The 571,491-nt window shown below is 46.7% G+C and overlaps 12 protein-coding genes and 2 long non-coding RNA genes across 37 annotated transcripts in view; 7 read left to right on the top strand and 7 right to left on the bottom strand.

The window, feature by feature from the left end:
* Positions 1–65,672, top strand: part of Slc9a9 (solute carrier family 9 member A9) — a 279,904-nt gene extending 214,232 nt beyond the window's left edge. For both annotated transcript variants that reach the window (XM_070005581.1, XM_070005580.1), the window contains 4 exons: positions 14,430–14,481; positions 21,455–21,534; positions 60,956–61,061; positions 64,940–65,672. In XM_070005581.1, coding sequence (XP_069861682.1) covers positions 14,430–14,481; positions 21,455–21,534; positions 60,956–61,061; positions 64,940–65,161 — 460 coding nt within the window. In that variant the 3' untranslated portion in view covers positions 65,162–65,672. The remainder of the gene's footprint in view (positions 1–14,429; positions 14,482–21,454; positions 21,535–60,955; positions 61,062–64,939) is intronic.
* Positions 65,673–90,567: 24,895 nt separating this feature from the next.
* Chst2 (carbohydrate sulfotransferase 2) lies at positions 90,568–92,662 on the bottom strand. The gene has a single exon (XM_070005579.1). It carries the CDS (start codon positions 92,660–92,662, stop codon positions 91,148–91,150), a length of 1,515 nt encoding a protein of 504 aa, XP_069861680.1. The 3' UTR covers positions 90,568–91,147.
* Positions 92,663–106,202: 13,540 nt separating this feature from the next.
* On the bottom strand, positions 106,203–144,782 carry U2surp (U2 snRNP associated SURP domain containing). Of its 3 annotated transcripts, none has more exons than XM_070005576.1 (28): positions 144,685–144,782; positions 136,388–136,432; positions 135,096–135,227; positions 133,434–133,532; positions 132,918–133,032; positions 132,136–132,269; positions 129,867–129,934; positions 129,254–129,348; positions 129,134–129,169; positions 128,966–129,048; positions 128,418–128,583; positions 127,947–128,158; positions 126,980–127,023; positions 123,846–123,950; positions 122,565–122,631; positions 122,318–122,481; positions 120,941–121,103; positions 120,367–120,446; positions 119,283–119,370; positions 118,489–118,611; positions 115,966–116,122; positions 115,481–115,576; positions 114,755–114,821; positions 112,415–112,574; positions 110,758–110,868; positions 109,566–109,684; positions 107,849–108,025; positions 106,203–106,768 (listed from the first exon to the last, which is right to left on the bottom strand). In XM_070005576.1, the coding sequence occupies exons 1-28, from the start codon at positions 144,727–144,729 to the stop codon at positions 106,630–106,632; spliced, it is 3,090 nt and encodes a 1,029-aa protein (XP_069861677.1). In that variant the 5' UTR covers positions 144,730–144,782; the 3' UTR covers positions 106,203–106,629. The 3 variants fall into 3 exon arrangements, with proteins under 3 accessions (XP_069861677.1, XP_069861678.1, XP_069861679.1); XM_070005577.1 differs by having other exon boundaries at positions 129,137–129,169; XM_070005578.1 differs by lacking the exons at positions 126,980–127,023; positions 128,418–128,583; positions 128,966–129,048; ... (7 more) ...; positions 136,388–136,432; positions 144,685–144,782 and having other exon boundaries at positions 127,947–128,124.
* Positions 144,783–151,169: 6,387 nt separating this feature from the next.
* Positions 151,170–155,397, top strand: Paqr9 (progestin and adipoQ receptor family member 9). 2 transcript variants are annotated; one of them, XM_070005574.1, is made up of 2 exons: positions 151,170–151,400; positions 154,142–155,397. In XM_070005574.1, the coding sequence occupies exon 2, from the start codon at positions 154,208–154,210 to the stop codon at positions 155,393–155,395; it is 1,188 nt and encodes a 395-aa protein (XP_069861675.1). In that variant the 5' UTR covers positions 151,170–151,400; positions 154,142–154,207; the 3' UTR covers positions 155,396–155,397. The 2 variants fall into 2 exon arrangements, with proteins under 2 accessions (XP_069861675.1, XP_069861674.1); XM_070005573.1 differs by lacking the exon at positions 151,170–151,400 and adding an exon at positions 153,226–153,387.
* A 1,885-nt stretch (positions 155,398–157,282) lies between these two features.
* On the bottom strand, positions 157,283–171,693 carry LOC138816050 (uncharacterized). The gene is made up of 4 exons (XR_011368544.1): positions 171,633–171,693; positions 160,887–161,004; positions 158,164–158,219; positions 157,283–157,591 (listed from the first exon to the last, which is right to left on the bottom strand). It is a non-coding gene; the product is annotated as an uncharacterized lncRNA (long non-coding RNA).
* Positions 171,694–180,485: 8,792 nt separating this feature from the next.
* Positions 180,486–206,266, top strand: Pcolce2 (procollagen C-endopeptidase enhancer 2). Its single transcript, XM_070005572.1, has 9 exons — positions 180,486–180,742; positions 182,974–183,082; positions 195,593–195,848; positions 196,189–196,313; positions 198,026–198,162; positions 198,889–199,043; positions 200,696–200,779; positions 203,893–204,060; positions 205,687–206,266. Exons 1-9 carry the CDS (start codon positions 180,672–180,674, stop codon positions 205,815–205,817), a joined length of 1,236 nt encoding a protein of 411 aa, XP_069861673.1. The 5' UTR covers positions 180,486–180,671; the 3' UTR covers positions 205,818–206,266.
* LOC138816049 (uncharacterized) lies at positions 183,119–207,222 on the bottom strand. Its single transcript, XR_011368543.1, has 4 exons — positions 206,813–207,222; positions 191,796–191,971; positions 184,387–184,480; positions 183,119–183,419 (listed from the first exon to the last, which is right to left on the bottom strand). It is a non-coding gene; the product is annotated as an uncharacterized lncRNA (long non-coding RNA).
* A 2,958-nt stretch (positions 207,223–210,180) lies between these two features.
* Trpc1 (transient receptor potential cation channel subfamily C member 1) lies at positions 210,181–246,940 on the bottom strand. 5 transcript variants are annotated; one of them, XM_070005563.1, is made up of 13 exons: positions 246,233–246,940; positions 240,296–240,450; positions 234,882–234,983; positions 231,393–231,595; positions 228,501–228,632; positions 225,169–225,364; positions 223,798–224,134; positions 219,654–219,793; positions 217,355–217,498; positions 215,496–215,671; positions 213,927–214,128; positions 213,344–213,538; positions 210,181–211,983 (listed from the first exon to the last, which is right to left on the bottom strand). In XM_070005563.1, the coding sequence occupies exons 1-13, from the start codon at positions 246,408–246,410 to the stop codon at positions 211,756–211,758; spliced, it is 2,388 nt and encodes a 795-aa protein (XP_069861664.1). In that variant the 5' UTR covers positions 246,411–246,940; the 3' UTR covers positions 210,181–211,755. The 5 variants fall into 5 exon arrangements, with proteins under 5 accessions (XP_069861664.1, XP_069861665.1, XP_069861667.1 ...); XM_070005564.1 differs by lacking the exon at positions 234,882–234,983; XM_070005566.1 differs by lacking the exon at positions 240,296–240,450.
* Positions 246,941–248,772: 1,832 nt separating this feature from the next.
* On the bottom strand, positions 248,773–313,723 carry Pls1 (plastin 1). Of its 4 annotated transcripts, none has more exons than XM_070005570.1 (16): positions 313,625–313,723; positions 285,369–285,477; positions 281,412–281,575; positions 278,704–278,833; positions 277,630–277,762; positions 273,963–274,044; positions 272,954–273,119; positions 272,723–272,865; positions 271,885–271,977; positions 268,878–269,073; positions 261,779–261,857; positions 259,208–259,322; positions 255,110–255,243; positions 254,423–254,546; positions 251,278–251,402; positions 248,773–250,822 (listed from the first exon to the last, which is right to left on the bottom strand). In XM_070005570.1, the coding sequence occupies exons 2-16, from the start codon at positions 285,436–285,438 to the stop codon at positions 250,687–250,689; spliced, it is 1,890 nt and encodes a 629-aa protein (XP_069861671.1). In that variant the 5' UTR covers positions 285,439–285,477; positions 313,625–313,723; the 3' UTR covers positions 248,773–250,686. The 4 variants fall into 4 exon arrangements, with proteins under 4 accessions (XP_069861671.1, XP_069861669.1, XP_069861670.1 ...); XM_070005568.1 differs by lacking the exon at positions 313,625–313,723 and adding an exon at positions 308,328–308,410; XM_070005569.1 differs by lacking the exon at positions 313,625–313,723 and adding an exon at positions 285,695–285,835.
* Atr (ATR serine/threonine kinase) lies at positions 313,415–383,112 on the top strand. 3 transcript variants are annotated; one of them, XM_070005560.1, is made up of 47 exons: positions 313,415–313,569; positions 314,726–314,817; positions 316,384–316,533; positions 317,142–318,019; positions 319,297–319,463; positions 320,887–321,078; positions 321,415–321,602; positions 322,995–323,147; positions 324,358–324,550; positions 325,044–325,306; positions 325,969–326,159; positions 326,363–326,463; positions 326,742–326,913; positions 327,838–328,014; positions 329,923–330,117; positions 332,335–332,520; positions 335,217–335,309; positions 335,681–335,811; positions 338,353–338,496; positions 340,606–340,699; positions 341,873–341,998; positions 343,591–343,797; positions 345,354–345,467; positions 346,307–346,422; positions 347,090–347,210; positions 349,242–349,379; positions 351,457–351,667; positions 353,818–353,996; positions 355,624–355,788; positions 356,922–357,013; positions 358,569–358,660; positions 359,104–359,281; positions 360,520–360,699; positions 362,276–362,435; positions 364,280–364,459; positions 365,719–365,861; positions 368,743–368,840; positions 369,329–369,561; positions 371,634–371,768; positions 374,108–374,308; positions 374,442–374,585; positions 376,354–376,504; positions 377,439–377,595; positions 377,695–377,848; positions 378,883–379,034; positions 379,354–379,459; positions 382,760–383,112. In XM_070005560.1, the coding sequence occupies exons 1-47, from the start codon at positions 313,511–313,513 to the stop codon at positions 382,931–382,933; spliced, it is 7,926 nt and encodes a 2,641-aa protein (XP_069861661.1). In that variant the 5' UTR covers positions 313,415–313,510; the 3' UTR covers positions 382,934–383,112. The 3 variants fall into 3 exon arrangements, with proteins under 3 accessions (XP_069861661.1, XP_069861662.1, XP_069861663.1); XM_070005562.1 differs by lacking the exon at positions 313,415–313,569 and adding an exon at positions 313,942–314,117; XM_070005561.1 differs by lacking the exon at positions 335,217–335,309.
* A 901-nt stretch (positions 383,113–384,013) lies between these two features.
* Xrn1 (5'-3' exoribonuclease 1) lies at positions 384,014–446,323 on the top strand. Of its 4 annotated transcripts, none has more exons than XM_070005557.1 (43): positions 384,014–384,161; positions 389,222–389,454; positions 391,371–391,468; positions 393,836–393,945; positions 394,039–394,149; positions 397,445–397,527; positions 398,458–398,545; positions 398,629–398,797; positions 399,630–399,697; positions 400,017–400,154; positions 400,760–400,826; positions 401,033–401,138; positions 402,546–402,635; positions 403,759–403,915; positions 404,697–404,816; positions 406,408–406,577; positions 410,158–410,278; positions 410,376–410,474; positions 413,184–413,287; positions 414,164–414,295; positions 416,135–416,297; positions 417,933–418,046; positions 420,497–420,595; positions 422,040–422,155; positions 422,670–422,816; positions 424,639–424,728; positions 424,933–425,068; positions 429,082–429,138; positions 429,611–429,743; positions 430,443–430,512; positions 432,013–432,220; positions 432,544–432,639; positions 434,132–434,240; positions 435,852–435,913; positions 438,922–439,002; positions 439,177–439,299; positions 440,202–440,361; positions 441,524–441,699; positions 443,659–443,772; positions 443,866–443,968; positions 444,567–444,605; positions 444,927–445,087; positions 446,007–446,323. In XM_070005557.1, exons 1-43 carry the CDS (start codon positions 384,087–384,089, stop codon positions 446,301–446,303), a joined length of 5,193 nt encoding a protein of 1,730 aa, XP_069861658.1. In that variant the 5' UTR covers positions 384,014–384,086; the 3' UTR covers positions 446,304–446,323. The 4 variants fall into 4 exon arrangements, with proteins under 4 accessions (XP_069861658.1, XP_069861657.1, XP_069861660.1 ...); XM_070005556.1 differs by having other exon boundaries at positions 444,924–445,087; XM_070005559.1 differs by lacking the exon at positions 432,544–432,639 and having other exon boundaries at positions 444,924–445,087.
* Positions 446,324–468,612: 22,289 nt separating this feature from the next.
* Positions 468,613–500,840, top strand: Gk5 (glycerol kinase 5). Of its 2 annotated transcripts, none has more exons than XM_070005555.1 (16): positions 468,613–468,820; positions 475,887–475,980; positions 476,272–476,347; positions 477,572–477,665; positions 479,280–479,411; positions 481,148–481,217; positions 482,603–482,664; positions 482,846–482,919; positions 483,091–483,151; positions 483,680–483,806; positions 486,528–486,632; positions 488,956–489,050; positions 489,968–490,071; positions 491,043–491,102; positions 491,881–492,014; positions 494,378–500,840. In XM_070005555.1, exons 1-16 carry the CDS (start codon positions 468,674–468,676, stop codon positions 494,524–494,526), a joined length of 1,584 nt encoding a protein of 527 aa, XP_069861656.1. In that variant the 5' UTR covers positions 468,613–468,673; the 3' UTR covers positions 494,527–500,840. The 2 variants fall into 2 exon arrangements, with proteins under 2 accessions (XP_069861656.1, XP_069861655.1); XM_070005554.1 differs by having other exon boundaries at positions 481,142–481,217.
* Positions 500,841–503,961: 3,121 nt separating this feature from the next.
* Tfdp2 (transcription factor Dp-2) lies at positions 503,962–566,365 on the top strand. 5 transcript variants are annotated; one of them, XM_070005550.1, is made up of 14 exons: positions 503,962–504,187; positions 508,546–508,599; positions 529,863–529,929; positions 540,340–540,448; positions 551,359–551,459; positions 556,827–556,948; positions 558,216–558,263; positions 560,398–560,560; positions 561,344–561,487; positions 562,410–562,478; positions 564,043–564,194; positions 565,344–565,510; positions 565,714–565,816; positions 565,897–566,365. In XM_070005550.1, the coding sequence occupies exons 4-14, from the start codon at positions 540,418–540,420 to the stop codon at positions 566,090–566,092; spliced, it is 1,296 nt and encodes a 431-aa protein (XP_069861651.1). In that variant the 5' UTR covers positions 503,962–504,187; positions 508,546–508,599; positions 529,863–529,929; positions 540,340–540,417; the 3' UTR covers positions 566,093–566,365. The 5 variants fall into 5 exon arrangements, with proteins under 5 accessions (XP_069861651.1, XP_069861650.1, XP_069861653.1 ...); XM_070005549.1 differs by having other exon boundaries at positions 561,341–561,487; XM_070005552.1 differs by lacking the exons at positions 529,863–529,929; positions 540,340–540,448 and having other exon boundaries at positions 561,341–561,487.
* A 2,927-nt stretch (positions 566,366–569,292) lies between these two features.
* The window catches only part of Atp1b3 (ATPase Na+/K+ transporting subunit beta 3), a 24,935-nt gene continuing 22,736 nt past the window's right edge, over positions 569,293–571,491 (bottom strand). For all 3 annotated transcript variants that reach the window (XM_070005546.1, XM_070005547.1, XM_070005548.1), the window contains 2 exons: positions 570,419–570,505; positions 569,293–569,923 (listed from right to left, as the gene is read on the bottom strand). In XM_070005546.1, coding sequence (XP_069861647.1) covers positions 569,753–569,923; positions 570,419–570,505 — 258 coding nt within the window. In that variant the 3' untranslated portion in view covers positions 569,293–569,752. The remainder of the gene's footprint in view (positions 569,924–570,418; positions 570,506–571,491) is intronic.

The following is a 571,491-nucleotide window of genomic DNA, read 5'->3' as shown; positions in this document are numbered from 1 at the left end:
TAGAGCACTCAAGATGTTAGGTCCCATGTGAGGTTCATTCATTTAAATCCATAAGGGCCCTGTGTGGGTGCTATTTTAAATGCCTGTTATATAGCCCAGGAAAGGAAGGCAGACACTATAGGCCTAAATTCACATAGTCTATGGAAAAGCTGGATGTGAGCCCAGAGCCTGTGATTTGAATCTGTGGTTTCAGTCTGAGCCTCTACATTCAGCACTCACCTATGTTTCTTTCTCGTATAAAGAGAAAAATAATAATCACTTTTGTTTTGGGCCAGTTCTGGGACTTCAACTCTGTCTGGGCCTGAGCACCATCCCCGAGTTCCTTTTGTTCAACACTGGTGCTCGACCACCTGAGCCACAGCTCCACTTCCAGCTTGTTCTGTGATTGACTGGAGATAAGAGTCTCACAGACTTCCTCCTGCCCGCACTGGCTTCAGACCGTGATCCTCAGATCTGAGCCTCCTGAGTAGCCAGGATGACAGGCGTGAGCTGCCGGCGCCCACCAACATCACCTTTTTATTTTTAAAAAACTATCAAACTTCTAAAGGGTTGCAGGTTTAGCAACACCAAGTCCACTTTTTTCCCCTGAATCACGAAAAATTGTTTGAGTGATATCCCGTCAGCTTCAAATACCTTGGTATATAATCTCCACCCCTCTCTTGGATTACTACAACAGGGCCCCCAAAATCATTTGAGTTTCCCCGGTTCACTCAACAGCGGGATTTTACTCCTAAAGCTGTAGGTTTTTAATCCAGGAGCTGTGGTTCCAAGTCCCTTGTTGGTCCGGCTTCTTGTATCTCCTTGGTCCCCATTAATGGGGATAATTCTTCAGCCTTCCACTACCACCACGTTTACGCTTTCAAAGGTGACAAGCCATCTTGCCAGCCCTTTCCAGGCCCCTCCTGTGGGCATGTCTGACATTTCCTTATGACATGGAGAACACTGCACAAAGGATGCAAGTTCCCCTGCAGGCTACAGAATGACCCTAATATGAGGTCTTCACTTTGCTAGAAAGTTCCTCTCTCCTAGCCTGCCTCCCGCCTCATCAGGATTTTGTATGTAGGGGCGTATGCTTTGAAACTATGTAAATACCCCACCTCTCATCAACTTTCAAGTCATTCCTTTTATCAACACACACTTGTGGCTTTCCATTTTATCTAATGGGTTATGATGTGTGACAACGGTTATTCCATTATTTATTTTGGTATTCAGACTGTCTTCCTCTCAGCCATCCAAGAATGTACCCTGTCTTCCGCCCTGTGTTCCCCCAACCCCCCCCCCGCCGCCAACCTCCTCTGCTCTTTTTTTTTGTCAGTTGTGGGGCCTGAACTCTGGGCCTGGGCGCTGTCCCTCAGCTCTTCAGCTCAAGGCGAGCGCTCTACCACTTGAGCCACAGCGCCACTTCCAGTTTTCTGCTGGTTCATTGGAGATAAGAGTCATATGGACTTTCCTGCCCAGGCTGGCTTTGAACCGTGATCCTCAGATCTCAGCCTCCTGAGTAGCTAGGATGACAGGCGTGAGCCACCGGCGCCCGACTCATCTGCTCCACTTTTGACCTGTGGTCAGCCCTTTAGAGCACTTTGGCTAATTCGAGCAATAAAGTGTTTCAGGCTCGATCGGTCCCTTCCCCTGTCCAGCCTTGGAATTAACTGATCCTGGATCCCTGCTTCAGAGTGTGGCTCATGACAGCTTCAAAGCCAGCTGTGTGTGTGTGTGTGTGTGTGTGTGTGCACGCGCATGTGAGCATGTACACACCTGCATCCTTTGTTGCACTTTGCCTGCTCCTGTCTCTGTACCGCCACTAGCCTGAGCCGTGGGAAGGCCAGGACACCGCAGTGTGGACCATTCAGGCCCAGGCATCTTTTCTCCCTCTATCCCAGAACAGGGCAGGAGCCCCACAGACACGCTGGCCACGTGGGAGGCTGGGGGCCTTGGTAATCCTGGTCCTTAGTGATCCAGAAAACTGGGCAGTAGCACACGGAGGAGGAGGAGGATGGAGGAGGCATCGTTAGCGCTATATTCTCGGGAAGTGAGGATTGAGGAGTGACAGAAATGGCCGGGCTTCTTTTCAAAGCTGCACGAGAGAGGCTTAGCTCTGTCATTTGTGGACCGTAGGGAAAGGCTGCGTGGGTTGAACCCCAGCACTGGGAGTTGCTGTGCGGCTTCAGGAAAGCTTTGAGCTCTCTGTGGCCTCTCTGACCAGTGGGACTGTCACGAGCATGCACCAGTGTGCCGTGGTGTCTGTGGTGGTGACTGTCATTTGTGTGCTGGTCCTGGGGCTTGAACTCAGGGCCTGGGTGCTGTCCCTTGAGCTTTTTTTGGCTCAAGGCTAGCGCTCTACCCCTTGAGCCACAGCTCTACGTACAGCTTTTGGGTAGTTTGTTGGAGATCAGAGTCTCATGGACTTTCCTGCCGGGGCTGGCTTTGAACCGCGATCTTCAGATCTCAGCCTCCTGAGTCGCTAGGATTACAGGCGTGAGCCGCCCGGCGCCCGGCCAGGATCGTCGGTGTTTCATGCCATTTCAGCTCCAATGTCACCTCGAGTGTTTGTGGCTTTGCCAATACCGTGCCGAAAGCCACATCAACTACGAAAATGTGTTCTTTGTTCAAAGCAGTCTACACATGAAATTACCATAAGCCGGTCATTTACACGCGTGGGGCTCCGGGGAAAGGGGCGGGGAAATGAAAACAGGGCTGCCACCCAGATCTCTCCTCTGTTGTGAATGTCACGTGTGGCCAGAAGAGGTGCCCGGAAAGCCGCCGGTGCCCCTCCCCCTGGGCCGCGGGGTTCACGCGATCGAGCCTGTCCGGACTCGAGGCTCCAGTCGGCCCTTGGCATGGCTCGCGTCCTTTGGAAAGGGGCGCCGAGGTCCCCGCTGCCCTTCCGGCCACTCTGGGAATTGTCAAGAAAGAGCCAAGACGGCCCGTGATTAAGAGGCGGTGATAGCTCCTGACCTGACACGGCGATGAGACAAGAAAACAAAGATGCACACAGGGGACAGCGTCCTCCCCCAGCCCCCCTGGAGGGACAGGGAACCCCAATGTCATGTCCAGAAGTGATCCTGGGCCCGGGCCGAGCCTCCTTCCCTCTTGAGGGGCAAGATGGAGCCCCTGAACCCCACGGCAGCGCTGGGGGATGGAGCGAGAGCGAGGCTCTGGAGTCTGGGGCGAGGACGGGGCCCGGTGTGGAGGTCGGAGCCTCACCAGGGGTTCAGCTCAAGGACTGTGTGTTGGGAAAATGAAGGAGAACGGGAAAGGAATAGGCCGGACGCGATCGTCCACAGGCGGGGACCGTCTTCTGAGGATCTGGGAGAGGTACAGCCCTTCCCCTGGGTTTGGGGGTCGTGTGGGAGAGTGAATTGGGGATCAGGCTTCTCTGGGGTCCGAGCAAGGAGGCAGAGTTCACGGCTGGGCTCGGGCGGATTGCCCAGCGTCCCCTTGGACAAGTTCGCACACACCGGGGCTTTCCCCGGGCGTCTGTGTGGGCCCGGGACAGTAGCGTGGGGGTCAGTCCTTCACTGTGGACAGTGGGGAGACACCAAGGCGGGTGGTAACCAGAGCATGGCTCCGGGGGTCGCGCACCTGCCCAGCAAGCCCTAGGGTCCAACCCCAGTACCAAGACAAACCAACACAAAGACGGCCTGGAATCCAGTGTCCTTCAAGGAAGAGCCTCGTGCCCTGAGCAGTTCAATCTCATCACTTGAGTCATGAAAGTGAGGGTAGACGCAGATTCCAGAAGAACCTGCCGACCGACAGCAGGGGAAGAGCTTGACTTGTCCCCAAAGCGGAAGTCATGGCTTTCGTAGATCCCTGAAGGAGCCCATCTGTGCGATCTGAAGAGGTAGAGCAAACTCCGGCCCACCACGCATCCCCTCGGGCCTCACGAGGGCTTTTGGAACAAATCATCTCGGTGCCGGATCACTCTGCTAAGAAAGGGTTTGATCAGCACCTCAGAAGAACAATGGTTTGCCCTCTCCCACGCCGGCTGCTCCCAGATCCCCTCCTCCCAGGTCTGCCTGATGCAGAACACCCCAACAAGGCCAGGCCGGCCGGGGGGGGGGGGGGGAGGGCGGCAGGCATGCAGCGAGCACACACAAAAGAATGAGGAGGTAATGAAAAATCAATGAAGACTCTGTTACCAGAGGGAGAAGGAGCAGGCTGACCACGAGCACCGGCAGCTTCGTTTATAGTAGGACCAAGGGAAAGAGAGAAGGAGAGAGAGGGGGGGGAGAAAGAGAGAGGGAGAGAGAGAGAGAGAACATTAATAAAAGCAATTAAAACAAGGATATAATTGGGAACTGAGAAGGTTCTCTGGGATGAAAAATGATTATTTCTCCATTTTAAAAATTCAACAGACAACAGTAAGAAAGAAGAACGCTCACTCCTGAGATTAGAATTCACGTTCCCGAGGTTGAGTGAAAGAAATCAGAGAGAGGTCCCATGTAGAAAAAGAAAACAGAAAAAAAAAATTAGAAGATAAATCCAGACGGCCAGCTGTATCGGCAATGGAGAGCAACAGCTGCATCGAAAGTGATAAGCAAAAAGAAAAGAAAAAAAAAATATGCCTTAAGCTGAGAAATGCTGAGATGGTCAGATTACAAGGCCTACCAAGCCTTTGAAGGGGTGAATGCAAGGAAAAGCAATACTTTAGACACACTATGGTGAAAGTCCATATTTCAGAGAGAGAGAGTGTGCTAGTCAGCTCTGGGTCACTATACCAACACCCGAGAATATCAGACAGTAAAGAGAACAGGGTTATTCTGGCTCCCAATTATAGAAATGTCAGTCTGTGACTCTTGGTCCCCTTACTTCAGGCCCATGGTGGTGTATCATGGTGGAGGTGTGTGTGTCAGAGCAAAAAATTAAGAGAGAAAAGGGATCCACAATCCCTTAAAGTCCCCCACTCCCCCCCCCCAATGTCCTAAAGCCTTCCCATTAGACCACACCTCTAACGGTTTTCAACTCCTCCAATACCAGGCCCCAGGAGACACTTTATAGTCATGAATTGCTCTTAGAATCTCCGACTCGTCTTCTGAAATAATTAACTCTAGGAAAATCCTGAGCACCTACAGAAAGGAAGAAGGATTCTTAATAGAGATTTCAGATTCTAAATTCCTGTCGATCTCCAGCCCAGTCATCTGAAAGAATGGAAGAGTAATAGTGAGACCAGCTTCTAGTGATAACCTGGGATAGTATCGGCCCTCGGCAGTAATTACAAAAAATCCTAGTCACTTGCACATGAAGTCACATCCTTCTAAGTTACCCTTTTTATTTTTACAACAAGGAAGTTGTGACGCAAAGTGGTAGAGCGCCGGCCTGGAGCACAAAAGCTCAGGGACAGTGCTCAGGCCCTGAGTTCAAGCCCCATGACCAACAGAAAATAAAAACTTCAGGGCTGGGAAGACAAGGTAGTAGAATACAAGAGCAGAAAAAGACCATTTTTCTGCCTCAGGTTCAAAGGTGGGAGACATCGCTATGGAAGAAAGAGCTGGGATCCAACAGCTCTTTCCGGAAGTGAGAACAGGAAGTTGAAAGAAGCCAACAAGGAGGAGGAAGCTTGGGTGGAGCAGTCAGGAAGTAGCCCTGCGAGGGATCGAAAGCAGAGGAGAAAGAATACCTTTGCCAGGGAAGATGTGTTGGCGTTCGAGTGCTGTAGCAAAATGCCTCAACTCATTCATTTCTGGAGGGGGAGGTTTCTTTGGGCGCCCTACCTTAAGGTGTTGGTCCGTGGTCCCTTGGCCTGCGTGCTTTAGGTGTGAGTGCCCAACAAGGCTGGTCACTGAGTCATCACTAGCCTGCGGTGCTAGACAGAGTCTCCAGGCACCAAATAAGCCAGAGTATGCGTGCTTCATATATATATATGCCAGTCCCAGAAACGCACACCCTAACAACCACAGCGCAAGAAGGACCAGGGTCCTGGGAGATTAAGACCGGGAGGAGGGAACAAGGCCAGTGATTCCTTCCTCCTCCTTACTCCATCCAAATGCCCTACTTAGAAAACGAGCGATCTCCTCAAGAGATTCGCCCCCGAAGTGTTTAAACACAGCCTGCTTTGGAGCTCAACGACTATCAAACACAACCTTCGTTCTGTTTATGTTTTCTCCGTCCTCTTTCTCCTCTGTCCCGGAAGCCCACGATTCCAGCAACCCACAGATCCTGGACATCCAAGGAATTACGCGTCAAGATGTGTTACTCTCCTAATAGCCTTTTAAACAAAGCCGGTAACAAAACGGCCTGGCTTACAGCTGTGTTCCTGTGTGGCTTAAAGAAGAGAACCAGGCAGGGAATATTCTAGAATGAATTTCTCCTGCGTCTCTGCTTGTACGACCTGCATCTTTTTCCCTTCAGTGGAAGGGATACGTTCGGCCACGTGCGATCTTTGCCAGGTGTCCTTATTCTTGGTAAGAGCTGAACAGTGGCAGAAACGGGCGCTTTGCATCCATACCGGAATCCAAGTGTTTATTCTGACAAAAACGAGTACACAGTGGCCGCGTGAGAGGCACTCTGCTGCAGTTGACCGTGAGATGGGGGGATCTCGCGGGCCGTGGGGAAGAGTGAGGCGTGCCCTTGAACAGGCTGGGTCTGTGTACGCGTGGGAAATGTGGATTCCCGTCTGTGGCGGAGACTCTAGGAGGTCCCATCCGCCATCTGTGGTCGCGTATAGCGGGGTTGTGGGCGGACATCTTCCCTGATCGCTCCCATGCTTAGAGTTGGGGATTTATGTTACACTGGGGGGGGGTGGGCGCTGGTTTAATCTCAGCATTGAGCGCCGTGTATGACCACCTAGCTCTTCTTGGAGAAGGTTGTGACAGTTCCTTCTGCCCTTCGGACGGCTGTGCACCGCCGCTGTATGCTTCTCTCCTGAGCGTTATGTAAAGTATGACTTCCTGCCGCGCCAGGAGGTAGCTAAGTTTATTCACCACCTGGTTCCCGCCCCCCCCCCCAAATAAAGCCCAGAAGAATGCGAGAAGTCTCCCCAAGGTTCTCTGTGTCCGTCCTTCGGCAGCGCTGCGGGCTGCATCAGAATTGACAGCACAACCATTCTCCTGGAGAAGAAGCAAGAAGTGATCAGTACTTGCCATTTGGAAGACCCCAACACGGGGCTCTGGTTTTCACTCAGGGCTAAGGAAGCACAGCGTCTCTCTCACTGGAAAGGGATGTCACCCTCCCTGAATGAAATCCACTTCTCTTCCACCCGTGCATAAATACCACGCAGCTCATTTCCCTGGCTGTATGCTGAGCACACACACGCACATACGCCCGGACTGCAATCCCTCTAGTTGTATTATTTTTAGCAAGACCTCCTTGTCTATTATTTATGCATAATGCCACCACGTGCCCTGCTTCACCAAAGTATAAATAACGAAGGAGGAAGAAGAAAGCATTTATTGAGCGCCGACCATTTTCCCAATGGCTATGCTGATGGTTTATCTCCTACAACGCCAGCTCTGCAGAGCCTGCTTGATCGCCCTTACCTGTGCAGAGACTTGGGTTCCTAGGAGCTAGGGGACTTTTTGCTTGTTTTTGTTTTGGGAAGGGGGGGTCGGGGTGCTGGGTGTTTTCCCTTTTTTTTCCAGTCCATCTCATGCAGCTAAAAGGCACAATGCCAACATTTAAACCAAAGCCATCCTGACCCCCAAAGCCATCCAAGGCCCCGCGGGACAAGGCTTCAAGGACAAAGCCCTGTGTGTAGACTGAGGTTGTACCGCAACGAACTCTTTAAACATGAAAAGTGTGCACTTATTATTAACCCCACCGTACCAAGAAACATAGTCACCATCTACTCCCAACAGCCAACACATTCTTATTTTTAAGATACATATGGGGGGGGGGGGCTGGGAAGGTGGCTCAGTGGTAGAGTGCGCGCCTTGCATGCATCAAGCCCTGGGTTCGATTCCTCAGTACCACTTACATAGAAAAGGCCAGATGTGGTGCTGTGGTTCAAGTGGTAGAGTGCTAGCCTTGAGCAAAAAGAAGCTCAGGGACAGTGCCCACACTGAGTTCAAGCCCCAGAACTGCCAAATATATATATATATATATATATATATATATGTATGGTGTATGTTACAAATAACTTTCAGAAGAATAGGGGAAAAGCAACCTCATTCAAAATCTCCGTGAAGATGTAAACACAGCAGGCGTGATTTTTGTTATGTTTTCCTGGGTTGAAAAGAGAAATTAGCAGAGAGACAGATCTGTCTGAAATGGACAGTATCCTCCGAGTACAATCAGCGACTAATCCATTGTCACGAACCTGGAACGTCTTCATTTCATACATTCTCAGTCTGTATTTCAAGTGCTCCGCGTAGAGATTTCAGTCCTTCTTCAAGCACTTATGCAATCATCATGCAAAAAGACCTGAGTAATTCTGGGGCAATTTTTTGATTAGCCATAACTTGGTGGAAGGAAAAAAGGACTACAAAACACTTCCCGTTTTTTAAATTTACAAACTGCAATTAGAATCATAAGCCCATTAAATTATTTAATTTTCTCCCAGCCGTCTTCTTTGGAACGTTTGTGTACAGATACCATTCCATTGGTGCACTTACAAATTGTATCAAACAACCAGGATGAACACATGAGGAATAATGACAGGATAATGCATATATCCTTCAGAAATGGAATGGTCCTTTATAAAATGTTGCCCATCAGGACTTCCCTGCTGAAATCCCAACTCGATGAGCCTGTCACATTTCATGTCCGCTTTTAGAATGACCCTGGCTCACTTGTATTCTTGGCTTTAAGAACTCATCTAGAGGGTGTCATCTGACAGGGAATGATGTAAGATGGCACTAATATTACCCAATCGCTTTGACCCACATCCTCAGACCATAGACTTCTGTCTCCACGTTTGCTTTCTCGTCCAATCATCACGGTGAAGATAGATTCCTCTTTTTGTTTTATTTTGCAAATTCTACTCTTTTCCCCATAATGGGTGAGAAATGAAAAATTCTGAACGTTTCCCATTGTTTTCAAAGAAACATAAACATAGACAACACACGTTGTATTTCCTTTATGGCTTTTGACATGTGACAGAGTTCTTCAAGGAACACAAGAAAATGAAGGAGAAGGCTTGTAAATGAGGAGGAGAGGAAGAGGAGGAGGAGGAGGAGGAAGGGGAGGAGGAGGAAGCGGGGAACTGATTTCGACGTTCTGTCTAGGTTTTGTTTTGGTAGTCATCTGGTTCTTTGCATCATGGAGTCAGGATGTGAGATGTGTGGCAATGTGTCTTGGAATCAGTGGGGTTCAAGAAGAATTGGCAGTCTGTGTGTATGTGTTTCCTGGAAGAACAAAGTAATAGCCTGCCTTACATTCATGTCACGTGGAGCTTGGTTGGTGAAGTTCCTCTCAACTCTTCAGAGACCTATCGGGTTTTCTAATTCTCCCATAAAACCTACAGGGCGGCCATGGTATCGGTGACGTGTCTTCAATCTGTGGTCCATGAACGAATGGGGAAAGGGGAGGGGGGAAGGGAAGAAGGGAAGAGGAGAGAGAGTCCACGTCTTCAGACTGATTTTGACTCCTAGGATGGGGATGTGATTTTGACTTTTAGGATGGTGTCAGCAAAAATAGCAGCCCATATGTGAGGGCCGTGTAAACTGTCCCCGCGAGTTTCCGGAAGGATCGGCTGCGAGGGGGAAAGAAAACAAACCCTGAATGCGGCATTGGCCAGAAGCGTCCACTTCAGTCTCATGATTTCACTTCCTGCCGCTGCACTGATGCTAATCCCGGCCCCTTGCGGTGGCCTGGATCCTCGCTGAGGTCTCGGGTGAGACTCTCTTTCACAGCTGGTGTTACCACCCCCTCCCCTTCCACTCAAAAGCAGCTTCTCCCCCACAGCATTTTTCATGAATTCCCCCGATCACTTTCCTGTTTTTTTTTTTAAACCACTGATTCTAAAACCAAAGCACATTTTTCCCCCAATAGGAGTCGAGCATGAAGCATGAATTCCTGAACTTCCCAGAATATGTGTGTTTGACTTTCAACAGTCACGCGCCAGCCGGCACCACGGCCCTGTGGTTAATCATTGTGGGTCTGGCCGGGGAAACAACCTTATTTTTCTAGTGATTTACTTTAATCCCTCCCAGCAGGAAACTACAATTATTTTCTTCTCTTTGGATGAGTCATACAGAAGCAGCCTCCCTAGCTTAGCCATGAACTCTTCTGTCAACTTGCCTTTTAAAATTAAGGTAGTTGTGTGCACTTTTAGCCAAAAGCAAAGTTATGCATTATTAAGGACTATTTCTGACTTTAGTCTTTGGGGACTAGGGAAGAAACTTATTTTTAGAAGTAAATATACATGTGATACGTGTAAATATATATATATATGACAAATATCAGTACCAGTTATTAATATCATCTGGTCTTAGAAAATGTTCACCACCCCAAAGGAAAATAAGATTTCAATGGTTAGTTGGTGAGGTTATAGATTGCATTCTCCCAGCTGTGGGCTGAAGTCATGTTTGGGCAACCATTACTTATCCCCAAACTAATTTCAATTTTAGTGATTTATTATGCCGGCGAAGCAATCTTCTGTGGCTATTTTGTGTTGTTTTAAGTCCCTGTGGCAAATTGCTCCCCCCCCCCCCCGCCCCATGCAAGATGCTCACGACACATAGCCAAAAGCTATAGATCTACTAATGCAAAATCATGACAGAGCCTGGTTGCAAATGCTTTTTAATGTAGCTCATTGAAGAGGACACTTTAGACCTCTCTGTTTCATTACTTTTCATTACTAACACACATGCTGCCACAATCACTTCACACCCTCTCCCCGGACTCCCAAGGCTTCCCGGTGCACCTTGGCACATTAGCTGACGCCGATCCACAGCCTCGCTGGCATGGTAGGGATTGGGGGTCTCGCGGCTCAATGCCCACACTCTGTGGTGCGCCCACTCTCCATCCATTCCTTGGCTTCGGTTGAGCCTTCATGCTACTTCTCTATCTGCTCTCAGCCATGTCTGATCCAGTCCTTTTCCCCTTGTGTGAATAAAGTCCAAACTCGACCCTTCTCTGTCCTTGCCCGTTAAGCTCTAATGTGCAGTAGGAAATGGTGAGCTTTGACTCAGCATTAACAGCCGGCTGAGGTCATGCCCGCGGTGGTGGCGGCTGCCTCGAGAAGTATTTGCTAACCGTGCGCCCGCTCCATGCCCCCCTCCCGCCAGGGCCCCGTTCTGGGGGTTTAGAACTCATTCCCCCCTGGGGCTCCTTCCCCTCCGCACTTCCTCTAAAGCGTGGTTCTCGGCCCCGGGTTTCCCTTGATGTTCTGTGTGGACAGAGAGGGAAAGGGCAGCGCTGGTATCACCGCGTGATTCTCTCTTTGACTCTCAGATAACCACCGTCTTGGGCAGCTTTTAGGATCCCCCCCACCAGGTCCCTGACATCTGGGATTTATGACTCAGCTCCATTTGGTTTCACTCCAACACACAAGGCTCGCTCTTAAAACTACTTCGTATTCAGGAATACAGTGTCTCTTCTTCCCCGCCCCCTGCCACATACACACACATACAACATGCTCCATCTGATATTGAGAAAGACCCCCTGCCTGACAACTCGCCGGAATTTAAGCAAGCCCATCCACTTGGAGCTGGGCATTTGGTTCTGATAAATCCCTGGGTCCGGGTACCCGGAAGGAAGGCCCGGAGGAGAGAGGCCCGATGCTGGATGAGCTATTACATCTGTCTTTCTCCCCCAAAAGAATGGCAGTGAGCTTGAGGCATAGGTCAAGTGAAATGAGTCTGCAGATCAATTCTCAACCCGGCATCTCGCTGATCTTCTCCGTGGCCTGAGATCCGTCTGCATCCCTGCCGGATGAACCGCTCCAAACTCGGGGGAAGGTTTGCCAAACACACAGCACAGGATGTATCTGTGTCTGACACTTCATTTTCAAAGGGCATCGTGTGTGTGTGGCCTGCTGCTTGTCTGTTCCCCAAATGCATCCCTACACTGTCAGACTTGTACAAACCCTAGCACGTGTTTTACCCGTGCAAGACACCAGCCTAGCGCAGCCTCCGTCCCAGCTTCGATAGTCTCCAGGAGAAACACACACACACACGCACACACACACATGCACACACACACACGCGCACACACACACACACGAGACTTGGGTGCCTGGAAACGGGAATGTCTAGTGACTCCCCCCCCCCACCCCGTGTCACATGACCGCGCCCATCTAGCCATTTGCAGATCAGAGTGCTCAAAAAGCCTTCCTATGGTTGGCCTGGGGTTATTTCCCAGTGTCCCCTGCATCGGCTCTGCCTCCCTCAGTGTGAATGAATCTCGCAGCCTCGCCACCTGCCGTGGGCCAACTTTTTTGTGTGTTTTGGTTTCTGTTCTTTAACTTCTATGGTTTTGCGCATGTTGGGCCCAGAGGTAAAGCTCTCCCCCCAGCACCCAGCTCTTCTGGGAAATGTTACCCCACCCCCTCACAGGTCTCCCTGGTTGGACTCTTGGCGTGTTGCGTGTGCCGGCTCTGTAGTTAGTTCCAGTGTGGGCTCCTCCTTTGGTCCTCCTCCCATGGAAGCAATCCTGTTGCTGACCTTCCTCTCTCTCTCTCTGTGTCTCTCATTTATAGACAATCCACTCTTGGTTTTAACCTGTATTCGTGCGGATCGCTTGATTGAGCGTACACCCGAGTCCCCCCCACACCCCTCCATAGAGTAAGAACACCCACGGCTACCTCTGAATGCCCTCACGGTGGCGTTTCCTGCGCTTGATAAGCCATAACTCATCTCGACCTGCGCCTTGTCCCCTCTGAACGCTGGAGAACACTGAAATGGAGAGAGGTTAAGTGAGTTCGTCTCCAAGCCACCGGCACCACAGGTGACAGACGGGAGACTCTGAGCCCACGCACGCGCCCACGGCCCCTGACACGCACGTGCACGCACCCTCTCACCCCGTCACCTCGAAATGACCGCAGGCGCTTTAGTTCCTTTGCTTGGGCTCTTCCAAAACAAATTCAGACGGCTTGAATTATTCATTAGACGGGGTTACTTGGGGTCACGAGCTTCCCGGGACGGGGAGGCGCATGATGCCCGATCTGGCGACCGGACAGACCACAGGCCCCAAATCTCAGCTCGGGCCCCTCGGATGTCCCCCGTCCAGCTGCATTTATGTGCTCCCTATTCAGTCATTCCCGCTTTTTCTTAAGGATAAACCTTTTCTCCTCCCACCAACTCCCCACCCTTGCCCCCCCCATCAGCAGAGGACTTGAGAGACCCCCCAAACTCCACCTGAGACCCCTGGAATTCACACAAAGAAACGAAAAGCCCCAGCAGCAGCTCACTGTCTTTCCGGAGGTGCTCGCTGATGGGTTTCGTGGGCGTCCGTGGGAAAAGGAAGCAGACCGTGCGTGACTCACCGGCCTTTCTCTCCAGGAGAGCCCTCACTCCAGAGCATTCTTTGCGGCCGTGGTTGGGCCGGGGTGCTGTACCCGAGAATGGAGGTTGAGTAGAAGCGTGGTGCTTTGTGGCACACGGACGGGTTTTGTTCTGAGAAGGGAGTTGGGCCTCCACGCAGGGTGGCTGAGCTCACCAAACCCACACGGGCCCAGGAGATATTTTAGGGGAAAGATATTTGGGAACAACGATTAAAACGTGGTCTGCTGGGGATGGGAAGGTGGCTCAGGGGTAGAGCGCTCGCCTCGCATGCATGAGGCCCCGGGTTCGATTCCTCAGCACCCCATGAGCAGAAAAAGCCAGAAGTGGCGCTGTGGCTCAAGTGGTAGAGCGCTCGCCTGGAGCTGAAGAGCTGAGGGACAGCGCCCAGGCCCAGAGTTCAAGCCCCACGACCGACCAAAAAAAACGTGATATGCTTTATTTTTTTTCTTGATTTTAAGATGCGTTGTGTACTTGCCAGCTTTCCAATGTATATAATTCTTTTATCATCTGTCTTCTTCTGAAGTCTCTCTTATTCCCAGTCTCACAGTTATACTTTTATAATATATTTTCTCAAAGAGATCTGCCGCTCCCCCCCCAAAAAAAAAATTATATTTGCAGCCTGGAGCTCCCCCAGAGTCATGGGACCCCTGGATAAAACTCTGACTTTCTCTGTCTCAAAGAACTCTGCTCCAGCCTCGGCCCCCACAATTCTGGGAGCGTTCGCTGGGTGTCTCCTGTAGGATACTAAATGACCTCCCTCCGGGCCCCTGTTTCAGGGTCGGTGGGGGTCTGTTTCCTGACGGTCCCTACTCCAGCCTCGGGGACCCAGCTCTCGCTGGGGTGCACAGGGATGCGGAGCTGGGCTTCTTGCCCAAGCTCTCCAGCGGCACAGGGACCCCTGCCTGGGGTGGGGAACGGGGCGGGGGGTTGGGGGGCTCTCCGCCGGCCCTCCTCGCGTTTGCGTCATGTTTGGGCCGTGGGATACACGAGGCCAGTGCCCTCCCCCAGCAGCGCGGCTACTGACCAGCCCTCTCCTCGCCTTGACAGAGTCGGCGTGGACCTGGAAGACGACCAGAAGCCGGAGCCCTCCGCACACCAGGCAAGTCACAGCAGCGTCCGCGGGATCCCCACCCCCCCGTGGGCTGTCCCACGCCGGTTGGTCCCACAGGGGGCCCAGAGGCTCGTTCTAAATGGGGGGGGCGCCTCTGCGGATAGAGCCAACCAGGCGGCAGGAGAATGCACGCCGATCGCGTGTGCCACATGCACGCTCACGGCTAGCACGTCCGTACGGCCCGTGTGTGCGGCTGTGAGCACCACAGGCCCCTGTCGGTGTCAGAGCCAAACCGCCTCCACCTGACCTCGGCCCTGCCCAGCCACGGGCCAGCTCAGTGACCTCACGCCGTGAGCCCTCCCCCCGACTTAACGCCCAGACCACGGGGGGACCCGCGTCTCCCGCACTGCTGCTCACAGCTCAGGTGTTAGGTGAACAGGAAAATAGAAACAGGAGCCGGCAGGGTGACCCACGCCAGCTGGGCCTGACCCAGCGTCTACACAGATCTCAGCAGATCTGCAGAGATCCAGGGGTGCCGGCAGCGTGGAACTCCCTCGAGTCGTGGGAAAAAATAATTCTCCAAACCCTGGCCGACCTCAGTGTAGAATCTTTGTCATGACTGCATGAGCCGTGGGTGACTTGGACAGACAGACGGCTGACCGTGGAGACGCGGCTCCCTCGGCTGAAGGGCAGGCGGGGCGGCGTGATCGGGAGAATGTTACAACGGTGATGTGGCTTAATAGTCGACTCATGTGCCGATCGTATTTGCCTTTGAAAACGGTGCACCCCTCTTTGATCTTGGGGGTTCCCCGAGGGCGTGGCTGGTTTGGGGGTATACCTGGCGCGTTGCCGCTTCCTGGAAAGCAGAGAAGTCAGCCGGGAGCCAGACTCGGGTGTGCTTTGCGTTTCCCTGTCATGTGTGTTCCGAGGTCAAGCAGTGCCATCTTTACAGAGCTCAAAGCCAGCAAACGCACCTCAGTGCCAGGGTATCGCGAGCTCCTCAGCACCAGGGCCAACTCGGTGATCTTAGAAAGGGGATCAAAGCCCGGCTCCGGGACCCCGTGGCTCTAACAAGCAGCTAGTAAGGTTGGAGGTGGCTGATTGTTATTTTTTCAAACGCGTTTTCATCATCTGTAGCTGAAATGATCTATTCTCCTGCCTTCAAGCCCAACTTTTTATCTACATTTTGGCCTTCCTCTACACAGACCATTTTGCTCTCAAAGCAAAAAAAAAAAAAAAAAAAAAAGGACATTCATCAAAGAGAAGTCTTTACCTTCTTCGGTCTACTATTCTACACTCGCATATAACTCTAGGCAAAAAAAGAAAACCTTCCCGCCAACCTAACTTCCTTCCTTTAAAAATATAGACGTATTTTACTTCCATTCACCTGTGGGATAACTTTGAAACAAATCTCACCATTGTTAATTCAAGAGCTCAAGGTGATCAAAGGTCTTTAGCCCTTGTAAGAAAAATAGTACAATCTACTCCATGATACTGTGAGCAAGACAAGTTTTCCCAGCTTAGAGTCTCCGTTTCCCTGTCTGTACAATGGAAGCGAGAGTCATGCCTACTTCTCTGGACCATCACGATAATCAAGAGAAATTATGTATATGAAAATTATCCACCGTAAGCTAAACCCATCTCACTCTGCAAACGAGTTGAAGCCACTGGCACCCCAACAGACAGGGAAGTAGCAATAGGGTATTTTTAATGAACTTTAAAGTTCAGTACAATAAGGAACAACAGCAGAAAAACAGGTTAAAAAATGTAAACAGGGGCTGGGAAGGTGGCTCAGTGGTAGAGTGCTTGCCTTGCATGCATAAGGCTCTGGGTTCGATTCCTCAGCACCACATAAACAAAACAAAACAAAAGCAAACAGATCATGAGGATTATCTATTCACTGTAGCCCAAACACAAGTAACCTTTCCAAGAGTCAAAGGAGGTGGCAAAAGAAAATTATTAGTGTATATGTATATATATGTACACATGTATATCTATACATATATGTATATCTGTATATATACACACCTATGTATATCTACACATATGCATGTATATTTATATATCTATAAACAGGTATATGTATAGATGTATATATACACACATATAAATTTGTGTATGTATAGATGAATATACAGATGTATATATATATACACATATATATGTGTGTATATACACACACACATATAAATACTAAATTCTTGAGAAGGAAAAAGACCTGTACCCTCTCCTTGGGTAGTACAAGAAGTTCACAGCTCACTATATTTCAACACAAATTTCTTACCTAGACCCTCTATAGAGGACATAAAGAGCTATCAGAATGTTAAATAGAGCCGGGCGCCGGCGGCTCACAGCTGTCATCCTAGCTATTTGGGAGGCTGAGATCTGAGGATTGGCCTTGAAAGCCAGCCTGGGCAGGAAAGTCCACAGAACGCTCATCTCCAGCTAAGCACCCCAAAAGCCAGAAGTGGAGCTGTGGTGTACGTGGTAGAATGCTAGCCTTGACCAAAAAAAAGCTTAGGGAGAGCAGCCTGGCTCTGAGTTCAAGCCCCGGCACCCAACCAAAATAAACCCAAGGAAAATAAACCCAAGTAATATCACCACGGGCATGGGTCCCAGCACCTCCAAACAGCTTTACTTTGTACAGTGTCACCACAACGTCCCATTCCCAAAGCGGATGCAAGCCAGAGAGGGGTTGGCTTCTCTCCCTGCCTTGCGGTAATTGCTCCCTCAACGGTTCAGTACAGGAAATGTGTCCCATTGCCCACGACGGCCCTTCTCAGCTCGGCTCTTTTTACCCAGAAGCGCTGCGATGATTCCCAGCACCCGTGAGCTGTCGGGCTCGGGAGCCTGACCCTAAGTCTGAAGGGGATGGGACGCTTCCACGTGGTTTCTCAAGCCAGGTTTCCACCAACAAGCACGACAGCAGCCTGGGCACTGGGGCCAACCCCCAAAACAAGAAGAGCCTACCCTTACTTATGCAAAAGCTCAAGACCTTCCACCAGTGTCTGGCCCAGCCACGCGTGTGCATCTCCAGCCACGCGCTGGGCGCAGACGCCCCTCTCTGAGAAACGAAGCCTGTGTCTCTCGAACCCAAAACAGAACAAAAGCTCCCGGGCATGCCTCCTTGCCCGCTCTGGAAGGTTCTCTCGTAATCCAGCCCCCGTCTTTGGGAGCGTGCTTTGCGGAGGAGGGGCGAATCCCCAGAGCAAGGGTTTTTGAGGTCCGTGGGCAGCACTGGGACGTTGGCACTGCTGCTTCATCCCACGGACCAACAGTTACAAGAACATTCTAGAAATCAGATGTCTTTGGTCGAATCTACTGCCAGGGTGCATGCAAAAGGCCAGGGAAGCAGGCGGGGGTGAGGAATAGGGGTGTCTAATGTCCCTGGTCCATCACGTAGACCATTTGAACCGAGGGAAGGAGTTTGGATCCCGTGATCATGGACAGGACTTGGGTCACACGATCACTGATAGGCCTTGTCTCTTCCGACCGGCCCTGAGGCTTATTTCACGCCTATAGTGTCAGTTACACATTCCGAGAGTGTCTGAAGAAAGATGTATCACCACGGGCAGCCGCCGTACAGCACTGCAAACAACCACCGAACATCGTTCCTGCAATTAGTATTGCCTGCCCTCAGAAAGCCATAGCCTAGATCAGACCACTGGTGACGAAGAAAATACTTGTTCTTCTGTACCATATCCAATAGATGAGTTCTCTTTTAACATCTTCTTTTATCAGTGACTGATGAAATTGTATCTCATAGACACACTATTTTATAAGCCATTGGTAAAACTGAAAGGAGGACTTTCCCTGTTTCTCTTAGTTTTGTCAGAGGTTTTTTTGTTTCTCCCTTAGGGCTTCAAATAACTCCAAAACAAAGAGCAGCCTCATCTTTTCCCTATTCTGGGCATTTCTAAGCATGAGAGTTCACTAAAAAGAAACATATCCATTTCCTACCGTGCCCAGCCATTTTCCAACCTCTGGCCTGTTCCTTGGTTTAAGGAGAACGCAGAAAGAGATCAAATTGCCTACCCATTTTTAAACATTTCCAGAACTAGGCGATGATAAGGGAGCCAGAAACAGCAGGTGAATCAAACACTCCGCTTCTTAGAAGCACCAAGGCCGAGGAGAGCTGAAATCCAGCACACTTAACTCTCCATTTCCCACCCGTAGCTGCACCCGGTGAGGTTCTGAGCTGCTCAGTGCGCCATTATTATCCAAGAGTAGAAAACCCAAATGGTCTTTTCTTTCCACCTCCTCTACGTCTTCGAACGTACCACCACTTCCCCTCTGAAATAAAGAAGAAATGTTGCCACTGATTATGTATTTTATAGATATTATATATTTATATTGCACACAACACACACACACACACACCACCAAGCCCAGCTTCTACGTCTGATGGTGACTGGTTACTCCCAGGAGCCCCTGCCCCTGCCAGCATGGCTGTCAGTATCTGTGGACGCCAGCCTTCCCCTGGGCGCATTTATCTTCAACCCCCCCAGTGCCCGAACAGAACTCTCAACTCGACGAAACTCATTTAATTCTACTCATTTATGGATGGCCTTTCATAAGCAAGGTATTAAGTCATCAATAACTTCAGAGAAATAAATGAGAGGCTCTAGAACTGGGCCAACAGATGATTTAAGACACACACGCGCTGAACATGGTAACAAGGATCCCGCGAAAAGCCCGCGCTGGGTTGGCAGCGGAATGTCCCCCACCTGGCAAGATACACTGATTTGTTTTTCATTCCAATTATTATCCTATCACTGATGTTTTATTCTAACTAGAACCCAGCATGTTTCTCCACCACGCAGTGGAACAATTAACCTCTCCAGTCATCCGAGTACAATAAGGCTTAAAAATAAATAAATAAAAGAGTACGCCATGTTGACAGTTCCCTAAAGTAATGCTAATGTGTCACTCTTCCCACTGACAAACACATCCCCGTGGAAGTCAGTTCTGGAAGCTGAACTCAGGGCAAGCAGAACTTGCTGGGCAAACGTTCTGCCACTTGGGCCACGCCCCCAATCCTTTCCGCGTTCGGGTTGGTTCTCAGATAGGGTCTCACGCTTGTGCCCGGTGAGCCTCGGCCTGTGATCCACCCACCCGTGTCTCCCTTGCGGCTGGGACCGCATCCCGCTCCTTGGAGCCTTTGCAGGAGGACGCGTAGGACGCGTTCTTGGAGGGTATGATGTTAAGTTACCGTCTCCTTCCCTTAGTAAATAACATTCACAAGAGAGGGAAGCGGGAAAGTCCGGCAGGGCGGCCTGCTAAGGTCTGAGGAGTCTGGGGAGATCTCCAGGAGGGTGAAGGCTGACGGCAGGATGAGGGGTGCTCTGCGTGTCCATTGTTTGGGGGTAGACGTGTCTTTCCTAGCTTGGTCTCCATGAGCATGCCAATATCCTGTCTCAGCTTCTCCGTTTGCCCTGGAGGGGTCCCCGCATACAGCCTGAGGCTCTAGCTTGGAGGAGGCATCCAAGGGGCCAGGAACCCCAAGTGTGCTTACAGACCTCTGACAGCCCTCCTTCTCCGCACCCCCTAATCCCCCCAGCCCAAGCCCCTCTCTCTCTCTCCCTCCCTCCCTCCCTCCCTCTCCCCCCTCCCCCTCCTCTCCTCTCCCTCTCTCTCTCCTCTCTCCCTCTCCCCCTCCCTCCTTCCCTCTCCTGGTCCATTCACTCTTCCCTTTCTCCCCCCTCCCTCTCCCCTCCTCATTTCAGCCCAAAGATAAATGGAGAACTAAAACTAGGCCACGTTTGTTTTTTTTTTCTTTCTTTCTTGAATCCGTCTGATGTGTCAGAGCGGAGCTGCTGTGTGGCTGGGGCAGGTGTTTCCCGGGGCTGAGGGCTGCACTTTCTGTCTAGCTATTTATCACCAGCCGTGGGCCGGCCGGCTGAGAAAGGGCAAGAAATACCTGAGATAAAAATGCAAGTGTTGAAGCAAGGGCGTAGGGTCAGCCCAGGGGATTTCCCCGTCCTCCGCCATGATCCTGACCTTAGAGGATGGACGGCGCATTGTTACTGGCTTACCGGGCCTGGGGCCGGGCAGAGCAGAAATCCACTTGGAGCTCTTAATGAGGGACGTGATCACAATTAGGGTTGACTGGAGTTCTCCTTCCGGAAGTAAAGCATCTTGCCGACTACACTTGCTATGATTTTTGTCCCAAAAGGGTCTCACCTGCCTTTCTTTCTCCATTCTTGCATTTTCATTCTCCCAGAAACGCCATCAACTCATGTTTCTTTTCCCCCCTCTTAATTCCTTTCTTTCTCCCCACTCCTGGGGTTAGGGAGAGACAATGGTAACTGAATTCTGACAAACTCATCACAAATGTCTCTCTCTGTGCTCTTCATAAACCACAGCGAGCTGTCCAAAATCCACCTTTCATGATGATCTGTCAAAGAAGAAAAGAACCTAAATACCAGCATAACAATGATTAGACTGTTATCATTCCTTTAGCATCGACCTTTTGGTAATCCATAAATAAATGCCATCCACATCTGACAGAAGCAAACTACAAAAGTCCTGCTGCAGCAATCTGACAGAAATACCACGTTATGGATGTCAAACACAGTGGCATTTTTAGCTACCTAAGAAAATTAGGATTATTAAGAAAAGCAAATGTCGACACGTGTTGCCAGAGTCATCTGCACAGGAAGATCTTCGAGCTGATTGGCTTGGCAGATGCCTTACCATCTGAATGAATAGGCCTATACTTAGAAACCTTTCTTAATGTAGCTTGACTTCTGTGTGTGTGTGTGTGTGTGTGTGTGTGTGTGTGTGTGTGTGTGTGTGTGTGTGTGTGTGTGTGTGTGTGTGTGTACACACACACACCACCTATGTACCAAGTTAAGCATCTCACAGACTTTTCCTGCCTCCAACTGTGATCCTCAGATCTCAGCCTCCCTTGCAGCAAGAAGTACAGGCATGAACCCCCGGCGGCCGCCTTTTGACACGTGTTTTTATATTAGAACGTGCGGGCTATTGATCTAACGCCTTGCTCCATGTTGCTCTCCAGGAAGCAAACAGCGCGGATAAAAACGCCACAAGAACCGAGAGCGCGCTGCTGTTCAGAGTGTGGTACGGCTTCGACCACAAGTATCCTTTGGCAAATGCTGCTGTGTGGCGGGGAATCTGCCCTGGATGGTGGAGCTGCGTGCTCCGCGCTCCGGAGAAACCAGGAAGGTAAGGCAAATTTGCAAATGTGTTTTTTTTCCCCCGAAGGTGGAGGTTTGGGGGTGGGGCGGGGAGAGCGGAGAAGATGATCTCCAAAAGCTAAAAGAAAATACGACGGAGTCCAGACTTGAGTGCTTATGAAAAGCTAAAGTGCGATCTCCGAGTGGATGGTATTTGGTGCTTGGTTGTGTTTTGGTTGGTTTGGGGTTGGGGGGTTTTGTGGTAGTCATCTGATCCTTTCTGATGCCAGGTGACAAAAATCATATGGTCCCAAAGGATTGATCTAGTTTGCCGTTCTTTGGAAGGATCTTATTTCCGGTAGGGTTGGTGGGAGAGAATGCTGGGGGGAGGGGGACAGGTGTCACCCGTGTGCTTTTATTTCCTGCTGTAAAAAAATAAATAAGCGAAGGGAGGGTGGGTGAGAATGACTGCGCCGAAGGGAGCCATCCGTTTCACCAAGCTATAACATAAGATAACGCCGCATTTGCTCCGGGCAGACTGGAGGCAGCTTTTCCTCCTGAAGGGGAATTCTAAAAGCGGTCACGGTCCGCGGGGACCCGGCAGCAGCGTGTGGTTGGAAGGGCTGGCCAGTCGTGGCGGGACGCCGTGGGCAGGTCCCCAGGTCCCAGGCAAACGCATCCCGGGGAGCGGAGCAGGGCGGCTCTCTGGGGCGGGGTCCCCTGGTCGCCCGCCACCCTCTCTCTCTCAGGTAGGAAATGACCATCTCAGAGGCATCTGAAGTCCCGAAGTAGTAAGGAAAGCCACAACCGCTTGGGGGGGGGGGGGAGAGAATGAAGGGCACAGGAAGGAAATTCAGAGCCTAGGGGAAGAGGAGGTTGCCCGGGGAAGGGAAGGGGGGGAGAGAGGAATGAAAGGGGGAGGAAACTCACACTACAGAAATGGCCAGTAAATCGGAGAAAAGGAGGAAACGCTAACTAGTCAGGGCCAAGAGTAACACGCGGTGTGAAGTTGAGGATCGCGCCTCCGTTGAGAGTTCCAGGAGTCACAGCGTGGAGGTGCCGAGGAGGGAGGGCTGTGAGGCGGGTGTTTGGGGGTCTCTGGGCTTTGTCCCTTCCTTCCTTCCATCACGCAGCCGTGAGCTACCTCCTACCTAGGCCCCATGACCTACCTGAAGTCTTCCTGCGGGGAGAGCTCTCTTCCAGCCGCAGGGTTTTCTTCCGCCTTTGCCTGTTACTCCCTGAGAAGTAGATCTTTAGAGAACTGTACTGAAAGGTACACCCAAGGAGACGGATCGCAAGGACGTGGAAAGCCGGGGACACGCGAGCACAGATTGGTTTTTCAGATTCCGCAGGGCTGTCAGGAAGGCCTTGTTTTGCAGTGGAAGCCAAAAAGGGGGAGCGGGGTGCAGATTAACTCGGGGAAAACGAGAAAATGGAAGGTGGACCCCGCTCAACTTACAACCAGTGACACTAACTCCAGATGCTGCCATCGCCTTTGCCCCGGGAAGTTTATTTCCATACGATTCAGGACAGCTTTATGCGTTCCACAACGCCTCTCCTCGCGGTCATCTGCCTCCCGTGCGCGCGTTCATTCTAGAAATTGCTGTACAGACATGGCTGCGCACACATCTCCTTTTCCCCCTTAGACAGCAGAGCATTTGTGCCCTATTTAGGCGTGACATTTATACCTCGAGAGCAGCCGGCCAACCAGCATCAGCTCTGCCACCTCCTGACAGACCTGTATTTCTAGACACAAATAATCCGCTTGGCATCTATTGTCCAAGACACCCCGAGTGTCCTCGGTGCCAGCCACAGCCCCCGCAGGGACGAGCTTCTCGGGTTGGGAAGCCGTTCCTGCTCTTCCCAGACCGTTACAGCGGGCAGAGGAGACGTTCCAGAGAATGATTGGCAGGGCCGGGAGGTCATGGAGGGGTGGGCTTTTCGCCTACCATGTTCAAAGTCCCCCTGCCCCGAGCCCCCTACAAAAAGAAAGGGAGGAAGGAAGGAAAGTATCGGCAGAAGAAATACATAAGCCTGCAAACCACTGTGTCCGCCCGAGAGACAGGACCCAAGGGAAGCTATTTGCCTGTGTGCCGACATACCTGCAGATTTATTCCCAGAAATTGCGGTATAGAATGCAGAATGCTGGGGAAATGCACCTTCTCCAGGCTAGGCTGTCTGTGGGCTGGAGGTGGAGCTTGTGTGTGTGTGTGTGTGTGTGTGTGTGTGTGTGCGTGTGTGTGTGTGCGTGTGTGTGTGTGTGTGTGTGTGCGTGTGTGTGTGTGTGTGTGTGTACACACCTGGACAGCACTGGGATTTACATCCAAGGCCTTGTGCTTGCTAGGCGGGGGTTCTACCGCCCACTCCACGGTTCCGTCTTTACGTTTGCTGTTTCTGAGGTGGATTCTCGCGATATTCCCAGGCCAGCCTGGACCGCGATCCTCCTATTTGCGTTTCTTCCCTGGGTCACGAGGGTGACAGGCCTGTTCTGTCCCCAGTCGCTGCGCTTCCCCGCCTCCAACCCCAGTAGCTAGGATGACCAGTATGTACCCCTGAACAACAGAGTGTCACAAACGTGTCGGTGTTTTTCTCCTCGGGGCTAGCCTTGATCCCATTCCCCTTATTCCATCTGTAAAACTCATGATAGAAAAGTCACCCGGACAGCAGCGTGCGATTATGCATCCTTGCTCTCCAACGCATGGCTCTCATCTCACACATCAATTGGTGATGTGTGGAGGTTCACAGGCCCAGGGGTCTCCCATGATCAAACGCCACCGTGGAGAAAGGCGTGCCCAGGTTTCTGGGTCTAGTCTTCAACGTGTGGGGGCCGAGAGTCCACTATGCCGGGGTCTCTCCGTGTGGTTCATTCTCCTGAGTGACAGACCCACGCTGGCCAAGTTCAAAGGCAGCGGAAGCGTAGACCAGACAGACACCAAACTCCTCAGTCCCCGCTCCCCTTGGGAATAAGTGTCCCTCCCCAGCCCGAGGTCCCCTCCCTCCCCCCCGCATCTGCCAGTGTGTCCCTCCACCCCGCCCTGGCCTTCCTCAGACCCACTGAGTCTACGTGAGCATCCGGTGCTGTGGCCTGGGGAATGACTGGAGTTTGCCTCCCAAAAGACTCCGAGAGAAACAAGGAATGCTACGTCTCTGACCCAAGTCCCTCTGGTCTGAACAATGAAGATAGTAGAAGTCCTTATGTCAGAGGTTTGATGGCCGAATGACTTAATACTCGTACGACAGTGCTCAGTTGATAACAGGGTTCTGTTGTCTTTGGAACCAACTGAGATACCTGTTTTCTCTCTCAAGGAGAAGTCTCATTTCTGTGAGGCGTTTCCTTGTTGGTGCTCATTGTGAGCCACCCCAATGTCCACTCTGCTTTCCGGGCAGTAAGTTTTCCATTGCAACAGCTGCATGTGAATGCCGTTAGAAAGTCTTCAGTGTCTGTAAACAGGACTCTTCCCGATTCAGTCCGGGGCCAGCGGCCTTGGCAGATTGGACTGCTGTGCCGCGATCGGTGCTCAGCACCCGTTGTTGTCATGTATATGATTTTCCGAAGTTATGATCCCTAGTTCTCTGGAAATTACACCACCGATGGCAATTCTGACTTGACAGAGAGGTGCTGCCGTTTTTCTCCTCCACAAAGGAAGCCACGCGAACCTTTGATGATAATTATTCCTCCCGTGCCCTCCCGCACAGCCAGGCGGGTGGTTGGCTGTTAGCGATGCGGTGCTATCCTGAAGATTTCTAGGTCAGAATCAGATGATTGTCATGGGGGTGGGGGGGAAAGAAAGGGAATAAATGTGAGGGTTGCCAACATGGCTGGGTTTAGTTTTCATAGCTTGTGGTAAGTTGTCTTTAATCATTGTTTATCGCTCCTCCTCCTCCGCTAGCCAAGGTATGTGTAGGCCGCCAACCAATTCATGCGCTGCCTGAGACCCATCATCGGCCTGGACAGAGAGCGAGGGGCCCGAGTCTGGGCGGCAGACTGCGGTTACTCTGCACCTGTCTGCGGGCAAAGCTTCCTGTGAAGCGTGCCGGGCAAGCTCCAACACTTCTCGGGGGTAGATGGTGAGATGATGCTTCAAACCACGCAGAAGGAAGGGGAGGCAAAGGTGCAAGCGAGCTCAGGCTGAGAAACACACACTCTTTTTTCAGGGTGACTCAGACAAAAAACAAAAAAAGGTGAGGGTTCTGTTTTGATAGCAAACAGACTGGGATGGCTCAAGCGGTAAAGGGCCTGCCCGGCAAGCCTAAGGGTCTTAGTTCAAACCCCAGTACCACCGAGGGAGGGAGGGAGGGAAAAAAAAGAAGGAAGGAAGGAGAGAGAAAGAAAAGCAGGAAAGGAAGGAGGGAGGGAGGGAGGAAGGGGGAAGGAAAGAAGGAAGGGGAAAAGAGGAAGGGAGAAAGAAAAGAAAGGAGTGAGAAAAGAAGGAAAGGGAAAGAGGACAAGGAAGGAAGAAAAGGAGAGAGGAAAGAAGGAAGGGAGGAGGGAAGGAAGGAAGGAAGGAAAGAAGGAAGGAAGGAAGGAAGGAAGGAAGGAAGGAAGGAAGGAAGGAAGGAAGGAAGGAAGGAAGGAAGGAAGGAAAAGAAGAACAGACAGATTCATTTCTTTATAGCAAGAGGCCCAGCACGGGTTGGCGCCAAGCCCCACAGCACAGCGTGCAGTGGAAATCACTGGGCCGGTTGCCCCCACACACGCTTCCCCTCCCCCCCGCTCCCTGTCCCCCCCAGAGTGAGGACAGAAGTGATCTCATTCTCCTTTAAGAGTCCTGGGTTTTTAAACACCACTGCATTAGAAGAGCGAAGGCTGACCTCACCGAGGCCTACAGCCCCACCCGTGACAAAAGCTGCTGCTGGCGTCCAGACCAGGGGAAGGGCAGCGGGCCAGCTTCTAGTCACGAACCCCAGCCTGGGCCTCAGTTTACCTTCCGCCGTCTCCTTGACTGCCAAAGAGTCTGAGCCTGCAGAACTGCCCACCGAGGCCAGACGGGCTTTCCAAGAGAAAGGCCGCCACTGGTTCCTGGGCTGGTAACGTGGGGTGCCACCCGTGCCCGGCCTGGGCTCCGTTTGGGGGTGGGGGGCAGCCTCCAGCCGAGGAAGCCGTCCCCCAGGGCTTCTCACTGTAAGGGAAGACACGCCGGAGAGCGAACGCTGGTCCGAAGGAAACAGACGCATCCTGCGTCCGCGGCCTTGGCCGGCCCTTGCAGTCATTTCCTCGGAATTCCTTGAAATTGGCCAGCGTGCGGGACCTGCTGACCCACGGCCGGTGAGCCGGGAGAGGTTTCTAGAGCCTCGGGATGGCAGGCTGGGGGCAGGTACCATGCCCCGGGCCTCCGCCCCTGCCAGGGATGGAAGGCAGCCGCTCCGTGTGCACCGCGGGCTTTGTGTGAAGAGAAGGGAGCAGTCCCGCTGGTTTTAGCTCGACCATCGCTTTTCTATACATAATTGTATATAATACACAATATACACACATTGTATAGAATGGATCATATATACATATGTGTATGTAACATGTATATTATATAATATATATATATATATATATATATATATATATATATATATATATATATATATAATTCCCTAAACACTTAGGCTGAAATGTTCAGGAGGTGAGCACTGATCACTGGACAAGGATAATTCAGGAGACCAGCACTGATCATTGAACAAGGATAACTGATCATGGTACAAGCGTTGCCCAAACATCCAGGGCATTGTAGAGTTAAAACTCTAACTAAATTCAGGGGTGCGTTTGCAGGCCCCCCAAGACCCTCCAAGACAAAGAATGGCCTTAACGTTTTTACTCTGTCTGACCTGTAACCGACTTCCTGCTGTGGCCCACGTGAGGATCGGCCCCTCTGTCTCCCCTCCGGCCTCACACCTGTCTCCTGGAGAAAGCGGCTTCTTCCTGGGGTCTTGGCTCCCACCAGCCTCGCGCTCTGAGAGTGTCCCCTCCTTCCCACGGCTGAGCCGGCTGAGCTTGCCCGTCCGTGACCTTCCCCATGACCTTCCCCAAGAGGAGCGCAGGCCCTTCCTTCCTGGCTCAGCCTTGCAAGAACTATTTGTGTTCCTCACACTAGGAACTACCGATGCACACCCTAGGTCCCTCTGACTAGGTCTCTCTGACTAGGTCTCTCTGGCTAGGTCCCTCTGGCTAGGTCTCTCTGGCTAGGTCCCTCTGGCTAGGTCTCTCTGACTAGGTCCCTCTGACTAGGTCTCTCTGACTAGGTCTCTCTGACTAGGTCCCTCTGACTAGGTCTCTCTGACTAGGTCTCTCTGACTAGGTCCCTCTGACTAGGTCTCTCTGACTAGGTCCCTCTGACTAGGTCTCTCTGACTAGGTCTCTCTGGCTAGGTCTCTCTGACTAGGTCTCTCTGGCTAGGTCCCTCTGACTAGGTCCATCTGGCTAGGTCTCTCTGACTAGGTCCCTCTGACTAGGTCTCTCTGACTAGGTCTCTCTGACTAGGTCCCTCTGACTAGGTCCCTCCTCTGACTAGGTCTCTCTGGCTAGGTCCCTCTGACTAGGTCTCTCTGACTAGGTCCCTCTGACTAGGTCCCTCTGACTAGGTCCCTCTGACTAGGTCCCTCTGACTAGGTGTCTCTGACTAGGTCCCTCTGACTAGGTCTCTCTGACTAGGTCTCTCTGGCTAGGTCTCTCTGACTAGGTCTCTCTGGCTAGGTCTCTCTGGCTAGGTGTCTCTGGCTAGGTCTCTCTGGCTAGGTCTCTCTGACTAGGTCCCTCTGACTAGGTGTCTCTGACTAGGTCTCTCTGACTAGGTCCCTCTGACTAGGTGTCTCTGACTAGGTCCCTCTGACTAGGTCTCTCTGACTAGGTCTCTCTGGCTAGGTCTCTCTGACTAGGTCTCTCTGCTAGGTCTCTCTGGCTAGGTGTCTCTGACTAGGTCTCTCTGGCTAGGTCTCTCTGACTAGGTCCCTCTGACTAGGTCTCTCTGACTAGGTCTCTCTGACTAGGTCCCTCTGACTAGGTCCCTCCTCTGGCTAGGTCCCTCTGACTAGGTCTCTCTGACTAGGTCTCTCTGACTAGGTGTCTCTGGCTAGGTCCCTCTGACTAGGTCTCTCTGACTAGGTCCCTCTGACTAGGTGTCTCTGGCTAGGCCTCTCTCCTTTTGCAACCCTCTGAAAAGGTTGTCCAGGCAAGATGCAAATCTGTTTCCCAAACATCTCTTTCGGGTCTCAACAGTGATCTTTCCAAATCCATGCTAGGGGTTCCTAGCTGGAACTTTATAATCCGTGAAACCGCGTGGTGGCAGTGTTCAAAAGGAAGCGCCATCTTGTAACTTCCAAGAGACATTGTTCATGCATGCGTGCATGTGTGCATGTATGTGTGTGCGCACGTGTATGCATGCATGTGTGTGCGTGCGTGCCTGTGCATGCATGCGTGTGTGCATGTGTGTGTATGTGTGTGTGTGTGTGTGTGTGTGTGAACACATGTGTCCTGGCCTGTGATAGGTAATGTGTTTCTTATGGTGCGTGTGCCTGGGATGGAGTTTCTAGAAAGACTGACTGAACACCACTGATGAGGGAGCAATCACAGGGCTCGAGGCTATGATGGTTATAAATAGAAGGAAGGGGCCAAGGGTAGAAGATTCTGGACTGGGATCTCCCAGCATCTGAGGTCATATTATTGGGGGACGGGGAGGGGGCTGCATCGGAGCCATAGTAGAAGTGAGGGCCCAGAAGACTGGGGAATCCACCCTCATGACTTCACACCAGCTTCTTACAGTCTCGGCCACCGGGAAAGTGGGCAGCCGGCTCGATGCCAGAGAGGAGGCTGCTCCCCCTCCCCCTCCCCCTCCTCTTCCTCCTCCCCCCTCCTCCCCCTCCCCCCTCCTCCCTCCTCCCTCCTCCCCCCTTCTCCCTCCTCCTCCCCCCTTCTCCCTCCTCCTCCCTCCTCCTCCCTCCTCCTTCCTCCCTCCTCCCTCCTCCCTCCTCCCTCCTCCCCCTCCCCCTCCTCCCTCCTCCCCCCTTCTCCCTCCTCCTCCCTTCTCCTCCCTCCTCCCCCCTCCTCCCTCCTCCCTCCTCTCCCTCCCCCTCCTCCTTCCTCCTCCCCCTCCTCCCTCCTCCCCCCTCCCCCTCCTCCCTCTCCCTCCTCCCTCTCCTCCCTCCTCCCTCTCCTCCCTCCTCCCCACTCTTCCCCCTCCCCCTCCCCCTCCTCCTTCCCCCTCCTCCCCCCCTCCCTCCCCCTCCTCCCCCTCCCCCTCCTCCTCTCTTCCCCCTCCTCCCCCTCCTCCTCCTCCCTCTCCTCCCCCCCACCCCACCCCGCAGGCCAAAGCTGCTCCATTTCCCTGCTCAGTTCCTCATCTGTGAGGTCTCGCCTCTCTCTCATCCCCATCCCCCGGGTCACCCACCTGCCTTCTCTCTGTGGATGAACCCAGGCCGACTTTTGTTAGGAGAACCGCACCCAGCACCCGACAGGGCCCTGTTCATGAGTCTGCTGCCTTGCCTCCCATCTTTGTCCCCTGCTGACTGGGGTGGGGGTGGGGGTTGTGCTTGGACTCTGAACTTTGATCTCCTCATCGGCACAGCGAGGCTGATGATGATGACGACGATGATGATGATGATGACGACGACGATGATGACAGCTGTCTTGTAGGATTTGGGTGAGACCCCTACCATTGCGCTCAACCTACCCTGAAAACACTCAGCCCTCGATGGAGGGTTGGCCTCACTCAGAGCCCGCGCTGGTGCAAACCCCTGTCCCATGCTCCACACACACACCTCGCAGTCATCTCATGAGAGCAAGTGAGGCGGGACCCAGCCAGGCGCCGTGGTGAGGCGAAGCTGGGCGGCCCCTGGGAGAGCAGCTCCGCCGCCGCGGACACACAGCCATGTCCTGGGGACACACAGCCATGTCCTGGGGACACACAGCCATGTCCTGGGCTCCGGGAGCCGCTCCGGGCTACGCTTCCTCCCGCGTCCACATTCCGGTCCTTGAATCATTTGATGTGTTTTGTGTACTCGAGGTTCAGTCGGTGCAGGGGGGAAACATCCATTTCCTTTCCTTTGGCTTTGTGAAGTAACCATTCATTTTCTTTGCCAGAAAAGTTAGACTGGCCCCTGAGCTGCGTCTGTGACTGAACTCTTCGGGGAAGGAAACTGACAGCCAGGCTCACCAGTTGGGTGACGTTGGGGGATAAATTATTTCCTCATCATTTTTTTCTACCTAGTTAGCATTTTCTCTCTTCACCTTTCATCTTATTCATGAGGTTTTAAAAAAAACTATAGCATAAAAAGGCCACCTCGTACTAAAAAAAAAAAAAAGAAATGACACTTTAGGATGATTAAAGTGGGGTTTTTTTTCACAACTTGAAGAGACCCTCTTTTTTTTGTTGTTAGCTGAGCTTTCAGTTCACTGAGAAGAATGGAAAAATTAAATGAGGTTCCCATTGGAGTAAAACCATGAATTTCTTTTTATCTCTCCTATAATTCTCTGTGTACAGTGATTTTTTTTTCTCTCTCAACTCTTAGCCAAAGGAAGAGGGAAATTTTCCCACAAGTTTATTATAATGATGTGTAAGGAGAAATCTATATTCAGATTATATATATATATATATATATATATATATATAAAATTCTGGGATGGGATTTATTTCATCTGTGGTTGGACTTCATACAAATTTGAGTGGAAAGAGAATTGTTAAAATTGGACTTTGTTCTTTTTCTCTTTGGCTTCATCAGAAAGAAATGCTTTCTATTCAGTGGTTCTAAAGATTCATAACTGTAAAAAAAAAAAAAAAAAGACCTAGTTCTTCCTTGTACGAGCAAGCTATCTGCAAGGTGATGCAGATTCGGGCAGTAAAGCAAGGTCCTGCTTCAAGAGGACAGTCCCCGCCTCCATTCACCACACCCGCCCTCCGTCCACTCCCCCTCCTGGCCAGGTGTGTCCATCCTGGCCCCATCAAACATTCCCCCGTCCCATCCGTTTGTGGTCAACCTCCGTCTTGCGGAACTCTGGTGGGCAGTAATGAACCCCATGCTTGGTTCTGTGCAGAGCTAGCTTTGAGTACACGAGCCCATTTGGAGAGAGGTCTAGATGTGGAGACTTATTTCCCATATTTCCAATTACTCATCCGTCTCCAAGAGACCCGCCTTGCCCTCGCCACCTACTACACGTCTCTGAGTCATGCTCTTCATCTGCTTTCCCAGACCTCTTCTTTCCTGCGCCCTGCATCTCTCTGACTCCTCACTCCTACCCCTACCTCCCATTCCACCGGGAACGTGGGAGAAACGTCAGCCGAGCAAACGCCAAAACCAATCCACTCCACTTCCTTTGTCTTGTTGTTGAGAGTCAACCGCTCTGTCTCCGCTGAGTGTATAAGTTTTCAGGACTTAACCACCTAAAGCCCTCGTAAGTAAAAGCTTCGGCGACTGGACCGTCCCTTGGACGTCACCTTCTGCCCCCTCCTCCTCCCAGTCACACACAGAAAAACCGATCGCCCTGACTCTTCCCCATCTGCTCTCCTTCTACTTGTTCCTCGATCCGTTTTCCACTTCTCTCCTGTGACCCTGCGCACTGTCCCTTGACTCTCATAACCCTCTTTTCCAGCTCTTCTTTCACTTGAGTGCCTTTGTCCATAAATTCTGGAGTTAATTAACATGTCATTCAAGGCTCTCCTCTCCTCTTTGTACTGAATGATCTATCCCTAGGTGATTCTACTAAATGCCTGGGTTAAAATAACATGGCAAGAGAGACGGGTCATAAATCTGTGCCTCCATCCTGGACGCCTGGACGCAGCTCACTTCCTGTCTCCACGTCCGTGCCCCCGACAGGCGCGTTAGAATCACCTTGAAATCTCAATCCTTGTCCAGTACTCCTCCATTCTCACCTCCAAACAAGAAGCTCAAGGGTCCTCTGAACGTCCGCGCCCTCCTCCAGCCTGGCGGAAGTGTCCGGCAACCCCCAGACCATCCTGTCCGCTCAGCGTAAATACTTCAGAGCATTAGAATGGTTACGATTGTTTGGCTGGATTTTCTTTGAAAGAACTACAAAACACATTTCCCCGCTCCACCACGCTAAAACAAGAAGGAAATATAAATGAGGGAAATGATGTAAGTGTAAAATATGCAGAGGGTCGGGCATTTTAAGAAAAAAAAAAAAGCCAGGCCAGGAAATATTTTGGTGTTTGGGGAGGTTTTTTTTGTTTTTTGTTTTTTCGGAGAGAACCAGCATTAATTATGGGTACTGTTCATGTTACCTCTTTGAGGTCAGGGTCATTAAATTACACAGAACTGGGCCATCTGCAGGTCTGCTGGCATTTCAGATGAACGCCTTGCTGTCTCCAATGCATTTATTTCTTCTGTATGGTCGCGCTGTAAAGGAATTTTAACGTGCGTGTATTCTGATCACCAAGGCTTCATGTCGGATCCCTCAAAAAAAAAAGAAAAAAGAGAAAAAGATCTGTGATTAGGCCTATAAGAAAGACACCTCTCAACATGTTTGAAACTTGAGTTCTAAGCAGAGTGCTGCTGAGCCAGAACAAATGGTAGGCTCGATTCTCTTTTAGTTTGGCTGTTTGTATACTAGCAACCCAAAAAAAACAAAAACCCCTCCTCTGCAAACTCTGAGGAGCCTATGAAGATAAATGCACCGGGACTTTGAAATGTTTAAAAACATGAGAGTTTTGTGTTTGGGGTTTAAAAACATAACCTCCTCTAACCATACCAACATCTCCATATTCCTGGGCACTTTCCCAAATAATGTGCCGCCTCCTGGCCAACTGCAAAGCAACCTGGGTCAGCTGATAATGGGTATGACTGTTTATGAACCTAGACACCAGAGGACATCAGAGAAAACTGGCATGAAATTATCCATTTCATAAAAGCTAATTCCTATCATTCTTCCCGCCTCCCCCCCCCCCACCATTGTGTTCATAATGACAAACCCAACATCTAGAGTGATCATTGTCCCAGGTTTGATGGGGATTCCATGCATCTAGCCACAGCTCCCAAGCTTCTTAGAGACCCTTGTCCAAGCCTTCGATCACACACACACACACACACACACACACACACACACACACACACCTCCCTTGTGAAGACAGTCCCAGCTCCCAGAGGATACTTTATTCCTTGGGGGGTGAAGGGGGGACCCCAGAAACTCTCGGAAGTGTTTTCTTGTTGAATCTCAGGCCACCTTATGAAGCCAGCCCGTGAGCAACGTGATTCTGTCCCAGACAAGTACTCATTCGTTTGTCTGTTTTTCCTTCTCTCTCCCCCTCCTCTTTACATCTCGCTAGAACATCTGATTCTGAGAACGGACTGGCTCTCACCATCCATTCCCACACTTTGCTTAGGGGAAAAAAAAAAAGGAAGAAAGAGTTTTAAAAGAATGCCCTCCTGCTCTTGGCAGCACAAAAAGAAAAATCAAAAGGAATTTAAGGTTTCCTGTCTCACACATGCTCACCAGCGCGTGATCACACACAATTTGTCTCCTTAACAATGAAGGGGGAGGGGGGAGCCGAAGGAAAAATATCCATGGCCTCTTATGAATTACGCTCCGTCAGAGCGTCTGAGGTCAAAACCATTATCTCCTTCTCCAGGTCTCCAAATGGCCCAGATCTCTCATTTTGGTGAATAAAAGAATAAAGACTAGAAAATAGGATGTTGCAGATTTGAGAAGCAGTAAAAGTGCTGGCGCCGTAGACAGCAAAGCTATCACTTGTATTATTACAGAATATATATATATAAAACCAGCATTTGAGAACTATATTACCTGGCATTGAGCGCCGCTTTGATAATTCATTCTAAGTCCAATGAAATAGAAAGAGGGAATAATGTTTTCAGGAAGGGACATGGCAGTGTGTGTGTGTGTGTGTGTGTGTGTGTGTGTGTGTGTGTGTGTGTGTGTGTGTGTGTGTGTGTGTGTGTGTGTGTGTGTGTGTGTGTGTGTGTGTGTGTGTGTGTGTGTGTGTGTATTCATGTGCATGTGTGTGTGTGTGTACACCCAAGTGTGTCCACCTACCACATACATTGCTGGAACACGTGCCAACACACCATACCCACTCGAGTGACGGATGTGGTCACGCACCAGGAATTTTTGTGGCTCTTTTTTAGTTTGTTTGGTTCATTGAAAGGTGATCGGAGCTGGAAAAGTTTATTAGAGACAGATTGGTGATTGAAAAGGTGATCAGAGATGGATTTGTGGTTGAAAGGGTGGTCAGAGATGGATTGGTGGTTGAAAGGGTGATCGGAGATGGATTGATGATTGAAAAGGTGATCGGAGATGGATTGATGATTGAAAAGGTGACCAGAGACAGATTGGTGGTTGAAAAGGTGACCAGAGATGGATTGGTGGTTGAAAAGGTGACCAGAGACAGATTGGTGGTTGAGAAGGTGATCAGAGCTAGATTGGTGGTTGAAAAGGTGATCGAAGATGGATTGATGAATGAAAAGGTGATCAGAGACAGATGGGTGGTTGAGAAGGTGATCAGAGACGGATTAGTGATTGAAAAGGTGATCAGAGACGGATTGGTGGTTGAAAAGGTGACCAGAGACGGATTGGTGGTTGAAAAGGTGGTATTTTACGGTGGGCGGGGGGACGGGACAGTCCGTAAGCTCGGCCTAGTTTTCGCAACTTGCTCCAGTTAACCCTGAACACTCTGGATCTCCACCGCCGCCGTTTGGCCTGGAAGGAGCTATCATGAAGCCAGATGCAGCTCTCCTCGTCAGAGGAGGGTGCTGGCAGTGGTTGTTCTGGAAGCTCCCCCTTCTTTGCCCTGCCCAGGACGCAGTCCTCCAAGCCCAGCGCTGCCCCGAGGGGGACTTCCCCCAGGTATTGGGAGAACCCCTGACACCCACATACAGCGCTGCTCCCTGCACGTGTGGGTGGAGCGGTTTGGGGTAAGTGAACCCCCTTTTCAGGGCACTCCAGCGGGCTTCAGAAGCTCTGTGGGAGGTTTAACGCTCGACCTGGTGTCTGATGCTCGGGTTTCCGTTCCCAGACTGGCTGTCATGGCAGCCCCTGTGTGGTTACTGGGGTTCACCAATCCCTTCCGTCAGAATGCGACCTGCAGTAAGAGCACGCACTCGCTGGTACCAGGGCTGGCGCCCAGGGCCTGAGCACCACCCCTTAGCTTTCACACTCAAGGCTAAGTGCTCGCCCACTTTGGACCGCAGCTCCACCTCTTGGCTTCTTGGTGGCCCCTTAGAGATGAGAGTTTTATGGACTCTTCTGCCTGGGCTGGCTTTGAACCATGATCCTCAGAACTCAGCCTCCTGAGGATCCAGGGTGACAGGCGTGAGCCACCGGCGCGGGGCTCGCGTATACACCCTCTGCGCCTTCCAGCCCAGGCTACCCAGCGGGAGTACTAAAGAATGCTGAAAAATATTCCAATTAAAGAAAATTGCCTCCCAATCACGGTGAACTAAAGCTATCCCCAGCCACCCTCGGAGGAGAGAATTCATTATCTTCCCTGAAAGTGCCAGAAGCCATTTGGACAGACTTTTCAACCTACAGGATAATAGGAGAAAGAGCCTTAAAACTTTTACAACAGAATTTCTGAAAGAACTGTCTTTGCATGAAGTGACCTTTTCAGCTTTAATTATGATTCGGCACCGGCGTTCAAGTTCAGATGATCCTAACCACAAAAAAAAAAAAAAAATGTGAAAATGAATAAAGCCGATCGCTGTGATAACAAATAAAACTTCTTCCAAATGAAATTCTTGCTCCCCTATATCCTTCATGCCAACCATTCACATTGTCACCTTCAGAGACGCAAAACACAGGTAGAATTTCAATCCAAAGCCAGCCTGGAAAAGAAATGCTAGCAAGACCCCATCTCCACCAACAAGCCTCTGAGATCTTGACTATGTCCAGGAGGATTATGATCCAAGATTATGATCCAAAGCAAAAATAGAAGATGGGGGGTGTGGGGAAATGGTCTTCATACAGGGAAGACCAAGTCCGAAATCGAAGAAGGAAATGTTTTTATTATTAATAAGTATTTTTTTAATTGTGAGAATACCGTACAGAGGGGTTACAATTACATGGGCAAGGTAATGAGCACATTGCTTATCAAGCATTGTTGCCTTCTCCTTTGTTGCCCCTTCCCATCCCTGCCCTCCCATCTCCCCCACCCCCTGAAGATGGAAACTTGAAAAGAAATTAATAGGACCAAAAAAAAAAATACAGAATGGCATACAATCACATCATAGAATCATAGGATCACGGTTCAAAGCCAGCCCAGGCAGGAAAGTCTGGGAAGATGTCTTATCTCCAATGAACCACTTGCAAAGCTGAAGTGGAGCTGTGGCTCAAGTGGTAGAGCAACTAGCCTTGAGTGGAGAGGGAAAAAAAACTCAGGGTCTGCACCTAGGTCCTAGGTTTGAGCCCTAGAAAACTCTCTCTCTCTCTCTCTCTCTCTCTCTCTCTCTCTCTCTCTCTCTCTCTCTCTCTCTCTCTCTCTCTCTTTCTCTCCCCCTCTCCCTCTCCCTCTCCCTCTCCCTCTCCTTCCTCTCCCTCTCTCTCCCTCCCTCTCCCTCTCCCTCTCCCCCCTTTCCTCCCTCCCCCCCTTCCTCCCTCCCCTCTCCCTCTCCCCCCCTTCCTTCCTCCCTCCCTCCCTCCCTCCTTCCCTCCCTCCCTCCCTCCCTCCCTCCTTGAGTTAAAATGATAGCAAAACCACTGCTGTCTTCCCATCAGAGGCTGGCTGTGTGCTGCGTTGTTTTATGATCTCTGCCCAGTGTGTTTATTTGCTTTTCACTGAGCCCCACGCGTGCGCGTGGGCTCCGGAGCCTGCCGTCTATCGGGCCAGCGGAGCATGAGATGACCGTCCGTGCCAAGTGTGTCTAACGTGGACTTAACCATCCGTGACTCCCGGACGCTTCCTGTTCTGTTGACAGTGTCACAATGCAGAAGGTTGGCCTGTTGCCACCTCAACACTTTCGCCTTCATCTTTGACTCCGGCGCTGGTTTAGAGCAGGGCTCCTTGTCTTCCCGCCTTGCTCTAGACGTTGGGGTTCGGGCAGTCCAGGAAGGGCCAGCGTGCTGCCCGCCAGCGGATCGCACGGAAGCGAGGGCCCCGGGAGACCCACAGTCTGTGGAAGGAGTCGCGTGGACACATTCCCACAGAGCCTGCCTGCCGGCGGGGAGCCAGGGGGTCCCGCTGCCCAGTGTTCCCCTTGACGAAGAGTTTGCTGGGCCGCTGGTTTGCCCGTTGTTGCTTTTATTGTGACGCAAATAATCACCAGGCCCAACGTCACGAAGCTTTCCTGTCTAGAGTCAGAGCTGTAGGTCTCTGATCCACTTTGAGTGGATTTTTCTCCGTGGTGTAAGTAATCTAAGCCCCTCCTCCTGCAAATAGATCATCAGCATCCTTGGATGGAGAGATTGTCCTGTCCAACACCATCTGACTGTATCACCGAGCAGATTTCCAGGCCCTTGAGAATCTGATCTACTGGTCCGTATGTCTGCCGTGATGCCAGACACACATTGTTTTGATGATGGTAGCTTCATGGTGTGTTTCAGAATGAGAAGGCGTGAAGCTTCTACTCTGTTCTTTTTTCATGAATAGTTTGTCTATTCAAGATCCCCTGAGCTCTGTGTGTGTGTGTGTGTGTGTGTGTGTGTGTGTGTGTGTGTGTGTGTGTGTGTGTTTAGGGCTTCTATTGTTAAAAACAAATAGTGTTGGAATTTTGATGGGGACAGCATTGGATCTGTAGATGGGGGGGGAGGGGGGTTGTATGGACATTGACATGCGCACTATGGAACCTTCCGGTTTGTGCTGATACATGTCTAAAGCAGATGTCTTTCCACTTATTTGTGTCTACACTGATTGCTTTTACCTGTCTTTGATAGTTGTTTGTCTTCAAGTCTTTTTTGTCTCGTTGGATAAGCTTATTGTTTATCTAGTGTGTGTGTGCACGTGTGTGCGTACATGCACACCAGTACTAGAGCTTGAACTCTGGACCCAGCACTCTCGCTCAGCTTTGTAACTTAGAGCTGGCACTCTACTGCTAGAGCCACGTCTCCATGTCTAGATTTTTGATGATAAGAGTCTGTGGTATTCACCTGTCTGGACTGCCTTTGGGACTCAGTTTTCAGATCTCAGCCCTCTGAGTTGCTGGGATTATAGGAGTGAGCCAGAGGTGCTTGGACTAGTTTAGCCTTTTGACATTACTATAAATAGGATTCATTTCTTGATGTCCTTGGCTTACTCACTGTTAACATATAGACAGACGGACAGACAGAGCAAGAATAAATGAACAAGCTTGCTTTATTTCTGGGCGTTTGTTTTCATCTTAAGCAGGATTTGTAAAGTTTTCCGTCGATTATGAAATGTCCGTCTTCTTAGCTGCAGCTCGGCAGGTCTTTATGGTTTGGGGCCATCATGATGACTCAGTTAATATGTATTTGCAGTATCTGGCGTCCTTTAAGAGGTTTTGAGTTCCACCGAATCGGAAGGTAATTAAAATAATAAGGAACTCAACTGATTGGCATATGCAAATGTTTTACCCAGCCATCTCTCTCATTAAAACAGTGCCTTTCATACCACCGGTAGCTGAGGCTTTTATTTCTTTCCCCCCCCCAAGATAAATTAATAATGCAACCCCCACTCGAAGATGAGCTGGAAATCTGGGTGTGAGCTTTTCTGGGTTTTTTGTTTGGGGTTGGGGGAGGGGAATGCTATCTTCCCTTCCCCACCAGAATCTAGGAAACAGCTGGCAGCCCAAAGTCCTCCTGCTTTTTCCCACTGATGAGTAAAAAAAAGCAGATGGTAATGACATGCATAAGATTCCTTCAAGCGTGTAAACCTTGGCAGATACGTAACTCGCGCCTGGCGTGGCTCTGCTGCTAGGAATTCATCCAATCTGCGCACTGGACGTGTCGGATCGTCGTTGTTGTATGGCCTGGGTGGTCATCAGACCCAGCACACGTGGCGGCGGATGGCTGCTACAACCATCCGGCGCCCCGTGTGTACCCGGGATGCCGTGTCTGCAAATCGCTTTCTGCTTCCGAGACAAATCCAGATATCCAGACGGCCACTGGGCATTCTTTGGTCACTAGATCCTGACGGAGGAAACCACCCCTGGGTGTAGACATTTGTAGAAGGACATGGAGAGTAAGCAAATGAGGACCCCCCCTCTCACAGGGCTCCCCTTTGCCCTGTGGCTGGGAATCACAAGAAGGAAAAGCCACCCGGCCGGGGGTTCGAGACCGTGGAGACAAAGCGAAGGTGGCCCCAGCCACAGGAGAACCGTGTAGTCTGAAGAAGATGGTCGGCAGCCCACTCCACACAGCCCCGTGGTCTTTAGAGAATCGCTTCAGAGGTCACTCGCCAGGAATGACCCGCGCCCTTCTTCACCCAACTCCAAGATGGAGTTTGAATGTCACCCTTTCTCTGCAGATCTCTGCGCCCCTGAAGAGTCTCTGCACGAAGCCTGGCAGAGGGTTCTTTTATTTTTTTTCCCTCCCTCTATCTTTGTAACTGATTCTTGTCACACCATCTGGTCAGTGACTCTCGTGGAGCGCTGGGCTCTCTCCAGGACGTGATGGAATTAGTGAAGGCGTGAATGAATGAACTCCTGGGCCGCAGATCCGATCCCCCACTGGCCCTCACTCCCCGGTGCCCAGCACGTACCCGACACATAGTAGGAGGTCAGGTGCAATGTGCCGAGGGCCGGATCTGCGACTCTGGGCTCCGCCATATGGCGAGATAATCTGCACACGTTTGGAGTCAGGGGTGACCGCTGCCCAGAGCCCGCCGGCTGGAGGGACCGCGCCCGCAACGCCACCGCAACGCTGCCTGTCCATCTCCCGGCCCTGTTTTGGTGCTGCCTTTCACAGGAAATAATTCCTATCACTGCTATCAAGAAAAAAACCAACCACACCATCATCACAAGGCTCTCGGTGATACCACGCTCTGCTTTCCTCCATGTACGAAGACAGCGCGCCAGCCCCTCGTGGGCCTCCCCCACTTAACTAATTCCTGAAGAAAGTAGCCACCATTTTCTTGTTCTCAATCACCCCCCAACCCCGCACCAAACCCGAAGTGCTATATTCGAGGTGATGGCCCCCGAGGCCTTCTCGATGAGCAGGAGAACACCGAGATTCACAAAGGGTTAAGCCTGCCCCGTGCCCGGTGATCGCCTCCTCGTTTCAATCAGCATCGCCGGAGAGCAGAAACTATTTTGACTCCCCGTCTAAGAGGAAGGCGCGTGTGAAATTCCATTATAATGAAATACGCAGCCATGCGAGGTTCGTAAAGTGGTTTTAGTGTCTCTGTGTGTGTGCTGCGGGGTTTCCAAAAGTTTAGAACACACAGAGTCCTCCAGCAGCCCCCGTGATGATGCATCAGGGCCCACGCTTCATTAGAAGTCGCCTTGGAATAATCCGAAGGACCAGCACTTCACGCATGACGTTTTCCACAACGCAGGCAGGGTGGGAAGGGAACAGTGGGGTGCGGTGGGGTGCACTCCCGTGAAGAATGGAAGAGGGATAGTTGTTGATTTCAAGACGCAGAATGTGACCAGGCACGCCCATAATCCTGGGTGCTCTAGAGGCTGAGATCTGAGCATCACAGTTCAAGGACAGCCCGGGCAAGAAAAACCAATGAGACTCTTAGCTCCAGTTAGCCCTGGGACAACACCCAGGCCCTAAGTTCAAGTCCTAACGCCCGCATGAGTAAGATAAAAATAAAATGGCTGCGCTCACCAACAAGCATCCTGACTCCCATTTATACAGCTCTGTCACGTTATTTCCCAGCCTGAGAGTACTCTGTTTGTGGGAAAAGGACCGAACTTGACCTTCCATCTCCGCCCCTGCCGTGTGCCCTGGAGGTGGGTGATAACGTCCTGAACCCCCCCAATCCCTCCCCCCAACCCCTCCCCCCACACTTCAGCCAGGCACCCAGATCCCAGCCAGGCCAAGGGTCAGGTCTCACGTTTGCTCATAACAGCCTCAGACCCATCTCTGCCTGGGCAGAGTGGCTAGGATGACAAGTGTGAGCCTTTATACCCAGCCCTCCTTCTTGTCAAGGTACCAGACATCTCCTCACAGGCCAGCCCCTCACCTGCCCGGGGTGGCCGCATCGTAACTCGGTTTCTCTCTGCCAAAGGCCCTGTGTCCTAAGAAGGTCGCGTTTGCAGGCGTCGGGTTGGATTTCACATCTTCTGGGGCCTAGACTGGAAGAGGCCAGTCGTAATTCACTTAATGTTTGTTAAGCAGCAACTGCGCCCAGACTGTTGTAGGCACTAACGATACCGTAAAGGTGTCTGATGTCCGTCTCCACGCAGCTCCAGTGCCGTGGAGAGACAGATTTGTAGAGAAACAACAAAATAGCGAGGGGGGGTGGCGGGCGGACAGACAGACAGACAGAGACACACAAACCCATCCTCACTACTCCAAGGAGACCCCTCAGGAACAGACCCGGATAAAAAGCACCAGTCCCATGACCTCCCCTGGACATGTGACTTCAACGCAGGGGACACAGGAGATGACACGCGGCCATCGGCCATGCCAGGGCAGCCACCGGCCAGGCCCGGACTCCTACGCCGGTTCAGAGCGGGGAAGACAGAAATCCAGACTGGGGAGACTCCCCACACACACCCCGCATTCTGCGTCTGGGCCCTCCCGCCTCTGAGCCTCCACGTCATTCTGAGAACGGTGCAGATGTTTCTGGTGAGGTTTTCAGTGTCAACGAGGCCCTGCGGTGATGATTTCACCCCCACCCCTGGGCGCTGTCCCTCAGCTCTTCAGCTCAAGGCAGGCGCTCTACCACCTGAACCACAGCGCCACTTCCGGTTTTCTGGTGGTTTATCGGAGATCAGAGTCTCACGGACTTTCCTGCCCGGGGCTGGATCCTCCGATCTCAGCCTCCTGAGTAGCTAGGATGACAGGCGTGAGCCACCGGCGTCCCGGCCACCTCTTTCTTCTGACTGATAGAAACAACGTGAGAAAGATCGAGGCGGACGGTGCCTGGCCCCAGAGGCGGCCTCCGGTTCCAAGGGGACTGACTTCCCAGGAACAGAAGTTAAAAAGAAAAAAGGCTTTTAGAACAGAGAGGGCTCAGATCCTCAAAGCACTTGACAAACAGGAACTCATTAGTGCTCCGGCGCCCGGTGGGTGGCGCTTTGTTAGCGGGGTACAGCGAGATGACAGGGTCAGAAGGGAGCTGTGTGGGAGACCACCCCAGGAGAGGCTGTGGGACGCGCAGAGGCCGCGTTCTGGACATTTCTCTCCAGTCCAGGGCCGGGATGGGGCCTCTTCCTCCTCCCGCGAAGGTCACCTGGCTCCCGTGTCTGTACATTCTGCACAGTTGGTGCTCTGTTTGTTTTTTCAGTGTGACAATTGCTTATTAATAAGAAATCCAAATGATGTTTAAGAACCCAAAGTCAAGTTAGAAAGGTGCCCAGGCCAGGCGCCCGTGGCTCCCGCCTGTCATCCCAGCTACTCAGGAGGCTGAGATCTGAGGATCGCGGTTCAAAGCCAACCCCCGGGGCAAGGAAAGTCTGTGAGATCTGGGTATAAATGTCTCTCCCAGCAGCCTTGTTCTAAAGGCTTGATGTGCAGGGCGATCATGGGTTAATCCGTCGATGGGTTCATACTTGGACGGGAAACTGAGGAAGTGGGGATACTGAAGGACTCCGGGAGAGGTTGGGGGTGTACCCTGGGTCAATGACTTCCTCCTCTTTCTCACTTTGCAACCCCCCCCCTTCCCCCCCATACCCCACGGCCCTATGAAACTGATCTTCCTGGGACCTCGTGTCCCAGTGACAGGAAGCTGGCCGACACATTCACATTTGCACAGTTAGGAGTCTTTCGGTTGTAGTGGGGTCTGAACTCGCGATTTTGAGCTGGCTGGGTGGACACAGTTCCGCTGAGCCACACACCTGGAGCCATAGACGGTCTGGCCCGTGAGAGGTGGGCGTGGGAGAGTGACAGACGGCCTCGTGGGTAGTTTGTTTTCCTCGGGTCTCTGCACACAGCTGGACGGTGAGCTCCTCTGTGGACCGGATGGCCATCGGGTCTTCCCAACCCCCATTGCGTGTTCCCAGCGGACAAGCCACCTTCCCCACTTCCAGCCACAGGAAGAGGAGAGGATGAGATTTATTCCCTCACAGTGGCTTCTCGGGGTTGATTAAAGGTTGCTTTGAGCATCTCAAAGAAATCACACACGCACGCACACCCGCACACACATTGCTGCTTATTTCCCTTGGTTAAGATCACCTGAATGACAGAGCCCGGTGCTGATTTCCCCTCTTCCTTTGGAAGCACGGAGCCCTGAGGGGTTGAAAGGCTGGTGCGGAAGGTGGTCAAGAATCGGGGTCGATTTCCTGAGAAAAGTAAAGAAAGACATGTCTCTGTGAGCCCGCAGGCTACCGCTGGGGCGCTGCTGGACCTGAGGAAATGCCCGCGTGTGGCTGAGATGCCGGGGCGGGAGAACAGGCCCGTATCCCGCCGGCCATTTGCTCTGGATAGAGGCCTTGGGTGGAAATTCATCCGAGCTGCTGGGACCTGGCTGGCTCTGACGGATGGCTCTGAGCCGGGCCTTTTGGCTAGCATTGCACCATGCAAGCTCCAATCCTGTGTTGACGACTACTTCGTACCCTAGGGGGCTGCAGGGGAGAGGGGACCCGTCCCAGACAGATACTGCTCCCCAACTCTGAGCCTCAGTTTACTCGCCTACAAAGTAAAAATACCAGCTCCTCCTTCCGTGGTGGCGGACTTAAGGGTAGGAAGGCTGAAGAACAGTTAAGTGCTGATGGGGATCTGCTCTCTGTATCCTCCGTACCACTCTTCTCTTCCTTTCTCTGTCCATTGTACCCCAGCAGGGCTGGCTTTGCCCACCACCCTATTTGGAGCTTGTGTCACAGGGTTGAGTTTTTGAAATGGCCGCAGCGTGTTTCTTCCTGTTTATACGCCTGATCCGGGACCCACAAGATCGCCCCTTCACAGGATTGTAATGCGTCCGCGTTGACGTGGTCCTACAAGCACCTCTGGGGGGGACTAGTGTGCGTGTCTCCGTGAAATTGGGGTCCTCCTGCCTACCACCCGGTCTGCTGATGAGCCACGTGCTCCCCCAGGCCTCCGTCCCAGCCCTCTGGGAGTTTAGTAATTGTTTGTCCTTGTCATCTGGAATGGGAACGCTTCACTGGGAGACCAGAGGAGGAGACTGTGGGGAGAGGAACGGAAAGGCGCAGGGCCCGTGTGCCTCCGATCGCACAGAAGAATCATATTTTTTTTTTATCCAAACGGACTCCAGGGAAATGAACACAAGGTGGGTTTTTTTTCCTCCCTTTTTTGCTGTTTTTGTTTTCGTGCCTTTTTGTTCTGTTTGCTCATTTATCTCTCTCTGGGAATAGAAAGGGAGGGGGGCACCGAAATGGAGGGACGGGAAGGGTGAACAAATGCAGCGGTGGTCCTCACTCGACACGGTGTGGAAAGTGAACTGTACAGCCCGTGGGTGGGGACGGGGGGGAAAGCGGGGAGCGAGTGGCCTGGCTCAAAAAGAAATGCCCTTGCTCCCTGGCGTATGTAACCACAGCCCCTCGCCGGACATCGCCTTTATAAGAGCCGTTTAATTTTTTTAATAGAACAAGAACATGTGGGCCCAGGGACTGTGGCCTAATGACAGCCTTGCCCCCTTCCCGGTCAAACTCTCTGACACACCACTGACCGATGAATGATGTCGGGCGAATTGGCTTAGATTATAAGTAGCATAGATGGTTGTTGTTGTTGTTTAACCAAGGAGCAAGCAAGCCCTTCAGAATCTCAGGATTTCCGACCCATGAGCCAGCTCAGCAGACTGGCCCCTCCCACGGCCATCCAGATACAGGATGCTCTGGAGTTTCCTGGCCTAGCCCACGCCGGGGTATGAGCTGCTCAGCTCTTCCTGAGAACATCGGGAAGCCAGCGTTTGCTGTGGAACATCGCAGGTTCGGAGGAGAGGGGCTACGCATCCCCCCCACAGTGTCCCGGCTCCAAGAGTCCTGGGGCACTGGCTCTGGGCTGGCTGGGCCCAGCTTGTCGTGGGTGACATGGCCTGTCTGGGTGACATGTTCTCTCCAGCTTTGCAGCGCACGCGCAGGGGCCTTTGGCGAGGCCAAGCATCCTGGGGGCAGGAGCGGGCTGCGTCGCTGTGGGTGTCGTAGGCCGGAGGAGGGAAGGTGAGCTTGGAGGAGCAGAGGGAGGGCCCTTGGCCGTCTCCGCGGGCTCCCGCCGGACACGCCCCGCGCTCCGGTCGCCAGGCTTGCTCATCAGTGTTAAGTGGAAACAGCTGTGCCGTGTCACACCCGAGCCCTGAGACGCGGTGATCCCAACTGTCCCCTCTGCTCCTCGCCCTGAGGCTCATGCGTGCGGCTCTCTGAGCCAGGTGCCCTACCTACTCTTCCTTCTGTGGTAAGGGTCGGCCCGGGGAGGGGAGGGGAGAGGAGGGGAAGGGGGGAGGGAGAACAGGGGCTCATATCTCGTGAGACATGATCATGCGACATCTCAGCCGCAGGCGTGTGGTCCCGTGGGGCACCGGTGAGTCGCTGGCCCCCTGGCCACCACAGGCCTGCAACCTGCTGCTTGCTAGTGATGGGGAGAGAATGCAGACCCTGCTCCCATAATGCCATGGGGGAGGCGGTGCTTGAGACAGACAGACAGACAGAGAGATGATAAACAGATGGATGATCAAGAGATGGATAGCTATATTATAGATAGATAGGGCTGGGAAGGTAGCTCAGTGGTAGAATGCTTGCCTTGGATGGATGGATGGACAGACAGACAGACAGACAGACAGATAGATAGATAGACAGACAGACAGACAGACAGATAGATAGATAGATGGCGGATGGATAGATAGATGGACCCAGAGCTACAGCACTCTCTCCAATGGCCAAACTCAGTCCCCCAACCACAAAACCGGCAGTCACGGTCCCTGGACTTGTCCACCATGGCAGACCACGCAAAAGCCCTGCCACGGAGCTCGGTCCCAAGAGCCAGGCCCTGGTGTCTCCCGGCCTGCCTGGCCCCGCCTTGGCACGGGGGGACCACATGAAAGTCCTCAGCGTGAGACTTGGTCCTGAGGAGAGGAGCAACTAATTACAGCTGCTCCTTCCTGAGCTCCCCGGCGCCGGCCGTGGGCCTCAGTGCTGTTCTAGCCTCCTTCAACCCTCCAGAGCCGAAACCAGATACAGCCCAGAGCGGCACAAAGGCGGCATTGTGCAGAAGAGGCAAACGGGACAGAACTGCTCCCCCTCAGAAAGGCGCCTCACCCCCCAACGCAGTCGGCACACACGGGCTGCCCCTGTCCGCTCAATCAGACGTCCATCCTGAGAAGACACCAGGCCCCAGGGAGGGGAGACCTCCCCGACAGTCTCGTTCTGTGCCCTAAGATCTGACACTCTACCTACTCCTAATCAATCACGCCTGATCCTGACTCCCCTCCCGACCCCTGCTTCTTCCCAAAACCGAAGCTAATAGAAGCCAAACGGCCTACTCCTCCTAGAGAAAACGGGCCATCACACAGAGGATGCGAATCCCCACGTCCCGGAAAGAGAATTTTGCGTCGGGAAGCGGTAGGGAACGCGGGTGGGCTCGTGCGATGAGGAGGATCGCTTCTGATCAAGTCAGAGTCCTCTGCCCTCTCCGCTCCAGCATGGCGGGGCTCCTGGGACTCTGCGTGGCTCAGCACACCTGGCCATCCACGTCTGACGGATCCGTCATGTTGGCTGACTGGCCCTTCGAGAACAAGATCGGCCCCCACCGCACGCGTGGGGTCCTGAGCCAGCCCCGTGGGAACTGGGCTTCCCCAGAGATCAGGTTGTTTACACCGAGAGTCTGGCTCTTGCAACCCTGGGCAAGTCCCTTGATCTTTCTGGAAACTCACTTCCTCAACCGGAGATTGGCCTGCGGGCATCCTACATTCACCCCGGTTTGATTCAAGGGCATGCTGGGCTCTCAGATTTTTCCAGCACTTAACTATTCCTTCTCGTTTTTTTTTTTTTTTCTGCTGATGAAAAGCATGACTGGCGGCTCAGGCGCGCCCACCCGACCTCGTGAGCGGGGTGAGGGGCTCTAGATTCTTCCTTCACCTCCCCCCCACCCCCGCCCCCGTGCCAGGCAAGCACACAGGACGCTGAGAGACTTATTTCTGACACTGGTGGAAACTTAGCTTCTCAATGAGGATTCCAAGAAGAGAGGGTAAGATGATCCAGCTTTGGTGTACAAAGGCCGCCCCACCACCGCGCTCCCCGCCGGCCCCAGACCAGCCCTGGTGAAATCCCTAGCAGCCCCGGCTTGCATCTAGAGATGGTTTCTCTTACACAGCCCCCACGGGCAAAGGAAGAAAACACACACACACACACACACACACATGCACGCACGCGCACACGCATGCCGGTTCTACCAAAAACCTTTCTGAGGGGCAGGCTCAATGTGGCGGTCTCAGACTCTGAGAAGCTAAGATGAGGAGGGTGACCCTGGCCGGAGGAAATGCTGTGTGTGGCACAGACTCACACTTGGCAGCTGCTGTCTGTGCCAGGCAGCAGGGTGGTATCTGCAGAAGTTTGCACAAAATGAAAAGAGGAAAAAAAGGACAAAGCAAAATAATCATCACCATCACCTCGGCCGCATCCCCGCAAGCAATAATACATGGTTTGGTCCTGAGCCAGTTCATTTGAAAAGTGCATTTGCTTTTTTGCTTTTTTGTTTTTTCTGAGTGAGCCAGATCTGTCACCCAGCCAGGCCACAAAGACCGGCCCAACAGTTCCTGGGACAGAAATGTTTTTCTCCCTAACTCTCACCCTTGGGAAAAGCGCACAAATGTCCCCAGCACCAGGCCCCCTGGGAGAGCCCCACCCCACCCCCGGAGAAGAACTGGCCTCCGCCGGACCCAAGGCTGAGAACATTCCTTCCTCCTCTTTACGACCTTCGCTTTCACAGAGACGCCTGCGCGGTCCCGAAAATCACATCCGCTCCCGCACCCAGTGCAGAGAAGCAAGAAGAAGAAACGGTCTACACAGCAACCTTGCCCTCGGCTCAGCGGACACGGGTGACCTTTCTCCTTCGCTGAAGAAAAACTTAAGAGAAACGGTGAAGCCTGGCCCAGCCAGGGGTGGCAAGTCGGGGAGAATCGGGATACATCTGCCACAAAGATCTTCTTCTGAGCCCAAGTGGTATCACCACCATGACCACCACCACCACCCTTTGTTTTTTTGTCTGTGGTGGGACTTGAACTCTGGGCCTGGGTGCTGTTCTCAAGCTCTTCAGCTCAAGGCGAGCGCTCTACCGCTTGAGCCACAACGCCACTTCCAGTTTTCTGGTGGTTCATTGGCAGTAAGAGTCTCACGGTCTCTCCTGCCCGGGCTGGCTTTGAACCGCGATCCTCAGATCTCAGCCTCCTGAGTAGCTAGGATGACAGGTGTGAGCTCCCGGCGCCCGGCTATGACCACCCCGTTTTTCATGTATCTAGTTAATGCTTTCCATGTCCTCTATTCTTTTTGAAATAATGATTCAAGAAGGAATAACTGCATACCAAGAACCCCTGGTGTGTCCTTAAGTGGAAAAAAATACAGAATCGCAAGTGAGATGAACCCATCTCGCGTGGCGCCCGGGGTACAGCGTCCGATCGTTCCAAGAATCAAATTGCACGAGCGTGGAACGGGCCGGCCTCCTCATTAGCGGCTGGCACGCATCATACAGGGCTGCAGGGGGCACATGGCCCAAACTCCTGAGGGCACGGGTGCAGCCCGGCGCAGCCAACAGCTGCCACACACGGGGATGATCGCTGAGATCTGGCTCCGCTCCCCCTGGCCTCTCCCAGAGCAGACGCCTGAAGCTCTCCCTAGACACCGACGTGTGCTGGGTGATCTTCTTGTAAGTCAGTTCGCCTCTCTAGAGCAGCCCTCGCCCCCACTGCCCCCCACCGCCCCCACACACACCCCTGTCTATAAAACACAGGGATTGCAGGAACTCTCCAAAGAGCTTACCAGCTCTAAACCTCTTGCAGCCAACTCTGTGACCTGTATCTGTAAGAACGAGGTCTTCATGCTCTTTGGAAAGCCGTGGCTTGCTCCTGGCACTTTCTGAGGTTCTCCTTAGACTCTGAGTCCCCTTCATATCAGAGTCTCCACCTCCCCCACCCCAACCCCCCCCCCAACACAGGCATCCGGGTGCTTAGATTCTGCCTAAGGTTTCTCTGATTCCAAGGTCCCGTGTGCCCGAGCTTTCCCCTCAGCCCCCCCTTTGCCGGCCAAGCCAACTGGCTGTTGCCGCTGAGGATTCTTGAGCAAACTGACAGTGAACGTGAAAGCTGTTCTTTTCTTTGTTGTTGTCTGGGTAACCCCAATGGCGATCTTTTTGCTTAATCTCAGAAATTAATCATAACTGACGGCGGGTCTAAGACCAGAGACTACAAGATAAAGGGATTCTGCAAGGAAAGTCATGATCCAAACACCCAAAGCCCTTGGTGGACGGCATGCAATGCGCGCTGTCCCCAGCAGGAGGCGCTAGACCAAAAAGTGCATGGGGTAGGGTTGAGACCTAAGGATGCTGGTGTTCTTTCCCTGAGCTTGCAGGTGGACGGTTGACCCTAGGAGAGATTCACGTGCTCAAGTTCCAATGCCACGGCACTGGCATTTTTAATAGCAATACTCTGGGGGGGGGGGGGGTCAGGGGGATAATGATAGACTAACCTTTCAAAAAACAATTGATAGTCAAGAATTCAATGTATATCCTACACAATTAAGAAGAGTGAGGGAAGGGGGGGAGGGAAGCATGGGTAAGAATGTTTAGAGGGTGGCATTGTTCAAGATGCGTCGCAGTCATAAACTGCTTTGTTAAATGGCACCGTTTTCGTATAGCCACTTAAAGATAATAGAATTTAAAAATATGAATAGGAGTCAGGCGCCGGTGGCTCAGGCCTGTCATCCTAGTTACTCAGGAGGCTGAGATCTGAGGATCGGGGTTCAAAGTCAGCCCGGGCAGGAAAGTCGGTGAGACTCTTATCTCTAATAAACCACGAGAAAACTGGAAGTGGCGCTGTGGCCCAAGCGGTAGAGCGCTCGCCTTGAGCTGAAGAGCTGAGGGACAGCGCCCAGGCCCAGGGTTCAAACCCCGTGACCGGCCAAAACAAAGCAGGTAGCTTTTGAGTGTCTGAGGGGACGTTTGAGAAGAGTCGGGAGTGTGTCGCTTTATCTTGGTGGGGGGCAAACAGAGCCCTGTGAGCGGGGAAACGGCCGTGTGTCAGTGTCCAGCGTCTGCACGACCAATACGATGAACAGGAGCTTGCACGCGCGGCCTCGGCTGAGCTTTTGGGAATCTACACCCGGCCTTCCCCTCCGTCCCCACGGCCCCTCCTGGAAAGTTCCGGAGATCATTCCAGGCCGTGGGCTCTCCTCCTTCACGTGGTCATCTCAGATTCAGGAACTGTGGCCCACGCGTGTGCACGCTCACACACACACACACAGCTGTGTTTCTGGGAGTCAGGCCAAGCGCCCCCCCCGTGGCCCCGCCGTGCGGGTGGGGGGGGCAGAGGGCGACCCCCCCCCCCCGCCTAGATGCTCGAGGCCTCCCCCTACCCTGCCCTCCCGCAGCCTTGGTCCCTCCCCGCCCGCAGCCTCCCGGGGCAGCCTCCTCTGCCTCCCCCGACTCTGGCTGCCCCGGGCTCCGCGCTGTGGGCGGGGGGGCGGTGCACACCGGGAAGGGAAATGCCAGGAGGCTGATGCCCCAGGATACCAGGTTCAAAGCCAGCCCGGGCAGAAAAATCTTTGAGACGCTTCTCGCCAGTGAACCTACAAAAAGCTGGACGTGGAGTCGTGGCTGAGCAAGAGCACAAAGCTCTGAGTTCAAGCCCAGTCCCAGCACCAAACAGACAAAAAGCCAAGGCCTGCCATCCCCCCGCTTCCTGCCTCGGTTGCCGTCGTCAGGGATTCCTCTCCCGCTGTAAACGATGGTTTCGAGAGAGAAGAGGCGATCTGAGTGTAGTTTTGTTTAGTTTTCTTGGAGGTTAAATGAAGCCCAGAGCAATGAAAAATCAATACTGAATTTGGCCAGATAGACATTATTAAAACACCTCGATTAAATGAAACGTAAATAATAGTCCATTGATTTTTTTTTTTTTAACCAGCTTTTTGTAATTTAGTTTACAACCAGCAGAACTATTCTCCGTGCGGCAAGCACTTAGACAAGAACATTCTGGAATGTTCTGGAATGTCCTATGAATCTCTGTTTTTCTCGCCTCCTCTTGTCTTCATGGATGGAGGGGGGGGGGTGTAAGAAATGCGGTGGATGCCATTTTCCTTTCCCTCTTCGTGCTCTCCGGTTCCTCGTGGAATGCTTCACGTTCGTGCTCAGGGTCTCTCGTAAGAGTTAACGGGGGTCAAAAGAGGCGATCCTTTTGGTAGGAGTGCGTACTGCAGGAATCTGACGATCAGCCCGACTCCGGACTCTCGAGACTGCTCCTGGCAGGCTGGGGCGCTGCATTATTCAAGAGTTTCCAATTCCAGGCCGCAGAAGACTCAAGATGAGCTCCCGAGATTGACAGCACCGCACGGAAACTCGGCTCAGATCGGACGCGGCCACGCCATGCCTCCACCCGGGGGTGGACCCCATCCCAGGGCGTTCTTCTCTAGAAGGGGGGGAAAGGGCCGATGCCGCTCGCCTCTGCCTGGCCTGTTCGGGTGGCGTGTGCACAGGCCGGTAGGCACGCAGCCTGCGCGGGCCCAGGGCTGGTCTGTGGCCGCGTGCAGCCAGCTGGTGGAAATGTAATAGGAGCGCAGAGGGCCGCTGGCTCGCCCAGCACGCCGCTCCCAGGCACCCCGTGGGCTGGGCCGGATCCGATGCGTGAAAGTAGGTCGTTGAAAGTCAGCGGGAACCAGGGCAGCTCCCCCGGCGAGAAACGCTGACCCGCACGGATCCGATGAGCCGTGCGCTTCAGCAGAGATGCTCTATATTTTATTTATGAATCGATGCAAAGCACGGCAGCATATAGGAAGAGAAACGCAGGCCATGCATACCCTTAAACACACCCCAAAGGAGAGACGGAAGGGAAGGGAGATTCAGAGCCATGCATCCCGTGACTGACGGGGGAGACTGGCCCCCCCATATAAGAGACATCAGAGCTCTAGGTAGCACTTGGGCCGGCCATGGTATAATTCTTTCTTGGACCTCCCTCAGACATGGCCCCGATCGGCTCCAGGTCACAGCCTCGGCCAAGTGACCTCATGGGAATCCCCCAATTCCCCTGGGCCTTGGGGGGCGAGGTGGGTTCCACCACAGAGAGGCCACCCGGTCCAGAAGCCACCAGGGTCTCACATTTTGGAATCGGCCCAAAGGGGCAGGTTTCTCTCTCCAGACGTGTCCACGTAGGTCTGAGCACCTTGGGTCTGTGGTGTCAGAGATGACCTGAGGTGGCGAGGTGACCTCCATGATCACCTCTGAGACAGCCCCTCCCCCCATCACCAGGGGCCCCTCAGAATTCCAAGATGAACATACGGCTCCCCACGGTGCTGTGTTCCCTTCCCACGTCCTCAGTGGGGAGGCCTGGCTTACATGGGCCTAACTTTGCATAATGATGCCAGACACATGCAATCATTCCCCACCCGAAAGGTGCTTGGCCACCTTGACACCTACCCTGCTACTGAACTGTCACCCAGGTGCTTGGGAAAGTTGGGGTGTGGGCAAGGCAGATAGATGGATAGATGGATGATGGGCAGGATGGATGGATGGATGGGTGGGTGGGTGGATGGATGATGAGCAAGAAGGAAGGAAGGATGGATGGATAGATGGATGGATGGATGGATGGATGGCTGGATGAATGGATGGGTGGGTGGATGATGAACAAGAAGGAAAGAAGGATGGATGGATGGATAGATGGATGGATGGATGATGGGCAGGATGGATGGATGGATGGGTGGATAAATGGGTGGGTGGGTGGATGATGAGCAGGAAGGAAGGATGGATGGATGGATGGATAGATGGATGGGTGGGTGGGTGGGTGGGTGGGTGATGAGCAAAAAGGAAGGATGGATGGATGAATGGATAGATGAATGATTGGCAGGATGGATGGATGGGTGGGTGGGTGGATGATGAGCAGGAAGGAAGGAAGGATGGATGGATGGATGGATGGATGGATGGATGGATGGATGGATGGGTGGGTGGGTGGGTGGGTGGGTGGTGGGTGGGTGATGAGCAAGAAGGAAGGATGGATGGATGGATAGATGAATGATTGGCAGGATGGATGGATGGGTGGATGGGCGGGTAGGTGGGTGGATAGGTGGATGGGTGGATGGATAGATGGATGGGTGGGTGGGTGGGTGGATGAATGGATAGATGGATGGGTGGGTAGGTGGGTAGATGGATGGATAGATGGATGATGGGCAGGATGGATGGATGGGTGGGTGGATAGGCGGGTAGGTGGATAAATGGATGGGTGGGTGGGTGGGTGGATGAATGGATAGATGGATGGGTGGGTGGGTGGGTGGGTAGATGGATGGATAGATGGATGATGGGCAGGATGGGTGGATGACAGGTAGATGCAAGGATGAATACAGAGTGATCTGGCTGTGGTGCTGACACAGGAAGAAAGGGTTGGAGATCAGGCCTGTGTTTAGGCCTGAATGTGGATGATGAGCTTTTTGGGGTGCTGTGGAGCATAGGGGGAGAAACCATAAGGAAACAGATCGAGTTGGGCTTGGGGCAGGATAAATGCGAGGTGCCACTGCGGGGTGTCTGGGAGACGTCGGCCTCTTCCAGGATGTCTGTGCCAAAGCGATGAAGACAAAAGGACATTTTTTTTTTTTAAAGAATCAGAAACATCCTTGGAATGGAGGGAAACAAAAAGCCAAGTCAAGTCGCAGCGCACCAGGGCAGCCTTGTTCCAGGCACAGCAAATCACGGGCTGTGCTGCCGTTCCCGGAGAGGGGAGAGGGGAGGGGAGGGAGCCCCGAGCACCAGGCTCCTCTGTTCACTGCACAACAGAGTGGGCAAAGACCAGGTTGGTGTGCACATCCTCTGGCCCAGCCCAAGCGCAGAGTCCCCGGCCGGCGGGCAGCCTCTGCTTCCCCTGACAGCCCGGCTCAGCGGCCACGTGGCCAAGGGGCGTCAGCACCTCCCCCGGTGGAGGCCGACCGGGCACGTGATGGTCTGGCGCTAGACGTGGGCGCCTTTGGACCAAAGAAGATCAGAGCTTTTCAGCGCTTTCATTTGCCATGCTTGACCTTGAGTCCTTCCAAGGTGGTTGATTCTCTGAACGTTTGGGGGGAGGCTGGGCTTGGGGGGAGGCGCTTTGGGTTCTGGACTTCAAAGTTGATGCGTGTCCTGGTCAGGGCCTAAGAAATGCAAGCCCCCCCCCCCGCCCCGTAGCCATGTGAGCAGAAGAGGGACCGAAGCAGGTGGCATCTCTCCCTGGAAACCGTGAAGTCCTCGGAAAACCGGCTGGCGAGCGGCAACCCCAGAGCCGTCGACCTTCCGAGGACAGACCTCTGTCCCCAGAGCCGGGAAATCCAAGTCTCCTGTCACCAGTGGTTCCAGTGATTGAGGCTCAAGGGAGCTCTTTGAGAAAGAGTCCAGAAAGCACCCTGGGCCCCGGGAATGCCGGCAAGCAGAACGTGAAACTGTTGGATTGATTTTTTTCCTCCACTCGGCAGTCCCGAGCGTTCTGTTTGGGGCCTGGTGCAGCGCTCGGCAGCCGGCCCGACGACGCTTCTCCACACGCAGCATTCATCCCTTTTCAGTGTTCTCCAATCCCTCCAAAGTTCTTCTCCAGGAAGAACGTTCTGGTAGGACCCAGAGTCCAGCGGTGACCCCCTACGCCCCCTCGTTTGAAAGAAAGCAGCTGCTAGTTTTAACCCCCCTCCCTCCCCTCTGGAGAAAGCAAGCTTCCATTTGTGCCGGTATTTGCTTTGACTCTAAACTGCCCTTGGCCGTCTGCTCCGTGCACACGCCCCTCCTAACCCAGTACCGGTGATCTGCGGGCGCCCTGGGGCCCCCCTCCCCCGAGGATGGCTTTGAAAATGTCACACGGATGCTGGGGCTTGCGGGCCAGGTGGCTTCAGGCTTCTGCGTACTCCCATAGCAATGGATGGACGGACAGACAGAGGTCCCTGGGCTGCAAATTGAAGTCCCCAGTGATCTCCCTCCAGAGTCTTTCTCATACACAAGTGTGGTTGATTGCATCCCGCCCCAGAGTCCCCTGGTGAAGGAAAGCCAGCCCTCAGGGTTGGGGCCGGAGATCGAATCCACAGCCGAAGGAGCCTCGGGCGATGGCTGGTGGCGATGGTCACAGCGTTTCCCCGTCTGCGGCTCCCCGGCGGGGACATGCCGGGCAGCAGCTGGCCACTTTTGATCCTGATGTCAGGAGCTGTGTGTTGTGGTGTAGAATGGGGGTGCAGGAACGGCGGGTCCGCATCAGGGGGTGCGGGGAGGCCTGTCGGGGCCCCGTCTACTGGGACCTTAGGGGCGCCTCAAACCCCAGTAGATCAAAAGGAATTGGCTGGCTGTGGCATGCCTGTGAGCCAGAGAAAGTTTGGGGGGGTGACAGAGCGGTACCCTCCGTGTTGGGGTGGGGGAACCCCTAGAATGGAGCTGAGAGGTAGAGAACCCCACTTACCACACTCATACATACACATGCACGCACGCACCCGCAAACCTACCAGAACGTTTTATTACGTTGTTGTTGTTTATTGTTGTATTATTACTATTTCTTCACGAGGAGAGAACTGTGGGGGCGTCACTGTGGGGCTCCGGGTCACCGCGTCACGGGCTCCGCGTGGTCTGATGTAGACAAAGGCTCCTCCAGGTTCGCGCCTCTGCGTGGGTTGGTGGTGGGCAGCGCGCCATCTTCCCGCGTGGCTTTCCCCGCGGCCGTCTGTCTGAGCTCGGGGCTCAGCCACGCAGGGGAGGGGTCCCCCGTGGGGACATCAGGGCCTGTCTCTGAAAGAGGCCCCCGGCCTTTGATCTTGTGCCTAAAAGCCTCTTATCCAAACGTGCATTCATTTCATCTTGCAACTCAAGAGTCAAAGAAAAGGCCGGGGCCGGGCTGGGGCCTAGGGCCGGGCTCCGCTGCTGGTTATCTGGGATCCTCCATCTCTGGGGAGGTGGAGCGGGCCCCGTTTGTGGGCCTCACCCCAGCGCCCTCCAGGAAAACCTGGCAGCGAGCCCCCTCCCCCAACCCCTCCCCCCCAGCCCAGGGCTGCAACCCGTGGTCTCCCTCCCTCCGGCGGCCTGACCCCTGAGCCCTAGGCACGCGTGGACAGGAACAGGCGTGGAGGGAGCTCACGATCCGACGGGCCAGGCCCCAGGGAGTCATTGTGGTGCACTGGACTACGCAGAGCCATCTGAGCGCCGGCCTGAGAGCGAGGGGCGGCACTGAAGGAATTCTCCCGCTGGGATTCAGGGAACACCAGCCTAGGGGGGTTGTAGATCTGATAGACTCCATCGGGGTCACCTCCCACACCAGATGCCCAACAGCCACGAGGCAGCGCCGCCGCCCCGCGCGGCAGAAGTCCTCGCTGTCAGACGACCCACGGCCGAGAGGTCACCAGGGTCTGGATTCCCAGCGCCCGTCTGTCTTCTCTCCCACGTCCTCCTGGTCTCCTCAAGTTTACCTCTTGAGCTCAAAATGGCTGCTAGGGGCCCAGCCAGCTCCCGTTTCGCAAGGGGCAACATGATAGTGCTGTCTAAGCAGCTAGAAACCGCACCCAGCCCCACTGCGAAGGTTTCGCGGGTCAGCCAATCCACGGAGAAAGCAGAGACCCCTCCCCATAGATGAGGGGAGAAAGGGAGCGGAGGCCAGGTACGGAGGAAACGAGGAAGAGCAGGTGCACAGATACATCCTGTGACTCCACAAGGTTCTGCTGTTCTTGTCCTCATTCGGTTCATCGCAGGGCGCTCAGGAAGGAGAAAGTCCTCACTCATAGAAAATGCCAAAGTAAGCCGGACGCCGGCGGCGCCCGCCTGCCATCCCAGCCACTCAGGAGGCTGAGATCTGAGGATCGCAGGTTCAAAGCCAGCCCGGGCAGGAAAGTCTGTGAGACTTTCATCTCCAATGAACCACTCAGAAAACTGGAAGTGGTGCTGTGGCTCAAGTGGTAGAGCGCCCGCCTTGAGCTGAAGAGCTGAGGGACAGCGCCCAGGCCCAGAGTTCAAGCCCCACGACTGAAAAATAATGAAAATTCTTTTTAAAAAATTTAAAAGACAGTCGGCAGGGGGTTTCCTTGTGAAGTTCCGGGGTTCCCGCTGGGATGCAGCGGTGGCCGCATGCATCCTTCAGCTCCGTTTATTCATGTATCTGAAGATTCCAACATGGTATCAACTCACGCCGCCGGGCAAACAGTCTTCCCAATGCAATCGTGTGGTGTGTGTACAGGTCTGGACTCCTTGTCTGGTATGGTGAGTCTAGTTCCGTGCAATTTCCTGCCAACAGCATAACTCTGTGCTTCTTTAGGACTGTATAATATTCCACCGGGTCTGTGTGCCGGGGTGGTTGGGCCGCTAGGCTGATTCCTTAGCTTAGGTATTTTGGTAGTGCTGCATAATCATGGGGTGCAGGTTTCTCTCGAGTATGTGGACCCACACTGCTCCAGAGATAGGTCCAAGAGGGGTAATAGCAAGGCGAGACGGTAATTCTATGTTTAGGGAATGTCCATATTGATTTCCTTGGTGCTTGTGCCATCTTCCAACGCCACAGTGTGTAACAGTTCCAGAATTTGTTGTTCCTTGTTTACTTCATGACGGCCATACGGATTGGGGTGAGAACTGCGGCGTGGTTCCGATTTGTGATTTCTTTATACACAGGATGTGGAACATTTCTTCACGTATTCACAGTCCGTACTTCTTTTGGAATGATCTTTATTTGCCGACTTATCCATTGCCTGTTGAACTGGGCTATCCGACTCTCTGCTGTGGGGGATGGTGCTGGTGTTGGTCATGGGCTTGAACTCAGGGCCTGGGCACTGTCTTTTTTGGCTCAAGGAGAGCGCTCTTACACTTTGAGCCACAGCTCCACTTCCGGTTTTCTAGTGGTTCGTGGGAGATGAGAGTCTCATGGGCTTTCCTGCCCAGGCTGGCTTTGAACTGTGATCCTCAGATCTCAGCCTCCTGAGCAGCTAGGATGACAGGCGTGAGCCACCGGTGCCCGGCTTGTTATTTTTTTTTTAAGTTCTTTATATATTCCAAACATCCCTCCTTGGTCCAGTGAAGAGCTAACGCAGCCCTATGCATCACTTCTGGCTCTTATTAGCAATCAGTCCTATTCAGAAAGCCATTCTTTATGCCTCTATTATAAAATGTTTCCTCTGTGTTTTTCTGTAGTGTTTTTAGGTCTCAGGTCTTACGTGTGGATCACGGATCTATCTTGTATTGATTTCGGTGCTGTAAATGGAAAGAGGTAGGGTGTATTTCCACCCTTCTACCTGTGGTTATCCAGTTTTCTCTATGCTGTTTTTGCTGAAGAGGCTGTGTTTTCCGGGACATGGGGTTTTGGACGGCTGAGGTTGGGTTGCTTCCCGGGTCTTCTAGCTCACTGTTCCGTTGTCTGCTTTTGTACTGTCCTGTGCTGCAGGCTGTACTACGATGCAAAGTCAGGCAGTGTCACAGATCCAGCATTGCTCGTTTTTTGCTCAGGATGATTTTGGCATTTGAGTCTTTTGTGAACTTTTGCCTTTTTTTTCTATTTCTATTAAGAACGGCACTGGGGTCTTGAACCTGAATATTTCTCTCCGTAGCGTAGCGATTTCCCCATCTCCTGCTGTCTTCCGTTTCTTGCATGTTTTGTATGCTTCACTCTAGGCCTTTCACCTCCTTTCTTAAGCTTATTCCTGAGTTTTATTCCGGCTGCTGTGAATGAGTTTGCTTTCCTCACTTCCTTCCCAGCCTCTCTATTGCTGTTGTGCTCTTTATATGTTGAATTTATCTTCTGAAAGTTTATTCAAAGTGCTTATTAGTGACGCGTCTTTGGGATTTTTTTTTTTTTTTTTTGTCGGTCATGGGGCTTGAATTCTGGGCCTGAGCGCTGTCCCTCAGCTCAAGGCTGGCACTCTACCACTTGAGCCACAGCGCCACTTCTGGTTTTTTCTGCTTATATGGTGCTGAGGAATCGAACCCAGGACCTCATGCATGCAAGGCAAGCATTCTACCATTGAACCACCTTCCCAACCCTGGTCTTTGAGATTTTTAAAGTATGTGATCAGATCATCTGCAAGTAGATGTAATTTGACTTCTCCCTCTCCAAGCTTTGTGACATTTCATTTTTTGCCTTGGTGTCTTAATGTAGCCAGAAATTAAAGTGCAATATTAGCTAAGCATGGAAGACTGGATGACCTTTTTTTCTTAATTTTATTATAAAGATGCTGTACAGAAGGGTTACAGTTACATGAGTAGGGTAATGAGTATGTTTGACTGGATGATCTTGTTGCTGGTTTTACAGACAAAAGTTTCAGGCTTTTTCCCATTTAGTACCATGTTTATAATACAGAGCTTGTATTATGTTGAAGTATGAGCCTTTATTCCTAGATTGGTCAGAGGTTTTATCATGAATGGATGTTGAATTCTGACAGTCTTTTTCTGCCTAAATTAGTCTCATGTGATTTTTGTACTTTATTCTGTTTATGTGATACGCACGTTTATTGGTCTATGGGAATTGAACTATCCTTGCAGCCTTGGGATGAAACCAGCTTGATCACTGTCTACCATATTTGAAAATTCTTGTGCCTATGTCCAAAGAAATTAGTCAATATGCATGCACCTGTGTGTATATGGGTGTTTTTTCTGTGTGTGTGCATGCATGTCCCTGACCTGCTTTGGATATCATGATAATACTTCACAGAATGACATGTAGACTTCTCTCCCCTGCTGTATAAAATTGTTTGAGGAGCATGAGGTATGAGTTCTTTCCCAAGGATGGATTCAACTCAGCAGCGAGTCTGCCCGGGTTTTCTGTGTTCAGGGATCCTGATACTGCTTCCACCTCACAGCTCACTATTGGTCTGCTTAGCTGGTTTATAAATCGTCTTGGGTCAACTTAAGCTATTCAGAGGAATCTATATGTGTATCCATTTTTTCTAGACTCTCCAGAGTATCAGAGGTCAGGCCATAATTCCATCCTTGGAAAAACCAGTGGCCAATCACACACTGGACATTTTCAAAATGTCCTTCCTTATCCCAGAGTAGTTCCTCTTCTCCCTTTCTGCGCTGGCTGATCACATCTTCACGAAATAATCGAGGAGAGCCCTGCCGAGGGGCCAGAAGGGCCTCTCAGCCTGAGCCTCCTACCTCAGCCTCCTGAGTAGCCGGGATTACAGGGGTGCATCACCGGACTACAGACAGCAAGTGTGTGTCACTGGGTCCCACCCTTCTCCCGTGTAGACTGGCAGGTGAACCTGTGCCCGTGAACAACAGAAGCCCAACTTCCTTTCGACCAGTGTTCCTTAACTAGGCCTTCCAGGTACCTGAAACCAATCCTCACACACGCCGGGCCTCCACTAACCACCACGCTGCCCCAGTGGTGCAGCCCGATCTCCAAGGTCCTCACCAGCCCTCGGGCCTACGGGGTAAGTACAGACCGGGGGGGGGGGGGGTTACAGACCCCCAGGGGGACACTTGGATGGGCCAGGAAGCACTTTGGAAGAGGAGGGAGGGAAAAAACTGCAGATGTTGGCTTCTTCTCCTTTAGTTAAAGTGCCATGTTTATTGCGACCAAGATTTCTCCCTGTACAAAGGGAGCTTGGAGGTACCCCCAAACTGCTGTGTGTTGAGGTTTTGGCGGGGGAGGGGGCCGTCAGCCAGGGGGCACACACGCTCGGGGGACAGCGCGGGGACCCCAGCTGTAGCTTGCATGTGAGCTTGGGTCAGAGGAAGTCTGGCCTGTTCTTCCGGTGACTTCCAGAAGCTTCTAGACTGAAAAGACATTCCACTCCTAAGGTAAAAATGTCACGGTGTGCTTTCTCTCCACCTTCTTTCTTCTCTGAGCAAGCTGCTGTCTTCTCCCTCCTCTCTTGGAGAGGAGGAGGTGAGCAGAGGAAGAGACAGGGGATACAGGAGAGAGAGAGAAGAAAGAGATGGGAGGGAGAGGAGAGGAGAGGGCAGAGAGAGGAGGGAGGGAGAGGAGGAGAGAGAGAGGAAGAGAGAGAGGAGACAGGAGGATAGAGAGAGGAGGAGCAAGGGGAGGGAGGAGGGGAGAGAGGAGAGAGAGACAGGAGGAGGAGGGGAGAGAGGAGAGAGAGACAGGAGAGAGGAGGAGCGAGGGGAGAGAGGAGGGGAGAGAGAGAGGGGGAGAGGATGGAGGGGAGAGGAAGGGAGAGAGGAGGAGGAGAGAGAGGAGGAGCGAGGGGAGAGAGGAGGGGAGAGGAAGGGAGAGAGGAGGAGAGAGAGAGAGGAGAGAGAGGAGGAGGAGAGAGGAGGAGAGAGAGGATGGAGGGGAGAGGAAGGGAGAGAGACAGGAGGAGAGAGAGACAGGAGGAGAGAGGGGGGAGAGAGGATGGAGGGGAGAGGAAGGGAGAGAGGAGGGGAGAGAGGAGAGAGAGACAGGAGAGAGGAGGAGCGAGGGGAGAGAGGAGGGGAGAGAGAGAGGGGGAGAGGATGGAGGGGAGAGGAAGGGAGAGAGGAGGAGGAGAGAGAGGAGGAGAGAGAGGATGGAGGGGAGAGGAAGGGAGAGAGACAGGAAGGGAGAGAGACAGGAGGAGAGAGGGGGGAGAGAGGATGGAGGGGAGAGGAAGGGAGAGAGGAGAGAGAGAGGAGAGAGGAGGAGAGAGGAGGGGAGAGAGAGAGGGGGAGAGGATGGAGGGGAGAGGGAGGAGAGAGAGGAGGAGAGAGAGGAGGAGCGAGGGGAGAGAGGAGGGGAGAGGAAGGGAGAGAGGAGGAGAGAGAGAGAGGAGAGAGAGGAGGAGGAGAGAGGAGGAGAGAGAGGATGGAGGGGAGAGGAAGGGAGAGAGACAGGAAGGGAGAGAGACAGGAGGAGAGAGGGGGGAGAGAGGATGGAGGGGAGAGGAAGGGAGAGAGGAGAGAGAGAGGAGAGAGGAGGAGCGAGGGGAGAGAGGAGGGGAGAGAGAGAGGGGGAGAGGATGGAGGGGAGAGGAAGGGAGAGAGACAGGAGGAGAGAGGGAGGAGAGAGGATGGAGGGGAGAGAGGATGGAGGGGAGAGGAAGGGAGAGAGGAGGAGGGGAGAGAGAGGAGAGAGGAGGAGCGAGGGGAGAGAGGAGGGGAGAGAGAGAGGGGGAGAGGATGGAGGGGAGAGGAAGGGAGAGAGGAGGAGGAGAGAGAGGAGGAGCGAGGGGAGAGAGGAGGGGAGAGAGGAGGGGAGAGGAAGGGAGAGAGGAGGAGAGAGAGAGAGGAGAGAGAGACAGGAGGAGAGAGGAGGAGAGAGAGACAGGAGGAGAGAGGGGGGAGAGAGGAGGAGGGGAGAGAGGAGAGAGAGAGAGGAGGAAAGAGGAGGAGAGGAGAGGAAGGGAGGGAGGGAGGGGAGAGAGGAGGAGCGAGGGGAGAGAGGAGGAGAGGTGGAGAGAAAGGAGGGGAGAGAGGATGGAGGGGAGAGGAAGGGAGAGAGGAGGAGAGAGAGACAGGAGGAAAGAGGAGGAGAGAGACAGGAGGAGGGAGAGGAGGAGAAAGAGAGGAGGAGCGAGGGGAGAGAGGAGGAGAGAGAGACAGGAGGGGGAGAGAGGAGGAGCGAGGGGAAGGAGGAGGAGAGGTGGAGAGAGAGGAGGGGAGAGAGGAAGAGGGAGAGAGAGGAGAGAGAAGGAGAGAGAGAGGAGGAGAGAGGAAGGGAGGGAGGGAGAGGGGGGAGAGACAGGAGGAGGAGAGAGGAGGGGAGAGGGGAGAGAGGAGGGGAGAGAGAGAGGAGGAGAGGTGGAGAGAGAGAAAGGAGGGGAGAGAGGAAGAGAGAGAGAGGAGGAGAGGTGGAGAGAGAGAAAGGAGGAGAGAGAGGAGGAGCGAGGGGAGAGAGGAGAGACGGGAGGAGGAGAGGTGGAGAGAGAGGAGGAGAGAGAGAGGAGAGAGGAGGAGAGAGGGAGGGAGAGAGGGAGACAAGGGGAGAGACAGGAGGAGAGAGAGAGACAGGAGGGAGAGAGAGGAGGGGAGAGAGGAGAGACAGGAGGAGGAGAGGTGGGGAGAGAGGAAGAGAGAGAGGAGAGAGAAGGAGAGAGAGGAGGAGAGAGGAAGGGAGGGAGGGAGAGGGGGGAGAGACAGGAGGAGGAGAGAGGAGAGAGAGGAGGGGAGAGAGGAGGAGGGAGAGAGAGAGAGGTGGAGAGAGAGAGAGGAGGAGAGAGAGAGGAGGAGAGAGAGAGGAGGAGAGAGAGAGGAGGAGAGAGAGAGGAGGAGAGAGAGAGGAGGAGTGAGGGGAGAGAGGAGAGACGGGAGGAGGAGAGGTGGAGAGAGAGGAGGAGAGAGGGAGAGGAGGAGAGAGGGAGAGACGAGGAGAGAGAGAGAGACAGGAGGGGGAGAGAGGAGGAGAGAGAGGGGAGAGAGGAAGAGAGAGAGGGGGAGAGAGGAGAGACAGGAGGGGGAGAGAGAGGAGAGAGGAGGAGCGAGGGGAGAGAGGAGGAGCGAGGAGAGAGAGGAGGAGAGGTGGAGAGAGAGAAAGGAGGGGAGAGAGGAGGAGGAGAGAGAGAGGAAGAGAGAGGAAGAGAGAGGAGGAGAGAGAGAGGAGGAGAGAGGGGGAGAGAAAGGAGAGGGGGAGAGAGGAGGAGAGAGACAGGAGGAGGAGAGAGAGAGACAGGATGGAGGAGAGAGGATGGAGGGAGGAGGAGAGAGAATGGAGGGAGGAGAGGATGGAGGGAGGAGGAGAGAGAGAGAATGGAGGGGGGAGAGAGGAGGAGAGAGGAGACAGGAGGAGCGGGGAGAGAGGGGGGCTTTCCCCTCAAGCTGCCCTTACTCCCCCTCTCCTCCCTCTCCCTGCTGGCCTCTCTTCCATCTCCTTCCTTCTCTATCCCCCCATGTTCCCCCTTTCCTATCACTTATGCCTGCGCTTCCTCCCCTCCCCCCCACTTACGTTCCCCACCTCCTGCCTCCTCCCGTCTCTCTGTCCTGTCCCACTGCTCTCCGCTTTCCCCCCTCCCCCCATCTCTTCTCCCCCCTTGTCCTCTCTGCTTCCTCTCCCTCTCCTGCGCTCCTGTTGCTCTCCCTTCTCCTCTCCCCCCTTCTCTGTCTTTTTTCTTCTCTCTCCTGTTGCTCTCTTCTCTGTCTCCTGTCTCTCTCCCTCCACTTACGTTCCCCTCCCCTCCCCTCCCGCGCCTCTCTATCACTCTGTCCTTGTCCCACTGCTCTCCGTTCCTTCCTCCTCTCTTCATCTCTATCCTCTCTCCTCCTCTTTCTCCTGTTCCTCTCTTCTGTCTCCTCTCCCTCTCTCTCCTCTCTCCCTCCTCCTGTTTTCTCCCTCTTTCTTCTCTCTCTCCTCTCCCTCCTCTGCCTATCTGTTTTCTCCCTCTCTCCGTGTCAGGTGAATGTGGAGTGTGACTCCGCGTGCATCGTGCCGCAGGATGAACTCGCCTTGAGCTGTGCGGCGCCGCCGTCTCCGCGCTGCACACCCCGGGCTGGGCCGGGCCTGGCCGGCGCCGCGTCCCTGGCGTCCCCGCGGGGGCCGGCCGAGGAGAACCTGCGGGAGGGGGACCTGGGGCTGGGCGGCTGCGGCCTCCGGCTGGCCCCGTCCCCGCAGCAGTGACCCCGCAGCGCCCACCACCCCCCGGACAGACGGACGGACAGACAGCCAAGAGCAGGAGCTGCAGAGGATCAACGCACCGACCCTCACCGCGAGCTGTCCACGCGGCTGGGCCTGCCCCGTCTGGCCGTGTCCACCTCCCTGGGGCCCCCAGGCAGTGGACGGCCGTCCAGGAGCAGGGTGGACAGGCCGGGGACACTGGGACACACGCATGCACCTGACAGGCCTCAGCGCCCAGGTGCGAGAGCGCACACACGGTGTCTTTGAACTCACAGACCTCGACCTCCCCCCCACCCCCGGCTGGCACCTGCCCTGCCAGCCTCCCGCTGCTCCCAGAGTCTGGATTGTGGGTGCAGGGTGGGCGGGGTACCCTGTTCCGTACCTCCATTCCCTGGCTTGGTAGAGTCCGGGACGCCGTTGCTTTATACCTCGCAGAATAGACCCGACCAGGCGAATGCGCAGAGAGGACAGCATGCCATCTCCTGGCTGGACGCCATGCTAATAAAAGTTTGCTCTCGAGGATGGCGGCGTCTGCTGATGTTGAGGGGCGGCCGGGGTCTCCGGGCAGAGCTGAGCTCGGGAGCCGGGTCTGCGTCGCAGCTGCAGGAGGAAGGAAGGAAGGAGGCAGCTGCGCATGGGAGGATGGCCAAAAGAAGGGAAACTGAGTCACATAGCGTGACGCAGTGTCTTCTTTTGCCACTAAAGGCAGCCAGAATTTATGAAGAATGAAAAACGAGGAAGGAGGTGGGGGGAGGATGGGAGGAAGGGGGTGAGTGTCCAACACGCACTGTGCTCACCGCCGGACTTACGGGATCAGAACCCCTTTACACAAGTCCTTAATAATGACCATGAGCCGGTGGCTCACGCCCGTCATCCTAGCTACTCAGGAGGCCGAGATCTGAGGATCAAGGTTCAAAGCCAGCCCGGGCAGGAAAGGCCGTGAGACTCTGATCTCCAATAAACCACTAGAAAAAAGCCGTAAGTGGCGCTGTGGCTCACGTGGTAGAGCGCTCGCCTTGAGCTGAAGAGCTGAGGGACAGCGCCCAGGCCCAGAGTTCAGGCCCCACGACTGACAAAATAATAACCACTTTTAAGAATTAAATAGAATTAAAAACGGAGACACGAGAGGGAAGCAAAGGCAGAAGATACGGATCTGTCTTGCTTTGTAAGAAAGATGCCGGCAGGAAAGAGATTTCCTCCAAACAAAGTGCAAATATTCACGGGGGACAGAATCACAGGGAGAGACGTGTCACCCACCAGACGGACGTGAGAGGCGGGGGGGGGGGGGGGGGTTCTTACCTGAGCCAGGACCCGCTCCTGCCTCCCAGGGCAAGGCCCTCCTCCCGGTAGGAGCAGGAAGGCTTTCTAACTGGACCTTGCCAACCTCGGCCAGCCAACCAGGAGAGGTCTCCCGCCCGCCCCATAGGGTCCCGCAGCAGGAGGGAGGAAGCCAGGCCCCGCCCCGTGTCTGGCAGCCATCCTGGCTGCCTCAACCCAGCCAAGGCCCATCCAACCCCCACGATGCCCCGGGTGCCAAGTGGCAGGACGACGGCTCTTCAGAAAGACACTCACCAGCATGAAACCCAAGCCCAGTGTGGACCGCGGGGTCCTGATGAGTCAAAGGCAGGAGAACCTTATTCAAGGCGATCACGGCTCGGGCAGGGAATCTTCGTTCGCTGGCTTGTGGTCCTTTGGGAAGGTACACCGTGTGCAGTGCATGCACACACACACACACACGTGTGTGTACACACGCATGCACACTCACCGCCAGGGTCCCGGCCTCTGGGGGGGGGGGCCCACAATGCTTGGGGACATCTGAGCACACCCGAAACCTGACAACAAAGGCCATGAGGGCCTCTCTCACAAAAACATCTAGAAGCTTCTTAGAAGCAATTGAACCACGTCCCACAAGACATCCTTTGACCTGCAGGAGAATGGGGGATTCCTTCAACCAACCAAACGTCCAGCGTGACAGGAGTAGCAATAGTTCCAGCATGTCGTCCACAGGCTCGTGGGGACAGGGCTGGGGACCACGCGGCTAAGAACGCGGCACACACGGAGCTTGCCCCCGGCTCCGTGGAGAAGCAGAGGTGCATTCGTTGCTCAAAAGCAAATAAATAATAAGGGGCTGGGAAGGTGGCTCAGTGGTAGAGCGCTCGCCTAGCATGCATGAGGCCCTGGGTTCGATTCCTCAGCACCACAGACATAGAAAAAGCCACAAGTGGCGCTGTGGCTCCAAGTGGTAAAGCGCTAGCCTTGAGCAAAAAGCAGCTCAGGGACAGCGCCAAGGTCCTGAGTTCAAGCCCCAGGACTGGCCAAAAAAAAAAGAAATAATAAGATTTCTATATAAGAATTCAAGAACTGAGATATAAGCCAGGCGCTGGGGGCTCACGCCTGTCATCCCAGCTACGCAGGAGGCTGAGATCTGAGGATCACGGTTCAAAGCCAGCCTAGGCAGGAAAGTCCGTGAGATTCTGATCTCCAATAAACCACCAGAAAACCAGAAGTGGTGCTGTGGCTCAAGTGGTAGAGCGCCAGCCTTGAGCTGAGGGACAGCGCCCAGGCCAGGGTTCAAGACCCATGACCAACCAAAAAAAAAGAAAAGAAAGAAAGTCTTACTTTTCTGCCCCTCCCTTGTCCTCAAAAGCACAGACTTGTCTTTCAGACGAACCTTGTATATCTCAGCACCCCAAGAGCTGGCCGTAGGGGTACGGGCAGCTGGAGTTAGGGGACTGGGGCACTAAGGTGTGCAGTAATGACACCCACTAGGAGCACAGAAGAAATCACAGCTCGGTGAGGGTTTTGTCGGCTGATAGAAGAAGAGTCTAGCGGGAGTATTAGGTAGCCATGTCTGCCTCCCATTACGGAAGGCACGTCGGCTGGGCATGGCAGCGCAGACCTGTAGTCCAGGCCACCGGGGAGGCAGAGATGGAGGACCGTGGTCTGCCTGTTCCTAACTCATTTTAGCAAAGGCCTCTGGAAAGACAAATTATCACCTCGAGGTCCCTCCGTCCACGGCCTTGTTTGAAGGAGCTCCGGCGGGTCCAAGGGGCAGAATTCCATTTACTCCACACTCGCTGGCTCCTTCGGTCCAGCTCCACCCCTCCTGGCCCGTGCCTGGCCTCCGGGGCCCCCACAGCTTCCCGGGGCCGGTGGGTCTTCATCCGCAACTCCGAAGGATACAACAGCGGCCTTTCTTCAACATCTGCAGAGCATAAAGGTGACGTGGGTTCAACCCGAGCAGACTTCCGACATGATGGACCACAGTTTTCCCCGGCCAGCTGTCGAAGGCAGGATGGCTTCGTACCACAATCTCCATTCTGGTCATTCATTAAAGTCATTCACGGTAATTATAGTTATGTACTTGGTGCTGGGGCCTGAACTCAGGACCTGGGTGCTGTCCCTCAGCTCTTCAGCTCAAGGCGAGCGCTCTACCACTTGAGCCACAGCACCACTTCTGGTTTTCTGGTGGTTTATTGGAGATAAGAGTTTCACGGACTTTCCTGCCCAGGCTGGCTTTGAACCGTGATCCCCAGATCTCAGCCTCCTGAGTAGCTAGGGTGATAGGCGTGAGCCACCAGCACCTAGCTTGCACCAAACTCTTTAACGTGAGGGTTTTCACTAAACACAAGACAGGACAGTGTCTGTCTGTCTCACGCACACGCGCACACATGCGCACGCACACACGCACGCACGCACACACACACACACACACACACACACACACACACACACACACACAGCATAGACACTGGACAAGAGAACCATTCCCAACACCGCACCCTGCTTTGCCGTGGGCCAGTGAGGCTGAAGCACAGGGCGCACGCATTGAAGCGGCCATCGCGAACATTCATCCCACGCGCAAAAGTTCCCAGATTGTAGGAGAAGAGAGGGGGAGCGAGACAGGGCTTGGAGAATGGCTTCCCAGAAGAAGATTCTCTCCCCAAAATGACCCCAACGAGAAGTTTAAAAAAAAAGGAAAAGAAATCCAAATGGGAAAATCATTGTGCGAGAATTAGAGCTACACCTACAGAACAGCTAGCTGGGAACACCAGCACCTAATGACTTCCCAGCAGCGGCATTTTATCTTTAAAGCAAAGATAAAGCCAGTGCTATCACGGATTAAAGATCACAGAAAATAATACAAGCTTCCCCACAGAATAAACCAAGTTAGCGGGTCTCACAAGCGGTATGACTGTGCATAAACCCACGTGCCTCGGGCTGGGAAGGTGGCTCAGTGGTAGAGCGCTGGCCTGGCATGCACGAAGCCCCGGGTTCAATTCCTCAGGACCACATACACAGAAAAAGCTGGAAGTGGCACTGTGGCTCAAGTGATAGAGTGCTGGCCTTGAACAAGAGAAGCTCAGAGACAGCGCCCAGGCCCCGAGTTCAAGCCCCAGGACTGGCAAAAACTAAAATAATAAAGCAAATTAAAAAAGAAAACGCTAACAAATGACCTGTATGAAGCAGCCAGCTGGGAAAGCAGGGCAGACTCGAACTCTGGGAGTTTGACCAAGCTGTGTGTCACATCGACAAGTTAAGAGAAGGTATCACCTGAGCAAGACCGGCACTTGGTAAAACTTTCTCAAAGGAGAGCCCCAGTCCTGGGGCTTGAACTCGGGGCCTGGGCGCTGTCCCTGAGCTGCTTTTGTCAAGGCTGGCGCTCTACCACTTGGGCCACGGCGCCACTTACGGCTTTTTCTGTGTACGTGGTGCTGAGGAATCGAACCCGGGGCTTCATGCATGCTAGGCCAGCGCTCTACCACTGAGCCACCTTCCCAGCCCATCCAGATACGTTTTTAATGGCGTCTCATCAAGAGTGCAGCTTTTGTAGATGCCCCCTTAGTGCTTAGACCTTGCCACTTGGCTGTGGTTCCAGTTCTTGAAAAAGTTCCTCGCTATGGTTGCCAAGGATTTCTGCCAAGCCCTTGGCCCTCCTCCTCCTCTTCCTCCTCCAAGCTCCCGGGTTGCAGACATCCACCCACCCATCCAAGGCCCCCATGGTGCTGATGTAGTTTTGTTGGTTGGCATGCCAGGGGGCTTCCTCACGTCCCCCAGAGAGGACAGTGCACCAAAATCACAACAAGGTCCCACCGCCTCCAGGTCAGTGGAAATCTAGGACCACATCCCAGGTTTCAGAAGATGCCAAAAGGAAATGCAGCCCCTGGGCTTAGCATGGCTGACCCCATGTAACCCTCACTTCCTGTTTGGGTTTGCTTTGTATTTTCTAAGCTGGGTAATACCATTCCCCTCCTTCCTCTGGGAACAGTGAGGCAGCCACGGTAACTTTATTTCCTGTATCTAAAGCGCCATTTCTCATTGCTTTTGAATCCATTTCGGTTCAGGTTTTGATTTCCATTATACCCAAGGTTTTATCGCCTATTATTATTCTCCGTGCAGTAATCTTTTGGGGCTTTCCAGTATTTGTTGATTAGGATGCTGGGTTATGTCATAAAATTCACTTTGTGAATCTCTGCCTTTTAAAATGTGGTAGGATGGTATGCAAGCAAAGTCCGTGAGACTCTTTATCTCCCATGAGCCACCAGAAAACCAGAAGTGGCACTGTGGCTCAAGCGGTAGAGCACTCGCCTTGAGCTGAAGAGCTGAGGGACAGCGCCCAGGCCCAGAGTTCAAGCCCCACAACAGACAATAAAAAAGGAAAAAAGACAATAAAAATAAATGAATGATAAAATAGATAGAGCTGGGTGGGTAGCTCAGTGGTAGAATCTGTGCTTAACATGTACAAGGCCCCAGGTTCTATCCTAGCACCAAAAAAGAAAAAAAAGTGATCCTATGTCCTTTGTGGTAATATATACAGGTGGCCAGTTTCCTGCATCTTTACAGAAAATACAAAATGATTATTTATGCAAGGAAAATAAATTGGGACATAATTTAATGAACATTTTAAATCTGTGCAGCAATTGCTTCATTCACATCCTTCTTGTTTTCTTGGTTTCTATTAGTCATGAGAATCGAGAACAACTTAGGGAAATTTGGAGGCGCTCGGGGCTTTCTGAGCAGGACAGGGAACTGAAATGAGGGACCACTAGTTTCTAACCACAAGGTCAGGCGAAGGTCAGCCAGGGCCCCTTTCGGCAGCAGAGGTGTGGTAGAGCGCTCGCCTGGAGCTGAAGAGCTGAGGGACAGCGCCCAGGCCCAGAGTTCAGGCCCCACGACCGACCAAAACAAAAAGCCGGAGGTTGTTGGCTCAAGGAGGAAAGCACCATTCTGGAGAGAGAAAGCTAAATGAGAGGACAGGCGTCATTTCTTAGACCCATTGCCATCCTCCGAAAAGCAAGCCGGCGAACATGTCTGGGGGTCAGGGGTGAATTCCGTTTGCCAAAGACGATCGCAGAATAATCACTTCTGGAAAACGTCGGGGCGGGGTGGGGGGAGATTTCCAGTGTAAGACAGGCCGGTCACACCCCTCCATCGTCTGTAACTTAGCAGTCGGATTCGAACTTTCCCAACCAGGTGAAGAACGCAGTTTCCCAGAGGGTTGTAATGTTTCATGTAGAGGGGGAAACCTTTGTCTAGATAGTTCTTTTGTCTGGTTAGAGTTCTCTCCGTGGCGTGAACCCTGGCCCTGCCTGCCTCTGTGTATCGATCTGTGGCGTGGACTCAGCCGCCCACGGGGGATCAGGTGTTTGCAGTCCTGGGCCGTCCGTCCGGGGAGAGCAGGCTGTGTTGATGCACAAGGCTGCGACTTATCATTGTTAGAAACGCCGCGTGGCAGGAGGCGGCTTCGGTGGCCTGGTTGCTAGGTAACCACAGACCTCCCTCACTGCTCGGAGAGGCTGGGACTCACCAAAGCTGCGTCCCAGGGCAGCTGGCCGCTCCTGGCTGGAGGCCTATTGCTCCAGGCACTCTGGGAAGAGGCTTGGGGGGGGGGGGGCTGGCTTCCGGGTATCCAGGCTGGGCTTGTTTGATCTTTTGAGAACCACGTTCTAGTTCAGATCGCGTCTCCCCAGAACCTGGACACTCGCTCACTGGACGCCCACAAAGTGAGGGGTACGCTGATCAAACGTGGAACTCCTCCCCCTGGGGCAGGTCTCCCTCCCACGCCACGCCTCACCGCCAGACCAGGGAGCGGAACACACCTCACGCCATTAAAGATGCACCATTGAAAGGATTCTTTCCAAGCAGGGCTCTGTGGCTCAGGCCTATAATCCTGGCTACTCAAGAAGCTTCATCTTAGGATTGCAGCCATCTGAAGCCAATCCGGACAGGAACATCTAAGTTATCTTCCCGTGAGCCAGCAAAAAGCCAACGTGGAGCTGTGGCTCAAGTGGTAGAGCATCAGCCTTGAGGGAAAAAATAAAACAAGGGAGAGAGGGAGGCTCTGAATTCAAGCCCCACGGTACACGGGCACGGGCACAGGCACACGCGCACACACGCGCACACACACACACACACACACACACACACGAAGCCTTTGTAAGGCCAAGTAACCACTAAGGCTGTCCACTGTGGATGGGGTGTTATGAATATGCTCTCCAGGCATATTGGAGCCACAACAGACACAAACATCAGGAATTATCTCAGCAAGGCCTAAGTTACTTCTGCAGCCATAGTCAAAACTCTAACCAGCAAACACAGAGCAGCAGGCTCCACCCCCCCGCCTCCTTCTCCGATTGGTTGTGTTCAGCTTCACAATCTGCTCTTGATTGGCTCCTTTGAATAGGGTAAACTGTATTTCCATCAGGTGACTTTGGGAATAAGATTAACATGACACATCTTTCTATAATAACCCCAAACATCGATGGACTCAATTCCCCAATCAAAAGAGAACGGCAGACTGGATTTAAAAAAAAAAAAAAAAAAAAAACAAGATTCACCCAATGTTTGCATTCTGCTTTGGGTTATGTTTTAATTGATTAAGGCACCCACTAATTATGATATGTGGCTTTTAATATATAACCTGTATGTCACCGGTATTGAATAAATAAAAGCTGTTCATCTCTGATCTTAGATAAAAGGTTCAGACACAGACATTTGCACAAAATAATATAGCTCTAAATATAAAGAACTATATGAGTTATATGCAATTCAGAAACAGAGCTACCTTTCCTTTAAATAATGTTCAGAAATAGCTCTTCCCTTTATTAACATGTTGATTATATATGATGAATGCTATATTCGAGGCCAACAAGCAATGAATATAAATAAAATTTCATACATACATCAGCAAAAAAAAGAAAAGATTAACAGTACACAGGTAATCTCAAATACACCCACACCCTCTGCTCTTTCTTGAACAGTGTGTGTGGGGGGGGGGGGGGAGAGGAGGGAAGCGGGGACCTGTCATCATTCCATCCTGGGAAGAGATCAGGTTAAGAAGCAGCCAACTCCTCTTTCCCTCCCCAAGAGCCAAGACACCAGCCAAAGCACGAATCTTTAATCCCTACACTGGCAGAAAAGAGTTTTTCTCACATAGTGTCAATGGCTAAAGAAAGACAGGACATTTAGATAGAGTGACCAGTAATTTCTGATACGTGTGCTCACACATGCTCACACACGCACATGCATGCACACACACACACACACACACACACACACACACACACACGCCCACATTCCTCCAGATGACACTTCCGCCTGACTCAGCGTTCTCTGCCGCTGGAGAAAGCGTGCGTGGGGGTGGCGAGCCCTGGTCTCTCCCGGGATCGTTTGCTGAAGCCAGGCAGCTGCAACCCAGCGCTCAAAAACCCTGGGCTGTTTTTTCTCCCTGGCCACGGAACCGTAAAGGATAAATGTTAGGAAATTCCAAACCCATCTCCTCATCAGCGGGGATGCGATCCTCAGGGTTCAGCCGCGATCCCCCGTGGTAGGGAGATGGCAAGGGACCCAGAAAGCCGCCACAAATGAACAGAGAGGAAAAGGAAACTCTCCCAGAAGACGGAGGGAAGGCGGGCGCCGGCGGCTCACGCCTGCCATCCCAGCTACCCAGGAGGCTGAGATCTGAGGATCATGGGTCAAACCCAACCTAGGCAGACAGGTCTATGAGACTCTTATTTCCAATTAGCCAGCGAAAAGCTAAAGTGGAGGTGTGGTTTGAGCAAAAAAAAAATGCTACGAGAAAAAGGCCTTGAGTTCAAATCCAGCACTTGAACAAAGGAAGGAAGGAAGGAAGGAAAGGGAGGGAGGGAGGGAGGGGAGAAACACAGGCTGAGGTATGGCTCAAGTGTTAGAACACCTGCCTAGCAATCACAAGGCCGAGAGTTCAAACCCCACTACTAGGCTCAGAGGGGCCCGTGGCTGTTGAGAAACCCCGCGAACCTGCGGATGTGGCCAGGAGAGGAAGAAGAGACTCAGGTTCTTCATCCTGACCGCATGAATTCCGCCTCTTCGTCCTTGGTGTATAAATAAACACTTGCCAACGATCCAGCTACAGGAAGGCTTTGTCTTACATATAATGAATTGTATTATACTCAACTTTTCTTTAAAAAAAAAAAAAAAAAGAAAGTAAGGTTTCTGGGACTAAGAGAAAAAAATTTCCCTAGATAATATTCGTGTGTTGCTGGGCACTGGTGGCTCACACCTGTCATCCTAGCTACTCTGATTGTATTCGTGTGTGTGTGTGTGCGTGTGCATGTGTGTGTGTGCGCATGTGTTGGTACTGGGGCTTAGACTCAGGCCCTCACTCTCTTGTTTGGCTTTTTCCACTCCAAGCTGGTGCTCTACCACTTGAGCCGCGCCTCCACGGCTGGCTTTGGGGTAATACATCAGACTAGATCCTCAGATCTCAACCTCCTGAGATGCTAGGGTGACAGGTGTGAGCCACAGGCGCTGGGCTTCTATTGCTACTGAGCTGTATTCTCCATGGAGCTTTGTCTCAGAGAAGCCTCTCATGGAGCTGCCAATGAATTAGCCGCCAATCAAGTTAGAACGTTGAACTTGGGGGGAAAGTGTTAATGCTGTCTGCACAGCTGCCCTTTCGAACGCCCAGCCGGGGGGGCGGGGACGCAGGGATCGCAGCTCAGTCACATCTGCCCGCCCTGCCACGAGCATTCTATATGCAAATCACCTCACGCGACTCTCCGAAATGGACTGCTTTCTTCATGCGGTATCTCACACCAAAAGAAATGGAAAACATTCTTATGGCTTACGTCCATAATACACTTCTGCGGCGGGCGCTGTGTTTTTTATCAGCCAATATATTAAAGTCAACTTTTAGTACTTGCTAATGCAGCGCTGGTGCATTTCTTTTTTTAAGACCACAGGGAAGTAATAAGGAATTTCCAAAGGGAAAAAATATATATATAACCTAATGAGAAACAATGAACAGTTATGACCAAAATGAGTTCAAACTTCAATTACTGTCTAATCTATATTGTTTCAGAAAGGAGGAGGAAAAATCGCACAGAATAAAACCACTTTCACCCACACGTGCTGCCTCCCGCCTGTAATCCCGGCTACTCAGGAGGCTGAGATCTGAGGATCGTGATTGGAAACCTGCAAGATTCTTATCCCCCATTAACCATCTAAGAGCCAGAAGTGGAGCTGTGGCTCAAGCGGTAGAGCACCAACGAGGCAGCGCATACAAAATATTTAGTAGCTGGCTTCCAATACCTTCTGTAAAAAGGTTTGTTTTTATTACCAGACTTTTCTACCAAGAAAAAAAAAAGAGGCAATTAGAGATTTTGGAGAAGACAAAACAAAGCTGTTAAGAAATGTCATGTTCAATCACATAAAAATGCAGTGTGACTCTAAGCAAGGGAAGAAATGGAAAGCGGCAAATAGACTTCATTTGACCTTGACGCTCGAAGTTTCTCCCTCAGAGGGCCAGGCTCTCTCCATTCCCTATTATTTTTCCTCCTCTGCAAGTCTAATCAAACTCCTTGGTTCTCAGCTGCATAATATTTACATAATCATAATTTCCAATTGCCAGCTAATAGCATTCGATTTTAAGCATCTCACCAATCGTCAGAGCGCAGAAGACTTAATTGCAGTCACAGAACGGAATCTGAATGGAGTGAACCTTGAACCGAGGTTCACGTGGTAAACTCTAACTCCCAACTTCTCAGGAACAAGACCTGCTGCCGCTACCTTCCTCGGGCTATCTCCACGCCGTGTGACCTTTTCCTTGTGTGTCAGAATGATTTATATTACTTATATTTTATGAACCCACAAAGTCAATCACTGGTTTAGTGATAACTATCTGTGTGTTTGGGTTTTTTTTGGGGGGGGGCAGTCCTGGGGCTTGAACTCAGGGCCTGGGCGCTGTCCCTGAGCTTCTTTTTTGCTCAAGGCTAGCACTCTACCACTTGAGCCACAGCACCACTTCCAGCTCTTTCTGTGTATGTGGTACTAAGGAATCGAACCCAGGGTTTCATGCATGCTAGGTGAGCACTCTACCACTGCGCCACCTTCCCAGTCCCAGCTGATAACTATTTGGAGTATTTACTATGCTCCAAGTCTCTACATTCTGACAACGAACAAGATAAAAAAATAACCCTTGCCCTCCAAAAGGTATACCATTCTGGTGAGGCTGTCTGATCAGATGGCTGACCTCATTTCCGATGGATGCAACCAGGTGCTGATGGTATAACCAGCTTTTTTTGTGTGTGGGGGGGGGTGAAGCTGTTTTATCTGGGAGATGGAGGAGGGCTTGGGAGGGGGTGGTAGCTGAGCTGAGCCGTGAGGGAGAGCAGACAGACATGCAAGGGTTGGGGAAATGTTGCCCTTGAGCCTGAGATTGACGCCCTTGGCATGATCACAGCCTAAGCTGGAATGGCATGGCGGGGGCAGGGGTGATCATTAGGGGTTCTGCTTGGCAAGTTTAGTGGGGGCCAGGTTTTATCAGGTCTTTTAAGTCATGACTCGTAATTCTTCATTTAAGTAACAAGCATATCTGAATTGACCCTCCCGGTAATAGGTCTGTCCTTTGAATCAGGCAATATAATGGCATAAGCTATGTTTTTAACCACTTTCCAAAGAGTAACAGAGAAAGTTGTTGCATGGGAAAATGAATATAAGCAGCTAGGAGCTGTGGTGGTTTGAAATAGGGAGAGAGCAGTACCTATGATAAAGTAATCCAGTTCAGGATATAGTTGGAGGGAAAATGAGAAGACATGGGGGGCTAGATGGATGATGGATGGATGATATGTGGGTGGATGGGTGGATATAAGATGGATGGAAGGTTGACCAATGGATGGATGGATGGATATATGAATGGATGGACATGGGGTGGGTAGGTGGGTGGATGGATAAGCAGGTAGTATATGGTTGGACAGATGGATGAATGGATGCATATGTAGGCAAATGGATGAGTGGATATGTAGGTGGATGGATGGATGACAGGTGGATGGGGACAGATGGGTGGATAAATGGATGGGTGGATGAGTGGATGGATGGTTGGGTGGATGGACGGATGGATGGGTGGGTGGATGGGTGGATGGCTGGCTGGGTGGGTAGATGGGTAGGTGGATGGGTGGGTAGATGGGAGGGTGGATGGGTGGATGGGAGGATGGGTGGGTGGATGGGTGTGTGGATGGAAGAATGGAGTGCTGGAGGGATGGATGGGTGGGTGGATGGATGGGAGGGTGGGTAGGTGGGTGGATAGATGGATGAATGGGTAGGTGGGTGGAATGGATGGATGGGTGGGTAGATGATGGGCAGGATGGATGAATGGATAGGTGGATAGGTGGGTAGGTGGTGGGTGGGTGGATGGAGGGATGGAGGGATGGAGGGATGGGTGGATGGAAGGATGGATGGCTGGGTGGAGTGGGCGGGTGGGTGGGTGGATGGGTGAATGGGTGGGTGGATGGATGGATGGATGGATGGATAGGTTGGTGGATGGATGGATGGGTAGATGGGTGTATGGGTGGGTGAGTGGATGGGTGGATAGATGGGTGGGTGGGTAGATGGATGATTGGTTAAAGGGATGGCTGGTTGGGTGGGTACATGGATGGATGGATTGATGGATGATGGATGGATGGGTGGGTGGGTGGGTGGGTGGATGTTGGGCAGGATGGATGAAAGGATAGGTGGGTGAGTAGGTGGTGGATGCATGGATGGATGAGTGGGTGGGTGGGTAGGTGGGTGGACGGATGGATGGGTGGGTGGAGTGAGTGGGTGGAGTGGATGGATTGGTGGGTGGTTGGGTGGGTGGATGGGTGGATGAATGGATGGATAGACGGATGGATGGATGGATGGGTGGATGGGTGGATGGGTAGGTGGGTGGGTGGGTGGGTGGGTAGATGGATGATTGGGTGGAGGGATGGCTGGTTGGATGAGTGGGTGGGTGGGTGGGTGGATGGGAGGGTGGGTGGATGAGTGGATGGGTAGGTGGGTGTGTGGGTGGATGGGTGGATGGATGGATGGATGGATGGGTGGATGGATGGTTGGATGGATGGATGGATGGATGGATGGGTGGATGGGTGGGTGGGTGGGTAGATGGATGGATGGGTGGATGGGTGGGTGAGTGGGTGGGTGGACGGATGGGTGGGTGGATGGATGGATGGATGGATGGGTGGATGGATGGATGGATGGATGGGTGGGTGTGTGGATGGATGGATGGGTGAATGGTTGGATGGATGGGTGTGTGGGTGGATGAGTGGATGGATTGATGGATGGGTGGATAGGTGGGTGAGTGGGTGGGTAGATGGATGAGTGGGTGAATAGATGGGTGGATAGATGGATGGATGGGTGGGTGGGTAGTTGGGTGGATGGATTGATGGATAGATGGATGGATGGGTGGGTGGGTGGGTGGGTGGGTGGGTGGGTGGATGGATGGATGGATGGATGGATGGGTGGGTGGGTGGATGGATGGGTGGGTGGGTGGGTGGATGGATTGACATGGGGGGGATCAGTGGTCACAGTGTTGGGCAGCTGTGGATGGAGCGAGCAACTGTGAAGTGTCAACAGTCATCTGCACAGATGCTATGGTTGCCAGCACAGCCAGGAGGCATAGCTGAACAAGGTTCAAGTTGCTGTCGCTGGGACTCCTCGGGTTATATTTCCCCCCCTGCTTCTGTCATGGGTGTATGATCTCTGTGCCTCTGTTTACCTGTCTATACAGTACGTGACTGTGTATAGGAATGAGGTCTGATGGTGTTTCTAGCATGCTTAGGGGAGTTTGGGGAAGGGGGGGTACATAAAGCCGCTCTCATTCCACAGGCAGTGGAGGTGCGGGTGGCCCCTGGAACTCGGGGCTGGAGATGGGGTCAGCCATGACGGGGGGGGGGGGGGGGGGGGAAGGGGGCAGCAGGCGGAAGTGGAAGGCCAGGGGCCTGGTTAGTCAGCGCAGGGAAGCGGGGAGACTGCAAGGCAAACGGCTTTGAGGCCCGGGACGTCTGAAAATCGCGCCCGTCTCAAGAGGTCTGAAGGAGAAGGGGGTCCTCGGGAGCCGGGGTCCCATCAGAGATGGCCGGGGCACGTTCAGGGAAGAGCAGAACCTGTGTCTGAGGACAGCCCGGGAGCTCCGAGCGCTCACGGAGGGAGGCGATGGAGACCCAAGGTCAGGGCGGGGGGGGGGGGGGGGAGGCGGGGGGGGGCTTGGTCTAGGGCCTGTCCCCAGAGAAAAGGAACAAAGTGTGGAATCATCTGTACATTGCTAGAGATCATCCTGGTCCCGCAGCAACTCCACAGCATCCCGTGACTCCCTCACGGGAGACCAGCCGGCCACGGCCGGCCACCAAAGACACGCAGGCCCAGCCCTGAGCAGCGTGACCGACAGCCAACAGACAGACAGACAGACACACACACACTCGGGGAGACCCAGTGCCTCTCTACCCGTGTCCCCCAAACAGGTGCACAGACCCGGAAGTTAAACACGTGTGCAATGATCCGTGGGTTTGAACCCCCCCACCCCCTTCTGCGTCTCCATGAGTTCAAGTCCCCTCGCCATACACTGTATTGTTTTTTTGCCAGTCCCGGGGCTTGAACTCAGGGCCTGGGCACAGTCCCTGAGCTTCTTTTGCTCAAGGCTGGCGCTCTACCACTTGAGCCACAGCGCCACTTTCGGCTTTCTTTTCGTGTAGGGGGTACTGAGGAATCGAACCCGGGGCTCCATGCGTGCTGGGCGAGCGCTCTACCACTGAGCCGCCTTCCCAGCCCCCAGGCACTGTGTTTTTATTGCTCGGGGAAGCGCAGAGGCAGTGAGCTCTGGAGGCTGGGAGGGCTTGGGGGTTGAGGCAGGGCAGGGCAGGGCAGGGCAGGGCAGGGCAGGGCAGGGCAGGGCAGGGCAGGGCAGGGCAGGGCAGGGCAGGGCAGGGCAGGGCAGGGCAGGGCAGGCGCTCTGGTCTCGTGCTGAGGGCCTCACGCCCTGGGGCTAACACCTCCACGCTACCCGCGTCACCTGAACCCCGAACTTCACGTCCCTCACATCCCCTTTCCGTATCAGCGAAATCAGAGCGTGGGGAAAGTGCACTGGGGTGAATTCAGCACCCCCGGAAGCCGCCGTGAGCAGAGAGAGAAAGCGTGGCTCCCGCTGTAAACCGAGGCCAGAAACGCAGCTGGACTACAGCGCGGGGCTGCGGCCGTGGCGCCCGCCTGCCACCCCGGCTACTGGGGAGGCTGAGATCTGAGGATCGCGGTTCAAAGTCAAGCCCGGGCAGGAAACTCCATGAGACTCTCATCTCCAATGAACCAGCCGAACGCCAGAGGTAGAGTTGTGGTTCAAGTGGTCGAGCGCCGGCCTCGAGCAGGAAAAGCTCAGGGACAGCGCCCCGGCTCTAAGTTCAAGCCTCGGGACTGGTACAAAGGAAAAGCCAGAAGTGGTGCAGTGGCTCAAGCGGTAGAGCGCTGGCCTTGAGCTGAAGAGCTGAGGGACAGAACCCAGGCCCAGAGTTCAGGCCCCACGACCAACCAAAAAATAAAAGATACATCCCACATGGACCGTCGCCGTCCCTCCCTCCCTCCCCTCCTCCCACAGTCTCTCTGCCCGTGTTTGAACCCCCTCTCCTCGCCCTGTTTGGAAATGACCTCCTCTCATGCGACCCCAGTGTCCCCCCCCTTCCCAGATAAGGACCGGTTTCTCGGCGGATCTGCATTTACAATCTGCCCCTCCTGAGCGCTCAGGAATCACCCCAAAACCTCAACCAGGCGCCTCCTCAGCCACCCAGCAGCACAAGGGAGGGTTGGGGACCCCCCAAACCTCCCCAGCTGCCTGGGGTCAGAGGCCACGCAAGGCAGCCCCGGCTGTGGGGGACACGCGGCGCCGGTGGGCTCTCTCAGCTCTTGGACACAGAGTTCCTAGAGATCTCACCACAAAGAACTGGGGAACCCCCCCCCCCGTTTCCGGGCAGTCAGAGCGGGAACGGGAGGAGACATGGCCCGCCGGGCTGAGGAAGCTCAGCGAGCAGAACCGGAGCCTTCGCTGGCTGCGCCCACCTGCGTGACTGCCACTCAGGACAGCGCCCGGCACCCCAACTTACCCGAGGAGGAAAACCTGTTTCTAGGGACCCCATAACGCTTCCTGTCACGGCCCCCAAGGAGCCATGAGAGAAGGCCCCACGGGAGACTCGAAGCAACAACTTTTTTCATTTTGAGGTGGGTTAAATGCTGGCTGCAGCCCGCCATGAAGACGGCCCGGCCCAGCGGGTTGGCTGACACACTACAGCCTGAGTTCTGGGTTCGAATCCGGGCAAGTTCAATGTATTAACTTCCAGGTTTCGTGTGCTGTGAGCCACAGCATGCTGGACCTCCCTGTGTAAGGATGCTGACAATACTAATAATAATTAATAATAATAATGCTGATGATACCTGCCCCCATCGATGACGTGAGATCCATTATTTTTGTGGAAGGGAGGTCAGTGGTGGCGCTTGAACTCTGGGCCTGGGCACTGTCCCTCAGCTCTTCAGCTCAAGGCGAGTGCTCTACCACTTGAGCCACAGCACCACTTCTGGTTTTCTGGTGGTTTATTGGAGATCAGAGTCTCTCGGACTCTCCTGCCCGGGCTGGCTCTGAACCGCGATCCTCAGATCTCAGCCTCCTGAGTAGCTAGGATGACAGGCGTGAGCCACCGGCGCCCGGCTCAGGAGTTCAAGTTTAAAAAGGACAGGAAAGTCATCAAGTCACTCGAGGAGAGGAATAATTAAAACTCAGAGAAAGGGGGACCCAGGCGAGCAGCCTGGGGGCGCAGCCCGGGGGCTCAGGGCAGGGGCCCCCAAGCATGCAGCCGGGCGTCGGTGGGAGCAGTCGTGAGCCGTCTCCAGGGTGCAGTGCGGGAGGGACGGGGGGCTGCAGCTGGAGACAGGGTGGTACGTGGCAGGAGGAAAGGACGCGATCCAAGGCGTTCTGAGGACGCAGCACTGACACGAGAAGAATGCTCGGGACAGGAGCCACATTCGGACGAGATCGCCGCCAGCCCGAGCCTTCTTCCCACGGACCCAGCGAGCAAGCCAGGGCGCGGCCTGCGCCCCACAACCCGGACAGACCCGGGGCCGCGCAGGGCCCGCCAGACGCCTCAAGGCCAGAAACCACCGGACACGGCAGCCATCGATTACAGCAAAGCCGGCCCGAGTGTGCCCGAGGCCTTAGGATGGCGTACACCAAGAGTGGTATGGGGGTCGGGTCATGAGGCTTTGAAATCGCAAGCATCCTAGCAACTCGGGAGGCTGAGAGATGGAGGATCATAGTTCAAGTCTGGGAAGACAATCTGAGACAGCCCATCTCCAAAAAAAAAAAAAAAAGCCAGCAAAAAGCAGTACGGGAGGCATGGCTCATGCGGTAGAGCACCCAGCTGAGCAAGCAAGCACGTAGCTCTTGAGAGAAAGAACGGAAGGGAGGAAGGGAGGGAGGGAGGGAGGGAGGGAGGGAGGGAGGGAGGGAGGGAGACAGGAAGGGAGGGAGGGAGGCATCTGAATAAATGTACATCCACCCAGCAACGTATTCTTGGGTGACTCATTTCGAGAGATGTGAAAATATTTTTAATTGGGAAAAGAATTCATTGGGATCCTCATTCCGCCAAAAACCGCTTGAGAAACGGATCTGTTCTCACCCCCCCCCACGGCTCCCCCCAAACTGTACTTTCTGCTTTCCCCGAAACTCTGGCTGAGCTGCCGGCCAATTGTGTTCTGCTTACACAGCAGAAATCCTACCAACGTGGCTATTATTAAAGGCCTCCATTTACACACACACACACACACACACATGCACACGCACGCACACGCACGCACACACACGCACGCCTGCTGGCTCCAAATCAATAACACAGGACACTGCATGGGGTTAAAGGCCGGGTCTGCACCAAGCTTTTAAAAGCACGCACAGCACGCCTGTCACCCTAGCTACTCAGGATGCTGAGATCTGAGGATCGCAGTTCAAAGCCAGCCTGGGCAGGAGAGACCGTGAGACTCTTATCTCCAATAAACCACCAGAAAACCCAGAAGTGACACTGTGGCTCAAGGGGTAGAGCGCTGGCTTTGAGCAGGAAAAGCTTAGGATCTGAGCTCCCGGGATCTGAGTTCTGAGTTCAAGCCCCAGGACCGGAGGAAAGCAAAAAAGCCCACCCAGCTGACGCTGGCGCCGGCCCCGCGCGGCGTGGACCTGCAAAGCCGCCGGATGCTACAAGCCTTTGATAATTTTCTGTTCTTTCCGGATTAATTTCTCCTTTGGTTCCTGCAAGCTGCAGCAAAATGGCGAGAGCCAAGGAAACAAAAGAAAAGCTGGGAAACCCCAACACGGGCCGGCCTGCTGACTCCGACGTCCCGGCTCCAGCGCAATCCTGAAACGTGTTTCTGTGGACATGAGGCTTGGGGGGGGGAGACGGGGGTCATGGCTGTTTTACTCACAGGGGAAGAAAATGTCAAACCCAGAGGTGATTGGAGAGAGCAGCTCCCCGCCTCTAAAGCTGATTGCTTTTCAATCTTTTTTGTTTTGTGGGTCGTGGGGCCTGAACTCTGGGCCTGGGCGCTGTCCCTCAGCTCTTCAGCTCAAGGCGAGCGCTCTACCACTTGAGCCACAGCGCCACTTCTGGTTTTCTAGTGATTTATTGGAGATCTGAGTCTCACGGACTTTCCTGCCCAGGCTGACCTCGAACTGCGATCCTCAGATCTCAGCCTCCTGAGCAGCTAGGATGACAGGCCTGAGCCACCTGGCGCCCAGCCTCAATCACTTTTTTAGATGATTTCACCTAGCCTGACCCTAACCTTAACCCTTAACTCAAAGGCTACACCCTAAATGCTACCCCCTGCCCCGACATCCTAACCAGCCCCTGGCGCCCGCCGCGGCTGAGAACCCCACCTGGCTCTCCCTCCCCTCCTCTCTTTTCTTGCAATATGAGGACCCAGGGTATTCTAAGCGCCCCACACTATTCTAGAAGCTTCACCCACTTCATTTCTTGCAGCCACATACTGTCAGTTACATGGCAGGCGCAGAGCGAGGCTTCGCTGGGTTTTGTTCCCCGGAAAAAGAAGCAAATGACCTGGGACAGAGTCGAAGGTCGGCCCTCCCCCCATCCCCCCCCCCAAGGAGTCTCATATAGAAGTTCAGCCGGGCACCGTGGCTCACGCCTGTAATCCCACAGCTGAGAGCTGACCACAGAGGAGCGGAGCCAACACAGACAGGCCGGGGCTCAAGACTCCTTCCTCCAACGACCAGTGGGACGTGGTGTGAGACCCAAGGGCAAGAAAGCCAAGCGAGAGGGACAGACCGAGTCCAAGCCCCAGGAGTGGCACAGAAGGGGAAGGGAACCAGCGATTTGGCTGCGTGAGACTCGGCTATCAACGTGCGTGTGTGTGTGTGTCTGTGTGTGTGCGTGTGTGTATGTGTCTGTGTCTGTGTGTGTGTGTGTGTGTCTGTCTGTGTGTGTGTGTGTGTGCGTGTGTGTGTGTCTGTGTCTGTGTCTGTGTCTGTGTGTGTGTCTGTGTGTGTGTGTGTGTGTCTGTCTGTCTGTCTGTCTCTCTCCATCCGGGTCACCGAAGCTGTAGGAAACAAGTTTAAAAGAAACCCGGGCCTGGTGGCTGGGTCTCCGTCTTTGCCTCCCGGCCCCCCAGCAAAGGAGGTGGCCATCAACGCCGCTAATGTGATTCGCACGATGATGATTCAAATCAGGAATCTGGCTCTCACGGGGGCTTGGCTGTGGCTCACCAGGAAACGCGCTTCTGAAAGCGAAAGGCTCTTTCGGTAATGACCGCAGTGAGCCTCGCGGCATTTCCTCTCCCGGTGAAAACGGCCACACCTACCCTAGGGGGTTTGGGGGGGCTTTTTTTTTTTTTTTAAACTTGAGCCTCGCTTGTCTCCAAGGAGAACAACTGAGCTGGGTGTGGTAGCACACGCCTGTAATCCAAGCAATCAGGAGAGGCAGGCAGGAGGTCGGGGTTCATAGATAAACGAACACTTTAGGCAAAGTGAGAACAATGACACCTACAAATGCTGTATCTGGGGGAGCGTGGCCGCGAACGCACTAGCCGAGACCTGGGCTCTCCCAGTGCTGTGTGTCGGGCGGGTCACCGCGCCTCTCTGGGCAGGGATGCTGGGGCTGTGGTTTGGACGTCCACGTGTCCGTGGGAGAGCGGGAATCCACACCGGCTGTCCGGGCGGGTGATGGAGGGGCATGTGGGTGCTGATTGATGTACAAACCCTCACCACTGCCCAGGTGTGCCCAGGTGTGCGAATCCGCACCATGGGCGTGTGTCTGCGTGTGCAAACCCGCACCACGGCTGTGCGTGTGCTGAGCGCTCAGCAGCCGAGGCTGCAGCCCACTGTGTCTGGGGTCCCACACTGGGGTTCTAGAACCCAGCCCACACTAGCCCCCGCGCTCAGCCAGCCCCGACCGCCCGGGCCCGCTCCACCGCTGACACAAAAGCGACGAAGACATCGGGATGTTCCGGAAGAGAGGACGAGCGCCCGAGAGGTGGTGGCACACAGCAGTCAGGAGGGTGGCGAGTTCAGATCCCGCCTGGGCTACACAGAGAATGCCCAGAGAAAGAAGAGGGGGGAGGGGGAGGAAGGGGAGAGGGGGGAGGGGGAGGGGGAGGAAGGGGAGGAGAGGGAGGAGGAGGGGGAGGAGGGGGGGAGGAGGGGGGTAGGAGGAGGAGGAGGAGGAGGGGGAAGAGGAGGAGGGGGAGGAGGAGGAGAGGGAGGAGGAAGGGGAGGAGAGGGAGGAGGGGGAGGGGGAGGAGGAGGAGAGGGGGGAGGAGGAGGAGAGGGAGGAGGAGGGGGAGGAGGGGGGGAGGAGGAGGAGAGGGAGGAGGAGGGGGAGGAGGGGGGAGGAGGGGGAGGAGGGGGGAGGAGGGGGAGGAGGAGGGGAGGGGGGAGGGGGAGGAGGAGGGGAGGGGGGAGGAGGGGGAGGGAGAGGAGGAGGGGTAAGAAGGGGAGGAGAGGGAGGGGGAGGGGAAGGAGGGGAAGGAGAGGGAGGAAGGGAAGGAGGGGAGGAGGAGGAGGGGGCAGAGGAGGAGGAAGAAGAAGAGGAAGAGGGGGAAGAGGAGGAGGAGGAGAGGGAAGAGGGGAAAGGGGGAGGAGGGGGAAGAGGGGGAGGCCAGATGGGAGTGGGGGAGTGGAGTCTGGCCCAGCCGGGACCTCGATCCTCCTATTTCTGCTGGGGTAGCTGCAGGGCCGGGCGGGGCCGCTGCGCCCGGGCTCCAACCCCTCGGAGTGGAGCTTCTCCCCGGCCTGGCGTCCGACGCTGAGGCCACCACCCTGGCACCCTCTGCTGGGACCAAAACCCGGCTTTGACCTTGACCACCTGCAGCCAGTTCCCAAGGTCACAGGGCCTGGGGGGGGCTCCCCGGAGCGTGCACACGGCCCCAGCACCTCTCAGCGTGTGTCACGCAGAGACTCGCTCGCTCGCCTTCTTTGGCACAACTCGATGATGTCGGATGGGACACGGTCCGCTCCGAGCGTGTCAATGATCAGCCACGCGCACCGGGGCCTGCGCTTTGAGGGTGGGTGGCTAGGCCTTGACAGTAGCCCCTCCCAGTCCGCAGAGCACTGATGGCCTCTGGGGGGAACAGAGGCTTGGAGGGGACCCCTGGGGGGGACAGAGGCTCGGAGGGGACCCCTGGGGTGGCAGGGGCTGGGAGGGGACCCCTGGGGGGGACAGAGGCTCAGAGGGGACCCCCGGGGTGGCAGGGGCTGGGAGGAGTCCCCTGGGGTGGCAGAGGTCTGACGATGGGACACGCGGGGACACACCTCCTGTCTGTTGCTCCTGAGATGGTGGGGGTCATCCTCGCCCGCCCCCCTCGGTCCCGGCACGGGTGGGATTGGGGACTCACTCCACGGCCTGGCCTGGGGTTCAGGGTGACCCTGCTGAACACCCATCTGCTCACAGCCCTGAGACAGCCCGGCCGGCTGCGGACACAGCTCTATCAGAGAGCAGGACCTGGGCTCCATCCCCAGCACCCCAAAAAAAAGGGGGAGGGAGAGAGGACATAGTTTCCTGCCAAGATGTCCTTCAAGCTCAAACGCAACAGGGCGTGTGTGTGTGTGTGCACGCACGTGTGTAAGAAAGCTGCAGAGGGCAGAGTGCACCTGTACCCTGGAGGCCCTGGCTACAGACTGGACGGCCGCTTCCCCTCCACCACCCCAGCCCCCGCCCGGCCTCCCTCCTCCCTGGGCTGCCCAGCTCCTCCCCCTCCCCCTCCTCCCCCTCCCCCCCCCCACACCTCGGGGAGCACACACACACTGCGTTCACCCCCTCAGCTCCCGTGAGGCCCGGCCACGGCTGCCTCCCAGGCCCCGGGCTCAGGCGACAGCCGCTTCCCTGCGGCCTCGGCCCGTCCCCCATGGCATGAACCCCGTCCTTCCCCCTTCCACGCCCCTCCCCAGCGCTGCAGGGCCAGCGCTGGCCCTCACCCTGCCTGCCCCCCCCAGGCTCTCCCCTTCTCTCCCTCCTCCTCCTCCCTCCTCCTCTCCCGCTGCCACAGCGCAGCGGCCGCAGGTGCGGGCCTCCTCCCGGTCACCGCAGGCAGAGCCCGCGCGCACCTCCAGCCCGGGAAGGTGCCTGGACACGAGGGTTCGGGTGTCCAGCCTTTCAAGGACGCTGCCCCTCTCCTCCCCAGCGCCACGCCACACCACACCACGCCACGCCACGCCACACCACACCACACGCCACACCACACCACACCACACACCACGCCACGCCACACCACACACCACGCCACGCCACGCCACGCCACACGCCACACCACACCACACCACACACCACGCCACGCCACACCACACCCCACACCACACCACGCCACGCCACACCACACACCACGCCACGCCACACCACACGCCACACCACACCACACCACACACCACGCCACGCCACACCACACGCCACACCACACCACACCACACACCACGCCACGCCACACCACACGCCACACCACACCACACCACACACCACGCCACGCCACACCACACGCCACACCACACCACACACCACGCCACGCCACACCACACCCCACACCACACCACGCCACGCCACGCCACACCACACACCACGCCACGCCACACCACACCACACCACGCCACGCCACGCCACACCACACCACACCACGCCACGCCACGCCACACCACACCCCACACCACACCACGCCACGCCATGCCACACCCCACACCACACCACGCCACGCCACGCCACGCCACACCACACCCCACACCACGCCACGCCACGCCACGCCACACCACACCACACCACACCGAGCAGCAAACCACGGCCCTGGGAGAGCACGCCGCGGGGCCCAAGGTCATTCGGCCCTAACGCTGCCAAAGGGCAACACGTGGGGCTGTCCCCAGCCCCCCACACACAGGACGGGGAACCCCTGCCCCCAGCCCCCCAAAGGACGGGGAGCCACTGTCCCAGCCCCCCAAAGGACGGGGAGCCACTGTCCCAGCCTCCCACAGGACGGGGAGCCACTGTCCCAGCCCCCCACACACAGGACGGGGAGCCACTGTCCCAGCCCCCCACACACAGGACGGGAGCCACTGTCCCAGCCCCCCACACACAGGACGGGGAGCCACTGTCCCAGCCCCCCACACACAGGACGGGAGCCACTGTCCCAGCCCCCCACACACAGGACGGGAGCCACTGTCCCAGCCCCCCACAGGACGGGAGCCCCTGCCCCAGCCCCCACACACACACAGGACGGGAGCCACTGTCCCAGCCCCCCACAGGACGGGGAGCCCCTGCCCCAGCCCCCCACAGGACGGGAGCCCCTGCCCCAGCCCCCCCACACACACAGGACGGGGAGCCCCTGCCCCAGCCCCCCCCACACACACACACAGGACGGGAGCCACTGTCCCAGCCCCCCACAGGATGGGGAGCCCCTGCCCCAGCCCCCCCACACACACACACAGGACGGGGAGCCCCTGCCCCAGCCCCCCCCCACACACACACAGGACGGGAGCTGTTGGAGTGAATTCAGACGTAACTGCTCCCAGCACACCCGCTTTGTGAATGCAAACTAGGGCCTTCCTTACTGAGGTGAGACTCCACCTGTAGAGAATAATGACAGGGCTGGGCAGGTGCTCCGTGGCAGAGCGCTCGCCTCGCAGGCCTGAGGCCCTGGGCTCCATTCCTCAGCACCACATAAGCAGAAAAAGCCGGAAGTGGCGCCGTGGCTCAGGTGGTAGAGCGCCGGCCTTGTGCAAAAGCAGCTGAGGGACAGCGCCCAGGCCGAGTTCAACCCCCGGACTCACACTCACGCACGCACGCACGCTCACTCACACACGCACGCTCACTCACACTCACACGCACGCTCACGCACACACGCACGCTCACTCACGCACGCTCACTCACGCACACACGCATGCTCACGCACACACTCACACTCATGCACACACGCACGCTCACTCACACACACGCACGCACGCACTCACACGCAGACACGCACGCTCACGCACACACTCACGCACGCTCACGCACACACTCTGAACAAAACCCCTCCACAGGTTTCGGGTAGCTCAAGGGAGGACGCGTCACCCCCGTCTGCAAACCAGAGCGCCGAGGCCCGCGGGGGTCACCGGGTCACGCCCACCCGTCTAGGGCACACGGAGGGGTCAGGCCCGGCTAGGGGGTCACAGGAGGGGTCACGGGGTCAGGCCCGTCTAGGGGGCACGGAGGGGGTCACAGGGACGTGCATGCCCATCTAGGGGGCACGGAGGGGTCACGGGGTCAGGCCCGGCTAGGGGGCACGGAGGGGTCACGGGGTCAGGCCCGGCTAGGGGGCACGGAGGGGGTCACAGGGACGTGCATGCCCATCTAGGGGGTCAGGCCCGTCTAGGGGGCACGGAGGGGTCACGGGGTCAGGCCCGGCTAGGCGCACGGAGGGGTCACGGGGTCAGGCCCGGCTAGGGGGCACGGAGGGGTCACGGGGTCAGGCCCGGCTAGGGGTCACGGAGGGGTCACGGGGTCAGGCCCGGCTAGGGGGCACGGAGGGGTCACGGGGTCAGGCCCGGCTAGGGGTCACGGAGGGGTCACGGGGTCAGGCCCGGCTAGGCGCACGGAGGGGTCACGGCAGGCACAGGACGCAGGTCTCCTTGGGTCGTCTTTATTCACACGCAGCCCGCCGCCCGCCCCGCGCCCCAGGTCAGCGCCGTCCGGCCCGCTCTGTGCGCGTGCGCGCCACGCATGCGCACGTACGTGGGGTGCGCGCGCCGTTCCTCGGCCGTTCCCTCTCCGGCCCTCCGACGGCCGGGCCCGGGGTCCGCGTGACGTGACCGGTCTACGGTAGACTACGTGGATCGGCTCCGCGAGGACGGCGAGGACGCAGCGCCGGCCCCTTCCTTCTGTCCGTCCGTGGGTCCGTCCAGCCCGGACGGCGGTGCCCGGGGGCGGAGCTGGCGGGGCGCCCCGCCCCTGAGGCTGCTCAGAGGCGGAGCTTCTTAGAGCCACGCCCCCGGGCGGGGTCTTCACCCCTGGGAAGGGCAGAGGCGGGGCTTCGAGGACCACGCCCCCGGAGGTGGCTCAGAGGCGGGGCTTGTGATGACCACGCCTCCACAGGGTGTTGGGCGGTCGGGGGCGGGGCTGGCGGGGGCCCACCCCCGGGAGGTTGCTGGGGGCGTGGTTTGTGACGGAGGCGGGGCTGCAGAGGGCCACGCCCCCGGGCGGGCGCTCAGAGGCGGGGCTTGCGCAGCAGCGGCTTGCTGAGGTCGCGCACGTCCTCGGGGCCGCGCGCGCGCTCGTAGCCCAGCACGGCCATGGGCTGCGCGCAGAACTCCTCCACCTGCCGCACCTGCGCGAAGCTGAGCGCCGAGCGCCAGGCGCTGGCGGCCTGCGTGGCGTTGCGCGCCGACACCACGAAGGGCTTGGCGGCGGCGGCGGGCCCGCTGGTCATGTTGAGCGCGAACTGCTCCATGGCGGCGCTGACGGGCAGCCCCACGAAGGCGTAGACGCGGCGCAGCGTGCGCACGGGGTCGCCCACCAGGTCCTCGTAGCGCACGGCCAGGTAGCGGCCGCGCAGCCAGTCGGGCGGGCGCAGCGCCGTCTGCAGCGTGGCGGCCATGCTGTGGCAGATGACCTCCATGGCGCCCAGCGCGTGGTAGTCGGCGGGGCCGCCCGCCGCGCCCTCCTTGCGCGCGCCGCCGCCGCCGCCGCCCAGGCCCGGCCGGTGCCCGTCGGGGGGCGGCGGCGGCGGCGGCGGGGGCGCGCGGTGCGCGCGCGGGTCGCGGCTGCGCACCACCTGCAGGGACTCGCGGATGAGGCCGTGGCGCGAGCGGATGCGCGAGGCGGCCACGGCGCGCGGGTCGCGCACCAGGTGCACCACCTTGAGGTCGAGCGCGGGGTCGCGCAGCAGCGGCGCCAGCACGGCCACGTCGAAGACGCGCACGCCCTTGATGGCCAGCGCGCGGTAGCGCCGGCACTCGGCCTCCAGGCGCGCCAGGCGCTGCGGCGGGCACTTCTTGCACACGCGGTCGTCCACCAGCGCCACCACCTCCTTGCGGTAGGCCGGGCACAGCGGCGCCGAGCACACCACCTTGTTGGTGGCGGCGCCGAAGATGCCGAGCGTGGTGAGGTTGCGGCCGCCGCCGCCCGCCGGGCCGTACAGCTGGAACACGGAGAGGTCGCAGCGGTACAGCGCGCTCAGCATGTCCCGCGCCGCGCCCTGCAGCGACACGGCGTCGCCGGGGTACAGCTTCTGCCACACGTGCCACACCGGCTCGTAGAGGAAGAACACGTCGGGGTGCTGGTTGAAGAGCTCCCCGAAGAAGGACGAGCCCGAGCGCCACGTGGTGAGCACGTACACCAGCTGCCGCGGCCCGGCCCGGCCCGGGGGGCCGCGCGTGGCCGTGCGGTTGTCGGCGGCGATGGCGGGCGGCGGCGGCGCGGGCGGGGACGCGGGGGGCGCGCGCGGCGGGAGGGGCGCGCGGCGGGGCGCGCCGGGGCCGTCGGGGCCGCAGGGCCGCGGCGGGGCCTCGCGGTGCCACCTGTAGTCCAGGAGGTTGAGCGCCGTCAGCCCCAGCAGCAGCGCGTAGCCGGCGCACAGCAGCAGCGCCTTCCTGCGGAACACCTTCATGCCGAGCGGGGACGCGGGCCAGCGGCGGCCGGGGCGCCGGGGCCGGGCCGGGGCCGGGGCGCGGGGCGGCCGGGGGGCGCCCGGGGGCGGCGCGCGCGGCGAGCTGCGGCTCATCACAGGCTGCGCGCGGCGCGGGGGCCCGGCGCGGGCGGCGGCGGCGGCGGCGGCCCCGCGGCCCGGGGCTGGGGCCGGCTGCGGGCTCCGGGGCGGGGGCCGCGGGTCCGGGGCGGGCGCGGCGCTGGCGGCGGCGGCTGCTCCCCGGCGCCCCGCGCGCGCTGGGCCATGGCCGCGGCTCCGCGGAGGACCTGCGCGGGGAAGCGGCGTGAGTCGGTGCCCCGCGCCCCGCCGCCGCCGCCGCCCGGCCCCGGCCCCGCACTCACCGGGCGGCCGATCGCCGGGCTGCCGGCCGTCAGCGCCTCCTCCGCCGGCCTCCCGCGCTGGGCGCCCCGCAGCCGGGAACGGAAACTTTCACCGGAGCCCCGCGCGCCCGGCTCCGCCCCGCGCGCGGCGGACAAAGCGGGCCGCGGGCGGCTCTAGACGGGGCCCGGCCCGGCGGGGCTCCCGGGGTCCGCGGCGGCTGCCATCCGCGCGCGGACGCCCCGCAGGGCAGCGCGGGCGGCGCCGCCGCCCCGGGGGGCCTCGGGCCGGCCCGGCGCGGGGACGCCTCCCGCACACCCGCTCCACCGGGCGGAGGGGCCCGGGGCACCCGCGGCTCGAGACCCACCAGGAATCGGGGCCGGGGACAAGCCGCCGCCGCTGCTGCTCCTGCCGGCGGTGCGCGAACGCCGCGGCGCCCGGGAGGAGGACGCGGCCCCGGCTCCCCGCGCCCGCCGCGCGCCGCCCGCAGCGCTGCGCCCGCCCCCGCGCGCCGCCGGGATTGGCGCGCGCGGCCGCCCGTCCGCGAGGCCCCGCCCCCGCGCGCCGCCCGCCCGTTGCCCGGATTGGCGCGCGCGGCCGCCCGTCCGCGAGGCCCCGCCCCCGCGCGGCCCCGGGTCCTCGCCCTCCTCCCGGCCTCCGCAGCCGCGGCGTCCCCGCCTCCGGCCTGCGCGCGCGGCCGCCCGGGGGGGGGGGAGGACGCGCGGTGCGGGGACCCTGGCGGGGCCGGGGCAGGAGCGGGGACCCCCGGGGAAGTGTGGGGCCGGGAGACCCGGGCCGGCGGCCACGCCGGGGACGCTGAGACGTTTCTGGACGTTTCCAGAGCCGCTGTCCAGCCCGGGCTCTGCGCGCGGGGCGGGGGGGGGGGTGCGGGGCCGGCTCGCCCCCCCCCCGTCCCGCCCCGAGGGCTCCGCGCCGCTCACCCCGGCTTAGTGACCGGAGCCTTCGGGAGCCCCGCGCTCGCGCCGAGCCCGACCCCGTGACCCTGACCTCTGACCCCTGCGTCCTTGACCCTGCGCCCCCGACCCTGCGCCGGCCGCACCCCCGTTGGAAGCTGGGGGCAGGGGGGACGGCGCCGGGCCTGGCCCGCCCGGGCTGCGGCCGGGGTTCGGGTCCCGCCCGGCTCCTCCGAGGAGGGAGCGCGGGAAGGCGGCGCCCTGCGGGTCCCCCCCGCCCCCGGGGCCCCCCGCGGCGGTCCGCACAGCACGCCCCTCCCCCAGCCCAGCACCCACTTTCCTTTTGGGGGTGTCGGTCGTGGGCCTGGCGCTGCCCTCACTCCTCAGCTCCAGGCGGGCGCTCCACCCCGGAGCCGCGGCGCACTGGTTCTGGGTTCTGGGGAGCTCAGAGTCTCGCGGGCCCTCCCGCCCGGGCTGGCTGTGAACCGGGGTCCTCTGACCTCGGCCTCCTGCGCGGCGGGGATGGCCGGCGGGAGCCCCTGCCTTGGCAGCAGGCCCGCGTGGCGAAGGCCTGCCCGGGGTGGCGCTGGCGGCGCCCTCTGCGGGGCGGCCGCGGCCCTTCGCGGGACACGACGCCGCGGACTGCGGGGCACAGCGTCCATCCGGGTCCTCCGTGCCCAAGCCCCTGGCCCGCACCTCCCGCCGGGGCTGCGCCCCAGCCGACAGCAGCCGGGTGAGGAGGGGTCTCCCCCAACCCCCCCCTCCTCTGCCCCCCCTCCCCCCCTCTGCCCCCCCTCCCCCCCTCTGCCCCCCTCCCCGTCCTCTGCCCCCCTCCCCGTCCTCTGCCCCCCTCCCCGTCCTCTGTCCCTCCTCCCCGTCCTCCCCCCCTCTGCCCCCCGTCCTCTGCCCCCCTCCCCGTCCTCTGCCCCTCCTCCCCGTCCTCTGCCCCCCCTCTGCCCCTCTGCCCCTCCTCCCCGTCCTCTGCCCCCCCCTCCCCCCCTCTGCCCCCCTCCCCCTTCTGCCCCCCCCGTCCTCTCCCCCCCTCCCCGTCCTCTCCCTCCCCCCCGTCCTCTCCCCCCCTCCCCGTCCTCTGCCCTCCTCCCCGTCCTCTGCCCTCCTCCCCGTCCTCTGCCCCCCTCCCCGTCCTCTGCCCCCCTCCCCGTCCTCTGCCCCCTCTCCCCGTCCTCTCCCTCCTCCCCGTCCTCTGCCCCCCTCCCCGTCCTCTGCCCCCTCTCCCCGTCCTCTCCCTCCTCCCCGTCCTCTGCCCCCCTCCCCGTCCTCTGCCCCCCTCCCCGTCCTCTGCCCCTCCTCCCCGTCCTCTGCCCTCCTCCCCGTCCTCTGCCCCTCCTCCCCGTCCTCTGCCCCTCCTCCCCGTCCTCTGCCCCTCCTCCCCGTCCTCTGCCCCTCCTCCCCGTCCTCTGCCCTCCTCCCCGTCCTCTGCCCCTCCTCCCCGTCCTCTGCCCTCCTCCCCGTCCTCTGCCCCTCCCCCCCGTCCTCTGCCCCTCCTCCCCGTCCTCTGCCCCTCCTCCGGGTCCTCTCCCCCCCTCCCCGTCCTCTCCCCCCCCCGTCCTCTGCCCTCCTCCCCATCCTCTGCCCCCCCTCCCCGTCCTCTGCCCTCCTCCCCGTCCTCTGCCCTCCTCCCCGTCCTCTCCCCCCCCTCCCCATCCTCTGCCCCTCCTCCCCGTCCTCTGCCCCCCCTCCCCGTCCTCTGCCCCTCACACCCCCGAATCACAGACTGGCACGCGCATCCACTCCAGGTCCCAGCTCGGGCCCAGCGTGCGCACACCTGTAACCCCAGCTGCCCGGGAGACGCAGTCCTGATGGTCACCAGGACCGGACAGACACGAGACCCCCATCCTGACCCGTGGCTGCCGACAACAACGCACACCTGCCGTCCCGGCCACGTGAGGAGCATGGTGGCCACACTGGCCTGGGGAACATACTCGAGACCGGGCGTGAAAACACAACGGCGGTGGGGCATGGCTTACAGGAAGAGTCGGGACCGAGTTCAAACTCCAGAAACCCCTAACGTTAGACAAAGGGGGGGCGAGCTTTAAAGGCTGACGCGTCACAGATTACGGGTGTTTTAAACGCAGGGCGCATCCTGGGGGGGCTCCCCCGGCATGCACCCCTTACCGGCCACACCCGGGCCCTCACACATCCACAGACGCCGACTCAGCCTTTGAAAACACCTGACCCTCCCCTCCGCCCCACCCTGGAGGGTCACGGCTCATCACGTGTGTTTTTGGGGTACACACACGTCAGTCCACAGTGATGAGGGCGCACACGCTCGAGGCCCCTCCTCGCCAGCTGCTCCCTCCCCCAGCAGCCACCATGCCACCATGCCACCGCCTTTTTTTCGACCTGTTTTCCAGAAGCTACGAGAAGCATCTCTGCTCATACGATCACCGCTGTGGTCCAGACACGGTCTTTTTTCTTTTTTCTGCCAGTCCTAGGACTTGAACCCAGGGCCTGGGCGCTGTCCCTCAGCTCTTCAGCTCAAGGCTAGCGCTCTACCACTTGAGCCACAGCGCCACTTCCGGCTTTTTTTTTCCTGCTTATGTGGTGCTGAGGAATCGAACCCAGGGCCTCAGGCATGCAAGGCAAGCGCTCTACCACTGAGCCACCTTCCCAGCCCCACACACACGTGTATACACACACACACACACACACGCTCCTGTCTGTCCTGTCGTCACAAGCGTGCCGACCACCAATTCCACACGGCCGCCGCTATGGCGCTGGAAACCCTCAAACCTGCCAGGCCCTGCGCTTGCACTACCCGCATATCGCTGCTCAGCTTCGCTCACGACTGACGCAGGTGCGCACACAGGACGTGCCCCACGCCGCTCAGACAGGAGAGCGGGCACGGGCACGCGTGAGCCCTCGAGGCCAGCTGCCACGCGGCAGCCCGAATGGGAGCGGAGGGGGGGTGTGGGGTGGGGTCACGGCCTCAGCCGTCCAGGGGAGAAGAGTTGCAGGCCACGCAGTCACCGGTTGCGAAAAACACGCGTGTGTTGGGCGCGTTTCAAACAAGAGCAGTCAACGGGACACAGCCGCACGGACGAGGGCAAGAATCTCACACGCCGCACACAGAGAGGTGTGCAAAACCACGAGCAAAACACGGGAGATTTAAGGGGGCTCTCCAGCCGCCACGGATCCGCCCAACAGCTTGGCCCCCCTCCACCTCCCCGCTGCACCCCTGGCTCAGAAACACCACAGGACCCACAAAAAGCCGTGCACTTACCATCGAGACGCCTGTCACTGCGCCGTCTGTCCGAGAGCACCCCTGGTTGTGACCTCCCTTAGTCCCAGAAAGCGACCTCTACTCAGAGCCAGGCCCTGTTTACCGAAAGGCCGGCCGGGCCTCCCCCCACGCCCTTTCTACCTGAGGGAAGGAGGGAGGGAGGGAGGGAGGGGCTCCACGGGGCCCAGCCTCCTCCGTTCCCAGCTTTTGTCAATTTAGGTGCGCCCTCTGCCTCAATGATTCTGCTTTATACCCAGCGTGAGACGCCCGGACTTGGAAGCCTGTGCGTGTTGCGAGCCGGCCGCACGGGTGGGCTGCTGTGGGGGGCTGTGGATTCGTGCATGGGGGGGGTCAGCAAGTGAAGGAGCTCACAGCAGGTGTAGTTACGCAGGTGTACTGAGCGCAGCCTGCGCGCTGTGATGGCAGGGCGGGCGCACCTGCCGGGCTCTGGTGCTTCCAGACACAGCTCGTGAGACGAGGCGGCGGGAGGGAAGGGAGGAAGAAGGCCAGGTGGTTGGGTGCGGGTCCCTGCAGGCCAAGCCGGGGTGCAGCCCTGGTGATGGGGTTTCCGGGCCGTTCCCCAGCCTGGCCCCTAGGAGGCGTCGGGCACAGTCGGCTGTGTGTGTTCATTAGAAGAAACCAGGGCTGGGAAGGTGGCTCCGGGGCAGAGCGCTCACCTCCCATGCGTGAAGCCCCGGGTTCGATTCCTCAGCACCACACACACAGAAAAAGCTGGAAGTAGCGCTGTGGCTCACGTGGTAGAGTGCCCGCCTCAAGCCAGAGAAGCTCAGGGACAGCGCCCAGGCCCTGAGTTCAAGCCCCAGGACTGGCAAAAAATAATAAAAGAGGAAAGTATAGTCGGGCACTGATGGCTCACACCTGTAATCCTCAGCCACTCACGAGGCTGAGATCTGAGGACAGGGGTTCAAAGCCAGCCAGGGAAGGAAAATCCATGAGACTCTTGATCTCCAGTGAACCACCAAAAAAAAAAAAAAAAAAAAGCCACAAACAAGGGCCGATCCGCCCTTCCTCCTCTTCCCAGGGGCCTGGTCCTGACTGGGAAAGTCCAGCGACGCCTGGGTACGGATGCGACTGACCACCAGGACTCTGAATACACCTGGGCTTCGTAGGGCTCACGGGGTCAGACGGGAGGAGCTTTGCCCTTAGGGGAGGAAGCCAAAGGTGGAACTTGTCTGAACATTTGTTTTATTTTTGTGGGTTGGAGGACTTGAACTCAGGACCTGGGCGCTGTCCCTCAGCTCTTCAGCTCAAGGTTGGCACTCTTCCGCTTGAGCGCCACTTTTGGTTTTCTGAATGGATTATTTGGAGAGTCTCACGGAGTTTCCTGCCCAGGCTGGCTTTGAACCGTGATCCTCAGAGCTCAGCCTCCTGAGTAGCTAGGATGATTCTCTGAACGTTCAGAACACTATTTAGTGACAGAAGTTCCAGGAAATGGAGACGTTGGGGGTTCGCTGGTGCTGGTGGTGGTAAGTTTTTGCTCTGGGTGTTTTCTTTCAAGGGGGCAAAGAGGGGCAGAGAGAGGGAGGGCGGGAGGGAGCACACGTGGTCCTGGTACTCTGCAGAGTGGAAAATGAGCTGTGCGACCTGTGGGCAGGGAGGGGAGGGCGGGAGGGGAAGCAAGCGGGGAGGGGGTGACCTTGTCCCACCCGTGAAACGCACTCCTCACCTGGGGCTGGCAAGGGCGCCCCTCTGTGCGGCGTCTTCATAGCAAAGGACGAGCTTAACAACAGGATGGGGGGCTGGGAAGGTGGCTCCGTGGTAGAGCGCTTGCCTTGCACGCACGAGGCCCTGGGTTCGATTCCTCAGCACCACATAAGAAAAAAGCCGGAAGTGGCGCTGTGGCTCAAGTGGTAGAGCGCTAGCCTTGAGCTGAAGAGCTGAGGGACAGCGCCCAGGCCCAGAGTTCAGGCCCCACGACCAGACCCAAAAAAAAACAAAGGTAGCGGTGGTGACCCCCAGCATCTGCACAGCAGCCGGAAGGAACACGTGTGCGCGTGCAAAGACAGGAACACGGAGAGGGAGGAAGACAGATGTTTGTCTTTGGTCTGTCAGGACAGCCACGGCCATGAGGGCCACACGCGTGTATCGGCACACCTGTCCAGAAGCGCCCTGCCCCCCAAGACAAATGTGGGTGCCAGAGGCCCCAAGCACCCCAGAGCGGGGTGACTCAGTGTCCCCTGCCTGCCCGCCCTCTGCCCACCGCCAAGAGGAAGGCAGGCAGGGGTCCTGGACAGCCTCCCTCCCTCCTCCCTCCCTCCCTCCCTCCTCCCCCAGGCCCCAGCCGCAGCCCCCCTCCACTCCCCATCATTGGTGTGAGTCTTCACTCTGGCCGCTCCGCGAGAGACTGCCCCGCCCCATGCTCACATTCCCGCTCTGCCTCCGCCAGGCCCCTCTCCTGACCCGCACGGAACTTTCCGGAGCCTAAGATGATGAGGCTGGGAGCGAACCGGTGACTTCCGCCTGCTTCCACCAGCTAGAGGCTGGGAGGGCATCCCCCCCCCCCCCCAGCGTGGCCAGGACTCACACGGACTCCAGCCTCCGCCTACCGGGCAGCAAGGCTGCGCGCCATCTTGCCAGCCCGGCAGAGGAGAGACCACCCAGCACCCAGGGGCGCTCGTCACGGCCAGGGCTCTGCTTTGCTCCCCTGAGGGCCCCGGTCTGGGGGAGGGGACGCTTGGCCCCAGGGGTGCCTGTCACCCCAGGGTGGGGTCCGACTTGTGTTTTGAACTCTGGGGGAGAACCCCAGGGATCCCTGCGTTGGGACTCTCGGGGAGACAGGCGTTCCTGGGTGGTGGTCTTGAGATGGGGTCACTATCAACGCACACGCCTTGGCGGTCACACTGGGTGGCCAGCCGTGGGCTGCCTGCCCGCGGGTTCTGAGGACGGTGATTTGGGGGTGTTCCCCGGGCAGGGGCCCCGTCTCACCCGCCTGCCTGGCAGGCTGCCCGCGGCATGGGATTTCAGGAGCCTGGGTGTGGAGGCGTACACCTGTAACCCCGGCTATGCTGGAGGCCCAAGGTAGGCCAGGCAAAAGCGTGAGGCCCGGCCGTACAGACAGACAGGGCTAAGAGCGCGGCTCGCCACGCCACGCCGGGGCTGGTGTGCAGGACGGCCCAGGCCTGCGCTGCCCCGGCTGCTTTTCTGCCCGCCCTCCTCCCTCCTCACGCCCCCCTCCTGCCCTCCCGCCTCCGTGGCCACAGATTCCTGCCCTCACACAAACGGTCAGACCCACCAGAGCTGGCATGGGGGGGGCGGGGGTGGGCAGCGATGGCGAGCCCTTCCCACCACAGCCGCGGCCAGGCCCTGCGCCCCCGGGGGCGACAGGCTCGGCCTGACGCTCGCCCGGCCCGGCCCTGGCTGGAGGCGCTGGCTGTGGCCCCAGCGTCACGCCCGGACCGTGGGGACATGCGACGGCTCCTGAGGCAGCGGCGGGGTCTCGCCTGCCCCTGCACGGCCGTCTCCCCGCGGCCGGCCTCGCTGGTGAGCGGGATTCACAGCGCGGAGGCCTCGGGGGCCGGGCCGCCTTTGGGGCTCTCCTGAGGCCCGCCATGGCTGTCACCCACACGGGTTCGTTTCAAACTTTTTTCCCGCCTCGATTTCCATAGCTCACCGAACACAACGCTGAGACAGCGCAGCGGCCACCGCGGGCGGTCCTCTAACGGCCTGGTGACATTCCTTCCAGCACGTTCTCAGCAGCCCGCCAGGCCGCTCTTCTACCGCGGAGCAGGGGCGGTGCGGGGTTCCGCGCCTCCACCTTCGGCATGAAGCTGGCCCGCACGCACCACTGTTCCCTTAGCCCAGGTCTCCAAAAGGGGGATCCCTCGGTCGAGGCAAACAGAAGAATTCAGAGTGGATCCACTCGCTAAAGCTGCATTTTACAAGGTGAAGCCGCTCACCGCCATGGTGGATCCGGTGGCTGTCTGGCGTTGGTGGATCCGGTGGCTGTCTAGCCATGGTGGATCCGGTGGCTGTCTAGCCATGGTGGATCCGGTGGCTGTCTGGCGTTGGTGGATCCGGTGGCTGTCTGGCGTTGGTGGATCTGGTGGCTGTCTGGCCATGGTGGATCTGGTGGCTGTCTGGCGTTGGTGGATCTGGTGGCTGTCTGGCGTTGGTGGTTCTGCTGTCTGCCTGGCGTTGGTTCCGAGTCCGCCTGTGCAGGCCGCCGGCTCCCCGACCAGCCCCCGTGCCGGGCACCCGCGGAGGCACCTCGGGAGCCGGTGTGTGGAGGGGCTGGCGACGGGCGCTCAGCGGGCCGCTAGCTCGGACAGCGCCGACTGGAAGGTTCCCGCGGACAGGAAGAGCGCGAGGCGCGGGGAGGAGGGAGCTCGCCAACCACGTGAGACCGAGAGGTGCACGGATGCCAAAAGCACGCAGGAACCCCGGCGGCGGCGGCTCGGAGCGCGGGAAGGGAAAGACAGCGAGAAGCCCGGGGCGCCCGGCCGCAGGAGCTGCCGCTGGGTCTGTGGGAAGTGATGACACCGGCACGCTCGCCACGCCACGCCACGCCACCCAGCCCTGCCCACGCGCTCGGCACACCTCCCCACACCGCTCCCCCGCATCACCTGTTTCGGAACCGCGCATGCCACCGGCCAGGTCACAGACCGTGGGGAGGCGTTCAAGACAGCAAGATCAACGGTGTGACACCAGTGCGTGCAAACGCGCTGAGGAGACGCGCGCCAGTGGCAGTACAGTGCTCGCTTGGCATCGCAGGAGCCTAGAGCTGGCGACGTGGGAAAAGGTTGCTCTAGAAGACATGGTAAAACTGGGCGTGGCCAAGAACCGAGGGTATGCCTGTAATCCCACCTACCCCAGAAGCAAAGGCAGGACTGCGGTCCAGGCCTGAGCCAGCAAAAAGCACGAGACCCTGCCCGAGAGCCAAGCGGAAACCGCAGCACAGGGGGTGTGCTGGAAGCAGGGCAGGGGGAGAAAAGGGAAGCGATCGTCTGGACTTGGCAGACCAAGCTGGCTGCACGGATCCTTGGTACTCTCTTTCCTAGCAACGTTGGCACATCTCAGCGTCTCCATAATTACCAGCAAATAAAAGAGGATCACAGGCCAGGCCCGGCTGGCTGAAGTGACTTCCACAGGGAGTGTAGAGTTGAGTCACCTGCTGGGGACTGAGTCTGGCACAAAACGGTCATGTGACCCTGAGAAACTTGCAGCCCAAGGACAGCAAATCTGCTTCCGAGGTCGAGGCGGGGACCGGTGCTCCGCAGGGGCTCCTGTCCCTCCCTTCTTAGGTGACAGTTTCCCAGCAGGCAGGCATCCACAGGTGCCCTGGGCCCGGCCCAAGGCCGCCCCCGGCCCTGGGGCACATGCTGGCAAGCAGGGCTGGTCTGCAGGGGGCAGAGGCCACAGGCCCACGGGCCGTCCCCTCCATCCCCAGCCCAACAGTCTCAGTCTTGAGAAGTCATCCTTGGATGACCCACGGCACAGCCTGGGGGGGGGGTGAGTTGAGGTCACAGAAAGAGGGTGGGGGAGAGCACAGAGCACAGAGGGGTCCTTTAAGGAGTGTAGCAGTTCAGTTTTGCACCACGGAAAAGTGACGCATTCAGCCGCCCCCAGCGAACCATGCTTTACGAAAAGCAAGTACAGAAGCTCAGGAGAGAACCAGCGGGTTATTTTTTAACGTGTCAACAATACCGAGGTCATGTTAAGGTAGCTCAGTGGTAGAGTGCTTGCCTTGCATGCATGAGGCCCTGGGTTCAATTCCTCAGCACCACAGAAGCAGAAAAAGCCAGAAGTGGTGCTGTGGCTCATGTGGTAGAGCGCTCACCTTGAGCGGAAGAGCTGAGGGACAGCGCCCAGGCCCAGAGTTCAGGCCCCACGACTGGCAAAAAATAAAAATAAAAAAGGCAAAGGGACACACAGCGTCAGGCTGGAGGGTAGAGGGTGGATGGCGTTCTACCACTTTCTTTTTAGGTTTAAATGAGGACTCACCCGTCGGGAACATGGCTGAAGGCACCGGTACAGGAACAGTTAGCTTCTGCGATGAACACAGCCAACTGGGCCAACAGCAGACACGGTCGCAGGCCCGCAATAGAAATCCCTGCAGGCCCGCGAGCACCACCTAGGTGATGACGGCAGTTCAAAGCCAGCGACCACAAAGGGCAGTGTCGCAGCCTCGTCGGCGACGCAGCGGAAGATCTTCCGGGAGAAAACCTCCGCGGTGAGTCCGCTCTCCGTCCCCGCCACGGGGTCCTGGAATCGGTTCACCTGAGAAACGCTGTCCTGCCGTTTCGGCTGAGCCGATTCCAACTCTAGTTGGCCTCCTTTCCAGAGGACAAAAACATGTCTCTCTCTGGCACTCTGAATCATGAGGCCTGTGGAAAAGGCACGACCCAAACACACAGCACAGGGCGGCGGGAGCGAGCTGGCAGCATTTATCCTGAGCTGCGCAACGCTACAGGTGACTAAGTACAGGCGGCGTCTGTCACCGCTAGTCACCCGCAGCCCGTGGCACCTCCCATCGTGACACTTCCCCCAGGGAATATCCGGGTATGCAGGTGACAACAGAAATAAGCCGCCGCCCAGGGATAATAAAGAACCGATCCCAAGACGCGCACGTGAAAGACGGATGGACTTGCTGGCTACGCGTCCCTTTTCTGCACTCAGCCTTTCCCAAAATGTAACCGAAGAACCAGCAACAGAGCAGCATATTCATTTGTAAAAGCAACTGTTAGTTTCACGTCGCTTTTGCGTATTTTTAATAACGTGTCATCTCTCAGAACTTAAGCCAGCAGCAAGGCAGGCGTGTGCAGAGTATTTCTAACAAACTCACACTTAACCAGGAACAAAATTTCTCTGCCATACGTCCAAGTGCCCAAGAATATTCAAGTTTGGAAGGAGAAAAAAAAAAATACCCAAGTCAACACCGGAATGTTGTAACACCGGGGTGAGTGTCGGGTGAGCCCGCAGGAGCCGTTTCCGCAAACTTCTGCAGAAACGGCCAAAGACGCGGACAAATCAAAGCCTTCTTCTGGATGGGGCTGTTACGTGAGCTCGTTCATCTCCAACTTCTGAGATCTTTTCCTTGTTGCAGTTCGGGAAATACAAGGGCGAAGAAAAGACACACTGACACCTTTTTCCCAATAGAGGGACATTTATTTCCTTGTCTCTCTCTCGCCTGGGGAAGTCCAGCACATTTGTGGGGTGAGGGCCGTGGGGGGGGGGCATTCACCCACACCCTTTGTGAGGGCAGCCCGCACTGCGCAGGGCCGTGGCGTCCATTCCCAGGCAGCACCGGTCTTCCCTGTAACTAGAAGATTTTAGTCAACCTATAGGAATCTATGTAGGTGTAAGTGTTCTTTAGGTGAGATATAAAAACACCATAAAATGTCTGCCTCCTTACAAGTCACTGATTTCTCATCCAATTCAACTTTCATACAACAGCAACAAAATATGATTTTTTTTTTTTTGAAATGCTGTCCACCCTGGTCTCGAACTCCTGAGCTCAAGAGATCCTGCCCACCGCAGCCTCAGGTGCGGGAACTGCCCCGCATGCCTGGCTGAAATCTACGGGGAAAGCAGCAAACCAGCTTCCTCTAGCTGCTGTTCCTCATAAAGTAAAACGGAAAAACCACCGACCTGATGAATGCCTTTGCAGTTCAAGAAAACCAAGTGCAGTATCCTCTTATGCAGGTATTAATAAACTCCACAAAGCAAGTCCAACCCAAGGAAGCCAGTGAACTCCACCGCAAGACCAACACACAGCTCTACCTGGATCCAGAGAGAGGAAGCTACTAGATTGCACTAGGGTAGAAAAACACATTACACATGAAGCACCCTAAAACCAGCCCGACATTGTCTACTCACTTCTGCGTCCCCAGGGATTGTTTTACAGAATTGTCTTAAGGAAGGGGCGGGCAGCAACTTGACTGACCAAACTATTTCCAAGCCTGTACGAGTGACCAAAGCACCAGCCATTCAGCATGGCAATTCGTTCTGCGAAGAATACAGGTAGATTTTTATAAAAGGACAGTGGTTATTGTGTTTTAAGTATCAGCATCAAACGGTCACACTCACTATTCTGAGCAACGTGTAGAAAGGAACAATCCCAAAGGAAATGGATGAAGAATGGCCAAGGATGGAGCCTGTACAACGACCCACACGTGTAAGAACGGGGTGAGCTCTTCCCGAGGTTACTGTAAGCGTCTGCCCCGTTCTGCTTGGCTGGTCCACACCCCCAAACCGCAGGCACAGACTCTTGATGCTGGGGTCAGGAGACGGGAACAAATGGAAGATAAAAAAGAGCTCTGAGAGGAGAGGAGCCAAAGCCGCCCGTTCTGAGGATCGTTCTCTGCCTCCTCTGACGGGGGCACTGTGTTCAGTGAGTGAAATCACTGGAAGCGAGACTGACAAGCGGTGCCAGTGCGGGTCCAGGCAACCCTTTCTTACGTCACAGGTACACAGGGTCCAGGCAACCCTTTATTACGTCACAGGTACACAGGGTCCAGGCAACCCTTTATTACGTCACAGGTACACAGGGTCCATCAACATTCCGCAGCCTTCCGCGCTCCACCTCACCCCCTTTCACCACGGACCTCAGGAATTTACAAACCACTGGGTGTTGAAACGCTGGAAGACCACTTGATGTTAAAAACATTTCCTCACAGCTACACCTACACCCAAATCCTTCCAGAAGATAACGGTGTTTTAAACACAAATGTGTACAAACACTTAAGATACCAGGATTTGAAAACCAAGACTACAGATTATAAAAAGGCAACTCTTATACAAAAGAATTCTATGGCCAGATCTAGTTACAAAATTTCTCTTATAAATAAAACTTCCTTCATGATAAGCACATACAAAAATCAACGAAGGTCTCCTTTTCCCCTAACAGCACAGGGCCGCGCAGAGCCCGGGCTCCGGGAACCAACGGCCGGCGACAGCCCTCAGTCTTCTGGTCTCGGGTCGAGGCCCCTCCAGGGCACCGTACTAAAACGTGCAGCGAGCCAGCGAGCGAGCGAGCCCGCTCAGCAAGCAGGCTTCTACAGTCATCAGTCAATACCACACTCGAGCCACTCCGCAACGGAGCCCGCAAAGTGCATGCGTGATGTGTCAGAAGCGACAGCAGGGCCAGATTCACTCGGGAGGACTGGGCAAGAAAACAACGTTATGCTTTTCTGTTCAGATTTTATTTGAAATCTAATTCAAATTGTCAAAGCTACAAAAGGGGGCGACATCTGTATTATTTTTGCTAAGTCACATCCTAAAACAGAATACTACTACCGCCAGCAGATCCGTTATACACACTTCTGATGAAATTCATGGGCACAGTAAAAATTTCATCTGGAGAAACAGCCACAACGAAAGTAGTTTGTACAATATAAAACAACGACAAATCTACAGATGCAGTTACTCGTGAGTTTACACATGCATTCACAAACAAACAAATAAACAAAAAAACCCAGGAATGCTTTCATTTGATTTTTTTGTTTTTTGTTTTTTTTTTTTCTTAAAAAAAAAAAAAAAACCCAGACCATTCAGGCACAAAACAAAATTGCATTTCCAAGAAGTGGCAGCATCTTAAAAACGTTATGTCAGTGTTTGTTTTTCTTTGACTTTTTATGAGACCTGTGTGGAGAGCGGGACTGAGATCTGGACTTCTTCCCTGATTTTTTAGGGGATCTAGACCGTGACCGCCTAGACCTTTTGGGTGTCCTTGAGCCAGACGGTGATCTGAGGAAACAAACAGACAAGAAACCAATCCATCAAGGCACCAAGCACCACAACGGCTTACCGTTACATTGTCTACAATGTCTGTAAGTGGGCACAATAAAAGTGACTGAAATCAACACGACTCAACCTGTCAAATTTATACTCTGCTCACAAAGAGCACACGGGCGGGCGCACTTGCACGGACCCCCATCGGCAGAGCACCTGCGCACCTGCGGAGACAGACTCCACGGCTGCGCCCTGCAATCCTAGAGCCTGCCTGGGAAAAAGCCCCAAAGCTGAACCTCTAGTCTAGAAGATGGAGTTCAAGATGGCACCTAGGATCATCCACAAAATTCTTTAAAAATACACACTACATAGTTCTCTTTGAAGAAAAGATAATTTGCAGATAAAATTATCTTGAAAAAAGCATTCGCTACAGTAGCATCCAACCAAAGGCATCGCTGCAATGGTTTTCCTGAAGATTTCCAAACAAAGAAATATACATGAACGTACACATACACACGTATGCAGTGCCATTTATAAAAGGAGGAAGTTGTCACTCAAAGGTCTTAGCACAGAAAGCAGTTGTAGCTCTCAGGAAAACTCTTCTCTTTAATAAGTAAAGCATTTCTGAGCCACTTTCCTGGAACCAAGAGGTTTAAATAAAATGTATGAAACACTAAATTACTGAAGAAATGGTGTAAATAGTATTTCTGGTATTTATTTCCACAAATCTCTACTTACAAACATGCTAACAATATTCCTTTGGGGAAAATAGCTTTTCCTTCATATTCTACAGAAACAAACAGTGAGGTGAAAGCAGAGCAGGCGTTTCCCCCCGCCCGCCACCCCCTGCCCCCAGACACAGTGCGTTATGTGTAAAATTCTTGGCTGGTCTTGAACTTGTGAGAAGTCTTCTTTTACTTTAGTCATGAGACTGGGATAGGGGTGGAGAGAAATAACCTAAAATAAAAGTACATCTCCCTGGTTTTCTGAGATTCTTTAAAAGGCGGTTTGATAACCAGATTATTTTCACGCTCTGGTGGAATGGCAAGGAAGCTAGTATCTGAAGTACGGTTTGTGAAAAGGACTTGCATTTACCTTTTGGCTTTTTTGCTAACATCTCGGGGAGAGTCTTTGTGAGATGTCCTGGACCGAGAGCTTTCTTTGTGAGATCTCTCGGACCGCTCCGACCGCTCCGACTTGGGGGACGGGGACTTCACCCGCCGGCTGCTGCTGCTGCGCGAAGGGCTGGGGGAGTTGCTGTGCCGCCTTTTCCTGCCGAACAAAGTCCCCAAACACGTCACGAGTGAGCGCGCTCCTGCGCCTTTTCCGGCCTTAGCTAGCGACTCCCACCACCTGCCCTGACCGCACCCCACTAACCACATCCAAAGCCTGTCCAGCAAGATAGGGCCTTCAGACAGGCCTTCAGCTGAACTCAGATAACCTGGATTTTTATTTGCTAGAAGACAGACTGCCGGGATGTTCAATGAGATGGAAAGTTTCTGGACTAACAACTGAGGTGTTTTGTTTCCAGTGCTTTGTTGTAAGGCTTAAACTCGGGGCTGGGCGCTGTCCCTGAGCTCTTCAGCTCCAGGCCGGCGCTCTACCACTTGAGCCACAGCGCCACTTCCGGTTTTCGGATGGTTCCCTGGGGATAACCGCGATGCTCAGAGGTCAGCCTCCTGAGTAGCTAGGATGACAGGCGTGAGCCGGCTCTGATGTGCTACTTTTATTAAGATCAAGTGAGCATGGTTAAGAGAATTTCATTGACCAAATATTCTTTTTTCTTTTTTTTGTCGGTCATGGGCCTTGAACTCTGGGCCTGGGCGCTGTCCCTCAGCTCTTCAGCTCAAGGCGAGCGCTCTACCACTTGAGCCACAGCGCCCCTTCTGGTTTTCTGGTGGTTTTTTCTGTTGGAGATAAGAGTTTCATGGACTTTCCTCCCTGGGCTGGCTTTGAACCTCGATCGTCAGATCTCAGCCTCCTGAGTAGCTAGGATGACAGGCGTGAGCCACCGGCGCCAGGCCTTAACCAAATATTCTTAAATGGTTGGCGGCAGAGTTGGGAAAGGAAGAACCGAGACCTAATGTGGAGAAGACCTAATGTGCACGAAGGGTGTCCAGGAGCCGTTTATACTAGACTTTTCCAGGAGTTTGAAATTATGCCAAAGTAAGGGTGACGGGCCTTTGCACGGAACCAACTGGTGCACTGTACTGGCTGTTCGTAAGCGTCTGCAGAGGACTGGGCAGAGCTTTTTATCAGCAGACGCTTTTTTGCTTTTGATGTGGAAAACTTCAACCCTGTTCAAGCACTTCCCTGACTCCATGGGAGACACAGAAAGGGCGACAGGGCGCACGGGCGCAGCGCGGTGGGGACGCAGCCCTGGGGCGCTCACCACCTCTGCTCCGGGGCAGGCAGAGGCCTCCAACAGCGGAGTGTGGGGTGTGCGGGCTCTCTGGCGGAGTGTGGGGTGTGCGGGCTCTCTGGCGGAGTGTGGGGTGTGCGGGCTCTCTGGCGGAGTGTGGGCTCTCTGGCGGTGTGTGTGTGGGGGTGTGCGGGCTCTTTGCGGACACCAGGCGCTGTGAGCAAGCTCCCGAATGCATGGAGCTGAGCCACCACACAGGTCGCGCGCGGGAGGCGGGGCAGCCAAGCCCCCCCCCCCCCCCCCGTTTCCTCAGCCCCGCGTATTTAGCGTGGAACGCCCGCCATGAAACCGCGTTGGCGCTGCTGGCACGGACGGCGTGTGACACGGTGCGTGGCACCGAAGCCCACCCCCACCGCCCGAGCCCCGCGGGAGCCCCCAAACGCCACGTGCCTCTCCTTCCGCGTGGGGGTGCACTCATCCTTCTCCTTCTTGTCTTTGGTTCGAGAGTCTGACTTCTCCTTATCTTTCTTGTCTCTCTCCCGTTCTCTTTCTAATTCTTTCTCTTTCTCCTGGTTTTGGAAGAAGAAAATACTTGAAGTTAGTTTTAAAGTGCCAACCTAGACTTATCCCATTTACGTAACCACACGTTCTGTTCTAGGTTGTCTTTTTATTTTTGTCAGTGGTGGGGCCTGAACTCTGGGCCTGGGCGCTGTCCCTCGGCTCTTCAGCTCAAGGCTAGCGCTCTACCACTTGAGCCACAGCGCCACTTCCGGTTTTTTCTGCTTATGTGGTGCTGAGGAATCAAACCCAGGGCCTCATGCATGCGAGGCAAGCGCTCTACCACTGAGCCACCTTCCCAGCCCAGACACATTTTTTCGTGAGCCACTCATCAAGCTGGAGCTCCATTTTCAGAAAGGCATCTACCATTCCAGGGAACTGACCCCTAACGCTCACAGTCGCTGCGGATGTGCCCGTGTCAGCTCGCGGTGCCCGAAGGCCTGCCATCTCCCCAGAGCTCTGCCCGAACTCCCTCCTGGTGACGGGGCCCCGTGCCCCTCTCGGAGCTGCCTGCTTACATAAGTGCGCCCTTCCCGCTGTGAGGGCAAGCCCTTACCGGAACTCAGCTAGCCCTCAGACATTACCCAACACCTAGCCAGCTGCTTTGATCATGCCAAAATGTTTGAAAAATATCAAAACACCCATGGTAATGAGACTACACTTGGCCTCCAACCAGCTCTCAGTGGGAACTGGCTGGCAGCTGTCAGGTGGACCTTTCTGAAGAGTAGGCCTAAGAGTGGGCTCTCCAGGGAACACACACTCTAGCTGGTTGCACCAAGCATCTGCAGGCGCCCCCTGGCGGGAAAAGAAGGTATGAAGTCCATACAGGACCGCGGGCTAGGGGGGTAGGGAGCGTAGTATGTTATCTTGGGAACTCTCCTGTAACTTTGCAGCTGTCAATGAAACTGAAAGTCTGTGTAAAAAACAAACAAAAACCCACCCATTTCAAATGTGGGTCTGCTACAATACTCAGTGTGTACAAATCACAGGACCCGATTCCCAATGCATTTTCCTCAAGTATATATCATCAGCCACGCTGGAAAGCCTTTGGAGATCATTATTATTAAATGTATTTATTCCTTACTCGTTGAAGAAGTTTATCTCTGTAGTGCTCTACTTGCTCTTGGAAACTTTGGCCTGGCTTTTTAGGTCTTTTTCCCGATTCCAATTCATCCTGAAACTTCATAACTTTGAGCTGTGAAATAAGACACGTTTAAAGTAAGTATTTCCCACCAAATAGAGTAGTACCCAGTTCCACATGCTAATATCTGAAAGCATGCACAAAAACTGCTGAAATCAGTTACAGGAAGACAAAGGAAGACTGGAACAGGCAAAATGAATATTCACTCCTGAGATTAAAATACGTTCAAACCTTTCATTACTAAGTAAAAAAATCAAATACTAAGCTGGGAACCAGCGGCTTACAACTATAATCCGAACTGCTCAGGAGGCTGAGAGATGACAGGTCCAGGTCAAAGCCAGCCTGGGCAGGAAAGTCAGTTGGACTCATCTCCAAATAACTTACCAGAAAACTGGTCGTGAGCTGTGAGTGGTTGAGCACTAGCCTTGAGCAAAAAGAGGTCAAGGACAGCACCCAGGCCCTGAGTTCAAGTCCCATGACCAAACCAAAAAAAAAAAAAAGCCGTCCACCTGTGGTGGCTTTAGCCGCTTGCACGCCCCTTGCCTTGGAACAATGGTCAGGGGCCACATTTCCACACCCGTGGACGTCAGGGACACACCAATGCCCAAAGGGCTGCTTTCCCCTCCTGGCACCCACCCACCGTTCTGGAAATGGGGCTGGATCACATGAAAAGAGAGCGCCACGCAGCCTAGGACCGTGCTCAGTGGTACCCTGGTCAGCACTGCACTGTCACCGAACCGAATGGGAACACCGCACAGTAGTGTCTAGTGTCGCTAAAGCACTTCGTTTTTGTGCAGGGTGTCAGTATTTTGCAACACGAATCCTTGGCATGTTACTACTCCTAGCATTAAAAAAATGTTTAGCCACAGGTACTTCACAGGACAGACTTGGAAGGACAGAATAGATTTTAAAAAGAAAAGCTATAGCATATAATAAAACTAACTGGCCAGAGAAAAACTCACAAGACCCTCTATCTCAGACACAAAAGCAACTAGGGCTACAGGACCTGGCTCAAGTCCTAGAGCCCTTGCCTGGTGTGGTCAAAGCTCAGGATTCAATCCCTAAATTACCCAAAGCTAAAATACAGAAAAGCCCGCTCTGGCGTATCTGAACAAACAAGATAGAAGGGATAAGAAAGAAGAGATGGAGAGAGAGAGAGAGAGAGAGAGAGAGCAAAGCCCGGAGTTAGGACTGGTCCATACACTGCCCCTCTCCACTTCATGATTCAAAGTGCGGACCAGAATAAAATGTAAACATCACTCTGACCTACCCGAAAACATTTTATGCCTTCCTAGTGACATGCCGTATTATAGGCATCCTAATGCGAACTCTAAGTCTATCATTAGGATGCGTTTCTTCAGCACATCTCCTACTGTATGCCCCATGCCAGAGGATAGATGCACTGACAGACACTAAATAAGGACGGACAGACACAAGCCAGAAAACAAAATGCATGACACACAACACAAAATGCATGACACACAACGTGGGAATCACACTGGGGAAGCAGCAGCCTGCGGCAGGAGCCTGAGGCTGGCCCGGAAGGCTCCGGGGCCGCAGGAGCCGAGGCCGAGGCCGAGGCCGAGGTGACGCCTCCTACCTCGATCTCTCGAAGCTTGGCTCGCTTCTCCTCACTCATCTCCGAGTACTTAGAGAACTTGGACTCAGCCATCTCTTCCTTGATGGGGTTGGAGTACAAATGATGCTCTTCAGACTTGGAACTCTGGGTGTCTTCTTCATCTTCACTTTCTTCTTCTTGACTTTGGAAGTAAGAGTACATTATATGTAAAGACAGAAACAGACAGAAAGCCTTCTTCTACAGTCCCAATTGTCCCTGTCGAGTATAAGGAACACAAGGCCAACTCAGCAGAGAAACTCTTTTTTTTTTTTTTTTTTTTTTGCAAAATATTTAATGAAATGCTATTTTATAGACAGGTCTGTGAAAGGTTTTCTCCTCCAGAAAAGGCTGAGTTGCAATGTAACTAATAAAGCTCGGTACTCAGGTTACAGGTGATTCTGACAGTTGTAATGGTTCTAAGTCAGCTGTGAAGGAAACAAAACCCTGAGTCACAGCCCTGGACCAGTCCCTCAGGAATGCAAAGTGTCACATGCAAAGCCACAGCCTGGCGGGAGCAGCGGCAGCCCTGCAACAAGACTAGCTCTACTCCGCGCACAGAGAGATTTTGAAAATGAGCTACATGACTTTGGCCATGTTTTGCTATGCACATGTTTTAAGTTTCTCCTGTAATATCTCAAGGCCTGAGCAGTTTGTTCTCATTAGTTTTGGCCTTGGTTCCTGGTTACCAATTCTAGGTTCCGACTTTATTTAACACAGCTTCCTACTACACTTCTTTTTTTTTTTTTTTTTTTTTTTGGGGGGGGGGGGTGGTCATGGGCCTGAACTCTGGGCCTGGGCGCTGTCCCTCAGCTCTTCAGCTCAAGGCTAGCACTCTACCACTTGAGCCACAGCGCCACTTCCAGCTTTTTTCTTTTTGCTTATGTGGTGCTGAGGAACTGAACAGGGTGGGCCTCAGGCATGCAAGGCAAGCGCTCTACCACTGAGCCACATCTACCTTCCCAACCCCCTGCACTTTAAAACAACAACAACAACAAAAAAGCACCTAAATCCAGACAGAATTTATTACAAATGAGGCTTCTTTGGAAGATTTGTCTTCAAAAGTATTACAAGTGCTATACTTGAAAAAAAATTTAAAAAGTCACAAAAATGTGCAATACCGTGACATAAAGCAGCCTACACAGAAAGGCAGTGCTTGATTCAGGCACTAGAGAGCAGCAGTGAGGCCTGAGAAAAGTCCTAATACTGCAGTTTTTCCTGCTTTGTGGCTCCGTCATGTTTATTTAAACATGTTCATGACTGATCTGAAGTTCCTAAGAAAACTCACATATCTTAATCACATTTCTATTGATCCATGCTTCTCTGAGTGATTAATGCAACAACAACACTAAAACTGCGTTCATATTCTAAACATTAATGGAAGTATCAGTGTGATGGCAAAAAACCTAACAGCTTTAGAAATAAAACCAACTAAAAACTATTTGTTGGTTCTTTGATGGCTTTCCCGACTTCCCTCTTTCTTTACAAATTAAGTAATTCTTTTATGAATTCAATATACAGCTTAAAGCAATGATCCCAAAATCCTGAAATATTATTAATGTAACGAAAGGATCTTGGACATAGAAAGTTTTAAGTTTCAATAAGCAAACTCACTACATTTTCCCCCAACTCCTGTCCTCAACAATCTCAACTATTTCTAAGAGAAAGCCACATCTCTATTTTGTAAGTATTTTCCGTAACAAGCACCAACCTCTCTACCTCAAACCGCTCCTACCAACCGCTGACCGATCACGTTTCTAACTTCACAATCCAGAGGCCCGTTCCTGAAGCCACACAAATGCACATTTTGTGCTAGAACACAAAGGGGCTTTCTCTCTGCTCCTCCTTCTACTTGAGAACACTGAAATATACTTTAAAGACCAAGCACTAGGCTTTATGTGCTTGGTGCAGTTTCTTCCTATTTGGAAACTCAGTTTCCACTATAATGACTGCCTGAGAAGTGTCCAGCACTTCCTCAAAATTATCGCTACAAATGTACTGACCACCGCCTGTTAGTAACAACTTGATTGCCAGAGCAAAAGTAAAACTTTCTATTTCCAAGAAAATGGGTTTTTCTCCTTTATTCTTAGTTCTTCTGAAATGTTTACATTTAAACACATAAAGTTAGGGGCAAAGAGAAATAAGATGAAGGCCAGAAACCAAACTCTTACTTATTCACTGGAAAAACAATGGAAGAGTCAAAGCAATCCTCCTCCCAAATTTCTAAAAGGAAGTTTCCCTCCTCACGGGACTTTCACCAGACCACTAATGAAAAGGAAAGTATGTACACGAGAAATCGAGTATGTTCGAAACTTAGATTCTTACTTTTGATTTTCTTCTTCTTCTGATTCTTCGTGCTGGTCAAATAACTCCCACTTAGAAGTTGTTACAGCTGAATAGAGGGAAAAGGATGAAATTCCATAAGGGAAATTAGCTTTTTACAGCAGCACACAAGCCCAGCTTTAGCAGTGAAGCTTTTAATTACACAAGTTTTTATTTTTGTTTATTCTCTGAATAGCAAATTCTATGTGCTGAATAAATCTCTCTTTACTCACACCTCTACTACAATGAAGTAACAAAAAATATTTGTCATTTCTGTGTCAGATGGTAAGATCTGATAGAACCTACAACTATGAACAATGAAGCCCAAGTATACGGGTCCAAAACTCGTCTGCAACTACTAAGCATTATGGGAGCGTCCATGTGGCTTCTCTGAAACTGACCTCTAAGTACATCTGCACATTTCCTATCACAGTGCGTTCACCTGAAAGGTCTGGGTGATTCTCCACCACTCTCAAAAAGCCTCCACTACTGCAACACCAGTCACAGTGCAAGCTCAGCCTGGACATAAAATACAGTAACGTCGAGTTTGAAGACCAACCCACACTGCAAATACAGAAGGAAAATCCACGCCCAGAAACAGCAGGGATCCGTGTGCAAACACGCCCTCTGTCACAAGGAATAGGGCTGGGGCCCAGGTCCTTGCACGTGCCGGGCTAGCACTAGTCACGGATGGCGTCTCGGGCCTGAGCTCTAGAAAGGCCCACTCACCCTGGGCCTCCAGTTCAGATTCGTCTACCGCTTCCCACTTCGAGGGGGCGACCTTAAATATGGGCTCGCTCTTCTTCGAGTCTTCAGCAGCATCCACTGTTGGAGAGAAAAGAACCGTTACCTCCAACTACAGCGGGTGAGCTCAACAGCACGCGTCCAGGTGCTGCCTCGCAGGCACGGAGCCCTGGGCTCCATTCCTCAGCACCGCAGACACAGAAAAGGCTGGAATTGGCACTGCAGCTCAAGGGGTAGAGCGCTAGTCTTGAGCAAAAGAAGCTCACGGACAGCGTCCAGGCCCTGAGTTCAAGCCCCAGGACTCACACCAAAAAAAGAAAAGACAAACTCCTAATGCAATTACTTAAAAGCTAAGCAAAGGAAGTGGCGCTTGGAGAGCTGAGGCGGCAAACGTGCGGCCGGCGTCGGGGTCAGGAGCGTACGGGCGGCACAGGGAGGCGCGGCAGGCCTGTGCCCACGCGTGAACTTACAGGGCACGCCGTCCAGGTCGTCGTCCAGGCTCTTGATGGGAACCCCGTCGAGATCATCGATGGGCGTGGCGTCAATGGGAATCCCGTCCACGTCTTCCAGCGGCGCGCCGTCCAGCTCTTCTTCGATGGGCGCGCCGTCCAGGTCATCCGGCACGTCCTGCGCAACAGACACCGCTCTAACCCAGGACCCGCAGGGACGGGCTCACCAGGCCATACACCACGCCCGCCAGACCAGCAGCGGCCCCGGCCCTCCGTCACCCAGCATCAACCAAGGGCTGCTTGGGGCCAAAACTACAGGCGGCCCTCCTGTCACAGGGCTTAGTGAGTTTCTGTGGTTGTTTGAGCAGCACATCAAGAAGCCAGATGAGCACAATCACACACACACACACACACACACACACACACACACACACACAGACACAGACACACAGACACAGACACAGACACAGACACGCGTGCTCACACACACACAGACACACACAGACACACACACAGACACACACACAGACACACAGACACACACACAGACACACACACAGACACACACACAGACACGGGCACACAGACACAGAGACACACACCCAGACACGGGCACAACACGGGCACACAGACACAGAGACACACACCCAGACACGGGCACACAGACACACACACACAGACACACAGACAGACACACACACACAGAGACACACGTGTGCTCACACACACAGACACACACACACAGACACACACACACAGACATACACACAGACACACACACACACAGACACACACACAGACACACACAGACACAGACAGACACAGACACACACACACAGACACACACACAGACACACGCACAGACACACACACACAGACACACACACGCGCGCGTGCTCACACACCACTGAGGCTGGCCGTCCTAAGAGTAATAAGCAAGTTCACTTAAAGAGTCTCATGCAAGCTATGCTTTGGCTGAACTCTGGTCATTCTCATGAAGAGAAGTTCCAGGAACGAGGGAAGAGCACATACAAAGCTCAAAAGTAAGGGGAAACTGTTCATTGAAGAAACCAAAACAAGCCAGGCACTGGTGGCTCACGTGTCATCCTAGCTACTCAGGAGGCTGAGATCTGAGGATCGTAGTTCAAAGCCAGCCAGGGGAAAGAAACTCTGTAAGACTCTCTTTTTTTGGTCCGGTCGTGGGGCTTGAACTCTGGGCCTGGGCGCTGTCCCTCAGCTCTTCAGCTCAAGGCGAGCGCCCTACCACTTGAGCCACAGCGCCACTTCCATCTTTTTTCTTTTTGCTTAGGTGGTGCAGAGGAATCGAACCCAGGGCCTCATGCATGCAAGGCAAGCGCTCTACCACTGAGCCACCTTCCCAGCCCTATAAGACTCTTATCTTCAAATAAACCACTTAGAGTAGTAAACCGAAGTGGCCCTGTGGCTCAAGTGGTAGAGTGCTTGCCTTGGGCTGAAGAGCTGAGGGACAGCGCCCAGGCCCAGAGTTCAAGCCCCACGACTGACCCAAAAGAAAGAGAAAAGAAAGCAAAAACAAACTGTGGGTTGGAACAAGGAGGCCATCAAGGAGGATACTGCCGAAGGGAATGTGACAACACGCCGGCCTGAACAGGGGTGAAGATGGCAAGATCAGGACCCACTCAGGGGTGGAAGGGAAGCGGGGGGCCGCGCACGACACACCGTCCGCACCATGCTGCTGCTGCCTCCGTCCCCTGGTCACGGTCACTACACAGACGGCAGAAACCAAGGTGCGAGGCGCAGTGCGCCCCGTCTGGCGGGTTCCAGGCCGCGATGGTGTGCCTTCTCCTGGCCTGCCGGTGCTGGCCGGGCCCTCCCCCACACACCTGCCACGCGCCTCGCGTGGACCAGTGGCTCTTCAGATCCATGTACTCATGGCTACGTGAGCCATTCAGCTTATTAGACGACTTTTGTCTAATAAAGGTGGCTGAGCAAAGCTATGCTGACGAGGTTAGGCTTGTTCAATTTTTTTTGCTTCTTTCCCTTCTGCTTCCCCCCAGGGGTGAGGCTTGAACTCAGGGCCTGGGCGCTGCGCTGTCCCTGAGCTCTTCTGCTCAAGGCTAGCTCACTACCACTTTGAGCCACAGCTCCACTTCCCGTTTTCTGGAGCGGAGTCTTGTAAACCTTCCCACCTGGGCTGGCTTTGAACTGTGATCCTCAGATCTCAGCCTCCTGAGTAGCTAGAATGACAGGCGTGAGCCGCCAGCGTCCAGCTTTAAATGTATTTTCAATGTAATGATCAAGCCAATAAGACAATGGCTTTACCCAGGGCCTCCATGATTCTTTCCTACAAAGCTATCAAAACCCTTTTTGTGTCAGCAAATAAAACAGCCAACAACAAACCTGTCGTATGTAAGTTGGACTCCTGAGCTCTCATAACTGTAAGTAATAAAATCTACTGCTTAGTGATGCTTCTCCTCAAAGCAGTATTACTCACATGTGTAACATACACAACAGTACTCTCCTCCCCAAACAACCTTCAAGAGCAGACCAAGACAAATTGCTTACCTCTGCTTCCTTTTCTTCGATAATATTTACAAGTCCTAAGAATATATTCTGTAATTTGATCAAAAATGGTTCCGGATAGATTGCCCAATCTTCCCAGGCTCGGAAACAGGTCATTACCCGTTGCTAAAATAAATAAGAAACACACAGTGAATTCTGGGAATATTTGGGACATTATGTCTCAAACTTCAGTCTATATGAATGGCCATTACGACTTGCTAATGTCCTGTAAGCTGACATTCTTTTTAAAATTAAAATTTTCATTTCGTATCTTTAAAACTTCAATGTGAGCTGTCAATGAATGAGGGAAAAGCCAACCAAAATGACTGAAGAACCAGCAACTGCCTTTTACCACTTATGGGCGACACCCACACTGTGTGGACGACATGCCAGCCACATTCTGAAAAACATGTACATGGTGACCTGGGACAGCTGGGCAGCGAGTCACGAGTTCCGACGTGCATCCCTCACTGAACAACCGCCTCTGTTTCTGACCCACCGTCTCTGCCCGCTCCCTAGCATTTTCCATAAACTTATCGGCAACACGGAAGGTCAAACAGTTAAATGTAGTTATTTCAAATCCCTCTAAAATGACAATCACTGGGCATTTTTCCAAGCTTAAAAAAAAATTAAAGTCTTCTTCCCATGAAAAAATATATCCAATGATTAATAAGTTATTTATTCTTTGGCTTTTCTTAACACTAGTCTGAGTATAAGAAGTTAGAGAAAACTTGCCCTCCAATGCCCTCCTCCTATCTATGAAACATATTAGGGCAAAAATAGTAAAATACACATACCTTAAAGTTTTCAGATTGTAAATGGCCTTGAATTGTACGATAGGTAGCATTGAGGTCTGAAAATATCTGACATAACTTTGTTTCAAAACTGAAATTTAAATAATATAGTCTTTAAAACAGAATTGGTTTAAAAATCCCTATCCTGCTCACTATGCTGCCAATGAAGACCCCTCCTGGACCTGAAATACCTACCCATCATTTGGGAAGTCCTTAAAAACCAAGAGCCTACATTCCTATTATTCTGAATGTTTTTCCTGTAAAGTCCTCCAAGTCTTAAGTTCTCTCCATTAGCAAAGAAACTTTACATCCATTTTTTTTTTTTTTTTTTTTTGGGGGGGGGGGGGAAGGTTCCAGTCGTGGAGCCTGAACTCTGGGCCTGGGCGCTGTCCCTCAGCTCTTCAGCTCAAGGCTAGCGCTCTACCACTTGAGCCACAGCGCCACTTCCGGCTTTTTTCTTTTTGCTTATGTGGTGCTGAGGAATCAAACCCAGGGCCTCAGGCATGCAAGGCAAGCGCTCTACCACTGAGCTACTTCCCAGCCCCACACATCCAGGATACTTTGAGCCATCTAATCCAATCAAAAAGTTAAGTGACCTGGTTCAGGTCAAGTAACTCAAATGCAGTGACGGGAAGGCCCAGACTTCTCAATGTCATGGCCGTTAACAACTTTTCCCAGAATCCAGTTCCTGAAGTAAGGACAAGGGGGATTCTGTGAAAGTGAATATGCAGAATAACTCTCTACTGCTCGGGAAAACGTGAATAAGGAAAAATAACCACTACATATGATCTGTTTCAACTGATAATACGATAGCTAAATAAGCGATAAAAGTGGTTACTTCAACCCCTATTTGTGTACTGTTGTCAATAATTAAGACACTAATATAAAATCAAAATCTTGCAAGACCGAACAGTCCAACAAAGTCCAGCCTATTTTTCTTTAATTGTACAAAATAAATTCAAATGACTTATTAGTGGAGGAGGCTAACAAAGCAATACTCTTGTCTGAACTCCTTACTTCTATATGTAGAGATATATAGATAATATTTGACTGTTTCAAGAGTATTAGCTGATACCATTATACTTACAATTTCCTATAATATGAAGCATTGGCAACTTTGGCTGAAGAGTTGTACAAAACATCAGAAACCAAATATAATCTGGCAATCTATAATACCAAAAAGATAACACAAAATCAAGTTTAAATGCAATTAGCCAATACTGTATCTAAACAACTAATCTGTATTCACATTTCTTGGAATCAGTGGCAATTGGTAAATGTGTGAATATAAGTAAATAATCATTACTAATTAGCAGTTAAGAAACGTAAGGTCTCTACAACCATGACTCTGGCAATGATAAAACCTGCTAATTCTTTTACATTTCAACTTGTAGAAAACTTGTTCTCAGCAAAAAGTAGTCTGTCTGAGGCAGAAGGAAAATAAGATCACACAGGAAAGATCTCATCAGTCCAATATTTTCATGCCAACAGGAAACCAACTATAATCCAAAAACAAGTCAACTACCATCTCCTGCCCAGGCTGGCTTCACGCCCTGATCCTCATTTCCCAGCCTCCTGAGCAGCTCGGACGATGGGCCTGAGCCACAGGCGCCGGCTCTCCTTCTTGACTCAAGGTTCAGAAGGCAAAGGTCCTGGCGTACCTTTTTAGGAAGAGGTGTCTTTAGGATGGACAGCGACTCAGTAATGCAGTCCACTATTTCCTCGGCGGCTTCGGCATTATTGAGACAGAATACCATTGCGTCCCCAATGTCATTTTTCCTTGGAGTTAATCCCCGCAAGATCTCCTCTAATTTGTCTCGCTGTCTGAATAGAAAATTTTAAACTTATGAACATCTAAACACAAATTCCAAGGGGCATCAAAGCTTTTGCTCACAAACTAATGAACACCCTCCCAAGACAGAATAACTCAGACGCTAGGTTTTATGAGAATGTACAAGGAATAGGGAAGAATAGCTTCGTGGCACGAATGGAAGACTCCAGCTGAGGGTTCAGCTTTTGGCTTAAGTGCCAGCCCTGCTCTCGCGGTCCACCCAAGCAGCCCTTCCTAGCAGGCTCTCTAACTAGGCCCTGCCTCCAAGGTCAAGGCTGTGAACAGCTCACGTCTGGCAGGCTGACGGAGCTCTGCCAGTTACTCGACTGACCTAGGGAGCCATAAAGAGCAGGTGGAGGGGGAGGCGGGCAGCGTTGTGTTCTAACAATACCAAGAGGGAGGCAGACGTAGCCTGTGGACTGAATGTGGGGTGTAAAGGCATGATACAGACACAGAGACCCCCCAACACGGGGCTACTCCATAGCCAATACTCACACAAGCTCCTTCGTGCGACCAGCGTCGACGGACGGGACATGCAATGAGCTCTGTGAACTTTATATGCTAACAATTCTTAGGCCATTTCTTCAGTCAAGATACCCCCCGCCCTGCCTCCGACCCTTGAAAGACAATCCCTGCTCTGTGACGTGCCCGCCACGGCCGTGTCAGGGGACGGGCGTGCTGTGGACCGGGCGGAAGCACACCCTCTCGGGCGCGCGGCCCCGCGGGCAGGCGCAGCTCTTCCTCACCCTGCACTCAGGCAGTTCTACCATCAGCACTGCACACGGCCCTCTCCAGGGAGGGCCGTGACTCTCGCTGGCCCCACCCCCGCCCCGCCCCGCCCAGGCCTCCTTGGCTGGAGCCACACACCTGCTTCATGGACTCACGTGGAGGGTGGGGGTCCCCTAACTCTTTACCTTACACCAAGACCACCCCCCCATCGCCCCTCCCAAGCAGCTGCGATTACAGATGTGAACCCCCAAGGCCGGTCAGGTACACTTCCCAGCCTATCTCTGATTTTATCAAGGTCAGGAGGACGCACACTTGTATTTGCCGGGACGGTGAAAATTATAAGGCACATATAATAGAAGGTGTCATACTGTAGACATTCGCAAAGTCATTGTGTTTCCTAGTAAACTAGTCTTAAGATGTAAAAGCAACCACAAAAGCAACTTTTTCAGAATATACAAGAGAAAGGGGAACATCTTACTCTTCCTTCAGCGCCCCCTTTTTACTGGGCTCCTCTACGAACGCTTCCGTTTCTTGCTCTTCTGACATTCCGTGAAGGTAGGGGTTTAACGGGGGAGGCCTCCAGAAAGATCCGTTCTTGAACATACGAAAGTCTTCGGTCCTCCATTTAGTTGGAGAATCTCCCTAAGTAAATAAACATCCAGAAGTTACTGGGAAGCTCTAATGACTCAGAGTCAAGATTAACAAAAGTATTTAACTCTACTTGCCTGCAGAATAGAGTAAAGCTTCCACCTGTAGTATACATGGGCTGGTGTCTGGTTTTCGAATAAGAACCTAAGGAAAATGAAACAAAAAATTAATTATAGTGTTCTTTAAAATAAACAACAAAGACTATTGGCCTACTAAGCTCTAAGGAAAGCAAGGCAAGGACCCCAGCAGGGCAACCCTCGCCCACCCATCTGTAACGGGTGTCTCCACCCACGCTGCCCAACCATTACCGTTAACACCGACAAGGCAGCACGGTGCTGGTTCTCATCATTTTAACGTCATTTCCAAAGCAGTTGTTTACACTACTTAATGAACATTAAACTAGTGTCTTGGACACCGTATCAGTTCAGAAGATACACCATTCCCTTCCTAACTCACTTGTCCCAACTATGTGACTCTCTCTGAAAAACATAATGAAAACTATTTTCCTCTTAGAGAATGCTAACAAACAAAAAAAAAGTCATTAAATTAAATCAAAAAGGAACTGACCTAAGCACATTCTAGTCTATTTACTAAGACCAACTTCTCATCTGTCTACAGAAATAATCCTAAGGATTGAATTCTTGGTAACATTTTTTGATTTCCAAAAGTTGAAAGCAGTTTTAAATGTACAACTGAAGAGCTACAAAAGACAGTATACATATACGCATATATATATACACATATGCATGTGTGTATACACACACCTGTATGTATGTACATAATGGATTGTTACTCAGCCTTTAAAAGGAAGAGTTCTGGAATACAGCTACAAACTGGATAAACCCTCAAGTGAAATAAGAGACCCAGGACAAATGCTGTGTGATTCACCCCAGGTAATACATCCAAGAACCGCCAAATTCATAAAGACAAAGCGGGGGCAGGAGGCGCAGAGCTACTGAACATGGGTTCTGGAAGGGGAAAAGAGTCTGTCTAGAGATGGATGGCAGCAATGGCTGCACATCAACATGAGTGTACTTAACACCGCTCAACAGTGAACACTGTGTTATATTAGCAAATTTTGTTATAACTGTTTTTTTTTTTTTGGTCCGGTCGTGGGGCCTGAACTCTGGGCCTGGGCGCTGTCCCTCAGCTCTTCAGCTCAAGGCTAGCGCTCTACCACTTGAGCCACAGCGCCACTTCCGGCTTTTTTTTTCCTGCTTATGTGGTGCTGAGGAATCGAACCCAGGGCCTCATGCATGCAAGGCAAGTGTTCTACCACTGAGCCACCTTCCCAGCCCTGTTATAATTGTTATAGGAACAGAACTGTTATTGAATCACAGTTTTTAAAAAAGGCACACCTGAACATAGGGTTGTTGATTTCTCTGTTCATAATCATAGCTTCAAACATCGGCCCTTCACGTACAACAAACTCTATCATTCGATGTATCAGAGCGAGCAAATTCCTACAACAACAACACAGTTAAAGGAAATGGATTCAGACCTACCACTATAGAAAGCTACACTTGATCTAAGTTACTATAATTGTGCAGAAAAAGATTATTGTGCTGACTAACACAGAATTGGAGCCTATGTTAACATCTGTGCATTAGGAGGGGAGGGGGCTGTGGAGGGCGGGGGAAAAGGGAGGGGGAGGGGGGGGGAGGGGGAGCCACAACACAGCATCGTAGGAGTAGGACTGAATTTTCTAAATGCCACTTCGTTCTATTTTCCAAATGGAAAATATTAAATTCTGAACCACAACTAATTGGAAGGCTGCAAATATATAAACACAATAACTTAGAGCTCGTGCGTTATTGAAACCATCTAAAAACTTGCACACTACATGTTTTAAAGAAAATATTCCTAACCAAGCACTTTGTCATAGTATTAAAAAAATATATATCACAACCGTAACTATAATGTATGAAAATGCAATACTACGTGACAAATTTAAGGCCTGATTCAATAAAAGATCCACCCAATCGCCGTGCTTTTCTTATACGCACGCACCGGATGGACTTTTCATTAAATCTGACCTCTCATGAGGCAACATCCCTTTGGACCACACTTCAAACACACTTGAAACTCAGCACATGCACAGTTCTGCCTGTGTATTATCGACCACTGAAATCATTTCGCCAAAGCCTTGAGTAAATCAAGCCCCACTCTTTCCAAAACGGGGGACGTGGTGTGATGGCCTTTTCATTATCTTCCAATATTTAAGCCAAAAATCAATGTGAGTAGCTGTGTACTCATGGTATGGATTCATAGAAACTCTCTCATTTAAAATCTCTGGTAGGAGAATTCAAAGTAATTTCAGACAGTGATTATGCCGTCAGCTGCTGTTTTTTACTTAGAAGCTGCTTTGATTTCTCCTTTCACCGGTGCCCTCGTATGTGTTGCTGACAACTAACAATTGGGAGAGCAAAAGGATATTGGCTCGTGGCATAAGGCAAACACTAAGTCACATCTTTAGCATTCCCGGCTCAACTTAAGTTCATGTAACTGCTAGGATAGATATAAATATAGTTATAGAACAAGACAGATTGGTTTTGGCTCTAAGATGCCCTGCTTCAGAGTACCTGAACGGTAAAATTATCTCTTATGTTCAGTATAATTATAAATAGGTTTCAAATAAACCTATTTAAGTGGACACTACAGTTGTGGAAAAGAGTACTTTAATTCTGAAGGAGGTCAAAAATGTATATGAAGATTTAAATATTTACAAAGGGGAACCTATACATGTGAAATACTAGTTCAACAACCTTAATTGGTCAAAACAAAACAAAAAAAATCACTTAATTTGAACTTTAAATTCTGTGTCTTTCATGGAAAGTATCGATTGTCCTGCAAGTATGCAGTTCCTGATGTCCCCGTGAGAACGGGGTCTCAGCCTCCACACAGTTAATGACATTGTTTTGAAAGGGAGATAAAGTCATTATTCAGTTCCAAAATGCCAACTACTATCAGTCAAATTAAAGCTAAGGGGAATTTTGTGAATAGAATACATATGACCACTTACAAAGTGGACAAATGCTACACACCCAGAAACTTGCAACTTGACCCAGGTATTAAAGGTACATGAAGAAAGAATTTAGCAAGCTTAAAACCAAAGTATTCATTCTATCTGTAAGTTAAGATTTTTATAGCCAAATGTACACTCAAAATTTTGTTCAGAAATAAGCTGAGCCACACACATGAGATTTCTACTGAATATATGGTTTTGAGTACTAAAAAATTTCCTGTGAATGCTTTATCATCGGTGAAAAAAAATAACCCTCAATAGTTTTAAATAGGCTTGTAACTGATAAAAATCTATTTTTAGCAAGTTAAAAGCTCCAGTTTTTTAAAGTATTACATAGGATTACTTAAAATCAAAATCTGACAATTGGTTGTTGCTAACTTGAATTCAAGATTCAAGAACTGCAATTATACTCTATGTAAGTAATGTATCATTTCCTTATTTTAAAAAATGCTGATTTTTCTACCAGAATGCAACAGTGTAGTACAAAAAGATGTTATGTTTTAAAGTGCATTATTTTATTTTTTAAATGGAAATTATCTTATTCTGGGCAACCACAACAACAAAAAAAAAAAAAACAAAAAAAATTAAATTAAAAAAAAAACTGTCTCTCATTTACTATAAAACCACATTTATTGGATTGATCGTACCAATGTCTGGTCAAAAACTGTATACTTTCCCAATCCATCCCATGATGTTTCCTGGTCCCCCGCTGCCGCAGACAGTTCAGCTGGTGTTGCTCACCAAGGCCAATGTCAAAGAGAATTTGGTATTTTGTGTTCATTTATTATTCAACCAGTGTTGTGTTCCTGTGTTTGGGAAAAGGCTTAGCTTGACTGAGCAAGAGCACAACCTACGGCAGGAATTCTTCCACATTAATGGTATATTGAAAAAGAAAACAAAGAAAGAAAAGTAAAAGTGATCTAAACATCTTTGTTATTGTGAAAAAAATAGTTCCTAGTTATGTACAGTATCCTGGAATAGGAATTTCTTTAAAATCAATTAGGAAAAAAAGAACAAAAATGAACAAAACTATGCCTTCAGTAAGGAGAACTAAAGCCAAGGTTGTATATTAAATGCACAGTTCAAAAACTTAAAAAAAAATAGCAATAGATTGGGTCAAATGCTAACATTATCTAAAATTCACAATACATTTGATTTAAAACATCTATTTCCCCCTCACAATAGTTTAACATTATTAGACCAACAACTCAAGCTTAAGCTAATAAATACATTCTAACTTCTATAACGATGAAACTCCCTACACTGGTACCCATACAAACTAAAAACATCTAAGATCGCAAAGTATACTATAAAGTTAGTTAAATTTCACATATCCCCCCCCAAAAAGTACTGGGAAGGAACCATTGCTCAGTCAAGATGTTACCTTTTCCTCAACACCATTTTTTTTTAATTCAGAAGGGGATATTGTCTATATTTAGATCAGTAATAATAAAGAAAAACATGTACCTTTCTGTTGGGATAACCACTTTGACTATGGCTTGCGACAGAGTCTGTATATGAAGTCACATCAGATAATAAACATAGAATATGTGAGTATTGTTAACAAGTAACAAGCAAAAATATACATATGCATTGAAAATACTACACATCTAATGACAAGTTCTGCAGGCAATCACTGCATTTGAAGTAATTATACACTAAGCAATTACATAAATGCAAATGGATGTGTTCAGCGAACAATTAGTTCACCAAATGCAAAGATCCAGAACATTCCTGCCAGAATGCACACCAATGCACTGAAATAGTACTACACTGAGAATTATCAGATAAAGATTTTAATTTGTGAAATAATTAACTGTTTGCCTCTGACCACAGTTTACTAATTTGTTCCCAAGCCTTTAAAACCAGCCCTGTCATTTTAAGTGTAATTAAAACTCATAATAGAACCAACAAATTCTTGTAACTTCAAGTTGGTTTATGTTTAATCGAGAGAAATACTCACCCTTTGCATTTTAACTAAGTTAACTTAAAAAAAAATACCACATTCACTCTCAGGTATTTTAATATCTCACGACCTTGAGAACTAAGTTAGCTAGCTGACACCCAAACCATGTATTTAGGTGGCCTTTCTAATTGAAAAGTCACTTAGCCAAATACAAATTATCACTCTCTCAAAACCAAGTAAATTTTAGATACTGCATTTAAGCAAACTTGGATACAACACTGGACACAGGGGAAGAAAAACTTAACAAGTGGTCAAAAAAGGAATGGTAGCCATAAATAAAAATACAACCTACTATTGAAATAAGCATCTCCATGGGCTAAGGCCGGGAACACATCTACTTAGCTCTTTAAAGAGTTGCCAAACAGAATAAACACACACATTTTCTCCTCTAAGATTGTTGAAAAGAAATACTACCACAGATTTAGTATGCACAAATTAGGTCCAGACCCACGCACGTTGTCAAATTACCTTCTCAAAATCCTCCTTGTTTTTGGGCGGCGGCAGCATGGGGGCGCTGGGGTTTTTGAGCCGCTCTCGAGGCTGCGCATTGAAAGGTAGGCCGGAGGGGGGCGGGGGGAGCGTGTGCTCCATCATGGAAGGCGGGATGTATATCGGGTGAGGAGGGATCGGGACGGCTTTGCCCCAGCCTAACTTCATCTCAAAAGACATAATCATCTTTCCTGCAGAAAGGAGAGGGAGACACAGAAAGGTCCGGTTGGGGAAGCCCCAGAAGGGAATGGAACGTTTCGGCTCTCGGTGGTAAGCGCGGGTCCTCTGCACGGCGCTGCGCAGCACTGGGCTGGGGCTCCGGCCTCATGCCAGGTAGGAGGCAGGCTCTGTACTGCTGAGCCACGCCCCCCGGCCCCCAAGGGCTCTTCACAACTATGATGCTCAACCAAAGATGTCTACATTTTGTAACTGGATACAGAAAGGCCTTACCATTTAAATTTTTCAAAGCTCTCTCGGCATCTCTTCTATTCATAAAGGCTACAAAGCCACAGTTTCTCTCTCGTGCTCTTTCTTCATCAGTTCTAGGCCACATAATTTTTACACTAGCTAACGGTCCAAATCTTCCAAATTCTTGGCACAGCATTTCTTCATTCATCTATTGAAAACAAAGGGAGAAAAAAAGAGAAATCTATGCAGCAGCAGAAAGCACAGTTGTTTTTTGCTCAATGAAAAGCAATACCATTTGCCATTCAAGTAACTCTACAATCAAGGAATTACACACTGGTAAAAGTGTGCCCTTCTAAAACACGGACCCCCCCCGCCCCCCCGCCCCCCCCCTCCCCCCCCCCCCGTCAGAAACAATTCCGCGGGACTTGAATAGGATGCCCGGGTTGGAGGTCTGGCTTGGTGGCCAGCAAGTTAACTCCAGAGACTATTTCATCCTTTTTACTAACTTTAAAATCCTATCATTTCAAAGCAGCCTTCTTCCAGAAGCCCCCAGTACGATGGACATTAGTCCAGGTGTCAGGGCGCGGTACCTGTGGGTTGATGTTTCCGAGGTATAAGTTAGTGGTGCTAGGGTCTCCAACATCATGTGAGCCAGGCGCGTAATCGTCAAGAACTAGGGCAAGAGAGGAGAGTTATAACCTGCGAACACAAAGTCTGGACAATTTCATATGGACGAAAACAGCAAAAAACTGTATTACCACCAGATGATCGATTTCTTCTGGAAGGCACATCCACTTCAAGAGGAGAAAAGAGAAACAATGGTTAAGTGTTTAGCATGATTAATCATGAACAGACACATTAAAATAGAGGTCACTTACTAGACCGACGCTGGCCGTCAGAGTCTGACTGAGGTGGCTCAAACCGGCTCAACCTGCCTTTGGTTTTATGTCTCTCATCACGTTCTTCTTGAATTCTGTTGAAAATGGTTACAGTCAACTAAAACTGAGCTAAAATGTACTTGTTTAGGTAAAGAGAAAACAAGCTAACCCAAATACTACTATTTGGAATTGAAGACCAGTAATGACGATCAAGGTAAGTGAACACCTCAGGCTTAAGAGCAGTAGGAATAGATTTCTATTATTCTAGCAACAGAAAACTAAGCCCATTTTGAAGGTGAAGAGAAAATGTAAAATGTGACATTAACATGACAGATGACTTTCACTTGTTAAGTCTCACCACGGAGGAATGGTACCCCACGGTTTCCACAGCAAATTAAGAGTCTGACCATAAATAAGTGGATTAAATCCACACAAGTAGTCTTGCTGCTGGACTAAATGCCAACTCATACCCACACATGCTCCACTAGAAATCACTACACTATCTAAAACAACGTGTGGAAACTAGATTGCAATAACTGGCACACTTCATCCGTCACACAGACATTTAGTAATTATACCTATGACAGTTAATTCTCTAACTTACGAAACTTACTGTTTTAGTTCTTCTTTAAAGAGTTCCAAATTGCTTTTTTTCTTTTCTTTCTCTCCTTTCTTTAGTGGCTACAAAGAATACAAGAAGTCCAAACAAAAGAAGATTAAATGAACTATGGTTCAGTTAAGATAACTTTTAAATCATTTTTACTGTAGCCCCAACATATTTTTAATTATTGCAATTAAAAAGAACGTCTATTATCATTAAACTTCCATTTTCTCCCTGTTCCCTCAAAATAACAACTAAGCAATTAAAATTTAAAACAAATAACTAAAACAATTGGCAGTCTTCGATAATAAAGAAGCCATGAAGCCTACCCCCTGGGGTAATCCACAGACCTGAGCAGGGAGGGGAGGTTACAAAACTCAGAGTCGCGGGGCTGCTGTGTAACGCGCCCGCTCCGTAACCTACTATCAAAAATATGCGCTGAAAGCCATCAGCTTTGGAGGAGATGAAATACAAAACAAAAGAGTAAGAGCGTTAGAATTCCCCTTTCAAAGTGCTTTTAAGCTACTCTGGAAATGTGTCTTTCATTCTGGGGAAAGGAGGGTCTGTCCAGCAGTGCTGTGCAAGTGAACATCCACCCCAGGAAGAATGAATGGAGCTGCACCCCACTTCGTGTGACATACGAAAAGACTCCAACAGTCACAATCCTGGAAGCCTCAAAGTCTTAAGAGAAAAACACAGGACTACACCCATGATCTTCCAATGCACAATGGATTCTTAGACATGATACCAGAAGCAAAACCGGCAACATTTTCACTAGAATTTAAGATGTATGTGCTACCTTTCAAAGTAGCATCCACAGAGAAAGGAAACAAAACAGCAAAAAGAGACAACCTACAAATGTGAGAAAATCCTAGCAAGCTAAACATCAAATGACTAATATTCATATGAAGGGCTCCAAAAATTGCACCATGAAGGTCATCATTCAAATGGGCAAGCTAACAGAACAAGCGGTTTTCTAAAGTAGAATTGGCAAATAAATACTGACAAAATGTGCACCATCCTCAGCCATAAAGCAGATCGAAACCACGCGGACACTCCGCCATGGGCAGTCTGCCGCCCTCAGTGAGAATGGCGGTTATCAACAACACAAGTGACAAAGGCAAAGACCAAGGGGGAGACCAAGGGGGAGAGTCTTGTACAGTGTTAGTGGGAATGTAGCTTAGTACTGCTACCACTGAAATCAGTATGGAACTTCCTAGAGGAACTGAAATGAGAAATCAGACATGGGAGTGGAGACAGGATAACTCAACATTCACATCTGCTGCAGCACCAGTCACGTGAGGCCGGCCCTGGACTGAGCCTACGAGCCTCGATGGGCGGAGTAGGAAAATGTGGCGTGCACACACACACACACACACACACACACACACACACACACACACACACACACACACACACACACACACACACACACACACACCTACAATTTAGCCGAAAAGAACCAAAGTATGTCATTTTCAAGAAAATGGAAGATCATCGTGTTGAGCAAGATAAACCAAGTTTGAAAACAAAATACATTTGAAGAATCTAAACTTAAAACAGTATCGATAATGACATGAGCGTAAAAGGGGGGTAGATAATCAGCAAGAGCAGGGAGGAGGAAAGAAAGTAGAGGATAAGGTTGTTACACGTGCATTTGGGTGTGTGCATGTGTGTGTACATGTATATATAGGAAGACAGCACAATGAAACCCACAACACACTGTATGAAAAAGGGGCGTGGTGGAGGGACAGTAACAGGGTGAAGCTGATCAAGGACACTTTATGCATCTATGGGAATACCATAAAACCTTTTCAATGATTAATGTCAGGGAGGGAGGGAGGGAGGCCTTTCTATTCAATGTAATCATATTTATTCACCAAAATTAGACAACAAGTAATACGACCCCATATCTATTTACTATCCTCCACAAAAACCTCACTCTAAAGAATGAAAGAGAATACTTAAAAGATAGTACCATGACTTCTGATTGTAATTTCCAAAAAGTCCACATCGCTAGCAATTATTTTACATTTATAAACACTCAAAATACAGCACTTTTGAGTTGCAATCTCTATAACCTGAGTACAGGAACCACAAATGCTCAAAGTATCTGCACATCCTCCTCTGATTTATGACCTCTCATCTGCACAAACTACTGAGGCAGAAAGCACCAGTTCTGAACTTACATCCCAAAACACCTGAAGACAAAACAACCCAACTTCTGCTTAAAGAAGTATCACGGACAGTGTCAATGCCAAACACAAATGGTGTGACTTACGGGTTTTTTTGTTTCAATCACAAGAAGAGATGGTGGTCTCTCATTGGATGACTGATTTGGAGGATTTTTTTGATCTGCAAACCTTGAAGATGGCTTATAGATTTTCCCTCTTTTCTCATCTGTTTCATGTTCTTCTGAAAGTTAAGATACTAAGTTACAAAACTAATTTGATACCTTCTTTGCTCTTTTACTTCAAGATTATGAATATGTGTTTGGCATTAAGATTCAGCACGACAGATTAATTAAAATGGAAATTTAAGGATGACGTTGTTCAAAAAGAATTGACTCATTACCTGACTCCTGAAATGACAACTACTCTGTACAACACCTTTACAAGAAAATTACTTCTAAAACCTTAAACGTAAGCACTAACACTTCACCCTCAAAAATACTAATGCAACCAACCACTCTGTACGCAGGCAGAACTGAAATACATTGAAGTATTTGTGAAGTACTGGGCTGTGGTCAAACTTGAAAGGTATTAAGTACTATTTAAATCGTCTGGCCAGTGCCTTTCTTTATCACCTCAGCCCTTTATTTTATCATCACTGCAGCCACTAGAGGGTGCTATTAGAAAACAGGTGAACTTCAAACTCCCATGTCTCCTTCCACGGTAACTAGGTCAAGGACTGCAGGACCGGGGTTGTGTGTGTACTCACCTTTGGCATCTTCCACAGGAACCACCCCCAGTCACCAAGGACCAGAGTGTGTGCCTTCACCCTCGGCATCCTCCACAGGAACCACCTACCTGCAGTCCTGTGAGGATCGGGGTGCGCGCTCACCTTTGGCTGCATTGACAACTCCTCCGCGAACAAACGTCTTTACTTTGTTACCATCGCTTCCTTCAAAAGCAGCAAGAAACTCCTCATAGATCTCAGCGGCCGCCTTCTCATCCTCCTGAGCACACAAGGAACATGAGAGCATGAGAAGGCGGGCCAGGAGGGTGATGGTGCTACCTGCAATCACACCCACTCCACTCGGGAACCTCAAGCAAGAAGCGGGGTGAAGGGGAGCCTGCTCAGGGAGGTGGCTGGGGGTGCAGGTCAAGCGGAAGAGGGCTGATTTAACGACATGGGTGAGGCCCTGGATTCAGATACAGCTGCAAATACCAATGCAAAGCAGGGAGAAACGGCTCACAGCTGTCACTCTAACTACTCAGGAAGAGCCAGGCTCCAAACCAGCCCTGCCAAAACCCTCACAAGTCCTCAACTCAACGGATACAAGCTGAGCACGGTGGTACACACCCGCTATCCCAGCTACATGGAAAGCACGTAGCTCAACATAATTTTATACATTACCTTTTTCTTTAATTCCTCTTGTTCTTTCTTACTTAAGGTTCGCTTCGCTGTGCTCATTTTTCCAATACTGAATGCTTTAAGTTTGTTTTCTAGAAGAGGCTATGAAAAGAAGGAAAAGGCATGTCTTTACACACACATTAATGCGATCTGTAAACTTAATGCCTACCTTAGCTGATACACAAGCCTTTGAAATGGATCATTTTTTAAAGGTTTGGTTGTAAAGAAAAGCTGGTACTGTCCGAAGTGTCAGGTGCCTATGATTTTACTTCCTAGCTCAAGGTCAGTAACAGCCAAAAGCCACATACCAAGTCTCAGAGTAAGAATAAAAGTATAGGGGCTGGGAAGGTGGCTCAGTGGTAGAGCGCTTGCCTTGCATGCCTGAAGCCCTGGGTTCCATTCCTCAGCACCACATAAGCAGAAAAAAAAAGCCGGAAATGGCGCTGTGGCTCAAGTGGTAGAGCGCTAGCCTTGAGCTGAAGAGCTGAGGGACAGCACCCAGGCCCAGAGTTCAGACCCACGACCAGACCCCCCCCCCAAAAAAAAGAATAAAGTATATGAAGAGGAAAAACACAGGCATTTCTAGGCAAAAGCAGCAATGGGAGAAAACAGATACCAAATATGGACATTAAGGCACATTTCCATAGCCCATGGCACCTCCCATCTCTAACAGCCTCTGCCTTTATGCATCTTTTATCACTTAGTATACTGCCTTACTCTTCACCAGCAGCTCTGGTATTTACGAACAGTGTCCTTTGCTGGAATGTGTGACCTACAGTGGGTATAGGGTTCAGTGCAAGTACACTTACACTGATTTTGAACACACAGAGTATCCTTAACAAATACAAAACCTGAAATTTCTTGGACACTAACATGATGCCATCACTGGACAATTCCACATTAAACCTCCTTAAGGGGTTGTGATCAGAGCAAAAGTGTACTGGAGACACAGAAGAAAATGACCTTTGGGCTATGACACAAAAAAGGATTTCCCATTTAGACTTAGATCCCATGCCCCAGATCCTTCATGAATATGCAAATAACTCCTAAACCTAAAGCACTATAGATATGGGATATTCAACCCATATAAGAAAACAGAGCCCTGCACCAGTGGCTCACTCCAGTCATCCTAGCTACTCAGGAGGCTGAGATCTGAGGATCACTGTTCAAAGCCAGCCTGGGCAAGAAAGACTCTAATCTCCAATAAACCACTCAGCAAACCAGAAGTGGTGCTGTGGCTCACGTGGTACAGCGCTGGCCTTGAGCTGAAGAGATTAGGGACAGCGCCCAGGCCCAGAGTTCAAGACTCATGACTGACCAAAAAAAAAGAAAAAAAAAAATCTCAGAAAAGTAAAAATGCATTTTTGCTTTGAATTATTGATCAACAAGGCAATCTGTGGTCAGTGGTTAATAACTGCTGATTGGCCATGCTCTTTATTGTGTTTTCCAAATGGATAAACAAAGGAAGAGAGCGCAGGACAGCACGCTCGCACTCTGCCCGGCTGCCTGCAGGGAGAGCCAGCTCTGGGCACGAGGAGTCTGTGCACCCATCTCGGGTGTCTGGGACTTAGCACCCCACAGTCACAAAGCTCGCGACACCACACCACATTCTGCCAGGGAAGAGGAAAAGCAACAGCTCTCCTTTTCTATCTGTACAATACCCACTCTGGAAAGGTTCTGATGAGGAGAGTCACAAAGGCTTTCCCGGGCACTTTCATTCCTGTAATTATGTTTCCTTGGGCTCTTGGGCCGCGTCCGGCTTGGTGCATCACTGTCTGAGGGTCCAGAGGCATCCATCTTTACAAAAGGTTAAACACATATTAAAAATCACACACAGCGTTCTGAAAACTAGAAGTAATCCAAGTGTATAAATACTGACAAATCTCATTACGCACTATCCAAACCATATTCTTCAATGATCAACATTGCTTTCATTAGCCAAGTCCTTAGGAACACGAACATTTTCAGTAATTCTAACTTGCAGTCGAAAGCTCAAAAGGCAGATTATAGCTATAGTTATTGTTGAAATCATGGGTTCTTGCTGTCATTCCCAAGAAACATCTCCCAAACAAATACCTAACTCTGAGTCACCAGTTGTTCTTTAAGAATGGATTCCACTGGGGCTGGGAAGGTGGCTCAGTGGTAGAGTGCTGGCCTAGCATGCATGAAGCCCTGGGTTCAATTCATCAGACCACATGCACAGAAAAAGCCGGAAATGGCACTGTGGCTCAAAAGCTCAGGGACAGCACCCAGGCCCTGAGTTCAAGCAGGACTGGCCAAAAAAAAAAAAAGAACATATTCCATGAAAAAGCAACTCATTTTCCACTTTCAATTCAAACCATCACACAAGTCCTCCTCTCGAGATAAACTTCACGCTTTGGTTAGTAGGTTATATGTACTTGTTATTCATGTCATATTAAAAAGTTCCATTCGCCGGGCACCAGTGGCTCACTAGCTATTCAGGAGGCTAGATCTGAGGATCACAGTTCAAAGCCAGCCTGGGCAGGAAAAGTCCGTGAGACTCTTAGCTCCAATAAACCACCAGAAAACCAGAAGTAGCGCTGTGGCTCAAGTGGTAGAGCGCTTGCCTTGAGCTGAAGAGCTGAGGGACAGCGCCCAGGCCCTGAGTTCAAGCCCCACAACCGACCCCTCCCCCCCAAAAAAAGCTGTAAACAAAATGTATGTGCGCCACAGGGCAATGCTTCTCTGTACTTTGGAACATGATGCCACAAGAAGGAGTGGCATCTCCTTAATCCTTAAGGAGAGCTATTTTAACGGGTATAAAATGTAGTAAGAAAAAAAGTGTATGCACAAACATTTTAAAACACAATAAAAATTAATATGAGGTTTCTAACATGGTTTGAAGGAGCTAAGCTATACATATCAGAACAGAAAAAAAGGAGGGTAAATGAACCTTTGGTACAGTGTACACATCAGTATGGTAATCTTCTACTTACATGTGCATCCGAAGACCCAGATGAATGAGCATCCGATGATCTCGTCTGCAAATGTTAAAAGGAACCGTTACTAAGTGTTTCTAGGTTATACAAAAGTAATCTTCCCTAACTTTTACCAACTTTTGTCAGCTAATAAAACTGAACAAAGCCAAGTTGACTTATGATGATTGTGATCCAAGGCAAACATGTTTCAAGACAATTCTTTAAAACTCAGAATGTACATTTTCCAAAATAATATGCTATAAGTGTTAATGAAATGTACCTGAGACACAGCTACTCTTTTTTGTGCCTCAGGCTGTGGCTTGGCTTTTTCACTCAAGGATGGTGCTCTACCATGTGAGCCAAACCTCCACTTCTTGCTTTTTGTTAATCACAGCTAAGAGACGCTCAGACTTTTCGGCCTGGGTGGGCTTCCAACCTGGATCCTCAGATCTCAGCCACCCAGCACCCGGCCACAGCTCCCTTTTTATAGTGTACACTGGAAACACACCACTATTTTTACAAGGCTATTTGTGCAATCTCAGGTCATAAGATCAACTACTGCCCCAACACTGCTGGGGCAGCGACTTCTTGGTACACAGCAAAGAAACCTCACTTCCCCCCTCCAACCGCCCAAAGCCAAATAAAGAAACAGGTTCTAGCAGCAGGAAAATCTACCCCTTAGCTCTTCTACAACATATGCATCAGGGTTCGCGCATGTGTGCGAGAGGGAAGGATTCAAGTTCTGCTGAGAAACAGCTGAAGAGGAAAAGATAATCAAATCTCTAATCCTAAATCGGTATCTAACAAGCTAGCTGGTGACCCAGGAGAGAATCCAATGGTCAAATAATGACAATGACAGTGCTAACAGTTACAATTTCACATTGATTTCCCTTAATTGATTTACATAGCAGACTACACACCCATAAACTTGCTCTTTGCCTGTCTGTCTGTCTGTCTGGACAAAGAAGCTGAGTTGCAAGGACAGTGACCAAATAACACATGAAATTTCTCTGAAATGTTTACTTGAGGACTCAAATGTAAACCTGGTCAATGGCCGATTTTACTTTTGAAGATATTGAGTAGTGAGATTTTATCTGCTTTTTTTTTGGTGGGGGGGGGGGGTCAGCCATGGGGATTGAACTCAGGGCCTGGGCACCATCCATCCCTCAGCTCTTTTGCTCAAGGCGAGCGCTCTACCATTTTGAGCCACAGCGCCACTTCTGGTTTTCTGGGGTCACTGGAGATGAGAGTCTCACAGACTGTCCTGCCCGGGCTGCTTCTAACTGTGATCTCACATCTCAGCCCCCAGAATAGCAGGATGGCAGGGGTGAGCCACCACACCCAGCTTTCTTCACATTTTTATTACTGAGGCCAGATGATGAGGTGCAGAAGGTATGGTAGCACACGTGTCATCTCAGCACTCACGAGGCTGTTACAGAAGGGATCACGAGTTTGAGGCTAGCCTGCGTTACATAGCGGGACCTCGTCTGAAAGAAAGAAGTGGCTATAACTGCTCCTGTTGAGATGGAGAAAGCTGGTGGCTTACAGTTCCTCAGCAGGCTGAGATCCCCACTCTTAGGTCTGAAGCTAGTCTAGGCAGGAAAATCCAAGAGATTCCATCTTGAAAATAAGCGGCAAAAAGCTGGTCAAGAGCTGGCGCCAAAGCCGGACGCTGGTGGCTCACGCCTGTAATCCTAGCTACTCAGGAGGCTGAGATCTGAGGATCGTGGTTCAAAGCCAGCCCGGGCAGGAGAGACCGTGAGACTCCTATCTCCAATAAACCACCAGAAAACCGGAAGTGGCGCTGTAGCTCAAGTGGCAGAGCGCTCGCCTTGAGCTGAAGAGCTGAGGGACAGCGCTCAGGCCCAGAGTTCAAGTCCCATGACCGACCAAAAAAAAAAAAAAGGAGCTGGCGCCAGTGGCTCACGCCTGTCATCCTAGCTACTCAGGAGGCTATGATCTGAGGATCACGGTTCAAAGCCAGCCTGGGGCAGTAAAGTCCGTGAGACACTCATCTGCGATAAACCACTAGAAAACCAGAAGTGGAGCTGTGACTCAAGCAGTAGAGCGCTCACCTTGAGCTGAAGAACTGAGGGACAGCGCCCAGGCCCTGTGTTCAAGTCCCATGACCGACAAAAAAAAAAAAAAAAGCTGGGCAAGAAACATGGCACTAGCCAAGCAAGCAAGCAAGCCAAGCAAGCCCAAGGCCCTGAGTTCAAAACTAAGGTAACAGAAAAGGGAAAGAAAAAAAAAAAAATAAAGCAATGAGGGCCCATGCCTGTAATCCTAGCTACTCAGGAGGCTGAGATCTGAGATCACAGTTCCAGGCCACCCCAGACAGGAACGTCTGTGAGACTCTTATCTACAGCTAACTGCTAGAAAACCCAAAGTGGAGCTTTGGCACAAAGTGAAAGACTACAAGCCTTAAGCAAAAGAGCTCGGGGACAGTGTCCCGGCCCTGAGTTCAAGCCCCACAAATGACCAAAAACAAGTGAAGTCAACTCTTGAGATTAAAAGCATCTGACCTGATCCTAACTCCCAGTTCCAGGTATCAATAAAATGAATAAAACATTAATAGGTTAGAGAAAATTCGGGATTCATTTGTCACAGAAAGGAGAAAATGTAAGGTTACTATGGGTCTGTATAGTTCTGCTCTATCTACTTTGTCTCAACATAAGGCTAAAAATAGTTGTTTTTCACACCAACTAAATTTGCTCCTCTGAGAGCTAGGCAAAAAAATGAGTCCAGGACAGACAGTGAGAAGTTGGGACTCTTTCTGAAAAGTCAACCCTAGCTACCCAGCAGACTGAGATCTAGAAACACTAAAGTATGTAGACTAGAAACGAGAAAATCCAAGCAGACAAATGCCTACTTTTACAACATAAATTTCAGCAAGAGGCTGAATGAACTAAAAAAAAAAAATCAACTGCCTTCTAATATAACAGTATTAACCTGGGGGCTGGGAAGGTGGCTCAGTGGTAGAGTGCTTGCCTTGCATGCCTGATGCCCTGGGTTCAATTCCTCAGCACCACATAATCATCCTAGCTACCCAGGTGGCTGAGATCTGAGGATCGCGGTTCAAAGCCAGCCCGAGCAGGAAAGTGGTGAGAGTCTTCAATTGATCAGAAAAAGCCAAAAGTGGCTCTGTGGCTCAAGTGGTGGAGGGCTAGCCTTGAGCACAAAGAGGCTCGGGGACTGCGCCCAGGCCCAGAGTTCAAGCCCCACCTCCGACCAAAAACAAAAAACAAATACAAAAAAAAAAGAATGCCACCCTCCACTGGACATTGATCAAGACGAACCAAGCATCTCAACGGCAGCGATGGGAGGGAGGGAACAAGTGGGAAAGAGGGAACAGCTGATGCTATGCAAAAGGGAAGGAATGTACCTATGGCCCGATGTGGAGGAAATAACTGTATGGTCGAAAGCTCCTAGAACTTTATAGACCACAATAGACAATCTGCCCCATGAAGGTTAGAATGTGTTCGTGACTTTAAGCATCACTATCCCACAATGCTGTGAAATTTGTGAAATTATGTAATCACTTAATCACAATAAAGCATTTGAAAAAGGAAAAAGAAAGAAGGCCACCCCAACCACTCACCAGACAGTCACCTCTAAACCCAAAGCCCCGGAGCTCCCTCAGCCCTGCAGGTAGCACAAGCTGATGAATTTGCCAACAGTAACAGCAGTTTAGGAAGATGAATCACGGGACGTGAATTAACCTCAGGTGTCACTGGTCACGTCTCCTGAGAGCCAGACGGTGCAGCACTGGCCGGAAGGCAGCCTGGGCTGGCGCTCGGAATGGAACTTTTTTCCAGTTAAGATGAATGGGTGGAAGAAAGTAAACCCCAGTGCAAAAAAGGATTACAAGGGAGATGCAAGCAGTGAGTAGGATTTTTTAAAGGACGACCACCCCCTTCCTCTCCTTCTCGGGGACCAGTGCTGTGTCAGCCCGTTTGCAGTGTTCCGTGCTGTCTTGGTGCCAGTCCTGTGGACTGAACTAATAAAGCTCGAGGGCTCTTCCTTTTGCTCCAGGCTCGTGCTCGACTTAAGCCACAGCTCAGCCTGCAGCTTTTTAGTGGTTAATCATGTGAGCAGTCACACAGACTTTCCTGCTGGGCAGGCCCTGAAGGGGGGTCTCAGCCTCCCAAGCTGCTAGGATGACAGGCGTGAGCCACCAGTGTGACTGGACAGCTGTTTTTTGTTTTTTTTTTGGGGGGGGGTCCGTTCGTGGGGCCTGAACTCTGGGCCTGGGCGCTGTCCCTCAGCTCTTCTGCTCAAGGCTAGCGCTCTACCACTTGAGCCACAGCACCACTTCCGGCTTTTTTCTTTTTGCTTATGTGGTGCTGAGGAATCGAACCCAGGGCCTCAGGCATGCAAGGCAAGCGCTCTACCACTGAGCCACCTTCCCAGCCCCAGCTGTTTTTGCTTTTAAGCAAGGGACATAAACTAATGACTTTTCCAAATAAAGACTCAAAAGGAAGAAATAAAGGGCAGGATGGGGGAAGGTGGGGAGAGAAACAGGCACAAGAAAAATCTACTTAGGGCAAAGAAAGCAAAAAGTACAGATGAGGAAGACAGTGAGGAAACCCGCGGCATACAGGCTCTAGCCGCCAGCAATGGGATCAGGAGGCAAAGTCAACAGCACTTCACCCTGGCTAAGCAGAAAGGCTGCAACGATTTCCTGCGTCTTCCACCTTACTTCAAGTGAAAGCCCCGCACCTAGTTCTCAAATGAACAAAGGCTCCCCGCACCAACCTGCCCTCCTCCACCGCTGTCCACCCCAACAGCTCCACTCCCCTGGAAAGTCACTTTCCCCCTTCCTCTCCCTGGACCTCACAACCCCGGGCCTGGAGGCACACCGACGCCTTCGCCTGACCGAGGTTTCTAGTTCCCAACCTTCAATCTGGGTCACCTTAAAGTCCTACCCATCTCCTCCTAAATGCCCACAAGCTTCTCAAATTTCACCTATCTCCAATTGTGCCCTTGTCCTTATTTCTGACACAGAGGGTAACTGCCAATCACTAGAGCCTGGGTTCTGGACGCAGCCTTCCTGCGTCTGATCACACTTCCAGCTGTGCCTCCTTCCCATGTACAGCGCAGCAGCGCCGCCCTGGGGCCTGCTGTGGAGGACTCTCGCCGAGGCGGAGCACTGGCCAAGAGCCCCCTGTCTCAGGGTCATCCTTCCTCATGCCCTGTGACAGCAGAGCTACATCCCGTTCCTGGGCTGGAAGGTGGCTCAGGGGTAGAGCGCTTGCCTCCCGTGCAGGAGGCCCTGGGTTCCATTCCTCAGCACCACATACACAGAAAAAGCCAAAAGTGGCGCTGTGGCTCAGGTGGTAGAGCGCTGGCCTTGAGCTGAAGGGCTGAGGGACAGTGCCCAGGCCCAGAGTTCAGGCCCCACGACTGACAAAAAAAGAAAGAAAAATCCTGTTCCCCTAGCGCTCAGGCTCCAGAGACGACTACTTCCCTTTCTAAAAACCCCCGGCCGGGTCTGGTGTGGTCTAGATCTTGCTGGTGTCACTTTTCAGATGGGCTGTAAAAGATCTATCCACGGGGCACGGAGAGGCCGCCACTCTCCCAAGGGGGTGAAGAAAGGAGCCGGTTAGGAGAGGCCTGAGGCGGGACTTCAGAGGCTCCCCCAGTCGTACTTCCTCTCACTCTCCCAGAAAGCACCGACCCACCAGCAAAACCCAACCGCTTCCCAATCCTTTTCCCTTTACTCCCTCCTTTCCCCTTGCTCAGGATTTTTATGGCCCTATCTGCAGCATTCAAAACTCCTGTTCACTGGTCAAAGGCCTCAACCAATGGAATCCATGCCCTTGGAGCTCCCTCTCCCGCCCGCCACCCAATCAGGTGCCACTTCCTCAGGTTCCAGGCCTGGTCCTAGGGCTCCCTTCCCCTAGAAGGGGAAGCTCCCCACAAGCGGGCACTGTCTAAGAGTCCAATGTTTTCTACCTCAACACCAAGTGCAAGATTCAGCATGCGACAGACAGAGCCTCAATGTAACTGCTGACGTGACCCACCCAAACAATAGCCCGTCCAACAAAACCACACACCACTGTCAGCATGCTGCGCTGTCCACCTGTGAACACGCAGCAGCAGCTACCACGCTGAGCATTACTACCCAAGCCAAAGATTCTGCCTCTCGAGAAAAGCGTCACAGAAACAACCCTAAGACACTTTCAAATTACATCCAAAGCACTGCCAATACACGAAAGCCTCAGTACACTTTGAGCAAATGAGGTACTTCAACAGTTTTTACCTTCTCAAGCACACAGAGCTAACACTGCAATATCCTCAAGTGTACTGGAAAATGTATCTAGGTTTCAAAAATGTTATTTCAGGGCTGCGGTTGTAGTTCACTGATAAGAGTGCATGCTTAGTCTGTGCAAGGCCCCAACACCTACAAAAGTAAAGAAAAACCTTATTTCAGGTAATACCTGTAACCCTTGCTACTCAGGAGGCTGAGATCTGGGACAGAGGCCATAAGCCAGTCTGGGCAGGAAAGCCTGGGGGACTCTTATCTCCAATTAACCACCAAATAAACCAGAAGTGGAAATAAGACTCCATGGCAGAGCACCAGCCTTGAATAATAAAGCTCAGGGACAACTCCCAGGCCCTGAGTTCAAGCCCAGGACTGGCACCAAGGAAAAAAAAAGTTCCAAAAATAAAAACCAGAAGAAAAGCTGGACTTTAAAAAACCAATCAAGAGCTGGGTGCCGGTGGCTCACGCCTGTAGTCCTTGCTACTTACTCAGGAGGCTGAGATCTGAGGATCGAGGTTCAAAGCCAGCCCAGGCAGGAAACTCCTTGAGACTCTGATCTCCAATAAACCACTAGAAAACTGGAAGTGGCGCTGTGGCTCAAGTGGTAGAGCGCTCGCCTTGAGCTGAAGAGCTGAGGGACAGTGCCCAGGCCCTGAGTTCAAGCCCCACAAACAAAAAACCCAAAAACAACAAAAAGAAAAACCAATCAAGAGCCGGTCTCCCGCCTGTCACCCGAGCTACTCAGAGGCCCAGATCTGCGGGTCACAGTTCGAAGCCAGCCAAGAGCAGCAAGGTTCCTGAGACTCTAACCTCCAGTAAACTTAGGAAAGCCACAAGTGGTGCTGTGGCTCAGCGGAGAGCACCGGCCCTGCGCGGAGGCGGCTCGGGACCGGCCCCCAACCGGCCCTAGGGGGTCAGCACCTGGCTGCGGGCCGGGGCCGCGTCCCTCCCCTGCGCGGCGGAGTCGCGGGCTGCGCGCCCGGGGGAGGGGCCCCAAGCCCCGCGCGCACCCCGGGATCGGGAGCGCACCCCGGGGGCTGGCGGGGCCCGGGGGTGGCGGGGCCCCGGGCTCTCCCCCCGGGAGGCCCGCAGAGGCGGCCCGGTCCCGTCCGGAGCTGCGGGAGCGCGCTGCGGGGCGGGGACGGCCTGACGCCGGGCAAGTGTGCACACGCACGCGCGCACACACGCACGCACACGGGGGGGCATCTCACGGGGGGGGGAGCGTCGTGCCCTTGAGGGTCAGCAAGAAGCCGCTGCCTGGGGCTCCTCTGGCTGCTTTCCTGGTGAGCGTGTGAAGGCCCGGGCCGGACCCCGGATGCCAGACCCCGGCACCCCCAGACCTCGGGCCCCCGGGACCTCAGGACTCTGGGACCCCGCACCCTTGACCCCGGGACCCCCGGGATCCCTGACCCCGAGGTCCCCGCCCCCTTGACCCCGGACCCCCGGAGGCGGCCGGGGCGGCCTCGGCCCGGCGCTGGCCCCCGCCCCGCCCCGCCCCCTCTGACACCGCTCGGGATCCGCGCGGCGGCGGCGGCGGCGGCGGCGCTCTCGGGAAGCAGCTCCCGGCCCCGGCCCCGGCCCCGAGGCGGCTGCGACCCGAATTACGGCCGGGGCGCCCTGGCGGGGCCCGGCCCGGGGGGCTGAGGGAGGCCGGGGGGAGGCGGGACCCCCGCTCGGGAGGCCCGCGGCGCGCGGTACCGCGGCGGCGCCCGCCGAGGGTGCGAGCGGCTCGCGGGCGGCCCCGGGGCCCCGAGTTCGAGCCCCAGGCCCGGCCCCGGAGCGGCGCGGGCTGGCGGGGCGCGCTCCCCGGCCCCGGGTCCCCGCCCGAGGCCGCGATCCCGCCCCGGCCCCGGGCCCCGCCCGCACCCCGGGCCCCGCGCCCGCCGCGCACGGCCGAGGCCCCGCAGGCCGCTCGGCCCGCGCCCCACGGCGGCGGCGGCCCGCGAGGCCTCGGGACCCGCCGCGGCGCCCCGTGCGGGCCAGGCCGTCGCAGGGCGCCCGCCCCGCCGCCAGGGCCGCCGGCCCGCCCCGGCCGCGGCGAGGTTACCTTCGAACCGGCCTTCTGCGACCCGCCTGGCGTCTTGTCCGCCATCTTGCGCCGCGCTCCTCCTTCGGCGGCGGCGGCAGCGCGGGCGAGCCGAGCCCCGAGCGCGCCGATCGCCCGGCGGGAGCCCGCCAGGGCCCGGCCACGCCCGCTCAATCGAACGCCGAGCGCGCGCGCGCGCACGCGCCGGCCGCGCCGCGGCCCACGTGACTTCCGGCGCCGCCCCGGCCCGGGCCCCGCCCACCCGCCGGCCTTCCGGCGCGCGCGCGGCGACGCGGCCGGGCGCAGGGACGGCGGCTGCGCTGGCCGTGGCCGGGGGCCGGGGCGGGGTGGGGGGAGCGCGGTGGGGACGAGGCCGGGCGCTCCGCCGCTTGAGCCACGGCGCCACTTCCGGCTTTTTGCTGGCTCCGGGGCTGGCTTTGAACCGGGGTCCCCGGAGGGGAGGCTGGCCGGGAGGGTCACGTGGCAGGCCCCCCCCCGCACGCACACAGGGAGCGGAAGTGGTTGTGCGGCCTCAGTGTGCACTGATCGCGCGAGGTGGGGACGGGGGGGGGGGTCAGGTCCCGAGTTCGAGTCCCGCCCGGGGACGGCGCCCACGGCTGCCCTGCCCTCGAACTCAGGGCCCCGGCGTCGCTGCCTCTGGAGCGTCCTTGGCCCCAGGCGGGGCTGCGCTACCCCTTGAGCCGCAGCCACACACTGGCGGCTCTTTCTGGGTGGTTCTTTGGTCTTTCCTGCCCAGGCTGGCTTCGAACTGTGATCCTCAGATCTCAGCCTCCTGAGTGGCTGGAAGTACACGTGTGTGTCAGAAATGTCCAGTTGCAGAATCAGAAGGAAACGGGAAAAATACAGCAGAGAGGCCCATCAGCTGCGCTGGACATTCACGAAAGTGAAGTAAGCAACTCAAGGGCAGCGATGGGAGGGAGGGAATGAGAGAGAAAGGGGGAACAGCTGACACTCAGCAAAAGGAAAGAAATGTACCTAACACCCCATTTGGAAAAAATAGTTTTAATGTCAATGCGCCTCGTGAAGGTTAAAAAGTGTTTGTGACTTTTAACTATCACTATGCCACAATACTGTGAGTTTTGTGAAATCTATGTAATCACTTAATCTCAATAAAAATTATTTTTTAAAAATGTCCAGCTCAAGATTAACAGTAGTGCTGTGAAGTCACTCAACAATGTAAGTACTGATACAAGAACCAGTGTGATACTTCGGTCTAGAAACCTAGAGTGTGTGATAGTTACCGGGATATTAGCAAGTTGAGTCTAGGGTAGAAGCAGAAAGCCTTACTATTGCTTTTCTACTACTACTCACGGTCTTTACTGTTGGAAGTACAGATTGGTTTGCCATTCTGCAGAGTGATTTGGTGCTCCAGGCAAATTAACTATCTTCATATTCTCCTATGACTCCAAAATTCTCTCCCTGACTCTACCTCCCATCCATCTTTCCCTGGGGGTTTATAAGGAAGAATTCATCATTTGTGGGAGGAGCAGCAAATACACTACATGGAGTATTATGCAACAGTTAAAACGGTGGGTTAAATGTGCACACAACAGTGTAAATTGATTTCAGTGGTATGTGCTGAATGAGAAGGAAAACAATGAGATAATATAGCATACCATTCAAATAAAAAATACATACACACAGAGCAAGCAATAAATCACATTTCATCAGAGCGGTACCAAGAGATATACATCAGGCATAATACAGTCGTTGCCTCTGGGAGAAGATTTAAAGGGAAATAGGGAAGAGATCACTGAATTATTTAATAATCAGTCATTCACAAGAGGAACAGGACAGCACATCCTGAAGGGAAGAGTACGATAAAAGCGCCATACTTCAGGAGCAGAGAGACAAGAAAACCACAATGGCTCCACCTCTGTCCCTTCCTGAACTCCTGTTTCCTGGTCATTATAAAGTCAACTCCAGGAAAGGACCAACTAGGAAAACCGAAGGGCTAAGCCAGGATGAAGTCACAGTGTAGGGTCACCTCTCCCCGCAAAAGGCCCGAAGTGCAGCTCCAATACCAACTTTGAAAAGGCCAAGAGAGAGAGCCGAGTTCAAGCACCAGCACAAAGGAAAAAAAAAAACAAGATGAGGTAGGATGTTTGTGATACTTCATATATAGGTTTTCTGTTTTTTGTGTTTTTTGTTGTTTGTGATGGGTCTTGAACTCTGGGCCTGGGCACTGTCCCTCAGCTCTTCAGCTCAAGACAAGCACTCTACCACTTGAGCCACAGCACCACTTCCGATTTTCTGGTGGTATATAGTTTTAGAACTTGAAGTTTGCAACGAATTTTCAGAGGTTTTTGCTCAGGCTGAGTATAGATTAACTATTTTCTTTTGCCACCAGAGGGCAGCTCGTACTTGGGTGATTTTCCACCCCTTTTAATTCTGTGTAATCAAATATGTATTTCAAGACTGTGAGAGAATAAAAGGGGTGTAGGTTTTTTATGTAACCATTTTAGAAAAACAAGCTTTCACTTGCGTAATTTATCAGATTTACTTTTAAAGGGAGGAGCAAGAGAGAATCTCTGCAATCTAAAGCCTGGTAAATCCAGATGCCGTCCTTGTGCGATCAAATGCATGCATGAAACTTTCTCTTGGGCTCTGAAGTGGGCAGGGAGAAGTCTGACCCGCTCGTAAATAAAAACGTCGTAGCCCCAAAGAAGAGCTGCAGTGGGGCATGAAAGAGGGACTCTGTAGAACCATGCTCGGGGGCAAATGCCTCTTTAAACATCTTTCACTTATTTTCATTTGCTTTCAGATATGTAAATATCTTTGTCTGTGGTAGTGCAAGGACTCTACCATTTGAGCTACACGCCCAACCTTGTGTGTGTGTGTGCGCGCACGCGCTCGTGCACACGCGTGCGCTCGTGCACACGGGTGCTCATTTTTCAGGTAGTGTCACATTTTTGCCCAGGGCTGACTTGAACTGCTCTCCTCCCAGGTAGCCTTCCCAGGGAGCTGAGATTATAGACAGACGTGAACCTCCATGCTGGGCTTGGTTGTTGACATGGTATTGCCTTCCACCCGGACACACCGAAGTCCTGAGTAGCTGGGATTACAGGTGTGAGCCACAGCGCCTGGCTAGACCCCCCTCCTTTTTTATTTTTTTGTCAGTTATGAGGCTTGAACTCTGGGCTTGGGCTTTGTCCCTCAGCTCTTCAGCTCAAGGTGAGCACTCTACCGCTTGAGCCACAGCGCCGCCACTTCCGGGTTTTCTAGTGGTTTACTGGAGATCAGAGTCTCACAGACTTTCCTGCCCAGGCTGGTTTTAAACCCCGATCTTCATTCAGATCTCAGTCTTCTGAGTAGCTAGGATGACAGGCGTGAGCCATTGAAACCCAGCCTGAGATCTTGAAAACACCTAGCATTGCTTTTTTTTAAAAAAGAAAGTGAGGGAGAATGGGGGGGAGGAAGGCGGCTCAGTGGTAGAGTGCTCACCTAGCACACATGAAGACCTGGGTTCGATTCTTCTGTGTCAGACAGAAAAAGCCAGAAGTGGTGCTGTGGCTCAAGTGGTAGAGCACTAGCCTTGAGCAAGAGGCTCAGGGACAGTGCCCAGGCCCTGAGTTCAAGCCCCAGGACTGGCCCCCCCAAAAAGTTACTCAATTCTTTTGGGTGCATGAGTGGGAAAAATACTGGACTTCTCTGTTCCAAGGGCTTCTGTGTCCCACTGCCTTGCTGGGCCACCTTGGGGGCTCCACCGCCGCCACCGTGGCCCTAAACGTGATTAACAACATCCTGTAGTTTTGGGGAACCTGAGTTTTTGAAGAAATACAAATTAATTCCCTAAACGCCTTGTGCTTTGTTCTCTTCCCAACATTATCTATTTTTTTAAAAAATATCTGTCATCCCTTTTCTGTTATAAAGGAATTTAGCGCCGCTGGAGGAATTAATTTGTCTGACTAATGGATATCAAATGATCACAGCTCCATTTAATGTTGTAGACCACAGCTCAACGGGGCCATTAACAAATGCGCTTGCTTCGGCGTTAATCCCGCGGTGCTGTGCTGGTCACGGGACCTGCTGCTCTGTGGTTCCTCACGAGCTTACCCTACCGACCAGCAGAGAAGCAACAAACAAGTTCACAAATGCGTTCGTGTGAGTTTTTGATCCTCCCCTGCACACCCAGAATAATAGATCAGGGACAGGTGCACCTCAAGACGCTTGCCTTTTCTTCTTCTAGGCTTGGAAAGTTTTGGAAGTGTTTTGATCATGGTACGAACATTCAGCAAGTAGCTGCTATGCGATGGGGCTGAGGGCAGCTCCTGCCAGCACCGCCCCTGCCCTGGCAGGAGAGAGACTAATAAGTATGTGTGTGCTACCTAAGGAGTTGTCCGCGTCAGGTAGTGAAAGTGCGAAAAGATGAGGGCGGCAGGCAGCGCGTGGAGGCTGTCCTTTTAGACAGGGCGGGCCACAGTGTCCCGGGAGGTGGTGATGCTGGACACAGGCAGAAGGGACACTGCAAGGCGATCAGCTGAAGCAATGAGGAGCAGCCAGTGCGAGGGTCCTGGGGTAGCTGCCAGTTCATCAATGAGTCAGGGAGAGAGGCGGACTGCGCATGCCTTAGGGAAAGCGTGGTCGGCACAGCCAAGGCGCCCTTGAGCCACCAAGCCTGGTAGAGCCCGTGCGGCCTCCAAAGTCTGTCCTGGTGGCACAAACTGGGGACTCGGAGCAGCGACAGGAAGGCTGGTACCAGGGAAGAGGAGAGAGGACTCCTTCCCATCCCTCAGTAGGGGCAATTTTCTGCCTCCTCTAGGAGGCTGGGGTAGGTAGAGTCTCAAGTCACCTCATCCCTGACACTCTTATCTCCAATAAACCAGCAAAAAGGCTAGAAGGGAAGCCGGGTGGGCGCCGGTGGCTCACGCCTGTCACCCAGCTACTCTGGAGGCTGAGACCTGAGAATGGGTTCAAAGCCAGAGGGGGGGGGGGGGGAGGAGGAGGAAAGCCTGGGGTGCTGGGAAGCTTTCCCAGCTGCTTCTTGGGTGCAAATGCATTTGTCCCAGGGGAAGCCACTGATAATAAGCTCCGGGGTGCTGATCTGCCCTCTGCACTCACATCACTGCTTCTCAAACTAAAAACAAGGCCGCTTCCCAAGCAGCAGCCAGGTGGCCTCTCCCCGAGGCTGTGGCTGTGCGCGAGGCTGCTGTGCGTGAGGCTGCTCTGCTGTGCGTGAGGCGGCGTAGATCGAGGGGCTGGGCCTTTTGAAAGAAGAGAACTCGGGCAGAAATGGGAGATGCGGCTGACTGACTGAAGGCGCCGACACTGGGGGCTCACCCGGTGTGAGTGTGAACACTGGGTGCCCACCCCACACCCCTCTCCAACGACGGAGACGCAGGACGCGCCAGGACAGTGGCCTGTCAGCACACAGCTTTCCTCCAGCCTCCGTGCTCCAAGTCACGCCTGTCATCCTAGCTCCTCAGGAGGCTGAGATCTGAGGACCGCAGTTCAAAGCCAGCCTGGGCAGCAAAGTCCAAAATATCTCCCAAATCCCAAAAGGTAGAAGTGGAGCTGTGGCTGCCTTGAGCCTGAGGGACAGCACCCGGGCCCGAATTCAAGCCCCAGTACTCACACACACACACACATCGCAGTGTTTAATTCCTCGTATCAGTCTTTCTGCTGGACTGAAATTTGAACTTGGGGCCTGATGTTTGCTGAGTAGCGACTCTACCACTTGAGCCACGCCTCCAACCATTTTTGCTGTAAATGCTTTACATATACAGCCTCCAGGTTCTGTCCCGGCTCACTCTGGCCTGGCAGTCGAGGTAATGGGAATATGCCACCATGCCTGGCTTTTTTGTTGCTGTTGTTGCCAGTCCTGGGGCTTGAACTCAGGGCCTGGGCCCAGCCCCTAGTGTTTCGTTTCTCAGTTTTTAGATAAAATATAAGACTTCGAGAGGTTATTTCCTTGGAAGACAGTGTATGATTAATAAAACGGCAACACCAAATTTGCTTTCTTTTATTAGTGGAGCAAGAAAACATAAATAACTTCTGTTTGGACAAGATGAACATCATCAAAGAAAACCAAGTTGAAAAAGCATTTGCGGGGCTGGGAAGGTGGCTCAGTGTAGTGCTCGCCTAGCATGCATGAAGCCCTGGGTTTGATTCCTCAGCACCACAGACACAGAAAAAGCTGGAAGTGGTGCTGTGGCTCAAGTGGTAGAGTGCTAGCCTTGAGCAAAAGAAGTTCACAAACAGTGCCCAGGCCCTGAGTTCAAGCCCTGGACTGACAAAGAAAAAAGAAGGAAGAAGGAAGGAGAGAAAGAGAAAGAAAGAAAAGAAAGAAAGAGACAGGGCATTTGCCGGTTGCTACGGCCTTGCGCATGGACTGGATTTTGCAGTCAGGACTTGGGTCTACCCAAGCCCAGGGCTTCCAGGGAGCTAGGAGAAGCGCGCTGTGGCTCAGGGCACGGGCTGGCTCGTGCTCCTGAACCCAGGCCCCAGCTCGCCCAGGCCAGGCCTGTGGCTGGGGTTCTCCGGCAGCAGGCCCTGCTCCAGTCACGAGCTCGGTCTGTCTCCCAGCACACACACCTGCGGGTGACGGCAGCCACCCCGCAGTCTCTATCTGCCTTGCCAGACAGAATGCCAGCCAGACAAAATGCCAGCGCTGCCAACAGTGCACAGCGGTCGGCTGTGAAAACCAGCCTGTGAGGACCCAGGCAAGAATTCCAGATCTCAATTGTGAGAATGAAATAAATTCTTTCAGGTTGGTGGTAAGTAAGGAAAAGCTATAGCGCTGTCCCCATTGATTAACACCCTGTATGTAGTTTTGCTGTTTCCTGAGTTCCCGTGTGTGTGTGTGTGTGTGTGTGTGTATGTATGCACACGCGTGCGCACGCATGCGCGCACATGCATGTGTCAGTACTGGAGCTTGAACTCTGGGCCTAGGCGCTGTCCCTCAGCTCTTCAGCTCAAGGCTAGCGCTCTACCACTTGAGCCACAGCACCACTTCTGGCTTTTTCTTTTCTTTTTTTTTTTTTTCTTTTTTTCAATAACTTCTGGCTTTTTCTGCTTATGTGGTGCTGAGGAATCAAACCCAGGGCCTCAGTCATGCAAGGCAAGCACTCTACCACTGAGCCACCTTCCCAGCCCTAGCGAGTTTTTCTATTCTCACATTCAGTTAATTCTACTTCTTTGCTTGAGGCGACTTTCCTATTATACTTTTCCCAATTATATAATTAGCTGCTTATGAAGCAAAGAGGGAATTAGATCCTAAGACCAACAATTTTCACATGCTCGGGTTGTTTATAGACTCAAAAATACCAACCTTTTTTTTCTGAGTTGTCCAGCATTCAGACTTAGAAATCCTAAACTTGAATGAAATCCTTAACTCTCCCTTAAAAAAAAATCTATTTAAATAACTTCAGTAAAACTGCTTTATATTAAAAAGAATCCACAAAGCAAAAATGTATGATAGAGGTCAGAAAGACACTGTGCCCAAGTTTACCTTTGGCCGGATTATGTAAGCGTTTGTCAAATCAATGACTAGTGGAAATTATTTCAGACAGAAACTTCTAAGGACACTGTGAACGTTTTCTAGACTTTGGTAATATCCATTGGTATGGGGTTATAACTAAATAACCCCATCCATAACGCAAATCCACCCTGACCTGCTGTCGGGGGGCTCTTCCTTAACCCACTTGCGGGGTGTGCCTTGGGACCAGGGGAGTCTTTATGTTCACAGTAAACCAAGAGAAATGTAAAACCCTGAACACTCCCTTCCGTGATGGAAGTGTCTCCCCTACCAGCCCTCCTCCGGCCAGGCGGGATGCTTTCTAGTTTCAGGAGAACAGCCGGCAGCAGCCTGGTTGGGTCACAGCTCTGCCCTGCGCCACCAAACCGGCTTCTTTGGGGCCCTGCTGTCTTCTGCTTGCTGCTCTGCAAAATGGGTAAACACCACAAGGACTTGACAACTGTGAGGACAGACGGACCCAAGGACTTAACTGTGAGGGCAGACAGACACAATGGACAACCGTGAGGACAGACGGACACAAGGACTTAACTGTGAGGACAGACGGACACAAGGGCAACTGTGAGGACAGATGGACCCAATGACTGGATAACCGTGAGGACAGACGGACACAAGGACAACCGTGAGGACAGATGGACACAAGGACTTGACCACCGTGAGGGCAGACAGACAGGAGGACAGCCATGAGGACGGAGGGACAGGCCAGGACTCATGCCCCGCAGGCGGGCGGGCGGCCGGGCAGGGGGTCCCTGCGCTGGGTCAGGGCTTTGCTCTTCTCCTGTGTTCTGCACTGTTCGTTTCTGCCTCTGCCTCTCCACACCCCAGCGAGCGGCTCCGCAGCCACCGCCCGGCCCGGCCGCTGCCTAAGCCAGACACCGGGTTCTACCAAGCCAGGGCTCCTCCCCCTCCCTCCCCCTCCCTCCTGCTCCCTCCTCCTCCCCTGCTCCCTCCTGCTCCCCCCATTTCCTCTGCTCCCTCCTCCCCCCTCCTCCCTCCCCTCCCTCCTCCCTCCCCTCCTCCCTCTTCTCCCCCCTCCCCTCCTCCCTCCCCTCCCCCTCCCCCTACAAAGCACCTGCACCCGCGGCATCTTCTCCCCATTGAGTCCGCGCTCGCGGGCTCCGCTCCGGGGTTGCATGGATTACTGTTATTGGTGGAATTATTGGTATCAGTGTTGATGAAGACGCGGGGCTCGGGACCGCCGAGGATGGCCGCCGAAGGACGCGCGGCGGGTGCGCGGGGAGGACAAGGGGAGGACACGGGGAGGACGCGGGGGGACGCGGGGAGGACGCGGGGAGGACGCGGGGAGGACACGGGGGGGGACACGGGGAGGACGCGGGGGGGGGGAGACAGGGGGAGGGGGAGGGCGCGCCCGCAGGCGCAGAGGGGACCCCGAGGCTGGCGGCGGAGGCCGATCGCGGGGCGCAGAGCAGACCCCGGGGCTCGAGGCCGATCGCGGGGCGCAGAGCAGACCCCGGGGCTCGAGGCCGATCGCGGGGCGCAGAGCAGACCCCGGGGCTCGAGGCCGATCGCGGGGCGCAGAGCAGACCCCGGGGCTCGAGGCCGATCGCGGGGCGCAGAGCAGACCCCGGGGCTCGAGGCCGATCGCGGGGCAGAGCGGGACCCCGGGGCTCGAGGCCGATCGCGGGCCGGGCGGGGGGCACGGAGGCTGCGGAGGTGTCGGACAGAAAACGGGGGCCACCGAGGCTGGGCGGGGAGGGGAGGGGGGGCAGTTAGCGCGTCTCCAAGGCCTCCCCCCGCTCCCCCCTCCGGAACCTTCTGGAACGCCCCGCGTGGGGTGGGCGCGTTCGGAACCCCCACCCCGGCCCCGCCCCCTCCATCCTTAACGGCGCGGGGCGCGGGCGGCGTCCCGGGGATCGGCCGCACCGCACCGCACCGCACCGCACCGGGTGCGCTCCCCCCCGCCCCGCCCCGCCCCGCCGCGCCGCGCGCGCCCCCGCTCACCGCCGCCCCGTGTCTCTCCAGGCGCCCGGTGAAGCCGGAGGAGCGGCGGCCGCGGGAGGAGGCGGAGGCGGCGAGGCCGGGCGGCCCATGGCGCGGCGCGCGCAGCCCCGGGCGCGGGCGGCCCCGGCGGCCCCGGCGGCCCCGGCGGCCCCGGCGGCCCCGGCCCCGGCCCCGGCCGCGCTGCTCCGCTGGGACCAGGTCCCCGAGGACTTCGTGGAGCGCTTCATCCTGTCCGGCTACCGGCGGCCGCCCAGCTCGGCGCGCGAGTGCCTGGCGTCGGTGCTGCGGCCCACCAACGAGACGCTCAACTTCTGGACGCACTTCATCCCGCTGCTGCTCTTCCTCGGCCGCTTCGGCCGCCTGCTGCTGCTGGGCCCCGACGCGGCCGACCCGGCCTCGGCCGCGGCGCCCGAGCCGCTGCCCTTCCACCACCCCGGCCTGCTGCCGCTCTGGTGCTACGCCTCGGGCGTGCTGCTCACCTTCGCCGCCAGCTGCGCCGCGCACGCCTTCGGCAGCGCCTCGCGGCGCCTGCGCGCCGCGCTCTTCTACCTGGACTACGCCTCCATCAGCTACTACGGCTTCGGCAGCACCGTGGCCTACTACTACTACCTGCTGCCGGGGCTGCGGCTGCTGGACGCGCGCGCGCTCGCGCCCTACGTGCGGCAGCGGCTGGGCTGGCGCGTGGACTGCGCGCGCGCGCTCGCCGCCTACCGCGCGCTGGTGCTGCCCGTGGCCTTCGCGCTGGCGGTGGGCTGCACGGCCGCCTGCTGCCAGAGCCGCGCGCGCCCGGCGGCGGGGGCGGCGGGCGCGGCGGGCGCGCGCGCGCACCCGGCGGCGCTGCGCACGCTGGTGTTCGCGCTGCCGCTCAGCCTGGCCTGCCCCATCGCGCTCGAGGGCGCGCTCTTCGACCTGCGCGCGCGCGACCCCGCGCTCTTCCTGCGCTTCCACCGCCGCTACCTGTGGCTGGCGGTGGCCGCCTTCTTCAACGTCAGCAAGATCCCCGAGCGCCTGCAGCCCGGCCTGTTCGACGTGGTGGGCCACAGCCACCAGCTCTTCCACATCTTCACCTTCCTCAGCATCTACGACCAGGCGCACTACGTGGAGGACGGCCTGCGCCGCTCGCTGCGCCGCGCCCCGCCGCCCGGCGGCGCGCCCACCTTCGCGGGCACCGTGGGCGCCATGCTGCTGCTGCTGCTCTGCCTCGGCCTGGTGGTGCGGAGGTTCCTGCGGCAGGGCGCGGCGCGGGCGCGGGCCGAGCGCTGCGGGGACAAGTGAAGCCGGGGCCGGGGGGGGGGGGGGGGGAGGGGGGGGCGGGGGAGGGCCGGCCCCGGGGTGCCCGCGCTGCCCCCTCCCCCCTCTGCAGGGCCGGGGGTGGGGGGCAAGGGGGTGAGATGGGGTCCCGCCTGTGCCCCCCTCTCTCCCTCCCTCCCTCCCTGCCCCCCTCCCTCTGCAGGGTCTGGAGGGTGAGTTGAGGGGTGACCTGTTCTGGGGTGCTCATCTGTGCCCCCCCTCTCCCTCCCTCCCTCCCTGCCCCCCTCCCTCTGCAGGGTCTGGAGGGTGAGTTGAGGGGTGACCTGCTCTGGGGTACCCATCTGTGCCCCTCTGTCTCTCTCTCTCTCTGGCAGGTTCTGGGGGTGGGGTGGGGAGGGGTGGCTTTTGGTTTTTACAAGAGGAAGGTGGGGGGGCTGCACAGGGACCCCCTCCCCCCAGTCCTCGTGGTGGGGTTGGAAGGAGAGAGGGGAGGACCAAGTGGTTCTCGCCCCTGGGGTGGCCAGCGGGAGTCAGGCCCGGCCAGCCCTCTTAGGGCAGCCGCTCTGTCTGGATGGCTCTCCAGTGACAAGTAGCCCGAAGGAGGGGGGGATCAGGTTATGGGGGTCAAGAGGAAAAGCAGCCAGCCCACTGGACCTCCTCTTGCAGGGCCCCTGTGTCCTCCCGAGGAACGCCCCCAGCCGTCCAAGAAGAAGGGAGCTCTGTCCGCAGAGAACCTCAGGGCTTTTCCCCTGCTAGAAAAACAAATGCATGGACCGTGAACCCAAGTCAATCATTGCAAAAAAGAAGAAAATGTTTCTCAGATGTTATTTAAACAATAGTAATAATAATATATACAGTGATTTGTTTGGCTTCATTCGTCAAGGCCTGTGATCACGCACCGGGTCCTCTCACCTAGTTTTGAACCTCTTGAGCCTTCAGCGAAGCTGCACATACTTGAACTTGGCCGGGAGAGAGGCAGCTCAAGTTCTCAGCTACTGTTTCCCAGCAGTGTTTCCAGAAGAGAGAGAGAGAGAGAGAGAGAGAGAGAGTGTGTGTGTGTGTGTGTGTGTGTGTGTGTGTGTGTGTGTGTGTGTGTGTCATGGATCCAACTGTGAAGGACTCCGCTGTAGGGATTCTGGGTAGACGATGGGTGAGGAGCTGGAATGTTCCTGTGAACGTTCACGTGTCCACACAACCCATCCTGCTTGTTGTTGTGTTTTGTTTTCCCATGTGTCTGTTTTGATTGTTTTTTCATCTTGCGCTCTTCTTCTCGAGTTGCCACTGGAATAAATGCACCTTTGGAAGCAATGCCCCAAATCACTGGTCCTCAGACAAGTTTGTTTGCACTGGGGAGATGGGCAGGAAGAAGTGGTTTGGTAGTGGTGGCAGTGGTGGTGGTGTTGGTTCCTTTTGATTTTTATTATGGCAAATCCGGAGTTGACATTCCACCCAAGATGGCAGGAGAAGATGGTGCTGGTTTTTAAACTTTGGCAAAAGCCTGGAAGTCACTCGCTTGTGAGCATTTATTTGGTCTTCCTGGCAAGAGAGGCGCAACCCGCCAGTGGGCCAGCCGTGGGTGGCGTGAGAGGTCACCAGTGCCATCTGCTCTTGCCCACACTACACAGGTCACACTGAGGAATACAATGATGACATCGTGGCACCATGAAGGGCAAGGGGCACAGGACCAAGGTTGTAGCTGAAAGCGTTGAGTAATTGGCAGTCACCCCCAATCCTTGAAAAACGTTTGCAAACCCCAAGATACCGCGTGGCCAGCTTGGCCTGTGTTTTGTGGTGGCGATAGTTTCTGGTCTTTGTTTTAAAGGTATTTTCTATGAACGTTATCAAGACAGCAGCTTGTGACAGGCAGAGACCACCACCACAGCTTATTTTTTATTTTTTTTTTAACACACTTTTTGGTAAGTCACTTTGGTGCAAGCCAGTCCACGAATGGAATCTGCACGTGGCTGTGTGCTGCCCGCCAGGTCCTAGGAGCACTGAATGGAGCGCGGGTGACAGCGGTGGTGTTCCTTAACAGCTGCTTTAACTCACTGCTGTGGTGAAGCCAGCACACATTTCCCCGCAGAGGCCGGCTCCACGTGTGTGCGTGCCCGCCAACACGCACGCCCCCGCTACACATCCGTGGGTCCGCATGCCAGGCAGGGGGGTCTCCGGGGACTGTCAGTACGCTTAGCCTCACTCCTGACCAGGGTCGGTGTCTCACTGTGTAGAGAACAGAGTCTCCTGTGAGCTGACCTCAGTGCCCCCTGCAGATGGCATTGCTCAGCGGTAACTTAATTCAGCACCCTGGTGGAGAGCAGGGTATTTCCACAGGCAAATTTATTTGCCTGGCATCGCTTTCTCTCTTGAGCCCCCAAAGAATGCGCTCTTGGAAGTGCCAGAAAGAGGCGGAAGACTCAGGAAGGAACTTGGGGGGACAGGGCGCATCTGGAAAGGATCTGTGAACTTCAGAACCATCAGACCCCGGCTCTGGTCCTTTTAGGTGTTTGTAGGTCTCCTCGCCCTGTGTCTTTGTCCTTAAACAGAGGTCGCCTAGGGATAAAATTATACCCGTATCGTTTTCAAGTGATTATGATCCCCCAGCAGTGAGGTGACAGTTTCCCTAGGAAAGGCTTCCAGACAGGGTGGGGGCCTGCCTTCTGCCCCCCTCGGCTTTTCCTCCCTCCACTTCCCTGAGCTGCTGTACACCACCTGGACTGTTGGGCAAAATGACACACCAGTTAAAAAGTGACTCCGCTTCATAAGCGCAAGTAGGTATCACATACAGTACTTACGGTCAGGGGTGATCTTTCTCCACGATGCAGGCTGTTGGCTAAGTGACATCAGATTTCTAGAGGGAAACAGGGCATGTGTTTTAGAAGCCAAGATTTACTGGGTCTGTGTTTGCCGGGGACTGTTCAGGTTTGTCACACGTTTTGGGGGGGGCAGGGGTGAGGATAATTTGGCAACCAGAAAAAAAAAAACCACCATAGCCTTTCCCATACTTTGCTATCCTCTCCATTTTTGCTACATCTGTGACAATTCGGTTTTACTTTATTGTATTCAACTGTTTGAATAACTGTTTGATAACCCAGAGGAATTCAAGCCTTTGCTCTATACGATCTATTTTGGCATTCACGTTTGGGAGCGTATTATGTAACGTGTGTGTGTATACATATATACCTATTACTTGTTAGTCGTGATCTAGGTGACATATCAAGGAACAGCATCTCCCAGTCATACCCGGGAAACGCTTGTGTCTGTCTGCCGCATCCTCACCCCTGTGGTTGGATCGTTGGCTCAGGCTGACTTACTGGTGAAAGGAGTTTTCCCCCCTCCCTCCTTGCATTTGAGGCGAAGAGGGTGACCCTGCTAGAGACCAGAAGTGGCGTTCTTCCTCTGTGCCATGACTGGCTTGTAAAAACAAACATCTCGTTCCCCTCTCCCCCTTCCACTGGCCATAACACTCTCCATAAATAGCCAGGGAGAAAGTGGGGCCAGAGGCGGCCAGAATGGCCCTCACATGCTTCCATTCATAAATCCCACCTGGAAGCGCTGACGGTCCTAGATCCCCCACCGGCCTCATTCCCCATGCTAGGAGCCATTTCTAAGAAAGGTGGAAATGTGGCGGTGGGTTTTTCTGAGTTTCTTTTTCCGACATGCTGAATTTGGTGGTTAGCATCAATAATAGGGATTTTGTGTTTAAATCTTGAAATCTCAGCGCTTTACTTAATCTGCACAAAGCTATCGTGAGAGACAGGTAGGGTAGGCGTTAGCTCCTTTTTAGGGACTGTGTGTGGGCTCAGTTGTGTGTTCACTGCTCTGCATGATTAATACATGGTCCATGATACACACAGATGTTAACTGGATATCATATATAATATTTGGATATAGACTCTAATTGGCTGCATTGAACTTTTAAATAAAAATAAAAAACTAAGAGCTGGCTTCTTTTTTTTTGGTGCAGGTACTAAGGCTTGAATTCAGTTCTGGGTGCTATCCCTTAGCTTTTCTCCACACTCAAAGCTGGTGCTCTACCATTTGAGCCACACACCCAGCTTTTTGCTGCTTCATTGGAGAGCCGAGTCTCCTGGTTTAATAATGACTTGATTTTATTTCCCTAAAATTAGACATAGTTCAGTTAGACAGGCATTAGGAGATAGTGCAGTCTCCTTTGAAGTCATGTTCTTGATCTGCCATGTATTGCCAGACAGCAAAGCAAGCAAGTCTAAATACACCCCAACAGAAAACTCTCAGGGCTGGGAAGGTGGCTCAGTGGTAGAGCGCTTGCCTTGCATGCATGAGGCCCTGAGTTCGATTCCTCAGCACCACATAAGCAGAAAAAAAAAGCCGGAAGTGGCGCTGTGACTCAAGTGGTAGAGCGTTAGCCTTGGGCTGAAGAGCTGAGGGACAGCGCCCAGGCCCAGAGTTCAGGCCCCAGGACCGGACCCAAAAAAACAAACAAAACCTTTGGGCTGGGGATGTGGCTCAGTGGTAGACTACTTGCCTAGCATGCATGAAGATGAGGCCCTGGGTTTGATTCCTCTGTACCATATACACAGAAAAAAGCTGGAAATGGTGCTGTAGCTCAAGTGGTAGAGTGCTAGCCTTGAGCCAAAGAACCTCAGGGACAGTGTCCAGGCCCTGTACTCTTTTGGAAAGTCTCATCTTTGTCCTGGGAATTCAATACCTTGAACTCTTACCTATGTTGATCTTAAAAATGTAAACACTGTACAATTTAAAGAAGGATGCAAACCATTAAAAAAAAAAACATGTCAGATAGGTTCTAGGTGTGTAACAAGGGTAAACGTATAAGGCTTTTCTTTTTGTTTGTACTAGGCCTTGCACTCTTCCTTGGCTTTTTCACTCAAGGCTCTCCATTTGTTTTTTGTTGTTGTTTTTTTGTTATTAATCAGAAGGAAGAGCCACACAGACTTTCCTGCCCACGTTGGCTCCAAACCTTGATCCTCAAAGCTCAGCCTCCTGAGTAGCTAGAATGACAGGCGTGAGCCACCGGCGCCCGGCTTACGGGCTTTTGCTTTGGGTTTTTAATTCTTGTTAGAAACCTCATTAAATGCCCTCTCCTGGGAAGGCTTAGCAGAGAAACGTCTACTTTTCTGCCAGGCCGGTTTATGATGAGAGCAAAATGATCCTAACCAGTACCCAAGCACCCAGGAATAACAGGGGTGGGTGTCAATTTCAGTGGTGGGCGTGGAGCGAGAGGGAAAAGCAGCCAGCCAGCCCACAGCCCTGAGCACGCCGTCTTCAACATGTCTTCCAAGTGGCTAAAAGCCTCACACCATCCCTACGTGGGCCAAGAGAAAGCCGTCGTGTGTTTCGGGATTAAGGGAGGATCCCGAGGCTGCTGTTTGCTCTACAGAAATAACTTTTCCTACCCCAGCCTGGAGGCACCCATGTTCCCCAGCTCCAGCCTGGGAGAGAAAAGGCTGCGAAAAGCATCCCACGGTGTATAGACCTTCCACCATCTGCCTTATATCTAATCTAAGGACTTACGTACAATTGATTGTACTCAAATGTGCAGTGAAGAAGTGTCACCCTTCCATTCCATTCCTCATCGAGTCAGGAGCAGAGGGGAGATGTCCCAGTGGTCAAGTAGAAACTCCTTGTACCTGGTCCTTAAAAAAAAAAAAATTAGGTCCCAGTATCAGGGCTTGAACTCAGGGCCTGGGGATGATCTCTTAGCTACTTAGACAGCTGAGATCTGAGGATCAAAATTCAAACCAGCCTGGGCAGGAAGGTTTGTGAGATACTTATCCCCAATTAACCAGCAAAAAAGCCAGGAACAGAGGTGTGGCTCAAGTGGTAAAGCACCCATCATGGGTGAAAACGTAAATGGACAATGCCCAGACCCTGAGTTCCATCCCCACTACAGGCACAAAAATAAAACCAAAGCCCAAAGCTTCTAACTGATCACGTAAACCTGGGGAAGATGAAGATGAGAAGAAGGGTTGAAGTGGGGGAGAGGTGTCTAAGTATCAGTTCTGCTGCTTCCCTAGGGCTGCGTGAACTCCCTAACATCCCGGGCTGTCCCGGGAACCACACTCAAGTAGGGTGAAGACACTGCTCTCCCGTCCTTCTTGAGTGTACTGAAATGGGGTGTATCCTATAAAATCCCAGAACTCCCCCACACCCATTCCTTCAGTGTCACCACACACATGTCTGTGACCCCCGAGACGGCCCCAGGCTCTCTATCCACACGCGTGTGCTGGTGACTGGACACGGGGTCTCCTGAGAAATCACAGATTTCCCAAGTTCTGTCTTGAAACGTTCTTGGGGTTCCACTCCCCCGACCCCAGTCAGTCCCCAGAATAGCTGCTCGGGGGTTGGATTAGTTTAAGGTCTAGTTTGGTCCTGCCTCTGCCATCCGGTCCCGCCCCCCCCCCCCACTTCCTGCCCGTCTCTCCTGTCCCTGCAGGAGGGAATTTTGGGAGATGGCCTCAAGTTCCTCCCAAAGTTAAACCCTTGTCCTGCGGGGCCTGTTCAGGGCTGAGGAACACAATCTGAGCACCGAGAGGACGTGGGGTGCCCATGGGGTCAGGAGCAGATGCCCATCTTGGGCCAGATGGACCCACAATGGGGGTGCGGCCCAGGGTAGTGGCCCAGGGCACAGGCACTGGACCCTGCACACCGCTGGCGGGCGCTGTGGGCTCTGAGCTGCTGCCTCTCGGCCCCACAGCCTCACTGTTCCCATCATTTCAACCTTGTCCCTCACACAAGACACTTTGCCCCCTGCGGGGTCCCTTTCCTCAGCTCTAATGTCGGGCTGGGAGGATGCGTTGCTCTATCAGCAGCGTAAGGACAGAATGAAGCATGCTAGACCATTTCGTCCAGCGTCCAGTGCGGGGATTTGCAGGACATTGTTTTAGCCATCACTGTGATAATAGGCCAAACCCTCAGAGCCCTTAGCACACATGACAAACAGCCCAAGGGATTCTAGGAGCCTAAGCTAACACCCCAGGAAAAAAGAAAACAAACACACAAACAGATCACCAAATGAAGGCTTCCTTGGGTTCATTGTCTCCCAGAAGAAGAAACCAAACAAACCATAAACGTATTTTAAACTCTTCAATGAGCATATTAAAATGGCAAACAAAAGCAAGGGAGTCCATTGTATCCATACCCGCATCTAACCTACCAAAACTAAGGGACCATCTCCATCTACAACGTGATGCTGGGGTTGTCAGAGCTCCACAGCCTCAGGAGTCTCTTCCCTGAAACTTATATCTGGCTGAGCTGTTTCCTTCCTTCCATCTCAGGCCAAATGTCACCACCTTTGACCCTGAGAGGAGACAGCTGGTCTCCCCGCCCCCCCGCTCCCCCCTCCCCCGCCCCACCATGCACACATGTGCAACCAGGACTTTGGTGTTGTCTTTCCTATACACAATTTATCACCAGGCACAAATTAATTCCCTTACTTCGAGTTCTTCTCTTCCCATGGGAAGACTGTAAGTTGGGAAATTAACCAAACACCCCCCCCCCACATCTCCCACACAGTGTCTGGAGTATTGCATTGTAGGTACCACTTTATACGTGACAGATGCACTCATTAATAAATGAAGAAATGAAGGCGCTAGCACGGGATGGATAGTCCTAATGGTAGAAAACTACTTGGATGTAATAGAGTCTTTGCTTCTAAGCATGAAGACTTCTAACAAGAGGAGAAGGCCGCTTCAGCTTTTTATTTGTGCCATACAACCCTCAGTCACAGCTAACATCCATGCACCAGAAAAGCCTTTTCTGAGCATACTTGTGAGTGAAGAAAAGAAATGGTTTTGCTCCCTGACTAGTGATTACAGTTAAAGGCAGTTGGATTTGCATGTTTTCTGGGACCTTAGATTTTCAAGCCCCTAGGAATAAAGGCCAGGTTTCCCCAGACCTGAAAGAGATGCGTGAGGCTGTATTCCTGGCAATGATGAACTTTTTGTTTTTTGTTTTTTCTTAAAGTAATGTTGAAAAAAATAGAATAACAACACAGGGTACATCTTACCCCAGCTACAAACAAACTGGCCAAGAACACAGCGCAGCATCATGGGAACAAAGATATAATATTGGAACAGCCCAAAGGGTGCAGAATCCTCGCAGGGAGGGAAAGCAGCCTTCTGCAGATTGCTCTTGCTGATTCATCTCAGGCAATAACAACTGAGTCACTGCCTATCTACTTGCCTGGGATTTGCTAAATTTCTCTCTCTCTGACTCGGTGACAGAAGCACCTTTTATTTATTCAAGAGGCTATCCGAAATGGATGTCAATTTAAGATTAAAAATCAATATATGTCTGTCGTGCTAAGAATAAAGTTTTGACACAGGAAAACATCACATGACACTGAGCGTAAACGAAGGAGGGCCAGCTCGCTACGTATGTAGGCTAGCCGTGAGAATCCATAAGAGAACAGATGAGGTCGCTTAAAGGTACGCCTATGTAATCCTAGCTCCTCAGGAGGCTGAGATCCGAGGATCGGGGTTTGAAGCCAGCCCAAGCAGGAAGGTCTGTGAGACTCTTATCTCCAAGAGACCACACACAAAAAAAGTGGAGCTGTGGCTCAAGTGGTAGAGTGCCAAGCTCGAGCAAAGACAAGTGAGAGTTCAAGGCTCTGTGTTCAAATCCCAAAACTGGCGTGCATGCGCACGCGCGCAACACACACACACACACACACACACACACACACACACACACACACACACACACAAAGTGTATCTATGTACTGTGTTAAGAGCCTATCATGGGAGAGTATTTTCGATAAAAGTAACTAGTCACCTTAGGAGTGAGAAGAAATCATTAAAACCTATTTCTGGGGAAGCAATGCATTTAAGACAATAAATGTGTGTGTGGTATCATTTCTAATGGCTCCATCTCCCGCTATGAAATGGTGAGCAAGTCAGTGTTTTCCAAACCTGGTTAACACAGTAGAAAGACGGAGAGAGCTTGGCAAACAGCTGACTCCCAGGTTCTGCCCCCAGAGAGTCTGGTGGAGCAATCTGCCAGGGCTTTGGAACTTTTACTTGAGAAAGCTCCCTCAGGTACAATGGTGCCCACCTGTAATCCAGGCCACTTGGGTTCTGGTTTTAGGAGGATTACAGTTTGAGGCCAGCCCGGGCTGCCTTCCCCCCTCCAAAAAAAAGAAAAAAAAGTCATCCTACAAACAGTAAAAGGTAAAGGACCAGGGTCAGTGCAGCTCAAACGGTAGAGAACTTGCCAAGCAAGTGAGAGGCTGTGAGTTAATACAATAACATGAGAAAATAAAATAAAATCAGATGTAAATCAAAAGCTGCCTTGTTCAGGGCCTTTTGCGTATAGGGGTCTCTTCCAGAGTTCCATACCAAAGGAATCTATCTATCTAGGCATATACATAGATATAGATCTATATATACATATGCCTAGATAGATAGATATCTTTTTTTTTTTTTTTTACGATGGGTTCCTCTAATTGTAAAGGACTCAATTCTCACTAAACCAAAATCTGCTCCTGACCAGAAACTGTACTATACTTAGACTACAGCCACAGGGCAAGTCTGCTCATTTTCTGCCTGTGGGTATTTTTTTTTATATTCCACAAGCTAAAAATAGTTTTGATATATTTAAATGGTTAAAAACAAAACAAGCCTCCCCCCCACCCCCCGCCCAAGGTAATATTTCAGAACATGTGAAAATGGTGTGGAATTCAGGTTTCTGTGTCCATCGTGAGAACTATATTGTCTTCTGGCCACACACATGCCTTCGTGAATAGATGATATGGCATGCAGAGATTAAAATATTTACTACCCTAGGCTGGAGGAGGTGGGATTCGGTAGGAGCGAGGCCTGCCTGGCAAGCAAGACGCCCCAAGTTTAAACCCCAGCACTGCCAATATATATTTACACCAGAGCCCTAATCTCCACTAGGAAGTGAAAACATCAGAGAGACAACACAAGGCCGGTGTGCAAGGGTTGCTTTATTTAGTGTGCAAAGCACCACAGATGGATTAATGAGTACACACAGTTTAGAAACGCTACCAGTTAGAGACATGAGAGGTTCATTTTCTGAAACTCTACAAATGATTAAACTTCACCATGTGTTTCAAAGCCTTTCTAGACTTACGGTATCCTGTTCAAGATCATTTTAAAGCAAGTCTTGCCTTCACTCATAGGTTAGATTCATGAGACAAAGGGTTTGTGAGATGATCCAGGATTGGATAGTTATTAGCAACCATCATCCCAGGTAAAAAATGGAGGCAAGAATCTTGGAGAGTAGTCTCAGAAGACACATGTAATTAGATCAGTCATTAAGCACAAGATCACATTGGTCGCGGTTATGAGAAAGCAGGGTGAGCTGTTGCTTCCATTAGATATCCAAGATGAGCTCTCAGAAGCTGATCATAAACCATAAACTAGAAACAACACTAAAAGTGTTCTAATAATAACTGATCAGATGGCCTGGGAAAGAACTGACACATCATCCAACATCTAGCTGCAAAGCAGATCAAAAATATTGACTTAGTTCTCTCTCTTCATAGACCATGACAGGAAGTCTGCAGATCTACCAGCGCAGCTGGGCAGGATGGGGCCGGGAGGAAAGGTCACCCACGGCCAGTCGGCGTGGCGCTTGGGTTAGTGAGACGCTGACTGGCTAGTTTCTGTAGGCAGACAGATTTCTCAATCAGACGAACAGCACGTGGAAAAACAGACCAAAGGACACACTGACCAGGAAGATAGGTCTATGAAGATGTGATGACGTTTGGAGCTCCGCTGCATTGGTGACCTGGAAATAAGAGTCTCACAGACTTTTCTGCCCTGGCTGGTTTTGAACCACAATCCTCAGAGCTCAGCCTCTTAAGTAAGCCAGAAAAGCTTTTTTTTTTTTTTTTTTTTAATTAGTCAGTAGACTTTGCAGAGCTGGTGACCAGAGAGCACAGAAGACATGAGCCGCCGCCGCCTCCTCCTCCTCCTCCTCCTTCTTCCTCTTCTTTTTGTCAGTCATGGGGCTGAAGTCAGGGCTTGAGCGCTGTCCCTCAGCTCTTCAGCTCAAGGCAGGTGCTCTACCACTTGAGCCACAGAGCCACTTCAGGTTTTCTGGTGGTTTGCTGGAGATAGGAGTCTCAAGGGCTTTCCCGGGCTGGCTTTGAACTGTGATCCTCAGATCTCAGCCTCCTGAGTAGCTAGGATGACAGGCGTGAGCCACCGGTGCCTGACTCCTCTGCCGTAATTCTTATGGCTCACTTAATTGAGGAGGTGGCAGTGCTGTGTTCAGCGCCGCTGTGAACGAACGAGCTACTAAACTCTTGAGATTGCCTGCTAAGATTTGATCTGTCTCTCTGTCTCTCTGTCCGTCCAGCTCCTGTCTTTACTTCTGACCCAGGTTGGTAGAGAAAGGAAAGGCGCTGGCAGGGGCAGTGTACCATCCCAAATGTGTGTCCCGTTGTTTAAAAGATCACCAAGCAACTTCTGAAGTTGTTCAGCGTTAGGAAACGACACAGAGGGAACACGGCCTCCTGACTGAAAGGTACTAACAGGAAGTTACACTCCCCACACTTTCTCAAAGTGTCAGATGTTCAAAAGTCCAGTTTCCAGTCCCTCTGAGATGGCCTAGAAGTTGTTCCTGGAAATGAGCTGTAAAACCTGGATCCTACGTGGCTAACGAGTCTGCTGCCTGCAGATCCAGGTCCCAGACAGGCCACGGCCCCACGGCCTCTCGTTCCAGCCCCGGCTGATCTCCTCTGCATTGCAGTCCAATTAGAAGCCAGGCTGCAGTGTGTAGCCCTGAGTCCCCTCTCCCCTGGGGCTTTCTATACCCAGGCCATTACTGTAATGAGTCACGTGCTTTTTGCTTAGATCACCAGTGGTTTAAAAATAAAACAAAACAGGCAGTAGATCTTTAGAGGAACTATTACCTGCATCTCTAAAAAATTGGTTACAAGTATATAAGGCAACCCATTACAACAATGTTTTTTTTTTTGTCGGTCATGGGGCTTGAACTCTGGGCCTGGATGCTGTTCCTCAGCGCTTCAGCTCAAGGTGAGTGCTCTACCACTTGAACCACAGTGCCACTTCTGGATTTTTCTGCTTATGTGGTGCTGAGGAATCAAATCTAGGGACTTATGCATGGGAGGCAAGCACTCTACCACTGAGCCACCTTCCCAGCCTCTAAAACATTTTTTAAATAAATAAATGGTAGCAAGAATTCACACATACATACACACACACATATGTCAGCTAAGAGACCAAGCATGGTGATGTACACCTATAATCCCAGCACTTAGGAGGCTGAGCCAGACTAGGGACACTGAACCAACCAACAAATAAGGGGGGAAAAAAAGAAAAGCAAAAAAAAAAAAATCAGCTAAGAAACAGGTAATGCCATTTAGAAATCCTCTAGTTGGTTATCTCATCAGTTTGTAGATCTTTTATTTCCTCTAGAACGTTTTCCTCCAAAGTTTCCAAGTTCAAAGCATTTAGTTTCCCCCCCACCCACACCACTCCCTTCACCCCACAGGCTAGTCAGGAGGGGTATAGGAAGAAACAACTGCCAGCGAACGCTGCTGTTTTCATGAATCCTGTCCGTTCCAGCGGTCACCAATTCCCTTAGCAGACTCAGTCAGGCCTAACCTCACATTAAACAAGACAAATGGTAGCTCCATCCATGAGCTCTTCAAATCCACCTGCCTTACCCTAGAGGAACACGTCAAAGGCCTTCCTAATTGGCAGTTCAGGAAATCTGCCCAACCAGGAAAGCTCAGCAGTGCGGGAGACAGACATTCTGTAATTATAGGATTTTCAGGCTGGAGTCACTTTGCTTAATCTTTGAATGACCCAGAATTTAACTCGGAAGATTAAAACACACACACACACACACACACATACACACACACACAGAGGACATTTTTTTTATTCTGTTCATGAAAATTGTTTTGGCTGGAATTCATAATGCTATGAAAGAAGAAAAAGAAGAAGGATATACATATATATATATATATATGTGTGTGTGTATATATATATATATATATATGGCAGAAGACATATATAACATAATACCCATTCAAACACAAAGTGGAAAAAAAAGTAGCTGTGCATGATCTCCAATATAATAAGTAAAACATCTGTTTCTGGTCTTGTATAAAAGAATATAATATCCAGAAAGTAAGTCGCTCTGTGTGGGAGGAACACATTAGGGTTCCACCACCACAGTAACCCCAGAAGCTTATCAGATTCTAAATAAAATATTGATGATGATTCCGCATTTAAATTTTAATGCCTAAGACACCTACTGAATTTTACATTACAAGAATGCTGCCTGTACTGGAAATCAATAGAGTCAACTGTGCGCTCTTATAGGTTGGATTTTTAAGATTAAAAAATCATTCACAGACAATGCCAGTGGCTCACATCTGTAATCCTAAATCCTGGGAGGTTAAAGGCTGAGAGCACTTGGGTTCAAAGCCAGCCCAGACATATAAGCAAGATTCCTTCTCAATGAACAGCTCAGTACGGTGATGCGTGCCTGCTGTTCTGGCTATCTGGAGGCTGAAATCAGGAGGATCGCATTTCCAGGCCAGCTCAGGCAGAATAATTCACAAGACTCCATCTCAACTCCATCTCAACCAGTGTGTTCTTGTCATCCCAGCTACCTTCAACAAAGTTTTAAATAAGCAGGTCACAGTCCAAGAACATATCGGGGGAGGAAATGACAAGTTATCTCCAAAATAAGTGGTACAAGCCAGGTGCCGTGGCTCACGCCAAGGATCCCAGTTACTCAGGAGGCTGAGATCTGAGGATCACAACTTGAAGCAAGCCAGCTGGAGCAGAAAAATCCACGAGACTCCTACCTCCAATTAGCCAGCAAAAAGCTAGAAGTGGAGCTGTGGCTCAAGTAGCAGAATGTCAGCCTTAAGCAAAGAAGCTAAGACAAGAGTGCAAGGCCCTGGGTTTAAGCCCCAGTACCAGCACATGCACACGCGCATGCACATACACATACATACACACACACACACACACACACACACAATTGGCACACACAAAAAGAGCTGGTGGTAGAGTTCAGTGATAGAATACATGCCTAGCAAGGATAAGACCTGGAGTTCAAACCACAGCAGAACATAATAGCAACAACATTACATATTATTGCGCTTTTTCGGGGGTTATTATTTACTTTTTTCACTCATTACCATTTGCCTACTTTTTTTTTTCTTTTGGAATGATTTAATGATGCGCATTTACTACATAGCACTTAAAAAAATACTAGACTGCTAAAAATGACCCTTTTCTATAAATTGTTGATCAGCATAATCTATCTGGGTATGGAATTCTGGATTTGCAGACAGGTAGCAACGTGACAAAGACAGGTAGCAATGTGACAATCTGATTTATTCTGATTGAAGGAAACAGTTACAATTTTTTTTTTAATAGTTGTGGGGCGTGAACTCTGGGCCTGGGCGCTGTCCCTCAGCTCTTCAGCTCAAGGCTAGCGCTCTACCACTTGAGCCACAGCGCCACTTCTGGCTTTTTCTGCTTATGTGGTGCTGAGGAATCGAAACCAGGGCCTCATGAATGCAAGGTAAGCACTCTACTACTTGAGCCTCAGAGCCACTTCCACTTTTGAGTGGTTTATTGGAGATCAGAGTCTCATGGACTTTTCTGCCCGGGCTGGCTTTGCACTGTGATCCTCAGATCTCAGCCTCCTGAGTAGCTAGCATTACACTGGCACCCGGCACAGTTCCAATTTTTTTTTAAATTGTGAAAATACCTTATAGAGGAGTTACAATTACATGGGCAAGATAATGAGTACATTTCTTATCAAGCATTGTTGCCGCCTCCTTTGTTTCCCCTTTCTGTCCCTTCCCATCTTCCCCTTCTCCCCCCCAACCCCACAGTTCCAAATTTTTAACTCATCAACTTCCTGGACACAAGGGTTTGGGGCAGCAATGATGGGCTATGAAGATATGAATGATAATAGAATCATAGCTCTGAGGCTTCTTTGTAAATACATGCCCAACGTCTGTTTATCCAATACCTAGTTACTGTGTAAGTTTTCCCCAAAGCCAGGTTACCAATTGACTGGAGCATTCTTTTTGGCTAAGCCCATCTCTTCAGTGAATTAAATCACAGCTTGTGAGAAATGACAAAGTGACCTTTTCCAGGTTTGAAATGGACTTAGATGAAGACCTGGGAAACACTTCTGAAAGGCCAAAGCTAGTTTAATCCGGGCACCCTGCTGTCAATACTGTTCCTCATCTCCCCTCTCTCCAGCCTTCCTCCTCGGTGTGTGTGTGTCTGTGTGTGTGTGTCTGTGTCTGTCTGTGTGTGTGTGTGTGTGTGTGTGCGCACGTGCGCAGATCTCACTAAATAATGTAACTGCAAATACTGTACACTCATGTCATCAAATGGTCTTTTCATGCAATTATGAGCTCAAGAGTTTGGATCTTACAGTTCACTCACACACTTGGCTCCATTGGATGGTCAAGAAAAGAAAGATGTCATTGGAAAAATACACATGACCATAATCCACATCTAGGGCTGATTGCAAAATAAACTAGAATGTAGATTTATAATTTATTAACTCAGAATTAAGGTTTAAAGGGCAAATTGCCAGGCCAACGGTGAAGTAATTGAATACTTCTTCCTACTTAATGTGAGTATGAGATTTTAATCATTAGAGAGAAATTCTGTCATGTTCCTAAGTGCTTTGGATTCATGTTATATGTACATCAGGGTAGCTAGGGAAGACAACGTCTAAAGATATTAGTCACTTATATTCAACATTAATATACAAAGAACAATCACCAATTCATATAGATTATATATGTATATATACATACATACACACATTTGTACACATACGCTTTTTCTTGTCTTAGTCTCTCTTAATAGTTTTTTGTTTCTTTGTCTGGGCTGGCTTTGAACCTCGATCCTCAGATCTCAGTAGCTAGGATTACAGGCATGAGCCACTGATGCTGAGCAATAGTTTAAAAAAATATGCCCACTTGTCATCTCCCCAAATAAGATGATATGATCCACTGGAACAAGAATAAGGTTATCTGTAGAATTTTCTTAGTGCTTAACACAGGAAAGACTTTCAATAAATGATAAATCAAAGACTGTCTCTCAAAAAGTAGAGCAAGTAAAACAATGTACAATAAATGTCAATGTACTATAAAAAGAAAAAAAGACTGGTTCTCCATTGTTAGCAGCCAATTAAGCAACACCATTAAGATAAAAAATGAGTCAGATAATGAAAAGGGCTTTAACCAATCGTTCTCATTTTCACAGAAACTCACCAACAAACATAGACGATGAAGTTGGGTGCAGGTAGCTCATGCCTGTAATCCTAGGCATTCATGAGGCTGAGACTGGGGGACCTGGTTGAAAGCCAACCTGGGTAGAAAAGTCCCAGTGAGACTCTTATCTCCAATTCATCACTCAAAAATCTGGAAGTGGCGCTGTGGCTCAAAGTGATAGAGCAGTGCTAATCTTGAGCAAATTTGCTCAGGGACAGCGCTCAGGCCCTCAGTTCAAGCCCCATTTCCCCCCCCCCCCCAAGCATGCATGCACGCACGCACTAGCGATAAAAATAACATTTCTCTTTCACATAACCAAGATCACGGGGATTCCTTTTCAAGGGTTTTCAACTACTTGCAGAAAAACATCAACTAAATAACAGCATTGTTCTCATTTCTTGTAGAGCCCTAAAACTGGCAAGATGTGTATTTATTATGTTGGCTTTGGGTTTACGGGCTTTAGGTGGGGGTATTTATTTTTGGTGGTGCTGGGGCTTGAACTCAAGGCCTCACATTTGCTTACCAAGTATTCTCTGCTTAGCCATTCCTTGAGGCTTTTTTACACTATTTTGTTTGAGATAGGGTCTGGCTTCTTGCCCAGGCATATGTCTGCACCATGATCCGCCTTTTTTAGGCTTCCTCTTATAATTGGGATGACAGGTATACATCACCATACCCAGCTTCATCTACTGAGACAGACTCCTGGACTTTTCTGTCTAGGGTTTGCACAGAACCTTGATCCTTCTGGTCTCAGATTACTGTTTGAGAAAAAGGTCTCAAGAACTTTTCTGCCCAGGCCTGGCCTGGAACCACAACCTTCCTCTTCTCATTTTCCTGTGTAGGAAGGATAGGAGATATAAACCACCTTACTCAGGTGGCTAGAGCTAGGAGACTTGCTTAGTAAATCTGCACTTAGGGACCAGAGAGCTCCCTGTCTGGCCTGAAGACACTGCCCCCTGCTGGCTAGTGAGAATTTACATGCAAGGCTGGTGGAGAGATGACTGACCTTCACTTGACTCACGTGTTTATCCTCTCTCTCAGAAGCACAGTAACCAATATAGCGACTCCACAAGGGCTCTGCTGTGTTTCCAGAAGTCCCAAGATAACACCGTTGAATGAAAGCTGCTCTCTTCGCCGCCATCTGCAGACATGTGGGCTGTTAGCCTCATCCAGTCCCTGTCCCCAGTCCGGAAGGCCGTTGGCACGGACTCTTCACCCACGCCCTCTTCCTATGGATGCGGGCCTTTGGGTTCCTTCGAGGTGATTTTAGTGGCATTTTGGGTGAGCTCAAAGGGGAAAAAATATGCATGTTTTTTCAAGTGCAAGGTTTAACCAGAGTCTATTTCGGGGGATTTTCAAGCAGTGAGATGTGACGGTGGTTGACTCTCAGCGTGGAAGTGTGGAGAGGTGTGGGAACAGGGTGGAACACAGAAGAGGAACGGAGAGCAGTGGGCAGGCTCTGGCTCCCACTCTGTGCAAGAAAGAAATTGACAAAAATCAGCCCTCTGCTTTCTGTCCTTTTGTTTGATACTTGGGGTTCCTAAGATTGCATTGGAAGAAAGACTCTTGAGCTAAAAATAGGAATCTTTCAAACCCCTCCACCATGCCAGGCTGCCTCCTTCATATTCCTCATGGTTGTAATGAAGTTGGACACGCGAATTCTGTTTTCTTCTAGTTCTTTCACGTAATTATTTCTGCAGCATGTTTCACAATGAGTGTCTGAACCCAGGGCCTGGCAACTGAAGGCCCTTAGTGAATTGTGTTTGAACTCATAGACAACTGTAAGACATAGTAGTTGCTCCTACTTTATTTAGTTGCAGATTATATGGCTAGATAACCTGTTTCATTCATTCATTCATTCATTCACTCCCTTGACAAATATCTGTTGAATACTGACTACATGTGAGGCACAGGTTTAACATCAACAAATAAGATTAACACTAGCCTTTCCACACACAGCTCACATGCTACAGGGGAACATTTTTTTATTTTTTATTAGTCATGGGTCTGAACTCTGGGCCTGGGTGCTGTCCCTCAGTTCTTCAGCTCAAGGCAACGCTCTACCACTTGAGCCACAGCACCACTTCCAGCTTTTTCTGCTTATGTGGTGCTGAGGAATTGAACCCAGGGCCTTATGCATGCAAGACAAGCACTCTACCACTGAGCTACCTTCCCTGCCCCAACCTTTTTTATTTTTTAGGGTTTTTTTTGGGGGGTGGGGAGGTCAGTATTGAGGTTTAAACTTAGGGTTTTGCACTTGTTAGCAAGCATTCTGTCATTAGAGCCATGCCTGCCCACCCCCCCCCCCCAAGGCCTTCTTACTTTAGGTTATTTTTCAGATGGGTGTCCCATCTGCTCTTTCCTTGTAGCTGGGATTAATGGCATGTGCTAACACAATCAGCTTGTTTTTCAAGAGTCTTGCTAAATTTTTGCTTGGGCCAGCCTTGAACCATGATAAATCTCTTCTGTGGTTCCCAAGTAACTGGAATTACAGGTGTGTACACCACTTCCAGGCCCATCACGAGAACTGTTCCAGGCAAAGTGGCAGTGGTGATACGGAATGATGGAAGTTGTGGGAATCAGAAGGGACTATGAGAGCACACAGCAGGATCTCTGACGTAGACTTGAAAGGCTCTGTGGATGAAGACACTCGACAAGTGAAACAAGACAGTGTCAGGTCCAACACCTAGGAGGCTTGCTTGGACAATTGCAAAGTAGAATAAAGGGCAACATCAACACACCTCTTCGCCTGCGGGACACACTGCTCTCCCCCTGAAGCAAGACGGCAGGAAGGGAGACCAACAGGAGAATAGAGAGAATCAGAACTTACTAGAGACAGAAAGGTCCAGAGGAACGTTTGCCTACCCAAATTCGGTAGGAACAGTCTGATGGACGGATTGCTGGGTACAATTCTGAGGAAATGTCACAAGCTTGACAACTCCAGGAGAACTGAGTCCTTGGAAGGTCTCCACGCTTATGTGAGTTTTACCTCCAGGAGCTCTCCTCAGTCTCCCAGGAGATGGAGAAAAATCCCCCCCAGGCTTCCAGCAGAGGAACTGTCATGAAAGCGCCACTATGTCCCTTTATTCTAAACAAGGCTGGCCTCTGGAGAGATATTTGTTCAGAGTCTAACCTGCAGTGGTGTTATTGAAGTCTAATGACAGAAAGGTTTGGAAATTTCCAACCTCATCTCTAATGACCATCTTGCCATACCTCAGGTATGGTGTGTGTGTGTGTGTGTGTGTGTGTGTGTGTGTGTGTGTGTGTGTGTGCGCGTGTGTGTGTGTGTGATCCAGAAGTTCATGTTCACAACTGACGCTCAGTGTGTGTGTGTGTGTGTGTGTGTGTGTGTGTGTGCGTGCGTGTGTGTGTGTGATCCAGAAGTTCATGTTCACAACTGACGCTCAGTGTGTGTGTGTGTGTGTGTGTGCGTGTGTGTGTGTGTGTGTGTGTGTGATCCAGAAGTTCATGTTCACAACTGACGCTCACCAAAAGTCTGACACCTAACCACAGCCTGATGGAACACACCTCTTACCACATCCACACACTAAAGTCTTTTTACCCATTCCTTTTACTCAGAATATCCTATTTTGCTACAAGAAAAAATTATAATGCATAGGCTAAAGCAAAACATACAGTTTAAGGAGATAGAGAACACGTATCTGAACCACTTTTAGCTATAGCAGGGATGCTAGAATTGCTGAACTGAAAATGTAAAATAACTCTAATGTTAAGAGCACTAATGGATAGACAGCAGATAGAACTGTAAACACAGACAGAAGTATAGGCAGAGAGTAGAAACAACCAAAAAGAGCCATTAAACGTTTAAAAAGTAAATAAAGAATGGCTTCAATAGGCTCATTATTAGGCTGTGTATGGCAGAGAAGAATATAAGAGCTTAAGTATCTCAGTAGTAACTTCCAAAACTGATAAGCAAAGAGACAAAGAAGACTAGAAAGAAATAATATCCAAGAACTAGGAGACAAGTATAGAAGGCATAATATGTATAATGGGAATTCTAGAAGGAAAAAGAAAGCAGCAAAGTAACAGAAGAAATACTTAATATGATAACATCTCTGAATTTCCTCACATCGATGTCAGACTCCTAAGCAGAGATCCAGGAAGCTCAGAAAACACCAAAGAAGATAAATGTCAGAAAACTACAATGAGTTATATAATTTTCAAACTACAGAGAATCAGAGGTGAAGAAAAAAAAAACCCTAAAAGAGGCCCTAGGATTAAACAAAACAAAATACCTTCCCTCTAGAGGATCAACAGTAGGAATAACACATGACTTCTCCCCAGAAACTATGCAAGTAAGAAAGCACTGGAACAAAATATATAAAAAGTATTGGGAGAAAACACCTGAACCAATAATTCTGTAATCTACAAAATTATCCTTCAAAGATGAGGAGAAAGGAACACTTCCTAAGTTAAATAAAGATCGAGGGAATCTGTTGCCAACATATCCCTCTTGTTAGGAATAGTAGGTCTTTAGGTGGGGAGGAGACAGAAGTCAGGAACTTGGATCTATATGAAAGAAGGAAGGATGTGGAAATGGAGTAGACACAGCTATACTATGTCCTGGTAGTCTAGGCATTATAAGTTGATCAACAAACCATTGATTAAGTCAGTGCCCTTGTAATCTAATTAGTCTAGTCCTTGTAATCCGAAAGGACTCTAGAGAAAGACCCAGAAGTGTATTTTAGTAGTCTCCTAGATGTCTCTTGATCTAAACATTAGTAGTCAAGATTACATCACAATTTGTATCTATTATGAAATGGAATCAACAATGAGCCTGTATTTTCCCTCCCTTCCTCCCTTCCTCTCTCCTCCCTCTCTATCTCTCCTTCCTTTCTTCCTTCCTTCCTTCCTTCTTTCCTTCCTTCCTCTCTCCCTCTCTCTCTCCTTCCCTTTTCTTTGTACCTGACACTTTCAATCACTGGCTAGCTCTCTATCAAATGAGCCACACCTCCAATCCCAACAATGCATTTTCTAAAAAAAAAGCTACTGGTGAAGCCCTCCAAACATTTAACCAATGTGTCCTATCAGTTCCTTATAATCTCCACCAGAAAAGCATATGGAATACTCCTTAACTCATGCCATGTGCCAGCATTATCCTCATACCAAAATGAGACACAGAGCATGAGAGAAGTATAGATCAATATCTCTCATGAATAATAGAAGCAAATATCAATAAAATATGAACAAATCAAATGCAATAATGTATAAATACAATTTTACACCCCAACCAAATCAGAGTTATCCCAGGCACGTAGGGCAAGGTCAACATGTGCAAATCAGTAACTCATTGACAACAGTCAAGTATTTCAAAATAGCAAATAGCGATGACTTTGATGTTCTCAACGTAAGTACATAATACATGTTTGAGGGGGGAGATACACCACCTACCTTCATCTAATTCAAACAGACTGTGGGCAAGGATCACTAAGTCATGCATACAAACAATGATTCTCTAACAGTTGAAAATACTGCTTTAAATTCTGAAAAAGAAAATCAGTTAATGTAACTCATCCTACATGTGTTAAGAGCTTGCTCCTCGCCGGCCATTCATCTGGTCAGATTGTTGGATTTTCTATATAACTGGACCAAAGAAGTGATTGTGCGGCTAGGATAAAGCTAGTCAGATTTTTGATGAAACTGAGTCATGAAACTCTAACACTGAAGAAGGGAACACAGGTCCATGGAACAATTACAGGTGTAGATGTCAGCATGAAAGCTGTGAAAATGACCCTGACAAACAGAGAACCTGTACAGCTGGAAACAGTAAGTATTTGAGGAAATAACAGTCGATACTTTATTCTACCAGACAGATTACCTCTGGAAACACTTAGCTTGGATGTTGAACCTAAGGTGAAATCTAAGAAAAGAGAAGCTGTTGCAGAAAGAGGCTGAGGCCGAGGTAGACGAAGCAGAAGGATGTGGCCATGGCAGAGGAGGAGGGGGTCCTAGGCGATAATGTCTCTGAAGATTACTGTTGGAAAGTGATCATTGATTTGGCATATTGTTTGTACAGGATTTGTCAGTTTTTAAAATAAACATAAATGTAGGAGAAAAAAAGAGCTTGGTCCTCATTCTATGATGCCATTAGAAGGTTGAAAGGTAGGATCTCATGGGAGGTCTTTAGGTCATTGGGGGGGGGGTGTCTTTTTTTTTTGTCAGTCATGGGGCTTGAACTCTGGGCCTGGGCGCTGTCCCTCAGCTCTTCAGCTCAAAGCAAGTGCTCTACCACATGAGCCACAACACCACTTCCCATTTTCGGAGTGGTTTATTGGAGATAGAGTCTCACAGACTTTTGGGCCTGGGTTGGGTTTGAACCGTGATCCTCAGATCTCAACCTACTGAGTAGCTAGGATTACAGGCGTGAGCCACCAGTGCCGGGCTGGGGTGTGTCTTTCAAGAGGACAGATGAAACCCAACCCTTCCTCCTCCATATTCTTTCATTTCCTAGCATGTGGTGACCGGTTTACTCTGCCTCAGGCTCCTACTTTGTGCTGCCAGAGTCTCAAAGCAACAAGGACTCTAAAACTGCAAGGTTTTAAACCTTTTTTCTTTATAACATGATTGTTTGGGGGTATTTTGTTTATAGTGACAGAAAGCTAACACAATCACTTTTGGGAAAACAATGCGTTATTCTCTCATTTCCGTCAATATCATTTGACAAAATTTCATGGAATTCTGGACATTTATCAAGATCAGAACTATTCTACTGCATGGGTTCTAAAAGCATTTTGTTTTCCACTATTCACAAGGTGGGTTGACTAGCAACAACCTAGTGAACCAGCAACAAGCTGTCGGACCAGGCCAGCTAGTTGCTAATATTACCCAGCAAGCCATGCTTGTGTGGGCCTAATTTGACTAGTGATAAAGCTCACTGGACAATAGTTACATATTCCTATGACTTTCGTTTTCTAGGCAACCTGACAATTGCAGAATCTGGATAACAGGGTAGCAAGGAATCACTCACCTACTCCTCAGCTTCCCTCTGGAGAATCTACCTACAGGTCTTTATCCTCACTTCTCTCTCCTTACCCACTGCCTGGGGTTCTTAGATCCCTTCCATTATATTAATTATACAACCCCAAATGCCAGCAGTTGGTCTCACTGAGATGAACCTGAGACATACCTCTATACTCTCAGTGAGTCTTGTCTCAAATTTAACTCATCAAACTTCTTGGGATATTTAAAGTTTATAATTTTGGTCAGAACTGTAGTTCCAAGTCAAATATGTGTTTTAAAGAGCAAATAATACAAGTCTTAGTAAACTTTTAAAATCACACGGTAAAGTCAACATCTTTCTTATGAGTGTCAGCCACAGAATGCCTGTCAGAATCCAAACTTTGTGTTAAGGATATGGGCACAGTCATTTTCTATACATTATGAAAAAAAAATATGGTCCCAGATTTATGCACAAATAGTCTCAATCTACTTAGGCACATTTAATACTTCATTTTTAATTTTGAAAACTTAGTGGGAAGAATGAAGTCTTTTCAGGGTCTGGGGTTCTAAATGATTACCACTGTAAACTATGACTTTGTAGAGTATGCTCTAAAACCTCATACTATTGGATCCCTTGCTCTTGAAATGTGTGCCAAGTAAACAATCATTTGTTTTTCTCTTTGCCGTTTTAAGGAGAATTTTGTTGAGTTAAGTGTGTGTTTCAGGATGCAGTATAGTTTGCCAAATTCTCCCCTCCCTTTTTTTTTTTAAATGTCATACAGGGTGTGGTGCCTTTAGGGAATATTTTTTAAAAGTTGAAGTTGATGTTTTTCTCCCCCCTACGCTTTCCCAAAAATGGCCAGATAATCAACACCCCCACAGAGAAATTCATCCTAGGACTGGCTTCAATCTTCACTAGGCAAAGTCTTCAGAAGCCAGTTTTGTTAATTTCCTTACCAAGACTTAATGTCCTGAGCATCATAATTCATCATTAGAAATGAAACTTGATAATAACACTTGAATGTCCAATTTGTTTTCTTCTGCGAGAGGCAGAAACAGTTTAGAAGAAATAATGCCCAAATGAAGCAGCTAAATGAAGATACACCCCCCACAGGGAAGAGGGGTGATGATTGCAAACCTCCATGTCCCCATTCTGATGTTCTTCCTCTTTCATTAACCAACAGCCTCGTTTATTAACTTTCATTAACTGATACCTCTTCTATTAACACTCCTCTGGTTGTTGGGACTGCATTGGACAAAATAAAGGTTTCAAGTGAGCTTGCCTGCCTGCCTGCCTGCCTGCCTGCCTGCCTGCCTGCCTGCCTTCCTTCCTTCCTTCCTTCCTTTTCTTCCTTTCTTCCTTTGGCAAAGCTTTGATTTCACAAGTCTACCACCATTCTTCTTGGGAGAAAAAAAAAAAAAAAAGAAATTCTCTGTAAGTGTGAACGAAGCAGCTGCGGCTGGTGGGAAGAGCTGTGGGATTCACAGAGAGATGCCAGGGAAGAAACTCCACTTCAGAACGCGTGGCCGGGGTGGCTGGGGCTCGGGTCTCCTTTGGGGTGACAATCGCTGCACACAAAATCTCCCTCGCCGGTAAAACAACAACACACGCAGGTCTCACCCCCCCCCCAGGCCGGCCCCCTCCCGCTGGGCGTCCCCGGGTCCCCGGGAGCCGGATCGGGGCGGGTCCCGGGATGGGGTCGGGGATGCTGGGGGGCCGGCGCCCCGCAGGCCCCGGGAGGGGAGGCGCGGCGGTGGCCACGGAGCCGCCCCTCCCGGCGTCGGGGGAGAACAAACGGGATATTCAGGGCCGGGCCCCGCCCGCCGGCCCGACCCGTCCTGGGGGAGAAGCCGCCGCCGCCGCCGCCCGCGCCAGGCCCCGGCCGCCCATCGCCGCGCCCGCGCGCCCCGAGCGCACGGCGGCCACCGGGGCGCACGCGGGGGGGACCGCGCGGAAGGCGCGCAGAGGGGAGGGACCCCCGTCCCGGCGCCGCCGCCACCCCACCACCCCGCCCCGGCCTGAGCCCGGCGGGAGCGCAGCGGGGCGCGCGGCTGGGGACCCCGAGCCCCGCGCCGGCCATGAGGGGCGCCGGCGCCTGGATCCCGCTGTGCCTGCTGCTGAGCTTCGCCCGCGCGCAGCCCCCCGACAGGTACCCCAGACCCCTCCCTGCGCTCCCCCCACCACGTGGCCGGGGGGGGGAAAGGGGACCCCAGGCGTGGAGACCCCCTCCCCCAGAAACCCAGGGGGACCCCACGGACCCACCTGGTGGGGGTGGCCGGGGGCTGGGCACGGACGCCCCTCCTCTCCCCCTCCTGGGCCTCAGCCTCCCCTTTATGCCCGGGGCCAGGACCCTCAGGAAGGGACTTGGAAACCTCTCCCTGCCCCTCACCCGGCTCCCCTGCCCCTCACCCGGTCCCTCTGCCCCTCACCCGGTCCCTCTGCCCCTCACCCGGCCCCCTGCCACTCATCTAGTCCCCCTGCCCCTCACCCGGCCCCCCTGCCCCTCACCCGGTCCCTCTGCCCCTCACCCGGCCCCCTGCCCCTCATCTAGTCCCCCTGCCCCTCACCCAGCTCCCCTGCCCCTCACCCGGCCCCCCTGCCCCTCACCCGGTCCCTCTGCCCCTCACCCGGTCCCCCTGCCCCTCACCCGGCTCCCCTGCCCCTCACCCGGCTCCCCTGCCCCTCACCCGGCTCCCCTGCCCCTCACCCGGCTCCCCTGCCCCTCACCCGGCTCCCCTGCCCCTCACCCGGCTCCCCTGCCCCTCACCCGGCCCCCCGCCCCTCATCTAGTCCCCCTGCCCCTCACCCGGTCCCCCGCCCCTCACCCGGCCCCCCGCCCCTCATCTAGTCCCCCTGCCCCTCACCCAGTCCCCCTTGCCCCTCACCCAGTCCCCCTGCCCCTCACCCGGCCCCCCTGCCCCTCACCCGGCCCCCTGCCCCTCATCTAGTCCCCCTGCCCCTCACCCGGCCCCCCTTGCCCCTCACCCAGTCCCCCTGCCCCTCACCCGGCCCCCCTGCCCCTTACCCAGTCCCCCTGCCCCTCACCCGGCCCCCCCCTGCCCCTCACCCGGTCCCCCTGCCCCTCACCCGGCCCCCCTGCCCCTCACCCAGTCCCCCTGCCCCTCACCCGGCCCCCTTGCCCCTCACCCAGTCCCCCTTGCCCCTCACCCAGTCCCCCTGCCCCTCACCCGGCCCCCCTGCCCCTCACCCAGTCCCCCTGCCCCTCACCCGGCCCCCCCTGCCCCTCACCCAGTCCCCCTGCCCCTCACCCGGCCCCCCCCTGCCCTGCCCCTCACCCGGCCCCCCCCTGCCCTGCCCCTCACCCGGCCCCCCCTGCCCTGCCCCTCACCTGGCCCGGCTCCCATCCACACCTTCCCCCGCCTCTCTCCAGCGACCCTGCTGGTTGATGCTTTCCTCAGAGCCTAGAACACTACATGGAAGACGTATATGATCCATCTGTCCCCCTGCACACATGTTACCTATAGGTACAGACATATACAGGTATCACATACACACACACACACACACACACACACACGCCTGCGCACACGTGAGCTATACGAATGTGGCCTATCATACACACGTCACCTACATCCATGTGCACACCTGTGATCTCTGAGGATTAACAGGTATATGCGCGGCCTGTGATCTCTCTGTATGTTAGCTATCTATGTAAACATATATATTGTCAGTCGAGGGGCTTGAACTCAGGCCCTGGGCGCTTTTTCTCTGAGCTTTTTCTTTTTTTTTTTTTTTTTTGTCGGTCGTGGGGCTTGAACTCTGGGCCTGGGCGCTGTCCCTCAGCTCTTCAGCTCAAGGCGAGCACTCTACCACTTGAGCTACAGCGCCACTTCCAGTTTTCTGGTGGTTTATTGGAGATAGGAGTCTCACGGTCTCTCCTGCCCGGGCTGGCTTTGAACCGCGATCCTCAGATCTCAGCCTCCTGAGTAGCTAGGATTACAGGCGTGAGCCACCAGCGCCCGGCTTCTCTGAGCTTTTTCACTCAAGGCAAGTGCTCTATCACATTTGAGTTATGGCCGCCACTTCTGGTTTTCTGGTGGTTCATTGGAGATAAAGAGTTTCACAGACTTTTTCCTGCCCACGCTGGTTTGGAACTGCAGTCCTTAGATCTCAGCCTCCTGAGTAGCTAATGACAGGTAAGAGCCACTGGCACCTGGCCTACTATCTTCAGTTGACTAAGAAGGCATGAGTGTTTTTTATCAGGATATGACTTAAGTATTTTAAGAGCCAGCAAGGCTTTAGGTCTTCCATTTATGATACACTTCACTCTAAGCCATACGTACCGCTTTTTCTGAAGTTGACATTAGATTACTAGACCATGGCTCAAATGAAGTATTCTTTTCTCGTTTATTTCCCCAGACCTGTTTTTACATGTGGCGGGGTTCTCACTGGAGAGTCTGGATTTCTTGGCAGCGAAGGTTTTCCTGGAGTGTACCCTTCAAATAGCAAATGCACTTGGAAAATCACAGTAAGTTTTTTTTTTTTTTAACAGAGGTATTCTCTTGCAAGAGGGGGTTGGAAACTGCAAAGCGGCGCTCCTTTTCCTCTGGTATTGAGATCTGGGTTGGAGGCAGATGCCTGGAATATGAAATGTTGGATTGACGTCAACTATTTGGGAGATTTTTATTAAGCAATCCGGTGGTGCCTTGCAGTAGACATCAGAAAGGACTGGAGATAGTGCTTGAAGGTATAAATTCTTACTGCAAACCCAGCCTCACTCTGTTGGATTTTTACGCATTCATGATGAAGGCATATTTTCGATGGAGGGCTGTTGTAATGAATGACCTTTGCCCACACGCTGATTCCTAGGAGGAACAGAAGATTGGAAGTAGTGCCTTGGCCTTCCCATTAGGGAACTGAAGAAAATGGACTTACTATGTCTGAGTAGAAACCACCACTCAAGGAGATCTGAGACTATAGAATGGTAGAAATGCGGTCAGTTTCAAGCATGCTTAAACGCCTGTGCTGGCTAGTGACGGCTGGGTTATACCATCTTAAGATAAGAAGCCAGAGTTGGACACAACTCACTTAAAACAAGAGGGAGAAAAGAAGTCTGGATTTCTTGTCAGGTTGAATCATTCCGTTGGTATGACAGTGATTTTCAGCTCTCTCCTTTCGTTTTTCATTGTCAGGAAGTTTTGGGTAACTAGAAACATTGATTCATTAAGTGCTTATTTAATCAGGTTGTGTCACCCACATGATGGCTTTCTTTTTGCTTTGGTTTTTTTTTTTTTCAATGCTAGAAATCAAATCCAGAGGCTCAAACATGCTAAGCAAGGACTCTACCTCTAAGCTTTACTCCCTAACCCCATATTATTCATTTACTTCTATTTATTGATTCTGCGTTAGCCACAAGCTGGCCTGGAACTCACGATCCTTCTGCTTCAGCCTACCGAGAACCCAGATTATGATTTGTACAAATAGCTGCTCTGACTTGTGTAGACTAGCACTTTACTCCGTATACCAGACACATACTGGGCCATGTAGTGAACAAGTATCTCACTCAAGCCTCAGCACCACTCTGAGAAAACACATCACCTCCTCCCCTCTATCCAGGGGGAAACTTAGGCCTAACACTGCTACCGACATTGACTTAATCAGAGATGACTGGTGAGCAACGTTTCATGCTAAGTAAAACACCTTCTGCACAAGAAGGCTGTTTGACAGAAAGGAGAGGAGAAATATTTATAAATGGTATGGAAATCCTCACACAAAATTTGACTCAGTAATTATACTCTTCTGAGCTTATTTATTAAGTAAATCAACACTCACCAAAATGGATTGGGTGACTATTCTATTGAACCACTGTGATGGGTCCGAGGAGCAAAAAGCAAGCTATGGTTTCTGTCTTCAAGGAGTTTGCTGTCTGGTGGAGAGTAAACAAAAGAATTAATAACAGATATGTATGTAAAGCATTTTGATGCTCAGTACATAAACTGACTACTGAAGAGGCTGAGATGCAAGAGTCATGGTTCAAAGTCAACCTTGAGACTCTTACTTCCAATTAGCCACCAAAAAGCCAGATGTAGAGCTGTGGCTCAAGTGGTAGTGTTAGCCGTGAGCCCAAAGCTCAGGGATAGTGTTCAAGTCCCAGTATTTGCATGTGCATAGGCACGCATGCACACATGCGTGCACGCACACACACAAACACAAACATACACTACTTAAAACTGGTTTATATGTTGATCATTTGAAATTGGCCTTTTTAAGATTTAATTTGACTTCACAGGGCGGTATCACAGGTGCCTTGCTATTTCCAAACAGGACCAATAAATATCTGCTAACAAGAATTTCAGTGCAATTTTCCTGTGGTACTCTGGAACTTATGTATGTATGTTGAGGTCATCTTACTGAATCTACCCTTCAGGTGCCTGATTAAATTTACAAGGCATTCACATTTAGTTTAATGCACTTGTAGATTAAAAATGAGGTTGTGGATTTAACGCTTCTCAACTTTTTATTCAACTCATGAGAAGATTGGCAGTGCTGGGTGTGGGCTTGCATATTTATATCCAATTTGAAACATACAGGAAGATAGGCCTATGTGTGTAATTTGAGAAGACAAATAATGAATTTAGGCAGGAACTCAATGTTTAAGTCACTTAATTATACCTAAGGGTCCATCAAAGGGTTCTAAAATTACTGTAACTATTATTTGCTTGGTGTAAACAGCGGGATAGATAGAGGAAAGGAATTTTGGCCCTAACCACATATATCCTGGCTTTAAACTATACATGGGATTTAGAATTATATAGAAACTTGAATTCCAGTCTTAACTATAGGCTGGTATATGTATGCACACATATATATTAAAAGAACATATATATTTGCTTTACTAGACACAGTTATTTCAATGGCTAGAATAGTTATTTAACCAAATGGTGAGTTAATATCATCTACAGGTAAGAAAAATACATAGTTAACAGAAAACATTTGGCTATCCAAGGTGAGAGTTGTTTCTGGGCTTGTCTTGACATTGAACCTCACAGCAGGAACACATGGTAAAGCAGAACTGCCCATCTCCTTCCTGGCAGCCAGGAGGAAGCTGGATCCCATTATACCCACTGAGGACTTCTCGAGGACTCCTCCTACAGTCCTTCCTGAAATTTCCACCACCTCCCAATAGTACCATGGGCTAGGGACCAAGCCTTCAACATGCAGGTCTTTGGAACATTCCAGATCTAAAGACACAATCGTGTCTTTCTTTATTTTTGCTTGTTTTAGGTATACTAAACACACCGTAAAATGCATAGATTTAAAATTTTCAAAGGCACACACTTGTATAACCAATGCCCCAATTATGACAGAGAACATTGCTAGAACCTTCTGTTTTGTTCCTTCCTGACCCAGTCCCCTTTCCCCACAGGGGCAAGCGCTGTAGATCAGCTTTTCCTATTCTAGAACTTCTTAAAGAATAGGATGTAGAATGCACATACTGGTAAGGGCACACCTTCGAAACTCATTTTTCTCATTTATGCTAAAAGTCACACCCCTCCAAATACTGTTTTACTAGTCATCTGGGAATCCCTGACCCCATCAAAACAACACATGAAATGAACCATTGAAATGCTTTGGTATTCCTGCCAAAAATTAACTGACCATAAGAGAATATTCCTGTTTTTACACTGTATCCAGTTCCATTCTCACTTTTGCTTATACTAATTCTCTGCTGCTTACAGGAATAATTTTGGTTTTCATAATTTTTTTTTTTTGGTTGGTCGTGGGGCTTGAACTCTGGGCTTGGGTGCTGTCCCTGCGCTCTTCAGCTCAAGGTGAGCACTCTATCACTTGAGCCACTTCCAGTTCTCTAGTGGTTTATTGGAGATAAGAGTCTCATGGACTTTCCTGGCTTTGAATGGCGGTCCTCAGATCTCAGCCTCCTGAAGTGAGCCACCTGTGCCTGGCGAGAAGTGTTTTGGGTTTTTTTGTATTTGTTTTTCTACTTACGTGGTGCTGAGAAATTGAACCCAGGACCTCATGCATGCTAGGCAAACACTCTATCACTGAGCCACCTTCCCAGCCTTATTGGTTATCATAATTCTGGTGTGACACCAAAGAACAAAGTAAAAAGTGGAAAAATAGCCTTAAATGATACTGATAATATCTTTTTTTGGGGGGGGTCCGGTTGTGGGGCCTGAACTTTGGGTCTGGGCACTGTCCCTCAGCTCTTCAGCTCAAGGCTAGCGCTCTACCACTTGAGCCACAGTGCCACTTGCGGCTTTTTTCTTTTTGCTTCTGTGGTACTGAGGAATCGAACCCAGGGCCTCAGACATGCAAGGCAAGCGCTCTACCACTGAGCCACCTTCCCAGCCCCATACTGATAATATCTATATTCCCTTTCTCCCCAGTCTCACCACTTACAAGCCTCCCAAAGTTGCTTTAATTTTGCTAATATATTTATATGATGGACCCATATATTAACTGCATAAAATCTGTGTTTGTAATTATTCCTTATTTGTTTTGTTTTGGGAGATTTTTTTTTGTATTAAACTCAGGGCATTCTATCAGGCCCACTGTGTATTTTAATTTTTGATCTTTCATATTTTCCTCTGAAAAGCAGAGGAGATACTTTTTGTCCTTAAGAAGGTGTTGTTGTATTTTGTCATCTAAAAATCATAGTGGATCCAAAAAAATAATAATAAAATGAGAAACAATGTTCCTTGCCAGGGGATTCTTGATGAAGAGGGTCTGTCATCAGCTCGTTGCTATTTTGTGCAGAATAACTTCATTATAACAAGTGGGTTAGACCTCTTGATTTTGGCTTAGAATGGATTATGAAATCAGACCTTCAGTGTGACTCAGCTGTTTATCTTTTTTAAAAATTCAGTTCTAATTGTGTTTAAAGTTTTATAGAGCTGACAATTTAAAAATAATGGGCTAAAGATGTGAGTAGATATTTCACCAAAGAGATAAATAAATAGCCAATTAGCACATAAAAGATGATTAGCATTGTTACTAAAGATGTGGGGAAAAAAAAAAAAACCCTCAATGAACTGGTGCCAGTGGCTCACGCCTGTAATCCTAGCTACTCAAGAGGCTGAGATCTGAGGATCATGGTTCAAAGCCAGCCTGAGAAGATCAATTCAAGAGGTACTTTTTCCCCAATTAATTAATAAAAAGCCAGATGTAGAAGTGTAGCTCAAGTGGTAAAGCACCAATTTTGAGAGACAATGTTAAGCAAGAGTGGGAGGCCTGAGTTCAAGCTCTAGTACCAGCATGCGCATGTGTGCGGGGGCACTGCGCACGCGCACACACACACACACACACACACACACACACACACACAATGTGGAGAAACTGGAGTTCTTTAATACTGCTGATAGTAATGAAAAACAATGTAGCCACTTGGAAGATTGTTTTATTTGCAACTTAAATTTTTACCATGTGACTCAGCAATTGTACTCTTAAGTGCAAGAAAAAATATGAAAATACACTCTCACACAGACTGGACAAAGATGTTTGTAGAAGCATTATTAATAAGAAGCCAAAACAATATATCTATCTCTGTTTTTTTTTAATTGGACAGGATCTTACTATATTAGCCTAGTCTGGCCTTGAACTCATGATCCTCCTATCTTAGCCTCCCAAGTGCTGGAATTACAAGTGTATATCAGCACACTCAGCAATATGTTAAAAATACCCATCAACTGTCAAATGAATAAACAATATGTGGTATATCATACAATACAATATTATTTTGTCCTGAAAGTAGTATTATATTCATTCATGGTGCAAAATGTATGGATCTCAAAGATATCACAATATTTAAAAAGAAATCACATGCAAAAGGCCCTCTACTGTGTAATTCCATTTATATACCATGTCCAGAAAACCCAAGTCCATAGAGACAAAAGAAATCTTATGGGGCTGGAAAGGTGGCTCAGTGGTAGAGTGCTTGCCTTGCATGCATGAGGCCCTGGGTTCGATTCCTCAGCACCACATAAGCAAAAAGAAAAAAGCCGGAAGTGGTGCTGTGGCTCAAGTGGTAGAGCACTAGCCTTGAGCTGAAGAGCTGAGGGACAGCGCCCAGGCCCCATGACCGGAACTTCCCCCCCCCAAAAAAATCTTAGGGGCTGATGGTAGTATAGGGAAAGGGATAGATGTATGTTTGTGGCGGCAGTGGGGGCGGGGGGGGCAGTCTAGGTATATCTGTATATGTATGTGTATATTTATTCATGTATAAATATATACACACATACCTATACACATAAATACACATGCAGCATGTCATTAGTATGACTATATTGTCTGTTTTGAAGGAATGGCAGTTAGAATGATGGGTAACTCTGATCAAGCTGTGTGGTACACATAAATGGACATGTTAAACTGAACTTCCCTGCACAATTATTTGAAGATAATATAAGACTCTATCTCCAATTAACCAGCAAAAAAAGCTGGACTGGAGGTGTGGTTCTAGTGGTAGAGCACTAGCCAAACGAGAGCACAAGGCAGTGAGTTCAAGCCCTAGTAGGAAGTTTCAACTCTCGAGAAGAGGAACTGGAACAGAGTTTGTATTAGATGAGAATATCAATCAAATTTTAGAGACTGAGAAATTAGGTGGGCGCTGGCAGCTGGTTCAGCAGACCAGGGAGCTTGGTGTCGGCCAGAGTGGGGAGGAGGTACTGGTTGTCGCTCAGGATGCCTGAAAGGCCTAGAGTTAGAGGCCCTTGGTTTCTTGGAAGGCAGCAGGGCAGGTGAGGTGAACATGTGGAGTTATGTTAGGAAGCATTGTGAGAGTGGTTGCCTTCCCAGGCTCCTTTCTCCACCCCAATCAGCAAATGGGGTGTCTCCCCCTTCCACTTCCTCTCCCTTCTCTTTCCTTTGGGGCCTGGCTTTTTTTTTAATCCCTAGGAACCAGAGGGGGACTTGGGAACTGCCCAGTATCCTGGAACAGGCCAAGTAGAGGCATGGCACTGAACGCAGGGGAACTGAATTAAACTCTGTGTGTTGGATGGTGAGACCCTTGGCATTCTTCCTCCTGCCTCTCCCTCTGAATTCTACAGGAAAGTCTTCACCCCTCAGGCAAGGCACTGAAGGAACTGGGAGAAAATGATAGCCCCAAAGCAACAAGCTTTGTCCAGACACCGTGGTCCCCACTACACGGCGGTGACAAGCTCTGCCACTGAGCTTGCTCAGCCCCTCAGTTCTGAATGTGCTTGCGCAGATAAGGACTACCAGACACCAGAGGAAAGTCACTTATATGAAAAGCTAGAGCCCCAGACACACCGAAAACAAAAACACCAAGAAAACAGAGATGAGGAAGAGCAGAACGTAAACTCTGTCATTATTATCTTCAAAATAGATGCTACACACAAAATAAAAACAGGCTGCTAACAAAAGGAATGACATACTAAGAAAACACTTGGAAATGAATAATGGGAGTAGAAACAAAAAGTGAATAGAAAGGCTACAAGATAAACTTGAAGGCACTTTGAAAGTAGAAAACAAAAGAAGTGTTAAAGAGAAAAACATAAGAAAATTAGAGGATCTATCTAGGAAGTCTCAGTAATGACAGTCCTACAAAAAATTGAACAGGGAATTCAGACAGGAACTATTATTATATGTATATAACTATTAGTGTAATTCTCAGGACAATGAGCAAAAACAGGCAAGCCACGCTGCTATTAAATTTAGCCAAGAGAACCCTCATGTTTCTGTAGGAGAAAAATCATAGAGGGGAAAAAAACTATGTTTGCACATTAGAGGCTGGAAAGCAATGGATCAATGCCTTCATAGTTCTAATGGGAAAAAGACATAATTCTGTAATCCTACCAAATTGGTGGAGAGGTTTGAGTACAGAAAAAGATACTTTTGAGATATGCGAGACCTTAAAACTTTTGAGCTTTGTAAGAAAAGCAAAAAATCCAGCAAAATGAGAGAATAAAGCAAATACAAAAACTAAAAAGACATAGACACCTGTAGGGTGATTTCCCAAGTTGGGGATAAAGCCAAGTTCTGAACCAGCCAGCTGTGCAGCAGACCTTGTGAGAAGGCAATGTAGACAGGATAAGGCGATCAGGAAAATAAGAGCTCCAAAATGGATGTTTCCAAGAAGCAAGAGGAAACCCAAGGATACGGCACTCGATTGTTACTGAGAGGGGTTTTCATGATAAGGAAAGCGACACCAACCTTAAGTTCATGTTGTTTACTAGGTAAACAACAATTCAACAGCATAGCACCATCATGAATATTTAGGAGGCCATTGTACTAAAAAATGATGAATACTGACTTAACCAGACAGTTGGTGAAGGAATAAGCGAATCATAGGAAGCAAACAGGTAGAGATGAAAAGGAGGTAAATCAGGAAGTAGCAAGATATTTTTTAGTTCCAATTGTTGCTGTTTTTGTTTTCTTTTCCATTTGTTTGTTAGAGTGTATTTGGGAGGGTGAGGACACATAAAAGGTGGAACAAAGGTGAACAAATAAAACAGTGGGACTCACTAGACACTACGTGGAAAATGAATGGATAGCTTGTGCGTGGGGACGGAGGGAAAAACCAGGAGGGTAAGTCGTAAGGGTGACACGTTTCAAAAGGAATTGCACTCACTACTTATTAGCAGATTCATGTAACTGTACCCCTCTGTGTATCAGCTCTACAACAACAATAAAAAAGAAGCAGCAGCACAAACTTATTATTTAGGGATAAAAAAAAAACCCATGTAAGTAAATTCCAGAACAAATAAAGTATAAGATGTTTATCGTTCAGGAGTAGACATCAGGGGAGGAAGGGCTGTTGTCTCCCATTAAAGCTATGATACTGTCGATGACAAACTATCGATATTATTTTACTCATTTTCATTTTATTTATTTACTTATTTACTTTGGAGTTTTGGAGACAACATCTGGCTATGTAACTCAGGCTAGCCTCTTAACTCAATATCCTCTACGCCCCAACCTCTTGAGTCACTGGGATTACAGACATATGCTACCACACCTACCTAGTTTTTTCTGCACATAGAAATCACATTTAAAAACAGATTTAGTTCTCTCTTATTGCAGCCTCAAGCTGCCATTCAAACCCTGCCTCTTATTTGTTTGATGGCATATTAACTGATCACATCCATTCAGTGCTTTTTGTTGAGTATTGAGTGCTGGTGATGGAATCCAGGGTCTGACGTAATTCTCAATCACCTAAAAGCATCCATAGCCTGTATGTGTTTTGTTTTTGGTGTATTTATTACCTTATTGTGATTACTTCTTCCCAGAATGGAAGGACTTTTCTGTTCCAGTTCAATAATCTTGAGTTCCTGATCCTTCTGATGAAAATCAAAATTACACAAGTCTTTTCTTGAAACTGTCATGTCAGAGCCCCTTTCCTCTTAGGTTACTATGTAGGAATCAGCTTTACACTGGAAACCTGTTTGGGATAAAACCATATTCCTCTGTCATTAAAAGAAGAAAACATGACTGTCGCCCAAAGGGCCCCTAGCACAAGGTAGCAAAAGGCTCCTCTGGTTTTTAGATTGGCTGTTTTTAAAAACAGCCCTCAGAAGAGACTCATACTAGTGCTTCAGGGTGGGGACTCTTTCTCCTCCAAGAGTCTCCACCAATCACATTTATCCCATTCTGAATTAACTCATGTTGACAACTGCTGGAGAACTGAATGTCCCCAAATGACTTTAAGTACTTTGTTCTTTTTGGGGGGCGCGCAGGGGAGATATTGAGAAATTGACTCAACTTAATTTTCACGACCTTCTGCAACCTTTGATCATAAAACACAACCCTGAAAAAGAAATGAGTATCTTGACTTAAAAAACTCAGCTTTCCTTTACATGTGGATTGAGAGACCGTAAGGAAAAAGTCCACCTGGGACCAGTGTAGTACACTTGTAACATCCCTCACCTGCCTGGAGGTCTCAACTTGCTCCAGGGAGACTGTGGGCTGTGGCCGTGTGGACCCTCAAGAGTTTCTATTTCAGAACTGTTGACACATTGGCACGGTTGAGAGCAGGATACATGAAGTGAGGACAGAGAATGTTTCCTGGCCCATTATCCCCACCTTCCACGTGCTTTGTGCATGCCTGGCCTCCAGCTGCCCATGGAAGGTTGAGTAGAGCAGACGCAGGTCAATCAGAGCGGAACATAGTTCACTGCTGGGTAAAGGGCCTTCTGCAGAGACCTGGGAGGCCAGGCGTACCCATCCAGAGGGAAGAGTGGGCCCTGGAGTAGAAAAGGGAAGATAATGCCTTCCTCCCCCAGATCTGGGCACTGGAATGAGGGGTGAGAAGGCAGTTTCCTGGATTTGACTTTGACTTCAAAATTAAAGTGAGAGTCAATGATTGGAGGTACAGAGAATGTTCCAGGCAGAAATTGCACAGAGAAAGAAAACGACTAGATGCATGTGAGAATGGGGAGGTCGAGAGTCAAGACATGAAGATCTGGGTGTAGTGAGTCACACCTGTAAGCCTAATTAGACTCGGGAGACAGAAGTTGGGAGGAGGATAGTTCAGTAGTGTTTGCCTCAGGCAAAAAGTTTGTGAGAAACATAACGCCCCTCCGGCGTCCCATCTCCACGGAAAAGGCTGGACATGGAGAAGTTCTTATCTCAAGCATGTGGAAAGGGTAAATAGGAGGATTGCAAGCTTCTGATATATTTCCCTCTTGAAAGATGGACATGTATTTCAACCTAATTTGTCCATACAAATGTCTGGCTTACATTTAGGGGTAGGTGTGGGAACAGGTGCTGCGCTGCACTACACTGCCTCTGTAGTGTTAGGTAAACTGTGGTGTGCAGGTTAGAGTGTGACTTCCTAAAGGTCTGTCTGTGGAAAAGGCAAGTCAGACATACTGTGAGGTCAGGTCTGGGGAAGCTGTGGATGCAAAGTGGAACATTTCTGCATTCGTGTGCTCTCGAGGCAGACCAGCATCCTCTGTTTGCATTTTGCTGGCGTATCCTGAAGATGCAAAGCACTGACTTAAGATGCATTTCCCTGCTTGCTGGCAGGAGCCCTGGCATCGAAAGCGCTTGGCTGGTTTGCCTGTGATGGGAGGAACGTCCCAGGAGCCGTGGGGTGAGCTGAGGTCACTGTCCAAGCCTTAGGCTTCATAAGTCAGTGCCATACAGGGCCCAGCTATTGACAGGAAAAAACACAGGGACTGAATCCTTTTCCCATAGGCAGATAATCTCACAACACAGTAACTACCAAAAAAAATCAAGTTCACTGAGTTTCTACTTCTAGTGTTTTAGCATTTGTAGATTTGACATAAGAAGCTTCCAAAGGGCTATGCATGTTCTTATTGTACAGACTGTCTTAGAAGAAGCTGGATGTGGTGGTACACACCTGTCAGCCCAGCACTTGAAAGGCTCAGGAAGAACGATGCTTACATTCAAAGCCCAGCCTGGGCTACACAGCAAGTATCTGTCTCTAAAATATAAAGGCCCAGACACAACCTAGAAAAAGGAACATGCCCTTCGGAGCTCTGCTGCAAGAGGCGGAGCCACTCAGTAGGAATCTTGTCCAGGATTTGCGTGGTGCTTTCATTTAGTGCCTAATAGATCCATTCATGCAACAAATATTTTTGAGGTTGAGCCTTGACTTGGGCTGTGTGCTGTGCCAGAGGCCAGGGGTGCAACCACGGGCAAGGCATGAGGGTGCTTTGCCTCTCATAGCTCCCTCTTCAGGAAAAAAGCATGAGGAAGGGATTTTGAGGGAAGGGCTGTCTACTGGGCAGAGCCCATTTCAGGGCTGGAGGGTGTCTGGGTGAGTGTTTCAGTAGGAGGGAATTGTTTGAGAGAAAACAGACATGAAATATGTTTGGCATAGACGGATACACATACACACACACACACACACACACACACACACATACACACACACGTACGTACGTACGTATAAAGCTATTTTGAAGATCATAGAAGGAAAGCCACTAAATTTGTGAAAGTGATTGCTTCTGAGAAAGGAAGGAGAAAATGTGGCCTGAGATGGAGGCAAAGGAAGCCTTAGGTTTATCAGCAATGTTGTATTTTACTAAAGGAGATTTTCACCCATGTGGTCAAGTCAATTCTGGTTCATTAGCATATGTGTATTATATTGTTCTGTGCATCTTTCTGTGGTATATATGTGTGAGTATATATACGCACACATACACACACACATATATCCTTAACAAAGAAAAATCCAGACTGTAGACTCAAGTGGGAGCTCGTCTTCAGAGAATAACAATCAGGGACTCTTATCGGCACTATAGTAGTGCCCTGGCAAAAAGCTAGGAGACCTCATCTCAACAAGCAAGCCATGAATAAGGCATACGTAGGAGGAGAGAGATCCAGGACTAACCTTGTCCAAAAGCAAGACCCTATCTGAAAAATAGCGAAAGCAAACATGGCTGAGTGTGAGGCTCAAGTGGGACAGTGCCAGCTTAGCAAGCATCAGACCCTGATCCCAGTATCACCCAAAACAAGAAGTCTGTACCAGGGGATATTAGTTGATGCTGACTGCTCATATGAAAAACAAAGAACAGATGTTGTACACTGGAAAGACCCACAATCACATGCATTTAATACGTAATAGAATTTCTCTTTGACTTTCAATGTATGCTGACACTTGTCTCTGGGTACTATAGACCCACACTGGTACAGATCACCTGGGGGTTCTTTGTGTAAGCAATGACATCATTTAAAAAGACTGAGAATCTGTTGAGATAAACTCTTAAGGAACAAGACTGTTTCCCTAGACAATAATGGAATTTTTCAGAAGAGAATCAGTAATTCTTCAGAAGAGAATCAGTAATAATGTATTAGGAATGTGGTTTACTGGAAAACTTTTCCTACAGTTCAGATTTGAAAGAGGAAAAAAAAATCATCTTGGATGATCCCCCTTTTATTGTTGAGGGGCTGAGAACTGAACTCAAGGGCTTCTTCATGTATGTAAGGCAAGCACTCTGCCACTGAGCCACAACCCAGCCTGGTACCACGCTTGGACCTTCTCACTTGTATCCTTGACTAGACACAGTGTCCTCCTTGTCCCTTGTCTTGACAGGTCCCCGAGGGAAAAGTGGTGGTTCTCAACTTCCGGTTCATAGACCTCGAGAGTGACAACCTGTGCCGCTATGACTTTGTGGATGTGTACAATGGCCACGCCAACGGCCAGCGTATTGGGCGCTTCTGCGGCACCTTCCGCCCGGGAGCCCTCGTGTCCAGTGGCAACAAGATGATGGTACAGATGATTTCTGATGCCAACACAGCTGGAAATGGCTTCATGGCCATGTTCTCTGCTGCTCAACCCAACGAAAGAGGTATGGCTTCCATTCAGTGCAGAACGAACTCTTATCGATGCATCACTGTGACAGATGCCAGCTGGGGGTTGGGGGCGCTTGATGTACATTTACTTGGCACTTGAGGTATGGTTACTCCTTTTGCCTAAGTCTCTGGAGCAGTTCTCAAACAGAGAGCTCAGGAATGCCAACCAACCAACCAAGAGCCTCTACCCTTACCTAAGTTTACCATGAGCTAATAGGACTATTAGCTTATACAGTCTCCTATTAGCTCCTTGTCTTCAGAGGGTTGTATTGCCCTAGCCTGCATTGGGATATAACTTAGATTGTTATTTATTTTTCCTATATTTAATCACTTCAGGAGACCTGTATTGTGGAGGGCGCCTTGAAAAACCTTCTGGTTCCTTTAAAACCCCCAACTGGCCAGACCGGGATTACCCTGCAGGGGTCACCTGTGTGTGGCACATCCTGGCCCCCAAGAACAAGGTGAGACTCCAGGCAATGCCAGGAAAGCATGGGAGTGTGACCTGCCCGGATGGCGTGGCTCCTGGTATGAGAGCTAAGGATCCAGGGAGAAAAAGCCATGCCGGACACAGGCCCTTCCTCAGGTGAAGATCCAAGCTGACTTGCCCTGGGCACTGTTTAATCTGCAAATTATCATTTCCAAACTCGTTTTAAAAATATAAACTGTAAGCAAATCCCACCTAAGACGGCTCCACCCTGGAGCAGGCGTTAGGAGCCTGGTGCTGTTAAGTGGCATGGATCAGCTGGAGGTAGGGGGAGGTGTTAAAAATCCCCAGCAACCTCTACATTCCAGGATCCTCATTGTCACAGCTCACACATCATGTCCTGGTCACCAAACCAAAAACAGCCTGCATGCCTTGCTCTAATAAAGCCAGACATCATGCAAGCACGGCTGGCTAGCTCCTCAAAGAACCGGTGTCTGATTTGAAAATGGGTCTGTTTAAGGGTGTTTAGAGACTGCAGTTTAAAATAAAAATTGTTTCCCACAAAAAGCTTTGCTGTAAGCAATGAATAGGGGTTGAAAGTAAAGCTCAGCAGTAGAATGTTTGTCTAGCATAAGCAAGATGAAACCTACGTTTCATCTCCAGTGCTGTGAAAGTTAGAAGGATGGATGGATGGATGGACGGGCAGATCAGCAAAGATCTACTTTTCTAGTATGTATTAGCTTGTGGGTTGTATGAAATTTTGCCCTTTTGAGGTGCTACTTTCAGATATTAAGGACAGAACTTGATGCAGGAATAGATGAAACTTGAATTTGTGGAGCTTTAAACATAACTTCGTAGAAATGATTAAGAACACTACTTGAGATGATACATTTGTTTTCTCCTCCCAGCTTTATGAGATATAGTTGACAAATAAAAATGTATGTATGTAGATTATACAGCTTGATGTTGATACTGCTTAATTAGTAAAGCCAAGGGTTTAAATGCATACATTCTGAAAGAGTATAATCAAGCTCTTTAACATATGCATCATCTCTCCTACTTATGCTTGTGAGCAGGTGCGGCTAGAAAATTTAAGATCTCCCCCAAAAGAAATTTTTAAGTATAATATGTACGTGAAGCCAGGTGCCAGTGGCTCACACCTGTAATCCTAGCTACTAAGGAGGCTGAGATCTGAGGATCATGGTTCAAGCCAGCCTGGGCAGGAAAGTCTGTGAAATTCTTATCTCCAATAAACCACTGGAAACCCAAGTGGTGCTGTGGCTCAAGTGGTAGAACACTAGCTTTGAGCTGAAGAGCTGAGGGACAGTGACCAGGCCGAGTTCAAGCCCCATAACTGACAAAAAAAAAAGTGTGTATTTGCATATAATTGTGTCAATTATAGTTTCCATGCTGTGCCATAGATCTCCAGAGCCAATGGTCTTATTGTAGCTGGAATTATAAAATGATCCTTCCTAAGGAACTGCAAGAGAACTGAGCTGTTGGATGTACGACGCTAGTGAGGGTCGATCTGGTTTTGAGATCATATTTTGTAGTGATTAAAAATGAAAGTGAAAGAAAACTACAGTTTTCTTAATAAGAAACACACAACAAGAAAAAGAGATTTAAACAGAAGAAGACATTTTTCAAACAAAAATCCTAGCATTGTACAAATATGGAAAGTGGGAGAAGTCCATCTGATATTATTCACCACTGTCACCTGACATTTCTAATGTTGTGCTTCTTCAAAAGCTTATCGAGTTAAAGTTTGAGAAGTTTGACCTTGAGCGTGATAACTATTGCCGATACGATTATGTGGCTGTGTTTAATGGCGGAGAAGTCAATGACGCTAACAGAATTGGAAAGTTCTGTGGGGATAGTCCACCTGCGTAAGTAACACCTATTTGTGGTTTTAATATTTTAATGAGTCTAAACTTGTTTTTTATGAAATTGCCCAAATACGTTTAGATTATGGAAGGTTTTATGCTGCTGTTTGGTCAACAGATTCTTAGGCTCCATGTTGGAGGAGCCTCAGGCCCGGCACTGGTGGCTCATGCCTGTTATCCTAGCTACTCAGGAGGCTGAGATCTGAGGATCACAGTTCAGTGCCAGCCCAAGACAAGATCTGTGAGCCTCTGATCTTCAATGAACCACCAGAAAACTGGAAGTGGCACTGTGGCTCAAGTAGTAGGGCACTCGCCTTAAGCTGAAGGAGCTCAGAGACAGCACCCAGGTCCAGAGTTCAAGCCCCACAACCGACAAAAATAAAAAAAGCTGGAGGCTCATCCAACACTACCAGCAAAGCCTAGCTAACTTCTACAGGCTGGTGATGGGACCTTGAACAAACCACCTGAATGCTCTTCCTCAGGTGTCTAGCCCATAAAAAAGGGCTGATCTCAGGGTTGTAGTGGAGATGGAATGGAAGAAATAGAGTCCTTGGCTGAGCAAACACAGTGCATTATTGTTTAGCAGATGAGGACTTTGACCTTTTTATTCAAGAGTGTGAGCTTTTAGATTTAAGCAAATTACCTTGTTACTGTCAGAAATGATGGGAAGGTAAGATCTTTAGAATTTCAGAGAGGTACCACTTAAACTTTCCATTTGTCTCTTTTTAGGCCAATTGTATCTGAGAAAAATGAACTTCTCATTCAGTTTTTATCAGACTTAAGTTTAACAGCAGACGGGTTCATTGGTCACTACAAATTCATGCCAAAAAAGCTGCCCACCACTCCAGCCCCGCCTGCTACCACAGCGTACCCTGTCACTGCGGGTAAGTTCTTTAGTTTGGAAGTTGTGCACATGCATTACAAACAGAAAAGGGATTCCTTTGAAGTAAAAATACTTGAAACTAAAGTAACTGCAGTCACTAGATTCCATAAACATCCCCTAATTATGACAACCAGACTGCTTCCAGAGATTGCCATCTGTCACCTACAGGGCAAAAACACAGTAGGGAACCACTGTGTATACCTACTGAGATTTACTTTAATTTTTTTTGGGGGGGTCCGGTCGTGGGGCCTGAACTCTGGGCCTGGGCACTGTCCCTCAGCTCTTCAGCTCAAGGCTAGCGTTCTACCACTTGAGCCACAGCGCCACTTCTGGCTTTTTTCTTTTTGCTTATGTGTTGCTGAGGAATAGAACCCAGGGCCTCAGGCATGCAAGGCAAGCGCTCTACCACTGAGCCACCTTCCCAGCCCAAGATTTACTTTAAAATCTGTCTACTTCTCAGTTCTTAAGATCCTCCTAGCTACAGCCAGCCTCAAAGTAAGTATTTAGTCAGTGCTTACTTATATCAAGTGACAGATACAACACGTTACATGTGAGAATTTCTAAAACCCTGATTGACTTCTAGTCAGGCAATTACATACAAATATATATATATATAGGTATATTATATATGTATATATTTTTGTTGTTGGTGGTGGTCATGGGGCTTGAACTCTGGGCCTGGGTGCTGTCCCTCAGCTCCTCAGCTCAAGGTTAGCACTCTACCACTTCAGCCACAATGCCACTTCTGATTTTCTGAGTGGTTTATTGGAGATAAGAGTCTCATGGACTTTCCTGCCTGGGCTGGCTTTGAACTGTGATCCTCAGATCTCAGCCTTCTTAGTAGCTAGGATGACAGGCGTGAGCCACCAGCACTCACCACATGTTTTCTTTTTAAGCTTATTATTATTATTATTATTATTATTTTGGGTCCAGTTGTGGGCCTGAACTCTGGGCCTGGGCGCTGTCCCTCAGCTCTTCAGCTCAAGGCTAGCACTCTACCACTTGAGCCACAGCGCCACTTCCGGCTTTTTTCTTTTTGCTTATGTGGTGCTGAGGAATCAAACCCAGGGCCTCATGCATGCAAGGCAAGCGCTCTACCACTGAGCCACCTTCCTAGCCCTTTAAGCTTATTTTTTAAATTATCTTTAAGTAGTTGTACTAAGGAGTTCCCATTTAACAAAGCAGTTGATGAATGCAATATATCTTGATCAATGTATCCAGAAAGTACCTTTCTATTCCCAGGGGACCACTCTAGGATTCCTTGTGCAAAGAATTACCCTGTATCTTAGGTCTTCAAGCACCTTTGGATTGGGTTTTTTGCAGCAGGGTATACAAAGAGTGTATCTATTTTTGGTCCTGGTGTTAGTTGTATAGAAAGGAAAAAGAGAATAGGGCTAAATTTGGATTATCTTTGGTCTTGGGTTTAAAATTCAAAAGAGGTATTGGGTTGCCCTGAGGAAATTAGAGCAATTGTTGGTGGACTGGAATTTTTTTTTTTTGCATGGTTTATAATTATTTCATGGCAATGCCAGATTAGTGGCTTAGGAAATAAATGTTAATTTTAAATAGGTTTAGATGTAAACACCAATTATACTTGAGTTCATTTTCCTGAATCATATGTTTTCCTTCTTTGAATTTCTTCTTTGACTTAAGGTTTAAAACCCACCGTGGCCCTGTGTCAACAAAAGTGTAGACGGTCGGGGACTCTGGAGAGCAATTATTGTTCAAGCAACTTTGGTAAGAAATAAAACCTGGCCTTTTCTCTCTAATGAGAAACTTGAGACTGCACACTTAATCTCAAAGGAATTCCCATGACTTTGATGGCAAAGTGTCAGTGACACTGCTTATGTGCCCAGGAAAACGTTTTCCTCCGCTCTAGGCGTGTCAGCTTATGGCGTTAGTAGGTAGAATAAGATGAGGTGAGAAAAACAATTATTCAGAAAAAAGTGCCTTTTTCACATATGTTACTGCTGCTGCTCTGTGTATTCTGGCTGACTCTTCCTGAAAAACCCCGTATCCTTGTTCCTTCACATATTTTGCATTTGCAGGTTATTTTTTTTTCACACATCTGTGATTCAACTTAAGTGCATTACAAGCCAAGCTTACATTCAGAAGCTCACCTCACTCAGAAGAAATTCAAGTACTTTGCCTATAATGTGCTTCCAAAGGACTAAATTAAAACTTGGACCTCTGAAGTCTACTTGGGGAACTCTTATGAATTGAAACCTGAGGAGATAGGACTTAAGGACTCAGAATTTTTCCAATTACAAAATTGTCCTATCTGTGAACACTACTTCAGAGCTGAATTTAATTGTGTCCTTTATTTTCAAAAGTAGGTTCAAAGAAACATTTGCGAGGTCTTATCAGGAAAAGAAAGTTGTTGGTGCCCAAGTAGGTTATCTACAACAAAGGGCCTACCCAGAGGCTAGGTTGGTGTTTGGTGTCATAAAGTGTAGCCCCGAAGGGCTGTATTACATACAGGAGAGTTAGGAGGATATGGAGTCTGGAGTCCTAAATCTTATTGCAGCTGGCCTGGTGAAATTCCAGCTAGTGGCACAAGAATGAAACTAAACAGCACCATTTGCTATCCCATATAGGTTAGTCTTCTGTAGAGGAGCTCAGGAAATCACTCTCCCTGGGCTTTGGGAGCCGCCTGATTCCACCTGGCTGTCAGCTGATATGTGTAGTGAAGTCCTGTCCCCAGGAATCAGAGTACAGTGTGAGGTGTCAGGAGCTTGATACACTACACAAGCATGAAGGCTCGCTTGGTAACAAAGTCCTGAGCTTGACTGATAAGTCCATTTGACTGTGATTCACTCAGATGGCACAGGTACCAAACCACATCATGACTGGCCGATGGGTGCTCGGCAGATTTAAGTGTCACAATAATTGGGGAGTGCTGCTGAGTTTTATCTGGGCAGGAACACAATGGGTTAAAAACAAAATCTAGTGCAAGCCCTGTGCCACAGGGAATTGTCCCCCTCAAACTGCTACCATGACAACAGCAGCCCTTTGAAAGAGACAGCATCCCTCCTTGTGTGGCTTACAAGAGACTGTTTCTGTGAAGATACTGATGGACGAAAGAAGGCACTATATGAAAAGAACAAGCAGATTTTACTAGACATGTTTTTAATGCAAAAATTTTTTTTAGGTTAGACTCCATTCTGTACTTTGACATGTAAAATGAGATAGACAGGATGGACAAGAAGGTGAATACAAAAAGGCCAGAGAGAGACAGAGATCTGTGATCATTATTAGAAAGTGATGGCCCATTAGGATGTACAGAAGTTCAAGAAGAGGGACTGGGAAGGTGGCTCAGTGGTAGCGTGCTTGCCTTGCATGCATGAGGCCCTGGGTTTGATTCCTCAGCACCACATAAGCAGAAAAAGCCGGAAGTGGCGCTGTGACTCAAGTGGTAGAGCGCTAGCCTTGAGCTGAAGAGCTGAGGGACAGCGCCCAGGCCCAGAGTTCAGGCCCCACGACTGACCAAAAAAAAAAAAAAAAAAAAAGTTCAAGGAGAGGGTATGGCCAGAGAGGAGGCGAGGGAGAGACAGAAGGTCAACATTCACCCACACAGACCAAGTCCAAGTGCTTCTTCCACTCCACTATGCAACCTCAAACTACAAGTACAACATTGCCTCTAAAGGTTCAAGGTCTTGTTAAATATTCATAAGCAGAGCCTCATAAGCCAACCGTTTATATGGTAACTGATCCATATATCAGACAGAATATCTTTAAGAGTCCCCATCAGAGCAATAGATTGATATTCAACAAGTATTTAGGTTTCTCTCCTAGTTATCAATAACCAACAACCAGGGTAACAAGCTCCATGGCGTTATTTACTTTTCGCAGTATTGGGGCTTGAACTAGGGCCTCACACTTCTTAGGTAGGTGTCCCACCACTTGACCACACCACCAACCCCGTGCTTTATTGTTCAGATAAGATTCCTACTCTTTTGCTGGGCACTGGTGGCTCACGCCTGTCATCGTAGCAACTCAGGAGACTGAGATCTGAGGATCACAGTTCAAAGCCAGCCCGGGCAGGAAAAGTCCGTGAGACTCTTATCTCCAATAAACCACTGGAAAACTGGAAGTGGTGCTATGGCTTAAGTGGTAGAGTGCTAGCCTTGAGCTGAAGAGCTGAGGGACAGGACCCAGGCCCAGAGTTCAAGACCCAAAACTCACAGGAAAAAAGAAAAAAAAAATCCTATTTTTCCCCCAGGCCAACCTGGACTGTGATCTTCCATTTACACTTCCCACTGTAGCTGAGATGACAAGCATATCCTATGACACTAAGCCTTTTCTGTTGAGATGGAGTCTTCTGAATTTTTTCCTCCCAGGCTGACCAGAAACCATCATCTTCCTTCTGATCTCAGCTTCCTGGAGCTGGAACAATAGTCCTGAGCCACCAGCACTCAGCTTTCAGAACCATTTTTTTTTTTTTTTGGTCAGTCATGGGGCTTGAACTCTGGGCCTGGGCACTGTCCCTCAGAAATCCAGCTCAAGGTTAGTGCTCTACCACTTGAGCCACATAGCCACTTTGGTTTTCCGGTGGTTTATTGGAGATAAGAGTCTCATGGACTTTTCTTGCCTGGGTTGGCTTTGAACTGTGATCCCCAGATCTTAGCCTCCTGAGTAGCTAGGATGACAGTTGTGAGTCACCAGCACCCGGCTCAGAACCATTTTTAATAACTCAGGATTGAGAACTCAAGTCAGGCCTTTTCTTTAACATTAAAACAATTTCATTTCTGAAACAGAGAGCATATATTTATTTTCAATTCTCCTTGCACTTGCCTTCCCTGGCATTTGCTGTCACCTAGTTTCCAAGACGTTTTCCTTGTCTTCTACAGTATTAACTGGCACTGTGATCACGACCGTCACTCGAGGCGCAAGCCTCCATGCCACAGTCTCCATCATTAACATCTATAAAGAGGGGAATCTGCCAATCCAGCAGGCTGGCAAGAACATGAGTGCCAAGGTAGTTGTGGTCTGCAAGCAGTGCCCTCTCCTCAGAAGAGGTGAGTAGGATTGGGAAGGTGGCTCAGTGGTAGAGTGCTTGCCTTGCATGCATGAGGCCCTGGGTTCGATTCCTCAGCACCACATAAGCAGAAAAAGCCAGAAATGGTGCTGTGGCTCAAGTGGTAGAGTGCTAGCCTTGAGCTGAAGAGCTCAAGAGTTCAGGATCCACGACCGACAACAGCAACAACAAAGTAGGTAATAAGGAAAAGTCTCATCTCTCTCCTAGGGAGTCTCTGGGATCACCAAGGGGATGACACAGCTTCTTGGAGCAGGATATGGAACTTTCTAAGCAGTGGCAGGTATAGAGAAGTAAAGTCATGGCTAATATGTCGACTGGACTTGATAGCAAGGGAAGGCCCCGGAGGGAGGCAGAATTGAACAGTAACCCCAATTCCTATAACTTGTAGAAATAAATAATGCATCTCAAATCTTTAGAGTTGAATCAACAGAGGACAGATGTTGAGAGAACAGTTGACCTTGTCAAGTGCCGTCACTGTGCTTACAAGAAAATGCCCAGCAAGCAATAAGAAATGTGGAAGTGAACTTCAGAATAAAGAATTCCAGCTAGGCAAGAATTCAAAGCTTGGAAGTCATTTGAAGAGAGAGAGAGAGAAAGAGAGTTGGGGGGCTGGGAAGGTGGCTCAGTGGCAGAGCACTTGCCTTGCATGCATGAGGCCCTGGGTTCGATTCCTCAGTACCACATAAACAGAAAAAGCCGGAAGTGGCGCTGTGGGCTCAAGTGGTCGAGCACTGCCGTGAGCTGAAGAGCTGAGGGACAGCGCCCAGGCCCAGAGTTCAGGTTCCCGAGAGGCAAAAAAAAAAAAAAAAAGAAAGAGAGTTGGGGGGGGGGAGACCACAGTACTTTTTAGCATCTGTTTTTCCCCCAAAGTAATAGAAAAGTGCAAGAAGGATCTTAATTACCTGTGCCCTCAAAAAATGTCCATCATAGACATGCTTGTTGAGATGCAGATGAAAGTTCAACACAGTGGGGCACTGGTGGCTCGTGTCTGTAATCCTAGCTACTCATGAGACTGAGATCTGAGGATTGTGGTTCAAAGCCAGCCCAGGCAAGAAAGACTATGAGAGCCTTATCTCTTATTAAACACCAGAAAACTGGCAGTGGTGCTGTGGCTTAAAGAGATAGAGCACTAGCCTTGAGCAAAAGAGCTCAGGCCCTGAGTTGAAGACCCACAACCAACAAAACAAAAATGTTCAACACAGTAACTGAAGAGGTCAACTAGCTGCAGCCCAGATGCATTATGGGACTATGGGAGGCTGTCCAAGGATGGCGCATCATGCAGCACTGAGGAACCTTTCATATTCATGCAGTACATCAATCACAGGAAGCATCAAGAAACTACACGTGACTGATAGCACTGAGGAGCGAGGGACCACACGTTGACTGCATCTCACTGCTGCTTATAGGTTCCTTGCACTAGCAGAACTAGAATTTACTGCTAGTTGAGTTTAACTTTTTGCTTAAACCAGATTTATCCTAGATAGCTAAGTGGATAATTTATATCACTTACAGAGAAAAACATTTACCCAGAGAAAAGTTGTGGCCTAAGTTGTTTCAAAGGATGTACATAAAGAAAATTATTCATTTATGTATTCTCTTCCTTCAGGTCTAAATTATATTATTATGGGCCAAGTAGGTGAAGATGGACAGGGCAAAGTGATGCCCAACAGCTTTATCATGATGTTCAAGACCAAGAATCAGAAGGTTCTGACCGCCTTAGAAAACAAGCGATGTTAACAGAGAACGTGTCCACTTAAGCGCAGTCTGTTGCTGTCACTAAAAGATCTGCTCTCCCTAAGTAGAAAAAAATCGCATATGATTTAATCAGGAGCTTCCTGAAAGGTTGGACTGATTTTCCTGTCATGTCATGTAGATGATGTGAGTCCTTGATAGGGCTGGTGGCCGTCCAGAGTCTGTACTGAGAAAAGTGTATCTGCAAACCTGCCGACTAGGATGCTGGCAGGAAACGAACGGTGCCAAGCATTGGCTCCTGGGAAGCCGCTTATTTATAAATCTGTCAGAGGATATTTTTGAATCGAGTTGTGTGAGGAGATTAAAAAAGAGGTTTTATAAGTGCATTATTTATAGTGATTATTTGCCTTACCTTTAGGCATTTGCTCTGAGGTATTGCTTTCTTTCTCTTGCATTTTTTAAAAGTAATGCTTAATAAAAACATTTAAAAATGATTATGAAGCAGCCATTAGATTTGTCATTGTATAAAATATACCCCTTCTTATTTGGTGGTACTGGGGTTTTGAACTCAGGTCCAAACTACTCTTTCCACTGATAGCTTGTGTATAAAGCTTAAACAGTTTAGGGTTTCATGGTCACTAATGGGTGATACTGGCTAATCTTTTGATTCAGTCATGCTCTGGTGGCTCATGCCTGCAATCCTAACAACTCAGGAGGCTGGGGTTTAAGGACTGCAGTTTGAACCCAGCCTGAGCAGGAGAAAGTCCATGAGTTAGCCAGCAAAAAGTCAGAAGTGGAGAAGTGGCTCAAATGGTAGAGTACCGGCCTTGAACTAAAAAGCCAAGGAAGAGCTCCAGGTCCTGAGTTCAAGGCTCAGTACAGGCACACACACTCAAAAAATAATGAACATATTTTATTGCATAGATAGACCTGCAGAGCCAACTAGGGAGTTGTAGAAACAACCAGACATTCTTCAGGCTTGTAAGAATGTCTGTGGTGGCACCACCCGCCTAGGACAGTGCACAGGGACAAGAGCTTACCAGTAAGACAGTGTTACACTTCCTTGCATAAGGGTCTTTCATGAGTTTGCCAGAAGTTTCCATAGCATCCCTTAGTTCCCTGAGACATCTTAGAGGCAAAGAGACAACATTCATGTCAGGTGCCATGTAGACACTCCAGCTTGAAGGAGTATTCTAGAGAAGCTAGGATTTCTGATGATTCATATGACTATAGGCATAACTTCCAGTCTCCTTTCAGGTGACTGACCTACTTGCAGGAGTTGTGTACTCAGCACAAAGTTCTGGCTTCCTTGGTAGGTATTCACAGCTCAGCTGTGGTTCCTCCAAACCAGATGTAGCCTCTATCTGTCAGAGCTCATTTCTCACCATAAACAAGTTTGCCTAGCAACATAGTTGACATAATGTATTATCTAGTTCTCCTCTGGTAAAATGTAGCTAACAAAGGTCAAATTCTTCATAGAATGAGCAAAGGCTGCGAAGCCCCATTCCTAGTAGATTAAAGGAAAAAATAATTTGATCTTAATAACGCAGAAAAGACAATTGATTTAATTCCATGTCTATTCATAAAATAAACCAGGAACAAACTATGAAAAGGAGAAAATTTATCTTCAAGTTGACCAGAAAAACCTCTAGTAGGCTTCATACTTAAAGCAATACTTTTAATATCAGCGGTAAAAAAGAATGTTTGAAATAATCTTTTCTACTAAAAACTGTGGAGCTGGAGACATGGCTCAGTTGGTAGAGCACCAGCCAATGATCAAATGCTAGGTACTGAGTTCAAGTCCTGGTCTTAGACAGAAAAACATAATGAAAGAAATATACTGGAACTTTTATACAATGTAATGAGAAGAAAATCAATATATGATGAAAAGTTTGGAAAGGAAGAAGAAAGGACGTGTTATTTAGATAGACTACGTGAGGTAACCTAATCTGCTGGTGATTAGAATCATTTCAAGAAGGGAGGGAGAAAAAGATGGAAGGAGGAGGAGAGAGAGGAAGGGAAAGGAAGAAGAGAAGAAAGGGAAGGGAAGGAGAGAGGAGGGGAGGGGAAAGAAAATGGAGATACTGTTCAGTGGTACTGTACTTGCCCTTGCATGTAAAGGCCCAGCTCTACAAAAAATAAATAAAATGAAAACAGAAACTCTCACCTTTGTCATTAGTGTGTGAACACTCTTTATCGGGGCATAGCCTGGCTCCTTACTTTCAGAGGCTGACTCCGCCTTTCCTACTGTGTTGACTGTCTCACTGTCCACCTGTCTCCCTCTGACCGGTACTCACCTCATGGTCTCTACTTGATCCTGGTCAGAAAAGACTTTTAGTAAGGCAGGCTTTCAGAAAAGTAGAGGTGAGGCATCTTACAAGTTCTTTTGTTGACCAAGAAGAACCTACAAATTAATTTCAAAAAGCAAAACTTTCAGCAATGTCTCACCCAGCACAGACCATCAATTGAGTTCAGGATTACACAACCTTGGACAAGTTGCACACAATGCCAGCTTTTTTTGGGGGGAGGAGGGGAGGGTCTGGTCCTGGGGCCTGAACTCTGGGCCTGGGCGCTATCCCTCAGCTCTTCAGCTCAAGGCTAGCGCTCTACCACTTGAGCCACAGCGCTACTTCCGGCTTTTTTCTTTTTGCTTATGTGGTGCTAAGGAATCGAATCCAGGGCCTCATGCATGCAAGGCAAGCGCTCTACCACTGAGCCACCTTCCCAGCTCCCAATGCCAGCTTTTCTACCTATTAAATCATCAGGCTGAAACAGATGATCTCCATATTCTTCAAGTTCAATGTAAGGAACCAGAATTTCAATACACATTTCTCATCAGCTGACTAGATGCCAGCCAACACACAACTGGCCAAACAGTCAAAGATTCTGGTTATTTTCCCAACTCTATGTTTTCATATGTCATGGCATGAGAATTTATTTTTCAATTTCCATTCATTGAAATTCATTCAGTATACAGTTTGATGACTTGTCCAATCAATCTCCTCCTTCCACCAGACCCTGTGAAGCACTGATTTTGGTTCCTATGTTTTTATCTTCTCTAATATGGAACGCAATGGAATTACACAGTACATACCTTTGAACTTGGCTTCCCTTCACTTACTCGTAAGGCTCATCCATGTTAATACATATATCAGTAGTTGATTCCTGAGTGTTACCTTGGTTGGGCCTAAAGGATTCTCTTCTTTTTGTCCTTCTAGTTGGTGTGGGTCAGGAGACATGTTCGTGTGAGATCTGGAGAGCAGAAGTGCAGCAGCAGTTGTTGGTGTTTGAACATGCTGTAACTTCTCTACTGGCTCACCTTGCTAAGCCGGGGCAGCTCGCAGAACCACAGCTATTCCCGCCGTCCCTTGGGTCCTCCTGTAGTTTCTCTAATGGCTGGGCCAACTGCGTGTCCACAACACACTTCTCACAGTTCTCCATTGTGAAGCTGGAGACATGAGAAGTATTATGGGTGGCGATCTACCTTCAAGGGCTCCATGCTGGAATTGCTGTCTCCCTTCTCACCTGCTGATCCCATACAATTCCAGTTCCGGCATCAGAGGCAAAAACCATAGCCTCACAGATACCACTTACCAACTGTAACAACTGTACTGTCAGATCCTTACAGATCACACCACGTGCACACGTGTGTATGCACACACTCACATATGCTCACATTCACACATACACACAAGCCTGTAAATAACCTAGAAGCTCCGCTGCTCTGACTGAACTCTTTTTTTTTGTTTGTTTGTTTTTGTTTTTGGTCGGTCGTGGGGCCTGAACTCTGGGCCTGGGCGCTGTCCCTCAGCTCTTCAGCTCAAGGCGAGTGCTCTACCACTTGAGCTACAGCGCCACTTCCGGTTTTCTGGTGGTTTGTTGGAGATAGGAGTCTCACGGTCTTTCCTGCCCGGGCTGGCTTTGAACCACGATCCTCAGATCTCAGCCTCCTGAGTAGCTAGGATTACAGGCGTGAGCCACCAGCGCCCGGCTGACTGAACTCTTAATATGAGTCCTTTTGTAGAGTTCCACTGTAAGATGTACAATTTGTTAATCTGTTTACTAGCTGATGGACATTTCACTATTTTCACTTTGAAACTCTGAGTAAAGCTTTTATGAACATTCACACATCAGGTGTGACACAGGTCTCACAAAGGTGAGACACATTATTTCAAACATGGAGGAAACAGTCACATTTGATTGCCCCTGGAGGTAGGAAGAAATGCCATGGTGATCTGATGTTGATATTTTGCATTTTAGGTCTTTGTTATCATGAGTTAAAAAGCCCAGCAACCATGAGTTTTATGCTTTAAAGGGGTGAACTTTGTAGTGTATAAATTATATCTCAATTTTAAAAAGTAGATGATAATACAACAGAGAGACTGTCAATTTATAATCTAATGCCAAGTTTTATTCACCTTTTTTTCTTACAATATGCTGGCATTCAAAATATACCTCATAAGTAACTCATGCATACAATAGGCACTCTAAAATATTATAATTTAATAAGTATTCTTTAGAATGACTAAAAATACTGATGTAAAATCCCAGTTGAGAAGTGTATAATCCCATAGTAGACAAAATATATAACTTTACAATAAACATTTTTGTAAGAATTAGCCCAAAAGAGGGGACACTTAAACTTTGGAAATTAAAAAATAAAGAGTAAAAAGCAAGATGAAATATACCACTCACATCTGTAGACAATGGTCCCTGGATTGGCGGTGCTTAGACCAAGGGCTGCCTGCACCCATGGTCCTAAGAGCAGAATCTTGAGTTAAGAAGATAATTCTGTACCTTCTTAGCTGGAAATGCTGTAGGAAAATGAAAGCAATAGCCTGGGAGATGTTTTAGCTACATGGTTACATGAACACACACAAAAAACGAAAATAAAAATTAAATAAGTATCTTATTCTCAACTTAAAAAAAAGCAGTCCTTTTCATCTTCAACAGCAAGAACAGTCTATAAGTAAGCATGAAGTCACTTTTACAGAAGCTATGCTAAGTTCTGTGGGAAATGCTTTGGGAGAGATAAAAGAATCTTAGTTCAAATATTAATAGGTCATCCAAGGCTTTACCAAACCAAATGAGGAGACTGTACCACTCATAATGAAGTATCTTCTATTTTGCAACTATGAATTTCACTCCAACTTGAAAAAAATTATAGCACTATTATGACAAGGAAGAGTTAAAAGCAAGCAAATGCTGAAGTAAACAAATACTTTATAGCCAAAAAATAACAATGCCTACTGACTATATTTTTTAAATGACATAATTCTATAAAAATTTAAATAATCTGACCAGATCAATACATGGAAATACATATAAAATATTATTAAGTGAAAAAACAAAACTAGAAATATAAAATGATTATAACTGTGTAAAAGTAAATATATTACAGTAACAAAAATGAAATGGATTTAAATAGATAAGAACAGAAACAGATTCAAATATGAATTAGTGTTTTTTGTTTGTTGTTTAAGATTGTAACAAAAGAAAAAAATAGATTATTATTTTAGGTAAAATTATACTCCTAAACAATAAATAGGGAACTATATGTGGACTCCTGTAACAGAGATTTTTTAAACCATGACTTATATTTCAAGTGTATCTTATGGCAGGAGAACAGCCTACATTGGCTGATACTCATTTAACTTTGTGGACGACTTGTACATTTATGATTGCCCTTCTTAAACATTAAAGACAGCATAAAGCACTGTCCCATTAAGAAAACTAAGCAGCATGCTAACAAAAATCTAATAATTAGTTTTGCTCCTACAAAAAGCTGACAGATGGCTTTTAAAAAACTAATTCTATATACATATTTTACATAACATATTTATGCTATAAATATTTTTGAAGAATGGCTTTTATATAATTGTTTATTTCAATATATGTCTTATTAGTTTCATTGCTAGTTATGCAAATACCCAGTTTTTCATATCTGTATTGAAAATTATTCTCTACGAGACTTAGAAAATGGTTAATTTCTTGGATAAAACATAGCATATTTAGAAGTCCGAAAGCCAAGCAAATCCCTTATTTCATTCCGGAACTTGGACAGGTCTTGGCGCAGCTCATTTAGGTTCTCCACAGTGGCCTGATCTGTGCTCTGCATCCTCTGTCTCATGGAGGTCAAATACCGATGCACTAAGCAGCACATCACTTTCTGGTAGTTCTCATCTCTCTTTTGTTTCAAGTTTCTCCATTCCTTCAAAACAGACAATACAGTCATACTAATGACATGCTGCATGTGTATTTATGTGTATAGGTATGTGTGTATATATTTATACATGAATAAATATACACATACATATACAGATATACCTAGCCTTTACTTTGCGGGGGCGCAGGTACTGAGCTTTGAACTCAGCACTCAGTTTCACTCAATTTTCTTGCTCACAGCTGGACACTCTACCACTTGTGCCACACTTTCAGTCTGGTTTTTTGCTGGTTATTTGGGAGACTGAATCTCCTGGATTTTTCTGCCTGTGAGTGTCTGGATCTCAGCCTCCTAAGTAGCGCACCACCAATGTGTGGCCAATACATTTTGTAAAAAGTCACAGATACAAGTATATCAATTTCCCCTTTCTTACTTTTCCCTTCCTCCTTCCTTTACTGTTTTTGAAGGAGTCTCTCTATAACCCACACTGGTCTCAAACTCAAGGTTCTGCTACTTTGGCTTCCAGAGCTGCTGAGATTACAGTCATATACTATATCTTTATTAGAGGACAGTTTTGCCATGATGTGGTCTGAAATAATATTCAACACTTGCTTAAAATAAATGTAGGCTGAATATTTAATTCAATATCCTTTTATGGTTATCTTGATTTTAAAAATTAGTCTTAGAAACCCTCAATTTATCCAGTGACTTGCTGTCCCACAGGGCACATATGACTCACTATAACCTGTGCGCTGAGGTTTTTACAAATAATGTGTGGAATGAATTTTATGATTGGCAATTTAAAAATTTTGAGCCCCAACTAAGCAAAAATTTACCTTACTAAAAATTCCATGATTTTTCACAAGTAGGCCTACATTACAATGAATATTATTCAAGTTACAGTGATAATAAAAGTTCACTGGACTTCTTCTTTCTTGTCATGTCACTGCCTATCTCTGACTTTTGTTTTGACTTACAAAGTATGGTACATTTACTCCCTGGCCTTTTATAGAAAAAATGTGCCAGTCTCTGGTTTCCAAGCAGCATGTGCTGAATTATCAGTGAACTGCATAGTTTCAAAGAAGAAACAAAAACAGGAACCAAGCTTAGTAATAATTTTTTATCTATGGTAAAAGAATAGCATTCTGAATTACTTCCCATGCTTTTAAAATATGAGGTAAAAACTTCACATGCTGGGAAATTTGATAAGCAAAAAAAAAAAAAAAAACTTAGTCCTGTGTGTCACTCTGATATTTATTGAATGTTAGGTAGATACAGAGGGGTTCAGAAGTAGGGAAAACAGTCATTCATAGCCAGTAAGGAGTTTCAATATTTATGTTTTAAAAAAACATTTGAGTTTAGAAATTGCTCAGACTTTTAGGGTGCATTTCAAAGTTCTAATTCTTACCTTTAAACTGTTTTGCCGCTTGACCTTCCCTTTTGAAGTGTGAGAGCAAATCCACTTACTGAGGCTGCTGATCATGTAGCAGATGGTCTTTGGTGAAGGAATGATGTTGAAGGGTGGCGGAAGTGTACACTTGTCATCAAAGTAGCTAAGCCATAGTTTTGCTCGGGCGAACTTCCATTCCTTGTCTTCATGATTCTGTAAGAGTAAGGGAAGAACAGTACAGAGTAAGAACGCACATGCGTGAGGGTACACACACACACACACACACACACACACACACACACACACACACACACACACACACACACACACACACACACACACACACACACACACACACACACACACACACACACACACACGCAGGCAGGAGGAAAAAGGGAGTTAATGTTTAAAACTGTCTAAATGCTCTTTCTATATATTTGGCAGATAAAAAAAACTGGTTCAAGACTTGAAATTATCATACATTTCAAAAATCCATATTTAACTTCGAAATGATGGTATTTCTCAGGTCTCATCACCTTTATTTCATGTATTTGATATGATCTGGAAGCACAGAAGGCCTTAGAGAATGGATACTCACTGCTATCAACTGAAAGCTTTTGTGAAGCATGGCGACCAGCAACTTGGTAAGGACGATGACAACCACAACGTTGTAAGTGCCAACAATCACGGCGCCGACAAAGGACTGCAGCTCTTCTCCATAGCTGAACCTTGTGACAAAGATTGCCACATGGGCTAGGGAGAAAATATACCAGAACAGAGCAAAGCAAGTGCCGATGAACCTGGCAAGACAAGTATACTTCTGTTTAAAAGGAAATTGAAGTAACAAGTACCAAACATATATAATTCATTTGATCAAAATCATACAAGTGAAGGATTAATCATCTTTGAATAGTCCTTTATAAAAATAAATTAGCCAGGTGCCAGTGGCTCACACCTGTAATCCCAGCTACTCAGTAGGCTGAGATCTGAGGATCATGGTTTGAAGCCAGTCTGGGCAGAAAAGTTCATGAGACTCTAATCTCCAATAAACTACTCAGAAAAAGCCAGAAGTGGCACTGTGGCTCAAGTAGTAGAGCAATAGCCTTGAACACAAAGAGGCCCAGTGACAGCACCAAGGCCCTGAGTTCAAGCCCCAGGAGAGGCAAACATAAATAACTGAAAATAAAAAATATAAATAAATGAAATTAATTCCCAGAGCACCGATATGGCTTGTTTTGAACAAAGAAACAAACTCAAAAGGTCATAAATTATTCCTGTGTTTTACTTCTGTGCTTCCTGTGGAAGCACAGCAGCCTAGGTGGTAGCTAGTTTAGGTTTTGTCACTCTTCCACTCAAATACTTAAAATTGCTTTCAATCACAATTTAACCCCAAATCCTTCCGGGAGGTAACAAAATTCCATGATCCTGCCCTCCTCTCCTACCTATCCTTCTCCCTTCTGATTCACCATGTTTCCTTCCTACTGGCTTTGTCTTGAACAGGCCAGTTGGGCTCCCACTGCTGGAAGGTGGCTCTCCAAGTTCCTTCTGCTTGTGATTATTCATTTTTCAGTCCCCTCCTTGATGGCCAGTTCCTTCACCAGCTTTCCCTGAATCTCACACAACTGGAACCTCTACAAACAAGTTCCTTAGCCCAAGCTTGAACTGTCCTTTCAGCCCTTATATTAATATGTATTTGATTAAATCTTTTCACTGCATGTGTCCCAGTGTAAGCTCCACTAAGATCATTCTGCTCACAAAGACTTCAGTCAGTTGGGACATTCAACTGTGTTAAATGAACACAAACTCATCAAATTTTATATTATAATTTTTTTTGTTGATCATGAAGCTTGAACTCTGGGCCTGGGCACTGTCCCTCAGCTCTTCAGCTCAAGATAAGCGTTCTACCACTTGAGCCACAGCACCACTTTCGGTTTTCATGGTTTATTGGAGATAAGAGTCTCATGGATTTTCCTGCCTCAGCTGGCTTTGAACCTCGATCCTCAGATATCAGCCTCCTGAGTAGCTAAGATTACAGGCATGAGCCACCACAGCCCGGCCAAAGTAAATTTTTGAAAGAAAAATTGAAGCTCTTGTTTCTGTAGTCACTAATTCATAGAGAATTTGGCACTGAAATATATTTAGTAGAAATACTTTGAAAGACACTCACGAATGGAAAGTATCATTGCTTTGCTGTTCACAAAAGATGCCCACACAGTCCTTCTGTTCTTTTGGTGTGTAGCCTTTATCATAGAGTTGTGTCAGTCCAATTGTGAAGGAAAACAAAACGAGAAGGAACATCCCGAGAAATTTTCCAAAATCTTGCAACATTTGTCCCATAGAAATCTGTGGAATGTATTACACAGGGGTGCTGATAGTAACATTATTGGAAACCTGATATTACATCTGAGATTACCCATCAGTACAAGGAAGACAAACACACATTCCACAGGCCATCTCCTTTATTCCACTGGCTGAGGAACTTCAACACCTTGAGAACATGGAAAATCAAGCTGCTTCACAGTACATCATTCTAGCAAGGCCAGCACTGAGTGCTGGATGGTACCATCCTTGAATGTAGACCATGCCTATGGAGACTTTGCTGCTGTGGGGGTGGAGGCAGAGACATACTTAAGTATATATGGAGATGTGTGTGTATGTACTGACAGGGTCTCACTTGATGATTCAGGATAGCTTCAACCTTGTGAGATCCTTCTACCTCAGCCTCCCAAGAGCTGAGATTACAGGCTAGGTCAATCATGTCTGTTTAAGGCCATGCTATTTGACTGGGGCTTGAATAGTATGATTTTAGTCTGCTGTGTGCCAGAAAAGCTACACAACCATTTATAAATAAATAAAAAATATTGAGGTGTTACAAAGATCACATCTTTGATCTGTTGGTATTATTTCTAGAGTCTTATCCATAGGAAATAATCTATCAGAGCCAAATTGTCTCACATACAGTATTACACAGAAGAGTAAAAACAATCTATATATATTTGGTGGGGAAAAGCTTGATATCATAAGGCTCATTATGTTGTGCTGACAATAAGGAACAGTAATGATCACAATTTCTACTCATTCTATTCCCAACCTTCCAGAATAAAAGTTCTATCTTTGTAAGCAACACATGCTCAAAACTCAGGTCAACATATGTATATCTACATAAATATCTACATAAAGGGCCTGGGAAGGTGGCTCAGTGGTAGAGCACATGCCTTACATGCTTGAGGCCCTGGGTTCGATTCCTCAGCACCACATAAGCAAAAAGAAAAAAGCCGGAAGTGGCCCTGTGGCTCAAGTGGTAGAGTGCTAGCCTTGAGCTGAAGAGCTGAGGGACAGCGCCCAGGCCCAGAGTTCAGGCCCCACGACCGGACCCAAAAAAAAAAAAATCAGTATCTACATAAAATCCTCAATAAAATGCCATCAAACCAAACTCAATAGCACATTAAGAAACTCATACAGCTGGGCATTGGTGGCTCACAACTGTAATCCTAGCTACTCAGGAGGCTGAGATCTGAATATCATGGTTCAAATCCAGCCAGGAAAGTCTGTGAGACTCTTATCTCCAATAAACCACCCAGAAAACTGGAAGTGGTACTGTGGTAGACTGCTAGCCTTGAGTTGAAGAGCTAAGGGGCAGCACTCAGGCCCAGAGTTCAAGTCCCACACCGACAAAAAGAAAAAAAATAAAGCACATACAGTGACCAGACCTGGTTGCACTTGCCTGTAATTCCAGGAAGTTGGAAGAAAGAGATTGGGAGGATTATGGTTTGAGGCCAATCCAGGCAAAAGGTTTAGTGAGAGAGGAGGCTAATGGGCCACAACTTTAAATAAAGTCTGAATTCCTGAAAGCCAGGCATTATTATTATTATTAGAAGCAAAGCAGATGAAAAGCTGTATCCTTCTAATTGTTCATTGTTTAGTCTTCACATCATGACAGAATAGAGTTTCAATGGATAAGTAGAGAGATGTAATATTAATGGCATATAATGATAAATGATCTCTAAGAAAGTTTTAGGTGTTTACCTGTAAGGGACCCAGGACAGAGCTGGTGGTATACATAAAAAAAAGACGGAGATAACTCAGCACATTTGCAAAGGCAAACAGCCCTTCTGCCACCAGGGTCGGATGGAAGGCATCCCAGTCCTTGCGATCAGCGAAGTCATGAAACTGCAGTCAGGAAGAAAAGCCACACAGCATGGTTGAATTTAGGACAACAGAAAGAAATGTTCCCATCTCTCGGACAGAAAGCTATTTTTCCTTGTGTCTCCTTGTGGAGGATCACCATGAACTCCTCAGGACCTTCTCTCACCTAACAGAAGCACCATTTGATCTGAGCAAAAGACTTGTGAGGATGGCCGGAAACACCACCTATATGACGTGTATAGATTCGGCAAAAATTCTTAGGCTATAAAAAGTTCATTTTTCAAATTGTCAGTAGCTTTTTTTTTAAAGAAATAAAATGTTTTCTAGTTTTCCTAAATCCTACAACATAACATTTAAAGCATGTATGTTGTCAATAGTCAGCTGGCATATTGAATAAACCTAGTCCTTTGAACCAGGATTTTAGAATCAACTACAGAAGTTTCATATGCGTGCACTCATCAACACACACACACACACACACACACACACACACACACACACACACACACACACACAGAGTGCATTAGTACACCTGGACATAGAGAATCTACACGTTAACTGCTTAGATCACAGACCAGTTGGTTATGAAGCATATTTACCAATTGTCCTGAAATAATTAATGGTATACTGTTGCTTTCAAATGTCCTATATTAGATAACAAATTATAAGACCTTGCCCCTAGACTACAGAAGTCTAGAAAAGCAGTATCATTCAATCTCTCTATCAATTCACAATCTATGACCAATTTTTTCCTCTTAGTAATTTCACACTCTGGTCATTAAATGTATCCAAACATAATGTTGCATAACACTAATAAATTAATGGAGTAGATTTTTAAATAAACCAAATTGATGTAAGAGAATCATTTTGCTTTTTCTATAACCTATAAATTACTCAAAAAGTAGAGAATATAATATATTTTACTTCCTTGAATGTGACACACTGGAAAAATTCCAAACTACCCATCTAAACAAAGCTAGCTACTAAACGTAAAATCTATTCTCCTTCTGGCCTTGGAAAAGTGTATTTTTTTTTTGCCAGTACTGAGGTTTGAACTCAGGACCCTACCTCCAATCCTATTAGCTTTAGTTATTTATCAGATAATCTTGCTTTTTTGCCTAGAATGACTTCAGATTACAGTCCTTCTACATATCTGGAATTACAGATATGTACCACCACATGCAGCACATTTGCTGGGGTAGGGTCTCACAAACTTTTTACCAAGGCTGGCCTGGACCTTTGATCACCCCAATCTCTATCTTCCCATAGCTGGGATTATAATCATGAGCCACCTTACCTGATGAAAATAAAACTGTAGTAAAAAAGTAAAATAGATTTTTTTTGGGGGGGGTCTGGTCATGGGGCCTGAACTCTGGGCCTGGGCACTGTCCCTCAGCTCTTCAGCTCAAGGCTAGTGCTCTACCACTTGAGCCACAGCGCCACTTCCGGCTTTTTTCTTTTTGCATATGTAGTGCTGAGGAATCGAACCCAGGGCCTCGAGCATGCAAGGCAAGCGCTCTACCACTGAGCCACCTTCCCAGTCCTAAAATAGATTTTTGTAAAATTCTGAATAAAATATATATAGTCATCTGAAAATTTTAACAAATATTAAATATTTAATATACATTTAATTAATAAATTATATTTATACTAGTTTTTAAGCTTAAAAATATAAAAATCGTGACAGAATATATAAAATACTATAATACCATTATATAGTATTGTGAAATAAACTCTTTTTCAGATTAATATAAAGGTACCATTTTAATCGTTTAAGTAAACACAGGTGAATGGACTAAATATAACAAATTGGCAGTTACTAGGAAGAAAATGTCTAGATAGATCTGTATTTAAATCCAGGCTTTTTTTTTGTTGTTATTTTACTGTGTGGACCAAGACATGTTATTAATATCTCTGGGTTTCATTCTCTTTATTTGCAAAATGAGGATAAGGATTCTTTCTCTCAGAATCTAATTCTAACTATAGTACTTACTATCATAGAGTAGCTCCCATCATTCAAAGGGAAATGCTTAAATAATTGAAAGGAATTCATATGCTCGCAAATGGTTTTTAAGTGAAAACATACCAGACACAGATCTGGACCTATGTCCAAATAGCTGAATACCTTACCCTATTTTTTAATAAATGTATACCTTTAACCGACACAATAAATAGTCACCTTGTTGTGAGCTACCACCTTGAGAGCAAAGGTGGCCAAATACAGGGAATTCATGACAAAGCTGAGCTGATTTCGAGATTCTTCTAGAAAGTCTTCCAATCCTTCATACCAGAGTCTTTTAATGTCTGACCAAATCATCCCTGAAAAAGAAAGAAAACTCAGATAGCAGTTTCTTAATTTAATAATAAGCTAAATATTACTTTAAGATTCAGTACTAAGTAAATAATCCTTGGGTTCGCCATAGCTTTATTAAAAAGAAAAAAGAAAAGAAAAGAAAGAGGAAAAAAAGAACTTTTAAAATAAAAAGTTCTTAAAATTTGACCCTTGTACCAGTAGCTCATGCCTGTAATCCTAGCTACACCAGGAGCTGAGATGTGAGGATGGCGGTTTGAAGCAAACCTAGGCAGGAAAGGCTGTGAGCATCTTATCTCCAATTAACCATCAAAAAGCCAGAAGTGAAGCTGTGACTCAAGTAAGTAGAGCACTTGCCTTGAGCACAAAAGCTCAGGGACAGTGCCCCAGCCAGAGGTCAAGCCCCAGAACACACACAGACACACACACAAAAAAAGTTCTTAAAACTCAAAAGAAAATAACTCAAGGCTTCATATTTGCCAGAGAAGAATGTTAAATGAATGTTTCTTAGCTTGTTTCAACAAGCTAAGAAAACAAGTAAAATGATGCTACACACACACACACACACACACACACACACACACACACACACACACACTTCACTATTTGCACTCACTATTTTAGTGATCTTATCTAATTTAATGGCTTTAAATATGTATTTGTTAAGATTGCAAATTTGTATACTTAAACTCACCTCATATTTACAAAATAATTTATATCTATGAGCCTCTCTCCTGAACTCAAATAAGTTATTCACTGCTTCTCAACTCCAATTGGAGATATGTCCAAACTGAACTCCTATCTCTGTCCCAAACTGCAGATTTCCCATCTCAGATGAGGACAACTCTAGCTTCTGGCTGCCTAATCCAATGTCCTTGAATCATCCTTGACTCCTATATCTGTTATAAAAGAAAACTCACTGGAATTATTTCCAAATATATTTAGATTTAATTCTCCTCATAGCCACTTCAATTTTAAGCTACCACCTTCTCCTGCTTAGACTACTGAAACAGCTAGATAGTCTTCAGTTTCTAGCCTTATCTCCTTAAAATCTATTTTCAGTACAGTTTCCAGAGTGATTCTCTTGAAATTCAAGTGTCTATTGTTTAACTGACAATCTTCTACTTTGAGGGAATAATTCAAGAGTAAGAATCTTTGTTTTATTGTCAGATATTCTATACATGTCCTGAGAACATAGAATATTAAAAAAAACATTCTAAGCGAATAAATACACAAAAATAAAACCAAATCAACAACCAGCTAAACAAGCAAATGCTTCCTTTTTGTCTAGAAACAAAAATGCAAGAAATAGAACACTAGTAGCAAGGAATGGTTTAATTTCTTTAGCTTGGTTTAGACATATCTATCATTTTTACTGTTTCTACCTAACTTTTTTGATAGTATAATTTTGTTGTTATTATTAAGGTGTTATTATTCAGAGGAGTTACCATTTCATAAGTCAGGTAATGAGTACATTTCTTTTTTTGGACAATGTGATCTCTTTCTTTCTATCTAAGCAGTAATACATCATGGATTGAATAGTGTTTAAAGGAGAAGTCTGACTAAAATCTGGTTACCTGAAATGAACTAATTTTCATGTTAATTGCAACATATAAAGACTTCTTTGCAGCTGAAGGAGAACTAAAAGTGGACATTATAAGAATTATTCTTTATTTAATAATTAAAATAATTAACAATACAACATAATCTAAAGATAAAACAATCAGTACTTTATATAAAAGGAAAAACTAAAATTTAATATTCTCCTTTGTAAAAAGAGTAAGTATTCAATTCTTAGATTAAAAACAAAGTTGAAGCCAGGTGTCGGTGGCTCATGCCTGTAATCCTAGCTACTTAGGAGGCTGAGATCTGAGGATCACAGTTCAAAGCTATCCTGGGCAGGAAAGTCTGTAAGACTCTTATGTTCAATAAAAACCACTAGAAAACTGGAAGTGGCATTGTAGCTCAAGCGGTAGGGTGCTCGCCTTGAACTGAATTGCTGAGGGACAGCACTCAGGGCCAGAGTTCAAGCCCCATGACAAAAAAAAAAAAAAAAAAGTTGAAGATACATAGTGAAATAAAGGAAATGTTATTAAAAGCTCATAAACAGATAAAGTAGCTGTACACAGTTACTCCTCTTGGCAGGGGGAAGCAAGGATAGTTATTAACCTTCAGAGGATTATTTAAGATACTTATTATTCAACATAATAGTTTTTAGGGAAATAAAATGTCTTAATCATTTAAGAATGTATTATTTCTAAATCAATCTGGTTTTCATTACAAACACCTGATTTATTGAATGAGTCACATGGGAACCCCCTTTGAAAAAAATTTTATTTATTTATTTATTTATTTTTAAATTAAATTAAATTTTTTTATTGTGAAAATACTGCACAGAGGGGTTACAATTACATGGGCAAGGTAATGAGCATTCCTTATCAAGCATTGTAGCCTCCTCCTTTGTTTCCCCTTCCCAACCCTTCCCATCCTCCCCCCCCCACCCCCCCCAATCCTTCCTGTTTTCATAAAAAATTAAATAATATTTCATGGAGGCATGGCTCAAGTAGTAGAATGGTTGCCTAGCAACCCCAGTAGCCTGAGTTTAAGCCCAAACAATGCCAAAAAAAAGAAGAAAAGAAAAACTTTCTATAATTGAAAATAAGATGTAATTATACAAGTCCCTAAGCCGGGCGCTGGTGGCTCACGCCTGTAATCCTAGCTACTCAGGAGGCTGAGATCTGAGGATCGCGGTTCAAAGCCAGCCCGGGCAGGAGAGACCATGAGACTCCTATCTCCAATAAACCACCAGAAAACCGGAAGTGGCGCTGTAGCTCAAGTGGTAGAGCGCTCGCCTTGAGCTGAAGAGCTGAGGGACAGTGCCCAGGCCTGGAGTTCAAGCCCCATGACCGACAAAAAAAAAAAAAAAAAAAAAAAAGTCCCTAAGTTTCTAACAGGAAAACTAATGATGGAATGAAACAAAATAGTCAACTTACAAAATGTGTAGGAGCATAATTTTTTTTTGCCAGTCCTGGGGTTTGAACTTAGGGCCTGGGTACTGTCCCTGAGCTTCTTTTGCTCAAGGCTAGCATTCTACCACTGTACCACAGTGCCACTTCTGGGCTTTTCTGCTTATGTGGTACTGAGGAATTGAACCCAGGGCTTCATGCTTGAGTGCTTACTCTACCACTAAGCCACCTTCCCAGTCCAATATATTAAGTTTTTTAATACCTAAAAAAAATCCATACTCTTATACCAAACAGCACTTACTGGTAAAAGGTATTATTTTTTTGTTAAACAAACATGAATAGTTTCATAGTATAAAAATAACAGTTCTTTTTTTTTTTTTTTTTTGGGTCCGGTCGTGGGGCCTGAACTCTGGGCCTGGGCACTGTCCCTCAGCTCTTCAGCTCAAAACTAGCGCTCTACCACTTGAGCCACAGTGCCACTTCCGGCTTTTTTCTTTTTGCTTATGTGGTGCTGAGGAATCGAACCCAGGTCTCAGGCATGCAAGGCTGTACTACTGAGCCATCTTCCCAGCCCCATAAAAGTTCTTTTAACGCCGGGCGCCGGTGGCTCACGCCTGTAATCCTAGCTACTCAGGAGGCTGAGATCTGAGAATCTCGGTTCAAAGCCAGCCTGGGCAGGAAAGACCTTGAGACTCCTATCTCCAATAAACCACTAGAAAACCGGAAGTGGCGCTGTAGCTCAAGTGGTAGCTCACCTTGAGCTGAAGAGCTGAGGGACAGCGCCCAGGCCCAGAGTTCAAGCCCCATGACCGACAAAAAAAAAAAAAAAGTTCTTTTAACTTCCATATATTTAAATAATGTTAAGTTATCCATCAAGTTCAGGGACATTTAAAAGTGTTAGTTAAATCGTCAGTGACTATAAAACTGTTTAAATTCTTAGTGTGCAAACTGTAAAACTGCAAGCTGAACTCAATGTTCACAATGCCATCAAGCCAGGGGGAGATAATAGGCTCAGTAAAGGTAAAATCAGGTAAGGTGATACTCACCAATAATCCACAGAATAAGAAGGTAGTCTATTCTTTCAAGGGCTGGCCCCATTGTGTTTTTCTTATCCTCATTGTAGACAAGAGAGTACAGATTTAATAACAGCAGGAATGTGAAGTACGAGGCTCCATGAATAATAAATTTCATAAAAGGAGTGTGGATGATTCTTCCAAATTGAGATTTGGGAGCTATCAAATAACACAGTGATAAAACTGGCCAAAAGATGCCAACCATCAAGACAGTCATTATCTTCTTACAGGTGGGCTTACGACGATAACCCGACATTTGTCCAAACCAAACTGTGTTCAGGAACTGCTGGCAGTTGGACTGGGAGACAAACTGCAAAGGACACACACGGACATCAAAAGTGAAAAAACAGAGCTGGGTGCCAGTGGCTCACGCCTGTAATTCTAGCTACTTGGTATGCTGAGAGCTGAGGATCATGGTTTGAAGACAACCCAGGCGAGAAAGTCCATGAGACTCTTATCTCCAATTTACCACCAAAAATCCAAAAGTGGAGCTATGGCTCAAGGGCAGCAAAGCTAGCCTTGAGCACAAATGCTCAGGGACAATGCCCAGTCCCTGAGTTCAAGCACCAGGACTGGCTAAATAAATAGAATCTTTAAATAGTAACTAATTATTCAAGTTTTTAATAATAGTTTAGAAGATTCTATACAGTGAATATCAGAAAACCAGAGAATCAGATTCAATTTTGTGATATCATGAGCCACTTCATCTTTGAGTTCACAATGAATTTGAATAAGAAGAATAAGGAAATACAGCATATTTATATTTCATTTTTAAACAGAAGTAACTATTTATATAGAAAGGGTGATTTATAAATGAACCCAACATCAGATGAGACACAAGATAGAAACTTCATTTATAAAGGCTTATCTGTGTAGTTACTATTTAGCAAGATCCATATTATTTCATTATAACGAATAGTAATTATTAAATATAATAGCAACTGACATGTATTGAGTACTTAAGCAACACAGATGCAAACATTCCTCTTATTTACTCTTTGTATTTACTGTGTGCTTGCATTAAGTACTCAATAAGTGGCAGTACTCATGGTTTCATGTCCAAACATTTTTTTGAGACGAGGTCTCACTATGTAGTTCAGGCTGGCCTTATTGCAAAAGATACTCCTACCTTTTCATTCCAAGATCTAAGATTTCAGGTGTGCACTACATTTGGTTTAAATACATATTAATGCTTAAAACTAAAGCTCAGACTCAGTGAGTCCCACAAGGACACACAACTTTTATGAAGCAGAAGTAGAATCTCAATCTAGACATGTTCCAAAACCTTTGCTCAGAGCCACTAGACCATGATGAAGAAACAAACTTAAATACAGAACCTCCTACCTCCTTTTGGTTATATTTGATAGCCAGTTTTAGACGGCTTAAATTCATTCTTTCTTCTAGCAGTCCCCGTTTATCAAGAGGTTCATCACTAGATGTATGGTTTAGGATGACTTCCAATTCACGTGAATTCCGGGCTTGTGCAAGCAAATCTTTAGCAAACATTTTACATTGTCGAGCTAGTTCCTCATAATCGTTCCTGCAAAATGCAGTGGTCTATTAGAAATATCACATCTATCTTCTAATAACATTGTTTCACTAGAATTTGTAAAGGCAGCAACATTTTAATTCTGACAAATCTGTACAAAATATGAAGTCTTTTTCTGTTGACAGTGAAAAGACTTCCATACTGATGTAAAATCTTCCAAAACTTTAGGGAAACCTTAACACAATCAGGTCTGGTATTTTTTACTGATATTCATGCTGATAGCCTTGGAAGATCATATATTCAATTCCTAGAAATCTCAGTAAGTTCATACTGGTAACTAGTTCTTAGTTTAACTCATTTACTCTTATTCTCTGTATGCTTAGCTAAAATTTCCTTTTAATATTACTCATGTAAACAATAAAAATAATTCCGAATGCTATATAATCAATACTAAGTAAGTTACCTAGGGCAAATTCAATGATAGTCTACAATATATTTAAATATGAATATTAAAGGCATTTGAGCCGGGTGCAGGTGGCTCACGCCTGTCATCCTAGCTACTCAGGAGGCTGAGATCTGAGGATCACAGTTCAAAGCCAGCCTGGGCAGGAAAGCCCGTGAGACTCTTATCTCCAATGCACCACCAGAAAACTGGAAGTGGTGCTGTGGCTCAAGTGGTAGAGCACTAGCCTTGAGCTAAAGAACTCAGGGACAGGGGCTGGGAAGGTGGCTCAGTGATAGAGCGCTTGCCTCGCATGCATGAGGCCCTGGGTTCGATTCCTCAGCACCACACAAACAAAAAGGAAAAAAAGCTGGAAGTGGCGCTGTGGTTCAAGTGGTAGAGCGATAGCCTTGAGCTAAAGAGCTGAGGGATAGCACAGCGCCCAGGCCCAGAGTTCAGGCCCCACTACTGGAACAAAAAAAAAAAAAAAGAACTCAGAGACAGCACTCAGGCCCACAATTCAAGCCCCATGACCAACAACAACAACAAAAAGCATTTGATTCATATTTAAAATGCTCATTTGAGTAAAAAAAAAGCATTTGATTCATATTTAAAATGTTCATTTTTCAAAAAAAAAAAGTTCATTTTTCAAGTGATAAAGAAAACTACTAAATGTACCTACTACTAAGTCATAATGAATCATATGGCTTTAATCATACTGTACTCTTAGAATTGCATATTACAAACAGGTCTAATTTAATTTGTGAGAATGAAGTCTTAGTACAAAATTCTTTTTTTTAAATAGTAATTACAAGTCAAGCACCAGTGGTTCTTGCCTGTAATCCTAGCTACTCAGGAGACTGAGATCTGAGGATCATGGTTTGAAGACAGCCTGGGCAGAAAAGTCTCCATGAGACTTTTATCTCTAATTAACTCTCAAAAACCATAAGTGGAGCTGTGGCTCAAAGTGGGAGAGCACTAGCCTTGAGCAAAAGAGCTCAGGGACAGAGCCCAGGGCCTGAATTCAAGCCGTACAACAGACAAAAAATTAAATAAAAAAATAAAATAAATAATCAATTACATTAAAACTGATGTCTGTTTGATGAAAACTTAAAAATTAGGTTAGAAACAAATAGTCATGACTATATGGATGGAATTCAGAAAATAATTTCTATTGTTCCTCTCCCCAAGGATAAAGAAGACAAAACAGGGCTGGGAAGGTGGCTCAGTGGTAGAGCGTTTGCTTTGCATGCATGAGGCCCTGGGTTCGATTCCTCAGCACCACATAAGCAAAAAATAAAAAAGCCGGAAGTGGTGCTATGGCTCAAGTGGTAGAGCGCTAGCCTTGAGCTGAAGAGCTGAGGGCCAGCGCCCAGGCCCAGAGTTCAGGCCCCATGACCGGACCAAAAAAAAGAAGACAAAACAGACTTTCTATTGCTTAGTCTTTTGATACAACAGAACTTCCCAGGAAGTGCTGGTAGAAAACTATAATCCAAAGAATAAAAGCTTCTTTGGAGGTAAATGTTTCTCTCATTAATTCTTTGCATTTACTATGTATCCTGAGAAAAACTGATTTTCTTAACAAATAGAATATTATTCATTTCTTGGCTCAGAGACCTAATTACAGAAGGAGACAGTCACCGATAGTGTATATTGTATAAAGACATCTCATCTTTTGGTAAACACTTAACAGATAATTAGATTTAAGGGTAAAAGTAATATGTTTTTATTAGTGTAATTTGCTTCATCTCTACTAGATTATTGGGAGACAAACAAGTGGTTGCACAGTTCAGATGAAGACAGATTAGAAGTCAGGAGTCCTATGTTGTAATTATAATTTGCTCTACTTCAGTTTCTGCTGTTACTAATTTGATGCTGATACTAGTAAAACATCTAGTCTTCATAGATCTGTCTATAAAAACACTGATGACCATTTCTAAATCAACTTAATTAACCTATGATTATAACATAACAGAGTACTTGCTTCAAATCTTTTTTGGAATAATTGAGTGGATTCTATGTTATACTGTAAATCTCAAAAGTATAAGATTACAATAGAAATTTCTACATATTTAAACAAGGTGGTAATGAAGGTAGAGGTAGAAAAAAAGTTACATTTTCACCATGTTTTATGGAGAGCCACAAAAGTATGTACCTATGTCATATCAAGATTAAATAAAATTCAGTGTATCCAGATTTAAAGGATAATTCTAAACTTGCAAAAATTATACATAAGCTATTAAGAAGCCACTCTACACTGCTGCTATTAAGGCTGAAGAAAACTGCAGGTCTCTAGTCTCCTTCCAGGAGTAGTAGTCTGAACTTCCTCTGTCTTATCAAGTCCCAAAAGGGACCACATGGAATGAGAAGCTCCAACAAGAACTGGATGTGAAGGAAAAGGCCAGTGAGCAGAAGAACTTGCCAGAAACCCTGACCTAGGGATTCATTAGGAATCTTTAATCACCTCCTTCTTTGGAGAGTACCAGAGATACTCTGCCATAAAGGAAAATCTCAGTTCACCAATGGCATGACCCTGGTTATAAAAGGGCAGGGGTGGATAGGGAAGGGGTGAATAGCACTAGGATCTGTTCCTTTGAGGGAAAATGCCATGGAAGTGGCAGCAAGCTGTGGTCATCTTCTATCCAATGTAAATAAATGTAAATTATAATTCTGTTTATGAAGAAATGCAATGGGAAAAATAAAAACAACAGACTTATAGAATTTCCAATTTCCATTTATTCATACCTGAATTCCACCTCCACAAGACTGAGTTCCTTTAAGTCAGCACTAAGCTCAAATGCTCTCAGAATTGGATCTTCTTCTGTTAGCATTATCAGAGCTGGACTGGCCAAACATCTGTATATATCAAGACGAAACCTATGATGACATCGGATTAAGTAAGAAAATCTTATACACACATCATTAGAGTTTTAACCTAAAGTGTTTATAATCTTATAAAGTATTATAAAATTAAGAGGAAGTAACAAGGAGAATACATATAAGAATAGCTATTATAAGATGACATTCATAAAAAGAGAAACATTTAAAAATTTAAATAAAAATCTCCATGAAAGGAGAAATATTTAAAAATTAAATAATCTGAGCTACAACTATTGGAGAAAACTGCATCTATGACTTTAAAGAAATTTAATGTTATTATAAAGGTGATGGACAGAGAGGTTATAATTATATAAGTCAAGTAAAGAGTGCATCTACTACTTTAAAAAATTGTTTTATTGTCTTTGTTCATCGACTCACAATTCCTTGGTAGCCCACTCCTATAATCTCAACACTCAGGAAACTGAGAGAAAAGGACCAGGAATTCCAGGACAGCCTGGAGCTACATAGTAAGATCCTTTCTCATAAAAGGAAATAAAAGGGCTGGGAATGTGGCTTAGTGGTAGAGTGCTTGCCTAGCATGCACGAAGCCCTGGGTTTGATTCCTCAGTACCACATAAACAGAAAAAGCCAGAAGTGGCACAAGTGGTTCAAGTGATAGAATGCTAAGCCTTGAGCCAAAGAAGATCAGGGACAGTGCCCAGGCCTTGAGTTCAAGTTCCAGGACTGGCAAAAAAAAAAAAAAAAGAAAAGAAAGAAATAAAAGCCAGACACCAGTGGCTTACACCTATAATCCTAGCTACTCAGGAGGCTGAGATCTGAAGATCATGGTTCAAAGGAGGCCCACAAGAACAAATCTTAAGAAATTCTTATCTCCAATTAACCACTAAAAGCCACAAGTGGAGATGTGGCTCAAGTGGTAGAGTGCTAGCCTTGAGCACAGAAGTTTAAGACAGTACCCAGGTCCAGAATTCAAGCCCTAGAACCAGAAAAAAAAAAAAAAAAGCAGCAGATACTGGCATAATGTTGGGAAAATGGAATTCTTACACTCCGTTGGTTGGATGCAAATTAGGGCAGCCACTATTGAAATCAGTATGGAAGTTCCATGAAAAACTGAAAGTAGAACTACAATACGATCGAGCTATACCACTTCTGGGCATATTCCTGAAGGAATGAAGTCAGCATACAGTAGAGATACCTGAATACCCAAATTTACTGTGGTACTATTAACACTAGCAAAGTTTTGTGCCTCAACAGATGAATGGACAAAAAAAAAAAAAAGGTATGTTTACACATGGGAGTATTATTTAGCCATAAAGAAGAAATCATGTTATTTGCAGGAGAATGGGTGAAACTCAAGATCATCCTGTTAAAAACTTGAATGTGGGGCTGGGAAGGTGGCTCAGTGGTAATTTGCTTTCCTCCTATGCATAAGGCTCTGGGTCCAATTCCTCAGCACCACATAAGCAGAAAAAGCCAGAAGTAGTGCTGTGGGTCAAGTGGTAGAGCGTGAAGAGCTGAGGGGCAGTGCCCAGGCCCAGAATTCAAGCTCCACGACCGACCAAACAAACAAAAATCCATGGGACTCTTCATCTCCAATTAACCACCAGAAAACCAGAAGTGGCACTGTGTCTCAATGGTACTAGCCTTGAGCAAAAAGAACTCAGAGAGAGATCCCAAACCTGGAGTTCAAGTCATATAACCAACAACAACAAAAAAAGTCCCTAACACTCTTAACTCCAATTAACCAGCAAAAAGCTAGAAGTGGAGGTATAGCTCAAGTGGTAGAGCACCAGCCTTGAATGAAATAAGCTTAGTGAGTATGAGGTCCTGAGTTCAAGCCCTAGTACTGGCGTGTGCATGCCCAAGTGCACATGGGCACAGACACACACACACACAAATTTTAAAAAACAATCATAGCAATTGAAATACTGAAAATGTTTCTTAAAACTATAATGATCAAGTATCCTTCCCTACTTCACATGAAAATAGTCCCTAAACATTACCATCACTTGGAACATCACCATACTCAGAAGAAAACATGTGTGAGAGGAGCTTGGGAGGTTTGTGGCATTTTTTTAAAAGAACTAACCCACTACCACAAGAACAAACCCAGGTTCTTGAAACAGACATTACCTCTCTTCCTGAGGGCACTGCACCTCCCCAAGGCCCTGCCTCTCAGTACCACCACGCTGCAAATCTCATTGTAGCATGAGTTTTGATGGAAAAAAACAAATCTAAACCATAGTTCAGTTAGTCTTTCTAACATTGAAAATCATCTTCTCAAGTCCAATTCATACCCATGGATCTTACATGACTTTGTATTGTTCAACCTGTAAACACATCTACAAAATGCAGAACTCAGTCATGAGCAAAGATGCTGGAAGTCAACTCAGTCATGAGCTCATGACTGAGCAAAGATGCTAGAAGTCTGGTGTCACATTTCTTAAAAGAGGCATGTAGAAGTGGCGCTGGTGGCTGACTCCTATAATCCTAGCTATTCAGGAGGCTGAGAGCTGAGGATCCTGGCTCAAAGCCAGCCTGGGGCAGGAAAGTCCATGAGACTCATATCTCCAATGAATCACTCAAAAAAACAAAGTGGCACTGTGGCTCAAGTGGTAGAGTGCTCGCCTTGAGCTGAAGAGCTGAGGGACAGCGCTCAGGCTCTGAGTTCAAGCCCCACGACTGACCAAAGAAAAAAAAGAGGCATATAGAGAAGTAATTTTTAAAAGTCAGCACTGTGAACTTGTATACCTTGCTGCATTACCCAGCTGTTTACCAAAAGCCTCCCTTTCTGACCTGGAATGTCGGAGACTGTCCTTTTTGTTTTTTGCAGAACACAATGTGCACTCACAGCCAACAGCATGCGGCTTGGGGAGAGACACATCCTGCTTTAACAGCATGGTAAGGATTTCATAGTTGTTACGATGAGCAGCTAAAATGACAGGTGCAACGTCCATAGTTGTTGAATACTCAGGGTTCTGAATTCGTTCCATTAGTTTCTGAAAAACAGTTACATAAATATGCAAGACTTATTATGTATGACTGGAAATATATTTATTCAAAGGGTGAAATGGAAATGAAAAAATAAGAAGGCTAAAGAACTGAAGAGAACTTAAAAATTATTTTAAGGAATATGATTAAATACTTTAGACTAATATCTTGAAACTGGGAACCTTAATTCTAATGATTAATTGGATATCGTCATAATAAGCAATAACTTTCAATAGGTAATAGTCACATAACTAGAATTCTGTTTTCTAACAAAGAAGGGAGGATGTTTAGAGAAATACCTGAGGAAAAAGCACTTAATTTTTATAGGATTGTAGAAACATGCTCCACAGGATAAAGAACAAGTTTAGAAAAAGAATGTAGTGAAAAATTAAACATGAACAACAGGCAGAGCATCAATGCACGACAGCAAGGGGGTTGCTGGGAAAGGTAGGAAACAGGAAGCAGTTTTCATTTGTGTCCCTCCCTACACATTCTCCATCGTCACCTGTGCTAGTCCTCTAACAGATCCACAAAAGCCCTAACAATGGAGCCACTATTTAATGAGAACTCAACTACTTGGCACTTTCATCACCCCATTTGATTCCTATAGCAGCCTGAAAAACTGAGCATAGTTAATAACCATGAAGAAACTGAGGCTCAGAGAAGTTAATGTGCCCAAGACACACAACAGAGCAACAGGGTACTGATCAGAATTCACATTTGTTTTACTCGGGAGCCTGAACTCCTTCAGCTATGCTATGCAGGCCCGTGGGCCTAGTGATGTTATGGAATGAGGACAAAATAATAGTAATTGGACAATCAGGATTAGACAAAAAGTTGGCTTTTTACATCTAATGCATACTCTTTCCAATATTTCTCCCTCGTTTGCAGAGGTTTCCCTAAGAGCTGTTTGATTCCAGTGAAGCTCATCAAGTCCACATCAAGTGAAACTTAAAGTCATTGATGAAATAAAAACCTGTTAGTAGTTCTAAGTACCTGTACCTAGCATACCACACTCCTTTGTGCCCATGAGAAATAAGTCAAAAGGCTAGAAACAGGCATACCAAAATAGAAGAGCCACTGCAAAACAGATGGAAAAAAAAAAACTAAATAGAAGGAATCTAGGGTGCCATGGTCCTTTGATAAGGCTACATTCTTAAAGGCCTACTTATATTCCTGTTGGTTTCTTAGTATCTCTTAAAGTAGGAGGTCCTATCCTCTGGAGACAGTCATACTTTTGTTTTGTTTTGTTTTTTGGTGGTGGTGGTAGGGATTGAATTTAGGGACTCTGTGCCTGCTAGGCAAGCACTTTACTGATCAGCCAAATATTCACAGTTTTGTAGTAGCCTAAATGAGAGAAAAAAATGTTTAGTTAAATAGGACAAAGTATGAAATTCTGCAGTGGCCCCATAGTTCTCAGATCAGGGCAGACAGACCGCTACCAACCAAAAGAAGGTATTTTTGGAATATAATCAGTTTATACTCAACAGCTATTTAAAATGCTTGTTTTACTGTATCCCCACAACAACAAACATTGTAATATTTAAATATGATGGAAAATAAATATCTCATTTCAAATGGGCATTTCTTTGATTAGCAGCAATTATCTTTCTAATTTTAAAGTAAACATTTTAAAAAAGAAGAAAAGCCTTAATTACAGTCAGTAAGAGATACAGTTGCTTTCCTACCCATAGTTTCAACCTACAATGTGAAGCTGTGTGTTCCAATTCATCGTTATCATTTTTCCTTAGTTATTTTTCCAATATTTTAAAAAATATTTAAATGACTAGCATTTATTATGTATACATGTAGTTATTTATATGCTTTCTCTTCTCTCTCTTCGAATATTGTCTCCCCCACCTAACCCCCCCCTTGCTAGGGATTTAATCTAGGCCTCCAGGCAAACCATCTACCACTGAGCTACTTTAAGATGTTTGGAGTTGTATCACATGGGGCTTTTCTCACTACAAGAAACAAGGCCTTAATCAATCATTTGCCTATTTTCCTGACCATGTCCTTCATAGATGACTAGAGGAGAAAGAACTAAGCTGAAGAATACAAGCATCTTTCTTGTTTATGGCGCATCATGCATACAGGCCCCACCAGTAGGGTGTAAGCCTACAGTACTCCCTCACCATCCCTGATTATTCTATTTTTTTTTTTTTTTTTTTTGTCGGTCGTGGGGCTTGAACTCTGGGCCTGGGCGCTGTCCCTCAGCTCTTCAGCTCAAGGCGAGTGCTCTACCACTTGAGCTACAGCGCCACTTCCGGTTTTCTGGTGGTTTATTGGAGATAGGAGTCTCACGGTCTCTCCTGCCCAGGCTGGCTTTGAACCGCGATCCTCAGATCTCAGCCTCCTGAGTAGCTAGGATTACAGGCGTGAGCCACCAGCGCCCGGCGATTATTCTATTTTTTAAGGTCTGTTAATTTGACAAGCAAAAATAAATACCTTATATCTGACCATCAGTAGGTTTTTTTTTTGTTGTTGTTTTTTTGGGTCCGGTCGTGGGCCTTAACTCGGCCTGGGCGCTGTCCCTCAGCTCTTCAGCTCAAGGCTAGCGCTCTACCACTTGAGCCACAGCGCCACTTCCGGCTTTTTTCTTTTTGCTTATGTGGTGCTGAGGAATCGAACCCAGGGTCTCAGGCATGCAAGGTAAGCGCTCTACCACTGAGCCACCTTCCCAGCCCCCCATCAGTAGGTTTTAATGCTTTGTATATTCTTTCTGAGGTTTTACGTTCTACCATAATTTCAACATTTTTCATTATCTAATATTATTAACTGGAGAGACTTGCTTTAAATACTTTCTCCTAACTATTTATTACTTTCTACATTCTGTCTGTTGTTTGAACTTCTATTGGCTCAAAAAATAGCCAGCCTCTACCACTATATTTTGCCCACTGCTTTTATGCTTTAAAAAAATCTTTCCACTGCCAGTTAACCAAATATTTAACTTCATTTTCTTCCAGTTATATGGTTTCATTGTTTACATTTAATTGTTAAATCTATCAAAAACTAATCCGTATTTTCAACATTACCTGCAGAATATTCCAAACTAAAAATACTGGTTTCCACACTGACAAATTAAGGAAATATCAACTGAATGAAAAAAAGCTTCCTGAAAGCAATACTATCATTCTTGCAATTATCTACTTCCTTTAAAGTAATATTTTATGGAGTAAAAAAAATCTGTTCTTAAAAATATATAATTAATTTGGGGGAAGAAAAAAAATGGCAATTCCAGGAGATCTACTTTCATTTAAAAATCCAAATTAATAAGTATTTAAGAGTACTAACTACTATAGTTGGTCTTGATGATGATTTTGATCGATGATTTAGAAGTATATCAACAGCTCCCACTACTTCAGAGTCGATTGCCACCAAAAGTGCATCTGCGGACTTTAAAACAAAAAAAGTTAAAAATGAAAATGGAAGATTAAAAAGGTAAACTATTTTTTTTACTAATTCAGCTTTATTAAACTGTATTTTATACAGTAATGGGAATTTTCAAAAATGTAGTGTGTACAAATCATACGTCTGCCTGCCTAAGCAGCATACACCTAAACAGCACTGTGTGCAGCACAGGACACACGTGCGTGTCTGCCCGTTCACGGCCATGGGCTGAGGAAGGAAGAGCACTTGGCTGAAGGAATTGTGAGGGGAACAGTATTTAAAGGTAAAATTGTTTTACAAGAACTTTACCTGGACCAAAAAAAATCATAACATTCCAAATCTATAAAAGAAATCACCAGTAATTATTACTACAAGGTAGGGAGTAGGTGAGGAACAATATCATTAATGCAATTATGAACAGGGGAGAATAGAAAAATATGTATAGGAGAGGGAAAGCCCTCTGTTTTCATCTTCAAAACACCCAAGCCTGACTGAAGTGGTACAGATTTGTCATTACTATTTGCAGTCTTACCAAGTGCAGTTACCAAAGTTCATGGAGACAGAAGAGGGCAGAAACTTCATAGGTCTATTCCTAACCCACAAGCTCACTGTAACGAACCATTGCCGGCTCAGAGGGAATGAGGACTTCCCAATTTGAATAACAGAGTACATGGCCATACTGGCAACAGTGACATCTGGTTTGGGTTTCTTATGGTTTTGTTTTGTTTGTTTGTATTTAAGGAAATCCACAATGGCAGAAGTAAAACATGGGAATAATGATTTAATCTCAGAAAATGCTCTGATTATTTCAATCTGTATATTTTTAACCAATCAACATTCTTGCTCTGGGAAATAAAACTAGTTCATCTCTTTAGAATTGTTTGTAACTGAAAAGAATAAAAGCTTTTATCCATTTAATCTGAATGTCAGAAAAAGGACTGAAAATGGCAGGTTTACCTTTTTGATGGTAACATAAGAACGAATACCCCAAAGAAAGTGTGGCAGTCTTTATTCAGCCATTAAAAATAGACTATGTTTTTCCATAGAAAAAATTCCTACCCAAATGGGAAATGTAATCAGTTGTGTTATCCTTTGAAATTTTTGGAGTACATTGGGCTACTGCCCTTGCCTTTACATCCTAGCATTTTTCTTATGCTTTCTCAAAATGTCTCTTTAATTTTAGCATATTAGGTCAGTTGAAGCAAACTTTTTAAAAGAAGAACTCTGTATCCATTACTGGCTAAGTATTTCATTTTTGGCTTTTAATTTCAACCCAGACAGCTAACTATAGCAGTACTGCTGGCTCTTAAACACTGAACAAACAAAACCATCTCAAATATAGCTATGGCTGCAACTGAAAACACAAAACACCAAAAGATGGACTACCACAATCTAACTTTACCAACATTATTTCACCGAAGAAATAAGCCACTTCCAGACAACTATAAACCAGTTGTCAGGTTCTCCCAAGCATACTTCGGACTTAGTGACTAGGACATAGCTAAATGAAAAGGCAAGAACGAAGAAAACAAATTGCTAAAGGTGGACCACTGGAAAAAAATCAAATACTGGAGTAACAAGGTCCCTTTTATCAGTAGAAGCAGTCTAAAGATATGTAACCTAACAGACCATCTGAAGCAAAGCAAAATAATTACTTTTGCAAAGATTCCAAATTCTGACAGTAAAGTTAAATTATATTCAGATATACCACATAAAGAATAAAGATGTGCATAAAACCATTCGATGCTTAAAAGGATAAGCTTCAGCTATAAAAATATTTATATAAATATGCCATGTAAATGAAGACTATTGATTTATTCTGTACAAATAGTATGTCACTTGATAAGTAAAGGGCAGTTCTGATGAAAACATATTTTCACAACTTTTAAAATCTGACCATTCTTTATTAAAGTATCTTCAGCTTATTATGTATTCATGAGGTCGCTATCATCCTTCCCCCTTCAGAATTTGTCTTTTCAACAATTCCCATACTCTTTCCTCTAAACTCAGGGTAAGACGCTAGCTGCTTTCTTTCCAAAGCTACTTTCCAACTTAGTTTTGGGTGTTAATACTCTCCAATATTGAACAAGGCTTGGGTCCTTCATTCACAGAAACATCCGTCCTAGCTCCTCCCTCTCACAATTCTTTGCTAGTTCAACTTGATCCTTCTTCTTAGTACTCATTGTGGCAAGACATTTTGACATGCTATATCAAAATTCTTGAATCAATGTGCACCATTTTCTGTCAATGCCATACTTTAAAATGACAATGGTCTTTACTGTTTCCTCTTTTTAGTTTCTAAGTAACAGATTCTTGCTTTGGCTCTTTCAATGCCATACTATCCTAACTGCCTTGACACCGTCAAGCATCCATTTGATCTTAAGTGATCTTTAGTGTCCTTTATTAAATGTCTATGACCCCTAAGAATGAGCCTGCACCAGCTACCATGAAACCTATGACTCTACAGTATCTCCTTAGCCTCATCTCTCCCAAGCCACCATCTTCACCTGTGACTGGTGGGAACTTACCCCAACGACTCCAAATCAACAAGGCTAACACTGGATTTCTTTGTCCCAAGACTGACCTCTCTGCTGATCATGCTTTCTTTCATCCTTCTCCTGGCTATTCATGTTTAAGATTTCCAGATCATCTTGCAATCCTCAATTCTTCCAGATTTAAATATCCATCAAGATCTGTCCCTTCTTCCTTCATAACATCTCTCAAATCTGCTTTCCCTTTTCTTTAGCGTTGGGGTTCGAACCCAGGGCTTGGAGCATGCTAGGCAAGGGTGATGTGCAACCCCACCTCTTTCCTGTTCTTGGCAGTTATTAATCTTACTAATATTAAAGCTGCTCTTCCAGTCTGGCTAACATCGTCAAAATGGAATTACTACAAAAACTGCTTGCATAGGCTCCTGCCACCTCTCCTTTCCCAATTTATACTAAATTCAATCAGGTTTACTTTCTAAAATACCACTGGACCCAGATCACACCTCTTCTCAACATTTAATGATACTACATTAAACGCCAATTTCTCAGCCTGGTATTTAAGGCCTTTTTTTTTTTTTTTTTTTAATCAGCTTCATTTGTTGTTTTTCCTGGTAACACCTATTACAAAAATGCTGTTCACTGACTCAAGTAGCTAGAATTATAGATGTGAGCCAACAGTGCCTTGCTTCTTAATGCTCTTTTTAAATGTCATTTTATTTATTTATTTATTTTTGTATGCTAGGGATCAAACCCAGGGCTTCCTACATATTCTAGGCAGAAACTCTTCTTGATAGTCCCAGTCCACAGTGATTTCATCCTTTCCTGTATATCAAATATTCATACTGAACCACAAAAGTTTAAGTATAAAAGAGAGGTTTTCAATGGTAGCGTTACTGACATTTTAGGTGGATATTTGCTTGTGGTGGCTGCTGCCATGTGCATTATAGGATGTTCAGAAACGTCTAGCCTTCACCCACTAGACACCAGTAGTCACCTACCTCGATGTGAAACTACGTGTCTCCAGACATCGGCCACTGTCTCCTAGTTAAGAACCACTACTATAACACAAGATAATATACAAGTCAACATTCTATAACTGCAAAGCAATATACAAGGGTCAAACATGATTACCACTCAGCACTTATTAAATATACCTTCGCATTATTAGGTTGCCTTGTAATTCACATACACTCTAATTGTCTACTTCACTTCCAAGTCCTTCAATGAAGAAGCCATGCTTTGTTTATTCATAGCCATAATCACACCCAGCCGGAGGTCCTGGACATGTGTTGATTGGTAGAATAAGACAGAGCAATCTGGATAGAACACAGTGAACTGGAAAGAGCATGGGATTTGTAGTCAGAAGAGTAAATTCAAATCTTAGGTTTGCCTCTACTAATTTTTGGACTTTGGGCAACTCATTAAAGTCTTTGAGCCTCAGTTTTCCATCTGTAAAATACCATCTAGAGAGGTTGACTATGACAGTTGTATGTGACCAAGATGTAAAAGAACCATGTATAAAACACAGTAGAACTACTACATACATTAAACCATATGTGTAAAAACACAATACCTCTTTATCCAGAATCATTAGGGACTAAATTTCCTTATGACCTTATTTTCTAGTAACTGAAGCTTATGCCTTTAAGTGTTTAACTTTGCATTTTAAACTACTTTGATGAAAGGTCTTCTGCTCTCAGAAGTACTGTGTAAATATATTCTTTGTTCTGAAATAATAGTGAATATAATTTAACTTTTCCTTACTATGATAAAATAACCCTTAATTGGCACCCTAACATGCAGCTGCCTCAGACATGTAATGCTGTTACATCTTTTCTAAATGTGTCTCATTTTGTTCCTCTGCAGTTCTTCTGCCCTTTCCACTGCCTATCTACTTCACCGGACCACAAATCTAAGAAGTAAGAATTGGTAAAATGGAATCCAAAATGGGAAGGAAAGAAAAGTTTGAAGGAGGGCTCCAGAAGTACTCCTACAACTAACTTTAGGTTGGAAATTCAATTTACCAGCTACTCAGGCTGCTCAGAAGTACTTGTTACTAACTTTGTCATTCTTGGTCCTGTTCTGGATAACTAAAGACAGTCTCTTTTTTTTAACTCTGAAAATATCGATTAATACTCAATCTTCTTTGAGTGCTTTCTGATCTTAGCTCCCCACCCCCCAAATCTACCTCATCAACACCAACACGGAGTCAGAATCCATGGCTACATCCATTTACAAGCAAATCAAAAAAGAAAAGCAAATATTATTACCAAAGTTGCTTCAGAATCTATACTAGACTGATTATTCCTTTCTACCTGAACTGGTGTGAAGACAAATTAGAAAAATCTACCATTTCAAGTGTTAACATAAAGCATTTATCTTTAGACATAAGTAAATGTTAAATTTCACAAAAAAAACTGATAAAACTTAGGAGAAAACCAAAGTTAAATAAACTTGTTTAATGAGTATTTTTTGTATGTGTGCAAAAAAGGGCCACAGAAAAGCCTATTCCCCAAACACTTTCAGAACCCCTGTGCTATTCTTGGTTATACAATGAAAATAGTAATAATATAGTTCATAGAAACAAAGGTGTGATCATTTACTTCTTTCAAATGTAGTGGAAAGTGACAATTGAGAGAGAAAAAAGTAGAACAATTAAAAATGTTAGACCTTTAGTCTGTTTTCAAAACTTTTTAGTGGCTCAAAATCCAACAGAAGGTGAAAGAAAGACAGAAAACAAGAAAAAGAACATTAAGTAGAAGGAAAGATGAAAACATGACATATCTAACAGTTCTTAGAAGCTGTAGATAAAATTATCTGGCCTTGTACCTGACAACCGTAGTCCAAAAGAAGCTGCAGTATATCCAAGTTTTCGTTTTCAATAGTTATGGTAACAGCATTCCTCCCAAGCACATCTACGCAATTTATGTTCAAGTCCCCTGAACTGTTTTCCTCCAAAATCTTTTTAACCATATAGTAGTCACCTAAATAACAATATACAAACATAACTTAATATTCAAGACATATTAAATAAGAATGACTGTAAAGAAAATTTTAACTTGTTGGATTAAAAGATTAAAAAAAAAAACCCTAAACTCATTCTTGCATTTGGAAATGAACACTACAAATGTGAAAATTTCCTAGAGTGTATCTTGATTTAAATATATATACGTATATATGCGTGTCAGCAGCAAATATAAAATACAAGTAGAAAAGTTTGAAATGAGCAATGTGAAATAAAACTACCTTAAAATTCATAATTTGATGACATAAGGAAAGAAACTCATAGAAGATATGTAAAGCAATAAAGAATAACCAGAAAGGCAAACTGGCAGCCAGAAAAAAAAATGTTTCTTAAAAGAAGAAATTTTATAGCTCAGACACATGTATACTTTTACTTCCATATCAAAATGATTAAAAATCAGAACTAAGTAGAGGACATTATAAAGAGGAAAAGTAGACTTTTGAAAAGCGGTGCCAACATGTATATTTTTACTTGTAGTAAAATTACAATTAGAGGGAAGATTGACTGAAAATCCTCCCCTTTCTCTTCCTCCACTCCCCCTCCACACACACACACACACACACACACACACACACACACACACACACACACACACACACACACACACACACACACACACACACACACACACACACACACACACACACACACACACACACACACACACACACAGAGGCAGCATCTCATTAATAAAGCTACTTAAGTAACCAGGGAACATTCAGTTCACAAAACTCAGGACTAGACTTACAGTGCCAGGCTGTAGCCTACAATGAAGCAGTTCTCTCATAGGAAATTGAGAACTATTCTATCTTTCTCAAATGACAAGATGGTACAGGGCAGGAGTAAGTAGAATAAATAAAGAGAAATGCCAATTAGAGGGAAAAAAGCAAGGGTAGCTTGTTTGACATGTTTCATTTTGCTTTTTAAACCTCACATGAATATACCATTTTAAGTGACTTGCAAATATAATTATTTCTTAGAAGTCTATGAATAAAAAACTGGGAAAGAACAGCATGGAAACCAGAAGGAGAAAGAAATGAATGATTTCATGATACAGAAAAATACTAAAATTGGACTAAATGAATAAATACAAAAACAAGGATCCAGCATGGTAGCACATGCCTGTAATCTCAGCTACTCAGATAATGGAAGATAGGAGTATTCCAGCTTAGAACAGCCCAGACACAAAGTTAGCAAGACCCTATATTACAAACAAGTCTGGTAAGGCAGGGCACATCTGCAGTTCCAGCTATGTAACTGACAGAGGTTAAGAGGATTGCAGTCTAAGGACTGCTTGGGCAAAAGCTCAAGACTCTATCTTAAAAACACTAAAGCACCAAAAAGGGCTAGGGGCATGGCTCAGGTGATATGCCTCCTACCTGGCAAGCACAAGACCTCCTGCATTCAAACCCCAGCACTACCAAAGAGACACTAAGAAAGACAGGTTAGTAGATTCTGCTTGCTAATGTCACACAAATATGCTAGTACGGGGGCTGGGAAGGTGGCTCAGTGGTAAAGTGCTTGCCTTGCATGCATGAGACCCTGGGTTCAATCTCTCAGCACCACATAAGCAGAAAAAGCCAGAAGTGGCACTGTGGCTCAAGTGGTAGAACACTAGCCTTGAGCTGAAGAGCTGAGGGACAGTGCCCAGGCCCAGAGTTCAAGCCCCACAACTGACAAAAAAACAACAACAACAACAACAACAAAAAACATATATGCGAGTATAACCTTATAACCCTATAACCTTACAATCCCTACAGTTTGAAAGGAGATAAACAGTAATTTTCTTGACAATATAGTTCCCTAATTCCCTCCAGAAGAAAACTATTTACAAAAGAAATACTGTCCCTGTAACACTACTAATTAATATTTAGATGCTAATGCTTCATGGTAAAAACTTAGCAAACACATCATGAAGTGATGCTATTCCAACAGTGACCAAAGGAATGGAGCCCCAAAAGGTTACCACTGCTGCAGGAAGACAGCGTGCAAAATCTTCTTCCAGGTGAATCCACTGTAGTAACTCAGCAGCAGGAAGATGCTGACAATAAAAACTCAGCTCTGTGACCAGGATATGTCTAAGGGAGGATTACTTTTTTGTTTATCTTGCTGGCTGGCTGCTCTGTCCCATGGTAAAATAACCACAATCTACCCCTCTCCCCACCTCATTTCTCAGCTAAGACATCCTAAAACTGGGGATTTCAGGCTTTCCTATATACAGTACTTAAATGCTGTGGCTGGTGAATAGGATGGTGCTACCATACTCTCTCTTTTCTCCCCTCTTGGTACAAATCTCTTTAACCTTTGCTACCATCTGCCAACACAGATCTCCCAGCAATTCTCCGCTCTGCATCTTCAATGCTCGCCATCCTTCTCTAACCTCACACACTCTGAAGCCTCTTCTCAAATTGGTAAAACATAACAGTACCATTAAATATACGAATGTCAGTGAAACACTCCCAAAATTGGTGCATACTTGAAAAGCATCTTAAGGTAAACAAAACTTATCTAAGAACTTAAAGTATCCTTCCTTATAGTACAGTAATCATAACATAAAGTTCATAGAACACACAGTTGGCTGAACCCAGTCCTAAAGACAAAATCCTGCCCTCTTTCTCTCCAGATCACTGTGACCTCACGTGGGAATGTTAAGAGACTGCTAACTCAAACCCTAATTAAATTCCCCCCCACAAAAAATAGTCTCCATAGAGAGTTGGCAGGGACTGAGCCCTTTTGTATGTTTTTTTTCTACAACAGAATTTATTATTGATCCTCAGCAAGTTAGAGGCTTTATGTGGGTATATGTTCACAAATGTCTTAAAAGCCACCATCAAGAGTTAAACTAAATGAGCCGGGCGCCGGTGGCTCACGCCTGTAATCCTAGCTACTCAGGAGGCTGAGATCTGAGGATCGCGGTTCAAAGCCAGCCCGGGCAGGAGAGACTGTGAGACTCCTATCTCCAATAAACCACCAGAAAACCGGAAGTGGCGCTGTAGCTCAAGTGGTAGAGCGCTCGCCTTGAGCTGAAGAGCTGAAGGACAGCGCCCAGGCCCAGAGTTCAAGCCCTACGACCGACAAAAAAAAAAAAAAAAAAAAAAAAGAGTTAAACTAACAGTTAGTTTAAGTGCTTCCTGAATAAAACACTAGCTATCCTTGCTCTAATGAGCAGGCCAGAGATACCACAGACTCCTATGAATTAAAGAGGCTCAATGAGAAAGGAAAAAGACATCAGCAGTAAGGATCATGCCTTACTGGTTAATGAAATTCACCTAGAAAGTGAATTTGTTTCAATTATCCTGTGATTCTGAACTAGAAAGAATATGAGAATACTTTTAGTGGAGTCAGACTTGTATTACTGGAACAGAAACTGAATTTTCTCCAGAGCTTGTCCAGAAAAAAAAAAAAAAACCTCAAAAGAGTTTTACCTTTGAGAGGTTCAGACCCATTACGAAATGGCTACTATTCAGATTAGTCTTTTCCTGCATCGATTGAATTTATTTACACAAAGGTCAGTCATTATAAACTAAATCTTTTCCTTTTCCACTTCACTTACTCCCTAATCTATACATACCTCTCTAAGGACCACCCATTCATTAACATACACTTAACCATCATATCTCCACAAGTTTTGCTTTAGAAATTCCTAGATTCTATTCTTCTTAGGTGGATAGGCCACACACACACACACACACACACCTAGCTCAAGGAGTTGTAAGGATTTAAGGAAATGTTCTACAAAGAGCCTGAGTACTCCATTCCAACAGCTGCTTTAGTAGACCTCTACCACTTGGTCTGAAGATGCCACTGTAATGTTTTAGCTATTTTAGGAAAATTTTCACTTTTAGATTTTGCTTGCTTAACACCAAAAAAAGTTTAAGAATATTAAATGAATATAAACATGTAAATAAAATATATACTATCACGTGAATTTATTTTTATTTTATGTTACTATCTTTTTTATTTTTCATAAGGGTACTAGGGATTGAACCTGGAGCCTTGTACATGCTAGACAAGCCCCTCTTACTTACTTGAGCAATGCCCTCAGCCTCTCTCCAAGAATCATAATGTATAAAATGAATAACTGACAAATATCAAGCTGCTTCAACTTGTACCCTGGGTAGTCTGCAGAACTGCTATCAATTTAAACTCTTTGATTTGAGATATATCATGCAGCAATTCTAAATATACACAGCATCCAAATACCTATCCAAACACCTATGCAAAGCCATATCTAGTGGCACAGATCTGTAATCCCAGCACTTGAGAAGACTGTGAATTTAAGATCAACTTGAGCTACACACTGAGGCTGTTTAAAAAAAAAAAAAAAAAAAGACCAAAAGAAAATAAAAACTCTACACCATCATATTCCATTATAACATTCCTCTGCCTGCAATTTCTCTGGAATATCCAGTTTCTTTTCTTGTAGTATTTTCTATTGGCTTCTAAATAATCACGATGAAGTAGAGTAGGTACAGGGGTACTTATTCTACAATAACACAATTTACTACTTTCCTATCAGACAATTTTTCTCCACTCACCCCCCTTTCAGACAATTTGTGATTAATACTGCCAGCAATATTAATCTTGCCCACTGCAGAGACCATAATTTTGTGATTTCGTAGACATTCCATACCTTACAGTTCCAACATTGCTCAAAGATGTCTATGAAATCTTTATAAACGCTTTCATATTATTTTAATGTGTCCAAGATCATAAAGTGGGCTTAGTCAATACATGAATGTGTTTCCAAAAGTATGTAAATAAAATTCTATTTCAGAAGCATTACGGGGTGAGAAAGGGAGTAATTTATTTAAAGCACACTCATGCACGCAGGCGGGCAAAAACTCTTCTGCAATTAATCTTCCCACAGTGTAAATTGTCCTTGGGATGTATGCTTGAAAGCCTGCACGGTTCTAACTCACATTTTTTCCCCCCAAGTGAATATGACCATGGCACAGCACAGCTGCGTGTTTTAGAAACAAAAATTCTCGGTGTTTCTCATGTAGTGGGAAAAATAAAAAGCCGTGCAGTGGGCAAATGCCCTACTCTTTTTTTATGACAGGCATCGCTCGGAAGCATACTTACATGCCGGCTTTCTTCACAGGCCATAAAAATGACCAATTTCTAGATCCAAAAAAAAAAAAAAAAAAAGGCACACTAAATACATTCCGCATAATGTCGCTCTGTAATTATTTTCCCAGTACCTTTAGCTCCCATAGAAGGCCCTGGAGCAATAAACCTTCCTCTTGGGATTTAAAAAAAAAAAAAAGCATCAAGACAGTCTTAAGTTTGTGGGGGGGAGGGAAGGGAAGAGGCAGAAACTCTTCCCAGTCCTTAGGATATTGGGCTCCCCCATTCCAGTTCCCCGGAAATAACCCACGCAACAGCCCAAAGTTCTTCAAAAACCAAACCCAACAACACGGGGGTGGAAAGGCCCCTGGACGGGAGGCGGCTGTTAAGGGAAGGTCCTGGGATCTGGGGTGGGGGGTGGGGGTGGAAGGTCAGTAAATGACCTCTTGGCTCCCCAAAAGAAGGGAGGGAGGGTTCACTCTTCAGGCCTGTAGCCGGGGTGAGGCTAAAAGTGGGGTGCTGACACCCCCCACCCCCGCCGCCTCGCGCACGCAGGGCGCCCCGCGGGGGGTGGGGCTGCGCGGGGAGGGCCGGGGGCGGGGCCCGGGGGGAAGTTGAGGCAGGGCCGGGCCGGGCCGGGCCGGCCGGGGCGGGGGGCGCCCAGCTCTCACCCTTGTCGCACGCCAGCAGGAAGAGCTTCTCGTGGAGGGTGTTCTCCTCCTTCACCTCGCGCACATCCTTGAGCGCCATGACTTCGTGGGGCGACGGCGAGGAGGAGCTCGGGGAGGACGGCGGGGACGGGGAGGGGAGGCCCGACAGGTCGGTGCTGGGGTACAGGGCCGCCATCATCGCGGCCCACGACGGGGGCAGGCCGGGGGACGGGGGTGGCGCCCCCGCCGGCCCCGGCCCCGACCCCGCCCCGGGGCCCGAGAAGGGATGCGCGGTTCCCACGGCCGCCTCGGCGCGCGGCCCGTTGGCCCCGCGGGGCGGCGCCTCCCCTCGGAGCCAGCACTCGCCCTCCACCGACAGCCCCAGGTTGGTGGCGGCGCCCGCGCGGCCCCGGGGCCAGCGCCCCCTCCCCAGCCGCCGGCGGCCGGGCCGCGCCGCTCCGCGCCCGTCCGGGGACGACAGACTGGAGCGCGCCAGGGCGGCAGCCGAGCGCGGGGCCGTGCCAGGAGCCGCGGGGGGCCGCGCGGACAGCGGCCCGGCCGGAGGGGGCGGTGGGGGCGAGGGGTCGACCGGAGAGGAGCTCCGCGGGCCGCTTCTCCTCCCTCACGGCCGGCTCCGGGGGCTGTGGGAACCGCCGGCCCCGCGGCGCCCTGACAGGATGGATGTTCGCGACTCGCTCCCTCACGTCATCCTCATCCCCGCGCGCGCGAGCGACGCCGACGGGGCGGGGCCTGCGGAGGGGGGCGGGGCTACGGGGCGGGGCGTGTGGCCGGGGCTGGCCTCGGGGGCGGAGTCTGGAGAGGGCTGCGGGGCGTGTGGAATGGATGAATCGCTCTAGTGGGCGGGGCCTAGAGAGCGATGTGGGGGCCTGTGGAGTGGGTGCGCTCTGGAGGGCGGGGCGAGCGGGAGAGTCGGCCTGGGGTGGGCGGGGCCTGGGAGTGCTAATAGCTGGATTGGATGCGCTCTGGTGGGCAGGAATGGATGGGGCGGGGCCTGGAGAGATTAGGTCTGGAGTGAATGCGCTGTGGTGGGCGGGGCCTGAAGAGGGCTCAAATCTGCGGAGTGGACGCCCTCTGAAAGGGGGCGGATCCTGGAGAAGGCTCTGGGGCCTGTGGACTGGACGCGCTCCTGTGGGCGGGGCGTGTGGAGCGAATGGGCTCCGGTGGGCGGGGCTTGGCGGAGGCCGAGCCTAGTTGGGAAGGCTTGGGGGACACGCAGCTCCAGCAATCAAACTCGCCTCAGTTTCCCGGCGCGGCCAGCCGAGGCACAGGTGGTCCTCCCAGGGGACCCCAGCTCTGCTCCACACCTAGATTATAGACTTGGCGCCGCACGCGAGGTGAACCTGCCATGCACGCACGTGAGCCTCCACGAAAGCCCTCGGGGAGCTGTCCGCGTTATTTCGGGGTCCCTGGCACCCTGCCCCCCCCGCACCCCGCCATGTGTGGGGCGGGAGGGAAACAGAGAAACAGGTATGGATATCCTAGCTACCCAGGAGGCTGAGGCCTGAGGATCAGGGTTCGAACCCAGCCGGGGCAGGCACGTCCAGGAAGCCCAAAGTGACGCTGTGGCTCAAGTGGTAGAGCACCAGCCTTGAACAGACAGTGCCCAGGCCCTGAGTTCAAGGCCCGGGACCAGCGCGCGTGCACACACACACACACCCTCAGATGCAGCATGTCTTCTCTTGCCTGTCCAGGAAACCTGCTTCAGCATCAATCGGGGCATGGTGACCTCACCCACGAGATGTCCACAGAGCTCAACGACGATGCAGACAGGGGAGGCTGGTAGCAAACAGAAGGGGGGCATGGTTCAGAAGTAGCCACCCCCTGCCGTCCATCACAGGTGCTAAAAGGAGTAATTCCAGACTTGGCTGTGGTCCCCCAAGCAGGTGAGACCCTATCCCCGTCCCCAGACCCCCGCCTCTGCGAGCCTGCCTTCGCTCCTTCTCCCTGCTGAATGAATGAATGCTCGGTCCAAGCATAAAGCTTGCTTTCAGAGACCTTCCCCAACGACCCGAGTTCGCCTCCCCTCGTTCCCACATGGGTCAAGAGACTTTATCTGATTTTTTTTTTTTTTTGGCTGAGTCTCCAGTGTTTAACATAGTGTGGTAATAGAGAATAAAAGTATGTTCATGAGTTGGTAGACTCAAGGTGTTTCAACGTGTAATAAAGCAGTTCGTCTCTAATAAAATCCTTCCTATAGAAGAACAAAAGAAATATCCTCACCTCCAAAGGAATACTCTTGTATACCTTTTAATTGATCTTTATGTTTTGTTTTGGTTTTTTATTCATTGGTTTCTGTAGAATTGGGGATTGAAACCCAGAGGGTGACACTTTACCACTTGGATCCATGTCTCCAGCCCTTTTGTTTGCATTTTGTTTCTGAGATAAGATGATCTTAACTTTTTCCCAGATTGGTCTAGAACTCCAGATTCCTGGCTGCTTCCTCCTTCCTGTCTAGATTACATGTACATCTCACCATGCCTGGGGAAGGCAGGCTGTGTATTTTTCCTTCAATGAAATAAATACTGACACATTTCTACTTACACAGCATTTTTTTTTATTAAATATACTTTGTGAGAAAAAGCACACCCTGAAGTGCCAGATTCCATGTAAATTAGATCATTTGGTGAAAAACAAAAAGAAGTCAGCACAATTTAAATACTCTCATAAAAGAGCAAGAACATACCATGATCTTCAAATAAGAAAACAATCATCAAAATATAAAAGGGAAAGAAAATCTCTTGTAGAAGAATATATTTCACATATCCACCTGTTGATCTTTTCATTAAAAAAAATACCTATTCTAAACTCATGGACACACTCTTACTATGCATATTTTGATCAATGGTATAAGGAGGAGTTGGAGTGGAGATAAGTGACAGTTTTTGTTACACAGTAGTCTTGCTCACTGGCACAAACAGTGGAAGGTAGAGGGAGCAGATTTCTGAATTCAGCTGTGAGTGGCAGGATTGGGATACTGCTAAAAATTTAGGGGAAAGAAAAGGCTCAAGTTTTAGCTATTCCCAAATACCAAAAACCTGAAACAGACATGGCCAGTTTAAAGGCAGCTATGGGTAAAATGTAGAAGTGGGTTGAACATTAATGTCCGGGGGCATATCCTATATTACTTAAATTTCACTATAGAGCTAAACTAGCAAGTGTAATCTACAGATGGAATAGTGCCAACATGACACGTTCTAGCCAATGTTTGGCTACAAGTATTTGGAAGGAGACAGGCAAAAATTAATATAATGAATATTAAAAAAAACTCTTCACGTGTGTATATGTGTATGTAAATATACACATATTTCTCTAAAACCTTCCCACCAACATATAGTATATGCGACATGTAATAGATAAAGCTCCAGTACCAAACTAGGATATGCAAAACAGCAGTTCAAATTAAGTGTTAAAAAGCTCCTATTACTGATACAAAGAGTAGACTCTGGTATTTATTCAATAATTAGCACTCTCTCTCTCTCTCTCTCTCTCTCTCTCTCTCTCTCTCTCTCCAGTCCTGGGGCTTACACTCAGGGCCTGGGCACTGTCCCTGAACTTCTTTTTGCTCAAGGCTAGCACGCTACCACTTGAGCCACAGCGCCACTTCTGGCTTTTTCTGTGGTACTGAGGAATTGAACCCAGGGCCTCATGCATGCTAGGCAAGCACTCTACCACTGAGCCACATTCCCAGCCCTAATATTAGCTCTCTTATTGTTAAAAAAAAAAAAAAAAAAAGCTGGTTGTTGGTAGGATATCCTAGTTACTCAGGAAGCTGAGATCTAAGGATTGGAATTTGAAGGCAGCCAAAGAAGAAAAGTTTGTGAGACTCTTATCTCTAACTAGCAAGAAGTAGAGGTGTGGCTCAACTGGTAGAATGCCGTCCTTGAATGGGAAAAGGCCAAACAAGAGTTCGAGGCCCTGAGTTCAAGCCCCAGTACAGACACACACACACACAAACACACACTAATGTTAATGAGCAATACTTGTCACTTTCAGTTTTTAGATACTATAGAAATTTAAAGAATAGTAGGAAGAAGAAAATAAAGTGATTAAATTGGATTCTGACTATATGATCAAAATTAAATAACACATCCAAAAAAAAAATCCAAAACACATTTCATAGCATGACCTGCCAAAACTTCCCTGATCTTTTCAATCCATGAAAAAGAATGAATTTGTCTGGTTTTGCTAAAACTTTTAGGAAACAAAAATAATTTAATCATGAAATACCAGCTTGATAATGAACCAGTATCAACTGGTAATTAGTTGTGTCATCCAAAATAAAAAGGCCGACAAGTTCTAACTAATATACAAACAGGGTACTGAATTCATGAATGAACACAGAACTATTTCCAGCATACAAATACTCTGATTTTGTACACACTGCATTTCAAAATTCTGTAAACTGCGAGGCATTCCGGTGTTTAGTGTGGCAGCAAAGCATATTACATGTTGCATTATTTTATCCTGTTCAGCCCTTTTCCCATTAAGCACGCAAACACCGTCATCACCATCTTTGGTTTCACTTCTACGAGATCATCAGGTAATGCATAGATCCGGGCGCCGATCTTTCGAGCAACTGAGATGGCATATCTTGAAAGGGAAAGAAAAACATCTTGGTATCTGTGATCAATTGGTTTGTACTGAATAAATTTTAACAAAAGGATGAAACATTTTGATAAGATTAACTTGACAGAAAGGTTAAGGAGGCGATTTTAAAAACTCATTCCCCATTCAAGTTGTTCTTTTCCTGTAGGGATTTTATTTTATTCTTTTTCTTCTTTTGGTTGGTCGTAGGGCTTGAACGACTGGCCTGGGCACTCTGTTCTTCACCCCAAAGCTTAAGGCTCAAGGCGAATGCTCTACCACAAGAGCCACAGCACCACTCCCGGTTTTCATGGACTTTCCTGCCTGTCTGTGGAGCCCAGACTAACTTCAAACTCGAAACCCTGCTGCCTCCGCCTTCAAAGCATGGGGACTGCAGGTGTGCACTACCACACTCAGCTCCTGGAAGCGTTTTAGAGAATGTATAAACCATGAAGGCTTACTTAGCGTTGTTCAGTTTGTCCTCATTGGAAAGGTTTTCTCTCTTGACCATTTCTTGACGAACCGCATTTGGAGCAATGGCATCTATCAGGTCTAGGACAGGTAAACTTGTGCTAATTGATTTATCCTAGAAAATAAAGAGGACATGAGCATTCCTCAACATCTTACCCTTTCGTTTTCATCATCGTTAGCCTCTTCTGCTTCTTCTCACATAATGGAAACCAAGAGATAGATTTTTTTTTTTGGATGTAGTAAGCTTTTCTACCATTTGATATATGACTTTTCTTCTGCCTTTCTATAAATGATAGAGAACTGTCACCTACCTGACTACCATTTGTGGATGTGACACTTCCTATGATGCTAACTACAGAATCTGTCCTGTAAAAGGCAAGTCACTTTTGAAAGAGAATAAATGGATTTTCAGTGAACAATTCACAAACTCTGGTGATATTTTATTTCTTAGACTACAAATTCAGAGAGAAGAGTGAAATCAACAGAGGCATTATTCTTGCAGCTTCATGTTGTAGCTTATTTAATCTTCATTTTTAATTCCAACAGGTATCATGATAAAGGAGTTAAAAACCCCTCTTTTAAAGATAAAGAACATGACATTTAGAAAGCCCTTATGACTTAACACAGCCACTGAGTACAGTCCAAGTGTTTGAACCCATAACCAACCTATGCTGATGCCAACATACTGTGTTGGACTTCTTTTTTCAAGGTGAATACAAAATGAATCACTGAATTTCAATAGCCAAGGCTGTAGCTGAAGCTGGGCCTCAATCTGAATTCATTCTAGCACTTACTGGCCCTTGCACATGTGATTTATTTTCTCTCTCTGGTCATGATCTGCCCATAGCATATGCTCACTCCCTCTTCTGTCTCCATCCTAACAGAACCCGTATTTTTGTTCTGTATCCAGACTGTTCTAGGGATACGCACTGACAAGCCTACTCAATGCTCCAAGAAAGGCCCTGAATGGGTCTCGGTCTTATATTTTCAGTGCAGACAGGCTGTTAAACATATTGCTTTTTTGGCCTAAAGTGCAGTATGTAAATAAATAAACTCTGTATTTCACACTAAACTTAGATGGTAAGAATGGATTCAGGGAAAAAGGTGTACTAAAACATTCTTCTAGGGGGGGACAATAATGAAAAAAGTAAACAGGCTGAAAAACACTAGTCTCATTAACAAATAAAGTAGTTTTCTTTTTCTTTTCTTTTTCAGTTGTGGGACTTAAATTCAGGGCCTGGGCGCAGTCCCTGAGATTTTTTTGCTCAAAGCGAGCTCTTTGCCACTTTGAGCCACAGCGCCACTTCCGGTTTTCTACTGGTTAATAGGAGATAACAGTATCACGGACTTTACTGCTCAGGTTGGCTTTGAACCGAGATCCTCAGATCTCAGCCTCCTGAGTAGCTAGGATGACAGGCGTGAGCCACTGGTGCCCCAGCTAACAAGGTGGTTCTATCCTTTCATTTGGGCCTCATTCAATCAGGCCAGGGAGAGCCAGTGATCCTTTCCTGTATGTGAATGAGCGGCTAAAACTTTGGTCACACTCAGCCTCTGGTCGGTCCTATAACCAGAAGAAGCAGCAGGGAGGGGGAGGAAGGCAAGCAGAGCTGGTATGTCAGATGGCAAAGCAGAGGAGGGAAAACCCTGAGTCCTGAGTGGACTTCAGTCATTGGCTCAGCTGGTCATGAAGTCAACCATACATGTGGATTTCGAAATCCAGGTCATTGACTTTTAGGGCAGGGTCTGGCTTTCCACCTAGGTACCCCTGATTCACAATCGGGGTCCTGAGATCACAGAGACAGCTGGGATCACAGGCATGTGCCACCATGTCCCAGAGTCTCAGGGACTTTTCTATCCAGACTGGCTTGGAACCTTGATCCTCCCAATTATAAAGTTTTACATTCTTTTTTTTTTTTTTTTTTTTTTTTTTTTGGTTGTGGGGCTTGAACTCTGGGCCTGGGCGCTGTCCCTTAGCTCTTCAGCTCAAGGTGAGCATTCTACCACTTGAGCTACAGCACCACTTCCGGTTTTCTGGTGGTTTATTGGAGATAAACCTGCCCAGGCTGGCTTTGAACCTCGATCCTCAGATCTCAGCCTCCTAAGTAGCTAGGATTACAGGCGTGAGCCACGGGCGCTCGGCAATGTTTTACATTCTTATAGATTCTTATATAGTAAAAAATTTTTTTTAAATCTTCCAAACACCCTCAATGTCATTTGCTTCTTCCAAGAGAGAAAGGGAGGAGATAAAAAGCACTTGAACTGGGACTAGGGCAACATCTCTGCCAACATTCAGTTTCCTCTTAAGGCCTCAGTTTTTGGTAGATGAGAAGACTGAACTTATCCACCTCTGACATTTCTTCCACTCTGCGATGGTGTTAACAGCACAATGAGGCAAAGAAAGGAATGATGGAAGGGTAGATAGCTCTTAACATAGTGCCTCATATCCATTGGCAATCTTCTAGTTCACAACAAAACTGCACCACTTGCTGGGTTTCACAAATCATCAAGTCACACACACACAAGGCTCAACGAGTGAACGTGTGCAAGCAGACATGCTCACATGCAAGCGCAGGCGTGATGGAAGGATGGCATGAGTGTTAGTGGCGATGGGTGTCTGGTGTGCCATGACTTTATGAGTTACAGCCACAATGCTGGTGGAGTGAGTGTGAAGTGCATTATGAGACCAAACGACAAGATCCGTCTTCTCCTACCAGGTTTCTCAGTGCCCACTTGAGTCACTCTGGCTGGGAATGATGTCAGAACAATTCTGAGACTGCTGCTAGGGAACACAAGCCAGTATAGCTCCTATAGAGACAATGGGGTTTATCTTTCTCTTCCATTTATTTGACAACTGGATTATGTATTATTTTTCTTGCCTCAATTCTGTATTTCTTTAAATTATATTACCACAATCTAATTTGCATTTCTATTCAACAAGACAACCAATAAAGAAATCAAAACCCAAAAAACAAACTCCAATGGACTATTTCTAGCTTATACATGCCAAATAGTATGCCTAAAAGTCATGTGTTTCTGAGATAAAGTATCAACATGATTCTGAACCTAACCATTGTCATGTCCATTAAAAAAAGTTCCTTCCATAAACTTACAATTTTTTTTAAAAAATTATGTTACCTTAAAGCTGGAAATAGAAGTGCTTTTGTTTGCATTTTTAAGAGTCTGATTGACCCACTTAATAATAATGTCATCATTCACTTTTTCTCCTTCTCCAAGATCGGATAATACCTTCAGTGTGTACCTGCAACAGACAAGATTTATGCTTGGGACCAGCAGGGCCAAGTTAGCCTCCATGCCATTCATATCATACTTGAATATTTCAGAGACAGCCAGATATGGTAGTACACATATGTAATCCCAGTACTTGGGAGACTGAGGTAGGAGAATTCCCCAAATTCAAAGTCAGCCCAAGATATATAGTGAGACCCCATTTCCAAATAAAAGAAAGGACCGAGAGAGGGAGGAAGGGAGGAAAAGTTCAGTTCTAACATCTCTAATTTTAGTCTGGCATTTACACTTGATTACTTTCCAAAATTACAGAGCTCATTCTTCAAAACAAAAACTACCATGTGGTATTTCTAAAAGAATTCTAAACAGCTCCTTACAAAGTCATTTTACTGAGGTATTCATAATAAGTTATTGTGTTTCTAGAGATTGTCTCACTTTAAAATATAGTTATGAACATCAAGTCAATAGCAAACCTTTTATAACATTGCACTGTGCATTTCTCCTGTTTATTAAGCTTCAAAAATAGCTACTGGTGTGGCTCAAATGACCTCAGTTCTGTAACGCATCAGCTTTTACCTTCTCATCAACTGCCAAACCAATGCCAGGGTCAAGGTTGAATTCCCTTCATTTAGGTCTTGTCCAGCAATGCCCACCAAGGAGAATTTGGCTTCGTTTTTTCCAAGCGCCACAGCGTAGTTACAATTTTCAATCTACCAGTAAGAGAAAGTTTTGGTTTAAAGACACATTCTTAGAAACCTATCTCCTGAACCTGTAGACCTAGTTCAATCATGTGAAAAATAGTTCCAATGATACAGATGATGCTCAATTTCATTTCACAGTAACCAAATAAATGCAAAGAATAATTATTCCTTCCGCTCAGTCCTTTCTAGAGTGTTGTTGTTGTTGTTCTACCCTGACCTCTGCAGAGATTTCTCATCACTCATGACCTGGTGCTACAATTCTCTTATCGAGATACAGACTTCTCTTCTACTCAGGAAGTTGAGATCTGAGGACCCTAATTAACCAGCAAAAATACTGGAAGTGGACTTGAGCAAAAGTGGACTTGAGGTAGCCTTGAGCAAAAATGCTCATGGACAGTGCACAGGCCCTCAATTCAAGTCCAGGCACAAGCGCAACACACACATACACACACACACACACACACACACACACACACACACACACACACACACACACACTCACAGAACTATGCAAATTATGTGTAGGGAAGGAAGGAGGAAACTGGGGAATAACAAAGGAAAGACTAGCATTGTCCAAGAAGAATTATACTCATTAACTGACTTATAGAATTGTAATCTCTCTGTACAACTCCATAATAATAATCTATTTTTTAAATTTAAGAAAAGAAATAAGCACCATAGATATATATAGAGAAGTAAAAAAAAATGGAATTGACTCCTAGTCTACAGGGAAAAAAATAACAGCACTCTAGTTACATAACTAAAACAGGAAGAGAGTAAATGACATGTTCCATGGAAATGCAGATCAAGGAGAGAATTTTCTAGCAAACTGGATTGTGTAAAATGTGTTTCAGTGAAGGACCATCTGTTTTGTAGTTTGAGAAAAATTCTGGGGGAACTGGTGGAGAAAAACAAGTTTGGGGCGCCATGTAGAAGGCCTATGAAGATGCTGTTATGGCCGGCAAGGAAAAGGAAAGTGGAAATGGGTCTTAATGTTAAGGAAGGATGTGTTCTGTTTTTAGGAGTGCTTGGATTCAAATTTGGCAGAACCCTTGTAAGATTTGGAGCAATACCAAACTAAAGAAAGAATGAGAAATTAGGTTCCTAGAGGGAAGACAAAAGCCCTAAAAAATGTATCTGTTCCCTAAGAATGGAGTACAGACATTAGAGTTTTACGCAGATACTGGTGGCTCATGCCTATAATCTTAACTACTGGGAAATGGAGATCTGAAGGATCATGGCTGGGTTCACTTTGGTAATCCTAGCTACCAAGAGGGGGAGATTAAGCAGACTGTGGTTCCAAGCCAGCCTCGGCAGAAAAGTCTGTGAAACTCCATCTTAACAAAAGGCACTAAGCACGGTGGCAAGTACCTATCATCCCAGCTACAATTGGAAGCATAAAATGGGACCAGGGTCCAGATGCAAGTATAGATAGCTAAACAAGTGAAAATAGCCATAGAGCTCCTGCCTAACAATCTGAGATCCCGAGTCTCAAGACCTAGCATCCAGCAATTCCATTCCAGGGCATTTATCCAAAAGATCACAAACCAGGATACAGTAAAGCCACCAGTACAACCATGTTCACTGCAGCACTAGTCACCACGGCCAAGGTATGGAATCAGCCCAAATACCCTTAATGGAGGAATGGATCAATGTGGTATATATACACAACAGAATTCTATTCATCCAATAGAAAGAATGATAGTGTACCTGGAGAAAATTAGGTTAAGTGAAGTTAGCCAGGCCCAAAGAGAGAAAGGATCCACGTTTTCCCTTATATGTAGAAGCTAAGTCTAGCTTACAAAATCTTAAGCAAATGCATTGGGTAGTGTACAAGTATATACAAATATATTAACTGAAATACAGTAGGTTCAAGGAAGAACTCAAATAGTGTAATTCCTTATGAAGGCAAAGGCAAAGTTCAGCAAAATCAAATACCAGGAAGTGGGTGCTCAAAAGGTGTGGGGTGGGGTCAAGGGGCAAGAGGTGGATGAATGAAGAGAAGAGGGGGAGAATGTACACAACAATCATTGTACAGCCCACATTCTTTTGGGGGGTTCGGTCGTGGGGCCTGAACTGTGGGCCTGGGCGCTGTCCCTCAGCTCTTCAGCTCAAGGCTAGCGCTCTACCACTTGAGCCACAGTGCCACTTCCGGCTTTTTTCTTATGTGGTGCTGAGGAATCAAACCCAGGGCCTCGAGCATGCAAGGCAAGCGCTCTACCACTGAGCCACCTTCCCAGCTCCCAGCCCACAAAATTAAGAAGCATGAGGGAAAGAATGGGTAAGGGAGGGGTGGGTGACACTGATCAACATGTGTTGTATTCATAAACGGCTTTGTTGAATGGCAACGCCTTTGGACAACTACTTAAAACATCATTTTAAACTGAAAGGAAAAAGAAAAGAGTCTTGGGCCAAGATCTGAGCCTTAGAAAGAGCTAGAGCTGTCAGGCTGAAAGCTGAGGAACCTACAAAAATTAGGAAAAACTTGAAGAAAACAGTCTGGTGGAGGATGGAGGCCATGACCACTCAACATGGAAAATGGACACAGGTGAAGCTGGGTCATTTTGACTGATGAGAAATCAAGGGTTCGAGTAAAATGCAATACTGAAAAGAGAATGAAGGAAGACACTGACAGTTGGTTTGATGAACTTCACAAGAGAAGAAACGCTCATAAACTAAGTCCTGGTGGCACTGTGTTGTGAAAAGTATTCTTCATTTGTCAAAAACGAATTCAACATCTTGAATTTATCCCAGGCTTTATGTTTCCTCTTATAAATAGCTAGTGCTTGGAAGGAAGCATTCTGCATATGATTCATTTGTGACATTTTGTAATTAACATTAAAAGAAACTGCAGGTATAACGAATCTTCCATTTGGCATCTGAAATTATGAAGGAGAAAAAAAACTTATGTGAAATGAGTTAACATTTTCCAGATTTTATTTCCATGAGAATAGAAAGTAGAAAACTATAGGCTAATGAAATAAAAATTAAAAATGCAGGTAGTTCAATCACTTGAAATACTGAAAAAAATCTGAATATGTCTTGTAATTATCATACTACCCATTTATGGCTCTTTTCTTCCTTCCTTCCTTCCTTCCTTCCTTCCTTCCTTCCTTCCTTCCTTCCTTTCTTCTTTTTTTGTCATGGAGCTTGAACTCAGGGACTAGGTGCTACCCTTGAGCCCTTTTGATCAAGGCTAGCACTCTACCACTTTGAGCCACAGCTCCACATCTGGTTTTCTGGTTGTTAACTGGAGATACGAGTTTCATGGACTTTCTTGCTCAGGCTGGTTTTGAATTCCAATCCTCCGATTTTAGTCTCCTGAGTAGCTAGTATGACAGGTGTAAGCTCCCAGTGCCCGGTCATTTAGCTATTTTTAATACTCTGCAGTTCAAGCCTGACTGTGGCTTGAACTTAAGAAATCGTAACCTCCCTCAGCTTTGTTTGCTCATGACTGCCACTCTACCACTTGAACCACACCTCAACTTCCAGGTTTCTGTTTTTTGGTTTTTTTTTTTTTTTTTTTTTTTTTGCTGGTTAATTGAAGGTAATACTCTTGGGATTTGTCTGCCAGGGCTGGCTCTAAACCACGATCCTCTTATCTCAGCCTCCTGAGTAGCTAGGATTGTTAAGTGTGAGCCACTGATACCCAGATGAATACATATCCAGTCAAGATGGAGGAAGTTGTGCAATTATAAAGAATGCACTTACAGTGCATCTTAGACAACAGTAAATATTGCAGCTTGCTGCAGACAAAAACAGTTACAAGGGTCCGACTGGGAAGACTGCTTTCATCTTTCTAAACATTTATTAAAGCAACGTATTAACACAACGTATTTGGGGTTAGAGCAGAAGTGTGGGGAGAGAGCATGCTTTACTGAGCTTTATGAGATTCTAAATCTGCTGTTTCATTTCATAACAAGAACACTATATCCTCCCCCATCCCGTCCCTCCCCCCCATCATTCCATTCACCTTTTTCATATTTCCTCCGAGCGCTGGGTAGGGAGGTTTGTTGACCTGGCTCCAGTTCACCGGCACTCGGATCATTTCATAGAGCTGGAAGATCACTAAAGCATCTGCCAGGTCACTAAAGCGGAAAACAGGTAGGAAGAGCAGTGAGGGGTAAGGGTGTGGGTACCAATGACGTTAGGTACATTGCAGATGGATATATGGATGGATGTATGGATGCATGTATGTATGTATGTCTGAAAACACAATGGACTTGGCTGGGTATAGTGGCTCAGGCTTGAAACCCTAGATACTACTCTGGAGGCTCAGATCAGGAGGACTGCAGATCAAGGCCAGTCCAGATTGGAAAAAAAAAAGCCCATAGGAAATCCTCTCACCCATCTTAACAGTAGAAGCTGGGAAGGGAGCATAAATAGTATGAGAATAGAGCCCAGGTCAGCTGAGAGAGAGACAGATACAGAAACAGAGAGAAGAGAGACTATTTCAAAAATAACTAAAGTGAAAAGGGCTGGAGGCATGGTTCAAAGCAGTAGATTTGCCTAGCAACCATAAAGCCCTGAGTTCAAACCCCAGGAGCACCAAAAACGAAAAAATAGAGGGTCATTTAATGCTTGCAAAATGACAGGACACATCATTCAACCCAGAATTTCCATTATAATAATCTGCCCACATATTTTTCATAAATGTATACAATGACATATAAACATACACAACATACATGCACACACATGCGCAAAGACATGTGTTGCCACCGTGTTTAGAAATTGGGCATCAATCTCCGGCTGTAGGGAGCTGAAGAATAACTATAAACTCCCACGATATACTACGATAGATCTGAAAATGCACAGCTTCACAAGATGCATCAAGTTTAAAAAGCAAGTGGCAGAGTACTTCCTTTAGTCTGATCTCAGTTATTTAAAAAGAGGTTAGATTCAAATGTGCTTATATACTTATTATGCTAAGGACATTACTAGTGAGCAAGAAAAAGGTACAAGGAAGGGCAGGAAGAAGGAATTATCCTGCTTAATTATGTTCTCTGTAAGTATGTATTTCTTGATACTTGTACAGTAGAATGAGTTACTTACATATTATGATTTCTTTTCCAAACTTTAAAAATAGCTCTAGGAAAAATCACAGCTACTCAGTAGGCAGCTGTTCATGTTCGATAATGAAGGTTAACAGGAAGGAAATTAGGAGCAAGTAGGAGTTCTTAAAGTAAAACTACTGCCATTTCACATTCAGAAAAAAAAAAATTCTCCTGAGAAGCTTGAAGTATGTCTGTAGACTCTGTTTTCAGTTCTGTAGGCTAAGGACATAAGGCAATGACAGGTGAGGTTTTCTACTATGACATTAATCTTCAGCTCACATTTGAAGAATAACTGAATATTCTTTAAGGAGTTAAACGTTTTAAGGAGTTTCCTTGACATGTAATTTATTGATAGGTGGCTCAGAGGTAGAGTGCTTGCCTTGCATGCATGAGGCGCTGGGTTCGATTCCTCAGCACAACATAAGCAGAAAAAGCCAGAAGTGGCACTGTGGCTCAAGGGGTAGAGCGCTCGCCTTGAGCTGAAGAGCTGAGGGACAGCGCCCAGGCCCAGAGTTCAGGCCCCATGACTGACCCCCAAAAAAGAAAAAAGATGAGTTTTCTGTCACTCCCATCTGCAAATATCACATCATTTATCCTTAGCAGGCAGCACAGGAAATTTAGTTAATAAAATATTTTCTTGGTTCAACCCATGTTAATTAACTGCTGTCATTTTTTTTAATGTGTATATGTGTATGTATATGTGCTGGTCTTAGCTCGAACTCCAGGTCTGGGTGCTATTTCTGAGCTGTTTTGCTCAAAGCTTGTGCTTTGCCACTTGAGCCACAGCTCCACTTCTGGCTTTTTCTGTTTATGTGGTACTGAGGAATCAAACCCAGGGCTTCATGCATGCTAGGCAAGCATTCTACCACTGAGCCACCTTCCCAACCCCTGCTGTCATTTTTTAAATGATAATAAAGTATAAGATTAAAAAAACATAATAATTATCCAGGGAAAACTAGTGATTCCTACCTATAGATGATTTTAAAAATGTAACATAATAATTGAGATGTGGCAAAAAAAATGAAAAATATGAATTACAATGAAAGATATTGATATAATGGAAACAATTTTCAGTCATTACTTCAATTCTAATCTATTAAAGCTGAAATAATTTGTCCATAATAAATAAATAAATTACACACACATACACACACACACACACACACACACACACACACACACACACACACACACACACACACACACACACACACACACACTAGCTGCTTGTAATCCTAGTTATTTAGGAGGCTGAGATCTGAGGATCATGGTTCAAATCCAGCAGGGACAGGAATGTCCTTAAGACTCTTATCTCCAATTAACCACCAAAAAGCCAGAAGTGGAGGTGCGGCTCATGTGGTAGAGCACTAGCCTTCAGCAAAAAGACAGGGGCAGTGCCCAGGCCCTGAATTCAAGCCCCTTGACCAATACCACACCACCAGAAGACTGTATCCTGACAATAAGGCTGAAACACAGAAGGTATTTACCTGTACAAATGATTAATGTATGGGTTGACCCCCAAGGAGTTCATCCAGTTCCGGAAGGTCCTCTCTTCCTTGCTCTCTCCTGGAGGGGACAGAAGTTCACACAGGTGATTCGAGCCCAAGGAATCACCAGGGCTGTTTTGTAAACCATCCTTGCATGTCCACACTGGCCACACCCACTTTGTCCTGGTTCTTTAGATAATTGTCATTTCTTTAGAGGGAAAAGAAAATCTCTTAACCCCATCATCTAGGAAGCCACTATCTGTCTCTCTCCATTCAGAATTCCCTCATTTGATGTCTGTGGACAAGTGAGTCCTTAGTTTCCCTGTCCAGAAACACAATGGCTAAATTGGACAGTCTGAGGTGAGGATCAGAGACAAAAGGCATCTGGCAAACATTATAAAAACAGTCAGGGCACTGTTAGTACATGAACTCGAAACAGAAGAGCTCCACCTTTCCCACTGCAGTGCTTCCAAATTTGTATAGATTTTGGGTCTTTTTAAAAAACAAAAATGGGGGGGATGGGATTGCAGGATGGTAAGGGGAAACGGAGGAGGCAATAATGCTTGATAAGAAATGTACTCATTACCTTGCTCATGTAATTGTAACCCCTCTGTAGGGTATTTTCACAATAAAAAACTTATTAATAATAAAAAACAAAAACAAACCAACAACAAAAAAAACAGGAAAGTTTCTAGGCACACAAACCTATACCAGGACAGCAAATAATAATAAAGATTAGGAATTGCAGGTAATGGATAAAAATAGGCGATGATCAGTGTAACCATTCCACAGGTTTCCTGAATTACTTTAGATCATCTCTGTGAAAAATAAACAAACAAACAAATAAATAAATAAATACTTGAACCAGGCACCAGTGGCTCACACCTGTAATCCTAGCTATTTAGGAGGCTGAGATCTTAGGATGAAGGTTTGAAGCCAAGCTGGGCAGGGACGACAATGAGCCTCTTATCTCCAATAAACTACCAAAATGCTGGGAGCAGAGCTGTGGCTCAAGTGATAGAGCTAAAAGCTCTTGAGCAAAAGAATTTCAGGGATAGTGCCCAGGCCAAGTTCAAATCCCTAGGGCTGGCACAAAAAGAAAAACAAAAACAACTTGAGCATTCCAAGCCCTCCACAACGCCTCGGATGTGCTATATTTCATCCTAGGAAGTTCTCGTCTCAGGGGAGAACTCACTCCTCCTGCTCTCATGTTTAGCCTAGGGTAACGCTGCCTTCCTGAACATCAACTACCTCTGGTGTACCCCAAACAGGAAGATATGAGCTCACCCTGCCCTGTCATGTGTGTCTTTTTTTGTTGTTGTTGTTGGTAGTCATGGGGCCTGAACTCTGGGCCTGGGCGCTGATCCTCAGCTCTTACGCTCAAGGATAGCATTCTACCAACTTGAGCCATAGCACCACTTGCAGCTTTTTCTGTTCATATGGTGCTGAGGAATCGAATCCAGGGCCTCATGCATGCAAGGCAAGCGCTCTACCACTGAGCCACCTTCCCAGCCCTGTCATGTAGTGTCTTATAGATACTGACTGATTATAGAGGGTCCTCACTGACTAATCTTTTTTTTTTTTCAGTTTCTTTTTTTTTTTTTTGTGAAAATACTGTACAGAGGGGTTACAATTACATGAGCAAGATAATGAGTACATTTCTTATCAAGCATTGTTGCCTCCTCCTTTGTTTCCCCTTCCCATCCCTTCCCATCCTTCCCCCCACCCCCCCTCACTGACTAATCTTGACTGCTTATTCAACAGCAATGTCAGGGGACAATGGAAAAACCCATCCAGAAGCTCCCATAAGCAGGATTGGTATGGACTCTAGGAATATTTAGCAGGTACTCCCGCAGATGATTATAAAGTGTTTGTAGCAGATCCAACAGATTGCTCAGTTTTTTTTGCCAGTCCTGGGGCTTGAGCTCAGGGGGCCTGGGCACTGTCCCTGAGCTTCTTTTGCCTGTCTTAGCTGATAGCCAAACAGCTGATCAATGTGAGTGCCTCTCAATCACTTCCAACCTGCAGGCAAGTGTTCAGATCGCTCAGCATTAGACTCTGGCCCCATGAAATTCGCGGGATGGTTTAGCATAAAAATCTGTAAGCATCTAAGCGGCAGGCCCCCTTCTTAGAGTTAAGTGGCAGATCCTTGCAGAATCCAAAGGGCTCTGGTATTTCTACCAGTTGTTCAGCAAGAACCTGGCTCACCCTATTTTCATGGGCTTTCAATGCCATGACTCTACAGGTATCCCAGAACCTTCTTTAATCCTAACTGTATTACGTAGCTACATTATTTCTTGCTTAAATGTTGTTCCTTCTGGTCTTCATAAAACAAAACTGAGGGGCTAGGAAGGTGGCTCAGTGGTAGAGTACTTGCCTACCATGCACGAGGCCCTGGGTTCGATTCCTCAGTACCACATACACAGAAAAAGCAGAAAGTGGAGCTGTAACTCAAGTGGTAGAGCAATAGCCTTGAGCAAAAGAAGCTCAGGGATAGCGCCCAGGTTCTGAGCAATCTGTTATATCTGTTACAAACACTTTATAATCATCTACAGGAGTACCTGCTAAATATTCCTACAGTCCATAGAAATCGTGCTATGGGAGCTTCTAATGGGTGTAAATTAAATCCCTGAACTATCTCTAGGATGCCATAACTACAAGCTCAGTTGATCCATGTAACTTGGAAACTTTTGGTTGTTTGATTTATTATGAATGCTATTTATATAAGCTTTTTTTGTCCAGTAGTTGGAAATCCTTCACATTCTTTCTAACTAGGAAAATCCAAATTGTGTCTTACAATGACAACAACTTATTGTAAGAATGGTTTAAGTTTTGTTTTTTGTGGTTTTCCTTTTTTGGTTGTGGGGCTTGAACTCTGTACCTGGGCACTGTCCCTGACCTCTTCAGCTCAAGGCGAGTGCTCTACTGCTTGAGCCACAGCGCCCCTTCTGGTTTTCTAGTGGTTTATTGGAGATAAGAGTCTCACGGACTTTCCTGCCCAAGCTGGCTTTGAACAATGGTCCTCAGATCTCAGCCTCCTGAGTAGCTAGGATGACAGGCGTGAGCCACCGGCACCCGACAGTTTAGTTTTTGTTTGTTTTTTTTTTTAAGGAAAATACTTAAACTCTGTTGAACCTGATGATATAATGATTTTTTTTTAATGCTGCTACACTTGGGCTAAGTGTGCTGGAGCACACCTGTCATCTCAGCTAGTCAGGAGATAGAAAGAGGAGGGTTAACCATTTCAAGTTCAGTCTGAACAAAAGGGCTCCAGAACCTGTCTCAAAGACAGTCCAGTAATGGAGCAAGTGTCTGCATCCACAGTCACCTGAGCGGCACAGGTAGACGACCGTTGTCCAAGGCTGGCATGGGGCAAATGCACACGACCCTATCTACAAAGAAGTAAATGGACTGGAAACGGGCAGAGTACCTACCTAGCAAGCCCTGAGTACAAATTCTAGTCCTGTTAGGCGTGGGGGTAGGTGGATCCCCTGCAGGGAAGCTGGCTCACGCCTGTCATCCTAGCTACTCAAGAGGCTGAGATCTGAGGATCATGGTTCGAAGCCAGCCCAGGCAGGAAAATCTCTATAAGACTCTAATCAGTCACTCAAAAACCAGAAGTGGCGCTGTGGCTCAAGTGGTAGAGCGTTAGCCTTGAGCAAAAGAACTCAGGGACAGCGCCCAGACCCTGAGTTCAAGCCCCACAACCAACAGAAAAAAAAAAGAAAAAGAAAAAAAAAGAACACAGGTTGTATTTTGATTGGATTCTGACACTATTATAAGCTCCAGAGATTCCTTTATCTTCATATTGTTCTCAATGAATTACATTATTATCGTTTTAGTATTTAACACCTGGCAAGCAAAACACTATTTTGTAAATGAGCCTTTACTTAGCTGGCATTATTTCAAGTTGTCTTCATCAATAAACACTGAGCTAGAAGCACTATACATTTGTGTGAGAGCCATGGTAAACCACCAGAAAAACATCTATATTCCTGACTGGAAAATCCCTCCTGGACGGGAAGTAACTAAACCAATCTTAGGACTAACATGTAAATAGCTGATGTACAAGGTAGCAGGAACTATACAATAGTCCTTTCTCCTACAGGTCAAACTGACATCTGCGAAGGACAAAAGTCTCAATAAACAAAACAGACATATGGGCTGGGAAGGTGGCTTAGCAGTAGAGAGCTTGCCTAGCACGCATGAAGCCCTGGGTTCGATTCCTCAGTATTACATACGCAGAAAAAGTTGGAAGTGGCGCTGTGGCTCAAGTGGTAGAGCACTAGCCTCGAGCAAAAGACGCTTAGGGACTGTGCCCAGATCCGGAGTTCAAGCCCCAGGACTGACAAAAACAAAAGCAAACAAAACAGACATATTAAAAGTAAGCTATTGCGAAGTGCCAATGGCTTGGGTCTAGAATCCTAGGTACTCAAGAAGCCTAGATCTGCAGATAGTAGTGTGAAGCCAGCCTGGACAGAGGAGTCCATGTGACTTATTTCCAATTAACCAGCCCCCCCACCCCACCCCACCCCCCGCAAAAAAAGCTATAGCCAAGTGCCAGTAGCTAGTGCCTAAAATCCTACTTACTCAGGAGGCTGAGCTCTAAGGATCTCAGTTCAAAGCCAACCCAGGCAGGAAAGTCCATGAGACTCTTATCTCCAATAAACTACAAAAAAAGCCAGAAGCAGATCTGTGGCTCAAGTGGTAGAGCTCTAGCCTTGAGCAAAATAGTTCAGGGACAGTGCCCAGACCCTGAGTTCAAACCCCAGGACCAGCCCTCCCACCCCACAAAAAAGCCAGAGGTATAGAAGTGGCTCAAGTTGTAGAGTGCCAGCCCTGATTTAAAAAAAAAAAAAGTTCAAGAAAGAGCACAAGGCCCTGAGTTCAAGCCCCAGTTCCAGCACAAAAGTAATTAATTAAAAAGGTAGCTAGTAAAAGAACAGAAAAAGAACAAACCTATTCAACACTCGCTAAATGCACTAGGATTGTTATCTTGTGTTTTCCTCCCACCCTGATCATTAGTAAACACAGAATGCAGGTTAGACTGTCACTGATGACTACCCACTTATTTGTTCTGTAACTCTGCAAAGTAAGTGGTATTAGTCCTGACATATATATATATGTCAGGACTAATATATATATATGAACCAGAATCTGAACAAAGTCTTTCTAACTCGGTGGCTTATGTACTTTCTATCACAGCAAATGCGTTCTGAGATGCTTTCTCCAGCTATCCTATAAGTTCGCTTCCATTTGATATGCAGGTTCACTATTTCCTGGGGTTTAAATTTTTTTTTAATTCCCTAGAGATGAAATTCTCTACCCACGAGGACACACTCATAGATGAATCTGGGGTGTGATAAGGCCAAGCTTTATGAGGATTTATAAAAACACAAATTGGAAGAGGGAAAATATTCCAATGACAGAGGTCAAATACATCTTGGGCACTTGTACCAGAACATACATATGTTCTACATAGAGAGGATTGATAAATATTTCCCATAGTATCGCTCAACAAATATCAACTTAAATGATACTAATGGAAATATATAGCAATCCTAGTCACACTGAAAAAAAAAAAATCTCCAAAGCATGCTGAACACTAGCAAAAGAACCCAAACATGACACAGGGGGAGAAGCGAGCAAGACAGAAAAGGTAATCGAGCAACAGACCAGCGACTATAAAAAGCAGATCATTTTTAATATGCCACTTTAAACAATGCCTTCTGCTGGAATCATGGCGGGATTTTGAAATTTTCCAGATGGATTAAATACTTGTCTTCCTTTTTCCTTATTTTTTTATTTTTGGTTATAGGTTCTAATCTTTCACCTTAAATTCCTCTTTGGGGAAAAAAAAAGTCTACATTATTTTGTCTATTTCCATTCTTCAGTTATATATCTAGGTAGAGAAGAGTCTTTGTTTTAACCCTCAGGTTAACTATATGGAATTAATTGTATTTGTTGTATTTACAGAGTTGACAAGGACTTTAGAACTCTCTGTTGTTACAGTCAAAGATAAAAGATCCAGAGACTGCTCACTGTCTCACAGGGAAAGAGTGTAAGGAGAAGGGCATGTGACTCAATATTGAACATGAGATGGTGGTGAAAATCCCCACCATCTCCCAAGTGAGACATCTAAGGAGGATCTTAGGGATGGCCACTCCATCAGACAGCTAACATTGCTACTCCCACTGATTTTACTCCTTGCTCTTACACTAATGGGATACTGTCAGGCGTGTGGCTGGGGTTGTAAGAGTGGGAGGAGAATAGAGGAGAGGCTGGGAGACAGAGGTCAGGAGAAAGGAGAATGCTTCTGTCACTGAGGTGATTCCTATACTGGAATCACTTTTATGACACTTAAGAAATGTAACTGTCCCGGCTCTGCTAGTTAATCCAGTTTCACTTGTGTCCCTTGCCTGTAGTCATTTATTCGATAGGCATATTAAGACAAATAACACAGCATGAACAATGCAAAAAAAATTAAATCTCAACCCAGATGGAAAAGAATAAATGCCAGAACGAATAGATTTATAGAGTATAGAAAAGTACTAAATACAGTACCTACATTAGGAGGGGTCAAATCTGTATTTCATGAAGCAAAACAGGAAAGTATTATATATTATGAGACAGATAACAACAGTCCACACACATCAAGACAAGTATAATTTTTTTCATACATACTAAAAAACGTTAACAAAAAAAAGAGAGAGAGAATCATCCTGGAGTCAAACTAACTTTCAAACAGAGGAAAAAGGTGTATGTAATTACATTTTTTTCCAATAGATAATTCATTTATTCCTATTGGTAGAGTTACATTTATAGGATGATTTATTTGTAAGGATATTGTAGATGGATGACTTTTCATCCAATTCTTAGGGAGAGATACCAGATAAGGAAGGTTTAACCCAGCATTCTCTTTGCAGCAAAACAACCATCCACTTCCTATATATATAAGTTGATTTTTTTTCTAGTGGCTCTCCATACCTATACACAGTTAATTCATGTACCACCACCATCTCCTACCTGGAAGAGCAAAGTATTGCCAAACCCCAAGAAAAGACATACGAGGAAGCAATTAAGGGGAGAAGGAACATACCTTCCAGTAAGTTTATATCGATGTCGTTATTGTCAGGCTTGTGTAGGCAGGGGTAGGTGTTAAAAAGATTCGCTACAAAAGCTAAGTTAAGTTTAGGGTTGCCTGAAACCACATCGGCCGGAGAAACGAACTGCCTGCAGCCGAGTTTGTCGGCTTCCTGAAGCATGAGGCCAGCTCGCTTCAGGTCATTCTTCTCCTAAACGAAGAAATCCAACACAAAATGGTCAGGATTGGTGTCATATCGACAGGTGCACAGTTAGAAGAGCAATTCGCTTTCTGCACGTGTATCCAATGGTAAAAAGAATGTGGGAGCTTCACAAACCAACTTCTCCCAAATGTATTTTGGTTTTTGTCAGTTGTGGGGCTTGAACTCTGGGCCTGGGTGCTGTCCCTAAGCCTCTCTGTGCTCAAGGCTTGTCCTCTACCACTTGAGCCACAGTGCCACTTCTGATGTTTTGAGTGGTTAACTGGAGATAAGAGTCTCATGAGGACTTTTCTGCTTGGGCTGGTTTTGAACCACAATCCTCAGATCTCAGCCTCCTGAGTAGTTAGGATTCCAGGCGTGAGCCACTGGTGCTCAGCTTTCTTTTTTTTGTTTTTTTTAATAAGTTATGTTTTCCTGCTAGGATCTCTGATTCTTAGCTCATTCTAATTCATGAACTTTTCCACAGAACACTCAGATATGGTATGAGTGAACTACTCACTGGCCAATAACAGGGTCTCAATAAACAATGAGAAGGAAAATTATACATAAAACAAGAAACACAAGTCTGTAATTAAATAATGAAAACATATAAGTGTAGATAGATATCAGCAGATCACCATATATGGGCCTTGTTTAGATCTGCTATAGCTACATCTATACAAGATTGAGCTCAGGGTCTGATGCTAAGCCATAGCACCAGCCCTCTTTATTTAGATATTAATTCAAATGACTAATGAAAGTGTGACATTTAGAAGACAATGGTAAATGCTAATGATGACTAGATGATATTATAGACTTCACAATTTTGTAGAGATAAGCATCTTTTAGAAATACTGAAATGGGCTGGGATGTAGCTCAGTGACAAAGCGCTTGCCTAGCAAGTGCAACGTCCTGGGTTCGATCCCCAGTACCAAAAAAGAAAAGACAAAAAAAAAAAAAGAAATACTGAAATGTTTATCCATCAAACATATGTGTCATTATATATTGTGATTCTATGCCTATAAATTAAATATTCCAGGTCAATTAAATGATACTATGTATACAACTGGCTTCAAGGTAACATAGCAGAGGTACGAAGTAGGTGGGGATTAAATTAAATAAATTCACTGGCCCTGAGTAGACAACTGTTTCACTGAGAACAGGCACAGGGCAGTTTGATATACCAAGTCTATGCACTTTTGAATATACTTAATATTTTCCAAGCACTGGTGGCTCATGCCTGTAATCTTAGCTACTCAGGAAATTGAAATATGAGGATTGAAACCCAAAGCCAGCCCAGGCTTATCTCTTATCTCCAATCAACCAGCAAAAAGGTGGAAGTAGAGGTGTGAGTCAAGTGGTAGAACCTCATTGCTTGAGTGAAAAAGCCAAATGAAGAGTCAGGCCCTGAGCTCAAGCCCCAGGTAGTGGCACATAAAATAATTTCCAAGTTAGGTATCTGATTTTTTTGACTTGATGTCATTTGCGAACTTTGTGTAGTTTTGCGATGCTACATTTCTGACATATTTCATTCTAGTAGTGTGAAATGTCACTTATTAGTAACGATTCACGTTATCTTTAAGATTTCTACACTGGAAATGTATTGGCTGGTGTTGATAAGTCGAGAATGGGCTCCTGGGAAAATGCATGAGCCAGGTCAGGATCTCGGTCAGTCCTTCCTGCACCTGAACACTAGGACTTGCCATCTTCTATTCTGTACATTTCCAAACATCAGCTATAGAACTGATTGCCCATTGCTTAGCAACCTAATAACAGCTTGTTCCTCCCCTTTCTTGGTACACACTGACAAATCACAAAAGCACTCTGGTTGCAGACAGCATTTTGCTTGGGAACTGTGGATGTAGGGTTGACTCCACACATACTGATGAAGCTTAGACTTTTGCCCTTCCCTTTCTCCAGGCATGGCTGCCAGATTAGCCGGACATTTGGAGCCTAGGACTTGAAAGCCAGGTGCAAAGCACGGGCTGAAATGTGAAGAAAGGGCTGAGGGCAGCCACCGGTGGCTCATGCCTGTCATCCTAGCTACTCAGGAGGCTGAGATCTGAGGATCGTGGTTCAAAGCCAGCCCAGGCAGGAAAGTCTGTGAGACTCTTATCTCCAATAAACCACTAGAAAACCGAAAGTGGTGCTGTGGCTCAAGTGGTAGAGCACACGCCTTGAGCTGAAAAGTATAAGAACAGCACCCAGGCACAGAGTTCAAGCGAAAGAAAGAAAAGAAAGAAAGAAAGGAAGGAAGGAAGGAAGGAAGGAAGGAAGGAAGAAAGAAAGAAAGAAAAGGGCCAAGGGCTCCAGAGAGGCCAGCTGCCTGGATAGAAATCCCATTATTATTTTTAGGTGCCAGTCCAGGGGTTGGATCTCAAGGCTAGGGTGCTGTCCCTGAGCTTTCTTTTTTTTTTCTTTTTATCCCTCAAAGCTAGCGATCTACCACTTGAGTCACACTCTGACTTGCAGCTTTATGGTAGTTACTTGGAAATAAGAATTTCACCAACTGCCAGGACTGGCTTCAAACCATGATCCTCAGATCTCAGCTTCCTAAGTAGCTAGGATTACAGGGGTTAGGCCATTGGTGCCAGGCAAGAGTGGACAGCAGGGGTCGGCAGGGGAAGTGGGGGTCCTGGTTGAATGGGTATAGAGGTTTTTACTCGGGGAGATGAAATAGCTCCAGAAGAGGAGTCACTAGAGATCGCTGCACAGCTCTGTTGAACACATGGAACATTCTTGAACTCACAACTGATCAAAACAGCAAGTTTCAGCCTACGTATACTTTTACCACCACATACAAAAACTAAAAACTGCGCTCACATTGAGCCCTGAAAGGTCGATGTCAACGGCAGGGCCTTCTCGGTCACCTTTAGGGGCAATCTGATTGAGCAGATGAAAGTAGGCTTTTGAATCCTTTAAGAAAAAAAAAGGAAATAGCATTATTAAACTGAATTATCAGAATCACTCTATATTTAGGGGGGGAGGATGCTCACACTGGGGAGATGGCTCCCATCTCAACATGAATAACACAGAATTACTCACAGGTTCCTGGAATCGCCCTGCTGTGTTCCCACAGCTCAGGGTTTCCTGCACTTCAGGGTTCCAACCTCAGCTACCACAGGGTTCCCTGGGCCCGGAAACCCCTCCCCCAACCCGTTCCATTTGTCTACAACCTAAATGTTAGTTAAGGTTTAGGACAAGTTGGGTATGGTAGCTCAGGCCTGTCACCCTAGCTACTCAGGAGGCTGAGCTCTTAGGATTGCAATTCAAGGCCAGTCTGGGCAGGAAAAAAATCTGAGACTCTTTATTTGTAATGAACCAGCAAAAAGCCAGAAGTAGAGCTGTGGCTCAAGTGATTAGAGTAACAGCCTTGAGCCAAAAAAAAAAAAAAAAGCTAAGGGACCTCATCTATGATGAGTTCAAACTCTATATTTAGGTCAACTATGTTCTCCTGGAAGACTTTTCTGGTTTTTTGAATGAACCCCATTCTTCCCTCTATACTGCACTGTATACCATCTCTATAAACAAACTATGGTCAGAGCTGTGACCAGGAGGGGTGGGCACACAGACTACAATCTATATGCCATGACTGGAACTGATCACGAGCGGTCAGACTGACTGGGCCACACCCTGAGTTCAGGGCACAGATTGGTTGAACCTTGATGTCCTGGCTGAAGTTGCTGATGGTGCGCCAGCCGGCATTGGTGAGGTGGTAGTTGACCCAGCGCAGCAGCAGCTCCTCAGGGGACAGCTTCATCAGCTCCTCCAGCTCCTCACCGTCGCTGAGCAGTGCGATCAGAGCTGTCAGGAGCAAGGGCATGTGAATCCTGACTTCCCTTGGGGAGAGGTGGGGGGGTGGGTGGAGATGCCTCCAGCTCCAGGCCCTCACCTTCGTTCCTGGAGAGTTCAATATCGGCGAAGAGACCAACTTTAATGATCTGCCAGAGAAGGCCCAGGACCAAGTGAGGTTTTCCTTCTTTGAGATCCTGAGCACCGATGTTGACCACAGTGCAGCCGATGGCAGAGGCGGAATTCAGTGCCAGGTTCAAATTTTCCTGAATGGCCAAAAGAGAAAATCACAAAGGGAAGAAATTCTGGCTCTCATGGCTTATCATTGACAAGTTAGCTGTAAGAAACCATGGGTTACAGAAGTCTAAGTCCTGGGACTTGAACTCAGGGCCTGCGCGCTGTCCCTGAGATTTTCTTTTTTTGCTAAAAGCTCATGCTTGACCACTTGAACCACAGATCCACTTGCAGGTCTTTTGGTGGTTCTTTGGAGATAAGAGTCTCACAGACTCTGAACCACGATCCTCAGCTCTCAGCCTTCTGAGCTGCAACCTGAGCCACCAGGGCCCCATATCTCAGAAATTTCAGATTTTTTAAAAAACAGAAGTAATGCTTGTACCTGTTAATTACTATTAATACTAAAAAAAAAAGAAATCACATGGTTTTTAACTGTCATCTGCAGTATGCTAATGACTTCCACATGTGAGACCGCCCTCTGCCCCTGGAGAGCTCCCCTGTGCTCTCTGCGCAGGGTACACTTAGTAACGTCCACCCGATTGCTCCTCAAACCCACCAGGTCCAAAACAAGCCCATTTTCCACCTGATGTTCCTCCCATCTCTGCCAAAATCATTAAGTCCTGATCTTATTGACTAGCTTGGGTGAGAGGACCAACTGTTCACGCCCCTGCCTTGGTTCCTGAGGAAGTTTGCGCAGAATCCAAAAGCTGTCCTGTAATCCCCAAATCCTCTCCACAACCGGTAGCACTAACCTGACTTCCTGAGACCACGCCAACACCAGCTCTCCATTCTCCTCCTGGACGTTCTGTGCGGGTGAACCCCTACTTGGGACACAGCCAGTCCCCCCCTTCCCCCCCATGGAAGAAGATACTCACAGAAACAGTGAAGGGGGTCAGCTTTCTCTTGTTGATGGCCCTTTCGTCAATAGTATCCGGTTCAGACAAGTTGATCATTTTGCTAATGAGAAAAAAAATGGCAATAATTAGGTTGGGAGAGTTGCAGAAATGTTTTAGAAAAAAAAAAAAAAAGCTAAAATTTGAGAAGTGGTAAGAATTCATTTGTTTATTAGGATATATATATATATCCTAATATATATATACTATATATAGTATATATAATATATAATATATATATATTTAAGCCAGAAACTTTATTGTTTAAATCTAATAAATATTCTTTTTTTTTTTTTTTTGGTCGGTTGTGGGGCTTGAACTCTGGGCCTGGGCGCTGTCCCTCAGCTCTTCAGCTCAAGGCGAGCGCTCTACCACTTGAGCTACAGCGCCACTTCCAGTTTTCTGGTGGTTTATTGGAGATAGGAGTCTCACGGTTTCTCCTGCCCAGGCTGGCTTTGAACCGCGATCCTCAGATCTCAGCCTCCTGAGTAGCTAGGATTACAGGCGTGAGCCACCAGCGCCCGGCCGTAATAAATATTCTTGATCCTGAAACAAATCTACTCCTTGACATAGCTCATGCAGTTTCTTTGTGGCAGTTTTTGTCTTTATTTCACATAATAATCGCTAGTATTGTTAGAAGTAAACAAACTCCCAGAAGACCAAATGCCAAGCAAAAGAAGAGGTGACATTGTCCAAAAAGAATTGTATTCATGGGGCTGGGAAGGTGGCTCAGTGGTAGAGCGCTTGCCTTGCATGCCTGAGGCCCTGGGTTCAATTCCTCAGCACCACATAAGCAAAAAGAAAAAAGCCGGAAGTGGCGCTGTGGCTCAAGTGGTAGAGCGCTAGCCTTGAGCTGAAGAGCTGAGGGACAGCGCCCAGGCCCAGAATTCAGGCCCCACGACCGGACCCCCAAAAAAATAACAAAAAAAAAAAAAAAGAATTGTATTCATTACTTTACTTATGAAATGGCAACTCCTCTGCATAATGCCTTAAGAACAATAAAACTATATATATACATATATACATATATATTTTTTAAATGTGGTACCTATACACAATGGAATTTTACTCATCCATTAGAAAGAACAATATTATGTCATCTGAAGGGAAATGGATGGACCTAGAACAAATCATGTTAAGGAAGCTAGATCTATAATTGTACAGGACTCTAGGCATTCACACACAGTGAGACCAAAAGAGGAGGCTCTCAGGGGAGGAGCAGAAAGGTGCAATGCCTCTGTGCCTCTAATCACATAAAATAATACTTATAGAAATAAACTCAAGGAGGGCTGGGAAGGTGGCTCAGTGGTAGAGTACTTGCCTCAGATGCATGAGGCCCTGGGTTCGATTCCTCAGCACCACATAAGCAGAAAAAGCTGGAAGTGGTGCTGTGGCTCAAGTGTTAGAACGCTAGCCTTGAGCTGAAGAGCTGAGGGACAGAGCCCGGGCCCAGAGTTCAGGCCCCATGACCGACAAAAAAAATAGAAATGGAGAGGAAGAGGGTGAACAAATGTAGCAGTGGTACTCAGTATAAACTACATGGAAAATGAACTATACAACTTGTGAGAGGGGAAGGGAGAGAAAAACTGGGAAAGAGCGAGGGATGGGGTGAAATTGTCCAAAAAGAAATGTACTCATTACCTGACTTATGTAATTTTAACTCCTCGGTATATCACCTTTATAATAACAATTGAAAAAAGAAAAAGTAAATAAAAGAAAAGCCAGGTGCTGGTGGCTCATGCCTATAATCCTAGCTACCCAGGAGGTTGAGATCTAAGGATTACAGTTCAAAGCCAGCCCAAGCAGGAAAATCCATGAGCATATTATCTCCAATAAACTACCAAAAAAGCAGAAGTGGGGCTGTGGCTCAAGTGGTAGAGTGCTAGTCTTGAGCAAAAGAAGGGCAGGGACAGAGCCCTGACACTGAGTTCAAGCCCCAGGACTTGTTTAAAAAGAAGTTTCCTGTCCAAAAAGCCTTTCAACAGTGAAGTTCAATTAATAAATTGTATGCTTTTTCATGTGTAAAATGTCAAAAGGAAAAGAAGGAATAAGAGAAGGAGAAGAAGGAGAAGAAGGAGAAGAAGGAGAAGAAGGAGAAGGAGGAGGAGAAGGAGGAGGAGGAGGAGGAGGAGGAGACAAATTTTGTGCAAACTGTATGGTATTATTGTTGCAGAAAGATAAAGAGTGGGAGAGTTCATCTAAGATTTCAACAATTCAGACAATTTAAAGGAATTGGCCTGAGTTTGGTCTCTATATTTTAGAGTATAAGGAAAATGCACATTTGATTCAGAATAGGAAATTCTCTGAAGGTGAAAAGATAAGAACTGTAAATGAAGGTCACAGTATCTCTAATACATAGTGTTCTAACCATTGATAGTCTTTATTTGTAGGTTAAGGACTTCTTTCCTTTTTTTAGTGCAGATACAAAGGGCCCTAAGGACGATGTAAATCATTAGTGGTGCTGTGATTGTTTGTGATGGCTAATTTCTTCTTTGGAGGTACACTATTTTTTTAATAAAATAAAGACACCTGCTTTGTGTAAAGAATATGCTGGGACTACATAGAAAGTTTACAGTATAGCCAGGCATTAGCTTAACCCTGTAATTCTAGCTACTCAAGAGGCTGAGAGCTGAGGATGGAAGTTGAAGACACGCAGGGCACAAAACTCTGTGAGACTTTTATCTCCAGTTAACCAGCAAAAAGCTGCAAGTGGAGGTGTGGCTGGAGTGCTAGAGTACTAGCCTTGGGCAAAACAAACTCATCAAGAGCCTGGTACTCCCAGTAGTAGTGCTCACACAAAAGTTTACAGCGTGGGGCTGGGAAGGTGGCTCAGTGGTAGAGTACTTCCTTGCATGTATGAGGCCCTGGGTTCAATTCCTCAGCACCACATAAGCAGAAAAAGCTGGAAGTGGCGCTGTGGCTCAAGTGGTAGAGTGCTAGCCTTGAGCTGAAGAGCTGAGGGACAGCGACCAGGCCCTGAGTTCAGGCCCCATGACCAACAAAAAAAAAAGAAAAAGAAAAAGAAAAAGTTTACAGTGTGGGAAGCAGAACAGACAGAGCCAAAACTGGTTTTTGTCATTTAGGGACAACCTTGCTTCCACTTCTCCTTTATGATCATGTCTCAATCAATCACCAATACTCGCATTGGGAAGTGAAAAAAGAAATCATGTTGACACATGAAAATAGACCAACATTTTAACAGGACTCACTTGAAAGTGTACTGGCGTGATGACGATGAGAGACATTAAAAAGCACCAGGAAGGGGCTGGGAAGGTGGCTCAGTGGTAGAGCGCTTGCCTAGCATGCATGAGGCCCAGGGTTCGATTCCTCAGCACCACATACACAGAAAAAGCCAGAAGTGGTGCTGTGGCTCAAGTTGGTAGAGCGCTAGCCTTGTGCTGAAGAGCTCAGGGACAGTGCCTAGGCCCTGATTTCAAGCTCTAGGACCAGCAAAAAAAAAAAAAGCATCAGGAAAACAAAGGATTGGAGGAGGAAGATCATTCTAGAAAGCATAGTCGTGGTCTATGCAATAGACATCTCTCAAGCTGCTAATTGCAAAGGACAACGGATCTGCCTACTTGTAGCTTCATGGAGCGCTCATGGATGGGACAGAAAACAGGGAGCCCCCATAGTGAGATGTTCAGCTCACCAAAGGAGGATGCCATCTGCCAGTGACTTGAAAAGGCTATTGTCACCCGGGTCCATGGGGATGAGGTGCCGACAGTCAGGGTCGTTCTCCAGAGCTTTGTTTATCCAGTTCACAAAAGCCACTTTTTCTTCCTCTGAAATGAAGAAAACCTTGGTAGGAAAAAATCTATTTCCCAGAATTTAATCACCCTATAAAACTATATCTGTCAATTTCTGCTCAAAAAAAAAAGTGGCTGTTAATTACATGCAACTAAAACTCCAAAGGACACAACAAAGAAAGGGGAATTCATTCTACTTTTTCATCCAGTCTAAGAGGAGAGAGGAAGGAGGGACTAGTTTTTGCACAGGCAAAAAACATCAGGTCTGATTCCAACATCTTTCAAAGGATCTATTGCTTCAGAAATCAAATAAATCAGCAGCACACCATCAAAGGTCAAATGTTTACACACAAACACTCAGATGTAAAACTATGTATACTCATGTAAGAAGTACACCTAAATAAGGAGGGGGAAAAAAACCCTAAGATCTACGAAAATAAATGCCTGCAATCCCAGCTACTTGGGAAGAAAAGGGGGATGGCAGTTCAAGGCTAGCCTAGGCAAAAAGTTACTAAGACTCTCTCCCTCCTCAACCAAGAACCTGGGCATCATGGTATATACATGTAATCCCAGCTATAGGAGAGGTCCAAGGCCAGGCAACAAGCCCAATCCCCTATCTGAAAAAGGATTGAAGGCAGCTGGGCACCAGTGGCTCATGCCTATGATCCTAGCTACTCAGGAGGCTGAGGTCTGAGGATCAGCCCAGGCAGGAAAATCCATGAGTCTCTTATCTCCAATTAACCAGAAGTTGCGTTGTGCCTCCCAGTGGTAGAGCTCTAGCCTTGAGCAGAAGAGGGCAGGGACAGTGTACAGGCCCAGAGTTCAAGCCCCGTGAACAACAATAATTTTTAAGGAAAGGGCTGAAGGGGTGGCTCAAGTGCTAGAGCACCTCTCCAGTACATGCTTGATTAGAACATCAGTATGTAATACAGCACTATGGAATGGATGATAAGAGGCCAGTTTGGAGCAGGGGTTACCTGAGTACGAATGCTGGGTACCCTCGCTGGAAATGGAGGAAGTGCCTCCAATCGCTGTGATTCCTTCCCGCTTGTTAATTATCTTTCGGAAAGTTTTGCTGATATCCCTGCTTTTCAATTCTTGCATTAGCTAAAATGGGATAGAAATGCAATGGGTGATTAAATAACTGTGAAAGAAAGAAAGAAAGAAAGAAAGAAAGAAAGAAAGAAAGAAAGAAAGAAAGAAAGAAAGAAAGAAAGAAAGAAAGAAAGAAAGAAGGAAGGAAGGAAGAAAGGAAGAAAGGAAGAAAGGAAGAAAGAAAGAAAGAAAGAAAGAAAGAAAGAAAGAAAGAAAGAAAGAAAGAAAGAAAGAAAGAAAGAAAGAAAGAAAGAAAGAAAGAAAGATCTGGCCACAGGAAGGTTATCTATTTGGACTTACTCATCTGAAACAACACCGAAGGAAACATGAATCCAATATATTTGCACTTAACACAAAATGGACAAATGGTTGTACCCCAATCTCTGGGACAAGCTACAACTACACTTTAAATGAACACGTTAAAGTTGTTCTTCTTGCCGGGAGCTGGTGGCTCACACCTGTAATCCTAGCTACTCAGGAGGCTGAGATCTGAGGATCGCGGTTCAAAGCCAGCCCGGGCAGGAAAGACCGTGAGACTCCTATCTCCAATAAACCACAGGAAAACCGGAAGTGGCGCTGTAGCTCAAGTGGTAGAGTGTTCACCTTGAGCTGAAGAGCTGAGGAACAGTGCCCAAGCCCAGAGTTCAAGCTCCATGACCAACCAAAAAAAAAAAAAATTGTTCTTCTTCTTGATGTGCCAGGATGTTCTCTTTTCTGTATGGAGAAAAGCTAAGAAATAACTAACTACATGACAAAAATTTTAAGAAATACCTTAGTGAGGGCATTTCTTTGTCTGAGCATCCCAAATGTAGGCATATTAAAATAAACCAATCAGCTCTAGTAACACACGGAGGTATATTAAAATAAACCAAACAGCTCTTGTAACACATGGAGGTATATTAAACTAAACCAATCAGCTCTTGTAACACAGGGCAGCGTATTAAAATAAACCAATTAGCTCTTAGAAATAGCTTGGGTTGCTGGGAGTTCCATTTTCTAGTCACTAGTACTAGACTCTCCAGGGATTGGCAAGAATAGACTAAATCCTTTCTCCCTGCAGTGGACAGCCATTTGGGTGGTTTTCAGTACAAATCTAATCTTACCGCTTCACTCTTTCTTCCTATTTCATTGGCTTCCTATTGCTCTAACGATAAAAAGTTAAACCCACTGGGCATTAATGGGCTCTGAACTGTAGCTCTAGCCATTCAGGAGGCTGAGATCTGGGGATCATGGTGGTTGGAAGCCAGCCTGGGCAGGAAAGTCTATGAGATTCTTATCTCCAATGAACCACCAAAAAAGCCAGAAGTAGGGGTATGGCTCAAGTGGTAGAGCGCAAGCCTTGAGCAAAAGAGCTCATGGACAGTGAGCAGGTCCTGAGTTCAAGTCCCAGGACTGGTACAAAAAAAAGAAGAAAGAAAGAAAGAAAGAAAGAAAGAAAGAAAGAAAGAAAGAAAGAAAGAAAGAAAGAAAGAAAGAAAGAAAGAAGAAAGAAAGAAAGAAAGAAAGAAAGAAAGAAAGAAAGAAAGAAAGAAAGAAAGGAAGGAAGGAAGGAAGAAAGGAAGGAAGGAAGGAAGGAAGGAAGGAAGGAAGGAAGGACAGACAAACCCTACACGGCCTTGCTTGTGTCTGCAGCTACATGGTCTTCCTTAGAACTGGGCTGTAACCACACTGTCCCTTTCTTCTTCTTGTGAGAGGACTCACCATTTCTAAAGCCACAATGACATACTGCCACTTCTAATGTCTTCCACATTAATTCCCCCCCCAACCCCCTTTTGCCATCTAAACTTTCTTTAGATCTCAGTCTTCCCTGAGTCCTTGGGTCCTCCAGTTTCAGCTTCAACTCCATCTGCTACAAATGCTCCTATGAGCTACACGGCTGTGTCACGGCAGTGGTCTGTCCCTTTTGCACAACTCTGTCCTCCTCACCTACGGGACCTCCGTGGAAGTAGGACCCTGTCTCTTCATGCTTGCTACCTGATTCACTGCCTAGGTGTGAGCTGATGAAAAGAGAATGCAAAACCTGATAACATCGACATCATTAACTATGTATCCACTGATGGTAATGGTCAATACGCGCTGAGCTCAAATATCATGAATGACCGACGACTCCCCAAAGTTGACTTGTACTGGGCACCGGTGGCTCACGCCTGTCATCCTAGCCACTCAGGAGGCTGAGATCTGAGGATTGTGATCCAAAGTCAGCTGGGCAGGAGAGTCTGTGAGACTATCTCTAATGGACCTGCCAAAAAGCTAGAAGTGGAGGTGTGGCTGAAGTGGCAGAGCACTAGCCTTGAGCCAAAGAAGCTCAGGGACAAGCCTTGGGTTCTAGCCAATGGTAACCCCTCTGTACAATACCTGAATGATAAAAATAAAAATTATTATATTTTTAAAACAAATAAAAATTAAAAAAGCAGACTTCCATGCTGTGACTTTGTCCTCAGCTTTATGAGTCATGTGCAGACATTACTACTTGCACAGTAACAGCTGCTATGAGCATTTTCCTCATGTTAAAGTGGGCTCCTTCGGGTTGCCTGGAGCCAAATCTGATCACCAGCCAGCCAGGACCAACAGTGGACCGGCCATTACTCACCGACACGAACTCTTCAAAGCTGATTTTGCCATCTTTGTTGTTGTCAGCAACCGCTAGAATTTTCTCCACGATCTCACGCACTTTGTAGCCAGGGAGAGGCAGGCTGGCTTCCTTAAACAGGTCCTGAAGTTCATAGTCACTGACGTAGCCGCTGTTGTCAATATCTGCAAAGGCAGATTACTGATGGGCCCTGCGTCACCTATGCTGCTGGAGATCAGCCCTGAGCCAGCCTCTAGGATGGGGACACCCTTGGGTGCTTGTTTCCCCAGGGGACAGGGAGTATCTTCCTACAACTGAACTATGCAGAGCATGTGCCACACTTGATTAAAACATTCATTTTTTAACTGCAGCTTCTCTTCATAGATTGAGGGCTGCTATATGGATTTTAAGTGCATAGAATGGACAAGGCTCGGGCAAGAAACTCAGTTTGGGGAAATGACTAAGCTTCAAAGCAATAAACCTCATAGTCATCATTCTAGCTAGTAGCTACATAGAGAAAGTACCTCAGGATTGTGATACTAGGACAGCCTGAGCAAAAATGGTCACAAAGTTCCATTTTCACAGAAAAGCCCGGGCGAGGGGGCAGGCACCTGCCTCCAGCTGTGAAAGGAAGCCTGGACAGGAGGATGGTGCAGTGCAGACAAGTGTGGGGGGAGAGGGTAAAAAATGTTCTCCAAACAGCCAGAGTGAAAGGCTGAAGGTGTGGCTTGAGTGGTAGGTAGAGCACATACCTAATAGGGGCAAGGCCAAGTTCAAACCCCAGTACCAAGAAAGAAAGAGGGGAAGGAAGGAAGGGAGGGAGGGGAGGGGAAGGAAGGAGGGAAGGAAGGAAGGAAGGAAGGAAGGAGGGAGGGAGGGAGGGAGGGAAAGAAGGAAGGAGGGAGGGAAGGAAGGAAGGAAGGAAGGTAGGGAGGGAAAGAGGGAGGGTGGGAGAAATGGGGGAGAGAAATGTCACACTGTGGTCAAGGGGCACATGCACTCAGACTCTAGTAAAATGGATTGATATTTGTAAATTCCTGCAATGGATTTATAAACTAGATCTATGAAACAGATCCGCAGGCCACATACTCCTTGCAGAAAGGATCTACGTGTCCTGTAAAATCCACGTAAAGCACTTTTGCCCCGCACTGCTCCTGGCAACAGCTTGTTTCGCTTTCAATAATTCATCGCGTCTTCATTACGTATTTATGATACCATTCTGCCTGCTGTCATTTTGAGATTAGGTGTGCCGGCAATCTCACGGCTATATTTGGACTCTTGGCAACAACTTTCTGGGTGTTTCCATGTGATCACCGAAATGCCCTTCCCTGGGGTTTTTCCCTAGAGACTGCATATCACTTCTTCACCCAGAATGAAGGCACCGCAGATCCTGGCTGCCCAGCGGGCACCAGAAACCACCCGTGTGGCATGCTGTGCCTGCAGGCTGGGTGGGTATCGCCAAGACTGACTTAGCTCATCTGGTAGCCACTGGCTTGTGTCTTAGGCTGCTTTTTCCTCTCAACAAAAGAGCTGTCATCACGGTAATTGGATTAGATGAGGAAAGGAACTTATCTTCTGGACTCTTCAGATGGAAGTTTAGGATACTGTTTAGAATTATTAACTATTTTAATATTCCATTAAATATTAATTTAATGGGTCTAGCAAACATGAAGCCCTGGGTTCAAATACCAATACCACCAAAAAAAAAAAAAAAAAAGGATTACAGTTGGTGTGTGAAAAAAAGAAAAGAGACAACTAATCCATACATTTTGGGAAGGTCCATGTAGCACTGTGCTCAGACATGTCTGTTAAATAACAATCAGGCAAGAAGACCCATTTGTTCTTGTTGCCTCTGTTTCCATATCTAAATGGAACAGAACATTTTAATAACTGCCCACTTTTTTTTTGGTTGGAAAATTAGCACTGCATATAATACTCTATAAAATGCATTTTTAGTGATTTTTGTGTACATCCTGTATTTGTGCAATGTACTCGTGACTGTTCACAAGGAGACCTGGGAAAACCCAGAGATTTGTACAAGGCGCTCTGCTTCACAGGAAGATCTGTAAATCATGTGATTTTTTTTTCCTTTCCTTTTTGAAGAACTTTACTTTTTAATATAAATCTTCCTTTGTAATCATCTCTAGAAATGCATCTGACCCTGCATTTCAAGTTCATTCCTTTTGGTCATTATTCACTAGGTTCATGGGGGGAAAAAAATCTAAGAGCAAGAAAACTGTGATCGTTAAATTCATGGGCCCAGCAGTCTGACTCTCAGTTTTGTTGCTGTTTCTTCTTGGCAGTCCTGGGGCTTGAACTCAGGGCTTAGCTCATGCTTGCTAAAGTGGTATATGCTAGAACTGCGCTGTCCATCCAGCTCTTATTTTTCAGGCTAGGGTCTCTCTTCCCACCCAGGGGCATGCCTGATCCCAGATCCACCCTCTTTGAGACTACCTGTAACACTGGGATCACAGTCATGCACTGCTGTGCCCATTTCCTTTCTGTGCAGAGAGCCATCGATTTTTTTTTCCCCCTGCCTGTGCTGGCCGGGCCCATATTCCTGTCAATCACCTGTAGTTTGAGATGTCAGACACACACCATTGTGCCCAGTTATGGGTTAAGAATAGTTCTTGTTGGGCTGGGAAGGTGGCTCAGTAGTAGAGCACTTGCCTTGCATGCATGAAGCCCTGGGTTCGATTCTTCAGTACCACATAAGCAGAAAAAAGCTGGAAGTGGTGCTGTGGCTCAAGTTGGTAGGGTGCTAATAGCCTTGAGCTGAAGAGCTGAGGCACAGCCCCTAGACCCAGAGCTCAGGCCCACGACCAGCAAAAAAAAAAAAAAAGTTCTTGTGAACTTTTCTGCCCTGCCTAGCCTTCAATCACAATCCTCCTGTTTTCGGCCTCCCAAGGAGCTAGAGTAAGTAAGCTACCAATGCCCAGCTCTGATTTATTTTTCATCACTGCCTGAGAGACAGGTCTACAGACGCAGGGAAAACTTCGGATGGGGAGGGGTACAGGGGGAGGCATCTCACCGTCTCATTACCCACAACACTCCACTGTCCCAGGGGTCTCCTTTTGCTCATACATTTATCAACTACAGCGAGAAAAGGCTCCTGCATCCTCCCTGTTGATCAGGTTCTCAAAGCGGGGAAGGTAAAGCCTGGACATCTAGCAGGGTCTGAGGATCATTTTTGGAAAAAATACACAAAACTGGCAAGAAGAGAATGTCACAAAGAAGGAACACTGCATGGGTCTAAAGAAGATACACAGCCCTTCAAACTGTACTCAAATGCTTTTACATTCTGCGTGAATTTCAGGGGAAGGAAAAAGAAAGACGTAGGATCTTCAAAAGTGAAACTCCGTTGTGAACAATTGTCCTTCATGAATTCAGACAGTATTTGTATTATTGTAGGGACAAAGGCTCAGAGGGCAGAGTTTGTCTTTGTGCACAAGGAAGTGTTTCTGTAATTTTTCCCCCTGTGGACTGAGGATACCACGTGCAGCATATCCCATTACAGTGTCATTCATTAACCTAGGTTAATCTCTACAAAGAACTCAAAGTCCAGTTCACCGAGAAGTTCATGCCAGTCTTTAGTTTATCTTACAGAAAGAAAGAAGCCAATAAAACCTAGATAGGAAAAAAAAAGAAGAAGAAAGGAATAAATGTGAAGGAAATTAGTAATAGTAAAAAGAAAAAAATCTTAGCTACTTAGGAGGCTGAGATATGAGGATTGTGGTTTAAAGCCAACCAGAGTAAGAAAAGACCCAGAGACTCTTATTTCCAATTAACTACGAAAAAGCCAACAATGACACTGTGGCTCAAGTGGTAGCGCGCTAGCCTTGAGCAAAAGAGCTAAGGGACAGCACCCATGCCCTGAGTTCAATCTCCAATACTGGCACATACACAAAAAAATATACTGTTTCATTCCTGAAGAGTGATATCAATTAAAATAACGTATTTACTGTTCCTCATGCATACCGATCTTATTGAATGCTTCTTGTAGTTCCTCAAGCTCCTCCCGAGAGATGGTGGTGGCACTGTTTTCCATTCTTGGGCAGGAAAGGCTTTTTCAGGTCCTTCTTCAGATCTAGGAGAAGAAAAAAAAAAAAAGCAATGTCATAAAGAGAATGTTTTAAGGTGGGCCATCCACGGCTCATGCCTGTCATCCCATCTACTCAGGAGGCTGTGATCTGAGGATCGCAGTTCAAAGCCAGCCTGGGCAGGAAAAACATGAGACTCTTATCTCCAATGAACCACCAGAAAACCAGAAGTCTCGCTGTGGCTCAAAGTGGTAAAGTGCTTGCCTTGAACTGAAGAGCTGAGGGACAGTGCCCAGACCCTGAGTTCAAGTCCTACACCTGACAAAAAGAAAGGAAGGAAGAGAACATTAAACCATGGTAACAGCCAGAGAAAGAGCATTTGGAGCTGAGCAAGAATAACTTGGGTCTCTTTGTAATGTTCTACCAGTCTACAAGGCCAACAATAACTATGAGTCAGGAAGGCTACCTTTGCTCACCCTGTGTTTATAAGGCCCAAACTTTCCTCCCAGGATACAATTCTCATTTACACTCCACCCCACTATTTCGGTAAAAGAAGCCTTTCAAGTTTGAGAAAAGTCTCGCAATGACACATAGGAAGGATGAAGTCTGAAGGTCACACTTCAAAACCCTGAGTGACGTCCACAGAAAGGGGACGTTCGAGTCAGCACATCTGGAGAAATAACCCTGCCATTTCTACACGGGTTCCCCTTCCCTGCATGACGTGACCCACCCCCTCTCGGACCAGCGGACCTTGCTAACTCTGAGTACACAAGACAAATGAAAAGGGAAAAACAAAGATGTACAAGTAGGCTGTACGAAAACAAGAAGGCGAGGTTGGGATACGTAGTGAACTGTGGGAGAAAAACGTTTCCCAAAGAACATTAAGATAACCCACGATCTCACTACCCCAAAAAAATCACTTCATAGCCTTTTGATATCGTCTTCTGGTGGGTACATTTCAGGGAGGGGGGTGAAAAGGAAGAACATTATATAACTTTTTCTTTTTTTAATTCTTTTTTTCCCACCCCTTTGGTGCCAGTATTGGGGCTTGAACTGAAGACCTGGCTTGAATGTAGCTTTCCCATTGAAGGCTTGGTACCGTACCACTTGAGCCATAGCTCCACTTGTGGCATTTTGGTAGTTAACTGGAGAAAGTTTCTTGAAGTTTCTTACTGGTTTCAAATGATGATCCTCAGATCTCTGCTTCCTGAGTGGCTGGGATTACAGGTGAGGCCCACAGTGCCTAGCCTTAGCAGGATTTTTAAGGACAACCCCATAGGTCAGAAAAAAATTCTGTTTCTGTCATCATTTTGTTTGTAAGCTTTGTGGCGGTGGTTACCTTGCCTGTCCTTTCCCCTGCTCATGACCGGTTTTTTTCTCTTTCTTGCTGCAAGTTTTAAAAATAGTGGTCCAATTTTAGCATGGCGTTACACAGAAAGGCTGTAAATTAACAGTTCTGGTATTGACCTTGCATTTGAAATGAGAAAAATAAGACTAGGACTTTATTCTTTGGCCATGCCTATTCAAATGTATGGAATTCATTAACCTAAAATGATTTTATTTTCCTATAAATGGGCAGAATCAATATGGAAACTTGTCGAATAGAGCAATTTACCCATAATACTTTGTAAAAAAAGAGAAAGTCCTCGACGACACTTTTTTTTCTAGAGGGTTCTAAGGTATTTCCGCTGGTTGGTAACTCTGCAGATGTCTGGGTCCTCTCCCCTTCTTTGCAAAATCACTTTTTTATTGGGGGGGGGAGGTAACAATCCTGGGGCTTGAACTCAGGGCCTAGGTGCTGTCCCTGAGCAATTTTGCTCAAAGTTAGTGCTCTACCCCTTGAGCCACAGCTTCACTCTGGCTTGTCTGGTGGTTCATTGGAGATAAGAGTCTCAAAGACTTTCCTGCCAAGACTGGCTTTGAACCATGTTCCTAATATCTCAGCCTCCTGAATTGCTAGGACTACAGGTGTGAGCAACCAGCTCCTGTCTTGCAAATCACTCTTCTCTCCCACCACCACCCTTCCTTTTTTTACTATGCTACTTCCTATTTTTTTTACTATTACAAATTTAAAAGATGGCAAGGTCCTGGAATCGATCCATCTGTGAAAAAAAGAACTAAGTAACATAATTTAACTGAAGTGTTCCTAGGCATTTAAAAGAAAACCTGGAAAATGTTTTTATCTGTCTATGAGGGTGTGGCTCAAGGGACAGAGCACCTGTGCCTAACAAGTACACAGCCCTGAATTCAAAGCCTAGTAGAGCCAGAAATACAGAAAAAGAGAACCCAAGTTGGGCACCGGTGGCTCACACCTGTCACCCTAGCTACTCAGGAGGCTGAGATCTGAGGATCACGGTTCAAAGCCAGCCTGGGGAAGAAAGTCCATGAGGCTCTTATCTGCAGTGAACCACCAGAAAAGCCAGAGTGAAGCTTTGGCTCAAGTGGTAGAGCACTAACCTTGAGCAAAAGTTCCTACATTGTCACAACCACGTTTCTCCACTCACTGCACCACCTACTATTTATTCGCCATCTCACTGAGATCTAGTGACTGGGCTGAGCAGGAAAAGCACCAAGTCTAGTATAGATAGATAGATAGATAGATAGATAGATAGATAGATAGATAGATAGATAGATAGATAGACTGACCAACCGACAGAGAGACTATAGACAGACAGATAGAGATAGATAGACAGATAGAGATAGATAGACACAATAAAGAGTGGCAGTTCTGGGACTTGAACTCAGGGCCTAGGTGCTGTCCCTGAGCTTCTTTTGCTCAAGGCTAGCATTCTACCACTTGAGCCACAGTGCCCCTTCTGGCTTTTTCTGTGTATGTGGTACTAAGGAATCGAACCTAGGACTGTTGAGGCAAAACACAAGTTAGCCACTTATGGGAAGGGACCACCCAAGTTACTGGAGAATGGACAGGTTGGTCAAGTTCCTGGAAAAAGCAGCTGTAGGGTCATAAACATTTTAAAAATATAGTGTTGCCTACATCCTATGGTTAGTCTTCTGTATCCCAACCAATGATCTGCTTGCTATGTATGATTTAACCAATTCTGTAATCACTAAAGAAAGCCCCTACCCTTACTGGAAATGATTATGCCCTTAACCAATGAGCCTACCCTGAAACTTGCGCGCTGACCAATTATGTAGAAGCCTGCGAGCCTTAAGCCAATCGTGTAACTGCTAGGATGGAAACCCCCTCCTCTTGCTGGAAACCCTATAAGAACTCTGCTGAAGATGTGGCTGGGACTCTCAACTCTGACCTGCTGCGTCGGCGACGATTTTGAGTCCAGGCTCAAGCCTGCAATAAACGACTCTCGTGTGCTTGCAATGGATTTGGCTCCTTGGTGGTCTTTGGGTGTCTGCAGCCTGGCACAACAGGACTTCATGCGTGCTAGGCAAGTGCTCTACCACTGAGCCCTATTCCCAGCCCTTTTTTTTTTTTTTTAAACTCACCTGCTAATTGCTGGCCTTCCTTCTGAATCTCTCAAAATAATTTGTGTCAACTTTTTTCCTAACCCTTTTCTAATGGGGTTCATAACCCAGCCCCCCCATCCCTCCCTCACTGAACCCTCTAAGTTCTGGTGCTCCTGTCCCAACACTAGATGAACAAGGAAATGTGGCAGAGCAGAGGGCGTAGGAGGCCATCATCCTCTATGGAAATGATGTGAATTGTTTTACGGTACATTTTTGGGGGTGTCTGGAAAGCCCTTTGTTCCTGTGTTCTGCATTACGTGCTACTGAGTCACAGGAAATCACACCATAGGGAGGTAGTGGCTCCAGGGTAATTGCCTGAGGTGCGGAGTTTCTTGGAATGCACAGTTCAGTAGCAACATGAAATAGCATCTGGAGGGGACGGGAAGGGTTCTTTCTAGCCCAGAATTCCAACACCCGGAGTCACAGCAACCTGAGTGACACTCCCACTGGTGAAGCTTTAAGAGCTTGGCCAGGGACAGGGCTTGAACTTTCGCCACCAAAGCACACACTGGCTTAAACTTGAAGTGTTTCATTCTTTGCCCAGATACATCTAAAAGGTATTTTCAGGAGCTGAGAACTCTCAGGCATGTTGTTTTGTAAGCTGTATGATATGACTCTCTAACCTGTTGGGTTTGTTTTTTCCCCCCTTCCAGATTGTTTTGGCTCTTCAAGGTCCCTTTTAATTCTGTCTGAATTTGAAACTTTTTTTTTCCAATTTCTGAAGAAAAAAAAAGTATCCTAGAACCATTATTGATCTTTGTCCTCCAATGAAATTAAATTATTTTGAAAAGCGTTTGGTCCTTTTCGGTATTGCTCTTTAGCTTTGTTAGGCATGTCCAGAGGGACATTTAGTCTAGGGCAGTGGTTCTCAGCCAGGGAAAAAAAATCTGGCAATGTCCAAAGCCTTTTTGTTTTTTAGTCGGTATAGGGCTTGAACTCAGGGCCTGAGTACTGTCCCTGAGCTCTTTCTGGCTCAAGATTAGCATTCTACCATTTTTGAGCCACAGCTCCCCTTCCAGTTTTCTGGTGGTTAACTGGAGATAACTGAACCACAATCCTCCGATCTCAGCCTCCTGAGTAGCTAGGATTACAGAGGGGAGCTACTAGTATGTGGCTCTTCATTTCTTCAGTCAGGTAATGAGTACATTTCATTTTTTAGACAATGTCACCCCTTGCTTGGTTTTCCTCCAGTTTTCCCCCTCCAGGACATTGGTACTGTAATCCTGGCTACTTAGGAGGCAGAGACAAGAGTAATGCAGTTCAAGACCAGCTGAGACACAAGGAAAACAAAACAAAACAAAACACTATCAAGATCCTGTCTCACTGAATATGCCAGACAGAGGAGGTGAGTTTTGTCAGTGAGCGCTGGAATGCATGCAAATGTAACAACGAAGACTTTCTTTGCATAGCTAATGCATGCCAGAAGAATGGATAGAGGAAAGGAGAAAGGGAGGGAGGGAGAGAGGAAGGGAAGGAGGGATGGAGGGAAGAAAAACCAGACACCCAGCTCTGCAGAAGGCAGAGGTTAGGAGGATCATGGTCCAAGGCCGGCCTGGGCAAAAGTGCCAGACCTTGGCTGCAAAATAAATAAAAAGTGCTGTGGGCGTGGTTCAGGTGATCCAACACATGCCTGGCAGGTGCAAGGCCTGAGTTCAAACCTGGGCACTGAGAATAAAATAAAGGAAGAGAGGAAAGGTGGAGAGAAAGGGAGGGACAGGAAAGGAAGAAAAGCACCTTAGGCCAAACACCGAGCTCCAGAGAAGTCCTTATTACAGAGAACATTGAATCGCAGCATTTCTCTAGCACTGAAGTGAGGAATCTATGGGAGAGTTCATTATCACCACGGCTAAGACTCCATCCTCCTCTACCGCCTCTACCGCATGACCCACACATTTGTTGGTTTCCAGGCTGGCTGGTAGGATCAGGCACTATTCCTGGTGCAGTGTGAGTGACCAAGCACATTGTTTCTAATCCTTCCAGAAAGTTCTTTCCCAGGTCTCTGGGTGGGTTTGTTCACACAAGTGCTAATCAGAGCTCCACTGATTATGAAAGTGATTACCAGCGCCTAGCACATCCAGTCTTCTTGTAGTAGATTTAAAGTTTCAGGGCTTGTCCCATGTCAGTAGCTCACGCCTGTCATCCTAGCTACTCCAGGAGGCTGAGATCTGAGGATGGCGGTTCGAAGCCAGCTGGGCAGGAAAGTCCATTAAGACTCTTTCTTCAATTAGTCACAGAAAATGCTGGAAGTGCTGTGGCTCAAGTGCTTGCTAGCCTTGAGCATGTAAAGGAGTCCACAGCACCCAGGCCCACAGTTCAAGCCCCAGGACCGAAAAAAAAATTAAAAAGTTCCAGCATTTGCATTCTATGATCCATTTTGATTTTGTACAAGTTGAGATGATCTCCTGCACATGAATAATTGGTTTTGCCAGCACCGTGTATGCAAGAGGCTGTCTTTTCTCCAGTGACTATTTTGGCCCAATTTAAACATGGAATTTGCTGGTGTTTCATTGGCACCTTCCACATGAAGCATAATAGCAATGCTATGCACCTTACTGAACCTGCGTTTGGACTGTGATCAGTCACACACAGTTCAATTATCTTTCCTTTTTTTTTTTTTTAAGGATGTTCAAATTAGACCCTGGGAGTGGTATATGCACAACACGTTTTCCCCTAATGGGGGTACTAAGCAATTTTAACAGCTAAGGTAACAGGAGGTCGCCACCATTTGTGTCTAACGGCTGGTGACAGTCCCTGGTCAGTCCCCTGGGATGTCTGAACACATTTGAAAGGAAAGAAAAAGACAGGAACCTGGATTCTAACAGAAGAACAGGGTCAGAAGTAGGCAGAATTTTTTTTTAAATAATTCTTTGTGTCATTCCATATCAGAAATTCTGAGATTCAGCCAGGGCGCTGGTGGCTCATGCATATAATCCTGGCTACTCAGGAGGCTGAGATCTGAGGATCGTGGCTCAAGATCAACCCAGGTAGGAGAGTCTTCAAGACTCTTATCTCCAATGAACCGTCTAATTAGCCAGAAGTGGACCTATGGCTCAAATTGGTAGAGTGCTAGCCCTGAGCAAAAGAAGCTCAGGGGCAGCACCCAGGCCCTGAGATCAAGCCCCAGGACTGATACAAGCAAACCAAAAATGTCAACTGGAATCTCAACTGACATTTAGATGGGGGGGAGGGGGAAATCCTAGGCCAGCACTTGGTAGAATATTCTAGAGTTTGAGCTACTTGGCTGGGCAGGGTGCACTCATCCCTGGGGGTTACCCTGGCCTCCGCAGCTCGCGTTACCGGACCCTTAGCAACATCCGCATTCGCAGCCCTGACTTTTGTAAATGCCTGCAAAAGCCCACGTCATTAATAACATCTGTAGCTATGCACAGTAACACGGTAAGCGACTCCAGTATCAAGCTCCAGGCTCCGGGCTGCAAGCTGATATCCACGGAGGCTCATAAAGGAATATTATCTCTGGGCTCTGTTGAAACACAATGGAGGCTCTGGTTGCCTGTCAGGAGCGCAAGGGGACCAGCTTTGTTGGACTCCAGGGCCTGGTTCAAAGCCAAGGAAGTTTTTTGTTTGTTGCTTTTTTAAACTGTGGGATTTTTCTACGGCCTCCACGTGCCAGGACTAACTGGTCCGAGTGTGTTGTTTTTGTTTCTTTGGGCATGACTCCTGCAAATGAATTCAGAGGGTGCATGGACACCTGAAGTAGACACCCCGTCCTAACTCTCTGCTTGGCTGACAGAAGGTGGATCACGCACAAAGGCAGCACTGAGCTTGTTAGAAGCTGGCCCAGTCTAAGAAAATGCAGGAGCCCTTCTTTCTTGCCCCGAAGATCTCTTCAAGTTGCCTGTGATATCGGATGCCAAGTTTCCTCGACATGCATCATTCAAAAAGCTTCTTAGCTCTACCTGGGCCTTGGCAACTGCTCATTTTCTGTTTTACCAAGAAAACAGTGAGAAGGACAGTAGCCAGGGCAGCCGGCGCTGAGGAGGGCGAGGGCAGACTTGGAGTCTCACTTAGAAACTATGAAAATTGCTGCAAGGAGGTGAGCCGAGCAGGCGTGTGTCATTGATAAAGGAAACTTCTGGAAGATGTAATTTCTGCCCCCAAATTTGGCAAAACAGTGGAAGAGAGCTTTAATTACACAAGGAAGATGTCCCTATGACACTATTAGGCCATACAAATGGAGAATAAAAATAATGCTGAAGAATGTCTTGCAATTCAGAAAGATGATTCTCTCTCCAAATGCTTGGTTGTAACCTTGTCACACAGAACACCTATGATAAATAGCTATTGTGTAGGAAGTGTACTGATTACCTACTCATGTAACTGTAACCCTCTGTATAGTATCTTTACAATAAAAAAATAAAAAATAACTTGTGATTTAAATATATACACATATTTGTGTATATTACACACACACACACACACACACACACATATATATATTCTGGATAGATAGGTAGATACTCTGGAATTGCTTTAGAAGTAAAAATGTTGTTTCTCTGTGGTTAAACTACATAGTAGATGTATATACAAAGCAACAGTACACACATGCATGCACACACGCACACATCCACATATTCCACATAGCATAACATAGTAAAAACTGTATTCAATCACCAGCATTTCCCAAATAATGTATATCCATGGTTGATAAGAAAATCAGGGTCCAAGCCAGGTACCAGTGGCTCACACCTGTCATCCTAGCTACTCAGGAGGCTGAGATCTGATGATCCTGGTTTAAAGCCAGCCAGGAAAGGAAAGTCCATGAGACTCTTACCTCCAATGAATGACCAGAAAACCAGAAGAGGAGCTGTGGCTCAAAGTGACAGAGTGCTATCCTTGAGTACAAAACTCAGGGACAACACCCAGGCCCTGAGTTCAAGCCCGACAACCAACAACAACAAGAAAGAAAGAAAGAAAATCAAAGTCTAGCTAGTGCTGGTGGCTCACGCCTATAATCCTAGCTACTCAGGAGGCTAAGATCTAAAGATCACAGTCTGAAGCCAGCCTGGGCAGAGAAGTCCATGAGACTCTTCTCTCCAATTATAGAAACTACCAAAGAGCCAGAAGTAGAACTGTGGCTCAAGTAGGAGAGAGCTAACCTTGAGCTAAACCTAAGGCCTGAGTTCAGGCTCCAGGACCAGAACAAAATAACATAAATAAATAAAAGTCTAATGAAGAATTAATGAGTTGAAGTTTTGGGTTGTTTTTTTTTTTTGCCCAACCCTGAATAAACCAGAACTTCCTTTCCAATCTCACAAGTAGTGCCAGTAGGAAAGAAATTCCTTCAAGCCAAGGGAAAGGAGGAATTCTGAATCCTGCGGCCCTGAACTTGAGGTTGCTCTGATCCTTCAAAGCCACTGGCAGCTAATACAAGAAGGCATTCCACTGGAAGTACCAAGAGGCGTGTCCCTAGTTGACCAGTTGTACAGAGATAGCTCCAGAAGTTGCCACAAGGCTGCTGCCAGGGGCTCAGGGAAAGAGCAATGTACCTGCTGCTGCTGCTGCTGCCGCTGCTGCTGGCTTGTCTCTCTGGCTTTGGCGGGGAGCCAGAGAAACAACGGAGAGGATGGAAAACTCAGTTTCCCTATGCAGGGCTGGGTCTCCCTCTGGGAAGCAGCAGCCAGCTCCAAGGGTTGGAGCTCGAGGGTTCAGCTGCCACAGCAGTGCTAATCTCCAAAGAATGCTGTCAGGAGAAAAGGCCAATCTGAAACCTGGGTGTGATTTGGAATTATAAAAAAAGATGATAATCAAAGGGCAAAAATGTAGATGTCATCATTCTTTCGATCAGATTAGAGCGAGTATCCTTAAAGAGAGGGTGACACTTGTCTTCTAAAGATTTCATTCAAGCAGGTTTTCTTCCTAGGAAATGGGGGTATGCTAGGAGCACCCTGTATGTGTGGGAGGGGGCGGGGTGCGCACACGCATGTGCCAGTTCTGGGACATGAACTCCAAGAGCTTCTTTTGCTCAAGGCCAGCATTCTACCACAGCTCTACTTACGGCTTTTTTGTTTTTTGGTAGTTTAGTGGAGATAAGAGTCTCAAAGACACTCCTGCCCAGGCTGGCTTCAAATCACCATCCTCAGATCTTAGCCTCCTGAATAGCTAGGATGACAGGTATAAACCACTGGCATCCAGCTCCCACATTATTTTTTATTTTTTGGGGTCCAGTCATGGGGCCTGAACTCTGAGCCTGGGCGCTGTCCCTCAGCTCTTCAGCTCAAGGCTAGCACTCTACCAATTAAGCCACAGCGCCACTTATGGCTTTTTTTCTTTTTGCTTATGTGGTGCTGAGGAATGGAACCCAGGGCCTTGTGCATGAGAGGTAGCGCTCTACCCCTGAGCCAGCTTCCCAGCCCCCAAGCAAAGATTTTTTTTTTTAAACCAACTAATTGGCAGCACTGTATCAAATTCTGTGGATTAAAGCAAGAACAAAGGATCCACTACAAACCATACCCCGCTTCCCCAGAGGGGCTGGCCCCCGAAGAGGAACTACCCGGCCATCCTTACAACATCTCCATAAAAGCAAAGAAGGGGTGTCACCGTGCCGCTTCACAAAATGAAAAGAAAAGTTAAGGTCAAAGTTAGGGACCAGGGGAAACCAGAAAGTGCACAGCAGACGATCTTATTTATGTGGAATTCTAGAAAATAGAAACTAATCGATGGTGCCTAAGGGCCGATCAATGGTAGGCTGGAACCCAGGGACCAGGCAAGGAACAGCGTGTCCCCTTGAAGGACAAGAGTCAACTTTTCGGGTGGTGATCTACCAGTCCACTGTGATTATTTTATGGGTGGGAGCAGCTGTCGAAACATGACTAATGGTCCGCTGTGTAATACCCACATTATAATCATCTGAGATACCTAGATCATAATAAATGCAGAAAATACACACATTATTTAAATATTTAAAGAGTTCCTGGCTACCTAGCAGGCAGAGCTCAGGAAGATCATTCACACAGAGAGAAGGAAGGTCAGCTCAGGCAAAAACTTAAAAACAAAACAAAACAAAGCCCACCTCCCCCAATAGCTGGGTGTGAAGTTAGGAGCCTATCATCCGAGCTGGGAAAGGAAGGGTAAATAGGAGGATTAATGTCCAGGCCAAGTGGGCAAAAAGCATGACCTTATTCAAAGAATAACCTGAGCAAATGGGCTGAGGGGTTGTGGCTCAAGTGGTAGAGTGGCTGGTCCCGCAAGTGAAAGGCCCTGAGTTCAATTCCCAGTCATGGAGAGAGAGGACATCTGTAGCAACATTGTTCATCCCAACCAGAAGAGAAAAGGCTGTGCCCATCAAGTGACAAACGGAGTATTGGACACGGGACTCGGTGCCTTACACTTACAAGGCAGGAAGGAGCTCTACTACTTGAGCCACGCCTCCTGCCCTCCTTTTGCCTAGACTATTTCCAAGGTAGGGCTTTATGCGAGGCCTGGCCTGGCCTGGTCTTCGATCCTCCTCTTTGTACTTTCCGTGTGTTGCTGGGGATGATGGTTTCCTGCCCCTGTGTGCGGCCATATGCTTCCCCCGTAGCTGGAATGACTCCCAGCCATTCGTTTGAGATGGAGTCTCCTGAACAGCTGTTTTGTTTTGTTTTACTTTTGTGGCCCAGGATAGCCTGAAACCACATCCTCTGTTCTTCATCTCCAAAGTAGTTAGGGTTACAGGCCTGAGCCACTGCATCCGAATGATAAGTACATTTTTGTTAATGCCATATATCCTCAAAATGGACTATTATGGCCACAAAAAATAAATACGGATGTATGCTAGAACATGAGGAATTTTGAAAATATCACGTGAAATAAGCTGACCACAACAAGGCCACAAATGACATTTCTTTGAAATGTCAAGAGTGGGGCAGATTTAGCAGGGCTCAGGAGTTGCTATTTGTAATACCAGCCATGTAGGAAGCAGGGGTTGGGGAAGATGTCGTTTCAAAGCCAGCCTGGGACAGAGGTTTCCAAGACCACATATCTCAACTAATAATAATAAAAAAAGATGGGTATATTGATTCATACCTGTCATCCCAACTACAGGAGGATGGTATATTAGGCCAGCTCTAGTTAAAAAAAAAAAAAAGTAAGCAAGACCTCATTGTAAAAATAAGTAAATCAAAAAGAGCTGGGGGCTGGGAATCTGGCTCAGTGGTAGAGTGCTCGCCTAGCATGCAGGAAGCCCTGGGCTCAATTCCTCAGCACCACATTCATAGAAAAAGCCAGAAGTGGTACTGTGGCTCAAGTGGTAGAGTGCTAGCCTTGAGCAAAAGAAAGCTCAAGGACAGTGCCCAGGAGCTGAGTTCAAGAACAAGGACTGTCCAAAAAAAAAAAAAAAGAGCTAAGGACATGGTTCAAGTATTTGTACTTAAGCCTTGGAGAAAGGACAAGGCCCTGAGTTCAAACTCCAGTACCACCAAGAATAAATAAACTGCTATCAAGAAAACAGTGGAGGCTGTGGTCTAAGACCCACAGCGGACAGCATTAAACCTATATATATCTCCATGCTTTTCCTGTACATACATACCAATGACAGGATACAAGCTACAAATTAGGCACTGTAAGAGGTGCAGCCATAACCAACATAATGAAATCATTATGATAGGCCATCACGGAAGCTGCGTGATCGTGGTCTCTCCCCGTCACCACCTCTGCCCATGGGACAGGGCAGAGCTGGGACAGGAATGGGCGAGGTGCAGCAAGGTGAGCCGACCACTGATGCCCAAGAAGCCCCCGTTGAGCAGCACACGAGGAGTTGCCTTGGTTATCGGACTGACTGCCACTCTTCAATGCGTTTGGGCTCAAGGTGATGTTCTGAGTGATGTGCAACTTAACACTCAGCACCTATCTCTGACATTTGCCTCTTCGCAGTTTTGTAAAAACAAGGCCCCTCGCGCCTGCCCCCTCCCCACCCCCATGGATCATGCAGGCCCTGAGTTTAAGCCCCAAGACTGGCACATACACACACATACACACACACACACACACACACACACACACACACACACACACACACACACACACACACATATTCAATTTTCCCCCCTGAGCCAGAAAAAAAAAAAAAATCAGTGGTTGGAGAAGCACCAGTTTCCTACGGCGGAGACCCTGTGTCTGTCTTGGCTATTACTGTAATCCCAATGCTAAACCCTGATAATTTTTTTGTATGTCAGCCCCAGTCTTGGGACTTGAACTCAGGGTCTGGGCACTGTCCCTGAGCTTCTTTTTGCTCGAGGCTAGCACTCTACCACTTGAGCCACGTGCCACTTCTGGCTCTTTCTGACCAGTTTAATGGAGATAAGTCTCAAAAGACTTTCCTGCCCGGAATGGCTTTGAACCATGATCCTCATATCTCAGCCTCCTGAGTACCTAGGATTATAGGCGTGAGTTGCTGAGCCCAGCTTAACCCCGACCTTTTTTTCTTTCTTTCTTTTCAAGCATTGGAACGAGAACACACAGGGATGAGCTCTATCTCTGCTATTTCCAAGTTGAGGGGCCACAGGCAGGCAAGTCAATCCGGAAGTCCTGGCCACGTAGTGGCGAAAAGCAGCAAGGTGGAGTCCCTCAGTCCCTTCCTGCTTCTCCTCCAGGCTCTGCTTTCCTATTCCCTCTCCAGTCTAATCATCAAAGGTTCCTTCCTCACAGAGAGACTCTGTGAGGTTGGACTCTCCAACCTCGGCTGAGGGCTGAGGCCACAGGCTATGGACTGCAGATAGCTGTGCTCTCCAATGCCCCGACGCTCTGATGCTCGCTTGGCTGGACTAAGTGTGCAGAGGTGTTTGCTTTTGTGAGGTTTTTTGGTCAGATTATCTTTCCCACAGATTGTAATCTTTGTTTTACCACGACTGTCTGCAAATAATAAACAGGATCCAGGAAAGGGCTGTTGCTGTTGCCTTTCCAAAATTAATTCACTCTCATGACTACTTTTGCTTTAAAAAATAATAGTAATAACAACCTTGACCTCACGGCCTAGGCCACTGTCCCTGAGCTTCTTTTGCTCCAGGCTGGCTCTCTACCCCTTGAGCCTCACTTCTGGCTTTTTGATGGTTCACTGGAGATCAGGGTTCCCAAGGGGCTTTCCTCTCCAGGCTGCCTTGAACCCTGATCCTCAGATCTCAGCCCCCTGAGTAGCTGGGATGAAGGCATGAGTCACTGGGTGCCAGGCTCATCCCTGTGGATTTTGTGAGCTGTGTTTCACGGCTGGCACCTCGAGGAACTGATAGTTCTTAACTCGGTGAGAACTAGGCCCCTGTTGGCTTCGCGTTGAGGACCCACAGCTGTCCTGGGAGCTAAGGTGGGAAGAAAACAGAAGGCAGGGAACTTCATCAGAATAGAATTCCCAGAGACCTCTCCACTGAGCCTGAGATTTTTCTGGTTGGTTCTGGAAGGTTAGAAACCCTACACTTGAAAACAGACTAAAGCTTCAATGATACACTTTCTTGGTATTATCTGTACCCCCCTAGAGCTCCCCCAAACCTCCACTTCCCCCAAGTACCAAAGACTCATACTAAAACCCTCAGCAGACTCATCTGTCAAACCTCAAAATTCTAGTTTGCATGAATTTGCCTCAGGAAACGAGATATTTATCACCCAGGACCAACCAAAAGAAGGAATGCTGTGGCCATGGTGTTTCAGATGACAGAGTAGAATGACCCGGACGGGTGGCGGTGCCTGCCAAGGGCCTTGCCCCTTTGGGCCAGTTCCCGACTCGCTTTTCTTTGATGTCAACCATGTGATCTGCACTCTGAGACCAACCCATGACAGCAGCCTGTACGTTCCGGGGTTCCAATTGCTCGGATTACTGTTGGTTTGAGGCCCCGGGGCTGCTTGCGTCCACCTGGGGTCTGACCCCTGGGATCTGAGCAGACGGTGGAGAGAAAGGTCAGGTACACTGTGGAGATCGAGGCTTGCCTTCACCCTAAGAGCCTCAAGAGAGTAGCCGCGACTGGAGCAGAGCCACAGAGCCCTGGGCCCACCTCTCCCACACCCAGCCAGATACCAGGGCAGCTGAGATAGAAAGGATAGAAAACAGGGCAGCCCATGAGCACTGCAGGCGGGCTGTCGATTTCTGGCCTTTCTTTCCCTCTTCTCCCTCGCCCCCCTCCCCCCCACAGCTCCTCTTCCCTGGGCTTTTGTTGTTTTGGGTCAGCCCTGGGGCTTGAACTTGGGGCCTGGGTGCTGAGCTTTCATGCTCAAGGCTAGCACTCCACCATTTGAGCCACAGCTCCATTTCTGGATTTTTCTGTGAGTAGTTAGGATTATAAGAGTGAGCCACCAGCGCCTGGCCCCCTCGGGTATTTTGAGTCAACCATACTGCCAAGCCCTGGCTTTCTATCATAAAGAAGCACATCACACACACACACACACACACACACACACACACACACACACACACACACACACACACACACACACACACACACACACACCTTCAAAAACAAAAGACCATCCTTCCTCTTTTATGTGTGTTCACCTGAGGTCATTAACAGGAGGCAAGGTCTCCGTGCCATGAGCTATCAATCAAATATTCTTATGGTTTTACGACTGTGAGCTGCTCAGAAAAATTCAATCATAAAACCTCAGTCTATTATAAAGTTGAAAGTCCTTTAGCCAGCTGTACTTTATGAACAAAGCTATCTCTAGTGCTCCTAGAAAGCATTTTCTGATTAAAAAAAAATGCATGCCTTATAAAAAGAGGATGCCAGGTGCTGGTGGCTCATGCCTGTCATCCTAGCTACTCAGGAGGCTGAGACGTGAGGATCGCAGTTCAGAGCCAGCCCGGGCAGGAAAGTCCATGAGACTCTGATCTTCAATGAACTTCCAAAAAAAAGTGTTAGCTGTGGTTCAAGTAGTAGGGCACCAGCCTTGAGCGAAAAAGCTAAGGGATAGTGCCTAGGCCCTGAGTTCAAGCCTAATACCAGCACAGAAAGAGAAAGAGAAACAGACAGAGAGAGACAGAGACAGAGACAGATACAGAGAGATAGAGACAGGGAGATAGAGACAGAGAGACAGAGACACAGACAGACAGAGTGTTAGAGACACTTTCCTAATAATTTAACCCTTCATCCTATCTACCCACCATTTTAATAAAATGCCATTTGTCTTTATAGAAACCACATGACAGGGTACATGCATGAGACACAGAACACACATGCATGCACACTTGTACACACACATACAAGAGTCAAATCAGCCAACTAGAAAAGAAATAAGATGAGGAAAGACACACAGCCTCAAGCTTCTGGTGACCCGGTAGCCAAGTTCCCAACAGTCAAAGCTGTGTAATCATTTTATAACCCATAAATCCACACACAACACAAAAGACTCCTTTCTCTCTGCAGATGCCATCACACACACACACCCATCCACCATGAACATACTCCCTCAGAACTCAATGCCAAAAGGAGCATCTGAATGTAATGAACAGAAGGTGTAGGCCCCACACTGACCGCACAGGGGAGGGGTGAAGCAAACAAAGAATGTTGCCAGGTACAGCAGCTCACACCTGTAATCCCAACTACTCAAGAGCTATTGAAATCTGAGGACTATAGTTTGAAGCCAACCTGGGCAGGAGAGTCCGTGAGACTCATTTCCAGTTAACCCACCAAAAAGTCAGCTGTGGGGGTATGACTCAAGCGGTAGAGTGCTAGCCCAGAGCAAAGAAACCTCCAAGAATCCAAGGCCTAGGATCGGCACCAGAAGTAAGAATGTCTTTGAGGTTGAGCAGCACAAGTGGACTGACTCTTCACCAGGAGAGGGGCCTGCATCCCTTGCCAACTCCCTAAACCATTCTGACCATCAAGTCTTAGGCCTGGCCCCGGGTGTGGACATCCTGTGACCCCTGGGGGGTAGGGGTGGGGTCGGAATCCACGGTGTGGCCACACGGCCCCGCACTGCTTTCAGAACCCTGCCATTTTCTAGAGCCCTCGCCGTGGACGAGGTGTGTTCAGATGTGGGTGCTCCCCGGGAATTGAGGGGCCACAGTTCAACGGCCTCAGGTCCGGGATAGGGTCCCCCCCCAAGAATCCAGCAAGGCACAAAAATGGATTCTAAAGATCACCCCAGGGGAGGGGGAAATGACTTCCAAATCTCCAGAGGTACCCCACCATCACCACCACCCCATCATGCGCCCACCCCTACACCCCAACAGAACCAAGGCCCACACCTAGCAACTGCTATCTTTAGCTTTATCTGGGCATCTAGGAATGCTTCAAAGGGAAAGGAGAGAAAGCAATTACAAAATTAAACAAAAAAAAGGGGGGGAGAAACATCTTTATGGGTTTTTTTTTGTCGGTCGTGGGGCCTGAACTCTGGGCCTGGGCGCTGTCCCTCAGCTCTTCAGCTCAAGGCGAGCACTCTACCACTTGAGTCACAGTGCCACTTCTGGCTTTTTCTGCTTATGGGGTGCTGAGGAATCGAACCCAAGGCCTCATGCATGTGAGGCAAGCGCTCTACATTGAGCCACCTTCCCAGCCCCCCTTACAGTTTTGTTTTGCAGATCAAAGTCTGGCTCCTAGATTTCCACAAGTTTTCCCAACTAACACAGCATGGGTTATTTCTTAAGCGGGGAGTCAGATCTCAGCTCTATCACGAGTCCACCAGCCAGCTGTCTTTCAGATGGACTTTTTTTCCCTCTAAGCTTTAACTTTCCCACTTGTCCTATGAGGGTGCTCTATAAAGAAGCTGCGTGCTTGTGGCACATGCCTGTCATCCTAGCTACTCAAAGTCTGAGGATAATGCTTCAAAACCAGTCTAGGCAGAAAAGACAAAAAAGAAAAAAAAAAAACAAAAAACCCAGAAGTGGAACTGTAACTCAAGTGGTAGAGCACCATGAACAAAAAAGCTAGAGGAGAGAGTCCAGGTCCAAAGTCCAAGCTCTAGTACCAGCGCGCGCGTGCGTGCACACACACAAACACACATAATTCAGGATTGCTTTGAGAAAGTTACGCCCTTTAGTCCTTTCCCCAGAAGGTACATGCTCTTTATTTTTAAGTAAATTAGATATTAATTTCAACATACTGCTGGATTTTGCACTTGCCCGATCACTTTGCAATAATGTCTTGCTATAAAAACACATACAGGGCTGGGAAGGTGGCTCAGTGGTAGAGCGCTTGCCTTACATGCATGAGGCCCTGGGTTCGATTCCTCAGCACCACATAAGCAAAAAGAAAAAAGCCGGAAGTGGCGCTGTGGCTCAAGTGGTAGAGCGCTAGCCTTGAGCTGAAGAGCTGAGGGACAGCGCCCAGGCCCAGAGTTCAGGCCCCACGACTGGGACCCCCCCCCCAAAAAAAAGAACCACATACACACAAGAAGATAATTGCTAGGCGCTGATGGTTCATACCTGTCATCCTAGCTACTTAAGAGGCTGAGCCCAGAGGATCATGGTTCAAAGCCAGCCTGGACAGGAAAGTCTGTGAGACTCTTATTTCCAATGGACACCAGGAAACTGGAAGTGGCATTGCTGCTCAACATGGTAGAGTACTAGCCTTGAGCAAAAGAGTTCAGGGACAGTGCACAGGCTGAGTTCAAGTCCCGTGACTGACAAAAAAAGAGAATAATCCTTTTACCAGGTCATCCCTTCCTTTCCATTCTGTCAACCATCTTAGGTTCTTTGTGGGGGGGGGCAAAGTGGGGTGCTTGTAATACTGGATTTGAACTCAGGTCCTCTTTTGTGCTTACAGAGGCAGGTGCTCATTACTTCTGAGCCACGCTTCTTTTTTTGCACTGGGTATGTTTTAAGATAAGGTCTTGCTTTCTGCCTTGGTTATTCACTTGGACCTCGACCCACCTATTTTTTGCTTCCCGCCATTGTTGGGAATGACCAGTATGCACCCCTTTACTTCTCCCTGTCATAAGAGCGGGTCCAAAGGAAGATAATAAATCACAGTGCACAACAACAACAACAACAAAGTGCCAGCCAATGACACAACACCAGGAGGCGCGGCTCAATGTGTTTTGATTTGCAAAGCAGCTATTTGCTGCTCTCTTCCAAATAAATATATCCCACAACACCTCTTCCACTGTGTTTTGGGGTTCACAAACAGTGGCTCCTGCCTTGTTTTCGCACATATGTTCTGATTATGACCCTCTTCTTTCAGCATCTCACTTCCTGGCAATGCAGGATACTCTAAATATACTCTGCACCCGCAGACTGGCCAGCCTGCCTGTACCAAGCTAACCAGGGGCCTCTCCAGACTTGTTCTCAACTTTCTCATGGGCAGATCATGGGTGCCTGGTCCCAGCTCTGCACACTCTATTGTGAATGGAGTGGTCACTCCTCTAGTATCTCTGTCCAGGGCAGAGACATTCTCCCATTGGTCACCAAACTTCCTCCTCTGGATGGGTCTCTTCTGATTGGCTCTCAACCCACACAACGTTATGAACTGGTTGGTCCTGATTGGCAAGTCAAATGTGTCTTGGGACCAATGGCCTTAAAAAGTAAGGGTTAGCCAGGTGTCCTGGCCCAAACCTTTAATCTCAGTTTCTCAGGAAGACAGAGTCAGGATGATTGAGAGTTCTGGGCAAGTCTAGGGGACTATTATCAAGAGATTCTTAGCTCAAAAAACAAAATATAGCCGGGTGCCAGTGGCTCACGCCTGTCATCCTAGTTACTCAGGAGGCTGAGATCTGAGGATCATGGTTCCCCAGAGCGGGAAAGTTTGTGAGACTCTTGTCTCCAGTTAACCTACCTAAAATAAATGGAGCTGTGGCTCAATGGAAAAGCACTAGCTTTGAGTGAAGAAGAATCTCAGGCAAAGGACTCAGCATTAAGTTCAAGCCTCAGGACTGGCACAAAACAAAACATGAAAGGGCCTGGGGGCATGGCTCTGGCTTCAGTCCTCAATACTGCAAATAGGAAAAGTAAAGGTGAAGGAAGGGAGCTGGGAGCCAGTATTGGAGAACGGTGCATGACTCCCAGCTTTGACACACACCAGGCTTAAGCAAGTAAATCTCAGTTCCTCCTGGGCCCAAGGAGAGAACAGAGCTACCTCTTGATTCCAGAATCGCTCCTGCCACCGAGCACACCGATATTCACTTATGCAGTACTGGACAGTGTCTGATACCACCTGGGTCACCTAGCTGCCACCTCACTGCTGCGATGAGGTGATGCCCCCATCAGGGAGGGAGGGAGGAAGGAGAGAAGAAGGGAGGGAGGGAAGAAGAAAGGGAGGAAGAAGATAGGGAGGGAGGGAGGGAGGGAGGGAGGAAGGGAGGGAGGGAGGGAGGAAGGAAGGAGGGAGGGAGGGAGGAAGGAAGGAGGGAGGGAGGGAGGAAGGAAGGAGGGAAGGAGAGAGGGAAAGAGAGAGGGAGGGAAGAAGAGAGGAAGGGAGGAAGCGAGGGAGGGAGAAAAAGGCAAGGAAAGGCCAGGCCAGGCCTCTAGGAAAGGACAACACCCTGAGCAACACCCTGTAGTCCTGCCTGGACACACACACAACGAAGAACCTGCTGCATTGCCCAGACAGCAGAGGAGGGAAGGAAGAAGAAAGCTGCATAATACAACCGAATAGACAAATGCCAAGATTACCAGTAAGACATGGCTTTAAAAAAAAAAATCCCTGAAATCAGGAACACAGTTCTGAGGCCCAGCCTGGCCGCTGCGTCACCCAACCTCTCCCCAGCCTCTCCGCTTTCTCCTTTGTAAACCGAAGCAGCTGAACTGGCTGACCTCAAAGGCCGCTCCGGCCCCGCGGCACGCCGACTGTCTATTATTTCTGCCATTAAAACATTTATTAGGGGTGTGAGGGAGGGAGGGGCTCCCCGTATTCCCTTTCCACGCTTCTCAGTCTGAACCTCACTTTTCCTTTTCCTAAACTTTCTCCCCCCCCCGCCCCCATCACAGATGTCACCGTCATCTATAGAGTGTCACTAAAGAAGGCAAAAATCAAGGGGAAGAAGCTCCAAAGTTGTACTTCCGGCCAACCCAACCCCCACCCCAGCCTGGATTTTTTTTTGTGGGGGGGGAAGGGGGGGAGAGCATAGGGCTTATGGTTTCTTCAAGATTTCTGTGTGGCACCAAACCGGCCTCACGCAAGTGAGAGCAAAGAGCCAGAGCAAAGAGCCCTGGGTGTCAGCCGTCAACTCTGTGTGTGTGTGTGTGTGTGTGGTGTGTGTGTAGTGTATGGTGTGTGTATAGTGTATAGTGTGTGTATGGTGTGTGTGCTGTGGGTGTGTAGTGTGGTGTGTAGTGTGTGCTATGTATGTGGTATGTGATGTGTGTAATGTGGTGTGTATGGTGTGTGTGTGGAGTGTGTGTGTGGTATGTGTAGTGTGTGCTGTGTGTAGTGTGGTGTGTGTGTGGTATGTATGTGGTATGTGATGTGTGTAGTGTGGTGTGTGTGTGTGTGTGTGGTATGTGTAGTGTGTGGTGTGTGTGCTGTGTGTGTGTGGTGTGTGTGGTGTGTGTAGTGGTGTGTGTAGTGTGGTGTGTGTAGTGGTGTGTGTAGTGTGGTGTGTGTAGTATGGTGTGCGTGTGTGGTGTGGTGTGGTGTGTGTGTGGGGGGGTGAATAAAGAGGCCTTGAAGCCAGAGCTGGTGGCCCACACCTGTAAGTCCTAGCTCTTCAGGGGGATCAGGGTTCAAAGCCAACCCCCACCCACTCCCCCATCCCCAGGGAAGGGAAGCGCCTCAATTTCTCATCTGCAGCCAACCACACCAAACTGAAAGAAATTGGCATCTGTTTCATGCCACCCCACCCCCTTCCCCCCACCCCCCCTACCCCCACCCACCCCATTACCCTCACCCCAACTCCACCCCACCCACCTAACCCCACCCACCTCACCCCCATCACCCCCACCCCACCTCACACCCCCCAGCTCACACCCCATCACCCCACCCCACCTCACACCCCCCACCTCACACCCATCACCCCCACCCCACCTCACACCCCCCACCTCACACCCCATCACCCCCATACCACACCCCCCCACCACACCCATCACCCCCATACCACACCCTCACACCCCCACCTCACACCCATCACCCCCATACCACACCCCCACCTCACACCCCCCACCTCACACCCATCACCCCACCCCACCTCACACCCCATCACCCCACCCCACCTCACACCCCTCACCTCACACCCATCACCCCCATACCACACCCCCACCTCACACCCCCCACCTCACACCCATCACCCCACCCCACCTCACACCCCCACCTCACACCCCCACCTCACCCCATCACCCCACCCCACCTCACACCCCCCCACCTCACACCCCATCACCCCCATACCACACCCCCCCACCTCACACCCATCACCCCATACCACACCCCCACCTCACACCCATCACCCCCATACCACACCCCCACCTCACACCCCCCACCTCACACCCCCCACCTCACACCCATCACCCCCATACCACACCCCCACCTCACACCCATCACCCCACCCCACCTCACACCCATCACCCCCATACCACACCCCCACCTCACACCCATCACCCCCATACCACACCCCCACCTCACACCCATCACCCCCATACCACACCCCCACCTCACACCCATCACCCCCATACCACACCCCCACCTCATACCCATCACCCCCATACCACACCCCCACCTCACACCCATCACCCCCATACCACACCCCCACCTCACACCCCCATCACCCCCATACCACACCCCCACCTCACACCCCCATCACCCCCATACCACACCCCCACCTCACACCCATCACCCCCATACCACACCCCCACCTCACACCCCCATCACCCCCATACCACACCCCCACCTCACACCCCCATCACCCCCATACCACACCCCCACCTCACACCCATCACCCCCATACCACACCCCCACCTCACACCCATCACCCCACCCCACCTCACACCCCCACCTCACACCCATCACCCCACCTCACACCCATCACCCCACCTCACACCCATCACCCCACCTCACACCCCATCACCCCACCTCACACCCCATCACCCCACCTCATACCCCCACCTCACACCCCACTCCACACACCCCCACACACCTCCACTTCACACCCCACCCCACACACCCCCACACACCCCCACTTCACACCCACCTCACACCCCACCTCACACCCACCTCAAACCCACCCCACACACCCCCACTTCACACCCACTTCACACACCCCCACCTCACACCCACCTCACACCCCCCACTTCACACTCACCTCACACCCACCTCACACCCCACCCCACCCCACCCCCATCCCCACCCCCGGCTCCAGGAAAAGCGTCCGGCCCGGCCGGCCGAGGCGCCCCGGCCCCGGCCCCGACGCGGAGCCCCGGCCGGCGCGGGCGCCGCTCCCGAGTTCGCGCCGGAGCTTCCCGCGGGGCCGGGGCGCACCTCGCGGCTCCCGCCGGGCAGCGCGACCCCTCGGCTTCACCCGGCCCCGCGGGCGCTCCCGCCGGCGCCCGCGCCCGCGCCCCCGAGCCCGGCACCTGCGGCGGCCGCCGTCCCGCAGCTCCGGCTCCTCCGGACCCAGGCAGGCACCTGCCAGTCGCCCCCGGGCTGCGGCCGTCTCCCCAGGCGCTCGCGCCACCGCGCATGCTCCGCAGGCACCCGTTCCGGAGAGCCGGACTCCGCCCTCCGAGCTTTGCCCGCGGCCACCTGCCCGCTGCGCTTGCGCCACCACGCATGCTCGGACCGCACCCGGTCCTCAGAACTGGAGCCACCGGCCAGGTTTTGGCTACAAACGCCCTAGGTAAGTAAGGGCCGGGGGCGGGGGGCGCTTCAGGTGCAGCGCGGCACGGTGGGCGTGGCCACGCCGGGGGGCGTGGCCACGCGGCCGTGGGCGTGGCTACGCCGGCGTCGCTCACGTTCCTCCGCAGCCTTCGCATTCCTCCGCAGCCCGGTCCTCCGCGGCCCCCTCCCCAGCCAGCCCCGCGGTCCCGCCGCCGGCCTGCGGGAGGCGCGGCCCCGCGTCTCTAGGGGAGGCTGCGCCACGCTGCGGTGCGGGCGAACAACTCGAGCGCACCAAAGGCAACTAACTTACTAACGCACGCCCCGGCCACGTGCGTTCCCGAATGTTCTGCCGGGCTGGGGACGGGCTGTCCCCTCTCCTCAGCACCCGGCGAGGTGCCTGACAGCAGCCACAAGCACACCCAGACACGGGCACACAGACACAGAGACACACACCCAGACACGGGCACACACACACAGAGACACACACCCAGACACGGGCACACAGACACAGAGACACACACCCAGACACGGGCACACAGACACGGGCACACACCCAGACACGGGCACACAGACACAGAGACACACACCCAGACACGGGCACACAGACACAGAGACACACACCCAGACACGGGCACACAGACACAGAGACACACACACAGACACGGGCACACAGACACGGGCACACACCCAGACACGGGCACACACACACAGAGACACACACCCAGACACGGGCACACAGACACAGAGACACACACCCAGACACGGGCACACAGACACAGAGACACACACACAGACACGGGCACACAGGCACAGAGACACACACCCAGACACGGGCACACACACACAGACACGGGCACACAGACACGGGCACACACACACACAGACACACGGGCACACAGTCACAGAGACACACACCCAGACACGGGCACACAGTCACAGACACGGGCACACACACCCAGACACGGGCACACAGACACAGAGACACACACCCAGACACGGGCACACAGACACGGGCACACACACACAGACACGGGCACACACACACAGACACGGGCACACACACACACAGACACGGGCACACACACACAGACACAGACACACGGGCACACAGTCACAGAGACACACACCCAGACACGGGCACACAGACACGGGCACACACACACAGACACAGACACACGGGCACACAGACACAGAGACACACACCCAGACACGGGCACACAGTCACAGACACGGGCACACACACCCAGACACGGGCACACAGACACAGAGACACACACCCAGACACGGGCACACAGACACGGGCACACACACACAGACACAGACACACGGGCACACAGTCACAGAGACACACACCCAGACACGGGCACACAGTCACAGACACGGGCACACACACACAGACACGGGCACACAGACACAGAGACACACACCCAGACACGGGCACACAGACACGGGCACACACACACAGACACGGGCACACACACACAGACACGGGCACACACACACACAGACACGGGCACAGACACAGACACACGGGCACACAGTCACAGAGACACACACCCAGACACGGGCACACAGACACGGGCACACACACACAGACACAGACACACGGGCACACAGACACAGAGACACACACCCAGACACGGGCACACAGACACGGGCACACACACACAGACACACGGTCACACAGTCACAGACACGGGCACACAGACACACAGACACACACCCAGACACGGGCACACAGACACAGAGACACACACCCAGACACGGGCACACAGACACGGGCACACAGTCACAGACAGACACACGGGCACACAGACACAGAGACACACACCCAGACACGGGCACACAGACACACAGACACACGGGCACACAGTCACAGACACCGACACGGTCACACAGACACCGAGACACACACCCAGACACGGGCACACACACACACACACAGACACACGGGCACATAGTCACAGACACGGGCACACAGATACACGGACACACAGTCACAGACACATAGACACGGGCACACAGACACACAGACATGGGCACACACATACGCACACACACAGAAATGTGCACACAGTCACACAGACATACACATACACAGACATGCAGATAGACGCACAAAGAGACACATGTGCAGAGACACACACAGACACATGCACACACACAATTCTAGTGACAAGGCTGGAGGAAGAAGGCTACCATTATTTTATTTTAAGAGTTCAAGCACTGGGCGAGCAGTTGACTATGGAAGCAGGCCCGTCATAGGGCATGAGGATTTTCCTCTGCCCTCCCATCTGGAGAAAAGAGTAAACTCGGTATCTTGATCTGATCCCAGATACACTGCAGGAGTCGAGTAAGTGCTCACAAAATACAGTATTTCCCAAGAACTTGGATATACGCATGCTCTGTGACTCAGCCACGCCATCGATAGGTGTTATCCAGGAACTGAAGTATACAATACACAAAGACCCATAGGAGTGCTTATGACATCTTGTTTTTTTTATTATTATACAATAGCTCCAATCAGGAAGAAATCCAATTATCAACAGCTCAAATTATTAAAAAAAAAAAAAGGGGGGGGGACTGGGAAGGTGGCTCAGTGGTAGAGCGCTTGCCTTGCATGCATGAGGCTCTGGGTTTGATTCTTCAGCACCACATAAGCAGAAAAAGCCGCAAGTGGTGCTGTAGCTCAAGTGGTAGAGTGCTAGCCTTGAGCTGAAGAGCTGAGGGACAGCGCCCAGGCCCAGAGTTCAGGTCCCACGGCCAACAAAAAAAAAAAAAAAAAATAGGGCTGGGAAGTGGCTCAGTGGTAGAGCGCTTGCCTTGCATGCATGAGGCCCTGGATTCGATTCCTCAGCACCACATAAGCAAAAAGAAAAAAGCTGGAAGTGGCGCTGTGGCTCAAGTGGTAGAGCGCTAGCCTTGAGCTGAAGAGCTGAGGGACAGCGCTCAGGCCCAGAGTCCAGGCCCCATGACGGGACCCAAAAAAACAAAACAAAACAAAACAAAAAAATAAGTGGGATGCTACCCAGCAATTTTAAATATAGGCCTCAAAATCATTGTACCAGAGAATCAGGGTGCAGGTGACACTGTACACGAAGAAATTCATTCTTTACCTGACTTAAGTAACTACAATCTCCCTGTACATCGATGAAAAATCTAAATATGATACAACCTGATTTGGATGGAAGGCAAAAAAAAAAGTCAGGCTTATAAATTGGCCAGGACCTAGTGGCTCACACTTGCAATTCTAACTACTCAGGAGGCTGAGATCTGAGGATCACAATTCAAAGCCAGCCAGGGCAGACACAAAAACAAGGATCTGCAGAAGCTATAAATCCAAAGTGTTACATGTCTAGAGCCTCCATCTGAAAAAAATCAACCTATCTAAAGATAAGAATTGTACCAGTAATAAAACTTTCCAGAAATAGGTTTGAGATCTGAAATAGCTATTAAAGGACATCATTAGAAACATTCTTAATTACAAAAAAGATTTTTAATCTATTCAACTGATTGTATCACCACCAATAAGATTTTGGAACTGTATTTCTAGGAGCCGTGGGATTTGTGAAATTAAAAAAAAAAAAAAAGGCAGAGAAGCCTGGAGCTAGTAACTAATACCTGTATTCCCGGCTATTTAGGAGGCAGAGATCAAGGGATGGCAGTCTAGGGCAGCTTGGACAAAGAGTTCACAAGCCTTCCCACATCAACCAAGAACTGGGTCCAATAGTATGTCCAGGTGTCAGGCCTAGCATAGGCCTAACCCCAAGCAAGCCCATCTCTGCATCAACTGGGTTGTAGTGCCACCTAGAGGGCTTTAATTGGGAAAGGTGATCATTTGATAATAGAGGATCCAACACAATTTCCAAAATGTGGCTGGTGCCCCTTTGTCAACTTGGTCTGGGACACAGAGCTTAGCAAATACCAGGGACAGGGGAACACATATTTACAACAACCTCTCGACTTCCAGGGCCACCCTCCCCTTGGGACCCCATCTCCCCACACAATAAAGGGGGAAGAGGGGCCTAACAGGAAATCTAGGAGCCACTTGACATTAGGACATACTACTCAATATACGGTTAATAAAAAAATGACACATATTAAGGCACACTGGGGGTGGGGTGGAGGTGGACAGCACAGAGAATATTGAATATATAGACTTAGGACTGAATGGGAGATGAAAAAAATTAGAATTATCCTGTATATATATTCTGTCGATATCCTCCACCAAATTCAAATGGAGCTTTGCTTTTGCTTCTCTTTTACTTAAAATCTTGCAGCGGGTTTCTGATAGTTCTTGTTGTATATATGGGTGCCAGTCCTGGAGCTTGAACTCGGGGCCTGGACGCTGTCCCTGCTCTTTTTCACCCAAGGCTAAGGCTTTTATCACTTGAGCCATGGCTCCACTTCTGGTGGATAAAGAGTCTCGCAGATGTGTCTGCTCGGGCTGGCTTAGAACCTGGATCCTCAGATCTCAACCCCTGAGTAGGTGGGATGACAGGCAGGCTTCCAGTCTTTAGATTTCACAGGCCAGGCTTTGTCGGTTCCCAAGGTTGTGCTGGGGGAACAGCCCTGGGAAAAGGTGGCCCATGCGCGCACGCCCCTTTCCCGGTCCCGCCTGGACTCCGCCCCTTGGAAAAAGCCACGCCCACGTTCACAGGCCACGTCCATTCACCGCCCCCGATCCGCCCTGGCCACGCCCTGTCACACGCCGGCCCCGCCCCCGGCCCCGCCCCCAGCCCCCCCGCGCGCTCCAGGCTTTCCCCAGGGTCCTAAGCCGGAAAGTATGAGCGCGCGACCCGCCGCACCAGCAGCCACGTCCGGGAGGAGCTTTGGGCCCTGTGGGTCGCCGTAGGCTGCCGGGTCTTTTCCCCCGCCCCCCTCAGCGGAGACCGGGAACCTGCGGCGGTGCGGTGGCCGAGAGCCGCGCGGCCTCAACATGGGCGAGCATGGCCTGGAGCTGGCGTCCATGATTCCCGCCCTGCGGGAGCTGGGCAGGTAGGGCCGCGGCCCTCCCTCCCCGGGCCCGGCTGACGCTGCGGGCTCCGCTCACCTAGCCGGCGGCCCGGGGGAGACTCGGCTCCGGGTCCGGGCTGGGAGCGTCCCGGTCGGGCGGCGGCGGCACGGGGCCTCGGCGGTTGGTGGACCGTTGTGGGACCGTTGGTGGGAACCATTGCGGGGAGGGGGGGGGGCGGAGGAGGGGGCGGGGCGTGACGTCATCGGGGCGGGGCTTACCGGCTGCACTTTACCTTCCGGCCCCGGGGTGGGGGTGGGGGGGCATCTCTTCCTCCCTCCCTTCCTTCCCTCCTGTCCCCTTCTCCCCGCTCTCCTCTTTTCCCTTTCCTAACTCTCTTCTTTCCCTTTCCCCCTCTCTCTTTCCCTCCCTCCCTCCCTCCCTCCCCACACCCCTTTCTGGTCACTTTTATGCTTCCCCAAAACCTCTTTCTAAAGCCATGGACCCGTGGCTCACGCCTTGTAATCCCAGCTACTCAGGAGGCTGAGCTCTGAGGATCACAGGTTCAAACCCAGCCACTGCAGGAAGGCCTGTAAGACTCTTATTCCTATGTCTCAATTGGTAGAGCACCAGGCTTGGGCACAAAAGCTCAGAGACAGCTTCCGGGCCGTGAGTTCAAGCCCCAGGACTGGCACTATAAAACAAAAATAACACACACACACACACACACACACACACACACCCTCATTCCTTACGTAGGAGACAGTCTATTCTTTAGGGTCACTCTGTTCAGGGACTGACTTTCGTGAAATCGCCCCTTGGAGGGAGAAATCACAGTTCCTGCTTTTCAAGCAAGGATGGTTCTGATCGCTGTCTAGGTCTTAGTTCATTGTAAAGATTTATTTATTTTTGCCTTTTTTTTTCCAAATGATGGTACAAGTTCTTTTAAGGATTAAAAACTATTTATGGGCTGGGAATGTGGTTTAGTTGTAGAGTGCTGGCCTAGTATGCATGAAGCCCTGGGTTCAATTCCTCTCAGTACCATATGAACAGAAAAAGCCAGAAGTGGTGCTGTGGCTCAAGTGGTAGAGCGCTAGCCTTGAGCAAGAAGCAGCTCAGGGACAGTGCCCAGGCCCTGAGTTCAGGCCCCAGGACTGGCAAAAAACAACAACAACCAAAACCACTTTGTTTGTGTTTCAGTGCCACTCCAGAGGAGTATAATACAGTGGTGCAGAAGCCAAGACAAATCCTTTGTCAATTCATCGACCGAATACTTACAGATGTAAATGTTGGTAAGAAGCCAATGTCTATATGAACTTAACAAATTAGATGGTTTCCTTTTCCATATGTGCAACATTATACTAATGTTTCTTTCCCCAAACATTTTGTTATAGAGTTGATACATGGATAGTTACAAGTTGTTGAGTATTGCTTATTGCTGTGATTTAGACTTTTTAAATTGTTCTGTTAGCCTAATTAGTAGCATGGATTTGCGTAACTGCTATGAATTCTTTCATCTTGTGTATTGCACAGAAAGTAAATTAGACTAAGTCTGACCATGTGGTCTTATTTTGGCCACATGTTGTGCAAGTGAAACACGCACAACAGATGCCACCCCAAGCTCTTGAGGGTTGCTGCCTTTTTAAGCAGACAGAGTTCTGTGGGTTATCAACTCTTTGCCTATTTGTGATCATCTGAAAGATGAGCATCATCACCATGGCAAGAAGTTATCCCATCTGTCATCTATATTGCTAGTATAGAGTGACATTTGACTCAGGATTTATAATTTTCATTCCAAATTTGGTCCTAACACACATGATTTATAACCACTTAGCCTTTTTTTTTCTTGGTGCCAGTCCTGGAGCTTGAACTCAGGGCCAAGGTTCTGACCCTAAGATTTTTTTGCTCAAAGTTAGAGTTCTACCACTTGAACCACAGTGCCACTTCTGGCTTTTTCTGAGCAGGTTGTTGAGATAAGAGTCTTACGGACTTCCCTGCCTGAGCTGGCTTCCAACCATGATTTTCAGATCTCAGGCTCCTGAGTAGCTAGCATTATAGGCATGAGCCACCTACCTGGTAATTAAGAGAATTTTTTTTTTTTTGTCGGTCGTGGGGCTTGAACTCTGGGCCTGGGCACTGTCCCTCAGCTCTTCAGCTCAAGGCAAGCGCTCTACCACTTGAGCTACAGCGCCACTTCCGGTTTTCTGGTGGTTTATTGGAGATAGGAGTCTCACGGTCTCTCCTGCCCGGGCTGGCTTTGAACCGAGATCCTCAGATCTCAGCCTCCTGAGTAGCTAGGATTACAGGCGTGAGCCACCAGCGCCCGGCTTAATTAAGAGAATTTTTAAGTCTTCAGATTTCAGCATAGTATGTAACATGTTATAGGCCTATAGTTCATGATTGCTGAGCAGGATGAATGATAGATGAGTTAATTTAACTTACTGTATTTAACCCTACCATGTTACCATGAGCATTGTGCTAGATATAATAATTCTTCTTTTTTTTTTTTTTTTTTTTTTTTTTGGTGCTAGTCCTGGGACTTGAACACAGGGCCTGGGCAATGTTCCTGAGCATTTGTGCTCATGGCCAGCACTCTACCACTTTGAGTCACAGCTCCATTTCCAGCTTTTTGATAGTTAATTGGAGATAAGAGTGTCATGGACTTTCTTGCCTGGGCTGGTTTTGAACCATGATCCTCATATCTCAGCCTATTGAGTAACTAGGGTGATAGGTGTGAGTCACTGGCACCCAACTTGAATATAATGATTCTGATTATTCCAGTCTACTTTTCTAATAAAATGCCTACTGTGTAATTTGTGAGACGTCTTTACAACAAATCTTTTATTTTCTTCTTTTAGTTGCCCTAGAACTCATAAAGAAGACAGACTCTCAGCCCACCTCTGTGATGCTGCTTGATTTCATCCAGCATATCATGAAGTCCTCCCCGCTTATGTTTGTCAATGTGGATGGAGGCCAGGACCAAAGCGAGGCCAAAGGCAGCTGTGTTGGTAAGAGGCGCGCCATTCACGCCTTCATATGCAGGCTGCATGGGAACCTGCCTGCCCGCCTGCCCTTCTTAGCTTGTCACATGGAAATGGTCACGCTCCTTTCCTAGGCAAACTTACAGAAGCACAGAGAAATGCAGAGCTCATCCAAGTAGTGGATGGCAGGCTCAGACCTTTCCTGAGATGCTTAACTACTATAATGTATTAACATTGTGTCAAAAATATACAATATATTGTTAATGACGTTCATATCAATCTGTCATCTAGTTGGGCACGAGTGGCTCATGATTGTAATCCTAGCTACTCAGGAGGTTTGAGATTTGAGGAGCATAGTTTGAAGCCAGCCAGGGCAGGAAAGTCTTTGAGACTCTTATTTCTAATTAACCATCAAATAACATAGAAGTTGAGCTGTGGCTCAAGTAGCAGAGTGCTAGCCTCAAGTGAAAATGTTAAGAAACAGCACCCAGACCCTGAGTGAAAGCCCCATTATGCGCGCACGCGCGCGTGTGTGTGTGTGTGTGTACCCACACACAGTCATCATGCATTTAGAATGAACACTTGTGATAAACTTGTTTATTTACTGTGTTTTTGTTTGTTTGCTTGTTTTAAAGAATTCAGTAACTGGATCATCACAAGACTTTTACGGATTACAGCAGCTCCATCCTGTCACGTCTTACACAAGAAAATTAGTGAAGTTATCTGCTCGCTCTTATTTCTTTTTAAAAGCAAGAATCCTACAATTTTCGGGGTCCTCACAAAGGAATTATTACTTGTTTTTGAAGATTTTATTCACCTCCACCAAAGAAATGCGGCTGGAGATATAAAAGAGTGGCCAGTGGTCATCTATAGATTTTTTAGCCAGTTAGATGAACACATGGGTTATTTACAAGCAGCTCCGTTGCAGCTCATGAGCATGCAAAATTTAGAATTTATTGAAGTCACTTTATTAATGGTTCTCATCCGCATTGTTGCAAATGTGTTTTTTAGACGGCAAGAACTCTTACTTTGGCGCATAGGGTGTGTTCTCCTGGAGTACGGTAGTCCAAAAGTGAAGTCCTTAGCAATCACCCTTTTAACTGAACTCTTTGAGCTCGGAGGACTACCTATCCAGCCAGCCAGCATGTTTTTTAAGTCACTTTTGGAATTATTAAAAGACCTTGCAGAAATGGACACTGACCAATTGCAACTGTACGAAGAGCCACTGTCAAAGCTGATCAAAACACTATTCCCCTTTGAAGCAGACGCATATGGAAATATTGAGCCAGTCTATTTAAATATGCTGCTGGAGAAACTCTGCGTCATGTTTGAGAGTGGCGTGCTTATGCGGCTCAAGTCTGATCTGCTAAAGGGGGCCCTGTGTCATTTACTGCAGTATTTCCTGACCTTTGTGCCTGCTGGGTATGAATCGGCTCTCCAAGTCAGGAAGGCCTATGTGAGGAACATCTGCAGAGCTCTCGTGGACATTCTCGGGGCTCAAGTAGATGAAGAGGTGAGTGGTTGCCAAGTTACTGGCTAAGGATACGTTTTGCACAGGTAAATTTTCTGGTTATGTTCAAGTTGTAGCAATGAGAAAAACAATATATCTTTAATAATATGTCTGTGGTTCTTATTACCTAGTCATGATCCCTGCTATAGACTTGTACTTTGACTTCAGAAGAATTCATTCAGAAGGCTTGTTTGTTCCATTGTTGATGGACTGTTAGTAGACCAGAATGCTTTCAAATAGAATTTATGAGGCCTAAATGTGTTAGTTGCATTGTTCATTAAAAAGGAGCTTAAATTCAGAAACTTTGATTACTCTGATTAGAATCAATCACGTTAAGAAAATCTGTAATTCCTCATACCATACCATGCCCTTTCTCATTGGCCATGGTAGCTACGGATGTAAACTGAAATACTCTGGCTGATAGTAACTGAAGCATGGAGGTTTAAACATCTTAGTTTAACTGCCAGGCACCAGTGTCTCATGCCTATAATCCTAGCTACTCAGGAGGCTGAGATCTGAGGATCTTGGTTCAAAGCAGCCCGGGCGGGAAAGTCCATGAGACTCTTTTTTTTTGCCAGTCATGGACCTGAACTCTGGGCTAGGCGCTGTCCCTCAGCTCTTCAGCTCAAGGCGAGCGCTCTACCTCTTGAGCCACAGCGCCACTTCTGGCTTTTTTTTCTGTTTATGTGGTGCTGAGGAATGGAACCCAGGGCCTCAGGCATGCAAGGCAAGCACTCTATACCACTGAGCCACCTTCCCAGCCCGTAAGATTCTTTTTTTTTTTTGTCGGTCGTGGGGCTTGAACTCTGGGCCTGAGCGCTGTCCCTCAGCTCTTCAGCTCAAGGCAAGCGCTCTACCACTTGAGCTACAGCTCCACTTCTCCGTGAGACTCTTATCTCCAATAAACCACTATAAAACCAGAAGTGGCACTGTGGCTCAAGTGGTAGAGTGCTTGCCTTGAGCTGAAGAGCTGAGGGACAGCGCTCAAGTCCAGAGTTCAAGCCCCACAACTGAAAAAAAAAAAAAAACTTAGTTTAACTGTGTTGCTGCACTTGAGATGTGAAAGAAGTTAGTAATTCCCTTTCAGAGTTTTTTTCTTTGTAGTATTTTGAGAGAGGGAAAAACAGTTGAGAGGATTTGTCTTCCTCCTTGTAAGACACAGTACAGATGAAGATGGAAGCTGGGTTTGCCTATGGCTGTGGAATCGTTTGTCTTATAGAGAACATGTCACTAGTACCTGAGGCATTCATAAAGATTGTGCAATCATTTTGTTTTCTCAGTACTTGTTGGGTCCACTTTATGCTGCCCTGAAAATGGAGAGTGTGGAGGCGATTCCATGCTGGACTAAACAGGAAGATGGCAGCAGCACCAGTGATGAGATCTCTCCCAAAAGGCGCAGGCACAGTTCCTCCATCTCATCCCAAAGAGAATCAGAGCAATCCAAAGAGTAGGACTTCGTTCACGTGTGTCTGTGTGTGTATGTGTGTGTGTGTGTGTGTGCGTGTGCATACGTGTGCACACGTGTGCACACAAACTTGGCCTGCTGGCTCTCCCTTTGCTTTATTGTTCAAAGCTGGTGCTCCACCACTTGAACTACAGCTCCACTTACAGTTTTTTGGGGGGATTTGAACCTCGATCCTCAAATCTCAGCCTTCTGAGTAGCTAGGGTTACTGGCATGAGCCACTGTGCCTAACCCAGGTTTATGCTCCATTCAGTCCTTTCAGAAACCAATTTAAATAACAAGGAATTTTTTTCTAAGCGGACAGCCGAATGCTTAAAATATTTTTAATAATTCTTTTGGTTTATTCTAGTTCAAAACATTTCATGGCTAAATATAGTTACTGTAAATTTTTCACATATTTGTTTAATTTAGCTTTTAGTATACTTGAAATATCACTGAAACTATACATCAAGGAGGAGTTTTTAAATGTTAACAAATCAGTGATTCTATAATGTAGCCAAAGAATTGTCATATTTGAGCCAGGCTGAACACTGTTTTAATTGTTGCTTAAATTTATCTTAGTATAGATAGAAGTTTATATTTCATTATAGTTCTTGTTTTAAGTATATATATATATATATATATATATGTATATATATATATATATAGTATATTTATGAATATTTGTATATGTGTATGTGTACATATACCCACTTTTTTTTTTTTTTTGATACCAGGATCTTACATGTACTAAACATATACTAGCCAGGCGCCAGCTACTCAAGAGGCTCAGATCTGAGAATCATGGTTTGAATCCAATTTGGGCAAGAAAGTACAGGAGACTTTTTTTTGGGGGGGGGGGGTCCGGTCATGGGGCCTGAACTCTGGGCCTGGATGCTGTCCCTCAGCTCTTCAGCTCAAGGCTAGCGCTCTACCACTGGGGCCACAGCACCACTTCCAGCTTTTTCTGCTTATGTGGTGCTGAGGAATCGAACCCAGGGCCTCATGCATGCAAGGCAAGCACTCTACCACTGAGCCACCTTCCTAGCCCCCAGGAGACTCACTTCTGCTTATGTGGTGCTGAGGAATCGAACCCAGGGCCTCATGCATGCAAGGCAAGCACTCTACCACTGAGCCACCTTCCTAGCCCCCAGGAGACTCTTATCTCCAATTACCAAAAAAGCTGGAAGCAGAGCTCTGACTCAAGTGGTAGAGCACTAGCCTTGAGCTGGCTCAGGGACAGCATCCAGGCCCTGAGTCTAAGCGCCAAGACTAGAACAAAAAATAAAAATTTAAAATAAAAAAGTACTCTACTACTGATCTTTAAATTATATTGAAATAATTTATATTGAATTGTATATTTAATTGAATATATCCAAATTTATATTGAATAGTAATATCATTCTACTTGGTTATAATTAATTCTAGCCTGGATCACATGGATATGAGTGAAAAAAGCCTGCTCTGGAGTACACTGAAACACAAAGCTGAGGCTCTTCAGGCTTCCCTTGAATGTAATCTTGCAAAGAATCACATAACCGAAACTTTAGAAGGACTCGCTGTTGTCTTACAGCTGGCTGCTCTGTGCACTGTGCACCGTTCATCAGAATACATGGAGTGGTAAACACCTTCTTGTGTTTTCTTGGTGGGCTTTCAGGAGACTTGATTATTTGCTCAATTTCTGTGACTTAGAACACATACTTTGAATGAAGTAGATCAGTTTCATCTCTTGCTGAGTGTCTATTAAATGCTGGCCACTGAGCTAAGTAGTAAGCTTACTAATCTTTACAGCCAAATCCATTCTCAAATCAGAAGAGTAATGGAAGCCAACATAAAGAGAAAATAATGACAGTTGATTTGCATATTTTCATTAAATTGGCTTTATTGTAATAATTACGTTTAACTTAAACAAGACTCATTTTCTTCCTAATATCTTAAAAAATGTATTCACTGCAGCCATGATTTCAACTGCCAAGACGGAAGCAAGAAGAATTCTCCAATGGCCATGACTTGGATGCCTTTGGATTTTTACTCGAAAGTGCTAAAGAGCTCTAGGAGTTTGTTAGAATCTGTTCAGAAGTCTGAATTGGAGGTGGTCATTGATAAAGTGGTGAAAGTTTATGATGCTTTGATTTATATGCAAAGTGAGTAAGCTGTAAGGCAGAATAATTTATGGCAGCGTAGAAATATGCTGTTTGGGGCTGGGAATGTGGATTAGTGGTTAAGTGCTTACCTAGTATGATGAAGCCCTCAGTACTACATACACAGAAGAGGTCGGAAGTGGCGCTGTGGCTCAAGTCGTAGAGTGCTAGCCTTGAGCACAGAGAGGCTCAGGGACAGTGCCTAGGCCTTGAGTTCAAGCCCAGGACTGGCAAAAAAAATTTTTTTTAATATACTAAGTACAGAAATGTTAATAATGAGTAGTTTTTCCTTGATATTGATTAAGCTTGTCAGTGATTTATTTTTTGTTGTTGTTAATGTTGAGCTTGAACTCAGGGCCTAGATACTGTCCCTGAGCTTCTTTTGCTCAAGGCTAGTACTTTATCACTTTGAGCCACAGTTTCACTTCTGATTTTCTGAAGGTTAACTGGAGATAAGAAAGAGTCTCTGGTTCTTTGCTTCCCTAGGTTGACTTTGAAACATGATCCTCAGATCTCAGCCTCCTGAGTAGCTAGGATTACAGGTGTGAGCCACTAGTACCTGGCTAGTTAGCAATTTCTGAGTTTCACATTGCTATAAGTCATTATTCTTCAGTCAGTAATAATTTCCGCATAACTTTGAAGTGTTTTGATTTGAGAAGCTGAAGAGTGCCACAGTCTTTTTCCTAACAAGTGCATAGCTGCGTATTTTTAAGTCATATTTAGTTTCTTTGGCTCATGGGACCAGAATTGTAGCTCAGTGGCAGAGTGCTTGCTTCACTTGACAAAGCCCTGCGTTCAATCTCCAGAACTGCATACAACAACATTATTTATGACCCCTTAAATTAACAACCCCCATACCAGGCACTGGTAGCTCAGGCAGTAATCCTAGCTACTCAGAAGACTGAGATCTGAGGATCATAGTTCAAAGCCAGCCAGTCAGAAAGTCCATGAGATTATTTCTAATTAACCACCACCAAATAGCCAGAAGTGGAGGTGTGGCTCAAGTGGGAATATGTTGGCCTCAGGTGAAAAAACAAAATCATGAGGCCCTAAATATAATCTCCAGCACACACACACACACACACACACACATACACGGAGCCACACAGACACAGACACACACACACACACATGGAGCCACACAGACAGACAGACAGACACACACACACGGAGCCACACACACACACACACACACACACACACGGAGCCACACAGACACACACACGGAGCCACACACACACACGGAGCCACACACACACACACACACGGAGCCACACACACACACACACACACACACACACACGGAGCCACACAGCCACCTGTACTTGATATCCATTAAAATGCCATATGATTAAGCAATAGATGTAACAGATGTCCTGTTGTGTGTTTCTGCAGTAAAACGTTCATTTGAAGATGAGATTCTAGAAGATTTGTGTGGAATGCTCTCACTCCCATGGCTTTCTTCCCTCTCCGATAATGACCCTTCGAAGCTTCCTGCATTTGCCTCTCCTCTTCTGAAACTAAGCCAGAGGGTTTCAGGCAGCTACTGTAAGAGATCCCAAAATTGTTGTTTTAACGCATTTCTGTTATGTGGAATTTCTTTTTTTTTGTTGTTTTTTTTTGGGTCCGGTCATGGGCCTGAACTCTGGGCCTGGGCGCTGTCCCTCAGCTCAAGGCTAGCGCTCTACCACTTGAGCCACAACGCCACTTCCGGCTTTTTTTTCTGCATATGTGGTGCTGAGGAATTGAACCCAGGGCCTCATGCATGCAAGGCAAGCGCTCTACCACTGAGCCACCTTCCCAGCCCTATGTGGAATTTCTAATGCTTACTTATACTTTTTTTCAGTAACAAAGGAGGAAAGGTATTTTCAATAATTCAAGAAAGAGTTGTATGGAAAGTAATAAAACCATACCCTCAAGGTTGAGATATACCCTTGAGTATCTTTGTTTTTAAGAAACTTGTGAAATATTTGAAGAACACACACACACAAAACAAAATAGTGAGAATCTGCATTTTAACAGGATCCGGAGATTCCTATGCTCATTGAAGTTTGAGGTCATTAAAGTCACTACCAGAAGTAGGGTCCTGAGTTACAAGGTTTGCACATTCATTCTGTTATGCTGTATTATCCTCCAAAGGTGTGCCCATTCACACACCTATCTAGGGAATAGGAGAACTGCGTCTGTTCCACCTCTTCACCTGTACATGACACTGTTAGTTTTGAAAGTATTTACTATATAGGCTGGGCCAGAATGGAGCCTGTCTAAACTCCAGATGTGCAGGGAGCAGGAAGGTTGAAGCTGAAGGTAAGTTTGGGCAAAAAGGTAATGAGACTATCTCAACCGACGAGCTGAGCATGGCAGTTGCATATCTGCAGCCCTAGCCATGTGGAGGGTAGAGGCCGGTGGATTGCTGTAATAAGACATATCTAAGACCCTCTCAGAAATAACCAGAGCAAAACATGGCAGAGGATGGGGCTTAGGTGGTAAAGTGGCTGCCTTGCAAGCCCAGGGCTTGAGTTTACAGCACAGGACTGCCGAAAACACCAAAGGAGAAAACTTTATAGAGAGAACTGTGTTGTTATTTTCTGTCTGTCAAGGTTCCTGATTTGTTTTCTGATAAGATTTAACTTAGATATTCTGTGTTATGTAACACAGAATATGTTAACACACATGCGTGTGTATTTCTATAAGTCAATTTTAACACTGTTAGAAATCTAGTTTAATCCACTTCTTTATCTCTTTTTTTGTTTTGAAGCACTTCCAGCACTGTCACGATGTGTGTTTCTTTTGACTCTGTTTCCAAGAAGAATATTCCTGGATTGGAGAACAGCGGTTTACAGCTGGGCCCTGCAGAGCTCCCAGGAAGCAATCCGCGCCAGTTGTGTGAATGGATTTTTTATCTTGTTGCAACAGCCAAGTTCCTGTGACACAGTTCCCCAGATGCTTTTGTATGTATGAATATTTTCATGTGAATATATCATTCTGTTCTAGAACATAGTAATTCTTTAACCATCTATGCAAATTACATCTATTGCTGAAAATACAAAGCAAAAATTGCTTTTCCTCATGTTGAAATTTGTTTTCCTACTAACCTTTATCTTTCCTATATTTTTGTCTTCTTTTTGGGGGGGGAGCAGCGGGTCGGTTGTGGGTCTTGCTTGAACTCTGGGCCTGGATGCAGTCCCTCAGCTCTTCAGCTTAAGGCTAGCTATCTACCACTTTAGCCACAGTAGCGCTTCCAGTTTTCTGATGGTTAATTGGAGATAAGAGTCTCACAGACTTTCCTGCCTGAGCTGGCTTCCAACCATGATCTTCAGATCTCAGCCTCCAGAGTAGCTAGGATTACAGGCTTGAGCCACTGGCACCCAGGTGTCTTTTTGTATTTTAAGTAAATCTATCCCATATATTAAGAAGTGAAATACATTGTCTTTTATCTCCCAGAGATAAAGTCAAGGACGATTCTGACATAGTGAAGAAAGAATTTGCTTCCATACTTGGTCAGCTTGTCTGTACTCTCCATGGCATGTTCGATCTGAGCAATTCTTTAGTGGAACCGGACATTGGGCACGGCCCTGTGGGCCTCTTCTGCAAGAATGTGAAAGCTATGTCTCAGATGAAGTGTTCTTCTTTCCAGCTGAAGGCTTCCATTTGCAAGCCATTCCTATTCCTCCTGAAAAAGCAAACACCTAGTCCTGTAAAACTTGGTGAGCCATTGTGACTGCCTTCATATTTCATTTTATTTTGTGGAATTTTATTATTTTTTGTCAGTTCTGGGGCTTGAACTCAGGGTCTTCCACTTGCATTTAGCTTATTTCACTCAAGGCTGGTGCTGTCCACTTGAGCCACAGCTCCACTTTCTCTTGTTCAATTGAAAACAAGAGTCTCATGGACTTTCCTGCCCAGGCTGGCTTCAGACCATGATATTCAGATCTCAGCCTCCTGAGTAGCTGGTGAGCCACCAGTACCTGGCTCTAACGAATATTTTAAAACCTTTTCAAGCACATTTTTTTAATATCATAGAAAAAAATTAAAGAAACTTGAATTCTGTTTTCTTTTTTTTAATGTTTTTTTTTATTATAAAAATACCATACTGAGGGGTTGCCAGTTACATGAGTAAGGCAATTAGTACTTTTCCTATCAAGCATTGTTACTTCTTTCTCTGTTTTTCCCCTACCATCCCTTCCCTCCCTACCTCCCTGTATTAGTTCTATTTTAATCTCCTGCAACTCTGTGCTGTACATACTTAAGTATTAAGTGTTGACAAGATAACTTGGGATTATTTGTAGCACATTACTGACAATATTTTTATTGCACAACCTTGCTGTGTAATAGGTGAAATTAAATAATGCATCTTCTTGCCCTCTAGCTTTCATAGACAATTTGCATCATCTTTGTAAGCACCTTGATTTTCAGGAAGATGAAACAGATGTAAAAGTGGTTCTCGGGGCCTTTTTAAACTTAATGGAGGATCCAGACAAGGATGTTCGAGTGGCATTTAGTGGAAACATTAAGCACATACTGGAATCCCTGAACTCTGAAGATGGATTTATAAAAGAGGTTGATTATTTAATTTCTTAATGTTTCAAATTGTTTTGAAAGTGAAGGGAAAGCCATGAGGTTCCCCATCTGTAGAGGGGCCTGGTCATTTTTATACAGGAATCCTGATCATTTTTATACAAGAGCCCTGATCATTTTTATTTTGATTAGTGTTCATAAACCTGGCTCTCGATTTTCTTTAACCACTTAATTTTGTTGTTTAGCTTTTCGTCTTAAGAATGAAGGACGCATACACACATGCCCAAATCTCACGCAATAATGAACTGAAGGATACCTTGATCCTTACAACAGGCGACATCGGAAGGTATATTAGCAACATTCGCAATCTCTCTTACCTAGATTTTGTCTCTGTCTTCTTTCCTTTGCCTAGTACTAGAAATGATGAGGGCTGGTGTACAGCTCAGTGGCGGATGCCTGCCTAGCTAGAGGCCCTGCACTCTGTACTCCAAGAAAAAACAAGAAAAAAAGAAAGCAAAATATACATTCTAGAGAAAACATAAGATCTAGCATCTGTACATTTGTAGATTTGCATTCGTCTGAAACAGTGGTATGTTTAATGTCATTTTCTTTTTCTTTTTTTAGAGCAGCGAAAGGAGATCTGGTACCTTTTGCACTCTTACACTTGTTGCACTGTTTGTTATCTAAGTCAGCATCGGTCTCTGGAGCAGCATACACAGAAATTCGAGCTCTTGTTGCAGCTAAAAGTGTTAAGCTACAAAATTTTTTCAGTCAGTATAAGAAGCCCATCTGTCAGGTGAGAGTCAGCATTTATCTTTGTTATAGGCGATAGCAGTCTTCACATAAGTTTTACAAAGAGAAAGAGAAAAAGCTAGGCAGTGTCTTACTCCTCGTCCCAACTAGTTGGGTTTGAGACCATGCCAAGCAATGCTGTGGAAAAAGAAACAGGCAAAACCAAAAAAGCCATATATGCATATTTTATTTTGACTATTTTTCAAGTTACATATCTATTTTAAAGGAGCTGAAGTTTTATATTTTAGCATATTGGCCTGAAGATGTAGTACAAAAATAAGAGTTGAATCATTACACTATCTTCCATGTTCAGTGAGATGCCTTTTCTTTCTTTCTTTCTTTTTTTTTTTTTTGTCAGTTATGGGGCTTGAATTCTGGGCGTGGGTGCTGTCCCTCAGTTCTTCGGCTCAAGGCGAGCACTCTACTGCTTGAGCCACACTGCTTCTGGTTTTGTAGTGGTTTATTGGAGATGAGTCTCAAGGAGTTTCCTGCCCGGGCTGGCTTTGAACCACCGTCCTCAGATCTAAGCCTCCTGAGTAGCTAGGATTACAGGCGTGAGTCACCGGTGCCCAGTGAAATGCCTTTCTTTTTAGCCTTTTTAATGGTAAACTCTTGATATTTTGGATATGGCATTTTGTTTTCAGAAAGGAATATTCAGTTAATGGCTGAAAGGTTAGACTATGGTAAAATAGTAGTTTTATTCTGTATTTGTGCTATAATCCTGAGCATATTAGTGACATTGTTTTACTTAGCCTGGTTGCCATTACTAAAGGGAGATTATAACACATCCACTTTATTAAGGTTGGTAAAAGAACTAAAGAAGCCAATTTGGACAATACACTGTTGATAATGTCCTTTCCAGCAGCTTAAAAAGTACTCGTTGAAATTTCTTCCTTGGGTGGAAACAAATCAAGTTGTTTTGTTGTAGTTCTTGGTGGAGACTCTCCACTCGAGTCAGATGGCAGCACTCTCCGGTAGTAGCACCCTGTATCAGACTGCCGAGATGCGACTGCGAGATGACGCTCACCACAGAGAAATGGCCTTAAATACCTTGTCTGAAATCGCCAATGTTTTTGACTTTCCTGATCTGAATCGTTTCCTTAATGTAAGTTTCACTGGCCTATGACGCATCAAGGTTTTCAATCAATATTTTATGCATTTACATAGCTTGGCTTTTCCTTCCCTGCCTTCCTTCTTCTTCCCTCCTTCCCTTCTTCCTTCCTTCCTTCTTTCCTTCCTTCCTTCCTTCCTTCCTTCCTTCCTCCTTCCTTCCTTCCTTCCTTCCTTCCTTCTTTCCCTCCTTTCCTCTTTCCTTCCTTGCTTGCTTACTTGCTTTCGTTCTTTCTAAGGAAAAATCTGGCAAGTGTAGTGAGATCATGTGGATCCTAGATCTTTAATTTTTGTGTCTTTACTTTGATATGAAATGATCAGACTATTTATGTTGACTTATTCTAGACAGTTAGCTGTGCAATTGGTTTGGTTAGTTCTTTGAGCCTATATGTCTTAAATATTATGATTGGTAATTTAAAACAGGCAATTCAAAGACTGATGTCATTCCCATCTCTAAGGAGTTGTGAAAAAGTGAGTTCAAATGCCCTAACTATTGGGCAATTCATTGGGATTGAGGTGTAAAACATAATGGACTAGGGTTGGGAAGGTGGCTCAGTGGTAGAGTGCTTGCCTTGCATGCATGAGGCCCTGGGTTCGATTCCTCAGCATCACATAAGCAGAAAAATCCAGAAGTAGCACTCTGACTCAAGTGGTAGCCTTGTGCTGAAGAGCTGAGAGACAGTGCCCAGGCCCAGAGTTCAGGCCCCATGACTGATACCAAAAAAAAAAAATTATATTAAAAAAAAAACCATAATGGACTAGACTGTCTTCTTTTCTCCAAAGCAAAGTTTATTCCTACTCAATAAGTTAACAATAGCAGTCTGTAAAGAATGTTTTCATGCAGTGGTACTATATTTAACAAATTTAAACTGCTTGTAAGTTTGTTACATTCCAAAAAGAAATATGACAGGGTATGGTATCTCAGAAGATACCTTTTTATTCATTCATTCCTCCAAAGGGCATAGGTTGCTTTGTTTTTTGTTTTGTTTTGTTGTTGTTCTTTTCCTTTGGTGGGGCCTGAATTCTAGGCCTGGGTGCTGTTCCTCAGCTCTTCTGCTCAAGGCGAGTGCTCTACCAATTGAGCCACAGCATCATGTCCAATTTTCTGGTGGTTTATTGGAGATAAGAGTCTCATGGAATCTCCTGCCCCGGCTGGCTTTGAATCACGAGCTCAGATTTCAACTCTCAGCCTCCCGATTAGCTAGGATTTCAGACGTGAACCATCACACAGGTGTTTATGTCCACATTATCCAAGCAGCAAAACCAGACAAAAATAAAACCCTGAGAAGAAATCAAATGTCTTGATTTATTTGTGTTTGGAAGTCCTCAGGGCCTCACGTTTGTTGGGCTGGTGCTATTCTACCAGGTGAGCCACACCTCCAGCCAAGGCCAAAACATTCTGTGTTTGGATTTTGTGTGTGTTATGAATGAGAACTTAAAAGGCAATGAACCATAATGAAAGTAGGTTTGTTGCAGTATTGGGATATTAGGTTCATTTAAAAGTTTTCTTTAATATTGCACCACTGAATCCTTTATAAAAGTTTGCCAGGTACATTTATGGTTATTCTGTAAATACAAGATAAGTTAAAGAATATATCCGACTAGGAACTTCTTCCTTAGAGTGTGTATTTATTTTAACACACACATAAGAAATTATCCCCTTTATGTTTATGTTTGCTTCCTTCCTGTGTTTCTCTCCATGTTTACAATGTGAACTTACCATATCACCAGTATTGGTAGTACCTGAATTATAGTAGATACTCATGTATCAGTCAAGTGAATAAATGGTAAGTCTGACTGCAGGGGAAGTCATGTATGGACTCCTGTAATTTATGCGGCATCTAAGACTACCTCTTTGTGTAGTTGATCTGAGAATGCAAGTGACCGCTGTGTTCTTTTTCAGCGGACGTTGCAGGTTCTGCTCCCCGACCTTGCCGCCAAAGCCAGCCCAGCAGCGTCTGCCCTCATTCGAACTTTAGGAAACCAGTTAAATGTCAATCGCAGAGAGATTTTAATCAATAACTTCAAATATATCTTTTCTCACTTGGTTTGTTCCTGTTCCAAAGATGAATTAGAACGTGCCCTTCATTATCTCAAGGTACCAGAGTATTTGTGTACATTTTATTCTGCTGTTGAAGTTAGCATCATAAGAAACCTAACTTACTTTCTTTTTTTTTTTTTTTTGGGTCCGGTCGTGGGGCCTGAACTCTGGGCCTGGGCACTGTCCCTCAGCTCTTCAGCTCAAGGCTAGCACTCTACCACTTGAGCCACAGCACCACTTCCGGCTTTTTTCTTTTTGCTTATGTAGTGCTGAGGAATCGAACCCAGGGCCTCATGTATGCAAGACAAGCGCTCTACCACTGAGCCACCTTCCCAGCCCCAGAAACCTAACTTTCTAATGGACAAGGAGCCCAAATAATTTATAGCCTATGCTAGAATAAACTTAAATGATGTTATGAGACATAATCTTTGCCCTAGGACAATATTGAATGGGATTATTCTTTTCCTTTTTTTCTTGTTCATTTCACCATCCTGGGATAGAATAATCTGCTTTTATTTTAGTATTTTTGGTCCATCAAAGATAACTTGGCTGATGATATACAAGTAATTACATCTTACAGGAAGAGACAAACATCTTCAACTATTATATATATATATATATATATATATATATATATATATATATATATATATATATATATATATATATACTTAGTTTAGTTACTTGATTTCTGCTTATAGTTTTACCCAGTTTCTTGGTAGTATATATTTGGGTGTTTGTTTTTGCTTAAAAGGTTTGTTTGACAGTACTGGGGTTTTAAGCTCCTGCTAGGCAAGTACTCTATCCTGTGAGCCACATCCCAATCCTTTTTGCTTTGGTTATTTTAGTGTCTTAGATTTTTGCTCAGGGTTTCAATCCTCCTACTTACGTTTCCTCTGCAGCCTCATGCCAAGCTTTTTTGTTGAGATGGAGGTCTCACCATCTTTTGCCCACACTGGCCTTGGACCTTGACCCTCCTGACCTCGCCTCCTGAGTAGCTGGTGTTTATTCATGAGGCCTTGTGTCTGCCCTCTTAATCATTTTTTAATTTAACGTTATAGCTTGTGTTTGTTTTTTTTTTTGGTGTCATATTACAAGTATCTTTGAGGAATATGAGACTGGCAGAAATAGACATATGACTTGTTTTCTCTGATATTTCGTTTTTCATAATAGGACAGCAGCAGATATTTTTCCACATGAGAATTATTGAATATTGCTAATATTTATTCCTCTTGAAAAAGTAAATCTGTGTGATGTAGAGGTAGAATGATAATAATAAGTATTTGTGGAATGCACATTACATGTTAGGAACTGCTCAATCCACATTGCTATACGGATCAATTCACTTAATCCTCAAGGGTGCTCAATAAGAGAAAGGTAGGTACTGCAGATTGTCCCCCACCAAAATGCTTGGGACCAAATTTCAAATTGTTTTAAAATTTTGGGAAATTTGCATATTCATAATGAGATATCTTAGAGTAGGACCAAAGTCTAAACATGGGATTTATTTATGTTCTTTATATACCGTTATTAAACACAGAGCCTGAAGAGAATTTATGCAGTGTTTATGAACTTTTCTTTTTGTGTGTGTGGTAGTAGGGATTGAACTTGTGGCTTTGTGGTGGTAGGCAAACTGCAGGTGAGCCACAAGCCATCCTTGTCCTTAGAATTTTGCTTTCAGACAAAGTCTTGGTAACTTTCCCCAAGCTGATATAGTACTCACGATCTTCACTCCACCTCCTGAGTAGCTGGGATTAAAGACATGAACCACCATTTTGCCTCATGGCATCCCCCTCCTATCAGTGCACAGACAGGTTTCAGATATGGGAGTATTTTTAGTTACGGATTCTTGACGCTACATTAGCTTTTGTTTACAGAAAAGGGAATTAAGGCAGAGAGAGATTACATTGGTGACTTTTCCAGAGCTAGAATTTAAACCCCAATGTTCTATCCAGAAGAACTGCTTGAGGACTCTGCATTGTATTTGCTGCCAGGGTTTGATGATATAGTGAGACCTTAGATAAGACTGGAGCTCTTCAAAGTTCTAGTTCAGAGTAAAGTCTGATCGCTTTTCTTCATTGCTGTAACCCATGGTGGAACTATGTGGAAGGGAGAGGATTGGAATTATTTTCCCGTGGTCTTCTCTTCAGTTCCATCAGTAAATCACATGACCTGCTTAGAGCTCCTATTTACTAATCCCATGTTGAAATCAATATACTTATTTTCGGGGTGTCAACATGAAAAAAAACTTTTGTTTTACTCTTTTGGGGTTAGAATGAAACGGAAATTGAGCTGGGAAGTCTACTGAGACAGGATTTCCAAGGCCTGCACAATGAGTTATTGCTGCGCATTGGAGAACATTATCAGCAGGTGTTCAACGGTCTGTCCATCCTTGCCTCTTTTGCCTCCAGCGATGACCCATACCAGGGCCCGCGAGGCGCCATGTCACCGGAACTCATGGTGAGAACACTAGTGGGTGGTGGCATTGTTGTGTGCTTTATTCCTTTATTAGAACCTCATTAGACGTTGAAGAAACTTTCGTTTCTTTATTTCCCAGTGGATAGACTGTCCTTTTTTCAAGAAAAAAGTGATTATTATTACAGAGGTGATGTATGAGAGGAGCGGGTTACACTTAGTAAGTCAGGTAGAGTACACTTCCTTTTGGAAGTGATCCTTCACTCCCACTCCCTGGATTGTCTGTTAAAGTAGAGTTGGGATCTTTACTTTGGAAAAAAAGGTTGATTTGACTTGCATGATCGCAGAAGACACTGCCATCATAGTAGCTTTGAAAAAAATGTGGATTTCCAAGTGATTTTGGAGACTTTATCTTTTCAACCAAATGAAAAGTGAAGGTTTTCTTTTTTAGTACCCCTAAGTGGTTGTACCAAATGATTTCAGTTCAGCATGTCAGTTTATGGGTATAGTGCATCTTGATCAATGTCACCCCTCCATTGTTCTCCTCCAAGTTTTTCCTCATTTTTTTTTTTTGGGGGGGGGGGTCAGTCGTGGGACTTGAACTCTGGGCCTGGGTGCTGTCCCTGAGCTCTTCAGCTCAAGGCTAGTGCTCTGCCACTTTATCACAGTAACATTTCTGGTTTTCTGAGTGGTTTATTGGAGATAAGAGTCTCACAGACTTTCCTGCCTGGGCTGGCTTTCAACCGATCCTCAGATCTCAGCCTCCTGAGTAGCTAGGATTACAGGCGTGAGCCACTGGCACCCAGCTCCTCATTATTTTTGAACTACATTATAGGTATCTTGGCACCCTGTGCCCTCTTCCAAGTACACTGTCCTTGACAAAGCAAACTAAGGTGTCAAAATGGAGACACAAGCTGGGCACTGGTGGCTCACACATGTCATCCTAGCTACTGAAGATCTGAAGATCATAGTTCAAAGCCAGCCCAGGCAGGAAAGTCTGTGAGAGTTTTATATCCGCTGAACCACCAGAAAACCAGAAGTAGAGTTGTGGCTCAAAGTGGTAGAGCCAGAGAGCTCAGAGACAGCATCCAGGCCCTGAGTTCAACGTCCAAAAACCCAAAAAACTGAGACTCAAACCGGGTCTGACTGACCCAAAGCCCATTCCTTCTTCAACTAGAAGAAAGTGAGCAGTATTCCTGTAAGGAGAACACAGTAGCATGGCCAGGGAGGTCTAGCCTGTAACTGATGATGCCTGCAATCCTTGGCCCTTTCACCATCGCTACCTCGGATATTGGCCTTAATAGCAGAGCACTGCTGTGGTAGCACCTTTCCTTAATGAGGTGCTCTGTAGCGCTGGATGCTCTAGAGAACAGTGGCTTGTCTCTCTAGTCCTCTTGTCTCTACTCTGGATTCTGGTGAGAATCAGATCCTCAGGGCCCTACTAACTCATTCCATGGACTGAAAGCTTAGGGTTTTCTCATTGTACTCATTGCAGTGCTTGTTTACCTCTGTTTTGTAGTGATGAGGGATTAATTTCTTAAAGTAGTCACTATGAAAACTTAAGACTTTTGGAGAAACAGTTTATCATGTGTACAGTTCTAATAGTCTAATGTAATTTAGGTAGAAATACAGATGATGTCAATTAAATAATTGTGAATTTAAGAAATCATGGACTAGCCAGGCACTGGTGGCTCACGCCTGTAATCCTAGTTACTCAGGAGGCCGAGATCTGAGGATCACGGTTCAAAGCCCGCCTGGGCAGGAAAGTCTGTGAGACTCTTATCTCCAATAAAAACTATTAGAAAACCGGAAGTGGCGCTGTAGCTCAAGTGGTAGAGCGCTCGCCTTGAGCTGAAGAGCTGAGCTGAGGGACAGCGCCCAGGCCAAGAGTTCAAGCCCCACGACCGACAAACAAAAAAAAAAAAAGAAATTATGGACTTAGCCTGGGATTGTGGCTTAGTGATAGAGTGCTGGCCTAGCATGCATGAAGCCCTGGGTTCGATTCCTCAGTACCACGTGAACAGAAAAAAAACAGAAGTGCCGGGCGCTGGTGGCTCACGCCTGTAATCCTAGCTACTCAGGAGGCTGAGATCTGAGGATCGCGGTTCAAAGCCAGCCCGGGCAGGAGAGACCGTGAGACTCCTATCTCCAATAAACCACCAGAAAACCGGAAGTGGCGCTGTAGCTCAAGTGGTAGAGCGCTCGCCTTGAGCTGAAAAGCTGAGGGACAGCGCCCAGGCCCAGAGTTCAAGCCCCACGACCGACAAAAAAAAAAAAAAAAAGAAAAAAAACAGAAGTGGCACTGTGGCTCGTTGTAGACTGCTATAGCCTTGAGCAAAAGAAGCTCAGGGACAGTGCCCAGGCTTTGAGTTCAAGGCCCAAGACCAGCAAAAAAAAAAAAAAAAAAATCATGGGCTGAAATCCAAGCTTATTGTAAGAGCGCATGTCTAGCAAGTAAGGACCTGGGTTAAATCTGTAGTAATGGAAAGCAAACAAACAAATTTTTAAAAGAAATTTGGCCCAGTGCCAGTGGCTTATACCTATAATCGTAGCTACTGAAGAGGCTGAGATCTGGGGCTTGCTGTTCAAAGCCAGCCCAGGCAGGAAGTGAAGCACTCAGAATGATAGAGCACTAGCCTTGAATGTAAAAGCTCAGGGAAAGCAACAGGCTCCACCACCACCAAAAAAAAAAAAAAAATTATGTGTATAAAACTTTATGGTTATGTTTTGTTTTCCCGTAGGCTGATTATTTACAACCAAAGCTGCTAGGCATTTTGGCGTTTTTTAATATGCAGTTACTGAGCTCTAGTGTTGGCATCGAAGATAAGAAAATGGTAAGTAAGCAAGACTGTTGAGTTGGAGAGCACTAGAAGAGAATTCATACAGCATCTGCAGGAGACTGCTACAAGAATGTAGCTTCTAGCTGCATCCACAGAAGATAAGTAATCCAATATAATGCCTATATATTGCTGAGGCCAATTTGCATAAGCTTTTTAGGAGTCTTAAAAATAGAAACTGTACTTGGGAGGCCAACATTAGATTCAAGACTTAAGTTCTTCATAAGCTGGACATTTTAGCTAGACTTCGTATACCGCTAGTTAGATAGCTGATACCCTTAGGTTTGGGTGGGAAGCACTTGTCCGTGGAGCTGTCTCACTAGGCAGCTGGTTTATAAGCTTTACCTGAAAGCACTGTTACTTTGTAGGCCCTGAGCAGTTTGATGTCTCTGATGAAGTTGATGGGACCCAAACATGTCAGTTCTGTAAGGGTGAAAATGATGACCACACTGAGAACTGGTCTTCGATTCAAGGACAATTTTCCTGAACTGTGTTGCAGGTAAGTGACTGATCAAGTTTGTTTTTATGTATTTTCTAGTAGTACAACCTTGAGTTCCTAGCCATAGGAGGGAAAATGGTCCCACACTGGAGATAAGGGTCTCATGGACTTTCCTGCCCTGGGCTGGCTTTGAACCTCGATCCTCAGATCTTAGCCTCCTGAGTAGCTAGGATTAGAGGTGAGAGCCACCAACACCTGGCCTTTTTTTTTTTTGGCGGTTGTGCAGCCTGAACTTGGCCTGGGCACTGTCCCTCGCTCTTCTGCCCAAGGCTAGTGCTCTACCACTTGGGCCACAGTGCCACTTCCGGCTTTTTCTGCTTATGGGGTACTGAGGAATAGAACCCAGGGCCTCATGCATGCAAGGCAAGCACTCTACCACTGAGCCACCTTCCCAGCCCATGTGTTTTTATTTTTAATGACAAAATTTTTTACAGTTGGGGCTAGGAAGGTGGCTCAGCAGTAGAGTTCATGTCTTGCAAGCATGAGGCCCTGGGTTCGATTCCTCAGCACCCCATAAACAGAAAAAGCCGGAAGTGGCGCTGTGGCTCAAGTGGTAGAGCGCTAGCCTTGAGCTGAAGAACTGAGGGACAACGCCCAGGCCCAGAGTTCAGGCCCCATGACTGGCAAAAAAAATTTTTTTTTTAAATTTTTTTTACAGTTGTGATTTGATGTTTCTGTTCTTTCAAAGCATTAAAGACAGATAATAACTGATTGCCCACATTTAGTAATGTTAAGACTAATTAGTAGCCTGAATCCCTTTATTACAATGATGTTACTAATCTTTCATTTCAATGTTTTTTTCTTTTTCTTTTTTTTTTTTTTTTTTTGGGGGGGGGTCCAGTCATGGGGCCTGAACTCTGGACCTGGGCACTGTCCCTCAGCTCTTCAGCTCAAGGCTAGTGCTCTACCACTTGAGCCACAGCACCACTTCCGGTTTTTTTCCTTTTGCTTATGTGGTGCTGAGGAATCGAACCCAGGGCCTCATGCATGCAAGGCAAGCGCTCTACCACTGAGTCACCTTTCCAGCCTCATTTCAATGTTTTAACATTATTTATTAATGTTTAAATATTTAATATTTTAATATTTAAAATATTAGCTTAAATTAATATTTTGATAATGTTATTGCCTGAATTTATAATCTCATTATACTTGATAAAATAGTGATTTCTAATTTTCATTATTTCTTTTATGTTTATTAGGTGGGATTCTTCTTTTATCTTTTTAGTTTTTTGAGACAGGATCTTGCTATGTAGCCTAAGCTGGCCTGGAACTTTCCATCATCCTGCCTCAGCCTCTCTGGTGTTAGGATTACGAAAGTATGTCCTAACACCTGGTTAGGTGGGATTCTTCTTAAACAAAACAAAAACTTGAGTTATTCTGAAACATTATTCATACCAGATGGGTAAGATAAATATGTGACTATACTTAACAATTTTCAGAAAATAGCAGTTTTACTGTAGTAATGTCTAGTTAAAATTTTCTTTTTTTGATAGTATTTCAGTCACAAAGTTTTACAAATTTGATTAATTTTAATCACTATTATCAATATTATTGTTCCTCTAGCCAGTAGGGGTCCCTTTAATTTGGCACTAAATTTTTTTTTTTTTTGTTGGTCGTGGGGCTTGGACTCTGGGCCTGGGCGCTGTCCCTCAGCTCTTCAGCTCAAGGCGAGCGCTCTACCACTTGAGCCACAGTGCCACTTCCAGCTTTTTCTACTTATGTGGTACTGAGGAATCGAACCCAGGGCCTCATGCATGCAAGGCAAGCACTCTACCACTAAGCCACTTTCCCAGCCCTGAAACTTTTTTTTTTTTTGTCGGTGGTGGGGCAAGTGTTCTACCGCTTAAGCCACAGCACCACTTCCGGTTTTCTGGTGGTTCCTTGGAGATAAGAGTGTCAGGGACTTTCCTGCCTACGTTGACTTTGAACCACAATCCTCAGATCTCAACTTCCGGAGAAGCTAGGATTACAGGTGTGAGCTACCAGCACCCGGCTAGTACTGCAACTTTTGATATGACCCAATTAATCTTTTACAGATTCTGTTTTCTAGCATGACAGGGTGTCTTACTCAATCCAGTGGATGACTATTAAGTATCATGTCAGTTTATCTTCATGATTGTATGACTGACTGAAAACTGGCCTCCTGCCACTACCCAGGGTCACAAGAGAGAGTGGTAATATTTACTTAGACCGGGGAAAGATCAAGATTCAGAATGCAATTCATAATGAATATTTATCACATTTGTACCTTCAGAAAATTAAATATTTTTTAAATTGAACCCATTAATCAAACATCCTCTGTATAAGCAAATGCTTACACAGTCACTCACGCGTTTTGTTTTATCCTGCTGCAAAAAATTGCTACCTACTTTGCTTTTTTGACTCTATAATTTACATATCGCTTTGAGTATATATACTTTTGATCTTTAGTTCATATTTTCAATTTGTAATCTGTTGTATGTATATATAATCATTTCTTCGACTAATAACTGATTGTTGCACCTTTACAAATAATGGACTTTATTTTCATTTTCCACACAGAGCGTGGGACTGCTTTGTTCGGTGCCTAGACCACGCCTACCTGGGCTCCCTTCTCAGTCATGTGATAGTAGCTCTGTTACCTCTCATCCACATCCAGCCTAAGGAAACTGCAGCTATCTTTCACTATCTTATCATTGACAACAGGTATTGTAATAGCAATAAAAACAGCATCTTTTTCTACTGTCATTTTATGTCACAAAGTACTGTAATTGTTTGTCATGTGGAACCATTCACTTTTTTTTTTCAGCTTTATCATCTATCCATAAGCTGAAGTGACTGGCACACAATTACATGTTGAGTGGATGCTCTTCTTTTGTAGTATTGCTTCCATTGGTTTAAAATCATTAACTAGTAGAAGGGCAGTGAAAAATTATAGTTTGCCAATTTTAAAAGTCTGAAGCTAAATTTACCTTTCTTCTCAAAATAAAAGACAGATGGGAGATCAGCATGAGATATTCACTTTTTTTCTGCCTTACCTTACTGGGAAACCTTTGCTTCGTCATTGTGTTTACCTTCAAACTAGTCACCAATTGTGAGCTTCTATGGGCTTCATTTTCTTGCTAGAATGGCCTTTTAAAATCATCTCCTGGGCTGGGAAGGTGGCTCAGTGGTAGAGCGCTTGCCTTGCATGCCCGAGACCCTGGGTTTGATTCCTCAGCACCACATAAGCAAAAACAAAAAAGCCGGAAGTGGCGCTGTGGCTCAAGTGGTAGAGCGCTAGCTTTGAGGTGAAGAGCTGAAGGACAGCGCCCAGGCCCAGAATTCAGGCCCCACAAGCGGACCCAAAAAATAATAATAATAAAATAAAATAAAATCATCTCCTAGCTGGGCACTGGTAGTTCATGCTTTTACTGGCTACTCAGAAGGCTGAGATTTGAGGATTACAATTTGAATTCAGTCCAGGAAGGAAAGTGTATGAGACTGTTGCATGTGTTAATGAAATCTAGAATTCTAAATTCTTACATTTTGGCCAGAAGGACTATTTATAATATTATTGTAAGCAATTTAAATATTGTAGCCTCAACGAGGCTTATTTGCTCCATGAACTTTTGTTGTGTTGTTAGACAAAAATTTCTGTTTGGGAGTTGACTTTGGTCATCTGTTGCTGTATTATAAATCACTCCAAAATCTATTTTCATTTGCTCAGAATTTGCCCAGGTGACCTGAGCTCAGCTGATCCTTTCATCTGTTGGTTGTCTCAAAAGCCACTGGTTGCTGAGCGCCAGTGGCTCAGACATAGCTACTCAGGAGGCTGAGATCTGAGGATCGCAGTTCACAGCCAGCCCAGGCAGGAACGTCTGTGAGATTCTCATGTACAATGAACCACCAGAAAACTGGAAGTGTCACTGTGGCACTCCCCTTGAGCTGAAGACTTCAGGTGACAGTGCCTAGGGCTAGAGTTCAAGCCTCACGACCAACAACAACAAAAAAAGGTCACTGGTCTAGCCACATTCTGCTGACAGGTACACTCTGGTGGGCTTCTTCCTTTGTCCATTTAGTGCCAGAGCCTCTCTCTCTCTATGTGTCCTGAGCTTATTAGTGGCCAGACTTCTGGCATAGTGACTCCATGCTCTCCAGAGTACAAAAGTGAAAGCTGGTAGACCTTTTTTGTGTGTGTGCCAGTCCTGGTGCTTCCACTGAGGGCCTGGGTACTGTCCCTGAGCTTCTTTCTGCTCAAGGATAGCACTCTATAACTTGAGCCACAGTGCCACTTCTGGCTTTTTTCTGAGAAGTTTATTCAAAATAAGTCTCACAGACTTTTCTACTTGGAAATTGCTTTGAATTGAGATCCTCAGATCTCAACCTCCTGAGTAGCTAGGCTTACAGGCATAAGCCACCAGCGCCCGGCTGTAGCTAGTTATTTGCAAGTATTAATTCACTGAAGATCTTAGTTGTGGTGAGGAAGAATACTTTGCATATTGATAAAAGTATTACTTAGCACTTTGAGTTGTGTTTAAATTGAGCTTAGTTTCATCCTTTTTTTTTGTTGTTGTTGTTGGTCGTGGGGGCTGAACTCTGGGCCTGGGCGCTGTCTCTCAGCTCTTCAGCTGAAGGCGAGCGCCCTCTACTTAAGCCACAGTGCCACTTCCGGCTTTTTTTTTTTTCTTGCTTATGTGGTGCTGAGGAATCGAACCCAGGGCCTCATGCATGAGATGCAAGCACTCTACCACTGAGCCACCTTCCCAACACCTACCTTTTTTTAAAAATATATAATTGTCTTCTTGACTACATTCCCTTTCAACTATTTATTAGGGATGCTGTGCAAGATTTTCTTCATGAAATATACTTTTTACCTGATCATCCTGAATTACAGAAGATAAAAGCAGTTCTCCAGGAATACAGAAAGGTATTACATTTTTTATTTAAGGTTTAGAAGATCTTAGGTTTAGAATTTTCTGATTCCCAATACATTGAATAAAGATCCTTTAGAATTATATCCGGGATTCACATAATCCTATTCTTATGACGAGTTTCTGGTGACTAGATAATGCTATAAGAATCCATGTCTTGAGAGGAAAACTTGATTATCTGATGAAATATATATTAGCATTAGAGAGATCATAGAAGAAAGAATACAGTTCTTGTGCTTTTACTACCCACCTCAGCAAATTGTACTTAAGAGTTCTCCGAAGAAGAAACTACTCAAGCTATATGCCCTGAAAGAAGAAAGATTCTAGTTTTGTGCCACAAATCATGGGGTCATACATGTCTGCTCTAAATGTTTCTGAGTTTTAGAAGGAAAATAATACATAGCTCAGACATCTTGAAATCTAGTGAGTGCTATGAAATTAGGAAAATACCAATGGTGGTTTCTGGGCATCAGATGAGATATATTAAGGAGTAAAAGAAAAGACTGTAATTATTTACATAGTTCATAGATCTGGTTCAAGTCCTCTGTTAAGGAGAAGCTTCTATTTCTTATGAGGGAGCATTTGTTTTATATAGGTAAATTTTTATTTAGTTGGAATAAAATCTGTGTGTGTGTGTGTGTGCGTGTGTGTGTGTGTGTGTGTGTGTGTGTGTGTGTGTGTGTGTGTGTGTGTGTGTGTGTGTGTGTGTATGCGCGCGCGCACATGTGTGTGTGTATGTGTGTGTGCAGGTACTGGGGCTTGAACTCAGGCACTGGACACTATCCCTTAGCTTTTTTAGCACAAGGCTGGTATTTACACTCAAGCCACAGCTCCACTTCTGGCTTTTTGGTAATTAATTAGAGAATAAGAATCTCATATGCTTTCATGCCCAGGCTGGCTTTGAACTGTGATCCTCAGATCTGTCTCCTGAGCAGCTAGGATTATAAGCATGGACCACTAGTACCCAATTTAAAATCTTTCTTGAAGTAGAAATATTCTGGAACAGAATTTTTTTCCCTGAAAATTATAATGGCATATACTTTGGAAGAGGTGGAACTGTTACTTTTTTTTTAATGTAATTTTATTAAAGGAGAAAGTGCTCACTACTTAGGCCTTGAGATGTGAGTAGGAAAATGGATAAGGCATGTCTTTCTGTGCTTATTCTGCAGGAGACCTCTGAGAGTACTGATCTTCAAACATCACTCCAGCTGTCCATGAAAGCAGTTCAACACGAAAATGTAGATGTTCGCATTCACGCTCTTACAAGCTTGAAAGAAACCTTGTATAAGAATCAGGTATGCTGGGCAGGGAATGTGGCTCAGTGGTAGAGTGCTTGCCTAGCATGCATGAATCCCTGGGTTCCATTCCTCAATACTGCATAAACAAAAAAAGCCAGAAGTGGCACTGTGGCTCAAATTGTAGAGTGTTAGCCTTGCGCAAAAGAAGGTCAGGGACAGTGCCCAGGCCCTGAATTCAAGCCCCAGGACTGGGGAAAAAAATCAGGAATGCTATGATAAGATAAGTAAAAGCAAAGGAAGGGTGAAGGGTTCAAGAAAAAGTGACAGGCATTTTTGTTTGAGACCCAACATATTCAATAAAAGGAGTAATCTTTGTTTTACCTAGATTATCAGATCTGACCAAAAATTAGTAATCTATGAATTGCCTTTTAGCCTGAACCCCAGAGATTGCATGATTTTTGTTGTTTTGGAAGGTTATGATTTTGTGGTTATTTTTCAGGTCACTGCATTTTTCCTAAATAGAGATTTATATGTTTGTATATCAGCAGTTTATCTCTCTCATATAAAACATCAACAATTTTGCCATTTCTCATGTAGAACAAACTTTTAGTTTTAATGGAATTGAATCTTTTTTTTTTTTTTTTTTTGGTCTGTTTTGGGGCTTGAACTTAGGGCCTGGGTACTGTCCCTGAGCCACAGTGCTATTTCTAGTTTTTGAGTGGTTAATTGGAGATAAGAGTTTTAGAGGGACTTTTCTGCCCAGACTGGCTTTGGACCATGATCCTCAGATCTCAGCCTGCTGAGTAGTTAGGATTACAGGTGCGACCCACCGATGCCTGACTTGGAGTTGAATTTTTAAATTATTCTCTCAAAGGACCAGTGAAATTTATAATTCTTCTTGGCAATATAGATAATCCTTATCTTTCTGGTGTGAAAATTTGTATTTAAAATATTCTTTTTTAAACTTTTATTGTGAAAATACTGTACAGAGGGGTTACAATTACATGGGCATGTATTTAATATATTCTATCACAGCTAGGTGCTGGTGGCTCACACCTGTCATCCTACCTTCTCAGGAGGCTGAGATCTGAGGATCAAGGTTCAAAGCCAGTCTGGGCAGGAAAGTTTGTGAGACTCTTATCTCCAATTAACCACCAGAGAATTGGAAGTGGCACTGTGGCTCAAGTGGTAGACCGCTTACTTTGAGCTGAAGAGCTCAGGGACAGCACCCATACACAGAGTTTAAGCCCTACGACCAACAAAAAAATAAATTAAAAATACATAAAATAATTAAAATATTCAATCACCATAAATCTAGTTAGTTCTTTCTCATCTTTATTGCTTCTTTGCTATGTCAATGCATGTTATTATACTTATCATATGTTATTTTAATTATTTGTTTATACGTGTGCTATCCCACTGCCTAAACTCACGAAACTCAGACTCATTTTTATGTACTGATGTAATATTAACTGTTTAGCAGAACTTACTGTAAGCTATCTTGTGTAAATGAATCAAAAGCTAATGGAAAAGATTGCAGATAGAGGAAATTCGGTCACTATTCCTTAATATTTTTAAGCTTTTTTCTTTAGAAAAATATATTCGTTTGTACTGGTTACATATTAATTTTCTTCCTATTTATATTTTAGGAAAAACTGATCAAATATGCGACTAATAGTGAAACAGTCGAGCCTGTTATCTCCCAGCTGGTGACTGTGCTTTTGAAAGGTTGTCAGGATGCAAACTCTCAAGCTCGCTTGCTCTGTGGTGAATGTCTAGGGGAATTGGGGGCAATAGATCCAGGTCGATTAGATTTTTCAACAACTGAAACCCAAGGAAAAGATTTTACATTTGTGGTAAGTATGGTCATTTGGGATGACAAGAAGATTTCTCAGTCCACAGAGATTTATATATTCCACTTATAAAGAACTATTCAAGAGCTGGAGGTGTGGTGCATGCCAATAGTCCTAGCCAGTTCAGAGGTGGGAATAGAAGGCATGCGTCCTGGTCCCAGCTGAAAAGCAAGTTAAGTTCAAGTAGACTGGCTCCAGTGGGAAAATGCTTGACTAACAGTTACAAGTTCAGTTTCTAGTACTAGGATGAAAAATAATTATTATTCAACTTATTTTTAGTGACTACTTGATCTAAGTCAGAAAGTTTAGGTAACTTCTCAGTTTATTTTTTCGTACTCTTATGGACTCCTTTAGCCAAAGCAATAGAGGTTGAGCCCAATCTAGGGTACTGTATCATTTCAAATAAGCTTTCTAATCTTTTTTGGGGGGTGGGGGTGGGAGGGGATGCTAGTATTGAAACATGAGCTCTGGGCTTTGTGCTCTTGCTCAACTTTGTCTTTCCACTAAAGGCTGGCACTCTACCACATGAACCACGCCTCCACTTTTAGCTTTTTGCTGATAAATTATAGGTAAGAGTCTCAAGGATTTGTCTTTCCAGCCTGGCTTTGCACCACAATTCTCAGCTCACAGCCAGTATTTTAGGCATGAGCCACTGGCATCTGGCATAATCTAATAAGATAATATCCAAAGCCTAATTAATAATCTAAACAAAACTGTTGAAAAACTACTGCTAATGTTTCCATGGGAAACTGTATTTTCAGGGTATTATGAGTATTAAAAAGGTTTTATGGTCAAGTAACTTTGAGAAATCCATGTAAAGTGAAATTAAATAAGATTTTTCTTTTTTTTTTTTTTTTCTGCTATGATCAAACCAAGGCCCTGAAATGCAGGACCTTTCTTAGCCATGCTAAGCAAGTGCTCTACCACCTTGCTACTTCCTTACCCCTTCCAGTAGAACTTTAGTCAGTATACATTTTCAGTCTCCAAGAGGAGGGTATGTTGGAATCATTCATCTCTCATGTGACTCTTGGTCTCCAGAAAATGCATGCATGTATACAATTTGTTCTTTTACAGTTACAAAGCAAACAGTGCCTATTGTCCTCGCTACTCAAAAGGTTGAGCAGCTTTACTATACTTTAAAAAGAGCCTTTGAAGATTTTGATTTTGGCTGCTAGGCAGTGGATTATCTTTTAACCATTATCCACTTAGTTTCAGCCTCACCCCTTTCCTTTCCTTTTTCTGGGTTCAATTCACTATGCAAACATAGTGTCCCTTAAAAACTTTGCCAGGTGCTGGTGATTCATCCTTGCTGCTCGGAGGCTGAGAGCTGAGGATCGTAGTTCAAAGTGAGCCCAGGCAAGAAAGTCTGTAAGACTCTTACCTAGCCTTGAGCAAAAAAGCTCAGGGATAGTTTGAAGGCCCTGAACTCAAGCTCCAGAACTGGCATGCGCATGTACACGCACACGCACACGCACACACCACCACCACTACCACCACCACCACCAACAACAAAATATATATGCCAATTATCATTGAACTTTTTTCTTATTTTCATTAAGACTGGAGTAGAAGATTTAAACTTTGCCTATGGATTATTGATGGAACTGACAAGAGCTTACCTTGCATATGCAGATAACAGCCGAGTTCAAGATTCAGCAGCTTATGCTATTCAGGTAAGGGTGCTTAGATGTAGTAGAACTCTGGAAGAAAGTGGTAAGTTCTGTACTTGTGAAATACTTCAAAGTTATTCAAATTCATGTTAAACATTTTAAGGAGTACATATTATTATTTTGTTTTTTGGTATTTTGGTCAGTCATGGGGCTTGAACTTAGACCCTGGGCACTGTCCCTGAGCTTTTGCGTTCAAGGCTAGTAGTACTCTACCACTTTGAGCCACAGCTCCACTTCTGCTTTTCTAGTGGTTCATTGGAGGTAACTCTCATAGACTTTCCTATTCAGGCTGACTTTGACCCGTGATCCTTAGCTCTCAGCCTCCTGAATAGCTAAGATAACAGGCATGAGCCACTGGCACCTGGCATTATTATATTATTATAATTACTTTAAAATGATCTTTTGTTTGGTGTGCCAGTACCGTGACCTAGATACCATCATTCGTTTTTTTCACTGTTGGCTAGTACTTTGGCTTTTTGAGGGTTAACTGAAGAGTCTCAAAGACTCCTTCCTGGGCTGTCCTTGAATTGCTAACCTCAGATCTTAGCCTCCTAACTAGCTAGGATTACTGGCCACTGGCACCCAGCACCAAATTATTCATAATCTTATATTTGAATATATATTATGTATAAGCTGATGTCACATTCAAATACTTTGTAAGCCCCAAGTAAGTTAATCTAAAGATTTAAGGCATTGAAACAAGGTCCTAAAGAAGCTCAAAGCCTTTTGAAGTTTTTAAATTGTTTCTTTTTCTGTGTATTTTCATAACTATAATACATAGAGTGTTGATTGATGTAAAATGTTATCAGCCTCACTAACAAATGTAAAATATGTGTTTGTAGGAACTGCTTTCTATTTATGACTGCAGAGAGATGCAGAACCACAGCCGAGGCAACCAATTATGGAAGATGTTTCCTGAGCATGTTCGGGAAATACTAGAACCTCATCTCAATACCCGGTATGGATCTCATTTTCAACTGTTCACAAAATGGTCTTTAGCTTTCTTTTTTTTTTTTTTTTTTGGTCGGTCATGGGGCTTGAACTCTGGGCCTGGGCGCTGTCCCTTAGCTCTTCAGCTCAAAGATAGCACTCTACTACTTGAGCTACAGCGCCACTTCCAGTTTTCTGGTGGTTTATTGGAGATAAGAGTTTCATAGACTTTCCTGCCCCAGCTGGCTTTGAACCGAGATCCTCAGATCTCAGCCTCCTGAGTAGCTAGGATGACAGGCATGAGCCACCAGCCCCTGACGATTTTTTTTTTTAAAGCTGCCAATGGCTCCTAACATAATTCTAACTATTCAGAAGGCTATCGTCCAAGCCAGCCTGGACAGGAAAGCCCATGAGACTCTAACCTCTAATTAACCACCAAAAAGCCAGAAGTAGAGCTGTGACCCAAGTGGAAGAGTACTAGCCTTGGGGGAAAAGCTAGGTCCTGAGTTCAAGCCCCACTACCAGCATTAAGGGAAAAAGAGAACATGGAAAAATGTTGTCTAGAATTAGGTTGCAATAAATGCAATACTAGGGTACAATGAAGAAATTAATACAATTTCTTCTGCTTTCTTTACAGATTTTTAAATGGAACCATATATATGTACTACTTAATAAACAAATTTTCAAAATTACAGGTATAAGAGTTCTCAGAAGTCAACAGATTGGTCTGAAGTAAAGAAGCCAATTTACTTAAGTAAATTAGGTAATAACTTTGCAGACTGGTCGGCATCTTGGGCAGGTTATCTTATCACAAAGGTAAGAGACACCTCTTCAGAATGTGTTAACCGAACAGAAACTTGAAAGGAAACAAGAGCATCTATCTGAATGCATAGGAATTAAAATATTTCTACCAATTAACCAGGTGCTGGTGGCTCATTCCTGTAATGCTAGCTACTCAGGAGGCTGAGATTTGAGTATCATGGTTTGAAGCCAACCCAGGTGGGAAAGTGTGAGACTCTCATCTCCAATTAACCACCAAAAAGCTTTTCAGAGCTTTGGCTCAAGTGGTTGAGTACTAGCCTTGAGGGATAAGCTAAAGGACATCAGCCAGGTCCTGACTTCAAGCCTGAGTACAGGCACACACACACACAAAAATTCAGCTGGTAATGGCAGAGATTGGAAGTAAATGTTTACCAGTGGAGAAAAATAGTTTGTTGTTACTAATGATAGTAAACTTCTAGGTGGAAAGAGAATTATTTTATCATGCAAATTATCATAGAATTAATTAATTGTAAAAGGTCTAGTACAGTATGTCTGTACATTTACATTGGAAATAATACTGTTTAAAAGTATGTGGATGCTATGTCAGAGACTGTTTCTTAATATAAAGTTATAAGGCAATAATATAGGATGTCCTTTAACCATACTTTTGAAAGAGAATTTCATGGTAAAATAAAGGTATATTTCTGATGTTTTTCTTCTTTTTTAAAAATAGTGTACAGAGAGGTTACAATGACATGGGCATGCATTGTAGCCTCCTCCTTTGTTTCCCCTTCCCATCCTCCCCCCATCCCTCCACCCAATCCTCCTCCCCCCTACCCCCCACCCAATCCTCCTCCCCCCTACCCCCCCACCCAATCCTCCTCCCCCCTACCCCCCCACCCAATCCTCCTCCCCCCTACCCCCCCACCCAATCCTCCTCCCCCCTACCCCCCCACCAAAGTTGTAAAGTTCATTTTCAATATAACGACTTGTATGTAACGACTTGTAATGGGTCCACCTGTATTCCTATTTAAACGATTTGTTTTTTCCCTTGTGATGTTTTTCTAAAGCAAAATTAAGCGTACTTGTCTACGTTCTCAGAAAATGTTTCAGGCACATTCACGACGTTTTTTCTGGGTTTTTGTTTTTGTTTTTGTTTTTAAATTGGTCATGGGGCTTGAACTCTCAGGGCTTGGGTGCTATCCCTGAGCCCTTTTGCTCAAAGCTAGTGCTCTACCACTTTGAGCCACAGTGCCACTTCCAGTTTTCTGGTCGTTAACTGGAGACAAGAGTCTCATAGACTTTTCTGCCCGGGCTGGCTTTGAATCATGATCCTCAGATCTCAGCCTCCTGAGTAACTGGGATTACAGGTGTGAGCCACCAGCACCCAGCACAACTTTTGTGTCAAATTCTGTTCATTAGTGTTGTGCAATGCTATTATATGAAGTATTAAATGGCACTTTGAAGGTATTTTCTGTCTTTTTTAAATCAATACACTAAAAATGAACACACAGAATTATTATAACAATGAAGAATATTAATACCAGCTTAACAAAAACTTTGTTTTATAAACTTAACAAACTCATTTAATGTTTTTTTAAGTTAATGTTTTATATTGGAAGGAAAAAAAAACCTTTAATTTTTTTTTAAGAATTGAGTAGTGTTGAACTGCAAGTTAGATAAGTCAAACAATAAAATTTGACTTTAAAGTGATAAAAATTATATGTGTATTTAAGGTATACAACATTTTTGAAGTATTTATTACTTAAAATGCAGATCTCATACTTTGTATACTATCCCAGAGCACAGTTTTTAGTCACTTCAAAACTAAAAACTGAATTTAATGTTGCATAAGTAAAATATGTTAGAATTAGGAAAGTTCGTCTACTTCATTGATGCATTGTAGACGGAGCTGTAAAGCAAGTGAGACCATTTGCACTGGTGGTAGGTAGCTTAGGCAGCTCTAGGGGTTGCCTGTAAGAGCCTCAGCAGTTCGAGAATTTGGAGATAGCAATGTGCTAATATTCAATCAATCAAATAAGTGTGTGAAACCATTTATTCTTCCTAAACCATTTGCGTTTACAGGTTCGGCATGAACTTGCCAGTAAAATCTTCACGTGCTGTAGCATAATGATGAAGCACGACTTCAAAGTGACCATCTACCTTCTGCCTCACATCCTCGTGTATGTCCTATTGGGCTGTGATCAAGAAGACCAACAAGAGGTGCGAGTTCACAGTTGGTTTGGTTTCTGAACACCTGGCACTTGGCTTTAAACTTGTCAATATTTGTTTCTACAACAAAACTAGTATTAAAAAGGCTACAGATGAGTAAGTCAACCTGTTTATATGTGTTCATCTACATGACTAAAAGCATATCAAATTCCTTTAAAACTCTATATTTATCTGAGAAATACACAATATTTAGGGTAGAAAACTAGAAAGTATATTTGTCCAAATATACATTGAAATGGATACATTAGATTTACTGATAATAGTATTTCCGAGGGACTAATATTTTGGCTTAATATAGGAAAAGGGAAATATTCTACTTTTCATTTATAATGTTATTAGAGTTGGATTTTTAAACTACGTACATTTAACACAGTTAATTTTTTTTGTACTTACACTGGACTTAACACAGAGCCTGAGCTTTTTTGCTCAAGGCTAGTGCTCTACCACTTGAGTCAAAGCTCCACATCCAACTTTTCTTTCGGTAGTTAATTGGAAATAAGAGTCTCATGGACTTTTCTGCCTGGCCTGACTTTGAACCATGATCCACAGATCTCAGCCTCCTGAGTATCATGAGCCACCAGAGCCCCATTTTACACTGTCCTTTTCTTCTTTTTTTTCTTTTTTCTTTTTTTTTCAGTTGTGGGGCTTAAACTTGGGGCCTGGGCACTATCTGTGTCTGAGCTCTTTAGCTCAAGACTAGCTCTCTGTCACTTTGAGCCACAGTTCCTCCCTGGGCTGGCTTTGAACCAGGACCCCCAGATTTCAGCATCCTGCGATTACAGGTGTGAAACACCAGCACCCAGCCACTCTCCTTAATGACCTAGGAACAGATTGTAGTATACTTTAATTAAAAACATAAATTATACAAGTAAGTCAAACTAGACCTTTTGCTTAAATTTCTGCTCTTATATCCTGGCCACCACTTAGATCAAATTCACCCCATCTGTGTGTCTTGATCACCTTTGATTGTTGGGGTTTTGTTTATGTTTTTATTTTTCTCATTTCATAGGATGCTTTTGAAAGTACTGTTCCACAACTTGCTTATTTTATTTTTTTAAGTTACCAATATATAGAGAGCCATCCTTTTAAAAAATACTGCATAACATAATCCTTTTGTTGCCATAGTAGCATTATAGATGCATTCCTATGTGTCCTTTTAGCTTATTGGTAGAAAGTCTCTGTATATTTTGGATAACAATTTTGCTGCCTGTCGTATTTTGAAAAACCTCACCCAATTAGTAGGGTTTTTTTTAAACTTGTTCTTGTATTTTACTGTGCAGAACTTTTAAGTGTACATGCCAATTGTATGCATCATTTATACATTTTGAAATGTAAGCCTTTTATGTGATGCCTTTTACTCAATATAGTGACATGTATACATTCTGTACTGTCACAGATGTTAAACATTTGTCTTTTTTTTTTTTTTTTTTCTGGTTGTGAGGCCTGAACTCTGGGCCTAGGCACTGTCCCTCAGCTCTTCAGCTCAAGACTAGCACTCTACCACTTGAGCCACAGCACCACTTCTGGTTTTTTCTTTTTTGCTTATGTGGTGCTGAGGAATCGAACCCACAGCCTCATACACACTCTACCACTGAGCCACCTCCCAGCCCGATATTTTATTTTTTAAATACACATTAAATTATCATTATCTGTAAAATTATCTTTTAAAAAATTTACTGTTATTATAAAGGCGATATACTGAGGTACAGTTACAACAGGGTAACAAGTACATTTTTGGACAATGTTCTTTCTTCCCTCGCTGTCTCCCAGACAGTAGTCCTTTAATTACTCTGAAATTAATTTTATAGTTGGTGTGGGAAAATTATTCTAAGGTTTTTTTTTTTTACTGCTAATAGACTTCCTGTCATAGTTTGAATAATAGAAAAAGTTTTAATATTTTTACCTTCATTCCCTTTAGTTTTTCTCATTCAGTTGGTTTAATTAGATAGGAAAGATTATTAATCGGTCATCTTTTGTTCTGTGAAAATCATCACCATACATGGTTATTCTTTATAATAATAATAAAATATTACATGGCCATCACTAAGCATAAAACAAATTCTCTTAGGTCTATGCAGAAATCATGGCAGTTTTGAAGCATGATGATCAGCAGAGCGCCAGTGCCCAAGACCATGCATCCGACCTGTGTCAGCTGAGCATACAGACCGTGTTCTCCATGCTGGACCACCTCGCCCAGTGGGCCAGGCACAGGTTTCAGGAAATGAACGCTGAGGATGCTCCACAGAGCAAATCGAGCAAAGAGAAGGCCAAACCAGTGGGTGAGTTCAGACTGTGATTTTCTTCTTTCAGTTACTCCCATTGGCTCTTTCTAGCCAGTTCTGCAGTTTAAGCATCAGCTTTTAAAAAGACTTGTTTTTGTGCATTTCTCAAATGGGTAAGAAGGTGTTGTTTTCATTGAGAAGAAGCAGTGAATGCTTCTTCTAATGCTAAGACTGGGAGTGAAGTTCAGCTCAGTGGTAGAGCACTTGCCTAGCATTCACAAAGCCCAGGCTTTGATCTACACTGCTGCTTGGGGTGGGGGAAAGGACCTCCGTAACTTCTGCTTCTCAATTCCTTGGACAAGAAACATCTAATTTTTCTAAGATTGTCTCTCTTAGTAGATTGTTAGGGCTAGATGAGGTTTAATGTATAATATATGCATTTACATTTATGTAATTATAAAGAATACTGATATTTTTATTAGTCTAGCCTTCACCATTAAGTAATTTACTCCTTTTCATACATACTGTTTACATATGTGTATATCTTTTTCACATTTCAGTTTTAAGCTTGAAAGGAGATTTTCTTTCATTTATTGCATGACCCTAAGAATTTATACTAATAATCAGGAAAGAGGTTTTACCTGAAAAATTCTTATCATATACCTGTTAAATACAGTAATTTTTTATTTTTCTAAAATTTTGTGTACTTGCAAATAATTTTGTATTGGGGAAAACTGCTTCTCCCTGGAATGTGGCTGTTACTATATTTTCCATTAATATTAGTTCCTATTTCTGAATGTGACAATGGTACTAGAAAATGAAGTACTAACTCTTATCACCATTTTTGCTAATATTGCAAATAAATTTCTATCTTTTAAGAATAATACGTAGTACAATTTCAGGTGGGGAGGGAGGAGTTGAGGAGGTAGGGAGGGAACGGATGGTAGGGGAAAACATAGGAGGAGGTAACAATGCTCGAGAGGAAATGTACTCATTACCTTACTCATATAACTGTAACCCCTCTGTACAGTATTTTTACAATAAAAAATACATATATGAAAAAAAAATACTTGGGCCGGCGCCAGTGCCTCACACCTGTAATCCTAGCTACTCAGGAGGCTGAGATCTGAGGATCACGGTTCAAAGTCAGCCCAGGCAGGAAAGTCCATAAGACTCTTATCTACAATTAACTACCAGAAGACTGGAAGTGGCACCGTGGCTTAAGTGCTACAGCATTTGCCCTGAGCTGAAGAGCTGAGGGACAGCGCCCAGTCCCAGAGTTCAAGCCTCACAACCAACCAAAAAAAAAAAAAAGAAAGAAAGAATAATGCTTGGGGACTGAGAATGTGGCTCAGTGGTAGAGCGCTTGCCTACCATTTATGAAGCCCTGGGTTTGATTCCTCAGTACCACATACACAGAAAAAGCTGGAAGTGGTGCTGTGACTCAAGTGGTAGAGTGATAGCCTTGAGTAAAAGAAGCTCAGGGCAGTGCCTAGACCTTGAGTTCAAGCTCCAGGACTGGCAAAAAAAAAAAAAAAAAGAATAACATTTGTGAGGAAGAAGTATACCATGTTCCTAGCATGTGCCAAGTCCTTAGTTCAAGTCCTAGTACTACACAGAAACAAAAGAAGTGTAAACTGTAAAATAGAAAAGAAGGCTACTTCATTAATTTTATGCTTCAAGTGGCATTCTTTCAGTATTTTACACTCATAAATAATAACTAGTTTTGTATCTTTCGTATCCTTTTTTTGTCTTTTTAACATTTAAGAATAGTTTACATCTGAAACTATCCTTTTCAAACATAGGTAAGGGAGGTCTGACAGGGACTGACATGTTTCTTTTATAAATGAGAAGGAAAGACTCCAGAGATCAAGTAACCATGCAAAGTAAAGTAAGTACTAGTGGTACAATTGGAGCAAAACCTCTGAGCAGTCATCCTCCTGGTAGTTGTTTTGTTTTTGTTTTTAATTATCTCTCAATAGTTGTACAAAGGGGTTTCAGTTCAGCATGGTGGTTTAGAAGTACGTTGATCAAGGCCATCACTTCCATTGTTTGCCCTCAATTCCTGTTGGTAGTAAACATCTTAAATATTATGCCCTAATCTGGATTCATTTATTTAACTAAATGAATTGGAGTTACATACTTAAACTGATGCTTTCAAATTTTCTGCAATCTGATTACTGTCTTGTTTTGCTTTTACAATGCAGTATCAAGCCCACAAGAGGGTGGCTATCAGAGCGTGACTCGTTTTCTGGACCTCATTCCTCAGGATACTCTGGCAGTAGCTTCCTTTCGCTCCAAAGCATACACACGAGCTGTAATGCACTTTGAATCATTCATTACAGAAAAAAAGCAAAATATTCGGGAGCATCTTGGATTTTTACAGGTTTGAAATTACACTGAATTTAGTGATGAGAATTCACACTGGCAGTCTTAACAGTGATGTTCATTTTGTGGCGTGTATGGATGCATTAGATGCCTGTGGTGGTTTGGTATAATGTCTTAGGTAAAGTGATATAGATTTTCTGTTGAGAAGCACACACCTCTTCCTCTAGAGTCAGGAGAGAGGAGTAGGCAAATTAAGGTTCAAGAATAGCTTCTTTGAAGCCGGGTGCCTGTGGCTTATGCCTGTAATCCAAGCTACTCAGAAGGCTGAGATCTGAGGATCATGGGTCAAAGCCAGCCTGGGCAAGAAACTTCATGAGACTCTTATATCTAATAAACCACTAGAAAACCAGAAGTGGTACTGTGGCTCAAGCGGTAGAGCACTCACCCTGAGCTGAAGAGCACACAGATAATGCCTAAGCCCAGAGTTCAAGCCCCACGACTGACAAAAAAAAAAAAAAAAGAATAGCTTCTTGGAGATAAAGTCCTAAAAATGAGTGCTAGTTGGACTGGGCTCAAGCAATAGAGCACTTGCTTAGCAAGTATGAATCCCTGAGTTCAAACCCCATAGAAGTATCATTCATCCATTCCTTCCCCTCCATTCATTTGTTCCTTCCTCCTTTCCAACTTTCTTTCTCTTTTTCTTTTTTCTTTTTTTCTTTTTCTTTTTCTTTTGCACTACAGGGATTTGAACTCAGTGCCTCATGCTTATTAGGCAGGTACTTTATCACTTGAGCTATGCCTCCCCTGCTTTCTTCATTAGTATTTTTTAGATAGAGTCTTATACTTATTTGATGGAGCTGGCCTTGGACTGTGATCCTTTTAACAATGTCTTCTGTGTAGTTGATTTTACAACCAAGGGCCACCATAGCTGACCTAACTGTTGATGTCTTAGATTTGCTGAAAGTATCTCAATACCAATATATTAAAATGTTCATATATGTCATTCTGATGTCTCTTTCTGAGATGACCCACTTTTCCCTGGTGAAAGTATCTTTCTATACTAATAAACTTTGCTAGGCTCAATAAACTATACTTTTTGCTACTGTCAGAAAATTAGAAAATAAAATGAAAACTTAATTGAAAAATTCAAAATTTGGCTGGGCACAAGTGGCTCATACTTGTAGTATTAGCTGTGGAGGAGGCTGAGATCAGAAGGTCATGGTATAAAGCCAGCCCAAGCAGGAAAGTTCATGAGACTCTTATCTCCAATGAACCACCAGAAAACTGGAAGTAGCACTGTGGCTCAAAGTGGTAGAGCACTCACCTTGAGCAAAAAGAACTCAACGACAGTGTCTAGGCCCTGAGTGTAAGCCCTACAACCAAAAAAAAAAAAGTGTGGATTCTATTCAACAGAATTTGTTATCAGTTGAATTCAAAGAAAGTTTCAGAGCCTTGGAGTTCTTTGCAACCCTCATGATTAATAGTAGTTACTAATATAGATTTGTGGAATAATAGTGTTGAAATAGTAGAATTTCCAGAAATAGCTAAAAACTATTGTGCATCTGCCTTGAAATAAATTCTTAGTTGTACTTTGAAGAAGTTTCTCATATACTCTTTGTATGCGGTCTGGTGGTCATAGCCTTATTGGTTTCCTCTCTTTTGGTTCTTTTGCAATGGTTGAAAAGAAATTGTACGCTGCTATGCATGAAGCAGATGGAGTGGCCGGCGTGAGTGCGATTCGAAAGGCAGAGCCATCTTTGAAAGAACAGATCCTTGAACATGAAAGCACCGGCTTGCTGAGGGATGCCACGGCTTGCTATGACCGAGCTATTCAGCTAGAACCAGATCAGGTAAGATAAGTTAACAGAGCACACATAGGAATTCAGCAAACGTGGCTTTGGTGCTGCTTCTACCAGGGTTGGCGTGTGCTTGCAAAAGTTTGATTTCCTGACTAATAGATACTATTAGAGACTTGTTCTAGCCAATCTCAAAAATCATTTCTATGTCCTTAGAAATCCCTCAGATCACTGCAATTATTATGGAATATATGTACATTATACACATGGTGTATTTTATGTACATTAAAATACACATGGTGTACTGGTGGCTCACGCCTGTCATCCTAGCTCTCCAGGAGGCTGAGATCTGAGGATCACACAAAGCTAGCCAACGCAGGAAGGTTCATGAGACTCTTATTCCAGTTTACCACCAGTAAATTGGAGCTGTGGCTCAAAGTGATGGAGTACTAGCTTTGAGTGAAGATAAGAGATAGTACTCAATCCTGGGCCCCAGCCTCAGTACTGTTAAAACAATTATTATAGTTATAAAAAATAAATGAATACATAAATATATGTATAAACAGCTAAACAACATGCATGCACACACACACACACAGTTCTTGTCCACTGCAGACCTCAGAAATAGTCGATTGGAATTTGAGCTCATTGGATCACCTGTTTACTGGGACAGGAAAGGGGTTCAAAATCATGGATTTATAACTTAGACTTTAATATTTTCTCACCTTGGGGTTTTGCTTTTGTCATATTTGACATGTTATTTTCTCAGAAGTTCAATACACAAGGTCCTTATTTTTCACAATCTTCAGTTTTAAAGACTATTATGTATTCGTATTTAACTTTTTAGTTATAAATCTCCAAATCTATATTAATAGACATATATATAACCTTTCAATTTTAACTCCTACATGAGAAATAGAACAAACAAATGTTAAAGGTATTGGGTACTTTTGCATTCCATAAGTTCAATCAGATTTTTTTTAGGTTATCTGGATTTTTTTTTCTGTTACTTTGAAATGTACACAGGATAGTGGGTTTTGTTATCAGCCAAGCAAGTCAGTTACTAAACTAAGGAAAGTAGGCACTGAGGCAAATGGTGTTTTTAATAAATGTCACTTGAATTGTTCTGGGATCCCTAAGTAAGTGTGAAGTGAGACTCAGGATCTTACCTCTTTTTACCTTTCCAGATCATTCACTATCATGGGGTGGTGAAGTCCATGCTAGGTCTTGGTCAGCTTTCTTCTGTAATCACTCAAGTAAATGGAGTACACGCCAGCAGGTATGGTTCATAAGAGAGTGATTTCTTCCCACTGTTCTGTCGAAACGGGAACCTTCTGATTTGTGACTTAGGGAGCTTAATATTTACTCAAGTAATTAAATGTCTTATGTATTTTCATGGCGATGAGCATAAGAACAAAATATTGATAGGCAGTCTCAGAAGGCAGTGTATCTGCCCTTGCAACTGTTTTCCTCTTGTAACCAGAAACCTTATTCTTTAATGTATGCCAGCCCCCAACCGACTGCAGTGGACAGGGAGCTTTGGTCAACCAAGAATGGGATCTTAGAACACACAGGCCACTCGGAGGTAGTAGTTGTTTTGATTGTTAGGGGTTCTTGTTTGTTTTTGTTTTTAAGAAAAGAATAATTCATTAGGCAAAAAAAAAAAAAAAAATACCCACCCTCAGGTGTGAGGCAGGTGAAAGGACAGGGATTTTGTCACGCTCAACATGGGGTTGTCACGTTTCCTCATGATAACACTGAACAAGTAGGCTCTCCCTGTCTTCCCTTTGGGTCTGGGACACACACATCCCAGTGTTTGCCGTGCTCAATGAAAGAGAACTGTGCCATAGAAATTCAAGATGGGGCTGGGAAGGTGGCTCAGTGGTAGAGCGCTTGCCTTGCATGCACGAGGCCCTGGGTTTGATTCCTCAGCACCACATAAGCAGAAAAGGCCAGAACTGGTGCAGTGGCTCAAGTGGTAGAGCGCTAGCCTTGAGCAGAAGAGCTGAGGGACAGCGCCCAGGCCCTGAGTTCAAGCCCCAGGACTGACCAAAAAAAAAAAAAAAAGAAAGAAAATCAAAATGACTGCTGAAGAAGCATCTTTTTTTCTTACACTTTTTTCTTTCTTTATGTTTTTAAGGCAGCTCACAGCTGCCTTTGACACATATGCCCAATTCTGAAATTATTAGCATTACTTTTCTCTCAATTTGTGTGTTCACTGGCTCTGTTTCTTCAGGCTCTTAAAGTGAAGCAGATCATTTTATAACAGTCTGTGATAGAATAAGTTCTCTTTCAATATGTGGCACAGTTTAATTTGTCAAGGAATCTCATTCTTAAATGGCTCTATCAGATATGGTTAATGGGATAAATCACGAGTCTCTCCCTCAAAAAAGCCCAAATAATAATGAAAACTACATTCATCATCATAACAATGGAGTGAAAAGATTCCATTTTTCTGGGTGTTCCTGGATAGAGATAATTATTTTATAAATGAATACAAAATTCAGTATAATACCAATGTAATAAGTAAGTACAACAAATAGAATCTCTAAACCTATGAAATATTTCTAAGTGCTTCTTTTTTTTTTTTTTTGGATCTGGTCGTGGGGCCTGAACTCTGGGCCTGGTGCTGTCCCTCAGCTCTTCAGCTCAAGGCTAGCACTCTACCACTTGAGCCACAGCACCACTTCCAGCTTTTTGCTTATGTGGTGCTGAGGAATCGAACCCAGGGCCTCAGGCATACAAGGCAAGCGCTCTACCACTGAGCCACCTTCCCAGCCCCTTCTAAGTGCTTCTTTAAGTAAACTAGAATTGAATGGAGTTTGTTGTACTAGGTCTGAATGGATTGAGGAATTAAACACGTACAGAGTGGAAGCAGCGTGGAAGCTGTCACAGTGGGACTTGGTGGAGAACTACCTCGCGGCAGGTAAACAGATTGCTGAAGTAGAAGCAGTTTTAATTTGCTATTAATATTGATTCTATTTTATGAACTCCTGTTGGGGCTTTTGATGTAAAAACAATTACCTGGGCACTGGTGGTTGGCGCCTGTAATCTTAGCAACTCAGGAGACTGAAAGCTGAGAATCACTGTTTGAAGCCAGCTCAGGCAGGAAAGTCCATGAAACTCTCATCTCCAATTAACTAACAAAAAGCTGGAAGTGGAGCTGTGGCTTAAGTGGTAGAGCACTAGCCTTGAGCAAAAAGAGTTCAAGAACAGTGCCCAGGCTCTAAGTTCAAGCCCCAGGACCAGCACAAAATAAAACAAAAGGAAACTATATGTTATTTCTGCTGACCATTTCATCAGGTGAAACCAAGCTGGCCTTTGAGCCCATCTACCTTGGCATTCCTTAACTCTGCATTTGTCTTTCAGATAGAAAGTCTACAACATGGAGTGTCAGACTAGGGCAGCTACTACTATCAGCCAAGAAAAAAGATGTCACAGCTTTTTATGACACATTGAAACTCGTGAGAGCAGAGCAGATTGTACCACTGTCGGCTGCAAGCTTTGAAAGAGGCTCCTACCAGCGAGGATATGAATACATTGTGAGGTATCTTGGGATTCCCACTTTTTTATTTACTTTTATACATTTTTTATGGTGCTGATCCGGAGTCTTGAACTCAGGGCCTGGCTGCTGTCCCTTAGCTTTTTTACTCAAGACTGGTGCTATAACACCTGAACCTTTCTTTTTCCAAATTTTTCCTGGCCAATTGTAAGTAAGACTTTCACATACTTTCCTGCCCAGGCTGGCTTTGAACTGTAGTCCTCAGATCATAGCCTCCTGGGCAGCTAGCATTACAAGCATAAGCCAACAGTACCTGGCTCAGGATTGGAATTTTTCATCAGTAAATAATTTTGATTGTGTGTTTGGCTGATTGCTTAGCTACTGAAAATGGTTCTTTCATTCTTTTACCTTACAGTCACCCTATAGATTTTTGTTTTTTAAATCTTCTAACATCCATCCTTTTTATTGGAAAACTACTTTTTTTTGTCTGTTATAGGGCTTGAACTCTGGGCCTGAGCTCTGTCCCTCAGCTCTTCAGCTCAAGGCGAGCACTCTACCACTTGAACTACAGCGCCACTTCCGGTTTTCTGAGTGTTTATTGGAGATAGGAGTTTCACGGACTTTCTTGCCCGGGATGGGTTTGAACCGCGATCCTCAGATCTCAGCCTCCTAAGTAGCTAGGATTACAGGCGTGAGCCACCAGCACCTGGCTTGGAAAACTAATTTTTAAAAAACCATAAGTAGTTCTTTTTCTCTTGTAATGTCATAGCTGATTTCCTGTGTAACTAACCTTAGTAACTGAGACATCTCCTGAGTCTGGCACATTGGCACTTGCCATAATTTCCATTCTGTACCTACTCAGAATACCCTCGGGCTATATTTGTGCCCTCTTAGAAAAGAAAATCAAACTTCCATTCATTGCACAGGCCTTCTTATAGTAGCACCAGTAATATACAGAGTTCATGTTGCTTTATAGTGAATCCGTATTTTATTTTAATGCAGGTGGAAAAGTTTGGTTGTTAAGTATTTCCATTTAGTTCATAAGAAATTTGGGGAATCACAGCAAAACATTCAGTATTGTAACTAGCATAAATCGTTGCTTATGCTCAGTTTGAAATCGAACATATAACTGTTGCTGTTTACATAATAAGAATATATATATTCAGATTCTACCAAAGAAAAACTACTCATCATTGATTCTCCATGCTGATGGAATGCCCATGCTTTATGCATGACCTACTCAGAGGCTCAGAGGGTGATTAACGTGCTGTGTCTGTTGGCAGGTTGCACATGTTGTGTGAGTTAGAGCATGGCGTCAGACCTCTGTTTCACCAGTTTCCAGGTGACGGGTGTCACGAGGACTCTCTCAACTGGGTGGCTCGTCTAGAGATGACCCAGAATTCCTACAGAGCCAAGGAGCCCATCCTGGCCCTCCGGAGGGCTTTGCTGAGTCTCAACAAAAGGTTTCAACATTCTTTTTTTTTCTTAATGCCAGTTAATCTTGAATTTAGTATGATGTTTGGATGGTGCTAGGGAGTATTTTATTTCCTCATTTGCATTTTTCTGTTATTCTCAAGAATACATTGTATAATTGAAACAGGCCTACATGAGAATCAATTTTATATGCCATTTACCTTTTTTTTTTTTTTTTTTTTTGCCAGTCTTGGGCCTTGAACTTAGGGCCTGGGCACTGTCCTTGAGCTTCTTTTGCTCAAAGATAGCGCTCTACCACTAAGCCACATTCCTAGCCCCCCCCCCCCGCCCCACCCTTCTTTGAAAGGTAATAAGCATATTTTGGGGAAGTGCTAGTATAAGTCAATACAAAGTCCTGGGCTGGGGATAAAACTCAGTGGTAGAGCATTTGACTAGCTTGTTTTTTTTGTTTTGTTTTGTTTTTCCTTCCTGTCATGGGGCTTGAACTTGGGACCTGAGCACAGTCCCTGAGCACTTTTGCTCAAGGATAGCACTCTACCACTTTGAGCCACAGCACCACTTTTAGTTTTCTGGTGGTTCATTAGAGAAGAAACCCACAAACTTTCATGCCCAGGCTGGCTTTGAACCGTGATCCTCAGTTTTCAGCCTCCTGAGTAGCTAAGATGACAGGCCTGAGCCACCAGCTCCTAGCTTTGACTAGCATGTTCTTTGCCATGAGTTTGATGGAACCACAAAATAAAATAAAATCTCCTAATTGATTGATTGATTTTGTCGGTCATGGGACTTGAACTCTGGGCCTGGGTGATGTCCCTGCACTCTTCAGCTCAAAGCAAGCACTCTACCACTTGAGCCACAGTGCCACTTCCGGTCTTCTAGTGGTTTATAGGAGATAAGAGTCTCACAGACTTTCCTGACTGGGCTGGCTTTCAATGGTGATCCTCAGATCTCAGCCTCCTGAGTAGCTAGGATTACAGGTGTGAGCCACCGGTGCCTGGCTCCTAATTTTTTTTTATTATTGTTTTTCTTTGTGGGTTGTGGGGCTTGAACTCTGGGCCTGGGCACTGTCCCTGTACTCTTCAGCTCAAGCCGAGTGCTCTACCATTTGAGCCACAGTGCCACTTCCCATTTCTTAGTGGTTTATTGGAGATGAAAGTGTCACGGACTTTCCTGCCTGGGCTGACTTTGAACCCCGATCCTCAGATCTCAGCGTCCTGAGTAGCTAGGATTACAGGCATGAGTCACAGGCACCCAGCTAATCTCCCTAATTTATAACAGATAAAAATGGAACATTGTAAGAAAATTAAAATCAGGGTTTTTTGTGTTTTTTTTTCTTTTTTAACCAAGTATTTGTTGATTCCTTTTAAATAGTACATTAAGAAGCTTAACTCTTTTTTTTTATTGTGAAAATACTGTACAGAGGGGTTACAATTACATGGACAAGATAATGAGTACATTTCTTATCAAGCATTGTTGTCTCCTCCTTTGTTTCCCCTTCTCATCCCTTCCCATCTCCCCTTAACTTTTTTTGGAAAGAGGTATTTTAGTTGGGTTCCTGAGCACACTTACAAATGCTCTTTTTCTTCATGTCCTGCCACATGCCGTTAGACCAGATTACAATGAGATGATTGGAGAATGCTGGCTACAGAGCGCCAGAGTGGCTCGAAAGGCTGGTCACCACCAGACAGCCTACAACGCTCTCCTCAATGCCGGGGAGTCCAGACTTGCTGAACTCTACATGGAAAAGGCCAAGTGGCTCTGGTCCAAGGTAATAGCTACAGAAATACTACCCTCTCTATATTCTGTTGTGGACTCTGTGCTTCCTGAAAAGGGCCAGCTGAGGGAAAACACCCGGTCCAAATTCAGAACCTTTTTATTTATTTATTTTGTCACTCATGGGGCTTGAACTCTGGACCTGGGTGCTGTCCCTTAGCTCCTCAGCTTAAGGCTAGGGCTCTACCACTTGAGCCACAGCGCCACTTCCAGATTTCTGGTGTTTCATTGGAGATAAGAGTCTCACGGACTTACCTGCCGAGGCTGGCGTTGAACCACAATACTCAGATCTCAGCCTCCTGAGTAGCTAGGAATACAGGTGTGAGCCACCAGTGCCTAGTTAGTAGCTCCTTAACTTTGGAAATACTTCTTGAATCTTATCTAGTTTCTACTATTTAAACCCATATCTTTATTATTTTAAGCCTCTAATAATAGATGGCTGTCCAGAATTCCCTAATGCCTACATGTAGTCCTCTGGAATAGTACTCATCACAGCCTGACATACTAGTGTCTCCTTGCTTGACTGTAAACCTTTCTTTCTCTTTCTTTCTTTCTTTTTTTTTGCCAGTCATGGGGCCTGAACTCTGGGCCTGGGCGCTGTCCCTCAGCTCTTCAGCTCAAGGCTAGCACTCTACCACTTGAGCCACAGCGCCACTTCCAGCTTTTTTCTTTTTGCTTATGTGATGCTGAGGAATCGAACCCAGGGCCTCATGCATGCAAGGCAAGCGCTCTACCACTGAGCCACCTTCCCAGACCACTTACTTTCTTTCTTTCTTTCTTTCTTCCTTCCTTCCTTGCTCCCTCCCTCCCTCCCTCCCTCTCTCCCTCTCTCTCTCTCTCTTTCTTTCTTTCTTTCTTTCTTTTCTTCTTCCCTCCTTCCTTTCCTCTTTCTTTCTCTCTCTTCCTTCCTTTCCTTCTTTCTCTTTCTTTCTTTCTTCTCTCTCTTTCTTTCTTTCCTTCTTTCTCTCTCTTTCTTTCTTTCTTTCTTCCTTTCTTTCTCTCTCTCTCTCTTTCTTTCTTTCTTTATTTTTTTGCCAGTCCTGGGCTTGAACTCAGGACCTGGGCACTTTTTTTTTTTTTTTTTTGCTTCTTTTGCTCAAGGCTGGCTGGCACTCTACCCTTGAGCAACAACTCCATTTCTGACTTTTTTTGTGTTTGTGGTACTGAGAATTTGAACCCAGGGGTTCATTCATGCTAAGCAAGCACTCTACCACTGAGCCACCTTCCCAGCCCTCTTTTCTTTTTCCTTTTTTTTTCTTTTTCTTTTCCTTTTTCCTTTCTGTTCTCCATCTTTCTTTCTCTTTTGTCTTTTTCTTTCTTCCTTTATTTTTTCCATTTCTTTTCTCTCCTTCCTTCCCTCCCGCTCCCTCTCTTTCCCTCTCTTTCTTTCTTCCTTCCTTCCTTCCTCTCTTTCCCTCTCTTTCTTTCTTCCTTCCTTCCTTTCTCTCTTTCTCTTTCTTCTTGACACTCTCACTGTGTAGTCCAGGCTGTCTTGGAACTTTCAGTCCTCCTATCTCCAACTCCTGGGGGTATACCAACCACACCCAGCTGGTTATGAGTGTTTCACGCTAGAGATTTCAGTTTACCTGTGATTGTGACTCCATGCCATCTACATAAAACTTCAGATGAGTAAATGAATGAATGAATAAATAAAAGATTTCTACCTGAAACGAATTAGTACTTCTCTTTTAGAATTTTTTTATTAGGAGGGAAATGAGAAATAAATATGAAATTACTGGTGGATTTGTACTTAAACATTTAATGAACTTTGAATAATTTTGTTTTTCAGAAAACAAATATATTCTTCAATTAAAAGGCTTGCTGTCTTTTTTCTCTTAGGGAGATGTTCATCAGGCACTTATTGTTCTTCAAAAAGGTGTTGATTTATGTTTTCCTGAAGATAAATCCCAAACTGAGAGTAAGGACATGTTGATTCTTGGTCGAGCTACCCTACTTGTGGGACGATTTATGGAAGAAACAGCTAACTTTGAGAGCAATGCAGTTATGAAAAAATACAAGGCAAGTATATTTTTAAAAAGTACATGTATAATAGGAAACTAGCTCTTCAGTGAGATTAGACTCTAACTATAAGGAATCACCACAAGGTAAACTCTAGTGAGACCACTTACCATCCTGAAACAGGGTGCAGCCCCTGCTCCTCCCACCTACTCCAAAGTTAAACTTATGTAATTTCCTTAGTAGATATTATAAGATAGTGTCATAAAAAATAAAGCTCTCATGCTGGACTTTGTCAAGGTGGGTGTAGTTGGGAGAGGGCACAGGGTGCCAAGACAGCTATAATGTAGTTCAAAAATAATGAAGAGCCGGGCGCTGGTGGCTCACACCTGTCATCCTAGCTGCTCAGGAGGCTGAGATCTGAGGATCACGGTTCAAAGCCAGCCCGGGCAGTAAAGTCCGTGAGACTCTTATCTCCAATAAACCACCAGAAAACTGGAAGTGGTGCTGTGGCTTAATTGGTATAGCACTTGCCTTGAGCTGAAGAGCTGAGGGATAGCGCCCAGACCCAGAGTTCGAGTCCCACAACCAACAAAAATAAAAATAAAAAAATAAACCTCTCAAGCGAGTTGCTAGTGTCTCACACCTATAATCCTAGTTACTCAGGAGGCTGATAACTGGGATCAAGGTTAGCCAACCTGGGCAGCAATGCCTTATGAGACTCTTACCTCCAGTTAACCCTTACCAGAAAACCAGAAGTGGAACCATGGCTCAAGGTGGTAGCTCTAGCCTTGAGCACAAAAGCTGAGGGTCGGCACCCAGGCCCCGAGTGCAAGCCCCACAACCCAAAAAATAAAAATAAACCTATGGACAGCCAGGCACCAGTGGCTCACACCTGTAATTCTAAATAATCAGGAGGCTGAGATCTCAGGATCATAGTTCAAAGCCAGGAAAGTTGGTTAAGGTTTTAATCTCCAGTTAACCATAAAATGCTGGCAGTGGAGTTGTAGGTCAAGTGGGAGAGTGCTAGTTTTGAGCACAAAAGCTCAGGAACAGTACTTAGACCCTGTGTTGAAGTGCCAATGCCAGCACCAAGAAATAAATAAAATAAACCCCTGACTCCTGGATCAATGAAAAACTACAGTGGAAATTTTAAAATACTTTGAGCTAAATGGTAATTATGTCATAGCAAAGCCTGTGGGTATAGCTGAGGTCGTTCCAAAGGGAGTTGACATTTTCACATGCACATATTGAAAGGAAATGAAAACGTTAGTTCATAGTGTGAGGTTCTCCTCATGAATGACCAGTGTTCTCTTCCATAGGATGTGACCTTGTTCCTCCCAGAGTGGGAAGTTGGGCATTTTTACCTTGCCAAGTACTATGACAAACTGATGCCCATGGTAACAGACAACAAAATGGAGAAGCAAGGCGACCTCATCCGTTACATAGTCATTCACTTTGGAAAGTGAGTATAACAGTGTATTGGTGCCGCTTTATTCACATAGACAAGATGGTTTGTGGGGCTGTGGGTTGTTTTTGTTTTTGTTTTTCTGTGGTGTTGTAGATCACACATGCTAGACACAACACTGTAACACTACATGCTTTCAGAGTACACACCCAACAGCTGATCTTGTCATTTACTCTTTTTTTGGGGGTGGGGGTTAGGGTCCAGTTGTGCGGCTTGAACTCTGGGCCTGGGCGCTGTCCCTCAGCTCTTCAGCTCAAGGCTAGCGCTCTACCACTATGAGCCACAGCGCCACTCCCGGCTTTTTCCTATTTGCTTATGTGGTGCTGAGGAATTGAACCCAGGGCCTCATGCATGCAAGGCAAGCACTCTACCACTGAGCCACCTTCCCAGCCCTTGTCATTTGCTCTTTAGTCTTAGTATGTATCCTATGCCTTGATATGGAATGCATTTAATGTTTCTTCTTAACTATTTAAAACCCTATTTAAACTACTTAAAGTAACTATTTAAAGTCCTTATATGCATTAAAACTCTTAGTTGTAGGAAAAGGTTTTTGAATCCTCTTCAAGGGAGTAAGGCCATTTTGGAACCTATTTCTTCCTTTTTTTTTTTTTTTTCTTTTTCCTTTTTCTTTCTTTTGAGTCAGAGTCTTGCTATGTTAGCCAGGCTGGCCTCAGTCCTTCTGCCTTAACCTTGTAAGTGCTGGCATTACAAATATATACCACCATACTCAGCCTCGTCAGAATCTATTTCTATCTATAGTAGTTATGGTAAAATGTTTGCATGCTTACAGAAGTAGATATTAGCTTTTAACATGTATTTAAATGACTGAAGTTATCTTGACTAACTATATTATTACTGATTAAGTATCAATGTTTTCCCTCAAGGAGCTACACAGCATCTGTATAGACATAAAACATTTCAATAATGGTTCATAACAGAATGTGAAAGCACATATAAATATCAGAAAGATCTTCCTGATATAATCAAGGCAGCAGAAGTGAAACAGACAAATCCAGAAGTTATGAGCTTTGGACAGATCTGAGGTGGAATAATAATTGTTAGCACAGAGGGGCATGGTGTGGGGATGGAGAGTCGGTGGATGTTGAGCTTCTAGATGGGATGGTGTAGAATTCCAAAGGTGGATGGATGGTGGTGATGCAGGCATGATGGTGCGCATGGATAGCAGTGTGAATATACAGCCAGGTTTCTGCTTAAACGTGGTAAGGGGGGATATTTTTATGTTATGCTTATTTTACCACAATAAAAAGTTTGAATAAAATCTGGGCACTGGTGGCTTATCCTTGTAATCCTAACTAGTCAGAGGGCTATGATCTGAAGATAGTGGTTCAAAGTCAGTCCCTGGGCAGGAAAGTCTGTAAGACTGATCTCTAACCATCACAAAGCCAGACGTAGAGCTGTGGCTCAAGTGGTAGAGCACTAGTCTTGAGCAAAAAAGCTCAGGAATAGTGCCCAGTCCCTAAGTTCAAGCCTTAAGATTGGCACCAAAAAAAAAAAATTGTTTTTTTGGGGGGGTGGTCCGGTTGTGGGGCCTGAACTTGAGCCACAGTGTCACTTGCTGCTTATGTGGTGCTGAGGAATTGAACTCAGGGCCTCATGCATGCAAGGCAAGCGCTCTACCACTGAGCCACCTTCCCAGCCCCCAAATTTTTTTCTTTTTTTTTTGTCGGTCGTGGGGCTTGAACTCTGGGCCTGGGCGCTGTCCCTCAGCTCTTCAGCTCAAGGCGAGCGCTCTACCACTTGAGCTACAGCGCCACTTCTGGTTCTCTGGTGGTTCATTGGAGATCAGAGTCTCACGGACTATCCTGGCCGGGCTGGCTTTGAACCGTGATCCTCAGATCTCAGCCTCCTGAGTAGCTAGGATTACAGGCGTGAGCCACCAGGGCCCAGCTCCAAATTTTTTTCTTAAATAAGGTGATCACCATACTTCAAAACCTTTCTTTTTCAGTAAGGAGACAACTTGATTGTTTTTGCAGGTTTGCCAGTAACCAGCATTGAGGGGTTTGTTCATAGGATGGATGGTTAGAAATTAGACCTGATGACCAACCTAAACTCTCGAATAGTAAGACTGGAAAATTCCAGAGATAAGGGATTATGAATATTTGAATCCCAAGAACTGTCATTCACCATTCATATAATTTTGTGGGATTTTTTTTGGGGGGGGGCCAAGTTGGAGATGGGTGATACCATATTGAGGATTGAACTCAGAGCCTGGGCATTGTCCCTTAGCTTTTTCCCCTTAAGACTGGCACTATACCACTTGAGCCACACCTTCACTAATGACTTTTTTGGTGGTTAATTGAAGATGAGAATCTCACGGACTTCCCTGCTTGGGCTGGCTTCAAACCATGATCTTCAAATCACAGCCACTTGAGTAGCTAGGATTACAGGCATGAGCCACCAGCACCCGGTCATATATTCTTAATCTATAGGCTGTTAATTCATATTTTTTAATTAAGCAGAGCATGATAAAACCAGAATTTCTGGAATCAGTCCAGAATTTATTGAAGGGAAGAAGTGTGGGGTTGTGATTTTCCAGAAAATGGAATGATTGGGCCTGACCAAGACTTATAGGCTGTAGAATTCAAACAAAGGTACAGATTGTAAGGACAAGTTAAAAGTATTGGCAGAAGCCCCATTAACTCAGAACTTGTATCATTTTTGACTCACACAGTACAAAGCTAAGTGGTGAATTAGTAAGAAAAAAAGGAGGCAAGAGTCAAAAATAACCTCTATTAGGAAGAAAGCCCAATTTGTCAGAAGGCTGTATGTAATGTGAATGGTACTTTAAGTCCTTTTAGTTCACATAACCTAAAAAAGAGCCCTGTGTTAATAATCTTCCTTATCTATATAATTTCAGATCTTTACAGTATGGAAATCAATTCATTTATCAGTCAATGCCCCGAATGTTATCACTATGGCTTGATTTTGGTGCTAAAGCATACGAGTGTGAAAAAGGTATTACTTCCCAAGGAACCAGAATTTTAACTTTGGTATAAAGAATTATAACTTAAAAAAAATTATAACTTTGGTACAAAGTTACATTTGCCTTGACCATCTAATTTACGAAAAGTTAAGAATTAATGTGATCATTTAAGTATTGTTAAAGTGCAATAATTGGGAGAAGGAAGGGAAAGATACATCACAGACTTTTAAACTAGCTGCAATTTATGGCTTACCTATGAAATTCTAACCATTTCTTGATAAACTCAACACATAAGAAAATACATCACATTTCAAATGAATAATTTACTCAGAAATTACCATGAGTAGTAAAAACTAATAGCTCTTGGCCCTACATGTTTTTCCTACTCAGTCAGAATTAACCATTTCACAGGTTGGAAATAATGTGTTTTTAAAGGGTTTTTGAAATAATTTTTTAATGTGAAGTAAACGGATAACACTTCTTTTTCTTTTTGGTCTTTTCAACTGAATTTTTTTCCTAGGTAGCCGAGCTGATCGCATACAAATGAAAAATGACTTGACTAAAATGAATAAGGTTATCACAGAACACAAGAATCAGCTACCTCCCTATCAATTTTTGACTGCCTTTTCACAATTGATCTCTCGAATCTGTCATTCTTCAAATGAAGTCTTTGTTGTCTTGATGGAAATAATAGCCAAAGTTTTCTTGTCCTATCCTCAGCAAGCAATGTGGCTGATAACAGCTGTGTCAAAGGTAATCTCAGTCACCTCAGTGTCTTCTATTTTCTGTGGCTAATAGGGTTCTGGACTGAATATTAGGTTTGTTGTTTTAAATACAGCCTAAAAAGAGAAGTTATGGCATACTGTAATTAGCCTATACATAACCTTCTATGCTTCACTAAGATATTTGGAGATATTTACCATATGAAATGACATGCTTAAAATCAAAGAATTCAGTATATTTTCTTTATGAAGTCTAATAAACTATAATGGTAACCCTTTTTTATTCAAGTACTTTAATCCAAAGTGCTTGGACTATATACTAAAAACAATACTTCATTGAAGTATTTTAAATGGGCATGTTTAAGGTGATGAAAATATTTAATAAAGAAATAGTTTAGAGAATTTAGAATTTGCATAGAGGTAAAAATGAAAATGAATGATGCCATTGATTAATATTTTGTTGTAATTTTGTATGTATATATATATTTTTTTTTTGGGTCCGGTCATGGGGCCTGAACTCTGGGCGTGGGCGCTGTCCCTCAGCTCTTCAGTTCAAGGCTAGCGCTCTACCACTTGAGCCACAGCGCCACTTCGGCTTTTTTCTTTTTTGCTTATGTGGTGCTGAGGAATCAAACCCAGGGCCTCAGGCATGCAAGGCAAGCACTCTACCACTGAGCCACCTTCCCAGCCTCTGTATGTATATTTCTAAGCATATTTTAACACTAGAAGTTACATGGCATATTTTCCTATTTTTCACTTAAATATTAAATAAAAATAGTTAAGAATTGAATATATTGGCCGGGTGCTGGTGGCTCACGCCTGTAATCCTAGCTACTCAGGAGTCTGAGATCTGAGGATCTCGGTTCAAAGCCAGCCCGGGCAGGAGAAACCATGAGACTCCTATCTCCAATAAAACCACCAGAAAACCGGAAGTGGCGCTGTAGCTCAAGTGGTAGAGTGCTCGCCTTGAGCTGAAGAGCTGAGGGACAACGCCCAGGCCCAGAGTTCAAGCCCCACGACCAACAAAAAAAAAAAAAAAAAGAATTGAATATATTGGTATCTTTACATATTGTTTTTAAACAGTTTTCTGTAACTGAATAGAAGTTTTAAATGGCTTTCTATACTTTAGATAAATAGCTTATCATTAAGATGATTTTAGCCAGGTGCTGGTGGCTTATACCTATAATCCTAGCTACTCAGGAAGCTCAGATCTAAGGGTTGCAGTTCAAAGCTACCTAGGCATGGGCTGGGAAGGTGCCTCAGTGGTAGAGCGCTTGCCTTGCATGCATGAGGCCCTGGGTTCGATTCCTCAGCACCACATAAGCAAAAAGAAAAAAGCCGGAAGTGGCGCTGTGGCTCAAGTGATAGAGCGCTAGCCTTGAGCTGAAGAGCTGAGGAACAGCGCCCAGGCCCAGAGTTCAGGCCCCACAACTGGACCCAAAAAAAACCAAACAAACAAAGCTACCTAGGCAGGGAAGTCTTGTGAGACTCTTATCTAATTAACCACCAGAAAACCAGAAGTAGGACTCTGGCTCAAAAATGATATGAGACTAGCCTTGAGCAGAAAAGCTCAGGGATAGGGCCTGTCCCTGCGTTCAAGCCCCACAGCCAAGAACAAAAACAAAAAAAAGATTCTTTCTTTTCTTTGTTGTTGGATTACTTCTAGATATTTCTATACTTGCTTTCCTTTCATATAGTTCTCAAGAAGAGCTTTTACCGGGTTATGAGGTAAAAAACATTTTTATGGCTTTTGATGGCATTGCCACATTGTATTTCTATCAGTATAAACTCACATCGTGAGCTTTTTTTGTGTGTGTGTGTGCTGGTCCTAGGGCTTGAACTGAGGGCCTGGGCACTGCCTCAAAGCCAGCACTCTACCACTTGAGTCATAGCTCAACTTCTGGCTTTTGGAAATAAGTTGGAGATGAGTCTCATAGACTTTCCTGCCTGGGCTGGCTTTGAACTGCAGTCCTCAGATCTCAGCCACCTAGGATTATAGGCGTGAGCCACTAGTATTTTTTAAGTTGTTTTTTGTCAGTCACAAGTTTTCTTACCTATTTAAAATCTAATATATGATTTTATTTAACTCTTTTTTTATGACAGTCTTCTTATCCCATGCGTGTGAACAGATGCAAGGAAATTTTAAACAAAGCTATCAATATGAAAAAGTCATTAGAAAAGTTTGTTGGAGATTCAACTCGCCTGACAGACAAGCTTCTGGAATTGTGCAACAGACCGGTACTTTCACAGATCTTATTGTTTATAGATAGCTGTTCAATCATTTATATAAAATACAAATGTGATTTGAGCTGATCTTCTTCCACTTGACTAAATAAGTTTCTAACATATACAGATACGTGAGCTGGGCACTGATGGCTCACGCTTATTATCCTTACTACTCAGAAGGCTGAGATCTGAGGATCGAGGTCAGGAAAGTCCCTGAGACTCTTATCTCCAATTAACTAGCAAAAATCCAGAGATGGAGGTGTGGCTCAAATGTGACTCAAATAGCTTTGAGTGAAAAAGCTAAAGACAGTGCCTAGGCCCTGAGTTCAAACACTAGTACTAGCATACGTGCACATGCACACACATACTCAATCATATATACATGTCAAAAAATGTATCAAGTGTGTACTTTTGTTGTTGTTGTTGTTGTTGTTCCAGTATTGGGGCTTGAACTTGGGACCTGGGCATTGTCCCTGAGTTCTTTTGCCGAAGGCTAGTGCTCTACCCTTTGAGCCACAACTCTACTTCCAGCTTTTTATGGTTAATTAGATCCTGCCCAGGCAGGATCCTCACATCTGCCTACTGAGCTGTTAGGATTACAAGTATGAACTACTGGGCTGGGAAGGTGGCTCAGTGGTTAAAGCGCTTGCCTTGCATGCCTGAGGCCCTGGGTTCGATTCCTCAGCACCACATAAGCAAAAAGAAAAAAGCCGGAAGTGGCGCTGTGTCTCAAGTGGTAGAGCACTAGCTTTGAGCTGAAGAGCTGAGGGACAGTGCCCAGGCCCAGAGTTCAGGCCCCACAACCGGACCCCAAAAAAAAAAAAAAACAAGTATGAACTACTAGCGTACCCAGCACAAATTTGTACTTTGAATATGTGTGGATTTATCTTTTTGTTTTGGTAGTATTAAAATTGAACCAGACTTGAGAAAGCTAGGCAAGTGCTCTACCAGTGAGCATACTCTCCATCCACTGTTAACAAAGCTGTTTTGGTTTTTTTTGTTTTTTGTTTTTTTTTTCTTTTTGGGTCTGGTTGTGGGGCCTGAACTCTGGGCCTGGGCGCTGTCCCTCAGCTCTTCAGCTCAAGGCTAGCACTCTACCACTTGAGCCACAGCGCCACTTCCGGCTTTTTTTTTTCTGCTTATGTGGTGCTGAGGAATTGAACCCAGGGCCTCATGCATGCAAGGCAAGCACTCTACCACTAAGCCACCTTCCCAGCCCAACAAAGCTGTTTTTAAAATTTATAACAGTGCTGGGAAGTGGCTCAGTGGTAGAGTGCTTGCCTAGCATGCATGAAGTCCTGGGTTTGATTCCTCAGTACCATTTAAGCAGAAAGGCTGGAAGTGGCACTGTGGCTCAAGTGGTAGAGTGCTAGCCTTGAGCAAAATAAGCTCAGGGACAGTGCCTAGGCCCTGAGTTCAAGCCCCAGGACTGCCAAAAAGAAAATAAAAAAATAAAATTTATAACATAAAATTTTCTGAAAATTCTTAGTGTGAATTTTGAATAATAGAAAACTCTATATTTTATTCCTAAACTTTTTTTTTTTCAGTTGTAGGGCTTGAACTCTGGTCTTGGGCACCATCCCTCAGCTCTTCAGCTCAAGGCTAGCGCTGTACCACTTGAATCACAGTACCATTTCCGGTATTCTGGTGGTTTATTGGAGATAAGAGTCTCATAATCTGGGAAGGTGGCTCAGTGGTAGAGTGCTTGCCTTGCATGCATGAGGCACCCTGGGTTTGATTCCTCAGCACCACATAAGCAGAAAAAGCCGGAAGTGGTGCTGTGGTTCAAGTGGTAGAGCACTCACCTTGAGCTGAAGAGCTGAAGGACAGCGCCCAGGCCCAGAATTCAGGCCCCATGACCGACAAAATAAATAAATAAAAGAAAAAATAAAGTTTCACAGACTTTCCTTCCCTGGCTAGCTTTGAACCACAATCCTCAGATCTCAGCCTCCTGAATAGCTAGGATTACATGTGTGAGCCATGGGCACCTGGCTATTACCTAAGTTTCTTAGAAGGAATATTAAGTAGAAGATATATAAAATTAAACCATAAAATCATGTATTTAAAAATATATGTTTGAGTATCATTTTGCTGCCAAATGAATTGACTTATAAATCTTTTTGGATTTTCTAATGTCTGACCACAGCTCTCATTAAACAATCCTGTGGTGTTAGTTTCATTAGTGCTACTAGGTTAAAGCAAGATGACTATAACTAGTTAGGAAACTGCACACTGCTAAACTCTTGTAATTAACGTAGCATGAAAATGAAATGTTTATTGTGGTAGAAGTTAAGCATTGTATAATTCAAAGATAAACATAGAAGTAAGAATGTATTACTTTTGTTTTCCAGTTTGATGTGAGTGTTTCCACATTTAGCATGAATACTCACTTTAAAATGCTGAAGAAGTTGGTGGAAGATATGACATTCAGTGAGATCCTCATTCCTTTGCAATCAGTCATGATACCTACACTTCCTTCCATTCTGGGTGCCCATGCCAACCATGATGCGTTTCCCGGGCATTGGGTCTATATTACAGGCTTCGATGATACGGTAAACTTCACTTATATGATGAGAGCAATGCCTTTGAAATTTACTATCATCTTCATTTTTATTTTACATAACTCAGTGTGCAGATATTTAAGCAGTTTTGGTTTTAACTAATATGATATTTGTCATCTTTTAGGTGGAAATTCTTCCTTCTCTTCAGAAACCAAAGAAAATCTCTATAAAAGGTTCAGATGGAAAGTTGTATATCATGATGTGCAAGCCAAAAGATGACCTGAGAAAGGACTGTAGACTAATGGAATTCAACTCTTTGATTAACAAGGTTTGGAGATGGTTTGCTTCTATGTGGGAATTAGCAGAATTACCATCATATGATCAGACTTCTCAGTATGCAGTCATATTACTTTCTCAGAAAGGAAGGAAGTATACTGGCCTTTTTTTCACAATTTTTTTCTTGTAGTAAAATTTATATATAACATAAAATTAGCCAGGTGCTGGTGGCTCACACCTGGAATCCTAGCTACTCAGGAGGCTGAGATCTGAGGATCGCAGTTCAAAGCCAGCCCGGGCAGGAAAGTCTGTGAGACTCTTAACTCCAATCAATCACCAGAAAACTGGAAGTGGCGCTGTGGCTCAAGTGGTAGAGTACTTAACTTGAGCTGAAGAATGCAGGGACTGTGTCCAGGCCCAGAGTTCAAGCCCCACGACTAACAAAAAACAAACAAAAAACCCCATAAAATTTACCATTTCTAAGTGTATTTCTGTGCATTAAGTACATTCACAGTATTGTGCAGCTATCACCATTGGCCCTTCCAGAACTTTTGTGATGTTCCCAGATTGAAACCATGTATTACACAGTAATGTGCCCCATTTCTTTTTCCAGTCCCCAGCAACCACAGTTCTACTTGCTGTCTCTATTATTTCACCCATCTTGGGTACCTCATAGAAATGGAATCATATGTAGTATTTGCCCTTCTGTGACTGGTTTCTTTACTTGGCATTAGTCTTAAAGGCTTAGCATTTCCTTCCTTTTGAAATTGAATAATATTCCAAATAAAGAAGATGTGGACACAATAAAAAAAATTTTAAATATGAAGAAAAAAAAAAAAAAGACGTGGGGCTGGGAATGTGGCTTAGTGGTAGAGCTCTTGCCTAGCATGTGGGAAGCCCTGGGTTCAATTCCTCAGTACCACATACACAGAAAATACTGGATGAGGCGCTGTGGTTCAAGTGGTAGAGTGTTATCCTTGAGCAAAAGAAGCTCAGGGACAGTGCCCAGGCCCTGAGTTCAAGCCCCAGGACTGACAAAATAAGAAAGAAAATGTGATATTTATTTTATGCATGTATCCACTGATGAACCCTTCACTTACTTACATATTTTGGCTTTGGTGACTGATGATGCTCTGAACATGAGCAGAAAGATATTATAGTCCCTTTTTTGATCCCCAATTTTCTGTTTTCAATCTTATATAATAATGTTGCCTGTTTTACTCAATTTTTAACAAATAAGATTATGTTTATAGAGCAAAATAAAAGATATGATAGGAAATATTTTCTATTTAGTATCAGGTATTACAGATATTTTTCTAGTTAGTACCAGGTTATATACAAATAGATATGATAGTTAAAGGATATATACATATTTATATACATATACACATATACATATCCCTTATCAGACTTTTTTGGGCATTCTTTTTTTTTTTGGGTCCGGTGGCCTGGGCGCTGTCCCTCAGCTCTTCAGCTCAAGGCTAGTGTTCTACCACTTGAGCCACAGCGCCACTTCCAGCTTTTTTTTTTTCTTTTTGCTTATGTGGTGCTGAGGAATCGAACCCAGGGCCTCATGCATGCAAGGCAAGCACTCTGCCACTGAGCCATCTTCCCAGCCCCTTTTTTGGGCATTCTTAAAGCTTAGAAACAGATGGAGGACACTATGTAGTAGTTTTTACCTTTCAGAGGAGTCACCCAAAGTACATTGTGAGCCTTCATTGACATTCTTTTCCTATGAAATGAACAATATTTAGATACACTTGATATCGGATTTAGAATTGTTCATTCTCTTTTTGAATTTTTGTGTATTTCTTAAACAGAGCTTAAGAAAAGATGCAGAGTCTCGCCGAAGAGAACTTCATATCCGAACCTATGCGGTTATTCCACTGAATGACGAGAGTGGCATTATTGAATGGGTGAACAACACTGCTGGCTTGAGGCCTATTCTGACCAAACTCTATAAGGAAAAGGGTATTCAGTTAGTTCTAATAAATGTATCATACAGTGCTAAGAACATATCAAATATGGATGTCAGTATATATGTTTAATACAAGCCAAGGTAAAATCTACATTAAGTGAAGATTCTGTAAGATTCCCATCTTCCTTTCCTGTCTCCCTTGGGTTTTGAAACTTGGTCTCATTGTAAAAATGTTAAGGAACTTTAGAACTTGTTCTTCCAAGATATTGCAGGGCTATTGTGAAACAAACGTCTTCCTTTTTTATCAGCCTTTTGAAAATAACTAAGTAGGCTGCGAGTTCTATTGCGACCTAAGTCCACTTGCAGCACTGGCTTTGTAATAAAGACTCCCAATTCGGGGTGGAGGGGTGCGGGGGGAAGAAGTAAATACATTATGAATAATGAGAGCGACTTTCAATAGAAACAGAAATGGTTAGGTTAGAATATCAGGCTTGTGCTGGGCGCAGGTGACTCACACCTGTAATCCTAGCTACTCAGGAGGCTGAGATCTGAGGATCGAGGTTCAAAGCCAGCCCGGGCAGGAAAGTCCGTGAGACTCTTATCTCCAATAAACCACTAGAAAACTGGAAGTGGTGCTGTGGCTCAAGCACTAGAGCGCTCGCCTTGAGCTGAAGAGCACAGGGACAGCGCCCAAGCCCAGAGTTCAAGCCCCACGACCAACCAAAAAAAAAAAAATCAGGCTTAATATTAATAGTCACTGATTATAATCAATGACAAAATAAAGAGATATACACTAACAGGAGTGATATAAACAAGTAATTGTACAAGGAAACACGTATGGCCAGCTCTTTTTAATAGTGGGATACACATAATTTTGTTCTTAACAATTTGAGTGAAAGCAGACATTTCTTGATATATTTTAATAGGAATATTGTTTGTCTTTTTTTTCACGTGGGTGTGATGAATGGAAATCACTCTGCTTTGCAGGTGTGTATATGACAGGAAAGGAACTTCGCCAGTGTATGCTACCCAAGTCAGCATCATTGTGTGAGAAACTGAAAATATACCAAGAATTTCTCCTGCCCAAGCACTTTCCTATTTTTCATGAGTGGTTTCTGAGAACATTTCCAGATCCTACATCATGGTAAATTATGAAGACTGTATACCTCATTAGGATGGAATGTTTATCTGTAGATTTGACGTTTTTTATTGTCTCATCTGATAGATACAATCATTTGTTTAGGTATAGTAGCAGATCCGCATACTGCCGTTCAACCGCTGTGATGTCTATTGTTGGTTATCTCCTGGGGCTTGGAGACAGGCATGGTGAAAACATTCTTTTTGATTCTTTGACTGGCGAATGTGTACATGTGGATTTCAACTGTCTTTTTAATAAGGTATGTCCTAGCTTCCTTCAACAACTGTTCCTCCTTGAGATATCTATTGGCAACTCTTAGAACCGAATCACAATGGGAATTTCCTGCCTGGTTTTCCTCCGTAGATCCCATAGTAAAGCAATTTAAGATGGAGAAATTTTAGTGGAGTGATAGAGGAAATTCAGTAGTGCTGAACTTGAAGTTCAAATGCATCTAGGTCGGTAACTCAGTAGTTATGTGAACCTGGGAGAATCAGTTCGTTTTATTGAGACTTAGTTTTAGACAGATAGAGTGATTTAATATGGTGGTTTCCAAATCTGGCAGTATTCAGGGGTGGGGATGTAGCTCAGTGGTAGATTACTTGCCCAGCATGCATGAAGCCTTTGACTCAATCCCACCAATAATAGTAATAATTATAAAACTGGATACCTAGAGATCCCAAGAGATTTGGATTCTGTAGGTCCAATGTGGAATCTTAGAAATAAATGAAGGGATCCGACTCAACTCTAAGGTCCTCTCTGGCTCTCTAGCATAACAGTCCTGGAAAGCAAAGGGGTTCAGTCCACCATTTTCTCCATGCCTGTCTTCGATGGGTTGCCTTGTGCTGGCACAGGAATCTGAAAAGTCAGACTCAATGTGGACAAGTTAGATAAACAACTGGCATAGATCAAGTCAAACAAAAGGGAAATGTAGGATAACAGATTGCAAGGATAAAAGAATCCTAGGAAAGACAAGTTATAGAATGACAGCTGGACATGTATGACATGTTTCATTTCCGGAGAGCATCTAACTTCTGGACTTAATATTGAATGCATAAAATTGAATACATTAAATCAGTGAATGGTGAAATCACTCATCTTCTAGATCTTACTCAAGATCAGGTTGTGGGATCAGGTCCACAAAAGCAAAAGCAGCCACGTGACTCTTCTTTGATAAACCTCTAATGTGATTATAAACATAGTCAGAGGATATTTTTGTTCTTTGCTGAAGAGTAAACTTTAAAATTTTTGATACTATTACTTTGCTATAAAATTGATTGTTTTGTTTGTTTTAAGGGAGAAACCTTTGAATTTCCAGAGACTGTACCATTTCGCCTCACTCATAATATGGTTTATGCAATGGGTCCTATGGGCACAGAGGGTCTTTTCCGAAGAGCCTGTGAAGTTACACTGCGGCTGATACGCGATCAGAGGGAGCCTTTAATGAGGTAATGGTCTGTAATCTCTACGTACCTTAGCAGTGCCTGTGAGTGCAATGGTCTCTTGCTCGCTTTTCTTTATGGAGAGATGGCTTGCAGCACTTTTTCTCGCTCACTCTCTTCTATCTTGTTCTATCTTGCCTCTTTCTTCTCCACCTTTCCCTTATCCCTACCCTTCTTTCACAAAAAAAAAAAGTCCCCAAAAGAGATTGAGAGCATTACCATTATCTTTATATTTCATGCACACTTGTTCTTTTTAGCAGGATTTTTTTTTTTTTTTTGCAAAAATAACATTGTCTTACGTTCATCACATTTGTTTCCACTGTAGTGTCTTAAAGACTTTTATACATGACCCTCTAGTGGAGTGGAGTAAACCACCAAAGGGACTTTCGAAAGGATCCTTGAATGAGACCGGGGAAGTGGTCAATGAAAAGGTTAGTAAATGGAAAGGTTAGTGAATGAAAAGGTTAGTGAATGAAAAGGTTAGTGAATGAAAAGGTTAGTGAAAGGCGCGTTTGCTCTAATCCGGTACTGCATTTTCTAAAATGACAATTGATTTTAAATTCTGCCCTTGACTATTGATTGTTGTGAATTCTACATCTTCTTGTCATTACAAATGTTAGCATTATTAGCACTCATCAAGTAAAACAGTTTAAGACACACTTCTTTAGCCTTAGACAGAAGGTGTACTTATAAGATAATAGTGGAGAAAACTTGAGCACAGATTGCCTGCCCTTAGAGAACTCCATGTCTGAACCTTAATGTAGTGAAACAAGTGGGTCACCATCTGTCTTGATTAATGTATTAATTCCTTATCAAAATTAGCTGAGCCTTCCAGGGTGAGCGCAGGCAGCCGGCCACCCTCGCTGCAGGGTCAGCTGGTGGGCGGTTCCTGCAAGTTTAAATCCAAGTGAGGGATGGAGTACGCATGTCAGGCGAGGATGAAGAAGAACACGATTGAGGAGGACATGGATGACCTTGTTCCATGTGCCCTAGAATGCTCCACCTTGAGGTCAGAGTTCAGCTGTGAAGGGGACAGTGGCTGGTGGCTCTGTCTGCTGGTGAGGCATGAACCCCGCTGCCTGCGATGCAGACATTGAGAGCTCTGGGCCTCTAGCCAGAGATTGCAAGACCTCTGGAGCTGCCTCCGCTAGACACATGCTTTGCTGCTGGGCTGGACTGAGAGCAGCAAGCACCATCTGGCTGATGTCTCAGTTTTCCCATTCTGCTCCCTCCTGAAATGTAACGTACTGAAAGGACAGGGTCAGAAAGCTCTGAGACGGGCAGACAGGACGCCAGATTCTCAGGGTTCCCCTTCTGCAGGCAAATAATTAGTACAAATTATACTTGGAGACATGATGATCTATCCAATGGCTGTGGCATATATAAATCTTTTTTTTTTTTTTTTTTTTTTGCCAGTCCTGACGCTTGAACTCAGGGTCTGGGCACTGTCCCTGAGTTCCTTTTGCTCTTTCACTCTACCATTTGAACCTCAGCACCACTTCTGTTTTTTTTCTGTTTATGTAGTAGTGAGGAATCGAACCCAGGACTTCATGCATGCTGGCAAGCACTTGACCACTGAGCCACCCTCCCAGCCCATGCCCATATATAACTCTTCTCAGCAGCCTATGAACTTTTTCCAGAATAAATAACAGTTTGGGCTATGAAGCAAATCCTTAACATATACCCCCCCCCAAAAAAAAAATCTTGTATCTTATCAGATCATCATGAAATAATGTTAGAAATTAGTAGCAACAGAACTGTACAAATGTGTGGAGATTGAACAGTATACTTTCAAGTTATCATTGGGTCAGGGGGGGATTCAGAAGTTTCTATAATAGGGCTGGGAATGTGGCTTAGTGTGGTAGATTGCTTACCTAGCATACATGAAGCCCTGAGTTCGATTCCTCAGTATCACATAAACAGAAAAGGCCAGAGTGGTGCTGTGACTCAAGTGTTAGAATGCCCTGGTTAGCCCCTGAGTTCAAGCCCCAGGACTGACAAAAAAAAAGTTTCTACAATAAAATGAAAACACAAAAATTACTAAGATGGAAACCAAGAGCATACTACAACAGAAAAATGAAACAGAGTTGGTTCTTCAAAAGATGAGATAGAAAATTTCTTAGCTAAGCCAAAAGAAAGAAAAGCCCAAATGAATAAGATGAAAGCTGAGGAGGAGGAATTCACAGCATACAACATTAGTATCAGGGTTCAATTCTATTTGTTCTTGTGAAGTACATGAATTCTTAAAAGGCAAGAGGAACAAAAAGGGAGGGAGGGATACAAATAGGAAGGGAGAAGTCAAAATTAGCCCTACATGAAAATGATTAGATTCCACACTTACAAGAGCCTAGATTCCACTAGAAAACTCCTAGATCCAATAAACACTTTCAGGAAAGTAACAGAATACATTATCAACATACAGAATTACTGTGGGCTTTGTGTATGTGTGTGTGATTGGGCAGAAGGTCTCACTATGTAAGTCTAGGCTGACCTGAAACTCACTGTGAATCCCAGGTTACCCTTCTGCCTCAGTGATGCAGTTACCGGTGGGCCTCCCACCTAAATAAAAGCGTATTTAAAAAAATCAAGAAAACTGGGGCTGGGAAGGTGGCTCAGTGGTAGAGTGCTTGCCTTGCATGCCTGAGGCCCTGGGTTCGATTCCTCAGCACCACATAAGCAAAAAGAAAAAAGCCAGAAGTGGCGCTGTGGCTCAAGTGGTAGAGCGCTAGCCTTGAGCTGAAGAGCTGAGGGACAGAGCCCAGGCCCAGAGTTCAGGCCCCACGACTGGATCCAAAAAAAAAAAAAAAATCAAGAAAACTATCCCATTCAAAATAGCCTCAAAAAATAAAATACCTAGAAATAAATCCAGAGAGGTGAAAGTTAAGGAACTCTTTCAAGTACTGGGAGTATGAATAAAGAGCCAATAAGCCAAAACCTGAGAAGGACCAAGTCTACTTCAACCTGGCTGAAGAAAACATGGCACGCTTCCCTTACATCTAAGGTTTCTTTTTATTAGGCTGAAAAAGTGAAGTCAGGCAGGGTGGATGGAAGTGGGAGGGGTGAGGCGGTCAGATGGGAGAGCAATGTTGTTTTCTTTGAGGAATTTCAAGGTCCCAACGGTGCTGGGCCGTCAGTGCCAGATGTGGCCTTTGTGTCAGGCTCTTGCCAAAACCTCTGGGTGTGTTTGTTCAGGGGCAAGGGGAGTCAGCAGGGTAGGCAGCAGGAATCGTTCTAACATGCTATCACAAGGGAAGGTGAGTGCTTTCAGTTTAGGTCATTTTCCATCGGAAAATGTAAACTAGCAAACACTGAAGAAAGATACAGAAGACACTACAAAATAGGAAGGCCTCCGTGTTCATAGCTAGGCAGAATTAACCTTGCAAAAATGGCTATATTACCAAAAGTGACCTCCAGATTCAGAATAATGCACATCCAAGTTCCAAATGAATTCTTCCCAGAAATAGAAAGACCAGTCTTAGAATTCATATAGAAGCACAAAAGACCTCAAATGACAAAGAAAACCTGAGTGAAAAGATTGAGGCTGGCAGTCTCACAATACCTGAGGGACTAGATCAAGGTACTAGATTCGTTTCATTTTCTTTATTTTTTGTTCCTGTAAAAGGGTACTGGTCAGTAAAATGACATTAACACAAATATCAAGAAAAGATTCTAAATTATGAATACCGCATTTTATTGGCTCCATAGCCCTAAAATACTGTATTAATTTTCAGGCCAAGACCCATGTTCTTGACATTGAGCAGCGACTACAAGGTATCATCAAGAACCGAAACAGAGTGACAGGCCTGCCTCTGTCTATCGAAGGACACGTGCATTACCTCATCCAAGAAGCTACTGATAAAAACTTACTCTGCCAAATGTATCTTGGTTGGACCCCATATATGTGAAATGAAATTCTTTCAAAGAACATTTTAATAATCTAAAATTAAATGCACCAATAAGTTATATCTATTCAGTTCTAAAGCACAACATAGGTTTATGTTCTCAGAAGAATTGGTTTTATTTGTCTGCTAACTATATTTATAATGATAGTGTATGTTCAGTCATTAAAACTTTTTTCTTAGCATGTACTGTGTATTTTTCTTCTTGGTGCTAGGGTTTGAACTCCAGGCCTTGAGCTTGCTTAGCTTGTTCCTGGATGGCATTCTACCACTTGAGCCACGCCTCCAGTCTAGCTTTCTACTGGTTAATTGCAAATGGGAGTCTCAAAGCTGGCTTTGAACCATGATTCTGCAGGGCTCAGCTTCCTGAGTTGCCAGAATTATAGGTGTGAGCCACAGACTCCAGGTTCAACCGTGTGTTCTTCCTGAAGAAATGGAACATGGTGTGTTCTTGAAATTAAAAAAAAAAAAAAATGTGAAAAGGAAGCCAGCCTGAACTCTGGACCTGGGCGCTTCCCTGAGCTCTTTTGCTCAAGGCTAGCGCTCTACCACCTGAGCCACATCCCCAGCAAGAGTACATTTCTTTATGGACAGTGTCACCCCTTCCCTCCCGCCTTGGCCCACAGGTTTCGTCGCTCATTTTTCAACATAGTGTGTAGTGCGTGCCCCTGCTGCCAGTGTGTCTCCTCTGCCCCTCCAAGTGACCCCTGGCCCCTCCAAGACAAAACGAGAACAAGCAACGGGGGAAAAGACATTTCCTGAAGTTTCATTCCGATCATTATTATTCTATATGATCAGAGGCACACAGGAAAGAACACTGTTTGGGGGAAAAAATCAGCGTACGTTCACGTCATTCTGAGAGGCCCCGAACAGCACCAGAGCTTTTCGCAAATCGGCCTTGGCAAACGGGTTAGCAACCCCAGGCGTCGGCGTCCCGGCCGCCTTCACTTCCATAGGCCCGGCGGGGCGGGGGCGGGGCTCTGCGGGGGGCGGGGCGGGCGTACGCCCCGCCCCGGACACACCTCCAGCGCGGCCGCTCTAGGCGCGCGGGACGCCCGCTCTCTATGGTCCGCCGGGCGGCGTGTTGTCATCGGCGGGGCGACGGCCCGGGCGTTCAGTTTCGGTTTAGTCCTGACTGGAATTGGGGCTGACGGTGGACATGGGGGTCCCCAAGTTCTACCGCTGGATCTCGGAGCGGTACCCTTGCCTCAGCGAGGTGGTGAAAGAGCACCAGGTGCGTGAGCGAAGGCGGGCGGGCGGGCTCGGCCCCGCGGCCTCTGGGGGGACCCGGGCCCCGGGCCTGCGCGACGCGACGCCGGCCCGACGTGGGGCGCGGGGCGGGGCGGGGCGGCGGCGCCCGGGGACCGGGGCCCGGGCCCACGGCCAGCGCCACCTCTCCGGGCCTCGGGGCCGCCGCCCGGGCTCCTCACGTCTCTCCTTCCCCCGCTTCGCTGGGCGCCACAAGTGGGCTTCCCCCGGCGGGGCTGCGGGGCCCCGGCCACGTCCCCCTCCGCGGGCCCCGCGCCCCAGGCCCCCCACGCAGGGCCCAGAATGCCGACCGACCACAGCCACCTCCCCGCCCCATTCCACCGGCCCTGGACCGAGCCCAGGCCCCGAGTTCCAGCCCCATGCCAGACAGAAGAAAAGTCCAGAATACGAACTCAACTTTTATTACTTGAAATATAGGCTGAGCTAGATGTAGGGGGCCACTTAATCCTACAGAGGATTAAAGAGAAAGATACACATTGCAGAAATAAGCACAACTAATTTTGGCTTTGTCTGGGTCTTTCAATCAACAAATACTTGACTATCAATCTTTATGAAGTGAAACAAAACGTGACTGCTGTTTGTAATGACTTGGTAACACGTAATCTCACACCTGTAATCCTAGCTATTTAGGAGGCTGAGATCTGAGGATGGAGGTTCAAAGTCAGCCCAGGCAGGAAAAATCCGTGAGATTCTTACCTCCGTTGACTACCAGAACCAGACGAAGTGGGACTGTGGCGCAAAGTGTAGAGGACTAATCTTGAGTGGCGCTGTGGCTCAAGTGGTAGGGTGCTATCTGTGAGCTGAAGAGCTGAGGGACAGCGCCCAGACCCAGAGTTCAGGCCCCATGACCAACAAAACAAAGCAAACAAACAAAGCCCTCCACTATAAGCCTTAAAATTTGGTGTATTTCATATGCATCTAATGAATTATCAGAATGAAACCCCTTTGTACTATTGCTCTATGGTAATAAAATAGTTTTTTTTTAAAGCTTGTTTTATCAAAGTAATGTCTTCCACAAGTGTTTGATGAAAAGGAAACAAAGGGCCACAGCAAATCTCTGAGGCAGTAAAGATGGCAGTGCCTAAATCAGTCTGAGTGGTTTACAAGGTATTCCCTAGGGGGAAAGGAATGGGTTTGGGGACAGTGATGGTAATGGTGGCACCACCACACTTACTCAGTTTCTTAATCCTCCAAGGAAATTAGAATCCATAAAACAGTTATAAGAAAAATAGCCCTGTCGCTAGCATATAATCTCTACTCAGGAGGTTGAGATCTCAGGATCACAGTTCAAAGCCAGTCTGAGCAGGAAAGTTTGTGAGACTCTTATCTCCAATTAACCACTGAAACCGGAGATGGCGCCATGGCTCAAGTGGTAGAGCGCTCACCTTGGGCTGAAGAGCAGAGGGACAGCGCCCAGGCCAAGTTCAAGCCCCACACCTGCCAAGGGAAAAACGTGACATAGTATTTCTATGATACTTACTGTAGGATCAGAATAAAATTAGTAGTCATAGCATTTTGATTTTGTAGCTGAAAAAATGATCACAAAAAGATTGTTACCTACAGTCGTTAAGTGTGGACTATCTGTTCTTTTCCTTCATTGCCCAGGATGCTGTAAGAAGCTCTTCCTTGGAGTTTTTCCTAGTCACAGCCGCACTGCATAGAATGCTAATATCAACATCCTAGGTGAACTATGTATCTGTTCTTATGCTATGACACTGTTCTATAGATAGCAGTTTTGACCTTATGGGCAATATTGTACTGTTGGACTTTTAAAGAAGTTAGGATAAAATGACATACCGGATTTGCTATCTTAACCAGGTTTGCTTTAAAATGCATCTTAGATAAGGCACACCAGAATTTTCAAAATTCAGGGAATACAGGTTCAAATGTCCATTTTAAAGTATTTAGTGTTTTGTGGGGAGCTCAAAAGAAGGGTGCTCCCTTCATTTTTCCATCAAGGCTAGTGCTTTAACACTTGAGCCATGCTTTACCTGCATCACGTTTGTTGTTGTTGTTGTTGTTGCTGCTGTTGCCAGTCCTGGGGCTTGACCTCAGGACCTGGGCACTGTCCCTGAGCTTCTTTTTGCTTAAGGCTAGTGCTCTACCACTTGAGCCTCTTCCTGCTTTTTTCTAAGTATTTTATTGGAGGTAAGAGTCTCATGGTCGGGGCTGGGAAGGTGGCTCAGTGGTAGAGCGCTTGCCTTGCAAGCCTGAGGCCCTGGGTTCAATTCCTCAGCACCACATAAGCAAAAAGAAAAAAGCTGGAAGTGGCGCTGTTGCTCAAGTGGTAGAGCGCTAGCCCTGAGCTGAAGAGCTGAGGGACAGCGCCCAGGCCCAGAGTTTAAGCCTCATGACCGGACCCAAAAAAAAAGAAAAAGAGTCTCATGGTCTTGCTTTGAGCCATGATCCTCAGATCTCAACCTCCTGAGTAGCTAGGATTATAGGCATGAGCCACCAGCATCCAGCATCTGTGTTGTTTTTATCAGTATAGTCTCCAACCCCTAGCTAGGAGAGCTGTTTTTAATTTTATATTTGCTTGAATTGCAGATTGAACTCAAAGCTTAGTGCTTGCTACTGCCACTTGAGCCATGCTTCCAGGCTTTTTCTTTGCTTTAGCTTATTTTTCTAGAGCATAGTATATACCACTATACCTGACTTAATTTGTTGTGAAGAGTCAATCACTATTTTTCCTAGGCCAACACCAAACTGTAATTCCCTTAGTCTCCACCACCAAGTAGCTGGAACTATAAGCATGAGGGACCAAGTCTGGCTTGCTCTTTTCTAAAACAAAATTATAATGGGATTTTTCAGATTATAAATGCAATTATATAGCCTAGAGAAAAGTAAAAAAATCTGAAATTTAATCATCCAGAGTTGACTACTAATAATACCTTGTTTCTGTATACATCAGATATTTTCTGTACAAATAGACATATAAATAAGTACCTTTGAAAATAGGATCATAAACTTCTGTTTTGTACCCTGCTTTTGTCACTGATCATATGTATTCACATTTTCATACCAATTGTGAACCTACATTATAATTTCTAACTGCTGAATCGTATTACACTGTATAAGAATAGCACTATCGCCGGGCGCTGGTGGCTCACACCTGTAATCCTAGCTACTCAGGAGGCTGAGATCTGAGGATCGAGGTTCAAAGCCAGCCCGGGCAAGAAAGACCGTGAGACTCCTATCTCCAATAAACCACCAGAAAACCGGAAGTGGCGCTGTAGCTCAAGTGGTAGAGCGCTCGCCTTGAGCTGAAGAGCTGAGGGCCAACGCCCAGGCCCAGAGTTCAAGCCTCATGACCTACCAAAAAAAAAAGAATAGCACTATCAGTTTTCTGTTACTAGGCATTTGGATTATTACTGTTTTTTTTGTCCTGTACGGGACTGGCATGGATATTATTATACTGATCTTTATTCATTCATATTGTTTCTGGTGGTTTTTCAGGATTAATTCCTGAGAACATACATGTTCCTGAGTCAAGGACATACATGTTTCAAATATCGATATATTCAGGTTAGTTATAGCTATATTCTCATCTCAAACTACTGAGTATCAATCTTTTCTAAATCTGTGACTTCTTTTTTTCTTTTTTTCTTTTTTGTCGGTCGTGGGGCTTGAACTCTGGGCCTGGGCACTGTCCCTCAGCTCTTCAGCTCAAGGCAAACGCTCTACCACTTGAGCTACAGCGCCACTTCCGGTTTTCTGGTGGTTTATTGGAGATAAGAGTCTCACGGTCTCTCCTGCCCGGGCTGGCTTTGAACCGCGATCCTCAGATCTCAGCCTCCTGAGTAGCTAGGATTACAGGCGTGAGCCACCAGCGCCCGGCTTAAATCTGTGACTTCTTTAAAATTGGAGTGCTAAATATTTATCTCTAAGGCTATTATAATTGAAAGAATAAACATAAATATTTAGTCCAGTGAATTTTCAATTCAATTATCTATGATACTTTTCTTTTTTCCAGTACTGGGGGCTCAAATTTAGGGCCTTGTACTCTAATTCTGCTTTTCCACTTATAGCTGGAAGTGATTTTCCCTCTACCATTTGAGTTATACCTTCAGTTCCAGCTTTTTGATGGTTAGTTGGAGATTTTTTTTTTCTTTTTTTTTTTGCCAATCCTGGAGCTTGAATTCAGGGCCTGAGCGCTGTCCCTGAGCCTCTCTGTGGTCAAGGCTAGCACTCTATCACTTGAGCCACAGTACCACTTCTGACTTTTTATATATGCTTCATATATGCTAGGCAAGCACTCTACCACTAAGTCCCCTTCCCAGCCCTTCCTATTTGTTTTGTTTCAAGACAGGGCCTCTCTGTTTTGCCTGAGCTGGCCTCGAGCTCCTCTACTCAAGCCAGTCCTCCTACCTCAGCTTCCCACATACCTTGGCCGTATGCACCACCATGGCCAGCCCAGCCCCTTGCAATTTTGTTTCCTGATAAGTAGGTACTTCATCCTCTTCTTTCACTGATTGTCTTCTGTACTTAATTTCCATACGTATTTGACTGTATAAAACTATTTGTTCTTCCATTTCTCTTAAATCATTGAGGAAAATTGACACTGGAAGAATGGGGCAGATAATTGGATATGGACCAAAACATACCCATCGATGCACTTTATAATAGGTCTCCATATGTACCAGTTCCTCCTATTTGTTTTTATCTACAATCTTTTTTTTTTTTGTTTTGTTTTGTTTTAGACAGTCATGGGGCTTAAACTCAGGGTACTTGAGCCACTCTTCTAGCTTTTTCTGAGTAGTTTATTGTAGATAAGAGTCCCACTGACTTTCCTGCCTGGCTGGCTTCAAACATGATCCTCCGATCTCAGCTTCCTGAGTAGCTAGGATTACAGGTGTGAATCACTGGTGCCTGGCTTTCTCTCTACACTCTTTACTCAACTGTAGTTACTCAAGTTTTTGTATAATAAGAATCCATATACCCTGTATTCCTGTCTTTTAATAATCACTTTCCCAAATGCTATGGTCTTATAGTATGTGATCTGAGTGTGTTTCTTTGTTTTTAAAGATTCCAGAATTTGACAACTTGTACCTGGATATGAACGGAATTATACATCAGTGCTCCCATCCTAATGATGATGATGTTCACTTCAGGATTTCAGATGATAAAATCTTTACTGATATTTTCCACTACTTGGAAGTGTTGTTTCGAATTATTAAACCTAGAAAAATATTTTTTATGGCTGTTGATGGTGTGGCTCCACGAGCAAAAATGAATCAGCAGCGTGGGAGGCGTTTCAGGTAAAACATTTAAAAGAAATTGGCATAATACAATGTATTTTTTTTTTTTTTTGGCTAATCCTAAGACTTGAACCCAGGGCCTGGGCACTGTCCCTGAGCTTGTTTCGCTCAAGGCTAGCACTCTACTACTTGAGCCACAGTGCCACTTTGAGCATTTTCTGTTTATGTGGTACTGAGGAATCAAGCCCAAGGTTTCATGCATGCTAGGCAAGCACTCTACCACTAAGCCACATTGCCAGCCCAATCTATCTTTTAACTAGTTAGAAATTCAAATGAGGTATCATTTCCCAAAGCTTACATTAGATTTTGTATAAAGTTACTCTGTTCAGCTTTTTCAAACTTCTCTTTGATAATTTGCATGGTTATATTCCAAAACTTTGTCATATAGTTGTTCAGTCAAGGAGAAAAAAAGATGGATGAATACATAATAATGGAGATTCCCAGTGAGTTGATATCATCCAAGTCTGTGGTATTAATTGCAGAGATTTCAAGAGGTTAAACACAAAGAAGAGTTTGTTCATTGCAAAAATAGATTCAGGCCTATGGGCTGGGAAGGTGGCTCAGTGGCAGAGCGCTTGCCTTGCATGCCTGAGACTCTGGGTTCGATTCCTCAGCACCACATAAAGAAAAAAGCCGGAAGTGGCACTGTGGCTCAAGTGGTAGAGCGTTAGCCCTGAGCTGAAGAGATGAGGGACAGAGCCCAGGCCCAGAGTTCAGGCCCACGACTGGACCCAAAAAAAAAAAAAAAAAAAAAAAATAGATTCAGGCCTAGTAGAATAAGCTAGTAGCAAGACAGTAGAAACCACAAAGTTGAGCTTCTTGACCTGACATTCTGATGTGGTTTCAGGAGGCACAAATTGCATTTCCGTCCATCCTCTGAGACTCCGAAGCCCATGTTCTTTCTAGTAAATCCTGTGCCTTAAAAATATGATTGTTTTGGCAACGGTTGTTATTTATATTATTAAGCTTTTTTTTTTTTCTTTCAGTCATGGGGCTTGAACTCAGTACCTGGGTACTATCTCTTAGCTTTTTCATTCAACGCTAGTATTCTAACACTTCTATCCACGGCACCACTTCCAGTTTTCTGGCAGTTAATTGGAGTTAAGTGTCTCATGGACTTTCCTGCCCAGGATGGCTTTGAACCATGATCCTTAGATCTCAGCTTCCTGAGTAGCTAGAACTCTACTCATGAGCCACCAGTGCCTAGACTTTCATTTAAATGTTTTTAAGAAGAAGCACACAGGGCTGGGAATGTGGCTTAGTGGTAGAGTACTTGCCTAGCATGCATGAAGCCCTGGGTTCCATTCCTCAGTACCACATAAACAGAAAAAGCCGACGTGGCACTGTAGCTCAAGTGATAGAGTGCTAGCCTTGAGCAAAAGAAGCTCAGAGACAGTGCCCAGGCCCTGAGTTCAAGCCCCAGGACTGGCAGAAAAACAGAAGCAGAGAAATTGTAACAGTTTTATAATTATTACTATATATAATCTTATAGATAGATCACTGACATTTAAGATGATAAAACTACTGTTTAAGATTATTAATATTGTTAAATATAGCATATGTAATGAACATATAAAACTATACAGTGTGTTTTACCTTGTTTCTAGAAAAATTGCTGAGCATGTGTGATAATAGGTATTTCAGAAATGTTTATAATGTTCTGTGTGGTTTTTACTTTTTAATGTCCAACTTCTATAGTCCTTGTAGGAAAAACTCAATTATTTAGATAAAAGCAAAGAATTCTTAAATTCAGTCTTTATCAATTCTAATTACTTCATACGTCTATAGTTTTAAAGTTGATGAATTATTAGTCAACAAAAGCATCTGTGTAGATGCTGGTTATTAACTAGTTTAAGTAAAAATTATTCCTTTTTTTTTCAGAAGGTTTAAGATTTTTTTTTCTCTTAACTTTTAAGGTCAGCCAAGGAGGCAGAAGACAAAATAAAAAAGGCCATCGAAAAGGGAGAAACTCTTCCTACGGAGGCCAGGTTTGATTCCAACTGCATTACACCAGGTAAATTGACTGGGGGAAAATTCTAGCCATTAAAATACCCGTTAAAACTTCATTTTTTTCAAAAAGTGTAGGGTCTCATTTGTTATTTTCCCTACTCTGTCTGCTCATGAAATGTTGTGGTCACATTGGTGGGAATTGGTCCTGCAGGATGCCCACATGTAGCTAGGACTCTCCCAGGTACACGGAATCCTGGGCCTAGAAGGAGTCAACAGGGCTTCCACTTCCAGTACGTCCAGCTATTGAAATAAAGCAGCCTTAGTTTGTGAATTACCAAGTTCATGTAGCAGCCCATGGCTTCAAGATTACAAACCAGGGTGGGGGAAGGCTAGGAAGGGATGGGAAGGGTAAACAAAGGAGAAGGCTACAATGCTTGATAAGAAATGTACTCACTATCTTGCCCATGTAATTGTAACCCCTCTGTACAGTATTTTCACACACACACAAAAAAGATTACAAACCAAAGCCAGGCCCCAGTGGTTCATGCCTATAATCCTAGCTCTGGAAGCTGAGATCTGAGGATCTCAGTTCCAAGCCAGCCTGGGCAGGAAAAGCAGTGAAAGTCTTCAACTAACCATCAGAAAACTGGTAGAGTGCTAGCCTTCAGCAAAAGGAGCTCAGGGACAGCTCCCAATCCCTGAGTTCAGTCCAATGACCAACAAAAAAAAAGAAAGAAAGAAAGAAACCCATTCTCCACAGACCTTGGTACTCAAAGGCAGCTAAGATTTCTGTGAATGTAAAGGAAACAGATTTATCAATAATATGTTTAACTTAGTTTCATATGCAGGAATATGTTCTATACTCTTTTGAGCTTCTAAAACATGACTATAGTCCTTTACTTTGGGAAAAAAATCTAACTTCCTCTTTACTAGGGTTAGTGATTTTCTTCTTTGAGTATCTTATACTCAACATATTGCTCAATTGAATAACTACTTTTATTCTGATTAGAGTATAATACGATATTATTGTCTGACTAATATTCATCTGAGTTTTTTGGTTTTGTTTTGGTTTTTGGGTTTTGGTTTGTTTTTTGTCACTTGTGGGGCTTGAACTCTGGACCTGGGTGTTATCCCTCAGCTCTTCAGCTCTAGGCGAGCACTCTACCACTGGAGCCACAACACCACTTCCAATTTTCTGGTGATTCATTGCAGATAAGAGTCTCACGGGCGTTCCTGCCCGGGCTAGCTTTGAAATATGATCCTCAGATCTCAGCCTCCTGAGTAGCTATGATTATAGGCGTTTGCCACTGGCACCCAGCTTCATCTGGGTTTTTCTTTTTATTTTATTTTATTTTATTTTATTTTATTTTATTTTATTTTGTGAACATACTGTACAGAGGGGTTACAATTACATGGGCAAGATAATGCATACATTTCTTATCAAGCATTGCAGCCTCCTCCTTTGTTTGCCCTTCACATCCCTTCCCAGCCTCCCCCCCCCCCCAATTCCCCCCCCCACCAACGTTATAAAGCTCATTTTTGACATGACAGCTTGTACTTCTCATTGTTGCAACAGGTCCACCTGTATCATTAAACGACTTGTTTTTCCCCATCTCCTCCACAAGTTATACTGACATCAAATATAGTGAAGGCAGGGATTATACTGTGGGGGAGGGACATACAAAGCAACAAAGAGAAACAAATGCATGAAAGAAAAAAACATTAAAATACATATCTAAGGGTTCATTTTCCTAACATCACATTATCTGACCTTTTCCGCTTGACTCATACATATACTAGATATTGCAAATAAGGGAAACCATGGGACCTATGTTTCTTTGGGCTCATCTGGGTTTTTCTAAACATCATTGTAGGTTAAGTTTCCAGGTCAATAACAATTACAGATTAATAATAATAGTTATTATTGGTAATCTACTTAAAACTCCATGCCTTATAAAAATACTCCCAGGTCCAGCAAAAGAAGTAGAAAGTTGAGGTTATTAAATTTCAAACTCTGCCCTTCTATAAACTACTTGAGGGAAGTAGCACTCTGGCTCAAGTGGTAGAGTGCTACTCAAGCAGAAGAGCTCAGAGAATAACGCCCAGGTTCCCAGTTCAAGCCCCATGTCCACCAAAAAGAAAAGTACTTGAAACTCAGTCCTTAGATTGTGGTAAAACTTTCCCTTTGTCACCCGAACTTCATTTAAGATGACTAATGACATCTAAAATAGTTATATTTGCTAGGACATCATACTGCGTAAAAACTTTGCTTTCAAGGATAAACAAGAGCTTTTGACCATCTTAGAAGATCCTATATCTAGTTATTACCTGTGTTGTCTCTAGGAGATCCTGTATCTAGTTATTTCCTGTGTTGTCTCTTGGAACTGTTTTTATGTTTTTATCAGATTAACCTTTGAAACTTTATTTATAGGGACTGAATTCATGGCCAGGTTGCATGAACATCTGAAGTATTTTGTAAATATGAAAATTTCCACAGACAAGTCATGGCAAGGAGTTACCATCTATTTCTCAGGCCATGAGGTTATTATCTTTTTTTTCTTAAAAAAATGTTAAAAACTTTATTTAATATCCTGAAGCATAGCATATTACAACATTTTTAAACATTGAATTTAGACTCCAGGAGAAGGAGAGCATAAAATCATGGAATTTATCAGATCCGAGAAAGCAAAACCAGATCATGATCCAAACACCAGACACTGTCTTTATGGTTTAGATGCTGACTTGGTAAGTGTAATTTTTATAGTTATTATTATTGTACCATTGTAAGTAAATATCTGAGAAACCTAGTTTTTATGCAGTAAGCTAACTGGCTATACTAACAAAGAAATATTGATTGCTACTTTTTTTTTTGCTGTTACTAAAGTTCTTTTTTTTTTTTTTTTCTTTGCAAAGCACTTTATTAGCTCACATCTGTCCACTCACATGGAAGTCATGTAGCCCCTTGGAAGCCAAGGGTAACTTTTATCATGCTCTGAGATGAAGCACAGAGAGGTTATTACCTGCTTGAACCATCCAGTGGGCTGGTTAGGTCTTCTGTCCCATCTGTGGCCTCTCTAGATCAGTGTCTCCTCTATCCATCTCTTCCTGGTCTCCCTCCCTGCCCCTTCCTGGTCCCTCTCCACTCCTCAGGTTGGTACTTTTTGAAAGCTCTACGCTCCCCAGGCTCCCCCATGGGCTTCCCGGTACAAGGCCAGCTGAGAAAGAGCAGGAGATGGAGGCAGGCAGCCCAAGCTGCAGATGTGAGGGATGCAGGGGCAGGCCCAGAGCGGGCTCAGCCTAGCGGCTTCCAATCATAGATTCTCCTACCTGTCGTCATCCATTTGTCCATCACCCCAGGTCAGAGCAGTCAGAGAGGGGCAGAGGACTGGAGGGCTCTAGAGCCAGGCCCCCTCGGCCTAGGGAACAGCACATTTCTGTGTTGGTCACATTTTAAACTGATCAACCTTTGTATAATTTTTTAAAATCATTTCTAAATAAAACAAAAGTACACAGTGTGTCATTTCCCAGAACGGGTTCTAAGCGTAGGTTTAATTGAGGGGGAAGAGGGGGCTTTGGAGTACCTTGGAGTTGCCCCAGATGCATCATCTGCCATACCACTCAGACATCCTCCCATGGTGAGCGGCCGCGTTAAGTAAAGACGTCTCTTAAGTCAGTGCACGTGGCATCAGGACCTGGGCGGCAGGCAGGAGCTCAGTTCTAGCAGTGAGGGTCTTCCCAGAAAGCCTGGCCTGGATCTGCATAGGACGTGCAGAGAGCTGCGTGTAGCAGTGAAGTTCAGGGTTGGTCCAGTTTGGATGGAGATGGTAAACCTGAGGCAGCTCTGTGGGAACTTCCAGTCCCAAAGACCTCTCCAAATTGTCTGTCTCCCAGCGGCGCCAGCATTGAGGGGGAGGAGACAAGGACCCTGCCAGGCTGGAGGATTGCGAGGGTGGGTAGGCAGGCAGCTCATGTCCTCCAGGACCAGGAGGTGCAGCCCATGAGGAAGCGCATGTCCTCTAGCAGACCCCACCGGCCAGGCTCAGGCTGGGGGAGAGGGCGGGGGCCCCGCCTGCCTGGTGGTGCCCTGACCTCCGCTCGATTGAGCGCCCATGGTCTGCACAATGGGAAGACTATCTGCTCCGCTTGAGCAACAGCTTAACCCGCTGCCCAGCCGCCCTCACCTGAGGCCTGCCAGCCGATCAGCCGCAGACCCTTGGAGATCACGTGGAGCCATGCGCTGTTACTAAAGTTCTGGAACAATTGGGGAGATTTAACTTTCTTTTGGTCACCGTTTATGATGAACTGGTCTCTACTTAGTGTACAGACCTGACTGTCCTAGTCCTGTGTCTACACTGTGTGTGGAGGGGGAGGAGTTACTTGCCAAGGTCCTTGGAAGAGGCCTTTCTTTATCCTAAGGCCCCTGAATTTTAAAGCTCTCTGATCTGACAGCTCTATGCCCCAAATTCCTTTGACTTCTCTCGTGGAAGTTTTTAAGCTAAATAAAAACAGGTAAGGTAGTATAATGTCCCCGTCCTCTACCTTCATCTGTTATAGGTGCCAGTGGCTCACGCCTATAATCCTAGCTACTCAGGAGGCTGAGATCTGAGAATCTCGGTTCAAAGCCAGCCTGGGAAGGAAAGTCCATGAAACTCTTATCTCCAATAAACCACCAGAAAACCAGAAGTGGCGCTCTAGCTCAAGTGGTAGAGCGCTCGCCTTGAGCTGAAGAGCTGAGGGACAGCGCCCAGCCCCAGAGATCAAGCCCTACGACCCAGTTGTCCCTCATTCTCATGCCATGCTGGGTTATTGAAGGAAATTCCAGACTTTAAGTCATTTAATGTGTACAAGTTTTCATAATGTTTCTCTAAGGAAGTTTTTTCTAATAACTATAATGCCAGTGCTTACTATATAAATAAGGGTTTGGTATTCCCTAACTGCTTTGTGAAATTTCATTTTGTTTTGTTGTTTGAATTGGGTCAGAATTGAAATAAAGAATATGCATTGTGTTTGGCTAATATGTTTCATTAAATTTTTTTTACCTACTTGGAGAATTAGAATATTAGAAGAACAACTGAAAGCAGCGTTTTCCAAGTTGATACTCTAGAAGTGTCCTAGCCTGCAGCAGAACCCTGTCTTTTTTTTATCATGCTGTCTTCTGTTATTAGGCTATTTTCTCTTACCCTAGAAAAGCCGCTGCCTCTACCTCCTTGCTTATGCCTTTATGGCAAGTAGAACTTCGTGAAAATCAAGAGAAAAATTTTGGGAGTTTACAGCATATAGTAGGAAAGTACCTATAGTGTCAGTTATAAATGTCATAGGATTCTAAAATAAACATTTATCCTGGAAAAGTATTCCATTCATACTTTAAAAATGTTTATAGTTTGGTATTTGTATATTTAATTTTATATATCTATTTTTGTCTTTATTCTCTATGTAGGAATATTTTTTAGTAAATTGCTTTGGTGAACTAATACTCTTAAAAAAAAAAAAACCAAGCCGGGCGATGGTGGCTCACGCCTGTAATCCTAGCTACTCAGGAGGCTGAGATCTGAGGATCACGGTTCAAAGCCAGTCCGGGCAGGAGAGACCGTGAGACCCCTATCTCCAATAAACCACCAGAAAACCGGAAATGGCGCTGTAGCTCAAGTGGTAGAGCGCTCGCCTTGAGCTGAAGAGCTGAGGGACAGCGCCCAGGCCCAGAGTTCAAGCCCCAGGACCAACAGAAAAAAAAGAAAAAAAAAAAAACCAGTAGGCTGGGCACAGTGGCTCATGCCTATAATCCTAGCTACTCTGGAGGCTGAGATCTGAGGATCAGGGTTCAAAGCCAGCCTGGGCAGGAAAGTCCGTGAGACTCTTATCTCCAATAAACCACCAGAAAACTGGAAGTGGTGCTGTAGCTCAAGTGATAGAGCGCTTGCCCTGAGCTGAAGAGCTCAGGGACAGCACCCAGGCCCAGAGTTGAAGCCCCATCACTGACAAAAACAACAAAACAAAAAAAAAAACAGCAGAACAAAAATATTTTCTAATCCTTTTTCAACAGATCATGCTTGGATTAACAAGTCATGAAGCACACTTCTCTCTCTTACGAGAAGAGGTTCGATTTGGTGGCAAGAAAACACAAAGGTAAATATTAAAGCACACAGGTGGAAAGAAAGAACTGAACTGAAGCCCTGACTTTCAATTCATGGTATTAAGTAAGGGTTTTCAAAATGCCTGTTAACATACTAAGGAAATTACCTTCTATTCTTATTTGATGGATATATATCATGAGAGTATGAATATAATCAAATACTTTTTCTGCAAATTGGTACGTGGAAATTTTCCTCCACCTTTCTCCCTTGATATTATTTGTTATAATTAACCTTGGAGGATAGGCCAATAGCACATACCAACCCAGTTAAGAGAAAAGTATAATTGCCTCATGTTATGGCCCTGGACTGTATTGCTATTGAAATAAAAATATATAATCCCAGCTGTGTGCTGATGGCTCATGCCTATAATCCTAACTACTCAGGAGGTTGAAATCTGAGGATTGCAGTTCAAAGCCAGCCCAGGCAGGAAAGTCTATAAAACTTTCAATTATAAAAAATTCAATTAGCTACCAGAAAGCTGGAAGTGATGCTGTGAATCAAAGTGGTAGAGTACTAGTCTTAAGCACAAAAGGTAAAGGACAGTGCCCAGGTCCTGAGTTCAAGCCCTACAACCAACCAACCAAAATAAATGTATTTCCATTCTGTGTGCATTCTGAGTTGCCTTAAGTGAGCCCTGGCTCACACTGCCTTCTTACATGTATTTTTTGTTATTGAAGACTTCTGAATTCTGACAGTGCTTCCACAAAATGGTATAATGGAAACCAGTTGTTTTTAACTTTCACCGTATTTCATCTGCTGTGATTGCATTTTATCCTTGTATTATCCTGCAACTCATAAATTACATACTTCAATTGTAAGCTTTAAGTATCTAATAATGATCATTTTAATTTAAGCTCTACTGCATTTTAAAAAGTGGGCTTTCCAAATACTGTCTGCTTTTTGATCATCTTACTGATTACAGGGTATGTGCACCAGAAGAAACCACATTTCACCTCCTACACTTGTCTTTGATGAGAGAATATATTGACTATGAGTTTTCAGTATTAAAAGTAAGTATTAACATAGCCATGGGCCAAAGCTTTGTGTGCACAAATTTCCACTGCATTTTATTTCGCTCTTCATTTGCCCACAGGAAAAGATCACATTTAAATATGATATTGAAAGAATTATAGATGATTGGATTTTGATGGGATTTCTGGTTGGCAATGATTTTATCCCTCATCTACCTCATTTACATATTAATCATGATGCACTCCCTCTTCTTTATGGAACATACATCACCATTCTGCCAGAACTTGGAGGTAAGAAAATTTTATTTACACTTGAGCCTCCTTTAGTTTAATACCAACTAACCCTAGAAATGTCCCTTCATTAGATTTTTGCCTACACTGTAGAACACTGGGGTTTCTTTTAGTCTAAGGTGCTAAGCACAGAAGTTGTTATTCAGTGCTGACCCAAGAAAGACAGTGACTGCAGTTAAACAACCTTACTAACTGACACTTAATCTGTCTTTAATTCCCTAAGTAGGCCAGCAGAACTCCTGGTTTCACTGCATTCCCTTCATATTTAATAGTATAAATTCAGTTGTTCTGAACGAACATACATCAGAGCATTTATTAGGAAGAAAAATGTTCTCAGTTAAAATGGAAAATTGACAGCAATAGTGGCACTGAGTAACACAGACAACTGAAGTAGCAAGACTTTACCGTTTTGTTTTGTTTGAAATGGGATTTCACTGTGTAGCCCTGACTTGCCTGGAGTTCTTACTCATCTTACCTCTGCCATCAAGAGCTGCAAACCCACATCCAACTCCTCCTTTCCTTAAATTAACAAATGAAATGGAATTATCTGGATGGATGCCAGGGCCTACTTAGTAATTGTTACCAAATGTTGGAAATGTGGTGGGATTATGATGTGAATGTTGGGTTTTCTATATTCTTCTTCAGTCCTTGTATATCGTTTAGTACAGAAACATAAAGCCCTATAGCTGGGCTGTAGAATTATAGCCCAGCTCCAAGTGGGTCTTCATTAATAGAATGTTAACGTTCAACTATTTATGGAAAGAATCTTGTGGAATTACTTACAAAAAACTAATATCAGTTTGTATACAAATGTAGATTTTGTTTCTTTTAGGTTACATTAATGAAAATGGGCATCTCAACTTACCTCGGTTTGAGAAATACTTAGTGAAACTATCAGACGTAAGTAACTGTAAGCTGTTTTCCTGTCCCAGAACAGCTACAAATGGTTAGTAAACAATTGTATAATACCAGAAGAAAAGTGTTTTTTAACTGTATTCCAATTGCCTATTGTGTATCAATCAGTTCCTCTAAATTGATTTCCTTTTTATTTGCTTTCAGCATTAATTTTCAGGGTAAAAAATGAAATCACCATGTCTATAAAAAAGTAACATTGTTCAGTTGCCTGTGCCTCATAAAATAACCAGTGTTAAAAGCTTGGCTTATATTCCTCTCTACATACTCGAATCATTTTAAAATGACTTTAAATATTTTTCTACAGTTTGATCGAGAACACTTCAGTGAAGTTTTTGTGGACCTGAAGTGGTTCGAAAGCAAAGTTGGTAACAAGTACCTCAATGAAGCAGCAGGCATTGCAGCAGAAGAAGCCAGAAACTACAAGGAAAAGAAAAAATTAAAGGTATCTATTTTTTTTAGATGTCCTTTCAATTTTTTAGCTCTTAAGGTGCAATGATATTCCTTGTTTCAATTATCTTTTATGGTTTTTGAAATTGCTTCATTTTAGCCATCCCTCCATTTCTGACTTTAGCTGGTTAATTGGAAATGAGAGTCTGCCTTGGCTGGCTTTGAACCCTATTGCTCAGATATTAGATTCCTCAGTAGCTAGAATTACAGCCCCTGAAGAAGTCAGTTATTTTCAAATACGTAATTTTGAAAATCAATACATCAAAGGGTTTTTAAAATTCAGATACTTATATCTTTTACTATTTTGAGACATTACTCCAATGTTCTTTTTCTCTAGAGATAATTTATATATAAAATTATACACAGTAATATTTAGTAAACATTATTTGCTTAATAAGTGATAGGTTGATTAGAAGTTATTAGTGCTCTGCAGAACATTTCTTAAGGAGCTCTCAAGAGCCGCACCAGTTGCTCACAGGAGTAATCCTAGTTACTCAGGAGGTTGAGATCTGAGGATTGCAGTTGAAAGCCAGCCTGAGCAGGAAACCCCTAAGATTCTTTTCTCTATTACTATTCATTTTGTGATGATAATTCTTATAGGGCCAGGAAAATTCTCTGTGTTGGGCTGCTTTAGACAAAAATGAAGGTGAAGTGGTAGCTTCTAAGGGTGAGTGCAAACTATGTATTTTAATATGTTATTATGTTGACAGAATTGTTTTACCTTCTCTTTATTATACTAATTCAATAGCATTGGTTGGACAGATTTCTCTAATAGCTTATAAGCATCTACTTTGATAGGCACGTATCTCAGAGCATTTGATGAAAAATAAGATATTCATAATTGTCAGTCACTGTTTCTGGCTTTTTTCACAGATAATTTAGAAGATGAAACTGAAGATGATGATCTATTTGAAACTGAATTTAGACAATATAAAAGAACATATTACATGACAAAGATGGGAGTTGATGTAGTATCTGAGTATGTATTTACCATCCTTTTACTTTAAAATAGGAAAAAAATTAGATTATTGCAGTTCTTCAGAAAAGAAAACATAATTTTGAGGAAGCAATAAGAGAAAAAGTTTTTTGTTTCATAATTTCTTTCCCCCATATTTTTATTACCATCAGTTAGTTTTACAGGAGCTTCACTTGATCTGCTTACTTGCTCGCAGCTGGCACTCTTAACACTTGAGCTGTGTCGGCAACCACTGGTGAGCCACTGGTGCGTGCGTGTGTGCGTGCGTGCGTGCGTGAGTGTGTGTTGAGGTCTTGTTTTGCCCAGGCTCTTATTGAACTTTTGGGCTAAAGCAATCCTCCTACCCCGGCCTCTCACACAGCTGGGGTTATAAGGCACATATCATCCTACCAGCCATTGCTCAAAATGGAGTTTCAAGAACTTTCGTGTCCTGACTGGGCTTGAACCAAGATTCTTAATCACTTCCTAGGTAGCTAGGATTAAGAGTTTGAACTACCCTGCCTGGACCCATCTTCACTGTTTAATCAAGCAAGCAGTCCATTTTATAGAAAATTTCATTGAGCTATATCTTTATTTTATTTATTTATTTATTTTTGGGTCCAGTCATGGGGCCTGAACTCTGGGCCTGGGTGCTGTCCCTCAGCTCTTCAGCTCAAGACTAGCGCTCTACCACTTGAGCCACAGCGCCACTTCTGGCTTTTTTCTTTTTGTTTATGTGGTACTGAGGAATCGAACCCAGGGCCTCGGGCATGCAAGGCAAGCGCTCTACCACTGAGCCACCTTCCCAGCCCTGAGCTATATCTTTCATTTAAAAAGTATAATACATTGGTTAAATATACATAGTGGGTTGTAGGTTGGTTTGGTTTTGTTTCTAGAGTTTGTTTGGTATTGGAGTTTGAACTCAAGGCCTTGCACTTATAAGACAAGCACTTACTCTTGAGCCAACCCATCCCTTTTGGCTTTTAGTCATTTTAGGTAGCATGTTACATTTTTGCCTGGGACTGTTCTTTTGAAGCATAGTCCTTGTACCTATTCCTCTCACAGAGGTGGAGTTATCTGCATGTGACACCATACTGGCTTGTTACTTGAGCTGAGGTCTCCATAGCTTTGTACTAGGGCTTTCTTTGTGCTGTGGCTCTCCTAAGCTCTGTCTCCCAAGTCGCTGGAATTGCAGGACACTAGCCACCATCCTAAGCCTAGATTTGACTCTTAGAAAAATTCGAATGCAAACCTGTCGTTTGATGATACGTAATTTTTCAATATTTTGGAATTTTTTATTAGGATTTTTAAGTGTCATAATTTTAAGTGGCTTTTTCATTGCTTAACTAAACGTATATAAAGGTAAAATGTGGTGTCGGCAGATGTTCTGAAGACATTGGCCTAATCAAATGCTCCTTTCTTTCTGTTTAGTGACTTTCTGGCTGCCCAAGCTGCATGTTATGTTCAGGCAATCCAGTGGATTTTGCACTACTACTACCATGGAGTTCAGTCATGGAGCTGGTAAGGGCAGCTCTGTTTATAGTGATCTCCTCTGCTAGAAGCTCATTTAGGTGTCTCTTCCTTTTGTTCCCTCTCATCCAAGTGATACCAGAAATCCAAGTAATTGCTTCTTGTAATTTTTTTTTCTTTTTTCTGTGCTGGTCCTGGGGCCTGAACTCAGGGCCTGGGTGCTATCCCTATCCCTAAGCTGCTTTAGCTCATGGCTAGCACTCTAAATACAACTTGAGACAAATGCCGTAGTTACATTATATAAATCAGGGTTTTGTTTGTTTGGTTTAATTTTTTGGTATCCTCTGTTCAGATACCTAGAGCCCTATTAAAGTATATGAATTGTGGATTCAAATGTTTGTAAAAAAATATTAATGCCTATAAAGATGAGAGTATACTAAAGAAAATTTAGCATGATCTAACATTTAATGTGACTATAATAACATGCACAGTAAGTCAATGGTAAAGGGTCTTAAGTAAAAGCAGACTGGTAATGGGTGCCTGGTGCTAGGGTTCTTTCTTCAAAGCTGTCCTTGTGAGCTAATTAGAGCTTATACCACAAGACTCAGCTGCTCCCAGCCCCTTCTTAGAGCTTCTGGTCCAGAGGACAGGTAGAAACTCTCCTGACTGCTCATCACTGTCCACTCCATTGATTGGAAGAGCCACAGTCAACATTTGGGGATGTTTGTTTGTTTTGGGGGAGGTAATGAAATTTTGAACTCTGGGCTTTGGGAATATTAGGCAAGTGTCCTACCACTTGAGCTAAGTCTCTTAAATCCCAACATTTGGGGAATTTAAAGAACCATTACAAAGCCAGACATGTTGGTGCACGCCTAGCCAGACATGTTGTTGTACGCCTCCAGCCCCTTGCTCCAGAGCCAGAGCCAGAGGCAGGAAGGTCATGATTTGGAGGCTGGCCTGGGCTGTGGCCATACCCAGCAAGATCCCATGTAACCCACTACAAGCACACCAAAACAACTGAGGAGTACTAGTTGCCATCACAGTACTAAGTCTCCCTGCACTTCTAATACCTTAGGTACAAGTATGGGAAATAATTGATTTTTCTTTAAAATTAATTTTATGTATTGTTCGAGAATGGGGTCTCTAGTTGTTTAGCGCTCCTTTTGTTTTATAGGTTTTATCCATACCATTATGCACCTTTTCTATCCGATATCCGCAACATCAGTGCACTCAAAATCCACTTTGAACTGGGAAAACCGTTCAAGCCATTTGAGCAGCTGCTTGCTGTACTTCCAGCAGCCAGCAAAAGTCTACTTCCTACATGCTACCAGGTGGGTTTTACAATTGAATTTTCATGCTCCTTTTGATAAGAAGAGTTCCTGTCCAAACCTACAAACAGTAGTACCCAGATTTAAGGGACTTCTTTAACAATCCCTTGAAAAGTAGTTTCCTGTTTTTTTGGTTTTGTTTTTTTTTTTTAGTTGGCAAATAAACTCCGTAAACCATTGAGAGCCTCCCATGTTCATTTTTTAGCACCTTTAAGCATATGCTTTTGTTTCTGGTCAGTCACAGGGCTGGAACTCTGGGCCTGGGTTCTTTCTCTGAGCTCTTCAGCTCAAGGCTGGCACTCTTCCGCTTGAGCCACAGCACCACTTCCAGTTTTCTGGTGGTTTATTAGAGATAAAAGTCTCACAGACCTTCCTGCCGGGGCTGACTTTGAACCAGGATCCTCATCTCAGCCTCCTGAGTAGCTAGGATTACAAGTGTGAGCCACCAGCACCTGTTGTAAGCATATCTTTAACCTGTCTGTACGTGGAAGAAAGTCAGCTAAATAGGTCAAGTCAGAAGCCATCTCTGTCTACGCATTTAAAGATTGAAAATCTTGAGTTTGAGGTTAACCTGAGCTACATAGAAAGGACCCTGTCTCAAGAAAACAAAGGGAAAAAATATTCTTTTAGTTGGAAATCTAACTGTAACAAGTATATTACAATATATCTAACATAGAAAAATTTAGTTTTCTTAGAATTTTAAATGAGAAAAACATTATAATTTACAAATTAATAAAAATACTACATTAAGAGTCTTATATTTCAATTCTATTTGTTTTCACAGCACTTGATGACCAGCGAAGACTCACCAATTATAGAATATTACCCACCTGATTTTAAAACTGATCTAAATGGAAAACAACAGGAATGGGAAGCTGTGGTTTTAATACCTTTTATTGATGAGGTCAGTGCTTGCTTATTTGCTTGCTTGTTTGCTAGCTTGGTTCTGGAATTTGAACTTGAGGCCTATGCTTGCTAGTGCACTACCACTGAACACCACTTCTAGCCCTTTCTGCATTGGTTATTTTGAGGTAAGAGTCTCTTTTTGGCCTGGTCCTTCATCTAGACCTCAATCCTCCAATTTATTGCTTCCTGATATAGCTGAGATGATAGGCATGTGCTACAGCACCCATCTTCATTTGAAATGGAATCTTATGAACTACTTTGCCTTGGCTAACCTGAAACCATGTTCCTTCTGATCTCAGCATCCCACATAGGTGGAATGGTTGAGGAGGAGTTTTTATAAACTTTTTACCTATATTGGCATCAAATTGTGAACTTCCAAATCTCAGCCTCCTGAGGCTCTTTTCTCTAACCACCAAAAAGCCAGAAGTAGAGCTCTGGCTCAAGTGGTAGAGTGCCAGCCTTGAGCAGAAAAAAAAAAGGGGGGGGGGGGAGGGCTCAGTGCAAGAATCAAGCCCTAGTATCTCTACAGGGGAAAAAAAAAACAATAGGATAGACTATAATAGTATAGACTATCAAATTTGATAGTCCCAAATTTCCATTTTACTCTTCACACATTATTCCATATGAACACTGACATTATTTTGTTCTCTTTAAATGTACATATGTATTTAATGTATTTAACACTTACTTAATATATCTTATAAAGGGCTGGGAAGATGGCTCAGTGGTAGAGTGCTTGCCTTGCATGCATGAGGCCCTGGGTTCAATTCCTCAGTACCACATAAGCAGAAAAAGCCAGAAGTGGCTCTGTGACTCAAGGGGTAGAGCACTAACCTTGAGCTGAAAAGCTGAGGGACAGTGCCCAGACCCCGAGTTCAGGCTCCATGACTGGCAAAAATATTTTTTAATAAATAAATTATATATATATAATTGAAATTCTGATTATAATTATGTTAAATGTATAAGTAGATTTGAAAAGATAGACATTGCTCTACTACTGCAGAATTTGTAATATAAGTGATTAATGCTGATTATAATTATGATGGATTTGTTATAAATTTGTTTTTGTTTTTGTTTTTGCCAGTCCCAGAGCTTGAACTCCGGGCCTGGGTGCTGTCCCTGAACTTTAGTGCTCAAGGCTAGGGCTCTATCACTGAACCACAGCTCTACTTCTGGCTTTTGTCATTAATGGGAGATGGGAGATGAGTGTCAGGTACTTTTCCTGCTCAGGGTGGCTTTGAGCCATGATCCTCTCAGCTCTCAGCCTCCTGACTAGCTAGGATGACAGGCGAGAGCTGCCAGCACCTGGCTTCCTTTTAAAGTTTTATCTCTGCTGTGTATCTGCACAGTCGTGACTGTTGCTGGAATAACTGCTCCAGAGGAATGTGCACAGGCAGCAGTACTCCAGGAGCTTCAGAAACAGAAAAAAACATACCACTTTTTCATGGGATCAAATGAAAGAGGTTTAGTAGTTAAGATTTCTTAAGAATCTCTACAGAAGTAGAGAATGTGTATGTGAAAGGAATGTAGTTATTCTGTATGTTGAGATTACAGAATTTTTGTACTTTTAATTCTTCATTCATATTCAGAAGCGATTATTGGAAGCTATGGAAGCATGTAACCACTCCCTCAAGAAGGAAGAGAGAAAAAGAAACCAACATAGTGAATGTCTAATGTGTTGGTATGATAAAGACACAGAATTCACCTATTTCTCTCCATGGCCAGAAAAGTTCCCTGACATAGAACGATGTTGTACAAGGTAATTTTCAACAACAAAAGAACCTCCACAAGTTTTTCATATCTCTTAGGAGGATTCACATAGTTTATGGTGGAATCAATGGACATAATGACCTGGATGTGGTAACTTGAGCTTTTACCTAGCTGTACAAGAGCCTGAGGGGGTAAGATCACCTGAACCCATTTGTTCAAGACCAGTCTGGGCAATATAGCTCAGACTGGCCTCCAAAAAAAAAGAAAAAAAAAAATTGAAGCTGGGCACCAGTAGCTCACTTCTGTAATCCTAGTTACTGAGGAGGCGGAGATCTGAGGATCATGATTTGAAGGCAACCCAGGCAGAAAAGTCCATGAGATTTACCTCCTGTTTACCACAAAGAAACTGGAAGCTGTGGCTCAAGTGATTGAGTGCCAGCCTCGAGCAGAAAAACTAAGAGATAGAGCCCAGGTCTGGAGTTCAAGCCCAAGTAGTGGCACAAATAAAAATAAATAAAGTTGATAATGTATAGTTCGCTAAGATCATAGCATCTTACTATTGGGCCTGTATTGGTTCTTGTAATCCTCTTTCCTGAGTTACAGTGTTCTTTTTTCTTCTTCTCAGTAATGTATATATCTATACTTTTCTCTCATGCTAAAGAGGGTTTGTTTGTAATATTTATGTTCATTGCTAATGTCTGTATTCTGAGCATTAGTTTGTTTTGTTTTGTCAGTTGTGGGGCCTGAAATCTGGGCCTGGGCACTATCCCTGAGCTCTTCAGCTCAAGGCTAGCGCTCTACGACTTGAGCCACAGCGCCACTTCTGACTTTTTCTGCTTATGAGGTGCTGAGGAATCAAACCCAAGGCCTCATGTATGCAAGGCAAGCACTCTACCACTCAGCCACCTTCCCAGCCCTGAGCATTAATTTGAAATGCTGTAAATCCGACACTTACACTACAGCTACCCACCTGGAAAGACAAAAAAATAAAAGAGCCCCTCTGAGTTTTCCTTCACATCTAGTTTTTCTTTCTCCCCATTAAGATGTGTTCCTTGTGTTTTCTCTTCTCTCGTCTTCTCTGCAAGTACTCTGTCCAGGTGATAGTTGCATGAACATCTTTCAGTCTTTTTTTTTTTTTTGGTCGGCCGTGGGGCTTGAACTCTGGGCCTGAGCACTGTCCCTCAGCCCTTCAGCTCAAGGCGAGCACTCTACCACTTGAGTTACAGCACCACTTCCGGTTTTCTGGTGGTTTATTGGAGATAGGAGTCTCACGGTCTCTCCTGCCCGGGCTGGCTTTGAACCACGATCCTCAGATCTCAGCCTCCTGAGTAGCTAGGATTATAGGCGTGAGCCACTGGCGCCCGGCTTATCTTTCAGTCTTGATATTTCCTTTTATTAAAGCAAAGAGAAAGGCAAAATAGACTGTAAATATTATTTATCATCTTGGGGTTTAGAACATGAACAGATTTCTGTTCTGTAGTTTTTCTTCATTTCCTCTTTTAATTTATTTTTTATTTATTTATTTTTTGTCGGTTGTGAGGCTTGAACTCTGGGCTTAGACACTGTCCTTGCACTCTTCAACTCAAGGCGAGTGCTCTACCGCATGAGCCACAGTGCCATTTCTGGTTTTCTAGTGGTTTATTGGAGATAAGAGTCTCATGGACTTTCCTGCCATGGCTGGCTTTGAACCATGACTCTCAAATCTCAGCCTCCTGAGTAGCTAGGATTACAGGGGTGAGACAATAGTGCCCAGCCTTTTTTTTTTTTTTTTTTTTTTTTTGTCATGGGGCTTGAACTCTTGGCTTGGGCGCTGTCCCTCAGCTCTTCAGCTCAAGGCGAGCACTCTATCACTTGAGCTACAGTGCTACTTCTGGTTTTCTAGTGGTTTGTTGGAGATAGGAGTCTCACAGTCTTTCCTGCCTGGGCTGACTTTTAACCGTGATGCTCAGATCTCAGCCTCCTGAGTAGCTATAATTACAAGCATGAGCCACTGGCACCCCGCCCCGGCCTTTTTTTATTTTTTATTTTTTGCAGTTTGAATTTAGGCAGGAACACTACCACTTAGCGCCACTCATCCATCCCTTTTTTCCATTGGTTAATTTTGTGATAGGATCTCATATTTTTTCCTAAAGCCTAAATCACGACCCAATTTGTGTTTCCTGTAAAGCTAGTGTAACTGGCTCTCACCACTGTGCCCAACATTATTTTTGTTGAGATTGAGTTTCACTTGCTTTTCTTCTACTGGGCTGGCATCAAAGCACAGCCCTCCCAATCCCTACCTCTTAGGTAGCTACGGTTAACAAGTGTGAGCCACTATAAGGTCTATTTTCTTTTCGTTATATCTATCTTTATTTTAAATTAATAATGAAAAAGTCCTATTAATGCACAGGCATGATTGTTTCTGGAGGGATAACAAAGGTAAGGATTGCTCATTCTTTTCTTTCTCTTCCCCTCCCTCTCCAATCCTGGGGCTTGTCCCTGAGCCTCTTTGTGCTCAAGGCTAGCATTCTACCACTTGAACCACAGCACTATCTCTGGCTTTTTCTGAATAGGTTATTGTAGATAAAAGCCACTGGTACCTGGCTGTTTAGGGATTTTGCTTGTTTAAGACAAATGCTTCAGGGCTGGGAAGGTGGCTCAGTGGTAGAGTGCTTGCCTTGCATGCATGAGGCCCTGGGTTCGATTCCTCAGCACCACATAAGTAGAAAAAAGCCAGAAGTGGCTCAAGTGGTGGTAGAGTAGCTAGCCTTGAGCTGAAGAGCTCAGGGACAGCGCTCAGGCTGTCACAACTGACCAAAAAAAAAAAAAAAAGACAAATGCTTCTCTGGCTAGCCTAGAACTCGCTATGTAGTCCAGGCTCACTTTGAATTTTTTATCTAAATCTGTAGCTTAAGTGGTAAAGTGCTGGCCTCGCCAGTCTTGAACACAAAAACTCAAGGACAGTGCTCAGGCCCTGAGTTCAAGTCACAGGACAGCACCAAAAAAAGAAACAAAAAAAAAAAAAAAAAAAAAAAACAGGGATAATTTTTAGGGAAAATTAAAAGACTAATGGCTAAGCCGGGCGCTGGTGGCTCACGCCTGTAATCCTAGCTACTCAGGAGGCTGAGATCTGAGGATCGCGGTTCAAAGCCAGCCCGGGCAGGAGAGACCGTGAGACTCCTATCTTCAATAAACCACCAGAAAACCGGAAGTGGCGCTGTAGCTCAAGTGGTAGAGCGCTCGCCTTGAGCTGAAGAGCTGAGGGACAGCGCCCAGGCCCAGAGTTCAAGCCCCACGGCCGACAAAAAAAAAAAAGACTAATGGCTAAAAAGTCTGAAATTTTGGCCAGGTGCTGGTGGATTACACCTGTAATCCTAGCTCCTCGGGAAGCTGAGATCTGAGGATCACAGTTCAAAGCCAGCCTTGGCAGGAAAGTCCGTGAGACTCTCACCTCCAGTTAAGCACCAGAAAACCAGAAGTGACACTGTGGCTCAAAGTGATAGAGTGCTAGTCTTGAGTGAAAAAGCTCAGGGAAGCACCCAGGCTCTAAGTTCAAGCCCCACACCAGATATAGTCTGAAATAGCCCCACACCAAAATACCAAAATATAGTCTGAAATAATTGAATTAAACATTTTGATTTATTTTCCAGGTATGAAATCATATCTTTAGATGCTTGGCATATAGACATAAACAAGAGCAAATTAACCAATGTGGACCAGAAGGCGCTATATTTCTGTGGATTCCCTACTCTGAAACACATCAAACATAAAGTCAGTGGCTATTTAAATCAGAATTTTTTCACTTTGTTAACTGTGAAGTGATTATGGAGAAATAATTAAAATTAAATTCTTTCAATTCTTTCTGAAGTTTTTCTTGAAGAAAAGTGGTGTTCAGGTATTCCAGCAAAGCAGTCGCGGAGAAAACATGATGTTGGAAATCTTAGTGAATGCAGAATCAGATGAACCTGTAAGTACTTTGCCCTTCATTTATTGTGTTTAGTGTGTGTAAAATTGTTTGTGTCTACAAATGTGTTTTAACAAATGTATGAATGTATAACTGCTTTACTTGAGTTCACAGCCTAAGGATTCAGAGCAGAGAAAAATTTACACAAATTAGATAACAATTTAAGAACCTTTGTAATTGAAGCACAATAAGCACAACTTTTTGGAAAAGAGATAAACCTTTCAGGGCAAAGGTTAAATACAGACTTGAAGCAGAGAGCTGGGCTTATGGTGGTGTTGAAAACTTGAGTCAAAAAGATACAGGAACCAGGCACCACTGGCTCACACCTGTAATCCTAGCTACCCAGAACGCTGACATCTGAGGATCGCAGTTCAAAGCTAGCCCAGGCAGGAAAGTCTGTGAGACTCTTACCTCCAGTAAACTGCCAGATAATCAGCAGTGTTGCTGTGGCTTCAGTGGTAGGGTACCAGCCTTGAGCTGAAATGCTGAGGGACAGCGACCAGGCCCAGAGTTTAAGCCCCATGACCGACAAAAAAAAAAAAAAAGAAGATACAGGATGTGGTCTATTCTGGTTAACCTTTTATGTGTCTGAAATATTTTTTTTCATATTTTAGAATAACTGTGATGTATTGAAGAGATAGGGGACTTGTATTGGAAAATAAGACTGAAAAAAACAAATTGAGCTCTGATTATGGAGGACTTTGAGTACCAGGCTATGACTGTTATTGAAATCAGTATTTTTCAAGAAGATAGTTTGGTGGAAGAAATACAGAGAAAACTACACAAAAGAGAAATGCAGGTTCAGAGCTTGCGCCCTTAGGTGATAAGGGTACAAACTATGTGAGTGGCCACAGATTTAAAAGAAAGATGAAATAAAATTGACAAGTTTTATTACTGATTCCAAAGTAGAGATTAAAAAGAAGAAACTAGGAAATGTTACTCTGTGCTATCTAAGCCAACTTAAAAACAATTGGAGGGCTGGGAATGTGGCTTAGTGGCAGAGTGCGTGCCTTGCATGCATGAGGCCCTGGGTTCAATTCCTCAGCACCACATATGCAGAAAAAGCCAGAAGTGGTGCTGTGGCTCAAGTGGTAGAGCGCTAACCTTGAGCTGAAGAGCCCAGGCCCAGAGTTCAGGGCCCACAACTGGAAAAAAAAAAAAAAAACAGTTGGAGTTTGCTGGGCCAGAAAAGTTAAAATAGGAGAGTTGCTGGTTTAGGAGGAATGATGATAAATAGTGATGGACTCTTAAGCTGGGGCTGGCTATTTAATTGGGACCTTCCTGTTAGCATTGTGTTCCACAGAGGTACAAACCTTGTGCTCTGAGTCATTTGTTTATATAATCATTGAACTTCTATGTACCTAGCACTAGTTTTAGGAATTAAAGGCATGGCTCAGATGGTAAAGCACCAGCCAGTGTGTGAAAGTGTCAGGTACCGAGTTCAAATCCCAGTCTCAGACAAAAAAAAAAAAAACAAGAATAAGATACTAGTATGTACCATCCTGAAAATAACTGAGAAAAAATCTAAATATCAATATAAAAATCAAAATGTATAAATACCAGTATTTAAAAATTACTTCAGAAAAACCTAAGAATAGTTATCTCTACTGAAGAAATGTTTGTTAATAATGAAGTAAAAGTGGCTGGGAAGGTGGCTCAGTGGTAGAGCGCTTGCCTTGCTTGCATGAGGCCCTGGGTTCGATTCCTCAGCACCACATAAGCAAAAGGAAAAAAGCCAGAAGTGGCGCTGTGGCTCAAGTAGTAGAGTGCTAGCTTTGAACTGAAGAGCTGAGGGACAGCGCCAGGCGCAGAGTTCAAGCCCCACGACTGGACCCAAAAAAATAATAATAATGATGATGAAGTAAAAGAAAAAGGTGAATGAAAATGTATACTTGATTTTCTACCTCCAGGTTGTTCCCTAACTATATGTACAAATTGAATTGAGCAATAGCTTCTTTTTAAAATTTGAATTTTTTATTGAAGATGCTCTTTTCTTAACGAGCAGTTGACAGTTTGCAAAGCTTTCATGTATGTAATTTTTTTATACTGAACATTACAAGGGAGACATTTACTTTTAAAGAAACAGTCTTTGAGGAACTGAGTGATTTTATTTTCCACATTCCATGGCTACAAAGCAAGCACAAACTTGGACCTGTGTCCCCTCATTAGATAAATGTTTTTTTTATACTTGCCACAGAGTGAAATACATCCTTTCTCGGGGCTGGGAAGGTGGCTCAGTGGTAGAGCGCTTGCCTTGCATGCCTGAGGCCCTGGGTTCGATTCCTCAGCACCACATAAGCAAAAAGAAAAAAGCCGGAAGTGGCGCTGTGGCTCAAGTGGTAGAGCGCTAGCCTTGAGCTGAAGAGCTGAGGGACAGTGCCCAGGCCCAGAGTTCAGGCTCCAGGACTGGACCCAAAAAAAAAAAAAAAAGAAAGAAAGAAATACATCCTTTCTCTTAGGTTCTAATTATATGAAACAAAAGCCTTTTCTATACATCTCCTCTGACCTTATTACTTTCCTTACTTATCTGAAGAAAAATAAGCAAGATAATGTCACTCTTAACGAGGACTGTCTCAGATGTTGCATGTAAGTTGAGTTTTGTAATATAATTAATTCAACTCATCCAGTTTATAAATTTAGGAACTTAAGTACAGATTGGGAAATTTTGCCTGGACTTAAAACATGAATGACTTCTCTGCTTTTACTTTTAAGAGTATAGAAAATGTAGCTTCGTCAGTGCTTGGAAAGTCTGTCTTTGTTAATTGGCCTCACCTCGAAGAAGCTAGAGTTGTGGCTGTATCAGATGGTGAAACTAAGTAAGATTTTCGATTTCTAACTTCTCTAAATTTGCTTTGCTATTTGATGACTTACTGAATCTTTTTTTGTTTTGTTTTATTTTTTGGTCTGTTGTGTGGCTTGAACTGGGGGCCTGGCTCTTTAAGCTCAGGGCAAGTGCTCTACCACTTGAGCCACAGTGCCACTTCCAGTTTTCTGGTGGTTCATTGGAGACAAGAGTCTGTGCACTTATCTGCCCAGGCTGGCTTTGAACCACGATCTCAGATCTTAGTGTCCTGAATAGCTAGGATTATAGGCATGAGCCTCCGGCAACCAGCTTAATTAATTTTTTTTTAACTGATGAAATTGTTGTAAGAATATTTGTAGCTGGGCGCTGATGGCTCTTGACTGTACTCCTAGCTATTCAAAAGGCTGAGATCTAAGGATCTCAGAAGCTAGCCCAGGCAAGAATGCTCATGAGACTCTGATTTCCAATTAACCACCAGAAAACTAGAAGTGGTGCTGTGGCTCAAAGTAGTAGAGTGCTTTCCTTAAGCAAAAGAGCCCAGAGACAGCAGCCAGGCCCCAAGTTCAAGCACCATGACCTAAGGGGGGCGGGAGGGAGGAGCAGGGAGAATGAATATTTGAACTCTTTGAATATTTGTACTTTATATAAAATGAAAGTTCTGTAATCACAGTACTTGAGGTTAAACCACTATTGTCAGTTTAATGTATGCTTCTCAGGATAGTTTAGATGCATATATTCTTTCTTTTTTTTTTTATTTGCTTAATAGCTTGGAAATTCTACATCCAAATTTAATGTTTAGCGAGTATATTTGTTTCTGATAATTTTTTTAACTTTGAAGAACTCTAATTAAAGCAAAAAATAGGATTATATTATTGATATTTTAATTAAGGTTTTACTTGGAAGAACCTCCAGGAACACAGAAAGTTTATTTGGGAAGAACTCCTCCACCATCTAAAGTTGTTCATCTTGGAGATAAAGAACAGTCTAACTGGACTAAAGAAGTACAAGGCATTTCAGACCAGTGAGTGTTATATAAAGAACTGAGCTTGGTGTAGCAATACATACTGTAATCTAAGCACTACATAGCAAAAAACAAGAACACAAAAATAAATATCCCAGCACTAGCATTCATTAATGTCCTCATTCTCTAACTTACTTTCCACTGGACACAGTAGTTAACTCTGAATACTGATTGCATCTTCATCATAGTTCTAAGGTATTGTGTTTTAGTTTAAAATAATAACTTGCAGGGCTGGGAAGGTGGCTTAGTGGTAAGAGTGCTTGCCTAGCATGCATGAAGCCTTGGGTTTGATTCCTCAGCACCACATACACAGAAAAAGCCTGAAGTGGCACTGTGGCTCAAATGGTAGAGTGCTAGCCTTGAGTAAAAGAAGCTCGGGGACAGTGTCCAGACCCTGTATTCAAGCCCCAGGACTGGCAAAAACAATAAATGTGACACTTGGAGAAGAGCAATATTAGCCTTGTTCAGGTTGTTACTAAAATGCCACATCAGCACAATCGTATAAAGACCAAATTATAAATTGTTAGGCTCTATATACTTTCCAGTGTCTGATACTAGTACTCAGTTCTACCATGGTAGCAAAAACATGGACAGTAAGTAATGAGTATGTTCCAAGAAAACTTGTTTAAAAGAACAAGAGTCAGCCTGGATTTGACCAGTGGCTGTGGTTGGCAGACACCTGTTTAGACTGAAAAGGCCAAGTTGAATGTATGTAGTCTGTTTTCTGTCTGTGGAAGGACCTATTCTGGATGCTTCATATAAATATGATTGCATGAGTCTGACCTTTATCTCGTTTCTCTCACTCAGCATGTTTTTGAAGTTAGTGCACAATATAACATGCATCAGGGCTGGGAAGATGGCTCAGTGGTAGAGTGCTTGCCTTGCATATCTGAGGCCCTGGGTTCGATTCCTCAGCACCACATAAGCAAAAAGAAAAACAGTCAGAAGTGGCATCAGACTCTATTCCTTCTTCAGGCTAGACTTACATTCCACTGTATAGATGCACCACATTTTGTTACATTTAAGTGGGTTCTACTTTTTCGATTATTAGGAATAGTGCTGTGATGAACATTGATTTGTCAGTATTTGTTTGAGGAGTATATACTTAGGCATAGAATTGCTGGGTCATTTTGCTGAGCTGTTTGGGGAACTGCCAGAGCTTTTCCCACAACAGTCTACCATTCTGTATGTCCTTCATAAGTACACAGTTGTTACCATTTCTCCACATCGTCACCAATACTTGTTTTCCCTGTCATGATTACAGCCATTCTGGGGGATGGGAGACATTAGGAGTTTTGTTGGAATGTTGATGATGGTACTGGGATTTGAACTTGAAACTTTTTGAGCAAATGCTCTACTACTTGAGCAACACCTCCAGCCCCACGGGAGTTTTTATAGCTGTGATTTTTCATTTAACCACATAGACAGTAGAAGTATCTGCAGACTGAAATAAATAGTATAAAAGTCTTTTTTTTTTTTTTTTTTGGGGGGGGGGTCCGGTTGTGTGGCCTGAACTCTGGGCCTGGTCGCTGTCCCTTAGCTCTTCAGCTCAAGGCTAGCACTTTACCACTTGAGCCACAGCGCCACTTCCGGCTTTTTTTTTCCTGCTTATGTGGTGCTGAAGAATCGAACCCAGGGCCTCAATATGTAAGGCAAGTGCTCTACCAGACTGAGCCACCTTCCCAGCCCTAAAAGTCTTAATTAGAGATACAGAACTGCTTGTATATTTATTTAAAATTTACTCAAGTGTTTAATTAGGTGTTGGCAGTTTGGATAATGACTAGTATTCTAGCCTTATGCACTCATACATAAATTTTTTCACTTCATTATTTCTCTTAGATACCTAAGAAGAAAAGGAATAATAATAAATGAAACATCTGCCCTTGTGTATGCTCAGTTACTTACAGGTCGTAAATATCAAGTAAATCAAAATGGTGAAGTTCGTCTGGAAAAACAGTGGTCAAAGCAAGTTCTTCCTTTTGTTTATCAAACTCTTGTTAAGGTAAGTCTTGGCTCTGTCTGAGTATGCATTGTATGAGAGACTGTCGCATTTCTATTTACGAGTAGAACACATTGCAGCAGTGTGTGAGCAGTTACTTAATTTGTGAGATACACTAATCACTGTGAGGCATGTTTGGTGGTGGGTCAGGCAATACTGTGTGTACAGTTGAGCTTTAAGGACCTAATTTCTACAACAAAATTTTCTAGAAGGGCTTGGGTTGCTCAATCTTGTAATCCTAGCTACTTGGAAGCTGAATTTGGGGATCATGGTTTGAAGTAAGCCCAGAGAAAATCAGTTCACAGAACTTAAGGAGCTAGATTTGATGGTATGTACTTGTCACCCCAAATATAGAAGTAAGCGTGAAATAGGAGGATCACTGGGTATTGGTAGCTCACGCCTGTAATCCTAGCAACTCAGGAGACTGAAATCTGAGAAATGCTGTTCAAAGCCAGGAAAGTCCATGAGACTTATCTCCAATGAACCACCAGAAAACCGGAAGTGGCGCTTGTGGCTCAAAGTGGTAGAGTGCTCGCCTTCAGCAAAAAGAGCCCAGGCCCATGCCCCATGAGCAACCAAGAAAAAAGAAAGAAAAGTAGCAGGATCATTGTCCACACACCAGTCTAGGCAAAATATAGGACCATATCTCAAAACAACCAGTATAAAAAACCTGGAGGGCTGGGAATGGGTTCCATTCCTCAGTATCATATAAATAGAAAAGGCTAGAGGGGCTGGGAAGGCGGCTCAGTGGTAGAGTGCTTGCCTTGCATGCATGAAGCCCTGGGTTCCATTCCTCAGTACCATATAAATAGAAAAAGCTGGAAATGCCGCTGTGGCTCAAGTGGTAGAGCACAGCAAGGCTAGTGCTGTACCACTTGAGCAAAAAGAAGCTCAGGGACAGTGCTCAAGCCCCAATATTGGCACACACACAAAAAATATATATATAATAGCATGACAATGCTGCTAAAATGACAGTATTGCACTTCATACTGCTGAAGTTATGGCATGGTTCACAGTGAGTGCCTATCTTTCAGCATATCAGAACAAAACAAGGTGTATCTGAATGACAGAGAAAGATCATAGTCACATAATTTATATTGTTAAAAATGTTTGTCTTTTATTAGTTATTGGTAATCTGTCACTATGCCTGATTTGCAAATTCAACTCCATGGTATGCATGTACTTATTGGGGGAAAAAAAAACAAAGTATCTCTAGAGTTTATCTGTAGTTTCAGACATCCACAGGATGGGGTGCCCTTGGAATTTACTTCTTCCCATGAATGCTATAACTTTATTGAGAGGGTAGTCTAGTATAAAGCATAGATTTTTCTGGGTTGGCTGCTTTGCTGTGTGGCCATGGATGAAACGTATCCCCTTTCTGTGCTATCCTTTCTTCCTCTAAACAGTGCAGTTAGTAATAAAAGAGTCTCTGCCATATGGGATATCTTGAGAATTCAGTGAAATAAATGAGCGAAGCATGTTGAAGAGTGCCTGGCATCTAAGAAGTAGATAATCTTTTATTCTGTTCCTATAATATTCAAATTGTTGAGGTTTGATCATTTCAGGTGGCATAGACATGATATACAATCTATAGAACTGTGGCCATGGAGATTAATGCTTATGTTTTGTTTTATATAGGATATTCGAGCCTTCGACTCTCGTTTCTCTAGTATCAAAACGTTGGATGATTTGTTTCCTATGAGAAGTACAGTCTTTATGCTAGGAACTCCCTACTATGGCTGCACTGGGGAAGTGAGTTTTGGCTCTGTTACTAATTAAATTCCTTTCTGTTTCCATGTTAATAAATGTATTTAGCCTGTCTTGATTTAGGTGAAAATGAAATAGAACCTCAAAAGGGAAATATCAGAAAATTCACTCATGTTACTTATAGACACAATATTTATTTGTATTTATTTGAACACTGTGTAATCACTTGTGAGCAGGTTAGGTCAGGAGATAGTCAACAGAATTCAAATCCTGATCTCTATTCTAATAAATTTGTTTATTATGGTGTTAAGGATAAAGCAATTTTAAAACTATTTCAGATATCTTAGAGTCAAATGAATTTAAAATTTGTAGATGCTTTGAAGAATTCCAGTTCTATCAGATAAAAGGTGTGTGCAACTATGGAATGGGAGAAAAAAAGAAAATTTCTGTGGGAACAGACTTGGAGGTATTGGTGTGAATTTGTTATTTCTAAAATACGTTTGTAGATTTGCATACATATGTGTAGTGTGTATGTGTGTATAGCTGTACGTGCATATTTTTCCAGATCCATTTACTGAAAAAAATAAAAGAAGCAAAGACACCACCACCCCCAGTAGCAGTGAACATCTATCACACCCAGCTTTTGACTGCTAATACCATACCTCACTAAAAGTTATCGCAATTGGCTGCTCATAGGCCTGGGACAAGGAGAGCCTGGCTATTCATGTTATCCTAGAAATCAGTGCTCAGAAGTATGACAGGGGTATGTCAGATAACAGAGGAAGAGGTTGAGGTCTCCCACTGACTGGTCAAATCTGAGATGGTCTGAGTACTGGAATCATTACTGAATAGATACTGAGGGAAAATAGGAATTAATGATACCATGGAGATGATTAAAATCAAAGGGAAGAGAAGGCTTTGGTTTATAGCAACATATCAAAAGTAAAAATAGGGCTAGGGATATGCTCACGGTAGAGCACTTGTCTAGTACATACAAGGTCCTAGGTTCAATGCCCAACACAGAGGACAAAAAAATTGCTGATTTTTTTGCCTGGTTTGGCAGCATACACCTGTAATCCCAGCACTTGAGAGTCTGAGGCAGGAGGATCATGAGTTCGAGGCCAGCCTGGGCTACCTAGTGAGACACTGTCTCAAAAACAAGAAAACAAACAAAAAGAGACAACTAAATGTAATCTGTGGTGCTGGCCTGGAGAGGAGGAAAAGAGTCTCACGCACGACATTAGACTAACTGACAAAATTGGAATACGGGTAGTAGCTTAGATAAAAATATTTTATCAGTATAAATTTACATACATAGTGACTATACTAAACTTTTATTATAAAGTATTCTTAGGAAACTTAATACTAATTAAATTACCATTTATTAAAACTGAAATACTTAGAAGGTACATAGTGTATGTTATATATCCTCCAATGGTTCAGAAAAATAATAGCATTTTAAATGGTCTTTCTGTATAGGTTATCTTAATTCAGTTAAATATCAGCACACCTATGAGGAAACTTTATGGAAGGCAGAAATGTCCCTAAAAATCTTACCCTCAGGTCTGTATTGGACAAAATGGACAGTCTTAGCTTTAGAAAATGTTGGGAACTACTAAGTTCACAGTATCGTTTTTCAGGACTTTTCTCCAAAAGATGTTCACAATTGTATATGAAGATCATACAAAATATACACACAGAACAAAAATATCAAAGCAATTTTCTAATGTTAACAGTAGGTAAATCTAGGTAAATGGTTTCCAGTCTCCTTTGCACTATTTTTATAATCTTTTGGAAATTTGAAAATTATTAGCCATGTTAGTTTTTTAAAAGAATGACTTACATTTTATATTATTAGATCTACTTAAAAATTCCAAGAGAGCTGGGCGCTGGTGGCTCACGCCTGTAATCCTAGCTACTCAGGAGGCTGAGATCTGAGGATCGCGGTTCAAAGCCAGCCCGGGCAGGAGAGACCGTGAGACTCCTATCTCCAATAAACCACCAGAAAACCGGAAGTGGCGCTGTAGCTCAAGTGGTAGAGGGCTTGCCTTGAGCTGAAGAGCTGAGGGACAGCGCCCAGGCCCAGAGTTCAAGCCCCACGACCGACAAAAAAAAAAAAAAAAAAAAATTCCAAGAGAGCCATAATCCTAGTTACTTAGGAGGCTGAGATCTGAGGATCGCGGTTCAAAGCCAGCCCGGGCAGGAAAGTTTGTGAGACTCTTATTTCCAATTAACCACTAGAAAACCAGAAGTGGTGCTCTGGCTCAAGTGGTAGAGTGCTCGCTTTTAGCTGAAGAGCTGAGGGACAGCTCTAAGGACCAGAGTTCAAGCCCTACAACTGATACACACACAAAAAAAAAAATCCAAGAGAATTTTGACTACCTGATTTTATTGTTGTGCTCTATTTTAGAAATGAAACCATTGAAATAAATAGAAAAACAAAATGCTTGTAAAGAGGGTAAAACGTACTGTGACTTTGCTTATTCTATTCCAAGGTCCAGGACTCAGGTGATGTGATTTCCGAAGGTAGAATTCGAGTGGTCTTCAGCATCCCGTGTGAGCCCAATCTTGATGCTCTAATACAGAACCAGCATGTGAGTACCACAGCCTGAATTGTTTCATTTGCAGTCAATAAACGTCTAAGACGTTAGCATATTTTTGCCTCATCCTTCAAGCCTATTTCAAATGTTTTCTGTGAAGAAAATCCTAGAATCCTTGCTCTCAGAAATTTTATATAAATCACATCCATGTTCATTGCCACACTATACACAATAGCTAAGTTATAGAAACAGCCCAGATGCCTGAGTGAATCAAGAAACTGTGGTACATATATACAGTTTTACTCATCTGTTAGAATAATATATGTCATTTGCAGGAAAATAGATGACCTAGAAAAAAATCATGTTAAGTGAGGTGAGCCAGGTTCAGTGAGACAAGTTACATGCTTCCTCTCATATGTGGAAGCTAGATCTAAAATACAAACATACATGATAACATATACAGGGCTCTATTCATTTACACAGAAACTAACAGATGAGGAGGAGGAGAAATGAACTGTTTATCAAACTGAATACCAGGAAATGGACACCTGTTTGGGGGGATGGGCAATGAATAGGGGCACAGGAATGGAAGGAGGAAGTCACTATTTTCAATGTACATTGTGTAAAAATTCAGCTATGTAGCCAGGCGCAGGTACCTCACGCCTGTCATCCTAGCTATTCAGGAGGCTGAGATCTGAGGATCGTGGTTCAAAGCCAGCCCGGGCAGGAAAGTCTGTGAGACTCTTCTCTCCATTAAACCACTAGAAAACCAGAAGTGGTGCTGTGGTTCAAGTGGTAGAGTGCTCTCCTTGAGCTGAAGAGCTGAGAGACAGCGCCCAAGCCCCAGGACCGACAAAAAAAAAAAAAATTCAACTATGTAACTTGAGGATAGTGACAAGGGGTAAAAAGGGGGGGAATGATGGGAAAGGGTGTCATTGACCAATATTTCTTGTTCTTATAACCTGACTTATGGAATTATATACTCTGTACAGTTATTCAGTAATAAAATTTTTAAAATTTTATGTAAATCTACCCTAGCATAGGTAAGTGTATGGATTCAATCCCAGCACTACAAAAACCAAAGGAGGGGGGAGAATGAAAATCTTTAGAGGGGAAAATGCATTCACTGAAATGCTATTATTAATCCATAGTGTTTGTTTTGAATTATTGTTTTCAAAGTTATAAGAGGCACTTTGATTATCATACCCTGTTCCTACAGGTATGATCCAATACTGTATAAAGCTTTGCATACTAATTCAGAGTCTCCATTTTTAGTTACAAGGGGCAAATGGCCTTTCTGTGTAGGTTACTTAATTCAGTTAAAACTGGACATGTTCAACCTGGAGAATATTGGGAAACCATGTTTAAGTTCACAGCATCCGAATGAGAACCCTTACATTACCACAATCCAATGGTTAGTGTTGTCTTAAATATCTCCAAATTTTTAATGTAAACTTACGTTTCCATAATTGACCCTTTTTGTTTTTTATATTTAAAGAAATATTCTATAAAGTACAACCCAGGATATGTGTTGGCCAGTCGCCTTGGAGTGAGTGGATACCTTGTTTCAAGGTTTACAGGAAGTATTTTTATTGGAAGAGGATCTAGGAGAAAGTAAGTTTATGTTAGAGAAATTTACTTAAAGTGACAAAAGAAAAAAAAAGTTTGAACACATAGTCTTTAAGTATTTTTCTCTTTATAACTGCTGTGAATTTTCTTTTAAAATTGTGCATAAATTCCTCTGGTGGTAGGTAACCTTTTATCTGAATGGCATATGTTGTAGATCCTTGGAAAGACTTTTTTTAGCAGCTAACAAATTGAACCTTGAAAAAAGGTATCAGAGTGTGTGTGAGCCTCAATAATGTATTTCCTTGCATTTTGATACCCTTTGTTTTTCAGAATTACTTTATTTATATGCTTTTTAAACTTGGGTTTTAAAGCTTTTCCTCTATTTTCTTATTTACTGCTAATTGGAAATAACCATAAACAAAAATGTAGAACAGTCCAAAGCAATCTTTTCTAAGAATTTTTGAAAGCGAAACTTTTTCTAGCCTACCCCAGATTTTAAAACGTGTGTGTGTGTGTGTGTCTGTGTGTGTGTCTGTGTGTCTGTGTGCTTTCACTTTAGCCCTCATGGAGACCATAAAGCAAATGTGGGCTTAAATCTCAAATTCAACAAAAAAAATGAAGAGGTGCCTGGCTATACCAAGAAAGTTGGGAGTGAGTGGATGTATTCATCTGCAGCCGAGCAGCTTCTTGCCGAGTACTTAGAGAGGTAAGGGATGGTCTCCACTCAGAATGGGGGGGTGGGGGGGGCGGGAGGTCTGCCCACAACTTAAGAGCAATGGGGGAGGGGCTCTGCAAAGAGCTTAACGGTGGCTGGGGAGGCATTCTGTGAGCACTTAGAGAGGCGAGGACCTCACAGAGGTCACTAGGAGTGGGTTGGCTTGGCTCGCTAAAAGTTTTAGAGGGAAATATTGCGGAGTTTCTTACAGGAACAATGTTCACTTCTGATTCACAGTTTCACATCCATCCTGTTAAGGGTGCCTACCCACCAAATTAGATTAGAGTTCATCCTGATGAACTCTACTTGGAGTTGATTCCCCTTTCCCTCCCCCCCCCCCCCCCCCCCCCCCCCCGCCGTAAACAGCCTCATTTGGAATAAGGTCACATCCTTACATTTTTTAGCAAGATTGGAAGAAGAAATCCATACTTATTATCTGCAAGTTTGGATTTCCTCTCTTACTCATCTCCATATTTCTTTTTTTTTTTTTAATTTTGGGTATATTTTTATTTTATTTCTTATTTTTTTATTTTTTTGGGTCCGGTCATGGGGCCTGAACTCTGGGCCTGGGCGCTGTCCCTCAGCTCTTCAGCTCAAGGCTAGCGCTCTACCACTTGAGCCACAGCACCACTTCTGGCTTTTTTTTTCTGCTTATGTGGTGCTGAGGAGTCGAACCCAAGGCCTCTGGCATGCAAGGCAAGCGCTCTACCACTGAGCCACCTTCCCAGCCCCCTCCATATTTCTTTAACATGCCACATTTAAGCTGTTGTTTTTTTCCTTGGGTTAAGGAGGTAGCTCAGTGGCAGAGCACTTGTCTAGCATGTGTGATACCCTAGACTAGATGACTAGCATTACAAAGAATAAATAAAAATTGCCACAGGCACATACACATTCCTCACTAAAGTTGTATCACTTGTTTGTAGGCTACTTCATTATGGTAGAGTGTTTATACCTAGACTTCGTAGAGTATTATGATTACATTTCCTTTCTTACACATTCCTAACCGTTTATTTATTTGCTTATTACCTATATTCATATGACTAGTCTAGATCTCAACTCCCTCCTGTAGCTTTAAAACTCAGTTCTGCCAAACCTATCAGGGGACCTCTTCATTCTGTTTCTTCTTGGAGACTTCTTCCCAAAGCCTCTGTCTTCCTGCTTCAGTTGCAGTGGAACTAGCTTTGTTCTTCTGTACTTGATTGTAGCTTGCTTGAATGTAGAATCCTAGATTGGAAGTTATTTTCTTTCTTCTCTTAGTTGTTAAAATTAGAAAATGAATTTGTATGTATTATTTTTGTCCATTTATTATCACGTATCATGGTAAAAGATTTTTATAAATATGTGAATGAAACTATTCTCCCCTTATCTAGTGGAAGATTTTTTGTTTGTTTGTTTTGTTTTATTGGTCGTGGGACTTGAACTGAGTCTGGGTGCTATCCCTCAGCTCTTAAGCTCAAGACTAGTGCTTTACCACTTAAGCCACAGTGCCACTTCCGGTTTTCTGAGTTGTTTATTGGAGATAAAAGTCTCAGAGACTTTCCTGCCTGGGCTCGCTTTGAACCCTGATCCTTATATCTCAGCCTCCTGAGTAGCTAGGATTACAAACATGAGCCACGGCACCTGGCTAGTGGGAGGTTTTTGAGGGTACAAGAATAGTATGGTTTACAATCTCTATTCCTTATTAGTCACATCCCTCAATAATACTATAGTAACATTGTCAAAATGCATTAATATCCCCGTAAGTTTCAAATTTATAAGAATTTTTTGTAGGTTAGATATATATATATATAAAGCAATATTTTTATTTGTCTAGAGCTCCAGAACTATTTAGTTATATAGCCAAAAATAGCCAAGAAGACGTGTTCTATGAGGATGATATTTGGCCTGGAGAAGAAGAGAATGGGTAAGTTCAAATAAGGGGACAATTGAAGATGGAGCTAATTCATCAAGAATTTCTCATGTAATCTTCTTTGTTTTATTTTGTTGTTCCTTTTCTTGTTTTTGCTTTATGAATTATAATTCATAGTTCTCAGAAAGTTTGTATCAGGATTTTAAGCACTCAGTTTTAATTTAAAAATTTTTTAAATTATTATTGTTTTTGCTATAGTGCTGAGAAAGTTCAAGAAATTATTACTTGGCTAAAAGGACATCCTGTCAGTACTTTGTCTCGTTCTTCTTGCGATTTACAAATTCTGGATGCCGCTATTGTTGAGAAAATTGAGGAGGAAGTTGAAAAGTGCAAGGTATTAACTCTCACTTTCAGTAACCAAGATTATTGATGAGCTCTGATATTAAATGGACTTTTATTATTTACAGATAATCCACTTATGTTTCAACCCTCTAACGTTTTTACTAGATGATTCTAATTAATGAAATCTATAATTTTGAAAAACATTCTAATTCTTTTCAGTGGCCATTAATAAGTATATCTGAATAACTATAAATATATTTTATCATATAAAAGCTACACCACTTATTTTATTTCTTTGTAGCATGTCGTATTTTAAGAATTAATGTTAGGGGCTGGGAAGGTGGCTCAGTGGTAGAGCGCTTGCCTTGCATGCCTGAGGCCCTGGGTTCGATTCCTCAGCACCACATAAGCAAAATGAAAAAAGCTGGAAGTGGCACTGTAGCTCAAGTAGTAGAGCGCGAGCTCTAGCCTTGAGCTGAAGAGCTGAGGGACAGCGCACAGGCCCAGCGTTCAGGCCCCACGACCGGACCCAAAAAAAAAAAAAAAAGAATTAATGTTTAGTGATTCTAGTCATGTTAGAACATGTATGACTGAGAAATAAGATTAGTTCCCAATGCCTTCTTGTTTTAACTACATTAAAAGACACAGTGTTGGGGCTGGGAAGGTGGCTCAGTAGTAGAGTGCTTGCCTTGCATGCATGAGGCCCTGGGTTCCATTCCTCAGCACCACATAAGCAAAAAGAAAAAAGCTGGAAGTGGCGCTGTAACTCAAGTGGTAGAGCGCTAACCCTGAGCTGAAGAGCTGAGGGACAGCACCCAGGCCCAGAATTCAGGCCCCACGACTGGACCCAAAAAAAAAAAAAAGACACAGTGTTTATTTATATTGGCTTATACAATTACTTCTAAAACATACCTTTATCATTCAGAAAGTCAGTTGTTACAATTATTTTAATATCCCACTTAATTTTTCCTGTTTTTTTTTAATATTCTGAAGTTTTAATGCAGTAAACATTGTCTTGGTTTTAACTTGAGCAGCCAGGTTACTGAGTAGTCAATAGACTGAGTATCCAATCCTCAAATTCCTCATTCATTAGCTCTGGGTTGGGGCCTGTTGTACAGATTACCCAGTTGACTCATTTACCTAATAAATCAGATTTGATGGCCATGTCCTCTTAACCATGCTGTAGTGTGATAATGCCTGATTTTGTGTGTGCAGTACACTTGACACAGCCTTGTGTCTGCTTTTTTCTTTTTCTTTGTACCAGTCCTGGGACTCTGGGCCTGGGCTCCATCCCTGAACTTTTGTGCTCAATGCTAATACTCTACCACTTGAGCCACAGTACCACTTCCAGCTTTTTCTGTGATTAGTTGGAAATAAGTGTCTCACGGACTTCACTGACAGAGCTGGCTTCAAGCCTACATGCTCAGATCTCAGCCTCCTGAGTAGCTAGGATTACAGGTGTGAGCCACCAGTGCCCGGCTTAAGTCTGTTTTTAAAAGTTCCTTTCAATCGTTTTTCATTCTAACCTCTTGCTATCATGAGTGGATACAGTGTCTTCTATTAATCTAGTCCAGTGTGGACTGGGATGTAAACATTCACCTTCACTCTACAAAAACTAAAGTATCTCCCCGTGCCCAGCCCTCCTCCTTGTTCTAATTTCCTTTTTTAATGTTTTCATATTCAAACACTTGTAGACTTTCCTTATTTTGATTTTTTTTTTGGCTCTACCGCTGAGCCACCTTCCCAACCCTCCCCCCTTTTTTTTTCTTGGGGTCCAGTCATGGGGCCTGAACTCTGGGCCTGGGCGCTGTCCCTCAGCTCTTCAGCTCAAGGCTAGCACTCTACCACTTGAGCCACAGCGCCACTTCCAGCTTTTTGCTTTTTGCTTATGTGGTGCTGAGGAATGGAACCCAGGGCCTCATGCACGCAAGGCAAGTGCTCTACCACTGAGCCACCTTCCCAGCCCCTTGATTTTTTTTTTTTTTTTTGGAGTGTTTCAGTGGTGGTGATTAAACCCAGCTTCTAATACATGATAAACATGCACTCTACCACTAAGCTACACTAAGCCTCTACTTTGTGACCATTTGTCTCCCTCAACTAGACTAATGGAACAATTTATCAGTATATATCCAGCAGTACATAGTACATAGGTGTAACAGCCATTATCTGTTGAAAGAATAAGTGAATGGTCTGACCTCATTTATGTTTAGACTTGAACATTTTATAGTGAATAAGCAAAAAATATATATATAGTTGATGGACTCTTTATTCAAAATTGTTTTATTGTCCTTTATCCTTATTTCCAAAAGCTATATTTTAAAGGGTTTGTTGGCAACTGGGCTTTGACCTCTACCACTTGAGCTACAACCCCAACCCTTTTTGCTTTAATTTTTTTTTTAATTAAAATCTTGCGTTTATGTCCTGGCCAGCCTGGATTGTGATCCAGGACTTCTGCTGAGGTCCCCCACATAGCTAGAATGACAAGGTGCCCACCACCACGCATGGCTTTTTATTGGTTGAGAGTCTTGCAAACTTATTGCCCCGTCTGATTTTTCTAATTTCGCCTGCTGAGTAGATAGCATTGCAGGCATGAACCAGGTTTAACAGCTGTGTTCCAAAGAAAAATAGTTGCTGCATGGTTAAATTTCTACCTTTTTTCCATTAGGTAAAAATTCACTTAAAAACAGCCGGGCGCCGGTGGCTCACACCTGTAATCCTAGCTACTCAGGAGGCTGAGATCTGAGGATAATGGTTCAAAGCCAGCTTGGGCAGGAAAGTCCATGGGACTCTTATCTCCAATAAACCACTAGAAAACTGGAAGTGGCGCTGTGACTCAAGTGGTAGAGTGCGCGCCTTGAGCTGAAGAGCTGAGGGATAGAGCCCAAGCCCAGAGTTCAAGCCCCACGACCGACAACAATAAAAAACAGTATTTGATAGATTGAAGCGCATGTAAATTATTTGCATGTTCTTATTAAAGAGAATAGAATTCTCATATCACAGATGGAAGGAAGCTACTGCTTAAAGGAAGAATTCATAGAACTAACACATAGGGAAAACAGGAGAGTGCTTTCGCAGCATTTCTTACAGAGCCAATACATTTGAACATCAAAAAATGGCAAAGATAAAGGCCAGCTAAATTTTTGCAGGTAGTCACAAAACCTCTAATATCATTCCTTCATACTTCTTTCTCTTTAATATAACCTTTTGTTGACCATTTTATAAAATCCTTCGGAGAGAAAACAGTATCTCATTCAAACAGAACAGCGTTAATATAGACTTTAGAACAGACTTGTGTGGTCCCTTGTGTTAGAGGCTGGCCTTTGGGGGGAAGGGTGTTTCACATTGTTTTTGGTGCTATGTTCTACATTGGTACAGTTAGTTATACATAAACACACTGGCAGAGGAGCTGCGGAGTAGGTGAGTGTAGAATGCTTGGTGGACATGCACATGCACTCTCACTTGGATCCCTATCACACTCGGGGACCTTTTCTTAGACATGGTATAAAGATTAATCTGTGCTGGGTGGTGGTGGCTCCCACCTGTAACCCTCCCTACTCAGGAGGGTGAGATCTGAGGGTCATGGTTCAAAGCCTGCCCATGTAGAAAACTCTGTGAGACTCTTAGTTCCAGTTATCCACCAGAAAACCAGAAGTGGTACTGAGTTCAAGCCCTACAACCAACAAAAAGAAAACCATAATCTGTATTAAAACATAGCAATTTTCTATATCTTAGTACATCGGAAATTTCCTTTGTAATAATTTCAGCTACAGGCATTTTTATAAGTGTTTATTCCTCCTTACTGCAACTGCAAAACTCTCGTGTTTTTTAAATTAATATTTGAGTTTTATAATTTTTGTTTTCTTTTTGTTGGTCATAGGGCTTGAACTCTGGCCCTGGGCACTGTTCCTGAGCTCTTAGCTCAAGGCTAGCGCCACAGCGCCACTTCCAATCTTCTCGTGGTTAATTGGAGATGAGTCGCATGGATGTTCCTGCTAAGATTACAGGCATGAGCCACCGGCACCTGGCTATAATTTTAATGTTTTGAATTTTTTCTTCTTTCCTCAGCAAAGAAAGAGTAACAAGAAGGTGCGGGTGACAGTGAAGCCCCACTTGCTGTACAGAGTAAGTTCCTGTGGGAGGATTCAAAGTAGTTGCTGTGACGTGGAAAGGATAAAAAGAACAAAAATAAGGCTAGGAAGGTAGCTCTGTGGTAGAGTGCTTGCCTTGCATGCATGAGGCCCTGGGTTTGATTCCTCAGCACCATATAAGCAGAAAAGGCCGGAAGTGGTGCTTTGGTTCAAGTGGTAGGGTGCTAGCCTTGAGCTGAACAGCTGAAGGACAGCGCCCAGGCCCAGAGTTCAAGTCCCATGACCAAAAAAAAAGAAAAAAATTTAAGCTGGGCATGGTACTGCATACCTATAATTTCAGCACTAGGAAGTCTGAGGCATGAAAATCAAGAGTTCCAAGCCAGCACGGGCAACCTAGTGAGAACAAGGCCTATCTAAGCTATTTAGTAAGACACTGTTGCAAAACAAAAAAAAAATTTTCAAGGTACCAGGAAATGTTTTCATTGCAGTTAATCTCTCCTTTTCAGCCTTTAGAACAGCAACATGGAGTCATTCCTGATCGAGATGCAGAATTCCGTCTCTTTGACCGTGTTGTAAACGTGAGAGAGAATTTTTCAGTGCCAGTTGGCCTTCGTGGGACTATCATAGGAATCAAAGGGGGTAATATCTCAATACTTACTGTCTTCAGCCACATTTATATTGCATGTCTATATATGGGGATGGGAAGATCGCAGTTCAAGGTGTAATAAGTAAGAAATCATAACTGCCAAATTAAATGGAAGGTTGTGATTACCTTTCCTGGAGAGTTTATCTCCTAAGACATTTCTGTTTCTTAACTTACACGATACTGATTGGTTTATTGTCATTCTTCATGTCCACCAATTTTTTGGTGATGAGAGTTTGAAACAGGGTCTTGCTTTATCACAGATTGACTTGAATTCCTGATCCTCCTCCTTTAGTTTCCCAAGCCCTGGGATTATAGGCATTCACTACACACTGAGTCATATCCAGAATATTTATGTTTTTTGTTTGTTAGTTTGCTTTTGCTGGTCCTGGAGCTTGAAGTCAGGGCCTGGCACTGTCCTTGAACTTCTCTATGCTTAAGGCTGGTGCTATACCACTTGAGTCACAGTGCTACTTCTGGCTTTTTCTGTTTATGTGATATTGAGGAATCGAACTCAGGGCTTCATGCATGCTACACAAGCACTACCACTAAGCCACATTCCCAGCCCCTTTTTTAATGGATTTTTAAGAGAAATAAATACCCTAATATGTACTCCAAAACCTTACTACTGATTTTTGATCAGTCTCTCTGTCTCTCCCACTCCCTCCCTCTCCCCATCTCTATCTCTCTCACAGCCAATAGAGAAGCTGATATACTGTTTGAAGTATTATTTGATGAAGAATTTCATGGAGGCCTAACAATAAGGTAAGGTTTGTATTTCCAGATAACAACCATTCTTTTTTTTTTTTTTAATTGGAAAATACTGTATAGAGGGGTTACAATTACATGGGCAAGGCAATGAGTACATTTCTTACCAAGCATTGTTTCCTCCTCCTATGTTTCCCCTTCCCATCCCTACCCCCATACCTACCCCCATCCTTCCTCCCCCTCCTTGTGCCAAAGTTGTAAAGTTCATTTTTCAACATAACATCTTGTGCATCTCATTGTTACAATGGGTCCACCTGTATCCCTATTTAATCAATTTGTTTTTTCCCTTCCCCTCCACAAATTATACTAACATCAAATACAGTGAAAACAGGGGTTATACCGTGGGGGAGCAACCATTGTTTATCGCAGATTAAGGAGAATCTCACAGACTTTCCTGCCCAGTCTGGCTTTGAACTGCAATCCTCAGATCTCACCCTCCTGAGTAGCTAGGATGACAGGCATGAGTCACCAGCGTCCAGCTTTCCCTAATTTTTTGTGAAGACAAAATAAAATCTTTTCCTGTTTCCTTCCTCCCTTCTAAAAGTTATCTGGATACCTGAAGTAAACTTACTCGGTTTCTTTTTCTCCTCTCTTTTTGTTGCTAGGCAATTACAAGTAAAAATCATTCTTTTAGGGGCTGGGGATGTGGCTTAGTGGTAGAGTGCTTGTCCAGCATGCATGAAGCCATGGGTTTGATTCCTTAGTACCACATAAGCAGAGAAAGGTGGAAGTAGCAATGTGGCTCAAGTGGTAGAGTGCTAGCCTTGACCAAGAAAAGCTCAGGTACAGTGCCCAGGCCCTGGGTTCAAGCCCCAGGACTGGCAAAAACAAAAGCAAGAAATAGCCAGGCTCTGGTGGCTCATGTCTATAATCCTAGCAACCCAGGAGGATGAGATCTGAAGACCACAGTTCAAAGCCAGCCTGGGCAGGAAAGTCCATGAGACTTCTATCTCTAATTAACCACCAGAAAACCAGAAGTGATACTGTGGCTTGAAGTGGTAGAGTGCTCCAGCCTTGAAGTAAAATAGCTCAAAAATAGCACCCAGGCTCCAAGTTCAAGCCCCATGACATACATACAGACATACATACATACATTTATTTTAGCCTCCTTGCTTGAAATCACTGCTTTCAGTCATTATACCACATGGTCCTCAGGGTGCTATGACTGTTCTGTGCCTGGAATACATTACCCAAAGTCCTCCTGCCTGTGCCCTTCAAATGCAACCAAAGAATCCAGACCTTCCCTGCTTTTATTTGTTTATTTATTTATTTATTTAAAATATATATTATATATTATTTATTTATTTATTATTCAGAATGTTTGATTAGCAGTAACTTTTACCCTTCAACTTCCATATGTGTTGGTGGTGGTGGTTGGTTGGGGGTTTTTTGAGATTGAGGCTCAAGTATTTATTAGTTCTGATGATAGTGTTCCATCCCAGAATTACTTACCTTCCAGCACATTTAGTATTATTTCCTTCTGACTCTAATTTTTAGGTGCTCACCTGGTAGAGGTTACCGGCTGCCAACAAGTGCCTTGGTGAACCTTTCTCATGGGAATCGCTCTGAAACTGGAAACCAGAAGTTGACTGCTATCGTGAAACCACAGCCAGCTGTGACTCCGTGCAGCTCAAATTCATCAGTTTCATCGGGGCATTTGGGAGGCCTCAACCATTCTCCTCAATCACTTTTTGTTCCTACTCAAGTAAGTCTCTCAGTCTTACTTCTCCTTACTGTCTTTACAAATCATAAATCAGTGAGGACTTTCTAAGTGGAAACCTAATTTGGCTTCCTGGCCACTGTCCTTGAGCTTCTTTAGCTCAAGGCTAGCGCTCTACCACTTGAGCCACAGCACCACTTCCACCTTTTTCTGTTTATGTGATGCTAAGGAATCGAACCCAGGGCTTCATGCATGCTAGGCAAGCACTCTACCACTAAGCCACATTCCCAGCCCTTTTTTTTTTTTTTCTTATTTTTAATGTAACTATTTTGTCATGTTCCATTAAGAAATTATTTGTGCTCTATTAGGTACCTGCTAAAGATGATGATGAATTTTCTAACATTTGGCAGTCCTTACAAGGATCAGGAAAAATTCAGCACTTCCAGCCAGCTCTTCAAGAGAAGGTTAGTACTTTTTGATAGACAATTAAAGACATTTTTTAGTTTCATGAACTTTGTTACCCAGGCTGGCTTCAAACCATGATCCTCAGATCTCACCCAGCTAAGTAGCTTAGATTACAGGCATGAGATCCCAGCACCCAGTTTCTCTATTTCTTCAATGAGTATTTATCCCCTGAAATCTCATAAAAATAGAAAACACCAATTTTGATCATGAGTTTTTCGCAATTCTTTTCAGACGTATATAAAACTTTGGGCCAATGAATGAAAATATATTTTTCTTTTAAATTAGCTTTAGATTTCTACAGTCACTTTAATTATATTTTAAGTTAAACACATGTCTTAGGGATGCTCATTAACTTAATCTTTTTCCACTGGAATATATCATGTATTAGCACTTGGTTTTCTTAAATATGAATGAGCAAATTTACATACAACTCTAGCTATTAGGAAGTGCACAGAGGGCTGGGCCGTGGCTTGTGACAGTGCTTCCCTAGACTTCCCATCACTGCAAAAGCAAACCAAGAAGAAAGAACTTCTCTAAGAGTACAGACTCAGCAAAAGAGAACCTAGGCCAGGCATCAGTACCTTACACCTGTAATCTTAGATACTCAGGCTAAGATCTGAGGATCGCAGTTCAAAGCCAACTCAGATAGGAAAGTCTCTGAAGCTCTTCACTAAACTATCAAAAAGGCCAGAAGTGGCGCTGTGGCTCCAAGTAGTAGAGCACTAGCTTTGAGCAAAAGAAGCCCAGGTACAGTGCCCAGGCCCTGAGTTCAAGCACTGGAACTGGCACCATAAAACAAACAAATAATACTTGTGTGATCGTCATTACATGATTGGTTATTATTTATGTTGGTGGATTTGGGGTAGTTTTTTTTAATTCTGTTTATTTTTTTCTCTGAAGTTTTTTTTCTAATGATCCTTCATAATTTTTCCCTCCATCAGTTGTGGAGCTTGAACTCTGGGCCTGGGTGCTGTCCCTCAGCTCTTTAGTTCAAGGCCCGAGATCTACCACTTGAGCCACAGCACCACTTCTGGTTTTCTGGTGGTTTATTGGAGATAAGAGTCTCACAGACTTTCTGGCCTAGGCTGGCTTTGAACCACAATCCTCAGACCTCAGCCTCCTGAGTAGCTAGGATGACGGGCGTGATCCACCAGCGCCAGGCCTACATAATTTTTTCAAAAATAATAACTTGAGGGCTGGGAAGGTGGCTCAGTGGTAGAGTGCTTGCCTTGCATGCCCGAGGCCCTGGGTTTGATTCCTCAGCACCACATAAGCGAAAAGAAAAAAGCCGGAAGTGGCGCTGTGGCTCAAGTGGTAGAGCGCTAGCCTTGAGCTGAAGAGCTGAGGGACAGCACCCAGGCCCAGAGTTCAGGCCCCACGACCAGACCCCCCCCAAAAAATCATAATAATAATTTGATTAAAAGTTGAGAATAAAAAGTAATTATAATGAGAAGATTATGCTCAACTAATTTGTAAAACTTTTAACCTTAGGGTACAGTCCTACCTCAAGAAATAAGTCAAGTAACTCCACAGCATAAATCTAGCTTTAATGACAACAGTGTCAAATATCAGCAGAGAAAACATGACCCTCACCGCAAACGTAAGTTTTAAGTTAGTACATTTGTATGCTATTTCTTTCGTTACAAAAATAAACAGTCTTATTGAAATACTATTCACTATCATAAACACATCTTTTTTTTTTTTTTTTTTTGCCAGTCTTGTGGCTTGAACTCAGGCCTGGGCACTGTCCCTGAGCTTCATTTGCTCAAGGCTAACACACTTAACACTTGAGCCACAGCACCACTTCCGGCTTTTTCTGTTTATATGGTACTGAGGAATCAAACCCAGGGCTTCATGCATGCTACGCAAGCACTTTACCACTAAGCCATATTCCTAGCCCCATTCATCCTTTTCAAATATACAGTTTATTGGTTTTGGTGGGTCTTTTTTTTTTTTGTATTTTCATAAAATTGCATAATCAGCACTCTAAATTAGGAATGATTTTTATCACCCAAAAAGAAGTACCATCCCCATTAGCAAGATTCCAGAAACCACTAGTTTACCTCTGTCATGGAGTTACCTATTCTGGAAATTTTGTAAATAGAATCAGAAAATGTGTAATGTTGTGTTAGTGCTTCTTTCAATGGATATGATGTCTTTAATCATGTATCATGATGATATTAAGCATGTATCATGGTATCTGGTCTCAAGTTACTGCATGTATCAGTAGGTATTCCTTTTTTATTTATTTTTTGTTGGTCTTGGGGCTGAGCTCTGGGCCTGGGCACTGTCCCTCAGCTCTTCAGCTCAAGGCAAGTAAGCGCTCTACCACTTGAGCCACAGCACCACTTAGGGGTTTTCTGGTTGTTTACTGGAGATAAGAGTCTCACAGACTTTCCTGCCTGGGTTGGCTTTGAACCACAGTCCTCAAATCTCAGCCTCTTGAGTAGCTAGGATGACAGTGGTGAGCCGCTGGCACCCCACCCAGTGGAACTATTTCCACAGCCTTGGGCAGGCTCATTGTTTCTAGATCCTTAATAGATCTTTTCCATGCTCCTCTGGATATCTCATTCTCCAGCTTTCTAATCTTTTTAGTTACTTTTTACCCAAATATCTCCACCCCTTACATAGTAGCCAAGTTAACTGCCTTTCAATATTTTCAAATACAGCCTCATGGAGAAATGCTTTTCCAACACTGGTTAAAACCAACCAAATTCAGACACTATGCCCATGGGTATACTAGGAACTAACACAAAGATCAAGTTGCAATTCTTTGACTACTGCTTTGAAAGAGGTGTTGTGCGGTTACTGGTTCTCTCCACAAATGGTTGCTACATGATGCTGGGGAGTAGAATGTGGGGCTAGAGCTAAAGATTTTGTTTTGGTTTGGTTTTTGTGCTAGACCTGGAGCTTGAACTCAGAAGCTGGGTGCTGTCCCTGAGCTTTTGTGCTTGAGCCACAGCTCCACTACCACTTCTTTTTGGCAGTTACAGACAAGTGCCTCAGGGACTTTCCTGCCCTGGCTGGCTTCACACTGCAATCCTCAGATCCCAGCCTCCTGAGTAGCTAGTTAGGCATAGTCTCTAGTACCAATCTTAGAGCTGAGTTTTTTTAACACAGTACTTTGCTATGCTAAGTTTTTTGTCTATTTAATTGTTGTTGCGGTAAGAAGTTATTCATTTACCACAACGTCAATTTTTCTTATCTCTAGTTAAAGAAGAGTGTAAGAGTCCTAAAGCTGAATGTCAGTCACAAAAAATGTCCAGTAAACAGGTAAGCTTTCTTAAAAGCAAATTTTAGTAGCTACTTTTTTGTTGTTGTTGTTGGTCATGGGACCTGAACTCTGGGCCTGGGTGCTGTCCCTGAGCTCTTCAGCTCAAGGCTAGCGCTCTACCACTTGAGCCATAGTTCCACTTCTGACTTTTTCTGCTCATGTGGTGCTGAGGAATTGAACCCATGGCCTAATGCATGCAAGGCAAGCACTCTACCACTGAGCCACCTTTCCAGCCCCAGAAGCTACTTTTTTTATGCAGTTGGTGCACTCAGTGAGATCAGACTGAATTTTGCCAATTTTTCAACAGTTGGCAAGGTGTGGGGTAGGAAGGCCAGTGAAGTACAGGCTGAGCCATTCAGAGGGCAAGTTACACAGCTGCAACACAGGATCTGAAACCAGAGGCATCTGAAATCTTGATTTGGCTATTTACTAGGTAGATAACCCTGAGCAATTCTTTACCTCTCACAGCCTGTTTCTTCATCTTTGAAATGGAGACAAAAGTAGAGCCCTGAGTTCAAACCCCAGTATTGCCAAAAAATAAACCAAACAAAAAAACCGTAAAAGATTAGTTTCTCTCAATACATATATAGTACACATACATATGTAATATTTAGGCATATGAATTTATATGTATATGTTAGTATCTTAAGGTATAAATTCTGTGGAACTAGAATCGATTTCCTTTCTGTACACCAACAGTGTACAAGCAGAAAAGGAAATCAGGAAAACAACCCCTTTTGCCATAACCCCTGAAAGATTAAAATATCTAGGAATAACCTAACTAAAGATGTAAAGGACTTATATAGTGAAAACTATAAAAATCTAAAGAAAGAAATCAAAGAGGACACCAGGAAATGGAAAGACGTTCCATGTTCAGGTTAGGTAGAATCAATATTGTGAAAATGGCTATACTGCCAAAAATGGTATGCAAATTGAACGTAATTCCCATCAAAATTCCAATGATGTTCTTTACTAAAATAGAGAAAACGGATCTGGGAAGGTAGCTCAGTGGCAGAGCGCTTGCCTTGCATGCATGAGGCCCTGGGTTCAATTCCTCAGCACCACATAAGCAAAAAGAAAAAAGCCAGAAGTGGCTCTGTGGCTCAAGTGGTAGAGCGCTAGCCTTGAGCTGAAGAGCTGAGGGACAGCGCCCAGGCCCAGGGTTCAGGCCCCACGACTGGACCCAAAAATAAATAAAATAAAATAGAGAAAACAATCCAGAAGTTTATATGGAACAAGACCTAGAATAGCCAAAGTAATTCTAGGCAAAAGAAGCAATGCAGGAGGTATTATAATACCAGATTTCAAGCTCTACTATAGAGTCATAATAACAATGATAGCTTGGCATCAGCACAAAAATAGACCCAAGACCAATAGAATAGAAGATCCAGAAATAAAACCACATACTTAGAGTCATCTGATAATCGACAAAGGAGCCAGAGACATACAGTGGAAAAAAAACATAGCCTCTTCAGCTACTGGTGCTGGGAAAACTCGGCAGCCATATGCAGAAAACTAAAAGTGGATGCATCCAGCCTGTCACCATGCCCTAACATCAACTCAAAATGGATTAAAGACCTTAACATCACACCTGAAACTCTGAAACTACTGCAGGACAGAGTGGGAAAGATATTGAACTTACAGGCACAGGCAGGAACTTCCTGAACAGAGTCCCAGGGGCACAACAGATTGGAGAGAGACTTGACAAATGGGTCTACCTTAAAATTAAAAGTTTCTACACAGCTAAAGACATAGCTACGAGGGCTGGGAAGGTGGCTCAGTGGTAGAGCACTTGCCTTGCATGCATGAGGCCCTGAGTTCGATTCCTCAGCACCACATAAGCAAAAAAAAAAAGCCGGAAGTTGCGCTGTGGCTCTTGAGCTGAAGAGCTGAGGGACAGCGCCCAGGCCCAGAGTTCAGGCCCCATGACTGGACCTAAAAAAAAAGAACGAGAGAGAGAAACTAGAAAGACACCCAAGTAATGGGACAAAGTATTTACCAGCAATATATCGGACAAGGGCCTAATATACATTATATACAAGGAACTCAAGAAACTAACCCCTCCCAAATCTAACAAAAGAATCACTAAATGGGCAAGGGAGCTAAAGAGAGACTTCTCAGAAGAAGAGGTAAAAATGGCAAAGAAACACACGAGGAAATGTTGATCATCCCTGGCCATACAGGAAATGCAAATAAAAACCACCCTGCCATTCCACCTTACCCCTTGAGCGTTTTCAGTAATCACTCTACCACTTGAGCCATACTTCTAGTCTGGTATTTTTTCATTAATTGGAAATAAAAATCTCTCAGACTTTTCCTTTAGGTCCCAGACTACTGAGTAGCTAGGATTACAGGTATGAGGCCCAGGCATTAAGTCTCTCTCCCTTCTTTTAAAGCACTAATACCATTATGAGGGCTCCATTCTACTGATTATCTAAATCTAATTACCTTTTAAAGGTTGTGTCTTCTAATTCCATCCCACTGTGGCTAGAGTTCTAACACAGGAATCTCAGGGGGTACACAGACATCCAGTCCATGTGACAGTGGTTTAGTGCCTATGTTCATAATTGAAAGAAATGCCCACTCATTTACATTTAATAAATTGAGATTTAATCTCATTTATTTTTTTTTTTTTCGGTCGTGGGGCTTGAACTCTGGGCCTGGGCGCTGTCCCTCAGCTCTTCAAGCTCAAGGCGAGCGCTCTACCACTTGAGCTACAGCGCCACTTCCGGTTTTCTGGTGGTTTATTGGAGATAGGAGTCTCACGGTTTCTCCTGCTCGGGCTGGCTTTGAACCGCGATCCTCAGATCTCAGCCTCCTGAGTAGCTAGGATTACAGGCGTGAGCCACCAGCGCCCGGCTCTCATTTATTTTTTAAGTCTCCCTTTTTCTGACGATGTAGAAGAGAAACAGTGCATAAGAAAATTGTGCAGCAGTTAATGTAAAGTATTGTTAAGTAGTAACTGTAAATGTATTTGCATGGAAAGTTCATTCTTACTTTTTTATAGACTTTTGGAGGCCCTGCTAAATGTAATAATATCAAGCTATTGAAGAGAAATGAAAGTCCAGGAGTCACAGAAACCCAAAAGGTTGGTGGCTGATAACTGAAATACTATTGATAAGGTAAAAGATCTTCATTCAGTTTCTCTTCCCAAGCTTTAATAACTGAGAAGGTCATTGGGTGATGATTTTTTAGCATAAAACTCTTAGCTTTTTTTTTGTATCCTGTTTTCCTCTTCATATGTGAATATTTGTTATTTTAGCCGAGCTCTGGAATGGAGACCTTTTTAGCATCTTTGAGTATCTCTAAAGAAAATGATGTGCAGTCATCTCATCATGGAGAGCCTCCGAACGAAGAGCACTTATCACCACAGTCCTTCGCTATGGTGCGTATGCTATAGGTGCTGTTGCTCATACATGCACACCCTGTGCAGCTGTTCAGAGATGCTGGCGGGTACCATGCCAGCCACCATTCTGTGAGGAAGGCCAGACTACAGGAAGTTTAGCCATCTTTTCTCTTGTTACACCATAACCCCCTGCTTTTCAAGTATTGTTACTAGGTGACCAGGCCAAAAGTTAAACACAAAGGTATTCTTTCTATATCTGGAAATGTGGATCTTTTTTTTTTAAAAAAATCTGGGGGGGCTGGGAATGTAGCTTATTGGCAAAGTGCTTGCCTCGCATGCATGAAGCCCTGGGATGGATCCTCAGTACCACATAAGCAAAAAAGGCTGGAAGAGGCGCTGTGACTCAAGTGGTAGAGCACTAGCCTTGTGCAAAAGAAGCTCAGGGACAATGTCGAGGCCCTGAGTTCAAGCCCCAGGACTGGCAAAAAAAAAAAATCTGATCTCGGTATTTAATTTGATCTTGATTTGCCTTTCTCTATATGAATGTTGTTAAATCTGAATTTTAACAGTGGAGCTCTTTCAAATAAAAAAGCACAGTGGTAGAATGTTTGCCTACCACATGCATGGTCCTGGGTTCCATCTCAACACCTTAAAAAAAAGAAGAAGATCAGAGCTGGGAGGGTAGCTTAGTGGTAGAGTGCTTGCCTCGCATGCTTGAGACCCTGGGTTCGATTCCTCAGCACCACATAAGCAGAAAAAGCCAGAAGTGGCGCTGTGGCTCAAGTGGTAGAGCGCTAGCCTTGCGCTGAAGAGCTCAGGGACAGCATCCAGGCCCAGAGTTCAGGCCCCACGAACAACCCAAAAAAAAAAAAAAAAAGATCAGTAAGCTGTGTAAATCGTAAGGTAACTTTTCTTTCCCATGTGGACCATTTCCAAAACAGAAGGGAACACGGATGCTCAAAGAAATTTTGAAAATTGATGGCTCAGACAGTGTGGACCGTAAAAATGAGCCAAAACAGTTTGGTCACGAAGTTGCTATTTCCTCTAATAGAAAAGATGAATATGGACTATCTTCTCAGGCTAAACAAAATAAGAAATTGGGTAAGTACTATTATTAATAATACCATTTCAAAAATCTAGGTTCATTTTGTCCTTTTTATCATGCTTCTCAAACTCATAGGTTTAGCTGGTCATAGTGGCTCACATTCAAACTACTCAAGAGACCGAGATGGGGATGGATGATAATGGTTGAAGACAATCCAAACATAGAGTTAGTGAGACCTCCATCTCAACCAAAGCCAGGCATGGAAGCAGAATGCCTGTCACCGCAGCTATGCCGCAAAGCATGCACAGGAGGATTGCATGCCAGGCCAGTCAGGCAAAAAATACCTTAAAATAACTAAGAAAAAAAGACTGTAGGTTTGGCTCAAGTGGATGAGTGCCACTTTTTCAAAGAAAAAGCTAAAGAGGAATGTCCTGGACTAGAGCTTAAGCCCCAGTACTGGCACCAAAACAAAAAAAATCCAATTAGAAACCCGTTACTTCTCATAGTAACAGACATGCTCATAATATAGAACAAAATAATTATTTAAAATGATAGTGGAATAAACATAATCCTGTAAGTTGTACTTAATTTCAGTATAGCAAAGAAAATCTAAAAAACATAGATGCTGACTTAGAATTTAGCCCATGTTGCAGAACTGAGTCACTTTGAGTAAGCTACTTAACAGAACTTTGGATTAATTCTTCACTGAGGTATGCTTTGGTTTTACTAGTGATTTTGTCGCTCATAAAGTATGAATATTCAGAACTCTAATCTATAGAAACAACACTAAAAGCTTAATTTTAGCAAACTTTTTTTGTGTGTGATGGTTCTGGGGTTTTAACTAAGGGCTTTGGATTCCTGTGGCTTGCTTACTCAGCAGGCACTCTATATGAGTCACACATGATCCCTGCTTTTTGCTGGAGGATGGCTCTGAACGGAACACCTCAGAATCTCAGCCTCCTGAGTAGCAAGCGCCTGGACTTATTTCAAATCTTTAATATACTAATTTGTTAATCAGCCATAATTTTCTAAAACCACATTTGAAAGTTTAATACATCATTTAATACTAAGTACTGCTATTTGCTTTAGGAGCCTAATTTTTCAAGCTTTTTATCAACTTCCTGCTAGCTGTATTATAAAGCCCTACAATGATTAACTAATTTGAGGTATCATTTCATTAACACATATATATCCATATCCTTTTCTTTTTTCTGGTAGCATCCTACACAAACAAGCCTCACAGCACTAGTGAGTACCAAAGTGTTCCATCTGTGGACAGTATATGTTGGTCTGGCCAGATCCCTCCTGTGTCCACACCAGTAACTGAACTTTCTCGAATTTGTTCCCTTGTGGGAATGCCACAACCAGATTTCTCCTTTCTGAGAACACCCCAGGTAAAGTATCCTAACTGTTCCATTTATATAAGCTCTTGCCGGGCGCCAGTGGCTCACGCCTCTAATCCTAGCTACTCAGGAGGCTGAGATCTGAGGATCGAGGTTCATAGACAGCCCAGGCAGGAAAGACCATGAGACTCCTATCTCCAATAAACCACTAGAAAACCAGAAGTGGTGCTGTGGCTCAAGTGGTAGAGCGCTCGCCTTGAGCTGAAGAGCTGAGGGACAGCGTCCAAGCCCAGAGTTCAAGCGCCATGACCGACAAAAAAAAAAAAAAAAAGTTATTTAACTGAGCTTAAATTAACTGAAAGTCTTTACCTAGAAAACATACAATAAGACTTTTTTTGTTGTTTTTGGTTTGTCATGGGGGCTGAACTCTGGGCCTGGGCACTGTCCCTCAGCTCTTCAGCCCAAGGCTAGCACCCTACCATGTGAGCGACAGCACCACTTCTGACTTTTTTCTGTTTATGTGGTGCTACCCAGGGCCTCATGCATGCAAGTCAAGCACTCTACCACTGAGCCAACTTCCCAGCCCCGATAGGACTTTTTAAATTTAATGAAAAGTTGGGCTGGGAAGGTGGCTCAGTGGTAGAGCGCTTGTTTTGAATGCCTGAGGCCCTGGGTTTGATTCCTCAGCACCACATAAGCAAAAAGAAAAAAGCCAGAAGTGGCACTGTGGCTCAAGTGGTAGAGCGCAAGCTTTGAGCTGAAGAGCTGAGGGACAGCGCCCAGGCCCAGAGATCAGGCCCCACAACCGGACCCCAAAAAAAAAATTTAATGAAAAGCATAGATTTATGCTTCTCACTCTGGCTATTTCATTTATATGTAACTAGAGTTCAAAGAGGCTGTCAGAAAAGAAGTTTGGGAGAGCTTACTAAAAATTAAGTTTTCTAGGGCTGCAGGTATTCTCAATAGTAGAATAAATATTTTAACCTAATATACATAATACTCTGGAGTTCAATGCCAAGGTTTCAAGAAAATAAGCTGAGCCGGGCGCTGGTGGCTCACGCCTGTAATCCTAGCTACTCAGGAGGCTGAGATCTGAGGATCGCGGTTCAAAGCCAGCCCGGGCAGGAGAGACCGTGAGACTCCTATCTCCAATAAACCACCAGAAAACCGGAAGTGGCGCTGTAGCGCAAGTGGTAGAGCGCTCGCCTTGAGCTGAAGAGCTGAGGGACAGCGCCCAGGCCCAGAGTTCAAGCACCACGACCGACAAAAAAAAAAAAAAAAAAAAAAAAAAAAAAAAGAAAATAAGCTGGACGCTGGTAGCTCAAACTTGAAATCCTTGCTGCTCAGGAGGCTGAGATGTGAGGGTCATAGTTCCAGTCCAGCCCAGTCAGGAAGGTCCATGAGACAATCTTCTCCAATTAACTACTAAAAAGCTAGAAAAGGTGCTATGGCACAAAGTGGTAGCGCATTAGCCTTGAGCACAAAAGCTCAGAGACAGTCCCCTGTCTCTGAGTTCAACCCCCAGGACTGGCACCAAAATAAATTAAAAGTAAATAAATGTATTCTTTTTATTGAGAAAAACGATATCATACTATGTTTTGAAGTCTTTTTCTTCTAGGGCTTGGTGGCATGACTCAAGTGCTAGAGGGTCTGCCTAGGAAATGCAGGGTTTTAGGTTCAAACTCAAGGAAAAAAAAACAAAAACAAAATCAAATACAGAGTTGAGAAAGGGAAGAGCATTTTAAATAGCCAATAAATCATTTCTGTAAAGGGTAGGATAGAAAACATTTCAAGACTGTAAGCCACATCACAACTTCACAACTCTATAATTACAGGTAGGTAAGGATGAAGGAGAAAGAGAAAGAGATGATTTTTTTTTTTAACCTCAAAAACCCAAATAGTCTTTTGTTTGGATTCAGATGAAATTATCCCATTGTTGTATACCACGCTTTGGGAGAGGAAGTTGAGTTGCTAAACAGATAATAGATGATCTATGTTCTCTGTTCTCAGACAATGACAGTTTGCCAAGTAAAATTATCTAACGGCTTACTGGTCCTTGGGCCACAGTGCCACTCTGAAAATGAAGCCAAGGAGAAAGCTGCACTCTTTGCCTTACAACAGCTGGTATGACCTCTCCATGACTTCTCTATTCATTTTGACTAGTCTTTAAGGGAACTTTTTCTTGTATTATCTTATAACTATTAAATACTTCCATAGGGCTCCCTAGGAGTGAATTTTCCTTTTCCTCCACCAATATTTCCAAATTATCCTCCTGCTGTTCCACCAGGAACCATGCCTCCAGTTTTTCCCCAACCTACTGGTAAGATATTTTACTTTTACACCTTTTTTGTCATAAAATTTTCATGTGTTATTTTTGTTGAGTTCTTTTAAGATGCAGTTTTTCAAAAATAAAAATTACATATTCAAACAGCTAGTAATAGAAGAAGAAATGGTGGTGAGCCTGAAGCGAGGGCCAGCACAGCCACACAGACACACCCTTCACCCTCTGCAGCCTCTGTGTAGTCGCAAAGATCATACTGCTGAGTAGACCTGGGGGGCGGGGGGAGGCGGGGGGGGGCAGAGGGAGGGGGGGACTATAGCTCAGTATGAGCTACAGGTCTTGAGTTCAAGCCCCCTGTATCCACACACAAAAAAGGAGTGATCAGCTGTCCCAAAAGAAGACAAGGTAGCAGCCAAAGGGCAACCTGAAGGGCTCAGCTTTCGGGTAGTAGAGTGCCTGCTAGCACGTGTGAGGCCCTGAGTTCAAACCCCAGTACCATCAAAAACAAAATAATGGTTAATAACTGAAAAAAAATGTCTTAAACTTGCAAATACTAGAATAGACAAAAACAAAGATTCTACATGTCGTGTGAGCATGATCAGATCTCAGGACTTGAGCTTCTTTGGTTCTTTTGTAGGCTGGGATCACTATGGAAGCAACTTAGCATTTGGGGCAGGTGAGATCCCTAAGATTTCTCTCTATGTGCCCAGGCTTTTCCCTCCCAAGGAATAGTTTTAAGACCCTTTCATTTCTGTTCAATGTAATTGCAAATATTTCAGTCTCCTATCAGTATTTGATAATCTTGCTCTGTTTAGGCGAGGATAATGATAAATGCATTTCTGTGGCTAGTTCAGAGGCCCAAGAAGGGGTGCTACTGAGTGATTACAAGAGCGGACTTTTTGCTAAAGTGGGAAAAGCCAAGAAAGGCTAGCAGGAAGAGGTCTGATTTCTGGGCTTTGATTTTACTAAGAAAGAAATATTGTGTGGCTCTTAGCAGGTAACATGATGCCCTCATCCTCTCATCTTCTTGGCTCAGTGCCATGGAGACCGCCAGTGCCAGTTCCTGGGAGGCCCTTCCACCCCACATCACACTCCGGGACGGTGCCCGGGGCTGGAGGAGTACCAGGCGGCATACACAACCAGTTCATACCTCTGCAGGTGAGATTTGGAGAGGAACTTGAGCAAAACTCTTCATTGTAAACTTTTTAAAATGAGTCTCAGTTTTCTCTTTCAATGGCAGTTAAAAATGTGGAATGTCATGGTGACATATCTGGTCTGGCCTCTGCTGTTTGTGCACTAATAATAGTAATTATAGCCAGTAATAATACACTATACGGACAGAAAGCATCTGAAAGTCAAAATTATAAAACATTTTACTGCCGGGCGCAGGTGGCACACGCCTGTCATCCTAGCTACTCAGGAGGCTGAGACCTGAGGATCACAGTCCAAAGCCAGCCCGGGCAGGAAAGTCCATGAGACTTTTATCTCCAGTAAACCACTAGAAAACCGGAAGTGGTGCTGTGGCTCAAGCAGTAGCGCCCTTGTCTTGACCTGAAGAGCTGAGGGACAGCGCCCAAGCCCAGAGTTCAAGCCCTACGACTAACAAACAATAAGAAAGAAAGACAAAAGAAAGGAAGGAAGGAAAGACAGAAAGCAGGCAAGCAAGCAAGCATTTTACTAGGGCTGGAAAGGTGGCTCAGTGGCAGAGTGCTTACCTTGCATGCATGAGGCCCTGGGTTCGATTCCTAAGCACCACATAAGCAGAAAAGGCTGGAAGTGGCGCTGTGGCTCAAGTGGTAGAGCACTAGCCTTGAGCTGAAGAGCTGAGGGGCAGCGCCCAGGCCCCACAATCACAACAACAACAAAAAAAAAAAAAACATTTTACTATTTCATTTGTAAAGAATCTTAAATACTGTGTTGCCAGGTTTCTGTGAAAGTTGAAGTCTTCAGTGTAGACTGGAAGTGGAAGTTTCATATCAGCTATGGCCAGCAGATAGTCCAGCGTGGTTTGTGGCATTTTTCTCATTAGCTTTCTTTAACCTAGCTAGCTAATTAACAATGATTTTATTTCTTAAAGGTCACTAAAAAAAGAGTAGCAAACAAAAAGAACCTTGAGAATAAGGAGGCCCAGAGCTCTTCTCAAGCCGCCTCCCTTCCACCTAGCAAGCCAGCCTCCTCTGAGGTCACCAAAGCGACTCTGCAGGAAAGGTCACCTGCCTCTCTGAAGCCCTCTGAGGCTGCACAGCCTGTGTCTTCTCAAGTGGAAACTGCCGCCCAAGGCCCCAGCATGGCTCACCAAAAGTCAAGCTCTTCCGCACGAAGGAAGTCACGGAAACTGGCTGTCAATTTTGGCATTTCTAAACCTTCTGAATAAATTTGGTACCTTGGAATCAAGTTAATTCCTTTCCATCCACCTTTTGATAAATCCATATCTGTTTCATAAATGTACTCTTTTAAAATGATATGTTTAAATGGAATAGTTTTTATTTTTCAGTTGCCAGGCACTTTTCATGCTATTTTAAAGACTATAGATCAAATTGTGCACTTTAAGAATGTGCAATTTGTTGTACGTCGTTTATACCTCAATAAAGCTGTAAAAGAGAGAGAGAGAGAGACTAAGTTAAACCTTACGTATCAGTGGACTCAATCTGAAAATGTACCATTACCCATTGTCCGCCTCAGCAGCATCGTTCTTGAACTATGACTCAGACATCCTATTAGCAATAATAAAAAACTGTTTTTACATTGTCGTTGAGGGAAAATGAGATGGAGCATGAAAACTAGGCCTCAAGTCTACTGAAAATGCATTTTACTTTTCTTTTTAATAATGGAACAGAATTCTGAGGAGAATGAGCCTCGCTCTTGTGCTGTACTCTCACTGGCTGAGCGTCTCTCAGACCTGCTGGGACCGGCTCACACTGGTTTTGGACTGGCTCACTCTGATGGTGGTGCTGCTACCTTTGCTTTACTCTACATCTCCTACCAAAGCAACTTTAGAGTACCAGTCAGAGTAGTCATCTAGCTGCTTAGAACTAGAAAGAGCAATCTAGACTTGAGTCAGTACCATTTTTTGGATTATTCAAAAACCAGCATTAGTAACCTTTATTAAAATCAGGTTTCAAAAAATCTACAGGGTACAGTAATGACAAATTAATCTTCAGTTGGATAAAGTATAAAATGTTCATCATGCCAATTAAAATAAATTTTGTTAATCTCTTGTATGGCTTTTTATCTGCTTACTTAGCCATAAATGAGAGCTCCTCCTTGGTATCAGTGTTCTGCTTTGAATTCCAGGCTGTGCTATAGTCCAGCCATAGTCATGACTTAGTAATATACCCGTCTGTCTTGATCTAGTCTGTATTTTATCTTCAGGCTAGACGAGTCAGGAATGCTGTTTTATCTTTGCATGTGGATGTGTTGTTCAAAATATTGAAGTGAGTTACAATTTAAAATTTTTCTTATGGTACCAGGGCTTACGTTTGTATGTGTGTGTGTGTGTGTGTGCGCGCGCGTGTGTATGCTTTTGTGATATGCTTATATTTTTCAGGAAGAAAATTACCATACTTTTTTTAAAGTAGGAGCTGCAGTCTATATGTGGAGCTACTTATTACTCTATATGATTCCATTGAGCTCATTGAACACTGCTATGAGTCTTAAAGTCATGTTTTATAAAATGCTGGTATTGAGCTAAATGAATTTCCTCTCTAACTGTTGATTTCTGAATTTCTCTAAATGTTAGCAGGATATCTGAATAATAGTTGTGCCTTTAGTATAAGAGATAAATGGTCTGTATCTTTGTTTACTATGATCATGTGAGTGTCTGTGATTACATGTTCTATTAATTGTCTAGGTTTAAACTTTTGTCAGTTTTTGACATTTCCTTAATGAGATACTAAGTAATGAGGCTCAAGGAAAGGTCAGTGTCTCTCTCTCTCTCTCTCTCTCTCTCTCCCCCCCCACACTCTCTGTTGTCTCACTTAAGTCTCTCGTTGAAAGGAAACATGTATTATAGGATGCAAGGAAGAAGTGGGATTGTGGCAGTCACAGCACCCTGTCCCCATCCACCTCACTTAGACGTGCACACTCCGGCAGGCAGGACTGCCACTTGGGCTCTAGAGCGCAAGGCAGAGCACATGCCATCCCCCAACAACTCCAGGAGGAGCTGCAGTGAGCACAGTGCCAGGGGACCCTGGAGGCTACTTCAGGATGGGAGCACAGAATTCTGTGTGGAGAGCCAAAAAAGAATGCTTTTCCTATCATTCTACAGGTCAGAATTGGGGGTGAGGGGGTTAAAACGGCAGCACACACCATACTGGCTGAATGCTTGGCAGTCAGGTATTATCTATTCAGTGAAGCCTGTGGCCAGCCTCTGTAGAGGCTGTGGGAGGCCACTGCAGCTTTTACCACAGGCTAGTCTTGAGGAAACCAGATACTCATTATAGCCATGCCTGTGGGTGGGGTCTAGGGTGTCTCTGAACAACACTTAGACTTGGGAACAGTTCTCCCCGTGTATCCAGGGCAAACTGATAACCATCACCCAGTTTCAGATGACGTACCCATTCAGCTATTGAGTCTGAAAACTTTCTGTGGAAATGATGGACCACAGGCCCAGCCAGAACAATTACTTCATGTTTCCTTGAGAACTTGAGTCTCCTCACATGAAACATCTGTAAATACTCTTTTTTTTTTTTTTTTTTTTTTTTTGTCGGTCGTGGGGCTTGAACTCTGGGCCTGGGCGTTGTCCTTCAGCTCTTCAGCTCAAGGCGAGCGCTCTACCACTTGAGCTACAGCGCCACTTCCGGTTTTCTGGTGGTTTATTGGAGATAGGAGTCTCACAGTCTCTCCTGCCCGGGCTGGCTTTGAACCGCGATCCTCAGATCTCAGCCTCCTGAGTAGCTAGGATTACAGGCGAGAGCCACCAGCGCCCGGCCTGTAAATACTCTTGCTCAACAAGTTTTGTTTTTTTGTGTTCCCTTTCTCTTCTAGCAAATTAAGTGAGCGAAATTTGAAGATTGTTTCTCTGGCCATGTTCCGTTTTACAATATTCTGCATTACCTGACCATCATCTCAGTTTTTGACCAAATGTGTGAATTACTTTAAACTAATCATGTACACTAAAGTCTTAAACATCTGAGATCCAATTTCATGACAAACAGTTAACCTCTAGTGAGCTATAGTTTCAATTTGATATTTTCCTTAACTGGGCGCCGGTGGCTCACACCTGTCATCCTAACAACTCAGGAGGCTGAGCTCTGAGAATCACGGTTCAAAGCCAGCCCAAGCGGGAACTGCTGTGAAACTCTTATCTCTAATTAACCACCAGAAAACCACAAGTGGCATGGTAGCTCATGTGGTAGAGTGCTTGCCTTGAGGGGACAGCACCCAAGTCCAGAGTTCAAGACCCACAACGGACAAAAAAAAAAAAAGGTTTTCCTTTGCCAGATGTAGTAACACACCACACCAACTGGAGAGCCGACACAGGAGTGGGAGTCCTGGCCAGTCTGGACTATATAGTGAGACCGCTTGAAAAGGAAGTTACTGACTGTTCTATGATCATGTTCACTTGTGGGTTTGCACTAATCTAGACTCCTAGTTTTAGGGAGGAGGATGCAGAGAAAGGAGATAGTTGGAAAACATTTGATCTCATTTTCAGATTGTAACATAACCTTGCTAGCTGAAGGAAATGGATAAGCTATGGGGTCTTTTTTATTTACTGGCTTTCTAATCATTTGCAGTATTTGTACTCACAAATTCTATATTCATCATACATTCTCATACTGGTTGTGTGATTCGTACCCTATATGCGATCTATAGAAAGTAAGTTCTCCATTCCATTACTTCTGTCAGTCAGACATCTTTAAAAGTATCTGGGTATAGTCTCCCTGCTTCAGAATTGCCATGTGGGCATTTCCATCTTGCCCCTAAGTTGTGTTTTCCTGCTTAGAAGAAAATCTGTTCGAAATTACTAGGAAAAAAGTCATTCTCTATCATTGATAACTCACGATTTATTATCATTTTTCTAGAGCAAGTGCTAATGCCCAAATTGGCAATGTTCCTGATACATTTTATAAGCTTGGTTAGCGAAGCAGGCTCTTCTGCAGGCATTTCTTTGCTGGTCAGAATAAAGCTTAAAATCCTAGAAATGAGCATTTCTCAGACTGTGCTAAGGAGCTGTGAGAGAAAGTTGGAGCTCTTAGCGTCCCTGAGCTCTAGCACCTGGGCAAAGCAAACAGGCCCCATGAGGTGCTGCTGGTGTGCTAACTTAGCTTCAGATATCAGATCCTTACAGAAAGGATTTCAGACATCAGATCCTTACAGAAATGATTTGAAATAGCTTGAATGGTCAATCCATAGGGTGTGCGTGTGTGTGTATGTGTGCATGTATCAGTATCAGTGTGTGGGTACCTGTGGCATGTGCTGCCAACACCAGGCACAACTAAACTGTTTCAAGTACAGTTTATAGAGCAGACCGTGCTTTTACCTAGTGAACTCAGTAAAAAAGAATTTCCCAAATAGTAGTAAAAATTTTCTTCCATTGCTAAAGATGATTTTAGCAGTTGGTATCTACTATTAAACTGTAAGTTTATGCAGCTGTTTTAATAAATGGAAGGGAAATTTTATATTGTTTCTCATGGAAGAATAGAATGAAGCTGGTCACTAGTGGGTGGCTCACAACTGTAATCTTAGCTACTCAGGAGGCTGAGATCTGAGGATTGCAATTTAAAGCCAGCCTGGGGAGAAAAGTCCCCATGAGACCCTTATCTCGAATTAACCACAGTGGAGCTATGGCTCAATTGATAGAGTGCTCTCCTTGACCACAAAGAGGCTCTGGGATAGCACCCAAGCCCTGAGTTCAAGTCCCACAACTGACCCCCCCCCAAAAAAAATAGAATGAGAATGTGGCCTATAATTTGCTTTAAGCTCTTTTGGTTATTTTGTTTTGTTTTATGATTCAGGACCTTCTTTTAAGGCCCAAGCTAGTCTCAAACTTGCAATCCTATTGCTTTTCCCTCTGGAGTACTGGTATTATATGCTTGGACCACCACACCTAGCACGTTAAGCTCTCTTATCCTGTGTAATTAAGGGGATTTCATGTTTGTGGGGTCTTGTTTTTTTCTTTCTTTGGCCTGAAATATTTTGTATTTCCTTTTGCCTCCATCCACCTGCCTTGTTGAATGTTTCCATTTATTTTAATACTTGAGTAATAGATATGTGCTGCATCATCATGAGGCTTAGTTCTAGTCATTTACACAATTAATTTCATACATATATACCAATTCATTTCTTGCATAACTTTTATAAGTAACGAAATTTTCATTAGATCTTACATAGATGGTATTTTATTAAAAATTTGAAAGGGAAGACTTTTTATGTGCTTATTTTGTAGTTTTTTTTTTTAATACCTTTACATTGTCTGCCAATTAAGTGTTTTAAGCTTGTATTGGGATGGACTCCAATGGAATTTTGTGTTGTACATTTGTAAATTTCTAGCATGAAGTTAGCCCACAATGCTGTGCAGAGAGATTTTAAAATCTAAAGAGTCACCGTGAGAGTTTAAATATGTTCAGTGCTCTATGGACTTTAATTAAAGACAAATGATGATTTTATAAGTTGATTGTCCTCTCATCATTGCATTAATATCAAAAGTAGAAATACCATCATTTCCACGTAAACCCCACACATAATCCTTTTGTTGTTGTTTTGTTTTGTGTTAGGGTGGTTGCCAGAGTGGAGTCAGACTCATGATCCTGTGGCCTGGGCCTTCAGAATGCTGCAGTTACAGATGTGCATCTATCCTTTGGGTCTTTATCTTGATGTTGCATTGTTCTCCAAGGACCTTCATGTGATAGTAGGTAGATAACGTGCATTTTGCTCTTTATCTTAATAAGTTGTCATCATAACACCATTGTTAAGTTATATAAGAAGCTTCTGTTCTTCACCTCCTAAAGGAAAAAAACAATGTTAGTGGTGGAAAGCACAGGTTCTTAGCTAGGCGCTGGTGGCTCACACCTGTCATCCTAGCTACTCAGGAGGCAGAGATCTGAGGATCCCGGTTCAAAGCCAGCCCATGCAGGAAGGACTCTGTAAGACTTTGATCTCCAATAAACCACCAGAAAAACCAGAAGTGGTGCTGTGGCTCAAGTGGTAAGCACTTGCCTTGAGCTGAAGAGCTGAGAGACAGTTCCCAGGCCCAGAGTTCAAGCCCCATGACTGACAAAAAGAAAAAAGAAAAAAAAGCCAGGTGTCAGTGGCTCACACCTGTCATCCTAGCTACTCAGGAGGCTGAGATCTGAGGATGGCAGTTCAAAGCCAGCTGGAAGTGGCACTGTAACTCAAGTGATGGAGTGCTAGGCTTGAGTTGAAGAGCTGAGGGACAGGGCCCAGGACCAGAGTTCAAGCCCCACAACCAACAACAACAACAAAAAGCCCAGGTTCTAGGTGCTCTACTTGCCTTTGTAGCAGTAAGGACTTAACACCTATCTTCTTGATCTCTTTGTTGTTGTTGTTGGTGGTGGTGGTGGTGGTGGTGGTGGTGGTGGTCATCGTGGGGCCTGAACTCTAGGCCTGGGCGCTGTCCCTCAGCTCTTCAGCTATAGACTTGCACTCTACTACTGGAGCCTCAGTGCCACTTCCAGCTTTTTCTGCTTTTGTGGTGCTGAGGATCGAACTGAGGGCCTCATGCATGCAAAGCAAGCACTCTACCACTGAGCCACCTTCCCAGCCCCTACTTGATCTCTTTTTTTTTTTTTTTTTTTTTGTCGGTCGTGGGGCTTGAACTCTGGGCCTGGGCGCTGTCCCTCAGCTCTTCAGCTCAAGGCGAGCGCTCTACCACTTGAGCTACAGCGCCACTTCCGGTTTTCTGGTGGTTTATTGGAGATAGGAGTCTCACGGTTTCTCCTGCCCGGGCTGGCTTTGAACCTCGATCCTCAGATTTCAGCCTCCTGAGTAGCTAGGATTACAGGCGTGAGCCACCAGCGCCCGGCTCCTACTTGATCTCTTAACTGTCCCAAATACCTGGTTGTCATGGGCCACATACCTCTGTGCCATTGGAGTCACCTTTCAGTGACTGCAGAACCATTTGGAGAAAGACCTCTCTGCCTCACTCAGGCCTCTGGAAGACTTCTGTTTTTCTGAAGCGTGATCCCCTCCCATTTTCTCTTAGGCAGAGGAAAACTTACAGAGCCATATAGCAAGAGACTTTACTATCTATTCGGAATGTTTAGCAATCAGCCAGGCACCAGTGACTCACACTTCAGGAGGGTAAGGGAGAGTAAGATCCAGAGAATCATGGTTTGAGGTCAGCCGCAGCAGAGAATCCTGGAAACTACCATCTCCAAAATAGCCTGCAAAAAACTGGAGGGGGTGCATGGCTCCAGTGTAAGAGGGCCAGCTTAGCAAGCATAAGACCCTGCCTTCAAAGCCGCAGTACCGGGGAATCTGCAGAAACTCATTGCAAATATGGACCAAGCCTCACTGTATATCTCTGATGCTTTATCTTTAACCAAAACCTGTCAAGAGAATAGGAAGGAACTGGAGGAAAGAATATCTCTCTGTCCCCTCTGCTTCCAGCACCGCCCCAAGACCTTGAAATGTTGCTCAAGACGGAGGAGGGGGGGTCACATTCTGATGCTGTATGTGGTCACCGTAAACGAAGGTCTGCGAAGAAGCCTGTGGTAAGGAAGGACTACAGTGCAGACGCAGGAGCTGTCTGCTTCTCGAGAGCTGGTGTGGGGGCTAAGAAGATTGCCGTGTTGAGGGATGAGTGCCCCACGTTTGCCGCCCACTCAGGTGCTCTGGCACAGATGAGGGGCCTTGGGAGCGACAGGGAGTGTGGTAAGATGTGGACAGTCCTTCTTGAGTGTCTGGCTATGTGGAGGCCTGAGCCTGGAGGCACAGCCTTCCATGTCTGGTGGGTACTCTGCCACTGAGCCGCAGCCACACCTCAGACTTGCGACTCCTTGCAAGCATCGCAGTTGTTGGCAGCAGCTTGCTTGTCCATTGTCAGCAGAGACCAATGTCTTCTGGCCTCATTTCTGTGCCTTTTGAGGTAGAATTTATACAAACTCAAATGCACAGATCTTACTGAAGTCCACCATCCTTGAGATACAGACCTAGCATGGCCACGCCACAACTGTCACTCGCCCACAGCCCCCTCATCTCTTCCAGTCAATCTACCCCAAGCCCGTGCAGACAATCAATGTTCTGGAACTTTCTTACCATAAATCTTTTCCCCAGGTCCAAAGCTTCTTGCCAATAGAACCAGTCCAGTGCTTAGGCTACATAAAGGCTGTTTGGCTTTCATGTTCGTGGGTATGTGGGTAGTTCCCTTGTCTTCCTTCCTGTGGGAAGGCAGCTGGGCCTCTATGAGCAAAACCGCTGTGAATGTATGCACACAGTCTTCTGTCCCTACCGTCTTGAGTAAATCTAAGGATAATCTAAGGATTATCCATGGCAGGAGATGCAGGTGTTAATGCGGCCTGAGACTTTATTGAGTTCTTTTCCAAAGTTGCTTGTTCCCATCGGCCATCCCACCTCAAAGTGCCGAGACTTGGGAACCCCACCTCCTGTGTACGTGCATTAATACAGCCAAAGTTCTTATTTTTCTATTTCACAAAATATAGTTTCTTTTTAGGAAGATAGGCCATGTGTACTTATAGATGTTGATTGAACTACATTTCCTTGCACTCAAGGAAATTAGGATGGTTTAAAATATATGTTTATGACTCCATTTTCTTCTGTTTTAGTGAAATGCCCAAGGTTGAATGTTTTAAATAAAAATGGTTATTTAGCTGGCAGCTTGGGAAAGATTATTTGGCAAGACAAGGAGCCAAAGACAGTGAGTTCTCTTAGTACAACTTAATCTCGGAGGCATTTAGAGCCCTGCCAAAACTAATTAGAGGAGTAGACACTTCCCAGATTGCCCAAGGAGAGATAGAGGGGAATTGAGGTTTCACAATAACCTGAAAACTAGATCAAGACATCGCCTGGGAAACATTTGTACTATAGTGGTCTATGTGTTAATCTCCTTTTATTTAATACATTTATGTTCACATCTTATACACTGTAGCAAGTATCAGCGATTCCTCCTTCTTAATGATTAAATAATCCTCCATTACATAAATACTACATTTTGTTTAATCACCTGCTTAGTGGACAGGTGTTTCCACCTTTGGACTACTGTAACTAGTACTCCTATAGGCATTTGTGCACAAGTTACTATTTAAGCATCTGTTTTCCATTATTTCACATATATGTCTAGGGATGGACTGGTTGGTGACAAAAACCACACTTATTTTTTTACTATAATGTTATTATTATTTTTCTGTGTATATGGTACTGAGGAATCGAACCCAGGTCCTCATGCATGTGAGGCAAGCATCTGCCACTGAGCCACCTTCCCAGCCCCCAAAGCCACACTTATTAAAGAACTGCAAGACTGTTTTCCCTAGCAACTGTAATTTTAACTTAAGAGAAAATTTAGGACTTCCTGATTTAAACATGTGATTTGTATATTCTGTTGAAGGCTTATTTGTTTGACATAGAGTCTCACTGTGTAGCATAAGCTGACCTCAACCTGCCGTCCTCCTACCTCCTCTCCCACCTGTTGAGATTACAGGTGTACATCACTATGCCCTGCCAAATGTGGTTTTGTTAAAGCATGGTTAGCCAAACTGCATTATTTACGTAAACGGATCAGCTTTCAGATGAGCTATTCTAGCTTTCAGGAGAGAACTTGATACCCTGATTCAAAGGCATTAAACTAAAATGTAAATCTTAAAATCCTGTTAGCAGAACCCTTGGCAAAAACACACTTCTTACCATTCAAGATGGGAAATACAATAGAAAACTGGTGGGCCACTTCAGCTAGGCTGCATTAATCCTCCAAAATAATCTGTTGAATGTAGGCAGAAATCGGTCCAACTGTAGCAAGGAAAAAGCTAAATTGGGATATCATTGAAAAAGTTAACTTTCAAGGAGGTCCTCATGTTGAACACTGGCAGCCCTTGCCTGTCATCCTAGCTACTTGGGAGGCTGTGATATGAAGATTGCAGTTCAAAGCCAGCCTGGGTGGGGAAAACCTATGGGACTCTTATCCCCAGTTAACCAGCAAAAAGCCAGAAGTGGAGCTATATAGCTCAAGTGATAAGAGAGCTAGCCTTGAGCACAAAAGTTCAGGGACAACACTCAGGCCCAACCGGGGTTCACACCCCAGAACCAGCACCAAAAAAAAAAGACTGAGGGAATAAGGACAGGGAGCTGGAGAGGACAGGCTTGAGACAGACAGGCAAGTGCTGAGGGAGCTCTCCCCTGCCGAGGGCGGCAGCCTGCCTCACCCAGGCCCTGCACTCTGCCTCACTGGCCACGTCCTCATCCACCCGGGAGACTTTCACACTGACACACCCAGCCCTCTCAGGTCACACTCAGCCCCCAGCCCAAGGACCTCAGATCTCAGCCTCCTGAGTAGCTAGGAGGATAGGCATGAGCCACCAGCTCTGGGATACCGCCTTGATGGTATTAGGATTTGAGCTCAGGGCCTTGAATGTACCAAGTAGGTGCTCTACTGCTGATACACCCTCCATCACTTATTTGCACTGGTTGTTTTTGAGATAAAGTCTCTCTTCCTGCCAAAGCATATGCCTGCTCCACGATCCATCTTCTTCTTTGACTTTTCATAATGACCAGGATAACAGGCACAGCCTACTACAGCCAGCTTCTTCCATTGAGCTGTGAACTTTTCTGCCCAGGCTGGTCTGGAACTCCAATCTTCCCAACTCAGCTTACCACAAAACCTACATGACAGGAGGCAGGGACCATTCCCTGGTGCGGGTCCTTGCAACATTCTTTTATCCTGTCCTCTTGTGAGGCGTAACTGTACAGTAGACTACCTCAGAAGAGGAGATGGAACTTCCATGTGAGTGAGAGGCAGACAACAAAGATTTTCCTCAGTGGCTTCTTTATGAGGTTGGGTGGGTGTGGGGGTAGGAGAGAGGCCTGGGAAGGTGGCTCAGTGGTAGAGTGCTTGCTTCAAAAATGCTTGAGGCCCTGGGTTCCATTCCTCAGCACCACGTAAGCAGAATAAAAAGGAAGTGGGGCTGTGGCTCAAGTGGTAGAGCGCTAACCTTGATCTGAAGAGCTGAGGGACAGCGCCCAGGCCCAGAGTTCAGGCCCCACAACCAACAAAAAAACAAAAGAGGTGGGGGGGGAGGGCGGTTGCCCTGCATACCTGGAGTCCCAGCACTCAGGAGGCTGAGGCTGAAGGATTACTCGAGGCCATAAGTTTAGGGCAACATAGGGAGCTCTTGTCTCAAAAAAAAAAACCTAGAAGAGTCGAGGTTTCCTAAACTCGGCATTTGTGGTTCTGACGTGGACCCGCTGTGTACACACACACACACACCGCTTTGTACACACAGCCATACCTGGGCCTTGAGGACAGAGGAAAAGTGAGATGGAGCTCATTCCCCTGGGAATGGAATGAGCACTGACCGTTGTCACTGATGATTAGGGACAGCTGTACTGAGAGGCCGGGTGTGACCCAGCAAGCACAAGATCTGAATTCACAACCCTCTCCTAGACCGAGAAACACCCAGGAACTCTCCACAACCCGGCATGGATTATTGCACGACCCCAGCACAGAATTTTCCTGAAGAGAAAGAGTATATAGTCAAGTCCGTGGTTCACGCCTGTCATCCTTGCCGCTCAGGAGGCTGAGATCTGAGGATTGAGGCTCAAAGCCAACCCAGGCAAGAAAAGTCCGTGAGATTCTTATCTCCCATTGACTACTATAAAGCTAAAAGTGTAACTGTGGGTCAAGTGGTAGAGCACTAGCCCTGTAGAGCACTAGCCCTGAGCAAAAGAAAAAAGAAAAAAAAATGTCAGGGACAGTGCCTAGGCCCTGAGTTCAAGTCCCAGTACTGGCATACACACAATTTTTTTTTTTTTTGGTTGGTCGTGGGGCTTGAACTCTGGGCTGGGCACTGTCCCTCAGCTCTTCAGCTCAAGGCAAGCGCTCTACCACTTGAGCTACAGCACCACTTCCGGTTTTCTGGTGGTTTATTGGAGATAGGAGTCTCACGGTCTCTCCTGCCCGGGCTGGCTTTGAACCGCGATCCTCAGATCTCAGCCTCCTGAGTAGCTAGGATTACAAGCGTGAGCCACCAGCACCCGGCCATACACACAATTTTAAAAAAAGAAAGACAACAAGTCTAGAAAGATCCACTTCCAGTGGACAAAGCAACTCACTGAAGGAAAAAAAAAAGACTCGAATGACCATTTTCTGGTCTCTCCTCAGGCTAGGCAAATATTGACTCTAGATAGTGGGCTCTCCTTCGTGGGAGCGTGTGCTAACAGTTTGGAAGGGATATATTTGCACTCTGGAATCAATTGAATTAGTAAATAGAAGAATGACAGGAGGAAGATCTTCTCATTGGCAGAGAAGGGAGCTGCGAGTGTGACAGGAGTGAATCAGCTGCTCAGTTTAAACTGTAGTCTTCAAAATGGATAGATAAAGCCAGTGGCAGCCTGGACAAAAAAGTCCATGTGATGCTTACCTGCAGTTAAAGCTGCGAGTGGCTCAGGTGAAATGCCAACCTTGATCAGAATGCTCAGGGACAGCACCCAGTTCCCAAGTTCAAGCCCCAGACTGGCTGGATCCTTCCTGTAATCCAACTTCTCCAAAGGTGTAAACAGGAGTATCTTACAGTTTGGGCCAAGACCTTATCTCAACACAAAATGCCAAACCAAAGTACTGAGGGCATAGGTCAAGCATTCATAAATCCCATCCACAAAAAAAAAAAAAAAAAAACAGATGATAGATAAAGGAAGCCCCAGGAGAAGGAAGAGAAATACAGGAAGGTGTAGAAAGAGTGACTTGTTACAGGGCACAAAATGTCTTCTTGTACATGTTGGAGAAGCTGGAGCACAGATTTGACAGAATGCCATTTGTGATTCTCAGTAATCCTAGCTCTTCAGGAACCTGAGATTGGAGGCCCTGAATTCCAGTCCCAGTGTGTGTGCATGCCCATACACACACACACACACACACACACACACACACACACACACACACACACACACACACACACACACACACACACACACACAGAAGAGGAAATTATAAAAAGAGCCATCTGAGCTGGGAAGGTGGCTCAGTGGTAGAGTGCTTGCCTCGCATGCATGAAGCCCTAGGTTTGATTCCTCAGCACCACATAAGCAGAAAAAGCCAAAGTGGTGCTGTGGCTCAAGTAGTAGAACGCTAGTCTTGAACTGAAGAATTCAGGGACAGCGCCCAGGCCCAGAGTTCAAGCCCCCTACGACTGACCCCCCCAAAAAAAAATTATCTGGAAATTCTCAAGTTAGAACAATTGAAATGGAAATTTTACTAAAATCTAAGAAAGGAGTAGTACAAAAGAAATAGCCAAAGAAACCATTGGGACATTGAAAATAAATCTATTATTTTATTAAAGAACTCAGAAAATAAATCTATAAAGAACTCAGAGCTGGGCTCCAGTGGCTCACACCAGTAATCCTAGCTGCTCAGGAGGCTGAGATCTTAGGATCTCAGTTGAAAGCCAGCCCAGGCAGAGTCCAAGAGACTCATCTCCAATTAGCCACCAGAAAAACCAGAAGTGGCGCTGTGGCTCAAGTGGTAGAGTGCTAGCCTTGAGCTGAAGAGCTGAGGGACAGCGCCCAGGCCCAGAGTTTAAGCCACATGACCAATTTAAAAAAAAAAAAAAAAGTCAGGCTCTGGTGGCTCACGCCTGTAATCCTAGCTACTCAGGAGGCTGAAATCTGAGGATCGAAGTTTAAAGCCAGCCCAGGCAGGAAAGTCCATAAGAATCTTATTTCTAGAAAAATCCAGAAATAGTGCTGTGGCTCAAGTAGTAAAACCCAGGCCCTGAGGTAAAGCCCTAGGAGCAGCAAAAAGAAAGGGGGGGGGGGGGGAGAGGGAAGGGGAGAAAGAGAGAAAGAGAGAACTGGAGGCATTGTCCCTTAGGTTTTTTGCTCAAGGCTGAGTCACATCATTACTTCCAGCTTTTTGGTGGGTTTCCAGATTGTTCTTCCTGGACTGGCTTTTGAACTGTGATCCTCAGATCTCAGCCTCCTGAGTAAATAGGATTACAGGCATAAGCCAGCAGCACCTAGCTTTGAACATATTTTTAATGGATATATTTTTTTTGGGGGGGGGTCCGGTTGTGGGGCCTGAACTCTGGGCCTAAGCACTGTCCCTCAGCTTTTCAGCTCCAAGCTAGCGCTCTACCACTTGAGCCACAGCGCCACTTCCGGCTTTTTTCTTTTTGCTTATGTGGTGCTGAGGAATCAACCCAGGGCCTCAGGCATGCAAAGCAAGCAGTCTACCACTGAGCCACCTTCCCAGCCCCTGGATATATTTTAATTACTTTATTGATGTATATTTGTTGCCGATCCTGAGGCTTGAACAGCACCTGAGCTTTGTTGCTTAAAGCTAGTGCTCTACCATATGAGTCATAGCTCCACTTGCAGCTTTTTTGGCAGTTAATTAGAGATAAGAGTCTCACAAACCTGGCTTTCATGGCTGTCCTCAGATCTCAGCCTCCTGAATAGCTAGGATTACAGGCATAAGCCATTGGCACCTGGCTAGGATGGCTACTTTGACTTCTTGACCTTTGGCAGCCCTCAGACTTTCTGTGGCTTTTTTTCCCACCGATTTCATCATGGTGCCTGTGATTTTTGTTGGAAAGTGGACATTTTAGAAAACATTGTAGAGGGGCTGGGAAGGTAGCTCAGTGATAGAGCACTTGCCTTGCATGCATGAGGCCCTGGGTTCGATTCCTCAGCACCACATGAGCAGAAAAAGTACAAGTGGTAGAGTGCTAGCCTTGAGCTGAAGAGCTGAGGGACAGTGCCCAGGCCCAGACCCAGAGTTTAGGCCTCAGACCAACAAAAGGAAAGAAAAGAAAACATTGTAGAGCACCCTCCATACAGTTTGTTCTTTCTTGTTTGTCTGAGTACAAGTTGATGACTAGACTATTGTGGTGAATTCTTCCTCTCTGGCTTGGGTATATCCAGTTGCCCCAGCTGTGGCCGGGAGTTTAGAAATATCTCCTCTCTCCCTGGCCCCATGCTTGCAGGTAAACACTTTAGCTTGCTTGGTAGTTGCCCTGTTGTTCTCCAAAAAGGCTTAGGGACCTATAAATTGATCTACAGGAAATCCAGTCCTAAATGGTTTTGCCCTGCTGACTTCTCTTTCTCTAGTTGGCTCCTGCAAACAGGCTGACCTGTAGTTTACTTGTACATCTTGCAATCTTCCAAGTTCCTTTTTCCCATGGCCCCTGGAGTGGGCAGTGTCTCTGACACTGGGGGTGACATGCTGTAGGGGGGTTTCTCCTGTAGTACCTCATCTTGCCTGTCCTTGCCTTTCCTGTAGCAGAACAGCGTCCATGAGCAGGTACATGGACCACTGGATGGCGTGTGCTTGGCAGAGAACGGAGCTGGGCACAAGGGAGTACCTTCCCCTCAACTGACCCCATTCATCTGTAACTCACCTTCCCCAACAGGTAGGTGGAGACAGGGTGGTAAGCGCTGGCACTGTCCTGGGCCTGAGCAGAAATCCCTCTGTGTGGGAACTGAGGAACAAGAACCCTGGGATTTGGGGTCTGCTATGCAGCTTGTATATTGTTAAATCTACTGGAAGAAAAAAAAAGGAGGAAGGAGAGGTCTGCTCCAGATTGTGCTTTTGAAACTACATGTTCATAGATTTTTTTTTCTTAAATTGTTGTCTACTTCATTGTTTTATTTTTGTTGGTTGTAGGGCTTGAACTCTGGGCCTGACGCTGTCCCCAAGCTTTCCAGCTCAAGGCAAGTGCCCTACCTGTTGAGACACAGCATCACTTCTGGTTTTTTGGTGGTTCATTGGAGATCAGGGTCTCATGAGATTTGCCTGCCCAGACTTGTTTTGAATCATGATCCTCAGATCTCAGCCTCCTGAGTAGCTTGGATGACAGGTGTGAGCCACTGGTATCCAGCTGATTTTTTTTTTCCTTTGTCTTTTTTTTTTTTTTTTTTTGGTCGGTCCTGGGGTTTGAACTCTGGACCTGAGCACTGTCCCTCAGCTCTTCAGCTCAAAGCTAGCACTCTACCACTTGTACTTTTTACCACTTGAGCCATAATGCTATTTCGGGTTTCCTGGTGGTTTATTGGAGATAAGAGTTTCACGGACTTTCATGCCTGGGCTGGCTTTGAACCATGATCCTCAGATCTCAGCCTCCTGAGTAGCTAGGATGACAGGCGTGAGCCACAGTGCCCGGCCCAGCTGACTTTTTAATTTAAAAAAATGTATTGTAAAGATGAAATATAACTGGGTGCCAGTAGCTCATGCTTGTCATCCTAGCTACTCAGCAGGCTGATATCTAAGGATCCCAGTTCATACCCAGCCTGGGCTAGAAAGTCAGTGACACTTTTATTTCCAATTGACCACCAGAAAACCTGAAATGAAGCTATGGCTCAAGTTGTAGAGCACTAGTGTTGAGCAGAAAAGCTCAGGGCTCAGCCTCCTGAGTAGCCAGGATGACAGGCATGAGCCACCAATGCTTGCTGAGAACTTTTTTTTTTCGAACTTTATTTTTTATTCTTGTACTAGAATTTGAACTCAGGGTCATGTGCTCTCCTTTAGCTCAGCCTTAAGCAAAAAAGCTCAGGGACAGGGTTCCCCCCTTTCCCCCCCCCTTCCACATACACACAGTACATAGGAGAGAGATTCCCCACCTGGCAGCACAGCAATCCTGTACTGGCTTCTAGAGAAGTGTCACAAGTATGACAGTGATTGAGACAGCTCCACTAGCATGACTTCTTGACTTCTCTTCTGGAGCACTAGCTCCTGTTGGCTCCTGCCTCCGAGTCCTTAGGGAGTGAGAGGTTAGAAGATCATGCTATAATCCTGGGCATGCTGTCAAGGGTGTGTAAGAATGGCCCTGTGGGTACATGGCCTGAAAGTCCAGCCAAGACCCCAGGCTGCGAGAAGCAGTATCCAAGCCTGATTAAGGTTAAGATCATAAGAGAGGCTGGGTGCTGGCAGCTCACACCTGTCATCCTAGCTACTCAGGAGGCTGAGATCTGAGGATCACGATTCAAAGCCAGCCGGGGCAGGAAAGTCTGTGAGACTCTTTATCTCCAATGAACCACCAGAAAACCAGTGGTGCTGTGGGCTCAAGCAGTAGAATGTTTGCCTTGGACTGAAGAGCTGAGGGACAGGGCCCAGGCCCAGAGTTCAAATCCCAGAACCCACCAAAAAAAAAAATTACAAGATAGAGGTCACAAAAGAAGTGAATGACCCATGACTGAGGCCCTGAGGGCAGTAGGCCCTGAGCAGTAGGCCATTGCATTCGTTGCCCCACGCAGAGCAGGTGAACGCCCACACACATACATACCACTTTCATGCCTGTGTGCTGGAAACAGGGAACAAAGTACTTAATTGTTTGACTTAAGGGAAGTAATGTTCTCTAGCCTGGCTTGCTGGTGTTCTTCCAACTTAGTCTCCAGCCTCTCTTTAATGTTGGTCTGACTCAAAATCCTCTCTCACTTGCAGATCATGAAAGATGCACTGCCTGTGGATGTGAAGTTGTGGTTATTTCTTCTGAGGAGGCGAGGCAGGCCGGGACAGTGCGGCGTGCTGAGGGCTGGAAAGGCCAGCTTAGTATGAACACAGTAAGAGTCACAACTGTCCATGGAGGACAGGTGCGGTCTCTGCTGGGGTCAGACTTAAGGGGTTTGGATGGTGAGGAGAGGGGTACCGCTACTCAGAGTGAGCCCCTATTTGGGTAGTCTAAAAAAGGGAGTTCAGTTCGTAGTTAAGAAGGGATGTCTAGCTGGGCACCACCAGAAAACCAGAAGTAGCGCTGTGGCTCAAGTGGTAGAGCATTCGCCTTGAGCTGAAGAGCTGAGGGACAGTGCCTAGGCCCAGAGTTCAAGCCCCAGGACCTAGCACAATACACACAGGCATTTCACACCTGCACGTACTGTGAGATTAATCTTTAATCAGCACTCAGACATGACAGTCCACAGGCCACAAGCATCTCGCGACGCTGGCGTGGACCTCTAGACTGTATGGAAGTCCATGTGGTTGTTGCAGCTTCTGAGCCATTACACTGACCGGTGTTCCAGTTGCTTCTTTCTTGGTATTGGCCCCTGTGTTCCAGGAACCCCCTGGGTCATGGAAAAAGAGGGGCAGCCAGTGGCTCTAGAAGATGGAGCCGCCACCTGGTCTCAGGGCTCAGTCTCCTTTCTCATCCAGCTCTAACTGTGGCATCCAAGTTTCCAGAACAAAAGGGAGGTAGTTCCCTGAGACGTCACCTCGGGTCTGATGTCTAGAGGAGCAAGCATAAATCATCCTGATGGTGGAGAAGGAGCTGGGAGAGCAGCCAAGCCCCGATCGGAAGAGAAGCAGCCACATCCCATCTAGCTGGGGCCACCAGCTGATGGACGTTCATATAGGACCAGAATTCCAAGACAGACACAGCAAACAACAGAGGCAGGCTGGTAGGTGTGTTGGTACTGTGACCAGAACTCAGAACCTGAGCACTGATCCTGAGCTTTGCCCCAAAAGGCTAGTGCTCTACTACTTTAGCCATAGCTCCAGTTTTGGTTTTTTGATGGTTAATTGGAGTTAAGAGTCTCACAGACATTTCTGTCCAGGCTGCTTTCATATCACAATCCTCAGATCTTAGCCTCCTGAGTAGCTAGAATTACAGGCATGAGCCACCACCCCTGGCTTGAGTCTTCACGTATTAAGCTTCTATTGGGGGTTGTCAGCTGGGGAGGTGGTCATTCTGAGTCAAATGCCAGGACCACTTCCCAGGAGTCTGGGAAGGGAGGTTTCCTTCCCCTCTACCTGCTCTGTCATTTTCTGCAGGCTTCCTGGGCTGCCACTGGCCAAGCCCCTGCTGTCAGTCACTGATCATTCACTTAACATTATCCTGGTCAGGATGTACTTTGTTTCTTTTCCTTTGTATTTATTATTTTTGTTTGACTCTTAAGGCAGACAGAACATGTTTATTTGAAATCAAAAGGAAGTCAAGGAAAGACTCTCCACAGAGAGGGGGACCCCAGACCTGGAGTCTTTTTTTTTTTTTTAACCAGTCCTGGGGCTTGAACTCAGGGCCTGAGCACTGTCCCTGAGCCACAGCACCACTTCTGGCTTTTTCTGGTTATGTGGTACTGAGGAACCGAACCCAGAGCTTCATGCATGATAGGCAAGCACTCTACCACTGAGCCACCTTCCCAGCCCACTTTTGTTTTCCTTTTTCTTTCTTTTTTTTTTTTTTTTTTTTTTGTCGGTTGTGGGGCTTGAACTCTGGGCCTGGGCACTGTCCCTGCGCTCTTCAGCTCAAGGCAAGCGCTCTACCACTTGAGCCACAGCACCACTTCTAGTTTTCTGAGTGGTTTATTGGAGATAAGAATCTCATGGACACCGGGCGCTGGTGGCTCACGCCTGTAATCCTAGCTACTCAGGAGGCTGAGATCTGAGGATCGTGGTTCAAAGCCAGCCCGGGCAGGAGAGACCGTGAGACTCCTATCTCCAATAAACCACCAGAAAACTGGAAGTGGCGCTGTAGCTCAAGTGGTAGAGCGCTTGCCTTGAGCTGAAGAGCTGAGGGACAGCGCCCAGGCCCAGAGTTCAAGCCCCACGACCGACCAAAAAAAAAAAAAAGAATCTCATGGACTTTCGAGCCCAGGCTGGCTTTGACCCATGATCCTCAGATCTCATCCTCCTGAGCAGCTAGGATTACAAGTGTGAGCCACCGGCACCTGGCTTTTTCTTTTTTTAAAGCAACATCTGAGCCATTTTTCTCAGCCATCAGCCTGCCTAGTATTCTTCCTAATCCTATGCCAAAAGCACAGTGGCCTCAAAATCAGGAAGAATCATGTGAACTGCCCCATCAGCCAAGGCTTTGGCAGCCTCTGAGCCCTGTGGCCCACATCCTCCTTTTCCTAAGGGTAGGACAGGTGCAGCTGGGAACAGTTAGTTTGAAAACAATGTCTCTGTTTCTCTAGGTCACTTCTAGACAATCATCTATCCATCTACAAGAAATCAGGTCAGGATGTTTACTTAGATCTTTGTGTTTACCCCACATCCAACACCTGAATTACAGGAAAAATTTTGACTTTATAAGGAGCAGAGTAGCTCACACTTGTAATCCTAGCTACTGAAATTCAGAGGATCACAGTTCAAGGCCAACCCAGGCAAAAAAGTCCATAAGAGACTCCATCTCCAACAGAATTGGAAGCAGAAAAAGCAGGGCTTGGAGGCATGGATCATGAGTTAAGAGTATGAGCTATAGAAGCAAGTGAGAGTCCCTGAATTTAAACTATAACAGTACCAGCAAAAAAGAAGGAAGAGGAGGAAGTGAAGTGGAAGATAAAGACAAAGAAGAAGGGCTGGGAAGGTGGTAGAGTGCTTGCCTTGCATGCATGAGGCCCTGGGTTCAATTTCTTAGCACCACATAAACAGAAAAGGCTGGAAGTGGCGCTGTGGCTCAAGTGGTAGAGTGCTAGTGTTAAGCTGAGGAACTTAGGGACAGCGCCCAGGCCCAGAGTTCAAGCCCCACAACCAAAAAAAAAAAAAAAAAAAAGGAATAAAAGGAAATATAAGGAAGAGGAATTAGTAGGGCACCAGTGGCTCATACCTATAATCTTGGCTACTCAAGAGCTTGATCTCAGGAATTAGGTTTGAAGCCAGCAGACAAATCTGAGATCTGAGATTTCTGTCCTAAGACACAACCTGAAAGATGCTTTTGCCAGGCTCTATGATTTGTATCTGCCTTGAGAAAATTTACTCCTAAGTATTCTATGTGGAAGGCTGCAGTGTGTTCTTTCTGGCCATCTTAAAGGAAACAGCAAGAAAGTCAGATCACCCACAAAGCAACTTGTTGCGAGGTTAAGTGATAATTCTCTAGAACTCCTCCAGGACAAATACTGATAATGGACAAACACTAATTCCTGTCAACCAGGCACCATTTGAACTCTGTATACTTCTGTATACTTTTCTCAAACTCTCTGACCCAATTCTCCCTCCTTAACTTAAAACCAATATCTGTACTTCAGGCTTTTTTTTCTCTGTATATGTGGTACTGAGGACTTGAACCCAGGACTTCATGCATGCTAGGCAAGCACTCTACCACTAAGCCACACTCCCAGTCCTTACCATGTCTCTTTATTTGGCATATGGGGGGTTGAATGGCCAGACCTAACTTAGAACTCCTGGAGTGTAGCCTGAGTCCTAAAAACCTGGTTTCATTGTCTCCATTTAACCAGCAAAAAGTCAGACTAGAGTTGGGACTGAGGTGATAGACTGCCAGCAAGGAGCAAAAAAGCATGGTGAGAGTACAAGGCCGGGAACAAGTGGGGGGTGGGGAGAGGGGACGTTGCAGGGAATCTTTGAATGACAATATTTGTCTTTTGTGTGTGTGTGTGATCTGGAAATAGTTTATGAACACTAGAGTGAGTGGCTCTGGAGGTGCCAGTTTTCACATCTGGTGATTGATAATACTTAAGATAATAAAGTTGAGTGAACAAAAAAGGTTCACGAAGGAAGGATCCTGGCTTCAAGCCCTCAGAAAACTGGTGTTGTGGCTCAGGCCAGTAATCCCAGCACTATGGAGGCTGAGGCATGAGGAGTGTGAGTTTGAGGCTAGCTTGAGCTACACAAGACCTAGGCTCCAAAAGACTCTCGAGAACTATCATTGAGAAACTTGAGAAAGCCTCCTCTCAAGTTTCTCTGAGACTTTATTATTAGGCTATAGCAGAAAAACCACCCAGACATGCAGACACGACACAAAGTACAAGGAAAAGTGTACTGCCTACAAAGGGACCTTCCCACGTGAGAGATGTGATGGCTATTATCTGAGGTGACCTATATAACCTACAGGGGATAGGAGGCAGAGACCTGGGGTGAATGTGTAGGCCAGGTTCTCATGGCTGGGTAGGATCTATGGCTGCTGCCCAAGAGGAGACCTAGGGGTGAATGTGTGGGCCAGGTCCTCGTGGCTGGGTAGGATGTATGGCTGCTGCCCGAGACGCATTATTAGATAAGGGGGTCTTGCAGCTGTCTAGACTTAAAGGTCCCTCTGAGGGGATCTTGCTGCCTGCCTCCTTTGGCTGTAGCAGCTCCCAGAGGAGTGCCATCTCCAGGTGCAGGGGTGGGGGCCGATTATTTACTGCCTTCACTACATGGGCCTAGTGCTGCCTAGGGAGAGAGCAGGGTAAGCGGTGAGACAGGAGGCTGTTGGGCCAACAGGCGCTCTGCCCACTGAGCCACACACGGCTCCACTTTGGTATTTTTTTTTTTTTTTGGTGGATAAGTGCAGATGAATCTCACGGACTTTCCTGCCCCGGTTGGCTTCGAACCGAGATCCTCCGATGGCAGCCCACTCGCTGCCTGGGGCCCCGGCTAACTTTCCCAAAGGCAAAGCCGAGCCCCCGCCCCTCCCCGTCTGCAGGGCCAATCGGCGGCCTCCAGGCGCAGCCTGCGTCATTGGGGGCGCGCCTGCGCCGTCGGGCGCGGACCCGCGGGCGCGCCACGCCCCCTCACGCGGGCGCGCGCTGGCGTCACGGGGAGGGCGGGGCCGGGTGGGCGGGGCGCGCGGCGGCGCCGGCGTTTTTAGCGCTCGGGCGGCGGCGGCGGCGGCGGCCGTGGCCGTGGCGGTAGCGGAGAGGCTGAGGCGGCGGAGGCGGCGGCGGCGCTGCTGCTGTTGGCGCGCGTTCGGGGTCACGATGTCGACGCAGCCGTGCGGCCCGGGGCAGCGGCGCGCGGAGCCGGCGGACGCCCGCTTCGTGCTGGGGCTGGACGTGGGCAGCACCGTGATCCGCTGCCACGTCTACGACCGGACGGCGCGGGTTCGCGGCTCCAGCGCGGGGAAGGTGACCGGAAGCGGCGGCGGGCGCGGGGCGCGAGGGGGGATCGGCCCCGCCCGGCCCGGACGCGCGGCCGCCTGCAGCACGCGGGCCCCGGGCGCGGGGGGTCGGGGAGGGGTGCAGGGGTCGGGGGGTGCAGGGGCCTGGGTGGGGTGCAGGGGTCAGGGGGTGCAGGAGCCCGGGTGGGCTGCAGGGGTCAGGGGGTGCAGGGGCCTGGGTGGGCTGCAGGGGTCAGGGGGTGCAGGGGCCTGGGTGGGCTGCAGGGGTCGGGGGGTGCAGGGGCCTGGGTGGGGTGCAGGGGTCAGGGGGTGCAGGAGCCCGGGTGGGCTGCAGGGGTCAGGGGGTGCAGGGGCCCGGGTGGGCTGCAGGGGTCAGGGGGTGCAGGGGCCTGGGTGGGCTGCAGGGGTCGGGGGGTGCAGGGGCCTGGGTGGGGTGCAGGGGTCGGGGGGTGCAGGGGCCTGGGTGGGGTGCAGGGGTCGGGGGGTGCAGGGGCCTGGGTGGGGTGCAGGGGTCGGGGGGGTGCAGGGGCCTGGGTGGGGTGCAGGGGTCAGGGGGTGCAGAGGCCTGGGTGCAGTGCAGGGGTCAGGGGGTGCAGGGGCCTGGGTGGGCTGCAGGGGTCGGGGGGTGCAGAGGCCTGGGTGCAGTGCAGGGGTCAGGGGGTGTAGGGGTTGGGGGGTGTAGGGGCCTGGGTGCAGTGCAGGGGTCGGGGGGTGCAGGGGCCTTGGTGGGGTGCAGGGGTCAGGGGGTTCAGGGGCCTGGGTGCGGTACAGGGGTCAGGGGGTGCAGGGGCCTGGGTGGGCTGCAGGGGTCCGAGCCCTGAGATTTGCTTCCTTTTTCATGTCCCTCCTCGGTGGTCGACCCCTGACCCTTCCCTCTTTGAGAACTGGGCAGAGTAGAGATCTGTGGTCTCTGTCTCCGCTTCCCCCCCACACCCCCCCCAAGCGCTGCCCCTGCGTGAGCACTTGGTTGCCCTGGCTGTGGGAGGTGGTAGATAAGTTTGGAAAGTTCGTTTCTTTTCTTTTCTTTTTTCTTCCTGTCTTTGAGATTTCATGAAATTATTCTTCATGATTTGAGAAACCTTCCAAGTCATTGGGTGGTGGTGGTTAGCAAAACCTTGAATTGTTGATGGTATGGGTGAGCGGCTTGCCAGGTTCACCCTGTCATCCTAGCTACTTAAGGGGGCTGAGGCCTGAGGATCGAGGTTCAGAGCCAGCCCAGGCAGGAAAGTCCATAGACAGTATATGTACATCTGTATGTGTATATGCATGTGTGTATTGCCGGTCCTGAAACTTGAACTCAGGACCTGGGCACTGTCCCTGAGCTCCTGTTTGCTCAAGGCCAGCACTCTGCCATTTGAGCCTCAGCACCACTCCTGGCTTTTTCTTGATTAATTGGAGGTAAGAGTCTCACAGACTTTCCTGCCTGGTCTGGCTTCAAATTGCAATCCTCAGACCTCAGCCTCCTGGGAAGCTAGGATTATAGTTGTGAGCCACTAATGCCCATGAGACTCTTACCTCCAATTAACCAGCACAAAAGCAAGAAGTGGAGCTGCGACTCAAGTGGGAGAGCACTAACAGCACAAAAGAAGCTCAGGGAGAGTGTCCAGGCCTTGAATTCAAGGTCTAGAACTGGCCGGGGATGGAGGGGGGGCGGGTGGGAAGAAGGAAAGAAAGAATGTTGTTGAGCTATGACGCCCTTAGTGACTTTTACTGGAGGAAGAATTGAATTGACTCAGGGCCTACTCCTGAGCCACACCGAAGTCCTTTTGGCCTTAGGTATTTTTCACATAGGATTCCTTACTCTTGTGCCTTCTCCTTATACCTCCAGCCTTCTTCCTAAGCCTCTTGCCTGATTTTACATGTCCAGCTTCTTTGTTGAGATAGGCTTGCACTAATATTTAGGGGCGGGGGGGGGGGGGAGCTAAATTTGAACTTCAGTTGTCCTAATCTCTGTTTCCTGAGTAGCTGGAGTTACAGGTGTGACTCATCTTGCCCAGCTCTTTTTCTTTGTTTGCCTCTTTTGTTATATTTGTTTTGGTTTTATGGTGTGGTCCTCAAACCCAGATCCTGTGCACCCTGGCTCCTCAGCTATACCTCTTTATTTACTGTTGCAACGCTGGCATACTTCTTTTCTTTTCTTTGTTTTTGCCTGTCCTGGGGCTTGAACTCAGGGCCTGGGCACTGTCCCTGAGCTGCAAAGGCTAGCACCCCACCACTTGAGCCACAGTGCCACTTCTGCCTTTTTCTGTGTCTGTGGTACTGAGTGAGCTTCATGCATGCTAGGTGAGCGCTCTACCCCGACGCCGGCATCTTTCTGTACTGTGCGTGTTAAGCACAGGAACCGTTGGTTCCTTACGTCTACACTGCTCCTTACAACAGTGGCCACCCACCACGGGAGATCCACCCTTCTTCCCACTCGCGTGAGTTTGTCTCTGTAGTTGCCCAGGGGCTGGCCCAGCCTTTGTTTTAAGGACAAGGCAGACTTTGATTCAGGAGAGGGTACGGCTTCCTTTCCTGGTGGCCGTGTGTGGGAAACACGGCTAACCACCACCTGAAAAGAGACAGATACTGCCCTCAGTGACCCCTTGTCTTCTGCCTCGTCTGTCACAAGCACAAGGGTACTTTTGCCAGTCTCCTTTGTGATTGTAGACACAGAGCACTTTTGTTGAAGCAGTCACTTTAAAAAAAAAAAAAAACAACAAAAAAAACCCAGAACGGATATTTGGAGCCAAAACAAGAAATGGTTAGAAAATACATTTGTGTAGTTGCTGTCATTTGGGGCAAATCATTATATTTTTGTTTCTTTAGAAATGTTAAGTGCTACTACACAGTGGTTTGTGCCTTCTAGCTACTTGTGAGGCTGAGATCCAGAGGATCACAGTTTAATAGTTTATGAGGCGCCATCTCAAGCTCTAAAAGCTGGACATAGTGCCCACATACCTGTCATACCAGTCTTGAGCCAGGCCAGCTTAGGCACAAACGGCAGACCTATCTCAAAGATAGTAGTCAGAACAAAGGTTTTTTTTTTTTGCCCAGTCCTTAAACCTCTTTTGCCCCCAAGGCTAGCACCCTACCACTTGAACCACAGCACTACTTCTGACTTTTTCTGTGTATGTGCTACTGAGAAATCAAACCCAGGGCTTCATGCAAACTCTATTACAAAGCCACACTTTCAAGGAAGATTTTTTTTTTTTTTTTTTTTTTTTTTTTTTTTTTTTTTTTTTTTGTCGGTCGTGGGGCTTGAACTCTGGGCCTGGGCATTGTCCCTTAGCTCTTCAGCTCAAGGCGAGCGCTCTACCACTTGAGCTACAGCGCCACTTCCGGTTTTCTGGTGGTTTTATTGGAGATAGGAGTCTCACGGTCTCTCCTGCCCGGGCTGGCTTTGAACCGCGATCCTCAGATCTCAGCCTCCTGAGTAGCTAGGATTACAGGCGTGAGCCACCAGCGCCCGGCTTCAAGGAAGATTTTTGATTAAAGTACCTTTATTTATTTATTTTTTCTTTTGGTCTGGTCATCTGGCCTGAACTCTGGGCCTGAGCGCTGTCCCTCAGGTCTTCAGCTCAAAGCTAGCGCTCTACCACTTGAGCCACAGCGCCACTTCCAGCTTTTTTCTTTTTGCTTATGTGGTGCTGAGGAATCAAATCCAGGGCCTCAGGCATGCAAGGCAAGCGCTTTAGCACTGAGCCACCTTCCCAGCCCATGATTAAAGTACCTTTAAAGTATGGATGTATGTCAATGTCAGAATGAAAACGCTTTGTTTTATTTTGACATACTAATTTTAAGAAGGCAGAATGGATGGGATGAGGCTCAAGTTGGTATAGTACCTATTTAGGGAGCAAAAAGACCTCTAAATTCAAACCCCAGTATTTTGTGTTTTGTTTTGTTTTGTTTGTAAAGGCCTAGCTACTCAGGAGGCTAAGATCTGAGGATTGCCAGCCCAGGCAGCAAAATTTGTGAGACTCATTTCCATTTAACCACCAAAAAGCCAGAAGTGGAACTGTGGCTCAAGTAGTAGAGCACTAGCCTTGAGTAAAGAAACTCAGGGACAGTACACAGGCCCTGAGTTCAAACCCCAGGACTGGCACCAAAAAAATAAAATAAATTTTTAAAAAAGTAAATGTGGAGACATTTGGAAAATAATAAATGAAAAATACAAAAACTCCATTTTCCTAGGGTGAAGTGTCTGATAGAATAAGGATCTAGTGCTTCAGAATGTGGCTCTGCAGTGCTGGGTGGAGATAAATAAAACTACATATTTAGAAACTTTTGTAGCAGTTCCTTAGAGTAATTTTAATATCTTGTCTCTTATAAAATAAAGCGTTTTATTATTCTGTATCATCCCCCCCCCTCCAAAATGTACTTTAATTATAGATTTTTAAAAATTTGGGGCTGTCTGGGAAAGTGGCTGAGTGGTAGAGTTCTTACCTCCCAGGCATGAGGCCCTGGGTTCGATTCCTAAGCACCACCTAAGCAGAAAAAGCCGGAAGTGGTGCTGTGGCTTGTGTAGAGCGCTAGGCTTTAGCTGAAGAGCTGCTGAGGGACAGCACTCAAGCCCAGAGTTCAGGCCCATGACACAAAACAAAACAAAAAGACTTAAAAAATTTTTTCTCTGATTTCTCATTGGGGCTGGCTGTGTTGCTCAGTGGTCAAGCACTTGCCTAGCCGTGTGTGAAGCCCTGGGTTCCATCCCTGGCAGTGCCAACAGGAAAACAATAAAGATGGCTTGAGCTTCTCGGGTTGGTCTCCTTTGGTTTTAGCAAATTACAAATAAATGATTTGCAGTTGATTAAAAGAGTTAGGAATTTAGCTTAGCACCTGCTCTCAGGTGCTAAGACTGTCATAGACGGAAGACAAACCTAGCTGAGCGCAGGGTGTATTCCTGAGTGTATTCCTGTAATCCCAGAACTCCACCGCTGCGAGAATGGAGTTCAAGGCCATCCTAATGTATATAGTAAGATTTGTTTTGTCTCAAAATGAAAACAAATCCCAGGCTCACAGAATAGGATTCGATTTATATTGCCAAATAAGTCACTTGGGGGAAAAAAAAAGTGGGAAAGAGAATCTCAGGATGGGGACTCTTGAAGTCATTTGGCTTGTGACAGGATAGACCCGGACGTAGTGTTGGGGTGTGTGTGTGCGTGCGTGCGCTCGTGCGCGCGCTCTTGCAGCGTTTTTCTTGTGAAATCAACATTGACTTCACTTTCCATATGACTGCCCGGCAGTCCCCCTTCCCCGTCCCCCATGTTTGCACTGCCTTCCCATTAAATCAGTACAGTGCAGTGTTCGTGGACTCCCACACAGAAGTGATGAATGGGACCTTGGCACAGGTAGAACCAGTCCACAGGCTGTTGGCTGAATCACCACACTGACGTAACCGCTTCTGTGTTCTTGAGACAGGCTCTCACTCTATGGCCCAGGAGGGCTAGACAGTTCTGTCTCAGCCTCCCCAGTGCTGGGATTACAGGGGTGTGCTGCCCCGCCCAGCTCTTAGGTGACATGGAAGAGAAGAGAGAGTACCTCCTGGGGAACAGATGAGTGGTTACTGGGAGCTGGGTTAGTGGGAAGGTGCGACTACAAGCGAGGCTTGAGGGAGGTTTTGAGTTACTCCCACACTTGTGCTAAAACTCACAGAAACTACACTCTGGTTTAGAGCGCCCTTTAACTTTATGGTGAGTCTGATTTTTTGGGTGTTTGTTTGCTTTGCAGTATTGGTTGGGGTTTTGAACTCAAAGCTTGTTAAACAAGCTCTGCCACTTGAGTCAATTCTTTTTTTTTTCTTTTTCTTTTGCTGGTCCTGGGGATTGAACTTAGGGCCTGGGCTCTGTCCTTGAGCCTGAGCCTCTCTGTGCTCAAAAGCTAGCGTTCTACCACTTGAGCCACAGCACCACTTCCAGCTTTTTCTGTTTATGGGGTACTGAGGAATTGAACCCAGGGCTTTGCGTGTGCTAGGCAAGCACTCTACCACTGAGCCACATTCCCAGCCCCGCTTGCTTTTTTCTTTTGCAGATGTAATTTCATGTTTTTGTGCAGGACTTGGCTTTGGGTGACAGTCCACCAACCTCTGCCTCCCAACAAGCTAGGATTACAGGCAAACTTGCTTTTTGAGATAAGCTCTCACTATTTTTTTCTGGACTGGCCTCCAACCAATATCCTCCTCTCTCTGCCTCCCAGGTAGCTGGGATTACGTGTGCACCACCATGATGTGTGACCCCTTACTTTTATAATGGCTTAAATGACACGCATTCCAAGATATCATTAAAAGAAACACATTTAAGAAAAAATAACAACCAAAAACGAAATCCCTCTTAAAGGCACGGGAACAAAGAGGAAGAAAGTCAGAATCCAGTAGACTTGAACTGCTGTTCCGAATGTGAGCGGTGCGTGAGGCAGGCATGCGTGGTGCGGTGTACTGGAGATGACACCTTCCTCAGTGTCCCTGCACCCTGTACTTTGAGGAGTCCACCAGACAGACTGCCCCTGCTCTTTTTTTTTTTTTTTGGTCAGTCGTGGGGCCTGAACTCTGGGCCTGGGCGCTGTCCCTCAGCTCTTCAGCTCAAAGTCAGCGCTCTACCACTTGAGCCACAGCGCCACTTCCGGCTTTTTTCTTCTTTGCTTATGTGGTGCTGAGGAATCGAACCGAGGGCCTCAGGCATGCAAGGCAAGTGCTCTACCACTGAGCCACCTTCCCAGCCCTGCCCCCTTGTCTTTTGTCCGCAGTTCACACTTGCAAGCAAAGGACCCCCTTTCCTAGTCTAGTTTCAATTTCTCAAAGTCTCTCTCCTCCCTACCAAACATTTTCATTGTAGAGAACCTGAAAAATAAAGGTAGAAAAGTTCCAAGCCCTGCTCTGTTGGGGTTGGCATGCGGCCCTTTGTGATCTATATCTAATTTTTCCCCCCCTGGTGTGGAAGGGTCTGGGTTTGATTCCAGGGTTGATGTGCCTTCCAGCCTACTCAATGTTAACAGTAAAAATCAGAGAGCAGAATCACTCTGTGGATGATTTTCACCAGCAGTGTTAAGCCGCAGATGTGACCGAGCTGTGGTCTTTTTACTCATTCTTGTTTGCTAAATAGGTGGAGACTCTTTATCCTAAGCCTGGCTGCGTAGAGATTAACCCTGACGTTCTCTGGGCTCAGTTTGTGGCTGTGATTAAAGATGCTGTCAAAGGTAAGCAGAGGGCTGGGAAGGTGGCTTAGTGGTAGAGTGCTTGCCTAGCATGCATGAAGCCCCGGGTTCGATTCCTTGACACCACACAAGTAGGAAAAAACGGAAGTGGCACTGTTGTGGCTCAAGTGGTAGAGCGCTGGCCTTGAGCTGGTAGAGCTGAGGGACAGCGCCCAGGCCCAGAGTTCAAGCCCCATGACTGAAAAAAAAAAAAAAAAACCTACCAGAAATCATCTGAGTAATGCGTTGTTTACTAGCTCAGCTTTGAAATGTTCTTTCTCTTTCTTCTCATAGCTGCTGGAGCCCAGATGAGTGACATCGCTGGTCTTGGCATATCCACGCAGAGAGCCACGTTTATCACGTGGAATAAGTGAGTCCTTGGTGGGAAAGCATTTCCTCATAGAAAACCCTTGGCCAGTTTTATATATGTGAAGTCTGTGTTTGTCCTGGGGCCTGAACTCAGGGCCTGGGCACTGTCCCTGTGTGTGTTGGGGCTTGAACTCTGGGTCTGGGCACTGTCTCTCAGCTCTTCAGCTTGAAGCAAGCACTCTACCACTGAGCCATAGCGTCATTTCCGGTTTTCTGGTTGTTTATTGGAGATAGGAGTCTCACAGCCTTCCCTGTCTGGGCTGGCTTTGAGCCGTGATCCTCAGATCTCAGCCTCCTGAGTGGCTAGGATGACAGGTGTGAGCACTGGCACCCAGTTTCCCTGAGCTTTTTTGCTGAAACCTAGCATTCTACCCTTTGAGGTACAGCTCCATTTCCCACTTTTTGGTGGTTAATTAAAGATAAGAGTCTCGCAGACTTTTCCTGGGCAGGCTGGCTTTGAACTCCTCTTCTCAGATCTTAGCCTTGTGAGTAGCCAGGATTACAGGCGAGAGCCACCCTCCTACTGTTCTGTGACTCTGGAACCATCCCTTACTTCTGGAGTCAGAACAATAAGATCCGAAGGCTGATCAGAAGGCTGCCAGCATTTCCCCAAACTGCAGACAAGGAGAGAGGGAGGAGAAAAGGATCAGCACATACCACTGGTTAATGGGCAGGATACGTAAAAAAAGATTTTATTTTTTTCTGCATTTCTTGACTCTTTATATTTATTGTGGTTTTGGCTTAGATCTTTCCTAGAGAAGTTTCTTTAGGCTAAGCCAGCATGAAGATGACAGATGAGGTCCCAGGTCTGTTCTATTTGTGTCAAGCAGGATGCATATAACAAAAGAAGCACTGGCTTTTTAAGTGTCTGTTGTTTTGTTGTTTGGTGGTAAGGTCTAGCTGGCCTTGAACTTGTGATCCTCCTGCCTCAGCCTACTGAGTGCGGGATTCCAGGCAGGCAGCACCATGCCTGGCACCTTTCCAGTAATTTTGTTTTGGGGTTGTCGTGTTTCGAGTGGAATAGCCGGCTGGAGAGAATCTGACATGAAACCTCCCGGAATACATCAGGTAGTTGTCACGAGGGTTCAGCTTACCGAACCACAAGACAGGTCCTTCTGGAAGGCCCATGTGATGAGGTCATGCGTGATGTTCCAGCTTTGTATTCCTCGGGGCACGTGCCCAGTGTGCCACCTCTCCTAATGTGCTTCTGGGTCATCTTTCCTAGGAAAACGGGGGTTCCCTTTCACAACTTCATCAGTTGGCAAGACACCAGAGCATCTGAGTCCGTCAAATCTTTGAATAATTCTCTTCTAATGAAGGTAACCCCGACTTTATCTTAATGGAATGATTCCCTAGTTTTAGGACACTTAAGGCTAGAACACGCAAACACAAAACCTCCAAATGGCGAAATATAGTACAAGCCACTCAAAAATATGTGTGGCAGGCTCAGTACTTAGCCCCGAACCTCAGGAGGTGTGGAAGAGGTGTGGGTGACCACCATTGTCTTCCCTGGAGGAGGAGAGGGGCCCCATCTTCTAAGGGGAAGACACCACCACTGCTACTGGCATGCCACATGCGCATCACCTTATACCCAGCTCATAGTAGGCTATCAGACGATGAGCATAATAGGAGCACAGGGACAGCAGCCCTGTGTCGCTTCTGAGTGAGGTGTCACTGCACACCAGTGAGACAGTTTCCCAGATCCACACCACGACGGTGGCTCACGCCTATAATCCTAGCTACTCAGGAGGCTGAGATCTGAGGATCATGATTCAAAACCAGCCCGGGCAGGAAAGTCCATGAGACGATCATCACCAATTAACCAGCAAAAAACCAGAAGCAGTAGAGCGCTAGCTATGAGCAGAGAGGCTCAGGGACAGTGCCCAGGCTCTGAGTTCCAGCCCCAGTTCTGGCACTCACCAAAGAAAAGTAGGTAGAAGAGAATAATACCGTTGTAAGTGTTCTCTTTTTATTTATTTTCTTATGGAATTTGTGATCATCCTGACATCGCCTCCTGGCAGGCATGTTCTACCATGTCTGTGGCTCTATTATTTATTTGTTTCTTTGATATCAGTCATGGGGCTTGAACTGGGCACTGTCCCATAGCTCTTTTTTTTTGGGGGGGGGGGTCCAGTCGTGGAGCCTGAACTCTGGGCCTGGGCGCTGTCCCTCTGCTTTTCAGCTCAAGGCTAGCACTCTACCACTTGAGCCACAGCGCCACTTCTGGCTTTGTTCTTTTTGCTGATGTGGTGCTGAGGAATCGAACCCAGGGCCTCAGGCATGCAAGGCAAGCACTCTACCACTGAGCCACCTTCCCAGCCCCTCCCTTAGCTCTTTTGCTCAAGGTTAGCACTCTCCCACTTTTGAGCCACAACGCCACTTCTGATTTTCTGTTGGTGAATTGGAGATAAGAGTCTCAAGGACTTTCCTTTCTGGGCTGGCATCGAACTGCCATCCTTAGATCTCAGCCTCCTGAGTAGCAAGGATGACAGATGTGAGCCACCGATATCTGGCCTACTTACTTTATATTTGAGACAGGCTGTGTTGCCCAAGCTGGCCTGAACTCTTGGGCTCAGATGGTCTTCCTTCCTCAGCCTCCTGAGGAGTTGGTACTACAAACATATGCTACCATACGCAGTTGAAAAAGAGTTGTTTTTTTTTAATTCATAGCACCTAAGCCTTGGGTACTCACAAAAGAGTTCACAATCGACGGGTTATGTTTGTTGTTAGAATAGACTGTCCATCTGGAATGGTACTGCTGTTTTTGATGTTCTGAAGTATGGGGATAGTGTTGACAACAGCACTAAACCGCGAAACGACCTGTCCCTCCCTGGCTTCGCTTTGAGGAATAAGTCAAGAGATACCCAATACCAGCAAACGCCTTTTCCTTACAATTTGTTGTATGTGTGTCCCTCTGTCCCTGTGTCTCACAGCTATTGCAAAACTCCTGCCGACTGCTTCACTTGGTCAGCAGAAGTCAGCGAATGTTCACCATGAGCCGCTTTGTCTTCACCACCCAGCAAGCCTGTCCACGACTGATGTGGGTTTTGCAAAACGTACCAGAGGTGAGCAGCAGGTGGTAGTGTTAGAGGCAGCTCAGGGCTGGAAGTGGAGAGAAACTCAGAACTCACTCGTGAGGAAAGGGATGTGCCCTGCACGGGTGGAGTGGAAGTCCAGGATCCTTCCTTGCTTGCATGCTTTCTAATTAAACCTTTCTGCTTTTTGGATACCAGGACTTGAACTCAGGAGCTGGTGCTCCTACTTTGAAGAGAGAAAGGAAGCTCCAAGAAAGCTCATTAAGCTCTCTTGTTTATGGCCGGCACTCTGCCACTTAAGCCACAGCTTCATTTCCAACTTTTTTTGCTGGTTAATTAAGAGATAAGAGTCCCGTGGACTTTCTTTCTTACCCAGCCTGGCTTTGAACTTCAACCCTTAGATCTCAGCCTCCTGAGTAGCCGGGATTATAGGTGTGAGCGCTAGTGCCTTGCTATTGCTTACTTTCAGTCTCATTTCTTTATAGTCAGAGAACAAACGTTGTATGGTTTTGATCGTTTCCACTGTGGTCTCACACTGGGGCTGCCACATGTAATAGAGAAGAATTATCTCTCCTACAGTTGGGTAGACTTGTCTATAAGTGTCTGATAAATCCACTTGTGTGGTGGCTCATGTCTGTAATCCAAGTCTTGAAGGCTCAAAGAGGAGGGTCATGAGTTCAGGTCCAGCCTGGGTTACATAGTGAAACTTTTTTTCAAAACATCCAAAAAGTTTGCTTTTGCCAGTGTGCAAACGTTATTTACAGTAGTACAAAAAGCAAAATAACAAACCTTTTTTTTTTTTTTTTTTTTTTGGTCAATTGTGGGACTGACCTGAGCTCTATCCTTCAGCTCTTCAGCTCAAGGGAGCACTCTACCACTTGAGCCACAGCACCACTTCCAGTTTTCTGGTGGTTAATTAGAAATAAGAGTCTCATGGACTTTTCCTGCCTGGGCTGGCTTTGAACCTCAATCCTCAAGATGTCAGCCTCCTGAGTAGCTAGGGTCACAGGTGTGAGCCACCAGCGGGCTCCAGCCTCCTATTTTTTTAATCACATAGTAAAACACGCATGTAAGATAGCCGGGCGCTGCTGGTATCTCACGCCTGTCATCCTAGCCACTCAGGAGGCTGACATCCCAGGATCACGGTTCAAAGCCACACCAGGCAGGAAAGTCCTTGAGATTATTTCCAATTAAGCAAGCCACTCCCCCGCCTCCAAAAAAAAAAGCCAGAATTGGATCTATGGCTTAAGTGGTAGAGCGCTAGCCTTGAGCACAAAAAGCTCAGGGACAGCACCCAGGCCCTGAGTTGAAGCCCCAAGACCAGCACAAAACAAAAACCAAAATTAAACACGCTTAGTATAAAATTAAGGTTTTTAGAAGGACCACAGAGGCAAAGCCATACCCCCTAAATCTCATCTCTTAGCTAACTGCTTAACTTTTTTTTTTTTTTGCCTGTTATGGGGCCTGAACTCAGGGCCTGGGCGCTGTCCCTCAGCTTTTCAGCTCAAGGGTAGCGCTCTACCACTTAAGCCACAGCACTACTTCTAGATTTTTCTGCTTATGTGGTGCTGAGGAATTGAACCCAGGGCCTCATGCATGCAAGGCAAGCACTCTACCACTGAGCTACCCTCCCAGCCCCATGCTTAATCTCTTTTAGACTATACTCTGTACTCTTACATGCAAGGCTTTGGCCGGCACAGACTCTGGCACTTCAGTTCTGAGGTGGCCGCAAGCTCCCATTGTGCTGTCCTGTTTTGAAGGTGCAGAAGGCGGTGGAGGAAGACAACTGTTGCTTTGGGACCATCGACACCTGGTTGTTGCACAAGCTCACAAAAGGTGAGGTGACCTTCACGGTGGTCTTCTCCACGGATCTCAAATGAAACGACTGGAAGAGACGACTCAAGAGGTTTCCTATCAGCCCCTTTTTCTTTCCTGTTCCCCCCGGGTCACACTGCCCTTTGGGACCTAGTAACCGCATGCGTCAGTAAGGGGAGAAGTATTTCAGTTTGTGCTGAGCAGAGGATGGTCTTAAAATTATGATGGAAGCTCAAAATTCTAAGACCAGCCAACAGTGTTGTAATCCCAGCTGCCTGGGAGGTAGAGAGCGGATGGATCAGTGTTCAAAGCCAGCCTGGGAAAAAAGCTAGAGGAGAACCCATCTCATCCAACAGGCCAGGTGTGGTGATGCTCACCTCTTTTCCCGCTACATGAGAATGTAAATAGGAGGATTGTGGTCCAAGGCCAGTCCAGGGTAAAAAGCCTAAGACCTTACTGAAAAATAAAGCGGAAAGGGCTAGTGTGTGAGCTGAGTGGTGGAGCACCTGCACAGAGACTGGTCCTCACTGTGCTTGCAGTTAACTCAGCAATGGCCTCTTTCCTCACTTTAAACTGGGGCTCCGAACTCACATCTATGACAGGTGGGGTGGGGAGGAGAATATAATGTTCTTTATGAACTACTGAAATCTTTTTTTTTGTAAACAAAGGGAAATTCTTGCTATTTGAATTCAGGAACAGATCCAAGATTAGTAATATATAACTGCTGTACTGAAAATGCTTTTTGTAATGTATAACCGTTCATAAAGATTAAGTGGGCTGGGCATCAGTGGCTCACACCTGTCATCCTAGCTACTCAGGAGGCTGATATCTGAGGATCACGGTTCAAAACCAGCCCGGGCAGGAAAGTCGTGAGACTCCTATCTCCAATAAACCACCAGAAAACCGGAAGTGGCGCTGTAGCTCAAGTGGTAGAGCGCTCGCCTTGAGCTGAAGAGCTGAGGGACAGCGCCCAGGCCCAGAGTTCAAGCCCCACGACCGACAAAAAAAAAAAAAAAAAAAAAAAGATTAAGTGGGAAATTTCCCTAGAGATAGCATACAGAATGACTTGGAGGATAAAGCTAGTCTCTGGTGGCTCATTCTTGTGATCCTAAACTACTCAGGAGGCTGAGATCTGGAGGATTGAGGTTCAAGGTCAGCCCAGGCAGTAAAGTGTGCTGGACTCCATCTTTAAAATAACTACCAAAAAGCTTGGCTGGCTGGTAGAGGCAGGGTTCAGGTAGCAGAGCATCCACCACGAGCAGACAAACGGAATGAGTTCAAACCTGGTACGTACTAGCAAAAGAAAAAAAAAAAAACTGAGGATCTATCAATTTACAACAATAAATGCATTATGATAATAAGTGCGTATTTATAATGATAAAGGCACCGTTTCCGTGTAAATTCAGGTTCGGTCTATGCCACAGACGTCTCCAATGCTAGCACCACGGGATGTTTTGACCCATTTAAGGTAAAGATGTCTTTTTCCAACCAGCAGCTTTCCTATAGCTCAGCTCGGGTTCTGTGCTTGGCATTGGTCGTTTCCTAATTGCCCAACCTCGCGGGTATCGGCTGCTCCAGGCGACGTGTGGAGGTGCATCGAGGTGTGGGTGGTGGGCCTGAGTGGCCTCGTGCTGTGTTTTCTTGCTCAGATGTGTTGGAGCGGGCTCATCACCTTCATGACCTCCATCCCGCTTTCTGTCCTGCCCCCCGTGAAGGACACCAGGTAAAAAGGAATATTACACAGCCCAGAAAACATCCCCCGCCCTTCCTCGAGCAGCGGGGTGAGGGTGGGCGGGTGCTTGTGTGTTCTTCATCTGAGAAAGTGGGAGGGGCTGAGGTTGGGATTGAATCCTCCAGAGCTATAAACTAACGCTTCAGTCCATCTTCCTTGAAGCTACCATTTTGGATCCGTGGATGAAGAGATATTTGGTGTTCCCATCCCAATAACTGCCTTGGTACGTAGAAGGCTTGAGGGTCTCCTGGGGCATCACAAACACTGAACAATAGGGACTAGCTTTCAGAGGAGCAAGAAGTACTCGGCAGACCAGAATTAAAGAGTGTAGCTACATGGTAGGTGCTGGTCTGGGTACAATCCCCAGCATTTGTTAAAGGACGGAAATTGAATCCCATAGCATTTTCTCTCCCTTATTTAGGGATCCTGGACATAACCAGAAATACCATCTGGCCAATCTTCTACCACAACTCTTCAGAACCATTTCAACCTACACACACGCACACGCACGCACACACACACACACACACACACACACACACTCTATGCAAGGCTTGGCATGGTAGCAAATGCCTGTAATCCCAGCTCTTGGAAGACTGAGGCAGGAGGATGATGTTCTTGAGGTCAACCCGGACTCCATCCTGAGACCCGGTCTCCAAATCCCCAAACAAAGGGAAGCCGCAGGCCAGGGAACGGGTGGGCAGGGAGGGAGGGACTGTCTGGGTGCTGGCTTCACGAGAGCACTCCGCAGGTGGGCGACCAGCAGGCGGCCATGTTCGGGGAGTGCTGTTTCCACCGGGGGGACGTGAAGCTCACCATGGGCACGGGGACGTTCTTGGACATCAACACTGGAAACCGCCCGCAGCACACGCTGGGAGGTGAGGCGGTGGCTTGTTGCTACGTGAAATGCCGCTCTTTCCCGTCCGCCTCTGCGCGCCATTTCCTGACGGCATCTCCCCATCTCGTTCTCATCCTATTCTTAGAGACGGTTTCTACTTTTTTCCTTTACATTAAAAGGATCAGATTAACAGCACTGAAAGGAAGCCATGTGCCAGTGGCTCATTCCTGTCATCCTAACTACTCAGAAGGCTGAGATCTGAGGCTCTCAGTTCAAAGCCAGCCAGCCCAGGCAGGAAAGTCTGTGAGACTGTCACCACCAATGAACCGCCAAAAAAGCTGAAGTGGAACTGTGGCTCAAGTGGTAGAGTGCTAGCTTTGAGCTGAAATGGTCAGAGATAGCGCCCAGGCCCTGAGTTCAAGCCCCAAAACTGGTATGCACAGGCACGCACACACAACACACACATACACACGCGCGCACACACACACACACACACACACACAGAGGAAACGATAGAAAAAGATCAGAAGGATTAGGGTATTTTTATTAGCTTCCCAGATATTTATCTGTATAACATGTTGGGTTTTTTTGTTTGTTTTTGTAGTGCTAGGGATGGAATCCAGGGCCTTGTACATAATAGACAAATACTTTATCACTGAGACGTGTTCAAGCCTTAATTTTTTCCCTTTCCTAACCCTTTCATTTCCTTTATTTTTTCTTTATCTTTTGTCTATCTGGCACTGAGACACAAAAAGTAGACATGACCTGTAGCCACAGGTAGCCACAGAGCAATTTAAACTAGGAAGTAAAGTCCCCCCCCCCCCTTTCTCTTTCTCTTTTCCCTTTGTTTTTTATGCTAGTACTAGGGCTGAACTCAGAGCCTCTTGCTCTGGCCTGGCTTTCTTACTCATGACTGACACTCTACCACTTAAGACACACCTCCCAATGTGTATTTCTGCCTGTTAATTGGAGATAAGAGTCTCTTAGAGTTGTCTGTCTAGGCTGAATTTGCAGCATGATCTTCAGATCTCACTAACCTCTCCAGTAGCTAGGATAGCCAACTAGTAAGCCGAATCATTTTTAGGGTCTTAATGAAACTGCTAAGATTTACTGTCTCTATTGGAGACCCCCTTGTGGAACTGAATCCTGGGAACGTGGTAGGTCCTAGTGCTATAAATTCTTTCTACTATTATTTCTGTTTTGACAGCCTGACTGATGTTTTGACCTCAGGACAGGGCCCTTGCTTGGCAGACGTGATACTGTTGAGCCTCCAGCCTTTTTTTTCCGCTGGTTATATTTGAGATGTGGTCTCATTTCCTACCTAGATGGAGGCTCAAGCCACAATCCACCTACTTTACACTTCCCAAACTCGCTGGGATTACAGGCATGCACCACCACACCCAGCTTCCTCCTCGGAGAAGGGAGTCTTAGGGGCTTTTCTGTCCAGACTGGCCTCAAACTGTGATCTTCCCCATCATCCGCCTCCTGCCTCCCCGGTAGCTAGCTAGGGTTACAGGCACAAGCCGTCGGTGCCCAGCCAGTTTTACGTTTTTTGTTTTGTTTTTTCCTTTATTCCAGTTGTTGGGAAAACGGAAGTTAGAACACACTGATCACTGTTTTACAGGCATTTCTGCCGAGGAGTTGGGAAGCAAGATCAACAGGATGACACAGTTCTCTAGGGAGCCAGTGTCAGGGTAACCTCAGTTCTTAGGAATACCTGCTGCCACGCGTCTATAGAGACCTTGATGCGTCCTACTTATACTGATGTTCAGGGCGGGGATGGAGCTCAGTAGCAGACCATTGGCCTAATAAATACCACTAAGTGGTATTTATTGCTTCTTTTTAAGCTGGGCCCTGTGCGGAGTTCTCTTCATGTGCTGCCTTAGCCCACTCCCACAGCTTCCTAGAGGAGGAAATGGAGGCTAAGAGCTTAGGAGTCAGAGCTGGTGGCCGGGCATGATGGCTCTCAGCTGTAATCTCAACTGCTTGGGAGGATCATGGTTGAGGCCAGCTCAGGAAACAAGCTAGCCAGGCCCCAGTCTCACTCAGTAAGCCTGAGATGCTATTGCATGCTGCTAATCCCAACGCCTGGGAGCACGGTAATCCAAGGGTGACCCTGAGCAAACTCCAGCACTTGATCCAAAAAATACCTAAAAGAGCTGAAATTTGCCAGGTGCCGGTGCTGGTGGCTCCCGCCTGTCATCCTAGCTACTGTGGAGGCTGAGATCTGAGGATAGCGGTTCAAAGCCAGCCCCGGCAGGAAAGTCTGTGAGACTCTGATCTCCAATAAACCACCCAGAAAACGGGAAGTGGCGCTGTGGCTCAAATGGTAGAGCGCTCGCCTTGAGCTGAAGAGCTGAGGGATGGCGCCCAGGCCCAGAGTTCAAGCCCCATGACTGACAAAAAAAAAAAAAAAAAAAGAACCAAAATTAGAGCTGTGGCTCAAGTGGTAGAGTGCTAGCCTAGAGCACAGAAGCTCAGGGACAGCCCCCAGTCCCCAAATTCAAGCCCCAGGACTGGCACATAAACACAAATACCTAAAGCAAAAAGGACTAAGTATTGGAGAGACTAAATTCAAATTCCATTGCTACCAAAAAGAAAAGATCATTGCTTATAATGTTAAGAGGTCTAGGATTCGAACTCAGGTATTCTGATTTCATAGGTACTTTGAGATTTATTTTTTATCTATGTTCAAGTAATTGTGTCATACACAATTGTGAGACGTGTATTTCTGACGAACACTGTTTGCTTGCATTCTAAGGCTTTTATCCATTGGTTGGGTGGAAGATTGGACAAGAAATTGTGTGCTTAGCCGAAGGCAATGCGGGGGACACGGGCACCGCCATACTGTGGGCTCAGAAGTTAGGTAAGTCCTCCCTTAAGTGACTTTCACAGGCCACACTTAAAGCATTCAACTGGAGGGGCTGGAGGCGGGCCCATCGGTAAGGGCGGAGCTTCTCATTGGGAGCAGGGGCCCCCAATGGGGCAGGTCTTGTAACTGGTTCAGGGTTATCTGAGTTCAAACCTAGGTGCTACCCAAACCAAACAAAAACAACAACAAAAAAAGAACTCGTATGTCACATGATTGTACATCAGTATACATTGAATGGATTCTTCAAATAAAAGATGAGAATTTTTTTAAAAAGCATGTAATAAAACAAAGTATAAAAGGTTTGAGCCACTCACGACTGATGTCGTCTTGGCAAACAGCAATACCTCCTCTTAGAAAAAGAAAAGGAGAGCCGGGCGCTGGTGGCTCACGCCTGTAATCCTAGCTACTCAGGAGGCTGAGATCTGAGGATCGGGGTTCAAAGCCAGCCCGGGCAGGAGAGACCATGAGACTCCTATCTCCAATAAACCACCAGAAAACCGGAAGTGGCGCTATAGCTCAAGTGGTAGAGCGCTCGCCTTGAGGTGAAGGGCTGAGGGACAGCACCCAGGCCCAGAATTCAAGCCCCACAGCCAACCAAAAAAAAAGAAAAAAAGAAAAAGAAAAGGAGGCCAGCCCTGGTAGCTCGTGCCTGTCATCCTAGCTACTCAGGAGGCTGAGATCTGAGGATCACAGTTCAAAGCCAGCCCGGGCAGGAAAGTCTGCGAGACTCTTGTCTCCAGTAAACTAGGAAACTGGGAGTGGTGCTGTGGATCAAAGTGATAGAGCTCTTGCCTTGAGCGAAAGAGTTCAGGGACAGCGCCCAGGCCCCAAGTCCAAGCCCTACAACTGATGGGGGGAGACGAAGAAGAAGAGGAGGAGGAGGAGGAGGAAGAGGAGAAGGAAGAGGAAGAAAAGGAGACCAGCAGAATTCCTAACTGACTTACAAAGGAAGGATGAGGTTTAGTCTTGAGTGTCATGTCAGCTGAACCCTGAGGAAAGGAGAGAGGTGGGGTGGGGGGCGAGAGAGAAGGTTGGGGGGAGATGGAGGCAGCTGGTGGAGGGGCAGAGGCCGGAGCAGGAAGCAGCAGGACCTGGCTGAGGGACTTGGAAGGATCTCACCTCTGCTGTCGTCCAGCTGCCAGGTCTCACACATCATCTCCTTCGCAGCAGTTTTAACTGCTACATGTCACCTCTCCAGCTCCACCCAGTCCTCAGAGACTTGTGTGTGAGTACACACTTGGAGTTACCCATAATTCCTGTTGATGTTTTCTCTAGGTACCCTCCCTAGAGACAAAGGTTCCCTTATCAGAGGAAAGGATTTGTTTATTTGTCAGTTTACTAGAGCTTGAACTCAAGTCCTGAGCACTGTCCCTTAGCATTTCCACTCAAAGCTGGCACTCTACCGCTTAAGGCACAGCTCTCCTTGCAGCTTTTTGGTAGCTAATCAGAGATAGGAGTCTCACAAGCTTTCCTTGTCCTGCTAACCTTGAACCTCAAACCTCAGATCTCAGCCTCCTAACTGAGTAGCAAGAATTACAGAAACACCAGGACCCAGCTAGAATCAATTCTTTTTTTTTTTTTTTTTCTGGTCAGTTGTGGGGCTTGAACTCAGGGCCTGGGCACTGTCCCTGAACTCTTTTGCTCAAGGTTGGTGCTCTACCACTTGAGCCACAGCTCCACTTCTAAATTTTTCTAGTGGTTTCATTGGAGATAAGAGTCTCACAGGGACTTTTCTGCCTGGGCTGGCTTTGAACCTCGATCCTCAGATCTCAGCCTCCTGAGTAGCTGGGATGAGCCACCAGCACCTGGCTTAGAACCGATTCTTTTTTTGTTGTTGTTTTTTTGGGTCCGGTCATGGGGCCTGAACTCTGGGCCTGGGCGCTGTCCCTCAGCTCTTCAGCTCAAGGCTAGCGCTCTACCACTTGAGCCACAGCACCACTTCTGGCTTTTTTTTTTCTTTTTGCTTATGTGGTGCTGAGGAATTGAACCCAGGGCCTCAAGCATGCAAGGCAAGCGCTCTACCACTGAGCCACTTTCCCAGCCCCAGAACCGATTCTTTAAGCAGTCCAGACTTGACTGAACACACAAGGAAAGCCCGCTGCATGCGGTGTGCATGTGCCGGGCCTTCACTGTCCCTGCCAGTGTGAGATCTCCGAGCAGGCCAGTGACCCCGTGTGGCCCCTTAGAGTGGTGACAGCCAGTGCATAAGGCACACGTGCAGCACATACTAGCTGTGTAACGTTCAGTCCCTTTGTCCCTCCCCAACCCTTGGCTTTGTTTTAGGGTTTTGTGGTGGTTTGTGTGTTTGTTTTTGCAGATCTTTTCACAGATGCTGCTGAAACGGAAAAAATGGCCAAAAGTTTGGAAGATTCAGAAGGAGTTTATTTTGTCCCTTCCTTTAGTGGATTACAGGTATTTTTTTGTTTTGTTTTTAAGGTTGGTTGGTGGCTGGGCGCTGGTGGCTCACGCCTGTCATCCTAGCTACTCAGGAAGCTGAGAGCTGAGGATCACAGTTCAAAGCCAGCCTGGAACAGAAAAGTCTCTGTGATGCTTAATCTTCACTACCAAAAAAGCCAGAAGTGGATCTGGGGCTCAAGTGGTACAACAGCTTTGAGCAAAAGAAGCCTAGGGACAGTGCCTAGGCCCTGAATTCAAGCTCCAGAACCAAGGGAAAAAAAAAGTCGATGGTCCCAGGTTTTGTTTTTCTTTTTTCTTTTTTGCCAGTCCTGGGGACTGAACTCAGGGCCTGGACACTGTCCCTGAGCTTCTTTTGCTCAAGGCTAGCACTCTACCACTTGAACTACAGTCCCATTTCCGGCTTTTTCTGTTTATGTGGTATTGAGGAATCGAACCCAGGGCTTCATGCACACTAGGCAAGCACTCTACCACTGAGCCACATTCCTGGCCCTGGTCCTAGTATTGAATAATGCTTTTCAAGGTACTGTGACAGCCTTGAGTAATACTAATGTGGGGTAGCACCTTGAAGTCTAGTAGCCTCAACTTCTCAAGGAAACCCACTGACAAAGTATACTGGCCGAGCTCCAGGGCCAGTGAGAGCAGCACTGGAGGCTCGGCCTGGGCCAGGCCGTCCTGCCGTGACAACGGTGCTTTGCTCCAGCAGCATCTGTGGTTTGCAGAGCAAAACCTGGGATCTATGGTTGGAGAGCCAACCACGAGTCGCCACCTCCTGCTTAGCAAAATCTGTAGTCTGCAATCTTGTTTTAAGATTGTTTTACTATGGGTCAGCTTCTGAGCCCATTGTTGTATTCTTCAGTCCTCCTCTGCTGCTGTCACGGAGCTTTAATGAGCTGCTTTCGCCTCTCCTCTAGGCTCCCTTAAACGACCCCTGTGCATGTGCAGCCTTCATGGGCCTGAAGCCTTCTACCAGCAAATACCATCTTGTCCGTGCCATTCTGGAGTCCATAGCATACAGGTAAGCAGTTCCTGCCTGAACACACCCCTGCCCATGCTGCTGTCCACTTGCTTTCACATTGAAAATGTCTTAGTAGCAACTAAATTATTTATACATTCAGTTCAGTACACACAGCACATCAGTACACACACATGCTAAGGCATTCTGTATTGCTGTCCTATTTCACAGGACTGTGTCACTTAGATTTGGCTGTCTGAATATTGAATGATTTGTGAAAATATTCAGGGCCATAGCTCAGGGAGAGAGCTTGTGCTTGGCACACTAGAGATACTCCATTTCTGTCCCCAGATTGCAGAGAGTAAACCAAACTCTGGCTGGCACTGGTGGCTCATACCTGTAATCCCAGCTGTTCAGGAGGCTGAGATCTGAGGATCACTGTTGGAAGTCACCCCAGGCAGGAAAGATCATGAGATGCTTATTTTCAGTAAACCACTCAGAAAAGGCCAGGATTGGTTCTATGGCTCAAGCTGTTGAATGCTAGTGCTAAGCAGAAAAGCTCAGGGATATCACCCAGGCCCTGAGTTCAAGGCGCATACAAAACAATTTAGATTCTATTTTTTAATTTTTCTTTTGTCGGTCATGGGACTTGAACTCTGGGCCTGGGCGCTGTCCCTCAGCTCTTCAGCTCAAGGCTAGTGCTCTACACTTGAGCCACAGCGCCACTTCCGGCTTTTTTCTGCTTATGTGGTGCTGAAGTATCAAACCCAGGGCCTCATGCATGCCAGGCAAGCGCTCTACCACTGAGCCACCTTCCCAGTTCAGATTTTAGTTTTGTATTTCTATGCGTGCAGGTGAAGTTCTGTCACAGATTCTCTCTGGTCCCCCTGCAGCGCCCCGGCCTCCCCCTCCCCCCAGCATGCTGGTTTTACACCTTCAGTGTGTGCTGTCTGCACGGGGGAGGGGGGGTTCACTGGCTCATAATCCCACACCTCAACCTCCGCCTCGCTCTCTCCTACCCGGTTCCTAACCAGAAACAAGCAGCTGTACGAGCTGATGCAGAAGGAGATCGACATCCCGGTCACCACCATCCGGTACTGTATGTGTGCCCCTGTCCCTGCGTGGGCATGCCCCTCCCCCATGCGTGCGTGCCTCCCTCACAGGCATGCACCGCCTCGCGCACACGTGCCCTCCAGGCACGTGCGTCCCCCACATGCATGTGCTCACGCGTGTTCACACAGCCCCTTCACTGCAGAGGGCACGTCTCAGCCACGCGCATGCGAACACTTGCCCTACCACGCCCCCCCCGCCAACTCCCACCGCAAATAGAATATGAACTAGTCCCCAGTAAGATAGATCATTTGGGAAAAGTGATGGCCAGAACAAGGGAAAAACATGTTTGGATATATCCCAATAGCACCTGGTCCCCAGGTCAGTGCTAAAGGATATGGTTTGGGAGATTAAAAAGGCTGGGCTGGGCTCTCACCTGTAACCCCAGCTACTCATGAGGTTGCGATCTGAGGGTCATGGTTCAAAGCCATCCCAGGCAGGAAAGTTTAGGCAACTCTAAGCTCCAGTTAACCGCCAAAAATCTGGAAGTGGCTCAAGTGGTAGAGCACTAGCCTTGAGCCCAAAAGCTCAGGAACAGTGCCCAGCCCCAGAGTTCAACCCCCAGTTTGGCACAAAAACAAAAAATTCAGTTGGCTTGAGGGGAGGCATGGCCCAGTGGGTAGGCCCTTGTGCTTGGCACGCTGCAAGCCTTGGGCTCAGTCCTCAGCATGGAAAGGAATTAAATCTACCAAAGACCAAGCAGCAGCAGGGGAAAGCAGAACTTCAGCAGTAGTCACTTACCCACACACCTGCTCCCCACAGGGCGGATGGAGGCGTTTGTAAGAACGGATTTGTCATGCAGATGACGTCAGACCTGATCAATGAGAATATCGACAGACCCACCGACTTCGATATGTCCTGCCTAGGCGCAGCTTCTTTGGCTGGCCTCGCTGTGGGTAGGTGTGGGCGATTTCATATAAGTGAGAACTCTTGCAAACTGCATGATTGCGTCTGTCCTCTCCACTCAGAAAATTACAGAGAGGGTCAGAGCCATCAAGGTCCATACTTAGCGGTGTGTTGATTGCCAGGTCCCCTCTGGCCTCTGCTGCCGGTGGAGCTAGGGGTACCTTTCCCAGCTCTACTTCCTGCCTTCAGCAAGAAGCTGGACCTGAGAGCATTCCATTCTAGCAACAGCGTGGTTGGTCCACTTGCTGGGTACACACTGTGGAAGAAAGGAATTGTTTAATGATAGGTTGAAAATGCCTGCAATCCTAGTCACTCAGGAGCAACCTAACAGGATTTTTGCTGAAGGCAGCTCCTGTCTTCCAGTATCTCCTGAGGGTTGATGGGTAATCAGATATTGAGGAATGGAGTTTCTGGTTGGAATTCTTGCTAAAATGAGGCGGTGTAGAAATGAAGCAGACATGGAGGCCCTGAAGTTGAACCGTCTGGTGGAAGAATCAATCGCTCAGAGGAGTGGAGCTGTTTGGTAAAGAAGAGAAAATGGTCAGTAGGCTCATTGTTGGCTTTGGAAAACGCTCATTTGTTTATCCACATTTGTTGAGCAGCTATTATGTGATAGTCACTGCTGGAATGAACAGGTAAAAGCTGTTTTTCCTCACCTAAGTGGGATTAGACATGTAAAAGGATAGATTTGCATGATAAACCTGGGAATACAGTGGTATCCAAGAAATGCTAGAGGTTTCTTAAGAGAGACAGCTGTTGTCCAGTTGTGAAAGGGATAATAGACCTGAGAGAAAAGGGCACTGTGTATTTCTTCTGGATTTCCTAAATTTGCTTTGAAACTGGTTCCTATACACATTTAGTAAGGTGAAACATAAATAAATTCCAGAAGTTAAGACTTAAAAAAATTAATTTTCAAGCTAGGCATGGTTGACTTGTTCCCTGATCTTAGCTGCTCAGAGGCTGAGATCTGAGGATTGCAGTTTGAAGTCAGCCATCTCCAATTAACCAGCAAAAAGCTAGAGCCTCTCAGGTGTGGCTCAAATGGTTGAGCGCTCGCCTTGAGCTGTAGAGCCGAGGGACAGTACAAAGGCCCAGAGTTCAAGCCCCAAGAACAACCAAAAAAAAAAAAGAAAAAAGAAAATGTAGCTGGGGATGTGGCTCTGTGATAGGATGCCTGCTTAATACATGCAGATCCCCAGTACCACAAATATGAAAAATGCATCCTCTCTACTCAAGATACTGAGAGGATACTAGTTTAAAGCCAGCCTGGGAAGAAAGGTGTGTGAGACTCTTCATCTCCAATTAACTACCAAAAAGCCAATAGTGGAGCCCTGGTTCAAGTGGTAGAGTGCCTGCCTTGAGGTAAAAATCTATAGAACAATATCTAGGCCCTGAATTCAAGCCTGATACTGGCACAAAGATAAATAAGAAAAAAAATGCTACTTCCTGGTTCCTGAATTTTCTTAAATAGCAAGTCATGAAATTAAATGGCAGATGTAATTGCTTTAAGATGTGCCAGCTAGGTGCCAGTAGCTCACACCTGTAATCCTAGCTACTCGGGAGGCTGAGATCTGAGGATCGAGGTTCAAGGCCAGCTTGGGCGGGAAAGTCCCCGTGAGATTCTTATCTCCAAATAACCACTCAAAAAAAAATAGAAGTGGCACTGTGGCTCAAGTGGTAGAGCGCTAGCTTTGAGCTGAAGAGCTCAGGGTTGGTGCCCGGGCCCAGAGTTCAACTCCCACTACTGACAAAAAAAAAAAAAAAAAAAAAAGATGTGCCATTTCCCTCTAGTATAAAAGTAAAGCCCGGCACCAGTGACTCATGTCATAATCCTAGCTACTCAGTAGGCTGAAACCTGAAAGATAGAGTTTCAAAGCCAGCCCAAGCAGAAAACTGTGTAAGACCCATCTCCAAATGACTAGCAAAAAGCACAGCTGGTTCCAGGGACTGGTGGCTCACACCTGTAATCCTAGCTACTTGGGAGGCTGAGATGTGGAAAAGTTTGATTTGAAGTCAGGCAGAAAATTCTGCAAGACCCCATTTCCAAGTAACAAACAAAAAGCCAGGCTGGAGGCATGACTCATAAGATTAAGGGCCAAGCAAGTGGGAAGAGCCCTGAGTTCAGGCTGTGGTACTGACACACATAAAATAAATCCACAAAAACTAAAAGTTAGAAACCAAATTTTAGAATCCTGGTGTTTATTCCAATCCAGCACAATTCAGAAGCAACACAATCTCTGCGGTTTGTGTCTCAGAACAGGATTTGTTCTTGGCACAGCTCATGGAAGTTTTTTTGAATAAATTTTACGGACTCTTTGTCTTCAAGACCTGAGACTCATCTTTTCATACTCAGGGTTTTGGAATGACAAGGAGGAACTGCAGAAGCTGAGAAAAAGTGAGATGGTTTTCAGGCCACAGAAGAAATGCCAAGAGTATGCACTGCACATGGAAAACTGGGTGAAGGCCGTGAAGCGCTCCATGAACTGGTATACCAACATGTAGTGCTCAGCGCCCCAGGAGGGATAAGGATGGATGATGGACGGGCTGATAAGCCAATGAGCCGCCACCGCTCAGGGATTCCCACCCCAATGGAGGACCACATTTAAAATGGGCTTCACAGCCTACTCTTAAACAGTTGCCAACAACAAAAACCCATCTCTTTTTAAACCCAAATCTTGATGAAATTATAAGGCAGAATACCTCAAGATTTTGTCTTCTGTTTTCTAGCCTACCCCAAAGGACCATCAGCCATTTCCAACTGTATTTTCACAGTGTGAGTCCTCCTCTGGTTTTGTGTAGGCTAATCCCTCTGAGAGCGTAAGTGTTCTGGGTCAAGCACTGGTCACATTTTGTTCTGAAATGATGCAAAAAGTATTTCTTGAATTCTTTAAGTGGGCTATTTGAAATCCATATAACTAAAAAGAGGATAAGTGAGAAAAATGTATAATTTTAAATTATTAGTATGTGTAAAGCCATAATGTTTCTATGTCCCATCCAAAAATGACCCAGTATGTGCCAGATAAGCTTATTTGATAGCCAGTGCTTGCTTTTTGTGAGCATAAAGATACTGCCTTAATTCTGACTCTTGCAGCTCAAATCTAAGCATTTGTTATATGTTGAAAAACACTGAGAACCTAATTGTAGTTCATTTTAGTTTTGTTACTACACAGCATGTTAAGGGCTGCTGTGATCACGCACTCCTGTAATACCGCAGTACTCTAGGAGGATTAAGAGTTGTAGGCCAACCTGGGCCACAGAGGGCATCCTCTGTTACAGACAGAGGATGCTTATCTTTGTTTTGTGTGTGTGTGTGTGTGTGTGTGTGTGTGTGTGTGTGTGTGTGTGTGTGTGTGTGTGTGTGTGTGTGTGTGTGTGTGTGTGTGTGTGTGTGTGTGTGTGTGTGACAAGGTTCTTGCTCTGGAGCTCAAGCTATCCTTGAACTCTTCATTCTCTCACCTCAGCCTCTCAAGTGCTGGAATTTCTGCCATGAGCCAGAATGCTGAACCCTGTGACAGAATCAGAAAAAAAAACAACCCCAAAACATTGTTTCCTTTTCAAGTAGTATTTCTTGGGCTGGGCTGTGACTATAGCAAATGCTGGCCCAGCATTCCAGGAGGTCCTGGGTTCCAGGCCCAGGTCCCATTCTTTCAAAAACTTCTAGTTGGGCTGGGAAAGTGGCCCAGTAGTAGATTGCTTGCCTTGCATGCCTGAGGCCCTGGGTTCAATTCCTTAGTACCACATAACCCCAAGACTAGCAAAAAAAGAAGAAACACAAAACTTCCATCTCAAGTACAGCATTCTTTTTCTTTCTTTCTTTTTTACAAAATGCAGGTCATGGGTATAAATCCTGCCTTTCTTTCCCTGTTCTTTATCCTGCTCCATTGTTGAGATACTTGCATGAATGTCTCTTTGTTTCAAGTGCCTAGTTGATAGCGGCTTCATTGGAACAAAGTGGCCTGATTTAGTAGTTGACTTAAGAGCTGCCTTGGTTGGAGGTGTGTCTCTCTTGGGCGTGAGTAGGAGGTTTGCCGGTCTCTGTCTCTGAGATGTGTGTTCTGCTCAGCAGACTAGAGAGGCAGAGGTGTGGTATGGGTGGTAGAGCAGCTTCCTGGCCAGCTGCGACCTTTCCTCAAGCTGCTCATCTTGCTCCAGTACCGGTTCTCAAGGTCTCGCTCTCATCTTCCTACACTGGGTTTGCAGTTTCATGAATGAAAGAATGGGTGAATGAATGAATTCATTTCACTATTGGTCAAGATTGATCACCGCAGCTGGAAATGTGGCTCAGTGGTAGAATGCTTGCCTAGCATGCATGAAGCCCTGGGTTGGATTCCTCAGAACTACGTTAATAGGAAAGGCCGGAAGTGGTGCTGTGGCTCAAGTGGTAAGAGTGATAGCCTAGAGCAAAAGAAGATCAGGGACAGTGCCCAGGCCCTGAGTTCAAGCCCCAGGACTGGCAAAAAAAAAAAAAAAAAGATTAATTACTGCAAGTCCTAACTAGCTATTATGAGACAGGGCTGTTCTGATTAAAATATAATAAACGCACATTTGAAGTCTGCACCACTGCCACCTTGTCCCTCCAGAATCACACAGGAGAGGACTGAAGGTTAAGTTGCATCTTTGCAAATTCTATTTTAGTCAAAAATTCTATTTTAGGGTCTTCTTCAATAGTTAAAAATGTTTTTGAGACAGGTATGGGTTGTCTTCCTAGCTACCAGGGAGGCTGAGATCTGAGGATCATGCTTCAAAGTCAGCCAATCAGGAAAGTCTGTGAGACTCCAATTAACCAAAAAAAAAAAAAAAAAAAAAGGAGCTGTGGGTCAAGTAATAGAGCACTAACCTTTTGCAGAAAGCTCCAGGGTGTGTACACACACACACACACACACACACACACACACACACACACACGTTATTTAGGGAGGCCTTGTAGCAGTGTATCATTAACTCCTTTAAGATTTGGAAATAGCTCGTTAAACAAAGGTAGTTGTGTTTGCTATAAGTCAGGATTTTTTCATTCTTTTTCAAATTCTACCAAGCTCTAGTCAACTAAATCTTTTCTATCAAAGTTCTCATAGAAGCTATTCTATTTTAATATTCTTATAGTCTCATTAAAGACCAGAGCCTGCAATCCCGGCAGTCCTGGGTTCCACCCCCAGTGCTGCCCTCTTCCAAAACAATAATCCAGTGGCTTTTTTTTCCTCTATGAATTTAGAAGCTGATCATTTTTAGCAGCATAGTATAGTAAATCTTTTCTCAGCTTTAACCCGAATCAGAAATACAGTGAATGACATTTGTTCTTCTGGTTGTAGTAGAGTAGGTAGTTGTTTATGACACATGCCAGCATTTACAACGTTTAGATAACGTGCTAATCCTTCTCTTCAAGTTTTGTTTTCCCATTAGAGGTCTACCCGGTGTGTTTTCTGGAGAAATCTCAGTGAGGAGAGTGTGCTTTACAGTCCATCTTAAAATGGTACCAATCGTCTCTCACTCATTCTTCAAATATTTTTTTTTTTTTGTCAGTTGTGGGGCTTGAACTCTGGGCTTGATGCTGTCCCTGTGCTCTTCAGCTCAAGGCCAGTACTCTACCACTTGAGCCACAATGCGACTTTCAGTTTTCTAGTGGTTTATTGGAGATAAGAGTCTCACGGACTTTCTGCCCAGGCTGGCTTTGAACCGCGATCTTCAGATCTCAGCCTCCTGAGTAGCTAGGATGACAGGTGTGAGCCACCGGCACCCACCTTTTCATTCCTCAAATCTTTTTGTGACTCACCATGCCATGCATTCTGAGTCTGGTTGCTTAAACAGGGTTTCTACTGTGCCGGTTAATGAAGAAAAGAAGAGAAAATCGTGTGTGTGTGTGTGTGTGTGTGTGTGTGTGTGTGTGTCAGACAGACAGACAGACAGACAGATAGACCATGCTGGGGATCAAAGCCAAACTTTTGAGCTTGCTGGGCAAGTGCTCTACACAGCTACAAGCCATTAATTGCCTCAGATTTTTTTTTATCCACCTGCTCTAGCCCCACCCCTGCAATCTATGTGATCTTAATTAGTGGATACCTGGCTTCCGTGTAGAGCTAGCATATTCTGCAGATCTTCTGTGATTTGCTGCTTTGTTTATTTTTCGAGGTCACGTGGTTTTGAACTCTGGTCCTTTGCTGGCTAGTGTGGTACTGTACTCCTTGGATCATGTCCTTCCCCTCCCCCCCATTCCCCTCCCTCGCTTAGCTGCTTTGTTGGTTCCCTTATCTTTGAGCAAAGAAGAGTGGAAGCTACCTGAAAGCAGAAACTCCATCCACTGCCATACACTGGACTTGTAGAAGCTGCTCATCCTCATTTGTTGGCAGGCAACACCTTATCTCTGGGAAGGACAACTGTTTTTGTTTCCTTTTGAGAAGGACTACATTGTTTTGAGCTAGAATTCTCCCATCTTTGATTTTTAAAGTGTTTATATTTGCAAATATATTTGTGTCCGCCTGGCTGGGTGCTGGTGGCTTGCACCCATAATCCTAACTACTCAGGAGGCTGAGATTTGAGGATCCTGATTCACAACCAGCCTGGGTAGAAAAGTTTGTGAGATTCTTACCTAATTCACCAGCAAACAGGCCCTAAGTGAAGCTTGTGGTGCAAGTGGTAGAGTGCCAGTGTGTGTTAAAGTTCAGGCCTGAGAGTTCACGCCTTAGTGCTGCTGTTGCACACACACACACACACACACACCACTCCCAAACGCTTTTCCAGGGTGGCGACACCATTTTACACTCCCAGCACTGTGATGGAACTGGTTCCTCTCCAACCCCACCAGCCTGTGTGCTCTCAGTGGATCTAGTAAGAGCCTTTGGTTTGTGTTGCCCTAATGTCTGACACCGTGCCTTACCTTTACACAGGCCTTTTGCCCTCTCTCATCCTCAGTGACATTTCTGTCCATGTCCATCCGCTGGTTGGAATGTTTGCTAACTGAGCCATCATTAAACTTTTTATTATTATTATTTTTTAATCTGCGAAGGCCGGGCACCAGTGGCCTGTAATCCTAGCTACTTAGAAGGCTGAGATCTGAAAAATCATGGTTCATAACCAGACCAGGCAGGAAAATCTGTGACACATGCCAACCAACCATTTGAAAAGCCAGAAGTGGAGCTGTGGCTCAAGTGGTAGAGTATGAGGTGCCTTGAGGGGAAAGGCTCAGGGATGAACACTGAGGCCCTGAGTTCCCATGCCCACAAAGTGCAGCTCAGACTTCAGAAGTCATCAGGAAGGGGGCTGGGAAGGTGGCTTAGTAGTAGAGTGCTTGCCTAACAGGCACGAAGCCCTGGGTTCGATTTCTCAGTACCACATAAACAGAAAAACCAGAAGTTGCTCAGTGGCTCAAGTGATAGAGTGCTAGCCTTGAGACAACGCTCAGGAGCAGTGCCGAGGCTCCAAGTTCAAGCCCCGGGACTGGCAAAAAAAAAAAAAAAATTCATTAGGTAGGAATTGTCAGATTCATTGAGACAAAATATAGTGTTGTGAGCAGGATTTTCTAGTGTACTGAGCAGAGTTCTCTTGTCCCTGTGCTGGTCCATAGTGTGGTACTAACAACAAGACATTTCAACGGTCCTGTTTCACGGAAGATCATGTGGGTACAGATACCTTGTGTGCAGTCATCCTCTTCCTAGGCTACTTTGGGTAAAATAAGCCCATATGTGTAAAGTTTTAGAACGATTTTCTTGGAACAGTAGATATTCTCCTATTTGTGCAAGTGTTAAATTTAGATCCTAATTTGTATGCATCTGATATTCTATATCAGAAGTAATCTCGTCTCTCTGATCCTCAGTGTCATTAGTCATCATTGAAAACCTGGTCAATAACTTTTTTTAAAAAATCTGTGGATATACAGCAAAGGAAATATTTTAATATGCATGTGAATTTTCCCCCTTTGCCTGTTTAATGTTTACATTTGTTTTTAAATGTTACCTAGTTTTTCTTTTAAAAAAACAAAAAAACAAGGTCCTCCTGCCTCAACCTCCCTGTATTGGGTTTATAATAGGTGTGTCCTCTTCACCTGGCTTACCTGGGTATTTTTATTCAGTGCTACTTCCTGCTTAGGTTTCTGTATACTAGAAAGGTCAGCCTGTGGTAGAGAGCTAGCGTGTATGAAGTCCCCAGTTCCATCTCCATCATCTCAAAAAAGGGGTGGGGGTGGGGGTAGGGGTGGGGGAGGAAGTCCCAGAGAGCCTGGTGCTAGTGGCTCACACATGTAATCTTAGCTACTCAGGAAGTTGAGATTTGAGGATCACAATCTAAAGCAGGCCTAGGCAGGAAGGTCCATGAGACTGTTATCTCCATTTAATCACCAAAAGGCCAGAAGTAGAGCTGTGACTTAAGTGGTAGAGCACCAGCCGAGGGAAAAAGATAAGGGTCAGTGTCTAGGCACTGAGTTCCAGCCCCTGTACACACACACACACACACACACACACACTCTCTCTCTCTCTCTCTCTCTCTCTCTCTCTCTCCCCCAGAGAAATAAGCATATGTCAATTATAGCTGTACCACAAGATAAATGTGGGTTTTTATATTCTATAGTCTTACACAAAGAAAATTACAAAAAGGGGTGGGGCGTATTTTTTGTGATGGGAAAAACTCATTGTGAACTATACTGTCTTTAAAATACTTAGATTATAAATAATCAGAGGTAATTTGGTATGCTAATATGATGAAATTAGCCTAAAAAACTCTTAAAAGTCCCCCTGAAAATTACAATCTAAAATGACTTGGGAAACTCAAATGAATTAATGAATGATGATCTATGTATGTTGGTCAATTAAAGCCATTTTAATTTTATGAGTCTCATTTGTTGCTTTGAGTTTGTGCACATTCAGTGACTTAATGGTGGAGATACAGTCAGATAATCTGGTCAGATCCCTGCGCCATACCTGATTCTGTGGGTTGCCTATGGTATAAATTTTTGTAATAGGAAATTTGAAAAATGATAAACATTGAGATAGTTGATGAAAGGGATTTTGTTATTGCTGTGGGTTTTTTTTTTAACTCAGTATTCATCTAATCACAATTTAGCATTGTGGAAACAGAGCTGGCTTGATTATAGCAATAATTTTATTTTTCAAGTGAGCCATTCCTGGGCATTGAACGCAGGACTTGGAAACTGTCCCTCAACTTTGTGTGTGTGTGTGTGTGTGTGTGTGTGTGTGTGTGTGCATGCGTGTGCGCTGCTTCTGGGGCTTAAACTCGGTTTGGGCATTATCCCTGAGCATTTGTGCTCAAGATTAGTGCTCTACCACTTGAACTGCAGCACCATTTTTGGCTTTTTATTACTTAATTGGAGATAAGTGTCTCACACACTTTCCAGCCCTGGCTGGCTTCAATCCGAGATCCTCAGATATCAGCCTCCTCAGTTGCTAAGATGACAGGCATGAGCCACAGACACATATCTTCCCTTAGACTTTTTTTTTTGCAAGGCTGGTGTTTTACCTCTTGAGCCACAGCTGCACTTTGTGGCTTTTTGCTGGCTAATTGGAGATAATGTCTGGGCTAGCTTTGAACCATGATCCTCATATCTCAGCTTCCTGGATAGCAGGTATTGAGGCACAAGCACCCAGTGCTGGTATGATCTTCAGCAGGGCTGTACACCTTAGGACATGGTTCAGTCTCCCAGGATGCAGAGACCAAGGGAGTATTCACAGGGCTAATGAATGTCGCAGGTGAACAGGAAAGGGTATGGAGCTGGGAAGGCCAAGGGAAGTTTTTCTGAGACCGTTTAAGCTCAGATGAGAAGGAACAGTAGTAGGTTAGTTGTGGTAATAGAGGGGGGATTGCTCCAAGTATAACAAAACAAACACTTGAACAGAGCTCTGGGGCTCTTTTCTGTTTACATTTGCAATGTTTTACCCAGTTCTTGGCACACAGCACTAAATAGGTGCTGAATCAATGTGTGTGCAATCACATTTCAGACATCTATTCTCTAGCATGGAAGAGAATGGAAGGGTTATTTTCCATCTCAAAGGACATAACTCTTCATGGGGAGTGAGAAGGAAGACAAAGCCGACTATTTGTACAAGTTGTCAAACTGAATTCCTTTGAGTGGGAAAAATGAGAAATTGATCCACATAAATTCTCTTCCCTCGTGGCAAAATGAAAGGGTTTATTCTGTTTTGGAGATGTTTCTGGTTTTGGCTTCAACATCAAGCTGTTCTCCTTATTCTGGATTTCTTGGCCTGCCATAAAATTAGCATTTACTGTTTTGTTGCCAGTTTGGCCTGATTAGGTCATGGAAATTCACAGCTAGATCAACCTAGTATATGGAAAATTTGAAAGCTGGACTGCCTATTTTCCTCTGTGAGATTGGAAGGTGTTACAAGGTATTTACTTTTAAGTTATGTTTCTGGTTTTGTTTTTGTTTTTTTCTGGTTCTGGGGCTTGAACTCAGTGCTTGCACCTCTTTGTGCTCTAGGCTACTGCTCAAGCCACAGCACCCATTTCTGGTTTTTTGTTGTTTATCTTCTGAGTTTATTGGAGATGAGTCTCACAGACTTTTCTGCCTGGGGTTGGCTTCTAACTGTGATCCTCAGATCTCAGCCTCCTGAGTAGCTAGGATTATATTTTTTTCCAAAGTGGTATTATAGAATAATGCTATCACTTATTGAACATTTACTATATGCCTAGCAAAAGTCTCATGTGACCGCCTACAAGTTAAGCTAAGTCATGCAAACATTGCTAATAGTTTCATGTGGTTCAAGTTAATATTCTCTTCAAGTTCTCACCTTAAGAGATTAGGGAAGTCAAGCTGTGGGCAGGCACAGGGACCCCAAGTTCAAATCCTAGCAGTGTCAAGATACATGCATTTCTAAGGGCCTTAACTTTATTCCAAAATCATCTTTCTATATAAAGAGAACCTGAGCCAGGTGTTGGTGGCTCATGTCTGTCATCCTAGCTTCTCAGGAGGCTAACATCCGAGGACTGAGGTTCAGAGCCAACCCAGGCAAGAAAGTCCATGAGGCTCTCGCTCCTCCAATTAGCCATCATAAAGCTAAGAAGTGAAGCTGTGGCTCACGTTGGGGGAGCGCTAGCCTTGAGCCAAAAGGCTTAGGGACAGCGCCCAGGTCCTGAGTTCAAGTCCCAGTGCTGACACACGACAACAACAAAAGACACTGGGCTAGTTGGGGCTCCTCTACCCCACTTTGTCCACACTTACTTCAAGGGTTTCACGTACCTACTTCTGTTAGCGTTATTGTGGGGTCATTCTGAGGGGATTTAAAAATCATCTGGCTGGCTTGAGGACAGGGTGTGGTTGTGGGGTTTTTTTCCACGGCAAGCAGGCTTTAAGAAATGGAATGTAATACCCTAACAAGATGCCTGGGGGACAGGAAGCAACTCCTCACCGATGTCACCCCGGCTGGTCCCCAGCCATCTAGCCACCCCGGCTAAGGCTGAAGCCCGCACCCTCAACTGGCACGGAGGGCAGGTGCTCACCCCCAGCCTGGGACTTGAACTCGGAGCCTGGATCTTGTTCCCCTAAGTGGTCTACTCCAGGCTGGCGCTCGACCACTTTCTGGGCCGGTTAACTGCAGATCCGAGTCTCACAGACGCTGCTGCCGGGCGTGGCTTCGAACCGCGATTTTTGCGCCCAGGAGCCAGGGGCCTCGAGGGGGCGGAGGGCGGAGGGGGAAGGGCGAGGCGCAGGACGGACAGGGCTGCAGCCCCGCTCGCCCGCCGCCCGGAACACAGTCGCTGGGCTGGGGGGCGGGGTCAAGGAGGCGGGGCCGAGGGCCTGAGGTCCCGCCTTTCCTTCCGCGGCGCCCTCCCTTCATTGGGAGCCTTGGGGGCGGGGTTTGTTTACTCCTGCACGCACCGCCGCTCCAGCCAATCGGTGGGCAGCGTCTCCCGGCGTCACGCACACCGAGGACCAATCAGTGCGCACCGTGCTGCCCCGCCGCCAAAGCTTGCGCGAGGGAAGCGGGGCGGCCGCGCGTGTGGTGAAAGCGGACCGAACCGGCTGCGGTGTGGGCGGTGCGGGCGGTGCGGCGTCGCGCCCCGGAGTCTGAGGAGAGGCTGAGGGCCCGGCCGGACTCCCGGGTCTCCCACACAGCCCTCCGCGGGTCACCGTCCCAGCCTGCGGCCAAGCGCGGGCGCCGGGCAAGCGGCCGGGCCGCGGCGCGAGGCCGCCGGTCGGAGCGCGGTAAGTCCGGGAGGGGGCGCGCGGCGGGCCGGGGCCGGGGCCTGAGCACCGGGGGCGGGCGTCCGGGCGAGCCAGGCCCGGCGCCGCGAGGCGCGTCGGCCCAGGCCCGAGTAACCCGCGGGCTCCTGGCCGAGCGTCCGGGGGTCGCCCTGAGTCCCTGCGTCCTGACCGGGGGGGGGTCACCCCTGAGTCCCTGCGTCCTGACCGGGGGGGGGACACCCCTGACACCCCGCGTCCTGACCGGGGGGGGACACCCCTGAGTCCCTGCGTCCTGACCGGGGGGGGGACACCCCTGACACCCCGCGTCCTGACCGGGGGGGGGTCACCCCTGAGACCCCGCGTCCTGACCGGGGGGGGGTCACCCCTGAGACCCCGCGTCCTGACCGGGGGGGGGGTCACCCCTGAGTCCCTGCGTCCTGACCGGGGGGGGGTCACCCCTGAGACCCCGCGTCCTGACCGGGGGGGGGGACACCCCTGAGACCCCGCGTCCTGACCGGGGGGGGACACCCCTGACACCCCGCGTCCTGACACCCCGCTTCCTGACCGGGGGACACCACTGACACCCCGCGTCCTGACGGGGGGGGACACCCCTGAGACCACGGGGGGGACCCCCGAGGCCCGCTGTCGGTGGCGGCCCGAGTCACCGGCCGGTTCCTCCTCTCCGACCCGCGAGCCACCACGTTTGTCTCGCCAGGTGTTTCCTAGAGTTCGAGTCCCTGGGGGAACCTCGTAACCTTGGGTGCACCCCAAAAGGGACGCTTCCTGCGCCTTCCTGTTAGGATCTGTTGGGTGCTGGTCTGGAGCTCGGGCTCCGAGTTCTTTTGCTTTGGTTTTTTCCTCAAGGCTGGCGCTCCACCGCCTTGACCGTGGCTCCGCTTCCGGCTTCGTGGTGGCCAATGGGAGGCGAGAGTCTCGAGGACTCTCCTGCTCAAGCTGGCCTCGAACTGTAATGGTGGCATCCCAGCCGCCAGCCAGGGTTCCAGGCGGGAGCCCCCGGCGCCTGCCCACTGCTTCTGAACCCTTCTTTGGAAGTTCCGCATCGCCTTTGGCACCCAGAGGCTAATAACGAATCTGGCCCGCAGTCTGCCCGAAGATGAACCGGGATGATTCCAGGCGGCGTGTGGGTTCAGTTGGACGTCTGGAACGGGGTTGGGAAGGGCGTTTTCCAGGTCTGTGGAATGCACCTGGGAGTAATTGCTCCCCGCCCATTAAATGCTCTGCAGGAATTCCTCATTTGATTACTAACTACTATGGATGGGCTCTCCACGGGCCCGGATGTTTTTCCACTTTTCTGTTGAGTCAGTTAACTGGCCCCTTCCTGCCAATAATTCACCATTCCAACTTCCTTTTACCTGGGACTTGAACTCAGGGCCCGGGAACCGCCGGTTAGCTTCTCCCTCCCCCCCCATACTGGTGCTCCACTGCTTGAGCCACAGCTCCACTTCGGGCTTTTTGGCGGTGAATTTGAGATAAGGAGGGCCTCATGGATTTTCCTTCTTGGGCTGGCTTCAAACCAGGATCTTAAAACTCAGCCTCTTGTGCATCTGGATCTGAATACTTGGAAACATCTGTACTGTCTTAGGGCCCAGGCCCCTCGTCTATTATCTGTTTTTCTCTACTAAGTCAGTAGTTCATGCTTTCCCTACCCCCCACATCCCAGATTGTGATTTTTCATGTGACTTCCACAGCCTAGTTTTTTTTTTTTTCTGGGCCATTTGTTTTCTACCCTGTTGAGTAGGCAGAGCTAATAGATAGAGCTTTTGCTCTGCTAGAAAGCATCTTTCAGCTGGTTTAAAAAAATAAAATTATGCTAATTGGCTTGCCAATTAGAAATTTGTCTAATTTAATTTAATTTATATTTATTTATATTTCTAAGTTCACAAGGAATATATAATTTATTTAATTTGCTTTCTAAAAATCTAGGTGGTTTTGTTGTTGTTGTTTGGCCAGTTGTGGGACTTGAACTCTCGGCCTGGGCGCTATCTCTGAGCTCTTCAGCTCAAGTCTAGCGCTCTACCACAGCACCATTTCTAGTTTTCTGGTGGTTTTTTGGGGGTAAGAGTCTCACCAGCTTTACTGCCTGGGCTGGCTTTGAACCAGGATTCTCAGATCTCAGCCTCCTGAGTAGCTAGGATGACAGGGTGAGCCACCAGTGCCTGGCTAGTCTTTTTTTTTTTTTTTTTAACCTTGTCAGTTTAGTAACTGAGGATCAGTTTTAATCCTAGTTCTAGCTAGGATTACAGGGATGAGCTACCAGCGCTTGTCTGACCAGGATCACTTGATCTTCCTGCTTCTGTCTCTCCCGTGATGGAATTGTAGGTATATACTGCCTCCACTGGCCTTTTTTTTTTTTTTTTTAATAGCACCACGATAATCGCTTCCTATTGACCTTCCTTCCTTTATAAAAACTACTTGCACGGTTCAACTGAAAGGAGACCACCATATAGTAAAGGCAGAAAAGAATTTATTGTGGGGAGAGCATACTGCCCCCCTGGGCAAGATGGAGGCATGCTGGGAGTGCAAGGAGAGGGAAAAGGAGGGTTAAGGGGGAAAGGGGCTAGGTACAAGGGAAAGGCTTTTGCCCCAGGCAAAAGCTGACATATTGGAGGGAGGAAGGGAGGAGCTGGTCATCCAAGACCTCTGAGCCTGAGGGACTCTCCACTGTCCCCAGGTGGACCAGTTACCTGGGTTGGGAATGTTGGGTGGAGGCTTGGAGAAGGGGCCATTTTTCCTGGGTAGACCTAGCATTGACACATAACTTTGCTCTTGGTGGTAGTCATGGGACTTGAACTCTGGGCCTAGGTACTGTCCCTCAGCTCTTTAGCTCAAGGTGAGCATTCTCCTGCTTGTGCCACAGTGCCACTTTCTGGTGGTTAATTGAAGATAAGAGTCTCACAGACTTTCCTGCCTGGACTGGCTTTGAACTGTCAGCCTCAAATCTCAGCCTCCTGAGAAGCTAGGATTACAGACATGTATTTTTTATTTTTATTTATTTTTCAACTTTATTATTTTTTTTGTTGGTCATGGGGCTTGAACTCTGGGCCTGAGTGCTGTCCTTCAGCTCTTCAGCTTAAGGTGAGCGCTCTACCACTTGAGCCACAGCACTTCCGGTTTCCTGGTGGTTTATTGGAAATAAGAGTTTCACGGACTTTCCTGCTCGGGCTGGCTTTGAACCTCAAGCCTCAGATCTCAGCTTCCTGAGTAGGATTACAGGCATGAGCCATCAGCACCCAGCTACTACTTTCAAATTTTAACAAGGCTAAAAGGAGATATGAATATCATGAAGTAATGTGAATTCTTTTTTAATTTTCAATTGTTATTATAAAGGTGATATACAAAGGGGTTATAGTTATATAAGTCAGGTAATAAGTACATTTCCTTTTGAACAATGTCATCCCTTCCCTTGCTCTCTCCCAGTTTGATATGAATTCTTTTTTTTTTTTTTTTTTTTTTCTGGCTGGTCTGGTGGTGGTGCCTGAACTCTGGGCCTGGGCACTGTCCCTCAGCTCTTCAGCTCAAGGCTAGCGCTCTACCACTTGAGCCACAGTGCCACTTCCGGCTTTTTTCTTTTTGCTTATGTGGTGCTGAGGAATCGAACCCAGGGCCTCATGCATGCAAGGCAAGTGTTGTACCACTGAGCCACCTTCCCAGCCCTTCATATGAATTCTTAAAACTGAAGAAAGAACAGTTTCAGTAATAGGAAGAATAAAAATTCAGTAGCAAGCTGGGCCCTGGTGGCTCACGCCTGTAACCCTAGCTACTCAGGAGGCTGAGATCTAAGGATAGAAGCTCAAAGGCCACCCAGGCAAGAAAGTCCATGCATGAGCCTTGAGCAGAAGAGCTCAGGGACAGCACCCCGGGCCCTGAGTTCAAACCTCAAGACAAAAAATAATAAATAACTGGGCTGCAGTGACTCACTTGTAATCCCAGCTACTCAGGATGAAATCATAGGATCGAGGTTTGAAGTCAGCCCAAGCAGGAAAGTGGGGTGAGATTCTTATTTCCAATTAACCAGAAAAAAAAACTGGCAATGGAGCTGTGGCTCAAGTGGTAGAACACCAGCCTTGTCCAAAAAAGCTAAGGGATAGTGACAGGCCCTGATAAGCTCCAGTACATCCATCCATCCATCCATCGACAAACAGTAGCAATAATAGTGGAGTGTGTGTTGTTTGTCACATAGCACAGATTCCTTGTCTAGAGACACCATTGCACTTGAGGGAATAACACTGTGGCTAATGATACCCCTGGGAGCAGGGGACACGATGTTGAGTAATCAGAATTTGCTGCATTCAGAAATAAGAGCAGTAGTGTGGAAAGCACAGCACTAAAGGACTTTTTCTCTCTGCTTTTAACTCTAGGTCTCTGTAGAAGCATCTGAATAGCTGCTGAATGACACCTTCTACACCATCTCGGTATGTATGTGTGTAGAGATCTACATTGTTTTGTGTTTCTGGCTTATAAATTTACTGTACTTTGAATCATTTAGAATGTATTCCTTTTATATATATGTTAAAAAAAAGACTGTAAAACTATATACCCTTTGAGACTGGCTCTCAGCCTCTTACAACCTGATATTTAGCAAGTCTGTTAATCCCATCCTTTTCTCTGCTGCTTAATTTAATATCAAGTTTGTTTTTTATGGAGATTTGTGCTCATGAAGCCTGGTTACACAGTGAAACCTTGTTTCAAAAAACAAGGAACTGGAGGTGTGGCTCAGGTGGTAGAGAGACAGCTGTGAGTGAAAGAGGGAAGGTAGAGTAGGAAGCTCTGAGTTCTAGCTCCAGTTCAAGCACCCGTAATATACATACAACAATTATACAATTTGACCAATGTCAAATTGTCAAGCCAGGATAAACAACCTCTTGCTTGACAGCAAACACTCTACCACTTGAGCCATGCTTCCAGCACCTGCAAATTTCCAGTTGAATTGTACCTGTCTATCAGTACCAGGATCCTGTCCATTCCTGGCCTTGAGCTGCTCCCCATCCCACCCCTGCACCCTGGGCTTGTTGTACCAACTTCTGAGAGCATGGACTGGTAAAACCATTTTTAGCCTTATACTTGGAGTTCTTTAGTTACAACTCAATTTTACTTTATTTTGCCAGTCCTGGGGCTTGACCTGTATGCCTGGGCACTATCCCTGAGCCTCTTTGTGCTTAAGGCTAATGCTCTACCACTTGAGCCACAGTGCCACTTCAGGTTTTTTGTGATTAGTTTAATTGAAGAGTCTCACAGACTTTCCTGCCTGGGCTGGCTTTAAACGATGATCCTCAGATCTCAGCCTCTTGAGTAGGTAAGATTACAGGCTTAAGCTACTAGCACCAGCACAATTCAAAATTTTATAATTATCAAATCCAAGGTCTTTATTGCTGTTTAAAATTTTTTTCTTTTTGCCAGTCAGTCCTGGGGCTTGAACTCAGGCCCTGGGCACGTCCCTGAGCTTCTTTGCCCAAGGCTAGCACACTACCACTTGAGCCACAGCCCCACTTCTGGCTTTTTTTTCCCCCCCTTAGAAAAACTGTACAAATTTTTATTGACACAAATAGTATATGAGAATTTCCCATGTCGGCTTTTGTTCTGTTTATGTGGTACTGAGAATTTGAACGCAGGACTTCATACATCCTAGGCAAGTACTCTACCACTAAGCCAACTTCCCAGCCCCTAAAATTTTTTTTTTTTTTTTTTTTGGGTCCGGTCGTGGGGCCTGAACTCTGGGCCTGGGCGCTGTCCCTCAGCTCTTCAGCTCAAGGCTAGCACTCTACCACTTGAGCCACAGCGCCACTTCCGGCTTTTTTTCTTATGTGGTGCTGAGGAATCGAACCCAGGGCCTCGAGCATGCAAGGCAAGTGCTCTACCACTGAGCCAACTTCCCAGCCCCCCTAAAATTTTTTTAATTGTTATTAAAAAGTGATGTACAGAGGAGTTTCAGTTATATAAATGAGATAAAGAGTACCTGTATGTATGGATGTATGTATGTATTTATCCAGTTCTGGGGCTTGAACTTAAGGCCTGGGCTCTATCCTTCAGCCTGTTTGTGCTCAAAGCTGGCATTTTACCACTTCAGCCACAGCACCACTTCAGGCTTTTTTCTGTGTATGTGGTACTGAGGAATCGAATCCAGGGCTTCATGCATGCTAGGTAGTTACTCTACCATTGAGCCACCTTCCCAGCTTATATTTCTTTTTAGACAATGTCAACCCTTTCCCCCTTCCCAGTTTTTCCCTCCTATCTCCACCTACAGGTTGTACAGTTCATTTTCAACATAGTTGCTGTGTATTTTGAACAATTTTTAGACTTGGAGGAATGTTACAAAAGTAGTATAAAGAGCTGGGTACTGTCTCTTATTCCATTTCCCCAGTACCAGTAGTGCCTCCACAGAGCACATACAGGGTTACAGCTGATGCACCCTGGTTCATCAGTTGATCTCTGACCATGCTTCTGTAGATTGTAAGGGAGCTGAACAGTTCCTGTCCCAGTGCATTGTAGCTGTTGTTGCAGGGTGGTGGTGGTATGTGTGTGTGACTAATGCAAACACTACTGTACTGCTAGTTATCTACAAATATAACACAGACATATGTCCTGTATATAGTGCAATATGCCATAGTAATAATTAACAACTGTGTTACTGGTTTACATATTTACTGTATTACACTTTCAATCATTATTTTAGCGTGCATTTCTTTTACTTAAAAAACAAAACTACAGGGCTGGGAAGGTGGCTCAGTGGTAGAGCTCTTGCCTTGCATGCCTGAGGCCCTGGGTTCAATTCCTCAGCACCACATAAGCAAAAAGAAAAAAGCCAGAAGTGGCACTGTGGCTCAAGTGGTAGAGTGCTAGCCTTGAGCTGAAGAGCTGAGGGACAGCGCTCAGGCCCAGAGTTCAGGCCCCAAAAAAACAAAACAAAACTACAGGGCTGGGAAGGTGGCTCAGTGGTTGAGCCCTTGCCTTGCATGCATGAGGCCCTGTGTTCGATTCCTCAGCACCACATAAGCAAAAAGAAAAAAACCGGAAGTGGTGCTGTGGCTCAAGTGGTAGAGCGCTAGCCTTGAGCTGAAGAGCTGAGGGACAGCGCCCAGGCCCAGAGTTCAGGCCCCACGACTGGACCCCCCCAAAAAAACCACAAAAAACTACTGTAGGGCTGTGAGTGTGGCTTAGTGGTAGAGTGTTTGCCTAGCATGCATGAAGCCCTGGGTTCGATTCCTCAGTACCACATACACAGAAAAAGCCAAAAGTGGAGCTGTGGCTCAAGTGGTAGAGTACTAGCCTTGAGCAAAAGAAGCTCAGGGACAGTGCCCAGGCCCCGAGTTCAAGCCCCAGGACTAGCAAAGTAAATAAATAAACTACTATAAAAACAGTATACCTTGTGATGTTGGCAGCAACCTCATTTATGTGATGTTTATCAGGTCTGTTAGGTGGTCATGACTTTGGGGGGGGCGTGTTGCTGGTCTTGGGGCTTGAACTCAGGGTATGGGTGCTGTCACTGAGCTTTTGTGCTCAAGGATTGTGCTCTATCGCTTGAGCTACAGCCCCACATCTGACCTTTTTGGTGATTAATTAAAGACAAAGAGTCTCCTGGACTTACTGCCCTGGCTGGTTTCAAACCTCAATCCTCAGATCTCAGCCTTCTGAGTTGCTAGGATTACAAATTTGAGCTACCACCATCTGGCTTGGGTCAGCTTCTCTAGTGTTTGATTTAATCTCAGATTTTGTTCATCCTGGCCCTAGGAGTGGCAGGCTGTTCCACATGCATCCTTGAGCCTCGCTTTTGGGTTAAGTCCCTTCTGTGATGTTAGCTTAACAACAGAGTCCCTTGCCCCAATTTCTGAGACATTCCAGCGGCTCAGCTGTACATGACAATGAGGTGATGGTTAACCTTGATTGTCCATATAGTTGTATTGAGAAGCATCCAGAATAGCAGACTTCCTGTCTGGGATATCTGTTCTATGTTTGCAAAAGAGGACTCACAAAGGAGGAGGCTAGCTCTGACAGTGGGCAACACCGTCCCCTAGCTGGGGCCTGGATGGAATCAGGAGAGAGGCAGCTAGTGCAGGCGCCTCCCACTCACCTCTGCTCCTGCCAGCCTGCCCCGAGCTGAGCAGCCGTCCTCCCAAGCCACTACACCACCATGTGCTGCCAAGCATGGACCAGCACCTCTGCAGTGGGAGCCAACAGATCTTCCCTTCCATTGAATCTTCTCAGGCGTGGAGTCACAGCATCAGTCTGCTCTGTGAACACCGGTACAGTATTGTTAAATAAGCTACAGGTCCTGTTTGGATTTTATCAGACTTTCCCCTCAGTAGTGGGGAAGACCTCACATGTATTTGATAGTCATTGCTTCTTCATCTTTTCTGCTGTCCAATAGCCTGAGTTTTACCTGTCGTTCATGGCCTTGCTTGTGAAGAATACTGATGAGTTATTTTCAGACAGCCCCTCCATTTGGGTTTGTTCACCAGGACAAGATTTTGTTGTTGTTGTTGTTGTTGTTGTTTCGGTCTTGATCCTGGCACTTGAACTCAAGACCTTGTGCTCTTGCTTGGCTTCTTGACTCAAGGCCTGTTCTTGGTAAGCAAGCAAGCAAGCGCTCTCCCCTGTGAGCCACACTCCACTTCCTCACCCTTATATTTGAAAGACAGTTTGGTATTCTCAATTGGTACTGTTTCCCTTAGCACCTGAGGCTGTGACTTTACTTTGATTTTTACTGGTGTTGAGAAATCTTGTGCAAGGTATTGTCATTCCTTTGCAGATAATCGGTTCCTCTGCCTGCTTTTTTCTCCCCTCAAGTTTGTTTTTATTTTATTTATTTTATTTTATTTTTTATTTTATTTTATTATTTTTTGGGGGGTCCAGTCATAGGGCTTGAACTCTGGGCCTGGGCGCTGTCCCTCAGCTCAAGGCTAGCATTCTACCACTTGAGCCACAGCACCACTTCCGGCTTTTTTCTTTTTGCTTATGTTGTGCTGAGGAATCGAACCCAGGGCCTCATGCATACAAGGCAAGCGCTCTACCACTGAGCCACCTTCCCAGCCCCTCAAGTTTGGTTTTGAAGTGCATGGGATGGAACCCAGTGCTTCCTGCCTGTTCAGCAAGTGCCCTACCCGAGCTCTATATATATACCCAGCCTTCCGTAGATGTTGTAGAGTTTTTTGAGTATAATAAAATTCATGAAACATAAAGTTGCTTTTAACTATCTTTAGGTGCAAAGTTTAGTGTTATGAAGTGCATCCCCACTATTGTGCAACCATCAGCCCCTATCCATCTCCAGAACACTTTTCATTTTGCAAGACTGAAACTCAGTTCCAGTTACACAACTGTTCCCCATTCCTCCTCCCCAGCCCTAGAGACCACCCTGCTACTTTGTGTCTCTCAAACTGCTCTTGTTGCCATATGGAAGTTGAATCATACAGTCTTTTGTCTTTTTGTAACTGGTTAATTTCACATACTGGGGTGTGTGTGTGTGTGTCTGTGTGTGTGTGTGTGTGTGTGTGTGTGTGTGTGTGTGTGTGTGTGTCTGTGTGTTGCCTGTACTGAGGTTTGAACTCAGAACCTTGAAATCTTGCTTACCTTTTTTGGCCCAAGAGTGGTGCTCCACTAAGCCATATCTTATATCTCTACTTCTGGGTTTTTGCTGTTTAATTGGAGATGAGTTTCAGATTTGTCCACCTGGGATGGCCGCTGTAACCTTAGCTGTTTTGCTTAAGGCGAGTACTCTACCACTTAAGCCACAGCTCCACTTGTGGCATTTTGGTGGTGAATTGGTAATAGGAGACATGAATTTTCCTGCTCAGGCTGACTTTGAACTAGGCTTCTCAGACCTCAGCCTTCGGAGTGGCTAGGATTACAGGTATGAGTCACTGGTGTCTGACTTTTCTTTCTTCCTACTTGTGCTTTCCCATGTCCCGGGCGATGGCAGGCTTAGGCCAGTATAACTAGCCATTATGCTTCCCTGGTCCTGGGATGGCAGGCACATCCATCCTTGGCCATCCAGGAACTTTAATCTTTGATCTCCACCTTCCAAGTTAGCCAGAATTACAGGCTTGAACCAGTGCACTTTTTTATTCTTTTTTTTTTTTTTTGCCAGTCTTGGGAGCTTGAACTCAGGGCCTGGATACTGTCCCTGTTTTTTTTTGCTCAAGGCTAACACTCTACCACTTGAGCCACAGCTCTACTCCCTGCTTTTTGCTTTTTTTTTTTGGCCACTCCTAGGGCTTCAACTCTGGGCCTGGGCACTGTCTGAGCTTCTTTTGCTCAAGGCTATAATGCTCTACCACTTGAGCCCTAACTCTGCTTCTAGCTTTTTAATTTTTTTTTTTTAACCAGTCCTGGGGCTTGAACTCAAGGTCAAGCTGAGCTTTTTTGTGCTCAAGGCTAGCACTCTACTGCTTGAGTCACAGCACCACTTCAGTTTTTTTTTTTTTTTTTTTTTTGAGTAGTTTATTAGAGATAAGAGTCTCACTGGCTTTTCTGCTCAGGGCTGGCTTTGAACCACAATCTTCAGATCTCAGCCTCCTGACTAGGATTACAAGTGTGAGCCACCAGCACTTCTGAATTTGGGGGGGCAGTTAATTGGATACAAGAGTCTCAAAGACTTTCCTGCCCAGGCTGGCTTTGAACCAAGATCTTCAAGATCTCAGCCTCCTGAGTGGCAGGATTGCAGACATATAGCTTCCCACTTTTTTCCTCCCTGTAATTTAGTGAAGATAAGTCTCATATCTAGATCCTTAGATCTCAGCCTCCTTAGCAGTTAGGATTATAGGCATTGGCTACTTTTTTTCTTTCTAGAATAACTTTTAGTTTAACTTTCTCTTCTACTTTGTGGAAGATGTCTTACCTTCTTTTGCTCCCCCCTCAGTCCTGTGCTTCTGTTTTCCTTCCTTGACTTCATTCCTCTGTCACTCTTTTCCTCCCTTCTTCCTCCTCCCTCCCTCTCCCCCTCTGTCTTTCTCTGTATCTCCCTGTTGTTTTGTACAGTATTCATTAGTTTTGGTGGCTGTTGTTTTGTTAATTTGGCCTCTTAATTTCATGTTGCCGTTTTTCTTCAGTTGTTCAGTAAATGCTGGCCATCTGTGGAGGTTAAAAAGCAAGGCAATAAAAAGCCCACTGCAGAGGTCCATAGGGAGCTGTTAGCTGTGTCTTTGTCCTGGGTGATGCATGCAGATCTTTTTTTCGTCCGTTGGCTCCCTAGAGAGGGCTCTGCCCATATTTCGCCTGATCGCACTGTTCTGGGTGCCGATTTGATGTAATAAATTTTCATCTCATGTCTGTGTTAGCTACATGGTCCTACCTCCTGTCTGCCCCCTGTCTCACTGAAAGCCTTCTGAAGGTAAACCCCTGTCTCTCACTGTGGAGCAGAAAGAATAACAATGACCTCCATCTCAAAAAGACAGAATGATTTTTCTCAAGGGGCAACTTGATTTCCTGCCCTCTGACTGGGGCTTCTACAGTGTCCTTGCATCTCTACCCAGGATTGCAGTATTACAGCATGTTATCCTCTATCTGTTTGTCTTCTTTTATATTAAAGGCTAGCAAACTTTTTCTTTTTTTTTTTTTTTTTTGTAGTAAAATAGAGCTTGAACTCGGGCTCCATAATTTCTAGGCAGGGGCCCCAGGCTGCGTATTTTTTCAGGTAGATACTTGGATTTTTGCTCAGGGTCAGCCAAGGACCGTGCTCCTCCCACCTCTGCCTCTTGACAGCAGAACTTACAGGTCTGACCACCATTTTAAACTTAATGATTGAGATGGGATCTCCCCAACTTCTTTCATGTGGCATCAAACCACAGTCCTCCTACTCTGCCTCCTGAGTAGCTGCGAATGTAGACATGAGCCACTGCACCCGGGTTATATTTGTTTAGTAAAGCAATGATAGGCACTGAATAAATATTTGTTGATTAAGTAAATGAGCCTTACCCTCTTGTCACTCACTGCCAACAGCTGCTCATTGGCAGTTGTGACTTTTTTCACTGGAGTGATTCTCCCCCAGATCTCCCTGCTGCAGCATATCCATGGCTTAAAGCTGGCACACACACGTCTCCTTCTGTTCTGTCTCATCATACTGCTGCCCTCCCTGTGTTTGGCTGCCTCTTTCATTAAGCCCCCACTGGCTGCTTGTAGCTTTGTCTGTTGAGTTCAGGGAAATTCGTCTACTCTAGCTCCAGAGCCGCTAGTAAAGCAGCCATTGAAGTCTTAGAATTCTGGCGCCAAAATGGTTTGTCTGCACAGTGAATGAATAGCATCCTGACAAATAACCAGCAGGTGTTCTCGTCCCTGCAGCTGCTTGGGTGAAGTAGCAGAAACCCCTTGGACATGCTACTGCTGTGGTTAGCTCTTGTCCTGTCCCAGCTGCTCCTCCACCAGGCTCCCCACCTCCACCCCTTTTCAGCTTGGAGTAAATAGCTTGGAAAGGGGGAAAAAATTACATAGATAAAATGACTAAATGGAAAAGCTTCACAGACATGCAAGGTAGTTTTAATTTTAGTCACGTGATACTATTACTTTGGAAATAAATAGTTTACTGATAACATTGATGGTAAATAGCCTATTTACCTAGTTTTTAGGATCATGTTTCCTACAAGGGAATACTGCCGGGGCTGGGAAGGTGGCTCAGTGGTAGAGCGCTTGCCTTGCATGCCTGAGGCCCTGGGTTCAATTCCTCAGCACCACATAAGCAAAAAGAAAAAAAGCTGGAAGTGGCGCTGTGGCTCAGGTGGTAGAGCGCTAGCCTTGAGCTGAAGAGCTGAGGGACAGCGCCCAGGCTCAGAGATCAGGCCACACGACCGGACCCAAAATAAAATTAAAAAAAAAAGGGAATACTGCCCTTTTTCGGTGCTACTGGGATTTGAACTCAGAGCCTTATGTTTGCTCATCTGGTACTTGAGAGCCTCTCAAGGAAGGTGAACTGCTGGATGGAGTCTGAACGCATTGAACCCCCTGCCTTGGAACCAGATCCCAGAGAGTTTGCTGCCAGGTGGGACTGAGGCTTTAAGCCCAGGAAACTGCTGAGCTGCGTGACTTCCACACTGAACCGCTTGGCTTCCATAGCCGCCACCTGACAGGCAGGTGCACTACTTGGCGGGTACTGAGAGCACCAGGAGCGGCAGGGAGAGTGCCTCGGCGTCTCTGTCCTCCCTGCCGGTGCAGGACTTAGTGCTGTCTTTGCCCTGCCCACTAGTGCATTCGAGGGATCCTCTAGGCATGGACACTGGCTGCCCCTGTGGTTACAAGTGAGAAGGGAGCTAGTGCCCTGAGAGTGAACCAGCAATGAGCTGAAGGTGTATTAGCTCCCTACAGCCGGCAATGGCTGCAGATACACAAGAAGGTTAGCTTCAAAGCAAACCAGCTCAGAAACTGACAACCGAACCTTCTAAAAGGGACGTCATCCACTTTTCTCTCTGCCCTGTGGCCTGAGCACATGGGTGAGTACTTGGCTACTGAGCCATACACTGGTGAGAAACAGCAGCTCAGCCCTGCCACTACAGTCCCGTATGAACACTGAAAATACCTTACAGAAAAAGTACAGATGAGCTGGGCATTGGTGGTTCATGCTGTAATCCTACTTAGTCAGGGGGCAGAGATTCTGAGGATCATGGTTTGAAGCCAGCTGGGGCAAGAAAGTCTGAAACGCTTACCTTCAACTAACCACCAAAAAAGCTGGAAGGAGAGCTATGGCTCAAGTGGTAGAGCACTAGCCTTGAGCAAAACAGCTCAGGGACAAGCTGGGAAGGTGGCTCAGTGGTAGAGCGCTTGCCTTGCATGCATGAGGCCCTGGGTTTGATTCCTCAGCACCACATAAGCAAAAAGAATAAAAGCCGGAAGTGGTGCTGTGGCTCAAGTGGTAGAGCGCTAGCCTTGAGCTGAAGAGCTGAGGGACAGCACCCAGGCCCAGAGTTCAGGCCCCATGACCGGACCCAAAAAAAAAAAGAAAAGAAAATACTGTTCTTTTGCTTAGCTCTGACAGCTGGGGTGTACTGGCTGATACTTGGGTTGGTTTTTGTTTTGGGGGAGTTTGGCGTTGCTGTTAGGGGCACCTTGGGGCCTTATACATGTGAACACTCACTCTGGCATTGAGCTGTGCTCCCAGAATGGCTTTTATTTGTTTCGTGGTGTGTGTGTGTGTGTGTGTGTGTGTGTGTGTGTGTGTGTGTGTGTGTGTGTGTGTGTGTGTGTGTGTGTGTGTGTGTGTGTGTGTGTTGCTGGGGACTGAACTGTGTGTGTGTGTGTGTGTTGCTGGGGACTGAACTGTGTGTGTGTGTGTGGTGGTGCTGGGGACTGAACTTTGTGTCCTCTGCATGTCCCCACATTGCGAGGGAAGTGCTCCCCCACCGAGCTACATGCCCAGCTCTTGTTTTGTGTGTGTTACAAACAATGCTGAGCATAAAGAATTAGTAATGTCTGCTATCTTCACTGAAATTTTAATTTCAGTAGCATCTTTTCTTGGCAGTATTGGAAAGTCTACAAACCCGGATTCAAGTGATACTACTGCTTAATTTGGCAAGTTTATCTGTAATTAGTTTTACTTTCTTCTCGGCTTTTATTAGCATACCCTTCTAAGGGGCTTTGTGGCCAGAGCCCCTGCACTGTGCATGGCCTGGCATAGGACTTGCATTTTGAGGCCATCTGGGGGAGTTGCATTGTCTGCAGCTTGATGAGCCGATCCCGGCAGATGGTAAGGTCAAAAGATTGACTTTTTGAGCTTGCCATAATGGGCTCATGAAGCTGGAAGAAGAAATCGGACTTATTTTTTTAACTAACGGACGCGAGCCGGTGGCAGGACGAAGCGCGTGCTGGTTGGGTCTGGATAAATAGGCATCAGCGCATGGGGCTTACTTACCTCAGAGCCGCCCGTCCTGCAGAGACGTCAGCTTCTTGAAACATTTGCTGTCACTCTGATTTTCAAGACACTTCTGAGAGTTTGTCATGTATTCTGAGTTTGTGTGTATGTGCTGTCCCTCCGGCTTGAACTCAGGGCCTGGGCACTGTGCTCAAGGCTAGCACTCTACCACTTCGAGCTAAGTTAATTGGAGATAGGAGTCTCACAGACTGGGCTGGCTTTGAACCACGATCCGCAGATCTCAGCTTCCTGAGTAGCTAGGGTTACAGGTGGGAGCCACTGGCACCTAGAACAAATCAATTTTAGAGAAAGACAATGCCAAAAAAAAAAAAGAAGCTTGGAAAGAAAATACTTGGGAAAAAATAGAAAATACTTGGAAGTATATTTTAACAGGTCATAAATTGCAGCTAAAATGCCAGTTTAATATTTCTTAACTTTTAGTGTAATAAATGAGGTGTTTGTCGTGATCCTGTTTCTTTTATACTGTTTTTTTTTTTTTTTTGTCGGTCATGGGGCTTGAACTCTGGGCCTGGGCGCTGTCCCTCAGCTCTTCAGCTCAAGGCAAGCGCTCTACCACTTGAGCTACAGCGCCACTTCCGGTTTTCTGGTGGTTTATTGGAGATAGGAGTCTCACGGTTTTTCCTGCCCGAGCTGGCTTTGAACCGCGATCCTCAGATCTCAGCCTCCTGAGTAGCTAGGATTACAGGCGTGAGCCACCAGCGCCCAGCTCTTTTATACTGTTTATATAATTCTGTTTTATTTTACACTTACAATTCTATTCCATTGATTACATTTGAGCCTTTTGGAGTAAGAGAGACAAAAATTCATTTGGAAGTTCATGAGGTACGGTCTCCTCTCTCTGCCAGACTTTCTTTGGCACCTTTTTTAGGTTCTGGCACACAGTGGTGGCGAAGGGTTTGCTGAGTGAGTAAGTGAATGAGTGAGGTGATTGCCCACTCTTGTTTATTTCAGATGGTTCTTAATCACATTTAAACAGCTTTTCTTTCCCTGATTTAAAAATGGGTTTAGCTAGGCATGATGGCTCATACCTACAATCCCACCTACTCCAGAGGACAAGATAAGAAGAACTCACAATTTGAGGCCAGTGTAGGCAAACAGCCAGACCTCATTTCAGTCAATAGATTGTGATGATCGTGTCTACAATCCTAGCTACTTGGGAAGCATAAATGGGAGGGTCAGTGGCTCCAGGCCAGCCTGGGAAAAGAAAACACTATGTACAGTTAGAGAAATAAACATAAAAACAAACAAGCAGCAAACAGCAAAACAAACAAGATTTATGTTGGAATATTTTTCATTTCTACTGTGTGACTTCTGCATTTATTTTGGAGGAAGACATTTAACTTGGTCAAATGATCCTTTGGCTAGAAAGGACCTGACTGCCATGACTGTATTTCAGTAGGTCTTAAAATCTCAGAGTGTTTCAGATTAATTTGTGGTTAGCAGCGTGTTATTGTGTACACTGGGGGGGGGGGGGTATGAATTTCACACAATTTGTCTAACCAGTTGTGTCTGGTTGGCACCTAGAGTAAGTGAGACACTCAGTCTTCCTGAAATTCTGAGAGGTCCTCAGACTTCTGAGGAGCCCGTGCTCCTGAGACTGGGCTGGGTCCTCGCTTCCTCCCCTCTGCCGCACTGCGCCATGGCTGTTCCATGCCTGCATTCGCTGGGCACCCAGAACAGCTTGCTGGTCGCTCGCTGTGTTCCTGTTTCATTGGGGTATGCTCTTGCTCTTCATCTTCTTTCTTTGAGTTCCCTGTATTTCTTTCTTTTAAGCTTTTAAACTGATGGCTTAATGAGTAACATGAAATATAAATATGCCCTTGAGTTCTGGTTCAGGTAGACTGTACAAGTTCTATTGTTTTTGTTTTTTTAGACCTAAATATTTTTATTATTTAAATTGTCATTCCTTTCTAAATATTTCTCATTGGTGGGGAGCTTAGTAATAATATAATTTTACTTTTTACATACATGTTATGGAGGTTTTGGTTTGGTTTGGTTTATTGCTAGTCCTGGGGCTTGAACTCTGGGCCTGGGTGCTGTCCCTCAGCTCTTCAGCTCAAGGCCAGTGCTCTACCACTTGAACCACAGTACCACTTCCAGCTTTTTCTGCATAGGTGGTACTGAGGAATTGAACCCAGGGCCTCATGCATGCCAGGCAAGCACTCTACCACTGAGCCACCTTCCCAGCCCCTCCTCAGGATTTTTTTTTTGGTTGGTGGTGGGGCTTGAACTCTGGGCTTCGGTGCTGTGCCTGTGCTCTTCAGCTCAAGGCGAGCACTCTACCGCTTGAGCCACAACGCAACTTCCAGTTTCCTAGAGGTTTACTGGAGATAAGAGAGTCTCATGGACTTTCCTGCCTGGACTGGCTTTGAACCATGATCTTCAGATCTCAGCCTCCTGAGTAGCTAGGATTACAGGCGTGAGCCACTGGTGCCCAGCTCTCAGGATGTTTTGAATTACAGTTGATCATCTTTTTCTAAGAAAAAGAAGTCTTTGGAACAGAGAACACCACCACAGTTGGTTGAGTAAAATCAAGTCAAGGCACATAACATGAAAGCATCACCCCCATTCTTCTGTCTGTGGACCTCATTCTCCCCTGATCTTCCATCATGATCCTCACAGTTCCCACTTATCTCTGAATTCCATTTTCCTGGGCTGTCTCTTAGCCTTCATTTGCTTTTCATGGCAGTCATATTTTTTGTGGGGTTTTTTGTTCTGTTTTGTTGGTCGTGGGGCTTGAACTCTGGGCCTGGGCACTGTCCCTACACTCTTCAGCTCAAGGTGAGTGCTCTACCACTTCAGCCACAGCATCACTTCTGGTTTTCTGGTGGTTAATTATAGATTAGAGTCTCACAGACTTTCCTGCCTGGGCTGGCTTTGAACTGCGATCCTCAAAGCTCAGCCTCCTGAGGTCGCTAGGATTACAGGCATGAGCCACCGGCACCTGGCTTCATCTTAATTTTTCTTGGTGTATTTGCTCAGGACTTGTGTGCCCAGATGTTGTGCAGAAGCTTGCTGCTTCTCCGAGCTGCTGGTGAACTCCATGTAGACTTTCGTTAGCCATGTGTCACCTCTCTCTGCTGAAGGCTGTCATTTCTGCATCTGCTTCCCTGCAAATCCATGCATCTGGCTATGGCGAAGGATTGCGCTTTGAAAGAAAATCAGAGTAACACACAGGGAAACAGAAATTTACCGTGCTTTACCATTCTCAGATTATTATATGGAAAGGTTTGGTGATTAGAAAGATGATTTATTACAGTGAGGCTGGGATGTCTGAGAGTTCAGGAGAAGGAATTTAGTCGGCTTGGAGAATGATCTGGGGCCTGAAACTGGGATGCATCAGGACTGAAGGTCCCAGCTCTGCCGGCTCCTGTGTGCGCCTCTGCTTCCTGTCCAGATCAGCTTAGCAGCTCCCTAGCCCACCTCCACCCCCCCTCCCCATGTCATTCAGGCCTTGGAGGGTCTGGTGGTGTCGTTGGGTGTGACTGGCACGTGCCATGCTGTGCAAGATGACTGCGGGCAGCCGCCACAGTGGGGAGTCAGCTATATCTAGGTGTTAGCCTTATACATCCGAAGAATAATGGATAGTGTTAGCCAATAACCCCTTATTAATTATATTGTAGTCCTCACCCCCACTGTGGTTTTGTTTTCCTCCAGTTTCAGTTACCCAAGGTCAACTGCCATCTAAAAATATTGGTGGAAAATTCCAGAAATAAACTATTCGTAAGTGTGAGCTTGTACTGTTTTCTGTAGAGTATGCTGACACCTGGGGACCAGCTTGTCCACACTGTACCTGCTGCCTATCCATCACCTGTCCCCAAGAGCCCTTCCCGTTCGGCCGTCAGGTGAACTGTGAGATGCCACAGCACCAGGGAGGGTTCTTCAGAAGCTGCGAGTGCATCTCCAGTGAGGGTTGATGTCCCCAGTGTTCAGTGATGATCTTACCATTGAGTGCAGACCATCCCACCTCCTCCTCTTCTACCATTTAGGTTACATAGGGTACTGTTACATTACAATGTCATTATCAGGGAGTATGATTTGCTTCTTCAGAATTGGGCGCTGGTGGCTCACACCTGTAATCTTTTTTTTTTTTTTTTTTTTTTTGTCAGTCGTGGGGCTTGAACTCTGGGCCTGGGCGCTGTCCCTCAGCTCTTCAGCTCAAGGCGAGTGCTCTACCACTTGAGCCACAGCGCCACTTCCGGTTTTCTGGTGGTTTATTGGAGATAGGAGTCTCATGGTCTTTCTTGCCCGGGCTGGCTTTGAACCGCGATCCTCAGATCTCAGCCTCCTGAGTAGCTAGGATTACAGGCGTGAGCCACCAGCGCCCGGCTCACACCTGTAATCTTAGGTGCTCTGGAGGTTGCGATCTGAAGATGTAGGTCTAAAGTCATTCTGGTGCTTAATCTAAGAGATTGTTCTTTTCAGTGAACAGCAAAACGCCAGAAGTGGAGGTGTGGTTCAAGCAATAGAGCACCAGGCATGAGCAATAAAAGCTGTAATCCTAGCTATTCAAGAGGCTAAGATCTGAGGACTGCAGTTTGAAGCCAGTCAAGGCAGGAAAGTTTATGAGACTTTTATCTCCAGTTATCCCCAAGAAAACTAGAAGTGGAGCTATGGCTCAAAGTGGTAGTGCCCTAGCCTTGAACCAAGAAGTTCCAGTGGTTCATGCCTGTAATCCTAGCTACTCAGGAGGCTGAGATCTGAGGATCACTGTTCAAAGCCAGCCCGGGCAGGGAAAAGCCGTGAGACTTTTTTTTTTTTTTTTGGGTCCAGTTGTGGGGCCTGAACTCTGGGCCTGGGCGCTGTCCCTCAGCTCTTCAGCTCAAGAGCTAGCGCTCTACCACTTGAGCCACAGCGCCACTTTTTTCTTTTTGCTTATGTGGTGCTGAGGAATCGAACCCAGGGCCTCAGGCATGCAAGGCAAGCGCTCTACCACTGAGCCACCTTCCCAGCCCCAAGACTTAGGTATTTTTTTTTTTTTTTGTCGGTCATGGGGCTTGAACTCTGGGCCTGGGCGCTGTCCCTCAGCTCTTCAGCTCAAGGCAAGCGCTCTACCACTTGAGCTACAGCACCACTTCCGGTTTTTTTCTAGTGGTTTATTGGAGATAGGAATCTCACGGTCTTTCCTGCCCGGGCTGGCTTTGAACCGCGATCCTCAGATCTCAGCCTCCTGAGTAGCTAGGATTACAGGTGTGAGCCACCGGCGCCCGGCAAGACTTAGGTATTTTTTAATTCATCAGATACAGTATACAACACAGCACTGAAATGCCTGGGTACCATTCTACTCTCCATACATATTGTGAAGTTTTGTTATATCTTTTTTTTTTTTTTTTGTCTGTCGTAGGGCTTGAACTCTGGGCCTGGGCTCTGTCCCTCAGCTCTTCAGCTCAAGGCGAGCGCTCTACCACTTGAGCTACAGCGCCACTTCCGGTTTTCTGGTGGTTTATTGGAGATTGGAGTCTCACGGTCTCTCTTGCCCGGGCTGGCTTTGAACCGCGATCCTCAGATCTCAGCCTCCTGAGTAGCTAGGATTACAGGCGTGAGCGCCCGGCATTTTGTTATATCTTAAACATACACAAAAAGCTTATGTAAATTAATTAGTGAAACATTGATCAGAAAACTTCACAATATTTGATTAGGGAAAAAGAGCCTTCACATTTTAGTCTTCTTCATATCCTTTTAAAATAGAGTAGGGAAAGAATAATCTTCCTACTAAGTTTTTTTTATTTTTAATAGGCACTGGTAGCTCACACCTGTAATCCTAGCTACATAGGAAGCTGAGGTTTGAGGATTGTGGTTCAAAACCAGCCTGGCAGGAAAGTCTGAAAGACTGTTGCTTGAAGGGCCTGCACATTGTCCCTGAGCTTTTTAGCTCAAGACTAATGCACTTTTGAGGGGCTGGGAAGGTGGCTCAGTGGTAGAGCATGCCTGATGCCCTGGGTTCGATTCCTCAGCACCACATAGGAAAAAAACAAAAAGCCAGAAGTGGCGCTGTGGCTCAAGTGGTAAAGCGCTAGCTTTAGAGCTGAAGAGCTGAGGGACAGCGCCCAGGCCCAGAGTTCAGGCCCCACGACCGGACCCCCCCCCCAAAAAAAAAAAAAAAAAGGACTAATGCACTTTGAACCACAAGGGTACTTTTGGTTTTCTGGTGGCTAATTGGAGATAAGAGTTTCACAGAATTTGCCACCCAGGCTGGCTTTGAACCATGATCCTCAGATCTCAGCCTCCTAAATAGGATTACAGGCATGAGCCACTGAACCCAGCTCAAAAAAAGCTGGAAGTAGAGCTGTGGCTCAAGTGGGTAGAATGCTAGTCTTAAGCAAAAAGACTCAAATTCCATGACTGGCACCAAAAAAGAAAAGATTTTCTATTTTTATATATATATATATTTTTTTTTTAATTGGGAAGGATCTTCTATTTTTAATAATGTTCTTTTGTTTGTGACACATGTGAAAGCATGTATTCTAAGATTTTATAGTATTCATACAACCTTCACACACCTCCATGGATGAGACCCCCAGCAACGTACTGACATTGCCTACTGTACAGTTTGTTGATTGTTGAGGTCAGGTGCGCAGCTGCTGAAGCATTTACAAATCCGTTTAATGCTTTGTTCTGCAGTCGTTGGATGCGGAGTGCAGGTGTTGGAGCTTGACAGTAACCAATAACTAAGTTCTGTGCTGTGAACCAACAGAGGAACATGTGGTTTCATTTGAGGAGTGGAGGGAGGAGTGCACGTGTGTGTGTGTGTGCGCGCGCGTGCGCGCGCACTTTTATGTCAAAGAATAGTAAGGTATAAACTGATACTTTTTTTTTTTTTTTAATCTGTCGTGGGGCCTGAACTCTGGGCCTGGACACTGTCCCTCAGCTTTTCAGCTCAAGGCGAGCGCTCTACTGCTTGAGCCACAGTGCTACTTCCAGCTTTTTCTACTTATGTGGTGCTGAGGAATCAAACCCAGGGCCTCGTGCATGCGAAGCAAGCACTCTACCACTGGGCCCCTTCCCAGCCCTAAACTGATACTCTTGAAGTATGACATGTATTATGATGGTCAAATTACTATCCTAAACTTGAGTTTCTTGCAGTTGCTTTGCCTTTAATGTTCAAAGTAGAACACAGACAAATAAGTGTTTGGCCTCTGTCATCTTTTTCTAGCAGACAGTGGAGAGCATGCTGGTAGTGACAGTGCACTTTTTATTATGAGTACACTACATCATGATCAGCGTCTCCCCTCCCGTCCTCTCCCCTATCTTTCCCAGCCCTGCCCATACCTTAGTTTCATTTTTAAGGTATGGACATTGACTATGACCATTTGCCCACTCTCCTCCATTCATCAGTAAGCTCTTGAACAGATGTTCAACAAATTAAATACTTTGTTTATGTGTGTCAGTAAGGGTACAAGGCCTCATGCTTTCATTTGGGTTTTTGCTCAAGGCTGGGGACTCGTGGACTTTTCTGTCCATATTGGCCTCAAACTGCAATCATTAATTCTCCTGAGTAGCTAGGATTACAGGTGTGGGCCACCATTGCCTAGCTCAGCAAGTTAAATATGTAACAGAATTTTTTAGCATATATGAAGAGCAATGATGTGGTTATTTATTGCAATTGTTTAGAAAAATAAGCTCTACTAATAACAGTTCACTTGAGACACTAAATATCTGTACTATTAATTTTAAAGCTATTTTCTATGAATTTATAGTGTCAGATGATGTCATAAAAATTCACTATTGGACATCATTTGTGTAATTACTATTGTATCAGGATGATTTGTCTTGTTATGAATATATAGCATGGAGGTGTCAGTTAAAAATGTTGTATACAGGGGCTGGGAAGGTGGCTCAGTGGTAGAGCACTTGCCTTGCATGCATGAGGCCCTGGGTTCGATTCCTCAGCACCACATAAGCAAAAAGAAAAAAGCCAGAAGTGGCGCTGTAGCTCAAGTGGTAGAATGCTAACCTTGAGCTGAAGAGCTGAGGGACAGTACCCAGGCCCAGAGTTCAGGCCCCACAACCGGACCCCCCCCAAAAAAAAATTGTATACAGCCGGGCGCTGGTGACTCATACCTGTAATCCTAGCTACTTAGGAGGCTGAGATCTGAGGATCACTGTTCAAAGCCAGCCCAGGCAGGAAAGTCCGTGAGACTCTTATCCCCAGTAAACCACCAGAAAACTGGAAGTGGCACTGTGGCTCAAATGGTAGAACGCTCGCCTTGAACTGAAGAGCTGAGGGACATCGCCCAAGCCCAGAGTTCAAGCCCCATGACCGACAACAAAAAAAAAGTTGTGTACAGTAATTTGCAATGAGGACTTTTTTTTTTTGGACAGTGCTGAGAATTGAACCCAGGGGCTTGTTAAATCTAGCTAAGCTCTCTACACTACAACCCAAGGATATATCTTAAATTGCATTTTCTTAACAAACACATGCACAATGTTTTTCAGCTAGCTCATGGTAATAGTTTCATAATGTAGACATGTATCAAAATATCAAGTTAAGCAAGCTATGGTTGTACCCACCTGTAATCCTAGCCTTTGGGAGATTGAAGCAGGACAGTGGGGAGTTTGCGGCAGCTTGGACAACACAGCAGGTTAGCATGGGCTACATTTCAGGGTGGCATGGGCCGTACAGTAAAACTTTGTCTCAAACAACAGCAAAAAAAATTCACAAAAACGTTGTGTACACATGTATGTATGATGTATGGCATATGTCTATAGTTACAGGTCGATGATATAATTCAGTAAACTATTTAAAAAACCTTTTACGTCGGGCACAGGTGGCTCATGCCTATAATCCTAGCTACTCAGGAGGTTGAGATCTGAGGATTGCGGTTCAAAGCCAGCCCAGGCAGAAAAGGTCCCTGTGAGATCTTATCTCCAAAGTGGTGCTGTGGCTCAAGTGGTAGAGCTAGCTAGCCTGGAGCAAAAGAGCTCAGGTACTGAGCCCAGCCCCACAACTGGGAGAAAAAAAAAAAAAACAACTTTCATAGTGGTAGTACCTTGAAAGAGTAGTTGAGGCATCTAGCTATGAACTTAGGACATTAGTAGATGTGTGTGATATTATAAATACCCAATGTTTCAAGAGTATAGGTCATCATAGTGTAGAACTGTTAATAGAGCCCTGTATCTTAGCTTGTATCCTGCCAGATTTTCAAAACTTGAGATTTCTTCTAAGCTCTAAAACAAATTAAAAAAAAAACTTTGATGATGATCTCCTGTTGAACTGTGATGCCAAGTGGCTCAGTGGACATTGCACTCAATGAAATGAATGATGGGAAATGGAACTTACAAGCACACTTGCTCTAGGGAGTCCCTGCTGTATAGGACTAGCTAGAGATGAATGTTCATGTGGATAGGGCAGTGGCCACTAAGACCTGTGCTGTACACCTGACACAGGTAGCTACAGCAGTCTGTGTAGGGGAAATCCCTAGTGTCATCTCCAACTCATAGGCGAGGACGCCACGCAGCTTGGCTTTGCTGAACACCTGCAGGCCCCATGAGCCCCATGAGGACCCAGAGAGTAGGCCTAAGGCTAGGCCTCTTACTGCCACAGTGTGCCCCTAACAGTGCAGACAAATCCTTCCACCTCCCAGTGTTGAACAGCATGTGGAAGTAGTTATTAAGGATATTAAAAATTAAAGACAAAAACATTTGTCTTTAAACAAACATGGAATTTCCTTTTTTCTCTTTCTTTCTTTCTTTCTTTCTTTCTTTCTTTCTTTCTTTCTTTCTTTCTTTCTTTCTTTCTTTCTTTCTTTCTTTCTTTCTTTCTTTTTGTTCTGTTTTGTTGTTGTTGTCGTCGTCAGTTTTGAGGCTTGAACTCAGAGCCTGGACATTGTCCCTAAGCTCTTTTGTTCAAGGTTAGTGCTCTACCACTGAGTCACAGGTCCACTCCTGGTTCTTGAGTGGTTAATTGGAGCTAAGAGTTTCACATGGACTTTTTTGCCTGGGCTGGCTTTGAACAACAATCCTCATATCTCCTGAGTAGGATTACAGGCCTGAGCCACCAGTGCCTGTCTAAAGAAGAAATTTTATGTTTTATTTTTTGTGGGCTCGTAATGTTAGCCGATGGCTAGGCCACTGCAGATTGTGCAGATTGGCAGCTCTAACGCTGTTACAACTACAGCAAAATTGGCAGATCTTGGTTCTGCTCGTGAGTATAATTTCATTAATTTTATCTTAATCTGGAAAAATCATACCTTTTCCACTTTAGGCAAGAATAGCAACATTTTTTTTTGGGGGGGGGGTCCGGTTGGGGCCTGAACTCTGGGCCTGGGCGCTGTCCCTCAGCTCTTCAGCTCAAGGCTAGCGCTCTACCACTTGAGCCACAGCGCCACTTCCGGCTTTTTTCTTTTTGCTTATGTGGTGCTGAGGAATTGAACCCAGGGCCTCATGCATGCAAGGCAAGCGCTCTACCACTGAGCCACCTTCCCAGTCCAACATTTTCTTTTTAATAAAAAGATTGATAGCTGGGGTCTTGTGCCTAATGCCTGTAATCCTAGTTTACTTAGGAGGCTGAGATCTGAGGATCAAAATTCTAAGCCAACCTGGGCAGGAAAGTCCATGAGACTATCTCCCAGTTAATCACAAAAAAAGCCTGAAGTTGGTAAAGAGCTAGCCTTGAGGAAAAAAGCAGCTCAGGGACAGCTTGCCCAGACTCAGAGTTCAAGCCCCAAGATTAGCAAAAAAAGGAGTCATAAAATGATAGGTTGATAAAATGAATAATTTTCTGGTAGGTATGTATTATATTCTGTACCGATCTCCAGTGAAAGATATAAAATAGCTTATTATTGATAATGTTCATGATCTTGTTTTGAATTTTGTACACTATTTTATCAGGATGATTTGACTTCCACAAATGCAGAACTGAGAGGATTTACAGACCAGAATCTCTGTCTAACAAAAGGTAAGGGTTATTGGATAAAAATTTTCTGAAAATTAACTTTATTGCCTTTGTAAAGTTATTTTACAATTATGATGTATAATCAGTGTGTTGTATCAAGTCAGTTGCCTGTCTTGTCTGTAGAGATCTCTCAAAGATCATTGATGTGTGTACATATGTGTGTGTGTGTGTTTCTATATGTTCTCTAATATTTAGATAAATTCCTATAGCCAGCATGGCTTACTGGGTGATACTTATATTAGAAATCCCACCCACTCTTGTAAAAACTTACACAGGAACCAGGAAAACCTTGTACTATATGTCTTTCAACCGTTTTTTGAGTATATATGTGAAATGATACGCAGTGTCTAGTGTTGGTTTCAAAATAATCCAGAAAAAAGTTGATTTTATTATATAATGCATGTATATTTATTTGTGATTAATATACAAGTATGATATAGGATATCATAATATCCCTAGTCAGCTAAATTTTTATTTTTTACTTTTTGGGGGAGGTGGGGGTTGGAGACACAGTTCACAGTGACCCAGACTAGCCTTGAACTGCCAGTAGTTCTGCCTGTGACTCCAAGTGCTGGGATTAGAAGGGTCACCATCACACCTAGCTAAGGTGTTACTTTTTTTTCTTTTTGGACAGTTGTTTTTGTAGTACTGGGGTTTGAACTCAAAGCCTCACATTTGCTAGGGAGACACTTTAGCTTGAGCCTTGGCCACTGGCCCTTTTTATGTGGTTTTTTTTTTTTTTTTTCTTTGCAATATTTTATTTTTGCTTTATTTTATGTCCTAGCTAACTTGGATCATGGTTCTCCTTGTTATTGCTTCCCATAAAAAGTAGCTACATTAAGCTAGGCACTGGTGGCTCATGACTATAATCCTAGCTACTCAGGAAGTTGAGGTCTGAGGATCATGGTTCAAAGCCAGCCTGGGCAGGAAAGTCTGTGAGTCTCTTATTTTTGTCGGTCGTGGGGCCTGAACTCTGGGCCTGGGCACTGTCCCTGAGCTCTTCAGCTCAAGGCTAGCACTCTACCACTTGAGCCACAGTGCCACTTTCGGCTTTTTCTTCTGAGAAATCAAACCCAGGGCCTCATGCATACAAGGCAAGTACTCTTCCACTGAGCCATTTTCCCAGCCCTGTGAGTCTCTTTAAAGTAGCTATATTATTCTCAGACCTAGTATTTGATTCTCACTTATCTAGGTATTGTTTTCTTTAGCTTTTGCTTTAGGTTCACTGAACTTCTGTAATTAATGTTTTTGAGTATTTGGCTCTTCTTTGCTGAATTTTTTTCTGTCTTCTCTTCTGGGACTCCGGTTACATATATGTTAGATCTTTTGATTCTAGTCTTTTTTTTTTTTGCGGTCGTGGGGCCTGAACTCTGGGCCTGGGCACTGTCCCTCAGCTCTTCAGCTCAAGGCAAGCGCTCTACCCCTTGAGCCACAGTGCCACTTCCGGCTTTTTCTGCTTATGTGAGGAATCAAACCCAGGGCCAAAGGCATGCAAGGCAAGCACTCTACCCCTGAGCCATCTTCCCAGTTAGATCTTTTGATTCTTTCCTGTCAGTCCTGAGTCTCAGCCCATTCCCCACTGTAACCTTTCCTGGTGTTCTTCACATTGGACAATACTTGAGCTAACTTCGTTTTTCCAGTCGCATTCTGCTGTCTTCAGTTCTCAAATTTGTATTTCATTCTCTAGTTTGTTGCTCACCTGAGAATTTCTTTCTTTTTGCTTCTCTGGAGGCTACTGTAAATGGTCCATCCTAAGCAAGTTATAACTGTTATAACTGCTGTTTCTTCTATCTGTATCATCTCAAGGTTAAAGTCAATGGTTGTGTTTTCTCTAGAGAATGAGTCATGTCCCCCTGTTTCTTAGGATGTCAAGTAGTTTTGGGTATATCCTGTCAGCATGTTGCAAAGACTGGATTTGTTTATATTCTGCTGAAAGGTGTTAACCAGTGCCATTGTCTTGGATTTAGGGAGCACTTGACTGCATTGGATTCAGACTGTAAACCCTGTCTTCCTCATGTTGGTAGCCACCCGATCTTTATTTTGTTTTTGAGATGAGTTAGATTTACTTGGGCTGCTTAGCGTCTACGCAGGCACACATGGCTCAGGACTCAGTCAAGAATTACCTGGTGTTTTTTTCCTAGGATCTAACTGGTGCTTTGACAAAGAAGAAAGAGCACAGAGATAACGTGCTGTTTTCATCACGGCCCAGGACCTGTCGGTCGCGTGTAATCACTATGACGTAGTACTGTTTTTTTGTTTTATTTGTTTTGTTTTGTTTTTGCCAGTCGTAGGGCCTGAACTCTGGGCCTGGGCGCTGTCCCTCAGCTCTTCAGCTCAAGGCTAGTGCTCTATCACTTCAGCCACAGCGCCACTTCCAGCTTTTTCTGCTTATGTGGTGCTGAGGAATCGAACCCAGGGCCTGGAGCATGCAAGGCAAGCGCTCTACCACTGAGCCACCTTCCCAGCCCCAATGTTAATGTGAACTTTGATCCCCTGGCAGGAATCATGATTGTCAGGTTTCTTCACTGGAGACTTCTCTTTTCTGCCCCTCGTTTCCCTGCCTCAGCCTACGGAGCCCACCCTGCCCAACTGGCATCTCCGGGGACTCACTGCCGAAACAAACTTCACACATAATGAGAACTCAGTCTGCACCCAACATGGATCTTTTCTCCTTTATTACTTATTCCACTTATTTGTATTGCATGCATTGTGAGTAGTATTAAGATCATAAGCCAGTACTATACTTTTTTGTTTTGTTTCGTTGCTTGGATTGGCTCAACTATGGCTGTGGTGAACGCCTTCAAGTTGGTCTCTGTGGCCTTATCCATGTAGCTTCACCGCTGTGCTGAGAACTAGCCTTAGTTCTGAGCATGCCCTCGCCTTGTCACCCCGCACAGCGCTCGCGCTGTGTATGTCCTGTCCAGTCCTCAGATCTGCCAAGTTCTGAGTCTGGATTCCTCTTAGAGGTGCCAGACTATCACCAGGAGTGCGAATCTCAGTGCCTTGTGCCCACTCCGCACTTGAGGCTTTCACAGAAGAGAGAACAAGGTAGTACTCAAGAACAAGAGCTTAGCTTACCTGTTTTTCTCAAGAAGGCTGATGCTCTGCTGGTTGAGGCACACCTCCACCTGAGGCTTTTTGCTGTTAACTAGAGGTAAGGGTCTCTCAGATTTGTCTATTCAGGGGGGCTTTGAACCTTGATCCTTGTTGGATCAAGCTAGGCTTACAGGCATGACTTACAGGCCACCAGCCAAATGTGAGCTTGAGCAAGTTGGTGTAAGCCAGGTTTCCACACAGGTAAGGATGTATAGTAGTTGCTCCTGGAGCATTTGAGGATTAGTGGGAGGTGTTCCCACTTCTCTCCTCATTCATTGCCTTCATCTGACTCTTCCTTACCTTCCTCCTCCTACCAAGAATCAGTGCCCTTGGGTTCTGCTCTAGCTTTGCTTTTCCCTGGTACATTCCCCTGGGTGAGTTCATCCACTCCCATGCTTCAGTTACCCATTTCAAAGGAATGAATGATTCCATCTATAACTCTGGCCCAATTCTTTGTGTTATCTTCATTTGAGCAATTATTTCATCCTCTGAAAGTCTGCTCATCCCATCTCCTTGTTTCATTTAATACCATCTATCCTTTGCTCAAACCAGTTAACACCTTCAGTTCCTTCCCTTTTCCCTCTGGTCACGGTCAGATGATTAGAAAGTCTTGTTTCCTTGCCCTAAGTCTCAGTTCTCCACACCTGCTGATCCATCTCCACTGCTGCTGTCTTGGGCCACACCACCACAGCCTATTCCTTGGCTCACCACAGCCGTTTCCTCACCCCAGATTGACTTTGTTCTGTTTCCTCCACTGAACAAGGCACATGTCCTCAAACGAGTCTTTCCATGTTAAAACACACACACACACACACACACACACACACACACACACACACACACACACACACACACGTGCACAAAACTTATAATAGTTCCTTATTGCCCTCAAGATAAATTGCAAAGTCCAATTTATAAGATTCTTCCTGATGTGGGGTCCTGTTTCCTTAGAAGTTATTCCATTCTGCATGTTGTCTACATGTTTAGAATAAGAGAAAAGGCAGAAAACAACCCAGAGACTGTCTACATACATATACATATTTTTATTGATTTAACAGGAAAGAAGGAGGGGGAGAGAGTGCACCCCTCCTCCTATCATTAAGGTGAGACAGTAATGGCAGGCTCTGGAGATGAAGGAGGGCTTGGACAGTGAACAGTACATGACTCATGGGGCTCAGGATGACTCTGTTGAGCAGATGAAGCCCCGACATAATTCTGTGGTCAGCTTGTCTCCTGACTTCCAATTTTGTATCTTCCATTTATAAAGGAATTGTCTGAGAAGGACAAAAGGAAGTTGCTGTAAAGCTTTCTCCCCAGATAATCCCATAAAGACAAGTCTGGAAGCAGAAAGGTGAAATTAATGGTGAAACCACTCAGAAAGGAATTTTAGTGATTGTTTTTGGTGATACTTACTATTGAATAATTATTCAAATACCCATTAAAATAAAAGGCAAAGTTTGTTATCTTTACAATTAAACAACCATTCAGATGAGAAATCTTGCCATCAATTACATTGGAGAACTAAGGGAAATGATTTTTTAAAAAGGAAATAATTGCAAATATGAAGAAAAAAACCCAGGAGGCAGAGATTATAAACAGTGAAACTAAGCAGTATCTGATGTTTTTAAATAGTTTGAGAGCTCTTATTCTCTGGGTCATAAAATTTTATGGTGTAATACTCAAAAAAGACATCTAGCTCAGTGTTGGTGACTCATGACTAGCTACTCAGGAAGTCGAGATCTAAAAACTCAGTCTGAAGCCAGTCTGGACAAAAAAGTCCATGAGACTGTTAACTCTAAATACTAAAAAGCCAGGCTGGAGGTATGGTTCAAGGGGAAGAGTGTCAGCTGAGCAAGTACAAGGACCCTAAGTGTAGTTCAAACTTCAGTATTGGCCCCCCCAAAATAAAGAAAAGCTGCTAATGTTCAAGAAATGGATGATTATTTTGCTTGCAAGATTTTGAAACTTTCCTTCCTATTTGATCCAGATCTTTATAAAACAGTTGTTAAAACAGTGGATGTGTTACTAGAAAATCTTAACCATGTGTGTTAGAGAGCAGAACATGGAGCTTAAGCCAGACACTGTGCTAGGAAGCACAGGTTAGATAAGGCTCCACTTCGAATGGCGGGCTTGACTCCTGGAGAGGAAACCCTTTAAGGCCATGTTTTTAGTATCCATGAAATTTGTTGCTCTCCTCAAAGGTATTTGTCATCAGTACGTGTGGCTCGTAGATCTCAGTGGATTCTAGCAGACACAAAATGGAGCTTAATTACTATTGAACTGGTTTAGGGAAAAATATGTCAGAGTGGCATAAACTCTGAGCTTAGCTCATTTGTATGGAATTTTTTTTTTTCCTGCTTGTATGGCTTGAACTCAGGGCATGGGCGCTGTCCCTGAGCTCTTCAGCTCAAGGCATGCACTCTACCACTTGAGCCACAGCACCACTTCTGGTTTTCTGGTGGTTCATTAGAGATAAGATTCTCACAGACTTTCCTGCCCAGGCTGTCTTCAAAGTCAGATCCTCAGATCTCAGCCTCCTGAGTAGCTAGGATGACAGGCGTGAGCCACCGGTGCCCAGTGGGAAACTTTTTATAAAGACAAGGAACCCTTTTTATAGTCAAAAGAGAAAGCTTCTAGCCTCTTCCTCCAGCCATAATTAGTTGTGTAGTTGTGCATGGATCTCAACTTACCCTGTATTTTTGGAAACAGAAATGTCTTCCTCTGACATTTTTCTGTTCCCAGTAGCCACTTGGGAATGCAGTCACTTTAACTTAAAGCTTATCCATGGACTAAAAGGATGTATGGAATTCTCAGCACCCCAGGATCCTCTTCCAGATTCATCCAGATGCACGTTACCATTAGGCTCCAAAATTCTTCCCTGAATGAGAGGCCAAACAACTCGCCAGGAACAAGTTATGTTTTTCCTTGGCAGAGTGATATCAATTCTTAGCACACATGAAATCTAGCCAAGAAACAGAACTAATCCAAGATAAGGAGTTTCCTTAACTAGTCTAATTTTCTAATTTTCGCTAGTATTTTTTTTTCCCACAAAGTTGCCTGACGTAGTTAAAGTCGGTGCAAATGATTCCTTTTTTTCTTTCCTTTCATAAAAGGTCTTATTAGAGGGCTAGGAATGTGGCTTGCCTAACATGCATGAGGTCCTGAGTCCGGTCCCCAAGATGAGACTCACAGGAATACAGCAGAACAAAACTCAGGGATGTGTGATAGCTAAGAAACCTGCGGAAGCTTGTGCTGGCTGTGGGGCATGCTCTCACCCGCCACTCCACTGATGGGAGGCGTGTGGGATTGACAGGCCCCACGGTGCTCCCTGAGGGCCCGCCTTTTAGTGGCTTGTGGCGCCGCTGACCAGGGAAGAGATGTGGGTGATGCTGGCACTGGGCTCCTCTCATGGACTGAGTGACTTTTCTATTGTGACTTAGCAAATCACTCTAAAGCCTGCCTAAACAAACAGTTTCTGAAGATCAGGAATCTAGGAGCGGCTTATCTAAAGAATTCCACCTCGAGGTCTCTCAGGAGTTTGTAGCCAAGCTGTTCCCAGGACTGGTTGTGAAGGCCCAGCTGGATCTACTTCCAAGATGGCTCACTGACATGGTTGTTGGCAGGAGCACTAGGTCCCGCCCTGGCTGCCCTTACTAGGGGAGGCCTTGGAGCCTTGTCTCCTGGCCGAGGCCAACGCCAGCCTCTAACATACTTGGTCTGCATTTGTTGGAGATGTTTGTTCTGCTCTCTTTTTCCCTCCTTTCTTCTCCCTCCTCCTCTTCCTCCTCTTCTTCTTCCTCTTCCTCTTTTTCCTCCTTATCCTCCTCCTTCTTTTTGCTTCTTTTTGTCATGCTAGGGATCTAGGGCAGAGCCCTGTGTTTGTTAGGCAAGCCCAATGCCACTGAGCTACATCCATTTTGTAGCTAGGTTTCTAAATATTGCCACAGCATGTTGTCATGAAATAGGAGGATCCGGATGTGTGGCTCACAGGAGAGAGCACGCTTTGCATGCCCTGGTTCTAACTCCAGCATGAGATTTGGGCATAGTTTTGTTTAAAAGCAAGTTTGTTGTTTATCTGAAAGACAAATGCAGCCTCCTGTAATTGGTTTATTATTATTATTTTGAGAAGGGATCTTGCTGTGTTGTCCAGGCTTTCCTAGCATCACCTGAGAACAAGTGATTATCTAGCAAGTAGCTGGGACTGTAGGCACTTGGCACCATACTCAATAGGATATGACATATTTTACAGATAGCCCTACTTCTACTCTTTTTTTGTGTCAGTCATGGGGCTTGAACTCAGGGCTTGGGTGCTGTCCCTGAGTTCTTTTTGCTCAAGCTTAGGGCTCTACCACTTTGAGCCATGGTGCTACTACCAATTTTCTGGTGGCTAATTGGAGATTAGAGTCTCATGGTCTTTCCTGCCAAGGCTGGCTTTGAACTGACATCCTCAAATCTCAGCCCCCTGAGTAGCCAGAATTACAGGCATGAGCCACCAGCACCTGGCCCTACCTCTAGTCTCATGTTTGTCTTCTGTGCTCCTTTGGTTCCTTGTGTGGTCCATTCTGCGTTTACTGCACTCTGTTTTAGCTCTGTGCGTAGATGTCAGTGTCTTGTTGGTTTATCCGCTGTGACAGCCTGTGTGACCGTCAGCCGATGCTCAGTAGTCCAGGGACTGTTGAAAGCACGGAAACAGTGGGTTATGCGATACCACACATTTACCCATGCGGTGGGTAGCAGGGTCTTACCCACGTCAGGGTTAGGTGTTCGTACTTGAACAGGTAATGGGCACACAGTCGCTAGCGTCTCCTCCATTGCATGGGCTTGGTAGATAGTGGTATCAGCAAGAGTGGGCATTGTCCTATCACAGTGCCATTCTCCCTGAAGAATCACACATGAGTTGTTAAATGTGTGACTGTGTGTTCAGGCTGCCAGTAAGAACAGAAATTGAAGTTCAGAGAAAGGAGCTTATTATCCTAGGAGGGGGAATGCTCAGCCCCCTTTGGTGTTTTCAAATTGGTCAGTAGTTACAATGAATTAGATGCATCAAGTGAGTTTTCTGTGTAGGATTAGGGGAGTACCTTTCCCTTGAAGGGAAGAAGGGAAGAATGGATGACCATGAGCAGGGGCCATGGAAGCCCACAGGTTCATGGCTGGACGTTAGTCCTCACCTGTCTTCCTGACCATGGGTGGCTGTTAGGTTGCTTATAAAAATACACAGGATGGGCTGGGAAGGTGGCTCAGTGGCAGAGCGCTTGCCTTGCATGTATGAGGCCCTGGGTTCGATTCCTCAGCACCACATAAGCAAAAAAAAAAAAAAAAAAAAAAAAGCTGGAAGTGGCGCTGTGGCTCAAGTGATACAACGCTAGCCTTGAGCTGAAGAGCTGAGGGACAGCGCCCAGGCCCAGAGTTCAGGCCCCATGATTGGACCCAAAATATTATATATATATCTATATATACACACACATACACACACACACACACACACACACACACACACACACACACACACACACACACACACACACACACACACACACACACACACACACACACACGTATATTATATGTTCTGAAATTTTTTTTTTTCCCGTGGGGGCTTGAACCTAGGCCTGGGCACTGTCCCTGAGCTTCTTTTGCTCAAGGTTAGCACTCTATCGCTTGAGCCACAGCACCACTTCCAGCTTTTTCTGTGTATGGGGTGCTGAGGAATTGAACCCAGGGCCTCATGCTTACGAGGCAAGCACTCTACCACTGAGCCACCTTCCCAGCCCACAGATAGATTATATGTGAACTTGGAATCCTTCCTTGTCCAGCTCTGGGAGGGGGCGGGGTGCTCTCTAGTGTAGGGTTATGGTAGATAGATGTCTGGTTCTTGGAACTTGGATTTGTGTGTGCGTCTGAGCTGGTACTAGGGCTTGGACTCAGAGCTTTGCATTCTGTCTTAGTTTTTTCCACTCAGGGCTGGCTCTCTACCACTTGAGCCACATCTCCACTTTTAGCTGTTTGCTAAGTAGAGAAAGTCTCACAAGTTTGTCTCTGTGGGCTGGCTTTGAACCAGGATCCTCAAATCTTAGCCTCCTGAGTATCTAGGATTGTGGGCATGAGTCAACAGCATGGGGCTTCCTTTTGTTTTAAAATAGTAACCACTGTGACCATATCTAGTCCCAGATAGCATAGCCTCACATGGTAGAGCAAGCACCTCTGACTGACCTGACAGGTTAGAGATTCGCATCTATTTTCTCTGTGCAAAGGGCAGGGATAGAAAGTTTACTATTGTTTCCAAATGTTAGAATGCAAATTGGTATATACATGAAAGATTTTAATTTATAAGGCTGATCAGATTCTGTATGATCTCACTTTTCCTCTCTTACTCCCAAGGTCTTCTGAAATCTGTATAGAATTTCAGTTCCTTGCCCCAAATATTGTAGTGGACGCACTAAAAACAATAGAATACGAAAAACAGAATAAAATACAAAAAGATACTGGACCCTCTAAGGTTGTATTTTGTTTGGACTGATATGTTTAGAAACCAATTTAATTGTCACTCTGTACTGTCCTATAGTCACATCACTATGCACATAGTGTAATATAGGTATGAATAACGGAGGTTTTGTTTGGCCTTTGTGTATACACACTAATCTATCCTCAAGCCTCAAAATAGTGCTTGGCTTCTGGTAAAATGCTCAGTAAATGTTGACTCAAGCATGTGTTTTAAACTAAATTATTTTTATATCTCTCCAGTTCAGAATGCTATGATTTCATTGCCTTAAAAAAAAAGTTACCTACTTTTATGTCTATGTGTGCCACATACCAGGATGCAGGAAAGACATTATTAGTATTGATAATTAGAGGGTTATCCAGTATTGCCAAGAGTAGATTTGGAAGAGAACTTGTGAGGTCCTATTTTGTTCAGCTTTCCTGCCTAGGAAAACTGAGTGCAATGATGAGGTATGTAATTTTAATTAATCGTGTAAAAAAAAAAACTAGGACAACATAATTGGGTTACCTCTTGAGAAAATGGAGAAAGGTACTTAACCCCAGATATAAAAGGACTAACCTGAAAAAGTGTAAGGCTTCTAACTGTGTGGGAAAGTGGGGGGAAAAAATGGAGCGCAGCTAAGCTGGTCTTTGTTGATATCAGAAATGGACCTGTCATTCACTTTGGCGTTGAAGCATGGCCTCCTATCTCGGGGGGGGGGGGGGGGGGGCAGGACCAGGACTCCTTTCCCCTCCCACAAGAGCCGGCTCAGTTTTTACAGGTTCCGAGAGCCCCCGGCAGTTTTTCAAGAGTTTCTCCTCCTCTTCCTCTCTGAGAAGCCAGGTGCTCGGGCTCTGCTCTCGGGATGCGATAAAGTCTTCGCTCTGGGACCCGGGCCAGCCGATCCTCTGCCTGACATGCTCAGCTCCAGCCATGCAGGGCTCTTGAGTAAGTTCATCTCCGTTTTACATTTTTATCATTTTTCAAAGTGACAGCGATAAAACACCAAATTCCAGGCTCACATTTTTTATAAATCTCATTTGAATTTTAACTGGTTCCTCGTAAAATTCAAATGAGATTTACCCAAAAAATGTGAGCTTGGAGTTGGTGTTCTTATCACGGTCACTTTGAAGCATTTTTTTCCCCCTTTAGAATAAAAAGCCTTCCTTTTAATTGAATTAGAAAGCATGGTTGACATAGGGAAGCCGCTGGGGTCTCTTAACTCCCCAGACTTTGCTTCTAACATTAGCAAGTGTGCACTGGTCCTGCCAAATCCCGCTCACAAGTTTTCTTGAGCATCTTTTTAGTTCACGGAGAAGTAGTTTACATTGAGCTTTTCTGAACTCGATTGCTTCCGTCTGACACAGTCTCAAGTTTCCAGTGAATGGTAACAAAGACTGTGGAGTGTGCTGCCGAGAGAGGCTCCCCGGGCTCCAGGTAAGAGCGCGCCTGGCTCTGCACTAGTGGGTCAGTTTTTACACGGGTGCTTTAGGTTGGTTTCAGTGCAGCAATGGGAAATTGAAAAACAGTCAGAAGCATGCACATTTCCAGATGTCCTTGCTGGGTGCAGACAGAAAATCCACGGGGCACCATGGGGAGGGGTAACTTAGGGGGAGGGGTAGAGTTAGCCTATTTTATCCTTGCTCTTGGACATCAAGTAAAATGCTTAAGATGTGGATGGAATTGGGGAGCATTGTGCTCATTCAGGTGCTGGGGAAGCGTTTAGGAACATGAGTGGTTGGGTGGGATGTTTCCTGGTAACTGCTTGCAAAAACAGTCCAGGGGTACTTTCATTATTTTCCTCCCTTAGTAGTCAATAAAATAAGCTTTGCCCATAATTCAACCTTACTTTCCATTTATGAAAACTTTGAAATTGTCAACCGCAAAGCACACTTGCTCGGGATCTTAGGAAATCAGCCTGACACTTGAAAAGTAATTCAGCTTCCATCCCTCGCCTTCTCTTTTCTTCTCTCTTCTTTTCTTTCTTTTCCATGTACATTTTTCTTAAAAGTGTTTGTGCTTTGAACATGTCAGCTGTATTCTAATGAAGCGCGGGCATTGTTTGCTCATAAAGGGGCCGGCGCATTCCACTGCTTTATGGTTTATTAGGAGCCGCCGCGTGAGAGTGGGTGGCACTGTTTGGTGCCTGCCTCTTGGGGTGGTGACTGCCATTCTGTTGGCCTTGGATTTGCAAAAGAAAATAGAGCGTGCAAGATGCTCTGTGCATCTGGAGATGGGGGGGAACCTCAGCCCTGGAACGCTTCTTAGGGAAGAAGCTGGGAATTACGTGCTGACTTGTTTGAGTCGATCGTTTTAAGAGCACCTTAAAATCTGCCTTGTAGTTACAGTCTGTTTTCTATTGGCAAGTGCGTTTTGATGTATATAGCATTTAGTGGTTCTTTGAACTCTTACAAGGAATTGAATGTCTCTGGATAAGCTATAACATTTTACTGGATACAGTAATATTTGAAACAATACATCCACTTGGAGGTTTAAAGAACTGGGTTGGGGGGAGGGGGAGAGGGAGGGAGAGGGAGGTCAGGCAGAGAGCTTTTTCTTTCAGTTAGGAAGCCCCAAGAAGAAAAAAGCAACAGATGTTTCTTCTGTGACAATTAAGCTTGCTCTATTCAAAACTCACAGTTGTTGGAGAGAGAGAGACAGAGAGAGAGGTGGTCATAAATCAGCAAATAAATAAAACAGCCACATAATTGAGTTAAAATTTATCCCTTTATAGTCAGGATTTGAGAATCAGTAGAGACACAATGAGTAACGTTTTCTAGTTTTTTAATATTCAAAAAGCATGTGCAATTAATGTGGGAGTGAATTTTTTAATATTGCAACTGAAGTTGTGGAAAAATGGATCATTAAATTGTATGAATTGAAAAATACCCTACACCATATAAATTATATAGGAAAGATACAGGTTGCAAAAGCTTCCAAATGGCACAATAGGTTCAAAGGCTTAAAATGAAATTGAAATATGGAAGATTAGTGGCCTCTATTGAAAGATGATTCCATTTTCTGAGAAACTTGAGTCCTGTTCCAGAGACCTTCAAATAAGAAGTGTGGGACATTTGGGGTGCAGCTCTCGGATGCTGATAAGCTTGGATTGGTGCTCGGTGGCGAGGGGAATGTTTGCCTGCTGCAAAGAGCAGGAAAGCAGAGCTGGAAGCAGTATGCATGCAATGAAAGCAGTCAGAAAATGTTCAAAGTGAATTTGTGGAATTCATAATGAGTCAAGTAAAAAACTTCCCTTTTACCAGTAACACAGAACAACTGTGCTCTTGTGTAATTTGCGTTTGTGCACGTTAAAACTTCACGCGTTTGCCTTTTCTCCCGGTTTCGTTTTGAGATAGGGCCCCGTGCTCTGCCCACGCTGACCTGGAACTCTCATTCCCCTGCCTTAGCCTCCGGGAGTGCTCGCTCTTACAGCTGTGCGCCACCACACTGGGCTTCAGGGGAGCCCTTGCAGAACTGGCGCCACGCCCCACTCCAGATCTCTCAGAGAACTTGAAATGTATTGATCAAATATTGTTTGTTTGTTTGTTTGTTAATTCAAGTTCACCCTCCAACTAGTTATCTGATGCTTGTTTTCACTCTTTGGATGTTGCCCTAATACCTGAGCCACTCTTCCAAGTCTGTAATTTTTTTTTTTTTTTTTTTGGTCGGTCGTGGGGCTTGAACTCTGGGCCTGGGCGCTGTCCCTCAGCTCTTCAGCTCAAGGCGAGCGCTCTACCACTTGAGCTACAGCGCCACTTCCGGTTTTCTGGTGGTTTATTGGAGATAGGAGTCTCACAGTCTCTCCTGCCCGGGCTGGCTTTGAACCGCGATCCTCAGTTCTCAGCCTCCTGAGTAGCTAGTATTACAGGCGTGAGCCACCAGTGCCCGGCTTCAAGTCTGTACTTTTTGTTGTTGTCAGTCATGGGGCTTGAACTCTGGGCCTAGGCGCTGTCCCTCAGCTCTTCAGCCCAAGGCAAGCGCTCTACCACTTGAGCCACAGCACCACTTCCAGTTTTTCTGGTGGTTATTTGGAGATGAGAGTCTCAAGGAGTTCCCTGCCCAGGCTGGCTTTGAACCACCATCCTCAGATCTCAGTCTTCTGAGATCTAAGATTACTGGTGTGAGCCACCAGCACCAGGCTCCAACTGGATTTTCTTGAAAGCTTTCTTCAAATGATGATGACAGATTTTAGAGAGTTTGAAATTTATATCATTGCTTTAAAATGAAGATACAGCTCTAAAATTATATACGTTTTACTTTTGTAAGGAATAATGAATATAACTAGGGTTTTTTTTTCTTCGTTACGGTAAGTAAAATAACTTAAGTGGATTTAGATATTCTAGGCTGGTCTGTAGGATGTTCATTCTTTTTTTTTTTTTCCCAGTCCTGGGGCCTGGACACTGTCTCTGAGCTTCTTTTGCTCAAGGCTATCACTTTACTACTTAAGCCATAGCACCATTTCCTGCTTTTTCTGTGTATGTGGTACTGAAAAAAAGAACCCAGGGCTTCATGCATGTTAGGCAAGCACTCTACCACTGAGCCACATTTCCAGCCCCATGATGTTTACTACTTTGACAAAAGAATATAAATGTTGATGGAATAAACACATTTTAACACTATCAATGTGTGGGACATTGAACTGTCACAGCATCATAGATTGTAGATATTAAAAGTACATGTCACTATTTTAAATAAGCAATGGGTTGATTTATTTTAGTTGACTTCCCACTGTCTCCTTAGATGTAAGTTATGGGATATTGACTGTGTGTTCAAAAACCATAGGTGAATTGTAGTGTGGATATGTGTTCGGTGTGCTAGCCTCATTTTTCTTGCTCTATATGTTGTCTGTGTGAGAAGCCAAACCAATCTGAGTTTGCAATCTAGAAGCTGATGCTCAGCACCACTCTACTACTGGGAGATCTGTCCCAGACAATCCTTAATGTCTAGAGGGCCCCTCCTACCATCATTGCTGTTATAGTCTAGGTGTAGCATGAAAGACTTCGGGAGTAAAGCACCTGCGGTTCTTGTGTGTACATAGACTTAGCACAGGACTGAGTGCTTATACTCAGGAGCAGCTATGTAGACTTCCCCTGCCTTACATATGTACATAAAACGAAATGCAATCTGGGGAGGAAGGAAGATTTGCTTCACGTCTACGTTCTGGAAGGAAGTCTTAAAATTTCTCAGGAGCACCGTGAAGGAGTATGAGCACTGTGTCTTTTTTTTTTTTTTGCCAGTCCTGGGGCTTGAACCTCAGGGCTTGGGCATTGTCCTTGAGCTTTTATTTTGTCGGTCATGGGGGCTGAACTCTGGGCCTGGTCTCTGTCTCTCGGCTCTTCAGCCCAAGGCTAGCGCTCTATTATTTGAGTCACAGCACCACTTCTGGCTTTTTCTGTTTCTGTGGCGCTAAGGAATTGAACCCAGGGCCTCATACATTCGAGGCCAACACTCTACCACTGAGCCACCTTCCCAGCCCCATTGAGCTTTTTGTTCAAGGCTAGCACTCTACCACTTGAGCCACAGCGCCACTTCCAGCTTTTTTCTTTTTGCTTATGTGGTGCTGAGGAATCGAACCCAGGGCCTCATGCATTGCAAGGCAAGTGCTCTACCACTGAGCCACCTTCCCAGCCCTTACAAGTGAACTTGTAGGTGGTAACTAAGGGTGAAAACCCTCTCTGGGCTACTTCACTTCTGGTACCTTGCTTACTTGGGATGAAAATTTGGCAATTCGTATGTTTTAATTTTTTAATGTTTTTATGTTTTTGTTTTTGGGGGTTTTTATGTTTTCTTGATGCTTTTATATGTTTTTATGTATAATCTTCTAGTACAAAAGGGTGGTTGTTTTTTTTATAAGGTCTGATGTTAAGCTTTCTTTCTTTTCAGAATCTTTTAAAAAAATGCAGATAGCTTCACAGAGCCCACAGCGGCCTGCCTTGCTGACCCAGACCGTGGGCATGCTCCTGCAGTTTGAATAAGTGCTCCCCACAGCCCGTGGAACTGTGATTGTTTATTTTCTAAGTGGAAGTGCTTTGCTCTAATTCATGTATCTTAAAAGTTGTATACGTGTTTTACGGACTCGACCTTTTAACTCAAGATCTATCTGTAGTCATTGTCATCTTTTCTAAATATGAGAAAACCAATTGATGTATTGGTTCACACGGTCTGGTGGCCATCTGAGGGGCATGCTGGGCTTGGTTTCCCAGGTTCCCTCCCACGTTTCATGCTTGTTGATGGTGCACAGGCTGCCCGATCTCCTCTGGACACTTGGTAACTGGCAGGGGAGATAACAGTGTGCGCTGTCGCTGCTGCTCGTCCTGACGCCTGTAAACAAGGTCTGCTTGCCATCTGCTCAGTGCATCGGCAAGTGACAGGGCGGAAGGCAGTAGTTGAAAGGAAGCTACGTCTTAAAAAAATAGGACGTTAAGGAGCGATTGTAGAAGTCAGGTCACAGCTTCTTTTTTCCTCTTTTTAAACCAAAATGAAAAATTTAGTGCAGTAATAACTGTAGACTTAAACTCTTTTTAGTTTGAACAAAGATAAAAAAGAACTTGAAGCACTCTTTCCTAGTCTGGCCAGGTTATAAGAATAAATAAGCTGAAGCTAATTTTAAAAATAACAGATTTCCAGCAGGGCGCTGGTGGCTCATGCCTGTCATCCTAGCTACTCAGGAGGCTGAGATCTGAGAATCACAGTTCAAAGGCAGCCCGGGCAGGAAAGTCCATGAGATTCTTATCTCCAATAAACCACCAGAAAACCAGAAGTAGCGCTGTGGCTCTATGGTTCAAGTGATAGAGTGATCGTCTTGAGCTGAAAAGCCCAGGAACAGCGCCCAGGCCCAGTTCAAGCCCCACGACCGACAAAAATAAATTTTTTTTATTTTTTGGGGTCCGGTCGTGGGGCCTGAACTCTGGGCCTGGGCGCTGTCCCTCAGCTCTTCAGCTCAAGGCTAGCGCTCTACCACTTGAGCCACGGCGCCACTTCCGGCTTTTTTCTTTTTGCTATGTGGTGCTGAGGAATCGAACCCAGGGTTTCAGGCATGCAAGGCAAGTGCTCTACCACTGAGCCACCTTCCCAGCCCCACAAAAATAAATTTAAAAAAAAATACAGATTTCCACCTCTGCTCCCTGGATGCCATCCAGCGGGAGCCCAGCAATCTGTTCTGAATGGCAGCCCCTTGAACTCCATTTCGGGGCTACCAGGAAGAGTGGGAGCAGCCACGTAGGTAGAGAACATGGACTACACTTGGGATTGTTAAGCAAAAAATGGAATAGAAGAAAAAAACATTTAGAAAGTATGGAAAGACCTGTTGCTCACATGTGAGGCTGTTGAGTTCGAGTCTCAGTATCACACGCTTGTGGGCATATTGTTCAGTGTGTGGTGAGAAAGGACAAAGCAATTTCTAAGGTTTCTAAGCTTTGAGACCCAATGAAGTAATGTCCCAGTTACAGTATTCCAGATTCCAGGGCTCACATTGAGGAGCTGGCTTAAGCAATGAAGAAGCACTGTTTAAATCTTGGTATGCGGAAAGATCAAAAGAAACGTTTTCTTCCTTCCTTGGAATCATAAAGAATTTGAAGCATTTATGGTTCTCACTAGATAACAGGAAGAGGGAGCTAGGTATGTATTTAAGAAGGTATCCTCTAAGGAAAAATGCTTATCGAAGCCAAGAGCATAGCTAGGTTGTGGAGAAGCATGTGGGAGGCTGCCGTGGGAGACGCCTGGATGCCTGTAGGCTCTGGCCTTAGAGCTTGTGCAGGACAGGATTTGGGAGAGGTGGCCCAATGCAGGGACTCTAAAAGGATGAACTCAGAGCCTGGATGCTGTCCCTGGGCTTTTTTGCTCAAGGCTAGCACTCTACCACTTGGGCTACTGGCTCTGCTGGCTTTTTGATGGTTCATTGGAGATAAGAGTCTACCAGACATGTCCCTGGGCTGACTTCAAACTAGACTCTTGAGATTTCAAATCTCCTCAGTAGCTGGGGTTGCAGGGTGAGCCGCTGGTGCGGCAGTGGCTCGGTCCCGACTGCTCTTCAGCCGGCACACCTGCGCCGCCTGGTGTGAGCTGCCCTTGTGGAGTTCTAAACTGCCCAGAAACCGTGCAAGGATAGATTCTGTTTGACCCAACTCATTCTTCAGACATTTATCAAAACATTTTTTTTTTAACACATTATTCAGGGCTGGGAAGGAGGCTCAGTGGTAGAGCACTTGCCTTGCATGCATGAGGCCCAGGGTTCGATTCCTCAGCACCACATAAGCAGAAAAAGCTGGAAGTTGTGCTGTGGCTCAAGTGATACAAGCGTCAGCCTTGAGCTGAAGAGCTGAGGGACAGCGCCCAGACCCAGAGTTCAGGTTCCATGACTGACAAAAAAATAAATAAAAATAAAACATTCAGCATGAAATGAATATAAATATTATGGCATTTACTGTAGTAAATGCTATGCTGTTACTGACGTTCGTGTTTATTATACTCTTCAGTTGCAGTCTGATGTATTAAGTTTACAACATTTTATGTGAAAGAGTGATCCCCATGTAGCGGGAAAACTTGGCAACAGTAAAGTGAGAGGAACCAACACAGCCGCAGAATGCCGCGTGGGGTCAGCTTTCTATTGTTTTTGTTTTCTTGGCTGTATTGGACTTTAGACTCCAGGGGCCTCTCGTTTGAGAGACAGGCTCTCTACTGCTTGAGCCATGCCCCCAACTCTAGTTTTAAACGTCATTACAATGCGAAGGTAACTGCCAAGTGTAAGTGCTCAGTAGCCACTTGGAGCGGGTGTGTTGGCCCGAGGTACTGCCTGCTCGGGAGGTAGAGAAAGGAGGATGGAGTTCCCCAAGGCCAGCCAGGCGGCTCACCCAACACCCTGCCTGAAAAATAAGACGCCAGAGCGCGCGGGACACGGCCCGAGCCACAGTGAGTGCTTGAGGCTTTCAGTTCATTTCCCCGTTGGGCATAAAAATAAAAATAGCCACTTGTTACCATGGGAATGGTGGTGGGTGGGTGTGCAGGGCCCGCAGGATGACCCGGACCCGAGGTCAGCCGTGGAAGGTGCCAGAAGTTGTTATGGTAAAGATAGATGTAGGATATGGAAGCCCGCCTAGCTAGCTTCAGGCCGTGCGCTCAAACCCAGCACAGCTGAAATAAAAAATAAAGTGCCAGTCCACTGTCTAAGAAGCAGAACCTTGCCACCCTCCTGCAACCATCTCCTGACCATCCTGACCATCTCCTGGCCATCCTGATCTATACCATATACAAAGTCTCCAGGAGGATTGCAGGTCTGTAATTAGCATCTTGCTAATCAGTAAGAACTGGCCTACCATCTCCCATCATGTTTGTATTAAGATACAATTTACATGCAGTATTTTGGGGGTCTCACAGGCATGCCACGCAGCAGCGTGGGTCATTGTAAACTCTGAGTGGAGACTCGAGGTTGGCTGGCATTGTGAGTTGGAGGCCGCCCCATGGCCTCTGCCCTACTTGGAATTGAGCAGCCGATAACCCAGCAGGAAGGGACGCCCCCCCTCCAGCACACCGCTGATCCCTTCTTCCAGGAAAAGCTTCGGCTAAAAGTGTTTCTTGAACCACCAAATCTCTATCTGAAAGTGCTATGAAAAAATTATACTGCTATCAGGTAGCTAAATCACAGTTCACTGTGGAGCTTTCCTCTCAACTGGACGCGTGGAAGGCAGGGAGCGGAAGCCTTCAAGCACACGGAGCTCACGGGCTAGCTCTGCTCCAGTATAGAGACGCACACCGTGCTCCCAGCAAAGCCAGCCTGAGCTACACAGCCAGGCCCTGCGCCAGAAAACAAGGGATCAACGAATTGTGTGCTGATGCCAAGGTTTGGTGTGTCTCCATTTCTTCCTCTATTTCTTCAGTCCTATGTCTCAGCCACTAGCCCTTGTGCCCCTGCCTCCCCCTACTACCCCCCCCCCCAGCTTGAGCTCATTTTGTCAACGGCGAATTGTTAGAGGCCAAGTCCAGGCAACTCTGAGGTTTTGGTTTTGCCAAATATACCAAGTGCCAGAAGCGACCTTCTGGCTAGCATCAGGCTCCTGGTGCTAAGGAGCTGACAAGGGCCAAGGACTATACACAGGCAGCTCTGGTTTGCTCTGCTGCTGACCAGGTTGAAACTTCCAGGTGCTGGCGTGTTTGTCAGGTTGCAGCCTGTGCTTTTGTCCTTTCCTGTGATCTGTGGTACTTAACAATTCTTCATGGATAGGTAAATACTGTAGATTTATTTTCTTTTTGGTACATGCACTGAGGCTTGAACTCAGAGCCTAGAGCTCTCCCTTAGTTTTTTCACTCAAGGCTGGTGCTCTACCAGTTGGGCCACAGCCCCATTTTCTTTTGCTTGTTTTTCTGAGATACATCACTATGGTCACATCCCCTGTCTCGGCCCCCTGAGTGCTGGGATTACAAGTGTGTACCACCATCCCTGACTAGACTGGGTTTAAATGCTGGTTTTCTACAGGGTTGCAATTTTGGCCTTTTTGCCTCCTTCCCAGGTGATCTCCTTTATTTTGGCGATCCTAACATCCTAGAGGCTCTGAGAAGCAGGGGCTTCCCCTGGAGAGTTCAGTAGGTGATATTTGTAATTTAGAAAATTGCTGACTTGGGCTGGGAAGGTGGCTCAGTGGTAGAGCGCTTGCCTCGCATGCCTGAGGCCCTGGGTTCGATTCCTCAGCACCACATAAGCAAAAAAGAAAAAAGCCAGAAGTGGCGCTGTGGCTCAAGTGGTAGAGCGCTCGCCTTGAGCTGAAGAGCTGAGGGACAGCGCCCAGGCCCAGAGTTCAAGCCCCACGACCGGACCAAAACAAACAAACAAAAAAGAAAATTGCTGACTTAGCTGGACGCTGGTGGCTCATGCCTGTCCTAGCTACTCAGTAGACTAAGATCTGAGGATTGCGGTTCAAAGCCAGCCCAGACAGGAAAGTATGAGATTTGTACCTCCAATTAACCATAAAAAGCTGGAGCCGTGAGTCAAGTAGTAGAGTATCAGCCTTAAAAAGAAACGCTTCTGACTTGTTATTTGCGTTGGGGGAGGGAGGGGTTCTTTGGGGACCATTTTGCTGTGCTAAAAGTGTTGACATCACTTAAACGGCTTCTAGGTGACTACTTCTACATCAAGTAGCTAACGCATCAGGCCTGGGAGCAGAGGCCCTAGCCGCCTGCTCGCCTGCCTCCCAGCCATGATCCGTAGCAAACACACTTCAAACAAAACAGGGTAGGTTTTTCCCTTTAACATTACAAAAGGACAAAAACCTACCAATTATTTGATACTTTGAAAATATGAGCTTTTAGTTTAGTTTAGCTTTTAATTTATTTAGAATATTTAGTTTTTGCTCTGACATCCGTTAAAGATCTTTTTCTCAAGCTGGATATTGATGGCTCACACCTGTAATCCTTACTACTCAGGATGCTGAGCCCCTGAAGAGTGTGGTTCACAACCAGCCAGAACAGAAAAGTCTGCAACACTCGGTCTCCAGTTAACCAGCAAAAAGCTGGACTGGAGGAATGGCTCAAGTTTTAGAGCTCTTGCTGAGTAACCATGAGACCCTAAGTTCAAATCCCTACTGTAAAACAACAACAACAACAACAAAATCCTGCTAGATTTGTGTTGTCAAAGTATTTTTCCTGTGAAAGTCTAATTACTGTCAAACTGGAGTTATTTTATAGGTTTCCCATAAAAATGTAAGTAAAATTAAACTAATTACGACAAAGCAATTAATGTGGTTTGCAGTAACGCTTCTAGTTTGTAAGTACCCGTTTTGAGGTGATTATAAATTCTGTTAGAGTGGGTTAGGCTGGGGCTGCCTGAGGGATGGGTGGAGCGCTCACTCTGTATTTTGATGTCATTTCAGGTAACATCCTTGTTACATTTCCAGTTTCCAACAGCAACTCTCCAACAAAGATTTTGCCAAAAACCTTAGGACCAATAAATGTGAATGTTGGACCCCAAATGGTAAGAAGACCATCTAGTCTTAGAATTAAATTTTACCTATGCCACATGAATTACAAAGACAATTAGACTGGAACTGTTTAACCATGTAATCTACTTAATTTCAGGTACCTTAGTCATTTAATTTTTACATGTGCCCATCCCAGAGCTTTAAACAAAATTTTTGTGTGCATGTTTTCATGGATGTTTATAATTTAGGGTTAACTTCCACATATGAGAGAAGACTGTGCCCTTCGTCTCTGAGCCTGACTTCAGTTTTGTCTACAGCAGTTGAAATAATGCACGAGGGCTGGGAAGGTGGCTCAGTGGTAGAGTGCTTGCCTTGTATGCATGAGGCCCTGGGTTCAATTCCTCAGCACCACAGAAGCAGAAAAAGCCACAAGTGGTGCTGAGGCTCAAGTGGTAGAGCGCTCGCCTTGAGCTGAAGAGCTGAGGGACAGCGCTCAGGCCCAGAGTTCAAGCCCCACAACCGACCCCCCCCCCCCAAAAAAAAAAGATAAAGCACAATTAATTCTAAGTATGTAAAGAATGTACTCTAACTCAAAACCTCATAGAGAGTTCAAGTAAATGTCCCTGTTTCAAGGTGATTCAGAGACTCTCTTCAAACAGTTGCTAAGCATTCTCCTCCACAGCCTGGTAGGTACACATGAGCAGGACCCTGGCTAATGTCTGTGAAATGTGATTTTGCAAGTACCAAAGTGGAACTTAGATTTTTATGAATCTTCTCTTTTGAAACTTTTTCTTTGGGGGGGGGCTGGCTACTGTCCCTCAGCTTCTTTGCTCAAGGCAAGTGCTTTTCCACTTGAGCTGCTACTCCCATTTGTGGCTTTTTGGTGGTTAATTAGTGACTTTCCTGTTCCCACTGGCTTTGAACCACATCCTCAGATCTCAGCCTCCTGAGAAACTATGTTTAGAGGTGTGAGCCACTTGATGCTCGGCTCCTGTGTACATCTCAACAAACTCATTAATCCTCAGGATTGGCCATATAAAAGGGCAGGCACAGGGGAAGTTTGGTGTTCCCCCTTGAATCTGGTCAGCCCAACACCCTAATTTGGCTTTTTTGCCGTTCCTGGGCAGTACCCAGACTCATTTTGGTTTTTCATTTGTGGGTGGAATCCCACTTCTCTGGTCTGGCTGTGTTCCTCCCACGTTCCAGTTGAGTGTTGAGAGTCATCGTTGTGGCAGCGGAAGGGGCTTTCAGCGTCACAGGTGTACACGCGGGATTCTGCTGTGGGTGCGGGAAGCCTTCCCCAGACGTTGACTGTGCTGGCACTTTGTCTTCACAGTGTCCAGAATTGACACCACACATTTCTATGGTTTATGAATTACCCCCTAAGGTCTTTTTTGTGGGGGGGGGGTCATGGGGCTTGAACTCAGGGCCTGGGTGCTGTCCCTGAGCTCCAGGCTAGTCTCCAGCACCACCTCCACTATTCTGCTTGCTAATTGGAGGTCAGAGTCTCACTGGCTTTCCTGCCTGGGCTGGAACCCAGATGGAACCCTGATCCTCAGATCTCAGTCTCCTGAGTAGCGAGGATTATTACAGGTGTGAGCCACTGGTGCCCGCCTTCAAGTCTTTTTTACAGCAGATGAAAGCTAACTGGTTCCCTTGCTTGTGTGATAGCTCTCTCTGGGAGAGGTCTCAATGGGGTTCAAGGTCAGTCACCACCGCTTGCTGGTCACTTCTTCACCATTTTTCTGAAAGAAGCGCAACAGCCTGCCCGTTCCCGTGGCCTGAGTGAACTAAGACACCAGTGTCTTTCCTTGTCCTCCCACCCCCTCCTCTCTTCCTTTATGTAGTCAAACCTAGCCTTGAACTTTTTTTTTTTTTTGTCTGTCGTGGGGCTTGAATTCGGCCTAGGGGCTGTCCCTGCGCTCTTCAGCTCAAGGCGAGCGCTCTACTGTTTGAGCCACAGCGCCACTTCTGGTTTTCTAGTGGTTTGTTGGAGATAAGAGTCTCACAGACTTTCCTGCCCGGGCTGGCTTTGAACCGAGATCCTCAGATCTCAGCCTCCTGAGTAGCTAGGATGACAGGTGTGAGCCACCAGCGTCCAGCTGGCCTTGAACTTTGAATCCTCCTTTCTCAGCCTCCTGAGTGTCAGGATTATAGCTCTGTACCACCAAGCCACGCGCTCTGCTCCCCTCTCCTGACCGTTCTTACCACTCTTCACCCTTGTTTGGGCTGGGCTCGTGAACTCAGGGTGCAGCGCTGCCTGGTTCCACTCCCACCACTGCAAATGAGGAAACATGGCCTCCTCACCAGCAGCTCCTCCCATGGCTGTTAAAAGATTGTGTTTAGTTGGGGAATTCTTTTTTTTTTTTTTTTTTGTCGGTCGTGGGGCTTGAACTCTGGGCCTGGGCTCTGTCCCTGAGCTCTTCAGCTCAAGGCGAGCGCTCTACCACTTGAGCTACAGCGCCACTTCCGGTTTTCTGGTGGTTTATTGGAGATAGGAGTCTCACGGTCTCTACTGCCCGGGCTGGCTTTGAACCGCGATCCTCAGATCTCAGCCTCCTGAGTAGCTAGGATTACAGGCGTGAGCCACCAGCTCCCGGCTTAGTTGGGGAATTCTTAAAGCAAGCCACCATCATGTACTTCTTCTGGGCTTCCTTCTCTGAGCCCTTTGACCTTCACATCTCTCTGGGAGGCTCGGTCTCCCTGGGTGGTACTGGGTGGCAGAAAGCTCAAAAAGCTCCAGGAAACGCTTGTTCTATTGGTTGTAAAATTCATTCAGCAGTGACTGTTGTAAGTTTAAAATGTTGGCCCTTTTCTTGTATATCAGATAGATAAATATCTTAAGGTCATATCTTATGGCTATCTTGTTTCAGAAGATTTTAAATGTGTGTGTGTGTGTGTGTGTGTGTGTGTGTGTGTGTGTGTGTGTGTGTGTGTGTGTGTGTGTGTGTGTGTGTGTGTGTGTGTGTGTGTGTGTGTGTGTGTGTGTGTGTGTGTGTTGTGGTGAAAGCCAACTCTGTCTTAGTGAAATCCTTTGAAGGTTTCTTCTCCCCCACAGTGCGTGCACTCTGCTTTTCCAGCTGTAGGCGGCAGCAGCGTGCAGCCATGCTGAGCGGGGCAGCAGCTGTCAGACACCCTTCAGGGTGGACCGCAGCCACCGCGTTTTACAGCCCAACTAATCAAGCCTCCGAGAAACCCTTTGATGACATTTCAATTACCAGTGTCTGGAGAGATCTATGAACTCTAAAACCTCCTTTTCATTAGATCAGTTAAATGCTGAAAGTATGTTTTACCTCCAGTTTTAATCTGACATATCAAAATTCAGGTTCAGACGTACTAAGCATGTTTGACTCATCTCCCATAAAGACTCATTGCTTATGTTCATGGGTTGATCAAGCCTTATAGTAACTTTCTCTGTGTGTGTGTGTGTGTGTGTGTGTGTGTGTGTGTGTGTGTGTGTGTGTGTGTGTGTGTGTGTGTGTGTGTGTGTGTGTGTGTGTGTGTGTGTGTGTGTGTGTGTGTGTGTGTGTGTTTTAGTGGTTGTTTTGTGCCAGTACTAGGACTTGAACTCAGGGCCCAGGCATTGTCCCTGAGCTTTTTGCTCAAGGTTAGAGCTCTGCCACTTTGAGCCACAGCTCCACTTCCAGTTTTCTGGGGGCAGTTCGAGCTTAGTCTCACAGACCTTCCTTCAGAGGAGAAATGGGTCTGCTTTCCCTCAGTACCTCACTTAGCACCTTGGCATCTTGCCGACAGTTGTCCCTATTGGCTTGGTTTTAATTTCTTCATTATAGAATTACACTGTTAAAAGGGTTGCTTAGGCATCGGTAGGTATGACTTCTCACCAATCCCAAAATGACATAGTAGCAAACACTTGCAGACATGAGCTAAACTTCTAAAATACTTTAATAAGTGAATAGATATTGAGAGATGAATGTTTTAATTGTTATAATAAAGGTGATATACAGAGGGTTACAATTACATAAGTCTGATAATGATTATTTTTCTTTTTTCTTTTTCTTTTTTTTTTGCCAATTGTGGGGCCTGAACTCAGGGCCTGGGCGCTGTCCCTCAGCTCTTCAGCTCAAGGCTAGCACTCTACCACTTGAGCCACAGCACCAGTTCCGGCTTTTTTCTTTTTGCTTATATGGTGCTGAGGAATCAAACCCAGGGCCTCATGATACAAGGCAAGCACTCTACCCCTGAGCCACCTTCCCTGCCCCATGAGTAAAAATTAATTTTTTGGTCGGTTGTGGGGCTTGAGCTCTGGGCTTGGACGCTGTCCCTGTGCTCCTCAGCTCAAGGCGAAGCACTCTGCCGCTTGAGCCAGAGCGCCACTTCCGGTTTTCTAGTGCTTTTATTGGAGATAAGAGTCTCACAGACTTTCCTGCCGGGGCTGGCTTTGAACCGTGATCCTCAGATCTCAGCCTCCTGAGTAGCTAGGATGACAGGCGTGAGCCACCAATGCCCAGCTGAGTATATTTCTTTTTGGACAGTGTCACTCCTACCCTCATCTCTTTCTGAATTGTTTTTTACAGTTCAGGATACTGTTTGAATTTTGCCTTCATTTTCATTGGCTCATTCATTTGGTGATGCTGGGGTTTGAACTCCAAGTCTCATACTTGGTCAGCTGCTGCTTTACCATTTGAGCCCATGTCTGTCCTGGTCTATTGCTGGTTAATTGGAGATGGAATCTTGGAGACTTTTGTACCACAGTCCTCTGGATTTCAGCCTCCTCAGGAGCTAGGATTCTAGGCATGAGCCAGCAGCACCCAGTTCAAGGAGCCTTTTTGGAAAAAAGAAAAGAATATTCTTGGTTCCACAAATGTCCCTTCTGCAGCCTAATCTTGGAGAACAGGAACTAAAGACAAGATCATTGTGCAAAAATGTTTATCACACCATTATTACAATTGAATGATCATATTTTGTAACTGAATCTAATAGTATGGATAATCTATCTTTATAATGGAGTGCTTTATTGAGTGCCCTGGGGAAAAGTTGGAAAAAAAGCTAAAATAACACCTAATAATCCAGCTGTGATCTCTGCACGCACAGCAGGCTCTGAAACTTCCTTGCTTCAAGGAAGTGAAGTTCTAGTAGTATGTACCCTTAATTTCAAAGAAAAAATGTCATTTTCTGATAGGAAGACACAGGCAGTTACCAGCTTAAGTCTTCCAAATAACTGCTCGCGTTCCGGTACCTGCATTGTGACGTTTCAGCGTGTAGAGTATGATGCTTTTGGATTATGGTCAGTCAGCAAGTCAGAGAGAGGTGTTACTTACATTTTTGATGACTGGTGTTAAAAGTGCTGTTTAGGCAGCAAAGTGTCTTTTCCTGTACGTTGGTTGGCAGTTGACATTACTTTCTACCTGGTGTCTTGTCCTAATGGTGGGCAGTGTTATTTTCTTGTGCTGATTTTACAGATCATAAGCACACCGCAGAGGCTAGCCAGCACTGGAAGTGTTCTGCTTGGGAGTCCGTACACCCCTGCACCTGCAATGGTCACTCAGACACACGTCACAGAAGCCACCGGCTGGGTCCCCAGGTAAGCGGGTCCACAACTGCTCCTGAAACCTTACAAATAAAAAGGCTTACTGGGCTCCTGTGGCTCACGCCTGTCACCCTAGCTACTCAGGATGCTGAGATCTGAGGATCGTGGTTCAAAGCCAGCCTGGGCAGGAAAGACCATAAGACTCTGATCTCCAGTGAACCACGAGAAAACCGGAAGTGGCGCTGTGGCTCAAGTGGTAGAGCGCTCGCCTTGAGCTGAAGAGCTGAGGGACAGCACCCAGGCCCAGAGTTCAAGCCCCACGACCGACAAAAAAATAAATAAATAAAAATAAAAAGGCTTTGCCAGGTACAGCCTTGTACACCTGTAATCCTGTTCACATGGGAGTCATGGGTAGGGAAATCATGGTCTTCTCTGAGATCTGTCTAACCAAAATGGTGAGGCGCAATGTGGGAAAGAAAGCGTCTGGGTAGGTGTGGGTCCAGTGGTCGAGCCCTAGCCCAGCAAGCAGAGCCCCAAGTTCATACCCCAGTACTGCCAGAAAAAAGTTCCAGTCTTTTCTAACCCCTACCCCCTTCCTTGTTTAGTCTGTGTGTGTGTGTGCGTGCGCATGTGTGTGCACATATGTGTATCCAACAGTACTGGCGGTTGAACTCGGGGCCTGGGTGCTGTCTCCTGGCATTTTGGTTGAAGGCTGGTGCTCTACCACTTGAGCTCCACTTCCCGCTTCGGTAGTTAAAGAGTGTTATGGACTTTCCTGCCTGTGCTATTTTTGGACCTCAACCTCGGATCTCAGCCTCCTGAGTAACTAGGATTACAGGCGTGAGGCACTGTAATGGCACCAAAACAAAAAAAGAAAAATGCCTGGACGCTCCCATTGTCTCTTGGGAAGTTCTGTCATGAGTTCCTTCCTGCCGGCGGACAGCGCGTGTAGGTGAGGAACGCCCGGCTCTGGGGAAGGGGACAGCCAAGCGCAGCCCTGGGGAAGGGGACAGCCAAGCGCAGCCCTGGGGAAGGGGACAGCCAAGCGCAGCCCTGGGGAAGGGGACAGCCAAGCGCAGCCCTGGGGAAGGCTCACCACACACACAGCCATGTGCAACACACACACGTTAAGATAGTTCGTAAAGTTGTCAGTCTCAACCATTTTCCTAAGTAATCACTGAACTTACTTTGGCTTCGACTTTGCACACGCGTCTTCTGTATTTGTTCCTTTGTCTAGATAGAGTCTTCCTGTCCAACTAGACAAAGGATATTAATGATTCATGAAAGAGTTGTGCTTATACTATCTTTCTTTTCTTTTTAGTGATAGAAAACGGGCTAGAGAGTTTATAGACTCGGAGTTTTCAGAGAGGTGAGTGTGAGTCTGAAGGGGCTTTGCATTGTGCGAGCGGAGGCTGGTGTCTGGCTGGACTGTACATAACGGGTGGTGTCCCTCACAAAGCTGCTTTATCCAGTTACCCTGTGATTTCATGTCCGCATTGAGTCCTCTTGTGTGTGGTTTCAGTAGAAACACAAGGGTTTTGGTTTTTGTGTTGTTTTTGCCAGACCTGGGGCTTGAACTCAGGGCCAGAGCACTGTCCCTAGCCTTTTTTTGCAAGGCTAGCGCTCTACCACTTGAGCCACAGCGCCACTTCTGGCTTTTCTGTGTCTGTGGTACTGAGGAATGGAACCCAGGGCTTCATGCATGCTAGGCGAGCACTCTACCACTGAGCCACCTTCCCAGCCCACATAGGTGATTCTTAAACACACTAAATGACAGAAGCCCGCCCAGGAGCAGGGGCGGGCTGTATAGCGCACAGATGGCAGAGCCAGGGGCTGTGGAGGCCCGGGCCAGGGCACCCAGGCGCGGGGGTGGCAGGGCTCAGCTGTGTGTGACGCAGAGCAGACCAGCCACACAGCCACTGTGGCCTCCCTGGTGACACCTCCTGGCCGCCTTCACAAAACCCCACCATCCTTTAAAAAGTCTAAAATCACTGAGCTGAGATGTGTTTACCTTAAAACCCTGCGTACAGCATGCTTCTTTCGAAATACCTCCTGTGCCTCTGCTTTCGCACGTGACTTGTGTGACTTGTATGAAGCACTGTGGTTACTCCCTCGTCCAAGCAGATGCACACAGCGGGCTCTGCACGGGGATGTCACAGGCTGTGGTGCTCTGTAGTGGGTTCTCCAATTTAGAGGCAAATTAAGTTTGGGGATCTTTATTATCGTGGGGCAAACTTTCCAGACTAAATGCCTGGGTTGCAGTTAAGCTTGTTCTAATTCTGTTGCTTAACTTCCATTGGTGGTGGTAGTCATGGGCGCTATTCCTGAGTGCTATTGCTCATGGTTAGTGCTTTGCCACTTTGAGCCACAGCCCCACATCCAGTTTTTGAGTAGTTCATTGGAATCTCATGGGAACTCTTCTGCCTGGGCTGGCTTTGAATTGCAATCCTCAGATCTCAGCCTCCTGAGTAGCTAGGCTGACAGGCGTGAGCCGCTGGTACCTTGCGTGGCTTAATTTTACCTAACAGACGCCTACTACCCCCATCTGAGATCATGACCAGTTTTGCTTAAATCTTGCTGTCCCTTTTAATTACATCTCAGCCCTTTTTCCATGCTGGGTAAGTCCTGGTTTTAAAGACACAGAAAGTACTGACACCCTGCACCGCAGATGAGGACTACTCAGCTTTGTTGTATATCCCATGTTCCATGTCCTGACTGATGCCGGTAACGTGGCTGGCAAGCAATCACTGAAACATGACTGTCTCCTTGATGTTGGGGTTTGATGCTACATCTCAAACCCAGGGCCAGGTTGGGGCCTATGACTGGGTTTCAGCCCCACTTGCCATGTGCTCTCCCCTCTCTCTCCATTGTTTAATAATTGTATTTATGTACAGTGATGGCACGTGCACTCATTTACATACCATACTCTTCCTCTGTACCTTCGGTTGCTGTTTGTGTGTGTGTGTGCGTGTACCATGTGCACACTCCTGCTGGAGTTTAAACTCAGGGACTTGTGCTCTTGCCTTTTTCACTCAAGGCCGGTGCTCTACTACTTGAGCCATGAACAGCTCCATTTGTGGCTTTTTGGTAACTAATTGGTGATAAGAGGCTCACAGACTTAACTGCTTAGGCCGGTTTCAAACCATTATCCTCAGATAGCAGCTTCCTGAGTAGCTAGAATGACAGGCTTGAGTCAAAATACTGGAACACTGGGAACTCTGAGTGACACAGTGAAACTCTGGCGCCATGTTTAGTGCACATTTGTAAATATTGCACGTTCAGTATTTGTTAACTAAACAAGTGGTGTGCAGAGAAAAGCACTGTGTGCTTTATCCAAAATTGAATTTGGTAACATTTCCTCCTCTTTATTTGCTTTTAATTTTTACCACTCAGAACAAGAGCTGGTGCTGTCTTCTTATATCATCTTACAGTTTGGTGAAGGAGGGAGACCTCTAACAAGTATAATGGAATATACATTTTTGATACAATTTATTTTCTCCTAGTAAACGAAGCAGAAAGGGAGATAAGAATGGAAAGGGCTTGAGGCATTTTTCAATGAAAGTGTGTGAGAAAGTTCAACGGAAAGGTACAACGTCATATAACGAAGTAGCTGACGAGCTGGTATCGGAGTTCACCAACTCAAATAACCATTTGGCAGCTGATTCGGTAGGTTGGTTGTGAGGTTCTGGGGAGCAACGCGGTTCCCCTCATAGGGCCAGTTTTCCTTGAGCGGAGGATGGGAAGAGCTAGGGGCCACCTCCACCTGAGTGTGCTGATGTTTTGAAATGACTGTTTCATTTAAATAGACATTTTCAGATGGGATGGGAAGCTACTTGGCTTTGGGCTGTTGTATGCTGGTATTAGGGCTTAATTCAGGCCTTCCTGCTTTCACTTGGCTCTTTCATTCGTGGCTGGCACTCTACCACTTGAGCCACACCTCCAGTTCCACATTGAAAAAGGCCTGGCCTTGTGCCAGCGCTGGCTGACCTAGGCCGAGATCTGTGCACAGAGGCTTCCCCTGCCACTGCTGGCCACTGGTTGAGAGTCCAGAGAGCTTCTTGCCTGTGCTGGTCCTGAACTGCTTTCCCCGACCTGCAGCTAAGACTACAGACCTGCACCGCCAGACCCACCTTGGATTTTTTTTTTTTTTTTAATGTGACCGAGTGTCGCCTACCTGTGACTCAGTCCCCTCTCTGGAGTCCACACCCTATCCTGCATCTCCCAGCACTTGCTTTAAAATGATCTTCCTCCTGCCCGGCGAATTGTTTTATGCTTCCCAACGTCAGTCTGATGATAGTGTTTATTTCCTCATTGGTTTTGAAGATTATTTTCAGTGGCATAAAATTTGTTTAGCATTTTGAAGTTACTGTGTTGATTTTAATATATCAAAGTAATGTGACTATTTAACCCTTTTAACCCTCGTCGCTCAGTGAAAAATACTTTTAGCAGGCTTATGATCAGAAGAACATTCGGCGAAGGGTTTATGATGCCTTGAATGTGTTAATGGCGATGAACATAATTTCAAAGGAGAAGAAAGAAATCAAATGGATCGGACTGCCCACCAATTCTGCTCAGGAATGTCAAAACCTGGAGGTAAGGAAGCTCTTCACAAAGTGGTTGGTGTCGCTGCACATCGGGAACATTTTCATGTGGAAATAGGAGGTTTGCGTCTGCCGGCATTTCTCTACACTCTGCCAGACCATTAGTGTATCAGAATGGAGACGCTGCTCCGCGTTCCGGCCTTGTGGAGTGATGTCTTCAAGCAATACAGAAACCTCCCGTGTGTGAGCGTGCTTTCTGCACACACTTGTGATTGGTTTGACTTAATCACGGCCATAAATGGAGTGAGCGGGATGAACAGTGGCTTTTGGAGACATTAAAACTCAGTTAGACAAGTCAGAGCTGGACCCCAAAATCTAGACATGAAACTGTGGTGGTAACTGAGGAGAGGAAAGGTAAGGGTCACCGACGATGTGACGGCGATGGCTGCGGCTGCCTGCCCAGAGCGAGGCTCCGACCCCCGCAGCGCAGCGCAGCCCCGGGTGCGAGTGGCCATTTCTCAGGTAGTTGAAAGATAGAGGAAAACAGCAGTTGAGGCTGGGAACTGCCGGGAAGCGTGTGACCAGGTGAGGCCTGCTCCGGTGAGTCAGCTGACCACGCACCGTGGCAAGCGGCATCGTGTGCGGCCAGGGCAGTGGCGGGGGGTTCTCGAGCTCGGCTCCCCTGGCTCCGCTGCTGGACATGGGCAGCAGAGGCCTGTTCCCCTGCAGCGCTCCTTCCCTGCGCAGGAGGGTGCCAAGCACTGCACAGTGCTCATCACGCACACCGCTGTGTGTGGCAGGCCAGAAGGCGCAGGTGCGGGGCCAGAGGCCCGTGTTAGCGGAGCACCACAAGTACGTAGGGCCACTGGCAGGATACCATTGCAGTGGACACACCATGCGGCCCGTCCCGCCCTTTAATCCGTGACTGGTGTTCTTGCTGCTCATTGACACTCTGCATCTTTTACACTTTAAAGATAGAGAAGCAGAGGCGGATGGAGCGGATAAAGCAGAAGCGGGCTCAGCTCCAAGAGCTGCTCCTGCAGGTAAGGCCGCCGGGCTGGCCCTCCTCTCAGTGACCATTGCCTAATGGGGTGCCCTAACCCCGTCCTGGCGGAACTCATCCTTACTTGGACTGTTGGGGTGTTACTCTCTAATCCAGGAGTTCAGTGGAGGCAGTCAGTGTTAAGGACAATAGTGAAGCCACCTGAGTGCTACGGCCATGCAGTGCTTTGATAAAGCTTTAGAAATACCAATTTTTTGTGAAACGCTTATCTTCAATCAGCTACTCAGAAAAAGCCAGACGTGGCGCTGTGGTCAAGTGGTCGAGTGCTGGTCTTGAGCACAAGCAGCTCCGGGGCAGGGCCCAGACATCAGGCAATGCCCAAGAGTTCAAGATTGCAAAGCACCATTTTTAGATAGCTCGGTAGAATTTGGCAGACTTTGTAATGTAAACTATTGTGTAGAACAATGGGAGGCTGGGTTTTCTGGAGTTGTGTGCACATTTAGTTCAGGTAGGAAATACAGGTGAGTGAGCCAAGCTGTCCCTTCACTTTTCTAATGTCTTCCATAAAAGAAAATAGGTTTTTTGGGGGGTGAGGAGTGGGGGTTAATACCTAGTGCACAGATGAGACAGGAAGAGACCTGACGGGTGATTCTGATTAGATCAGAAGAACACATCTTCAACACAAGGGCAGCACCAGGCCTCAAGCCACACCAGTTTTCCTGTCCAGGCTGACTTGGAAGTTTGAGCCTCCAGATCTTAGCATCCGGAGCAGGGTTTGGGTTTTTTGTGCTTGGTCTGCACACTTGAGCCACAGCTCCAGTAGGTGAACATTTCCCACGCCTCCCAGCATGCACCCTGGACCCTGAAGGAGGAATAGCAGAGTAAGAACCCTTGTCCCTCCAGGCTCAGCATTGCCAGGAGCAGCTCAGCCTGGAACGGAACAGAAACGGTGCCATCAGTGCAAACCTTTCTCTCCGATTTACAAAGTTATATATTCATCTATAACCGCGCGTAGGGTAGCTGCTTTACAGCAGAGCACGAGAATCAAAAACCCAAGTCAAGCGATTCATCGCCACCTGGGAAGGAAGGCCTGTCCGGGCCCTGCGTGCAGGCTGGGGCCGGCCACTCCGGCGGGCTGGCGCGTCCCCGCCCCGCCATGCCAACTAGTTCTTGCCAACAGTGACTTTGAAGGCATTAGTGTTCACTTTCTAGGCCACAGCATCTATTTTAAGGCAGTAGTATTCTTAGGATCTCACAGAATTGAATCTAATTGTTTTCTGTAAATTTTTCTGGACTCATTATAGCTTAAGTTGGGTCTGGTCATGGGGCCTGAACTCTGGGCCTGGGCACTGTCCCTCAGCGCTTCAGCTCAAAGCTAGCGCTCTACCACTTGAGCCACAGCGCCACTTCCGGCATTTTTCTTTTTTGCTTATGTGGTGCTGAGGAATCGAACCAAGGGCCTTAGGCATGCAAGGCAAGCGCTCTACCACTGAGCCACCTTCCCAGCCCCAGCTTAAGGTATCTTAAGTGTATTGTTTGCATTTCAATTCCACGCAGTTTACCCACACACAAAGTGACTACCATCTTTATATTGAACATTGCAGCAAATTGCTTTCAAGAACCTAGTGCAGAGAAACCGGCAAAATGAGCAGCAAAACCAGGGTCCCCCCGCGGTGAACTCCACCATCCAGCTGCCCTTCGTGCTCATCAACACCAGCAGAAAGACCGTGATAGACTGCAGCATCTCCAGCGACAAGTGAGTAGGGCCCGGCCCGCCTGTGCACAGGCCCTCCAGCCTGCGAGCGCTGCCAACACAGGCACGTCACAGCAACTTTGGTTTTGGTCTGGCTGACCTTGAAGTCAAATCTTGCTGCCACGCGCCACCCCACCTGACATTCAACCATGTTCGTTGCAGCACTTTAGCAGGTTGGAGTGTTCTGTAACTTACCTTCCATGCAGAAGCTTCAGAGCCGCACATCCTTCACAGTGCGCTCCTGAGACAGGGCCCTGTGCTGCAAAATTCAAAGCTGCAGTTAGTCCCTCTGCCAGTTTAGAAAAGCCGTAGGCAGACAAGCCCTGCCAGGACCCGTACCTGCTGTGTGGGAGAGCGGCTTCACAGCTGCAGCTTTCCTCCTCCCACGGGAACGTGCCTCCCTACTGCGGTGACTCAAGTTGGGGAAATGAGGGGTTTACTGAGGCCTGGATTGCGGAAACCGCCTGAGCCCTACGGGGATGCCATCTTTCCTGATGCAGACCATTGTGCGTCGCCATTTGCCTGTGGCAGACACCTGTTCACACACTTTCTTCAAATACGGTGCATATGCCGTAAAACAGCCACCCTCACCAGATTTTTTTTTTGGGGGGGAGTCGATTATGGGTCTTGAACTCTGGGCCTGGGCGCTGTCCCTCAGCTCTTCAGCTCAAGGCTAGCACTCTACCACCTGAGCCACAGCGCCACTTCCAGCTTTTTTCTTTTTGCTTATGTGGTGCTGAGGAATCGAACCCAGGGCCTCATGCATGCAAGGCAAGTGCTCTACCACTGAGCCACCTTCCCAGCCCCACCTCCTATCTTTTTAAGACCCAACTGGCCTTCCGTTGGGTCATCCTGCCCTAAGCTCCCATGTACCCATGTCCGGCTGTCTGGGCTGCAGGAGTGCTGCGTATGTACTCTCAGCCCCTCCTGACAGGACTTCCACAAGTCACGCTGCTCCGTGTGGAGGTGGAGGCAGGAGGCCCCTAGCTCCTGGGTGCCACCCCGCTCAGGACACGTCCTGCCAGCAAAAGGACAGGGCTGGCAGCTCAGCAGCACGGCGCTGGTCTCGTGTGCACAGCCCAGTGCTGCAGAAGGGGAGCCCAGGCTGGCAGGCAGCCCCGGGTCCCTCGGCAGCGGCCTGGTCCCCCGCAGGTTTGAGTACCTCTTCAACTTTGACAACGCCTTCGAGATCCACGACGACATGGAAGTGCTGAAGCGGATGGGGATGTCCTTCGGGTTGGAGTCGGGCCGCTGCTCTCTGGAGGACCTCAAAGTGGCCAAGTCCCTGGTGCCCAAGGCCTTGGAAGCCTATGTCACAGGTAAGAGAGCTTGGGGGACGGGGGGCGCCCCTCACCCTAGCTGCTCAGGCTAATGGGGGAGGGTCCTGGTCCCCCCCCCAAAAAAAAGAACGGAGGCGGCAAGAGGAGAGCACAGAGGGGAAGAGACACAGGAGAGTGCGAGGCGGAGGGGCGGGGGGAGTTCCGGTCTCCCATGCTGTCTGTCTGTCTGTCTTTCCCCGCAGACATTTCCAAGGGGGCGTCCTGGCTGCAGGGGCCGCTCCTCCACTCGGCCCAGCCTGTTCCCAGTTCAGGCCCAGCCTCCAGCGGGCCGGCGCCCCAGCCCAGGTAAGTGCGGCTACCCCAGGTGGGGGGCGGGGGCAGGGCAGCACCCAGGGCGCTGACCCGTCCCGTGTCTGTGTCCCCAGCGGCCCCCCGGGGCTCTGCGCGCACACCGGGGGGGCCCTGGCTGCGGGCCCGCTCCTGGCCACCCAGGGCCGGCTGGGCAGTGGCGCGGGGTCCCGGGGCGAGACGCCCAGCTCCTTCAACGAGGATGACGAGGACGACGACGAGGACTCCTCTTCCTCCTCCTCCTCCACCTCCACCTCCTCGGCCCCTGAATAAAGCCGGACCAGCCGCGCTGCGCCTTGGGACCCGGGGTGTGTGCCCTGCGTGTGGGGTGACCCGTGACCCGTGCCGACCTGCTGCGGGGAGCCGGGGTGGGCACAGGAAGCAGCCGGCGCCAGGTTGGTGCGCTGTTGTAGCCGGCCGGAGGCCGTCCAAGCCGGCAGGGGGGACTCCAGGCCTCCCACAGCCCCGTGCAGGGGGCAGGGCCCCTCCAGCGGATCAACACCCCCAACCGCCCTGCCTTGTAAATAAATGCCATATTTCTGTTCATCTGACCAGGCCGGGATGTTTGCGGCACAGCTTGGGCCTACCTGCCCTGTGGGAGGGGAGTTATGAACATCTGCATCCTAGCTTACTCAGGAGGCTGAGATCTGAGGATCACAGTTCAAAGCCAGCCCAGGCAGGAAAGTCCGTGAGACTCTTTATCTCCAATCAACCACTCAATAAACCACTCAAAACTGGAAGTGGCGCTGTGGCTCAGGTGGTAGAGCACCAGCTTTGAGCACTTTATGTTTCTCAGCGCTGAGCCAGCTAGTATCTCCACTAACATTCTTTTACTAAGGTCTGGAAATCTCCAGATCCACAGGCTCAAGGCTCAAGCTGTGTCCATCCTTCCTACCCAACCAAGTCCTTCCCTCCCGCTCGCCGTCTACTCCCCCTGGGAAACTTTGTCTTCCCCCTCTCCCAGTCCATTCCCCTGCTCTGCTGAGCTTGTTATGGCCACCTCATCAGCCCAGCCAGACAGCCCCGTTCACCCCCCCCCCCCCCCCGCACTAAGGCAGACCCCCGCAGATGCCTGTGGTGGCCAGTACACAGGTAACTGAGGCTTCCCGCAGCCTGAGCAGGGAGCCCTGGAGGGGAGAGGATCTGCTCCCAGGTGACCCCTGCAACAATAGACAGGTGCGCACACTCATGGCCGGTGTTAACCCCACTACCAAAGAAAACCCCTTACTAGCAGGGCTGGGAAGGTGGCTCAGTGGTAGAGCACTTGCCTCGCATGCAAGAGGCCCTGGGTTCGATTCCTCAGCACCACAAAGCCAGAAGTGGCGCTGTGGCTCTAGTGTATGTGAGCGCCAGGCTTGAGCTGAGGAAAAGACACCCAGGCCGAGTTCATAGAGGCCCAGAAATCAAACCAGCCTGCCCCACCGCAGCACACACCTCAAGTGTGTTCTTCGGGGCAGGGCGGGAAGGGGCGGGAACGGCCTTCACCCTAAGATCTACCCTAGGCCTAGGCGCAAGCCCAGGCTAACCTTGCACACTACTCACCTTTAATTCTGGTACTAAGATTAGGCGTGCAGTTACACAGCAGACTAGGGGACGGATGGACACACGGACACACACACACCTGCTTCAAAATGGAATTTCTTCCCAAAGAGAGCCCCTTGTTTCCCTGTGGGGCGAGTCTGAAAACCCTGGAAGTCATCTTCACAAGCTCAACTCCCAGTAAAGCAAGGAGAGCCAAGTGAGGCGCAGAAGGGGGTGCAGGCAGGGACAGCACGGCCAGCCCGTCAAGACAACAGATTCGTTCAGAACTCTCCCCCAGCAGCACCTGCAAGCTGCGGCTCCCACAGAAATGGACAGCCTCTGGGTTTACTGCGGGATTCATATGGCACAGCACCATCAACTCTGGGACTAAAAAGCTTCCAGACTTCTGAGCTGCCCCTATCAACAGCTGGTTGTTTTAAATGCCCTTCATCTGTCAACATTAACTGACGGCTGGTCTCTGCCTGTCCCTGTCCCCCATCCCCATGTGGAACCAGGCCAGGACCCAGTTGACAAAGTGGCCTGGCCGGGGGGGGGGGGGGGGGGGGGGGGTGTGTCGGGGGGGGGGGGGGGTGTGTCGGTGGAATCCCCCGGCAAGTTAAGGTGACGCACAGACCACTGTACATGCTCCAAAGTAGGAGGAACTCCAAAATGGAGCACAGAGGCAAACCGGAGCTCCCATCCCTCAAGACCCAAGGCTGTGGCTCACGCACAGACGCAGGAACCCGGGGGGGGGGGGGGGTCACAGCGGTCAGGCTGGCGAGGGGCTCCTGTAGTGACAAGAAACCTCATACCACAGTTGGATCCGCTCCTGTCTGCTCACTGACGCAGAAATCCCATGCGCACCACACTGCTCAGCCAGGTGCCTCGCCCCCACCCCCGTGAGCCACAGCTGCTCGCAGGGCCTCTGCAGCCTGGCGCAGGCTGGCCACCACTCGCTCCTTACAGCAGAGCGCACAGGAGGTCTCCAAGGGACCGAAACAAAAAGAGGGGGGCTGGGAAGGTGGCTCAGTGGTAGAGCGCTTGCCTTGCATGCCTGAGGCCCTGGGTTCGATTCCTCAGCACCACATAAGCATAAAGACAAAAGCCGTATGTGGTGCTGTGGCTCAAGTGGTAGAGCGCTAGCCTTGAGCTGAAGAGCTGAGGGACAGCGCCCAGGCCCAGAGTTCAGGCCCCACAACTGGACCCCCCCCCCAAAAAAAAAAAAAAAAGAGGAAAAGGAGGCCAAATACTGGCGGCTCACGCCTGTAGTCCTAGCTACTTCAAGAGGCTGAGACCTGAGGATCACAATTTGAAGCTAGCCAAGACAGGAAACTGTGAAACTCCTCTCTAACCATCAGAAAAGCAGAAGTGCTGTGGCTCAAAGTGGTAGAGTTCTAGCTTTGAGGACCAAGAGGCTCAGAGACAGCACCCAGGCCCTGAGATCAAGCCCCGATTGCCCAAAGGAAAAGGAGAAAAGCACAACTAGAAAAGGTAAAACGCCCTGCAGATCACACAGGAGATCACCAATGAGCTAAACCACTGCATACACCTGGAAGGAGGGCCGAGTCCACACTGCCAAGCAGAGAACGGGAACCGAACCCCACTGATGGACTTTAAGCTTTCAGTATTTGAACGGTCCAAGGCTTTACATTTCAGAATGTATATCCTTTATTAGCCCACAATCGACCAAATAAAAGCAGTAGGAAGATATTTCACGAACTATTATACAACTTAAGTCACATGAACTGAATTCCATAAAAAATTAGGTGCACGATCATCCTGACTAACCTACACACGCTTTCACCTGTGTTCTCAAAGGCAGCAAGACTCACTCCTGGCACAAGACACAAACCCCACCAGCGCTTCACATGCTTCCCAGCAAGATGCATGTGCTGCTCACCAAAACACCCACAGGCCAAGCAGGTGAAAAGTAACTACAAACAACGCCAAGGTAACACTTTCAGATCCACGTTTATTTCTGTTCCTCCTCACACACAGCGCGTCTCACACACACACATTTCCTGCAGCTAGGAAGTCACTTGATGCTGGCAAGCCACCAGCTCTGTTGGCATCGGAATCTGACAGTTAACCAGTGTTAAATCCATGAAGTATTTACACAGCACAGCACAGGAAGCTTTAGGCACGACAGCGAGCCCGGGAGGAGAGGAGGGCGGCGTGGTGTGGCGTGGCGTGGCACACGTCTGCAGCCGGGCACGGTCCCTAGCTGGCTGCACGTGGGCTGCCGGCGCAGAGGCCACAGGAAGTGAGGGCAGGACACGGAACGCCACAAGCGGAGCCAAGTGTCATGTGCCCCGCTGTCCTCCAGGGCGGTCTCCTAACTCTAGAATGGCAGGTCCAGCTGATACACGAAGACCGACAACACATTTATTCTGTGGAGACCACCTACACATCCTAGGCACGCGCTGTGATTTTGAACACGACTCGTCCCAAAAACTTGTCCCGATCATCCTCGTTCCTCAAGTTGGGAGACCCGTCGATCTTGCACTCGACAGTCACTTCCCTCTTGGTACTGTTAGCTTCGAAGGCGACCTGGACAGCAACAAGCGGCTGCAGGTACCCGACCTGGCAGACAAGGAGACACGTGTTCACATCTGTTCACATCCCAGCCCTGCTCCGGGCTTCCACCCTGGCTCAATCCCCCTTTTCCTTCAAGAATGTCTTGTACTTAAAACAACAACAAAAAAACCACACAAGGCCTGAGAAGGTGGCTCAGGGGTAGAGCGCTTGCCTTGTATGCACAAGGCCCAGGGTTCGATTCCTCAGCACCACATAAGCAGAAAAAAGTGGTAGAGCGCTAGCCCTGAGCTGAAGAGCTGAGGGACAGCGCCAGGGCCCAGAGTTCAGGCCCCACAACTGACCCCCCCCCCCCCCAAAAAAAAAAGCCACCACAGAAGTCAGCTTCCACGCGCGGTGAAAAGCACCGTCCTCCGCGTGTGAGCGTGGCTTTCTGTTCTGCTCGCCTCATCATGAACTTTCAGTTACACTTGAGAGGCGTCAGCCCACCCGGGCAGCTGCCGCTTCCTTACAGCTAGCGCCACACAGAACCTTGTTACTTACGTGTAGTTTTTTCCCATAATATGGAAAATACTTTAAGTCTATGGCTCCCTGGTCGGGGTATGTTGATACGGAGGCTGTGGTTTCATCCTGTGGGAAAGCAGAGAAACTCCTTCAGGTGAGGGCGAAGGGGAGAAGTCCGCGTGCACAGCGCAGCGCTGTGGCAGGCGCTGCCAAAATTGCCAGGGTGCTGGGCTTTCCTCAGGCCTCACCCGCGGGAGCCTGCACACAGCAGCGCACCGCTTCCTGCACTCCTGAGCCAGTCCGACTGTGTCCTAGGGCCCACCAACTGCTACTGGCAGCAGACAGCGCTGCCAGCCTGGACCAAGCGCAGAGGCTGCCGCAGCTCCAGACCACAACAGCCGCCAGGAGCCACGCTCAGGCCCAGAGGTGGTGGGTGTGAAATTTGGGGAGGTGAACACAGGATGCAAGGCAGACTCCATTCTCACAGTCCACAAATCACCAAGTACTTGCAAACACATGAACTTCCAGTTTAAGTAAACTCATCTCTCCAGTGGAGATGCGTGCATGCAGGGGAGCTCTTCCTTCTCCTCCTCCCACTCCATTCATCACCAAGCACCACGTGACAAGGGGATGGGCTAACAGGTACACACCACACCCCTAAAGTGGGGGGGAAGGCCCTCCCCTGGGGCACCTCCTGGGCGCGAAGGACCTGGGTAGAGACAAGGTGTGGCAAGAGCACAGCTCCAACTCCAGCATAGCAGGGGCTGGCAGCCATGTTCCCAGCGTGAGTCACCCACTTCTGCAGCATGCTCCAGACACCGCCACCACCCCCCGCAGGTGCCCTCCTTTACAGCTCTCCCTGTGGCAGGCCTGCGGGCAGAGCTCAGGATAAGCTTGAGTAGCTTAGGGAAGGCCTTGGAGCCCATCCCTGACACTGGGGTAAACATTTAAACAAAAAGGGTGTTTGTATCAGTCCTGGGCTTGAACTCAGGGCCTGAGCACTGTCTCAGCTTCCTTACTGAAGGCGAGCACTCTACCACTCGAGCCACAGCTTCACTTCTAGTTTTCTGGTGGTTCATTGGAAATAAGAGTCTCACTGACCTTCCTGCAAG

Source organism: Dipodomys merriami, unplaced genomic scaffold (assembly GCF_024711535.1).
Source record: "Dipodomys merriami isolate MVZ:Mamm:240054 unplaced genomic scaffold, mDipMer1.0.p SCAF_68, whole genome shotgun sequence".
NCBI classification, from domain to species: Eukaryota; Metazoa; Chordata; class Mammalia; order Rodentia; family Heteromyidae; genus Dipodomys; species Dipodomys merriami.
This window is presented reverse-complemented; position numbering and strand designations above follow the sequence as displayed.

What these genes read in the sequence shown, in the direction of transcription:
- Chst2 (XM_070005579.1), bottom strand. Translation starts at nt 92,662, where the DNA reads ATGAGCCGCAGCTCGCCGCGCGCGCCGCCCCCGGGCGCCCCCCGGCCG.
- U2surp (XM_070005576.1), bottom strand. Translation starts at nt 144,729, where the DNA reads ATGGCGGACAAGACGCCAGGCGGGTCGCAGAAGGCCGGTTCGAAG. An exon ending in AGACACCTCTTCCTAAAAAG is followed by an intron (nt 120,447 to 120,940) that starts GTACGCCAGGAC and finishes TTGGTATTATAG; the next exon opens with ATTGCCAGATTATATTTGGT. An exon ending in TCGAAGAAAAGGAAGCAGAG is followed by an intron (nt 116,123 to 118,488) that starts GTAAGCAATTTG and finishes TCTGTTGCGCAG; the next exon opens with GACGTGCCGGATGACCTGGA.
- Paqr9 (XM_070005574.1), top strand. Translation starts at nt 154,208, where the DNA reads ATGGCGCGGCGCGCGCAGCCCCGGGCGCGGGCGGCCCCGGCGGCCCCG.
- Pcolce2 (XM_070005572.1), top strand. Translation starts at nt 180,672, where the DNA reads ATGAGGGGCGCCGGCGCCTGGATCCCGCTGTGCCTGCTGCTGAGCTTC. An exon ending in AATGCACTTGGAAAATCACA is followed by an intron (nt 183,083 to 195,592) that starts GTAAGTTTTTTT and finishes TTGTCTTGACAG; the next exon opens with GTCCCCGAGGGAAAAGTGGT. An exon ending in TGCTCAACCCAACGAAAGAG is followed by an intron (nt 195,849 to 196,188) that starts GTATGGCTTCCA and finishes TAATCACTTCAG; the next exon opens with GAGACCTGTATTGTGGAGGG.
- Trpc1 (XM_070005563.1), bottom strand. Translation starts at nt 246,410, where the DNA reads ATGATGGCGGCCCTGTACCCCAGCACCGACCTGTCGGGCCTCCCCTCC. An exon ending in CTTGTGGAGGTGGAATTCAG is followed by an intron (nt 225,365 to 228,500) that starts GTATGAATAAAT and finishes TGCATTTTGCAG; the next exon opens with GAACGATTATGAGGAACTAG. An exon ending in TCAAATATAACCAAAAGGAG is followed by an intron (nt 224,135 to 225,168) that starts GTAGGAGGTTCT and finishes TGTCCTTTGCAG; the next exon opens with TTTGTCTCCCAGTCCAACTG.
- Pls1 (XM_070005570.1), bottom strand. Translation starts at nt 285,438, where the DNA reads ATGGAAAACAGTGCCACCACCATCTCTCGGGAGGAGCTTGAGGAACTA. An exon ending in TGACCCCCTTCACTGTTTCT is followed by an intron (nt 273,120 to 273,962) that starts GTGAGTATCTTC and finishes TTGGCCATTCAG; the next exon opens with GAAAATTTGAACCTGGCACT. An exon ending in GTTTGGCAGTTGATGAGAAG is followed by an intron (nt 254,547 to 255,109) that starts GTAAAAGCTGAT and finishes TGTCTGTTGCAG; the next exon opens with GTACACACTGAAGGTATTAT.
- Atr (XM_070005560.1), top strand. Translation starts at nt 313,511, where the DNA reads ATGGGCGAGCATGGCCTGGAGCTGGCGTCCATGATTCCCGCCCTGCGG. An exon ending in GAACCTCATCTCAATACCCG is followed by an intron (nt 346,423 to 347,089) that starts GTATGGATCTCA and finishes TCAAAATTACAG; the next exon opens with GTATAAGAGTTCTCAGAAGT. An exon ending in TTTCCAGATCCTACATCATG is followed by an intron (nt 377,596 to 377,694) that starts GTAAATTATGAA and finishes TCATTTGTTTAG; the next exon opens with GTATAGTAGCAGATCCGCAT.
- Xrn1 (XM_070005556.1), top strand. Translation starts at nt 384,087, where the DNA reads ATGGGGGTCCCCAAGTTCTACCGCTGGATCTCGGAGCGGTACCCTTGC. An exon ending in GAGTCACAGAAACCCAAAAG is followed by an intron (nt 439,003 to 439,176) that starts GTTGGTGGCTGA and finishes TTGTTATTTTAG; the next exon opens with CCGAGCTCTGGAATGGAGAC. An exon ending in TCTTTGCCTTACAACAGCTG is followed by an intron (nt 443,773 to 443,865) that starts GTATGACCTCTC and finishes ATACTTCCATAG; the next exon opens with GGCTCCCTAGGAGTGAATTT.
- Gk5 (XM_070005554.1), top strand. Translation starts at nt 468,674, where the DNA reads ATGTCGACGCAGCCGTGCGGCCCGGGGCAGCGGCGCGCGGAGCCGGCG. An exon ending in GATTAAAGATGCTGTCAAAG is followed by an intron (nt 475,981 to 476,271) that starts GTAAGCAGAGGG and finishes TTCTTCTCATAG; the next exon opens with CTGCTGGAGCCCAGATGAGT. An exon ending in CCATCCCAATAACTGCCTTG is followed by an intron (nt 483,152 to 483,679) that starts GTACGTAGAAGG and finishes AGCACTCCGCAG; the next exon opens with GTGGGCGACCAGCAGGCGGC.
- Tfdp2 (XM_070005549.1), top strand. Translation starts at nt 540,418, where the DNA reads ATGCTCAGCTCCAGCCATGCAGGGCTCTTGA. An exon ending in TGAATGTTGGACCCCAAATG is followed by an intron (nt 551,460 to 556,826) that starts GTAAGAAGACCA and finishes CTGATTTTACAG; the next exon opens with ATCATAAGCACACCGCAGAG. An exon ending in GACTCGGAGTTTTCAGAGAG is followed by an intron (nt 558,264 to 560,397) that starts GTGAGTGTGAGT and finishes ATTTTCTCCTAG; the next exon opens with TAAACGAAGCAGAAAGGGAG.